The following is a 484,173-nucleotide window of genomic DNA, read 5'->3' as shown; positions in this document are numbered from 1 at the left end:
GTACTTATACCAGCAGTCAGCACGCTCTTCCGCGTACTGCTGGTGTGTGGCGGGATGGTAAAAATATTGGAGTCGACTACAATTACTACATCATCGGCCGAACCCCCAACCGGTTGAATCCACTCGCGCGGAATCTAAACTACGTGGTGTCAAACTGAAGAAACAAGAGAGAGAGAGAGAGAGAGAGAGAGAGAGAGAGAGAGAGAGTGAAAAATATTCCGGCGCGCATTCCCACCGTCTATTGCGATCGTCCGATTTTATTCCATTCTGTATTAATATCTTGCCGAGTATAGTTCTACATGTACAGTCAGAACTATTTATTCAAACCAAATTCGTGTTATTGTTAAACCTGCTAGCTTAGCCTAATAGTTTAATACTAACAGGGGGAGAATCTTAAAACCACAAATGGTCGGTGTTAAGTCAGACCGGACTAAGTCGCAAAACATCAAAAAATGAGATAACGATAACACCGGATAAAGAATTTCTTCAGCTACATTCGACTTTTGCCAGATTTGAAATACGTAACCATAAACAAAAAATATTGCAAAAAATAATTTCTAATTATAACGTAGAGGATTCTGCGATTCAAACTTTAAACCCGTTTTTCTCGAAATCAATATTTTGTCACTTAGTCCGGTCTGACTTAACACCGACCAAATAGGTATAGTGCATTGTATTGTTTAGCTACAACGCTCAGTAAGGTCTGCTTAAGGCAGCTTTAAGGGAAGAATTGGTTGATTTCATTTAGTCAAGAGCGGGAGGGCATTCCACAGTGATGCGCCGTATATCAGCACGCTCTTTCGCGTACTGTTGATATGTGGCGGGATGGTAAAAGTATTGAAGTCGACTGGGTATTAAACCCCCCTCTATAACTTAAGAATCGAATAGAAATTTTTGGGTGCGACCAGTTTAATTTAAAAAAAATATATTTAATATATAAATAATAATTTTGGAAACTTATTATCTGATTATTACATTTAGGCTGTGAACCATTTGAGGATATGTTTTAACTTTTAGTTAAATTTTTACTGTTCGAAAGTTATTTTCTCTCGAATGGTAAAATTTTACCTAGAGAGCGAACCATATCAAAAGTTGACATTTCGATAGTTATTTAGAATTGACAGCTGCGATGACCACAAGTCGGTAGAGGCATGAACATTTTGTCCACATTTTAAAATTAGATTTTTTCCTTATTACTTTAAGTACGACAGTCATAGCCGCGAAACGTAAACATCCATATCATGAAATAATCCAAACAAATCTTGACACAACACGTTATCGTTTCCATGTTTATCCCTTCATTTTGTATTGAAAAATATTGACAACCTCAATTAGGTACAGAAAATGTTTCCACATTTTTATTCTGCACCATGGGCCAAATTTTAACCATGCTCCAGAGCAGGGTTATTTTGCAAATAACTTTCGAAGTGTCAGATTTTAACTAAAAGTTCACCAAATGGTTCACAGCTTTTAAACTTGATGCTCTAAACACCACAGGGACTTTTCGTAAATTGTGGGAATGGGATCTTGTAGTTGACAAATCATATCAATGTCAAATAAAATACCTGCATGAAAATATCCACATAGGAACTGATGAAAAATTGCGTTTTCCATCGGCATCTAATAGGTCAGAATCAGTTTTTAGGGACCATTCATAAATTACGTAACGCAAAAATTGCCCAAAATTGACCACCCCTCCCCCCAGGTCTACCCGGGAAGAAATTTCTCCACGTATCAGGTGTAACGGATTCTACTTCTCCGTATCGCGACATGTATTCTGCAACTAAATCAGGAGGGGTACGTGGTGATAGATCATGTACATTTATTTACATCTACATAGTGTTTTTCTATATACACGGGAATCTTAATTCCAACTTTATCACTTTCAGCCACGTGCTTCAAGTTGTTCTGCAGAACGAAACGTTCAGCTTTGGCTAACGTATTGAATGATATGAGTACAACATTGCGAAGATGATGATACTGAAGGTACATAACCTCCTTGAGCCTAAGCTGCATCTTCGCCTTCAGCAGGTATTCCACTTCACTAAAACTGAGTATTGAGCAGAATTTAAAGTCAACGACCGCTGTGTTGGGTCGGAGCAGACTTTTTTCGTCAACTTTACTCATGACGGCACGAATAAATTGAATGTTTCCTTTGTTCTCGAGACAATGCACACTAGATCGAGAGGTTGCTAGTTGTTGTTCACTTGGTTCGATTGTACGTCTGACTTGGCCAGAAGTAGAAAGTAGACTATATTAGTTAAAGTTAAAATGGAGCTTAATTTCGCTGAAGTAACGTACATTCAGCTACATAACGTTAAAATACTATGTTTAGAAGCCGAAAACTTCATTACAAAGAACAACATGCAACACGAGGTCGATATTAATAACACCAGAATTAGAGCTTCCATCCCGGGAATTTATTTCCCGGGGATCCCGGGATTTCTGGATTTCCTGGGATTTCCGATTCCCGGGAAATTATTTTTACTCATTTCCGAGTTGCGTTGGGGACCATCCATAAATGACGTAACATTTTTGAGTAATTTTTATCGCCCCCCTCCCCCATCGTAGCATTTCGTCACAAACCTCTAAATACCCCCTGGTAATTACGTAGCTTGACGGTAACTCTCCCCCCTATCCCCGTAATTTTTTTTATAAATAAAAAACGATGCTAGTTATTCCCCTTTAAAAAAGCTACGTAGCCTGACATTCGGAATGATGCTGATCCTACTGTCAGGGAAATGGATTTCATATATCACGTTTTCGCATTTGATCGGGCAAAACTGCACATTACCCTGAAGAAGATCAATTATTTCATTCAGGATTACCATAAAAGGTTCTTTGCATTAAATTGATCATATTCCATCAGAATGTTTTGATGCGAAGTACAATTTTGGACAGTAACTCCAGGAGCTGCGTTTATTATATCGTCCCAATCGTAATTGTAATTCCCAAAATTTAGGTTACGCATATTTCCAAGAAAAATCATCAAAAGAAGTTGTTGTGCAAACTGAATGACGAATTATCAAAAAAATCAATGATGCGTAGTTCACCAAATCGGCATTTTCTGATAACTACTTTTAGGACAGATATGCATGCAATCAAACGGGTTTGAAAACTTCAATTTATTCTTTTGTTTTCAAGAAAATCGTTCGCTTTTTTAGGTTTCTTCTGTGTTCCCGGGATTCCGGGATTTTTTTTATTAATTTCCCGAATCCCGGGGAGCTGAAAACCGTCGGAGGGAATTGAAAGCTCTAACCAGAATTAAGATCCCTGTGCATATGGAAAACGACATGGTGGACGTGCGTATCCATGATTTGACCCCGCGCACGATTACATCAAACGAATCATGTCGCAATATGGAGAAGTAGAATCTATTACGAATGACACCTGGAGAAACTTTTTCACCGGCATTCCCAACGGCGTTCGTATTGTGAGGATGCGAGTGACTAAACCAATACCTTCTCACATGACTATCGAATGAAAATCACCGAAGGATGGCGTGACCTATAAGCAAACAACGCTAATCACATATCCCGGGCAGACCCCAACATGCCAATTCTGTAACCATACAGCCCACTACGGAAAAACATGCGCCGAAGCAACTAGTCAAAACTCATCTACTACAGCCAAATCTAACAAGCAGCCACCGACACCTTCAGATAAACCAAAAACAACGATCCAATTAACCAATAATGCAGGTACAACGACCACGACAACCGCTCCCAAACCAACAACTGGCATCGATAATAAAGAAGCAAATACCGAAGAAGACGGATATACAACAGCGACCCGTAAGACTATCAGCACCGGTGCGTAAGCAAATGCATGTGTATTTTGATTACGCTAAACGATAATAATATATTTAGACACCCGTTTTCGCACCGGTCGTTGGTAAATAGGTTGCCAAAATAATAAACTGTTTTCACACCGGTAGTTGTTATTATAGTTACGTTACATTTTTTGCAATCATTCAATAAATTTATTTTTTAAATTTTTTAATTATATGGATTTAATTCAGTGAAAAAATATAGCTAAAAAGAAAATGCATTTATTTATTGAATTCAATAAAATCATTACATTAACAAATATCGTTTTCTTTTCCAAAAATTATTTTATTGAAATGATTGCAAAATTATTCAAACTGGAAATGTTTATTGAGATTAAAATTATTGTTTGAATGCAAAAAATGTTCGTACCATTAATTTTGCCGATTGAAGCAATAAACATTGTATAATTGAATTCAATAAGACATTTTTTGTTCAAATATGTTAAAATTTCCTATGTAATAATAATTATGAGAAGAATTCTATGAACTAATTTTTGCCCGGCAGTTATTGTCTGAATCACATACTACGACGTTTCCGAAACAGGAGTGCAATGAAGAAGATCTCATCCTAGATATTACGAACAGACTTACGGTGGAAAAACTTTTCAGCCATTCAACGATTGTTTAGCGGAACCAGTTTTTTCGAACGATCGGTTTCTAAGACTTTCGTTTTTTGTATTTCGAAGCCTTTGAAGAGGAGATAATACTATATTGAAAAGCCAGAGAAAGCTGGGTTTTACTAAATTATGCGAAAGCCATCTGACATACGTCCTTCGGACGCTACAGTAAAATATATTCGGATGGGAGAAAATTTGCGCCTTAATCTATGTGAGAACCCGTCATCTGTGGTAATACAGTCGTGATTCGCTGGTTGGACATTTTTTAACTGGACAGCTTTTTAGTTGGACCTCCGCTAGTTGGACCATTGTCCAACTAAAAAGCATCTGAATGTCAAAATCTTATGTCAAATTCGCTTTGACAATCAATCTGATAATTATTAGAGATGTGAATAGATGCAATTACACTACTAACGTCTCCTTTGGAGAGTTTTTGACATCCGTCAGTCGGTCCAACTAACGAATCAAATTCGTTAGTTGGACAGAGGTGTGGCCCAACCAACGAATCACGACTGTATTGCAGAGAGTATAGTTGGGTGAATATAACTGAGTTTATGTTCAAAGGCGATTTTGAATCGCAGAATAGTGAGCTTATTCAGGAATACTTGGTACGCTGGACTGTACCCACTCGAAATGGAAACATTACTGTACAACTTGGGCAGAATAGTATACAGTAAAACAAAAATAATGAAGTGGTAGCATTTTATGCGTGACTTCAATAATGATATTAACTTGCTGAAGTAAACTGCGTTGTTTTCGGAGGTTGATACACGGAGTACGTTGATATAGTCATCACATCTCGTCTGAGAACTAGAATCAGTAGTGGTTGGCTCAAATGGCACGTTCCCAATGTAGATCCGAGCTTTGTGCTTTAAAGAAAATTATCAAAATTCACGTTGAGGGGGAGTTCCAAACCAATATTCACCAAAGACATCTAGTGCTCGTGAACAAAAGGAGTATTGTCATCTCTTTCGTGACAGCTGTGAACTGCGCTGAGTCAACAATAGTTTCTCCGGACATCAGCAAGCCACAACTAGCCGCTAGCCGGCGCTACTATCGGCCAACTAACTTCCACTAATCGGTATACGGATCTTGCGAACCCAGTAAAGTTCAATCGGAAATGAACAGGAATTCTGGCTGGTTTTAGTCCATATTCCGGCTCCATTGATAAAACCGATTCTAACTAGAATGTGCAACTGAAGCCGGAATGCGAATTAGAACCAACCAACATTCCGGCTGAGCTTAACTTGTAGTATTCCGGCGCCAATAACACAACCATTTCCAATTCGAATCGGTTGTATCACTGGAGATGGAATACTAACTACAACTACAATTACATCTACTTCAAGAAATAAACATTAAGTGCGTACCCTGGGGCAAATTGGTACACACAAATTTGTGGCAAATTGATACAGTGTATCAATTTAATCCAACATTTTGTCATCGATACGGTAATTCCAAAGATGGTATCAAATTATCACTTACTGTTTAAAATTATAAATTTGGTTCCAATTTATCAGTATGGCAAATGACAACACGGAATCTTGCTTTCAAACAATGGTCCTGCGAGGTAGTGCAAAATTCCTAACCAGAGTTTAATATGGTGAACACTTTTAACTCAAACAATTTGAAATTCTATTAGAGCTTCGCCTGTTAAATGCATCGCTTTTTACGATGCAATGAGCTGAAGCGACAGTAGGTAGCGTAATATAATGTAATGTTCAGATGTGCTCTTTTGAATATGGTCGATGTACTTCTCAAATCAGTCTGTTAGGTCTGCTTGTCTGTGCTTAGACCGAGCCAAAGGATCCTCCGGCGTTTACCATGGCCTGACACAGGTCTGTTCCAGTACCAGGAGAAACCGGAAGTACTCCGGAGAAAATCGTTCCTGTACTCTCTTCTTCTCTTTTTTCTTCTTTTGGTAGCAAACCGGAGTAAAAAGGAGCAAAGATTTTTTGCTCCTGTTTACTCCGGAGTGACTTCCGTGTACTGGAACAAACCTAATCATAGGTAGATTAAACAGTCGAACGTTCGAACATTTTTGAATGTGACGTTTGCCGCTTACCAAATTGGTCGTCAAATCCACATCCATGTATCAATAGTTTGGATAAAATTCTCGAAGTAAGTCAAAAACTATTGAAACGAATTAACAAAAGTAATTATCCTTGAGTCATAGAATATTTCTACATTGTTTGACGTGGAATTCTTCTAGCGAATTTCTACTTGTGTAAAATCTGTAACGGTTTCGAAGGTAGTTGGGATATCCAAACCAGGTGCGCTACTGTCGTCATGTTTTTTGTGACTGAGGTCGACAGAATTGACAGCGGTTATTCCTCTACCCGGTCAAACTAGTCCGGAACCGGTTCAGACTTCCAGTATGAATTCCAGCTCAAATACACCAACCGATAGACGGAATCGGTTGTTTTCTTTGAGCAAGATTGCATACTGAATCCATTCAGGATTTCGAACCGGTTCCGGAATAGATTTGACGGATAGTTGGGATAGGTTGGTGTGGCATCGCTAGTGTTTATCGTATATTAATTAAAATGTTTACACACGTTGTTTAAATATTTTTGTTCGATCATGGGTGTCTGTTCTCTGTGATTTCGTGTTACTGTTTCTATTGTTTATTGTTAAACTACTGTTTTGGTACAGTGAAAACAATGGCTTTTAGTCAACACATTATTAGGGTAGTGCATTCACGTTAATACATTTCACTATACACCACAACACCATATTATCCCCCGAAAATATGATGAACCACCTCCTGAAACTAGATAGTGATGATTTAACAGGTGTAATCTGTGTCCGTCCAAGTTCCTTTTAGGAATTCTTTTCTGAACCAAGCGCTTATCGTCGTTATCTTCCACTTAATACTAGACCTGAATTAAAGAACAAGAAAAAAAAACATTGTCTTTCTTTTTGAATCTTACTTTCCACAGTTGCATTTGTTCGCAGCGTTTCCTCATTCATCCCTTGCAGATTATTGGTTTTTTGATCCTGGGACACATCATGACAGCTTGACATAATGCTACATCTTCCAGTTCAATCTAGAGTTCCTATATATAGAGTTAGGCGGACACAAAAGCCGGAAAACTGGCAGCTCTTATTCCAGGAAGAAAACACTAGCAACCCATGCAAATGTTCAAGCTCTAGCTTAATGATTTCATTGTCGTCGTGAGTACGAACTTTACATGTACGAATAGAAAACCAATTCGAAGATCTGATGATATGATTTCATACTTGTGCGAATATCTCTTTGTGTTACAAAAAAATCTTGATCTTCTCGTTTCTCTACACTCGATAACACAAGAAAAGAGTAAAATAATTATGACCATAATTACAATACCTTTTCCATATACATCCAAAGAGAACATGTTATGTGACGTCATGCTCGATTGGCTCCGCCATTTGACGTGTTCAATTGGCTCCGCTCAGTGTCTCCGCCTAACTATGAATATAGTAACTATAGTTCAATCCAAGTTGCTTCGATGCACTCATTTTTACTTTCACGCAGTAAACATACAGCATGATCATAAATATGTGTTATTGAATTCAAACAAATACTGTACATCAAACGACAAAATAATTGGTGTGAATCAAGGTTTGAAAATATATTTTCATTAAAACAACAATAAACTTTTAATTTTAATAATTCTCTTGTAATTTCAGTAAACTTTAAATAAGTGTTATTTAATTCAATCATCGCGAGACCCTATTTTTTACATTTTCCTTTATTTTGCTTCCTTTCTACGAATAGCAACGTTTGCGTCAGTTGGAAGAAGTTATCAAATATACGCACTCGCTATAAACCGAAACGATAAATTTCCATTTCCTAACCTGTTTACGAACCGCCGGTGCGGTGTCGTTTTATGATGGCGGTTAGCAAATCGCTATTACCCACGCTCCGGTGCTGTTAGTCTAAGAACAAGAAACAAATAAGAACCTCTGATCATGAACAACAAGAAAGCAGTACCGATGACGGCATGGACGGGAACGATAACGCGAGAGAAGGCAGACTGAATGACCCCCAAACGGCTTCATCACCAAGGAAAAGGATCTCAACACGCAGCAGCAAACTGCGTTAACAAAATCTGGCAGACCGACATTCTTAGAATTTTTTTTAATTTTTCTTATCGTTAAAAAACTAAAAGACCCACGGCTCAGTTGTGCTAACGCATTGAGCCGTTTCAAATAAAATTTTATATTAAAAAAACAAACTCAGTCTCGAAAAACTTGGTGTCTTCAGTAAAGTGTTCGAGAATTTTATTAGAAATAACGTGGCTGAAGACACGAATGCTCCATATATTCAGGGTATCGAGATATATTAGGCTAGTGAAAGTGAACCTTCAAAACAAGTTATTCTGATATTACTGTTGTTAAAGTCTAATTATGAGTTCTGTGGTGGTGTGTGCGTGGAAGGTGTGAGTTTTAGCGTTCGAGTCCAGGGGTACATATCTGTCTGTTGGCGTGGATAGTGTGAATGCGAAGAGCTCGAGCGTGTGTATGTAAACGTGTTTGTCGCTTGCGCTAGCGTGTGTGTGTAACTTCGCGTCATAAATTCAATGCTATAATCGTGTGGCCATTCGCACATTCGCATGTATTCTTGAATGATTGCGCGCGGAATATGAGTCTGATGCTTAATTTTTAGTACTATATGCTAGAAGAGTCAGTTTCCCCATATCACTACAGTTCCCGGTCATGTTGCCGTGGAACGTTTTGTCTAGTGAGTATGAGCGTCATTATTTGATTGTTTGGGTGGGTTTGCTTGAATATGATTGCAATTGAATGTTCGCGTTTGTGGCAAGGTTTGTATTATCACGAAGGAAACGAGCGTTTGTACGTTTGGGATTGGGAGATTGTGAGTGTATATGAGAGAATATGCAATTAATTGTGTTAGTGAGTGTTAGTATGAATCTAGTTTAGGATATTGTAATAAAAGGGTTCATAACATGTCGAATAAAGAAATAAGATGCAAAGAGATTAACTAGAAGTGTATAAATTGACCGATATTATTTTTGGTATACATCAGCAGTGGAAAAGCAAACTAATAGAACTACAACAAAAACAGGATTTCATCATGCTCCTCCCAATCTTCCCGAATGAGTAGAATCGAATGTACATATTGGACACTGGATTTACCAACTATTCTACCATATGCGCAAGTTCTACATCCATTCCCCGATCCAGCTGTCACAAATTCTCAGACGAACATACACAGATAGACAAACGACTAGCACATAACCATTGTGCACTAGTACTAAAAACTAACTAATAGGTTTCTACTTCTACATTTCTTTATTTATTTTTTCGACCTGTGCACGATGACCAATCTGACCAATAAATCGACACGCAATGACTCCCACTGTGAGCTATGCCCACAAACACTACCATTAAGCTGTTGAACAATGTTTGCAAACACAGCCCACAGAAAAGGTTAATCTACAGCGATCCACCAGCCTGCCTCGCCAATGTGCACAGGTTGTTGGCTGACTGTTAGTTTGGGCTGGTGTGGAGAATGAAAAAGCACAAAACATAAAAAGGCCCTTAAGCCCTCTCGGTTTCCTCGATGCACCACTATCGAGGCGTAATGCAATAACCAGCTTAAAGCAGTTGTCTGTCAGGTGCTGCTTAATGATGTTTGCAATACCGTCAAAACCATCAACCTAGGGGAGGGAAAAATGGATGTTTCGAATTATGTAACAAAAAGGCCAGTAATCCATTACCAGTAATTTATTTGCAAATAAAAATACTAAAGTGTAGAAATCTATACAGCGACTAACATACATGCTAGAAAGCGCCCTGCAAATCCAGACATTGTTTTTTGCTTTCAGCATATTTTCTCAATGTCAAACTAACAACTTTCATAAATATGTCACGTTCGGAAGCGCCCCGATACTATTTTGTGCATTTAAACTACCTATCTTCACCCATAAGTTATTCGATGGTAGGGTAGGTGCCTCAGGACACAATCGTCTGCCGCGTTGACCTATGACCAACGGTTCATAATTCAACCTGTTCGTTCAAAGTAACCGTTTATGTTATCTAAATTCGAAACTTTAGCACTGACGGAGTATTGCATAGTTTGCTCGCTTCACGGATCTGTCTGCTGGTTCCAATGCCATACACATCGAATCCACTTCGATCCATGACCATTATTCTGCGAATTAGTAAAATGAGCTTAGAAAAATATAGCTATAGGTAGTGTGTTTGTAGAAAGCAACCTTCCACCGGAAATGGAGTAAAGGAACTTCCAATAGCTTGGTCGCAGTTGCATAGGTTCCATCGTAGCCGCATGGAAGAGCAGTGCAGTACTGGCGCAGTACAACAGCACTGTGAAACCTGGCACCTTTGGTACGTAACCTTTCTCGATGCCCCAGTTGTAGGTCATCTGAAACATAAAATGTGACATGCGAATAATATTGACTAATATTTGAAAAATCGAAAATTACCTGTAGCATTTTCCACATAATATACAGAGCGATTGTAGTGTCAGCGTAATACCCAAATGCTACACTGGCAATCAATCCACTAGGAATTGCATACACTGCTTTATCGCTGTTGGTTGTGTGTCGTAACAGGCAGGAAGATAGCTGAAAACATATATATTATCAAAAATTAATGCATTCCATTTCGGTACTATCTTGGCAGAGAAACCTTGTAAAGAGACGTAAATCCACCCAAGAACATGCCTAGTTTGAAAATGTCTTTCCTCAGAAACGTACGTCTGAATAGCTCCGGTCGTCGAATGATCCGCCGCGCTTGGAATAGCACCTTCATTATCACCTGAATTCCCAGACCGATTGAAAACATACGCGCACCTCCAGAGAGCATACTGTAAATGCAACTGTGTTTGTGCCTACAAAGTGCATGCTTGTCGAGTGTCTTGATTCTCGATATCACATTTGAGTACACTTTCAGCACGGACTGGATAAAACTATACGACAAAACACCGGCCCTTGGTCGTTCTTTGGTTCGGCTTTCACGTCTGACTTCAGTCACTTCCTCGCTTTTCATAATTTCACTGTCCCCAAGCGCAAATCTGAACACATCGAACATCGAATCATTGTAGTCCTTCTGTCGATTCAACCGGTAATAGTAAAGAAGGACAGACGTCGATAGTCCAAAGATCAAAATCTCTCCATACGGAATAGATCGTACCAAGCCTCGTGACTTCAGTATGTTCCAACCGGTCTCGGTTGCCACGTTAGCCACGTACAGACATAGCAAACCTCGTCGGGATGGGCGCTCCACCAGAATCGCACAGAACGCAGCCATAAAGGCCGGAATGTACGACGCCGTGTAGAAATTGTACGAACCGACCAGACGACGAACAGCGCACAAGAAAACTGAATAACTAAAGGCGGACATCGTGAGGAAGGCAGTCGACTGCAGCAGACCACGGACGGTACGCTTCAACTCCTCGATGGTGGGCAATCGGCCGTGCATTGCCAAAGAGAGCTGTGAGAGTAGTGGGAAGTTTCGGTTAGTGAATTGCGTGAAGAGCTGTAAGAGTTGTTCTGTACGACCTACCATGTATACTGCAGTGTAGATTCGTAAGCTATCCTGAACGGCAACGATCATGAACTCTGCGGAAGCTATGCTGCATGAGTCGGTCCACGGGTGAACGTACTCCTTACAGGTCACCGGAACAGAAGTGAGTTTGCTTAGCACCTGCATTTTTGTGGCTGAAATGATACAAACAATGTTTTATTTTAATTTTGTTGGTGATGAGTTGATTCGAGTAGGACAGAATCTTTCGGACATTCAGATAAAAAGAGACAAAATATATTTTGGGACCAGCCCATGCCAAAACCATTGAAAATATTGCTTTTATAAAACTTGTTACTTATTGTACTGTAACTTTATGATAATCTTATTTGATCCCTGACTGTGCGTATCAATATTGAATAAGCAAAGTTGATCTATAGAATGCTCAGGAGTTCATCATTTTAGCACCACCAGCGAAAGCATGTTGTTCATAAAATAACACGGTTTAAAGCATCTATTGGTAGATTTGCCCTCTTAAAGTCTACAGCTACACGAAAAAGATGTCGAAAATATTTTGTTAAGCAAAAACAAAGATGTATGCTTTAAGAAATTTCAAAACAGCAGTACGCGTTTATAAATGAGAAATTCATGTACATAGAACATGTACACGCTTTGATATTCTAGCCTCTTTAGCCTCGTACCTTATGCTACCATTCAATGTTATATAGGGTGTAATACCTAACTTAAATCCTTATTGTATGTAAGCACGGAATTTCGATAGCCCTGAACTAATTTTGGACCGGATTTCGATCGTCTCCAATCATTCGATAAGAAACGCACCATTCTATACGGGGGTCATAGTTCACTAATAAAACAATGCCAAAAATCATCGCAAACACACACCACTAACCTTTTGATAGTATTTATTAGGGCTTATCAGTAGTATTTATAAAGCACGCTTGCTTTGACAGACTGACGCACGTATCAATCCATGCTTCTATTCAACTTATAAAAATAATCTTACTAATATGTTAAAGTAAGATGCACGTGCCAGGTTTAGTTGTGGCTAGATGCAGTTAAATCTTACGTTCTAGTGTCTGAATCAAAAACTGCACCAAAATAAGTAACGGAAAAGAATGCGGGAATAGTATGAATAACAAAATAATTGCGCACGATAAATATTCATTTTACTATTGCCACGATAATGATATTTTCATGGCCGAACCATGGGGTCAGCACGTTCAGCAAAATTAAAAACGGCACTTTCTTTCACCCTTCCAGTACTCATGCGGATACTTTCAACGAGACTGCAAATTGTGCACTGACATAACAAATTGGTGTTGAAATTAGCACCCTATTTTGTATGGAGTAAACAGTGATAGTAAATCCAACAACCACACAGCGAGCGGATAACACGGAACAAATGTTACTCACCCAAGTATAGTTTAATTGCTCGACGATGACTCCAACGGCGACGAGACGGCAGTAAATGAAGCGAACAATCTCCGATGTGTTATGATGCAAATAGTATACGCCTCTTCGTCCGTACCACTATCAGCGACCCAAAATCGATTTGCACTGAGATTCTCTTCGGGTCACGCACTCCATTCGAACCCCCCGTCAATGATAGATTACAAATTTATCAGTTTAGCTTATCTCCAATCACGCAAAAGAACGAAAAACAACTAATCACGGTTGTTCGTTTTTTTGGTTCCTCGACAAATCGAATTCACTCGATAGATTAGGTAGTAATTAAGCTACTATTACCAGCAGAAAAGTAAATCAGATGAAAACACCACATTTGCTACGAAGCTCTGTGCGTGTACCTGAGCTAAACACGAATACTGCCCACTTACAAATCGACCAGAGTAGGATATGTTTACTTCAGTGAAATGAAAACAAAATTCGTCTTATATAAAAATAAATATGTGTCAGGCTGGGCCGGATTTTGACGTTCGTCTGTCTGTTTAGCTTGGTGTTCGTGCAACTTCCAGTCGCTGGTTGTGTAGTATCTTGTTTCAACGGTACTGAGTTACTTTTGAGAGAAATGGGGTAAAAGGCACGAACGAGGCAAAATTTAAATGAAATTGTTTATGATTTGTGGAACAAATGTTACTGTAATAGTTTAGCAATCGTATAACAAATTCAGCTTGAGATACAAACAAAAATTAATAACGCATTCCGCTGATGTAATTCTTCTTTCTAGTTAGGATTTTGAAACAATGTAAATGTTTTTGGATTAATTATGTCAAGTTTTGACAAATTACCTGTCATGACGACAAAAATATTGTTTGTTATCGTAACATGTTTTTGTGATTTCCAGGTTTCTCATGCTCTATATCAGTGGTTTTCAACCTTTTTCATTCCATGTACCCATTTCCGAATATTGATCCCCATGATGTACCCTTTGCTGAAAATAGTTTACCATCATTACCCCCTCAGAAGAAAATGATTTTCAATTGGGTGAAAATCATAATTTTACACGAAACCTGTTCCTGAGCTCTCAAACAATATATAAAGACAAATATCCAAGGAAAAAACTAGGATAACAAGTTAAAATTTGTCCCGTATGATTTACCCCCTACAATAGTCTAATTTGCCCCTGGGGGTGAATTCACCCCCGGTTGAAAACCATTGGTCTATATTGAGTAGTAAAGTATACAAAAGTAAGCGGTCGCGAGTAGAAATGAATTATTATATTTGCTCTATACACAATAACAGAACAATAAATATTTCGACAAACTTAGGATTACGCATATAAGCCAACTGGCAAAATTCATTTTGAGGGAAATACCCGGTTAAACCGATAGTTGATAGTTGACTTCTACGCTCTAATCATATGTTTTGTTGAGATATTTCGGTTATTACCGTTTCTACGTTGTTTGACGCCAAATTCTTCCTGTAGATTTCCAATATAACTTCATGGGCCCTATTCTCACAGTCACTGGAACTAATGGGGTTTTCGATTGATTGACACCGGTGTAGTGGAGTGCACTGAAACTGCACCGTTTTTGCACTTTCTAGCAGAAGTGCAGAAAACTGGGTATGTTCCATTGACAATTCTGCTAGAAAGTGCAAAACCAGTGCAATCCACTACACCGGTGTCAATCAATCGAAAACCCCATAAATTTCCTGCTAGTCATTAGGTGATATGACTATTGGGGTTTTCGATTGATTGACACCGGTGTAGTGGAGTGCACTGAAACTGCACCGTTTTTGCACTTTCTAGCAGAAGTGCAGAAAACTGGGTATGTTCCATTGACACTTCTGCTAGAAAGTGCAAAATTATTAGTTTATCATGGGATTTTCGATTGATTGACACCGGTGTAGTGGATTGCACTGGTTTTGCACTTTCTAGCAGAAGTGTCAATGGAACATACCCAGTTTTCTGCAATTCTGCTAGAAAGTGCAAAAACGGTGCAGTTTCAGTGCACTCCACTACACCGGTTTCAATCAATCGAAAACCCCATCAGAGATCAGTCCCTGTACAACTTTAATTTGACTAATATGTTTACTTCAGTGAAATGATCACGGGTTGACAGATGCTGAAAATTCGCCTCGATAGCATTTATAATTTCAAGTTCGGTTATTGCTAACAACATTATTACAAACAATCCGATATGAAGAATTGGGTCATTAAGCTATACATAGTTTTCCGTTTCATTCGATAAATTTTAGGTCCATAATATAACATTATTTCAAAAAAAAATTCGCTGTAATACTTAAAACGATTTTTTTTGTTTTTTTAAATAAATCTTATGTAAAAATAGACAACCATAGGAAAACTGCGGTTATTTACATCTGGCCTATCAAAGCAACCCCCAAAATGAAAAAAACTATATGCATTGGATGGTGTTTATGTCAAATAAAAATAACCCTGTGGGAAAACCAGGAAAACTTTTATTCATTTTTTCTGACAGGGCATCATTTGTCGTGCAATTCGATATGTCAAATGCTTCTGATAGTGTTAAATCAAGACTATCAACATATTTCTTTATTTTCAATTTAAATTTTATTTTCACGTTTCCTGAGTTGGAAAAAAAAACATTGTTGTAATCACGAAAATCAGCATTATCGATGTATGTAATAAAAAAAGATTTTTTTCTTATTTAATTTGTTATAGGTGAAATACGAAATAGGGCCCACAACCGGTTAAATCACCCTAGAGTAATCTACACAGTGTATAACCTATAGAACTATTTATTAAATATAGTATCCATCTTTTTACGTGCCATAATGGCGGCCTAAATTTTGCAGTTCGTAATACGTTTAATGGCCCTTTATTGACAATAATCGTTTACGTCAACCGCCCCGTCAGATTAAGTTATCCTACGTTAGACCGATGCGTTGGATGCTAGGGGCAGATCACTTTAAAAATGTAAAGCAAATTTGCATCGAATTAGAAAAATGCAGCCCCCTGTCAAGGACGACGTCTCTGTACAGCCAGCATCACTGCCATGAAAGGCAAAACATTGATTTTGAACCGAATGATTAGAAGCTGTATTTAGTTACAAAATGTCGATTTTCTGAATGATATGATATTAAATCATCCCACAAGATGCAAAACGTCGTGTGGAATGCTTGAATATCGAGCATAGTGCCGAACATAATTCTTTGTTTGGGGCTTTATAGCTATAACGCCCCATATATGTAGGTCGCTGTCAAACTCCATATGATGGTATAGGGTTGCCAGGGGGCTGGAAAATGCATTTAATTTCCATTTTTGCATCAACTGTGCATTCCCTCGCAGAAAAGTTTGTTTAACACACGTCCTACGCTCATCCACTTTGTTCGACGTTTTGTTGAATGTAGGGCAAGTTTTTGTAGGGTTTTGACCAGAGTTAAAAATATTCAAATTCATTGAATGAAAATTGATCATATTCAGCCGCATTCATTTTCAATATTCAGTGACGCAGCTGAAAACGTCAAACGAACAAACCGCCCATTCATCTATACAGATTTTCATTCGTCTCCGATTATTACACGAAGCGACCGTGCAGCAACGAATCAAACGCATCAAAGTAGGCACTGGCACAATGTAAGCGATGATGATTGTTGTTGTATATGCTTTTCCGGCATTTGAAAACATTTTCCTAGATAATTAGTGAAATGAATATATTGTACGATATTCAACTGAATGAATAAGAAGGGATATTTGAATGAATACTTTTTCCATTCACCTCGAGTCGCATCAGGTTCATTTTCAGCCGTCAAAAAAGAGCTTCGATTATTTTTAACTCTGGTTTTGACGTCTTACACGCAACGCAAAATACATTACACGCAATGCAAAATACATCATGAATTTCTATTTTGATGGAAAGAAATGCGTTTAATTTTGCTGATTTTTTAAAATGCATCACAAGTGATCTGCCCCTAGGTTGGATGTTCGGTCAGGCTTTGCAACAGTTTTACAAAGCGGATGGCCTTATTCACAATATTAGGTTTTACACCAACCAACATAACCCTACAAAATGAGACGGATGAACTTCGTTTGACAATTCTCGGTGGTTTGTTTACATGAAAGTTATGTGAGTTCGAATGTAACAGATGAGCACCCGTTGCACTCGCACTCACGCAAGTGACAAAGTAAACAAACCACCGAGAATAGGGATCTTTAGGGGTGTGCGGGTTAAGGCATATTCTGATGCAGATTAGTACCGTGAGTTAATATCTCAGTCCTTTTTCAATTTTTTGGCCCGAAACTATTGAAAAAAACATTTTTTAGTTTGTTTCCTTTTAGGACAATAACACATCCAAACCCATGCGACTTGCACGACCCTGTAGGTTGCCTTATCAGATCTACCATAGTTTGCAGATGAAACTTTGTCAATCTGCTAGGTTGCTAGCAGATTGACAAAGTACCAGATCATGCTGTGTGGGGTGCTGTCCCGGTTAACAATGAGGCGAACGAGACATTTGCAGATACGTCATTTAGTAGGACAACTGTCAGTTTGCTGGTTGAATTTAATTTGTTTTTTTTTAATTTAAAAATCATAAAAGAATAATTAAGCTTTAAGGATGATATGAGTGTACTCGTAAGGACACCAGCTACCAATACATAGGAAAAACTGGCACAATTTTTCCAAATTAAAGATCCCTATTGTCAAACATGAATTTCATTCATCATGAGTTCATTCGTGTCGTCATCTTGTAGAACAATACTACTTTGTATACACCACAGCCAGCGATGCCAGATTTACAGACATGTCTGTATTTTACAGACTTTTGATGTCTCCTACAGACGTAGCCAGAGATCTACAGACTTTTAAAAGGGTAATAGTGTTTAGTAAAATTGCACTAGAATAACTGTTTTCGAATACGAGTGATTCCTTCACAATAGAATTCTACTTTCAATCTATTTTTAAAGTAAAATTTTAGTGTAGCTAGGATTTACACAACCATCTACAAACTTTTACAGACATTTTAGTTATTCTTCTACAGACATTTCAAAAAAACATGTGGCATCGCTGACCACAGCTGAATGATGTAGCTCATTTTCCAGCTGTACTTTGCTGGGATGCAAAAGCTATCTTTTTCACAGTTACAGTGTAACAATCTGTCATAGTTTCGTTACAAATTGTGCGAACAGCCAACGCTAGCAGAAGGGGAAAGGCCTTAATATAAAGGTACGCAAAGAGTGTGCAGAGAGTGAAGCCAAAAAAGTCTATCTATCGAACAAAATTAGAATCCAGCTTTGCTGCAGAGGTATCAGAGGTGGATTCCAATTGTGCTCGATAGGTAAACTTTTTTTGGCTTCACTCTTTGCGCAACTGTTCTCTATAAACTGTGGGGAAAAGCATGATCGCATGGTTGTTCTAGGCGAGGATTTGTGAAGAATGTTTTTGCCGGCGTCGGCGGTAAAACATGACGATGAGTTATGTTCTATCAATGACCATGCGATAGATTTGGGTGCAACGCTCAACTTTTACTTAGCAGAAGGTAAAGGATTCTTCACATTTCTTGTCGATCATTCTCTTATAAGCCTGCCTAGTCCTAGTTTTCCATTCATTTATAACTGATTCGCTCTAGAATACCTATCCGTCTTTTAATTTCATTACTTTCGTTTCTCTTAATCTTAAATTTGCCGAAAATAGCCAACAAAATCGATACAGTAGAACTTTGCGGCAATTGAAACATAGTAAACAATAGATTTGGAAGAAGCTTACAATACGATACATGAATACACAGAAAAGGTTTACACAAATAAGCGGGAAACGCCTTTGGAATGAGCAGACAAACAGCGTAAATTTTTTGAAAATAGTAACGGTCCAAGATTACTTCCTTGTGGAATATCTGTCGATAAATTAGTAGAACCGATATGGTCCAGTCTTGACAGTAAGCCGTTTTCAACTAAGTTGGTCAGAGTAACCTAATCGATTAATCTTTGCTAGTAGCAGTTTGTGATTTAAGGAAAGCTGCTTTAAGGTGTGTATAGATTACGTCAAAGCGCTCCATTCAACAATTTTCCTTCGAAGCGGAGCAAGGTGATTTTGTCGTACTGGTGTCATTGGAACCGTCAAATATTGCGATACGTCTTTCTCCTGAGCAAAGTACGTCACTAGCTATCTATTGCTCAGATTAAGCATTCGAGTATTACTGCTAGTTTGTTTTGGTTAAGAAGTAAATTTGACGTTCTTAACAGTTGACTTGTGCGCCTTTGGTTTAGTACTTACACTAGCTACTTTCGCATAAGCTGGAATGGCAGGGCTAAAAGAATCTCGAAATCATACAAACTAGCACCATCTTGTAGTTTGGACTGCAAGACTGCAGATATTGAGTTCTTGTCGGCCAGTCTCACGAACACCAGGGCAGCTTACTGGTTGAAAACAATCCCATTTACTTTTGCCGGCTTTGTCTACTATTTTCCACCAGCTAGTGAAGTAGTATTTGTGTCATGTGACGTGTACGTACGTAAGCCGTAGAAAAGTCTATTTAAGACTCGCAGTCAGCCAGATAGTCCTTGCAAGACACTATCAATTTTAATCTCAAACTCTCAAATAAGCGATTCCATTGTTTACTTCCACAGTTAGATCAGAGCATTTTTTTGGCAATGTCTATCATACCGATGCGCCTGCAGATGTATTTCAACGCTGTATTGCTTTTCATCGCACTGAAATAAGTAGATGAGATTTCTATTCACTCGATAGATATTTGTATGATAAAATATATTGTATAATTAATGCAATGTGGTTCCACTCAGTAAGCGTTTAAGTAATCCACGAGATTTTCGTTCCTAGTACCAATATGTCACGCGTTCATTAAATTTAACGTTAATTTTGTCATTCTGTAATTCAGTTGACCGTTTCACAGAACCTACTCTTGTTTTATCTTGCATTTTGGATCTAAATCGAATCAATGATTGTAGTACATTTTTGATAAAAGAGTAAAGCAATTCAATAAACGATATGACACTTGCGCCGAAGAACAAACCATGAATACCACCGATAGATACTAAAAACGTAATATTGTTAGAATTCATTAGATCTGCGACATTTTAACCAACCCACCCATGAAATCAGCAAAACCATATATAATTTTTCTACTGTATCGTACTTTTGGAGTTTCCATGTTCCACTTGATTAAAGGGTCATTAAACCAATCAAACATCACGTAATTTTGCAAGGTGAAACTGATCGTATTACAGTCTTTCAGGCAACCACACGACGAAAGAGTTTGGCGAATTTCGGCTGTAAATATTAGCATTAAATTTAACTACAATTTCTTAGAGTCTCTTAACTTACCAAGATTATCTACTACACATCTTAGTTGTTTTAGTCGACAAACCGGAACTTTTACTGCAAGCAAAAAAAACCTTTAATATTCTTTGCAAACCCCAAACACTTGACCAACCCTCCAAGTTGTAGAAGTACGGTACACATCCACAATATTTGAGAAATAACCGTAATCTGCAGTCCAACAAACATAGGCTGTGCGAATAGTAATTCGGGAAAAGTGCCAAATTGGACTCATCGGGAAACCGACACCTGCGCTGTTGCACGTACAGATTCTGAATGGTGGCATCGGCAGTAATGATGACCGGTTTGAATGTAATCGTCAGAAAAGCAGACGTCGAAAGTGTAACTATTAATCGCTTTAGATAGGATGGCACTTCATACGGTCCATGGTAAAAGATCTGATAGATTGATGATATGCTTCAATATTAAAGCGAATACGTTAAATTCGACTACTTACATCTCCGTTGGAAGTTAGATTACTCAAAGAAGCCATAATGTCCCTTTCCATGGTGCTGACCTGTATTAAGCCTTTCGGTAGATCTTCTTCGTCCAATGCATCCACCGTTGTGAAGCGAACCATGGCCGAATTGAACGTGTAACAGATTCCCAACTCCGTCACAACCCGATAGGTCTTCGCATCAAGGCCATTATCAAGAATTACCGTTGTATTCACGTGATTGGTGATTTGGTTAAGCACGGCTTGCAAATCCAGATCACTGTACTCGTCGAACTCGACCAGCGGTTCAAGTCGAAAAATATTTGCTTCTGCCAGCAGAGCCAAAAAACGTTCAAATCGTTGAGGATCTTCTGGTTTCAATTCTTCAACTAGTATATCCCGAGCAGTAACATTTAGACGGTCATGAAAGCAAACCGTAAGACTGGGAAAAGTTGTGTTCCATTCGTGATAGTTCCGATCCAGTGAAATCACCGTTGGGTTAGTGAGATACCGGATCCAAAACAGTACCAACAGATAGGACATACCGATGACCGCTAGCAAAATGGCTAATCCCCATGATATTCTAAAAAGTGAATGGCTAAATAGTATCTAGCACCAAAGTCAAACAGGGATCGATTTCTACTTTTCACACAAACTGTTCTTCTTGTTCGCCACGTGATATACACCATGAAAGGTGCTTCTTTCGAGCACACGGCGAATGAATTTTGAGATATGAAATTTGTACGCCATTCTCACTGACTGCACTGAGTCTTCTGGAGAAGCGAACACTCATATAACTGCTCGTGAATCAAATGCCGGAATGGAAAATAATTATGGTCTTATTGTTCTCAAGTACTCGCTTTTGTAATGAAAGGCGTGCGGTAATCGCTTTTTGGGTGAATAATTAATGAATGAATGATTTTTAACGCCGATTTGTCCAAACTGAACATTGTTTTGGATGCAAAGTACATTAAAAGGACCATTCATAAATTACGTAACGCAAAAATTGCCCAAAATTTACTCCCTCTACTCCCCTATCGCAAATTATTTTATCCCCACCCCCCTTCACCAGTACGCAACAAATTGCTTGATTTTTTTTCTTCGGTAAAAACACGTAAGCTTACTCCTTCGCTCATATATCACAACATGTCATACTTTGTCGTACCCCCACCCCACAAGTGTCACGTAATTAATTAATGGCCCAAGCCCGTGAATTAAGGGATCAGTTTCTTAAAATTTCAGCCGATAAGTATCGTGACATTAAGAACGTTAATTGCTTCCATTGCATTGTACCGAACAAAATAGCCTGTTGTTTGGACTCTTTACTGATAATGTTTTGCGTGTCACAGCTTTATGAATGTTCTTCAAGCTGAATCGATTGGTTTATTTGTAGAGGGTGGGGCTGACCAGGTGCCTAATATATGTTATGTTTTGCTATAATATACTATATTAACTCTTTTATTTTTCCAACACAGATGGGTTTCCAGCGTCGGGTTTTGAAGCGACCGATGACCTCCGCAAGCTGTTTGACATACAATTAAAAAATTATGTGATCATCTCGAAAATCATCCGAATAACCCGATGCTGGTTCAGGAGTTAATCAGTAAGCTGCCGTCCAATATCAAAAGGACTGGGTGTGCTTCAACTGGGGTAAGTTGGGATCTACCCTAAGAATTTTTACTGATTTCACGAACGAAATTGTATCAGTAGTGTCGGAGGTGGTCGAAGGGAAAGAAAGAAGGAGTTTGTGCACACTCATAGCGCACAAAAAATCCAGTCGTGCATAGCTCATTGCTCGTTGGTTCCCAAAAGAAAAAGGCCGTGTGTCGTTTGCAACAAAGAGAATAGGGAAAGAGACGAATAGTGTGAAGCCAAAAATACCTTATTGAGCAGACCAATCGTGCAATGTAAATAAACATTACTCATGCCTGAGTTGGAGGAGATAAGTATTGTACTTCTATCAAAAAAGAAATTTGAATTTTCGTCAGAATTTAGTTCAATCGTGATTGTAAGGTGCATTCTAGAGTAGGGGAACATGGGGAGACTTGACCAAGCGCAAAATTCTTTTTTCGGCTATGGCGTCTTCTATTCGATTCTTAATTTTTTTTCAAAAATATTTTTATACTTGTTTCGATCCCTTGAGGTAATTTTGAAAGTTTGGAGTAAAAAATCCTTTCCTTGCAGAAAATATTACGTGATTAATAAATTTGCATTAAATGATGTAATTTTTTATCAAACTTTGTATGGACATATCTAATCGACTACTAATTACTATTAAAGGACTAATATACCATCTTAATCCTTGTGAAGCAGTGAAATGATTTTACATAAACTAGAACATTGGAATAGTTATTACTAGAATTCGCATGAAATTGAACGCAATAACTCATGTTGGGGAGACTTGACCAAGATTTTATGGGGAGACTTGACCAAGTGGCGATCAGCTGAAGAAAGATACAAAATTCCTAATATTTATTATGCTTTGGTATCTACTGTTAATGTTAATCACGCCATAAAAAAAATTCCACCCCAAACATCAGTCTTTATATTTTTAAATTTGTAAGCAAAATTAGCAATAGTAGAACTGATTTCGTGACGTGTGAACATGCAATGCAAGCAGTACAGTTAATCCTTAAAAAGAAATGCATTTAAAAAAATAAAAATTTATCAAATGCAACCCTTTTATATTTTTTACTGCTACCTAAGGATCTCGACAATAGGGAAAAAATAATTACAGTATGTTTTATGTCATTATTTTTTGTTATGATTTTTTAAAATTCTCTTGGTCAAGTCTCCCCACGCCTTGGTCAAGTCTCCCCGCAATGGGGAGACTTGACCAGAAAAAACGATCACAGAAAAACTTTTGTAACTTTCCAAAAATTAAATTAAAAATTCTGCAAAAAATCATGAAGACGCGCAATAACTTTGTGCATTATATCTGAATGATTTTTGGGGGATTGAAGGCTTTTTTAGAGATTTATGCAGTTTTAGCTGAAAACCTGGTCAAGTCTCCCCATGTTCCCCTATATGTATGAGTAAAAATAAGCTTTAGAATTATTTCATCTCTTTGTTTCGAAATGCACATCGTTTGATAAACAAATCCATCGATCGACATACGGTTTGTTTTCAAAATATAATAGGAGTCATTTAAAGTGCTGCCTGTAGAAGCGGTTGCCAAAATTCTAGTGTTGAAATCATCATAAAGGGAGTGTTGCCGTTTTGACTGATTTTCACTCTTCGTCTCTTTCCCTATTCTCTTTGGTTTGCAAGAGAACGGACCACAAAATGCGGTTTTGTGATGACTGTGAAATGCACACTACGAAAATTTCTAAAGGTAATGGACAAGTACAAACTCTGTGTACTCTGCCTGAGCGCCTGGACGACTCTTCCGGTATGTCCCGCTGACCCCTTCAATCAACTCCACGGTCAATCACCTGTCGGTGAAGGACAATTTCGATGTAGTGAGGACCATTTGAAATGGAAGGATAGGAAAAGAGAACAAGGACCGTTTAAAATGGAAGGATAGGAAAAGGGAAAAGGTCCGTTTGAGATGGGAGGATAGAAAAAGATAGACGTCATGTAGAGATAAAAGGAAGGTATAAGAAAAAATATAGATGAAATTTGTTAGAAGTTAAAAAAATAGAACAGTGAAGTCTTGAACATCACAAGCAAAAATTTATATCCCGTAAGTAGAACCTACGTCGGAGAGCAATTCTTTTAATTTTAACCCTGAAATATAAATCTTAACAGGTGATAGTAGCACAAGAATAACGCTCGGTCAGAACGTACGGAGACGGACTGTTAAAGTTTAAGGTTAGGACAAACGTGGTGTGACTTTGTTCGCCCGGAAAATTAACATTTTGATCCAAGTTGTAGCTTTCAACGGGATAATATTCTACCGGCACAAATTGTTGGGAACAAGAAGGATTACCACAGCTTCTAGCTGATTCAGGCTGAAAAGCCGTTTAATCAATCCGCCCAACAAATCTAAAACATCGTCCAACCACGAAGCAATGCCGAATAGTACAGGAAGTGCCCCCATCGCAACGAACCTGACACGGATCGGATTGTAAGCTGTTGTCACTGCGATTCATAGTGGCATTTTACCTGTGTGGGTGTAAACGACAACATTGCATCGACAGACAGACCGTTTACATGCCCAAACTGTCAGAGACCATCGGCATATATTCCGGTGATTGATGCACCCGGAAGCAAGGCTAACAGCAAAGCCGGAACGAGCTCCTCAACCTGTAGTGCTGGAGCAAAAAGGGCTCGCCTACAGCTCGAGAGACTTGATGCCCAGAAGGCTTTACCGATGAAGCGTATAGATTTGGAGCGTGGGGATCACGAGCGGAAGATAGAGCAAGAGAAGCAGAGAAAGGAAGTCTGAGCGGAGGCAATTGCAACTAGAGCAGGCAGTAATGAACGAGTCATTCCGTTTGAGAGAGGCGATTGACCTAGGAGGGGAAGGCGATGAAGACAACCGGAGTGTCGCCTCAGTGCAGAATTCCTTCAGCAAGGTACAGCAGTGGAAGGCCGCCCCGACGGAGAAGGCTTCAGCTATTGGTACGCGTAACGCGACGACAGCAACTGGAATACAAGCTGGGCAGGACGGCATGCAGCAACCAACTAGCATTAACAAGGGTATTCTAGAAGCGGTGCTGGCAGGTATTTCGTTAGGGCAGTCAGGTTTAGAGCCAACGTTAGGAGGTATTATCGGTCGAGCTGAAAGCACAACAGCGCCAATAAATGGTAGAGGACAGGCTAACATTTTCTCGGTTAACTCCGCGCTCACTAGACCTAGCAAAGGCATCGCAAATGTAATCCCCAAGCAGTATGCTTTCCAAAACTATCCCTTTCCTCTTACCCAGCCTCCTCCAGCAGGCAATTCGTTTGTCACTCCGCGAGTCGATAATTTTGCAATCGACCGCAGTGAATCAAGATAGTGCAGGCCCGAGAAGAGGTCCAGTGACAGGGGAAGAATTACTGGGAGGAGAGTATTCCCAGTCGTACGTCGGCCAACCGTTACCGTATGTGATTCCGACTGAGCAAAGGTTTTCGTGAAGGCAGACGGTGCCACCAGGGATCCAATTGGGACCGCAGGAGCAACCACGGTTTGCGGAGTTCCAGGCTAGTACGCAGCAATCTCCGTTGCATGACGAGCAGGCGTAATTGTCGGCAAGACACGGGATGAACAAGGAGTTGCCAATCTTTTCTGGTAATCCGGAGGAGTGGCCGCTATTCATTAGCTCGTACGTTAACTCTACTCAGACGTGCGGTTTTTCGAACGAGGAAAGTTTGGCGAGCTTGTGACTCCAAGACGGTGCTGGCTTGGATAAATTCGGATCATCGAAGGTATCGCCAGTTCGTTGCTTGCCGAGTGGGTGAGATTTTGTCCAAGTCGGATGCGCAGCAATGGCGTTGGATATCATCCAGAAAGAATGTCGTCGACGATGCGACAAAGTGGGGGAAAAGGGCCGTGTTTGTCCTGGTTCCGTGGTGACAACGATTTATATTTGCCAGAAGATCAATGGACCGTAGATGCAGATTCAGTCGGCGCGACGACCGATGAAGAGCTGAGGTCGTGTTTGGTGCACAAGGAGGTTATCGTACCACCACAAGTTGTGAGGTGGGAGCGATTCTCGAAACTGACGCATTTGTATCGATCGGTAGCACATGTTCATCGCTACGTACAAAATCTAAAGTGAACGGTGAAAAAAGAAACTCGACTGGACGGACCACTCACTCAAGAGGAGTTAGCAAAAGCCGAAACAACAATCTTTCGTTGGGTGTAGTGTGAGCAGTATCCGGACGAGGCGGCGACTTTGTCAGTAATGCGGGACAAACAGCCAGGACAACAGGCGAGGCTGGAGAAATCCAGCAAAATATACAAACTGTCTCCATACTTGGACGAAGAAGGTGTTATACGTTCTGATAGCAGGATATCTGCTGCAACCGTTGCTGTGTTTGACACTAAGTTCCCAATAATATTGCCGAAGGGCCATCCAGTGACTAGACTGCTGGTTGAAGGGTACCACCAACTATTTCTTCACGCCAATGGCGAGACTGTCGCGAACGAGGTGAGACAGCGTTTTCACATATCGCAGCTGCGCCCGTTCAAGGAGTGTGCCATGTGCAAAGTCAAGAAGCCACGTCTGGTGACACCCCGAATGGCTCCACTCCCTGCGGCCAGGTTGCAGGCGTACGTACGTGCATTTCCCTACGTAGGCGTCGACTATTTCGGGCCGATCGGCGTGCGGGTGAACCAAAGTATTGCAAAACGATGGGTAGCCAGCTCGAAGTCGCTCACACACTTCCAACGAAATCTTGCAAGATGGTGATCAGGCGTTTCATCGGACGCAGAGGAACACCTGTGGAGATCCGTAGCGACAGGGGCACAAATTTCGTGGGATCGAGCAACGAACTTAAGCAGGAGATGGGTATTACTTTTTCAAAAAACTTCGATGCAGGGTTCTCGCAGTAGTTACATTAAAACGTCATGTAACAATAATTCCATATCAACTTTTGAATAGGGCGAATAAGATTTGTAAACAAACTTTTGTTTTGCTGATTTCTCTTAATTTGTTATAATTTTAATACAGAAGACATTTGAAATTGATTCTACCAAGGGTAAAGATGTTGACTCATGTGTATCTTTCATGAAATTCAACTCGACAACGGAATAATGAGCGAAATAAGTTTGTTTACAAAAATCTCATTAGCCCTTTTGAAGAATTGATATTGAATTTTACTGTCCAGAGAAAAATACTACAGTAAATTCACATTACATTTCACTGTTTCCAAGGAAAAAAAAAGAATGGAAAAAATCGAATTTTTCAATGAAATGATAGGTATAATCCTAGGGGCAGATCACTTGTGATGCATTTTTAAAAATCAGCGAAATTAAATGCATTTATTTCCATCAAAATAGAAATTCATAATGTATTTTGCGTTGCCTGCAATGTGGTTTGCGTTGCGTGTAAGACGTCAAAACCCTACAGAAAAACTAGCCCTACATTTAACAAAACGTCGAACAAAGTGGATCAGCGTAGGACGTTTGTTAAACAAACTTTTCTGCGAGGGAGTGCCAAGCTGATGCAAAAATGGAAATTAAATGCATTTTTTTCTAATTTGATGCAAATTTGTTATACATTCTTAGAGTGATCTGCCCCTAGGTATAATCTCATTTAATCGAGCGCAAATGCATTATTCGTTCCATCAAAATACAAATCCGCAATGTATTTCGCGTTGCGTGAAAGACGTTGAAACACTAGAAAAAACTTGCCCTACATTCAACAAAACGACGAGCAAAGTGCACCGGCGTAGGACGTTTGTTGAATAAACTTTTCTGCGAAGAGGGTGCAAAATTGATGGTAAAATGGAAATTAAATTCATTTTTTCTGATTTCATGCAACATTGTTATACATTCCTAGTGATCTGATTTGGATAGAATTTCGAATGGTTTGACCGGAATAGTGCTTAGTGGCTTCCGGGGTCATCCAATGGAGTATGATATTCTGATTGCAGTTGAAAATGGAAATAGCGCACAAAACGAAAAGCGCAAGGACACTATTTTGGTTTTCAACTGGAACAAATACGATTAACAAAAAGAAAGCAGTACAAAATAAAGAGACCTGACGGTAATGCTGTCAGTGCGGACCTGATGCTCATCTCACAGCATCGTTAAACGTCAGTCCTTTCGCTGTTTGAATAATGTTCGCGGATGTAAACAAAACAATCGATTTAACGGCCTTTGTCGTAGTTTAGAAAAGTGTATTAGGTTGTTAGTTTTATTTAATGTGAGAATTATTTATAATAGGTATATTGTTATGAGATGAATCAGTGCGCATAATACCGGTTGAGTAAAGTTGAACAAAAGTCTAATAATTAACGAGGGAGATGGCGGATGACAGTTACGAGTTCAACATCACAAAATACATCCAAGAGCAAAAACGTTTACTCGCTCTAGAACGCGAACGTTTCGCAGCGGAAAAGATCCGGCTATTAGAACCTGACAATGTGAATTCACCTAAATCGGTTACTTACACTGATTTGATCGATGGCGACAATGTGAAACAGTCAAAAGACGAGCTGAACTCGAAACTGGTTCAAAATGATGCAGGAACAAAAACTGATTCTGGTACTTTGTTATCCCCCGGTGTGAGCAAAAGTCCCCTAAAAGTAGAATGCCCAATAGAAAAGCTACTTAAATTCAACAGTTTGGATGGTGTTGAGTACAAGTTTTCCGAATCTTCCGCAAGCCCCGCCGGCGCTGGTGATGGTCACCGGAGGCTGGTTCCAGTAGGAAGGGGCGAATCACCCAGCAGCAACGTGTCACCGTCGGGACAGCAGAAGCAACAGGTGAGAATAAATAGCACTACCTACTCGTTTGTTTACCGTATATTTGCGCCGCCGCAGATTTCGAGGGGGTGATAATCGTAAATGATACATTTCATTATGGAAAGGACCCGAATAAAATAGTTTTGCTAGGACACCTAAATCAATTTTTTTAAACCAAACTTTAATGTAGTAATATTTTAAAACTGATGTCATGGAATGAATTTAATACTATTCAATCATGTTTTGTGGCATATATATGTACTTATAATCACTGCAACTTTTTCAACGGGATTCCCTTTACAAGACTGTAATTTACTTTCGTTTACAGCTTACCACTACTTCGTATCACAGCCATCCTTACGATTTCGGTTTCTTCCGCTCGCCAGAATGTCCTTTACGTACCTTTGCTCGGACGTTGGTACCAGCCTTTAAGTTCAGTGTTGCGGTAGCCTTCCGAAGAAACAGTTCGGGGAGAAAGCCTTTCGGCTTTGCTCCTGTCTAAAAGTGATGTCATGATTTCGTCGAAAATTTAAATGATCTCGCAGTTAATAGCGGTTGTTTACTGTAAGTTTAATGTGACTGTTAACATCTATAGTTTTTAGCTATTCGGTTTGCGTTGGCTTAGGGCTATATAAAATTCGATTAAAAAACACATGGCACGTTGTGTTTGAATCGAATGTGGTTACCACGTTCAGGTGACTATTGTAATTAGTGGCAGTCAGTCGAAGTTCAGTCCAGGACCAGGAAGCACAGCTTGTTCAAGTCATTATCGCGTGATTCGAGAAGTGCAAAGGAAGTGATTAACTAATTTTGTTTTCCGTTTTTTTTCTTTAAATATAAAGCTTTTTATGGTGCCCAGGATTGCATGTACATGTACATTGTGCATATATTTGAATACGGGAACAGAATTGCTGTTGAGTGCAAAGGAACGGTGGCAAATGATATTATCACGTGTTTAATTTGTCAACATTACCGAAATTTGTTTTGTCGACTAGACCCGGATGGTTCTGGCAAGTAAAGTTATTAATTTCAATTTATTCAGCAGGATATATTTCTTTCTAAGTGGGAGAACAACGTAATTTTACAAAGCGCTGTATTGGCAATGACTTTATCGATATATTAAAACCATCCATCACATTATTGATTTAAATACAATGGCTTTGAAATCGGTTAAGCTGAACGTCGTTGTAGTTCAAGTGGTAAAAATTGAAGCAAAATCGAATAACCTTCTTTGTTTGGTATTGCGTGTTAACTCGTTGTCTTTTCATGGGATATGTAATGGTGTTATTGGTAGGAGACAGGGTTGTTCAATATGATTAGTATGAAGCAGGAATTGGCGGGAAGTGCGAAGTGATAAAAAAATGATGATTAACGCCTATTTATCATGAATTGTCACAGAACCTAGCTGAAAGTAATTTTCTTGAAAATTAATTTTATCGTTATTTCTAATGCCTATTAGGTACAATATGTTCAGTCCATTTCTATCTTTATTTCATAATTATGCTGAGATACATTTGGTTAAAACAATGGAAAGGTATCAGTGAGATTAGAGTTGAAAGGTCTCCAAGCTAATTACGTTATTACGTGATCCCACACTTAACAGTAGATACAGAACTGTTCTGTATCTATTCTCTGCATCAGTTTTTCAGGCAGCAATTATAGAAGATATTTTTTTTCATTTCGCACACTACACGCGATGACCTATATAATGAACCGTTTCAGGCCGAACAGTTCATTGTTTTGCATTTTTTACATACAAAATATACTATGATTCTCTAAAATTTTATCCGGCATTATATGAAAAAAGTTTGTTTCGTGCTTGTAGCCACTGCAGGAATAATTCAAATCGAACCAGTTAGATTTTAGTTGCTGATTTACAAAAAAAAAAACAAATTGTTTACATTACGAAAGCGAAGATTTGGATTGAATTTTTTAACATTCCTTGCACCAAGCCTCAATATTAGTTGTAGTTTAAGGTGATGTTTAGTTCTCCTTTACACTTCATCACATTCTACAATTTTTAACACTCACGGATTACCTAAGGTCTGTAAATGTTTTCTGATTCAAACTATTGACTACTAAAATCGTACTAAAATTTAATTTTCCCGTTGCATTCATTTTATCTGCATCGTCAAAACATGCATTTTTTGCTCTCCTAAAACTTCAGCCCCGCTTGAAAATTTTCGGAAACTTTTGGGACTATTATATTGCAAATATGTAGCATCATTCACTGCATGACAGTTTGTCAAGTTTTCGTGCTTAGAAGTGAGTGAGTGATGAACTTTTGACCATATCAAGGTAATACCTATTATGCTGTGAATGTTTTCAAGCAAGGTTTCAGCTGTTATCATATTTCTCTATCGGCATGGAATTACTTTCTCATTGTCACTAATTTTTAGGTGCATTCTAGGTGGTTCTGTAATTGGTGGTTCAAAATTTTACTCAGAATGTTCTTATTCATTTGCGCTTTCCACACAGAAAAGTAGTTTTGAATGACCATTCGGTGTATCAATGTTTATGCGATCATTCCGCAAATGTATGATAAGGAAAGTTGTGATCTTTGAGCTCAAACATAGTGGTAGTCACTTAGTCGCTCCCAGACCGATGTTATATTTTTTGCGCATTCGTTATGAATCAGATATGAAAATTTCATATTCTATTTACTAGAACAAATAATCTTTTATAACAAATATTCCACCATCTCCAATTTTTGTAATAGTACATACACAATTCTCTCCCAATTTAACAATTCAAGAATGCCAGGCTCATACCTTAAAAGAAATCCGTAATATTTCCAATATTTTTTTTTTTAAATAATTTTCCAGTTTTGTACATATTCCGTCAGCATTTAGCATAGTGGTGGTCAACTTTTTTCGCTCCTGTCAACATTTTTCCGAAATTATCAAGCGTTAATTTTGAAGACTAGTGAAATTACGACAAGCAAAACTGATCAACGGGTTTTGAAACCGTTTCCGGACTTTGAAGAAACCCTTCGTCATCCGGATCTGCAAACACTAGCTGGATAAAGAAATTACAGATGCTGCCTGAAGCGACCTTCGCGGGCGAATCAATTGAAGGACTTGTTGGAGAAGAGATGGGAATTCAACCCATTTTCACACTGGTGAATACTCTGGGAAACATGGATGAGCTTTAACCCTCCGGTATTCGCGCGAATGGCTCCCCGAATGAGCAGCCGTTGGTGCTGGAAGAAGATTTCGCTAAAGTTTCGGAAGATGTTGCAAAAAATACAACGGCGCGAGTGCTGCAGGGTTAAGAAGGAGCGCTCCTTAGTGCGAAGATTTGCCTGATGCAGTTATCTTCGATATGTGGTTCTGTCTTCGAATGCTCCATGGGTGTTGCAGATCATCAGACACACATCATATCATGTGTTGTCTCAGGTGACCGAGAATCTTGAATATCCTGCAACTGTCATCATTGAGTCTTTGCTTATTAACTAGTGAGCTTGTTCTACTGGTAGGCGGTATGATTGGGGAGAATAGAAATTCCGTGATTGAAGTTCTCTTCAATGGTTATCCAAGGAATTTTCTTTTTTTTTTCCTGGTCATTATAAGTACATTGCCAGGTGTATATTGGTTTAAATATTGCTTCCAACATATTGGCCCTTCCATGATAGAGCAACTATTTGTGATATGCTATTCGTTTTGGAAGGCTTCCGGAGAATTTCCATATGAACGTGCTTGGAGTTAGTGTTTTCAAATACTGTAATAGTTTGCATTAGCATTGTAGGACCCCAGCCGGTATTTTTCAGGCCGAAAATAAATAAATCGACCGAAGAAAAAGCGCAGTAGAATTATGGAGGTTTTTGCTGATAGGTTTTTATTTTATTAATTGGGTCACTGTTACCATGCATGAATGAATACATGTAAACATTTCTTTTCTGTAAAACGCGGCCACTTTGTGAGAGCTCGATGTTAGGATTCCTACCTTTAGTGCCTTCGATTCACCTTTTCTAAATAAGTTGGTATCCCTTAGAGGTAATGTTTTTATTTTCTTTTAACAATATTTTCACAGGCGGGCGCATTTGTAAGTATTAGTAATATTGATTTATATAACTCCCAATTATTTAATTATGTCTCGACAAACATATGATTACGGCCTAAAAGCCAACTGTCAAAATCCACTTTGAATGGAAATTCCGGACAAACCTTTACACGCCAATCACAGATGTTGGTAGTAAACGAAAGAGAAAAGTTTTCTCTTTCATAAACTGTTGTGAGCTGTGTTCGACTAGTAACGGTTTGTCTGGAATTTCCATTCAAAGTGGATTTTGACAGTTGGCTTTTAGGCCGTAATCATATGTTTGTCGAAATGTATATCTTTCGCCGTTTGTAATCTCCGTCATCTAAGGAATCTGTTTCGGTTCCGAGCGTAAGTAGATGATAGGACAATCATGAAATTAAAACGCTTATAGAACTCTAGGCTAGAAAAACTCGAGTAAGAGAACTGCGGAGAGAAAAACAGCATTTTTGGCAACGTATGCCCCGGCATTGTATGGCAACAGGTCCAATGTTATAAGGATAGGCAATGTTCGATTGGATTCGTTTTTTGACAGCTAAACGCGAATCCAATCGATCCAAAATGGAGTCTCCGCAGTTCTCTGTCGAGAGCTTTTCTACTCTAGGCAAATGATTTCACTCGCACTGTCTGGGGGTTTGTTTTCCTCCAGCTGTCATATATAAAACTGTCAGCTAATTTAAACATTTGAATTGGCTTTCGTAAAGTATTTATAATGGTGTTGAAATGCTCTATGTCGCTGTAAAACTTATTCGGATGACGTACAATTCCGGTTGGTCATATTCCATCAAGAAAATAATCCGACCGAAAAGTTATTTTCGATTTGTTTTCCTCCATCTATAACAGGTGGAGGAAAACAAACCGTTGAGCACACTAATACAGATACAGATTGTCAAGTACTCTATAAGGACGTGACCAGGTGTGTGGAAATGAGCGGGTCTACGTCATTGCGGTTTGTGGCGATAACTAATATAACAAAGAATATACTCATTTCTGCAACTCCATTTACGATTTGTGCAGGTGTTCGTGCTATGCTATGCTATGCTATGCTATTCCGTCAGCATTTAGCATAGTGGTTAGAGACCGTATTGCGAATAGTTCTAGATAGGTCTTATTGAATTCCAAAGTTGTTGGCAGTCTAATGTATACGCTTCTGAAATTGTCATGAGATTTATGTATTAATGTAAGTTATTCTTACCGGGTTTGTTTTGGGTGCACAGTTAAAATAAAATATTTCCCGATTCTATTGTTATATCATAACAACGCGAAGAAATTAGACTGCAAAACTTGAAAACGATCACAGTTTGAAATCCCGCGTACAATTTGCCATTCCCGATGCTATTCCGATACCTATCGGCACTGGTAAATGAATTTGTTGGTAGTTATCAAGTCAGTTCCATCGACGGCAGATCAATTACTGAACACATATTTATTGCACGGCAAATCCTTCAAAAATAGTGTGCACACACGCACTCACCGATTAACTGTTGTCAAAGGATAGGACATGGATCGCGAACTGGACAGCGACTTTGGACTGACAGGCGTCATGCTCTACTCCCTGAGTAAGGAAGGATGATACCGACTTGAAATGTCGAGTGAGCTAATAGCACGGCTGTCTCCGTCGTGTTGAAACCTTGGCAGTTCTCCGAGTACGTTTAAAACTCGTCACCGAATAGTTCGAGGTACTAGGTTCGGATGGGACATTCCCGATTTTACGCAGATTCGTCTATAAACACTACTCCCCATGAAGGATAGCATCAACCCTAGTATGGCCTCCCTGTGGTGAACCATGGGATCACAAGAGGCGACTATGTACATCAAGTGGAGATGGCGGTCCGGAGTTGAGATCCAATAAAATGGAGCAAGAAACCCACACATATGGAGTGGACGCGGCGAATTTCTTCGCCGCAAGTGGTTTAACGAGGTCACCATTTCTGCAAAGCCAACCAGTGCAACAACAACTCGACCAGGAGAAGCAGCAGCAGTAGCTTCAACAACAGGATCAGCTGCCGCAATCGCAGGTTCAACAGTAACAGCTTCAACAGAAGTAGCAAAAGTAGAAAGGCAGCGCTTGGTTGAAAACACCAAGCTTGCCGATTGTAATAGTAGTTAAAAACTGGTGGACGCACTGCACAACTTTGTCGACAAAAGGAGTAATGTGCACAAGGACATCAAGACACTGGTTCTGCACAACAAACCTTGGATTGGCCGTCAATGAATGGAGAACATTGGAACAGAAAGCGGAGGTAACTAGAAAGAAGTTGTTGATTGCCAAGAAGTCCTTGGAAATAAGACAAAAATTGGCACCACCAAAAGTTAGGGAAATTTATGAGGCGAAAACCGTGACCTTTGCTGAAAAGGCCAAGAGCTTCACCAGGTGATGGGAGACCAGGAGGTACCAAGAAACACAAGGAGGCTTCCGGAACTGTGGTACGCGTAGAAAATGAAGCAGCAAATAACGTGAGCAATACGGGCAGCGTACAACAAGGCTAGGCCCGAAAAGCAATAGCTTTTCAAGGGACCAAACAAAGGTATAGTCGAAGCTAACGATGACTCGTACGAGAAGATACTGCGCGTAATACGGATAAACCCGGTGCTCAAAGATCTGGGCTCAGACGTTAAAAAATCAGGTGCACCCGCTCCGGAGCAATGATTCTGGAATTGAAAAAAGGATCCGAAGTCACTCTGCTTATAAAAAGCTCACAGAAAACGCCATGGGCGATGCGGTGGAAGTGCCTGGAGGTAACCATCCAATGTAAGGACCTAGATGAAGTATCCTCGGAAAAGAGGCTAAGAGAAACTCTGAAAAAAAAGTGTGAACTTGGAGAGGTGCAGATGAAGATCCGAATCAGGAGGGGATCTTTCGGCACGCAAGCGACTTCGGTTAGCCTTTCAGTCGAAACAGCAAAAAAGGAACTAAAACCGATATATCCACTGAGTATGTCTCAGCGACCGGAAGTGTGCTTCAAGTGTCGAGGAGAGTTCGGCCACCTGGCTAGAAACTGCAGTGAACCTGACAGTAGCAAATTATGCTGAAGGTGCGGGAATAAATGCCACACAGCAAAAGACTTCCGACAGGCTCCGAGATGTTTGATCTGTGCAAACGAAGACGGTAACAACCACGTTACAGGAGGCCCACGATGTTCGGCCTTCAAACAGGCGAGTGAAACGAAGTCACAGTGGAGGTAACACAAATCAACCTCAACCACTGCAACACAGCACAACACTTGCTGCGGTAATCTGCAGCGGAGTTTAAATGCGATGTAGCTTTCATTTCCGAGTCATGTCGTATACCAGCCGTATACTGGAAACTGGATAACGCAAAATTAGTGCCGATTTGGACGACGGGAAGATATCCATTTCGGGAAGTGGTTTATCGCGCATATTAAGGCTTTGGAATCTGTAGCTGCTGCGCTCCTCAGCGGTGGACGATGCTCGATAAGCTAACGGAAGGGTTTATCAATCTGAGCCTTCTGGTGAATCTCGGCGATGGCTGATCTACGTACATGTTGCCTGCTCTAAGATCAGTGTAAAAGGCGGCAAGAACCGTACTTAACAAGGAAATCAATAAGAAAGCCTGCCTAGAGGAGCTTTACCGCAACGCAAATTCAAATCCGTCAGTTGCCATGGCGAAGATAAGAGGACTGACAGTGCCACCGGATAGGTACCCCGAAAGTATCAGAGTATTCGTAGAAACGCTATCTTCACAGCATGAACCGACCGCGTTCCCGCTCACGCCATATGGGGCTCAGTATGAAAGAAAAAGCTCGGGTAATTAACGAGGAGCTGATAGTGGTGAAAAAGCTTAAAAAACCAAGAAGGCCTCGGGATTAGCCGTGATCCCCAAAGTGGCTCTGAAAACAGCAATTCTAACGATCTCGGACATGTTTAGGACCGCATTGCAAAAGTGTATCGACGATGGTAAATTCTACGATATCTGGAAGGGATAAAAGCTGGCGCTGTTGCCGAAACCAGGCAAGCCCCCTGAAGGCCCTTCAGCATACAGGCCGATATGCCTGTTGAATACAGTCTGCAAGGTGCTTATAAGAGTAATCATTAGCAGGCTTACAACATACACGGAGGAAGAGGATGGCCTATCCAATATGAATGTCGGAAGCGTGGATCCATGGTGGACGCCACACGAACGGCTGTGAAAACTATGGAAGTTGTGCAGAAAGTAAAGAGAAGGGAAAACCGTTACAGCGGAGTAGTTACACTGGTTGGGCTGTAGGATTCTGAGGAGCTACTTCTAAAACCAGCAACTGATCTACGAAACTGACGCCGGAAAAAGAAGTGTAACCGTAACAGCGGGCGTTCCATACTCGGTCCAACTCTTTGGAATGCTATGTACGACGGAGCTGAGCCTCCCCAGGGGTGTGAAGATTGTCGGTTTTGCGGATGATGTGGTGCTCCTAGTGATCGACGAATCACTAGAGGTAGTAGAAGTACTCGCCGTGGAGACGGTAGATGCTGTGGAAGCCTGGATGCGCCAGAAGAAGCTGGTTTTATCTCATAACAAAATCGAGAAAGATTTTATAATCAACCGAAAGGCAGCGCAGCAAGCGAGAATTTCGGTCGGGGAGTGTATCATCAACTCAAAGCGACCACGCATGCAGGACGGCCGTAAAAGTGATCTCGGCGCCAACTCGGATCATGCCCAGCAATTCGGCGGTCAGCAGCAGTGAAAAGCGACTACTGGCTCCATATCGGTCCTCAGATACGCAGGACCTGCTTGGGTGACGGTACTGCAGACGAAAAGTAACACATCTCGGCAGAGCACGTTCAGGCTGATGATCATGTCTTACGCGTATCAAACTATCTCGTCAGAGGCAGCCTACTTTATAACTGGAACGATTCCCATAAACCTTCTACTCGAGGAGAATAGCGAGTGTTATAGGGATCGAGACACGAGAGGAGTCCGTAAACGCAGGGCCGGCGGAACACCTTTTTCCCGAGTGGGTAGTAAGATTCGAAGTGATTTCTCCTCGTACTGAGAAAGTTCAGATATGGCGGGTGTAAGTGAAAATGAAAAACCCCTGATAATATCGGGTGGCTATTTGGAAACACTCTTTGTTAACAGGACTGTTTGTCCGACGGCTCAGCGAAAATGTGTTTGTTGAATACTACACCCAAAATCCAACGGACATGTTTCTATTACTTTTGGGTAAGATTCTATTGCCTTTTTGGTAATTGCGCATTGCGGTATTAAACTCATATTACCGCAAAGGTAGTAAACGGTGGAATGACGATGTAGGATAATTCGGTCGATTTCTATGATAGTATTAGTATCAAGTCAAAACAGCCTAAATTCTGGCGGATTTCTACCCAAATTCAGGCCGGAATCTGCACCAATTTTGGCAGAAATAGGCGGAATTTCTATAGGGTAACTTGGATAGTGAATGAAAAATTTTAGGCAGTTTTCGGATCCGGCCTAGTTTCCGGATCTGACACAGGTCCCGATCTGGATCAGTTTCCGGATCTGGACTAGTTCCCGATCCGGATCAGTTTCCGGATCCAGACAAGTTCCCGAATCTGGACCAATGCCCGGTAATGGACCAGTCCACAGAGGAGTAATTGGGGTCGAATCCTGGCCAAAATTATTTGCTGCTGCAATTGTTGTTATTATGCCTTAATAGGAACTAAAAATAGACAATTACTAGTTTTTGGAACAATTTGGCATCTACCCACCTACCAGTGCAGAGGCCAATTTTTTATATCCTTTCAAATACTAGTAATTTCTAGGTGATCTTTGTGAATACATTTATTTTTCCAGTTGCAAAAACATTTGATCAGTGGGAAAGAGAGAAGAAAAGGGACGCCTGTGCATATCTTCATAGAGATACATGTTGGCAAACATAATATTTGGCCCTACAGCATTTCGGTGTTCCTCAAATTAGTCAAAATTTCAATATTTTCAAATCGCTTGGGATTGGTGGATCGGACAAGATCGGAAGAGTTCGAATATTTTTTGTATAGCTGAAATCTTGTATTGTAATACTGCTTCAGCAGCTTTGTCGGATCTAGCCGTATAATGTAACTTTTTTATAATTCAAATTTGGAATAAAATGTTAAAACAAGGTATTTTTTAAAGTTGGTGCAATACACAGCAAGTTTACTTTTTTAGTTAGTTTTAAGCTGAAGTTAAACAAACGGTTGTGTTGAACAACGTTTGTAATAATATTATCTTATTTAATACAGTCATCATCACTAGTAAGCGATTTTGCTGAATATATAACGAAAACGATTAAAATAACCCTTAAAATATCACCATAGGGCATACATGCAAAAATTCTTTAACAATTTTTGATATACTCCTAATTTTGCCACGTTATACAGTAGGTTCTTAGGTATGTAAAAAAAATATAACGAAATCGAAAAAAAATGTTTTGGTTTTTGGCCAAGAATTTGTTCTAGTTACTCCTCTGTGCAGTCCCTGGATCTAGCCCATCTTCTTTTCTAAATCCGGACTGTCGGATGGGATACGTGGATCCAAACTATATGTCTTGCTTTCCGTACATGACGGGATGAACTGTTAATGTTTTGTACAGTCGCTATCTTGCTGTTGACGTTCGTGATAGAAAAAAAAATTAATTTAACTACGGCCGAAATACCCCACCACTATTCCGAGTCGGCTTTTTTCTGACTGTGCTTTGAAGCTAGCTGAGTGTGAGCCGATGGGTATCTCCGGCGACCGACATCCATTCAGGCTTACTGGAGGTCGATTTGAATATTTCTCCGATGGCAAAAATAATACCAATAAGTCTTATTTTGATACAAATTATATCTAATACATCCGGCCCCGGATGGTCAACTTCCGGACCAAAGACAAGCCATTTAACGTCATCGATAAATCGCGTGATCTAACTAAACAACACTCGACAGTGAACGAAAAAATATTTTGTCTGTGTACCTGCCCGAGAAGTAGAGATTGATGGTGTAGTTTCCGAGAAGGGCCTTGATTGCGAAATAGGGGATGGCTCCTTCCAGATCCCTGTGCTTCAGTCAGTGTAAATTCTGGTATGCAAGCAATTGTGTTTAGTAAAAATCGAGGAGTATTAGAAAACTTATTTTCCATCAGTCTCATTTCGAGCCTTTCGCCGGATTTGTTCTTCCAAAATTTGTTCTTTTGAACGGGGCTCGTCTACTTGTTCGCCTTTTTATAACCCAGGGCATGAACTGAAGAACCCATTGTAGAAATAAGGCACGATGTGGAAAATGCGGAGAGGATCAAGACATTGGCTCCTGGTCTTGGAAAGTCAACATGGGACATCCAAAACTTCAAGTGTCTCTATATTTCAGTTATATTATTTTCCTAGGTTTACCTCCGACGTAGATCTTCCTCAATTTTAGCATTATTCGCCATGGTCGAAAAAAAATATTGAGGAGCGTTTTGGGGATCAAAACGTGCTACTATTTCAAACGGATTAGCATTTGCTCGGTACCAGGTATTGAAGTTGTCGCTTGTTAAATCCGAATCATAGGCAAAGATCTATTGATATTCTTTCCATATACATCGCACCTCAACTGGTTCGAGAAGATTTCAACTCCCACGGCATGTCATGGGGTTGTCTTCATGCTGATAACCGATCTATCTTACTGCATGATATTCGCGACAATTTCAGTATGGCCATCTTGAATACAGTGGAAATGATACGAATGCCTACTAGCGCGGCCAAGTGCGTTAGATTTATCGTTGTACTTTACCTCATTAATGTTCCCATTGATTCAAAGAGCTACGCGTCCACTATATCCGAAACAATCAAATCAAAATGAAAAATTCCTCCGGTGGTAGTGTGCAACGTTTTGACTGGCTTGTTTTTCTACACTGAGATTAAAGGTCAAACAAAACGAATACCTGGCGCGAACAATCGTGGACGGTTTCCCACTCCGTTGTGGGGAGAGAGTGCTCAGAATTGTATGCGAAAAGGTACTATGAGGACTTTTTGAACGTCAGATCGCCCAAATTTTTCCGAATATGCGCGACGTTAGAAACGCAAATAAAAAACTTGATGCAAACTGAAAAACGCGGTTATTGGCACAGGCTCGTCAACGGATTAACAAGAGAAACAATATTTCGTCTAGCAGCTGGGCCCTACGTCGTGTACTCGATTCGACCTTTGATCGGAATACACGGAACTAAGAATTCTTTATCGGCGACAACAGCATTCCACGTAAATTCACTTTCAAATTATAGACGTTACGCGATGATTATTATAATAATGTATATAAACGTAATAATTGTTCTTCAAACACACAAATTTATCTGACAGAAAAGATACTAGCGCTAAGCATTTTCCCCACAAAACTTGTGGTTTTATATTTACCTACGACCATGTTTACATCGTTACAGTTTCAAGTAGGCGCTTCGATCGATGGAGCATGGAAAGCATTCACAATTTTCCCGGAGAGAATATGGGCGATCCTAGATTCTTTATATTGAAATCGTTCCGGATTGCCTGATACAAATATTAGTTTGAGTTCATTCGCATTGATCTATTCCGGGTAATAAGAAAAGTGACACTTAGATTAGAATGGTAATGAGAAGGGGGACACTAGAAGGTAATATTTGTGAAACATCGCGCAGCTTTAACGAATTTTTCAGTTAGATTTAGAGTTAGAAAATTGGCAAATTTTGTGGGATAATGGAAGTTTAGGAATCCCAAAGGCATCAACCAACCTTGGTTAAAAAGGATGGATGAACTTCCTTCGGGTGGCATCTCGGATCATGTCCAATTATTATGTTGAATGCGCATCTCCGGCGTATTGGGGTCGTAAAGAGCGTTCTCTGCGCTTGCTGTGACGGCTATCGCGGCATTAAACATGTTGTCTGGTCGTGCGCCTAGTGTTCTACACACAAAAAAAAAATTACCGTTGATGTATTTCGAAACTTACCACAATCTAACAAACCGTAATTGACGAAATTTTACATGAAAGATGTACTTTTCAAGCGCAGTGCCATAAAATTACACATTTTAAACAAACGCCATATGTGGAGTAAAATTACGTGACTCGCAAAATACAACGATATGTTAAATTAAAATCAAATGTAAAACTATTTCATTTTTGATGCTCGTATACTGCCCATAAAAGCATAAGAGTCCCATATTGAAAAACAGCAAGCCGAGAAAAACACTATTGAAGATTTACATTCTCATTGAGCCTTATGGATGGGACAACCATGTTTTGGTATTTTTTCGGTATTTTCATAACAACCCTGGTAATCTTATTTGTTCATTGTGATTTAGTGGTGATACACAATACAATCCAACAGATAACTCATTTTCTTCAAAAATCCATATGGGACTCTTATGCTTTTATGGGCAGTATAGTCATGGTCAAGAGACGTAAATTTACACGATTTTTTCTAGTTGTGTAGTACCAGATCTGCGTTAAACGAATCCCTACTAATTGTCTAGTGATTGTTTCTCCTTGCTTCAATTTTAATCTAATGATTATTCATGTTAAAAAATTACAAATTGTTTATATTGTCCTTAAAAATATTTCTAACTGCATCCCATAGTCTGAATAATACGTGGTTAATCTCAGGTTTTGATTTGTTCCAAAGTTTCGAGTGGGTAATTCCCCCCTCGGTAATTTTCGAGTGGGTAGTACTACCTATACTACCCACGCATTTCGCCGGCCCTGCGTAAACGAGCCCGAGCTGATACCTTAATCAAGTGGCAGCATCAGTGGGATAACGTTGTAAACAATAGATGGACCCATCGACTGATTCCATGCTTGTTGGGGTGGGTGAACAGAGCGCACGGTGAGGTGAACTTCCACATAACGCAGTTCTTGTCTGGTCATGGCTGTTTAAAAAAGTATCTGAACAGGTTCCGTCACGCCAGTTCGCCGTTCTGCATTGCGTGCGGTGATGTGGAGGAAACGCATGAGCACGTGGTACATGAATGCCCGCAATTCGAACACAAGCAAATCGAAATGAGAACCATTGTGGGTGAGGACGTTAACATGACCAAATTGTCCAAAGAATGTGCGTGGACAAAGAAACATGGGACGCGGTGAATGGAACAGTCGTTCAAATCATGTCAGCGTTGCAACGAAGCTGGCGAGAGGAGCAACGACCAGCAACGTAGCAATACAGGACTTCAGGTCGTCGAGGCACCGATGAACCGGAAGTCACACTTCAACCGGAATCGTCGGACCGACCATGGCACTTGACAAGTTAGTCTGAGGAAAAGAGATAAAGAAAACCAGCGGGCGCGACCGGAGTAGGCTAGATCCACTGCCGGGGACTAGACTGAGCACACGTATCGTCGATGATAGGTCGTCGGGGCACCTGAGAATCGGAAGTCATCCTCCACCGGGAATAGCAGGACTGACCACAACACCTAACTGAGCAGCATCGAGATAACGGTTTCGAGAGAACTTTCGACGTCGGGAAATTTCTTTGTCGGAGCAGGCTAAGCCCACTGCCGGGTTCGAGTAGATCGTCATCAGGGCGCCTGTGAACTAGAAATCACTCTCCATCTAGAATCGCACGATTCACCTCGACCTCTGCCCGGGTAGCATCGGTTTCGGAAGATCTTCCACTGCCGGGAAACTCTTCATCGGAGTAGGAAAGATCTACCGTCGGGGACTATTCCGAGTAGACCGTAGCGAATCATCGGGGCTGCAGCGAACCGGATGCAATCCTCGACCCGGAATCGCTGGAGTGACCTCGTCACTCTGCCGGACAGCATGGAAACAAGAATATCGCGTCCGTCAACGGTTTCGGGAGACATTGCTTCGTCGGGTAACTCTCCGTCGAAGTAGGCAAGCTCCACCGTCGGAGATTACGTCGATTAGCAACGAATGCGATAAACCATCAGTATAGGGTCGTCGGTGCACCAGTGAACCGGAAGCCACCGTCCAACCGGAATCGACCACGGCAGAGGAGGAGCGCATGTACAATATCATACCATGCAAGACTGGCGGTTATGAGACCAGCGAACTAGCACGACCAGCTAGACCTGGAATCAAGCGAAGTGCATGAGCACAGCCTCCCCCCGAAGTACTCATTTCAAATGGAATCCGGGGGATCAGGCAAATGTCGGGCTACTTGGTGGAGGCTAGAAGAGTAGGGTTCAGAGTTATCTTTTCTGTTCAGAGTCCCTCACTCTGGCCATGATGGACGAAATTGGTAGTATGGTCGAACTACTGAACGTGGGCTAGGTCGCGTAAAAGCTTTACCACCAAGTAAAAAAACGACCCACATACGTTGTTCCAAATCGTCAAGCTGAGCCGATTGATATAGAAGACTCGGAAAAAACTTTGAGCGAATTCTACACATTTCTTTTATAAGAAATGTAAAAGCGTTGTATGGGTTAATAAAAATTTTCCCGTAAATTTTTTTGAGATTGTTTTTTATTTCGATTATAGAGGTTTTAATTTTAAGGTCATTCGCCTCTTCGGGTTAGAAAAATCTCTTATGAGAAATTTCTAACCATATGTGCGGGGTCGGGACTCGAACCCAGGTGCGCTGCGTACAAGGCAATCGATTAACCAACTACGCTACGGCCATCCCTTTTTGAGATGATTTTTAATATTTACAACGGCAAAAAACAAAACGTTCAGTTTGTTTGAAACAATTGCAGAAATATGTACGTTAAATATAAACAAAATATTTCAAAATGTTTCCCTGAGAGCTAATAAGAAAAAGCAACTCCTATTATTTGGAAAAAATCCATGCATCTAATACTTCACAAGTCACTGAAAAATGCTCAATTTACAGATTTCAGAACTTCGAAAATTTATAACTGGAAAAAATACATTTCTTTGGAAAATAACGCGTTAATTATTTTTCACTAAAGAAGGCAAGAAAAAATGATCACAGAAACTAAAAATTGGGTTGTAAATACATCGTGGAATGACCCGTATATCCTAAAAAAGCTGAAAACTCTGTATGACTAAGTAGACCGGAAATCTCTAGACCAACTCGTAGCAACTAGGCCAGCGACCAATAGTAAGACTATTTCAAAGCATCATTCTGCTAGCCTACATACAAAAAGGTATTCGATTGTAGTGCACCCACTAACTTGATTTCCTTTCTCAGGAAAGTAAAACACACTCAAATGAGGTCCTCTGCCGTCAGTCGCAATTAGTGCTCGCACCGACCCACCTTCTAATATGCATTATCGAGTTACGATTCGTCCCCTCTGAGGCAACTTCCTATTTACAAGGGAAAGCAGCAAGCGCACCACCAACCAGTCGATCAAGTCTAGCTGATAAAAATAAAACAGATTCCCCATCAGCGCCGATTAGAACATTTCCTTTTGCCTTCTTTGACCAACGTTCGAGTTCCCCTTCCACTGCGGATGTATTGGGGACATTTTCGGAATAAATATCAGATTTATGCTGGATTGCTTGGGTGACTCGGAACAATTCGAAGCTGGCACGCTCCGATACTTTATGGCCGATGGGAATTGCACTTCAAAGCGCGTGCCTACGTACAAAAAAGAGTTCAGACAAACGACCTACAAATAGCTTCGCTTGTATTCATCAGTTGGCTTATTTGCCTTTCGGTGAAAAAAATGACGTCTAACAAAAGGAAAGACTAGAATGAACGGAGCAAGGTCTGTAAACCAGAACAAATTTGGTAAAAAGGTCAAATACAGCAACAATCAAGGCTAATATTGTCAGCCAACGTCTCCGCAGATGCAACACAAAGTGTAAAGGCTGTTGTGATTCTAAGCTTAAACTTCGACGAATTGTATCCTACGTACACCAGAAGCTTTTGCCTCCAGTTGTTTTAAACATTTTTGAAAACTACTTCTTTTGGTAGGACAAGATATAGCAAGTAGAGAGAATATATTCATGATACCGGTCTATCCCGGCAATCTGACATTGACATTTTATTTCTTCTACTAGATAAAATTAAAGAGTATAAATTACAATTTTTCTTTATGAAGGAACTTTTTAAATCATTCGCAAAATAAAATATTTTGTGGTTTCTTAGTAGAAAAATTGGATTTCGCTGTTTCAAGTTCATCTCGTCAGTAACTGACACCAACTTGCGTTCAGTTAGATGCTAAATGCAAACAGTTCGAACAAATTAAGTGACCGCCTGAAGTAACATGCTGAGTCTTAGTGATGTCTTGGGAAGTATGTATAGAAGCTATGATTAGCTGACGAGAAAAACGAATTCTCATTTTTGGGTTGGGAATAAAACGCCTAGCATTATGCTAAATTTTTACCTCCTAAAGGAAAAAAATGATGAATAGATTTGTGCATGATTTAGCGCCAATTTGATGTTAATTTGATCTAGCATTGTAAGTTGGGGTCAGTTATTGACGAAATGAATTCGAAACTGAAATCCAGTTGTTTCGCCCTTTAATACAAATTAGTTCATCCAATTTATTTCCCTTCAGTGAGTAAAACTTCGCCTAGGTTTCTTGATGTTTCCCCTACATTTTATTTAGCTCATGCCACAAGGTTGACTGGAAAACAGCATAGGTTCGCTCTGCAAGAAACAATAAATCAGATGGGTAAATTATTAATGTCAGCTCAAGTAATTTTCGAAAAATAGTTTACTTCGAACAAGCATTTTCGGCTCATATGTTTCCCATTTATGTGAAGCACCTGTATCCTAAAAGAACCAAAAGCGTCGAACCCCTTGCGCCAACAAACGGGAAGGTGTCTGTGTTGTGATGTTTTAAAATCGATTTAATATAGCCTCGACTAGCTAGAACAGTCAATAAAACGACGACGCCACCGATATAAACACCAACAGAGCGCGTTCACGTTGTATATTTGAAGCTAAAGCATCTCTATATGAAATGCCCTGAATATGACGTGACGAATGTGAAGGTCAGTGCCAATAATTAATATTTACGGTCACTTGTCTGCAGGTGAACAATCGTCGTCGGCAGGCTCACATTCGACTAGTCATCAAACAACTTTCCTCAACTCACGTTGGAAAATTGGTTCTTTTTTCGGAGTGAAAAAATGAAAATTCCTATAATAACTAAAATTGAACGGTGCAACCATCGCTGTTTGTCCTTGAAACGTCATAGTCGTGAAGTGAACTCGGTTAACATGTGTACCAAATTGGGGTCTTCATGGCTGTCGTGGCACACTGCACAAGTTCCGCCAACCTTGGACGAGTCATAGCCGTCAACATCCGTTCTGATTCGAGCCTCGGCTTCCCATGCGGTCAGAGATTGGTAGGGGTTCTAATCGGTCGGTACCAAAATACAATGTTCAGACGCATTCTCCTGCAAATGGTTGCAACAAAAGGAAGGGAAATAAGACATGTATTTAAAATGCAAATTGATTCTACTTTTACGAAGGTGGAGGATTATGGGGTGGAAAACTTTTAAGCATTCTCCGCTCGACATTTTTTGCCCTATCGTGAGAAGGAGGCGTTATCATGTTTTCAGTTTTACAACTTCTTTCCAGGTCATATTTGTAGATTATAGATGTTTTTGTTTTCGATAGACATATAATCTGTACATAGGTAGAAATAATGATCGAAGCAAATAAGAGAATATTTAATAATAACTGCAATATAGCTGTTGTCGATGTCAATAAACTTCGCTCTATAGTTTTGAAGCTATCGCGTTCGCAAGAAATGTAATTGGGAGGGAATTTAAATGAACATGTTTTCTAATAAAAATAACATTGTTGACTGCGCCGCTGGTTGAGTGGTAAGCGTGACCACCACTCATTCTAGTGGGTCTGGGTTCAATCCCAACTGAGGTCGTTGAGATTTTCTAAAGTGAAAAATCTGTGGTCACGTCTTCCTTCGGAAGAGAAGAGAACCCGTTTCTGTCGGTCCATGTTGTAGATTGATATCTAAGGTCCAGAGTAGGCAACATTTTTCGAATTCAGAGCAATCTTTTGAGTAACCCCACCTGTCAAGTATTAATAGAATAAAATGAGCCGATTTGCGCCCCTAATAAAAAACAGTGGAATATGAAATAAAATATGGGGTTTTCGATTGATTGACACCGGTGTAGTGGAGTGCACTGGTTTTGCACTTTCTAGCAGAAGTGTCAATGGAACATACCCAGTTTTCTGCACTTTTGCTAGAAAATGCACTCCACTACACCGGTGTCAATCAATCGAAAACCCCAATAGATAAACGGGTGAGTAATGTCTGTGACATAAGCGAAATATCGCAACTACACTTCGTGATGTTTAATTCACATCTAATGATATTCAACAGAAAATTAACCAAACAAAGCCAAAAGATAGTACGGAAGGAAAAGATTTTTTCATAACAAATTAAAAAAAAATGTGGCAACACTGATGGTATCTATTTCGACAAAAATAAGGCAAAGTTTGTTAATCTTTTTCGTAGAATAATAAAAAGGTGGAGGGGAATTATGGTTAAAACCGACACCTTAAGCTTAACACTTCTGGGTTACCACAAAACCAATAAAATTTTAATTTCTACACAGAATTCTTCCTCAGAAAATTCTCTCCGCCTGATACGAGGGGGGAAGGGGAGGAGTTGCTTCTCTAATCTTCCGGTCATCACATCACATGCTTTGGTATTCTTAGTATGTATAACAAGCATGAAGATGTGACACAAGGCGCTAAGAGCGCACTAAAATCCTGTCAATCCTATTTTTCATTGGATTGTCTGCTCTGAATATATCACCAAGGGACCATTCATAAATGATATCGGATATTGACAATAGGGGAAGAGCGTCACGTAACGAGATAAAAACTAAAAATGAATTTTAGACCTATCAGCGGATAATGGATAAAAAGAACGAACAACATTGTTTATGAATGACCCCCAAACAAAGAATATTCCATAACGAATATCACGTAACATCGGTGACAGAGCATTGGAATCAAGGCCAAGTTTCCCCTGGGTCGTGCAAAACTGAGAAGTTACTCAATTGAGGCACAGATAGCAGACGTCCATTTATTTTCATTTGTTTCTCTTGCTACGATGTATGCGGCTCGGTGCGGGAGAGCGGGACGGCCAAGGAAACGGAAAGACAGTGGCCCAAACAGATCAGGAACAGGAGGGAGGACTGCGAACAGGGAAACAGACAACAGATGAGAAATCGTTTACTTATTTATTATAACTACGATACTAATCACAATTGTTTTGCTTTTCTTGTTTCGTTTCAGCAAACCAAAATCTATACGAACTAGCACATACGAACAGTTAGGCTTTGTAGGTTTTCTTGAGAAATGACAATGACACTGTACGAGATGGCGCTGGGCCTGTGGCCTTCGACTGGCATGGTCCATTCTCTTTGATTCGGAAGTCATTTTGGCTGGTTGGTAGATATGTGCTCCTACTTACAAGTTGATCAATTCGCTTGGGTGGGGGACATGTGGATCCTACTAGTTGTCGACTCTTTTGATCGTGAGTATGAGGCTAGTTCAAGAAAGGAATGCAGGACTGGCACCTAAGAGGTAGTTAATTATTCAGGACTTGTTCTTATGATTACTAAACACGACCAAGCACACCGGCTCTCAGAAATGATAAGCAACCCTTTCGGGTCGGTGTGGTCTATTCGAGTCGAACTAGGCGGACATTCGGTTCGAGCAAACTTTATGGTTAATAGTGGATAAATAGTTCTTACGTCTTTATTGGCAGAGATTCTTTTTGTGAAATCCTAAAATACCTTAACTGATATAGCTACTCAGGATAATAATAATAGAAAAATTAAGGGTTTGCCTGGTCCATAATGTAATGAATATGTATATTGACTAGAACAGGGATAATCGAGTTATGTTATAAGATAGAGAAGAAACAGCACAGTTGAAGGAAAAGTATTCGCAAGTAAGGACTAATATTGCTAGTATGTTTACCGTTTCAATTAATAGTCGATTGATCTGCTTCGGACCTAGGAGACAAAGGGAGATTAGGAAGAGACAGAAGCGAATTCAATGCGAAATTTGCCAATATGACGTTGACCCCAAGGCGATGGTAGGATGATTTTCCATAGGATGACAGACTAGATGACGTTACACGCTCTAAACTTGCGCCAAATAGTTTGTATGTATGTATGAAATTCGCGGACATCACGGTTGACTGCGATCTCGGTTTTGGTTGAGGAAGAAAATAGAAGCGGAATCAATGCGAAGTTTTAATTGCATCACTGACGACTTAGCACGCGTTGTTAGGAGCAGGATACATCGGACCAGACAAAATAGAGAACTTGACGTTACACATTTCGAGACAAACAGGCGCAAAATTTAGTCCTCCTCCCGAGGACCGGTGTTTAATTGGCGGACAGTCGCTAATTCTTCCGATTTTGCAAATTTGGTCTCGCGGGACGGACCGAGATCCCTCAAGCTATAAGCTGCAGTCCTATCAGCCCGTTAAAAAAAAATTTTCCTCAGAAAATTCTTAACAAGGCTTAATTTTGTCAGCGCTTCAAAAAAATAATTTCATTAAAAATTACTGATTGTAAAACTCGCAAACAGTGACTTCTTCTAGGCACTGCGGGTAAAATGGACACACCATAGGGGTAAGATCGAGACCCCCTTTAATTTATTTTCTCTCCAATTTATTAAAATCTTTATCTTTATTAAAAATGTGATATATGCCTCAATAATAAAGTGTAAATATGTGTGATGCAAATATGTGCTTTTTGTAGCTTCATAATGTAGTGAGGCGAAGAGAGCTCGAAAGCGTAGTTTTATGAACAAGAGTTCCTATTGGAATATTTCTTGGTATGGATATTTTCAAATAAACCTTACGCATTACTACAAGGGGTGAGTCGCTTAGCACAAATAGAATTGTGCTCACAAACAAACAGCGTGGTAGCTTGTGCCGCAATGTGCCACGATGTGCCATGGTGTTCCGTAAAACAAAAGCAATGATTGCTATGATGATTTAACTACACTTTGTTGACAGTTTTTGAGTTGTCAGAAGTGTGCCCCAGTGTGCCACACATTGTGGTAACGATTGAAATCATCGTGTATTACTGTGAATCGTAATCTTATATCTTGTTACCGTAAGTGATACAGTGTGTATGGCACATTGTTCTAAGCGACTCACCCCTTGCATTACTATCATTGCAACCTTCAGTGTCACTTTATTTCGTAAGAAAAGATTTGCAAGTGTTCTACATTCTGCTAATAGGATTCATTCACTTAGTAAAACTACCTGGTTCAGACTTTGATTTTTCGGGACGCTGATCATCACGCTGATTCTACCGGGGTATACAAAAGATCATTGTCTCACTGTGACAAAGTTCATCTATGACAAACCAAGAGAACACTAGAAATTCGGTTTGATGAACTTTTTGCAGAAATAGCAAAGCTTCGATAGAACTTGATAAGCAAAAATTTCAATTCTTGATTTTTAAAGAAACTGATAAGAAATAAGCACAATAAAAGGGTTTCTGCTTTCTGATATTACTATAGTGTGCTATTAGTGTAAGTGAAGTGTCACAAAGATCTCCAGCCTTTTGTACTGAATTGCAAATAAACACAACCATTTTAACAGCGTGTCGGTTTTACCCTAACAGCGAAATTTTTTTTAAATCTATAAAAAATATTGAATACCTCAAACTCGTCTTCAATGCACCAAGTTGATCGTAGGACAGGCCGATAATAATGGGCACAGAAATTTTTTTAAAGAGCTTTTGTTCGGTTAAAACCTTAAAATCTAACATCCAGACGCGTATGAACGCTGCTGTCGCATGTTTTGTATATTTTTATGACATTTGACGTACTAATATAAATCCAATTTGACTTCAAATGTTCTACACTATCGTACTATAGCGAAGACCCGATTTTATCAGCTTCACATGAAAATTAAGTTGGTAGTTGATAAATCCTTTCTTGAGCATATTTTCCTTATCTTAGAGATCCGAAATATGCAAAAAAATAAATAAATTTGCGCTATTAGACCCCTTTAAGGGAAATTTAAGCTAAGTAATCAGGAAAGGTTATGAGGCTCTATCTAGGGACTAAAGAAGAATATTTTAAGATCTTCGGTTTCTTAAAAAGAAAGAAAAATATATGTCCCGATTTTATCAATGTCCCCGTTTTATCAGCCCAAAATTCATCAAGGGACTGATAAAAACGGGTCTTTACTGTAATAATAAAGTGTCATTTTGAAATGAATAAAAATTTGATTTCTAGGGAAAATTGCGGAGTGTCGGTTTTACCCATAATTCCCCTAATAACTTCCGATTTTGATATTTCAATATAGGGTAAGGTGGGGCAAGTGAAGGATCAAGTCGTTTTATATACCAAAATAAAGGTTAGACTTCTGGGCAACTTTCAATGTATAGCATGTATTCGCACATTGGAAAAATACTATATTCATCACGTTTTTCTATCTTTCGTGTGTTCATGACCATTGTGCAAAAAAACCAATAAAAATATATTTCAATTTGATAAATAAACATTTTCTTAGCAAAAAAGCGGTCGTAAAAACCCCACCGCGTCTTTTTTCATTACGATGCAATTAAAAAAAATATGAAAAAAGTTGGACTAAATTGAACTATGCACTATGTAGGACTTTAATCAAAGAATTTAAATCCACTTACGTTTTTTTTGCAATCACTTTAACAATCAGAAATATCCTGTAGTCAATGGTGCACAAAAATCATATCAAAAGTTGTAAAAAAGATGGGTGGGTAATGTCAGAGACATAACCAGAGTGAAGTAGAATACACTTTAGGCTGTTAATGCGAATGCTACAATTTTGACTATATTCTGATAGGTTATATTAAAACCAGCCATTTCGTTATTTCTAATGGAAATACCGAAATATCGGTACACGTACATCGGAACCTAAGATATTCCAACATATTTATCCTCATATTGTAACCTTGAAAAGAGCATTAAATGAGAGTGAATCAATTCATTTGGCAATAGTAGAGAACCGTATATACTTGTACCGTTATTTCGCTATTTCCATTAGAAATACCGAAATAACTTATTTTAATAAAAGCTTTCAGAAATTTGTAAAAATTGCAGCATTCGTATTAACAACTTAAAATGTATGCTACTTCATTTCGGTAATGTCGCTGACATTACCTACTCATCTTTCTAATCTAAAACAGAACAATTGTTTTGAAAACCTAATAATTGCATAACCTAAAATGATTTAAAGCTACATTTTTGTGAAATCTGAACAGAAAACAAAATTACGTGTTAGTCCAACGAGCTTTCTGTCCCGTTGTTGTTGTGAATCATTAAAATTTTGAACATGTTTCAAAGCGTTATGATTGCGATTCTCCCAATTAATGTTCTATAGCTGAACTATGATCATATTTCCTTAAGAGGCGCGTTTTACCCCATGTTTTCATAAATAATAATATGCTCGGACCTTAACCAAGCAGGTATCTTAGAGTGGAATTTTCACAATAATGGAGCTTTTCATTTGTGTAGCCGCGATATTCGCAAACAAAATAAGTAAAAAGCACATTGCGTCATTTAGCCGCACACAAAATAAGCCGGGCTTAATGTGGATACAATTAATCTGTTTTACGGACCGTTATTTAACTGAGTTTATAACATGATGATACGTAAAACTTTTTCTCAGTTTGCTCCGAGGACCGAGTATTTTAAATTTCCCCTGGTAGTGTAAAAATGCTTTATAAACTCGTAAATAAACTTTCCGAATTAACTCGTATCAAATCATCAACAGAAAATCATATTATCAGTATCCAATAAGCCAACACCATCTCCTTTACACAACGAAACAACCAGTACGCATTACGGCTTGTCCGAGGAAACAAACACACAGATAAATTCACCACGGTGCACACTGGAACGCGCGCCGTGGTGAATTTATCTATACAAGCACCTGACGCCACAAATGTGGATCAGACAATTACTACTTTCATAAAATCCATTATTTCCGCTATTTTTAGTAATTGTACATACTACCGAATTGGATACAAAATTGTTGTACATATTTCCAATCAGATAGCGCAATAATCTTATTTTTTCATTCAGTAAAAAGACAGATATTCACGTTTAAAAAATCGGGTAAAATTCTGGCATAAAATTTTGAAACGGAACCCCTATATTGAAACGTTAGAAGTATTCTACTTCATTGACTTATTGTCGTTCGAGCATCTCAATGCAGACTAATAAAATGCTGTCATGCCACCATTATGATTATTTTAGATCCTCTACACGACAACATTGATATTAGTTCGCGTAGTGCTTCCGATTTTCGATAACAGAGGGAGGTCGGGTTTACCCAACGGTCGGATTTGCCCCACCTTACCCTATGGATGAAATTCAAAATGGCAGCTTCAAAATGTGTTTTAGTGAGTGACATTTCCCGTCCCGACTGCAATTGTAACGAATGATTCTGACAGGGAGCCCTTCCGAGAGCCAGACTGTACAGCTCTAGTAGGACAACTATCAGGAAAATATTATATACATTTTTCAAAATGTTCATTTAATTTATTTCACTTAGTGACGAGATAAATTCGAAACACAAAAAGCAAACTTAATTTAAGGCTTGCGCCTTTTATGCGCAAAATAGTTTAATCCAATTTGCCATTTTGGGAATTCATTGCATAATACCCTTGCCCTTTTGGGAATTCTTTGCATAATATCAGGCGTTTGGTGCTTCAATCAAAACATAAGAGTTCGTTTTCGCTTTCTCGTCAGTAAACCAGAGCTTCTATATTTGAACATCACTCGGGACAAGCCATTTACTTTAGGCGTTCACATATATCGAGGGATGCCACATTGAAATCTTTGTTTCGGTAGAACAAATCTTTTAACCATCTGTGATGACTAAAACCAAAAAAAATCTGCGTAAAATTTCCAAAAAAATCACAATATTTCCAAAAACTTGTGGAAATCTGCAAAATTTTAATCAAAATGCGAAAAACCTGTCATCTGTGTGATCAAAAATTGTGAAAAAATCTGTGACTTTACAAAAAAAAAATGTGAATATGGTAAGCCGTAAACTGTTTGGATACATCGTCTAACTAGACACCCAGATGGTGCTAGTTGCTTGATGAATTCAAAACACAAGAAACAAGCTTAATTTATTTATTCAAGTCAAGCCCGAGATTTTCAGACAAATCGGACTATTTAATTAAGTTATACAGATAAATAATATTGAACGGAGCCGCTTTTTATCCGCAACGCGCGTTTTTCTCCATATTATGTCTTCGAAGACATTGCAAGAACCTGTCAAGCCGTTCCTCTTCATTTTTTTAAGTTGAAAAGCTTATTAAATTATGTAGTCTTTTTGCAAAATTTGAACAGTTAATATTTTTTTGTTGCAATTTGATTTTTTGAGACAACAATCGATTTTTTACAAATGTCCATCATTTTGTTTATAGTTTGAATTTTCGAAAAAGAATGGTTCTAAGACAAGATAATTGAATGTGATTCTATACCCTACTGAAATTTTTCATTTGCGCTTAACGTACGAGCGCCAATTCTTGATACCGTAAAACGGGGTATCTTTGATCACCGGGGTAAGTTTGATCAAATGAGACTTTTTTCAGTAACGTACGATAAGATGATTCTCTCCAACAAAATCATCGAAACCAAATACAAATCATATTCTAAACATCTTCAGTATCTACCGGCAACGATTATTTTGTCATGTACCTTTTATGTACCTTTTATGAACAAAATTCAAATTGAAAATGCTACAACTTTCATGCATCGTTCCAATCTGTTCAAACAATTCCTTGTATATTAATGAAATCAACCAACTTGAGCTGAACTGATCACTTTTTTAGAAACCGTAAATATTTTTGTCCAATAATTAATTTTAAAAATCCGAGATTTTTATTGCTAACTATTTTATTTCAGCTATTTTCCCGGAAAAGATCGATAAAAGTGGGCCTTCTCCTTCCAGGGAATTTCGTTTTCTTAGGAGACGACATAATATTATGCCATAAAATCGCCTGCAGATATGCAATTTACACACATTTGGAGCATTATCTCTTTTTTCGATACATATATTGTGCCTTGCAGGATAATCGCTCGATATGCGATTATATGAAAGCTCAATTGAGATAGGCGCATGACAGCCGCCTATATAAATTTATAGACAGCTTTTTCCTTGAAGCTTTCGAAAAGCACACAGCTGGCAGAAAAATAAAGCTCCACTGAAATCTGCTTGCGGAGAAACTGCGGTTATATTTGATGCGCCTTTCAGACGCCCGCAATGTGAGATTTTATTATAAGTGCGACAATATTTTGCTGATCAAAGTTACCCCGAAAACAACGAATGAAAATTTACAACAAATTTAATTTTTATAGTAAAACGAAATAAGTTACCAAACAATTTGCACATTTTCAATCTATGGGTACCAGTACTTATTTTTAAAATGCAAACAGTTACATATACCTGATTTGAAGAAAGTTATTCGAAAAAATGTTGAAAAATTGATTAATGTATCCCCGTTTTACGGTACCACATTTCATTTCTTGTTTGCATTGACAACTTTAAGAAGCCAGAGGATAGCATTAAAGGGGTTTTCGGATACCACGAATAATTAATTTTCAAGACTAAAGTGCAATGTGCACGAAACCTCAAAATAGTTTGCCTTCTCGTTCTCGTGAAACAAGTTTTTAAAAATGACTTATACTACGCTCACACTACGAGTTGAAACGTGTTTTAACGCTATCTTGATGACGTTTTTCTTGTTGCCAATTATTATAGCATGTTTTAACTCTGTAGTGTGAACATAGTATTACATATAAAGTTTTCATTTCGTTTATTTATTAGGTTTATGCACATTTTAATATTTTCATTTTAAATACTTTAATTATTTTATTCATTGTATCTTTTTTATTGATTTTTAATGCTTTGACACATAAGTGGTATTAGTGTCACTTCATTTTATCTATTTACTTCAATCTGTTCCTTTTATTTTTTACATTTCTTACAAAAGAAATGTATAGAATTCGCTCAAACTTTGAACACTTTTTCCGAGGCCCGAGTCCCATATACCAATCGACTCAGATCGACAAATTGAGACAATGTCTGTATGTGTGTGTGTGGGTATGTATGTATGTGCACTAATGTCATGTAATTATCTCAGCAACCGCTGAACCGATCTTAACGAAATTAGTTTCAAATGAAAGGCCCAAGATTGCCATTTGACACTATTATTTTTGTTTTTCGATATGTTGTTTACCTTCTGAGATATGGATGGTTTTATCAAAACACAAAGGGTTTAAAGCAAATAACTTTCGAACAAGGCAATGTAGTCAGAGATTGTCAAAATCCGTTCACGAACGGCAGAGATATTAAACATTTTGTATTTTTATTCCTCGCTTACCAATTTCCACTAACTAAAAATGAAATCGTTACATACAGAGTATCGCTTTACGGGTGTTTAGGGCAAAACTACACCGATTTGGAATATCGGGGTATGAAAACACATCTGCGTGATTCCAGGAAATCGATTCCGAAAACATTTTGTGAATTGACTTGATAATTATTTGACTATTTCTCAAAATTAATAACAAGTTTACTTCAGAGACAAAACAGTATGTAAATTCTCTTTAATGCGAAAATTTCCGTCCAGAGTTGATATATTTTTCTGTTGGATTAAGCATTGCGTTCAGTCGTGAGATAGACGTTGGATGGTTTATGAATGCACAGCTCACCAAGTAATCCACCTAGTAGTGAGAAAAAAGTGTTCTAACATAATTCATATTCATATTATTCTCGTAGCATCACCGAGAGCAACTGTATTTTTGAATAACAAAATTCTAGTGAAAATTTATCTTCTTTTGCAAGATTTATATTATACTAATTATGGCGTAATAATTATCACTTGCTTTATGTATAATAAAGATATAAGGAATCAAAATTTTGCACTATATTCAAAAATAATGTCACAGCACTAACCATCATTTACTATTCCTCACTAGTCGCCCCTCCCCAACCCCTATCTCTCCCCTATCGTGTTCGTGGAAACTGTCACGACTCTATCTTGATATTTCCAAATCCATTTCCAAGATGTATCATAAGATCTTCAACTAAGCTAAAATATTTGTTAGTATCCAAGTTAATTTAATCTTGCGATGTATTTGTTCAGGTTAAAAAAACAAATCTATTTTTGTCCTCTGTTTTCCTATAAATAGTTTTCCATTTTTGTGTAGAACACTTTTGGAAACAAACTAAATATTACATTCTACTTGGAAAAGAAAATATTTGTGGTCCTGGCAGAATTTACAAAATATTTGTATTATGAGAAAACTATAACTAATTTATGTTCAAACCCTGCTTTCCTCTGAAGATGAGGGGCTATTCCATCGAAACGCTGCACTAAGGAGAGTCATATGACCAAAAACCTAAAACTACATCTATTTCAATTTAATTGATTGTTTACTGAGCGTTTGTATATACTACAATTACGGAAATCCTTGGGTATTTTGAATTGGGTAATATGGTTGTTTGAAGACAAAAATGTTGAAAAGTGACATCCCATGCGCACTTTTTAAAACTTTTCGTATCTCTACTGAATTTTGAAAATTAAGAACACCTGTTTTGGGTTGATATTATTGAAAATGCAGATTCATTGTATTGGAATGCACTTTTATGAATAATAACGGATCAAATTCCAAAAATATCCACAAATTAGATACTGGAAAAATGGCGCCCGAGGACCTCCAAATTATCGAACTATACTTGCATCGCAGCAAAAGGATGCTCTTACCTTATAGTGATGGTATCAATTGGAGTGCTCTGTATTCTACACCTAAATTAGCGAGAATTACAATCACAGTTTATGCATTGGACAGATAGTCTCACTGAATTTATGTTATACATATTACAATGTAACTACAACTGATACTAAGTTGTACTGAAAACCCCAATATACATTTTCCATGATCAATGTGACTAAAAGCATATTTATTTGATAAAAATAGGGTGACAAGCCCATTTTGGCCATGTTTCTATTATCACCCTACACATTTGAAGCCGTTGGTTAGAGCAGTGTCTGCCAGCTTTGTTCAACGCATTGAGTCAAATGGTAGCGCAACAATAAGGACAGTCGATTCGAATTTTTGTTGCGCTCAAACACGAGAATTTTACTGTTTTCAGCGCATTTGTGTTATTCTATTGGCTCTTAACAACTAAGCAAAGCTGTTGATGTCAATTTTAAGGTATTGCATTGACTGTAGGCCGAGGAATTGATGAATTACTAAGGCACCTTAGTAATCTTAGTGCTTAGTATGGTGAAAATAGTCACTTTACCCTACGACTTGTAATTTCAAGTATGTTCGTGTCTCAAAAGCAATCCAGAGATACTTTCAATAGCCACTGGCTTTTCGATAAATTTGAATACTTATTCTGGTAGTTTGAACCATTCCTTTATCATGTTATTGTTTTGTGTAGGACTCATAAACAGCACTACGAAGAACACCTGAACGGCGATGCAGCAGACGACGAGGATGGCACGGTAACGCACCTGGGAGCACGCGCGGAAGACATTACACTACCGGCTCCGGATCTCCAAGAAATCCAGGAGGAGATTAGCTGGCTCAAAAATAATAAAGCCGCTGGGGTTGACCAAATACCAAGCGAGCTACTAAAACACGGTGGCGAGCCACTGGCTAAAGCGCTGCACTGGGTGATTACCAAGATTTGGGAGGAGAGATTTTACCGGAGGAGTGGATGGAAGGTGTCGTGTGTCCTATCTACAAAAAGGGCGACAAGCTGGATTGCTGTAATTACCGAGCAATCACCCTGCTGAACGCCGCCTACAAGGTACTCTCCCAAATACTATGCCGTCGACTATCACCAATTGCAAGAGAGTTCGTGGGGCAGTACCAGGCGGGTTTCATGAGCGAACGATCTACCACGGACCAGGTGTTCGCTCTTCGTCAAGTACTGCAGAAATGCCGCGAGTACAATGTGCCCACACATCATTTGTTCATCGACTTCAAAGCCGCATACGACACTATCGATCGAGATCAGCTATGGCAGATTATGCACGAGTACGGATTCCCGGACAAACTGACGCGATTAGTGAAGGCGACGATGGATCGGGTGATGCGCGTAGTACGTGTCTCAGGGACGCTCTCGAGTCCCTTCGAATCACGCAGAGGGTTACGGCAAGGTGATGGTCTCTCGTGTCTGTTATTCAACATCGCGCTGGAAGGTGTAATAAGAAGAGCAGGGATCGACACGAGTGGTACGATTTTCACAAAGTCCGTTCAGCTACTTGGCTTCGCTGATGACGTTGATATTATTGCACGAAACATTGAGAAGATGGAGGAAGCCTACATCAGACAGAAAAGAGAAGCCAAGCGCGTCGGACCTGTCAACACGTCGAAGACAAAGTACATGATAGGAAGAGGTTCACGAGAAGAAAATGAGAACCGCCCGCTTCGAGTTTGCATCGGTGGCGACGAAATCGAGGTGGTTGAAGAGCTCGTGTACTTGGGCTCACTGGTGACCGCCGACAATGATACCAGCAGAGAGATTCGTAGACGCATCGTGGCAGGAAATCGTGCTTACTTTGGCCTCCGCAAGACACTCCGGTCGAACAGAGTTCGCCGTCGTACGAAGTTGACCATCTACAAGACGCTGATTAGACCGGTAGTTCTCTACGGGCATGAGACCTGGACCATGCTCGTGGAGGACCAACGCGCACTTGGTGTCTTCGAACGGAAAGTGCTACGTGCAATCTACGGTGGAGTGCAGATGGAAGACGGCACATGGAGACGGCGAATGAACCATGAGTTGCATCAGCTGTTGGGGGAGCCGCCCATCTGTCATACCGCGAAAATCGGACGACTACGGTGGGCCGGGCACGTAGCCAGAATGTCGGACAATAGCCCGGTGAAAACGGTTCTCAATTGCAATCCGACCGGTACAAGAAGACGTGGCGCGCAGCGAGCACGATGGATCGACCAGGTGGAAGACGATTTGCGGACCCTTCGCAGACTGCGTGGCTGGCGACGCGCGGCCATGGACCGAGTGAAATGAAGGAATCTTTTGTATACGGCACAGGCCACTTCGGCCTAAATCTGCTAATAAATAAATAAATCATAAACATATCTCCAGAACGAGAATTCCAAACGAAACAATTCGCAAGTGCTAAGGATGGGTGGAAAGAGACTGCATTGTAATCGACTGAATGTACGGCTTCTGTGCCATCGACAATAATATAATTGCCAACATAACCTGGACACTTGACACTCTTTTGTATACATTTCAATGCAAATGAATACGGTGCAAAAATCATTTTTCAGATATCTGTAACCAAAAAGGTAATTTAAGGCAAATTTCTGGTTTCTAGATTTCCTGATGACTAATTAAGGCCCATCAATATAGTAGAAACACCAGATAATCCTAAAACGCCCTCAAGAAAAGAAGAACGAAAACGTGCTCTTTGCAATAGGATTTTCATAAACACTTCAGAATATTCTGAAACAATGATTTTGGAATTCGTGAAAATCGTTTTATTCATTTACTTCATTTAACTAACATTTTTAAATATAAGTCCATATACTCATTTTTCCAGATCATTCATTTCATGGATTATATTCGATATGTTTATTTTTTCATTTTAAATATTTGACTTATTTTAAATATATGATCATTTCATTTTAATGATTTTTTGCATTTAGCATTCTTTTGATTCATTTTGTTTATTCGACCTCATTTATCTATTGTATTCATTTTTTTCTTTGTATGCATTCCGATCAGTTTATTATTTCATGCATCTTATTCGTATCAATTTGATTTATATTAATCATTCTATCCATTTTATGAATAACATTTTTTGCTTCATAATTATTTTAAATTTTTATTTGTTTTATTATTTTTCTTCAATTTATCAAGTTTATTCGAAGTGTTATTCGTGCAGGACTCGAAACTGTGCTTATCTCATATCTAGCTGCTTGCAAACTTTGTGCGTGTTCGGCTAACTAATGAATAATACAACAGTGATAAGTGTAAGAAATGTCTCATCTCACTGATAGGTGGATTAAATCGGTTTTTACTCGCTATAATTATTTTATCAGTTTAATTTATATGAACCTATCCGCCATTTTATGGTTTGGTGTTTCATATTTATCTTTATATTCGTGTTATTCATTATAGTCATTTTGATAGTTTAATTCAACTTTTTTTTAATTTCACTCATTTAATAGATTTTCAATAATTTATTCCTTTCATTCGAGCAGGACTCGAAGCTGTTCACTCCATCATCGCGTACTTTACTTCAGTTCTGCAAACTAATGAATGAGCAAACAATAATACACATAAGAAATGTGTCATCTTACTGCTAGGTGATTCAATCGGGATTTGTTATTTAAGTTGCTTTCAAATGAACATAGACGGAATATATCGCTATAAGTTTGGCGTTTTAGTGCTTCGGATTCTCCTCGTCAATAACTAACATCAACTTAATGCTACTTAGATAAGTCCAAACCAACACAAAGTTGGCGCCACTAAAATCCAAAAAGTCACACGTCTAGCGTGAACACCAAAACAACTGGCCCGTACTGAGTCGTGGTAGTAAACGCAGCAGCTCTGGTTTGCTGCTGAGTAATATTGAACCGAATCCATCATTTGTTATAAGACCCAAACGCCTGTAAATATGTAAAAATTGCCAAACGACGAGGTGAATCCGAAACATTTTAAAACCAAACTTTTAAGTTTGATATTGTGTGTTCATGCACAAAAGTTGGTCTTTTTCATTTTTTTTCATTTTGGGAAATTTTACATATATCGCTATGTTTCTTCGGAACCAACTGAAATTGTTGTACGTCCCAAAACTATCTATCTAGGCCCAAAAAAGTTGGCCACAAAGCTCGACTTTTGAAAACTTCTCCAATCTTTGCAACTTGCTGTGTATAGTTAATTATCGTTTTGTAGATGTCATGAATAGTCACGTGAGTTTCCAACACACTGGAAGCGAACATAATAACAATCTTAATAACGGCTGATCACAATGGTTGATCGCATGAATGTCACAAGTGTTAAAATTTGTGCTCGTGGTTCGTGTACTAAACAGCAATCCTATCCAAGCAGTTCAACGTCCTTTATTTTGACGGCATTATTACGCTGCACCAGGATCCTACATATAGTCGCGCAACCGCAACATTTCGTGTAGTAGAATGAAGCGAGGAAAATCGTCGTCATATTTTTTTCTGACTCACCGGGTCACAAAATAAAACTGATGGAAGAACAAATTAGTAAAGTATTCAGACAACATACCTATCTGCAGGTTGTCTGTTCCTCCTGAGTCCTGATGTGTTTGGCTTGACTTTTTTTTTGTTTTCATTTAACTTCCGTCGCAAACTTTCTCGCTAATGGGAATGTTGCGGAAAAATTTACGATACAACGCTGATAGTCGTATAGTTTTTGCTGTTTTTTGTTTTGTTTTAGTTGGTGTTACACAAACATGAATCTACTATCTAGCTGCATATTTTGTATGTGAGTAGAGTAATAAAATTGTGCTCTAGTTGATGTTGGTTTAGTATATAGGTATGTCACATGAAATGGAATCATGTTAAATTTTTAATTTCTGGCTTCAGAATATTGGATATTCTGTGAAGAACAAATTGATATATACTATTTAACTTGCATAACCAAGTGGCACTATAGATTAACATTGTTAAATGTAAAGGCCTAGGTCAATTTTTAGTGTGAATCAAATTCACATTTTTGAAGATCCATAAATATTGTTCCTTGTTATTTTTTAAAATGTTTGTCCAACACTTAATTGTTTCATTTTCCCAAAAACTATTACACTGTTTTCTAAAAGTAGCTATAACGCAGAGGACGGCTGCTAACTGAAGAAGTAGATCGTAATGTGTAATTTATAGGGCGTCCAAACAGAAGTTATGGTAGTATGGAGCTGAAAAACCACTCTAACAACTTCATTTGTACTTGACGTGGACAATAACACTTTTATTTTTATTTCGGTCCGCCTGAGCCAGTTCAACACAGTGGTTGTTGACTTCAAGTGCTGGACGATTCGTCCATCTATCCGGAAACATCACTGTAATAGAAAGGGGACTGCGAAATGAACGGTCGCTTTCGACAGCATGGGTAATGACGATACCTTGGAGCAAGTGAATAAGGTTTACCCCAGCCACTAGTATTCCGGCTAAATGGCACTACCTATTTTGTAAATACAAAATAACTATTTTCGGAAGTTTTTAAGCATTCTGAATCGCAATCGGTCTAAGAAAATTTAAAGTGGAACACGGCTTAGGAAAGAACTGACAGATTCAGAATTGATATATTCAGATCTAAAAGCATCTAAAGATCCCAGTCTGATTATCTAACTTGTAGTTTCGTATCTTACCCATAACAACTATTTCTTACTTACTTAAATATAAATCAGTACCGGTGACGCCACTCGTTTCCCCAACCCCAATTAATTAGGCTATTTATATCGACAGTTAGATCAAACGGTCGGGCTAAAATCGACCAACTGCACGGCTACAACGGTCACTAACGAAAAATGCTTTCAACATATAACCTAATCAGGATGCTTCTGTTTTATTAATTGCTTCCTTTCGTTTTTTCTTTCTCCCTTTCTCGCAGGATGAAATGGAACAGTGGGTGTCGGACACCTTCTATTCGTACTTTCCCAGCTTCAACAAAAACGAGAACGAGAAGAAATCGATGCTTTCCCGCGACCGCCAAGCCGACTATCAAGAATATCTGAAAAATGTAAATCACATTGCTAATGTGGTAAACTATCTCTGTTTCTCTACATCTTCTAGTTTGAAAAACATATTAGAATATAGAAAACATTTTTCTTGATTTGTGCTTTTTCTCTCATCCAATGTTTTGAAGCTGTAGTAATGCATGTTCCACATTCTTCGTTTATGTTAAGCATATATGTTTGCTTCTTTTCAACAATGCTTATTTGAATTGCTAATTTATAGCCCAACTTCTGATACTCCAACCATTTTCTTCCAGATCCCCCAGGTGATGTCCAAACACCAACAGTACGTCGAAAAATACGGCCACCAAGCTGTGCAAACGTCCACCGAGAAGGAAATCAACACTTCCAGTTCCAAACCGACCGGTGTTTCTGGGAACAAAAACTACCTTAACCCACCTTCCAGCTTCAGCCCAAATCAGATCCCATCGATTAGGAAAACGCTGGCCAGCGATACGCACCCGGCCGGCTCCAATTCACAGATGCGCAAAGGTAGCCCGCGAGAAAAGTTAATCCAAGATTTGCACCATACTGATCTGTCCACCATTATCAATACAGACACAATCGACCGACGGAACAGGATGCTGGCGGAAGTAGGTTCCACCCTTCCAATCCCTACCACTACTAGTCGTACGCTCTCCACCATCACTAACCGAGCTAGCAAGTCTTCTTCCCTTGCTTCGAAATTCGTCCCTACTAACGAGCGGGGAACCTTACTTCTTGATGTACTTTTTACCAAAAAATGTTTGATTATCTTTTGCATCTTGTCGCAACTCTTGATTTGGGTGTTCGTTTTTTGTTGCATGTTGTGTTTTTTTTTGTTTGGTTCTGTAGTTAAATTTTGTGTGTATCTTTTTTCCATAGGAGGAAAGTAGAAGGAAGTTGGAGTATCAGAAGGATCTGATCAAACAGATAGAGGAAAAGCGGATGGAAGTTGAGCGGCTGCGAGAAAAAGAAAAGCTGGAGGAAGAAATGCTGACCAGGTATGTTTGATGTAGTTTTGGTTAACCTATTAGTGAATATTACGAATGATCAAAATAATCAACTTGATATTTCAAGCAACAATTGAAGTTTTATAGTATGCTACAAGTGCAGTCTATGTTTTATTAGTGGCGATAAAACTATCATACAGCCTCAATTGTAGCTAGCGACTGTACTGCAGCGACGCACAGTGGTTCAAAACAGCGTTTTGAAATACTTAATTCATTGAATCAATATTATACATATTCACGATTTTGCATATTTTCCAATGTTTGTGTGTGTGTGTGTGTGTGTATAAAGCACCATCTTTTGGCATTAATTTTTTTTTAAATTGATCCTTGTAGACTGTAGAATATTTAACTTTTTCTCCCTTTTTTATTTCGAAAATATTAGTTTGTTGTCACGGTAAAGATGGACACGTCTATCATTACCAGGACACATGTTATTGAACTCGGGTGATTCGTAGTTATACTGCCTAAGCTCGACCCTCATTAACAGAAGACAAAGTTTAAGCCCGCACGATATTAAGTCTGTTCTAATGACCCTGCCACTTCTAGTTTTCCGATCTGTTTACTTCACATCCTTGCACTCACTTGAGTACTATGGCTCTAATTTTCATAACTTTCCCTACCCAGAAATCTCTAGCAAATTGAATGCCGTTAAAATGTATTTAACTTTTTAACCGAAAGAGATCGCACTTGGCCGTCTTCGGTGTAGTTGAAGGGAATCTATTTTTATAAATTATACAGTGGAAATTTTGCTCTGTCACAGTCTTCTCAAATGAACATCGTACACAATGTTCGCTCTGGTTCTGTGCTCATATTAAACCCACATTTGGTGTACGAGCTCGAACACGTTATTTCATACCAAAGAACGCCCACATGTTCGCCTGCAGAACCAAACCCCATATACGTACATGGTGTGCGTACACCTGGCGTACATACTAGTTTGTGCCACCAGTTTTCTCTTTCTCACTTTCATCATCACTAGCGTTGACTCTTTTTGCCTTGTACGAATCTTTCTCTTGTACGCACCCGGTGTACGTACAAGTATGTTTGAGCTAGAGTTTTTACATCGTTCGCTTGTATTCAATGTTCGAGGTGAACCTGTACATCGAGACGAAGCATGTTTGAGGTTGAACGCGTGTACGAAATTTTGTACATTGGTACAAACTTGTCGATGTGCATCGGAGGTCTGCTCTGTCACTGAGGCAGAAATACTGAGAATAAACCAATTATTGATCAATATATTGATCGTGTAAGAACATCTAGACATCGCTTCACAGTAATCGAGTCGTGAGACGTTTTGTATGATGAACTCCTTAAATTTTTATTTTTACTTAAAACTTTTATTTCTGATTTTTTGCGTTGTGGGTGAATGGAGAACAGTGAGTCTAGTTATGTAAGGTATGCAAACTAGGCTCGATGGAACTATCCAAGTCAGCCTTGTATATTACATAAATTTGGAACAACATCAGATGTTGCTTCAAGCTGTTCTCAACCCCTATTCGGCAGTTTTCACGCCGCCACCCGCGTTACAGCTTGGTAAGGCCAATCTGGTGTCGAAGTGAGTCAATTAAGGTTGTCTGACGTGTTCTTGATGGTCACATCATTAGCGTTTCTGCGCTAGAATCGATAGACAGCCTTAGTTGCTTATAGCATCAGGGAATAATGTTTAATGCGATAATAATGTCTTTTTCGGTTCAGATAGTTGTTATTCGAGCCAGTAGAACGCCCTGAGCGTCTGATATACGAGTTCCGACGGAAATTGAGGATTCGATAAAAGAGATCTCTTCTATGTGACGGTCGACCGACAGCGTCGGAATTCCGGAAGAGATTAGCACCGGTAAGCGAGTTTAACAAGAGGGAATGAGACACTTACTACCATTGAAATGAAATCTGTAAGTAGCACTAACAAACATCTTAGTTTCAGGAACTGTACGAGATGGCGCTGGGCCTGTGGCCTTCGACTGGCATGGTCTATTCTCATTGGTTCGGAATTCTTGATTTGTTTTTTATATATTGTATTCGATTAAAAATATTGAGCTCCGGAAAAAATCATTTCTCCGGAAAAACCTTCGTGGAACGCTGAAATCAAGCTTTGCTAGCAGCGCAGAGGCTGTCTGTAAGCAAGTCGAAGATGAAGAGTCGTTGCTGAAAAATTCGCCTATTTCGCAGCGTAGGGAGATTGATGAGAGCGTAGCTATCTTCGTACGGAGGCAGTAGTAATCGATTTTGACAGGGCAGCCGACGAAGGGCAAACCTGACGAAATTCTTCTGTACCCGTTCGAGACAATTAATGTGGACGATGTGATACGGGGCCCAAATAGTAACTCCGTATTCCAGAACACTGTATACCAGTGCGATGTATAGAGATTTCAGACAGTAAACATCATTGAAATCACGAGTGTTGCGCTTGATGAGTCCAAGTGCAGCGTAGGATTTAGCTATGACAGAAAAAACATGTGCGGTGAACCGTAGTGTACAGTCGAGAGTGATACCTAAATTCTTGACTGATGCGACTGGTTGTACAGGTGAAGAAGACATCATGTATTCGAAAACAATGGGCAATCGAACTCGTGCGAAAGTGATTATTCTGCATTTCTTACTTTTCACACTCATGCCGTATCTGTCACACCAATCCATAACTCTTTCGAGGTCCATTTGCAATACGCAACAGTCCACCATAGCTGTTATAACACGATACATTTTCAAATCATCTGCATACATGAATTTAGATAACGACAATTCACTGCAGAGGTCGTTTACGAAGAGTACAAAAAGAAGAGGTTCAAGATGACTTCCTTGAGGGACGCCCGATGTAATATGGAATGGGTCTGAGAATGTAGTTCCAAGTCGCACAGAAGCACTGCGATATGAAAGGTATGCCAGCTATCACGCATATGGCTGCGTAGCATATTAAAGTGGCACCTATAAAACGCCAGTCAATTCCCCATCTGGAACTGATGGATGCCGTTCTGGGAGCACAGCTGAGTCAAACAATCTTGAGTATGCACTCGTACCGAATTACCCGCACTGCTTTCTGGACGGACCGTATGCAGCTGGCTCAATTCGGATCAGTACCGATGCAAGCAGTTCGTAGCAATTCGGGTCAGCGAGATACAAGAGTTAACGAAGGTAACAGACTGGTCATGGATACCAACCGAACTGAACAATCCCGAACTCAACATCGCAGACATGCTGACGAAATGGGGGCTGGGTTCTCCGTTACAAAGCGAAGGAGAGTGGTTCGAAGGACCGTCGGATCTGTATAATTCGCAAGTTTGGCCAACGCCAGTATCAATAGCCATTGTACAAGCTACAAAGAAGCAGAGGCAGGTGTTCGAAGGGACGGGGGCGAATTAAGTGATAGCACCACTTGAACTAGATGAGCTCCAGCGGGCTGAAAGAATCTTGTGGCAGCAGCCGGGCGACTCCATGTAGACAGTCAAGAAAAGTAGTTCAATCTACTAGTTCACCGATACTGAACTACAACGATGTCCTGCGCATGGACGGCCTACTTGCAAATTCAGGGCAAATCCCATTCAACAATAAGCATCCCATAATCCTGCCGAGGTTACATGAGGTTACGCAGAAGCTGATCCAGCACTATCACGAAGACTTCGGCCTTTCAGCTCCATGGGGCTTGATAACCTTGGTCCAGTGAAAATCACGGTTGGGCGGCGTAAGGCGAAGCGTTGGGTTGCAGTTTTCACCTGCTTGGCTATACGGGCAGTGCATCTGGAAGTCGTTCACAGTCTCACTACGGAATCGGACCGGATGGCTATCGCTCGTTTCCGGCTTTCGGGGTGCAAACAACGAAATGATCAGTATGAAGCGAATAAAACGAAGAGTGCGCAGAAATCGTAAGCGATTCTACTACCCCCTGGCATTTTATTCCGCCAGGAACGCCCCAAATGGGAGGAGTCTGGGAGCGGATGGTGCGGTCGGTGAAAGAAGCGATTCGCGCACTCGACGAAGTAAGAAAGCTGACGGATGAGATCCTGTTGAAAACACTTGCGGAAGCTACCGACATGATCGACAAGCGTCCATTGACATACTTGCCGCAATACATGGACCAATCCGAAGCACTGACGCCGAACCATTTTCTACGAGGTACAGTGTCTGGTGCAGACATGGAGGTGACAGCTCCCGCAACAGCTCTGCGATATATGTACAAGCGATCTCAGCATATTGCCGATCGAATGTGGATCAAGGAGTACCTGCCGACGCCGGACGGACGGGTTCGAAGGGTGGACGTAAGAACTGCCGATGGTAAGCTACAGCAATGAGGTGTAATTAATCTAGTGGTGCTGGAGATTAGGTATATCCAAAAATACCGGATGATACGGGCTGGGGTGTTGCGACGCCGCTTGGACATCGCTATCTGCTTAGCAGCAGTAGTAGATAAGCGAGGGTATGATTGCTTCGCTGTGTGGATAAAAATCTTATCAGCTTATGTAGAATGCTGTTACAGTACTGCTGATTGATTTTTATGAAGATCTAACACACAGTGTGGAAAAACTGCTTTTTTCGTTTTCGATTTTTGCCCATTCTCTGTTCAACCTTAAAGTAGTTTGATTGCATGTTACGCCTTCATTTCTTCTATTTCATTAGTTTGTGTTACAGCGAGTTGTGTTGACTAAATATTGTCGTCACAACACAAATAGAGAAATATTTCGGACTTCTGGCCGCACTGCCGTAGAGCATAAAACGAACACTTTAGAGTGAAACATCATTCTGAACGAAACGACTATGAAACTACTGTCATCGCTCTCACACTGACAGATTAACGAAGGAGCAAGAACAACCGCTCACCCGTCGAAGTGAGCTGCGAAAAAGATTACTTTAAGTGCTTCGTGACTCTCCACATCGTAAACTCGATTTCAGCACCTGCAGACCCACTAGCGTGGTTGGAAAAAGCTTCGTAAAAAGAAAACTAATAAACCTCAGCACAGCGTCGGTTGAGCCGCCATTTTTCCCACCACTAGCACAAGCAATTCCGCAGGACCATATCACGGGAACTCGAACGGCGCGCACACAACGCACGATTGGCAAGTAAGGCTCTCGTCAGAGGGCCTTTTATGAGGTGCTATACAAGTGGTACGTGCCCTTATCGTACAATCGCATCGCATTCCCGGCATATCCCCGCCGGTCCTTATTCGTAAACAGCAAACGAACCGATCTAGGCAGTACCACTGTTCGGTGCTCTAGTGGTGCATCCACGTGCGCTCGTATTGGAGCCAAATAAGGTGCGATAGTGTAGGTGGGAAAGCACACGTGTCAACCTCAGAATACAAGGCAAAGCTGTTGCAGAGAAGCAGTAGTCAGCCAGCCAGCCGTGAAACGTCATAGGGTCCTTGTCGTCACTGGAGGAGAGTATAGGTAGTCATTTGCTGGCGGGAGGTTTATGCACGGTCGTGAACTAGTGTTCAGAAATCGTCAAACGACACAGGCATCAAAAGTCAGCCGTCAGCGGAAGGCGCAGCGCCACGAAGAGACAGAATGGGGTGAGAGCCATTTTGGGGTCTGATCCATTCACCTACCTACGCTCTGCGTGAGCGTGAGAGGAGCAAAGAGCAACAAGTTAACGATCGCCGGGAGCAGGACGTGTGATAGTGTGGGAGAGTGGTGGGACAGTGCAACAGCAGCAGCATAGGCGGTGTCTGCGTAGCCTCAACCAGTGGCGCAGGTTGTATAAAGCGGCAGCAACGAAGCTGCCACGTTAGTGCGCAATTAGCGCGGTCGAATAATTTAGCGCTCAGAAGTGAGCGATCGAACAACGACTGTGATGAAGCAGCAAAGTGGCCCCTCTTCGTCGCATCCAGGATCATCCATCGACAACAGTATGGAGCGGCAAAAGCAGTAGATGTAGCAGATGAATTTAGGCTAGCATTAGAAATTAAGAGTCGTTGTTAAGAAAATGGGCACAATACAGTGAATGTTAAAATTCAATATCTTTTAAATGCTCATTGGCTGCCCGAGCATCTTATAGACATTAAGTGAGCTGTAGCCGGGCGAGAATAGAAAGGGGAACAGATCTCGTTCACCCAATGAGTCGAGCATGGCATGTCTCAGTAGGGTGAGACAAAAATTAGATTCCAGCTCCGAGCAACTTTTTAGGTACCATTTGGGTCCTAGAACAACTATGCAAATTCTTAGCTCGATCGGTGAAACTATAAATTTATGCCCACTGTTTAAAGTTTACATGGGATTTTGTATGGGAAAATTAACTTTTACAAAATAATCCCTCCAGGAGTCGCCCATTACTTCCTAAAAATAAATCATTATTTGGCATTTATAGAAAATTTAACAAAGAAACAAAGTCTCGAAAACCACGAAACGATCTGACGCTTGAGAAAAAAGTTATTAAGCAGAAACCGATTGATGCTCTGATGATTCATAAAATATTCATTTTTTCTAGCACCGCTGCTGTTGTTTATCCAATTATACGCAATTTTGATTTAATCCTCTCTTAATGTGTCTAAATCGTTTATCTATACTATTTGGTCACTTCTCAAGGTTTTGAGGGATAAATTGAGGCTTTTTTTGTACATATTAAGAGGATGTTAAAATTTTTGTATATAATTAGACGGTCAGAAGCAGTGATGCTAAGAAAAGTGAAATTTTCATCAATCTTCAGGGCATCAATCGGTTTTTGCTTAATAACTTTTTCCAAAATCATCAGATCGTTTTGCAATCTTCTAGACTTTATTTCCTTGACAAATTTCCTATAAAAATCAGCCATCTACTTATTTTTAGGAGATAACGGGCGACTCTTGGAAGAATTAATTTGCAAAAGACAATTTTCCCATACGAACTTTAAACTTTAAACAGTGGGCGCAAAAATATAGTTTCACCGATCGAGTTAATAATTTGCAGAGTTGTTCTGGTAGCTAATTTGGACCCAAAAAGTTACTCGGAGCCAAATTTTATTTTTTTCATATAACCATGTCCCACTCTAATGTCTCAGTCTGTTGAGTAGATTCAATTTCCATTCAATCAATTACACATTCTCTCATATTCACTCAAAATCTCTCATTCCAAACATACAAACGCTCGTGTCCTTTGTGATCTCACCAACATTAAAACACTCCAGTAATTACGCGAACGTTTTTGCACCTATAAATTTACAAACTTGCTTTCAAGTATTAACCCACTGCTCGCGCGATCATCGCGTCTGGAAGTCTCGGTCCTAGCAGCCAAGACTCATGCCTTCAGTTGTACCAATAAAAAACTGACACTCATTTTCACTAGACAACACGTTCCATGGTAACATGACTGGGAACTCCGCTGTTATGGGGGAACTCTCTTCTAGTTTTTTTTTGTTGGGTACATCTCTTCTAGTATCTGAACCGCACACTGAAAATTAAGCATCAAATTCACGGTCCATGCTATCATTCAAGAACACATGCGAAAATGCAAATGGTCACACTGTTACAAAATCGAATTTATGTATATAAGCGAAGTCACATACGTGCTGGCATACGCGACAAACACATGAACATACACACGCTTGAGCCCTTCGCGATCATCCAATCCACACCAGCGCTCGCGCTCTCGCAAACTTGATAACTCCGCGGGATAAAGTGAAGTACAGCAGCAGTACTGTTCAAACAGCCAACAGCAGTACTCCTATCATCGGCCTAGGACTGACTTGCGCTCTCATTGCCTTCACCAAACGCTGCAAAATGCAAATGAAATTGATGAGGTACTGATTTATTGCCGATAGGGTACTGATTTGATCAGTCAGAATACCAAGGTGCTACTTAGTTAATGAAAATTGACTTAACCTTTTTCCACTTTGCAGTTGCTGTTGAAAACAAGTAGAGAAAGTACAAACAGAATGACGATTGAGGATGATGGACTAGAGGAAGTGCGAAAGGCTATTCGAGAGCTGAAAAACGGTCAGGTCGTTGAAAAGGACGGAATCCCAGCCGAGCTTCTAAAAGACGGGAGTGATCGGTTCTACGAAGCAATCCATTGTGTGATCGGGATGATCTGGATGGAAGGAGAAGATTGACACCTTTGGATTGGTTAAATGCCCTATCTTCAAAAAGGGACACAAACTCGAGTGTAATAACTATTGAGGAATAAGAATCCTCAATGCCTCCTACAAGGTACTCTCCCGTGTTCTGTTTAACAGACTGCGCTTATCGGCTGTGTCGTTAGCGGATACCAAAGCGGTATTTCGAGATGGACGATCAACGACGGATCGATTGTTCACCCTGCGACGAATCCTGGATAAATTTAAGACTAAAAGAAATGAAAGCAATGAAAGTGAAGGACGGATAGGTATACTAGAGTGAATCAGTTATAAACTTAGAACGGAAAACTATTTAACCATCTATTTGTGGATTTCAAGGCGGCGCACGATTCGGTGAAATGAATTGAACTGTGGCGGATAATACTTGAACAACTTTCCGGCAAAACTGTTTAAGTTGATTCGCATGACGCTGAATTAAAATAAAAAGGTCAAAATAGTCGGAGATACATCCAACACGTTTGTGAGGTTTGCTGGATTGAAGCAGCGCGATGCATCTATTATTCAGCAGGAGGGTGCGATACGATGTGCAAAGTTACGGAACCATCATCACATGCTTCTTGGCTTCGCGCATGACATCGACATTGTTGGTGTTGATCGCAGAGCAGTGGAAGAAGCATTTTTGCCTTTTAAGCTGTTTGCACACAAGACGACAGGACACCCCCCCCCCCACAAAAAATATTCACTATGGATTTTGTTCTACCTATTCCAACGCTGTTACTGTTGCAGCGTTGAAATAGCTAGAATAAAATCCATAGCGAATATTTTTTGTGGCGTGTGTCCTGTCACCTAGTGTACGTACAGCTGGGAGGCTGAGAGAATCGTACTGACTATAAACTCCGACAAGACAAACTATGTCATAGCAGGTAGAGAACGAGGCGGTCCGAGTGATACTAATTCCGTGCGGAAAATTTATGGGGTACGATACGTGGCTGTCAAAGAATTCACCTTGGAACACTAGTGACATGTGATCACGATGTTAGCCGTGCGTTTTATTGGTATTTTGCGGATGAGAACAAGACTTTCTATGAGTTACAAAGTCAGCAAAAGTGCCGCTGCCTACATACGCGCACAAAATTTGCTATATAGTAATCGCTGATATGCTCTGTTGCTATGTACGGCCATAAGGCATGGGTGTTGAATGGGTGTGTTTGAAAGAATAATTCTGTGTTCAAGACTCGGCAGCGGAGAATGGAGAATAGCGCTGACGCATGAACTACGAGCTGTACCAAGTATACTACCGTTATAAACATATTTGTCCCATGTTCTATGGGATTCCCTATATACATGGGACAATTATACGTAGAACGGCAGTATATAACATGCTGACATTAGAAGACTGATAAAACATGCGGACTTAAGTGAGCTGGACTTGTAGTGCGAATGCAGGACCAGCTAAAGTTTTGCTCAGTAGAGAACCTGGAAGATATCGTCAAGAATGGACCCCACACTTGCTGGCTGTGTGTAATTGTAGAAGATACGCGTGTGGCGGGCGTTCAAGGAGACTGGCGATCAAGTAACCAGGAAATCTAAAATAAATTCGGTCATAATTCATAATTCAGATAATACCCGGATTGTTCGGCCACGGTGATGATGATGATGAAGTTGTGCTCCTGGTTACCTTATGGTAGAATTTCAATCTACTTGAACCAACAACTCTAGACACTGCACTTCTAAATAGTCTTAATCTCGAGCTACTTTGCTGAGTCCTTGCAAAAAATCGGAAACAAATCAAATATTTCATTTTTGTTTCAAGTATGTCAGCGTCGATATGTTGCTTACAAGGTTCGTGGCAGTCGTACGCTTGTATATACGTGCCAAATGTATTAAGAATGTAATAAACATTTTGCACAATTCTATTAAACATTACTATGCTATATTTCACCCTAAGGAGGAAAATTTGGTAAAAACCAAAATTTCTCACCAGGGTGAAAATTTGTTGGTAAAACCAGTCTTTGCACTTGAGGGCACAAATCCTTATTTCATACTCAGTTGCGTTTCGGCTTCGCCTCATCAGAAACCGACACTAACTTATTGTCGGAATAGATTAGCGCCGGCTTGACGCAAATTCCTTAAAACTAAAACACACTTTGTGTTTCAATCGAACGACTGATCAAACGTGATGTCCCGTTCGAGCAGAAGTTCTGTTTATGCCGATGAGACAGAAACTTGTCTTGGCTTAGCAGGCCTATGCGAAAGCACTATGCTATATTTCACCCTAAGGAGGAAAGGTTTAGTTTTAAGGGATTTGCATCAAGCCTATCTATTCCGACAATAAGTTAGTGTCGGTTTCTTATGAGGCGAAGCCGAAACGCAACTGACTATTAAACATAGCAATCTCCTAAATAATTGTTTGGATAAATGAGAAAGGCACAATTGCACCACTAGGTGGATTGAAACAAAAATTTACATCCTAATATTACCTATGTTCCAACTTGGGGAACGTTCCGGTTGGTAGAAAGCTCAATCGCTTGAAAGTTGGCTGGGTATCCAATTGTCCAGTGGATGCTTCGTCCTGGATGGTAATGAGCAATCGCCGTAGGAAAATTTAATTTAATTCTTATGGTCCTGAAAAGGACCCTTTCGGCGATGCTCACACCTGGCTGGTTGGTGGTGTAATGAATACTAGAACACTTATACTGCTAACTGTTTATTTTCTGAAGATGTTTACAGGTTGGAGGTGGAAATCAAACTGAACTTAAGCTTGCCAGATGAAACAACGGGAATGTTTTCCCAACACTTTGCTTACCACAGCGAGGCCGTGGACTTTATATCTCACCTAATGTTCCTTGGGCTGTGGTCCTGCTTCCGTGGTTGGGTTTTCTTTCTTAGAAGGACGTCTGGAGTTTTAGAACTTTGAAACTTGAAACTTAATTTATTCAGAAAATATTTACAAAAGTTATCTTAAAGCTACATGTTGCCCGCGCGATTCATATATCGCTACGGGAAAATTTGTCCCTTTTAGTCCTTAAGTTTTTCCCTATTCTCCTGAGATACGGAGTAGATTTCCTATGGCCTTAGAAGGGCGCAATTCCTATTTGTTTACTTATATATTTGGCCCTGCCTCTTCATGACTGACGTATTTAACCACAATACGGATTCCTGCTATTCAATCCTAGTCCAGTCCCGCAAGGGCTCACAAAATATGCGGTTACATTTGTACCGCTTTCTAAGATTTTATTACTATCCTAACCGCAGAGTAAGTGAGAAGGAAAAACCAAAGCTAGCTAATCGGACTGCGTATGGCACGCTTATGTATATTAGGCGCGGGAGGTTGATAAATAGACAGTGATCCCTTTTTCTGTGTTCTTTTCATTTCATTTTCGGGTTTTTAAGATCAACATCAACCTTCCCTACGCGTAGCAGTGATGCATTTCTTATGCACTGCTGACATTGTATAATTAACTCATTTGCGCGGCAACACCAGAGGTTCTCCTTTTATAGAGTCGGTGGTGATAAGTGGTACCAGTTTTTGTTGGTGGGGTTACCTTTCGGTGATACCGAACATCCTCCCCCCGGTTGAGCTCACTCAACAGATGCTACAGATTTCGGTTGATTATCTTCAATGGGAAGAACGGAGATTTTGTTGATAGGGCGGCGATAAGTTGAACCATCGACGAACACATCGACCGATCTCACTAGCCCGTCTTCGCCTGGGTAAACAGCTGTTATTTTCCCCAACTTCCAATGGAGTGGTGGCTGGATGCGATCATGAAGCAGAACAATCATGCCGATGCAGATATTTGGCATGGTTCGTAAGTTCTTTTTCCGAGGCTGTAGCGTGTTGAGGTAATCTCGGCTCCAGGCACGCCAAAAGTGCTCACGCATGAGCTGCAGATGCTGCCATCGATCCAAACGATTAACCTTCAGGTCTTCCAATGATGGTTCGGCCAAGGCGTTGAGAGGACGGCCAATCAAGTAGTGCGCCGGTGTAATCACCAACGGGTCAGCAGAACCGTTAGACACGGCGAACAGGGGCCGCGAATTCAGCACAGCCTCAATTTCGGTGAGAATAGTTGAAAACTCCTCGAAATTCAGCTTGACGTTCCCTACGATACGTTTGAGGTGTGTTTTGGCGGACTTGACCGCCGCTTCCCAAAGTCCGCCAAACTCGGGGGCGTCCGGCGGGATAAAGTGCCACTCGATTTCTCGTGTGTGACAAAACTGCTCGATGCGTTGGACCGCTTGCTGATCACGAAACTGATTGTAGAGCTCGTGCATCTCGTGGTTTGCTCCCTTAAAATTCGTGGCGTTGTCGGAATGTAACTCTTGAATGCATCGTCTGCGACTGATGAACCTTCTCAAGGATGCCAGAAAAGCGTCGGTGCTGAGGTCGGACACTGCTTCCAAATGAACGGCCTTAGTAGCCATACAGACATATACGGCTATATATGCCTTTACGAGAGTAGGTCGTCGCGATCCTTGTTTGACCCAGAATGGACCGGCGAAGTCAACGCCGGTGACTGCGAAGGGCGGTGACGGAACAACTCTCGCGGAGGGCAGGTTGCCGTGTGTCGTGTCGGTTGGATTGCATCGAAAGCATCTCACGCAATGCCGCGTGATTTGCCTGATAGTGGATCGAGCATTTAGCAGCCAGTATCGTTGCTGCATGGCGTTCATCAACCCACTTTGACCGATGTGAAGTAGCTCAACGTGCATTTCACGGATCATCATACGCACCAGAGGGTCCTTGTCCGGCAGTATGATAGGATGTCGGCTTTCGAAAGGGAGTTGTGAGCGGTCTAAGCGACCACCTACTCGAAGCAGTCCGCCTTGGAAGATAAGTCGGAGGTTGCCAATCCTTTTGCAGGGTAGTTTGTGTATAACTCGCTGAATTTCATCCCCCAGGTGGACGATCTGGATCACTTTGATTATAGCTTCTTTCGATTTGCGCAGTTCACGGACGGTCAAATTTCGACGAGTTTCACGCTCGACAGATTTCTTAGGGCAGTTATCGACGAACCGCATGATGTAACCGATGACTCGTTGAAGTTTGCGAAAGCTACTGTATCGGGAAAAAATTGGAAGTGGTACGATTTTCACGGTGGGTGCGGCTAGGACTGCTTTCATTTCTGGCAAATCTATATCTGGAACGGCTGCAGGCGGTTGAATCTGATAGATTACGTAGGCGAGGAATTCAGGACCGTGCCACCAGAGGTTGTTTCTACTGAGGATCTCGGGAAGCTGGCCACGGGAAACGATGTCGGCGGGATTGTTTTCGGTGTTGATGTACTCCCATCTGAAACCATCGGTTTCTTCTTGGATTAAAGCAATGCGATTACGGACGAACAACTCAAGTTCATTCAGCGGTTTTTTGATCCAGGCTAGAACAATTGTACTGTCGCACCACAGAACGACTTCTAAAAATTTCATGCTCAACTCGGCGGTTACTCTCTTCACTAAATGGGACAGCAGGAGGGCAGCAGACAACTCTTTCCGTGGGATTGACAAATCGCGCAGGGGGGCTAACTTAGACTTACTGGTCAGAAGAGCCATCTTTGCCGTTCCGTCGGCAAATATGCTCCGCACATACATACAGGCTCCGTACGCCACGACCGAAGCATCAGAGAATCCGTGTAACTCATAGGCCATCACGTTGTTGTTTGTCACACATCTAGGAATTGGGATTTGGTTGATGTGTGACAATGAGCCATGGAGTGCTTGCCACTGTTGTGCAAATTCTTCGTCGACCGGGTCATCCCAGTCTGCCTTAATGCTCCACAGGCGTTGCGCTTGTAGTTTGGCGAGGACAATAGCTGGTGAGTACAGTCCGAGAGGATCGTAAAATTTGGCGACTTCGGCGTAGATCAACCGCTTTATCACAACGTCTCTTGTCACTGGCTTGATCTGATTAGCGAGGAGTAGTGCATCTGCCTCTGGATCCCAGAGCAGACCTAAGACCTTGATGACTTTATTCGCTACGCATTCTTTCAACGGCACTTGGGGCTCACATTCTTCGGGTGGCACGTGTTGGAGGAACTCTGAAGAATTGGAACACCATTTGTGGATGGGAAAGCCACCGCGTGCCAACAGCTGTTTCAATTGCCGTTGTGCTTCGATAGCTTCCGACACCAAATCGGCACCAGATAGCGTATCATCCATGTAGACCTCGTTTTTTATTATTTCGGCTGCAATCGGATAATCATCCTTCTCTTCCGCAGCCAATTGTGCCAGGCACCGCGTTGCTTGGTATGGTGCCGAGTCTGTGCCATAAGTAACGGTGTCCAGTTCCAGTACACGCAACGATTGAGACGTTCGTTTACGCCAGAAGATTCGTTGATAGTGTTTATGTTCAGGTGCCATCAGAATCTGCCGATACATTTTGGAAATGTCTGCTGTGAAAGCTACTTTATGAGTGCGAAATCGAAGCATAATGGAGTACAGCTCGCTTTGCACTACCGGACCGACGAGGAGTACGTCGTTCAACGCAAGATTGGATGGGGACGATTTCGCACTGGCATCGAATACCACTCGACATTTTGTGGTTGAACTGAAGGGACGCAAAACGGCGTGATGTGGCAGGTAAAAATTTTTCTGGTCCGGCGGGTCATCTGATTCGATCACTTCATGGCAATGACCGAGAGTCTCGTATTCTCGGATGAACTCAATATACTGGGTCTGGAGCTCGGGGTTACGTAACAATCTCTTCTCTAGCATCAGGAATCGCTTCGGTGCTAAATCTCGGCAATCGTCCAGCTTGGCAACGGTTTCTTTGAATGGTTGTTGTACCACAAACCTCCCTGTTGGGTCTCGTTTATATGTGGACAGGAAGTGGGATTCGCAGGCTACTTCTTCTCTGGAGAGCTTGGGGATATCCGGCAATTGCTCGACTTACCAGAACCGCTGCATCATGGTTTCGACTTCTTCGATGGAGACCAGGTTGGAGTGCTGCACTGGAGCGTCGGCGAAGTACGACTCTTTAAGGACACCGGCCACGATCCACCCTAGGTGAGTTTCTCGCAGCTGTGGCAGCTTGTCGAACAAACTTAGATGTCTTGGCTTCAGGATATCGAAGAACCACTCTCCACCGATCAGCATATCCACCTTGTCGGGAGTGTGGAACGCTGGATCGGCTAGAACTATTCCTTCCGGAAGACGCCATCCACTGATGTCAATCTTGGTGGTGGGGATTTTTCCAGACACTTTGGCTGTGACCAGACACTCGAGATTACAGAAGAATGTAGACACTCTGGATCGGAATTTGACCATCACCTTGTCACGAGCGTGGCTTCGCAACTCGTTGATTCCGGTAATGGGAACGTTGGCTCGCTACTTCTTGACTCCCAAACGGTTGGCCATGTCCTCCGTAATAAAGTTTACTTGGGAGCCGCTATCAAGGAGGACGCGACAGGGATGAGGTTGGCCGTGTTTGTCAATGGCATCTACCACTGCGGTGAGCAGTAGTACGGTTTTCGCGCTGGTGGCGAAATAACTGGAGCAGGATGTAGACACTTGGTGGTCTATCGTAGTGGTTGCTTTCGGTTCTTCGATGGATGGTGGTTGCGGTATAGGCGCTTTGGTTACCACCGATGCTTTGGGTTGGACGTCACGCTCTGGAACTGGCGCCACATCTTCGTGCAACAAAGTGTGGTGACGAGCCTCACACTTGCGACGCGACTTGGTGGACGAACAACTTCTGGTGAGGTGTCCTTTCCGTAGGCAGTTGTAGCTAAGCCCAGCGATTCGCACCTTCTCTCTCTTCTGGGATGTGGACAACGAGATGAAGGTCGAGCACTGGAAGTTGCGGTGGGAACCGCCGCAAAAGTCACAAGCTGGTTCGGTCTTCGTTGGATTTGCTGAGGCTGCATGACTTTTCTGAGACGGTTTCGGCCATAAGGCTGTTGGTTTTCGATTATTCGCTGCTGGAACTTGTATCTGGTACGCGGCTTCACAGTTCTCCAGAATTTCGGCTCTGGATGTCAGGAACTTGATGGTTTGGTCGTAACTTGGAAGCTCTCCCTTTCGTTGTGTGGACTCCCAAGCCTTTCGTGTCGACTTGTCGAGGGCATTCACAACCAAGAACACGGTCATGTGGTCCGACACACCGGTCATCTCTTGCTTAAGGTAGCGTAGGCTCTCTGCATGGCGGGTAACCTCGTTCACCAGTGATCGCAGCTCTTTGTGAGATTCGGACGTCATCTTCTTGAGCGACAGCAAACTCCGGAGGTGTGATTCCACAATCACACGCAAATTTTCAAATCGCTCTGTGAGAATGGCCCAGGCTTGTTGATAACTACCACTAAACGCCTTGGTGTCTAGTATTCCGGCTGCTTGACCGACGAGAGCCTTGTCAAGATGATACAGTTTCATGGCATCAGTATCACTCGAATTGGCCATCAGATCCAAAAAGATGGCCTTGAATTTCGGCCAGTTGGAGTAACTGCCGTCAAACGTTGGAATTGGCGCTTTTAGAGGCTGCTGTTGGATGATGACTTGTTGTTTTGAACCCGCTGCTGAGGCTGCTCGGTCCTTTGCAACCAGTAGTAGCTCCTCCACATTCGTTGAGACCAGGTCAAAAAGGTCTTCGAAATCCTGGTAAATTTCTGCTTGTCGGTACACAGTCGCATCCGGGATTAGCGCCATCACCTTGCTGTGAAATCCATTGTACTCCTGATATGCTGCAGACAATTTGTGTTGCCTCACTGTCAGCAGCGCTAGAGACGGTTGCCCTTGATGCAAAATGTTCCGCTGGATGCTCATGATTCGCTGTTTAACTTGCTCTCGCTGACGATAGAGAGCCGCCAGTTCCTTCGGTTCTGCAGTTGCTTCTTGTTCCGTGTCTGTAAAACCCCTGAAGGATTCGTCGTCTTTGGATTGGTTATCCTCATCGGGATTATCATTTTTATTCCCGCCGTCGTTAACCAAAAATGAATGATCGACCGGCATTGTTTTGCGAATACGTCACCTTTCTGTCGTAGAAAAACTTTAACGGCAAGCGATGTTGTGCCCAGGAAAGAACACGTTCGAACACGTCAGCAAAATGCAAAGCTTCTTTCCGCACACTTGGTGTACAAAAAACGAAAACGTTCTGACACGTCAGCACAGGAGCAGCAGTCGTTGATACCAAGGCAAAAACACGTTCAAACAAGTCTGCCAAGCGCAAAGCTTATTTTCGCACACTCGGTATGCACAGAAACGAACACGTTGTGACACGTCAGTGCAGTGGGCGTCTTCTCGCATGCGATAGGTACAGGAACAAACGAGTCAGCGCAGGGGCAGCAGTCGTCGATCCGGTTCGAAGGACCAATTTATGTTCCAACTTGGGGAACGTTCCGGTTGGTAGAAAGCTCAATCGCTTGAAAGTTGGCTGGGTATCCAATTGTCCAGTGGATGCTTCGTCCTGGATGGTAATGAGCAATCGCCGTAGGAAAATTTAATTTAATTCTTATGGTCCTGAAAAGGACCCTTTCGGCGATGCTCACACCTGGCTGGTTGGTGGTGTAATGAATACTAGAACACTTATACTGCTAACTGTTTATTTTCTGAAGATGTTTACAGGTTGGAGGTGGAAATCAAACTGAACTTAAGCTTGCCAGAGGTTCTCCTTTTATAGAGTCGGTGGTGATAAGTGGTACCAGTTTTTGTTGGTGGGGTTACCTTTCGGTGATACCGAACAACCTATATAATTATTTCCGAATATTAATGAATAAAGAGAATATAATCATTATTCCGATTAATTAGGGAGGAAATCATCGGAGAAGCAGGAATATTTAAATATTTGTGGAATTAAAAAAAATAATAAAAAAGTCATTCTTTATTTCATGAATTGTTCTTTAAGCAAATAGTTTCTTGGACAATACACATACAAATAAAAAAATCTTCTCATAATGAAAATCTTTCTTCCTATTTTTCAGCCGCTTGGAGCAACAATTGAAAACAATGCAACTTGAGGAAGAATTGGAAAGGGAAAAAATGCGAAGCGAGAAGGTAACTCACAAAAATATTTCCAAGCATCGCCATTCCAACCAACTAAAACATATGTTCACAGATCCGAATCGCCAACGAGCAGAACCACATCCGCCGGTTGCAACTGCTGTCGAAGCTGGAGAACGATCACAAAGTGTTCAATCCGCACGATGAAAACCGTAAAACACTATCCGAGAACGGAAAGGAGGTCTACGTTGAACCATCCCAACAGAAACCGGCCAAGGAGAAGATCTATCGATATTTCAGCAATTCCGCACAGAACGAAAAATCCCCGAGTTTTGCCTCATCCAGCATTTCGTCCGAGATAGAGTACGATTCTTCCAGTGAGTCTATGGGCTACGAACGTTATCAGTTTTGCAAAAATTGTCGAGCTGATATTGACCGATCGTTTCTTCCACGAACCCACGGTACCGGGCATCACCATCGGCATAACCATCATCATCATCACCCCCAACAGCAGTTGCCACCGAAAAAATTAACTCCCAAAATGACACGTAAAAACGACGAACAATGTATCAACTGCCACAAGCCGTTAGAGAAGCTCTGCGCGAAATGTGACCGGGTGCTGAAACGACCGTTGACGCAAAACCTTTGCGCCATCTGCCAGCAGGCGCTAGAGAACAATCGCTTGCAAAAGGAAGCCCAGTTGGAGCTGAGAAGACAACGTCAAAAGCTGCTTCGTTCGATAGAACTGTTGAACGACGACGTCTACGACGAATCACCTGTGGTGGAGGTGGGCAATTCCCCGCCTCCTGCTTCCGTATCGCCACCGAATCCGTACAAAATAATCGACATCCAGTATCATGAAAGCGATAACGATCACGACCTTGCCGTCCTCAATCCGGTCATCGTTCGGAACAACTACAAAAAGCCCTACTCACTTAACATCGACAAGGACTCGATCTTCCATCCGAACAAGAAAACTCCGGAACCAAAAGTGTCCGTCAATATTCGCAATGGGGAAGTTTTTGTGGACAATAAACTGACTCCATCCGCCGGAGGAGGAGGAGGAGGAGCACTTAGGCAGCCACCAGCTCCATCGCCACAGGAAGACCCGGAGGAACTAACCACCGACGAGATGGACGAACGAATTTCCAAATATGTGAAACACTACAACACACTGTGGATGAAGCGGGGCGTGCGGAAAAATAATCTCATTTCGCAGAAGAATGCAAATCCGTCGCAGAATATGGTTAACAATAAGCTAGGACCGCTTCCGTCACTTTCGCCGCCGAAAGTGTACGTAAGCGACCGGGCGGACAATCTCAAGAGCGAGGCGATGAAGATTACCGAGAAGAAGTGGGATGTAAGTAGAGTTTATTTTTCAAGTTTAGTACGGATTTTGCAATTGACGTTTTATTTTGTGTTACTGTAAGTCTGTGTGTGAAACGCTAATTTAAAAAAAAATCTATTTTGTAATATCTTAATAACTTTTTTTTTACTCAGTATTGATTTGTGTTCTGATTTCTGTGAAAATTAGAACTGTTTTACGGGTTTACAAGATTCCAATGCTAATCAGTTATTAGTACACAAAATTATCCAATTCTAGAAAACGTACACCGATTTCAGAAGGTCGTTCGAAGTGAATGTCGAACGATTTGCCTCATACTTTCCCTTTGGCCACTCCGTTCTCTCTGCCAATTACCAAAGTTTTTCGTCTAGAATCATTTTGGGAACTGTTTCGTTAACTGTTGAAATAGCAGTCAGTCCGTTTACTTTAAACCTAAACGGAGCCAAAACGTGATTCACTAAGTCTATCATGCGCGTCGTCAAATACGTCTGCTTCTAAGAACTCTGTTATCCCGTAATAAAACTTGCGGTGATCAAAATGGCATTTGAATTCCACAAGTAACTTCGATTTGAATTCGCAAAAATAAAATAAATCCCTGTCTTTCCCTTCACAGCTCAATTTTCTCTAAAAAAATTAAAAGGTAAGCAAGATTGGCTATCAAAATTAGTTTAGGTAGTTATTCCAATGAACGTATTTTCCCTGGGTGCTTTGTACAGAAAACGCATAAAAATATAAGTTAGAAACCTATTTAACGACCATACGAATTCTAAAACATGTATTCTACTCTCTTATCCTATAGATACCTGCCGTGGAACGAACAAAAGTAACGCCAGGGTCACCGCGCGTTCTAACCCAACTGGGGGCCATTCGAAAGCAACTTCAACTAGAACAACTGCAAATGGATCAAACGTTCGATTAAAACTCGTTCTCAACCTAGCGCTGCATCCTTTTTACATACATATCAAACCGTTCAATCCTCCAATAACTAGACTGTACGAAAAATATTATTTTTATTTCATATGACCTTATTTCTGTTAGTTCTACAAGAACCACTAGTCTAAGAATAATTAAAAATTACTACCAGACATACCAGGACTTTCACTTTTAAAAGAAAATAACCCAGCGCAGCTTCTCAGCATTGCAAGAGTTTTTATTCTCCTCCAGCCAAAAACCGAAACTATTCCGATTTCGTATTTACAAACAATCTAACACACAACTTACTTGGCATCCCTCGCAGTCACCTACTTTGTAGAAACGCGGGTGCGCTTATTCCAGGCAAAATTGATTCCGTAATTCTTAACGCGGTTCTTCTTCTGCACCTCCGGGTTGTCCACGAACCATCTCCAGCCGTTCTTTTCACAGTGCGTGATAGCCTCCTCGGGGGAACCGAACTCGATGCGCATGTTGGACAGTGGATCACCTCTGTGAAAGTAAAACCGATTAAACAGAATCAATCAGACTGCGTTCCAAGAAATACTAACGTCGAAGCCCATCCCATGAGCGGATTCTCCCAACGCTCACGGTTATCGAACTCAATGCTCCAGTGGTGAATATTATCCGTTCCGCTTTGCATGGCATTCTTCGCCGGCATAAAAATACGAACCCGACGTTCTTTGACGTGCTCCTCCGGAACGCCGTTAATTGGTGATAAATCGACCTGTAAGTAATCAGATTAGGTTCATTATTGTTCAGCAACCGGTAACAAATCAGACCATACTTTAGTCGGAACAGCGATGGTGCTGGCTTGTTTCTCCCGTTCACGACGTTCAAGATCGTCGGCGATGATCAGGTTGGCATCAATGATGGGAGCTTCTTTCTGCTGACGCGGATCCTTTAGGACAACGGACGATGTGGAAAACGTTGCCTTGGTCCTAGTAGGGATGGGATGAAGACGAAAAACGCGATTACACAATCAGTCGTTTGGAGACTTGGAATTATTTTAGGCTCTTAGTACTAGTTTGTACAGCTACATGCATAATTTTTGTACTTACCATTGCGACGCACTGGCACGAGTTAGAGATCTCAATAATAAACTCATTTTGCCGTCTAAACTGTATGAATAAATTTGATATTTTGTTCAAACCGAGTCGGATAAAATTTCAGAGATTATTGTACCTGGACTGTCAAAACAAAAATACTGACAGCTTATATACACTGTAAAATCATCTAGAAGAAACAAATTAAATACTTGCATGCAAGTTTTGTACTAAATGCTGCCCGGATAGAATTTCACACTGAGAAAAATCATCTGGTATATATTACCTGACTTTCGTGGTTGTTTTAACTATTTGCAAACAGCAGTAATGACCATGAGATCGGTAATACTAAACTTCTGTATCGTAATAAATACTACTAAAATCGATTGCCACTTAACAATGCTGTTGTTATTTATGACAATTTGAACATGCTCACTCCAACAATATCTATCATCAAAAGACGGACAATGGTATAGTTAGAATCACTATTAAAATAAAAGTAAAATTGAAAATATGAGCATGGCAAACATCTTTGAAATCACCAGTGTCATTGTTATAACTACTTTTCGTGTGATTGTTCTCTACACAATAAAGTAAGAAGTCGTGAACACTAAATTTATAGTTATTATATGAATGAAAAGATCGAAATAACTATACACACTACTTATATGGACGTGATCTTGGTTGTGAACACCTTTTGCGTATAGTGGTTTTCAGCTGACAATGCTTTGTACTACTAACAACCATAAAACTAGTGAATGTTTGCGTTCCCATTGATGCGGCCATTACAGTGAAAAATTGCGTACATAAAATACGAGCGTGCTTTTTAGTGAACTTATTAATTTTATTTTTTTGATATTGTAATTATATTATTTCTGTGATATTACGGTAAGGCAATGATTTCGTAAGTCCAGTTCCAATAAGGAAAGATATTATGTGGTGCCGAATAGAAGCGTAGTACCAGCCTTACAATGTACCAAGGTCTATGCACTAAGAATCGGCTTCAAAGCACTAGGAAACAGAATATTATGTTCCACAATGGATTGTAGCACTAAGAGTATGCTTTGCTAAATAATATTGCACTATGTGAGTAAATATTTCAATTTCATTTAATGACAACGCAGTAATATCATAAAATTTGCGTTTCTTTTAGCTAATCGTAAAGGCAGAAATGGAAGACTAAGATTTGGTTGCTGAAACGATTATTATTTTTAATAAAATATCAATAAACTAAGAGATGCGTGAAAAATAGCGGAAAGCTAGATTGACTGAAACTCGCTCAAATCCATCTTTACCATCTATACAATTTAGCGCGTCATTTCCATAACGATATCCCATTTTAACATAACTAGTCTAAAAATGTCAAAATCCCAATGTTTTAGTTATTACGAACAAGCTTTGGTCAAGATGACTATGCTTATTGTTATTTCAAGCATTTCACTTATAATGGTCAATCATCCAACAGAGTGTTTAATTTTACTATTATGCATAATGCATAGTAAAACATTCCATTCTCCTGGATTAGTTATAACAAACAGTTTCAGGTCAAGATAACTATGCATATTCTTACACCGAGCATCCCACTTATAATGGTCATGCTTACAATAGAATGTTCAAAAGTACTATTATGGTCCAAAGCTCTTGTATAGTGATTTTGAACATGGGTATGGTTTAAATTACCTGACGCTATAGTCGGTTAAAAACCACCATACTCGCAAATTCGAGTTAACCTCCTCATATGGTAAATGTTACCATATAATTTTTCTTAGTGCACAATAGCATTTACCCTACACGGAAACGAAAAACTACCTAAAATTGAGTTCCTTTGACTCAATCTCGTGGTATCGTGGGGGAACTTAAAATTAGGTAAACCGTGTTGAAGGTAGTTTCCATTTAACCACGGCAAAAATTACAACTCATTGATAGGTTTTTTATACTCAAATTTAAGTTGAATTTACCTAATTTTGAGTTCACCCCAAACAACTCAAAAGTACCTTCCTCCACGGAAGACCTCGACTGAGTCGAATCTCTCTTTTTGTTTTTGACAACACTAATAAGTGCGAAAGCGACGCACAACTCAAAAGTAAGTTAAAAGAACTTTTCTGCAGGTTGTTTTATTTAACCGTGTACAAACAATCATAAAACAACAAATATTATAGTTAGGGTAAAGTGCTTGTTTTCACCATACTAAGCAAGGTGCCTCACTAATTTCTCGGCCTACAATCAATGGAATGCTTAAAAATTGACATCAACAGCTTTGCTTCGTTGTTAAGAACCAATATAATAACACAAAAGCGCTAAAAACAGTGAAATTCTCGTGTTTGAGCTCAACGAAAACTCGAATCGAAAGCCCCTATTGTTGCGCTACCATTTGACTCAATGCGTTGAACAAAGATGGCAGACACTGCTCTAACCAACGGCTTCAAATGGGTATGGTGATAATAGAAACATGGCGAAAATGGGCTCATCGCCCTATTACTGTTTCAACATTATTCGATGCTAAGTTCTCACAGTAGATTTACAATAAAATTTCATGTAACAATAAATTTCACTGTTCAGCAAAAAACTGATATAGTGCATTCACATTAAATCTTACTGTTTTCGAGAAAAAAATGTATAGAGAAAAATTGATTTTTTAAATGTTAAGATGCATAACCACCCCCTTTTTCACTGTAAAAGTCTATTTTACATTGAAATTTACTGAAGAAACGTTAAATTTTATTGTTTTTGTATTGTAGCATAACATTAAACCTTACTGTAAATTATTGTAAAATTACTGCACTGTCACAGTGAAAATCATGGTTTTGTAAGGGACCATTCATAAATTACGTAACGCAAAAATTGCCCAAAATTGACTCCCCCCTCCCTCCATGTAACAATTTATCACAAATTTCTCCATCCCCCCTCCCCTATTACGTAACAAATTCCAAGAAAAAATATTTTTTTTCTTCGGTGAAAACATGTTACGTAACGATCTAGCTAACTCCCCCTCCACCCTATGTCACATCATGTCACAACTTGTTGTACACCCCCCCCCCCTAAAAGCGTTACGTAATTTATGAATTAACTGTACATTTCTATTCGGGTGTGCACAGAAAACAGACGTTATTTCTCGACAAACATATGATTACGGCCTAAAAGCCAACTGTCAAAATCCACTTTAAATGGAAATTTCAGACAAACCGTTACTAGTCGAGCACAGTTCACAACAGTTTATGAAAGAGAAAACTTTTCTCTTCCATTTACTACCAACATCTGTGATTGGCGTGTAACGGTTTGTCCGGAATTTCCATTCAAAGTGTATTTTTACAGTTGGCTTTTAGGCCGTAATCATATGTTTGTCGAGATTTCTTCCCTGACAAAATCAAGTACCCATTAATGCAAAGAAAACTACCCATTTTCAATAAAAGGAGAAAACCCACTTAATGGGTAAAGAGCTTGTACTCAATAATGAGCACAGACCTTTTACGTACCCAGGTTGACACGTTTTATCCATCATTTTTCGCAGAACAGGCGTAAAAATACCCATTAATGAAAATCGCCATAGAATGAAAAATATTAAAAATAAAATTATTCCTGAATTTAAAGAAAAAGATATTACAAAACATAGATTTCACATTACATATTTCTCTCTCATGAAAGTATACGAATCTCGGTAGGGATTCTGTTGTAATGCCATAAAACTAAATAAAACCTGTCACTGGTCAGAATATTTTTGTTGGCTTCCAAAGCAGTCAAAATTGCGGAACTGGCGCATATTTGTTACATCCTCAGTAGTTTAAGCTGCCGTTGTTTTCGAAGCATTGCCGAAATGTTCCAATTCCGGCACAGTTTTGGCTACGAGCCGATAATTTGCAGGTTCCGCTACGATCCACAATTTGCAGGTTCGCTTGAAATTATTCTTAGAGGATCTTTCACTCATTATCAAGATCAATACACCCATTGGCATTACTTCATCGAGAGGTTGTGAAATGAATAAAAAGTACCCATTGTTGGAATCAAAAAAGGACCCATTTTTTGACAGCTCGAATAGCTTTCGAAAATGGGCAATTTGAATACATAAAATGGGTACAGTTTTTTTGTAGCGTTGAGCGATGATTTTTTCAAAAAGACATCTACAATCTGTACTGTCAGATTTCTCTGAATTTGTTTGGATCGATGAAACAATGGAATTCGTTGGGTTGTCTAGTAAGTTTCAATGTCATTAGTCATTAGAGACTAATTGAGACAGAAGACTCAACGACACGACCTGAAACTTGGTGAAAAATTGTTAAAAAAATGATCCGATTCATTTACTGCCAGTTACCAGTATATTGAGTGACCCCTTGATTCGAACGAAAAAAATATTTCTTCAGCAACACTTCTTTGTTTATTAATTTTCAGTTGCTATATATTCAACTGCCTAGTTACAGGAAAAACTGGAGAAAAAAAGTAATTGGCATCGTAAGCACTCTCGTTCTTCTTACTAGGAACCTGCAACGGTTGTAGAAACAAGAAGCGGCTATTCTTCAAAGAATCCATCACCTGAGGTTGAGCACAAGAAGGTAATGAGGTCGAATTTCTGTATTGTATACATTAATTAAACCAATGTAATTCTGATTCCAGAAGAAGGTAATTGTCTAGTTTAGAGATTCCAGCGATAGAGGTCCGATTTTGATGCGCTTTACTGCCTAACGGGTGTACTCCAACCCAAACAAACAAAATCCGAGAGCGGAAATGCAAAATTCCCAACCAAAGCTTAATAAACTGAAAAAATAAGTTGCACTGAACAACACTCTCAACAATAATAGTGCAGTGCTTTAACGAGTGAGCTCATGCAGCGGAGCCAGTGTGATGCGGTTCCGTCACATATCCGAGGCCAAGGATCCGAAGCGGCGTAAAGCCGCTGAGGTTGGGTTGGACGAGGCGTTGATCAACCCGTCGCCGGAGCCACAAGCACACCTGTGACCCTCTCGCTGCCCGGCCCACTCAAGCACTTAAAACCTACTAAGCGGCTGCGAAATCGGACAGCACACCAAAAAGTGATGCGGCGCAGCCACACTAGTCAACCGAACACTGATTAATGGGTTGATCAACGCCTCGTCTAACCCAACAAACAATTATGCTGGATAATGGCTTATCCAGTTCTTGTTCAGCTTGTTCCCTCGTAATAAAGGCTTGTTCAGCTTTCGTTGTTTGTTGGGAACGTAACCTGAGCGGCCCCACGCCGCTTCGGATCCCTGTCCTCGGATATGCAGCTAAGCCGCACCACAGTTACTCCGCTGAACAAGCCCGTTTGTTAAAGCACTGCACTGTCATTGCTATGAGTGTCACCAAGGACAACTCATTTTTTCAGTTTATCAAACTCTGGTCAAAAATTCCACACTTCCGCTCTCGGACTTGGTCCATTTAGGTCAAAATACACCCCTTTGACAAAAAACCGCATTAAAATCAAACCTCCATCACTTAAGTCCCCAAACTAGACATTTCCCCAGAAGAAGAAAGATAAAGGAAGATGGAAAACGTTGCTCTCATTCCGTTGGCCGAGGAAGCAGTCCTGTTGCTAGACATCGAATTCTGGAAATCGGTAGAAATGGCGGTTCCTCGTCGACCCAAACGTATCGAATGCGGCATTGAGTTGGAGTAAGAATTGCAAAGGGCTGCTTGTCTGCCGCAACTTAACGAACAGTTAAACGAATGATCCCAGTAGGTACTGACGTCCAATTTCCTCTCAGTGGGTCGCAAAAGACAGTGACAATGAAGTAGCAGCAATGTATCTCCTTGAACCACATATGAAAAATATAAGCGGTTTAGCAACAGTGAATGTTGTAACTAGTCTATTTTATACTTTTCGAAAATTCCGCAGTATATGCACAATTAATCTGTTAAGTAAAATTTTTCGCTCTTGGGACTCATTCATTCGAGCCCGAACCAGAAAGCCATTTTTTATCTCATTGTAAGTTGCATATTAATAATTACGAATATTCGAGTAACAACATTATTGTATAAGATAGTGAATTCAATTGTCGCTGCATATACCATCTAATGGCGATTTCGCTTGAACCCGAAACTGAGTCAGGTTCTAACCCCAACCGCTGTCAATTCATACATTTTGACAGCAGTTGGGGTTAGAAACTGACTCAGTTTCGCTTCAAACAAAAACCACATAAGTGTGTCGAACCTTCCAAGTGATATCTCACGTATCAGAGAACACTCGACTCGGGTGAGATTCCCCATTGCGGTTAAATGGGCATCTTACGTCACTCGAAGTGACTCTTCAGAATTGGGTGTGAAAAGTCACGTATGGTGAGCATCGGTCGTACAATGAAAAGGATATTGAAGCAAATGGAGTGAGACTAAAACCCAAGCTACACAGCTCAATCGTTCGTTCAATCGTGATTAAATCACTCCAGTGATAACCTGCCGGATCAAAATGAGAGGCTTGTACAACAGAGTAGATTTGCATATCAACTGTGTGGTGACTCTTTCAAAGTTCAGCTTATGATTTTCATTCATCTGAAGGCCACTTAGAACCAGACCCAGGAAGTTCTAACAAGGATGGTAAGATTGGTGTCCGTAAACTTTCTATAAAATGCTGGAGCTTGGGTACGCAACACGTTTCACAAGACTTCAGTCAAGGAACCGAGAGTTACCTCTACCTGCAAAATATGCGGTAACGACGTCATCGTAGCCCCATCACTTTAACCAGCGTGTGCCGCATCAGACAACGCTGGCGAGATCAGCGAAACCGAGGAAATAGGGCATCAAACACAGCACTAGTATCTGTCACCCATGCAGGCGGATATTATAAAAGGGATAGATTTTAGTGACCAGTTCGACCAGAGCGGCCCTTTTCTGAGCGGCGTGTGACGACTAATCTCACCTCACTCTACGTGACTTTTCTCACCCAATTCTGAAGAGTAACTTCGGGTGAAGTGGGACGCCCATTCACCCGAGTCGACTCTCAGAATCGGGCGAGAAAAGTCACGGAAAGTGAGGTGAGATTAGTCGTCTCCCGTCACACGCCGCGCAAAATAGGGCCGGAGATTCATATTCATGCCGGGAGCGATAACTTTGTGCTGTTCAACTATTTCTGAATCAGGTGGACTTCCATGAACACGATAAAGCGCCATCGGGCTGGACGTGGACTTCTAATCATATTTTGTTTTTATTTATAAGATACTAAAATCATCATTGCCTAAGACGCTTGATTTACATCTTTAATATGTTCAATCGATTAATGTCGTGCTAACCAAATACATTAAATTCGCGTTAACATTTTTGCTGCACTATCCCTCATACTAGGCAAGGGAAGATGTTTTGATTTTAGGGAGCGATTTGTCTGACAAAACAGGTATCGATCATTCGAGGGTGCTGAAAGTAGGATGAGTCGTAAATAGCTAGTTCTTAATTAAAAAAATAACACCTCTGGAAAGCAGCGCTAACTTTGTAGTTTATTCCCGAATATACTTTTCACCTTTGCAGCCAACGTCAACGGTTTAATTATTTTGTTGCTTTATTTTCGTCTGCGTAACCAGGGATTGCGACGGAGCATAATCGTTGTTAGGAAAAAATAACAGCTTCATTAGTGCTGCTAGTTTTGTATATTTTCTAACCATATATCAAATTTGACAGTACCACTTACCTGAGTCACTGAGGGGTAGTCAGATTTGAGATACAATTTTGGAATGCAAGTGTCTAGTCGTGTCGTTGGAGGACTCATGGTTCAAGTAGTACTAGTACGGTCCCCCGAAATGTCAAAGAAAGATCGGTACTCAGCACTCATTCCCTTACGTTATCATACAGTGTTTTTCACTCCGGGGCGGTGGATTGCACTAATGTTGCATTTTCTAGCAGAAGAGCAGGCAATTAGACGTGTTTCATTCCCACTTCTGTTAGAAAGTGCAAAACCAGTGCAATCCACTGCCACGGTGTTTTTCAATAAAAAACGACAAATACAAATATGTTAATACGGCATGCTCTGACGATTTTCAATGGACACATTTTATAACCCAGGTACACCGATAAAGGTACACTGTCAGATTGACAGCGAACTTCGATGAAATAGTACAAAACTGGTTAGTTTTCTGACAGCTTACAATATTTTGAATTGCTAGTGAAGAAAACTATAGCAATATTCGTAATTTTTTGCGCATCCTTTTGGAGGAAAAGGAGTCACGGAATAAATAACTCATATTTTGCAGGCGCTGTTTTACGGACGGAATGTTCGTGCATACCGAAATATATGGAAGTCGCTTCTCGGTTCCAGATATGAGTGTCAACCTTAGTTAGTTTGTTCGTTACAAAAAGAAAGCAGCTTTACACTAGATTATGCAGCCAAACATACATAGATTCGACACATCCGTCTGCAACCAAACTAGCAGCGTTTTTTGGGTCAATTCATGCGCCTTTTCTCCCCTTTTCAGCTTAACAATGCTGGACATTCCAGCATTGTTAAGCTGAAAAGGGGGAATCCGGTAGACCGCCTTCCGGTCTTTGCGGATTTTCTCGTAGCCATCGTTGAAGTTAGTCTTGGTAGTCTCCACCAGTTTGGAAGGATTTGCTAGGTCCGAATTGTCGAACTGGACGAGCACAATGCAAGTGTAAGTCATGTGGTACCCCAGCATTCAAAATCTGATTTAATTAATACAATGCGAGATTCCCATCTTGCGTCACAGAGTGGACATGTGGATGGTCAACTCGATTGAGTCAAATATTTTGAATTGGTACTTTTGTTCCTAGTGGTCTGCATACCAAATATCCGGTTTTTATCCAATATTCGGTTGTGCGAGTAAACAGTTTTGTTGGACAATTGAGCAACCGAAAATAAAAGTCGCAAGGACAGAACATGCTTCGCATAACCCGTTTCAAATATATTAGAATATGTATAAAAATCGGCAATAAACTTAAAGCTTAAAAATCGGACAGAGATCCTGCAGCATAAGAATAGTTTAAAAATGTTCACTAGTAAAACTCGGCAAGGATGATCCTCCAGTATAAAAACCGATTAAAAATAAATAAATCGTTCTCAGGAGCATTCGTATATCGTGTTGTTCAAGATTAAAAGTCTGCTAAAAAAACTGCTTTGTAAATATCGGATATATTTTTTTTCCCCAGTTTTTGATGCTGAAGGTTTTCTTATTCGACTCTTCTAAAGGAATGTCCCAGTCCGATTTTTATATTTGAAGTTTATATCCGGTGTTTATTGTCTAATATATTTGAAGCGGGTTTTACGAAGTATGTTCTGCCCTTGCGACTTTTATTTTCGGTCGCTCAATTCGTATTCGTGTTCAATCCTTCCTTATTTTCGTTTCACAGACTGCCGAAACCCACCTTTGTACCAATCAATGCATCCTATATAAGTTCTGGATTACGAATGATTTCGGAAATGTCCGATTTCCCTTTACTTGGATACTTTTAGATTCAAATAATTCAACATGGTGACAAAGGAGAAAGCCATTTTCAACAGAACATCCAATAATTCAGTTATGTTGCACTTTCTGGTGGAATCCAGAGCCCGGGTACTGATTTCAAACGAATCCGTTGAATCATCAGCACGAGAAGGGCATTTGGGTTTTGCGGGAAAATATCTTTATGCTGGACCCACTGGAGGTTACTCACTGCATTCACTACAACTGTAGTGTTTCTTTTGGTCGTATAACAAAATTAGAAAATCCCTGTTCTAGTCTGGCTATTAAGATATAAGTCACCTGAATCAACCAAATTATGTCCTACAATCATTTTGCTGAGTGCTGCATTTTGAATTTCTACAAAAAGAATCTGGGTACACCCTGTCAAAAAGTATTAGCACATTTTTTATGCTGTTGTACTAAAATGACAAACACCGACAGCTCTGTCAAAAAAGGCTGTCAGTTCGACTGTCAACGAATCCGTAATGTTTACATTTTTTATGCTCAGTCCAAGTATCAGCAGCACACATTTTTGATGCTCGTGATGTTCTCTCACGCAAACCATCATCCAGCAATAAACATCAGCATCAGCTAGCCAAAAGTGTCGGGACTGCAGCGTTTCGTCGCGTTCACTTGCGATTATCGATAGCGCAATACCAATTCACGGGAAACAAGACGGTTTGCTTTATTGTGTTTGTTATACGGACCCCAGACCCATCGCTTCATCGCACGCGTTCGATTCCCCCCGCAGGGTGGTGGTGCAGTTATTTACCTGTGTATACTCCCCATAGTGTTGCTGCTGATTTGGACGACCAAAACTGTTTCCCATTCCTATCATTATATTGCCCGTCATATTTATCGACCAGAGTGCATTCAGTGCTGGCGCTTTATGGTTTCCAATCGGGTGCTCGCGATTTGAATCGGAAAATTACTGCGGGAGACTTGCACGAGACGAATATTATTCCCGATGCGTAATCTGCTTCATCATCATCAGCGAGAAGGGGGTTCGGTTTCTCAGCAAAAGTTGATGTGGTTTGTGTGAAAGATACGGGACGAATCGTCGTCGCTAGTCGTCAGGCAGAGAAGAAAAAAAAAGAGTCGAGGGTTCTATATCATTCAGTGGAAGTGCAAAAAGATTGGTGCGTTTGCGGGTGGTGCAAAGAAAAAGGGCAAGTTATGCTCTGTTACAAATTTGTGCGAATGTGATATAATCGTTGTTGGAAAGTTTTCCGTCGCCTAATTACTAACTCGTCGGTAGAGGGTTGACGAAGGGAGAAGTGTTTCCGTGACAGATTCGGCGATCGGCGAAGAAAAAGTCAGCGAAAATTTTAGTAATTTGGACCGATTCGATTCTAGCAGCAAAGGACAAATTTGAAAATAGTTCGAGCGAGACGTAAAATCTTCAATACCATCAACCGTAACCGGTGGAAGGTAGCGACGGAAGGAGCAGTCAGGTAAATTGGGTTATTTAATCAATATTTTGTCCGTCCAATAGACGACCACACACCGTCTCGTAGCCACCGACTGGTATCGTGGTTCAAAGTTCGCGATGGGAAGGGAACCCTTTAGCTCAGCACTTGCAGTGGTGGTATAGCAAAATGGGGGAGAAATGCATTTCACTTCGCAGTAAGGCTGCCCTTTTATGTTTGTGCTGCTGCAAGGCGGTCTGTTTGTAATGGGCTTTGCGCTCCTCTTTTTTTCAGCAGCGCTGTTTGATTTTCTTCCATTCAAGTCGACTGAACTGAGTGCTGCATTTGCCGCGGGATTTATGGTTTTATTTTCCATCGAAAAACAGCTGTCTTGTTCCGTTTTCCTCTATGTGCAGATGCCGCGTCGGATGGGGTTTTCTCTGAGTTACATTAGGGACACCTGAAGATGCAGAAGAAGAAAAAGCAAAAGAGCGCTGTTATGAATTTGAAAACATTTCTCTTTTTATTCCTATTTGTTTTCCGGTGGGCCGTTCACCGGCGCCAGAGAGGGTGTCTTTGATACCCGGAGTAGCTTCCAACTAAAATTACAAGAAAAACTATTAATTTAACCTTTAGTGCCCATGTTATTTGTGACCAACGCTTTTGAACAGTAATAAAATCTTGTGGGTATTACAGCCGTTGTTCTTACGGGTCACTGTTGTAAATTCGTCTTCATCGACATTTGCTTCCTTATTGGTGATGGTGGTTGTTGATCTGGAGATACTAGACGCAATCGCTGTTCTCTTGATGTTGGCGATGGTAGTTGATTCCATGGTACTAGGCGCGATTATTGGGTTAGCATTTGTAACTGCCTGAATAAGGGATCTTCCCTTGGTGCGTGGCCAATGTTCTCTGCCTATATGTAACACCTTGGATTGATTTGCATTCGATGGAAGGTTTTCTCTGATCCATCGGCCCAGTATTTGGTCATGTTCCAGTTTGTATGCATGAGCTCAGCGTCTCGGGCATAGTTTCGAATGGCTGTGACAGTGGTTAGAAAGATAACAAAGCATGGTCAAGTTTTCGTCCACGTGTCTTACCTTTGTGCACTACAAAGGTAAGACACGTGGTCGCGTTGGTTTATTTCGTTGTACACCGGCGCGTTGTTTCATGGAAATATCGGCAGCAATACAATCCGACGAGTCGTGTGGCAAGATGCTCAGGAACTTGAAATCCTATGGAACCTAGGGAACCCTGCCGATACGACTATAGCTCTTTGATTCGGAATTCTTTAACCACATGGCGCTAGTGCGCATACGCACGAAATAATTAATTTTTAAATTGGATTATAAATTGATTTTGATTACCTAGAAACTCGGCGTCTTCGGAAAAATCAATCATAAAGCCAAGTTCGTAACGATAGCAAGCTGGTTGGTTCGGAATACTCCCACGGCTTGGCTGGTGTACTTCGAAATTTGCGAATTAAACTTGTCCCTGACAGCCTGGAATGTTCGCGTCTTCAGCGAAGTTTTCTGAAAAGGGAATACTGTGATGGTGGTCCGTTTGGTTCGAAACTCTCACTGCGTGGTCCTAGTATAGACATTAGGTTGCGCATTTTAACTTGTAGCTTGTCCTAAAGAAGCTCTGTGGGATTTAAATCGGGCGATTGAACTGGACAGACTGGTATAAATTTATCTGGGGTAAACATCTTTCTAGGTAGCACAGGCTAGGCCATTTTTTTACATATATACAGCGTCACGTGGTAATAGCTTGCCGAACTACAATGATTCTGACCAACACGGTCATTTCCTTTTAAATTTAAGAAACGAACTATTTAGGCCGTTAATAGGTAAACGAGAAACAACAAAGTCAAAATGCTCAACTTCACACTAACGCCTCGTGGTGACAAAATTTTGACCCAAACTGTTCACCTACCGAACCACCTTGGCCTTTGGGACAACTTTGCTGAAGAGAGTCGCTTTGCAGACAAGTAGAATCTCAAGATATAGCATCCTAAATTTTACGCGTGGTGGACTTTTGACGGATAGTGGACACAGATAGAAACCCTGGGTTAACACGGTATACTTGAATAAATTTTCTTTTGCTGTGATGCTTCACCACTTTCATTGAATGTTACTTTATATCTGCTCATTTATGGGCCTCGAGTCATCGAAAGCCACTAACTACTGTCGACCGTCTCTTTTGTGTGTAAAAAAATACTCATAATGGCCTGATATGGCGTTTGTTGTATTACACATTTTTAGTTAAAAAGGGTAAAACAAAAATAATGAACTGCAGCATTTTAATTTTGCGATTGCACGCTTTTCCGTGTATAAATAAAATGCCGTCTCTTACGCAACCGATACCGTTCGTGATTTTCTCATCGATATTCTAATTACCTATTAATATGTGGAAGGTGAAGTGAGTGTACACAGAATAGTTCATTTTAATAGAGTCAAGAATATGCATAGAAGATTACAATCAGAAGAAATAGATAGATTTACGAAAAATGAATGGCAACTAATGATCTGATAGAAAATGACAAACACCAATAGAGTTGATGATAGTATGTAAACAGAAGACTCCTGTTTTGACGTCTCTTACAACATGGGAGCTGGAACCCAGTTGATTAATTCTTGCATCAGCTGTATGTCACGGCATTATTGTTACCCTTCGTAGAAGCAATTGCATTAGATTTTTCCGCTGGAATTCTAGTATGTTATGAGAAATCAGCTTAACAAAGGTTTGTTTCCAAAATCTATTAGCCCATTTGAAGAGCTTCAACTGATGGAAATGGAGTATTTTTCACTCTATTAACCTTCCGGCAGTCGCGCTAGTGCACTGAGTGCACGCTGATCTGAAAATCTAGCGACTTCCGGAGGGCTAAGGAGGGTGTTACACCACTTTGTTAATTACTCGGCCTACAATCGATGAAATGCGTAGAAAATGGTGTCGATAGCTTGATTCGTTCTTAAGAATTAGTAGAATAAAAATAACGGCCAGAAAAATGTAAAATACTCGTGTTTGAGTGCAAACAAAATTCAAATTGGGGACCTTAATTTTTATCCTATACAATTTAAACCTATGCGTTGCACAAAGGTGGCAAACGCTGGTCTAACCAACGGCTTCAAATTAGAGCACTCTAGTAAGAATGTGGCCATGAAGAAGAGGAAAATGTTATGCATAAAAAACCCACATGAAATTTGACGTATTCGTATTCGCACGCTCGTAAAAAGTTACTCAGATTCTGAGTACTTTTAACTCAGTTTTGAATGATGTTCGTAAACGTATACGCGTATAGTAATGTGTCAGATTTCTGCTCGTTTCAATACTGGAATCAACACAGCGGGGAAAAAAGGCCAGCAGGAAAAACAATCGCTGCGCCACCTACATGTCAAAAATTACACTACAAAGCCACGCCTTTTCCCGCTAACTTCACACATTCTAGCAGGAAAAAGTAATATACGCTCCGCCTTTTCCCGCTAACTTCACACATTCTAGCAGGAAAAAGTAATATATGCCCCGCCTTTTTCTGCTAACTTTACACAATCTAGCAAGGAAAACAACAGTATGGCCCGCCTTTCCCTGCTAACTTCACACAATCTAGCAAGAAAAGCAAACAAGGGCCCGCCTTTTCCTGCCAACTTGGCAGGAAAAATTGTACAGATATCGCAAGGGTTTCTGCCAACTTTATATTATAACAGAAAGAAATTTTTGCCATGCCTTTTCCTGTTGACTCTTTATTTTCCTTTTATCAGGAAATTAAAATATCAATTCAGTAACAATAGACAAAATTTGGTCATGCATCACCCTTTTATTCTAAACATTTAATAAGCGTTACGACTGATTGATTTTTCGAAAGTATTTGGTTTGTAAACTCCCGCCATTTGATTTTATTGTTATTAAGAATACCTAACATATTCGATTTCAATAGCAATGTAATGCAAAATAGGGCATTTGATGTTTTTGAGATTCGAAATTTTAGCATTCCTTTTATTTGCAGAATTAAATAATAAGAAAGCAACGAAGGCAACCTGATAAATCCATCGATCCCTTATCGAAAATATATACATCATAATATCACAGAGAACAGACGTCCATCTTCAGCATTCAACTTGTGTAAAATCTCTAACGGTTTCGAAGGTAGTTTGGATATCTAAACCAGGTGCGCTACTGTCGTCATGTTTTTTTGTGGCTTAGTGCGACAGAATTGACAGCGGTTATTCCTCTACCCAGTCAAACTAGTCCGGAACCGATTCGGACTTCCAGCATGAATTCCAGCTCAAATGCGTCAACCGATAGAGTCGGTATCGGTTGTTTTCTTTGAGCTAGATTCCATGCAGAATCCAACCAGGATTTCGAACCGGTTCCGGAATCGATTTGACGGATAGTTGGGATAGGTTGGTGTGGCGGCGCTAGTGTTTTTAGTATATTAATTCAAATGTTTACACACGTTTTTTAAATATTTTTGTTCGATCATGGATGTCTGTTCTCTGTGATAATATGTTGGCGTTTTATTCCTGCTAGTATTCCGGCGTTAAGTCAGACCGGACTAAGTGACATTGTATTGATTTCGAGAAAAACGAGCTTAAAGTTAGAATCGCAGCATCCTTCACGTTATGATTGGAAATTAATTTTTGGCATAATTCTTGCTTCTTGTTACATATTACATATTTGGCATAAGTCGAATGCAACTGAAGAAACTTAGTCCACAGACTTAGTTCGGTCTGACTTAACACCGACCAATTTAGCACTAAGGAGTTAGTTTCATGATACATATACATTTTGTCCATGTGTGGGCAAATATGTTCATGAACAGATTAGTAAGAGAAACTACTTCCTTTCTCTTTGAGTATGCATGTCATAAAAAATTGAATGCAAATTTGCTCGAAGATTTTGATTCGACAATACTTTATTATTTGAAAATTTAAATTGGTATCTAGTTATACAATTTTATTTGTAATTTGAATACCTTGAATATCTAAAAACATAAGTTGCGTGTCGTATTATTTATATACCTCACAGTAACCCGTTTAAAAAAAATCGGTCAGCACCTCCATTACATTCTTTCTTTTTCTACAATTATTATATTTTTCGTTACACTACGAGTATGATGCTGGTGCTGACTGAGTATTCCGTTGAATGAGGTGCTAATGGCAGTGTCTAATATGTTTCAAACGCCCTGCCACAGAGAACAGACATCCATGATCGAACAAAAATATTTAAAAAACGTGTGTAAACATTTGAATTAATATACTAAAAACACTAGCGCCGCCACACCAACCTATCCCAACTATCCGTCAAATCGATTCCGGAACCGGTTCGAAATCCTGGTTGGATTCTGCATGGAATCTAGCTCAAAGAAAACAACCGATACCGACTCTATCGGTTGACGCATTTGAGCTGGAATTCATGCTGGAAGTCCGAATCGGTTCCGGACTAGTTTGACTGGGTAGAGGAATAACCGCTGTCAATTCTGTCGCACTAAGCCACAAAAAAACATGACGACAGTAGCGCACCTGGTTTAGATATCCAAACTACCTTCGAAACCGTTAGAGATTTTACACAAGTTGAATGCTGAAGATGGACGTCTGTTCTCTGTGGCCCTGCCGTGTATAGTCTTGATAAAGAAGTCTATGTTTGTCGCTACATGCATTACATATTTAGGCATTGCAACAATGCGATTACAGTAGAAACAAGAATTAATTTCCCTGCAGTTTGTGTAGTTTTGTAAGATCAATAAGATATACATACACAAGAAACGTAGCGATTACATTCTTTTAACTTATAGACCCGCAGGCTGTGCTCGTAGAGTTAGGCACTATTTACACCTATCCGATACCTTGTACGGACACCAATATTCGTTTACACACTTGTGAATGCTTGCATATAAAATATATGAAAGAATATTGGTGTCCGTGCATGGTACTGAGCATTCATTGAATCGGATCGGAAATACGTAAATTTATTCTCGCAAGTAATTGAACTTTTCGTCAGTATTATTTCTGTATTTTTTCTGTATATCGGAGCTTTCAATATTTGAACGAATTTTATCGGAAATCATTGGATAAAGCACCATAAACATTATTCATTTGATCCACATCTATGTGAGGTTTCGTTCTGCAATTCTAGTAACAGATGCCAGTAACCAGATGGCCAGCTAAAGTTATCGAAATTAAAATATGTGAGAGATTTTGAAGAACTATTCAAGCTATTCATCAATGATGGATGTTTCAAGACACCGATTGACATCATCGGCTTCTCATATCCACAACACGCGTCCAAACTTTGTTGGTTGTTCGAAGTTTCTCCCACTTCTTCCGTTACTCGGTACATTATAAAAAATTATTGGCACTTGTTGAACGTTTCTCCCATCCCTGATGTACAGCAATACCTGCAATTTAAACAAATATAAATAAATTTATTTAACATAAATTGACACGTTTTCACAGTACTACGATAATTTATTACAACCCAGTCGCCGCGTCCTGGAAGGTAATTAACTGAAGATTACATAGCAAACATTTCCTGCGACGCTACGCCAAAGCTTAGCTTGAACACAAGGGCAGGAATAGCGAAATTAACTGGTACAGCTCGATATTTACCAGAAAAGTGCCCTCTCGGTTTCAGCCGGATAAAACTCGTTTTATCTCGGTTCTTCGATTTTCCACTAAGATTTCCTTATTACCACAATGAGAAAGAATGCACCAGATAAATATTATTGAATCAAAGTGTCTTCCGATAAATCGCGTTTCAAACTCATCCAGAGCTAGAGTATTTCAATGTTTTATAACGCACTAAGATACATTCGCTGATTCGCATTTGATTCAAGAGAGTAGAAAATTACTGTAATAGCAAATGCCTTTCGGACATTACAACATTGGAAAGTTTCTTAAGGTTCAAGCTACCTTTTTTGAGCATGTGTTAGATTTGAACGCTGGGTAGTATGGGTAGGAAAAATTGTGTTCAGCTTTGCCGACGGATTATTCATTTAAACCTCTTCAAAACTAAAAAAATAATATCAGCCGATTTATTAGATCACAACGATTCAAATCATACAAAATAGCTGCTGGAAAAACTATCGGTTTAGCTAAATGGTGCTTTTGGAAAAGTGGCTGTGATTTTTTGTCACACTACCACACTGTGCTGGGGTACGCAACAAAACTGCGCAATGAAAAAACCACTGCCACTTTTTCAAAAGCACCATTCAGCTAAGCCGATGGGTTTTCCAGCAGGTATTTTGCATGAATTGAATCGTGATGATCTAATCAATCGATTGATATTCTTCTTTTAGAGTTTTGAAAAGGTTTAAATGGGTAATCCGGTGGCAAAGCTGAACACAATTTTTCTTACGCATACTACCAAGCCTTGAGGTAACTTGAGCCTTAAGGGAAGGGGAGGGTTTCAGCGTAAAAAAAAACTTTTTTTGCGAATCGTTTTAGAATTTTGCGTGAAGCGAATTTATCAAAACTTTTGTACATTATAGTGTATCATTTCAATAACATGCTGTAATTTTTCCACGCAAAGTTCTAAAAAAATCGCAAAAAGTGTTTTTTTGCACGCTGAAACCATTTGCACACCCCCCCCCGCCCCTTCATTAAAAATTACATAGTTAATTCTCTCGACTACGAGACGATGATTTGGCATCGTCGGCCACTAAAAAGAATTTCTCCCATTGTGATAGATCAGATTGGTACACTTGGAATCGGTGCACAGTTCGGCCTCGAGAGGCGTATAATAGTATAGTGTTTGGCGTTTTATCTGCTTACCTTCGATTACCTCGACCAGCTTCATCATTATGTCTGACTCACGCATTCATAGATTATCTCGAATTGAGTGCAGTTTCACCTGAACGTTTCGCAGTGCAACACGCCGGTAACTAACCGGACATTTGAGTATATCTCGCACGCTGATTGTCGCCTTGTTAGGGTAATCAACATAGAAAATTCGTACTTCCGCACGCACGGGAAAATACTCTTCAATGAGACTCTGTCATTAGAAACTGTTTTGTTGGAACAACACAAGGTATGGAATATTTTTCTCGAGATCGGAAAACTTTCGATGTTAACGAACGTAACATTTTCGCCATCGAGGATTCATTCAGCTGAAATTGTGGAAATTCGTGCAAAGTCGGACGGGTCAGTTCAAGTGGTGGATATATTTGGGTCGAAGTATCGAATTCGTTCGGATTAAACGAAACATTTCAGGACGCATTCATTTTGAGACAACCAGCACCAACTTCGTCACTAGTTTTATCCGTATCAACTACTTCATCGTGTTCCGTGTTCGAGTCGAGTATCCTGCTTAACATCACCAAAGCTGTAAAAGTACTGCACCTTATTCAAATCGATTCCGGTAGCGTTGTCTCCGGAATGGTCGAACAGATCGTCCAGTTCTTGTCTACTAAAACGACCACGGTTATTGGAATGGATGTCCACACTTTCACTGTCACTTTCAGGGTCCAGTACAAATTGGCACCGATAAGCAACCGTCCTCCTTTTGGTGAGGAGACCCGCTTTTTGTTGCCAAAAGGATTCATGTACGGGTCGTATAGATGATCAACAAACCGGCGTGTTTCTTTTCGATCTACTGTTGCTCTAGCAGGTACTCAGATACATCAATCGAAACCACTCTGGTCACCTTCAGGTAGCATGGCACCCTAGTAGTGTCTGTATCGACCTGAACCTGACACTGTTTGCCAACGATCAACGAATGCATCGTATTCAGAACGTCCGTTTTCCAAACCAAGTCCGTATCTATCGGCGCAACGTCGGTCAGCCGATACTTATTGACCAGTATCGAAATGCGGCCGCTAATCACATTCTTTCGCAGATGCTGCACGTCACACTCCATATTGCCATAGTCAACCAATTGGACCTTGTACCAGCAAGGACTGATCGCCTTAAGGATCAGCCCGATAGAACTGGTCGCCAATGTGACTTAGCCAGACACGGTTCCCCGTTCGAGTAGAACTTATCTCTTGGAAGTTGCAGGTAGATGATACCATTGTTGTCTACATAGGTGGCTACACCTACGAAAATGGTCTTGTTGATTGGTTTCGTCGGCAACCACCGGTCGATCGGAATTGGTCGTCTTTGGGGTCTTCCTGATACGTATCACATGAACCGGAATAATTTGGTTCCACGAGAGGTTCCTCCGTTTCAACATCCAGCGCATGGAATGACCGGCACTGAGTCATTCACGCTTCGACCATGAAGTGAGATGGAAAAACATTCAAACTTCTCGATGGCCACCTTGAATACGTGGATAACAGATGATGACCACGTTTCTTGATTTCCAGTCGGTCCAATGCAGGCCATGAAGAATCGGATGGCAGTCGGGAGAACCTGTTACAAATCGGCTGGGATTGCGCACGTTAGAGTAACGTGTATTCATGATGTAAGCCTTATCGATCAGGAACATCGTGTAGTTACTGTCGTCAACAATCTCTATCACATGGGCTCGGTACCATCATCAATTTATTCCATCATTGCCCAGCGAATGCATAGCGATCATCGTTGGTAACACCAAACATAGCTCTCTCACCTTCCAATTCGTTTTGTCATCCCCATCTTGTCGTCCATTCGATTCCGAATCTCCTCCTGCATCTGCGTAGAAAAAGGATTAATTCCTGCTCATTTTTCACGACATACTTCTTAGTATATTTTACTCTGTATTCTTCGGTTGACTTATTTCGGTCTGGCTAAAAAAGATAGTCCGGACATTTGGGGTAGCTCGGGCAATTCTAAAATGGTATTTTCCTGAATATTAGCTAATTTATACGCAATGAATTTCCGTTCCATACTTACCTGAATGAAATGCAAAATACATGGGTAGACTAAATCTTCCGGACTGACAGCACTTGAGATGTCCATCCATGCGAATTTAACGGACGATGCCCAGTACTCGGTAGCGAGTACCTTGGTCGAAGTCCCTGGCTACATTTGCTGTTCTCTATTATTTGCACCATGATAATCTGCCGATTGTAATGACAATGCAGCACCTGAAAGAATATTTAAAAGCTTGTTTTAATTCAACTAGTGGTGAAATTGAGCGACCAAAAATAAAAGTCGCAAGGACAGAACATGGTTTATAAAACCGCTTTAAGTATTTTAGATGTATAAAAATCGGAAACAAATTTCATGCGCAAAAATCGGACAATAATTATTATCCTTTAGCATCGCTTAAAAAATTCTCAACCACAAAATTCGGCAAGGATGAACGCTCAATATGAAAACTGGTTAAAAATGAATACCTACGTCGTGCGCAGAAGTATCCGTATATCGTGACATTGAAGATTAAAAATTGGCTACAAAAATATCGGATTTTTTTCGGTTTTTATGCTGACTCTTACAGAGAAGAGTCGCAGTACGATTTTTATGCTTGAAGTTTTTATCCGGGTTTTATATTCCCATATATTTGAAGCGGGTTTTACAAAGTGTGTTCTATTCTTGCGACTCTTATTTTCGGTCGCTCGTTTGTGCCTTTCTCATTTATCCAAATCTGGGAGTTTTACTGTATAAAATAGCGTAATCGAACAAACAAATTTTGAAATTATTGCAAGTAGAAACGACTACGCCCTTTTAACAAATTGCGCTTGAGTCAAAATAATCTTATTGATTGAGGAAAATGTTTAGTCTTCCATGCCGGCTAAGCCTGTAAAGTTTCATCGGAATCTAAGATAGTCGATCACAATTTTAGAAATTTTCGGACGGATCTTCGTGGAATTCCTCTATTGGTAACCCACTAACCTGTCATACACGTGTGCAAAATTTCCCTTCACCTAAATTCGCTGGTTCGGCCCCCGATTTTATCTACCCCCAACTTTGACGGCTTTTTGTCCTGATTTTGTCAGCCTCATATGAAAATATGTTTGATAGGCTCTAGCACTGTCAATGTCACTATCGGCTATTCCAAGCCTTCTACATTGGCATTCAAATGCAATATAGAAAGTGTATTCTCCCTAGCACGGCATAGTGGATTAGTTCTGAAATATTTTATTTACTGTCGTTTAGCATCCGATCAGGCGATGAACAAAGCCACAAACACCTCCCTTCTAATCTATCATGATCTCAACATAAAGAGGTTGGAAATAAAGTTCACTAGCGCTGCCAGGGTCTATTCCAATAAAAATTTGTCTGTAATTGAGTAGCCCTTGCCTTCCACAACAAATTTGCCGAAAACATTTTTCCTAATTTATTAGACTTTTAAAATATTTCAGCAGTGCATAGCGTCCGAAACTAATCTGTCACCATCGGGTAGCTCTTGATCTCTCGAGCAACCTTGCTGAAGACAGTACCCCTCTAAATAATCACGATATTTGATAAAGGATATGTTGAATATTTGCATTTGCACTAATAGCGTCGTCTGATGAGACAATTTCGAGTTATTCTTTTCATCATCAAAAAGCTCTAGACTTGCTTGACAACTTTGCAAGAAACACAACCTTTCACTACAATCAGAATCCAGAATTATTTAGCACCCATTCTTGTTAAACCTTTTCAGTGATAGTCGTATTTACGACTGGAAACTCGACTTATTAATTCTCTCTTCATAGCACCCCTAGAGGAATAGTTCTCATCTATTTGGATATCCTTAATCCTAATATCTAAATTGTAGGTCCAAGTAATCATAACAACTTTGCAAAAGAACCGCAAGGACGAAATAATCGATCACTGTCCCAATCAGCCGAAATCCCGCAACCTAGGGGATTCCGACTAGCCAATACCGCGCGGTAGAAATCCACGTAGTAGGAGACCTGGCTGAACTTACTAAAATAATTTGTGCAATAATGGGTTAAAGTTGCGGATCAGAAAAATGGTGAAGTTTGTTAGCAGTTACTGATTTAACAAAAACCTAGTGCAAGAAATTCTTTTTTAGCTATCTTCTGACTGGGAGAATAAAACATGATAGGAAACGCTAAATTATCTCTTTGCACAGTTGTTTTTACATGGAAGACATTTAACGACACGGATTCCGATCATTTGTGACCAATAACTACCAAAGCAAAAACGGCATTTGCTCGACTTCTAAATTGAATTAGGTTCGAAACAGCAGTTGGAGACAGAATCTGACTGTTTTGCCTCAAGCAAAAAGCTGAAAAAAGAAATGGCATCAAACTTACCTTTACTCACTTTTTGTAGTAGCAGTTGCGAAGAAACTTTTCCGTCTTGATAACAGATGTTAGTTTAGAATAACACTGTAATCAAATCTATCTTGGATTCTCCATCCGCACCATAGCAGATGACACCATCGACAAAACTGTATAAAAAAGCAGTTCAGCTCGTCCAGAAACTTATTCGCTGGAAACAATATCTTGTTCGGAACGGATATCGTGAAACATTTTCCAACGCGGTCCTAGTAGCCTTTACACTGTTCAATATTTATTAGCTTATGCAGCAAGCCAGTACGCGAATTAACATTATCTTGACTTTGTTTAGCAATCAATTCTCACGATCAATTAAAATGGGCTGCATAACTTTTTCTCCCAAGTCGCTAGGATATTTTACCGGTTTATTGCATCTAGCACTGCATCCAAAATCCTTCCTTCGGGGCAATAAAGCATTCCAGTAAATCACGACTTGCTTGTCCAGTTCGCAAAAAACGTATGCAACATGTAAGTGCCAGTCCTATGCTACATTATTACGGAGAACGAGCTCTGCTCAAAGCGACGCCTTATGGTTGAGTATATGTAAACGAACTCAATCAACATTACATTGTAAAAACCGTATCGTTGTTGGTTTTAGTAGAATTTCTGGAAATAATTCACAAACAGTAATAAATATAGAAGTTTTTTAAGAGCATTCCTCTTACCTTATTCTTGAACCTTATTCCTTGTTCGTCAAATAATTGTTGACAATCCTCAACCGATGTTTTTTTCTTACCTGTTTACTAATCTAACGGGACCTAAAGTGATATGCCGACCACCAAAAATTACACACCATTATGAAGTTTTTTCCTGCTCACTTCACGAGCCTAGCAAGAAAAAAATAACTTTTTCTTATTTTGGTATTTAAGCTCCGCCTACTAACAGTTATGTGATTCCATTTTGTTGTTTTTCCCCGCTCACTTCACAAACCTAGCAGGAATTTTTTTTCTTTTTTTTTCAAGCTCTCGTTTTTTCCTGCTAACTTCACACTTTTGTTTACAAAATTGACATGCAGATGACGCGACAGTAGAATTTTCCTGCTCTTTTTTTCCCGCGCGTTTGACCGAAGTGTTTCAATACGTCAAATTTATCTTATGTGGTTTTCGTTTGAGGCGAAACTGAGTCAGTTCCTAACCCCAACTGCTGTCAAAATGTATGAACTGACAGCGGTTGGGGTTAGAACCTGACTCAGTTTCAGGTTCAAGCGAAATCGCCATTAGCCACAGACTTGGTAGTTTTGGGCGATAATTTGAATAGTGTGAAAATATGTAAAAAGATGGGTGGAATTTTCAGATTAAGAGTGATTTGGACGAGGAATTTTTCAAATTTTTCTTTATGAAAATAAGTCGGGCTTGTTCGCGGATGCGATTCTAAAATGATTGGTGTAGGTCGTCGAGCGATTATGATTTTACCAAACGTTGTACATTGCACATTACAAATTACACCACTGGATCAATCAAAGAAAGTATTGGTCGGTCATATAAAAAATGCTACATATACGGCTTTCTCCATTCAAGCTTTTGACAAATACGAGATCAATGCATGTGCCTCCAAATGTAGTTGCTTGTGAGAGATCAGCGGTCAGACGAATCTTGCGACATAAAGTTAACAAATTTCTTATTCTCTTGATTTGAAACGTCTATAAAAAATCTCACGAATCAGTTATCGGAATGAATACCGCCGACCTATAGGGGAATTGTGGGAAAAACCGACACCCCATAACTTTCTCTAGAAAGCAAATTTTTATTCATTTCATAATGACACATTATTATTAGTACGTTTATGTAGAGCATTTGAAGGAAAATTGGATTTACTTTAGTACGCCGAATGTCATAAAAATAAACAAAACATACGGCAGCAGCGTTCATACTCGTCTGGACGTTAATTTTTTTTTTGGTAGATTTCAAGGTTTTAACCGAATAAAAGCTTTTCAAATCCCCACCTTTTTAGTACCTATTATTATTTGCCTTTCCTATGATAAACTGGGTGCATTGAAGACGAGTTTGAGAAATTCAATATTTATAATCGCTTTTTTTTAAAAAAAATGTGCCCTGTTGGGGTAAAACCGACACCCTATGGTTAGGGTAAAACTGACACGCTGTTAAGACGGTTGTGTTAACTTGCGATTCATTACAAAATGCTAGGGATCTTTGTGACACTTCAATTACACTATTAGAACACTGTAGTAATAGCACGATTACATAGAAATACTTTTATTGTGTTTATTTATTGTATGTCTCTATAAAAATCAATCATTGGAATTTTTGCTTATCTGATTGCTATTTTTGCAAAAAGCTCATCAAACAGAATTACTAGTGTTCTCTTGGTTTGTCATGATCAGAGTCCGAAAAATCTAGTCTGAAAAGGTAGTTTTACTAAGAAGCGTGTGCCACTTATTAGTGAATGAATCCGATTAGCAGAACGTAGAACGCTTGCAAATCTTCTCTTACGAATTAAAATGGCTCTGAAGGTTGCAATGATGTGCGTAAGCATTATTTGGAAATACCCATTACAAGAAATAAGCTTATAGCATAAAATACTCTTATTTATAGCACTACGCTACCGAACTCTCTTCCCATCACTACATGATGAAGCTATAAAAAGCACATATTTGCGTCACACATACTCACACTTTATTAATCACGCATATATCTCATTTTTAATAAAGATGAAGATTTTAATAAAGTGGAGATAAAATAAATTAAAGGGGGTGGCGATCTTACCCCTATGGGGTGTCGGTTTTACCCGCAGTGCTTACAAAAAGGCACTTTGTTTTCCAAGTTTTACAACCAATAGTTTTTAATGAAATTAATTTTTTGAAGGGCTGAAAAAATTAAGCCTTGTTAAGAATTTGCTGACGAAGAACTCTGCATAGAAATTATAATTTTATTGGTTTTGTGGCAACCCAGAAAAAGTGTTAAGCTTAAGGTGTCGGTTTTAACCATAATTCCCCTACCTTCACAAGGCTTTTATTGGTCAACTAGCATGGTACAATCAATTGATTCGGCAGCAGCTTTCCATTATTAATCCGCACGGAGCAAACAAATAAACTTGCAGCAGCTTCTCTGCTAAACCATCAGCAAAGAACAAGCGACAAGTTGATTATACTGCCGAAAATCGGTAGAGACTTCTTGTTGCTGTCCGTATTGATGTGCAATCTGCTGCCACAGAGTGCTTATACGGTGGGCGATAAATAAATAGCCGCACAGGAATGACGTCGTTACTTATATTTATAACTTCTCCACTGTCTTGCAAATCAGTTTTATCCAATGCGAGAGCGTTGCGGAATATTTTTAATAAAAAACTTATTCTTTCATTATTTATAGTAATTTTACATTCTACGGAAATATTTTTACGCTAGGGGGCATATTTGCAATCATATAGTGCATCAATCTAGTTATTTCCTTCAGTACTACAGTAGTTATAAGCGTTCAAAAACTGACGCGCTTGTCACTGTGTGGGTGAGTGCGACATGGTTATATGGAAAAAATAAAATTTTACTCCGAGTAACTTTGTGGGTCCTATTTAGCTTCCAGAACAACTCTGCAAATTTTAAGCTCGATCGGTGAAACTATATTTTTGCGCCCACGGTTTAAAGTTTACATGGGATTTCGCATGGAAAAATCGTGTTTTGAAAAATAATTCTTCTAAGAGTCGCCCATTACTTCTTAAAAAGAAATAGATGGCTGATTTTTATAGGAAATTTGTCAAGTAAACAAAGTCTAGAAAACTGCGAAACGATCTGATGCTTGTGGAAAAAGTTATTAAGCAAAAACCGATTTATTTCCTGAAAATTGAAGAAAATTTCACGTTTCATAGCATCACTGCTGCTGACGGTCGAATTATATACAAAATTTTTAGCTTTCTCTTATTATGTGCAAAAGAAGCCTCAAATTATCCCTCAAATCTCTTGTGAAGTGGCCAAATAGTATAAATAAATGATTTAGACACATTAAGAGAAGATTAAAACAAAATTGCGTATATTTGGACAACCAACAGCAGTGGTGCTAGAAAAAATGAATATTTTATCAATCATCAGAGCATCAATCGGTCTCTGCTTAATAACTTTTTTCTCAAGCATCAGATTGTTTCGTGGTTTTCGAGACTTTGTTTCTTTGTTAAATTTCCTATAAAAGCCGCGTAACGATTTATTTTTAGGAAGTAACTCCTGGAGGAATAATTTTGTAAAAGTTAATTTTTCCATACAAGATCCCACGTAAACTTTAAACAGTGGGTGCAAAAATATATTTTCAGGGATCGAACTAAGAATTTGCACAGTTGTTTTAGAACCCAAATGGTATCTAAAAAGTTGTTCGGAGCTGAAATCTAATTTTTGTCCCACCCTACCCAGCAAACCAGTAATCGTATATAAAAGTTTACAATAAATTACAAATAATGACAGACTAAATCAAAATTACAAATAGTGCAAGCAAAAATTATGTTTTGTTGTAAAAAGTTCACATAAAATGCAAATCTGTGATCGAAATACAATGTTGACTTGAAGTTATTTATTAGTCCACTACAACTTAAAACAAAATTGTACATGCGGAATAATAAAGACAATTTTGAAACATTGTATAGAAATTAATTTGCAATTGGATTAGACTGCAAAGTCGTTCAAAAAAATAGTCACCTCCTTATGGCACTTCGCAAATTCTCCGCCAGACTAGTTCAATATTTTAGCAATAAAAAATGACTTGAGTACAGAATGTAGGTTGTAATTTGACAGGTATAGAAGGTATGCCATATTTAGGTTGGATTATGGTATTTTTAGATCGTGATCACAAAGCGATAAAAATGATCAAATATAATCGTTGCTAGACAGTGTATAAATAGATGAGTACATATCGGCTATGCTGGAAATACGAAGATCTCAGGTTCGAAACTGGAAGTAAATCGTAGCAGATAATTTTAATAATTGATGTTCCAGTAACTCCAACCTCACCCATGAAAAACATATCTACCAGTGTGGGCGAAACTGTGTCTTAAAACAGAATTATGGAAATTTCATCCTGATTTTTTATTTTCATATTATTTTTTTAAAAATACTTCTTGTTACCACATTGAGGGCCTTAAGCTGCATAAACCTTCATGTGTGATTGTAAAGTAGAGCATATATAAACTCAAAATGATACGCTAGATGATTATATAATGCTTCTGATGAGATCAAAATTCGTCGTAAATCACATAGTTCTACTATACCGATTTGTTGTACGTATATGGCCTCCACTTTTGTTCACATAGAAGAGATCTGTGCATTTTATACAATCAATTCATATCGTTGAAGAGTACAGTTAATCAAATTGCAACTTATTAAAGTGAATCAAAATGTTGGCTGGGTAGTGGGTAGACATTACCCACTAGGTGACATAATCGGAGTGTCGTGACTACGATATTCGTTTGATTCGCGTTTGAATGGAAAATGTATGAATAACTCGTTTTTTCCTTCGCCAACTATTTTCTTTCTTTTCAAATACGCAGCATTCATTGGAAATATTGTTGGAATGTCACACTAGTTTATAACTTTTGGGGTAATGTTAAGCTAAGAAAAAAAAAAGTTTTCTAAATCAATTTTGCGTCGCTGAACACTCCTCTTCTCCAAAGAAACGTTTTCTGTGCAGTTATCGATCGAAGTATTAGGCTTACAGTTCGAAAGGTAATGATATAGCCTCATAACCTTTCCTGATTATTAGGCTTAAATTTCCCTTAAGGGAGTCTGACAGCACAAAATAAAAAAAAATAATTTTTTTTTGCATATTTCGGATCTCTAAGATTCTTATCTAATATGCTCAAGAAAGCATTTACTCGAATTCAACTTGGTTCGTCTGGTAGAGCCAATCAAACTTTCAACTATCAATTTTCATATGAAGCTGATAAAATCGGGGGCTGATAAAATCGGGTCTTCTCTGTATATATTTTTTGAAAGGGTATACCAATACCTTCTGAATTGGTTATTGGTTTTATTGATCGGATGATTTTCTCATAAGATATTGACCAATAACTTAAAGACAAAAAATGTTTTTTTTGCAAAAATACATACATACATACATACATACATACATACATACATACATACATACATACATACATACTTTTAAGAGTAAGTGAATATGTTTAAGAGTAAGATAGTTCAACAAGTTCGCACATAAATTGTATGTTCATATTTCCATTGTTTTGCGCGGAAAAAATCCGTCCATAGATTCATGAAAACAAGATCACGACTTCGTGAACTGAAGGATTTACGAAAACCGTTACAAAGCTCCTAAAATTATGAATAATAAACCTAGTATTCATGAAATTATTTGTGTTTCCAAAAAACAAGTTCGCGTCGAATATATACATAGCGTTACAATCGAATGTTTGGTAGGGTTACTGTGGTTGTTCCATGTACATGTCTAGTTTTTGTTGTGATCCTTGTTCACAATTTGGGAATACAAAGACTACGGTTAAACGATGTTCATGATTGCAGGAGCCGTTAGCGTGATATTTTATTCAAGAGTTTGTTATCGGATTTTTCTGTCATAATAGCGTGATCTATGTTCATGATTTCAGGATCTCAGTCGCGATTTTTTATATTTTTGTCACGAGTAGTATAATTTATGTTCTTCCCTCGGCATGATACTGTACCTTGATGTGGTCCGGGGGCTTTTCCACCAAAGCAGTATTACAGTGATTATATCACATAAACTTGGGATACGATTATTTTCTTTTTAGTTAAGCTACATTGTGATCAATTTTAGTACTTAACTTGGCGACCTTTATTATCCACTGCCATGGTCAAATAATATACAATGTGGGTTTAGGGCCCAATTCTCAATACTAATGTATGTCTTTCATGTGATGATCATAAATTCAGCTGTATCTTGTACCTACCTAATCTATTACGTCTCTCATATATTGTCCTTTATTTCTTCTTTTTGAGTCCTATACTGCCATTCTACACCCGCCTTCAGCTGGGTCAGCAAAGATGGTGATAGTGAACGTCTTAACACTCACACATTCTCAAACGCGGTCTCAAGCATGAACCTATAAAAAAGCCCCCGCGCGCGGTTACGTATCGATCACGTCCGGAAGTCTATCCTTGATCCTAGAAGCCTAGGTCCATGCCTTCAGCTGGACCAATTAAGAAAATACGCTCATACCTATTAGACAACACGTCTCATGGCGACATGACCGGGAACCCTATCTATATAAACGATCTCACTCTCTGCTAGAATTCTAACCGCGCACCGAAAATTTAATATCAGACTCACGGTTCGCGCGACCATTCAAGAACACACGTTACAAAATCACGTCAGCGCACAAACGTTAGAGCCCCTCGCGATTTTCCAAGCAACCTATGCCCACGAACTCGCAAACGTGATTACACCCCGGTAATAAGGTGAAAATCTCAGCACTCATAAACTTAGCAACACGATCTCAAGCGTCAACCTGCAAACTCCCGCGCTCGTGCCATCATGAATCGGGATCGTCCGGAAGTCTCTATCCTCGGTACCAACAATCTAGGTCCTTGTTAATTAATAAAAAAATAATAAAATTGAAAAATAACTCCCATATCCACTAGACAAAACGTTCCATGGCGACATGACCGGAAACTGATATGGGGTAACTCTCTCCCTGTCAGAATGTGATCCGTACACCGAAAGCTAAAGATCAGAATGACGGTCCGCGAATATATGAATGGCCGCAGGGTTTCAAAATCGAATTTATACACGCGAAGTCACATACGCGCGAGCACACGCAACAAACACGTCAACATACGAACGCTTAAGCCCTTCGCGATCATCTACGCACACCTATGCCCGAGATCGCGTAAACTTGATAACACTCCGGCAATTGTGTGAACGTTTTAGTACTTACGACGTTACAAACGCGGTCTCAAACGCGAACCCGCAAACGCGCGCAATCATGAATCGGTCACGTCCGGAAATCTTTAGCATTCATTCTAGCAATTTAGGTCCATACATTCAGTTGGACCAATAAAAAAAAATAAAGCTCATATCCACTAGATCACGCGTTCTACGGCGACATGAATGGGAATTCTAATGATATGTAAGAACCCACCTTCTTTTGAAATCTGAACCGTACACCAAAAATCAAAAATTAAGTATCAGATTCACGGTCCGCGCGCGATCATTCTAGAACACACGCGAAGATGCGAAAGGCACACGGTTATGAAATAGAATGTATACACGCGAAGTTCATACACGTTAGCACACGCGACATACAAACGCGCACGCGACATGCAAACGCACACGCGATCGAGCACGTTAACGTACAAATCTTCGAGCCCTTCGCGTTGATACACGCGATCGCGAGTCCCTACGCCCGCACATACCTGAACCGTACAATGAATATCACATTCAGAATCACGGCCCGCTACAATTGGCCTAATGCAGTGTTTTATTGGGCGACATTGCCTGTCTCGTCTGCAAATTGTAGTATGTGATTCTGACGGGGAGCCCTTCCGAGAACTTAGCTCTACAGTTCCAGTAGGACAACTCTCGAAAAAAAAACCATTGTGAATAAACATGTTCATACAAATTCTGAAGCCACGCTTTAGTTTTGTTTAGAATAACTTCACCACGGCAACAAAAACATTTTTTTTGGTTTGGTTTCAAGGGGAGCGGGTCCAGTCCTATGGCTGGCTACGTCCTTGAAAAGTAATCCATTTTTAATGACTTTTTGTCTATTCTGAGCGTGGTGCCCGCTGGATCTCGAAGCCTCTGGCCCTAGCGCACAAGGAAAAAAAATTGTTCCCAAAATCGTGAATAAAGTGTCATGAATTCTGGAACAATCACGTTTTTACGTTACGAAAACAGGACCATGACCAAAAATCATGGCTTTTATATTATTATGTTCAATTTCTCTTCAGTAACGCCCGCATAACGCTTTCATTAGTGGAAATATTTGATTTTGTTTTGTGAACTTCAGTCACGGTTTCCGCCAAGAACTAGCTCACAATTTTATGAACATTATTCATAAAACCAAAGGTTGACTCATGATTTTTTTTTCATGGTTATAGAAACAATAGTTCACAAAATTTAAATATTCTGGCTATTTTTTCGTGAACTATTTCACGAAATTCGGAATTTTATTCATGAATGTATTCAATCCTCGAGAACTAATTCATGATCCCTAATATATTAGTTACGATCCAATATCCATGCTCGTAAAATAGTTCATGACATCACGAAATATTATTCATGTATTCGTGAACCGGTTCATGTGACTATTACAACTTACCATTCGTTTTCGTGAAATAGTTCACAAAATCATAAAATATTATTCATGTATTCGTGAACTGGTTCATGATTCCTAATACAGGGTGTTTGGTTCATGGTTAAGAATCTCTCGGGGGGTGATAGACTGCCATATTTGGAGAAAAAAATTGTTCTACACATATCATCAAATCTCAACCGTTACAGAGTTATTGAACTTTTTGTGTAAAAAACTTATTTGTCTTAAAATACCTCTAACTTTAAAAGTATACTTTGTATTTTAAATGTTTCAGTTCCATTCGAAAGGTTAGGAAATTTCCTATTGAATAGTGTTCTCATATCTTTTAAGTAATTAGTTTTAATTACCTTTTAGCTGTAAAGTAGTTAAAAGTTAGTGTTTTTGAGGAGGTTTTTGCTAATTTTCTCGAAATAAATAGGTAAGATTACAGCAATATCCATTATCCAAAAGTTGGGTTTTAGGACGATTCATAATTTGTTCTTGGACGTCATATTTCTATCTCTTCTCATTTCTTTGTAATTTCATTACTATACTTTTCCTGTAACCGACTTGCAAGTGCTTAAAAGACTCTAATCTAAAAAATATGCTTTATATCGTTATTTACAAGATTTCATTAGAAAGCTGAGAAAATGTCCTATCAGTGTATGCAGAAATATCTTTTAGTTAAGTATACTAAATGATTTTTTACTAACGATATAACTCAAAATTTGTGTTTTTTTGAGTTTTTTAATTATTCTATTTATTGATCAACAAAATTTATCGTTACTATTGTTCATTTGATGCCCCTTAATGTTCTCTATAACTTTTTATTAGATACTTTGTCTATATCTCTTTTCATTTTGCTGCTATTTAATAGTTAACACAGCATGAGCTCGCCACAAATGTAGTGGGTTCGAAATCGTTATTTTTGCATATGAAACGATGTGATAAAAACAATTTTGCGTCGAAACCAAAAGAGATAATTGAATCGAGTCAAAGAAAGAACTGTAGAACTTGCTGAGATGCATTATTTCCATGATAATAATGGTGATGTTTATTATTTACTATTTTAAATTAAAGAAAATGCTAATAATAGCACTAACTTTAAACTAATTTACTTTTAAAAGAATACTAAATTCACTTAACTGAAAGGTATTAATACATTTTTCACTGTAAAATTTTCCTGGCTTTCGAATAAAAAAAAAGTACAATATGTGCCATAATTTTTCAATTAGAGCTGGTACTAGTGAAAATGAGATAAAAATATCCAAGTTGAATAGCCCAAAATCATGAAAATAAGAAAAGGTAAGTGTATCATGTCAAAGAACGAATTAAGCAGCTCAACAAGGCTAACAATCTGAATTATTAAAATGATGAGGTTAACTATTAGGATTTTCAAGAAATGAACGAAAAATCGTTTAAAATTGTTTAATTTTCAATAAATTACTTTGAAAAGGCTACTTAAACTCATTAGCTGAAACATGTGAGGACATCACTCAATGCGAAATTTTCTCACCTTTCGAATGGAACATTTAAAATACAAAGTATACTTTTTGAGTTAGAGGTATTTTAATACAAATAAGTTTTTTACACAAAAAGTTCGATAACTCTGTAACGGTTGAGATTTGATGGTATGTGTAGAACAATTTTTTTCTCCAAATATGACAGTCAATCACCCCTCGAGAGATTCTTAACCATGAACCAAACACCCTGTATATTAGTTACGATCCAATATCCGTACTCGTGAAATAGTTCACGAAATCATGAATTATTATTCATATATTCGTGAACTGATTCATGATACCAAGTTTAATAGTCACAACTTATCATTCGTTTTCGTGAAAAAAAATCACGAAATCGTAAAATAGAATTCATGTATTCGTAAACTGGTTCATGGTTCCTAGTATATGATTTACGATCTATCTAGTATCTATTGGCGTGCTTGTGATATTTAGAAGATATCCCTAATCATTTACAATTTCATGCAACATGGTAATGAAGTTTTTACGTGAACTCTATCACAAAAGTTGGAGTATTCTTCGTGGAATCATTTTTGTTCCATGCATTTTTTTATGAAATACCCAGCTGCTAGCGACCAGTAATAGGTAAAAGCAGTAGATTTAAAAAAAACTTTAAGAACCTCGAACATCGTTATTTATTTGATAAGGTTCATTGTGATGTCCGGACAGAAAACGAAAACTGCACTGAGAACCCAAAATAGTATGCGTGATATAATTCACAGAATCAGATATCGCGAATGAGTCTTATTTTAATGATCCAGTTCATATTGTCACGTTATTCCGAGTTAAAAAACCATTAGTAACCAAAAAGTAATAGATCACGATAGGGCTAAGAGAATTTACGAATACCATGATAAAACTGCTGATATCATGAACATTAGTTACACTACTCTTTGAAAGCAAACTCTAAAATAAAATAACATGAACAGAAATTACGAGTATCGTGACTAAGATCGTGCAATCATGAACACAAATCACACAACTAGTGACAAAAATATCTAAAATCGTGACCAAGATCCTGAAATCATGAACATGAATTGATCTATTCATCACTAAAATATCACGATAACATGAACAGAAGTTACAAAAATCGCGACTAAGATCCTGAAATCGTGAACTGAAATCACACAACTCGTGACGAAAATATTTCAAATCGAGACAAAGATCCTGAAATCGTGAACATGAAGCACTCTGCTCATGACTAAAATATCACGATAACGTGAATGGAAATTACGAACTTCGCGACTAAGATCTTGAAATCATGAACTTTAATCCCTTTAACGTCATGAGTATTCACAAGAATCGCGAGTGAGCTCATGAAATCATGATCAACGTTTAACTGTCGTGAACATGAACAAGAATCAAGAATCACAACAAAAACTAAACATGTCCAGGGAACAGCAACAGTAACCCAACCAACCATTCTAATGAAACGCCATGTATATATTATTTCAGAACACACAAATAGTCTCATGAATACGAGGTTAATTATTATTCATAATTTCAGGAACTTGGTCACGGTTTTCGTAAATCGTTCACTTCGCGAAATCGTGACCTTTTGTTCACGAATTTATGAACGGAACCGCCTTTAAGAATGGACACACTGCACGGAAAAAATCCGTGCAGTGTGTCCATTCTTAAAGGCGGTTCTTTCCTTTGATGGAGATACAATTATAGCAATTTGAATGTGTTGCGATTTGATTCCGTAAACCCTTTATGTGGGCCAGATACATACGTGAGATTTCAAATTATAAGTTCGTTCACAATTTCAAGTGGGTAGTATTACCCATACTACCCACGTCATCCGCCGGTCCTGGTTTGAGCGCAACGAAAACTCAAATTGGAGTGCCTTAATTTTCATCCTACAATTTGAACCAATACGTTGAACAAAGATGGTGGACGCTGCCCTTGCTTCAAATGGGTGGGACGATCATTTGAAATGGGATGAAAATAGGTGCAGTGTCTTATGTAGAAAAAAACTAAAATCTCTAAAAGATAAATGTAATGAAGAAGCGAATTTTGATTTTGTCAACGGTGGGTAAAATATTGCTACTACACTCTCAATTCAGTAATTCAGTTCGGCAATTTCCACACAGCTGATTTATCAGTAAAAGTTTCCAACGGATGTCTCAGCAAAGTGGTATCCCATTTTCCGAGTTTCAGCAAAACCAATGTTACTTGTCCTGAATTCTCGGCAAAATCTTTGCTTGCTCATTTCTCGACTGTGTAAAACTTGGTAAAAGTTTCGAAAAAGCTAAGAATCGGTATAACAAAATTGAGTGTGTACCGTAGGAAGCCCCTAATTTTGCCCAAAGAAAGAGATTTGCCTTGTCAATATGCTAAACTCACTTCATTTCATTATGTTCTACAGAAATGTTAAATAACGTCAGACTATTACAATGCGTTCCGTTGGAATTATAATGGCCAAAACGAACTCTGTTGCCCTTTTCTTTACACCGTTCATTCAACACAAATTGGGCATTTTAGCACAATTTTCTAACCACACATGAGGTTACTCACCTTTCCATCCACCGCGATGACGATTATGCTTTGTTTGGAACTGTGCGACATTCGCCACAATGCTCATAGTCGCTAATGGTCAAGACGTGCTAACGTGGAAAGGTGATGGCATTTCGTACAACTACTTGATACTGTTTACAATAAATATCTTAATTAGTGATGTAATGCTCCCTTAATGTTACTAATCAAATGTCTGATAAAATCAATACAAAATCCGTGAAGCTGCATCTATTTAACTTCACGAAAAACGCCGAACAAAACGAAAAAGCGCTTGAAGAATCAACGTTTAATTTATTTCTAATGGGTTGCTCCTTACTCTGTTAGTTTTCCTAATCAATTATCCTGGACAATTAATTGATAAAATGAATTCAGATATTGAAAATTATTCGATTACCGTATAAAGAATCGTCAAAAATTAGACACTACTATTGATCACACCTTTGATTGTTCTACAGAAAACCGATGTTTACAATTGAACTTTTATTCTGCAATGTTTACAAACAATAGTGATAAACAAAATTTAAAAATGACACCCGAAACACCTCGATCGATTCGATTTCATCGGCGCACCCAATTTACACTTCTGTCTGCCGTTACTAGTTCGCCCGCACCTGTAGTTGTAGATCAACAGCTATAGAGAGGCCAATGACCACCGCCCAATATACCTTCAGACAGGTGAAGGCATGCGGCGAATAAAAGTGCTGAACCAGCCAGGTCCGTACGAATCGATAGCAGCGAACCGCCAATGGCGTTATCACAGACGGTAGATACATGATTTATTATCACGAAGCGGTACTTTCTGCTGATGTAGAAGTGTATAGGTAGGTTTGCATTCTATTATTTGCTCTCGTTTTTTTTCGCTCTGTTTATTTTGTCCGAATCGAATGGTGAGGAAGAAGGTGTGTGCACGTATTTTTGTCCATTGCAAAGTGCGATTTTGTTTTGTTTTTGTTTAACTCTAACAAAATTGATTTTTTTTTCTTTTCAACTCCGCTTTCAGTTTGGTTCTAGTCCTCAGAAGTGGCGTGGGAAATTGTTACTAGATCCGAATTCAGAGCCACCTACTTAACCCATACAACGCATGCATAAATAGTAGTGGTCAGTCAGAAACATCGGGTGCTAAACAGAATTTGTATTGTGAAATTATCTATGTAGTAAGTTCCCCGAGCAGTAGCCGGTCACCATTGCATCGCATCGAACTGACGGTAATGGTAGGGAATGAATAAATAAATAATGATTATCGCATCAAGCCGGGCATCGTTTCATGAGAATATGACAAGAGACAGAAAAAAAAAACATTAGGTTCGTTCCGGCTTGGGAGAAGTTTGTAGGTCTTTTCGTATTTAGGCTACTGACTTGATTTGAATAATTTAGAAATTTATTTGCATAATGTATGATTAGCTTTATTTCGTGTTTTGTTAAAGTTATGCTTCTGTGCTAGTTCTTACGATCTTTCAGTTTCGTTATTTTTGAACTAAAATTTCAAAACCAAAAATTGTTTTGGAATAACTAGTATGAAAAGCGCATAATTAATTATTACTTTTGTTGTAAACAATCACAGAACCCCAACTTTTGTTCACATTAGGTGTTACTTAATCCGGGGAAGTGACCACTGTATCGATTGCATCATCGGAAAGAGCTCTCCATTTGTTTACTCTGACTAACAACACAAATGTTTAGTTCCGAGCACGTGTCGGTAATGGCGATCAGTAGCACCTGAGTAAACATTTCTCATTGGAAAAAGGGTGCCCCAGATAAGGTTCGTGGGAACAGCGTTTGAAGTGTGGGTTTTTCTTCGCTCGAAATCTTTCATTAGCCATTCGGTATGTTCTGTTTGAACATGTTCTTCGATAAGTACTTGGTAAATATTGATCAATTTGCAGCTACGCACATATTACATTCTGGTGGGACAAATAATATTTCTTATCAGTAATTGAGGCACTTAATTGTAAGTAGAGACCTAAAGTACACAAGTGCTGTACACTGCGGATAATAGCAGCTCGTTTAGGGTAGAACTCGAACATAAGATGCTGTTGGTTTGCCGCGAATGAGTCAGCGCGTATACTGGTTTACAGTAGATCGCCTTATTCTAGCAGCCATAGAATGTACAGCCGCCTTTAAAAACTCATCGCGTAGTTTCTGACGCCTAGTTTGCCGCATTATAACTTAAGAATCAGTTCTTCGACTACATAACATTGGTTCATTTTCAAATTTAAATGCCATTTGGTAAATTTGGCTGAAATTTTAACTTTTTGCTATGACTAATTAACTTAACCTTGTAATATGTCTAAGAAAGTTGTACTATGTAAGCCCCTTTTTCATCTGAACTGAACCTAGGGTGGTTCTAATTTCGTTACTATCTGAAATTGAACTTTTTATCGGTTCGAGGTAGAGCTTGACTGTCTTCGATGAAGTCGTAGAACAACACATCTTAGACAAATTTGCTGAAGACACGTAAGATCAATATTTCATACTTTCCATTGCACGAGACGTCTAAATGCAAGCTTTAAAAAACCTGTTTTAATCCACCTAGTGGTGCAATTGTGCCCTTCTCATTTATCCAAACTAATACCTGGTTACGGTCAATATTACATTGTGGAAATGTTTATTACATTCTTATTACACTTGGTAAGCATATATACGATGAGCAAAACCTGTTAAAAACCTGTTTTAATCCACCTAGCGGTGCGATTGTGCCTTTCTCGTTTATCCAAACTATGATTCGATTGCTGCTCCGGCTCGAAGGACCACAAAATGTTCGAGCACGAACTTTTGCCGGCCACCGAAGGTCTTACTTCGCTAGTTATCAAAAAACTAGTACCAAATGTGTGTCCTGAACAATCAGCAAAACACGGAATGCAACGTTCCTTTTTCTGCACTTTGGCCGATTTGTTCCACAGATCCCTCTTCCACCGCGACCAAGGTAAACTAACCCAATAGATCGCCTCCGCCAAAAAACAAAAAACAGCAAAAGTCCAGCAGCTGTGCTGATATCGGCTCACAGTACCTAGCACCAAACCACTAAGTCCACCAAATCGTTGGGGACTTTGAAATTGTTACTGGCTGTCGACGGCTTTTCTTTCTCCAAAAGAAACTGGACACAAGAGAGGAATTCCACGAAGATACGTCCGAAAATCTTTAAAATCGTGACCGACCATCTTAGATTCCAATGAAACTTTACACGTTTCACCGTCATGCAAGACTAAATATTTTCCACAGGTAATAAGATTATTTTGACTCAAGAGCAACTTTTCAAAAGGGCGTAAACGTTTCTACGTGTATGAATTTCAATTTTTTTTGTTCGATTACTGTATTTTATACAGCAAAGCTATCTGAGAACGAGTTACAGGGAATGAATACTCCTGTCTGAAAAAAATATACACTGAAAAAAATGTTGTCATTTTTCAAAAAAATAAAATTTATGATGAAAATTTAAATTGCGAAAAAACCCATTATTTAAATTTTTTATATTTTGTTACCAAAAACCTAAAGAGAAAAGAAACATTTTGAATGTGATTGCATGATGGAGAAAAAATCGGTAAAAAAGTTTTCCTAACAATAACTTCGTACATGTTTTTAAATTTCATACTAATTGACATACAAAATTGTAATTTTATTACAGAATATAATTCTAAGCACCATTTAAAATCAAAATGCATTTAACAAAAATCTTCCAAAATGCGATAGTTTTCGAGATATTTGAAATTTTGCTCTTTCAAAAACAATTAATTCGTGTAATTATGCTCTTTGTAAAAGTTATTCGCGTTACCCCATCAAAAAATGTCAAAAATTTAATGTTTATCGTTTTAAAAACGTAAAAGCAACTTTTTAGTGTATTTGGATCCTGGAGAAGCTTTCAATAAAAAAGTTTTCATAATAACATCTTTTGACATTTTTTTATAATTCTTACTATTTGCAGTGAAAAATATAATTTTCTTTTTGAATATGATTCTAAACGCCATTTTAAATCGAAATGCTCTTAACAAAAAATTTCTAAAATGTAGTAGTTCTCGAGATATTTTAACTTTTGTTTTAACAACACAATTATTTTGTTTTATTACGACCTTTTCATAAGTTAGTCGCGTTTCTCCATCAACAATAATAGGTTTTTCAAAAGGCCCGTAAACTTTCCTGCGACTTTCTCTTTGACATCAAGGCGATATTGTGAAATATTTTAAAGTTACATGAAAACAACCAACATATGATTCAGCTATATAGTTTAATCAACAGACCCTATGGTTAAAATATATTTTGGTTGCTTTCATGTAACTTTCAAATAGTTTACAATATCGCCTTACACGAATTAATTGTTTTTGAAGTAGCAAAATTTCAAATATCTCGAAAACTATCGCATTTTGGAAGATTTTTGTTAAATGCATTTTGATTTTAAATGGTGCTTAGAATTATATTCTGTAATAAAATTACAATTTTGTATGTCAATTAGTATGAAATTTAAAAACATGTACGAAGTTATTGTTAGAAAAACTTTTACCGATTTTTTCTCCATCATGCAATCACAATCAAAATGTTTCTTTTCTCTTTAGGTTTTTGATAACAAAATATAAAAAATTTAAAAAAATGGGTTTTTTCGCAATTGAAATTTTTGTTTTTTTTTGTAAAATGACACAACATTTTTTTTTAGTGTATATTTTTTCGGACAGAAGTATTCATTCCCTGTAACTTGTTCTCAGATAGTTTTGCTGTGTAAAATACAGTAATCGAACAAAAAAAATTGAAATTCATATACGTAGAAACGTTTACGCCCTTTTGAAAAATTACTCTTGTATCAAAATATTCCAATTGCCAGAGAATATCATGGAGATTCATACAGCGAACACACCTGCAAAGTTTCGTTCGAATCGACGATGGTCATATTTTGCGGTCGGCCGGTTTCTCATGGAATCCCTCAAGAGCGACCTTCTAACGCGCGATATAAGGGAATGTAGTCGGGGTTGGGTCGGGTTTGTTTAGAAGCTGATATCTTGTTTCCATGATAATATGTTTTAGCTTGTAGTACACCATTTTGTAGATATATTATGTGGCTTAATGTCTGCGAATGGAAGTTGTTTACTTGCAATTTTAAATAATACTCAGGATAAATTTTCTGTATGACGGCAAAATGGCCAAAAAAATGTGTCTTATAGGTTGGGACACTTCAAACAATTTAAATAATTAAAGACCAATTATACTTTAATGCATTATATTTATTTTTTGGTTAATATTTATTTGTTAATTGGTAATTTAGAATAAGAATAAGTAACTGAAAGACGTATTTACTTCCATTTGACAAAGTTAATCTGACTCACCGTTTTTACATGTAAAACTTGCACGCAATCTTGTACGCATGCATAAGTACATGGTGTCCCAACCTAAGAAAAAAATCCAATCAAGCAAACGGAAACCCCTGATCGGTAATAACATTTCAGTTACTTCTTAACACTTTAGAATTATTTACGTTGCAATTTCGATGAAAAAGATTCAATTTAAAATGGCTCAAAAATCTACACAACAAAAGATTTTTGACACTGCTCAGTGCAGCTGTGACAAGAATGAACTATAACTTCAACTTGGCATAAAAAGTGAGCTACAACCGAGTCTGGTATATGCTAAAAATAACAAATGGCAACACTGCATAGGAACGAAAATATCGAGCTGTCCCAACCTATACAGCGTTCCAACCTATACGACAATCCCCTATTTTTTAACTAACTTATTTTACTTATATAACCAGTCTTGATCAGCTGTGTTTTAATTTCCTCTTTCCCTCTTTCTTTATGTACATATATACAGATCAGATCGCAGCTATGATCACGTCGATCGTTTTCGCTATTCCTTCATCAGCATTGCAGTACTAACACAACAATGCTCGTGTCTATAGTGCTGTTCGTTATGAGCTAATCTTCTCTCGTGTAGTAGTATAACAATATCAATTAATACAAAGGGTGCAAATTTCAAATTTTGCGAATTTACAAATTTATCATTAACCTACACACCTTATTTGAATTACTGGGTACAGTAAAATTTTGCTGGGGTTTTGAACAGCAAACCGTTCGGTAATCAATTCAGTTAAACAATTCGGTTACCGAACTCTCCGCAATCTGTTCTATCCAAACGTCGAAAAATGCTGGTCAGTCAGCAGTTTTCTCTGAAAATGGCGGCTGACAGATGATTTGCTGTACCTGTTTTGTAAGTTTTTGACGATATTCGGTAATGTTGGTACAATTTTGCCGAACAATCAGTCAGTATTTTACTGGATAATGTTAATGTACCGAAAAGAACAGAAGTGATGATAAATTCAGTTAAAAATATTGCGGTTTTTTAGCAAATTATTCGCAAAATTACTGAAAATCGTTAAAAAATTAAAACTTTACTGCAATTTTTTAAACAATTTGCTGACAGCTCGGTAAAAATTTCACTTTACTGTACAAGTCGTCAAAAGAAATTACTGAGCAACTTTTGGCTAGCTTAGTGTGTATGTGCCAAACAAGCTGGTTATATTCAATATAATTGTGGTAATGTTTATTACATTCTTATTATACTTAACAGGTATCCCACGAATACCACGAAAGTCGACGCAGACACACTGTAAACAAAAAAGCACAATCTTTCATTAGCTTAATCAGCATAAGTTCAATGTGGTAATATTGTGGAACGCTGGGGGAATGGTTTGGAAAGGATGTGTGGAGGATATGTCGCAGGTGTGAGGGCGGTCCAAGGGGGGAGGGGGGGGGGGTTGTGTTAGGTGAGGAAGGATGCAGGTGTAAGCGTAAGGGGGTGGGAGGGCGGTCGACAGAATACTCAACTGCATATTTTGTCTTCCATTTGAGATTTGGTTTGAGAAAATTGGGTAAGTCATCACCGAATAACCGATGTGAATTTAATTGTGGAATATGCCCGGAATCCGGAATTGTTGACAATATATTTAAAGACTGTTTGAATGGCAATCAGTGATCTGGACCTACGAATCGAAGTAAATTGGTGACCATTTCAATAGTGTTTAGCCTCTGAAGTATTACGATTGTAACGGTTTATATGGGAAATTCCAGTGTAACCTCACTAACAAACCTATAACTCCGGAACCAAAGTCAAAACCGAACGAAATTCATCAGCAGTCAATGGGATTACTGTATCTTTTATTTGAAGTCAAGTTTGTAAAAGTCGGTCAAGAATTCGCTAGGGAATAGGTTTGATATTAGCTGAGGAAGCAGGCGGGTTCCCTGGGGCCTCAAAAACCGTCATAGGGAGCCAATGTGGTCAAAGCTACTTTGATTGGCTATTAGTGATCTAGACCCGTAAATTCAAGTAATGTTGCACCCATTTTAATATGTTTTACATCATTTGGACATCATGGTGGTTTATATGAGAATTTGCTGTGTGACCGCACTCTTCCACCCGTAACTCCGGAACCGGAAGTCGGATCAATTAAAAAATTAATAGCAGCTTATGGGACCTTTCAGATAAAACTAAGTTTGTGTAAATCGGTTCAGCCGTCTCTGAGAAAATTGTGTGAGTTTTAATGACACACAAACACATACATACACACATACATACACACAAAGACATTTTCCGATCTCGACGAACTGAATCGAATGGTATATGACACTCGGCTCTCCGGGCCTCGGTTAAAAAGTCGATTTTTACAGTGATTGCATAGCCTTTCTTGATATGAGAAAGGCAAAAAGATTAACCAGCGCAAGTTTAATTTTTTTTATTTCGTTTATTTGACACAGCTCATAGCGGTAGCTTAACGGAGCCGTGGATCTTTTACGTGTTTACAATATGTAAATATTAAAAATAAAAACAATTATCATTGATTGTCCGTTGGATCTCGTGCGCGCAACTTTTTATTGCGAGCGGAGACCTTCTTTCGCGGCTCGTTTACTGCTTCATGGGGACCAATGAATTCTCTTCTGTCCTCCACATCAAGGTCATCATCGTTAAAAGTGCCTTGGTGCTCGCGACCAGATGTTCTTTCCTGCTTCTTGCACTTACGGGTCACCAGTGTAAACCCGTCGTCATTCTTACTATCTTCATCACCGATGATCCTTACAGTTGTTTCTGGGGTGCTGGATGCTGTTTTGGCTGTTGTCAATATGGACTGAACAGCGGCCACAAATTTGGCAACCGTTTGTGGTTCAGGTATTGGTATTGAAAACTCTTTTTTAGGTTGGTTTATCGTGGATTCGTTGGCAATCGGTTGAGATGCATTCTCCTCTGTATCTTCCGCGCAAGGTTGTCCGTGGTGTGCTGTTTGATTACAATGCTTGCACGTGGGAGTCTGCCCCTCATGGGTGCATAACGTAGTTTGATTAATAGTTGGTGGGTTTTGAGTTTTATAGTCAAGTGGGAGGGGATAGGTCTTTCGATCCGCATCCTACTACAAAAACGCCGTTAGGAGTACCCGGGAAGAAATTTCTCCACGTATCACGCGTAACTGATTCTACTTCTGCGAATTGCGACATGTATTTTGCGATTAGATCAGGAGGGGTACGTGGTGATAGGTCATGTAACTTTACATCTACATAGTCTTTTTCTATATACACGGGAATCTTAATTACAACTTTATCACTTTGAGCCACGTGCTTCAAGTTGTTCTGCATAACGAAACGTTCAGCTTGTGCTAACGTGTTGAATGATACGAGTACGAAATTACGAAGATGATGATACTGTAGATACATAACCTCCTTGAGCTTAAGCTGCATCTTCACCTTCAGCAGGTATTCCACTTCACGAAAACTCAATCTTATTGAACAGAATTTAAAGTCAACGACCGCTGTGTTGGGTCGGAGCAGAGATTTTTCGTCAACATTACTCATGATGGCAAGAATATATTAATAGTTTCCTTTGTTCTCGAGACAATTCACACTAGATCGAGAGGTTGCTAGTTTTTGTTCACTTGGTTTGATTGTACGTCTGACTTGGGCAGAAGTAGAAAGTAGACTGAGCGTAAGTTTAATATTGTCTTCTTGTTACATTGTCGGGAACCACCTAACTTAGTTTGGCATACGGGGTGGATGAAGGAAATGCAGGTGTCTGAGGTAGGGGAGGGGTGAGAGGGATGAGTGGTTGAGAGAAAGGTGGAGGAAGGAGAGGGTTCAACACTGAACTGCATATTATTCCTGGTACTTGTGACTAGGTTAGTGAAAATTGGTTAAGCCTTGGAATATGCCTGGACCTCAGGACTTCCGCAATTATCAATAGTGAACACTATATTTCAATAACCTTTGATTCGCCATCGGTAATCTAGGGCTGCGATTGGAAGTAATTTGATGTTCATTTCAATAGATTTTTAACCTATAAGGTATTGCTATTATACCGGTTTATATGAGAAATTCCTATGTGACCGCAATAACCAACCTGTAACTCCGTAACCGAAAGTCAGAACTGAACGAAATTCAATAGCTGTCAATGGGAGTATTATGTCTTTCATTTAAAACCAGGTTTGCAAAAGTCGGATAAGAGTTGGCTGGGAAATAGGTGTGACATTAACTCAAAGCTACTTTGATTGGTCACTAGTGATCTAGACGCGCAAATCCAAGTAATGTTGAACGTATTTGAATGTGTATTACATTATCCAGACTTATACCGTTCATATAAGACTAAGTTTATGCTAATCGGTTCAGCCATCTCTGAGAAAATTGAGTGACATTATTTGACACTCGAATTTGTACACGCGAAGTTGCATACATGCTAGCACACGCGACATACAACCACCCACAGGATCAATCATGTGCACGTACAAACGCTCGATCCCTTTGCGGTCATCCACGTGCATCTATGTCCGCGATCTCGCTAAACGAATACGCCTCGATGATCAAGTAAATTTTTTAGCTAGGTGCAGGGAGCCCTTTGAATTGTTATTGAATGAATAAACGAATAGAAAATACACAAACAGCATTAGTATTGGTGATGATGGACAAGCTGTGGCTCATCCCTCGGTAGTCGAAATGTGGAAGGCTTTTCGATAGCTGAAAACGTTAAAGTCGTTGGAAAAGACAGGATTCAGGTCGAACTTCCAAAAATCGTGAGCGACCGGCTGTATGAAGCAATGCACTGTGTGATCGGTATCATCTGGCTGAAAAATGACATGTTTTTAGACTGGTTGGATGGACTTCTCAAGCAACAATTGAGGTCTGATGGCACTCTTGAATTCGCTATTAAACCTTAGAATGTGCTATAAAACCTCAACTGTTACTTGAGTTATATTGCAAATTTCAAGAAGAGGCAAAGACTCTATTGTAATAACTATCGAGGCATAACGATACTTAATGCCGCCTATAGGGTACTCTCCCATGTTCTGTTTAGCAGTTTGCGCCCATTGGCAGAATCTTTTATCGGTGAATACAGACTCGGGTTCCGAGAAGGACGATCAACGGAAAAATTCCGGGAATATAACTAAGGGTTTCATCGTAAAAAAACACTTTTTTGCGATTTTTTTAGAACTTTGCATGAAACGAATTGATCAAACCTTTCGTACATTATAGTGTATCATGTCAATAACATTCTGTAATTTTTCTGCGCAAAAATATCGACAAACGACTCGGTGACGAAGCTTTTTGTAGAACGTCTCTGGATAAAACATGATTAGCGCTGTTACCTGCCATTCAAAAACTACTTAACCAATTTCTTTTACATTCTATGTAAAAAATACCTAACCCCTTCGTTGAGTTTTTGAGATAAATTTTCAATTAAGGAGGTTTTGTACTCATTTTAAGTAGATTTTTTCCGCCTTTTAATGAATAAAAACCTCCTTAATTGAAGAATGTTGACATTGGATTGATAAAAAAACAGTGAGTACAATGAGTGATTCTCTTTGTTCACTTTCTCTTTCGATGTTTACGGTGTTGATTTAGTACTTTTCTCTTATTTTACAGTACAGATCGAATGACAGTAGTTTTGACTAGCATATTATGCAAAGTGTTGAGGGACAAATGTTAAAGCGACCGAATTATTAACGGAAGAGAAAGTAAACAATAAGAGTTACTCATTGTAGATGTCTTTTTGATCTCTCCTCAAGAAATACATTCGTTTATGGTTCGAAGCACCCCAATTGTTCGGTCATGATGACCACGAAGAACACTTTATATAAAAATTGTACAGAGTTGCTGTAGGCTTAAAATTGTACAGAGTTGCTGTAGGTAGGTTGCGTCGTCTTTCTGAATAGAGGGTCATGAATGGATCACGGTTTTAGAAACGTACTAGATTTAGTCTCTCGCATAGCATTTCTTGATCATCGAAATGTTCTCTTTTATGCTTCATTTGCAGATAACAGAAATTTGCGTATTACCAATCTACCACTCAGTATGGCATGTGCTACCAGAAAACAATATTCATGAATCAAACCCGTCTTGATAACACAGTGAAAAATACATTCTTCTCACTCGTCAAAACAAATGCTATGCCCGTTTCTTATGCCATTCGCTGGCCTGCTCCACCCTATTAGAATATTCATCTTCAGAAAAAATTGATCAACTTACTTCTAATTGCAGCTTGCTGAACCCAATGAACTTGGCCCCTCCGCACGACCGCACGGCTCCGATAATAAAATACTCAATTAAAATCGTACACAAGAGTCGAAAAAGTCAAGCAAGTGCAGACGCGTTCTAGCAATCGGACCATCAGTTGGTTAGTTAGTGCATTCCTTAGAAGACCTCGCCGGATGAGCAGATCGGTCGCGGTTGGTGGTTCTTGGCAGCGGATGCTGAATTGATGAATTGACTCTTCCGTGACTTTTGCTGCGTCGCCGGTTCATCCCTCGTCGTTCAGTTTCTTGTGAGTGTTTGTTTTCGATTAATTTCGTGTTTTACCGGCTAGTTGAGCAGTATGTAGTTTTTAGTATTTTTGGAAGAGGCTATTTAGATAGATGGTGCTAATGAGTAGCGCTGTTGCGCTTGCTTAGTAGCTAGTCAACAGTTTTAATTAACATTGGTGCTATAATCGATTTTGGGCATTAACCGTTTATTATTAATCACTATGTTTACCGTTATAATTTGAAATTTAACGCTTATTGTTAAATATTATTTTGTGTTAACAACCCGATCAGAAGGGCATAACTGATTTATAACACCTGGAAATATTTATTTCAAAAATATTTTGAAACAGAACCTGTTATAAATCCGGTTGGTTAGTTGTTAAAACACCATAAAATAAAACAAAAAACTGGCTAATGATAACAAAATTGTAACAAAATTTGATATGATTTTATCAAAGTTAAAACTAAATGAGATATAATTTTTTTCCAAAAGTAGAAACGTCCTCTGTAAGAGAACTGTATTAGATATAATCATCTAATGACAGTGACCTAGTAACAAACGATCAATTCATAAATTGATCGTTTCATAATAGATTGTGTTATAATATTGATAGTATAGAAAACTGTCCGCAATCCATTTTCCATTCCGTTATCTGAATATAACTCCAGTTGTTATAAATAAACCATAGTTATAATAGTGTTATTGTTTTGTTATGCTCTTCTGATCGGGAAGGTTTTGATTACAATGAGATCATTTCAATTCCGTAGTTGTTTCTGATGATTTTCTGACTGTTACCGGTAAATTTAGTGTATTTTTCAGTTCGATATTGTTGTCTAATCCATTTATTATTTATTATTATGTCTTATTTATATGTATACAATTATTGGAACTCTGTTCTGTTTATTTTTCCGAAGTTCTCTAAAGGCTCGAAGGTTTGTGGTGTTTCACCACCATAGACTTCAAATTCGAATGCAATTACATCGACAACTTCATTACATGTTATGTGTGCTGAAAGTATGGAATCTAAGCAAATGATGTTCTAATTTAGAGAAAAACGTGAGATATGTACTAAAGAGTATGAAAACAAATTAAATTCACTAGTATTCACTAGTATTTAGAACAATTTTATGCAAAAAAAATTCAGCACCTCTGAAACTTCGGAATATGAAAGAATGGGCTTTCCCCTTTCATTTGAAACTAAGATCAAAATAATCCGTCGGGGGGTCCAGAGCAACTTGTTTTTTTGAAGTTTTTTTTCGTAACAATATAGGTTTTACTACTGGAGATAGTTCATATTTCTGTCCCTAGATGGTGCTTTATACATTCGAACAAAACTAAAAGTAAGAATTTGATAGAAAATTTAATTGTCTACAAGTTTGTTGACCACTAAAAATTGATCTGAAATCATCCGGAAAAGTTGTTTAAGATTTTAACAAGGTTATATCTAAGATAGTTTCACACGAGGCCTAGTGGTTTGGAAATATGTTTTCTGGCACTTATTACATTACCAAAAAAATAATTGAGTTGAGTGGCATGAAAATATTAGACGGGATTCATTACGTTGACAATTCTAATTGAACTTCTGAAAATAAGGATGTTTGACAGAGTCAGAAAACTATTTGCGCTTTTGGTTTGTAATCTTTCCCGATAGGTTCGAAGGGACTACCATTCATCGGAAGGTATTGCTTGGTTACAAGAGTTTGCTTATATTTATGTTTTATAAAGGGCCATACGTCGTATAATTTAGGTTATGATCGCTTAGGTCAGCTATTATAATTCCGTTCAAGACGAAATGTTGGGACACACCGTTTATAATTTAACGCAAACCACAGCTGTAACTGTCCAAATTAGTGGTTAGCGTGAAACGATTTATTCAAATTTTCACCGCAAAGCATATTGTGGCAGTTGGATTTTACGGCCATTTCCTATTAATTATGCGAGATAGCGTTACTAAATTGATCCTAGATTATGCGATATGTATTACTTTTGAAAACAAAATATGATTTGAGTACAACAATAACCTTATATACATAGAAGTCCTCGAATATATCCCAAAAACGTTTTTAATCCACCTAACAGTGTGATGAGACATTTCTTATAACTCTTATCACTCTCTTCGGATATTATATCGTTTGAGAACATTTAGAACTTGATGCTTCGCGATGTTTTTGATAACACATACTACATGGGATAGTGGCAGGACTCAGAGAATCTCTCAAATCAGCATAGGACAACATCAGTGCTAGAAATCTCAAACCAAATCAATGGAAAAGCGAAAAAATGGCCCCTAAAATAGACATACCAACGAATTATTGTTATTGCTCTGTTAATAAAATATCTATATTGTGATGGGAAAACTGAATTTTCCTAAAGGGGTTATATATTGTACTGAGCCAAAAAAAATCGAAATTTTTTTTTGAATCGATTTGAAGTTTATACTTTACTCAAATTTCCAACGCGACTGAGAACTAAGAAATCAACGCTTTTTCTTGAAAAGGGCGATACTAGCAGTGATACCATTCAAAGAAAATCAACAGTGAATATTTCCAGACTTGGTTTTATTTCCTATTTAAGAACGATTGTGTTTTTTTTACATCCTAGATTGCATGATTCAGTGATCGAAACCCAAAACTTCATAAAGTATTTGAAATTATTAAATTAAAATTTGTTTTTGCTATTAAAATTGACAAAATGATAGTATCGCCCCTTTGGCGATTGTTTACTTTTTCGGTCCCACCTATCAGCATTGAAGTATCGCCCTTACGTTTTTTTCAATAACTACCGTTCTACACCACCGATTTCGTCCGTGTTTTTTCAATAGCGATCATTGTTACTATTTACAGCTGGTATCAGCTTGATAATCCTAAAAAAATACGAAAATAACAGTTTCGCCTCTAAACTGCTAGCAAACAAAGTATCGCCCTGTTTGTTTGCATGGAGCGTGGAGGGTGAAACTTTAAATAAACAAACAAAAATACAGTTTCGCCCGTTGTATTTTTTGCTGTAGTTTAAGAAAGCAATATCGTAGAATCAAAATTTTTAGGTTAATTTGTTGCATTTCAAAGCCCTCATTCGCATGTATGAAAAAAACCCTATGTTTACATTTGTAAGTATCGCCCTTTTCACAAAAAAGCGTTGAAATTAAATCGCAGCTCCTGATATCACGCTATCTCTGAAGTGCATGCGTGCATAGTTCCAAATTTTACTTCGACATCGACTTTTTCTAAAGGTGACTTCCCAGTAGTATCCTTGATTTGAATTATTATCGCTAATCCTAATGCCAAAGAACAAATAAAAACCTCACGAAAACGAACCGTTTGGGAAAATCATCATCATTACTGGAATTTTCATTTTCACGAAACTTTTCGATAACCTTCCGTCACTTGCGTTAATGCACTGGGTGCACAGTGCTCTGAAAATCTAGCGAAATCGTCTTAGGGCACCAGCGGGTCTAATTCAGAACTATCTGCGCGGCGAGTTAAATCTGTAAAGAATACTAAAAATTAATTTCTATTCCATAATTTTCAGTTTAGCAATTCGAGAGGTCGTGCTCACCGCAAGCCATGAAAAATAGACTACGTTGTGAAGCGATGGTCACTATTTATTAAAAAATTTCAAATAGTTTATAATTTTCACAAACTTATTAGGAAAAATTGTTTAATAAGCTTTCGTAATATTGTGTAGGAAAAAGCTGAAAATTTCAGTATTTTCTCTATCTGCAACATATAAACCCTTAAGTATACCAATTAATTGGTATACGAATTGGAATAGGTTCGCCAAATTTTGGAAGAAGTATATAAAATAACCCCTTGAAAACTACCTAAAAATTGTTGTAGTCCGATGCAATAAAAAAATCTCCAAAATTGAAATGTACCTATTAATGTGAAACACAGTGAATAATACATATAATAAAGACCCATTTTTATTAGTCTCATGGTGTATTTTAGGCCGACAAAATGGGGACATTGACTAAATCGGCCAATTTTTTTCTTTATAATAAACTGAAGCTGTTAAAATATTCTTCTCGTCCCTTGATGTAGTCAGATAACTATTTCTGATTATGATGAACTTTTTATTTTCGCATATCTTCATGATAAGGAAAACGTGCTCAAGAAAGGATTTACTCGAATTCAGTCTTGTTCGTCTGCTAGAGCCCATCAAACATATGTTCATATTTGGCTGATAAAATCGGGGTTTCAATGTGTTATAATAGATATTCAGCATTCGAAGAAGTTTTCTGTGTTTCTACTTAGAAGTTTCCTGTGTTTCTACTTACTTGAAATCAGCGGCGTAGCCAGAAATTCGGTTTGGTGAAAATCGATCATACTGTCCAAACGGCATAATTCCGAAACCGTAATTTTTGAAGTTTTAAAATTATGCAGAATTAATTTTTCAGAAAATAGTAACAGAGTTCGTGTCTTTAGCGAATTTGTTGAGACTTTATTGTAGTCATGAATATTAACCTGAGAAAATTCACCATAAATACTTCTTGGACGATATACCGTCAAAATTATTTTATCAAATGATGCGCTGTTTAACGTTTGTAAAACTCATCGAAGATACTAACCCTCCGAAATTGGCGGTTTCAAAATGATGCTATCTTTACCTTAAATTACTGTTTTTAAACATTTGACCTATACATATAATTGGTCATACAACAAAAATCAAATGCTCATCAAAATCGATCAGAACCTGCTAGAGTCGAATGGAATTCGTCATTTTTCATAAATTTCTCTCTACATTCGGAAGATATTATCCTCGTTATTAATCATATTTCGTTTTTGTCTCAACTCGACGCATTCTCAAAATAAAAACCTGTTTTAATCCACCTAGTGGTGCAATTGTGCTTGTCTCATTTGTCCAGAGTACGATTCCATGGCTGGTTATGTTCAATACAATGGTGGAAATGAATATTACATGTTCAGTACGATTTGCACATACATACAATGGATCGACAACCATGATCTTGAGATGCTATGTGATACTGAAACATCGCTTGAAACCAGCGGCGGATCATGGAGAAAGATCCGGGAGGTCCAGGTCCTCCGAAAATTTTTTACTTGTTAAGAAATTTTAAACTAGTTTTAATTTTAAAGTAGCAACCCCTCACTGCATACTCCCTCCGGGTCGGTATGATTGACGATTTTTAGAGTGATTGCATAACCTTTCTATATGAAAAAGGCAAAAATGTACCAAAGCCCAAATATGTCAATTTTTGTCAAATATCTCAATGTTTCATGCATTTTAAAGTCATTTGGCATCAAAAATACAAATTTGATTTTGAATTTTTTTCATTCCAGTTTATATAGGAATTTGCTTTGTGATTGCACTCTTCAACTCGTAACTCCGGAACCGGAAGTCCAATCAATAAAAAATTCAATAGCAGCCGATGGGAAGGTTGTACCTTTCATTTGAGACTAACTTTGTTCAAATCGGTCTAACCATCTCTGAGAAACAGAGGTCACATTTTTTTTACATACACACATACACACACATACATACACACAGACATTTTTCGATCTCGACGAACTCAGTCGATTGGCATATGACACTCGGCTCTCCGGGTCGGGATTAGATTGACGAATTTTAGAGTGAATGAGAAAGGCAAAAACATTTTTAGCAAATGTTGAAAGTTATGCATTTTTTGGTGAGCCGTTCTATGTTTCATAGACATTAAATCAATTTTAACTTCGCTTCCTATTAAATAAAGACCCTTATTATAGTACATCTCTACAAAAGCGAGCTCAATTTGAAAAGAAATCTGAGGATTGTGATTGATTGTCAGCAATATCATAAAAAATTAAGAACACTACCTTAAATCCATTGTATACCGTGTTGGTTTACTGTAGATTGTCTAACTAGTTTACACAAAACACCATGCGACTCCATATCAGCAACAAAGCTTCAAAATCTCCTTAAATCTTTTTGCGCACCTAGGCGCAGAACGAGATCATGATATTCGAAAAGTAGAGCTTATTTCTTATAGAATGTATACTATGTGACCGTTCCGAAATGATTCCGAAATTTGTACAGAATAAATTAGTGAAAAAAGTATTTTTGATCTGACCACCTCAAACATATTGAAATTAAAAAGTTATAGTTACAAGCAAATTTACCAAATGTATTTCATTCACTAACCAAGTTCATTCGTTCCTCTACACAATGAAACTAGTTGTGCTAAAATCGCTCCAAAATTAAAAGAGCAACATGCATTTGAATTGAACAGAACAATGGTGATTTCGGAAAATCATTAAAAAATCCGGACTTTGCTACGTTTACACTCATGTTAAAAATCGTGTTCTTATCAAATGATCGTAAAATTTTAAATATACATCATTCAATATATGAGAAATTTAGGAAAAAAATAAAATATCAATATTTCAAAAATAAATTTTTGAGGTTTTGGCCAGCCTCCAGCCACTGTGCGCCATTGCTAGGAGTTATTTATTTCGCTTTTCATTTTCCGATATGTTTCAGATCGATCCGATGGTTATAAGTTAGAAAAATTGCAGTCAGAAGGTTCGCACAAATGAACATTTTTGTACTGATAAATTATCCAGTTCCTTCCAGACAACTTGGAAGTGTTCGGTGATTATTTCTAGCGGTTGTAGATAGTAAAATGAAATACAAAATTCGTTTTATCGAAATAATGTTTAACTTATTTCAATGGATTATTACTATATTGAACAATAAATAGGCGACAAAGAGTAATCAACAAACAACAAGCCATAACTTTTAAAGTATTCAAAATAGATATTTAAAGTCTTTGGTAAAGTTATATGCAAAAGTAAGAGCTACAAATTTGCTGAAGACATCATTTCGATATAATCACTTCCAAGAAAATTTGTAAAAATATCTCACTCATAGGGGGATTAATCAGCAAAAGCACAATACCAAAAGAAAGGGCATATTACCTTCATTAAATTCTCTGAAGATACTATTGACCTAAAGTAAGCCGTTTTGGCGTTAATAATAGATTACATGTTTTTGGTCATATTTCTGGCAATGGGAAATGATAAAAATCTTTCGTCCGCATTTAATGTTAAATATCTCTTTTGATAATAGTCTGATTTCAACAATCTATAGCTTGTTCGAAAGGTATTCGTTAAAGCTATCTAAAAACATATAAATTGTTAATCTATGTTGTCAATTTCGGCAGATAATTTAAAAAAAACTGCAAAAAACGCCATTTTTACACATTCAAACATTCATATCTTGGAAACTAAACATCAGAATCAAAAACAAATTAATAGCGTTCATACTGTTTTTTAGTTCTTTCATTTAAAACTGGTTTGGATAAGATCGGTTCAGCCATTGCTGAGAAACACGAATGAGAATTTGTCCGTTACATACACACACACACAGACACACACACACACACAGACATTGTCCCAAATCGTCGAGCTGAGTCGATTGGTATATAAGACTCGGCCCTCCGGGCCTCGGAAAAAATCTTGAAAGTTTGAGCGAATTCTATACATTTCTTTTATAAGAAATGTAAAAATATCTTGATCCAAAAACTCAAAGTTTTTTGTTCATTGTTTGTCATATTGAGTTAATTTTGAAAACGGATAATCAACGTTTTTAACCAATCGTTGCAATGAAATCCGCGAAATATTGCAATGATGAGTTAAAAGTTTCATTGAGTTTGTTCAAATATAAAGATTGAAGTTCAGGACAAGTCAATTTGATACGAAGATGCTAACAGAGTAGGAGATTCATGTAAGAATAGTTATCAGTCATCCCTGAGAACAATCGAAAAAATGAAAAAAAGGCATACATAATTGAAAAAGCTGTTTCTGCGGGAGGAATCACTTACCATCATGAAAAACAATATTAATATCATACTAGTTTGGTCAACACTTATCTAAAACTTCTCATCCAAAAAATATGAATGGTACCCTGTATCAGGGAATTATAATTTTCAGCTAAAAGATGAGACTTTCCAAGCTCTGAAAATCTGCTGAATTCACTATTGAACTAAACACAACTATTTGCCAAAAAAAAAGTGCTTGTGAATTGACAAACCACTAGGTCTTCTGTGAAACTAACTTAGACTTACAATTGGTTAAAATATTAAACTACTTTTCGGGATAATTTCAAATCGGTTTTTAGTTGGTAACAAAGTTGTAGACAATTAAATAATCTATCAGATTCTTACTTTTGGTGTTGTTCGAATGTCTAAAGCACCATCTAGGGGCAGAAATATGAACTAGTTCCATTGTAAAATCTATGTTTTCACGAAAAAAACTTAAAAAAAAAGTTGCTCTAGACCCCCCGACGGATTATTTTGATTTTGATTTCAAGTGAAAGGGGAAAGCCCATTCTTTCATATCCTGAAGTTTCAGAGAATTTGTTTGCATAAAGTTGTTAAAAAAAGACACCGTGATTTGTTTACTAATGTTAAACGAAATACTTTACTGATCTCTGAACAAAAAAATGTCTACAGTCGTCCTGATTCATTTTTTTACTCAATTTTGAAAAATTATAACTCCTTTAATAATGGATGGATTTTTATCACATCAGCATATATATATATATATATATATATATATATATATATATATATATATATATATATATATATATATATATATATATATATATATATATATATATATATATATATATATATATATATATATATATATATATATATATATATATATATATATATATATATATATATATATATATATATATATATATATATATATATATATATATATATATATATATATATATATATATATATATATATATTTATATATATATATATATATATATATATATATATATATATATATATATATATATATATATATATATATATATATATATATATATATATCTTCATAATAAATACATTTCATAGTAAAATAAATTATAATTCAAATTTATTTACTTTTATTAAAATATCATCCCTATCATATACAGAAAAAAATTTCATGTAAAATTATGCTATCTACGCTGCACATAAAGGGAACGCGACCAATAGTGTAAAATAATGCGTATGATTAAATTTACCTTGGGCGCAAATCTGTTGGTGACCATACTGACAAATAAAAAACCGTTATATATAATACTAAGACTTGAACCGACAACCATTGACTCATCAAAAATACCCCCTTATTGACAGCTAAAGCGACGTAAAACGTTACTGCAAAGTGTCGCACATAAGTTTTGCTTGAGCGTGAACGATCCAAGCGCATTTAAATTTTCGTGCAACGCAGTTAGTTTTTCTCTCTGCTCAACACAGTTAATAACGTGTAAAAATAAGATATTTTGGCTGAACTTTGAATGAATAGCGCGCAAGTCTCGAGCAGAATAATGTAAATTTTCATAGAAACATACGGATTTGCGTGATTTTCTGGGTTCATTTTATGTGCATTTATTCGTGCAACACAATTACATAATTTTTCAACAACATTTCAACATTATTAAATACGCTTAAATTAATTTTCATATTTTTTGCTGTGTACATATTGTTTTATGTCAGTAAGGGGTGTCTTTGGTGAGTCGATGATTGTCCGTTCATGTCTTGGTGTTAATTAACGGGATTTTTTTTCTATGTCGGTATTGACACCAACACATATGTAAGCTATTTATAGTACGGGTTGTGGCCCATATAAAATTGCTTACAAGCATGATTTTACACTATTGGTCGCGTTCCCTTTATGTGCAGTGTATAATCTTTCATGAATTTTTATCTATGTAGTCTTAGTACACTCAATATGTTACGAGACCCTAATCACTTTTAGTTACCCGCGAAGTTTTTTTTTTCGTTTTGGTAAACAGTCTTAACGAAAATTGATAACAGACATATGCATTATGAAACTTGGTTACAAGATGTGGCTCTACCAAAGCTAAAAGTCTAAAGAAAATTTTTGGCAAAAACCGTTTTTTCTCCACTAAGGAGAAAATGTTTCGATTTCATTAGTTCTCATCAGCTTAAAATGAGCTCCATTTCTTGCGGGACCTCACACAAAACTAGGGCTTACTCAGAAACACAAACCGTGTTTTCGTTTTTGGAGCTAGCGGTCATACGGCTCTGTCACTAAGTTAATGTCAAATTCTGATGAAATGACGTCGAAACGCATGTTTCATAACTATTTTTGGCGCAAAGTATCCCCGCATATCCAAAATAGCCCCACACGACAGTACTAAGATCTCAGCTGTTCATATCTCGCCATCATAGTGCTCAGATTGTTTACAGTACTCACATAAGGGAGACTGATTGCCATAGGTACACAGTGTTATGCGAGCACAAGTAAAGCCAGACCGCTGGATCACGAAGGAAGGAAGGAGGTGCGTCAGTTAAATTATTATTGTTCGGACACCACTGCTAATGTTTGGGGAAATATCCCTTTATTCAACCTCTCCGACGAAGATCTTACGAATAGTATTATCGTATGTATTAGAAGCCATATCGGGTAGTCATACCTCGATTGCGTTGTCTAATACAATCTAATAATACACAGTGATTGTTTAGTTGCTGCACAGTCCGAGCGGTAAAACACTGGTCCGGATAAATGTTCAAACACTGTTGGAATATTGAACGGACTTTACCAAGTAATTTCACCGTGACAACTAACTTGGATGTAACTAGGTGCGAAAAAACATAATGCACGTTGTATCCGAAACACCAATCCGGCCAAAAGAGTACGGAACAATCGAGTTGTTTCAGAAAAGGCGTTTTTCCAGTTCACGTACACTTTTTAGTTGACAGGCCTGGTTGAAATGAAAATGTCCCTTTTCAAGATACGGGTACAGATCGTCAGCCAAACCAGATATTTCTCGAAGAAACTTTGACGTTTTCATTAGCTTGAACATGTCTACCACTTTTCTCTCTTTTAGGTTGCCTTATAGAACTTGCAGCTAGGAAGCTTTTTGAAGTCTGCCTTGTCGTAGGCTTCGTCGTCCATTATCACTCAATTGAATTTCGTCCGCATCGTCGGGAACAGCTTCCGGTATGGCGTTTTGTCTGTATTGTTTTGTTTATCATCGTGATTTGGAATTACTATCGTCTTATAAGTCGACAGCCTGGTTTATTTTTTGTTCAAGTTTGCTATATGGTTGTAGCTTGTTTGCAACCTCTCGGACGAAGAAACCGCTTGCCACTGTCGTCCCTGTGGCTCTTGGCATTCGATTTTCAGATTTTCTGGCTGTCAAAAAACGTTCCCCGAACGTTTGTGAGAGTTCATTTGGCTACTTTAACGATGTCAAGAGTAAATGTAGTAATCCAAAGTAGTGGTGTAGTAATGTCGAGATCCAAATAGAGGAATCATTCTGCAGGCGCAGCGCCACATATAGATGTTTGTCGCCATCCTAGAAACTAAGATAGCGACTTCCGGTTTAGCGGAATTCTCTAAAACCCAATTAAATCAATTTCGGATATCTTCAAGAGGGAGATGGTTGGGTGCGTGATAGAGATTAATGTCTGAGTCCATTTTGTAATTCAAAAGTGAGTCAATCGAGTCAAAAAGCTGACAATATCGGTTGTTGATTAAATCGGTCCTTCGCTGTATTATTAAGCTTAAAGTGATTTTCGCTAAATCAGAAGTCTGACATGGCTTCCGGGATTGATCTCCGGTTTCAGTTCAACACCACTATTCCAAAAATTCTGTCAATGTTGTGGTAATAGAAAGTTTTGATAACTAAGTCGCAATCTTGGTTTTCAACATAACCTCGGACATCGGTATTTGGCGTCAAGCCTAATTCGAAAATATCCAAACATATTGCTCGGATGTTAGAGATTTTCGCTAACCACGAAGTCGCCATCTTTGTTTGAACATGACTTCAGACATCGGCGTCAACTCGTTAAGCCAGTTCCAAAAATATCTATATTGATTAGGTTTTAAAGAATTCCGCTAAACCGGATGTCACCATCTTGATTTTCAAAATGGTCTCAGACATCGATATTTGGCGTCAACTCGTTAAGCTCATTTCAAAAATGTTCATAGTGATTAGTTTATAGAGAATTTTCAAAATGGCGTCAGGCATCGATATTTGGCGTCTATTGGTCCAAAAAACACAATTTGACTGGGTTTTAGAGAATTCCACTGAACCGGAAGTCACCATCTTGGTTTTCAAAACGGCCATCGATATTTGGCATCCATTTGTCAAGCCCGTTCCAAAAATACCCATATTGATTGGGTTTAGAGAATTCCGTTAAACCAGAAGCTGACATCTTGATTTTTAAAATGGTCTTAGACATCGATTGCGTAGACTCGTCAAGCCCATTTCAAAAATGCTCACTATGATTGGGTTTAAAAAAATCCACAAAACCGGATGTCGCCACCTTGGTTTGCAATTGCATCCGTTCAAGATGGCGCCAGTATTCGATCAGCCTCTAGATAATTCAAGGTTCCGTTCAAAACATTACGTGCTCGCGTGAAAGGAAATTTCTTGTTATGAATGAAAGCGCATCAAATATTTCGCGTGAGTTAACAATATAATAATTTAAGGTCTTGTTGAAATAGATAATCGGAAAAAACATGATCGAAAAAGATAAGGGAAAAGAATAAAAAAAACTGCTCCGAAGCGCAAACGTGATCGTCGCACAGTTAAGCAATCACATTAGTTGGAATGCACAACTTCAATTTCACACTCTGGCGATGACGAGGACACCGAAGAAGTCATGCGCAAGTACAAAGCCAATCGCAGATGCTGAAAATTTTCTTGCATTTTTTTACCTGAATAACGTCAATGGATTTTGTGTATTATTTGTATTATAAATTTTTAAATAATCTGCTATATTCATACTTTTCAAATAAAAGTTGAACCGCAGATATTCTAGGCGTGTACATTAAACCTCTCTACATTTTGAAAAAAAAACAAAATAAATATACATGGGTCAGCTCAGATTCTTGTTCTAAATGTGAATTTAAAAACTTCCGCCAAAAATGACTTAGTTTGGACATGATTTAGAGGTGTCTCCAATCAAAAATCCTGTTTTTGCTATGTTTCCATAGGAAGATCACTTACACTCTGATTTAATAGACCCTACATGCCCACATATCATCAAAGATTGTTCCTTAGACATATCTTAACATGTTTAAACAGGTGAACATAGCTGTAATCGCAATAGAAAATTTGTTAACTGGATTTTTATATAGAAAAGAATATCAAAACCAAGGAAAATTAGTAGTATTTTTTATTTATTTTTATTTTTTGAGCATTTGTCAGGTCACTATAAAAAGAATGTTAAACATAGGTGAAAAATAAACTTTTTCACAAAAATGTCGACCATTTTGTGAAAAATCTAAATTTTAAAAATTGGACGATCAGGAAGTTGTTCCGGTAACAAATAATAAAATGAATGTTTAATTCTTAAAGTCAGATCTTCAGAGCAGATACAATCTTGCACTTGGCTTGACCCTGTAATTCTGAAACAAGCTCCGCCAATTCCATCTGCCATGTCATCATCGACAAAATTAAAATTAAAAACACCTCCAATTATTCCGGTCTTCCCTGCGCGTATTCTACAAATAATCCGATACGAAGAATAGGAAATATTTTGTTTGATTTATAACATTTCACGCTATCATAGCTACACTAAGGGTTTTTTTTTACACGGGGGATACGTGCCGTGCAAAAAATCCGCGATAATTGCGAAATCCGAATAAAAACCGTGTTAATTCAGAAAACCGTGCAAAAACTGCGTTAATTCCGGAATCCGTGAAAAAACCAATTAACATGGTTGTTGCATTTATTCTAAATCCTATTGAAGAATCAAAGCAAACTAAAACGTGTTGTGAGACATCTGTCTGTCAGGCCTGCAATTACAAAAAGGATGATGGTTTAATTTTTACAGAGGAGGTGAATTTCTAAACGATATTCTTACAGGTAAATACAAATTATTTTGATATGGAATATAAAAGTGATTGTAAGAAATTACTTTTACTTTATTGCGCAATTTGCTAAAGTTAGTTCATGAAGTTTTGAAGAATTGCAATTATAAAAAGTTATGTTATTTATGTCATATTGCGACCATGATGTGTATATTTCCATTGTGAACGTCCGACATTACGTCGGAGAATTCGTCCATCCAATAAAGGAAGGATATGCGGTTTTCGCAGCTTTTCTTACTTGCGATAATATTCGCCGAAGTAAAATGAGAAACATAATTTCAGCGCTTACCGGATAAGTGCAAGAGCTGCTTTCATTTATGAAACACTGGATAGGGAACTTTGAAAAAATGTGGTAAAACTTCCGGATGCACCGACATAGCTCAGGCACAGGGGAACAACATATTTTTTCATTTCTGAAATATAACCAATGTCAGTGGTTATTAAAACTATTTAAGTAACGTCAGATTTTTGCAGTTATATGTTTGATAGATTTCTATAATTTACCTAACGTTTTTCTTGCCATTTTGGATTCCGTGTTGAAGATATTAGAGAAGTTTTCTTAAACACCAAAAAATTCACCGTATTTTGACGGATGTCAAATTACCCATCATCATTTTCACGTACGTGCCATCTGTGAGTCAATCACGCTTTTATTCGCCAATTGAATATAAAGAACTTAGAAGATATTTGGAACAGTCGAAAAACGGATCTTAAAGATGCGTTTTGGCTCGTATTTCAACCATATGGTTGTTTTTAGAAAAGGATTGGTGAGTAGACGCCAAATATCGACGACTGACTCCATTTTGAAAATCACGGTTTTGTGGAATTCTCAAACACCCAATCAATTTCGATATTTTTGGAATGGCCTTGACAAGTAGACGCCAAATATTCATACCCGAGGGCTATTTAAAAACCAAGATGGCGACATCTGATTTAGCGAAATTCTTGAAAACTCAATCAGTATCGGTATTTTTTGAAACAGGCTTAACGAGTAGACGCCAAATGTCAATGTCTGAGGTCATTCTGAAAACTAAGATGGCAGATTTAGTGGAATTCTCTAGAACTCAATCAATAGGTATGGGTATTTTTGGAACGGTAACCAAACGCGAAACATCGATGTTTGACGCCATTCTAGAATCCAAAATAACGACTTCCGGTTAAGCGGAATTCTTTAAAACTCAATTTATATAGATATCTTCAATGCGGGCTTGATGAGCGCGTAATAGAGATCAATATCTGAGACCATTTTTCTATACAAAATGGGGTCAATCGAATCAAAAATCTGACAAAATCGGGATTCAACAAAATTGGGTATTGATAAAATAGGGTCTTTACTGTATTATTCGAAGATTTTTGTCAAATTAGATGTCGCCATTCTGGATTATAAACTGACTATCGGGATTTATCTTTGGCTTCAATTCATCACCACTAGAGAATTTTACTCTTGGTTGTCAAGATAGCCTCAGACATCAATAATTAGTGTTTACTCGTGAAGCCTGGTTTGAAAATATCTACATAGTAATCGGGTGTCAGAGAATTCCACTAAACGAAAAGTTACCATCTTTGTTTGAAAATAGCTTCAGCCAGTATTTGGCGTCAGCTCGTCAAGCTCGTTCCAAAAATACCGATTTTGATTGGGTTTTGAAGAATTCCGATAAACCAGAAATCCAAGATGGCGACTGATGATGCTTTTTAACATGGTCTCATGTATCGATATTTGTCGTCTACTTGTCAAGTCTGTTCCAAAAATACACGTATTAACTGGGCTTTGGAAACATCCACTGAGCCGGAAGTCGCCATCTTGGCTTTTAAAATGTCCTCAGGCATCGATATTTGGCGTCTATTCATCAATGCCGTTCTAAAAATACCCATAGAGAGCTCCGTTAAACCAGAAGCCGACATCTTGATTTTCCAAATGGTCTCAGATATCGATGGCGCCACTTGTCAAGCCCATTTCAAAAATGCTCACGATGATTGGGTTTAAAACGAATTCCACAAAACCGGATGTCGCCACCTTGGTTTTCAAAATGACGTCAGTCATCGATATTTGGCGTCTACTTGTTAATCTTGTTCCAAAAACACCCATAATGGTGAAGTGCGGACCAAAAGTTCCATCTTTTTCACTTTTTCAAAAAAATTCTATGTTCTTTGCATTTGTTTATATTGCGTGTTATCAGTCGGTGGTTTTCAATACAGTTAATATATCGTAGAGAAGAAAAAACGAAGTTTGTCTAAATACTATTGTAATATACGGTGATCCGGCCAAATACGCGGATAAGATTAGTTTGTCAAGGCGATACTTCCACGGCCGGCTGTGTAGAGTTTAGATAACATGTCGCATTGCTCGTGAGAAAGATCAACGACTACTTTGTTTTCAGTTATGAGTGATGGCGTTTGGTCACCGGTTTCTTACAGCAATATTTTATTACGTCTATCACCTACGTTTCGAAGGTCTATGCCTTCATCTTCAGGGCGAAAAACGCTAACAGTATTATCCAACTTGACAAAGATAATAATTTTTTGCCCTGAAGATTAAGGCATAGACCATCGAAACGTAGATGATAGACGTAATAAAATATAATTGTAAGAAACCCGTGACCAAACGCCATCACTCATTACTGGTCGCATTGCTTGCTTAGAGCGAATCCTAGCTAAACCTCCAACTCCACAACACCTAAGAAAGAGTCTGAGGAATCCCCGTCCTTCCCTTAGAGTAGGTGAAGCATCAATACTTTCCGTCTGCATTATCCTCTATCCTTCCCCGGGAACGACGGAGAAGCCGGTGGCCGGCAATGATGGCTGTCATGTTGTTGCGGTTTTAATATGGGTCGGAATGGTATTAATTCCTACTTACCATTTCCTAAGCTACTTTTATTAGATAATCATCAGTCAAACATGATGAAGTCAGTGTGCAATCTGGCAACACAACGCAAGTGACCCCAAGTTGGTGCTAGTTACTGACGAATGAATTTTAACACCAAATTCAACTTTTGTAAATTGCGTGTTATGTCGGTGCTTAGATATTGGATCATTGAAGTTAGAACACGGAGAGTAAATTTTTCATAGAAAAAATCATTTCAGAAAATCCATACATGTACAAAATCGAGAATAATAGATTCTTCATCTATTCATTGATGGATTCCAATGGAACTAACGATGGAAGTAGAGGGAAGGTTTTTGAGTACTGAATGCATGAATGTAAATTTCGTTCGAATATCCTTCGACACTCAGTGATAACAAATTGAGTTATTCTGTTGCCAACTATTGAGGGTACATTTCCAGCTGTATTCGCATAAGAAACTTTCTCCCCAAAGCTTTTGGCGCGAACCTCAGGAAAATAATGTTTTTTTTAGTTAATTGCGTTTAGTTTTGAAAATTGCGAAGGTACAAGTACTTGAGGAATAGAATCAGGGACATTAAGTCATGGGGTAAATGGCAATGGCAGGCCGAAATTTGACACCGTAAAATTTACAAAATATTACAAAAGCGAAATTGACATGTAAGGAATAAAATGTGAATATTGTATTTATTCATTTTGCATCATTCAAATCATCTGATAGGCATTTGGTTGTCACCGTTATAGATTCGAGCTACGATTGATGTGCTTAACATCTATGATTTGTTTTTAACATTTGAGGAATTCCACGAAGATCCGTCCGAAAATCTTTAAAATCGTGACCGACCATCTTAGATTCCAATGAAACTTTACACGTTTCACCGTCATGCAAGACTAAATATTTTCCACAGGTAATAAGATTATTTTGACTCAAGAGCAACTTTTCAAAAGGGCGTAAACGTTTCTACGTGCATGAATTTCAATTTTTTTGTTCGATTACTGTATTTTATACAGCAAAACTATCTGAGAACGAGTTACAGGGAATGAATACTTCTGTCTGAAAAAAATATACACCTAAAAAAATGTTGTGTCATTTTTCAAAACAACAAAAATTTATGATAAAAATTTAAATTGCGAAAAAACCCATTTTTTTAAATTTTTTATATTTTGTTACCAAAAACCTAAAGAGAAAAAAAACATTTTGAATGTGATTGCATGATGGAGAAAAAATCGGTAAAAAAGTTTTCCTAACAATAACTTCGTACATGTTTTTAAATTTCATACTAATAGACATACAAAATTGTAATTCTATTACAGAATATAATTCTAAGCACCATTTAAAATCAAAATGCATTTAACAAAAATATTCCAAAATGCGATAGTTTTCGAGATATTTGAAATTTTGCTCCTTCAAAAACAATTAATTCGTGTAATTATGCTCTTTTTAAAAGTTATTCGCGTTACCCCATCAAAAAATGTCAAAAATTTAATGTTTATCGTTTTAAAGACGTAAAAGCAACTTTTAGTGTATTTGGATCCTAGAGAAGCTTTCAATAAAAAAGTTTTCCTAACAACAACTTTTGACATTTTTTTATAATTCTTACTATTTGCAGTCAAAAATACAATTTTCTTTTTGAATATGATTCTAAACACCATTTTAAATCGAAATGCTCTTAACAAAAATTTTCTAAAATGTAGTAGTTCTCGAGATATTTTAACTTTTGTTTTAACAACGCAATTATTTTGTTTTATTACGACCTTTTCATAAGTTAGTCGCGTTTCTCCATCAACAATAATAGGTTTTTCAAAAGGCCCGTAAACTTTCCTGCAACTTTCTCTTTGACATCAAGGCGATATTGTGAAACATTTTAAAGTTACATGAAAACAACCAACATATGATTCAGCTATATAGTTTAATCAACAGACCCTATGGTTGAAATATATTTTGGTGGCTTTCATGTAACTTTCAAATGGTTTACAATATCGCCTTGATGTCAAAGAGAACGTTGCATTCCAATTGCCAGAGAATATCATGTAGATTCATACAGCGAACACTCCTGCAAAGTTTCGTTCGAATCGACGATGGTCATATTTTGCGGTCGGCCGGTTTCCTCATTTTGCATATTTTATTTATTTTCGTTTATCTGTACAATACATTAAAACAATAATTCACGTCGCAATAAAGTGAGAACGCAAACAACAATAGAATCTATATTTATTTATTTCTTAATTTTTTTGCTAAAAGTTCGTGCCTTCTTACATTTTTCACAGAAAACCTCGACAAGTCAAGAATATTTTTTCTATTGAGTAGACACAATGGTAAACTAAATCGGGAGTACGTCAAATCGAGGTATACTTCCAGTAGAATCATGGACTCTACCATGTATTACTGTGGAGAAGAATAACTATACATATTTGTTTCTATAATCGAAAGTAAAACAGTCGACTATTGATCTATGTTTGCGTTGTTTTGCATGGATTTGCTCTACTCCTCTTTTCTACAAGCTTTTGTTTGTATTTCTGATTTTCTAGTTTCAGAATGGTAAAGAATTAATCATTGCAATTGCAATATCGTTCTGGCTTGATAGTATTCGCTTTATCTATAATACATGTTAACAAATTTGCTCTAGATTTTATTCTAGTAGGCTGTCTCATTATTTTACTCCTTTAGTCGATGGTCCCTTTGATATCGAGTAAGGAAAAGTACACTAATTTAAGCAATTTACATTATTTGTGCACCTATGTATGACGTACTAATTTCATAAACTTGTACAACGAATATCTACTACAAATTAATGAGGATGTGCTGTCTTAGTAGATTTGAGATTCCTGATCATTGTCTAATAACAGTAAGCATTGACTTGCATCTCATCTACTATACTCCAAAGCAGTAACGTGATTTCTAAAACAAACTACACCCTATTTCTTCATGGTCAGAAGAATAATAATAATACGTATAATATTTTACTTCAAAGGCCATTGTAATAAGTACTTCCGGTTGCATCACGCTCGGTGCAATATAAATCCATACTTCCGGTCCGATCCTGGGCTCCCTAAACATAACCACTGGATTCTAACCGCAGGGCAGCTTCGTACGTTGGCAAACCGGTCCGGTCGATGATTTGACTCATGTCCAACCGGACGAAACCATTCTCGGCCAAGTTACGAAAAGTGTCATGCTCTCGCCCTGCACCGCCGTTCCCATTATCACTGGCACGATGATTGGCACCAGCAGCACTAGCAGCGTTAACAGATGAATCTACCCCAACAGTCAAATCGTTACCACCGGTAGGGCTATTAGCGTTATTACTGTCACCACCGCCGATGGCATTGTCGGTAATGTCGGTCGTGCCACTATTCAATATTGTTCTAGATCTGACGGGTTCCGGCGCGGTTGCAACACTAGGGCTTTTATTGTTATTATTCACCTCGTCGGTGTCATCGTCGCCGGATTTGTGGTTGGCACCGGTACAATCTGACTCATCGATATTGTTGTTGTTGTTATTATTGTTGATGCAATCCGACGACGAATAGAGCTCGTTACTGTTACTACCGGTAGCACTAGTGGCACCTACTGAATGGAATTGAAAATCTTGCAATAGTGCATTCAATCCCAAGCTGCGAATCTGACAGTTGTCCCTCCGGCAGATGCCCTCATTGTTAGCTGACTGATTGTTACCGTTGTCATCACTACTGCCATTGCAACCTAGCAGATTGTCGGCTCCAATAGTAACTACCCGAAGCCAATTCGCATCGTCCCCCTCCGTATTGCAGTTGCTGATGTTATCGTAGTAATGATTATTATTATTATTAATGCCATGATTTTGCATCACCTCGCCATCCACAAATTGGCCGCAGTTCCGGCAGTACACTTGCAGATTATCGCTCAGTTGACAGTTGCAATTTCCGTGCGCCGTCGCCGCCGTCGTCGTCGTCGTCGTGGTAGCAATTTCTCCGCAACCCGGTGACCTGAGGATGCCACTAAAGTCACAAAACTCCGGGCCGACTGGGCGATTCCGCTTGCGTCGCTGATTGCCAACTAAATCGTACAGCAGAGCGTCGAACTTAGCGGCCGGCCCGCGGGAGTTTGCATCCCCTTCGGGTGGCAGTGCACCCAAATCAAAACTCTTCCGTCGTGTCGTGCCGACCATTTCATCCTGGGCCAGCACCGTGTCGTAGCTTGGCGGGGGACCATGGGGATGGTGGTAGTGATGATGATGATGGTGGCCGTAGGTCATTGCCGGAAGCGATTGGTATTCGTTGCCGGTGGTGTTGTCCAAAAATAAGTTGCTGCTGCCCGCTGCGCTCGACGCCGGGGTGTCGTAACACTGTCGGGAGGAAAGTTAGGTAAAGAGAAAGAGAGAGATAAAAAACGGTTACGATTTGTGAGTGTAATTGTTGCTGAGTTGAGATGAGGCGGCAGCAAATTAGTAACAGATTTGCTGGCCACTAGCTTCCCGCTGTAGTCCGGGAAAAGTTATAAATCAATTTGGAAGCAGGACGAGCTCATCCGGGTTGACTGACTGACTCGCCTGGAGGTAAATAGGGCCATTCATTTTGATTAACTTCAGTTGCTTTGCACTTGGAGTGAACGATGGGCTGGGAGGCTAAATGTTAACGGACGTTGAAAGGATGCTGGACTGACTTGCATTGCCTTTAGTTTTATGTAGGGTAGGAATCCTTAAAACGCCTCATGTTCTAAAGTTCAACTTTTAGCTTTTTGGAATAAAATTTCTATAAGGCAAATGCTAAAGGGTGAATACAAAATTATTGTTACACTGAACAGCAACTAACCAAAATTTACACCGATTCTCTCTATTGTTCATATCACGAGGATTGTGTGTGTGTTTTGTTGCAGCTAGGATAGAAGTGAATTACTTGAAGCTGCTTGAAAAATTTGTACACTCAGTTGTAATATCCTCATAAAAATGCCAAAAATCTTGATTTTAATATGACGTAACGCATACTGCATTCACAGACTCTTCTGTTATGTCATATATTATTTTAAAAACTTTCGGTCACTGACACTTTTTCACAGATTTTTGACATTTTTATGGAAATTTCACAGATTTTTTCGGTTCTAGGTATCACAGATGGTTAAAGGATTCTTATGGCTGGAATAAAAATTTCAATGCGATCGCCATGAATCACCATGTTTAAATTCGCATCGAATTATCATATTTGGCAGGCAATCTGTACCTGCAAAAAGTGAAGCGTAATATTGGTCACAACAGGCACCCATCATCAATGCCGAAATTCACACAACTTAATGCCTCCAAAATCGCTTTTTTCCATTTTGCAGTTTCTCAATGAAAAATAGTTGATAAATTGATTTCTTGGTACGCAGCTCACCTGGGCTCGATTCCCAACCCCGCACATAGGACTAGAAATTTTTCCAAAGACATTTTTTAACCCGAAAAAGAGGCGAATGACAATAAGGTTAAAACCGTTACAAAAAAAACTACTTTGTCTGGATAGAACTACAATTAATAAAATGCAAACTTTTTGAGCGACTTAGTTAACCCTATTAACCGGAAGACATCTGTCTTAAGAGGGCTCAGCACTGGAATGGTGTGAGACTAATTCGATGCATTTTCTTCCTACGAACATGAATTGGTTAACCTGCCCTAAACTTCGTACATCGAAGCCTATCCGGTCATGATGAAGCGGAAAGTCAGGAAGAACAAAGAGTAAATAAAGGATGCAAATTACACCAAGGGGATAAAAAATGAGAAAAAGGTCCAGATATGACTGCACGAGTTTTTATGGATGAATGGAAGTGAAAGTGTCGAGAATTATAATATCCAACTGACTTGATCCAATGTTGAAACCTACCCTACAAATTTGTGTTTTCCTCCGATTAATGTATTAGATTCGATATCAAGGGTTCCTATTTTTGACGTGTCCATTTTTCTAGCGCTAGCGAATTTTGAACATGGTCATTTATCAACAAGTTTTTGAGTTCAGTCTGAACTAGAGATGGGCAAGTGATTCGCGAATCTATCAAAGGAATCGACTCTTGAAAAAGAGTGAATGAGCCATGATTCTTTTTTAAAAACTAGAAGGGGCAGCCCTATGGGGTTGCACGAACTGTAGACGTAGTACTATACTACTTAATGTAAAATATTTATTTTCTTAGTACTTAGTGTGTGGGAGAAAACACCCGGACCGGTGAAGAAAATCAAATTTTAGACAATATAATCACATCTCATGTATAGACCTAAAAGTTCAAACACCCATGGATAACCCCATGTGTTTCGATGCCACAGGATTGTATAAAATGGTTAATATTACGTCATGAAAATTCAATTCTTCCGTGACAATTTTTTTTGCCTGCAAAATGCCCTGTGTGTATGCAAAGCTCATGATTTGTTGGGATATTTGCATTGATCGGAAAATGCTTTCCAACGCTGCGCATTGCATACATACAGGACATTTTGCAGGTCACCAGAAGCTGTTCATTTTACCACCGTCACATGTTCATTTTACCCACTCGCTATAAACATGTCTTATTTTTGGACATGTTTAGAAATCAAGAATCATGTTTGAAACAATGTGTTTATGACGAATCATTTTTACCAGATATGTACAAAACATGTCTAACAAGAAACATATAAGGTGATTGTAATATCTCATTCACTTATTAGTTAGAAAATAATGACTTTGCTTAACGTGTTCATTTTACCGCCAGTTCCCCTACCTACCAACACATTCGCCCCAAACATTGAACCCAAGCGCACAATGCAAAATGAGTCAACGCTGATGATGATGATGGGTAGAGCGAAAGAGACAACTAGTACCACCACAACACTATTAGCGCATTTCACCCAAATTCCACGCGGCCTTTCCCGATTGAAAGGAATGGCCGCGCTTAGCCCATCTGTCATAATATCGTGATTTTGCATAGCGAAGGGCTGAATGATAACACATTTTGTTCCAAAAAACAGCCCTGCGTTATGCAACACTTTGTGCAGGTTGATTATACCAGTTGCAAGTGGGGCCAAATTCACAAAGTTCCGTAAAATTCCTCTTAAATTACAGAATTGATAAAATTGCTTAGATGAGCTAAACTAATTAATCAAATCCTGTTATAAAAACTGTCCTTGCGTTTAAAATTAAAATGGGAAGCTTATTACTACCACTACATTACTTAATTTCAAGCGCAAATAGCAAATACATGTGCTAGTTTGACGTCATTCATAGAAGCGTAGCGCGCTAGGTACACCAATCTGTCGTACAGGGCTTGGGAACCGCTATTTTCTGTGTGTTATTGCGTGATATTTTGACAAGGTTGTATATTATTTAATTTTTTAATGCTATGATATCAAAAATCTTTGGGTTTATCTATTGGAATCTATTCTTAGAAGTATTTCGAAGCGATTTGTGCAAAAAAATTGAAAATTTATCGTGATATGGCTGAATTATATGCGTTTAAAATTGGACCACTTTTCGTTACATACCATTTTTGTAGAATTTGCAGAGTACACCCCCATATCGAAAACAAAGACGTAGTCCTACGTCAAAAGTTGCGATTCTTTTAAAAAACAATCTGCTGTTGAGCGACTTAGGGGAATGTATAATTACAACATTTAGAACGAAATATTTTTTTGTAAAAGTTGCCTATTTCTGCGTGTATTTACCAAAGCCCACATTCATTTTCGACGCCACCTTCATTCATTGACTTCCAAGCATAGTGAAGTTTCACACAGAATCGAATGCCTTCGGTTTAGAGGAAAGATAAATTAATTCGCAAACAAAAGCATTTATTTGTTATATGTGAAGGCAGAATTTGGCATCTTTGAAATTTTAGAGCATAAGTAAACTGCGTAATCCTTGTCTGATACTTCTTCTTTTAATCCCACTCAGCCAGCACAGATACAAAATTCAGTTTGAAACTGAAATTGAATTTGAAAATAACTGAATGAATGCGCTGCACGGGACTAATAAAGCATTGCCATAGAGCCATCTGTTTGGGACTTGGGCACTTTTTATTTGCTTTGGTATAATTTCATCTGACATAGATTGTCTTAATGAAAACTTAAAACTAAAAATTAAAACTATTTAAAAATTTAAACATTACGAACAACATAACCATGTTCAAGTACTCGTAGACAAAACACATTAGTCGTCACATTAAAATCGAAGAATCAGCAAGTTCGTTGAATCGCGAGCAAACGAATCGAAGCGGGTCGTGCTGTCCATACTGTGTATTTCATGACTCCAGGAACAGGAAGTTACGACGACGAAGTTATCTCTCAGGAGCGTACAAATTCAGCTGAGTAAGCAGAGCAGAGCTGTCAATATCGCCTGTGAGTAGCTTTGCAGTGAATAATCCCTGTGGGGTGATCCGTCTTACCTCCAGCGGCTCGATGTTTAACAGACGACAGCGTTCCTCGTATGGCTGCAAGTTAATTGGGTCTCGCCACGGCAGAAACCGCAAAGCGTACTTTACGAATTTTCGTTGAACGCCTTCAATCCTGGCGATCCAGTTTGCATGGTAAGGGCTCCATATTACGGCATTGAATTCCAGCAATGAGCGTACAAGCGAGCAGGACAATAATTTTAAACAAAACGGATCACGAAACTTCCTAGCAATTTTCTAAGATGAAACCCAATTGTCGGTTGGCTTTTGACAGGAGATCGTCATAGTGGAGTCTGAAGGTCATTTCACGATCTAAAGAAACGCCAAGATCCTTAACGCATTCTGTCCTTGTAAGAGAGCAGCCACAGATTTGGTAATGATAAATAATGGGCAGAGTTTTCCGATGGAAGGAAATTATGTTACGTTTTGCAATACATAAGTCCATAAAGTTCTTTGTGCACCATTCCTCAAACAGATACAACATTCTTTGTAGCTCCAGGCAGTCGAGAAAGCATTTAAATATTTTGAAAATTTTTGTATCGTCTGCATAGAACAGACGACTGTCCGATGGTAGTAGCGATGCGACATCGTTTATAAAAATTGAGAATAGTAGCGGACCAAGGTTGCTGCCTTGTGGAACTTCGGACCGAATTCCGAAGTTGTTCCAGGAGTATTCCATGATCCACTCAATCGAATGCTGCTTTGAGATCCATATACGTCGTATCTATTTGCCACCCAGCATCCATGTTCCGTAAACAGTAAACGATTATTTCGAATAACTTTGAGCAGGCACACAGAGAAGTCGTGGGCCACCCTGAAGAATCATATGATATTTGTATCACTGGATATGATAATATGCAATGCATTCAAGTGTAGTTCATCGCATTTTAACAATTTTGTTTTTTTTATCGCTTGTTTCAAAATTTAAAATTTTTACCATGTCAAGCAGCAAAACGCAATAATTTGACTTCTCCCAAGAACATTGACGATAAGAGAGCAAGAAGGGCAGTAAGGGAAGAAAAACGCCGAGGAAAAAGCCAACAACATCGGAGATGAGCAAGCAAACAAAATGTCATCACAAAGAAGTTGGTCTTAGTTAACCTTTTTAGGTGTTACCTTTTTGTAACGAATTTTGTTTCAACGGGTTAAATCGACCAGATTTTCGAACTCAGATTTAAGGCAGATTTTCAATCTATATGTACTTGTACCCCAATTTTTTGTTGGAGTTTTAATTTTCAATTTCTAATAAATATGAACGATTTTTTCAGGTTGGAATCGGTGCCGAATGGGGTCATGTTAGGGCTATATAAATGTGTGCAGATCCGATATCATAGATCTCATTTATTGACGATATATGGGATCCCGAGGCTATTAGGATCTAATTAAGAAAATCAATAAATTATTTATTTTTTTAATTTTTTTTTTGTTGCTTTAATCACGGTTTTACCATAATAATTATACCATTATAATAATGCCAAAATAAAACACGTTGAATCTCATTTCTAAAAATAAAACCACATAATTAAATTTTAACGGTATTTAATTAGCTAGAGATTACTGGGTAGGGAAAGTTATGAAAATTTAGAGCTATGTTACTCAAGTGAGAGCAAGGATGTGAAGTATACAGATCGGAAATCTAGAAGTAGCAGGGTCATTAGAACAAACTTAATATCTTACGGGCTTAACTTTTGTCTTCTGTTGATGGGGGTCGAGTTTAGGCAGCATAAATACGAATCACTCAAGTCCACCAACATGCCTCCTGGTAATGACAGACTTGTCGGTTCTCACTGTAAAGAGGGACAAGTCCGTAAGATATTAAGCCTATTCTAACGACCCTGCCACTTCTATTTTTCCGATTTGTATACTGCCCATAAAAGCATAAGAGTCCCATATGGATGTTTGTCTAAAATGACTTATCTGTTGGTTTGTATTCTGTATCACCACTGAATCACGATGCACAATAAAGATTACCAGGTTTGTTTAGAAAATATCGAAAAAATATCAAAACATGATTGTCCCATCCATAAGGCTAAATGAAAATATAAATCTTCAACAGCGTTTTTATCGGCTTGCTGTTTTTCAATATGGGACTCTCATGCTTTTATGGGCAGTATACTTCACCTCCTTGCTCTCACTTGAGTACACTCAGATTTGTTTACGCGGGGGATCAGGAATCAGAATATATTGGCTCAAATGGCACGTTCCCTGTATGTAGTCGGGGATTTGTGCATTGCCGTGTGTTTTCATCATTTCCTGAGCGGAAGGAAAGGACAAGGAAGTGTGGGGAAGTAGAATTAGAAGGGTGGGAAAAATAACAGCACAAAACAAAAATAAACAACAGGTAAGTTAAACTCACAAGTAGTTCAACTTGCCTGTGAATGAACCTAAAGCTCTTTACCACATTGGATAAGAAACTTTAGTATGTCTCTGAGTTTCAGTCGTCCAAACACAGTTTCGTCTATATAAGGACGGCTGAAGACTCGAAATCGCAATTGTGCTTCCGCTGGACAGTTGCATATAAGGTTCCGTAGTCGGATTCACAAAGATCACATGAAAAAGACTCAGCGCGCTGAATAGTTACCATGTGATAATTGAGTTTGCAGTGGCCGGTTAAAGCCCTGGTCAGCACGCCGCAGTGGAGCTTCTAAAAATGTAAGAGATTTTTCGAAACCACTGGGCATGGTTGTTCTAGAAACGCTTTTGTTTGGCGACACGTTAGTAGATTCCTCCAATAATTGCGGTGCTCGGACGAAGCCCAGGACCATATTTTTTCCCTTATCCAACTTGTCGAAATTGGCAGCGTGAGCTCAGGACCAACGAAGTCAATCGCTAAACCTGCCCTGGCCAATTCGTCAGCCCATTCAGTTCCAGTAATACCGCAATGTCCGGGCACCCAGACAAGGTAGATAGTGTTGACAATGCTTAGTTCTTCGATTTGGGTTCGGCACGCGATCACTAGCTTGGACCGGGATTTGTCTGAGCTAAGGGCCTTGATTGCAGCCTGACTATCGGAGCAGAAGTTTATAACTCTGCCGGACAAACTCAGATGAAGGGCCGATTGCACCCCGCACATAATCGCAAAGATTTCTGCTTGGAATACAGTACAGTATCTACCTAGTGAGTGAGATTGTTCCAATCTCATTTCACGACAGTAGACACCAGCACCGGCACGTCCCTCCATCAGAGAACCGTCAGTGTAACAGACTACTTGCGTTTGTTGTTGTCTTTCCATAAAGCCAGACAACCACTCCTCTCGAGAGGGAATCTTCACATGGAATGTCCTGTAAGGAAAACTACAAGTGAGTGTAATGTCGCTGGGAGCAAGAATATCTTCACCCCATGTAACCATTTGTGACCACAATCGTGTATGACTGATAGCAAGATCTAATCATGTTCCAAAGCCCAGTAACCAGCAGTCTGTATGCACATGATAGTGCTTCTTGTTTTAAGTGTATGTGTAATGGTTTAATATTTAAAAGTGCCTCAAGAGCAGCAGTCGGAGTCGTGGTGAAAGCACCAGTCAACGCCATGAGCGCCATTCTTTGCAGATGGTTTAGCTTTGACTGGACTGTTACCACCTCTCCCCTCTGCCACCACACAAGGCATCCGTATGACAGTATTGGACGTACAATTGTCGTGTAAATCCACTTGAGTACACTCAGGTTTTTTTACGCGGGGGATACAGGCCGCCTAAATGAAAACCGCGTAAATTTCAAAATGCGCGCATTTCAAAATCCGCGTAAATGACAACCGCGTAAATTTCAAAATTCGCCTAAATGAAAACCGCGTGAATTTTAAAATCCGCGTAAAAAAACCGCGTACAAAATGCCGCGTAAAAAAAACCGCGTAAAAAACCTGAGTGTACTATGGTTCTAAATTTTCATAATTTTCCCTAGCCAGTATCCTCTAGCTAATTGAATGTCGTTAAAATGTAAAAATGAAAATGTGACTACATATAGTCGTAATAAAAAAGGAAAAGAAACAAAGAATTAGATTCAGCTTTCCAAATTAACGTTTTAGAATAGTGGTTCCAAGAATATATACGACAGTTAGAAAGTCTTACGATTTTCTGAGAAATAGAGGGGGTCCGAATCATCCCCACTGCGAAACCAATACATCGTTCAATTGAAATTCGGTAGCAATCATTGTGAATACTATACCCTTCATTTAAGACTAAGATTAAGAAACAGGTGTGAATCTAATTTCGGAACTTGGCCATTTCTTCGGATCTTGCGGAATCCTCAACGGTTCTCAATGTGGTCAAAGAGACTTTGATTTCCAATTAGTGATCTGGACCAACAAATGCAAGCAATTTACAACTCATTTCAATTAGTTTTGCATCGTATAGATTATACCGGTTTGTATGGAAATTTCGCATGCAACCCATAGCACAGAAACCGGAACTACGATTCTAATGGACTGTAATAGCAGGCAATAGGAACGCTGTTACTTTCATTTGAGACTAAATTTGAGAAAATCGAGTCCTATATTTCCAAGAAGCAGATATGAATCCATTTCAGGAACTTAGCCATATTCTCGAGGCTTCCGGTTCCGCCGATGGTTCCCAAAGTTGTCAATGTGGGTTTGATTGGACATCATTGAGCTGAAACAATAAATCCAACGAATTTTGAGCACATTTAATTTTGTATCTTTTAGATAACATGCTGATGCCGATTTATATAGGAATTTAATGCGTGACCACACGCTTCAACCCGTAACTCCGGAACCGGAAGTCGGAATTAAATGAAATTCAATAGCATGGGAGCGTTGTACCGGTCATTTGAGACTAAGTTTGGTAAAATCGGTTCGGCTATCTCAGAGTAACCGATGTACATGTGTTGGTCACATACACACATACGCACACACACAGACATTTGCCGAAGTCAACGAACTGAGTCGAATAGACTTTTTATAGGAGAAACGCAAAAATTAAGCAGTAAAAAATTAAATCCTGCGTACGTCACTGGAGAAATCAATTTTGAATATGCATACTGTGAAAATTTCAATGCAATCAAAAATCATTTGTTTGAGTTACATTTCCGGTCAGCTCAAAAAACGTGCTCTATTACTAAGGAGAAAAAAATTGGTTTAAACCCGTCTTTATGTATGAAGGGCACAAAACCCAACTATAATTAGCCCAGGTGTTTACGTTTCGACTTCGTCTGGAAATACTATTTGTGAACACACTAAACGACATCTAACTTACGATGCCCCGTAAGCGAAGAGGTTCTGTTTGCTGATGAGACATACTGAAATCGAACTTTGTTTTCAGCTAAGCATGATTTCGCAAAGAGTTAAAAAACTATTTCAAACTTGCTGGGGGCATGGTAAAGTGAATTGTTTCACAATGCTCGTTATACACAGCCATCATCTGGTTAAGTGGTCCGAATTTAGCGTAATCTGTACGGTGATGACCTATCGCGAACAAATTTCTATTGGGTAATTGACGAGTAGGAGCATATAAATTTAATTTTGACAATATGTAAAATGAGTCAGCCATGACGATATCGTTTAGGAACGAAATCATAGCATAGTTCCGACGTTCTTTCGATGTTTGAATATCTATCAACATACAACGTGCTTCATAAGATGGAAGAGGGAATGCTGTCCATCTTAGCTTGCGTAGTGCATATAATAGAAACTGCTTTTAAAGTGACTAAATTCTCACTTCGTGTTTTGCCTTTCTCATATAGAATGGTTATGGAATCGCTCCAAACATCGATTTTTTTATTCACATATACCATTCGACTCAGTTTGTCGCGATCGGAAAATGTCTGTGTGTATGTATGTATGTGTATATGTGGAAAAAAATGTCACCTCTGTTTCTCAGAGATAGCTGGACCGATTTTCACAAGCTTAGTCTTAAATGAAAGGTACAACCTTCCCATCGACTGATAATTAATTTTTTGTTGATCGGGATTCCGGTTCCGGAGTTACGGGTTGAAGAGTGCGGTCACACAGCAAATTCCCATATAAACTGGTACCACCATGATATCCAAATGATGCAATAAATATTAAAATGTATGCAACAATACTTGGATTTGCTGGTCTAGATCACTAATGGCCAATTGAAGTAGCTTTGACCACATTGGCCACCTATGACGGTTCTTGATGCTCTCTGGGAACTTTCCAAATTTCTAAGTTAATGTCCCGTCTCTTTCTCAGAGAATTCTTGATCGATTTGAACAAACTTGATTTCAAATGAAAGAAATGACACTGCCATTATCTGCTATTAATTTGATTCAAATCTGACTATTGGTTCTGGAGTTATAGCTTGATTACACGGTCACAAAGCAATTTTCCATATAAACCATTACCTCAGAGGTTCAAAATCTACTGAAATGGACATAAAACAACTTCGATTTGCATATCTAGATCACTGATGGCCAATTAAAGATTCTTTGAAGTTATTGTACACCATCGACAATTTCGGAAGTCCCGCGTCTCGGGTATATTCCAGAATCAAAATCATATCGCTGAACCATTTTCACAAACCAAGTATCGAATAGAAGGTATAAAATGCGGTTGGTTGCACCTCCGATCAACCCTCATCTGACACCCCCCCCCATTCGAAGCCTCGTTGGCCATATTGACCACAATCAAAGGTTCCGGCAGTCCCGGGAAAAATAACCGTCTTTTAAACAATATATACGCGAACGGAGGTTTTAGTGGAATGTACGTAATGTTTCAAAGGTTTTCTTCCATTTAATTCCACTATGTTTCAAAACATAGTGGAATTAAATGGAAGAAAACCTTTGAAACGTCTTTTAAAATTACCAAATTCACATCAGTTTCTCGGAGATGGTTCGATTTTCACAAAATAGGTCTCAAATGAAAGGGATATCATCCCCATAGATAGCCATACAAATTCGTATGGATCGGTTATATGATTCCCGAAATATAGACTGAATCGTCTGGTCACATATGAAATTCCCATATAAGCCGCAACAAAAAGTTTGGTTTCAAAGGGGGGACCACATGAAATTAAAAATCGAATTCGTATTTTTGATGCCAAATGTCTTTGAAATGCATGAAACGTCAAGATTTGATGTCATCTCGAAAAAAAAAATGTACAAAAATCGACTTTTTAGGATTTTGTACCTTTTTGCCTTTTGATTTTATAGCCTTTCGTTAGAAGAAAGGCAAAACACTAAATGCTAGGAACATTTAATAAAAATTGATTAAAGGATACTAGACATATATGCACGAGAAAGTGATAAAATTTGATATTAATGATATGCTTTAGAACCTCAATTTCTGGTATTCGGACTAACATCGCAAAGAAAGCGCCAAGTTTAAATATGGTTGAGTTTTTGAATCAAAAAAATTCAAAAATGTCCAGGCTGCGGGTAGCAGCACAGCGGGGCAAGTGCCACCTTCGACAAAAGAAAATCACTAGCGCTCTGGGTATGTGACCTGGAGGTTTCATGTCCTTGGAATGAAAAGTTAAAGAAAGCAATAAAATATTATTTCTTAGTGATCTATTAATGCAAAAATCGTCAAAATTAATTATAGGACTATTTGTCATGTTATATAGCGCCATCGTTTGGAGTAAAGGGCGAACACGAAATTATTGCGACACATTCAACAGGGCACAACTTTTTTACCATTGGGTAAAAATCAACCAAATTTTGCACACTTTCTCATTGATGTGTATTGTTTACATGCTGTCAAACTCGAAGTCGTGTTTTTCGATTCATCGAAAATGGAGGTGAACCAACGCGAGTCGAGAGAACAAATTCTTTCCAAACACCTGGAATTTCCTGACCTGTCGCACCGTCAGTTGGAAAAATGTTCAACATTCACCATTCAACCGTCTCCAGAGTGTTGAAGCGGTTCCAGGAGCGGTTGACGTTGGACCACGGCAAAGGAGCTGGAAGAAAACCGGGACCGGAGAGCAAAAAGACGGAGGGAAAGGTGAAGCGGATGATTAAAGCAAATCCCAACGTCTCAAGCCGTGATTTGACTAAAAAGATCGGCATGTCGCAGAGCTACGTCCAGAATGCAAAGAAGAGAGTTGGACTACATACATACAAGGTACAGAACTTCCCAAACCGTGATGAGCGGCAACAATCGACGGCTAAAACTCGGGCACGGAAGCTCTACGAGAAGATGCTGACAAAATATGGCTGCTGTGTGATGGACGACGAAACGTATATAAACACCGATTTTAAGCAAATTCCGGGGTTGGAGTTTTTCACCGGCAAGAGCAAGTTCTATGTGGACGACAAATTTTAGAAGAAGAAAATGTCGAAATTTGCGTCCAAATATCTCATTTGGCAGGCCATCTGCTCTTGCGGACTGAGGAGTGAGCCTTTCGTGACAAAGGGCACAGTAAATGGCGGGATCTACAAATCTGAGTGCCTCGAGAAGCGCCTTTTGCCGTTCTTGCAGCAGCACGACGAAGCTCCGCTATTTTGGCCAGATTTGGCATCATGCCACTATTCTAAAAGTGTCCTGGAGTGGTATGAGGCCAATTCTGTCCATTTTGTTCCAAAGGACATGAATCCGCCAAACTGTCCGGAGTTGCGCCCGGTGGAGCAGTAACGGGCAATGATGAAGCGGGAACTTCGGAACAGCAAGAAGACAGTCAAAGACGAGAACGACATGTTAAGAAAATGGAAAAAAACTGAGAAACTGGTACCGGATGACACTGTAAAGACTTTGATGGAGGGCATCGAGCGAAAATGCGTTCAATTTTACACTCAAGGCTCCATCGATTAACTTTTCTTTTGATTTTTGAAGTAAATATATGTATAAAACTACCCTAAAATTTTGGTTTGATTTTGAGCATTATAAGAAAATTGGCATGACATTTTCGGTGTCGCAATAATTTCGTGTTCGCCCTTTATGTCTTTGAAACATTTGTAAATATCGAATCAATCAACTTTGCTAAGGAAAGTTTTACTCAGCGATGCTTCTCTGAAAAGATAGAAGTAATCTAAAATTGTCTACATCAAAACCAAAGCTGTCAAAATACACCCAGGTTTTTTACGCGGGGGATACGTACCGCGTAAAAAACCGCGTTCATTGGAAAATTTGCGTAAAAAACCGCGTTAATTCGAAAATCCGCGTAAAAAACCGCGTTCATTTGAAAATCCGCGTAAAAAAACTCTCAGAAGATTTAATATTTTTAATATTTAATATTAATATTTTTGAAACTTTTTTTTTGCATGGATTTCGCAATTAAAGCGGTTTTTGCGAAAATGTTCTAAGTCCTTTTGAATGCAAACGACTTAGACTTTATCCTGAAAACAAAATTCTAAGTCCTTTTAATTGCAAAGAATATAGAAGAATTTTGGCAGTCTTATTTTTCGCGGATTTCGCAATTAACACGGTTTGTGCAAAAAATATTCTAAGTCCTTTTGAACGCAAAAGACTTAGAAGATTTTTGGAAAGATGGAAGAGACGGGTCTGGAATCCTTATGGCCAGCACCTCAACAATATGGATATTTTCAGAATGGTCTTGACGAGTAGGTGCCAGAAATTGATTTTTGGCGCCATTTTTAAAATCAAAGATTCCGACTTCCGGTTTAGCGAAATTCGCTGCAACCCAATCAATATGGATATTTTCGGAATGGTCTCGAAGAGTAGGTGCTAGAAATTGATTTTTGATGCCATTTTGAAATTGAAGATGGCGACTTCCGGGTTAGCGAAAATCGTTGTACCCTTTCAATATGGGTATTTTCGGAATGGTCTTGAAGAGTAGGCACCAGAAATTTATGCTTGATGCTATTTTTAAATCCAAGATGGCGACTTCCGGTTTAGCAAAATTCGCTATAACCCATGCGATATAGATACTTTCGAAATGGTCTTTACGAGTAGGTGCCAGAAATTTATGTTTGATAGCATTTTGAAATCCAAGATGGCGACTTCCGGTTTACTAAAATTCGCTATAACCCAAGCAATATGGGTATTTTCGGAATGTTCTTGACGAGTAAGTGCCAGAAATAAATAAATAAATAAATCTGCACCTTCATCGCAACGTTTTCCATGAAAAATTGATTTTTGACGCCATTTTGAAATCCAAGATGGCGACATCCGGCTTAGCGAGATTCTCTACAACTCAATCAGTAGGAGTATTTTCTGAATAGTTTTGACGAGTAGGAGACAAACGTCGATGTTTGGCGTCATTTTGAAATTCTAGATGGCGACTTCCGGTTCACCGAAATTCCCGCATGAAAAATCTGGGTAATCATCCAAAACATCCTCGAATATAAGATCTAATCATAAACCAGCGAATGCAAAATATTTTTATGTGTTCATCCAGAACAGTGCGGTGAGAATGGAAGTATGAAAAGAAAGAGACGTATGTGGTGTGAGTTGGGGGTTTGAATTGATTCAAATTAAACACATTGCTTAAATTCAAGTAAATTTAACTATTTAATTTAAACTATTTGCATTACAACTTCAACTTTTATAAATACCCAAACTGATTGGATGATAGCGAATTTCGCGAAACCGGAAATCGCCATCTTAGATTTCAAAATGGCGTCAAAAATCAATTTCTGGTACCTACTCTTCAGGACCATTCCGAAAATACCCATATTGTTAAGGTGTGGGCCATAAGGAGTCTTCCAGACCCGTCTCTTTCATCTTCCCAGAAAATCTTCAAAAGGACTTTTTTTTTGCTAAAACCGTGTTAATGGCGAAATCCGCGCAAAATAAAAACTGCCAAAATTCTTCTAAGTTCCTTGCATCTAAAAGGACTTAGAATTTTTTTTCAGAAAAAAGTCTGTCTTTTGCATTCAAAAGGACTTAGCATATTTTTGCAAAAACCGCGTTAATTGGAAAATCCGCGTAAAAAAACCTCGTAAAAAACCGCGTAAAAAACATGAGTGCATGGCTAAATTTTATCCGAGATACTTTATCGAATACTGTAAACCGACAAAATACATATTCAAAGCCCTAGCAGAACAGAACGTTCGTCGAAAGTAGCTTTCTGCTCCACTGTGAGCCGGGTACTCTGTCAGCTACAAGATGCTTTAGCAGTTTTGGACGTGGATCTTGAGCTTGAGCACCTTTGATGTTTCGGTTTTCGTGTTTTTGACTCACCCTACTATTAACCCTCTCATGCCCAACTTTTTACTAGTGCATGTAGGGTCTCAAAACGCTTTTTCCTTGAAAACGGTGAGATCGGGAAACACGAAAAATCTATTTTCATAAAGATAGGCGCTTCCCTTGCAGTGCTAAAAGCTGGTCAATTTTTACCTTCCATTGCTCAATATAATTCTCCAAGAATATTTACAATAGTCCAATTGCATGGAAAACGTAGCCAAAGACAGTCCAAATTGATAAGTTTTATCAGTTTTAAATAATATTGCATCTTAACGACGATATATGAAAAAATCAACGAAAACTATCTTTGGCAGCACTGATTTATAGGAATCCAATCAGACTAATTGCAATAACTTCCCTTCTAGAGCTGTTATTACTGCTCTAACTTGTAACTGTTATTACTGAAATGAAAGGCAATAGTCACATTGATTAGTCTTACTTATTTTTGTGAGAAAATCTTGCCTCCATCAAAAGTTAAAGCTGTTTAAAAACATTGTTGTCCACAAACAACATGGGCATGAATGGGTTAAGAAGCAAATAAGGCAGAGATCCTTCATCCGATCCCCGCTTACTGTATCTTCAATTCAATATCCCTCCAAAACTATGCTTGGTGGTATTCTAGGATGCCACTAAGTATCGATTTCAAAGAACATTGCAATTCCATGAAAATCAAATCTGAAAAGGTACCTGGGTACCCTGTCTGACACATAACGCTTTACATAATATTATATTACAATTTCAATGAATCAGACAAAACATTTATTTTTACGAATCGGTTGTTTTAGTTGACGATTTTTAAAGCTTGTTCTTCAATTCATTTTCCATTTGGTCTGCTAATTAGGAATTATGCTTTCAAAGCAGTTAAGCTTCCGATATAACATCGTCACAATCACGTCAATAAACGGAGGCAATGTTTACCAATATGGCACCGTTGTTTAACATTCCCTGGAAGCTGATTGTTATTAGAAAAATAAAAATTGAACATGGCAGTGTCTTGTAGTACTTACTGTTCCTAATTTGAGTCAATAGTCGTACCTTGTACCGATTTTCATTTCATCAAATAGGAAATAAATGTCATTCCTACAGTCGCATCCCATTCCTTGGTTTAGCTTGTATCGTCGGGGGTGTCCTGTGGGCCAATATAACATACAGTAGAAAGACTCGAGTTTCGAACAACCCCACCGTTGTCGAACCGTTGAAGCCTGGTTCGGAAAATCTGTCCGACCATAGATTACTTGGGTATTGAGCCACCACGTCAGACTTTTAAATAATTGATGGCACTTGCCAATTCCCGAGACGGGTGGTGGCAATGGTGTGGCTATGGTTCAAATGTCCATCTACCGAACATGGAGGATAGGTCGCTTTTTCTTCTAATGCGGTTGCTTTCATAAAGTTCTGGTGGTGGGAAAAGCCGCGACTGTACAGAACTTTCATAAGTAGGTCAACCGTATATGGGTCTCGGTGATTTCCGTACGCGAGAATAAAATTTTCTATTAGGTGTCAGTGGCGTAAAGTCAAATACTATAACTTTGATGTATTATTTACACCAATTATTAGTGCACGTGGCAGTAGTTTAGCCCCCACTCCTCGAACAAAGCACCCAGAAAACTTACATGGTTCGAAATAGACCATCGGAATAAATATTCCCACGCTCTTACCTGTTCGACGCTGTAAATTTCCATATTGGCTTCATTTTCCAGCCATTGTTGTCGGTAAATAGAGTTCGATCGTTTCTTGATATTCCGATGGCAGCAGTAGCAAACGAAACAAACAACGGTGATTACCACTGACAGCATGGCCCTGTGAAAAAAAAGAATGGGAACAAAAGTCCTTATGAATAATTTGAAGTTCGTATTATCTCGAGAAAGTCACTGTTTGGTTTGAGCTATTATTAGGTCGCTTTGTTTTTTTTCTACTCTTCCTAGAACAAAGGTAATTTTTGTAATGGTTCTAATGGCATTATCAACGCTTTCTGACGTCATAACGGTGCGGTCTTCTCGCCAGCGAATTTCTTAGTATCAAACAAAACGTGGGGAGAAATAGAATCCATGCGATTAGACACCGTGAACGGTATAGGTTCATCATATCTCAGACGCCATCATAATCATCTTAAAAGCATAATTGATACAGAGAAGCTAATGAATGCACTATATAAATTGATATGAAAGTTTCTCGTGTGCATGTTACAATCCTCTTTCGAAACGCGTGCCTTTCGTAAAGAAACGTAATCAGAATGAATGTCACCGACAGACCAAAACTAAAACAATTTAAAAAATGGGAATGCCAAGCGCTAGTGCTGGCGAAATGTCACAGTATTCAAACAAAAACTACTCCCCGTGATGGAGCAAAATGAGGAGCGCCCTGCTTGGTTTTTGATGAGGCAAAAACGTGCCACTGATTATTGTTTTCCAGTTCGTGTGCAGTTAAAAAATATTCCACCATATTTCAACAACGTAATATGAGATCTCTTTCGCTGTGGATGTCAACCGAGTTTATGGTCTCGTGATTCGTGTTGATTAAAATGTATCCTTGAAAATAGATCAATCACTAGATACCTCAAGGTCATTAACGTGACATACCTGCGAGTTAATTATAATATTTTATTACAAGGAACATAGTTCCTATTATTTTACTGTATCACGAATGAGGCGTTGGAATTATGACCCCTACCAGCAAGAAATATCTCGACTACCAAAAAAATACTCGTGGCAGAAATGTTTAACGGAACGGTGGTAAGGCGAATCCCTTCTACCTTTCTACACCCACAAGCATATATAGAACACAAAGAATTATTGCCGCACAGTAGTTAGCAAGAATGATCTTTAATAACCACAAATGTACCGCTCTCCCAATCCGTACCACAGCTTTCCTCCAAACTCAGCCTACATTTGCAGTTATCACAGTATCGGAATCAGGGCGGAAATAGCGAGTTTTTCCACACCTACCTAGAAGGACAAGCTAAGGAACGGGTGTCGAGTCTTGTTTGGCGGATATGATCGCCGTCGTACATACATCCGCTTTGTAGTATGTTGTCACAAATGTGTCAACCCAGTGTCTTTCGAGTGATAAATGCTGCGCTATCTACGTAACAGGTCTACCACTTTACAAATTGGAGTTGGCTTGAGCCTTTCGCTAGTGTTTGTGGTTTCAAGTTCCTACTTATATTATTCATCTAAAAAAACAAGACCAAGATGAAGTTTCACTTGAATCGAACCCGTTGCTTCGTGCTGGTTGGCGCCATCACTTAAAACTAAACTCCATCTAAACCAGAAAAATAAAGAAATGAGTCACGCGATGCCGGGTGTGTCTTCCCGGTTTTGCAAGAGATGTGATAATTTCTTTTACGTCGCAACGCGAAATCAAGGCTCATAGTGTTTACGATTACCAACGCCATTCTTTTCCGTTCCGGGAAAACACGTATCCTTTCGTGTGTTGTATGTAGTCTTCGTTGTCATCGTTGTTGTCAGCACCGGGAAGATTGTCACTGTTTTCAGCTGCTCGCGAGAAACTAGAATAAATCATAACCGATTGGGTGGATCCTGTTAGGCAGCATTTAGGGACTAGTCCATTGCCGCCGCTATATGTATCTGCTTCTTTTGACGCCTGATGAGTAATTGTTTGACTAATGGCACCACATGTAGGTACATTCGACCGTGAGGCAATTGAGTGTGTGGAGTGAAATCACATCAAATTCTAGCTATGTTCTTATTATATGGCGTTTTGTGCAATTTGCTAGTAGGACATCCAAATCCAAATAGTACCTTAGGGAAAATTTGTTCAGATTTATATTCAGAGCCCTTCTTCCCTCCTCTAGGTTGATAGGTTTCACGGTATTTCAAACATTATCAAGCACACAGAACCTCTGACAAACTGTTGGTTTAAGATGGTTATTGCATTACGCCTCGATAGTAGTGTATCGAGAAATACCAGAGGGTTTTCTGGGCCTTTTTCATGTTTTGTGTTTTTTCATATTTTGCACCAGCCCAATCTAACGATCAACCATTAGCCTGTGTACGCTGGCGTGGTCGACTGGCGGGTCGACGTGAATTGACTTTTGCTGTGGACCGTTCTTGCAAACATTGTTCCTCAGTTTAGTGGCAGTGTTGGCGGACACGGTTCGCAGTGGGGGTCATTGTGGGTCGATTTATCGGTCGGTTTCGTCATCCTGCACAGACTAATTGAAGAATTATACATGTTGAAACCTATTAGTGGTCGTTTAGTAATAATTGTATTTTAAGTACTAGTGTGCAATTGTTATGTGCTAGTCGTATGTCTATTTGTATATGTGTTCGTCTGAGTTTTTGTGACAGCTGGGTCAGCGAATGGATTTAGGACTAACGTATATCATAGAATAGGGGGTAATCCTTTTAAGGATTCGTTGCCCACTATTACTATATCTTAAATTGGATTCATACTAACACTCACTAACACCATTAATTGCATATTCTCTCATATACTCACAGTCTCTTTCGTTCCAAACGTACAAACGCTCGTGGCCTTCGCGATAACACAAACGTGGTAACAAACGCGAGCATGCAATTGCAATCATCCACACATACCTACGGCCATGATCTGGTGATTAAGTGAACGTTTTGGCATCTATAAATTGAAAAAGGCGGTCTCGAACATTAACCCACGGTTCGCGCGATCATGAATCCAACATACTCGAATATGCAAATGATAACGCTCGCACCACTGCGTCCGCGATCTCGCAAACATGAAAACATCTCGGTGATTGAGTGAACGTTTTAACACTTATAAGCTTCAAAACTTATGATCGTGGTCTCAAGCGCGGACCTACAAACACATGTGTGCGGGTGATCATAAATCGGTCACGTCCGAAAGTTCGTTATCCTTGCCCAAGTTGCATAGGTCCATGCCTTCAGTTGGACCAATCGAAGAAATGTCGCTCATATCCACCAAACAACACGTTCCATGACGAGGTGATCGGGAACTTTGGTGGTATGTTCTAGTATTCAGCACGTTAACATACAAACGCTTAAGATTTTTGCGATTATCCACGCTCTACAAAGCCCGCAGTCTCGCAAACATGAAAACAGCAAGGTGATTAAGTGAATGTTTTAGCACGAATTAACTTATAAATGCGGTCTCATTCGGGAACATACAAACGCTCATGTTCGCGCGATTATGCATCGGTCACGTCCGGAAAACTTTTCCTATGAACTTAGCGTCCTAGGTACATGCGTCCAGTTGGACCAATAAATAAAGGACGCTCATATTCACTAGACAGTATGTTCCGTGGCGACTTGACCCGGAACTCTTGTGATATGGGGAAATTTACTCTCTTCTAGCATCTGTATCAAACACTAAAAATTAGGCATCAGTTTCACGGTCATCAATTCAAGAATTCACGTGAATATTCGAACTGCCACACGGTTATAAAATCGAATTTATGCACGCGAAGTTACATGCACGCTAGCGCAAGCCACAAGTACATTAACATACAAAAGGATTAAACACCGGTGACTAAGCGAACGTTTTAGCAGTTATAAAATTACAAACGCGGTCTTAGGAGTGAACCAACAAACGCCCGTGTTCGCGCGATCATAAGTCGTTTACGTTCGGAAGCTCCTACTCTCGGCCTTAGCAACCTAGATCCCTGCCTTCGGTAGGACCTAGCAGAAGAAAATAACGCTCATATCCACCAAACAATGCGTCCCATGGCGACATAACCGATAACTCTAGTGATATGGGAAAACTTACTCTCTTCTAGCATCCGAACCGTATACTGATACGGTGAAGACCCGATTTTATCAGCATCCAATTTTATCAGCCCCCGATTTCGTCTACCCCTATTTTATCAGCTTTTTGACCCGGTTTTATCAGCCTTATATGAAAATTGATAGTTTGTAGTTTGATGGGCTCTAGCAGACGAACCAAATTGATTTGGAGTAAATCCTTTCTTGAGCATATTTTTCTTATCTTAGAGATTCGAAATATGAAAAAAATATTTTGTTCTTTACATTTCGCACTGTCAGGCCCCCGTAAGGAAAATTTAAACTAAGTAATCAGAAATGGTTATGAGGCTATATCTAGGGACTAAAAGAAAATATTTTAAGAGCATCAGTTTATTAAAAAGAAAGAAAAATATATGTCAGTTTTATCAGTATAAAATTCACCAAACTGATAAAAACGGGTCTTTACTGTAATTGAGTATCAGATTCGCGGTCCGCGCGAGTTTACATACACGTTAGCACACTCGACATACACATGTCCACGCGATCGAACACGTTAACTTATAAACGCCCGAGCCCTTCGCGATAATACACATCCATGATACCGAAAAACACTCCGATGATTTAATGAATGCTATAGCATATATAATCTGCTTATCACGTTCTCAGGTACGTACAAATAAAGTCTCCACGCCTGCACTTCTGGGTCGTACACTCAATATCACGATCAGAATCACGGCCCGCTCCAATTGGCCTAAAGCAAGTGTTTTAGTGGGTGTCATTTCCCGTCTCGTCTGCAATTGTAGTGATTCTGACGGGGAGCCCTTCGGAGAACCCAGCTCTACGGCTCCAGTAGGACAACTCTCGAAAAAAAGTAAAAAAAGCATTATTTTTTTTCAAATATTTATAGAATACATAATTTAAATAACAACAAAAAATATTTCGAATTTTTTTCAGGTCAGCTCATGCCAAATCTCAAAATATATTATTTAATATTAATTCCTAAAAGGGAAAATTGGATTAACCTAATTTGCGCATTAAGGGCACATAACTTTACTTCAATTAAGTTTGATTTTTTTGTGTTTCGAATTCATCTCGTCAGTAACTAGCACCAACCGGGTGTCTAGTTAGACAATGTTTCTAAACTTGGATACTACCCAAGTTCGCACTAGTTGGATACAAAAAAATTTCAAACAGTTCACAAACGTCTAAGCAACTGACTTATCCTGGGTTATGTCCCGGGAAGCAAAAACAGAAGCTCTAGTTTGCTGACGAGGAGCCAAACGCCTGGCACTATACAATATTTTTTCCCAAAAGGGAAAATTGAATTAAACCAATTTGCGTATTAAGGGCACACAAACTAACTTAAATTGAGTTCGAAAAAAAAAATCAAACCTAATAATTAAACATTTAATAGTTATTATAATGAAAAATTTTCTATTTTATGATATTCAAAAGTTCAAAATCTCATAACTTGAAAAAAGTTAAAAGTTCAGTCCAATAAAAAAACGTGTCAATTATTTTTCACTAAAGAATGCAAGAAAATAATTGGAAGGAATTAACTTTTGGTTGTGAATCTGACGGGAAATGATCCCTTCATTTCCGTTATTTTGTTCAATGCAGTCTTCCAAAATGAACATCGAACACCATGTCCGCTCTAGTTCTGTGCTCATCCTACACCATCATTTCGTGTGCAAACTCGAACGCGCTAATGCGTACCAAAACACGAGCACATCTTCATCTGCACAACCGAACCTCATGTACGTACGCGGTGTTCGTACACACAGGTTCTTTATACTAGTTTTCTCTTTCTCTCATCCATCATCACTAGCATTGACTCATTCTGTTTTGTGTGTGCCGTTCTTATGTACGCACACGGTTTACGCACATGGTGTTTAAACCTAAGTTTGCCCATCGTTCGCTTGGGTTCGGTGTTCGATGCGAACCTGTACACAAAGGCAAAGCATGTTTGAGGTTGAACGCGTGCACGAAATTTTGTACACGGGTACAAACTTGTCCATGTTCATGGGAAGACTGGTTCAATATATATTTTTTAAATTCAATTTTGTTCGGATTATTTATTTTTGTTTTCTCTTGATATTTTTCATTTTATTTGCTCTATTCGACTGACTCATTTTATTGTTATTATTCATCTTCTTTGTTGTAATCATTTGGTTCAATATATCCGTTGAGTTATGTTTACTCATTTTATTCGTTTTAGTCATTTTATTTATTTTGTTCTTTTTAATCATTTTATTTGTACTACTCATGTTATTATTACTCATGGTATTCATGTTTTTTATTTTTATTGAATGTATTTATTTCACTCATTTCATTAAATACATTTTTCGGTCAGATTCATTTTATTAAGTTTTGCTCATTTTGTCGATATTATTCATTTTATAATTTTATTCATTTTGTTCAATATATTCATTAAGTTCAGGTTATTCATTTTACCAATATTCATGTTGTGCCGGTTATTATTACTAATATCGATTATTATGTTCATTAAAATAGTTTGTCCATTTTGGTATTTTTAGGCTTCTTGAAAACTTTTGTTCTTCTAGGATCTAATCGTAGTGCCTAATTCGCCTAAATTTTGCAATATTGCGAATAAAAGTCTCTTCTCACTGGTAGCTGCATTAAATCGCTAGCATTGGCTTGCTAGCTAAAAATCAGGCTCGATTTCAGTACCTTTCAGCAACTTCTTCTCTTGTGGGACATCGCGAGTTAGAAGTGGTTTTGCTATGAACACAAACGCTACTTCTAATTTTGTATAAGCGTCAATGTTGTGCCTAAGTCAAGTGCCTAATGCTGAGGCGACGAAGTCGAAACGTAAGTGTCTTGATTTACTATAGTTAGGTGCATAAATAGTTTTAACCTAATTTTCTCCTTAGAAAGTAAGGTAGCATATAATTATAATTGTTACTGGTTTTATTATGTCCTGATATTAGCTAAAAATAGATATAAGTAAATTCTAGGTAAAATGAGGAATTTTAAAATGGCACTTGCTTAATGAAAGGCTACCGACTCACCAACGTATCCATAAGTATCACGGAGTAGGGTCTAACAGTAGACAATGTGACATCGAAATTACTTTTTTTATCTAGCCATTCTAGTAAAACATGAAAGGCGAGTAAAACATCTTGTTTAATTGTTGGGGAGATAATTCGGGCAATGGAATAGAAAGTATTAAGGGGCATTACCATAGAAAGGCATGATACTGTACCTTGATGTGGTCCGGAGGCTTTTCCACCAAAGCAGTATTACAGTGATTATATCACAGAAACTTGAGATACGATTATTTTCTTTTTAGTTAAGCTACATTGTGATCAATTTTAGTACTTGATGACCTTTATTATCCACTGCCATGGTCAAATAATATACAATGTGGGTTTAGGGCCCCATTCCCTCTGGAGGTACCCTTCTTTTATTGTTATATTTTAAATAAGATCCATGCTAACACTCACTAACACAAATTGCTTATTCTCTCACATACAGTCACAAGCTCTCATTACAAACGTACAAACGTACAAAAGTGACCTTCGCGATAACACAAACCTGGTCACAAATGCGAACGCCCGCGATCTAGCCAACATTCAAACACCCCGGTAATTAAGTGAACGTTTGCACCTAAAAATTTACTAACGCGGCCACAAGCATCAATCCACCGCTCGCGCAATCATGAATCGGTCACGTCTAGTCTAGAAGTCTCTGCCCTTGATCCTAGCAGCCCAAACTCATGCCTTCAGTTGGACCAATAGAAATAAAAACTAGACAAGACATACACGCGCGATCATTGAAGAAAACGCGAACACGCGAATGGCCACACACTTAAAAAAATAATCTGTCCACGCGAAGTTACATACACACTAGCACACGCAACAAAAACGTCAACATACAAACGCTCGAGCCCTTCGCGATCGCCCACGCACAACCACACCCACGATCTCGCAAACCGGATAACACCCCGATGACTAAGTGAACGGTTTATAAGTAAATTCACAAACGCGGTCTCAAGAGTGAAGCTCCAAATGTCCGTGTTTGCGCGATCATCGGTTTGGTCCGGAAACCCCTATTCTCGCCCCTAGTAGCGTAAGTTCAGCCTTCAGGTGGACTAATCAAAAAGATGATGCTCATATCCACTAAACTACACGTTCCATGACATAAAAATCGAATTTATACACACAAAGTCACGTACACGCGACAAACAAACATACAAATGCTTGAACCCTTCGCGATCATTCACGCAACCTACACCCGCGCTCTCGCAGACATGATAACATCCCGGTGAAAATATGAACGTCGCGGCAGTTATAAACATTCATATGTGGTCTTAAGCATGGACCTACAGTCCCCTGCACTCGCGCGATCATGTATCGGTCACGTCCGGAAGTCTCTATCCTCGATTACAAAAGTCTAGGTCCATGCCTTCAATTTAATCAATTAAAAGAAAAGCTCTCATATCCACTGGACAACACGTTCCATGGCGACATGACCGGGAACTCTAGTGAAATGGAGTAACTCACTCCCTGTCAGAAAGTGAACCGTACACCGAAAACTAAATATCAGAATGACGGTCCGCGTGGCCATCCAAGAACACGCGAAAACGTGAATGTTCACAGGGTTACACAATCGAATTCATACACGCGAATTCACAATCACGTGAACACACGCGACAAACACGTCAACATACGAAGGCTTAAGCTCTTCGCCATCATCTACGCACACCTATGTTCGCAGTCGGACAAACTTTATAACAATCCGGTAACAATGTGAACGTTTTAGTACTTACGAAGTTACAAACGCGAACCCGCAAACGCGCGCGATCTTGAATCAGTCACGTCCGGAAATCTTTACCCTCTAACAACTTAGGTCCATACATTCAGCTATACCAATCAAAAAATAAAGCTCATATCCACTAGACAACACGTCCCATGACGACATGACTGCGAACTCTAGTGATATGGAATAACCCGCTTTCTGCTAGAATCTGAACCGTACACGAAAAATTAAGTATCAGATTCACGGTCCGCGCGCGGTCATTCTAGAACACACGCGAATGTGTCAAAGGCGAACAGTCCTAATATAGAATTTCTACACGCGAAGTTACAAGTTACGTTAGCACACACGACACACAAACGCACACGCGATCGAACACGTTAAGGTTGGACAGAGAAAGGGTAAAATTCGCAAACGAAAAAAGCAGTTTTTTTCCACACCGTATATCAGATCTTCATAAAAATCAATCAGCAGTACTCTAACAACATTCTACATACGCTGATTGATTTTTATGAAGATCTGACATACGGTGTGGAAAAAACTGCTTTTTTCGTTTGCGAATTTTGCGCATTCTCTGTCCAACCTTAACGTACAAATGCTTGATCCCTTCGCGATGATACACGCGATCGCGAGTCCCTACGCCCGCACATACCTGAATCGTACAATGAATATCACATTCAGAATCACGGCCCGCTACAATTGGCCTAAAGCAGTGTTTTATTGGGCGCCTCGTCTGCAATTGTAGTGTTTGGTTCTGGCGGGTAGCCCTTCCGAGAACCTAGCTCTATAGCTTCAGTAGGACAACTCTCGAAAAAAAATGAAAATATATTCTCAGTCGCATCGCTTGCTTGAGGCGAATCCTGACTATCCACGATCCATCCACAATCCAATCCGTGGTACTTACGGGAGTGTCATTGAGTCGGGGCCTTCCATTAAGTAAGTACCACATCAACACTTCCTTTCTCTTATCCCAAGTTACGGTAAAGATGGTCGTGGTCCGCAACGGTGGTTCTCAGGCAAATTCTCGCTTGGAGTGGATCAATTGTTATTCCCAAACAATGCTCCTCAAGTAGTTTGGCTGGAAATGAGAGTCATCAGTCTGCAAACCGTACCTACGCAACGCTACTCAAATTGTTTTCAGGCACAATCTTACAACTGTCGATACAAAGATATAAAATTTTGCTTTGATAAATCTACGTAGGGTGATGAGCCCATTTTTGCCATGTTTCTATTATCACCCTACCCATTTGAAGCAGTTGGTTAGAGCAGTGTCTGCCATCTTTGTTCAACGCATTCAGTCAAATGGTAGCGTAACAATAGGGGCTCTCGATTCGAGTTTTTGTTGCGCCTAAACACGAGAATTTCACTGTTTTCAGCGCATTTGTGTTATTATATTGGTTCTTAACAACGAAGCAAAGCTGTTGATGTCAATTTTTTCGCATTTGAATGATTGTAGGCCGAGAAATTAATGAATTAGTGAGGAACCCTGCTTAGTATGCTGAAAATAGGCTCTTTACCCTACTATGAAACATCAATAAAACCAAGTGTCATTTAGACTGGTACTTGGAGCATCAGACGACGCTAATTTCATTCCAACGTCTGTCTCAGGGATTTGGACCAACCTTAACATAAAACCGCCCACAAGAAACGTTCCCTCTACTGTCGCAACGTTTAATAAACGAATGGATTTGCTCCATATTCTGCACGCGATACTACAGTTCGCCGCCACTAATGGGATTAAACAATTTCGCTAATTTATATAATCCTTTTGTTGGGGAGTTATCATGAAACAGTGGACATCGTCGCCGGAAAGACCCGCCGTGGAACGTATCATATGTTTAGACATATAGTTAAAGTCGAGCGCTCTCGGAAGCCCTTAGAGTCACAACAAAACAAAGCACCGAAGAACAAATTTAATTTATTCCGCTTTTAATTTTCAGTATTAAACATATTTGCATACCAAATAGTCCTACCAAGCCGGAGCTACCTATCTTTTTTTTTCTGAAAAAGTACTTTTTTACTGTCTACTGGCAGCAACGTACTTCAGCCAACTGCCACAAAAACAACAACGACAACAACAATGACAGTGACACGAGGCTGCCTGAACACTTCACAGGTTGACAATGGGCAAAAGTTTACGCGATGCGATTGTGATCTGAACTAGCTACAAATTTTGTAATTTAGTTACCACGGCGAAATTATCAACAAACTGAAAAGTTTTACCCACGACACGGGGCAACACAACACAACGCGAACGAACTAGACGAAAAGCGCAGAATTCCGAGGCGGCTTTTTTAAATCGTCCGCCTGTGGTGCCACCGGTGAAGAGTGGCAATCACGGCGGCGGCAGCTGTCGGTCTTGCGTTGAACTCGGTACAGCCAGCGTTCGAGATATGGCGTGTAGGTACCGAGGAAGATAAAGATCGGCAAGCACTATCAAGACGGAGACGGGAGTTGAATTTACGGTTTACCTTATTGGGGCTAGATTACGTGCGCATATTGTTGAGGGAATAATTAGCGAAAATTCTTATCAGCATGTGTGTATGAGGGGTTCCTCTAAAATAAATTGAAACATTCAAAGTTGAACAATTGTCCAGACCGAACGAGTGTACGTGACAGAGAGATGCGTCCGAAACGATTGTATAAATTAAATTTGACGCGTGATGCATCTACTGAGAGGTACTCACCCGCCGAGCATAATGTTGACATTGCCGTGCAGATTCGCCCCCGGTCGCATGCTTTGCAATCCTTGATGGTTGTGACCGGAGCTACCACGAATGCTGTTAGTCGTCGTCGTCTGGTTAGTGTAGGCGTTGTAGTAGGAAACCGTCTGATTGCTGAAGCTATTGTGCGTGCTAACAGCAGCGATTACGGCCAATCTTTTCAAAGACATTTTTAGCTTTCGTAATCGGTGGGTGGTGGTTCGGTGCTTATTCAGCCGAGTGGGATATTGGTTAGTGCGGTCGCTGTTCTTTTACTCTTTAGTTGGTGGGCTTCTGGTTCCGAGTATAATTGAAGTTTGAATCTTCAACCAGCTCTGAAAGTAAAATAGATATGTGGCACAATGACGAAACATGTTGTGGTGAATAAATAATTGTTGGATTAGAAAGCAAATGTTGTTTCCTATTCGATGTGAGCGTGACATTGTCTTTAGTTCTCATTGCCGTACTTAATTTTTAATTACATAACATGCGTCTCCATTAAACCTGCTTGTGTTAAGGAATACTATGATAAATTGGCAACCGAAACTAATTTCTTTCTCAAAACGTTTACAATAAGGATCCGTTCCAAGAGTCCAACTACTTGCACATCGCCATTATAACTTATGGACAATCAATCAATCATTCCGGTGTCGCTACACCCTTCGTGGAATTAATCAGACCGTATCCCTTCCGTGTCCGTGTCAATGGATCCTTCATCCTAGGCGTGCTTTTACTCAATTAAAATTTACGTAACCGAATACGTTTTCGCTATGCTTTCGGGCACAACAATGACACGGCGAAACATTGAACTTTAGCCAATAATTTGTCCTGCTTGACTACACATCTCACTCGTGTTCGTTGAAGGAAGGACGAACCAGTTTTCCATTCCACCCTTCGTAAGGCCGATGCTCCCGGTATTGGCGGTTAGTCTCATCATCGTCACGTGGGTCAATTACCTAACCATGTCGCCAATTTAGGATTAGGTTTGTCCATAAATATCATCGTTTTTGCGAATGCAAAGATTTTTTCAAAAGTTTATTCATTATTTTATTCATGTTTATTTGCCTTTATTTCTGTCGGAGAGGTGACTCCACCATCTGGACTCTAGATACGGATCGGAACCAACGGCTTTGCCACCACTTCCTAATGAAAACGTGACCACATATTTTCAACTCAAAAAAAATCTCAATGGACTAAGTTGGGATTGAACCCAGATCCACTGGGGTGAGAAAAGGTGACGGTTACCGCTCAATCACTGGTGCCTTCCTGAGACAGAAAATATTTGAACGTTTGCCGTTCTTCAGTTGTTTTTACACAGCGAATTTTTTTTTTTGAAAAGGCCCAACCAAAAAAAAAGATTGATTTTAAAAGAATTTTCTTGGAGCAGCAAAGCAGAATGATGCTTCAGTGTTTTTGAATTTCGAATGAAAATAATGAAAAAAAAAAACGTTTTAATCCACCTGGTGGTGCAATTGTGCCTTTCTCATTTATCCAAACTACGATTCCATGGCTGGGTATGTTTAACATAATGGTGGGAATGTCTATTACATATTCAGTGCGATTTACACATACGTACAATGAATCGACAGCTTCGAACTTGAGTTGATATGTCGTCGCTGTTGTGCTATCTTATGACAAGCGCCATTTAGCACATTTCGAGAAAAACGATTTTTAAAGTTTGAGACCGAATATCTTGAAACTTATTAATGGTATAAACAATCCAAAGAAGACAATTGATGCTTCTATCTATTCTGTATTAATCTCTCAAATATTACGAAGATCGGGTGACTATGTTGCGAGTTTTTACTATGAATGTAAACAAAAGTCGCACTCACACGTGTCATAGACGTGTATTGATGACAAAATTTGTATGACGTGTCATAATCGTGCATGGAAAATTTTCCATGGAAAAAAATCATTAATTTTTAATTTTTATTCATATCTTTGGTTTTCTTTGGTCTATAAAGAATTGGTCGGATGCATTTTAATGGAAATGAGTCAGGGAATCTAGAAAAAAATAGTTATTTTTGGTTACAGTGTTGCCAAATATGCTACATTTCCAGTTTAAAACTTAAACTGTGTTTTTCTCACAACTCGTGTATTTTTCGTGTATCGATATGTCGACGCTGAAACACTTGAAATCAGCGGCGGATCCAGGAGGAGGGTTCGAAAGTTTGGACCCCACCAAAAATTTTCAACTTGTTAAGACATTTTAAATTAGTTTCTCAACTCAAACTCATTTCAAACTAAATTTTTCACTGGTTTTTCAGACCCACTAGGAAAATTTATTCTGGAGAAACTAGAAAATTTAATTCGGGTAGGAAGGTACATGATGAGCGAAGCGCGGTTTAGGAAAAAGTGGTGAGTTATGTGGGGGAGAGGTGGTACCCCTCACCGTATTCCCCTAATTACGCGCCTGTTAAAATTCAGAAAACTTATACAAGGCAAAAAAGGCCGGGATTAAGTTGACGATGTTCAGAGTGATTGCATAACCTTTCTATAGGAGAAAGGCAAAAACATCAACATTTTTTAAATTCTTTTCAACAAATGTATCTCAGATGGAACAAAAACCGGGCTAATTTTTTCATTATTTTAACAGAACTTATGTGTTATTATTTTTGCTATTTTGTTTATATATCTGATGAGGATACAGACGTAAGCCACTGATTTCATATGGTAATCGTCATGTATTCAACCCACGAATGGCAGCGAAATCTACTTAATAAAAGGTCAAGTTCCTTAGCGGGTGTAATACGTAGGCTTTGCTTTGCATTAACCATACTAGAAACTTCTAGCAGTCGCATCATAAAATTTAACAGCATGGAATGAAAAAGTTCTATGATAATTATATGAAATGTGTGGGCTAACGGAGTTTACTAGCGTGTACATTTTTTAACCCGTGTTTGTTGGGGCGTGTGAAAAAGTTTGAAATGGTGCTACTAGGATGTTCCAGGATGTAATGAGTTCGTTCTTGTTCCATTTAATTTGTAGAGATCCCGAGACTAAAAGGTGGAATTTTTGCCATCTGTTTCAACGAACCACGCAGTCAACTCTTAGCGTACGAGGCGAATTCAGACTTCGAGATCCTGGCTGAGCAGACAGTGATACCACAAATGTAACATTTTAAGTTATTATAAGAAAGATAAAAATATGTTTCAGTTTTGAAACTATTTCTGTATGGGCAAACAATGGAATTACCGCATATGAGAAATGCCAAACTAATTTACCACGATGTTTTTACGATTTTGTACAGTTATCAGTCATATTGATGCTTCAGTTAATTTTGGGGTCCTAATCCCTTTTACCCTAGATATCGTACATTTTGTTCGCTTGTAGATCTGATTCGGACAGAGGTAGATCGCAGTTTCTTTTTGTGTATTTTCTTGAAAGTTTTGCATTTATTTACAACGTATTTGAAATATATTGTTTTTTATATAGCCATTTTTGAGCAGCACAAATTGTGCAATATGGTTTTGCTAATATCATATTTATTAACCTGCCATGAGTCTCCTCCAATTTCACTTCAATGTTCAGTTAGTTAAGGAGGAGCTATTCATAAAATTGGAAAATATGTATCCTAATTGTGCGATTATTTGAGATTATTTTTTACATTTTACCGACATTCAATTAGCTAGAGATTATTGGGTAGGGATAGTTATGAAAATAAGAGCCATAGTACTCAAGTGAGAGCAAGGATGTGAAGTAAACAGATCGGAAAACTAGAAGTGACAGAACAGGTTTAATATCGTACGGGCTTAACTTTTGTCTTCTGCTAATGAGGGTCGAGCTTAGGCAGCATAACTACGAATCACCCAAGTTTACTAGCATGTGTCCTGGTATAGACAGACAAGTCCATCTTTACCGTGACCGTCGGTTGTCACAGTAAAGATGGACTTCTCTGTCTATACCGGGACACATGCTATAGTGAACTCGGATGATTCGTAGTTATGCTGCCTTAGCTCGACCCTCATTAGCAGAAGTCAAAAGTTAAGCCCGTACGATATTAAGCCTGTTCTAATTACCCTGCCACTTCTAGTTTTCCGATCTGTTTACTTCACATCCTTGCTCTCACTTAAGTACTATGGCTCCAATTTTCATAACTTTCCCTATCCTAGTAATCTCTAGCTAATTGAATGTCGTTAAAATGTAAAAAGAAAATGTGACTAACATAGGCGAAATAAAAAAGGAAAAAAATTGAGATTATTTTTTGGTGAGAGCAAGATCGCGCAACTTCTCTATACTAGCCAATTTGGATTGACTGGGACAGCTTATCTACTTTTCTCCTATGGTTACACGAAAAAATCCGTTTATAAATTCAAGAAGAATGTCACGATTTCGTGAACTAAACCGATTACGAAAATCGTGACTAAGTGCTTGAAATCATGAATAAAAAACCTCGAATTCATGAAACCCAAAAACTAGTTCACGCCAAAAATGCACAAGGCATACGGGATATGTTAAGTTTCTTTTACGATTCTTGTTCAATTTTGGGATAAACTTGTTTGTGTTATTTATATCAACTGAAAAAGCCGACAGTTAAGGGGTTATATACAAAGTTGAAACTCAAAAACTGGAAAAAAAATTATTGAATATTCTTAAAATACATGCTTTTAAAAATGTCTGTGCGAAATTTCATCCAGATCGGAGTTCTAGATTTTAAATTACAGTCGTTTGCAGTGCGCTGGTTCTTCCACGAATGAAGAAAACACGACTTTAAAGGCAATTATCTCGGTATGAAGTTTTTTGAAAAGTACCGTAGCGGTGAACGTGATATCTCTAAAACCATTCATCCGATTTTCATATTTTTTTTTGAATTATTTGTATTTATATTCTCGTGTACTTTTCAATTCTGTGCAATGATCTTTTTGTTTAAAATTTTGAACAGCACAAAGTTCAATTTTTTGGCAAACATGTTTTTTTTGTAAGAAAAATAAATTTCTATTGGGAAACCGATCCGTTCAAATACACCACAATACATTTTTCTTCAATAATTAAAAGATAAAGTTTTTGGATTTCTGTTGAGCGGTTCGGCTTGAAAAGCATTCACCGCAAACCTCTGCCAAAAAGCACGCTTCGGGAGATGGGCCGTAACTCCGACAACCTTGAATATTTTTATTTAATTCAACTTGTTTTTTTCTGTCTTCGATAGTGCTACCAACGAACTGTCGCTTTTTCAAATAAAATTTTCATTAAACACTTTTAAAAAATTACGAACTTAGCTCACTTTTTCGCCACAACTTTGTATATAACCCCTTAAATGGTGTTTATTATTGCTTGAAGTCGCAATTTTCGTCATTTCTTTTCACGTTGTTGTGATATCTTATTCATGAGAAAATTTATCGAATTTTTTGGCTGAGTAATGTTGTTTTTGTTCATGATTTCATGATATTAGTTACGACTTTCGTAATTGATATTCATGTTATCGTGATATTTTATTCATGACTATCGGATTTATCTGACAGAGTAATTTATATTCAAGTTAGCATTATATTTTATTCTTGAGTTTACTATGGAATTTGTCACGTGGAGTAATGTAACTCATGTCATGATATAAATAGTGTAATCATAATATTCATAATTTCTTTATCGTAATATGCTATTTTTGGGTTACTAACGGATTTTTTTCACGAAGCAACGTGACAATATGAGCTGGATCATGAAAGAGCCACCGATTCGCGCTACCTTGTTTTGTGATTCATTTTACGAACACGATTTGTGACTCTGTAATATATTTTGGACGCTCAGTGCAGTTTCTGTTTTTTCCGGACATCTCGCTGAACCTTATCAAATGAGTACCGATGTTCGAGGTCCTAACTGTTTGGTACATTTACTGCTTGTATCTATAGTGGTCGTTATATTTCAAGAAACAGGTCGCCGAGCAAAAGTAATTCCATAAATATTATCCAAATTTTATGAACTAGTTCACGTGAAAATTTCAAAACCATGTGCAGAGATGCATGTAATGGGAAATTATTAGTGATATCTTCAAATTGCACAATTGCACAAAACGCATGATAAATAATGTACTGAGAATTAAAAGCCAGTTCACAAATCCATGAATAACAGTTTCTGATTTGGCGAAATATTTCGCGAGCACGAATATACTATACTACGAATCATGAACCTATTCACGAAACCATGATTAATATTCTGAATTCTCTGAAACTGTTCACACGAAAATATTAAGGGGGCTTATGTGTTTTTTCTTTCCTAGAAAATCGTCCTCTTTCTTTTTACATGCATTGAAATATTTACATCTTCGGAATACATTTTTTAAACCGCCCCAACTAAGCCACCCTCCTGAAGTTGAAAAAAATGGTTTAAACTCTTTTGAACATTTTAATAGTATTTTTTCGAAACCATGTTTTCAAAGCCGGTAGCATGCCTCAAGAACCGCTTAATCAAACCTCTCACTCTTTTCCGCTTAAAAGCTAATTAATTTATTTAGTCTAACCAATCATTTTTGTAAAAATTTTATTGTAGGTTATATACATAGTTGTGGCGAAAAAGTGACTTTTTGATGCAATTAGACGAAGAAAAATATGTTGAAATACCCACCATTTTGTTTATAATTTGATTTTTCAAAATAGAGTCAAGGACTAGATAATTTAATGTGTTTTGAGACCCTTTTCGAATTTTAAATTTCCGATGAAGGCGCCTATTTTGGCATTGGCAACTTCAAATAGCCGGAGGGGAGTGGTGAAGGGGTTTTCCGTATGCAGCTAAATATTGTTATTCAGGACTAAAGTGTGTTTTGTAATAAGCAAAAAACCTCAATTCATTTCGCCTTCTTGTTTTCAAGAAAAAGAAATTTGAAAATGTGTCAGAGAACAGGGCATAAAACTCTTTTGCCCTCTTAAGATTATGCACAAAATTGCATATTTTATTACTACATCATGAAAGTGGAAACTTATTTTATGTTTTTGTGAATTATGAATCGTGACAAATACATTAGGAATCATGAATTAGTTCACGAGATATGAATGGATTCTATTCTTGTGAACCAATAATATTCCGAGTTTCGTGAAATAATTAACGAATATTCACACTTTTTTGCTTTGTGAACTATTCAATGAGCACGAACGGTAATTGCTTGTATACCAGGAATCAATGTTCACGAATCCATGAACATTATATTATGAGTCTGTGAACTATTTCTTGAGCACGAATGTTTAGTATATTAGTCGTGACTAATATACTAAGAATCTTGATCCCGTTCACGAAACCTTGACTAATATTCTGAGTTCTGTAAAATTGTTCACTTGAAAATATTAAGGGGGGCGTCTGGTGTAGAGGGCAAAAATAATCGATTCCTTTTTTATCAGCCTAATTGTTAGTATTGAACCACTAGAAAGGTGTCCTGTAATCTCGGTGGCCACGCTGAACCTCTTTTGTTTCAAACAGCCATGCATTCCACGCGCGTATTTGCTATAACACACGCAGATTTCATTCTAACGGCAAAAATTTTCGAAAAACTGGCAGCTATAAAAATACAGTGTAAACAATACACTCTAAACTACTTCTACCCAAATTTTCAAGAGAAAATACCTAATGGGTCATTTTCTACAGTGTTTTTCCCGTGATGCAATTTGATGTGGGACACCCTTTAATAGCGTTTTTCTCGAAACAGCTTTTTCAAATTGGCGAACACGTTAACTCAAAAACTGATTAGTTTTTGACGAACGAATTGACTTGATTTTTTATGAGGATGTGCGTAGCCTGTCGATGAACCACAGAAAACTGAATTCAATTTTTTTTCTCCCTTTTATTTTGAAGAAAAGTTAACGAATTTTACAGTAAAATATAAGAATTTTCCGAAACTTGAACTTTTTTCTATTTTTTGAGGTTCATCGTCTATTTACAAGTCTAAGCTACAAAACTTATTGGATTTCCCGTATCAGACAATTTTATCGATAGTTATCGTGTTCGCCGCAGCGCTCCTCGACTTGGAAATGGTTGGACGTCTACTGTTGGAACGCTCGTATGTGTGGCTCTGTGTGACCGAAATTTTTTTTCGTGCACAATGAAGGGATAAAGCGATTCTAACATTATACAAAAGTTCTATTGTTGCCTTGCCTTCAAAATCGTAAAACAAAATAACTTTCGTGTTAAACACATTACACCAGACGATCCCCTTAAAATCATGCACAAAACTGCATATTTCATGAATTACACCATGAAATGAATTATGAATCACTTCATGTCGTAAAATCGGACCGAAAGCAATGTTCCTACATTTATGAATAAAATCGCGAGTCAGCTTTTGATTCACGAATAATACTCATGATGTTGTGAACTAGTTCACATACAGTATAAAGTTTGGTAATGATATAACGGAAACCTTGACTAAAGTTTACAAAAAATCAAAATCTTCACAAATATAAACGTTATGCAAGCGTTACTAAAGGAAAATTCAACACAAGTTATAAACACATGATTTTTGTTCACGGGTCTGTTTTCGTAACGTGAAAATAAGATTACTCCAGAGTTCATGGCATTTTATTAATTAATTTGGGAATTCCCGTGTAGTTAGGTACTAAGTCGTACGTTTTATTTATAGCTAAATAATAAACTGCAAACATAACCGTAACAGACGTGATTTATATCCGTACACCGCGGATCGTGGGTCTAAATAATTATTTTTTTCTTTTATTGCCTTTCTCATTTAGAAAGGTTATGCAATCACTATAAAAATCGTCAACCTATTCCCGGTCATTCGACTCAGTTCGTCGAGATCGGAAAATGCCTGTGTGTGTATGTATGTGTGTATGTGGAAAAAAATGTCACCAGAGATGGCTGGACCGATTTGCACAAAGTTAGTCTCAAATGAAAGGTACAACCTTCCCATCGGCTGCTATTGAATTTTTTATTGATTGGACTTCCGGTTCCGGAGTTACGGGTTGAAGAGTGCGACCACACAGTAAATTCCGATATAAACTGAAATAAAAAATTCTCAAAGGGTGGAGTAAGGGAAAATTTCAAAATCGAATTTGCATTTTTGATGCCAAATGACTTTAAAATGCATGAAACGTTGAGATTTGATGAAATCTCGAAATAAAATTTTTTGGCGAAAATTAACTTTTTTTGGCCTTCTCATATAGAAAGATTATGCAATCACTCTAAAAATCGTCAACCTAATCCCGGCAATTTTTTTGACCTATAAAGGCCTAGGTAGAAGTATGCAATGAGGGGTTGCTACTTTGAAATTAAAACTAGTTTAAAATTTCTTAACAAGTTGAAGATTTTCGGCAGGGTCCAGACCCCCCCCCCCCCTGAATCTTCCTCCTTGATCCGCCGCTGGTTTCAGTGTCGACACATAGTATCTCAAGATCTTGGCTGTCGATCCATTGTATGTATGTGAAAATCGTACTGAATATGTGATATACATTTCCATCATTGTATTGAACATAGCCAGCCATGGAATCGTAGTTTGGACAAATGAAAAAGGCACAATTGCACCACTAGGTGGATTAAAACAGGTTTTTATTTAAGTAAATATACTTTGAAATTTAATGCAGTCACTTATTTATAAAAATGCACCGTGAGGTGAGGGTTTGCATGACAAAGCAGAAAGTCGTTAAAACTCGATCATCTCCGATTCGAACGAAAAATTTTTTGTATTTGGTTTATGGAGCTCCATGTTTTCCACTAGCAATTCGATCATTTTGTCGGAAAAGAAATTTTTCAATAGCCTCCTACGCGCTTTTGTTTGTACAACTTTTGAAAAAAAAATATTGTCCGTATTACAAACATGAAAATACTCCGGTGATTAAATAAACGTTTTGCATTTATTAAATTTAACCCCGGTGGGAACTTTGGTCGTATGCTGGCAGGGAAGGGGGGGTTACCCTTCTTCGGAAGGTGTAAACCTGTCCTGGTGTCCAGGTGGGACCTTAAGCAGTCCTGGCACGACGGCCCACCGGCGAGACAGGTGGTTGGCGTAGGCCCTATAAGCCGCCCCTTAAAAAACCCACATAACGAACAATACAGAAGAGAATACGACCCAGAACAATTGGCAACGACCCAGGCGACGAATAAAGGATCACGATTGGAAACTCGGAACATGGAACTGCAGATCGCTCGGCTTCGCAGGATGTGACAAAATAATCTACGACGAGCTACACCCCCGCAACTTCGATATCGTGGCGCTGCAGGAACTTTGCTGGACGGGACAGAAGGTGTGGAAAAGCGGGCATCGAGCGGCTACCCTCTACCAGAGCTGTGGTACAACCAACGAGCTGGGAACCGGCTTCATAGTGCTGGGCAAGATGCGCCAACGTGTGATCGGGTGGCAGCCGATCAACGCAAGGATGTGCAAGTTGAGAATCAAAGGCCGTTTCTTCAACTACAGCATCATCAACGTGCACTGCCCACACGAAGGGAGACCCGACGACGAGAAAGAAGCCTTCTACATGCAGCTGGAGCAGACATACGACGGTTGCCCTCTGCGAGACGTGAAAATTGTCATCGGCGACATGAATGCACAGGTAGGAAGGGAGGCAATGTACAGACCGGTGATCGGGCCTAACAGCCTGCATTCCGTATCAAATGACAACGGCCAACGATGTGTGAACTTCGCAGCCTCCCGTGGAATGGTAATCCGAAGCACCTTCTTCTCTCGCAAAGATATCCACAAAGTCACCTGGAGATCACCGGACCAAGTAACAAAAAATCAAATCGACCACGTTCTAATCGACGGTAGATTCTTCTCGGACATCACAAACGTCCGCACTTATCGCAGTGCGAATATAGATTCGGACCACCACCTGGTTGCAGTATGCTTGCGCTCAAAACTTTCGACAGTGCATAGCTCTCGTCGAAGCCGAACGCCGCGGCTAAACATCGAGCTGCTACAAGATGGCAGAGTGGCTCAAGAATACGCGCAGCAGTTGGAAGTGGCACTACCAACGGAAGAGCAGCTAGGCGCAGTTGCCCTTGAAGATGGCTGGAGAGATATCCGATCCGCCATAGGTAGCACCGCAGCCACTGCACTAGGTACGGTGGGCCCGGACCGAAGAAGCGACTGGTACGACGGCGAATGCGAGCAGTTAGTCGAAGAGAAGAATGCAGCATGGGCGAGAATGCTGCAACACCGCACGAGGGCGAACGAGGCGCGATATAAACAGGCACGGAACAGGCAGAACTCGGTTTTCCGGACCAAAAACCGCCAGCAGGAAGACCGAGATCGCGAAGTGATGGAGCAGCTGTACCGCGCTAAAGACACACGAAAATTCTACGAAAAGTTGAACCGCTCGCGCAGGGGCCACGTACCACAGGTCGACATGTGCAGAGATACAAACGGGAATCTTCTCACGGACCAGTGTGAGGTGATCCAGAGGTGGCGGCAGTACTACGAAGAACACCTGAACGGCGATGCAGCAGACGACGAGGATGGCACGGTAACGCACCTGGGAGCACGCGCAGAAGACATTACACTACCGGCTCCGGATCTTCAAGAAATCCAGGAGGAGATCAGCCGGCTCAAAAATAATAAAGCCGCTGGGGTTGACCAAATACCAAGCGAGCTACTAAAACACGGTGGCGAGCCACTGGCTAAAGCGCTGCACTGGGTGATTACCAAGATTTGGGAGGAGGAGATTTTACCGGAGGAGTGGATGGAAGGTGTCGTGTGTCCTATCTACAAAAAGGGCGACAAGCTGGATTGCTGTAATTACCGAACAATCACCCTAATGAACGCCGCCTACAAGGTACTCTCCCAAATACTATGCCGTCGACTATCACCAATTGCGAGAGAGTTCGTGGGGCAGTACCAGGCGGGTTTCATGAGCGAACGATCTACCACGGACCAGGTGTTCGCTTTTCGTCAAGTACTGCAGAAATGCCGCGAGTACAATGTGCCCACACATCATTTGTTCATCGGCTTCAAAGCCGCATACGACACTATCGATCGAGATCAGCTATGGCAGATTATGCACGAGTACGGATTCCCGGACAAACTGACGCGATTAGTGAAGGCGACGATGGATCGGGTGATGTGCGTAGTACGTGTCTCAGGGACGCTCTCGAGTCCCTTCGAATCACGCAGAGGGTTACGGCAAGGTGATGGTCTCTCGTGTCTGTTATTCAACATCGCGCTGGAAGGTGTAATAAGAAGAGCAGGGATCGACACGAGTGGTACGATTTTCACAAAGTCCGTTCAGCTACTTGGCTTCGCCGATGACGTTGATATTATTGCACGAAACTTTGAGAAGATGGAGGAAGCCTACATCAGACTGAAAAGAGAAGCCAAGCGCGTCGGACTTGCCATCAACACGTCGAAGACAAAGTACATGATAGGAAGAGGTTCACGAGAAGAGAATGAGAACCGCCCGCTTCGAGTTTGCATCGGTGGCGACGAAATCGAGGTGGTTGAAGAGTTCGTGTACTTGGGCTCACTGGTGACTGCCGACAATGATACCAGCAGAGAGATTCGTAGACGCATCGTGGCAGGAAATCGTGCTTACTTTGGCCTCCGCAAGACACTTCGGTCGAACAGAATTCGCCGTCGCACGAAGTTGACCATCTACAAGACGCTGATTAGACCGGTAGTTCTCTACGGGCACGAGACCTGGACCATGCTCGTGGAGGACCAACGCGCACTTGGTGTCTTCGAACGGAAAGTGCTGCGTACCATCTACGGTGGAGTGCAGATGGAAGACGGCACATGGAGACGGCGAATGAACCATGAGTTGCATCAGCTGTTGGGGGAGCCGCCCATCTGTCATACCGCGAAAATCGGACGACTACGGTGGGCCGGGCACGTAGCCAGAATGTCGGACAATAGCCCGGTGAAAACGGTTCTCAATTGCAATCCGACCAGTACAAGAAGACGTGGCGCGCAGCGAGCACGATGGATCGACCAGGTGGAAGACGATTTGCGGACCCTTCGCAGACTGCGTGGCTGGCGACGCGCGGCCATGGACCGAGTGGAATGGAGGAATCTTTTGTATACGGCACAGGCCACTTCGGCCTTAATCTGTTAATAAATAAATAAAAATTTATAAATTTATAATCACGATCTCAAGCGCGAATGTATAAACGCTCGGTTCCACGCGATCATGAAATCTTAACGCCCCACATCTGAACTGTACACTCACTATCATAATCATGGCCTGCTGCAATTGGGCTTAAGGGGATCTCCTCATCCGAAAATCGAGTACTTTATTAATTATTATTTATAACAGAAATATTTAAAATTTCAACATTTAATCACCAAAATCGTCTATCCCGTCCGAAAATCCATTTGGAATTTTGGAGTTCTTGGAAGCGATGAAACCTCTTGGCTTCATTTCTAATTTCAAAGATCAGAAGTTATTTACCTCTGACTTTATATTAGCGCTTCCTCTAGCTGTTATATTTCGCGACCTCTGAAAAGAAAAATTTTAGGCTTTTACACGAAATATCATTTACCTATACTGTCCATTAAAGAGTCCTATATGATGTTTTGTTAAAAACGAGTTATCTGCTGGATTGTATTCTGAATCACGTTTGCTTCACAATGCATAAATAAGACTGCCAGTTTGTTTATAAAATATTAAGCAACATACTATAACATGGTTGTCCTATCCATAAGGCTCAATGAAAATGTATATCTTGTACGGAGTATTTCTCGACTTGCTGTTTTTTTAATATTGAACACTTGCTTTAATGGGAAGCATAGTTTATAGAAGCAGTAATAGATATCCCCACATGGATTCGTCAGAATCGCACTGTTCCTGTGCGAAGAGAGCATTGCGATTTGTCGAATTTCTGCAAAATAGTATCTAAAACGTCTTGTGACGAAACGCTGTAGACCATCGGGACACAATTTCTACGCGTGGCATGGTAATAGATCACGTGGACGCTCTCCACAATATGTACACTTTTCAAGATTCCCAATGCAGGAGTCATCCCCCTGATTATGTGTGCATTTGCCATACCAGGCCTTATTACTACAATGGTCCGCTTGCTTGTATTTTGTGCAAAACATAACGCGGAGCTCAAACAGCTAAACAGCCAGACGTACCTTGTCGAAGAAGATGTACTTAGGTAAAGCAGTCCCAAAGGACACCCGATACGAGCTTGAAGGGAATGCAATTTTGTACCGTTCTATGCGATTTTCATTTAAAATCTACACTTACCCCAGCAAGTGACCCTTGAAACAGTCAACCCCATACCACGCCGTCGATCTCGACTATGTGAGCAGGCATGTAAACGCGGGAGCCTTCCATAAAATACTTGTCGCCCACAACGTCATTTACTTGGTTTAGACAGATTTTTCAATTCTGAGCTTATCTCGGCGAACATTCGAGATATCTGTCATAGCTGAATATTTCTGCCCCAGTTTTTTCGAAATCTTTAGAATACTTATCGGATTATCTTTGATTTGAAAGAGGATCAGACCGAGTTTAATGTGTATGGTTTTAAACGGTAAGTCGGAGTCTTCGATGACGAATCTTGATCGACATCCATTTTGCCAATAGCTGGATCGTTTCAGGAGAATTATTTTATACACGAGCCTAAACCTCGACGCAAGATGAAAACTTTTGTAATTACAGGGGATTATAAAAAATTGAAAAATCGAGTCAGGGGATGTTAAAGCCAAAATTTGACCTCCTATCTTAACTCGATGTATGACTTGATGTATGTATGATGATGTTTTCTTAGCAACTCACACAAAGAATGTGTGAAAGTTGGATGAGTATTGTTTGCGACATAAGCGGAATGTTGTGACGATACTTGAACTGGTAATTCAAATCTAAAGATATGTACTGTAATCTAAAATCCACCAACCAGATCACTGGTTCTAAACATGGTCTCCTCGGTGTACTGGTTTTGATATAGGAATTTCAAAAGAAGCTTCGTCCGTCGCCTTCAAACACCTAGTGTCAACTTGTTATACAGTCAAACACGAACGTGATTCGGTCAATTTTTATGGAAATTGGTTTTTTCGATGGTTTCAACCATTGAAAGTGATTGAAGTTTACAACCATTGAAAATAATTATAAGGTTTGGTGAAAGAACAAGTATTCAAATAAATCCTTCGGTTTGTTGTTAGATAGCAGTGGCATGAATTCCGTGATAAAGCGTCTGCTCAGTAATCCGATCTACACGTCCGCTATCTAGACTCATTCGATTTGCCTTCAGATTTCAAATAAGCATTCCTAGTGGGATTAGAAATCGCCTCAAGGGTGGACCGTGGGTGAAGAATATTAGATCATAATGAAATACAAGAATCTAAGAAAAAAGTAAACATTAAAGTGATGATGATTATTAGGTATAGTGTTAGTTTTAGACAAATTACTATTATAATAACAATTAAAATTATTCTATTGAATTTTGGAAACATGCTATGCAAAAAAGACACCGCCGCGTAAAATGCCGCTTCAAATAAACGTATTGAAAAAAATAAATGCAAACTGCCTTTTCAGATACAACATCTGGATAAAAATTTAAATGTGCTAACGTGAAACGAAAATTCAACCCCATCTGATTAATAATTAATTCTGTTTCGACAGACTTTGCAGCTGATTCTCAGCGCCCAGGACGATTGCAGAGCTAGTGCTACGATCCGATACTATGAGACCAAAGCGTTTTACCTCCTCGACGGATGCAATTTAACAAAGTATAACTAATAACATTTTCAAAGCACCAACCATCATAACACTGATAACAACAGCCCATTTAGCAATACCCTATCAGCACCACGGCTCCTTAACAGTTATATAAATGTTAATACACCATCGCATCATTTCCTTCGCCCCCACCACCCCTCTTTCGCTACCAAAAACAGTGACAAGAAAACGTTCGCCAAATTGTGTTTCCCCGTTTCCGAATCGCGCATTTTCCAAGCCACGGCGGCTGTCGTCACATCGCGCATCGGAATAGGAACTAGCATTATCGTCCCTGCCGGCTATACCCGGCTGGGTAGTACTAGATCGATAGTTAACTCTCACCAATTTTCCGCACACAGCCCGCTCGCTGTTCTCCTCCTGTTACTGTACGTATCGCTTCAATTCGCCAATTCACGCAGTCCTTTGCGTCCGCCACTCCAAGGCCATGCACACTTCAATCTGAGCCCGGTAACAAATCGCTATTTAACTGCAAGTTCACGTCACTCAAGCACCCAACCGAAGCTCGAAGAATTGGCGTGTAAGAATCCCATGAAATTATATTCGATAAATTTACCACCCTTAACGCCACGCCGCGGCTGGAACGGATTTCTTTCCCCTAAACACTTATTCATAAATAATTCAGTGTGATGGTTTCTTTTCTACCACTTTCACGATTCGTAGTTTTTCTTTGTCAGCGTTGATTACATTATTTGGAAATCAATCAATGTTTCCAATCTGTTGGGTGTGAAATTGCACTGCCACTACCTACATCCGTAGGTTACCATTCCGGAATGACGATAACAAACCAGCTAAGTCTAAGTTTAAGGGTCACGCCGATTTTTTCTTATTGTTGCTCTCGGTCCTTCCATAAAGCCGTTCACTCAAGAACTAATTCGCTTATTCGAACGCGTTGAATCCTGAACCTTGCGACTACTAGCCGCGGTGGGTGGTGAACATAGTTTGTATATCCTATCATCATGGGAATGGAAAAAAAATCGTGCGGAGGTATCCTATAATTCAGTACGTCAACCAACCTGCTGGTTAATGACGTCTTGGCTATTAGCCACTGGAGGTAGCATTGATGATGATAATGACGATCATTATCATCAGACCCCCCTCGTAGCACGGTCGGTTGGTTGTGATGGCAATGAAACGCACCCAAACAAAACTTCGTTCACCATACCACTACCACCACGTACGCACACCGGATAGAGTTAAAAACTTTTGCTTTTACCCGTTAGCGTGCATAGATCCTAACTTGACTCAAAGAGGATGGAATTTCCACGGGTGCTAACATAACACCCATAACACGCGAAACAATACGATGTGCACGCCACGCTTCCTTGAATGGGACTGAAACGGGATGCTTGTTTTCCATTTTTCCTACCGCGCGCGCCAAATGTGGCGGAGTTGACGACGAAGAAAACGGTTTCGACCGTTGGATCTCCTTCTTGCGTCGGCCGCCACTAGTCTGTGTTTGGTTGTGTTGTAGCTGATGATAAGTGCTACAATAATCCTCGCTCTCAGTGAGTGGGTGGAATATCGGCGGGGGAAATGCATACGAGGATATGCGTGGTACTACTTCGTCCTATCGCGGCTTTTAGCTTTCGTATAATGGACGATAAAAAGTTTCGCTTCGATCGTTGCCAGGCTAGTCTTTAAACTCGTTAGTTTTTTATTAATTTTTAAACCATGCTACCGCTTTTCGGAACCCGTTTGCCCTTACCCTAAACATTGTGTTAGAGATTAGAAGTTACTTCCACTGAAATTGCCGTGCTGTTTGTTATATTTTAGTCGAGAACTACGTGCCAAGTTTTATCGAAACCTCGTAAAAACCGTCCCATTTTTCGTCAGTAACTGACACCAACATTGCTGCCAATTAGACGATATATTCAAACTAACTCTAAATTGGCGCCAGTCAGACATTAATCGGTACCACTCAGTTGTTTTAAGCGTTCACACATGCTGTGTGAACTGTTTGGACATATTCTCTCATATACACTCTCAATCTCTCATTCCAAACGTACCAATGCTCGTGGCCTTCGCGGTAACACAAACCAACAAGCAATTGAAATCATCCATTCATATTTGCGTCCCCCGCGATCTCGCTAACATCACAACAACCCCGGTAATTAAATGAACGTTTTTGCACCTATAAATTTACAAACGTTATAGCACGTAAAAATTTACACCAGTCGCGCGATAATGAATCGGTTACGTCCGGCAATCTGTACCACGGCTCTAGAAGCCTCGGTCCACGCGTTCAGCTGGACGTATGACCGGGAACTCTAGTGACCAAACAAAAAATGACGCTCATATCCTCTAAATAACACATTCCCTGGCGACATGACCGAGAACTCTAGTGATAAGGACGAATCTTGATCGACATCCATTTTGCCAATAGCTGGATCGTTTCAGGAGAATTATTTTATACACGAGCCTAAACCTCGACGCAAGATGAAAACTTTTGTAATTACAGGGGATTATAAAAAATTGAAAAATCGAGTCAGGGGATGTTAAAGCCAAAATTTGACCTCCTATCTTAACTCGATGTATGACTTGATGTATGTATGATGATGTTTTCTTAGCAACTCACACAAAGAATGTGTGAAAGTTGGATGAGTATTGTTTGCGACATAAGCGGAATGTTGTGACGATACTTGAACTGGTAATTCAAATCTAAAGATATGTACTGTAATCTAAAATCCACCAACCAGATCACTGGTTCTAAACATGGTCTCCTCGGTGTACTGGTTTTGATATAGGAATTTCAAAAGAAGCTTCGTCCGTCGCCTTCAAACACCTAGTGTCAACTTGTTATACAGTCAAACACGAACGTGATTCGGTCAATTTTTATGGAAATTGGTTTTTTCGATGGTTTCAACCATTGAAAGTGATTGAAGTTTACAACCATTGAAAATAATTATAAGGTTTGGTGAAAGAACAAGTATTCAAATAAATCCTTCGGTTTGTTGTTAGATAGCAGTGGCATGAATTCCGTGATAAAGCGTCTGCTCAGTAATCCGATCTACACGTCCGCTATCTAGACTCATTCGATTTGCCTTCAGATTTCAAATAAGCATTCCTAGTGGGATTAGAAATCGCCTCAAGGGTGGACCGTGGGTGAAGAATATTAGATCATAATGAAATACAAGAATCTAAGAAAAAAGTAAACATTAAAGTGATGATGATTATTAGGTATAGTGTTAGTTTTAGACAAATTACTATTATAATAACAATTAAAATTATTCTATTGAATTTTGGAAACATGCTATGCAAAAAAGACACCGCCGCGTAAAATGCCGCTTCAAATAAACGTATTGAAAAAAATAAATGCAAACTGCCTTTTCAGATACAACATCTGGATAAAAATTTAAATGTGCTAACGTGAAACGAAAATTCAACCCCATCTGATTAATAATTAATTCTGTTTCGACAGACTTTGCAGCTGATTCTCAGCGCCCAGGACGATTGCAGAGCTAGTGCTACGATCCGATACTATGAGACCAAAGCGTTTTACCTCCTCGACGGATGCAATTTAACAAAGTATAACTAATAACATTTTCAAAGCACCAACCATCATAACACTGATAACAACAGCCCATTTAGCAATACCCTATCAGCACCACGGCTCCTTAACAGTTATATAAATGTTAATACACCATCGCATCATTTCCTTCGCCCCCACCACCCCTCTTTCGCTACCAAAAACAGTGACAAGAAAACGTTCGCCAAATTGTGTTTCCCCGTTTCCGAATCGCGCATTTTCCAAGCCACGGCGGCTGTCGTCACATCGCGCATCGGAATAGGAACTAGCATTATCGTCCCTGCCGGCTATACCCGGCTGGGTAGTACTAGATCGATAGTTAACTCTCACCAATTTTCCGCACACAGCCCGCTCGCTGTTCTCCTCCTGTTACTGTACGTATCGCTTCAATTCGCCAATTCACGCAGTCCTTTGCGTCCGCCACTCCAAGGCCATGCACACTTCAATCTGAGCCCGGTAACAAATCGCTATTTAACTGCAAGTTCACGTCACTCAAGCACCCAACCGAAGCTCGAAGAATTGGCGTGTAAGAATCCCATGAAATTATATTCGATAAATTTACCACCCTTAACGCCACGCCGCGGCTGGAACGGATTTCTTTCCCCTAAACACTTATTCATAAATAATTCAGTGTGATGGTTTCTTTTCTACCACTTTCACGATTCGTAGTTTTTCTTTGTCAGCGTTGATTACATTATTTGGAAATCAATCAATGTTTCCAATCTGTTGGGTGTGAAATTGCACTGCCACTACCTACATCCGTAGGTTACCATTCCGGAATGACGATAACAAACCAGCTAAGTCTAAGTTTAAGGGTCACGCCGATTTTTTCTTATTGTTGCTCTCGGTCCTTCCATAAAGCCGTTCACTCAAGAACTAATTCGCTTATTCGAACGCGTTGAATCCTGAACCTTGCGACTACTAGCCGCGGTGGGTGGTGAACATAGTTTGTATATCCTATCATCATGGGAATGGAAAAAAAATCGTGCGGAGGTATCCTATAATTCAGTACGTCAACCAACCTGCTGGTTAATGACGTCTTGGCTATTAGCCACTGGAGGTAGCATTGATGATGATAATGACGATCATTATCATCAGACCCCCCTCGTAGCACGGTCGGTTGGTTGTGATGGCAATGAAACGCACCCAAACAAAACTTCGTTCACCATACCACTACCACCACGTACGCACACCGGATAGAGTTAAAAACTTTTGCTTTTACCCGTTAGCGTGCATAGATCCTAACTTGACTCAAAGAGGATGGAATTTCCACGGGTGCTAACATAACACCCATAACACGCGAAACAATACGATGTGCACGCCACGCTTCCTTGAATGGGACTGAAACGGGATGCTTGTTTTCCATTTTTCCTACCGCGCGCGCCAAATGTGGCGGAGTTGACGACGAAGAAAACGGTTTCGACCGTTGGATCTCCTTCTTGCGTCGGCCGCCACTAGTCTGTGTTTGGTTGTGTTGTAGCTGATGATAAGTGCTACAATAATCCTCGCTCTCAGTGAGTGGGTGGAATATCGGCGGGGGAAATGCATACGAGGATATGCGTGGTACTACTTCGTCCTATCGCGGCTTTTAGCTTTCGTATAATGGACGATAAAAAGTTTCGCTTCGATCGTTGCCAGGCTAGTCTTTAAACTCGTTAGTTTTTTATTAATTTTTAAACCATGCTACCGCTTTTCGGAACCCGTTTGCCCTTACCCTAAACATTGTGTTAGAGATTAGAAGTTACTTCCACTGAAATTGCCGTGCTGTTTGTTATATTTTAGTCGAGAACTACGTGCCAAGTTTTATCGAAACCTCGTAAAAACCGTCCCATTTTTCGTCAGTAACTGACACCAACATTGCTGCCAATTAGACGATATATTCAAACTAACTCTAAATTGGCGCCAGTCAGACATTAATCGGTACCACTCAGTTGTTTTAAGCGTTCACACATGCTGTGTGAACTGTTTGGACATATTCTCTCATATACACTCTCAATCTCTCATTCCAAACGTACCAATGCTCGTGGCCTTCGCGGTAACACAAACCAACAAGCAATTGAAATCATCCATTCATATTTGCGTCCCCCGCGATCTCGCTAACATCACAACAACCCCGGTAATTAAATGAACGTTTTTGCACCTATAAATTTACAAACGTTATAGCACGTAAAAATTTACACCAGTCGCGCGATAATGAATCGGTTACGTCCGGCAATCTGTACCACGGCTCTAGAAGCCTCGGTCCACGCGTTCAGCTGGACGTATGACCGGGAACTCTAGTGACCAAACAAAAAATGACGCTCATATCCTCTAAATAACACATTCCCTGGCGACATGACCGAGAACTCTAGTGATAAGGGAGAATTCACCATCTCTTCTGTCATCGGAACCGTACACTGAAAATTAAGTGTAAGATTCACGATCCGCGCAATCGTTTCAAAACACACGCGAATATGCGAATGGAAATAGGGTTAAAAATAGAATTTATACACGTGAAGTTACATACACGTTAGCACATGCGACCGAACACGTTAACGTACAAACGCTAGAGCCCTTCGCGATGATACACGTAATGATGGAGTACCCGTAAACATGAATATCACTTACAGAGTCACGTCCCGCTGCAATTGGCACTAATTAGGGGGGGTTACATTTCCCTGCTCGTCAGCGGTTGTAGTGAGTTATTCTGACGAGAGCCCTTCTGAGACCCTAGCTCTGAAGCTCAAGTAGGACGCTCCCAAGAAAAAAAAATCGCTAGTTAAAGTGCCAACTAAGAAAAATAGCCATTGAGCATAATTGTAGCTTTTCATATTGACATCTAACAGAAAGTTACTTTAAAATGCTGGTTGCAATACGGCTCGGTAGTGGTGCATCGAAGGGACCGGGAGGGCTTATTGGACCTTTTTTATGTTGCATTTTTTTTCCTACCTCCTTCACCTGACCAAACCAAAGTCCAGCCGTAAGTAAGTGTTACAGCTATATATGAACTGATCGGAATACTAATATTCTTTTTGCATGTGCTGTATGTTTTTGCCTTTCTCACATTTCAATTATGTTATTGCCGTTTTGCGGTTGATCGTTGCAATATCTGATTGCTTTCTCTAATATATTGTAGTATACGAGTCATACGTCCTTTTTTCGAAAATCAATTAGCATAAAATTCAGAAAAAATACAGTTCCTTCCAGTCGACTGAATCTAAATTGCCAGGTCGTTTAACTCCTTCTACTAGATTTTCTACTGCCACCTCGACCACTTTGTTTGCCGAGTCGTACGTTCTTGTAGGCTTCACTGAATGAATGTCTAATTATATGTTGTTTCTTCTTTTGCTGTTTCTTTCTCAAAAGCACACGAGCATATGGAAACGACTACACGGTACATGCGCATTAGTATACGCTAAATTACAAATGCGTGGCATAGGCGACCACGCGATAAAACGAACGCGCACAACAATATACAAACGCTCAAGCCATTCGCGATAATACAAACCCGGTCGGAAACGCAATCATTCACGCGTACCTATGCCACTGGTTTCACAAACATATAAACGTGCACGCATTTAAATCAATGTAGGAGCAGTTATGGATTTATAAACGCGGTGTCTTGTGCTAACAAACAAATGCCCGCTCTCGCACAAACACGAATCATTCTCGTTCGGAAGCTCCCACTCTAAAGTACAAAACCTTTATGCACTAGACAACAAGTCTCGGGACACCATTTATGGAGACTTTCAGTGAGACGGGGGAGCTCACTTTGTCCTTTCATTTGAACCGTACACTCAAAATTAAACGCCAGAATCACAACTCACGCAATCGATCATGTAATCACGAACATCTGCGCACACTTCCGCCCGCGATCTCGCATACATAGAAACACCTTGGTCAATACGTCAGTACTTACGAATTAATAAACGCCATCTCAAGTGTGATTATAACAACGCCCGTTCCCACGCGATTAATAGTTGGTCACGTCTGGAAGCCTCTAGCTCTGGTCCATTCCTTCAATCTAGCTTTAAAAAAACCCATATTAGAAAACTCAGTGTACCAAGGCCGGATACTGTAGTAATATGGGGTACTCGCATGGTGTACCGTACATGGTCATACAAACGAATTGATACACGCGAAATCACGCGACACACATACGCTAATGCAATCGAATCCAATTACACACAAACGCTCGAGCCCTACGCAATAATAAAACGCGAACATGCAATTATGATCTTCCACAAAGTCTGAAGCTTCGATTTCAAAGTTACCGTTGTACAATTATAGCACTTAATAATTCAAATTAATGAAAATCAGTGAAAATTTTGGTTTAAAATGATTTTGCATTTAAAATTAATTGAAAATTAAAACTAATTTGAACTTTCTCAACAAGTTGAAAATTTTTCGGTGTCCGAACCCTATGGATCCTCTCCCTGGATCCGCTCCTGATGTTCGCGATCTCGCAACCATTAAAATGCCCTTGCGCTGAAGAGAATGTTAACACCTACTAATTTACAATTTACAACACGCTCTCAAGTGCGATTATACAAACACACGTTCCCACGCGAACCTGAATCGGTACCTTCCGGAAGCCCCTACCCTCGTTCCTAGTAGCCTAAGTTCATGCATTCAGTTGGACAATTGCCCAAAAAAAATACGCTCATATAGGGTAGACGAGTCCTTATTCATCTCATTAGTCAGGATGTCACACTATTTTAATTGTAACTCGGCTTACATGGTATCAGCAGCCTTGCTTCGTTTCTAAGAAGCTGTAACATAAAAAGTCTGGTTTGAAAAATGTAAAATAATCGCGTTTGAGAGGAACAAAAAGTCGAGTACAACGCACCCTTATTCATCCTACTATTTGGCTAGTGATATGAGGGAACTCATTCTCTTCTATCATCTGAGCTTTACACTCAAAATTAAACATCCGAATCGCGGCCCGTACGAGCATTCTACAACCGACGCGAATATGTAAATGGTCACACAGTTATACAATTGAATATATACACGCAAAGTTACATACACGCTAGCGACATACAAACTCACGTGATCAAACGCGATAACATACAAAAGCTCGTGCCCTCCGCAATCATCTACGCACGCCGTTGAATAAGTGAACTTTCACGTTTAAGTATAAACGCGGTCTCTAGCATGAACATATAATTGCTCGTTCCACGCGATCATACAACTTCCACGTCCCCACATCCGATTAGTAGACTCGATATCACAATTAGAATTATGGCCCACTGCAACGGGTCTTACCCAAAGTTTTAGTGGGAGATATTTCCCGTCTCGTCTGCAATTGTGATTAGTGATTCTGACAGGTAGCCCTTCCGAGAACGAAGCTCTACTGCTCCAGTTGGACCAGTCTCGATAAAAGATATTTTTCAAGAGCTTTAAATGCCTGATAAACATTTCGGGAACCTGTTCTTTTGAACATTGTAAGGGTTTGTCCGAAAAAAAATCAATCTTCATTCTATCTAAAAAAAATTGAAGCAACTAAAAAAAGAATTCTTAAGTGATTAGTTGCATTAAATATGAACCTGAAGGATCCATCAGTGTACATTAGACTGCCCAGAAAAGTAACGAATTTTTGAAAACTCAGTCGGCCCATCCCTGATTCGATTCCTAGTCCCACCAGGAGTACTTGCACCAAATTTGAAGCAAATCGGACAAGTCTAGCTACCGGACCAACATGCCTGAAGTTTGTATGGGATTTTTGACAATTTACATGGAGAAAACCCACCAACTCGCATTTTTGCCGCTAGGTGACACTATATGCATCGTATTATCACTGTAAGTGAAAATAAGAAAGATAATTTAATTGGCTACAACTTTGTCGAAGACTGCTAGTGAATCCGGCTTTGTTAAAAAAAAGTTATTAAACTTTTAACAAAGTGATGTCTGAGTCAGTTTTGCATGGGGCCTAGCAGTGCATAGTTGTGTACTCGATGCACACGAACTATACATTTTTGTAAAAAAATGCTTAGCTTAAAATATGTTTTGGTTGAAAAATTTTAGTTCCAACTGTGACCGCATAGAGGGCGCCAACACTAACTTTTCATAGAAGAGAGATAGAATATCAAAATGTTCGGAAGAATTATTGCAAAATGTCTGCTCTACAACTTTGTGGTAGACACCTAATTTCTATCTCTTTTCGTTAAAAAGTTAGTCTTGGCGCCCTCTATGCGGTAAAATGTGGAACTACAATGTTCTAACCAAAACATGACTCGCATGCTAGGCCCCATGCAAAACTGACTCAGACATCACTTCGCCAAAAGTTTAATAACTTCTTTTAACGAAGCCGAATTCACTAGCAGTCTTTATCAAAGTTGTAGACAGTTAAATTATCTTTCTTATTTTCACTTACAGTGATAATACGATGCATACAGTGTCACCTAGCGGCAACAATGCGAGCTAGTGGGTTTTCTCCATGTAAATTGTCGAAAAATCGCATACAAACTTCAGGAACGTTGGTCCGGTAGCTAGACTTGTCCGATTTGCTTCAAATTTGGTGCAAGTACTCCTGATGGGACTAGGAATCGACTCAGGGGTGGGCCGATAGGGGTCATTTTTTCCTGTCACTCTAGTGTACATGCTAATATAGAAATTACACACAAATATATAAACGAAAAAAAGAAAAAGGAACTTATGGGAATCCATCGGCAGCGGTGGGTAATCGTTGTAGACACAGCAACCACCATATACAATGTAACAAACCCGCTATGCTTGTAACCGCAATGGCAATAGTCTTATAAAAATCTATCTCGGCAATCGAAAGGCAAACAGAGATGAACAGCAGCAATTTCATTGATATTAATCGTCGACAGGTTTTCAGTGGTGATCTTACGTGGTTTTTCTTTTGTCGGTTCTCACGGTAAAGAGGGACAAGTGTGTCTTTACCAGGAGGCATGCTGGTGGACTTGAGTGATTCGTAGTTATGCTGCCTAAGCTCGACCACCATCAACAGAAGACAAAAGCTAAGGTATTAAGCCTGTTCTAGTGACTCTACCACTTCTAGTTTTTCGATCTGTATACTTCACACCCTTGCATTCTACCCCGAAATCTCTAGCTAATTGAATGTCGTTAAAATGTAAAAAAATATATAAAAGAATTCGAATGCTTTCCGGTGTATTTCATGTGCGATTAAACCAACGCCTGTTCTCACGTGATCAAGGATTGTTCGCGTCTGGAAGCTTCTACGTTAAGTCCTAGCAGTCTAGGTCTATGCTTTCAGCTTTCGCCCGAAAAAAAAACAAACTTATGCGTATCACAAATCTCAGGACCCCACTGCCGGATATTTCAGTGATATGGGGAAATGCAATCTCTGCTAGCATTCGAACAGTACACTCCAAATTGCCTACGCGAATATAAAAATGATCGCACGGTTATGCAATCAAATTTATACACGCGATGTAACATACACACTAGTCCACGCAGTCAAAGGCGTTAACATACAAATGCTCGAGCCTTCCCGATTATTCACGCACAACCTACCACCGCGGTCTCGCAAACATGCAAAATGGTCTCAAGCGCGAACATATAAATGCTCGTTTCCACGCGATCATGAGCCTCGACGCCCCCACATCCGAATCTTCCACTCAATATCAAAATAAGAATCATGGCCCGCAGCATTTGGCCTAAAGCAGTGTTGCAATGGACGACATTTCCCGTCTCGTCTGCAAGTGTAGTGAGTGATTCTGATAGGAAGTGCTTCCGAAATTCAAGTTCGACAAGCCTCGTCGGACCAAACTCAAAAAAAAAAATCGCGCGCTGAATTCGAAAATGTAGTAAAAAAATTAAGGGGATTTTCTTATTCAAACTTTTAAAAAATTTGATTTTTTTCTTTGCATGTTTCAAAGGTATACTTGTCTACTATGTTGTGTTAAATAGGTTTTTCGATCCGCGCATCAAAAAACTTGCTACTGGCCATTGTTCGAAGTGGCGTCCTGGCCGCCATGGGACGCTCTCGGCTCGAGACACGCACCACAGGTAGAAACCTTTTCATGACATTATGCGCGTTCCCAGAATGCTTTGCCTTGCATTGTATATGTGTGCAGGTCCCGAGAACGGCTCAAATTCGTGTTTATAAATCACAGAACTTTTTTTTCTTGGTTTTGGCTGAAATACCACCACCATTTTTTTAGTGGGGCTTCGTGGGCTTCATATTCGTAATCAGCCATGTCCAAAACCCATAATTCCATGTAATTGTTACAATATTTTGACTACCACGAATAATTCAGCGAAAGTGTTCTCAAAACTTTAAACGAGCTTATCTCAAAGCATGATTTTTCAAAACTGCGTACTCATTTGAAAACGGTTCAATTTAAAGACTTCATTTTCGACCTCTGGAAAGAAAACCTTTTTCATTGGAGGAATGACCTATAAAATCTACAAATTCTTCGTATTCACTATTTTTAGTAAAGCCTTAAAGTGGAAAAAAATAAAAAATCGATCTCAAAGCTTGAGATCGCACGATTACGTCAAATTTGAAGTTTTTTACCCGTTCCTAGGTCATCCCTCCAATAAATTTAGTTTACTTTGGCAGAACGTCACCACGGTCGCCATTTAGTTTTTTCGTCTTAAAAAAAATTGTGAATGAGGACGAAAATATAAGCTTTTTGAATCCTGAAACTGTTTTCTTTTATGTTTTTTTCATTTTTCCACAAAAAACTTAAGATTTTGCTTACTTGTTGGTCGTTTGAATAAGAATAATAGGGCATTGCAAAAAAATTTTTTTTTGCAATGCCCTATTGTTCTTCTTTTGCAGAAGTCGAACGGAATCTTTTTGATCTTTGTCCGAATACGAAAAGTTGGGGTTATAGGGCCTTTTGTCATTCATATTAACTTTTATCATTTTCTCGTGCATATATCTCTATTATTCTTCACTTAATTTTAATAAATTTACCTTGTTGAACGTGGAAAATTCTTAGGAACAAAATAAAAATAGATTCGTTACCGGTAAAATTAAGAAACATCAAATTATCTGACATATAGTCTCGATTTCACATTTTTATCATAAAATCGTACATATTAACTCCATTCAACAAAGTTCTTTTTAATTTTACTACTTACTTACTTACTAAAAGTATTTAGTGTAAAATACGCTTAGGGATCACATGAGAAAAGTTCTGGAAAAACAGGGAAAGTTGAGGTATTGGGACATTTAATGAAAAAAATGTAATTTGTACAGTTAATGTCAAAAAATTTGATGTTTCTGAGTTTTACCGCTAACGTATTTATTTTTGATGTATTCCTAAGAATTTTCCACGTTCAACAAAGTACATTTTATGAAAATTAATTGAAGAATAATAGATAATATGCACGAGAAAATCATAAAATTTAATATAAATGTCAAAAAGCCCTATAACCCCAACTTTTCGTATTTGTACAAAGGTCAAAAAGGTTCCGTTCGATTTCTGAGATTTGTTTACATCAGTAAAACATCAAAATATGTATGATTTGCATCACTGACCAAAAAATATTAAAAATAGAGGATTTTGGGGCCAAAATGACCCAGCACCCCGCTTTCCCGTATTTATCTAAAAATAGGAATACCTCCATTCAAATACTAAGATTTTCTCATTTAAAAAGAGGTATAAATTGTAATTTTCTGATTGCTACTTCAAAAGTTATAGCATTTAATATATTTTCCTCCATATTATCCCATAGTACCAATTTTAAAAATTTTAAGCGAAATGGGCGGGAGACTAGAATTGCCCAAATGATGTGAAATTTGGCATCTGAGCTTGCTTTGACATTTGTCACAATATGAATGAGATTGATTGCCTTCGAGAAATAAAAAAAAAAAATTGCTATGCCCTATTGAACATGCAGCACAATGGGGTAGACACCCTGAAATTTCACCCCATTAAACATAATGTACGGATGTACAGATTGAGAGCCGTTACTCAAACAGAGTTGTTCGTTTTACGAAACAACATCAAGCATAACATCGAATATTAAAACGCTAAAGTCATCATTTGCGTATATAAGTATGATTCAATCGGAGTACGACTACACGATCTGGCACCAGTTACCTCTGAGCACGCGCTTTATCAACTCACGTCTCGTTATTTTGACTCTGTTAGGGAAGATGCTTATTTTGGCTCTGTTAGGGAAGAAGATGAATGCTTATGGTGAGAATGCGATTAGACCTATCTATTTCTTCCTATCCGACCCGGAATTGAGAGCACAATGTGGTACCTTAGAACGAACTCTTTGCACATATAAAGGAAAAATTAATACGTGGCAGGCTCAGTTATCAGACTGCACATTACGGAAAACCATACTCGGAAAACTCTAAGAAAACTCGTCTACGGAAATCAAATCCAACATGTAGTGTACAATACCTTTACTTGAACCACAAACGGTAGCTAAATTTGTAACTTGTGTCAACGCCACTATGACCACTGCGAAAGCGAAAGCAGTTTCCTTCCTTACGAAAGACGACGGGATCATACTTGTGACCAGTAAGTGCAAGAAGCAACGAAGAGAAACATCTGATCGCGAGCATCATAACAGTAACATTTATTTTTGCTGGCGAAGAAACAAATATATCCCCGCCCTGAAAAAGATCTTCGCGCACTTCAACGACCCTGAAATTGTTACTATCCGGTTTCATACACTGCGTCTACTATTACCACAGAGTATCAGAGCGGCAGGAAACAAGGCAGTGCACACACATTGCGATACAAGTTTCAAGTTAGCCTTGTTTGGCAAGTGATCTGTGGATGTGGAAAAGTATTCATCATCTGCGATGTTTCACTGTGTCCGATCAAAAAAAAAGATCAAATTATATGTGAATGTAGTGATTTTCTAACAGAAATTCCGTAATATTCTATTCAACAAATCCTTCAAAAAAGGGATTGAAACGTTGTAAAAGCTAGTTAATATTTCCGTTAATTCGTGTTTAGGATCATTCGCCTCTTCTTTCTGGCTAGAATAATCTGTTTAAAAAAATCCCTATGTGCGGAGTTGGGAATCGAACCCAGCTGCGCTGCGTGCAAGCAATTAAAATTATTCTATAGAAATGTATTACAAACTTTGAATAACTTCCACAATTTTCATCCGATTTTTGCCTCTAAGTGTTTACTTTTGTTGGTTATAAGCAGATACTCAAATATTGACATTCGTTTCTCTATTTTTTGCAAGCTATTGTTATCAGCGAAAATTGCTAATTCGGAACATTTGGTCAGCGTCCTATTTAGATATTATCCTTCATTTGAAAAAAAAGGTTTATATTTGTTTTCAGTGAAACTAAACAAACTGTGGCAGATATTCCTTGAACATGGTTTTCCGACAAAACTATTTTAGCTGATTCGTATGATACTGGATGGGTCAAAATCAAGTGTCAAAATAGCCCGAGGAACATCTGACTCGTTTGAGATGTGGAGAGGCAGGGGCGATGTACTCTATATTCTAATGATCAGCATAGTACTTAACAGTGGAATACGAAGGTCTGATGTGTAAAGAAATGGATCTTACATGCTTCTTGGCTACGCGGGCTACACCGACATCATTGGCGTTGATCACAGAGTAGTGAAAGAGGCATTTGCGCATTTTAAAAGCTGCGGTAATCAGACTAAAAACAAAGTCTGATTAGACAGTACATGGTAGCAAACTGTGTTGATTTCGAGGTTTAAATCGATGGGTGATTGTCGACAAAAAGAACTTGAATTTGATCACTGTATATAAGGATACTAGTCCAAGCGATTTACTAGTTTTTTCCGCGTTACTTTGATTAAATCTGTTACTTTTCATTTTTCGTAATAAGCAACTGCTTGCCGGCAGTTACGTATGTGTATCGGTATATTACTTGTGAGTCGCACAGATGCTGTAGTATAACACGAACACAGCGGTATTTTTGTTATCCAAGAATCGCTTCACCTCAAAGGTCTAAACGCATTTGAAAGAATTAATTATGAAACGAAAAACAAAAATTAGAAATTTATTGAGCCGTCAACGTACAAAATTAAACGTTCAGTTCAATTATTCAATCAATATTCGTCATCAATATTTTAGCATTTTACTATGCGCCATACTGTACCAATAGTAAGAGTATAAGTCAGTGAACATAAAGTACGGAAAACTTGATTCGGCAGAACCATATGACAAAGTTTAGCTGTCGGGAAAACGGAAAACTATACAGCTTTGGCGCAGCCACTGAAGAAACCTCGATTTGAACTCTAAACTGGGTTAAACGGTTCCAAAGTAATGCCCTTCTTTGCCGGTGGCCCATATATATCGAGGACACCCTTTATGCTTCATAATGCCCTATAGGGCTATCACACTCTCGTTTTCTCATTTTCCCTGCACATAATAAAACTCATCGGTAACGATGGCGGCAGCAGCTACGGTGGAACCCGGTGTCACTACGAGAGCCGCGACGCTATCTTTAGTTGGTGCTTACGAGCTGAACTTGAGAAACGTATATTCGGTGTTTGCGTTCGTTCGTTCTGTTCATCGTTCACGCCTTAGTTTGTTGAAGAATTGTGTGTGACTTTTGTTCTTCTGCCGTAACTAACACTAGTGCCATAATAGGGTAATTTGCTAATGTTTCACGGGAAATTGAAATATGTAGTTTACGGGAATCGCTAGTGCCTGTTTTATTTAGAAGAAACATATAAACTACTCTACGGAAGCTTTTCCACGATGAACAAGGGCGACAGTGTATCCCCATTGAAACTTGGCCTTAATCCCAACCTAGTGTCTTTTCCATCAATTAAACAGTGTATGGTCTATTTTTGCTTCAGGTTGAAAAATCTAATTATGAATTTGAAAATATCATCACCTAGACGAATCGTTTGCTCACAGTGAAGGTCACGCTAAGAAAATGTTTCTCCAGAAACCGAACAAGAGCCAACTATTAGAAAATTACCCTAGTTGTGGCAAGAACCGTATTCGTTGTGTTTTCAACGAACTTTTCTCACCGAATACCGAAGGTAAAGGGACAATGCAAAGTTGGTTAAACTTGGTGATGGTTTTGCACCGCTTTCTTCTTCTATTGTACGGAACTACAGTTGAATGTGTCATGCCAGATGAAGAAGCAGAGATTGCGTTCGGTAACTAGTATTAACCTTCGCGAGATCTGCTGTTGACATTAAAAATTTACTCTTATAGTCTATAGAAAGTCGGCACAGCACGGTGAAGTTATTGTTATGAAAACAACGGTGAAGAAATGATATCTAGGTCCAACAATCGGGATCACTGCCAACGCTCCAATGTTTTAGTAATTGTACACCGAATCAATTTCGAATATGAAAATACAACACAGCATTTGCTACGGAATCCAATCACTTACGGTACGGTTCGGATTAAAAAAAATCAATCTAAAGTTGGAGATTTGTTTTCGGCGTGTACCTTAAACGGATTTGTCCTCCAGCGAAATGGTGAACCTGTGGAAGACTGTAGGGAGAAAAGAGCTGACTGTGCAAGCAACGACTGCATCCTGGCCCGGTTTTCTCTGACAATGCTGTGTTGCATAAATCGAACTCAATTATTTCGAGCAGATAGAAATTTCATGATTGATTTCACTAGGATACACCGGAAGCAGTTTTGTTGTTGGCTTAATTGGCTAGCTGGGGGTATGAGGGACTGTGCGGGTTTTGTAGAGCATGCAATCTGTGTAATTCCTCGAAATGAAATAATTGTTACTAATGAAAGACTTTTCTCCGATATCATTCCAGGTATGCTTTTTGAAACATTGAGATGCTGCTAACAAATGACTATTTCAGTAAGGTTAGTGTTTTTCCAATATCTAGCGTAGATACTCCCTGATTCATTCTACTTATTGGATCCCGTTATTTAGGGAACTGTGTGCTATTTCTTTTCAACGCAGTGTATAACTGTTCGACTTAAAGAAAATGATGTTGGTGCCTAATTAAAAACCTTTTTTAAACTTTTTCAACTAATATTTAGTCACTTTTTTCTTTTTTAACGGCATTCAACAGCCAGAGATTGCCAGTACCGTCTTTACGCATAGGTACTCTGGACCTCATACGTAGGATGAATATAAAATCATTCTATAGACTATACAGTAGAGATCCGATTTTATCAGCCCCAAATTTCATCTACCCCCGATTTTATCAGCTTTTTGACCCGAGTTTATCAGCTTCGTATGAAAATTGATAGTTGGTAGTTTGATGGGCTCTAGCAGACGAACCGAGTTGAATTCGAGAAAATCCTTTCTTGGGCATATATTTCATATCTTAGAAAATAATTTTTTTTTAATTTTGCACTGTCAGGCCACCTTAAGGGGAACTTAAAGCAAATAATCAGAAAGGGTTGCAAGGCTATATCTAAGAACCAAAGAAGAATATTTTAAGAGCTTCGTTTTATTAAAAAGACGAAAATACATGTTCCGATTTTGTCTATGTCCCTCTTTTACCAGCCTAAAATTCGCCAAGGGGCTGATAAAAACGGGTCTCCACTGTACTTCAGAAAATAGTCGCGCTAAATTGTTCATAACTTTTTAGCGTGTGCGTGTAACAATAGATCGGTAGCAGCTCGAAATCGCACATTGCCCCGTATTCCATGTGATCAAGATGTTTAACCCTTCGGAAGTCGCGCTTATGGCCCACTGAACGAGCAGCCGCTGGTGTCCTAACACGATTTCTCTAGATTTTCAGAGTTGCGTGCACTTAGTGCACTAGCACGACTGCCGGAAGGTTAAACAGCATCAGAGCGGCAGGAAACAAGGCAGTGCACATAGGGTAGACGAGCCCTTATTCATCTCATTAAACAGGATATCACGCTATTTCGTTGATAACTCGACTTAGAGTTAGTGGATTGCGCTTAAATAGGTATCATCATCTTTGCTTCGTTCCTAAGAAGCAGTGCAATAAAAAATCTCGCCTGGAAAATGTAAAATACTCCCGTTTGAGCGAAGCGAAAAGTCGAGTACAACGCACCCTTATTCATCCTACCATTTGAGCTAATGCGTTGAATAGATAGCAGATACTGCTCTAACTAATGTGTTCAAATGGGTGAGATGAATAGAGGTGCTAAGATGAATTAGGGAGCAGTTACCCTACATTGCGATTCAAGTTTCAAGTTAGCCTTGTTTGGCAAGCGATCTGTGGATGTAGCAAAATAGTCATCATCTGGGATGTTTCACTGTGTCCGGTCAACACGCATCAAGCCTAGTTTTACTCTTGATTTGATTAAATAAGTTACGGTTAACCCTTTGCGACGTAGTGAGACGTATACGTCCCACCTACTTCTCTTAAGTTTTTGTTGGATTTCTTATTAGCGTTGACGTATAAATTCAACTTTCTTTTAATTTTCTTTCTTTCTTTTAATCAAATCTTAGGGATGTAAGGAGTACAACTAGCACAAAAAATCATGTGAATTTGTTAATTACTTATTAGTTATTAACAATTAAACTCGAAGATCTCGTTTTTACAATAAATTTGGCTGTGTCTGATCTAAAAGTCCTAGAGATCAAAATTTTTTTTGCAGGTATCTCAAAGGGACGATTCACAAATTATGTAACGCAAAAATTGCCCAAAATTGACTCGTCAATCCCTCCATGTAACAAATTGTCACAAATGTATTTATTTAACAACCCCCCTTCCCCCCAACCCCTATTACATAACAAATTGGTCAATAATTTTTTTCCGTGAAAACATGTTACGTAACGCTCTAGCTTACTCCCCCTCCCCCATATGTCATAACATGCCACATTTTGTTATAGCCTTCCCCCACCCCCACCACTAAAAACATTACGTAATTTACGAATGGTCCCAAATATTGAACTAAATAATAGATTTTTTGCAGAATTTTTCGTAGGTCAGTGTTTTCGAAAAAAATGATCAAAATATTCAAAAAAATGAATTTATTATTATGTTGGTCTATAAAAGATTATGAGAGACAGAGATAACTTCTCAACTAGCATAATAATTTGTTATGTGGTGTGTGAGGTCACTGATTACGATTCTAATAACAGAATTTGAAAATTCAAAATGGCGGATACACAACGGCGGCTACACAATGGCAGCCATTTTTTACGAAATTTGCGAATGTTGTTTCAATGAGCATAAAACTCGATTTACGAGAGTTTTTGGGGTCGCCGATTACGATTCTAATGTCTGCATTCGAAAATTCAAAATGGCGCCTACAAAATGGCAACATTTTTTTTACCAAACATGAAATTTAGCCAAACCCAGGCGCCATATTAGATCCGTCATTTTTAATTTGACAATCCCAACGTCATAATCAAAATCATCGACCCAAAACCCCCTTGTAAGACGTTTTAGGCCCTCCTGTAAAAAAACGTTAAATTTAGCCAAGCATAGTCGCCATATTGGATTCGCCATTTTGAATTTTATATTTTCAACGTCAGAATTAGAATCAGCGACCTCAAAAATCCTCTTGTAAGATGTTTCAGGCCAATATAAAAAAAAGGAAATTTAGTCGCTATATTGGATCCGCCACCCCGAGCAAACAAAAAGCTCATAATGACCCCATGATTGTGGTCCAAATTCACCCCCACTGCATGGTGTTTTGATAGTGCTTGGAACGGGGCTCAACCCATGAAAACGCCATTACAATGGTCCTGAAGATCCCATCTAAAAACCATATTCTGGTGCATTTATGGGCTTTTGAGACCATTTCATGGTATTTTGATGGTTGTAAAATTTGTAGCGGGCCAAGTTTAAGGTCTTTTTATGGGGTTGTATGTACTTGAACCCATGAGAATTCGATCGGGATTTTAAATTTTATATTTACATTAGTCAGAATCAGAATCAGCGACCCCGAAAACCACCTAAAAACCAGTTAGAAATAACAGTATCAACAATAAAACAAAAATTCGCATCGCAAAGGATTAATGTGCGCGCGTTCGAGGATATTTGAAGAAGCTCGGACATTTGATAACGTAAATATTTTTGGAAACATTCTTATATGGTGCTTCACATAAGCAAAATGTTCTTGTGCTGCTGAAATAGATAAAGATGGGTGGGTAATGTCTAGGACATAACCGGAGTTTGACTTGTAATTCAAATCGAATGATACTCAATGAAATATGTGGGAATGTTTCAAGTTATTCTTTATAATAATTATGGTGGTTCTGAAAAGAACGTTTGTTGTTGGCGTCTGCGTTGATAGGGGATGCGCTGGATTCTAAGCTCGTTGAGACATTTATTCATGAAATGAACAATTTTCTTGCTTTGAAATATCAATGTTAAAATCTCTCGAAACAACCATCGGAATCTTTTCCGTACAGAAATAAACACGCTTAGCGAAAAACTAGGGGCGGGTAATGTCCGGGACATAACCGCAATGCTCATATTCTTAAAATTCTGCTTGTATCTCTTTCAAATGGCTAAATTTTACGCATTAAGTTCGATTCACCGGGCTCAGCGAAATTTTCCTGGGGATCCCGTTCGTTAGTATATTCAGCAAAACAATTTTATTACCGAGTTCTCCGCGTTGAATACAGGTCAATAATTTCATATAATGATTTAAACATGCAGACAATGTACAAGTATGACAGGTGGTAGTGTTCTGAAGTGGTTTTAGTGAAGGTAACAACATAAAATCATGTATTGGACATTTTACAATGATTCTCCTTAACCCTGCAAAACCACGTTGTTGACAGCAGAGGGTTAAGCTGTTTGGAAGAGATGACAGTTAATATATGATAACTAAAAATATAAAATTGTTCTATAAATTGCAAAGTTATTGCCGCGTTGACCTGAAAATTTGTCATTTCATTCATAAAGAAACAATCATTGAAATTATGTCAATTTATGCTTTGCATGATTTGAAATAACTTCGAAGTGTGGTCACGACACCCCTGTTATGTCATATACATTACCAACCCATCTTTTTCCACTTTGCATTCGTCCTAAAAAGGACGGTTTGTGGATAACTATGTTGATACAAGATGGGAATCTTTTGAAACAATTCAAACCTTGCCGACGATTGTTTTTACTGCTTACATCCATACGATCTTTCCCCTTTCGCAGCTCACACCGAATGAGCACACTTTTCATCAAGCTGTTCCTATTTATTGACTTTACAATGCAGATGGAAGGCCGTCCTTTTGTTCGATAAATGAAAATATTTTCATCATTCGTTTTGGTGTAGCTTTCGCTTAGTGGCAGAGTTGCCACATTCACTGATTTTCTTGGAAGGATTTGCAAAAACCTTCGGGTTTGTAGATCAGAAAAACATTTTCTTATGATTCACTGGTGAAAGTACAGAATTACCAAGCGCAACTTAATACTAGTTACTAAAAGAAACATTCTCATTAAATTATTTTTCCATTTTGCATTCGTCCTAATAAGGACGGTTTGTAGATAACTATGTTGACACAAGACGGGAATCTTTTGCAACAATTCAAACCTTGCCGACGATTGTTTTTACTGCGTACATCCATACGATCTTTCCCCTTTCGCAGCTCACACCGAATGAGTACGCTTTGCAGCCTTCGATGTTTTGGTGGCATTTTTAGTGGCAGTTACTACCGCCTTTTCAGTGACTGCGTTTCTTAGCCTTTGGCTTTTTGGTCTTCTCACCACCACCACCTCCACCAACGTTTTTCTTCTCTACGGTGGTAGCCGATTTGATTGGTCGTCCCATGCAGCTTCTCACGACCACGCACGTCTGTTATGCACTGCGTCTTACACACGTCTGGCTTAGAGAAAAGCTGCGACACCCCTATTTATAGGTTTTATCATTAATGTTGATTCTCATTTAAAGTAGTTTTTGAACTATTTAAACAAATTTTATATAGCAAACAACGTATCGGTAGCAAGCGTTGAACGTTTTCCTTCCGATTTTTGAAACAAGATTGGCAATCCGTTTAGCAGAAGAAAAGTTGTTAAGGTTCAAAATGTACGTAACGCTTTCGCTAATATGCACTACTATCGCTTTCTCGCTCGTTCTCGTGGCGTGCATGAGCCTTTCCTTTCCGTCCGGCTTCTAATGGCATAACCAAAACTAATATGCCGGCTTTCCCCCACCAACTGCTCTCGTCAAGCAACCCAATACGAATAATCAAAGGAACAAACATGTAGTGGACCTATATATAAACTTTTCATTATTTTATTGTTCATTTGCTGCACCATTTTGACGGCTCTGTGCGGGATGGGCTGAAAATTTTCACTTTTCCGAGTCGTTTTCGAAAGATTTGTGAAAACACTATTTTTCCGTTGATAATGAATGTCCTACATATTCCAAAATTTAATACAACATTGGTACAAATATTTTCGACAAAATGCCGAAGAAATTGATTAAATCCATTCAGTACAACAAAAGATATAAGCGTTCAAAATCTTACATCATTTTTCTTCCGAAATTTTGAAAAGGGGCCCCTATACTGAAAGGTAAGTCGTTAGTCACGACAAAAAATAATTCAAAAATTCCGTTTTTCCGTGCTAAATTCTAAACGAATGACGAACGCTAATAAATTTATGCGTCGCGTCAACGTGCAAATGACATCTTTTAAATTCCGACGGTTTTAAATTACTGGCATTGAAACGAATTGAGCCGATCATATTGATTGAATCGAGTAATTTTTATGTTTCGCTTTAAAACAATTTTAAATAAACCTTACGCGACAACTAAGGTATTGAACACTTCCACTATTGAAGAGTAAAAATGTGAATTATTGTTTTTAGATCCATTAATCCGGGTCAATTCTACAGAATCAAAAAGTAGACGAGTTTCTGAATCCAAAGCATCTATTAAAAGTGTCCAAATCGGTTAGAGGAAGCCATAGTTATGAGCATTTCAATTTGTTGATGAAATCTTAAAAGGAAAAGATTCTTCCAACTGTTATGTTTTCCACGGATAATAATATGTCAGAGTACGTTAGTTTATCATGATGTGTGTTTTCTTGATTAATTTTTGAAAATCAAGCCAAAATATGTTTTGTATTAATATTTCATCGAATATGACCAACATTATTTTGCGCATTTCGAAAAAATTGTTTTGTATATTTCGTGAAATTTTGTGAATACCATAAAATTTTGTGAAATTTCGTTAACAGTGTAAAATTTAGTAAATTTTGTAAAATATCGTAAATTTTGTGAATTTTGTAAAATATCGTAAATTTTGTGAATTTTGTAAAATTCGTGAAATATTGTAACTTTCGTGATTTTTTTTAATATCGTAAATATCGTAAAATTTTGCAAATTTCGTAAATCTCGTAATATTCTATAAATTTTGCAAAATTCTGTGAATTTTGCAAAATTTTGTGGAATTTTTGAATTTCGTGAAATTTGGTAAATATTGTGAAATTTTATGCATTTTATAAGTTCTGTGAATTTTGTAAAATTTTATGTAATTCGTGATGTTGTGAATTTTGGAAAATTCTGTGAATTACGTGAAATTTTGTAAATTTCTTGAAATTCGGTAAACTAGGTGAATTTTGTGAATACAGTGAAATTTTTGTTGCGTATTGTAAAATGTTGTGAAATTTTGTAAATGTTGTAAAATTTTATGTATTTCGTGAAATATTGTGACTTTCGTGAAATTTTGTGAATGTCATAAAATTTTGTAAACATTGTAAAATTTTGTGAAATTTAGTGAATTTTGTAAAAATTCGTAATTTCGTGAAATTTAGCAAATTTTGTGAATTTTACAACCTTTTAAAATATTTTATTATAGTAAATTTTGTGAAATTTTGAAAATATCGTAAAATTTGTGAAATATTGTAAATTTTATGAAGCTTCGTAAATATTGCAAAATTTTGTAAATTTCGTAAAATTTTGTGAATTTTGCAAAATTTTGTGAATTTCTTGAAGTTTGTGAATTTCGTAAATTTTATGCATTTTGCGGAAATTTTTTTAAATTACGGAATATTTGGTTAGCTTCGTAAATTTTGGGAACTTTACAAAATTTTGTGAATTTCGTGAAATTTTGTAAATTTCGCGAAGTTTTGTAAATTTTGTGAGTTTCGTAAAATTTCATGAATTTCGTAAAATTTTATGTATTTCGTAAAATTTTGTGAATTACATGAGTTTTTTTTAAATATCGTGAAATTTTTGTGGATTTTACAAAATTTTGTGAAATTTCGTAAAATTTTGTAAAATATAAATTTCACGAAATTACTCTAAATTTTGACTAGATGCTACCTAACCTCCTGTAAATTTATTCGTTTATACCTGTAATTCAGATCTACATTCTACCAATTGTATTCAATTAAGATAATGGGCCCTGCACTTCCCAGTACTTTAATTGAATACTTTTTTCCCTTTTTTATTTCGACTATGTTAGTCACATTTTCTTTTTTACGTTTTAACGACATTCAATTAGCTAGAGATTACTGGGTAGGGAAAGTTATGAAACTTAGAGCCATAGTACTCAAGTGAGAGCAAGGATGTGAAGTAAACAGATCGGAAAACTAGAAGTGGCAGGGTCATTAGAACAGGCTTAATATCGTGCGGGCTTAATTTTTGCCTTCTGATAATGAGGGTCGAGCTTAGGCAGAATAACTACGAATCACTCGAGTTCACTATCATGTGTCCTTGATAAAGGTAGACGTATCTATCTTTACCGTGACAACCGGCAAAAATTAAGCCACGCAAGATCATCGGCATACAGAGATGAACAGCAGCAATCATCATTCAGATTGATGCTAATCGTCGACAGGTTTTCAGTGGTGATCTTGCGTGGCTTAATTTTTGCCGGTTGTCACGGTAAAGATAGATACGTCTACCTTTATCAAGGACACATGATAGTGAACTCGAGTGATTCGTAGTTATTCTGCCTAAGCTCGACCCTCATTATCAGAAGGCAAAAATTAAGCCCGCACGATATTAAGCCTGTTCTAATGACCCTGCCACTTCTAGTTTTCCGATCTGTTTACTTCACATCCTTGCTCTCACTTGAGTACTATGGCTCTAAGTTTCATAACTTTCCCTACCCAGTAATCTCTAGCTAATTGAATGTCGTTAAAACGTAAAAAAATTAATTGAATACAATTGGAAGATTGTAGGTCTGAATTATAGGTATACAAGAATAAATTTACGGGAGGTTGATGAAATCTATAATTTGAATTTCGCAAAATTTTATGTATTTGTATATATGTACGTGAAATTTACAAAATTTCACGTAATTCACAATTTACAACCTTTCACAAAAAAAGGTTGTAAATTGTAAATTACGTGAAATTTTGTAAATTTCGTAAAATTTTGTGAAGTTTGCAAAATTTTACGAATTTTATGACAGTTTGTGAATTACGTGAAATTTTGTAAATTGCGTGAAATTTTGTGAACTTTGCACAATTTTGTGAATTTCGTGAAAGTTTGCGAATTTTGTGAAAGTAGGGTGAGCGCCGCGCCGCATATTGTAAAATGTTGTGAGTTTCGTGAAATTTTTTAAATTTCGTTAAGTTTTGTGACTTTAGTGATATTTTGTGGCTTTCGTGTTTTTTTGTGAATTTCGCAAAATTTTAAGTATTTTTATGTATGTACGTGAAATTTACAAAATTTCACGTAATTCACAATTTACAACCATCCACAAAAGAAAGGTTGTAAATTACGTGAAATTTTGTAAATTTCGTAAAATTTTGTGAAGTTTGCAAAATTTTGTCAAATTTTACGAATTTTATGACAGTTTGTGAGTTACGTGAAGTTTTGTAAATCTCGTGAAATTTTGTGAACTTTGCACAATTTTGTGAATTTCGTGAAAGTTTGCGCATTTCGTGAAAGTTTGTGAATATTGTGCATATTGTAAAATGTTGTGAGTTTCGTAAAATTTTATGAATTTCGTGAAGTTTTGTGACTTTAGTGATGTTTAGCGAAATTCACAAAAAATCACGAAAGCCAGATTTTTTGTGAATTTCGCTAAATTTTGTGAATGACATAAAATTTTGTGATTATTGCAAAATATCGTAAATTTCATGAAATTTAGTAAATTTTGTAAAATGTTGTACATTGTCGAATTTCTTATAATTTAGTAAATTTCGCAAAATATTGTAAATTTCGTAAAGCTTTGAGAATTTGGTTAAAGTTGTGAAATATTGCAAATTTCTCGAAGTTTCGTAAATATCGCAAAATTTTGCAAATATTGTAAATTCGTGAAATTTTTGAATTTCATGAAATTCTATAAATATTATGAAATTTTGTGCATATGTGAAGTTTTGTGAATTTTGTTAAATTTTACGTATTTCGTGAAATGTTATGAATTTTTTGGAACTTTTGTGAAATTTTTTGAACTTTGCAAAATTTTGTGAATTTTGCGCAATTATGTGAATGTTGTAAAATATTGTGCAAATTCTAAGATGTCGTGAATTTCGTGAATGTATTTCGTGAAATTTTGTGACCTGCGTGAAATTTTATGAATGTCATAAAATTTTGTGAACATTGTAAAATTTCGTATGTTTCGTGATATGTATTTAGTAAATTTTGCAAAAAAAATTAAATTACGTAAACATTGCAAAATTTTCTATAATTGAGCATATTTAGTAAATTTTATAAAATCGTAAATTTAGTGAAATTTTGAGAACTTCGTAAAATTCGTGAAATATTCTAAATTTTGCGAGCTTTCGTGTATATAGCAAAATTTTGTAAATTTCGTATAATTTTGTACAACTAGCAAAATATTGCAAATTTGTAAAATTTTGCAAATTTCGTAAAATTTTGTGAATATTGTTAAATTGTGAACATTTTGAAAAAAAAAAGTGAAGTTCTGTGAATTTCGTAAAATTTATGCATTTTGTAAAATTTTGCGAATTGCGTAAATTTAATGAATTTCGTGAAATTTTGTGAACTTTCCAAAATTTTGTGAATTTTAAGAATTTTTGTAAATATCGTAAAATTTTGTAGATTTTATAAAATTTCGTGAAATTTCGTAAAACTTTGTAAGATATCATGAATTTCGTGAAATTACCCTAAATTTTGACTACCTAACAGTGCAGGACCCATTACCTCGAATACAAGTAGTTCGTCCGAATTACAGATATAAAATAATGAAAAGTTCATAAAAATTGGGATATTCATATTTTGCTGTTTTTATGTTTTATTTGTAATGTGCAAAATATGCAACTCTCGATTTTATCCACCACCTGATTTTATGAACTTTTTGTACTCGATTTCATCAACCACCCGTAAATTATCACAAGGTATTTAATTAGTTAACATTAGGTATTAATTCTTTTCAGTTTATATATTTTATTCATTTACCTTTTAAGTTTTATATTGTATTATTTTATTTTAATTGAAAATTCTATTGTATGTTAATTTTAATTGCATCAGTTATTTTATCACTTTTATTTGTTTTATTTTTATTTATTAATTTATTTATTTTGTTCGCTGTATTGGTTTTGTCATCTTATTGGGTTTATTCAGTTTGTTTTATTCATGTTGTTCGTTTCCTTAATTCATTCATTATGTTTACTTTACTTGTTTTGTTCGTTCCATACACCATTTTCTTATTTCATTTAATTTTTTATTTGCCTATTTGTTTCATTTGATTAATTTAAAATATATGTAAACATTTTGAACGTAGTAGTTGGTATTCCCGTAATTAATTTTATTAATTCATTCTACTCATTTTAATTTTATAAGATTGATTTTTTTTTCACTGCATGCTGTAATTTGCTTCTTTATTCATTTTATTAATTAGATGTTCATTTTTTCAATCATTTTAAATTTAATTTGACAATTTATTTTGTTTTTGTTTTTGTGAAATTTAGTACAAATGCAGTACATAAAACTATTTGCGGGTCGATAGACAGCAAAAATTATTTAGGTATATTGTCAACGGTCTGATCCGACCGATTTTTGTTGATACCAATTTCGAGTAACCCTCAATAATACGAACTTACTGTACTTCAAAAATTTGTACAATTTATTTAAAAGGGGGTTCTAATTAGCTTTGGGCCATGGTGACTCCAACTAATCTCAAAACATCTCAGAAAATGTTCATATCATGGATTACTCAACTGTAACGCCTTAGACGACTTCCATGAGCTTGAAAAATGTGATTTCGAGAAAATCGTTGCAGATTAACATGGTGTAAAAAGTCGTCGTAAAAGTATAGATCAATTGGATAAAGCGACAGCCCATTAGTGTCAAGAAAATTTTCTTCAGAACATGGCGTTTAACAAAATAAGACTTCATCAATCGATTTAGTTGAAAAAGTGAATGAGAAGATTTCTTTTCTAATGGGATTGTACTTTTTCTCCACCATAATATTTTAGGTATCGCTAGCTCTAAAATATTCTTGTTGCCATATACTATATGGTTCATGAATGGTATGTGGTCAAACGGTGTGTGAAATAAAACATTCATAAAGCATACTGTTGGACCTGCGATACTGTTTTGATAGGAGACAACTCACCAATCTTTTCAAATGGGACCGAGCCTTATGGGCCTCGATAAAATTAGTCAAAGTGTGAACTGTTTCTTAATTTTTCTTTTATAAGATTTATATGAAACCTTTGTAAACATATCTCTCCTTACAGTTATGAATGACTAAATCAAACTGGTTCCAAGATTTGACTGAAGAAAGCTACAAGACAATTTAGTATTCAACAGATTAAAATGAAAGCTACCCATCAATCTTTAACTTAGCGAGAACGCCTGGTTTTTCACACGTTAACACCTCTATGTAGCAGTCTGCTAAATGACATTCCATTAGTCGATTTCCCCAAACGGTACCAAATTTTCCCTTGATTATGTTCTATTGTGTCAAACGGAAGCCTTCCGATCTAACTGAAGCTGATTTCCACTTATCCTCCCCCACATACAAATCGAATAATATGAACATCATTTTTTACGATTCTATACTTTTATATGCATTCAACATAACAGCTAGCTGGCGGGTGACAACGATTCTCACTGCTAGTAGCTACCTAACGGGTTGATGGTGAATGGATGGAGAACATGAATGTTCTTGAGGATTATTCCATGTTTATGCCTCTCTGCTCGATTCACATTCCTGTGGTGCCGTTTAGTGCCGCACAAAAAAAAACAGTGTTCCTCTGAGGCTTGGCTTATTCCCTTAAGATCCTAGCCAGCGAGTCTCGATTGACTGCAAATTGGCTCCGACTGCAGACGTGATTCGTTTAGGAATATGCACTTGTTGTTGCTGTAGGCTTACGGACGATTCCGCGGCTGCGGAAGAAAATTGCTTGCTAGAGCTCAGTGAAATTATTGTAAATCGGATGTTACGCGGATCGTATTGTAGTATTGTACATTTTTGCTAGGGAACGAACGTAGGCTCAGGAATACAAACATGCTTAATGTTGACAATCCGAGATTATATGAATTCTCAGAATATGATGTGCGATTTTCCACAATTGGATAACTCCATCATCAATGAACACAGCTCCAGTGAAAAAAAACTGGTCTTATTTTTATCTACTTCTTGCACACAAAATTGACGTGGTGGCACAGTCAGCGTTCAATCATCTACTTACCTACCAACTGGATTTGATTGATTGTAAACATGACATATCTAATGCTCCCAATGGGCTTGAATGCGTGTAAGCGTCTGGATAACGTGTAAATACCACGTGCCTTTTGGAAGGGTGCCCACAAAGAATGCAGAATGGTAAATCTAATATCACACGTGACTGACATTTCCCCGGAATTCTTTGGTGACTTTTTCAGCTGATGCTAGTTGAATTTAGGTCATCCATCGTAAATCGGTTTATGAAGTACACAGCCTGTGAATATGATTTAAACAGGAGATAAATGTCGAATACATTTTAGCTTTAGCTGAATTATTGTTTATGTCAACATAGAGGCTTTTTTCAAAATTTCGGCATGAAAGATACATATAACAGTAATAAGTGCATTTTATATCAATCCAGCTGTGACCCTAACATCTGCCTTATTAACGTTCTTTTTTGTTCTTTCCATTGCAGAGAAATACCCACCAGCGGAATCTCAAGACCACAATACTTACTAGTTTTATCAAAAAGATGGCTTTCACTGGATCGCTCCGGAAGACGCTGTTCGGGCTGCTGCTGGTGATGGTATTCCTGGTGATGTTCCTTTACTGGAACGAAAATCAAAGTTCGCTGAAGCCGGCAGGACCTTCGATGCTGTTTGCGGGAATACTCAACCGGGATGCAGGTGGAGGAAATAGCGGGAGTTTCCTGGGTGGAGCGCTGCCACCACCGAAGATAAGGTACATTTAAACTTATCAGTGCGTGAGTTATATAAATTTATTTTAGTTTGGAATCCAGGCTGGTAACTTTAGCAGTAATATTATTAGAGTGTAATGAGAATGGGCCAAATACGGAGATATTTATTATTTGTGGGTCGTCGAGAGGGAAGGTGATGAGCAGCGATTGCCTCGGGTCCGCATTTTTACCTGGAAATAAACGACCTTCATTAGCAGAAGACAAAAATTAAGCTTGTTCTATATTAAGCCTGTTCTAATGACCCTGCCACTTCTAGTTTTCCGATCTGTTTACTTCACATCCTTGCTCTCACTTGAGTGCTATGGCTCTAATTTTCATAACTTTCCCTACCCAGTTATCTCTAGCCAATTGAATGTCGTTAAAATGTTTGTTTATTACTTTGTCTCATTACATAATCATGAGATGAAAGCGAGGTTTTTTTTTAATCTGGAAATAGACTGTAAGCTGATTTAGTTAGTTGATACTCAGAAATTCACATGAAAAGCCATTTTGCGGTGTGCACAATATTGCTGAATTGAATCATCTAAAATAGAACAACAAAACTATTCGATATCATAATTTACCGTTAGATGAATAGGTAGATGAATATTATAATCAAATATACACGGAAAAAATCCGTTCATAAATTCATGAACAAAAAATCACAATTTCGTGAACTGAACGATTTACGAAAATCGTGGCCAAGTTCCTGGAATTATGGATAATGAACCTGGTATTCACTTTCTTGTGTGTTTTCAAAAAACTAGTTCGCGCAAAAATGTACATGGCGTTACATGGCAATGTTTGGTCGGGATACTGTGTTCCCTGGACATGGTTAGTTTGTGTTATGATTCTTGTCCATACTTTGGGGATACACTGGTTTGTAGTGTATCAATCAAAACGATGTGCATTAGACCTCTCCTTATTTTGAAAAAGTTTTGAAATATACATGGGTTAGCTGAAAGTTTTGTTCTAGGTGTGAATTTAAGAACTTTCGCCAAAAATGGCCTCATTTGGACATGATTTGGAGGTGTTTCCAATCAAAAATCGTGTTTTTGCTATGTTTCCATAGTAACATCACTTACACTCTGATTTAGTAGGCCCTACATGCCCACATATCATCAAAGGTTGTTCCTTACACATATCTTAACATGTTTTAACAGGTGAACATAGCTCTAATCGCAGTAGAAAATTTGTTAACTGAATTTTCATATAGAAAAGTATATCAAAACCAAGGAAAATTAGTAGTATTTTTTCTTGGTTTTGGTATTCTCGTATTTTTTCTTGGTTTTGGTATATTCGTGCAAAACAAAATCCGAGAAAAAGAAATTCTGTCTGAATCATTTGATTCCATCTTCTGTGATTTGGCCACTAATTTTATTTTATTTATGGTTGAAATTACGAGTCAATTCATGAAGCAATAGGTTACTTCAATTTCATGTTATTATGAGGAATCTTTTTAACGTAAATATAAAAGATCAGAATATTTTGCAGAAATGAGCTATTTCTATGGAAAAATCAAAAAAGACTAAAGTAGTGTATGGTATTCCGTGGTTGACGCTTGAACGATTTTCATTAAATCATTCTTCGCTATAGTAGTCTAACACAGAAAAAAATTTGAAAACCCATTTTTGTTTGAATTACCCGAGAAAAATTAGAAAGTCCACGTGGACATCGTCGAAAGGAGGGTAGTGGTATAGGAAGGTTTTTTTGTCCACGTGGTATATGAACGGCCCCTAGTAGAGTAGTGCGATTTATGCTAATGATTACAGGGCTTTAGTCACAATATTTGTTATTTATATTCATGTTTTCTTGATATTTTATACACGAGTTTCGTGTTGGATGTTTCTTGGGGGGTAATGTGACTTGTCTTCATGATTTCAGGATCTCAGTCCCGATTTCCGTACTTTTTTCACGTTGATATTTTATTCTTGAGCTCACTTTCGAATTCGACACGTGGAGTAATGTGACTCATGTTGACAATATGATTCCCCATTCATTAAAGCGAAGCTGATTCGTGATCTTGTTTTGTGAACTACAAATACGATGGCGTGCTCTATAATATATTTTTGGTGTTCAGCGCAGTATTCGTTTTCTGCTCAGACATCACATTGAACCTTATCAGATGAATAACGATTTTCGAGGTCCCAATAGTTTTCTTATATCTGCTGCTCGCACCTATTTCTAATTGCTAGAAGCTGGACATAAATATACGATAGATTGATCGTGAATCATGAATTATACTAGGAATCATGAACCAGTTCATGAACACATGAACCAGTTCATGAACACATGAACGATATTTCATGATTTTGTGCACTATTTCACGGGCACACATGGTTGGGTGTGACTATTATACTAGGAATCACGAATCAATTCACGTTTTCACGAATAAGATTTTATGATTTTGTGAACTTATTTCATGTTGCGCATAATGTGCGCACCTCTTGGTTCACTAAACTTGATCTTGATCTAATCGTTCGGAAGGTCTACGCTGTCAAATTTCCTTTAGATAGTAAACAGCATTGGTCGGGATAGATTCGCACTAAATGTAAGCTTAGAATGTTATCAATAATTTGTAAGCTAATGTAGATTAATTTCCAGGAATTTTATAACATTTGTTTTAAATAAATGGTTTATTACGAAACGGTGTTATAGAATCAGAAATGACGTTGCGGTCAGTTGCGAGACGCAACAATTTCACGAGTACGAATGGTCATTCGTCAGGAATCATGCGTCAGTTCACGTATACATGAATAATATTTTTAGATTTTGTGAACTATTGCACAAGCTCGAATGGCAATTCCTAGTATTACACTTGGAATGATTATGTAGTTCACGAATACATGAAAATTATTGTTTTGTCAACTATGTCATAAGCATGAATGATGAGCCTGTGACTAATTCGCTAGAAATTACGAATCAATTTACGCATACATGAATAACATTTTATGATTTTGTAAAATATGTCACGAGCAGGAATATTGAATCGTGACTAATACATAAGGAATCATTAACTAGTTCACGATTATTCAATGGATTCATGAATAATATTCTTGGTTTTGTGAAATAATTCACAACTACTTTGATTTTGTAATCTACCTCACAATCACGTAAACCAGATCATGTTCAAGATTTAACAGATCATGAATCAGTTCACGTCGGACTCTGAATAAGGTTCCAAAAACAATGAATGAAATTACGATTCAACATTTGGTTTTATGAATAATGTTGATAAAGTTGTGAACTAGTTCACATACAGAAAATCAATTTGGTATTGGTATGGCAAATATATCTTCTATAAAGCGTTATATGATAAAAGCATTATATAGGTGTTACTGAATGGAAATTGTACATTATTATAAAAAACATGATTTTTGTTCATGCTCCTGTTTTCGTTACCTAAAACATGATTGTTCTACGGCACTTTAATCGCGATTTTGGGAACATTTTTTCCGTGTATAGAGTCTTCTATTGAAATCCTATGAGGATTTTTAATTACTTTTAAAAATTTATTAACTTCCTGCTCAGAAAAAAATATACTACAAACTGTTTTGACACATACAATGTCATTTGAGTTCAGTCACTCTAGAAACACTTCGATGAAGAAACCAAGGGCGATGTCTTGCGAGGGTGGCTGGAAAGAGATGTATTTACGGTTCGACAAGTTTTGATATTAGCAACAGTTTTGAGTAGACAGCAGATGTCAGTCAGCGGGTTAGCAACGGCAGCTGAGGAGGAAAAACACGAAGTTGGAGAAAATCGGGATATCGTTGTCTGGAAAAGTTCCACCGCTGATGATCACTCCGTTGGATTGCGAAAATGGGCATCGGAATCGGGCGAAATACCGCCGCCACCGAACTCTCAGAACCTGCTAGCGAACGATGTACAAACTATAGTTCAAACATCCGTGTACGTACACCGGGTGCGTACACGAGAACGATTCGCACAAGGCAAAAAGAGTCAACGCTAGTGATGATGACAGTGAGAAAGAAAAAACTGGTGCCACGAACCTATGTGTACGCACATCGTGTACGTACATGATGTTCGGTTGTGCAGGCGAACATGTGCATGTGTTTTGGTACGAAATAGCGTGTTTGAGTTCGTACACGTGGGTTTAATATGAGCACAGAACCAGAACGAACATTGTGTACAATGTTCATTTGGGAAGACTCGTAGTATCTAATGGTTGCCCTGGATGGATAAGGATTGTGAGATACAGTTTAGGTTTAGTCGGTAGGTTTAACTACTACAAATTAATTCGAATCCACCACGATGATTCCCTCTCGATAACAGACATTTACCCAATCTGTTAAGCTGAGTCGAATTTTTTACAAGACCAGGCCCTCCAGGCCTCGGAAAAAAATCTTCAAAGTTTGAGGGATTATGCTAATTTTCTGCGCGCGGGCCTGATTAATAATATGAAGTTGTTTATTTGATGATTCCATCATCTTCTAATTCACGAATCATGGAATACTGCAACTGTTCATCAGTGAGCTACAGCCAAAGTTCTACCATTTTGATGCAGCAATGGATGTGGCACATCATCAGTGGCGTTTTATCACGGATGGCTACAAATCTTCTAAATGTTGTGAGAAAAGCTTGAGCATGAGCTATTCCGTGATTGACCAGAACAAGCAAAATTGCACAGAGAATCAACGAATGGGACCTGGGAGTAGCTATATATCCTCAATGTGCACGTTTCGAGAGTTACGAACTCTGAGTTCTATACTTTCAAATGCCAATAACAGCGGCGGTCACGTCCTTACAGTCATCGGAGAAGGGAAGGAATGTTAGTGTAAAAAACGTTGTTATGGAGACCGTGTATACCTCTGCATCTTCACGTTCGTCACGGGAAGGAGTTAGTAGGATGGGGTAGAGTTACACAAATCGGGATTCACCTTGATGAGTGATATGATCTATGCAACTCTCAGTAGTGTTATCGTGTGTTTATTGCTCTGGGCAACCGGCTGCCAAGAATTTATGATAGATTCGGTTTGTAAAAAAACAACTTCAGCTCCGGACAGCCGACAGTCAGGAGTGTTGCGTATGTCTAATTGAATCAAACGGCAACGATTTTATTCTTCCTTGCTTCTATATTTTGGCGAAACACGGCATTCCAAAACAATGCAATATAATGAAAAACGATTACTTTTAGTGTCTCGAGACGTTCGTCGATATATCTATGTAATTAAAGGTTTCGTAATACATGCATTATTTATCGTGTATAAATTATGTTATTACTATGCGGATGGCGTCCCTTTCCGGAATCCAAACTGCCTCTACGATAGTTCGTTCTCACTTTCAGCATAGTCCGGTAGCCTGTTGAGGATGACCCTTTCCAGAAGTTGACCTTTCGCCACTATTAGAAGCTCGTCGTTGAAGTCTTTACGGAATGTGCCCGCTGAATCTTCGTTGCACAGCTTTACATCCAGTTTCGCCAGGGCATGCAACAAGCTATAACTTTTGCGTTGGTCAGCCTTCTACCCCACTCCACGACCAAGGCGTTAAGATCTCCTCCTATAATAATCGGCGTTCGTCCGATTGACGTGTGTGCTATCCTCTACTTCTTGGACAGAGAAACCACCCATCACTTGGATTGCCGTCATCGCCGCACTATCTAGCACTCTATTTCCGCTATCGGGAGAAACAAGATACGGCTCTGCAATAATTGCAAGTCGCACTTCGTTTCTGTTGTTGTATATATGTGTGTATGTGGCCACAAATGTCGCCTCTGTTTCTCAGAGATGTCCTGCCATTTGCACAAACTTAGTCTTAAATGAAAGGTACAACCTTCCCATCGGCTGCCATTGACTTTTTTTTATTGATCGGACTTCCAGTTTCGGAGTTACGGGTGGAAAGGTAACAAATTGCCATATAAACTGGTACAACCATGATGGCCTAATGATGCAATACATATTAGAATATAAGCATAATTACATGGATTAGCAGGTCTAGATCATTAATGATCAATCAAAGTAACTTTGACCGCATTGGTCACCTATGACGGTTCTTGATCTCCGGGGGAGCTTACCCAGTTTCTAAGTTAATATAACACCTATATCACAGCAAAAAAATTTGACCGATTTTTACAGGCTTGATTTTAGATGAAAGATACAGTACTCCCATTAACTGCTATTGAATTTCATTCAGGTCTGACTTCTGGTTCTGGATTTATAGGTTGGTTATCAACCGGTACAATCATAATACCTCAGGGGTTGAAAATATATTGAAATGGACATCAAACACCTTCGAATTGTAGATCTAGATAACTGATGGCCAATCTAAGGTTCTTTGAATTTATAGTCCACAATCACCATTCCAGAAGTGCTGGGTTTAAGGCATATTCCAGAATTAAAGACATATCAGTTTTTTGGAGATGACTGAGCTGGTTTTGACAAACTAAGTATCAAATAGAAGGTATAAAATGTGGTTGGTAGCATTTATCCACGCGAAGTTGCATACAGACTAGCAGACGCGACAAACACATTAACATACAAACGCTAGAGCTTCGTCCACGCTGCACTACGTTCGCTATCTCACAAACGTGAAAATACCTCGGTGATTGAGTTGACATTTTTTGGCACTTATAACCTACAAAACTTATAAAAGCAGTCTCAAGCGTGCACATACAAATTCATGTGTTCGCGTGATCATAAATCGGTCACGTCCGAAAGTTCCTTATCGTCGCCCTTGGTAGCATAGGTCCATACCTTCAGTTGGACCAATCGAAACAGCACGTGGGCAATTTCACTCTCTTCTAGCATTCAGTACATTAACATACAAACGCTCCAGACTTTCGCGATCATCCATGCACATCTACGCCCGCGATCTCGAAAACATGAAAAATCCTCGGTGACTAAGTGAATGTTTCAGCACTTATAATAAGCATAAGCATAAGCATAAGCATAAGAGATCGCCCGTAGTTGCTACTCCGTTATTGACCAGAACCAAATTAGGTTGCAAAATGTTCATTGGAACAACATGCTTGGGAATAACATGATGAGCCACATTGTACAATCTATTCTGATCCCTGCATGCTGATCAATACCGACGCCGGCCACGTCCGAATGCAGATCTTCTGGGAAAGGAAGGAATGTTAGTCCGATACATGTTGCTACTAGAGACCGAGGAATCCTCTGCATCTCCACATGTATCACGGGAAGGGGACAGTTGTTAGTAAGTGTGCCAGTAGCATTATCATGTAATAATTGCTCTGGGCAGCCGGCTGCCGAGAATTCGGGAAATTTATCATTTGTTGTATTAATACGATTAGCAAAATAAGCAACTTGAACTCCGGATAGCGGCTATAAGGATCACTGCTTATATTGTTTAATAATATTCGATCACGCGACGAATTTTTCGTGGTTTCTATCGTGTCAGTGCTGATTTTACCCGGCGATCGCTTGAATAAAATGAGGAATCTTATACAGAATGTTCATCAGACTCTTCCATAGGTATCGCGGAGTTGGTGGTTTGGAAGGGAATAGGGTCTAGGATTCGCTCCAAGCAAGCGATGCGACCTGTAAAGCATAGTTTATTAGGTAGTAGTTCAGTTGGTTTTCAAGAAGTTCGCTCGAAAAACAAGATCTTGTTCAGTTTTTGGTTCTTTTAAAATCGGGGTAGCCGGCTACCGAGAGTATCCTATGTTTTCTAAACAAAAGCAATTTCACATCCACACAGCCGATCGTGGGAATATTGCCTAGAAAAGCCAATCTTATCTGCATAATGGGCCGGATCACTATTTATTGCGACAGTATTCTGACAAATTTCACTATTCCTTCTCGACGATATATTTATTGGGTTGAACACTACCGAGTGATAACACGTTATACAAAGAGTTATGTTGCGGCAGAGCGCAATCTGTGCATATGCCCCCGCCGTTGTACATGTATTATCTGTGATAAAGTGCGCCAAATAAAATTCACGACAGTCTAGTTCAGTCACCGCCGGCGGTGGTCGATCGATCGTACTTTGTGTCTTTATACTTTGATATCACAGTCCGTCTTTGTTTCGCTGTTTGTGCCTTGTTCGCTTCGTTCGTTTATTGGAAGGCAGGAAACGGGTCCTACCGCTGCGAACGATCAAGTTATGATAGCTCTAGATGTTATAAATCAACGAAAGTATTTCCTATTTCTAATATCGGATTGTTTGTGAAATACACGTATACGTACGATTATATCGAACATTGATGAAAAATACAGAGGATCGTTAACCTGATGCACGGGCTTGTTACCAATAACCGAACATGAAATTAGATTCATTAAAACAGACGCGGCGAATTTTCAGTACGTATTGACCCGCGATCATCGATACTAGTCAAATTAAAGTCTTATTGGAGCTGCTTTCCGAACAACTTTTACGGTATTATTTTCTCGGCTAGATCTGTTCGCACACTCTCATTCGGCTACTATCGGTAGAAGGCTGATAGCTCCCAGTCGTCGCCGGTCTAAGGACCAAATGTCATCAATAGACAGACTCGCGTGGAGGCATGAGATAGAATTGAAAGCTAACCAACGAAAATGACAGCAAAACGCTTATTCTTCGTGCTGACATAACTGAAGGTAATTGCCAACCGGTCCCCGATCCCTCTCGCGAATTGTAAATTCTCAAACCTTATACATGATTGAAGTCATCATTCCACTCAAATAGGGCCATGTGTTTTCCCTAAGCACATTGAATGCTATGTGGATCAGTTCCCCCGTTGGTAAAGCAAAGCCTAAACAAACATAGAAATTAGTTTGCTCAGTCCAAAGAAAAGTTGGCCGACCGGCAGAGACGTGTTCCCTTACAGCGCCATCACATCAACGAACACCCAAAATTTACATGCGACAAAATATCTGCAATCCTGAATATAAAAGAATCAAAACCTCTACTCATTTGCAATAAAATAAGAAAGTAAAAAAAAACAGTTGAATATCCAAGACGGCTCATTTTCAAAGATAGCACCGCCGATGAAACACCCAATAAAAAAAAATAGGTGACAAGGGACGCGGACGAAATTAGCTGAGCACCGACCGGCTGGTTTGCCACCTATTTTTCGGACGAAGAATTTTGGGGCGACACCTGGTAGTCGCTAGTCGCTGGTGAAACGCCAATTGTTTGAATATGTCATTTCTTCTTATTGCCATATTTTTTCACTTTTCGGATCGAATTTTTTTCTCTGAAAAACCATTTTACACTATTTTTACAATGTACACTGTGTTTCTAGATGTTTTCTGTGCACTTTTATTGTCCTTGCATCGGGAATCGACGGCCCGTAATGCGAGGAACAGATATTTTTTCATTTGCCGGAATTCGATTTTCACAAACTGTCACCACTCGCGTCTGTCGAAAATATGCCGAAAATGCTTTTATAAGCCACTTCACTTTATATAATCATTGAATTGCACTGTTATTAACACTTTTGATAACCGGGAGGCAGTAAACTGTGCCGAAAATGATAAAAATTAACCGACTCGAAGGGAGCTCTACGAGAGTCAACCGCTCGCGACGAAGATACACACTCGAATCAATATTCCCAACGTTACTCTCAATGGAAGCAAACTACATCCCATCGACTTACAAAATTTTGGACTCTTTATACAGACCCACGAATCGTAAAAAACGCAACCAAAAGGGAAAAAAAACGTTTTGACAGTCCTTCTGGACGTAATCCCCGACACTTCGCAAGACCGGGCGCAAAGAGTCTATAGAAAATCATATCCGCAGAAAACCGTTAACAAGAAAATACATAGGTAATACGTGTAGTAATGGATTTTTACACGATTCACGCAGATAATCGATTCCGAACTAATATCCGTTAAGCACCACAAAATACCACAAAGAGGCCACCATCCAAGTTTGAAAATCGCGGAACAAAACGGGAAGACTCTCCAAAAACCAAGCCACTCATACCTGTACGCAGTAATCGGTTGTTACGGTCTACTAATCGAATACACCAATCGGGCTCTCGAAAATCACTCGACCAGCAGATAACAATTTGTCAAAATCGGACATCACTAAATCCAAGAATTTCGTACAACGTTTATGTCTACTTTCACCCGCGGAACACCCAACACAACACCAGATCAGATGACTTGCAAGCCATCAAAAATCTCTACTCGCACCTCTCCCATGTCGCTTTCGCCCCTGACAGTGCACTACACCGGGTAGCCGGTGTTTTTAGCTTCCGATGGCCCTACATTTTCTGACAAAGTGAAGTTTAGGAATGTTGAGATTTTTATCACTGTTTAGGATAGCAAAAGTATCATAAAGCTAGTGTCAGGCCTTCATGAGACCTTAAGAAGTCACTTTTGGAGATATTCGTTAATGTAGATTTGTCGGTAGACGGTTCCAGATTTAATTAAAAAAAAAAACTAATTTAACACATCTACAGATCGCTTGCAACATAAAAAACTTTTTGTGCAATTTAACAGCTCCATCTAAGGCCAATTCAATAAATTTCCTACATGAAAGTTTACTTTTGTTAAAAAACGGTTTTTAAACCAAAGCTGGAAGTTAAACCTTGGCGTGGAAGAGCCGGTATATTAATATATGCTATTACTTAGTGTAGAATTAGATTTTGCCCTTTACGGCTATTATACAACCGCCAGAAGAAACTTAAAACGTTGGTACACAATCGAGAATAGCGAATCAGAAAAGCTGACTATATATCAGTGATTTACTAAATACAGAATGGATAATGGTTATGATGTAAAACCTTAAGGTCCGTCCATGTTAAGTCTTCGGTACGGAGCAATACCTCGACCTAGGAACTCCTAGCACGTTGTTAGTCGCCTCTTACGACATGGGAGCAGTCCCCAGAGGTTCTATTGTTGGCTGAAATAGTGCAAAAAGATTTCAGCCCGCCGGACACCACACGGCTTAAGTGAATGTTTCAGCACTTATAATAGTATAAAAACGCGGTCTCAAGTATAAACCTGCAAACACCCGTGTTCGAGCGGTCATAAATCGGTTGTATCCGGAAGACCCTACTCGGCTCAGCCTAGGTCCATGGAAGCAATAAAAAATAACGCTCATATCCACTAGGCAACATGGCGACATGACCGAGAACTCTGGTGGTTTGGTAGAAATCATTCTCATCTAGCATCTTAGCCACACACCGAAAATTAAGTATCAGATTCACGGTCCGTGCGCAATCATCCAAGAACACACACGAATACGTAAATAGACACAGGGTTATAAAATCAAATTTATATACGTGAAGTTACATACATGCTAGCACACACGACATACCAACGCCCACACGATCGAATACGTTAACGCACAAACGCTCGAGCCCTTCGCGATGGTACACGCCATCACGAAGTCTCAACGCTCGTGCATATCTGAACCGTACAATGAATATCGCATTCAGAATCACGGCCGTATGCAGTGTTTTAAAGTGGCGGACTTGGGGTCAACCCCCTCCGAAAATTTTCAACTTGTTGAGAAATTTTGTATTGGTTTCAATTTTATATTAGTTTCAATCTTAAAATCATTTCAAACCAAATTTGACTAACAAAACTGATTTTATTTAAATATGGTTTTTACGCATAACGTATTGAACAAGTTGAAAGTTCGGACCCCTCCCGAATTTTTTGAGTGTTTTGGGTGACAATTCTCGTCTCGTCTGCAATCGTGGTGAGTGATTCTGACGGGGATTCCTCCAGCTTCAGCAGAACAACTCTCGAAAAAAATATGGGGCAACGAGTCATACTGCCGTTGCAACCATCGTTTTGTTGATGGCGATGTTCGATAGACGAATCTTATCGAAAATGGTAATGTCAACTGCCTGCTTCGTTCTTGCGATATGATGTTCTTGGATTTTTTCATGGCTCTATCCTCATTCTCGTCTCTATCGACAAACAGCAAATAACTGAAGAGGGACAGGCTAACATTTAATCCATTATTCACGAAATTTCACCAGTTTTTCTCGAAAAGGATACCAAAATTTGACCGACCGAAAAGGATTTTTAGAACATAGTTACAGGGGACTGAAATTCTTTCAAAACATCAAATTGTGGACCAACATACACATACAACAATGGTTGTCAAAGGTCTTATGCATATTTTATTTAAATTAAAAAAAAGGTTTAGAAAACACCCTTTCTATTGAACAGGTTTTTTTGAATGTTTTATTGGAGTACACAAAAACTTTCTTCCATAAATTGTAGCCTACATTGTGTGCCTCATATTGATGAATAAATATGCATATATCATCATCTTGAAATAAATGTTATAGTCTGAACAAATGTTTACAACGGTTGCTTGCCGCGTTTCCATTTTTTTTATTTCGATTATAGAGGTTTTAACCTTAAGGTCATTCGCCTCTTCGGGTTAGAAAAATTTCTTATGAAAAATTTATAACCCTATGTGCGGGGTTGGGAATCGAACACAGGTGCGCTGCGTACAAGGCAATCGATTTACCAGCTACGCTACGCCCACCCCCGCGTTTCCATTAATTGTCGTTTGATAATGCGGTAAAAACTGCAACAGCTATTTTGGTACATGAGGGTTCGCGGCCATGTAACCTGTTTACGCCTTCATTTCGTTGTTCGAAACCCGTGCGTGGCGACGTTTGGCGTGGAATCACTGGAATAATTTTCGAGGTGATGCTAAGCCGGTGTAGTACACAAAAAGAAACTGACTGTTTACACCTAAGTTTGAATGAACATCGACTACACCGATGCAGTGTAATACAAAAACAAAAGTGCCATTAGTTACAAATAGTAGGCCATTTTTTTTTCTCGGTGGCATATTGTTAAGTATTGAAAGTAGTGTATTTGTTTTATTTTCGAATAATAAAGAGATCCAGAAAATCTTTTTCCATGTTGTTATAAACAATTCATAAAAAAAAATAAACGAAAAGAGACTTCTCGGATCGGAAAAATCAAGATGATGTTTGACGATTTCATTACTGATTTAATCACTAAAATCGGTCAATTAGGTAAAATAATTAAAAACTTTAAATGGTATTATTTTCGTCAATCATTTTTTCTCGCAAACTCCATCTGAATTTGATTTTGCAATACCAAATACTATCGAAAAATGGTTCTCTTATTGAAGTCGTATTTTTACCAATTTCGGGTGGCCCGTTTGGGACATTTTGATTCAGCAGTCAACCTCTCGGAATGTATTACAAAAATTTTTGGGATAACCTCCGGTATTGCACGAATCTCATATTTCAATGATTTGTCGATAAAATCAGTTGATTCAGACATATCTAAGCAATGAGCACATCCAAAATGGCGACTTCCGAATTGAAGGGAGTGGTCAATAGACATCGGAAATTGATGATTAGTGCCATTTTGATATCCAAAATGGCGACTTCCGTTTACCACAAAATAGTGAGACCCATCATCAATACGGATGTCATTTGTATGGGGTAGTCAGTGTACATCGAAGATTGATGATTTTTGTTATGTCTACTGACCACCCTCCATGATATCCATATTGATGATCTTTGTCACTCTTTTGTGGTTGTCGCCATCTTGGATTCAAAAATGGTGCTAATCATCAATTTTCGATGTCTACCAACCACTCCCTTTCAGATTACATCCACATTGATGATGGTGCTCACGATTTTGTGGTAGACACAAGTCACCATCCTGGTTTTCACTGTGACGTCAATAAACAATTTCCGCTAGCTACTGACTTATACCGATCCAATGTTATACGATTTCTAAAGCGTCGAAAAATTTGATAAAGTTCCATCATCCACAAGTCTGAATAATAAATTTTCTTAACACCTGTTATGAACCCATGTATCATTTTTATAATGCAAAAATGGGTTGAAATTCTATACCTTTTTCCCTGAAAACATTGTGGAACCATTTTCGCGCTAATTTCTATTAGACCTACTTTTGCCTGAGGCTGTTAAATTTCTGATCTAACAGAATATTTTAATCCACTTTTGCTTTCAGTTTGTCATTTGAATTTCAGTTGATAACTACGCAAGTTAATCATTCATCCCTTTGTGGAAGCCGTATTGTATATTTGACTGTAAATCATTTACTTTCAACTAATCGTCGAAATGGAACAGGAGCATTGTCTCGAACTGCTACAAGAGAGAATTGCAATCGGCCGATACGACTTGTGATCGGAAGCTGGTTTTCCTGGTTTTTGGATGGCGATGACACTCTCTTCTCTTCAATCGTGTTAAACAATATTGGCCTCAAGAAACTTATGATTATGTCTCGCCCTGTCGTTTTATTGGTAAACGTCGAGAGAGGAACAAATAATTCCGCTTCCAAAAACGGTGTGTTGTATGTTGTATCATTCTGGGACGTGGCGCGGTAGGTCTTCTGCCCGGAATTTGAACAAACCTTCTTGGTAAAATCTAATATCCACCGGATTTAATAATCCACACTCTCGTTAGTACTGTTTCGGTTTCGAATACTTCGAGCCGTATCCCAAAGAGTGCTCATCGATGTTTCTCTCGGTAATCCGTTGACGTACCGGTGCCAGTAACCACGATTCTTGGCTTTCATCAAACTCATCAGTGCGGGGAACTCCTTGTCTAACCTTAGACCACCGAGGCTAAGGGCTTGATCATCAAGAACACGTCAGACCATTTTAATTAACCATCTTCGACATTAGTTTGGTCTTACCATGCCGTAACGCAGGTGGCATAAGACAGACCATTCACACACCTCTAAAAACAAATTTCACTGTAACTCTCCAAAATCAGAACATTTGCACTATTTCTTGAATCGATTCAACAAGTTATTTATTTTCTTTCTCCCAACAGTCCACCGGAGAAAATCTGGACGTACAAGTGCGTTAACAATCGCTGCCTCCGACAGCACTACGTCGCCGCCGATCACCCGGAGAGTGCTGGCAGTGGGTCCGGAAAGCGAGTTCCATTCCTGACCTGCACGATGACCTGCGGTCCCATCAACATTTGGCCACAGCCAACGGGGAAGACCACTATCGGTAGTAAGGCATCGCGCTTCCAGTTGGCAGATACTTTCGTGCACATTAAAACCAACTTCAAACCGGTTGAGAACCTGCTGAGGGAGGCTTTCGGAGTGTTTCGCGACGAGTTGCGAGCTGTGCTAGTGGCACACGGTGTTCCTAGAGACGATGTGGATAGCTCTTCCATGACGGAAGATAACGAAGTTACTAAGGGGAGGGATTCAGATTCGGAAATAGCGGAGAACCCTGGAATGATTCGCTTTTCCAAAGCGGCAGATGAGAATCGGTTCGACATCGAGAAGTTTGACGTACGAATAACAGTACAGAAATCGCCGGAGACTCACCTGACACTGCATACCGATGAAAGTTACAATTTATCCGTATCACGTGAGTTATTTTAAGTAATTCGCTGGCGCTTAATCTAACATTTAGTATTTCCTCTCGCAGACACGGCACGTATCTTAACGGCGAAAATTTTTGCCAACAGCTTTTTCGGTGCAAAGCACGCCCTTACGACGCTGCAACAATTGGTCTGGTTCGACGACGAAGAACGTATTCTGAAAATACTCAACAAAGCCTTAATTGAAGATGTGCCAAGATTCAAGTGAGTAGTAAGGAAAAAACTTATAATGCGATTGAAAAAGCTGAAACTGTTACTTTTACACTTTCTTTCTAGTTTCCGCGGCCTTATGTTGGACACATCGAGACACTACTTCTCAGTGGAGTCGATAAAGCGTACACTTGTGGGAATGTCACACTCGAAGCTGAATCGTTTTCACTGGCACATTACAGATTCGCAAAGTTTTCCTCTTGTCTCCAAGCACTATCCCCAGCTGGCCCACTATGGAGCCTACTCGGACAAGGAAGTGTACACTAGCGATGATATGAAAGAAATTGTTAACTTTGCTAAAGTTCGTGGTATTCAGATCATACCGGAAATTGACGCACCGGCACACGCCGGTAATGGGTGGGACTGGGGACCGAAGCATAATATGGGCGAACTAAGTCTGTGCATCAACCAGCAACCGTGGAGTTATTACTGTGGGGAACCGCCTTGCGGTCAGCTAAACCCCAAAAACAACAACACTTATTTGATACTGCAGCGTCTGTATGAGGAACTTTTGGATCTTACCGGACCGCTGGATTATTTTCACTTGGGAGGGGATGAGGTGAATCTGGAATGTTGGCAGCAACATTTCAACGAATCGGATATGCGAACTCTGTGGTGTGATTTCATGCAGCAGGCCTATCACCGGCTGCAGGTAGCCAACCAGGGAATCGCGCCAAAGCTTGTCGCGGTATGGTCCAGCGGCCTGACCGGTTACCCGTGTCTTTCAAAGAATGCCTACGCTGTTCAAATTTGGGGCGGTAGTAAGTGGCCGGAAAACTATCAACTGATTAATGCTGGCTTCAATGTTGTGATGTCGCATGTGGATGCGTGGTACTTGGATTGCGGATTTGGTAGTTGGCGGTCTACTGGTGAGTTTTTTTGTTATTGTCTGATTTTGATAATGTGATCCCATAATTAACCCTCTTTTATCTCCATTCCAGCCGAAGGTGCCTGTTCGCCGTACCGCAACTGGCAGACGGTGTACAAGCACCGACCGTGGGATGAGTTGAAGCTCACCTCGTTGCAGATGCGGCAAGTTCTCGGTGGCGAAGCTTGCCTCTGGACCGAACAGGTGGACGAGTCGACGCTGGACTCACGCCTGTGGCCGCGCGCATCCGCTCTCGCAGAACGACTGTGGACCGATCCGGTCGAGGAAATTTACAGTGAGTCCGTGCCGAAGGAAACCTTCAATCGGATGTCCGTGTTCCGAAATCACCTGCTCGAACTGGGCCTGCGGGCCGAACCGATCTTCCCTAAGTACTGCGCCCAGAACCAGGACGAATGTGTATGATATTTCATGAACCCATTCTACTAGAATGTGGCCCACTAGGAAGGCGCGGGCGATGGCGTTGTTTGTTGCTAGGTTTTTGTAAGGATTGTAAATATTTGTGCGCTTAGGATACAGAACACTTGATTATGGTTTCAGCAAAGGAGCGACGAATTGGTGCTCTGGCACCTTCGGTATTACGGGCGGTTCTGGGACATGGTTAGATTTTCTTTTCATAGCCGTCCGTGCAGCAATAGCGAAAATTGTGCTAGCAAAAGTGAGAAAAGTGTCTACCAATACTGATGGTTGTATACTGAGAGAACAACAGTGATCTAATTCACGATATTTCAAAAGCGGTATATTTTTAATACTATATTTTAGTACTCAACTTGAGGACAAGGACGTACATGCCTTGCTTGAATCTGTAGTAGTAGACAGTGATAAATCAACTAAGAATATTGAGACAAAAAAACACCATACGGTATCTCATGCAAGTCGGTCTCGACGGGGCCGAACACTACCAGGTACTTACCTTTATAATTTTTGTATTGCTTGTGACTAAAGTGCAATGCAAGTAGGTTTTTGTTAACTTGGCAGTATTTCGCTCTAGTTTTCCCCTAAATAGGTTATGCAAACTTACAACCTAAATAAGGTTAGATATTATAGTTAGAAAAGTTATGAAATTAAATAGGGAGAAGCGTAATCCATACATCAAATTATATTTGAAAGCCTTTTCAAAGAAACGCATTTGCTTTTGCATCAGTTCATTTTTCGACAGGATTGTTACAAATCGTTAGAAGCCATTGTGTAAAAAAACTAGCAGAGATTTATTCTTATGACTTGATGTGAATCGACGAATGCCACGAGGCTCTCGGTAATGTTTTCGTTAACTAGACAAACATAGGATATTATTACATTGAATCGAACAAAGCGCCATATTTGGTATGCTCTCTCTATCTTTGTTAGCAGGTTGGAAAACAATCAAAACCTTTGAAAATAATTTGCTGTTTGTTATACTGAAATTGAATGAAAGAATAGTCGCCTTGGTGGGTGAATGACCTTAAAGCCCCAAATGAATAAACAATCGCCTTGGTATGCTGCAATTGTTATTAGTGTAATCGAGTCCATTGTGTCGGTTTATTTGTGTGATTCGTATCAATGTGATGTATTCATGAACCCAAGACCAAAGGGAGTAGATGAATACAGAAGAATAACAATCAATCTACAAAATTTACTTATCGGAACAACTCGAGCAACATCTCGGAGATGTGGATAACTACCAGTTCGCCGGCCTATCAATATGACAGAGATGCCGAAGATCCAATCTTCACTGTAAAGCAACTACTGGACGAACGCTGGCGCAAGGGAAGCATCGCATATGGTATGTCACTGGATATACGGCAGGCTTTCAACACCATTGACCTGAAAGTAGTTCCAAGTACACTGAGGAGATTGGTAGTCCCTACATACTTAATAAATCCCATAGTATCAGCATGCTTAACCGATCAGACTTCTCTACAATAGTTCGGCCAAAGTACGAATCAAAACAAAGTCCTAGGAATCAATCAAGGGTGCCCCTTTCACCAAAATTATTTGTATACCTTCTCGACCAAGCACTCAAACGCTTGCAGGAAATGATGCCGGAACTATTTTTGGGTCAGCAAAACAGAATCAAACTTCCATGCCTAATGGTGTATGTCGACGACATTGTGTTGATAGTAACGGACCCATCGCAAATACCACGACTATTAAACCTAATAGGGCCTTGTCTGAAGGAATATGGGCTGGAACTAAACATGAACAAAATAGAAGTACTCATCCGTGACCCATCTCAACCAGAAATGAATGAACCTGATCATGAAAGACAATTTGGAAATTACAAACTACGCGTGGTGTCAAAACCTCGACATCTCGGTGCTTACATGACCAGCAGTCTAAATCGTCGGGAAACGGTATCAGATCGTGTCCAAAAAGCGCCTCGAGCATACCATTCAATTGCATTGTTTGTAAGAACGTTCAGGCTTCGATGGGAAACTTTACGTAAGATATACCATACAGTGATAACATCGATAGTTTTATATGTCTTAAAGGTTGACCAAGCACAACAGAGAACGATTACGCGATATGGAGCTACAAATTGTTTCAGGATTGTAGCACGACTCGCGCATTGACTCTGACGAAAAGCACCAAGCAAACTTAACGGCTTCGGACATAGAAGCAATCCTGGAACGTTGCACAATAGTACGGAAAATAAGAATGGCCCGACTGCTATACTGGGCCCACATACAACGAATGGAAAATGGAGAAATAATAAAGCTGGTGGCCAAGTATCAGATCCCTGGTCTATACAAACACGGTCGACCGTGCCACAACTGGAACACCTGCGTAGAACAGGATATGGCATGCACCAAACTATCGGCAGCCTAGCTGAGGGAGTTAGCAGAAGACCGTGAACGGTTTAAGGCCTTCGCAGGTCGCATGCTATCCCAACGGACTACTAAACTAAATGACTAAATGGATGACTAAACCACATATGCGCGGAGTTAAACCTCCACAAAACTGCGGAGCTGAACATTAACATGACAATAAAAATAAAATCAAAACAAATACAATTTATTCTTATTCCGCAAATACTTTCATGACCCAGCAACATATATGCCCAATTACAAACACTAATCATGCCCTTTATTTTAATGTTTTGTCTTCATTTGTTTCTCTTGCTACAATATATGTAACTCGTTGCAAGAGGACGTGACGGTCAAAGAAACGGAAAGCCAATAGCCCAAACAGATCAGGAACAGGAAGGAAGACTACGAACAAGGAAACAAACAACTGATGAGAAATCGTTTACTTATTTATTATAACTACGCTGCTAATTACAATTATTTTCCTTTTCTTGTCTCGTTTCAGCAAACCAAAATCTCTCTACTATCTCTTAATTTTCTGCTTCCGACTATCCTCTATGTAAAGTATCTGAAACTTTTGGGACTGGTTAACAGCCGGAGCCTGCTTGTGGAAGAAACTGGTGTGCTATACGGACTGTCACATACGAACAGTTAGACTTTGTAGTTCCTCATCTTGACAGATTCTAGATGGAAGGATGAACGTCTGCCAGGGTGTGGGCTGAGAAATGACCATGACAACATTTATGTGATTCGTATCAATGTGATGTAGGTATTCTTGTACAACGCCGAGACGAAGGAAAATAATCATTCGTCACCTCTATTTCAGTTTACTTTTACAACTCAGTGCAATTGGTACGGCCCAGTGGTTGATCTGCCGAGGAACCATAAAAATTTGAAAATTCAGTTCTCTGTCGATTTATGTGGGAACAGTTGCCAATAGCGACGACTTAGACTAGTTACAGATATAACAGGGTGGCGATTCCTGGAAAAAACCTGAAAAATCAGGGAATTTCAGGGGATTCTATTTGACCTGGAAAAACCTGGAATTTTCAGGGAATTTGTATTCAAATCAGGGAGAAATTTCGACCTGGTGTTAATATTTTTTTTAAATGCGACTGGAAAATATTGTCTCAAATATTCGGTTGAACGCACTTACTCCCCTCAACACATTTTATACTAGGGAGAATAACAATATTCGATCCATCTCATAATTACAACTTCTCACAACAATGGTTATATAGGTTATCCCACGTCAGATTTACAACCAAAATTTGAATTCCTTCCAAATTTTTTTCTTGCATTCTTTAGATAAAAATAATTAACACGTATTTTTCGTTTTGGCTGAATATGATACTTTTTTCAAGTTATTAGATTTGTAACTTTTGATGTTTATAAAATCGAACATTTTTCAATCACTGATAACTGCATGGAAAAAATATTATTTACAAAAAGTAGTTTTTGCATGAGCTTACCGGAAAAACATAAAAAATATTTTTTTATATAGCTTATGAAATCTGCAATTATTATAAACAAATTGATTTTTTTTAAAAGTTGGGCCAATTTTAAATATTAAGAATCATGTTTAATCTTTTTTTCTGTGAAAAAATATGGAGTGGATATCAAAATACAATGCGAGATATTACAGTTATAAACTGAAAATAAGCCTATTTTACACTAAACGACCTGTGACAGACCTGTTATAATTGTATTATCTCGTGAAGTACTTGGAGATCCATTCCGAAATTTTTACCTAATCTTCGCAATATAATTATAAATGATTTCAAAAAATAATAAAATGTTTTTAGTTAGACTTAAAAAAAATTGCTTCTAGTATTTGCAGAATACATAAGTTACATAGCAAAAACAAATATGCATTGCAAAAACAATTTCGGTGAGCTCATGCGAAAAGGAAACTTAATAAATTATTTAATATTTTTTCTACAAATTGAATAGTTTCTGAGTAGAAGATTCATTGATTCCAGCGGATACTGAATAGGTGTAATTGCCTACGGGTCCGCTACCCCCCTTTTGGTTTTTCATACAGTGGTATGCTGAATGCAGAATTCTAACGAAATTTGAGCGTACTGTTAAGTGGAGCCGCATGCAGAGCAAGACTCGAGCTAGGATGGTGGCTACCAACATACATACATACAAATTGAATAGTTTCTGAGTTATCAGTGATTGAAAAATGCTCAATACAATAAAATTTAAATTTTAAAAACTCGTAAATTTAAAAAAATAATATTCAACAAAAACAAAACATAGTGTGAACAATTTTCGGCTAAAGATTGCAAAAAAAATTTGGTTGTGAATCTGACGTGGAATTACTCATATATAATATTTTATATGGATGCCAATTTATTTATCGACAGCCTTGTTGTGATTCTTCTGACTCAAGGTAAATACATATAAGTACGCTTGGTGTGCACAGGCCGTTTACTTTGACACGGCTCAATGCATTAGCTTGGCCGAACCGTGGGTATTTTTTATGTTTACAAATTGTAGACGAAAAAGATGGGTCAATAATGTTAGAGATACAGAGTGGTAGAGTAATTATGCCTATTAAATCGGCCATATTGTTGATAATCTAGTTGCATTTCCAAAATAATAAAGCAATAATATCTTTAAAAAATGCCGATTCTTGAAATAAGTCTTCATGACCGTATAACAGTATATCGCATTGTAGCTGATCTCTTGTTTTGCGGCAGCTTATTTTTTCTTATATGACTTATATTTTGGGGTTTGTAATCAACTAATTCTCAACGGCGTAAACTTGTTTTATTCAAGTTCTTTCATGTACTAGCCATCGAGTTAATTCTAAGCGCAACTCAATTCCACTCGTGGTAAGTGCTAATCCATAACGGCATTAGGTAACGCACAGCTTTCATATCTGACAGACAGAATTATTAAGCAACTAAATAAAGTTGTGAAGACCGCTCCGGGGTCAAATTATCAGATAGTCCCATGACGATTGTTAACAATCTCTATGGCAAACCCAAGAATTTTGACATCCATATTGCTAAAATTCTTTGAAATTTACAAATAGTATTTCAAAGCTGGGACACACCTCCAGGACCGGGTGTCCGGAAACAAGATCTCATGCGATTCCTTATAGCAGTTTTAAAAAAGCAGATAATTTCCTGATTCCAAACCATCTACAAATATTTGAATAAGTTTAAAATTGTAATAGTAATGACCATTACCCTGTTAGTCTGCTATGTGATAGAAACGACCAAAACGTTCCCCTCAGGCCCATTTATTACATCTTCAATTTTATCTCACTAAAATTTATGCCTAGTGATGTACTATGATGTCACCAAGTTTCAGGTTCTAGTTATGGAAAGCAAATTGTAATTTTAATTGAAATCTGGAAAGGCACTCGCGTACTACACTCGTACACTCAACTCCGCTTAAAAATTCAACGTTTTCGATATGGGTTTCCGTATATAATAGAACTGTATGAAGATGACTTTCGCAAGCTCCCGTTTCAATATCACCTTCCGACAGACGACAATATTTAAAATCAACAAATAGTGTATTTAACCGAAGTTTGTCTCTCTTTTGCTGCGAAGCTTCACTCATCTCACAACGTGCTGCTATTGCCAGATTGCATTAAAAATCACTTTATTTATTTATTTGTTTGTATTTATTATATTCTTAGATGGAATATTCACTGCCGTTCAACGCATAATTGTCTTATGTATAGAGGGAATCTCATAGAACATGGGACGAATACGATCTCAACGGCAATTTAGAGGGTACTTAATTTCTGAAAAGACGAATTGGTGGGAAATGGCAGGCAAATGAGAGACTAAAAAACTGTTTGTCTCAAATCACAAGTAAACTTATCAAAAACCGGTTTCTATAATTTGTTCGCAGACCTGTCTGTTTTTTCTTGTGATTATTCGACATTTTCTTGAATTTTGCCCTTATTTTAAAGTTGTGAAAAAGTGCTGGATGATTTTGTATCAACAACGCAATCATTATTAACCCTCCGGAAGTCGCGCAAATGGCCCACTGAACGAGCAGCCGCTGGTGCGCTCAGACGATTTCGCTAGATTTTCAGAGCAGCGTGCACTCAGTGCATTAGCATGACTTCCGGAAGGTTAAAAAGAAGAATCCAAATCTAACCAGAACATAAAAAGCGGATTATTACTGCACAGAAGTGGTTAAATTGTTTCTGTAAACAATCTTCTTAGTACATATTCTGAGATACCTTCCTGTTGGTATGAAGTTTTTACAGGTTCACCCACTGTTGCAGAAGACCTGCTTAACCAATTATTTCTTGAGAAACTTAGACTTCTCTATCGTTCAGAATTACTTTAATACTTCATTTCGTTACATGCCATGAAGCTTGGTTGAAGTCTTCTACGTCCAAGTTTTGTAATCCGTTGCCACACAGGAAAAAATGGTAGAATATCCACGTTTCAATTTTCGAAGAAATGTTTAGACCTCATATTCTGCCTATCACTATAATTCGAAATAATCAATACCTTCAATAACTTCGTTCCTTAATTCGAATTATACACAAACACATTTGACGTTTTTATTTAATTATTATTTTATTAGTATACGTGCAGAATGTTTGTCTCACTATCGAATCCATTTCGTCGTTTCTTAAGATTGTATTTTGCATTTCTTTTATATGTAGCTGATGGCAATCGAGTATTAGACGTTTTGGAAACGGTGTAAACAGAGCTTGCCGATTAGCCAAGCTTTTTAGAACTATTCCAATGAGATATCTTTTGATTTCCGTTTGGACCGCACATATTATTTCTAATTAGCATTTCTTTCGAACCATTTTTGAAAGCGCATTTAACATGTCAACGAATTATGTATTTTTGGATAAAAAGACATACGTCCATATTTGTAAAAAATGTCATTTCTGGTTGAATATCGTCGCTGTTGTGCTATCTTATGACAAACGCTATTTTGGGGTAAACTGAGTTAGATATGCCACATTACTTGTCTAAAAAATCTCTACAAAGTGGCGTTTACAGAATTTTGACATTCTGCTTGGTTAAGGCTAGTTTACAGTTCGGGAAATGGATCACGGGATTTCGCACGGGATTTGCGTCGGGATTTGATCAGGGAAATTTTCCCGCCGAGATCTCTCCAAACTGTCAAACCAAAAACTCTGCTGCTTCTTAAAAATACAAAGAGTATCAAACTTGCAGCGAATTGCAAACCTTATAAAAATACTATTTTCCCCGTCGGAAACAATTTGTGTTGAATTGTTCCCGGCCGGATTTCTGTGTGGAGAGTTTTAATATCCCGTGATGTTTCCCGCTGTTGGGTTTACACTTCAGGAAAACTGTCATTTTTGTGTAGACTCATTTCCCGTCACGGGATTTGAAATCCCGAGCTCCATTTGAAATACACAGGGACCCAAATCCCGTGACACGTTTTCCGAACTGTAAACTAGCCTTTACTGAAAAATAGCGAGAAACGTGCTGAGAAATTTCTAATTTTTTGTTTCAAATGGCTGTGTTTAGGGGTTGGCTCAAATTATCTTTATTTATGAGATGTTTTTATATGTAAAACTATCTGATAAACACAATGGCATAATCATTTGCGAAACAAAAATGCACGAACTGTGAGAAAATGCAATTTAAGTTTTAAATTGGAAATATAGCATATTTGGCAACACTGTAACCAAAAATAACTATTTTTTCTAGATTCCCTGATTCATTTCCTTCAAAATGCATCTCACCGATTGTAGACCAAATGAAGCCAAAGATATGAATAAAAGTTAATAATTGATGATTTTTTTCTATGGAAAATTTTCCATGCACGATTATGACACGCCATACAAATTTTGTCATCAATACACACGTGTGAGTCCGACTTTTGTTTACATTTTTAAAGAAAACTCGCAATGTAGTTAACCGATTCTCGTAATATTTGAGAGATTAATGCAGAATAGATAGAAGCATCATTTGTCTTCTTTGAATTATTTATACCATTTATAAGTTTCAAGATATTCAATCTCAAACTTTAAAAATCGTTTTTCTCGAAATGTGCAAAATGGCGCTTGTCATAAGATAGCACAACAGCGACGATATATCAAGAGATCTATGTGTTTTTAGGTTTCCATATTTTGTCGCGAACAAACTTTACATTGCAAATTGACCTAAGAATGGGTTATGAATATAATAGAGTATGTTAAAACGGTGCCTACTTAACCCTCCGGAAGTCGCGCATGACACTGAATGAGCAGCCGCAGTTGCCCAAAGACAATTCGCTAGCTTTTCAGAGCAGCGTGCACTCAGTGCACCAGCGCGACTGCCGGAAGATTAACGGAAGATCCCAGACTCATCACCATTTCCACACAGACTAAAATACATAACACTATGAGGAAATTCATCCCCAAAATGTCAATACGCTTATTTTTCCAGAACACTAGCTCCTCCTTCTATACACGGTCCCATACACTCATTTGCTTGTCGGTCATCCCTCGAGCTTGGTAACAATTTTTCAGATTTGGAAATGTTTAAATTACATGACAAAACCAAAAGAAGACCAAAAGTGGTTCAATTTAAATGGAAGATACAAAAAGTTTAAAACTAACTAAAAATGAAAAAAAATGGTGTAAGCTCAAACGATAGACATTGAAAAATGTTAATTTAATTTGATTTGTTTGAGCACTCTGGAAAATTTATAAAAAGGTCTGGAAAATCAGGGAATTTCATTTTCAGAAATAAGTCGACACCCTGTATAAGATCAATACAAATGAAGAAAATCGGCTCAGAAGGCTGAAGGTGAACAAATCACCATAGGTATATTCGGACATAAAAATAAAAATCAAGCCATCGCATTCGTCAGAGGAGTTCCATTGAATTTTGAAGATGAGGAGATGCTGAGCAACATCGAAGCAGCTTTCCCTGTACTTAAAGTTTAATGAAAATAAGTAACCGATCCCGAGCCACACCGTTTGTAGACTAGCATTTTCTACAAAATAATTCGTTGAAAGAAAGCCTATATCAATCTATATTCAACAGATTTAGAAACCAAAAAAGTGCACCAGGAAGTTTATGGTTATGCAACTAATAATTACTTGTTACACGTGCCGCTTGTGGTGGACACATACAGCACAAAGGTTATGGGCAGGCTTATTCAATGCTCCGACACATATATCTTTTTTCCCTGATGATGTAGTAAAGAATTTTACAATCAAGTAGGCTACTGAAATCGATGAACATTCGATAGACTCTCTTTAAAATCGTGACAATGCAGAAATGTTATCCTCTCTGGCTCATCACCATGTTTTGAAGATACCCGTGCAATGGGCCGGTCACAAATTTGAAAAGTGGTGAGACTAGTAGTCCTTGATTAATTTTGTGTGCGTGATCATTTCGTTTGTTCATTTCTCTACTGAGTATACATTTCGTTTTGCACAGTCACTACAGAGACAATCACAATGAGGTAATTGGTTTTCACTATGAAAATTACATTTCAATTTCAAATTTATTTTCAATTTTAAATTAAAAAAAAAAATTAAAGGATTGTGTACAAGACACGACCACGATGACATTAAAAATGCGGCCGTATTATTCGTGGAAAACAAATCGGCAACTTCAGTTGCCAAAGAAACGATCGAAGCATTTTTCCGTCAATGTCACTTTTCTGATTCAAATTTTTGTAGGTATTTTCTTGTTTCCATCCAATTGGTCAGTTTATTTGTTTTATCGCACATTTTTCGGATATTATTACAGAAGATAACTAACCCGATAAGAGGGAAGTTATTTACCAAAGCACGAAATGGAAATTTCATTTGTAATTCTTCTGAGAACGATTTTGTGGTCCTAATAAGGACCGTTTGTTGTTAATATTATTTCGCCGTTTCCTTTCCAACAACAATGCGACTTCTGTACACGTCTAATGATGGAGGCAATTTTGAGAGCGCCTTTGTTTGTTGCTGCTAACGGGGAGCGTTCCTTCCAGGAACTAACGAAGCGGACGCCGGCGGTAAACGAACTGATTTCAACGATGATCAAATGCAAACTGAAAACGTTTTCCTACAGACAATTCGTTTTACGTATCTCAAATGTGGTTCATCGCCAAAAAGGCGGTGCTAACGAGTAAACCACCAAAGCACGTCTAATTAATGCTTTTACAAAATTATTTCTATCAAAATTTACGGTAATCGTATCCTCTACGGAATCTGCTACACAATTGTTATGATTATTTCCCAAATCACGCAAGAATCTGTTCCGTACAGTACAGCGGCAATTATTGGCGGTTTGTTTATGAGAATCGTTTAGGTACGTACGTCCGTACACTACTCGTCGACCATCAAGTATCGAATGATAAGGCAAAAAGGAAATTCAGCACATATATTTATAACTTTTGTTTTGTTTGATTGACCTCTAGCCGCCTCGTGTATGCACATTTCCCCTTTTTTCGTGCAATTTTTCAATTTTTATTCAACCGAATTTCAACAGAATACTTATATAGTACATCAATCTAATTAGCAATTATATTCAAGTCAGGTGTTTCTGAATTGATTGGTGTATAAATGATTGAAATCCGTCAATTAATTGCGAAGTTATAATCGTACAAACCTTACATAGTTTCGTTACATAGGAGATTTTCAAAATTTAGAATGACACCCAGCCCCAGATAGTGGAGTAAGACATTTTTATTGTCAAAAAACGCGTTAATGAAAACCGCGTAAATTTCAAAATCCGCGTAAAAAAACCTGAGTGTACTCTCCTATATAAAATACTGCGCTGCTGAACAGTGCAATAACTACAGAAGCACGTTGTCAGATGCCTTACTGATAAAAAACATATAACCGAAATATGAAAATCAATAGGCTCTTTACCCTACGCAGCTACAAAGCGCCGTAAACATGGTTTAACAAGTTACAACGCACACGCATGCATAAAAATAAATATATTTTTTTCAAACGCAACACTCTTAAGCAGCACACACCGTATTGAATTAAATCCAAACCACCCCACCCACCCACTTTGCAAATCATTCTGTGACACCGTGCTGGTACCCGAAAAATCCGCACACGGCCACCGCTGCCGAAAATGCATAGCGTCTACCGCTTATTGTAGTGCCCAGACGCTGCAGCCATGATCTTACCCGTTCGACATAAGAACAAAAACTGATTCAAACGGGTACGCGTCACCTCTATTTATAAACTAACAGTATATGGTTTAGTCACTTAGGTGCGAGTGTGTGCAAATGCCAACGTTACCGAAAATCGATAGCGCTTATTGCATCGCCCGGAGACGATGTTGCTCGTATGGTATAAGAGCAACAACTGATTTAAACGGACATGCGTTGCTTCTATTTATGACTTTTCGTGTTTCATTGAGCAACTAAGCTGCCCTGTCTTGACTGAGCTGTGTCTGAGAAATCTGCCTCACGAATGGTAATTTTCCCGTTTTTCGTGAACTTTTTAATTTTACCAATTTCCAAAAGTCCACTTTTATTGGGGAGATATTAAATTATTACCAATATTTAAGTTAGGTGTTTCTGAATCGGTTGGTGTATGAATGATTAAAATCCATCTAGTAATATCGAAGTTATAAGTGTGCAAACCTTACATAGTTTCGTTACATGGGAGATAGTTTAGATTTTAGAATGACACCTAGCCCCAGATAGTGGAGTAAGACATTTTTAATGTCAAAAGTCAACTCCCGTCGACATCTTCGACAAAGAAACCGAAAAAAGGAAAGCTTGTAATATTCGTGATTATTTCGAAATTATTGAAGATTCGTTCGGGTCAGCTGTCGGAATGAAATGTCGTGCGGACGGGTGTACAACTGTGTTAACTTGTATAACCGTTTTCAACCTTGAGCGCCATTTTGAAGGCTGTGTGGAAAACATCGGAGGAACGAAATGGCTCTCGTCGGGTGATGCATCCTCAACACTGAGATATGGCGTACCAGCCTGTGCTGCTGTGCTGAACGAGAAGCGCAACCGGACGAAGTTGACAAGCACGTTTCGCCTAATGACTGTTAGTGTCGCGAGTGCGCATAAGACGATATCGTCGGAGGCGGTATGCGTAATTGCCGGGATGATTCCTATCTGCATCACCCTGGCTGAGGACGTGGAATGCTACCAGCGGAGGAATACACGAAATGCAAGGAGACTGATCAGAGCGGACCGACTCATCCCAAATGTGTCGACGTGGGTGGAAGCATGAAGAGGTGAACTTCCATTTGACGTAGTTTTTGTCTGGGGATGAATCCTTTCGGAAGTACCCGCATCGGTTTGGACATGCTTTGTCACGCCTTTGCCCAAAGTGTGTAAATGTGCAAGTGACACCGAAACAGGTGATCTTTGAATGCCCTAGGCTTGAAGAAGTTCGAAAGGGGTATGTTCAGAGTGATGAGAATATCTGGAATGCGGTCAACAGAGTAGTGACGAGTATATTCTCTGAGCTGCAAAGGAAGTGGCGAAGGGACCAACCAAGTAGCGCCGCCGATTAGAAAGGGGGGGGGGGGGGGTGGAACTCCGCCACAGAGAAACTCTCCGCCGGAGTAGAGTAGATGCAGGGGACCAGTTGAGTAGTACGCGACGCAGCATCGGGTTCGGGTCACCGGGGCACCAGCAAATAGGATGCCAGGCCGACCTCGACACTACCGAGTAGCTCGTGAGTAGGTCTACCGCCGGGGACTACATCGCGACGAAGCAAGGTGCTAAGTGGCTCACGATAAGCATCAGTATCGGGATAAATCCACCGCCGAGGAATCCACACTAGGGTAGATTCTAATTGGCAGGGACCTATTTGCTCTCGAATTAGACATCAGTATCGAAAGAAATTCCACCGCGGGGAACTCTCAGTCGGAGTAGAGTAGTTTCACCGCCGGATAATATCCGAGTAGATCTCGGTAAAGCTGGTAGCTAAATGGCTCAAAAAAGACGGATATAGGTGTCGGGAGAAATTCCTCCGCGAGGAACTCTCAGTCGGAGCATGGTGAGTTCACCGCTGGGGACTATCCGAGTAGATCATGTTAAGGCTGAAAACCGAATGACTCACATAAACAGGAGCTAAAAGGCTCAGTAAATCAGCAACTAAACGGCTCACTAAGATGAGAACTAGATGGTGACGTAATGCAGACGGAAATCAAGAGAAGAGTCGAGAGCTAAATGGCACAAAGGTCGAGCCATTTCATGGATCAAGTGAGGCTCCGAGATAGCTGCGGAAAACGCGTGAGCAAACAAGAGCTGAGAAGAAAGCACAACGATCCCCACTTGAAGTAATACTTTTATGTAGTTCCGGTGGGAAGAATGGCGAAAAAAGAGCAAGGAGTGTTAGTGGTTAGGCACGTAAGTGAGTCATGAGTCCCACACAGTGCCAATACACTACAGGACAGGCTTTTGAAGCTTTTTAAACCTTACTATGTGAAAAAGACCGATCTCGACGTACTCCAGGTCGGGATTATATTGTCGGTTTTCAGAGCGATTGTTATGCATCTTTCCATATGAAATTTTTTTTAGCCAGTTTTATTGCACAACTAATGCAGTACCGATATTGTTCAAAACATTTATAAAGAAGGTTTCGCTATATGTATTCTGATGAAGGCATCTAGTACGACCACATTTGGATAAAGCTAACCAGTTACGGGGACGCCTTTTGTACATTGCATATCATAATTAGGAGAGCTGGTATCGCTTGAGACTTGCTATCAACTGTAGTTTTGTAGTGAGAATGTGGCAGGCCTGACCAATTACTTGCTACCAGAACCTACGAACTCAATTATACGCCAATATCGTTGTTCAGATCACTCTATCAATTCTAGATTTCCACGCGTCAGTATGGCACACGACGGTAAGCTTTCGGCTGATGCTTCTAGAAAAATCTACTGCAATTAAAACCAGAACCCTGTTTACAGCATAATGTGTTGAATCACTAAAATCTATCTAGGGACGACTGCACCTAGTACCTTCAAAGCAACAGCCAGTGCAACTGTTGTAAGTGATAGAAACAAACCCGACAGTAAGCGCCAAGATAGCAGCAGCGATGACTACATGGACGATTACGATGAAGAATTTTGCTAAGATTGGCGCTATTATTTAATAATTAAGTAAATTTAGTGGGGCTAATGCATCCTCGTCGCGATGTAAACCAACGGAGCGTGCAATTATAGAAACCGAAATCGGCAATACCGCAGTTATTGGGTCAAGTTTATGTTTGATGGATGTAGCAGTTTTAAAAATAGTAATTAGTTCAAATGCAATGTTTAAATTTTTCCTGTGAAATATGGATTAAAATCTTTCAATCGACCATTAAATCGATATTTTAGCAGCAGTTTTCTTATTAGAACAACAATCGAGTCATCCACCCTACCAGCAACGAGCACGTGGCATTGAGAGTGACCACACTTTTCTTCAATCAATAATGTTAAATAATTAATAATTGCTTCCGGTTAGTATTTAATGTGACACTGAAAACAAATCGCAACCTAACCTCCCCCTCCACCAGTACTCTCGAGTGGGCAGTCTAAGAAACAAGTGAATCGTATCGGAACGTTTATGATTGTAGGAGGAAAGTGTCTATCTAATTAGGTACAGGCACGTAGCCAGAGGGGGGGCTAGGGGGCTAAAGCCCCCCCCGAAATTTTTCAAAAATAAATTTAAGAAGCAACTCGTAAAAAAATTGTATCTTGTTTGGTTTCAACAAATTAATGGGAGAATGGTGAGGAAGATTGCTATTTCGAACCATCGAAGACATCGGTCACGATATCTACTCAGTATGCCGAGTCTGATAACACACTTCCTTTCATATTGTCTGACTAGTCGGAAGAACAAAAGAAACTGTTACTTTAATTCTTGCTGGGGTAATCCGTCGGATGATTGAATCACAGAAGCAGGAAGATGTGCTCCAGCCAAACGTGGAGGCTATTGACTTCCGGAATTTTTGCATAACCGAATTTCATGATGGAAATATTTGCTGAAGGTGAAAATAGAGGTTATGCTTACGAACTTCGCCTTTAACGAGTTCTACCTTGTCAGGCATTCAGTACTTATGTTATTCAATAAATTAGCCCAAGCGAAACCAGTTATTTTGTAACCTGTAACACGTGGTTGATTCTCATATATATGGATGATGAGAAAATCAATGTTCGGCTACAAGATCTGATACCACTTACTTGAACCGCGGGCGAACGACCAGGAGGTTAAAGCCCCAATACACAAACTTAACTAATTTGAACCGTGGCCATTAAAAGATTCCTGTCACATTTGGAAAAAATGGAATTTATTATAAAGGACACATCTAGGAATTAGACAGGCAGGGTCAGCTAGGATTTTGTCCTAGCTGACCCTGCACGTATAAAACGCAATGCGATAGTATCATTATACACGTTACATCTTTGCACATCCATAGTCTCCAATACGATTACCTGAAAAACAAACAATTGCCAAATTTGTGGCTGCTGTTCATATAATATTGACGGCAAAAACTGCGTCTAGTATCCTAAAATTAACAGCCAGCATCATCATTGAGGAAATCGACACTGGTGGCCCGTAAGGGGACAAAACAAAAATGAAATCAGATATTCGCGAACATGGACATGGCAGTTACCACGATAAAAAAACGGAAGTGTACGAGATGGATATGAACGACCACCAAGACGCGGTTGGTTATGAAAAATATTTCTCAGTCAGTAAACAGGTCAATCGCACGAGATCTGTTGGACAACCATCAGCGTTTTACCATTTTCATTGTTTACATCGTGGAAATATATTAAAGACTCAAGGCTTCATTTAGCTAATGCATTGAACCGACTCAAATAAACGAATTATATAATAAAAATTTAGAAGTTTCATAGAAAACTGAGTACAGAAACTGTCCCAAAATTAACATTTATCGCTAGTGATGGCATCTTCAAAAAAACTCATTTTATGCTAGATATTGGCCTGAATAAAGAAAGTTAGTTAAATCATACGCAAATTGGATTTCTGTAAAAGATTAGAGCACTGTACGCTTAATATAAACGTCAGGCATCTCACTTAAGCGTGCTAAACAAAAACATTTCAATTAGCTGATGACATAGTTGTAGCCTAGACGACAGTTTTTTTTTATTTTCGCATCATTTAATGCAATTTCTATTGACACTCAATTTCATTTTATGTGGGGAATGCGGGCCGTATTGAAACACTGTTAGTCTGGAAAATCGAACAATAAGCAAGAAAAACGTAAAAAGTAAACAAGCCAAAAAGTGGTAAACCAGCGGTTTTCCTGAGGTGTTCATCAACCCACGAATCGTATATTACTAATTTTGTTGATATACAGAAACGTACACAGTAGCGGTAGGACTAACTGACGTGATTTTACACATTTTACATTTTACACTTACAATTTACACTTACTTTCGTTCGTATGTCAATTGATCAATGGATGCTAAACCACATATTAGTCAATCAACCATAATAAACTAAATGTTGCAACCGCCAGCAGCATTTTAGTCGCTTTCGATGGTTTCTAATTAATGCCTATGTAAGTTTGAAAACGACGTATCGATAGATTGATCAGACATCAGCAAGTTATCACGGAGAGCGACTAAAATGTTGTAACTAGTTGAGTCTATAAGTCAATAAGGTGGGATTATTGTTTCGATTTCATGTTTTCATTATATTACAGTCTTTCGTTTTATTTTTGGTCTTTATGGAATAAGATGATAAGACATCAAGGAGAAAAAAAGCAAAAAGGAATCAATAAATAGAAATCGAGGGGAAATAAGTGCGATGTATTCCCTTCTATGTGTCAAAATTAAGAGATGCTGAAATTATTGAGCTTGTTCACATTTATAGTTTCTAGTTATGTTGTCAGCAATAAAGCATTTAGTAAAATTTTACGTAAATTAGATGATAGTAGTATCAGTGTTAAGTGATTTTCATTCGATTTGTGGACAATTTTCTTGAATAGATTGAATTCTGGGCAGTTACCTTTAGTTGATTAAATCATTGAAATACATAAGTCATTCCACGTCAGTTTTACAATCAAAATTTCAATTCCTTCCAAAATGTTTTCTTACATTCTTTAGCTAAAAATAATTGACGTATTTTTTGGTTTGGCTAAATATTATATTTTTTTTCAAGTTATTTGCTTTTGAACTTTTGAAGTCTATAAAATTGAACATTTTTCAATCACTGATAACAAAAAAAAATCATATATAACTTATGAACTTTGCAATTACTTTAAACAAATTGAATTTTTTTAAAGTTGTGCCAAGTTTTTTATTTATTATTTTCTTTAAGTATTAAAAATCATGTTAAAAAGATTGTGTAAAAATGTGGCAGTGGAATTCTTTGCGAGATATTACAATTATAAACATAAAACAAGGCAATTTTACACTAAACACCCAGTGAAAGGCCTTTTTTATTTCGATTATAGAGGTTTTAACCTTAAGGTCATTCGCCTCTTCGGGTTAGAAAATTCTCTTATGAAATTTTTTTAACCCTATGTGCGGGTGTCGGGACTCGAACCCAGGTGCGCTGTGTGCAAGGCAATCGATTTACCAACTACGCTACGCCCACCCCCTAGTGAAAGGCCTGTTATAACTGGAATATCTCGTAAAACACTTCGAGTTCCATTCTGAAATTTTCACATAATCTTTTTAATATAGTTATGTAATCAAAATAAATTTGATTTCGGGGGACTTTAAAAATATATTTTCTTTTAACATTAGAATACCCCCAAAATAGTCTTAACTTTGCAGAATGCGTGTCATTCCACGATTTACAACTATAATTTTAGTTCCCTCCAATTTTTTGCATTCTTTAGCTGAAAATTATAGACACGATTTTTTTTTACTTTGGCTGAATTTGATTTTTTTTTTCAAGTTATGAGTTTTTGAACTTTATAAAATACTAGCTAATACCCATCGCGCGTTGATGCGACTTTCAACGAAATAGGAGGAAAACACGAAGCGCCATCTTGTAGGCAGATAATCCCCACCAATAGCACACAAACATAACAAATGCCTACTATGCATAAATTTTTACGGCAATTGGTTAAGCCATTTAGGAGTCCATAAATCAAATACATACAAATATCGACTTTTAATAATATAGTGATTTTTTAAAGTTTTATAAATTTAATAGAATTGGACATTTTTCATTCCCTGATAACTGAGAAACTATTAGATTTCTGGAAAAAAGCATTAAATAATAAAAGCTGCGTTTTCGGATGATCTCGGCGGTTTTTTTTGCAATATTTGTTTTTGTTAAATAATTTATGTACTATGCAAATATTAGTAACAAATAATTTTTTTTTTAGGGTGGAGCCAAAAAAAAATTTTAAGCTTTTTCAAATAATTTATAATTATATCGAGAAGATTGTGCACAAATTTCAGAATGAAATTCGAAGTATTTTACGAGATATTTCAATTACAATAGGCCTATCACTAGGCGTTTGATGCCTTGTTTTAAGTTTATAATTGTAATATCTCGCAAAGTATTTTGATATCCACTCCCAAAATTGGTCCAACTTTAAAAAATTCAATTTGTTTCAAACAATTGCAAATTTCATAAGTTATATAACAAAAAGAAATTGCAATTTTTTTCAGTAAGCTCATTGAGTACACAACTTTTTTATTTAATATTTTTTTTCCATATATCGAATCGTTTCCGAGTTATAAGTGATTGAAAAATAATCACTGTTATAAACTTCAAAAGTTCTAAAACTAATAACTTGAAAACAAAATCATGTTCAGCCAAAATAAAAAATACGTGTCAATTATTTTTAGCTAATGAATGCAAGAAAAAAAAATTGGAAAGAATTCAAATTTGGGTTGTAAATCAGACGTGGAATGACCCATATATTTTGATCCTATTGATCACCAAAGATCCTCCTTCCTAACTGGGGTATGCCAAAAAGTTATGTTAGCATGATGCATTAGAACTGGTGATAGTTACAGGATGCCAGATCAAGAAAATAGAAGTTGAACCATCTACAATTCATTTGCTAAATCAGAAGATTTTGGGCAAATTTCGACATTCTCTTCGATCGAACATTTTATGGATATTTTTCTACTCATTTTGATTTAGCGTCTTCTACACCTTTTAAACGTGTAGCTTAGAACACCTTGCGTTTTCCAGCACCGTCAAGGATTGTCATATTCGGTTAGCGCATAAATGCTGAGTGAGAACTCTAGAATATCCATTGTTGCAACGAGAGTAAATTGTAACTTGTAAATAAAAATAAATAATAAAAATCAAATTAAACATCAATAATTCGTTGATGTACTATAGCCTTTCTTGTCGCAAAGAACATGGATTGTCCCAGATTTGGCTTTGTTTTCATTAAGAACTTTTCAAAATTTCGTTTAGTTCCTAGTGACAATATGAAGTAATTAGAACTAAAAGCTTTATGCAGGGGCGGGTAAAGCGTAGTTGGTAAATCGATAACCATAAGGTTAAAACCTCTATAATCGAAATAAAAAAAGCTTTATACAATAATTTTTAAGCCCCTCCCGAAATAAACTCCTGGCTACGGGCCTGATTAGGTAATAGCAAAACAATCACTTTATAATCTGCTTCATCGCGGCAAGGGGGTGGACAGCGTGTTACCGTCCATGATATAATTGTTGGTTAGCTCACCATGCTCAACATGTATTTATCAGCTCGCTAGGGTTGAGTCGGGGTTCGTTATATGGAATAGATATTCTAGTTTTAGAGGTACATAATTGCGGACTTCACCTTAACTTTTTTTGCTAGCAATGTTATTATATCAAGACATGAATTATAGTCGAGGAAAATTCGAAGCATGTTGGGATTATTTTCAAACTCATATGTTTCAGTGTTACTTAGTGCATGCATTCGATACTTCAATTGTTTAATGTTTGGAGGGAATGGTGCCTAAAATATACGTATTATTTACCTTTTTAGTAACTGCTTGTTCCCCAACATTCAGTTTGACTGCGTCTTTCAACAGTAAGTATTTAACTATACCGTTCTATATCCTTATGATCGGTTATTAGAAGAATCGTCGAAACTATTATTTTCGTACTACAGTCAGGAGCCCGAAATTTCATAACTATTAAATTGTGGCTTTTAGATGCCCATCAAGCACTGCTTATTTTTATAAAGTTCACAGTTTTCTTATGAACACTGCATTTTCGAAAAAAAAAATCTGTTTAGTAATGATAGTTTACAATTTTCATAGTTTTGATTGAATATACCGAAGCCACTGGAGCTGTCGAGACTTAACCCATCGGTGTAAAATTTCTTACTACAGTCGACCTCTCGCAATTTTCTGTAAAAAATGTTTGGAAGCACTTGCGGACGTATGTGATCCGGTATTTCACGAATCTCTTCTTTCACGGATGTTTCGAAGAATAAAGTTAAATCAGAAACATGTGAGTGATTTACATGGTTGGGATTATACGACGAAGAATTGATATTTAGAGCTATGTAATCGATGTACAAGGACATAAATCGGGTATGGGAATTGAGTTCGACAAGTGACTCGAAAATTGCAATTACTAACGGGATCAAGATATCACATCGAATGAGCAATCGATATGAGAGGTTCTATAATCAATTTTTCGGCAGCGAGACGCCCGCCAGCACTTCTATACTCATCGTATGTATGGATCGACTGCATGCAACCCAAAGCAATACGCAAACAACAATATTGGATTCTTTCGTACCACCTGATCAGGTCTCCTGGGTGGGCACCCCACCATGTTTCAGTTATTGTACGGAGAAAGTTTATCCTTTGTTGGCACTTCTGTTTCAGATACATATTGTGACATCCCCAGGTTCCTTTAGCGTCGAACCAGACACCGAGATATTTTAAAGTTGAAACCTGAGCAATAGTTTGACCCATTAATTGAAACTGTAGTTGCACTGGTTCACGCTTCCTTGAAAATACGACTAGTTCAGTTTTCTCCGTGGCGAACTCGATACCCAGCTGGAGGGCCCTAGCAGACAAATTATCTAAGGGGTCTTGCAATGGTGGCTTTGAGATCGGTAATGCAGCACACACTGTCATCAGTTGACAAGAGATTCGTCAATGTCATTAACGAAAAACTTTAAGAGAAGGGGCTAAGACATGAGCCCTGGGGTGGACCCATGTAGCTAATTCGTGATGTCGTTAGATCACCATGCGAAAAATTTTGCGAGTATTGGTGCAGCTTCTCAGAAAGAATGTTGATAGAAAGCCCACTTAATATCCAAGAAAACCGATGGTATTTTCTCTTTGCTAGCATAGGTCATTTGAGCTTTTGTTGAGAGCAACGCAAGACAATCGTTTGTTACTTTGCCTTTGCGGAAGCCAAATTGTGAATCTGAGGTGGATTAGGATCATTTTCTCGAACAACTTTCGGATACAGGACACCATTGCAATCTGTCGATACGAGTTGTGCTTGGAGGCTGATTTTTCTGATTTTCGGATGGCGATGAATCTTACTTGTCTCCAATCGTGTGGGATAATGTCACCCTCAAGAAACTTAATTAATAAATTCAACAAGTATAGATTCTGGTAGATTCTTAAAAAAAATTTGAATTTTGTTCTCTCTGGCTTTATTGTTACATAATGTGAGAGCAAGTGAGAACTCCATCATCGGTGATTCGCGCTATCGTAAGGGGACGCGGCGCGGTACTGTTTCGGGGCGGAATCCGTTTATCAGTTTAAAAATTCCACACTTTCATTAGTGTTACTTTGGTTTCGCATACGCCAGGCTGTGTTCCTAACAGTGCTCATAGAAGTTTCTCTAATTAATCAGTCAACGAACCGGCGCCAGTGACTACGTTTTTTGGCTTTCATCAAACTTTTCATTCGCGTTTCCAACGTCACGTGTGTCGATAGATAGCCCGTCATCATGGTCTTATACGCGGCGGCCTTCTCCGTGTATAGGTCTGGCAACCTCAATGCCTGTGGTCTAGGCAAGGTTGATTCAATTGAAAAATAGCACTTTTTGATCGCCAAAAGTACTCCTCCGCAAGAGTCTTCTTGATCGAAGCGAATAATATTGAAATCATGAAAGTTAAGATGTATTTTTTGAAGTAAGCCATGTTTCACACAATTCAAATGCATCACGTTAAAAATTATTTATTATATTGAAATTTTTAAAAGAATCGATTCGATGAATTAGTCATCGAAGGATACAATCGCTGAAAGGCCATTTTACTGTTAACAGGACCAAGAATGTTTTCGTGGAAAAAGTTTATCAAGATACTTTTAAGAGGATCAGAAATACACAAATCAGTAAAAATTTGGTCCATGATATCCGATAGCTTTATTAAGCCAGCACTAGTTTTATTTTCTGGTTGAGGTATGAGGACACTCAGGTTACTGAGACTAGGAGCTGCTTGTTTCGGTTTTGTACCAGTACTTCCTCGAGCTGTTATTTTTGGAGGGCCTTGAAAAGACACTTTCTTTCTATTACAAAGAAGCTTAGGATAGGAAACGTTTATCCTTTACCTATCGCTTCTAAGCGCAGTAGAAGATGTTTTCTCCTGGGGCTCATCAGAGTCGCGTTCATCAGTAGACAAGTTAGTTATTCGTAGAGACTGGTGGCGTAGCCATCTTCTGTATTTATGCAAAAGATCGCTTAGAGCGTCCCTGAAGGAAACGCTTAAGTTTTTCCTCGCGCTGTTTGTACGCGGGGCATGTCGAGAGATCATGTGAATTCCGCCCACAGTAGAGACACCTTTCGACATCGAATCATCCACATGATTTCAACCGTTTTTCCTACAACAAACTTTATTGCTACAATGGAACCTTGTCAAAGGGAAGGTAGAGGTAGAGCAGATCCGTTGGAGGTAACCCGATAATAGTCTGAGGTGACATATGTCAACTACGACTGATGCTGAATGCAAACTTTTGCACTCCAGTATCTTCACTAGATGGAGCATGAGGTCTTTAAAACACAATCCTGTGTGTCAGCATATCAACGCAATTCGCTCAAACCGCTGACAACCGCGTCAATTTCAACCCGATTAGCTGGTACATATACTCTGTACCTCTTCGTAAAAGGCTTGTAGCTAGCAGTATTATTTCCCTGCTTCTAACTATTTACCACCAAGTGTAGCTCATCAGGACGAATTTTCACTATTTTTGTCACGGTCGAGTATCGCTCCGTCAGAAATCGAGAAATCAGCAATAGATTCATCAAATATGTTTTGTCTTTAACCCGGGAAAAGATCATGAAGAGGCAGGATGACGAGCATGGATATAGTTTCATCCGGGGAGTCGATTTTATTTCGACATCCATTTCGCCTTGAAGCGAATCAATATCAGAGGAAGTCATTTTTATACGGGCCTATTGCGCAGTGCTGTACAGGTATTAGAGACAAGAAAGGGGATTGTAGTAGTTTGGAAGATTGTTTGGATACGCGGAAGTTCCCTGAAGCAGCCTCACTCTCGGTGTAGCAGCTCAAAGCTGAATTTAGTTTTTTTTCGTAAATAACTTGATTTAGTATATAAATTTAACCTTTACTTACTTTAGGTCTTGCCCTATCAAAGTATCCGAAACAATCAATTCCGATTGAGGTTTGCTCTAGAGGTAAGTTTTTGAGTAAATTCAACAGGTAAGTATGCAATACACGTGGACACAAGGTAAGTAATTGATGGGTTTATCATCGATCTAAATGGTTTCAGTATGGATCATACCTTTAGCTTACAGGTTAGTTCGTTTACGGACTCTTTTTCCCACGTACTTCTGTTTGTTACGACAACCGAGTTCTTATTCGTCAAACATTTGCCACAGTGATGGCTCTTGTAGATGCTCGATGTGTTCAAGGGACTCTGTATGCGATAATATACGGTAATTTTACTACATCAGGGAAGGCAGACCTAACCTAAACTAGTAATAGATGCTCACCGGTTTGGTCACACTTAGTGAGGTAATTAGTCTTCCGTATTTTATCAAATTCAATAATTATGCCAACGGGCAAAAGAAATAATAATCAATATAAACGAGTTTTCACTAAGGCCAATAACGTTTAAATAGCAGTTAACTTTTTGGATAATTTGGTTTCTACTCCTTAACCTGCGATGACGTTAACACTAACTGTTAGCACTGACGTTTCTCGGCCATCCGGTTCAGAGGGTGCCAATCTATATCGTCTTGACATTCCGGTCCGCGGGGGTGCCCATCTGTTCCCTCTATGGCGAGTGCTGCAGTGCTACCAGAACAGTAGTATTATAACGGTACTTAACTTGTTTAATGGTATCTAGGCGGCTTAAAAGGAACGAAACACGCTGCTTCACTGCTCTGCTTGACGAATAACAGTAAACGCGTATACACAAAGATGGAAAGAAAATGCTGAAACCTCGACGAGGTGAAGAATACGTAAGATAACCTGGAAAGCTGATTAGAACTATTTTTTATTACGTTACTCTGCACCGACTGGAAAGGTCGACGACGAAAAAATAGATGACAACTTGTTGAAGACAACCGGTGAATTATCAGTGACGATGTAGGTGATGAAATTGTCAAGTACAGAATGGACTCCCGATTTGGATATTCTCGTCGAACACTCTAGGGCAAAGTCGTCAGCAACAACGACCCCATTCTGGATCTGCTTTTTGTTATCCCAAATCTCGTACCGGGTGTTGAGTTCTCCTGCGATGGCGAGATTCGCCTTTTGTCGGTTTAGCTTGGCTATGTCGCTTTTTTGATAAAGTCGAGGATACTGGTTTGTTTCGGAAAATAGGCCGCGATGATGATGATTGGGCCAGTCGAAGTGATAACCTCGACCCCGAATGCTTCGGTACAGTTGAATTCGATGTGCGGCAGCAGGCGGTACTGAATGATGTGCTTCACAGTCACAGCACTGAATTGATCGAGTCTTAAGAGCCGCAAGTCTGGTATACAGATGTTTACTTCCGGCGTCAAGTGGGTGTCGGTGATGATTGCAATGGTTCAGGAAATCGAGCAGTTCGCTATGCTTGTTTGGTAATGAGCAAGTGTTCCGGCTGGCGATGTTGAGTACTTCACTATCCTTACTTTTTGATTAGAGACAAGGCAGCCTGAAGCTGTTCAGATCATATTCTGCATGTGCGCAGTATGATGATTACTTCTTACACCAATGTCACAAGTTCATCCGATGAAAGTGACTATTCGATGTCAATATTTCCTGTGACGACATTGGCGAACAATAATCCTGGGGCAGCGGCAAAGGCTGCGCTGAAAAACGAGGCTGTCCAGTGGAGACATGTTGGTTGTTTTAGGGGAAGCTGTTCTAAATGCGGAACTCCACGGTGAGGCTGCAAAACCGGGTACTGTGCTTCGGTGAAAGATGGTGGCGGAAGCAATATTTCGACGATGGTCGGACTGATTACTCACCATCGCTTTCTGAATTGTGATGAATTTCGCGGCTTTCAGAGCTCTTATGGTTCTGTTGCCCTTGGCGAAATATATAAGAAACAGCTGGGCGCCGAAGCTGTTGATGTCAGTTGCATTAGTCCGAAGAGGCATCGGGTAATGTGCTATCTGCTTTAAACCAAGTTTTTCTAGCTCAGTCTCGACAGCTACTGCATCAATTAAAATGGCAATTCACACAAAACCATATTTAGCTGCTTAGCCGAAGGAAAATCGTAAGTATAGAATTCCACTCCGCTGTCTTGAGAAAAATTTCAAGTTTAGTACTCATCCAAACTGGAACCCACAATTTTTATTCCAACAGTGCATAATTTTAAGCACGGTTTGTACCTCTGTTTTTCAAACTCAGCTCTGAGCTAGGCGATATCCTTTACGGGAGTGAACAGCGGGGGAATTCGTTTATTACGTGCGACGATTTCACCGCTCCCATTCTCCTCTAGAAGCACCGAGTACTGGTTGCTCTGTAGGAGACGCCTCCTCGCGACGTTGGAGGTTCAACTTCTTCACTGTATCGATCCCGTCCCAAGTTCTTTTCTTTAGCGAGTGTGATCAACCCCGGTAGCTCACTTGATTAACGGTAAGGATGCAAAATGTCTACTTTTTCTACGGCTGTGATTTTTTTTGCCTACATTCACCTTTCTCATACGACGCTGCTGTCGTTCGCTACTGCAGCGCTATACGGCAGCCTGTAAGCAAAGCAGTAACATGACAAAAAATACTGCCCCAGTACAGCCACCAGACGCGAGCGCTACAGCTTCTTTTTCCTTATTTTACATTTTTTAAATATATTTAATCTATTCAATATTTTTAATCACAAACGACGACAATGAATGCGGTTCGTTTACGCCATGACCGGCATCAACGCTTCCGTGTGTGGGTCTCTCCCTTTGACTATGCAGAGAAAAGTGTACAAGGCGAGAGAACAAACTTTACGGCTTGTGCAAATGTAAATGTACCGGAAAAAAAAATTAGTTTACTGGTACCGCTCGCATCCCTGGATAACGGTACCGTTTCCGCTACAGCGTGAGCAAAACAAACGGTAGAAAGAATAAAACTTCGAAAATAAAAATACGTCTATACTACACTAGCTTAAGACGACGTCTAAACTGATGATTTTTTTTCTAGGCCCCTGTACGTGTGTCGCAGGTAATTTGGAGACAAAGGGGCCGTGCTAAAAAAACATTATTTCCAATATTTTCTTTCATTGTGCATTCTGTGGAAATAATTAAAACATTTTTGTTCATATTTTCAATCAGATAGTGCAAAAATCTATTTTTTTTTATATTTGATATTAACGGTAAAAATCGTAGTGGTTTGTTTTTGACAAAATCATGTAATTTAATTACGCCTAAACTGTTAAATTTGGGGGCAAAACATTTTTTTAGTGAATTGATTACCGAACGGGATACTATTCAAATTCCCAGAAAAAGTTTTGCTGAACCCAGTGAAACAATTTAAATGTGCAAATTTAGCTATTGGACAGAGATACAAGCAGAATGTTTTATAATATGATACGCCAACGAATAGTCTTACGTCAACACCGCGTTTGTGTCCCGGACACTGCCCACCCCTAGTTTTTTTGCCAAAAACGAGTCTTTGGGATGTTTAAGGGGTTCCTCTTATATAATTGTGCAAAAAGTACCAAATGTTTGATAATTTTTTTGGAAGAAGTAAAACGACTCAGACATGTGCGCTATTCTACAAAATATTTATTTGGGTTTCATCTATAAAATCAAAATTTTCGAGTGCAGGGTGTCAAAAATGTCATCCGGAATGGCGGTTTCAGCAAAAGGTGTTTTGAAAACCGACATCATCTGTGGGCACCAAAAACCAAAATGATCTTTAAGATTACCTTCCATTGAGGCATCCCAGTCTAAAAAATATAAAAAAATCGTTATAGAAACAAAATGGCGGCCAGTTGAAAATAAAGTATTGATTTTTCTACTTTAGCCGGATGTAAAAAATCGTTAATGATCAAAATATTGCGATTTTGTAGGTTACAGCTCCGCGAAGTTGAATGATAAAAAAACGAGAATGCCCGCAGGTTCGAAAAATCTTGTTTCGAGAAAGCCGTCATTTTGGATGCTATTTTTGACGCTTTACACTCGAAAATGTTTATTTTATAGATGAATCGCCAATAAACATTTTGTAAATGCCTAAGCCATTTAAATTCTTAAAAAAAATAGCAAGCATTAGGTACTTTTTACACAATTATATTGGAGGACCCCCTTAAACATCCCAAAGACATCATTGCTGTACGATTTACCGTTTTTGAATGAATTTTTCGCTCGTTTTCGACAAATAAAACTAGGGGTGCGTAATATCCGGGACACAACCGCGGTGTTGATGTAGGACTATTTGTTGGCGTATCATATTTTAAAAGATTCTGCTTGTATCTTTTTCCATTGTCTAAATTCACACATTTAATTTGATTCACCGGGTTCAGTAATTTCTTTTCTGGGAATTTGACTAGTATCCCGTCAATTAATTCAGTCAAACAATTTTACTCCGTATAAAATATATATCTAGAAACGTGTTAAGAGGAAAATATAGTTTTCGGTAAATTTCTGCCGGTAAAAGTAAGAAATGCTGACTAATTCAGTAAATTAAACTTGGCGAATGACGATTAGAAGTAGAATGATTTAGCCAGGATTTTTTAACGATATGAAGAAAACTTATACACGAAAAAATTGTCCTACGTCAACACCCCGATAATGTCTTGGACGTTACCTACCTCTACCTAACTATGGCCAATTAATCAGAAAGAAGAAAATAGCAATAAGAATTTTGATCAGAAAAGTTACCCTTAGGGAAAAACCCTTCTACGTTTCCAAATGTTTAACAGCTGAAGTTTCTGAGTTGTTTTTCAATGTCAATTATTTCCACTGTACTGAACAAAATAAATAGATTTTTGCGTCATAAGTGTGTGTTTGAACGTCGTAGAAGCCGGAAGCATTTTACCGCCGGTGACCCGCTGTGTTTGTTATACGTTTTGGAATGGATGGGCATGGATGAGTAAAGGTGAACTATGACTGCCCAACTAAATAAAAGTCAGAGAAACAGTTTCTAACTAGCATTAAGTTCGTGTTAGTTACTGACGAGGAGAATCCGAAACACTAAAAAACCATACTTTATGTTAGGTCTTGTGCCCTTATGCACAAAAAATTGGTTTTGTTAATTTTTTTTAAGTTCCAAAAAATGTTTATTTGCCATGAATCAAAATTTTGAGGGTATATTAAATTATTCAAACCTGGTTTTGCGTGTAGTATGACGCATTGTACCGTCATGTTACACTATCGCTCATAAAACATCCTCTTCAAGTAAATCAAGTCTTATGCAATAAATTCCCAAAAGGGAAAATTGGACTACACCGTTTTGCGCGTTAAGGTCACAAGACCTAACTTAAATTAAGTTTTGTTTTTTACTGTTTCGAATTCATCTCGTCAGTAACTTGGTCTTTTTAGTTGAATCTAAAATGATATAAAATTTTACCTATTTTCTGAATTTACATGTAAAAAAGTTGAAAAAGTTAAGGCAAATTTACGAAGAGAAGATACGTTAAATATGTATTTCGGAAACATTTGACACTCATTTTCATTCGATCGTAGAGTTCCGTCTCAACTAAGAACGAACAAATTCTAACGCAAGTCAATTCTTTCAAGTGACCGAATATTACACAATTCCAAATATGTACAAATACGATGACTACGATCGATGCATGCAGGAATTCGATGTCAAGGCAGTGTTCTGCCTGGTGGACACCACAATCAAACCCAATACCACAGCCACGATTTGGCCGCTAATTCAGGTGACACATTTTGCAATTAATTATTCAAGTTAGACATTAAAGGATTTTGATTTCGTAATCCTATTTTAAGCGTAGAAGTTCTCAAACGATTCCAAGCGAAGCTTTCGTCACGATCGGCTGCAGCGTGGACTTTGCATGAACTGGTGCAGCAAACTTATGGCCAAGTACGATCGGGGAACTCAGATGAAATACTATCTGGCCAATTTCAATCAATCCAGCGAAATCACGTTCGATCCGAACACGTTCAGGCAAGCGCTAGACTGGCGCATGAAGTACAAAAAGTTGGCGAATCAATGTGTTAATTTTGAACTCAAAAGACAGTACTCGATCATGGGTTATTCGACGGTGGAGTACTGCGTGACTAATCAGGAACAGGATCCGGTGGGTGAGTTAACATTGAAAATGTGGCTGATAGCTGAATTAAATTTTGTATTTGATTCACAGATTTTCTGGACGCAATATTCCTAGTTATTCTTGGGACGATCATCTTGTTAATGAGCCTTTCCTCACTTTACGACTATAAACTAAAGAGAAAGTATTTTGACATGACTAGTAGAGAGTACTACCGAACTACTGTTCCGAGAGGATGTAAGTATATTCGACAGGTCGTCAGAGTGTCATTTAATTCATTTTCATGTTTTCAGTATCCCAAAAGTTAGTCGCCTTCTCTATCCCACGCAACTGGCAGATTCTGATAGCAAAACGACGATCGACTCTGTGCAAAGATCTTCGCTTCCTCCAGGGCGCTCGTTTTCTCGTAATGTATCTGGTAATCGCCGGTCACTGTATGGTGTTTAACTGCATTTTTCCTCTCATCAATCCGGAGTACGTGGAATTTGTAAGTAGAGTGACACAGCAGCACATGGTCTGATTGTGGTTGGGTCTATTATTGTTTCATACTCGAATCCCTGAAGGGAAATAGCCTAAAGTGCTTCATAATGTTCGCTAATAATTTCTCGGTATTGCTTGGAAACCTGCGCTATCCGTGGCACAACATACAGAACTATCGAAGGTTGATAACGATGCTGCTTTTCAATGGCCTAACAGTGGTCCAGACCTATTTTACCATCAGCGGATTTCTACTGGCGGTGCAATTCGCAGATTACTGCGAGAAAAGTAAGTCCTTCACAATGAAGGATTTTTTCGCGAGCATCTTGTATCGTTATTTGAGGTATGTAATGTTATCACCTATAGAATTGATCTCGTATATGCATTTAATTACCTAATTGAATCGAGATGAATGAATCTAGCATTGTACATTCGCAGATTAGCTCCACTATACGCGTTCATGATTCTACTGGATGCCACCTGGCTGTACAAGCTCCAGGATGGACCAGTGTGGAAGAGGGTAGCGGAAACGGAACGAACCTTCTGCCGCAACAATTGGTGGGCGAATTTACTTTTTGCTAACAACTATTTCACCGTCGATGAACCGGTAAGTGCACACGAGATACATCAACAACATTTCAACTGCGTTTTGGTATGCTCGAGATCTTCCATTCGTCATTCTTTCATTGCAGTGTCTGCAGCAGGGGTGGTATCTCGCGACCGACTTCCAGCTGTTCATCCTTGGCCTGTTGCTGTTAGCTTTCATCCGACGTTTCCCCAAGCTGCTCCGACCCACCATGGTCATTGCCATCGCTTTTGCATACATTTCACCAGCGCTCGTTGCTTATTTCAATCGTTTCGAAGGGGTGGTCATGATACGACCGGAGTAAATTGCTTTTTTGTTTCGCTTTTTTTATTCTTTTCTTCATATCTGTTGATGGCTGATAGTTTTGTTTTGTCTGTTATTCCAATCTTACTTCCGGCAGGGCTCTGAAGTATGTTCTTTGGTACGACGAGAGTTATCGCAAGATGTACATCCCAATGCACACGAATTATGGCAGCTATTTGGCGGGATTGATAGCCGGTTTGACGTACCGCCATTTGAAGCGTGGCGATTTCGATGTGCGACAAAGTAAAGTAAGTATGGGGAATTCGGGCTCCTCGAGATTTGATTACATTTTTTTGGTTCTGATTGTATTAGCAAATGGAACAAAATTATGTCAATATAATTATTTACACTGCTAGAATTTTGAACGAAAAGGTAGCGAACCAACGGTTAAAAATAGATTTTCTGAAATTACTAGAGTCAGATGCACGTCCGGAATGGTTAACATGAACACCTGTACGGATACAGGACATCATGGTATTGTGATATAAAGAAATAGCTTGAAATTATGCATTAAGATGTCATTTTTCTTTGTTTATGTGAGAGGCTGAGAGCAAGAGTGCTGCGAGCAGCAATGGTATACGTTTTATTAAAAGTATTGCCCTGAGAGGAGAAATATTTCATTTTTATCCTAAGAATGGTTTCAGAAATTATTTATCACTAATCAATGAAAACCATCATCAATATGGTTGTGATTTGAAGACAGCAGACATCGAAAATGGATGTTTAACGTTATTTTGAAAGGGTGTACCCCATTAGGCATAAATACGTTAGGCATACGGACGTTTGGCATACGTACGTTAGGCATAATGGACATTAGGCATAAAGACGTTTGGCATAATGGACGTTAGGCATAATAGACGATTGGCATAATGGACGTTACGCATAAATTATCATATTGAAGTATCATTTAAGGAAATAACTTTTTGGTGGTGACAGCCTCGGGTGGTAAGAGCGCAAATGTTAGAAATTTTTTTAATTACTCTGGAAGCTGATAAAACTCGATCAACATTTTATTCTATTGTATAAACCTCAAAAAGTCTTCACACAAATAAAAGATGCAGAACAAATGCACATCGAATGAACGAATGAACAAATTGCACATCTCTAAAATAGGATAAATACTCTTGTTTAAAATCAGTATTTTGTATTAAGGTATGAATAAAGCACATCAACCCCTTCATGCCCATGTTGTTTGAATACAACAACGTTTTTAAACGGCTAAAACTATTCATTTAGGCAGAATTTACTCACAAACAAATAAATAAACAAATAACTGCGACTATTAGCACTTAGAATTGAAGTTATTGCTATTAGTCTGATATAACTCTGCTGGAGCAGTACCACCAGAGATATTTACAGTTGGCGTTGAGAAATGAAATTTTGATATATCGTCATTATTTTCCATTATTATTAAAAACTGATAAAGCGTATCAATTTGGACCGTCTTCGGCTACCTTTTCCTAGCATATAGAATATTGAAAATTTGCTAGGAGAATTGTGTTGAGCACCGGAAGGTAAATATTGAGCAGCTTCCAGCGCGGCAAAAGAAGCATCTTTCAAAGCGGGGTTTTTGTTTTCCTTGAACCCTATGAACGCTAAAAAAAGTTGGGATTACCTTAAATTAGTTCTTCATCTATGCAAGGTGTAATTGTCCAAGAAGAAAATATATAACCTTGAAGAACAGCTCATGAAAGAAAGAATGATGCATTATAGTATTCATTCAACGAATATACGAATATTGCGGGTTCTATATTGATTTTCTCCCATATTCTTAAGCACAATGATTGTATTCTCGAGGCCATCACAAATAGAACCACGGAAACTCTTTGATGTGAGAGAGAGTTTATTCCTGTACTGTGATGAGATTCCGAAACGAAAAAGGTATCGCCACAAACGTAGAATCAGTAGCCTAATGTTGATCCTGTACATAATGCTACCAGTTTCCATTGGATCCAAAACTTAATGTCTGTTCATTATTTTGCTTTTTTAAATATTTGGATGCAGCTGAATTGGTAATACATCTAAAAGGCTAGAAATTTGCTTGTATTAAAACTGAAGGAATATTTTCCTTATCTCGTCTACAAAAAAATAGAAAAAAAACTCTACACTTGCAAGGGTTAAATATCTCCCATATTATTAGTGCTTTGGAAAAAATGTATTAGAAGAACAAGTATGTCTAAATGCGTCAGTGATTCAAGACAATAATTTTCATTTTTTAATCAATTTGATCAGTACTGCATAAAATATTTCTACTTCTGGTTTAGCTCATGAAAAGTAGACAACTAATATTTGATTTATAACAAAAACTGCGCGAGCTTCAAATTTTAGCAAAATGAAATTATTTTAAATTTGTTTTTACTGATCCATTGAACCAATTTTATTTTTGAATATCTGTCCTTGGTGTTCTAGCTGAGACGCTTGTGCTTAAGCTGAGTCTGACAGCATCGCAGTCTTGATACAAAAATTAAAAAAAATTCCAAGGAACAGCGAAATCAAAAGTGTCAGATTATTATTTTACATAAACTCTTCAGTCTATGTAAAAGTCTCTCGCTAAAGTTATTCGAAGGTATGGTATAGCAAAATGTCATTTTTTCTTATCCTGACTCTAACGAAAGCCTTGCGATTATTTTTAAATTTTTGTAAATTATGCCTATCGTCCATTATGCCTAACGTACATTATGCCAATCGTCTATTATGCCTAACGTCTATTATGCCTAACGTACTTATGCCTAAAGTATTTATGCCGAACGTCGCGCACCCATTTTGAAATCCACAATGATGACTTTCGGTTACCAGAAAGTAGAAACATCATAAATATGGATGCCTTTTAAAAACGGTTTGTTAAGAGACATAAAAAATTAATACCGCCATTTTGAATCCAAGTAATAAGTTTTAAATAATTACAATGTGTTAATATAAAAATTAATAAAAATAAGTACTAGTGAGACTCCTTTGGGTCTCGTCCACGATAAGAGGTGAGATTTTCTTTCGCGGTGTCAATCTCATCATCGTTTATGGTGTCTCCACACACAAAAAATAATGAAATTTAAACGACATGTAAATCAATACGAATGTAAACATGCAAAGCTTGAATCAAAAATTTGATTGAAAATTACGTTAAAATCAATGCACTCAATTGGAGCATCAAAAAGCATACGATTTTACACTTTCATACGTGTATTGTCATTAATTTTACAGCAATATTGGAGTAAAAATACACTGAAGTGCATTGGTTTTCCGTTTAATGAAGCTGTAGTTTTCAATGAACGTGTAAAATTATGATTAAATTCGTTGAATAACGCACGACAAGTCGTGTGGATTTGTGGTGGAACTCAATTTTACATTTATATTGAAGCTCCAAATATGTGCATGAAAATAAACTTAAAATTTCAAAATATTTTTTTCTGTGCATGTTCACGATCATATGTTCCTCCTTTCTTACAGCCATTTCGTGTCACGTGCGTAAAGCCGTTTTCGTTGGTCTTAGCTTCCTCGCCGATGGTGCTAGCAATTGATTCTGAAGCATTGGAAACTGCTTTTACAGTTGACATTATGGCCTGAACAGCTGCCACAAAATTGGCAACTGTTTGTGGTTCTGTTGATGGTATTGCAGACTGTGTTTCGGATTGGTTTTCCGAAGATGTGTGGATAATTGGTTATGATCATTCTCCTCGAATCCATCTTTCGCACAAGGTGTTCCATGGTATGTCGCCTGGTTACAGTTCTTGCACATAGGAGTCTGCCCTTCGTGGATGCATAGCGTGGTTTGTTTAATGGTAGTTCCGAACTCCCTTCTCAGGCGAGTATTTTGCTTTAAATGACGATCTGCTTCCTGCAAACCTTCTGGTTTCTAGCATGCCATCGGGTACAACGCGTGCCAAAAATTTGCCGTTGTTTGAACGAAGAATAATTTCGCCGCCATCGCCGAGATTGCACAAACAAATTCACGCGGCGCTACCACCACCGGGATGCCCGTTATACCGTACTACGGAAACCCCCGAGGGCTCCGAAGCAGTCGTGCTACCAGCCAGCGACCAGCTCAGTCGTCCCGACCCTGCGTTCGGAGGTTGTGAGGGGGTCTTCTGAACTCCCTTCTCAGGCGAGTATTTTGCTTTAAATGACGATCCGCTCCCTGAAAACCTTTTGGTTTCTAGCATTCCATCGGGTTCATTACGTCCTTTCAACATGTCGGCACGATTGGCACGTGGCGCTGACGATTTGCGGTTGTACTACCAAAACGTCAGAGGACTAAGGACGAAAATCGAGGACTTGTGCTTGGTTGCTCTTGACGGCGACTACTACGTTCTGACGGAAACTTGCCTTGATGATCGTATTACATCGATGCAGCTCTTCGGAGATTCTTATGCGGTTTATCGCGCGGATCGAAGCACACATAACAGTGTCCATGGTCGCGGCGGAGGAGTTTTCATCGCTATTTCTTCCGCACTAACCTCCTGTGAATTTGGTGTTGGTAGTTCATCAAGCATTGAAGCTGTTTGAACGAAGATTACTACGCAGACGAAGACTTACTTCATTGCAGCTCTTCACAAAGCGACTTGACTGCACTATTACGCAGCTCCTTCTAGACTCTATAGAACGCGCTTCTTCTCAAGCAGATGCAAACGATGTGATAATAGTTCTTGGTGATTTCAACCAATCAGGACTGATGTGGGTTTCTTCTGGACGTGGATACGCTTACCCTAACCCGTTATCCTCGACAACAAATCCTACCAGCCGCTTACTTCTGGACGGGATGGCTTTTCACGGACTAAATCAAGTAAGCACGATTTCCAACCATCAATCCCGTTTTCTTGACCTTGTGTTCGTCACGCTTTGCCTGAGTGTTCTGTGAGTGAAGCTTCCATTGTGATCGTTCCTTTGGATAACTATCATCCCGCTTTAGAAATATCCATTTCCATCATTAGTTCACCACAATATGAAAAAGCTTTAGCTGTGAATCGTCATAATTTTCGCAAAACTGATTTAGTAGCACTACGTCGCACCCTATCGCTGATTGACTGGAGTGTACTACTTGATCAAGTTGATGTAAATGCTGCAGTCGAACTCTATAACCGATTACTCCTTGACTGTGTTGAAAAATCCGTGCCAGAATATCAACCTACCAGGAAGCCTCCCTGGTCTAACGCCATGCTTCGGAATCTGAAACGCATCCGTGCCAAAGCTCTACGTGCGTACACAAATCGTCGATGCCCTATTCTCAAGCGTTTTTCTGCTCTCGCCAGTAATGAGTATCGCTGTTACATTAAATTGCTGTACAAAGGATATGTGAACCGCATCCAACAAAACTTACGACGAAATCCGAAGGGATTCTGGGCTTTTGTTAAAACGAAGAGAAAGGAAACGGGTCTTCCGTCTAGGATGGTCTACAATGGCGAAGTAGCGACTACATCAGCGGAAAAATGCTCCCTATTTGCCAGCTACTTCCCTGGTCGATCGGTTGAGACGAATTTAGTTAGCTTCACATCGTTTTGCATTGAAAACATATACAGGAAACTCCAGGTGGACACGGTCTACACAGGTCTTAAGGCCGCTTTCGACACAGTTAACCATGAGATACTGGTAGCAAATCCTGATAAACTAGGATGTACCACGAGATTCTGCCACTGGCTTCGATCCTAACTTGTTCACCGCGAGGTCGTCGTGCAAATTGGTGATAACGTGTCTGAATCCTTTGTAATAATTCCGGAGTTCCTCAAGGTAGTACACTAGGTCCATTACTATTTTCATTGTTCGTGAATGATGCGATCTTCGTTCTAATGCGTGGAGGGAAACTGTTTTTCGCCGATGACTTGAAGATATTTTTTATGATAAGGAATGAAGCCGATTGCCGTGAGTTACAATGTCTGATTGATACATTTTACAATTGTTGTCAAAGAAACATGTTGATCCTTTATGTTACGAAAGGTTTTATCATCAGTTTTCATCATACAAGGGACATGCTTAATTTCAACTACAACATTGCTGGAACTCAGCTTCAACGCGTTGACCACGTAAAAGATCTAGGTGTTATTCTCGATGAAAGGCTAACTTATACCAATCATCTGTCAACGACTATCGACAAAACAAATCGACTGCTAGGGTTTATGTTCAAAATTTTCAGCGAATTCCGGGATCCTCTGTGTTTCAAGGCTTTTTATTGCTCACTGGAATTTGCCAACATCGTCTGGTGCCCTTATCATGCAACGTGGAGTGAAAGGATTGAAGCTGTCCAGCGCAAATTTATACGATACGCTTTACCTCAATTGTCTTGGAATGATCCGTTGAACCCGCCACCATATGAGAACCGTTGCAGACTATTAAGACTACATACTGTGCAAGAACGAAGACACACCGGCCATTTTCATATTAAAGCTTCTGTTGGCTGAGTATGATGTTCCCGATCTCCTTGGACAAATCAACATCTACGCCCCAACCCGTGTTTTTCGCCCTCGGACATTGCTACACACACGAAATGCATAACACTAACTACGCTGCTAAAAGTCCGATTTTAGCGATGGTTCGTCGCCTCAACGAGCTTGCCGAGCTCTTCGACCTCAGTCATTAGGTTAATTATTTTTAGTTTAGTTCATTAAGATTTAGTGTCAGATGAACACAAATTTTAAATACAAATACAAATACAAATATTTGAATTGTATAGTCAAGTGGGAGGGAATAGATTTTTCTACTCTCATTATCACCTCAAGAACACCGGAAAGAGTACCCGGGAAAAAGATTCTCCAAGTATCAGGTGTAACGGATTCCACTTCTCCAAATTGCGACATGTATTTTGTAATGTAATTCACGGGGAGTCCGTGATGCCAAATCATGCAGCTTCACATCTATACAATCATTTTCTATGTAGACACACTGTAACTTTCAATCACGTGTTTAAGTTTGTTTTGTAAAGCGAATCTTTTGCCCTGGTTTAATGTGATGAATGATATCAATACTGCACTGCGCAGATGGTGATACTGAAGATAGGTGACATCCTTAAGCCTAAGCTTCATATTTACTAGACTGCCCAGAAAAATAATGAAATTTTGAAAACTCAATCGGCCCAACCCTTAGTCGATTCCTAGTCCCATGGGGAGTATTTGCACCGAATTTGAAGCAAATCGGACAAGTCTAGCTACCGGACCAACGTGCCTGAAGTTTGAATTGGTTTTTTCGGCAATTTACATGGAGAAAACCCACTAATTCGCATTTTCACCGCTAGGGGGTACTGTATACATCGTATTATTACAGTAAGTGAAAATAAGAAAGATAATTTAATTGTCAACAGTTTTTTTCGGCATTTAATTAGCAAGGGACTGGAAGGTGAAGTATATTTTTCAATATTTAGAGCCATAGTACTCAAGGGAGAGCAAGGTGTTGAAAGGAGAAAGTTTAGAAAAGCGTGGAAGGATCATATATGCAAGCTTAGAGCTCACCGGCGACTTAACCTTTTGTCTGCTACCGTAGGGGTCAGGGTCTTTTGGCATTAGAAATGCGAATCACCTGAGTCTACGGCATGTCCGAACAAGCGTAAAGTAACTTGTTACTTCATGCTGTCGGAACCGACTGTTGACAAATTGACTCAATAGGTCGTTAACAAAAATGGTTAACAAAAAAATGGTAAAAATAATAATTTAATTGTCTACAGCTTTGTCGAAGACTGATAGTAAATTCGGCTTTGTTAAAAGAAGTTATTAAACTTTTAACGAAGTGATGTCTGAGTCAGTTTTGCATAGGGCCTAGCAGTACATGGTTGTGTTATTATACATTAATTAATGAATTAATGGTTGGATTTAGCTCAATAGTATGTTCAGAAGTATTGTAGTACATAACACAAGTTATGTTTTGCTTAAAAAATTTAGTTCCACTTGTGACCGCATAGAGGACGATATCACCAAATTTTCGTAGAAGAGAGATAGAATGTCAAGATGTTCGGAAAAATTATTGCAAAATGCTTGTTCTACAACTTTGTAGAAGACAACTATTTTCTATCTCTCTCCGTTGAAAAGTTAGTGTTGGCGCCCTCTATGCGGTCACACGTGGAGCTAATACCTTTTAACCAAAACATGACTCGGACTGTTTACTATAATTCTTTTGAACATGCATCATTTCACAAAAATGTATAGTTCGTGGGAATCGAGTACTGATACACAACCATGCATTGCTAGGCCCCATGACGAGTTTCGCGCTAAATCGTATTCATAGTTGGAAGCACCCTCTCAGATTTTAATGAAACTTTCTGTACATGAAGACTTTGTCACAAAAGCCACTTAACATCATCGATATATGCATGATTTAACTAAATACCACTTGGCCGTGTACGAAGAAGTATTTTGTCTATGTACCTGTCCGGAAAGTAGAGATTGATGGTGTAGTATAAAAACAGGGGCCTTAATTGCGAAGTATAGGGTCCACTTCTTCAAGAACCCTTTGCTTCGGGGCTAGGCTACCTATTCGCCTTTTTGTGCAGCGAGGCATGAACTGCCATCGTTGCAAATAATTGGGCCTACAGCGACTTATTGTAGAATCAAGTCACGCTGTGGAAAATGAGGAGAGAATCATGAAAAATTTTCTTCATATGGAGAGACTCCGCATGATCTCTCGGCATATCCCGCATATAAATTATGCGGGGACAAAATAAAACATTCTTTTAAGGAACGCTCCGATAAGAAATGCAAAAGAGCGCTACGCCACCGACAACGACTAATTTCTACATCTTCTAATGTGTCTATAAATTTCCGAAAGAGGAAATCGGTCTTCTCTCCAAAGCTTCCTCGCCTGAGAGTGTCCCTTGAAGGGTGCTGTTACAAAACCGAAGTAAGTAGTTCCTGGTCTCAGTAATCTTAGAAACTAGCAGGAATTTCAACATTGGACATCGAAAACCCCAAGTGTTCCTATATTTCAGCCCCTACATTTTCCCCCAGGTTTACACAATGCATTTGCACTACGAATAAAGGTCAGACGAAACGAGTACCCGACACGAACAACCGATAACAGTCTCCCACTTCGTGGTAGGCAGAGATTGCTTAGAATTGTACCCGAAAGGGACTTTTGAACGTCGGATCGTCCGAATTTTTCCCAATACAGTGGAGACCCAATTTTATCAGCACCCGATTTTATCAATCGCTTTTTTACCCGATTTTATCAGCTTTATATGAAAATATTTTTTTTAAATTTTGCGCTGTCAGACCCCCTTAAGGGGAACTTAAAGCAAATAATCAGAAAAGGGTTGCGAGGATATATCTAAGGACCAAAGAAGAATATTTTAAGATCTTCGTTATATTAAAAAGACAGAAAAATATATGTCCCGATTTTATCAATGTCCCTGTTTTATCAGCCTAAAATTCGCCAAGGGGCTGATAAAAACGGGTCTTCACTGTATACGCGACGCTAAAAATGCAAATGAAACACTGGATGAAAGCTGAAAAACGCGATTATTGACATCGGTCCGTCGACGGATCATCAGAGAAACAATGTTTCGTCTGTTGGCTAGTGCCTACGTTGTGTATTTGATGCATCCTGTGATTGGATTGGAATACACGAAACGTTCGTCATATGATGACAGCTATGCATCGCTTTTATGCTAATTATTATGACAGTAGTGGTGAGTGCAATCATAAAAGAGGCTAGGCTGCCAACATTTTTCCCACAAAACTGATGGTTTTATATTTACCTATCAACGACCATGCCCTCATCGTTTCAGTTACAGGAGGCTCTCTGTGTGATGGAGCATGGAAAGCACTCTTTGTATTTCCTGGAGCAAACATGGGAGTTTTTGAGTACTTTATCTGAAAAATCATAGAAGATTGCTTTTGTTTGAGTTCTTTCGCAGTGCTCCATTCCGGGTAATGAGAAGGCGGACACATGGAATAGAATGATAATGAGAAGATGGACATTTAGGCATTAGAAGGTGATATTTATAAAAGATCGCGTGACTTCAACGAGTTTTTAAATATTTCTTCTCAGAGGACGCTCGAAAATTGGCTAATTTCGTGGAGCGATGGAAGTTCAGGAATCCCAAAGGTATCACTTCATTCGGGTGATATCTCGGGTTATGTACAATCATTATACGTAGAATGCCCATCTCCAGCGTATTGGAGTCGTGGAGAGCGGTCTCTGCGCTTGTGGTGGCGATTATCGCGATATTAAACATGTTGTCTGGTCGTGCACGGTACTAGAACTTCAAGATCTCTGTGCAACGAATGCCTTCGGCCTCGTTCCAGTCCAGTCCGCGATACTGTACAAAATTCGTTATTGATACTTTTTGCATTATCAGGCAACTAGCAGTTGGGAAATTGGATTCTGAGATGGTTATGACTTTCAATGGTTTAGTTTTCGATAAAAATACACTGAAACAAAAAAATCAGTTTGGACAAGGAAAAGTTTTTTCCAAGTAATTTTTTTTCCTTGAAAGTGCCCCACTTGAATTTTTGACAGTAGGTAGGGAACGTAATTACCTATCTTGGAACAAAATTTCATCCAAATCAAAGATGGGTTTTTTTTTGTAAATCGACTTTACATTATTAAAATTGTTTTTTTCAGTGTAGGAGTCAATGAAGAATTCTTTCAATATTTTTATTTAAACATTTGACTAATTTTGTAAAAATCACTCATGCAAAACTGACTCAGACATCACTTCGTTAAAAGTTTCATAACTTCTCTTAACAAAGCCGGATTGACTAGAAGTCTTCGGCAAAGTTGCAGACAATTAAATTATCTTTCTTATTTTCACTTACAGTGATAATACGATGCATACAGTGGCACCTAGCGGCAAAAATGCGAGCTAATGGGCTTTCTCCATGTAAATTGTCGAAAAATCCAATACAAACTTCTGGCATGTTGGTCCGGTAGCTAGACTTGTCCAATTTGCTTCAAATTTGGAGCAAGTACTCCTGGTGCGACTGGGAATCGTTTCAGGGGTGGGCCGGTAGGGGTCATTTTTCATGGCACTCTATTGCACACGATATCAAACCTCTTGAATACATACTCAGCTGCCCCACAGAACGTCGTCATGTAGGATGAGTCTTGATCATCACCAGTCTTTGCGATATAAAGTTATTTTCATTTTTTGTCACGTCTGCTTTAGTTGTTCCTGCTAGCGTGGTACTCAGCGCTACCGATGGCCATACTGCTGCTACTATCCGCGTACATCTTCTATGCATACGACTTCGAGAAGCCTGCTATTTGGATAGCCTGCTATGCTGCCATCTCCAAGAATCTGTGGGGTGTGATATTCGGTGTTATGTACGTTGGACTTGCATTTGGAGTAGGTTGTACGTGTCTGATCTATGATGTACTCAAGAAAACTTAAGGTTGCACAGAGAATGCGCTAAATTCGCAAAGGAAAAAAGCAGTTTTTTTCCACACTGTATGTCAGATCTTCATAAAAATCAATCAGCGTATGTAGAATGTTGTTACAGTACTGCTGATTGATTTTTATGAAGATCTGACATACGGTGTGGAAAAAAACTGCTTTTTTCGTTTGCGAATTTAGCGCATTCTCTGTGCAACCTTAAGTTAAGTTGGCACTGACTGCATTACGATTTTATTTCCTTCCTCAATCTATAGGGTTCTTCAAACGACTGTTGAACAATCCAATCTTTAGGCCACTTGGCAAGGTCACCTATGCGGTATATTTGTGCCACTTGTTTGTCATTCGCGCGACACTGGGCAACATCCGACAACCGATTTATATTAGTGACGTCAGAATCGTGAGTATTTACTTAATCGAGTGTTTAAGGAACAATTCGATGTTCTTTTGTACCGTCCCCAGCTCGTATCGACATCATCAACACTTGTTTTGTCGTATATTCTCGGATTACTTCTTTGCTTGGGAATCGAAATTCCACTTTCAAATCTTCAGAAGCAATTGTTCGAGAAGAAACCAGGTATTAGTGTTCAATGTTATGAAGTTAATTGTTTAACTCTTCTAATCAACTGCACTGAATCTTTTCAGAAGTGTATTACGAAGAAAATCTGGAGCTCGCGAAGAATGGTGAAAAAGCGGTTGCTAACAACAAAGTGATCACTGGAGAATAAATTAATAGGATTCTTGTATTGTGTAGTAATATAATTTTGGTATATCCGAAAATCTAACACGAACCCTGAAAGGATGGTAGACAATCATACGCTTTTCTGTTTTTTCCATTATTTATAGTTAAGCATTATTTATAGTACGATTTTTTGAGGCACTTCAGTACAGAAAACCATCAGCTAATAAATCGAACATATATGTCTGAGTCAAACAATGAATCAATCTTACTTCTTACTGAAATTTTCGAACCAATATATCACACGAACAAGAGTTCACAACATTTCAGCAGATTATCGTTGACCTCGCGGTTGTAGACACAGCGACACAAACGCACCCGAAATCATCAAATCAACTCACTTGAAAGCTGTGTAATTTACATACCTTCACCCACCACACCGAACCGACAACGCTTTGTAAAGCGCAAATTGAGCGTATTTCATCATCAGCATCGGCGTACGCCGCCACCTGTGATTTATGCTTAAAGCAATTTCAGTGTCAGTCTGACACTGTGGTTATATTTAGCAACGAAAAAGGTCAAAACACGACCTTTTCCCCCGCGCTGAAACTAACCTAAGTCAACCCTACTTCATCAGCGTTCACCTGCGCTAATGCTGATGCAGGTAACGGAGGTTCGTCGTCCGTTAGATAAGTCATTTTAACGACTTTCGGCAAAACCAATCTTAACCGCTGACCAACAAAGTTCAAAATACCGTTCCGGGCCAGTAAAAGTAATTGCAAAGGTTTGCAATCGCACGAACGTGGCGAGAAGTAGAACGACGCAAAACGTGGCTGCTCTGCTCAATGTGCTCGGGGTGCGATTTTGACCGGTTGATCGGAGATGAGTGTGCGGTGCGCGTGTACGTTGAAGATGCTGGATATTTAAACGGGCGTAGTTCCCTCGCTCGCACGCATCAGCTGAGACAGCAAAGGCAGCCGAACACCGATCGAGTTGTTCAAATTGATTCTTTCAGCCATGCGCACAGATGACGCTCTCTCAAATTAATTCTAAGCGGAGCGGTTTCTGCATAGGCTGCTTCTATGCGTGCGTGGGCAGTGCTGATCGAAAGTTTTGGGATTATCTGCGAAAATAGTTTCTTTTAAAATTATTGTTGGGGTGGGATGGTAAATCGAATGCCTTGCACGCAGTGCACCTGGGTTCGAGTCCCAACCCCGCACATAGGGTTAGAAATTTTTTATAAGAGATTTTTCTAAGCTGAAGAGGCGAATGACCTTAAGGTTAAAACCTCTATAACATAAATAAAAAAAATTATTGTTTATTGTCTACCCTAATAAACATCTTATGATCCAAGAGCCTAACGACTTGTTCAGTGTATAATCCAAACAATATGTGCACACCAAAAAAATCTGAATTTTATCGTTGACGTAATTCCAAACTTGCCACAATCTAACAAACCGTAATCGACGAGATGACGAAAAATTACCGTGTTCTGTTTAATTTTACATGAAAGATGTACTTTCCACGCGCAGTGCCATAAAATTACACCATTCAACATTTTAAACAAATTAAACAATGTGGAGTTAAATTACGTGACTCGCAAAATTCAACGACATGTAAAATTAAAATCAAACGTAAAACTATGTTGTTTTTGATGCTCGTATATGTCATGGTCAGGAGACGTAAATTTACACGATTTTTTCTGAGTGTGTGGAATCATTGGATTATATGGGTTAAAGTTGGTGTATATTTTTTATTAGGGTATATAGTAACAAGAGACTAAAGTAAAAGCTTTAATTTGTTGTTCATCGATTTCTTTTGCTTTGTGATTGTACTGCATTGCCATGGTACTACATTGCGTTACGAAACTTGGCCTTTTTCGTAACCCCTTTTGGTGTATACATGACAAGTGCAAGGATAGTGCTTCGATCCAGTTGACTCCTAAGGGGATCGAATATAGAGCTCATGATCAGACCAGGGCAATGTCCTTATTCCTAAAAAAGGTGTTTAATGTCAGATAGCTATGAAAAGAGCAAAGTGCTTTTCTTAGTACAGCGAGGACCCGTTTTATCAGCAGCATGATGTATTTTAGGCTGACAAAATCGGTACCTATTTTTACTTTCGTTTTAAAATATCAAAGATGTTAACATTTTCTTGCTTAATTAAAGTGCTTCTAATTTTGAATCCGCATGATTCGATCGGAATGATTGTAATTCGCTCGAACAGTCAACGAGTGCGGACGCCTATCTAAGCGTTCCGAAATAATTTATTAATTAGTATTTTTTACCTACTTAAACAAACATCGCGCGCATGCCTCGTAAGTTACAGTGCAATTGAACTACAAGTTGTAACGCGTCAGGATAACAATTTGGCACTGGGTGGAAATATACCCTTTTTTTTCGTATATACTCCATAGAGTGTATCGTTTACGTAATGTTATGCTCACCGCTGTTCGATGCCGTTCACATTTAGTTTGTAATTTTTTTGTTCATTTTCTCGTTTGTGAACGGTTTTGTTTGTGCAGATAGGTGTAGTAATTTTTGTTGAACATTTGTATATAAGAAACATAGGGCTTAGGTAGGTCTCCGCTCTCCTCTTGCAAAAATAAGGGTGCGTTGGTTATGCTGCTCACCGATGACAGCTATGCGACTAGGCGGTTGGTGCTTGTTGTGGTCGAGTGCAGAAGGCGGCCATCGTAAAATAGTTAGAAAGTGATGAATCACGGCGATAGACAGACGTCCGTTTAGAGGTTTCTCGGGTGTTTTCCGCCACTAGAAAACGTTCCAGTGCGCACGTGTGACGGCAAATTAAATCCGTCAAAAGTGCCAGCCCGTGGTTCGGGCACAAGTGAATTTAGTGGTGCAGGATCGCCGTCGAGGGAAGCTAAGTGTAAAGGAGTTTTCGCTTCCCCGGCTAACCATTAAGGATCCGTCGCTAGGGAGGTTCCAACAAAGCTCACCTCCCTAGCTAAAAGTCAAGGACCGCTGCCGAAGCAGCCAACGACAAAGGAGAATGCGGCCGTTGTTGTCCCGGCCGGTCGGACAAAACCGTCGCCTTCCTGCCAACAGCAGCATTTTGCCGAGCAGCGTGCAGCGCACAGTGCAGCAAAAGAGAATTAGAGGAGAATACAAGTCGGTAAATTTAGTTAATTTGTTTTTTCTCTTTTTCGTTTGTTTATATACGAAAATGCGAAATTTCGGTAGGAGCACCTAGGCCGCCCTGAAAAGAAGGGTACGCCGGGCAAACAAGAACCCGAGTAGTGGGCTAAGCCCTACTTACAAAGTAATAGTAAAATAATGCAGTGCGGTGTAAAAACTTGTAACATCAACGACGATCACTTCCACTGGAAGTGTGAATTTTGCAGTAGATCGTACCATGCTGCCAGTGTAGGTGTGCAGCTTAATCAGGAAAATTTTATCCGGGCATTTATGGTGCCTGTGTGTGCGGACTGCCAACACATTATTAGGACAGAGGTCGACACACGCAAAATGATCCATTTACAAGATCAGCTACTAAAAATGATGAAGTCGCATACGGACACACAACATCGAACCACAGCCACAGAAAATAGATCATACGTCTCCAGGCTGGCGATTTTTGGGCGATAAATGGCAATGGTAGCAGGATTGGACAAAATATTACGCCAAACAACGCATTCGACGACTTCAGGAAAAAGCTGTTGATAAGGCAAAACGCCGTAAGCAGTCAAGTCAACGGGACAACGATCACGCTAACAATCATCATCATAACGACAGTGGTAAAACGTCAGACAAATTACTATTTGCCACGGCGAAAAAACAATTTTCCGTTCCTCCCACAACCACCGAACATCCGATTGCAGGTCTTGCAATACCAGCAGTAAAACCAAATTTCATAAACTTTAAAAAAGGCGACGCCATCCCATACCGTTCAGCTAACGAAAACATTCAACCCAAACAAATGGAAGTAACACCAACCGGCGTCGAAAATAGTATACACACATTGGCAACCACATCTCAACATTCGAACATAGAGAGCCAATTTGAACTGGAGCCCTTGCGCCCTCCCATCGAACGCCTCACGTCACAATCAACGGATGGCGACCAACACCCATCTATTTGCGTGGAAGGAATGACGGCTCCTGACCATCTCCTGCGCATTTTTATCGAAGTCTATCAGGAATATGGGCTAAACCCAGACGAAGTAGCAGCAGACCTTGACTCCTATGGAAAATTTTTATCAAACGAAAGAACCAGGCGCCTTCAACAACTCCGTGAAGCTACGCATAAATTTGGAACGTCGAATTTTCAAAGGTAACGACGCCCTTTATAGAGGAAGAAAATATAACTGTAAGTAATTTAAATGTTCCAAAAACTTCTTCGCATGCCCAACAGAATTCGACTGAAATTTTAGTCAATTGCCAGAATTTTAATCGAATGAAAAGCTCAGCCAAAATGAAAGAAATCCAACAAAAAATAATTTCATCTTCTTTTAATATAATGCTTGGAACAGAAAGTAGCTGGTATGAAAGTGTAAGAAGCGAAGAAATTTTTGGAAATCAATTTAATGTATTTCGGCATGACCGTAATTTGTCTCTTTGTAAGAAAAAGTCTGGAGGTGGAGTCATTATAGCCATAAACGCAGACTTTCCTTCAGAAGAAATAGAAACCATGAAACATATAGAATTCGAACATATTTGGGCAAAAGCAGTAATATCAGGAGAAGTGCACATATTGTCCTCTGTGTACTTTCCACCTGAAAATGTTCACAAAAAATCATTTGAACTATTTTTTCAAACTGTAAAATCGATCGTGTCAAACATGGACCCTGAAGTAAAACTGCATATTTATGGCGACTTTGATCAACGTAACACCAACTACATCGTAGACATTGAAAACGAATCTATCTTACTCCCAGTCGTAGGCAGGGCCGTCGAGAGCCGCGCCGGGCCCCGGGACTAAAATTACTGACGGGCCCTAGCATATATGACTTCTCATTTGGATATCCATTAGGCAAATTGTATTTTTTTAAAACAAACCATTTTTATATGATTAATTTATTTGACATGCCTTAATGCGTCGTCTGGACAGAGTCATGTGTCTTTTAATATCTTTTAATAGATAAATAAAGGCTGAAAAACAAATAAAAAAATAAATAAACAAATATTAGTGGTTGTCCATCAGAACCACTTGCGCGTGATTTGCCATTACAATTGGAGCCCTTTTTCGTGGCGGGAGCTGTCATACACGTCAATATTGTCATCATTTATGCAGTCTTGATGAGCTTTTATGTTGCCATCGTTAATATTGCCTTGATTCTTTGCATGTTGCTTCCTGTTGATTTTGAGGTACTGGACGCAGCTATTACAGATGTCATTATGACCTGAACGGATTTTCCTTAGTGGTTTCAGAACATGGTTTCCGTATTGTGCCGTCTGGTCACAGAACTGTTACGTAATAAATAGTCCTTTAAATATGCAAAGAGTTGTCTGTTTAGTTGTACTGCATTGTGTTTCATTTTTCCTGGGAAGGAAGGAATGGGCTCAACCGCATTATTACAAAAAAACATCATTGAGGACGTCTGAGAAGTAATTTCTCTATGTATCCACTGTAACTTCTTAGAATTACGACATTACCTTCTCAATGGCAACATTTATGCGATGCTAGAGAATGTAGCCTCGATTTTTCCATGGTCCATATTCAGTGGCATTTCGATTCAAGAGCTATTACATTCAACAAATGACTTAGGTAGATATTAAAAATGATTCTTTTACCTGAATCAATTTATTGAAATATTCAGTACTGTATTGTCGATATGGTGAAATTGAATATACGTACATTTTCATCATCAAAAATTGCTCCACATCATGAATACTCGAGCTAATACGACCAGACCTAAAGACAACGACCCCCTAGGGGCAGATCACTCTACAAATCTTTAACAAATTTGAATCAAATTAGAAAAAATGCATTTTATTTCCATTTTCGCATCAACTCAACTGTACTCCCCCGCAAAAAAGTCTACTCAACAAACGTCCTACGCAAAATACATCATTTCTATTTCTATTTTATTGGAAAAATGCATTTAATTACGCTGATTTTTTAAAATGCATCGCAAGTGATTTGCCCCTAGACGACCACCGTATTTATACAGAGCACCGTATTTTGCTGTTGCTGATCGTTTGTCTCGATCGATCCCCACGACGAGAATAAACGATTCTTTGGTTTTTCAGACAATGCACAAAACATAAAAGTAACTATTTTTGTCGTTCGCTTTACGCTGGCTCGGTCGAAATAGAAAAAATAGTCCAGATTAACTTGACCGAAAACAGTAACTGCCAAGGAATTTTTCATATGAATATGATTTTAAGACAGAGGGGACAAATTTATCGCAAAAAAATATGTTGAGGTAACACAAAAAAACCTGTTATGGTCAGGATTGTAACTTTTCTCACAGTGCTAGAAGTTATTCAAGTTTTGCCTTCCGATGCTCATTGCTATCCTCCTGAAATACTTACAATTGTCCAAGTGCATGAAAAAGACGTCCAGGACAATCTAAATTGACAGGTTTCAACAGTTTTCAGTATTATTTCAAGAAAACGCATACACCAAAAAAATCTGAATTTTATCGTTGACGTAATTGCAAACATGACACAATTCAACAAACCGTAATTTACGAAATGACGGAACATTGCCGTGTTCCGTTTAATTTTACATGAAACATATACTTTACATGCGCAATAACATAAAATTACACTTCCTACCATTCAGAACAAACGCTTTATGTGGAGTAAAATTACATGATTTACGAAATTAAACGTCATGTAAAATTAAAATCAAACGTAAAACTAAGTCATTTTTGATGCTCGTATATGTCAGGGTCAGGAGACGTAAATTTACACTATTTTTTCTAGGTGTGCAGCTATATCAAAATTTCATCTTTCACCGTGGAATAGAATCAGACTAATTAGAATGACTTCAGTTCTATAGTTAATAAGTATGGCTATTAGTGCTCAAATGAACGGCAATAGCCACGATACGGCAATAGAGTTATTAACTTTCCGTGTATCTGTTAACAAAGCTTCCCCAAATGCAATGTTGTGGCTGTTTGAAAACGTTGTAGTTTATAAACAACATGGGCATAGAGGGATTAACAGTTTCAGTCATTTTATAGCAATAATAGCATTTTTTACTTCACTCACTGATTTGTTTAAAATAAACAATAGGTAATTATGTTGATTTTCAAAAGACTTAGATAACAAACCTTGCTAATTTGATTAAATGGATATTTTGGTTGATGCATCCAAAAATTCCAATTTAATTAAATCATTTCCTCGATGGAAAATAAATCAATTCATTGATATTTTTTGTGTGAAACAAGCACATGTTATTTGAATAAAAGTAATCTATTTACTGATTAAACCAAATACTTTAATTCGAATCAAACACTTAATTTATTTTATTCTAAATATATATTTCTAAATATATTTTGTAACTATATATTTTTGAGCATTCAATCTTGTAGTATTGTGCTCACCGCAAAACATCTTTTTAGAGGATATGACCATAACCTTTATTTTAACTAAAGACATATCAAGAACTAAGCAGTATTCACAAAATTAGTTCAAGTTTCAAGATTTTTTTGAATTCGCCTAATGTTATTTTTTTTGTATGAGGATTTTATTTTTTTTCAATCTCTGCCCACTTTATTTTCAGTTAAAAATGCGGGCCCCCAAAATTGACCCAGGCCCTGAGGCAGTTACCCCCCTGACCCCCCCCCCCCCTTCTCGTCGGGCCTGGTCGTAGGCGAAAATGAAACACTTCAATACTTCTTTGGCAAAATATCAGAATTTGGCCTGCACCAAATCAACCATGTAAAAAATGGACAAAATTCATATTTAGACCTCTTATACACGAACTGCACTGAAAACTTTTGAGTTAATGCATCTTTAACATCTTTAATTAATGAAGTGTTTCACACCGCAATCGAATATTCAATTTTCTTTCATCAAAACTCTTCCCCGAACGACTTGGAGTATGAGGAAGTGCCGGAATGCCATAAAACCGACTTCGAAGAAGCAAAACATAGACTATGTAGAATAAATTGGCAAACTGCATTGAGTATAATAGGAAATATCAACGAAGCAGTGACTGAATTCTATTTAATTGTACCAGTAAAAAGAAGAAGAAGAACTCATGGCGGTCAACAGCCTGTGTGGTTCAACCAACAACTGAAAAAATTAAAAAATAGAAAACAAAAGCACATAAAATTTACAAGAAAGAACATAGCATTACAAATCGGCAGAACTATTTGGACATTTGCTCCCAACTCGACATAGCCATTAACACTGCACATGAAGAATATAATCGTAAAATCGAGAATGAAATCCAGACCTGTCCGAAGAATTTCTTCAATTACGTGAAAAAGAAATTGAAAAGCAGCAACTTTCCATCCCAATCGTATTTTGACGGACATGTAGGAAATAACAATACTGAAATTTGCAATTTATTTGGAAAATTCTTTCAAGAAGTCTATACTTCATATTCCGAAACAGACCGCAACCGCGATTACTTTTCATTTATACCTGAATTTTCAAATGACATTTCCTTCCACGAACTATCTGAACACGAAATTACCACTGTACTAAAAAACTTATACGCATCAAAAGGACCAGGACCAGACGGAATAGCACCAATATTTTTAAAAAATTTCAGCTATATTTTCGAAAATGCAATTTCAACAAACTTTGTTGAATGGATCAGGAAAAGCGTAGTGATAAGGTGTACACAGTTCACCTGGGTTCGATTCCCAACCTCCGCACATAGAATTCTAATTTCTCTATCTTGAAAAAAGAACCGATATACCTTAAGGTTAAATATCGAAATATATTAGACTTTATATGAGAGAAAGCTTTTAAAGCAAACAAAAAATATTTTTAGTATTTCGGATTCTCCTAATCAGTAACTAGTACCACCTTGGTGCCAATTAGATGATAAGTCCAAACTAGCACCAAATTAGCACTAGTTAGGCGCTCAATCCTAAATCCAAAAAGTGATAGCTCTAGTTTGCTGATGAGAATGCGCAGCAAACCAGAACTTCTGTGCTTGTCTTCCGAGATATTACTCGGTACATGCCAATTGCTTAGTTCATGCAAGACGTATGACATTTTGGATTTAGGATTGAGCGTATAACTAATGCTAATTTTGGTGCTAGTTTAGGTTTGTCATCTAATTGGCATCAAGATGATGCTAGTTACTGATGAGGAGAATCTGAAACGCTAAAAACTAATTTTTAGTTAGGTATTGTGCACTCTTGTACGAAAAAATTACTATTTTTTGCATAGCTTTAAAACAAGTTATTCTAATATTACAGTAAGTGATAAATGTTTTCTGCTTTGTATAAACAATAGAATTCACATTTTATTCAGGGTAGTCTCTGAAGTTAACAATAAAATGTTTCCTTGAAAAGAACTGGTTTGAGCAAATTTATTAAATATCGTTTTATATTTCGATGTATATGCATTTGTGTAGCCTTCAACATTATCAAAAACTTTGTCGAAGACACCAAGTCCCTTACTATTTTTGAAGAAATATTTCTCCATAATTACACTCAGGTTTTTTTTACGCGGGGGATACAGGCCGCGTAAATGTAAACCGCGTAAATGAAAACCGCGTAAATTTCAAAATCCGCGTAAATGAAAACCGCGTAAATTTCAAAATCCGCGTAAATGAAAACCGCGTAAATTTCGAAATCCGCGTAAATGAAAACCGCGTAAATTTCAAAATCCGCGTAAATGAAAATCGCGTAAATTTCAAAATCCGCGTAAATGAAGACCACTTAAATTTAAGAATCCGCGTTAAAGGGAACCTCGTTGATGGATACCGCGTAAATTTCAAAATCCGCGTAAATGAAAACCGCGTAAATTTCAAAATCCGCGTAAATGAAAACCGCGTAAATTTGGAAATCCGCGTAAATGAAAACCGCGTAAATTTCAAAATCCGCGTAAATTTCAAAATCCGCGTAAATGAAGACCACTTAAATTTAAGAATCCGCGTTAAAGGGAACCTCGTTGATGGATACCGCGTAAATTTCAAAATCCGCGTAAATGAATACCGCGTAAATTTCAAAATCCGCGTAAATGAAAACCGCGTAAATTTCGAAATCCGCGTAAATGAAAACCGCGTAAATTTCAAAATCCGCGTAAATGAAAATCGCGTAAATTTCAAAATCCGCGTAAATGAAGACCACTTAAATTTAAGAATCCGCGTTAAAGGGAACCTCGTTGATGGATACCGCGTAAATTTCAAAATCCGCGTAAATGAAAACCGCGTAAATTTCAAAATCCGCGTAAATGAAGACCACTTAAATTTAAGAATCCGCGTTAAAGGGAACCTCGTTGATGGATACCGCGTAAATTTCAAAATCCGCGTAAATGAAAACCGCGTAAATTTCAAAATCCGCGTAAATGAAAACCGCGTAAATTTGGAAATCCGCGTAAATGAAAACCGCGTAAATTTCAAAATCCGCGTAAATTTCAAAATCCGCGTAAATGAAGACCACTTAAATTTAAGAATCCGCGTTAAAGGGAACCTCGTTGATGGATACCGCGTAAATTTCAAAATCCGCGTAAATGAAAACCGCGTAAATTTCAAAATCCGCGTAAATGAAAACCGCGTAAATTTCGAAATCCGCGTAAATGAAAACCGCGTAAATTTCAAAATCCGCGTAAATGAAAATCGCGTAAATTTCAAAATCCGCGTAAATGAAGACCACTTAAATTTAAGAATCCGCGTTAAAGGGAACCTCGTTGATGGATACCGCGTAAATTTCAAAATCCGCGTAAATGAAAACCGCGTAAATTTCAAAATCCGCGTAAATGAAAACCGCGTAAATTTGGAAATCCGCGTAAATGAAAACCGCGTAAATTTCAAAATCCGCGTAAATTTCAAAATCCGCGTAAATGAAGACCACTTAAATTTAAGAATCCGCGTTAAAGGGAACCTCGTTGATGGATACCGCGTAAATTTCAAAATCCGCGTAAATGAAAACCGCGTAAATTTCAAAATCCGCGTAAATGAAAACCGCGTAAATTTCGAAATCCGCGTAAAAAAAACCGTGTGAAAAAATACCGCGCAAAAAAAACCGCGTAAAATAACTTGAATGTACTTCTAGAAGATTTAATCACCAACATTATTGTATCAAAAAAGCGCTTTTTGTGTTTAAAAACTCCATATTAAATGTGCACTTTGTATTTGCATTCTTTGACTTCATTGACATATTATAAAAGAAATTATAAAAGACATCTGTCAGACTAATTTTTTTCTAAACTTTCACTAGTTTATCAAACTTACATTGAATTTAAGCATTTTCAAAAATTCAACGATTTTCATCAAACCCCCCTCCAAACCAAATTTCTGGCTACGCCACTGACATGGTGGATTAAACCATGTTTTAGATCCAAGTTGGTATAACTCCTTAAATACACACGAATTGTGCATTTCTGAGAAAATATTTCAGAGCGATTTCATTTAATGAAACTCTCCTTCATGTCGCAGATGTTAATACGACCTAAGCGTTCTTCCAGAAGTTTTTATCGCTTTCGAGTATCCGTAGAAAGTATACTGAACCTTTCACGCGGTGCTGTACGAGGAGAAAGGAAAAAATCTATGTTCCTTGTGCTTTAGCTAAAGTCTTCAGACGAACGAAATCCAAACGACTTGGCTGCACAATCCGCCAGTTGGGTATACGGGTATAAAACACACTTGCGATGAAATATTTTTTTCTAAATAAGGGCGTAACGACATGTTTTAAATTATGCTGAGAATACATCCCAGAAACTGAGATCAGTTCAATCCTATAAATAAAGAGGCTTTTTTCTCAGATCGCCTAATATAAGCAGGATGCTTTACCCCCTTTCACCCTAATTGTTCTGGTCGAAATGATCGCTTCAGATGCGCACTTTTCGGGGGCTTGTGTGGTTTGAGCTACACCTCATCGACGTACGCTGATGGATTATCGTTGCGCGCGGTTCAGTTGAGCTCAATTGTTATACCAGCAGAATGTACAGAGGCGTCAGTTCCATTGAGTGAGCCATGTCGGTAGCAGCTTCAGTTGGCAGTGGTTCCGCAATTCTGGCTGCAGTGGTACTGTTGTTGAACTTCTTTCCAGGATCGGTTATCGGGCGAGAAGATGCAGGTGAGAACCGACTGGAGTGTTTCTACTTTTGAAGTGTTACTAATTAGTGTATTCGTTCTTTGCTTTGAAGCTACGGAGACGGGTTCGATGCCCGCGCTTTACCGGTTCGACAATTACGGGGAGTGCATGGAGAATGAGGGCACCTACTGTATGGTCCGAAGCTTGCTGAGACCTAATCTTTCCAGTGAGCTGTGGTTACATGTAAAGGTATCGATCGATCTAGTTGAAGTTAGCGAAAGACAATGCGGAAGTGTACCCAAGTTCATCCGTTTAGAATTTCAGTGCCGATGTCCGTCACTTTCGGCGCAATCTACTGGAGCGCGGGATTTGCATTGACGAGTGCTTGAAACGGCTAAGTGGGCTCGGCAAAAAGCAGCGAGATGAGTTGCTTGTGGCACCATTTGAAGTGGATTTTAAAGTAAGTATAAACAATGTCTATGCGAAAGATGACCCCGATAGGGGATCGAAGTTTCTCTTCCGGAAATGATTCTCTGAGGTGCAGCAAAGTATTAGCCAGTGTTGTAAATTTGAAGAAGTGAAAAAGTTATTTCAATGAAGTATGAAAAACCAGTAACCAGTAAGTGCAGTTTTATGGCAATGTTTCTTTTTATTTTTGCACGATTTTATCGTATGTACAAGACAACGGTACGGTTATGAAAGATCCAGCAATATATCGATGAAAATAGAAGAAGACTTATTAATGGATCCTTGAACATCTCTTTATGACTTTGACCTTTTCAAAAGTATATTTGATCATCAGAAACAACTAACGTCCAAAAGATAGTGCTGCACCGTCAGAAAGTTTGTTAATTCAACTTCACACTTGAATACAAATGCAAACAAAGTTCTGCGTGCATCAGTGTGACGGTAGCATGAACAATGATGCTCTGTGATTCAAGTTTTTTTTTCTGTTAGCCGCACCAGCTGTTCTAGTTCTAAACTTTTACTATGGGGAACCATTTCAGCTTACATAATTGTACCAATCGGAAACGATCGAAGTCACTACCCTAGTTCTTTTACAATGGATGATAATTTAACGTTTTTTCGTTACTTTCATGCCTGTGATTTGAATGTTTGCGCGCGCATCAGTTCATTGCCTTATGCTACGACGTAGTTTATGCTAGCGAATGAGCGAATTCTAAAAACATGTTTTCCATGAGTACTTCCGCATCGAGGATGGCAAATTTGGATAAATATTGATCTTCAACGAATTGGTCAACACAATCGTGTGGCTAATTCAAATTATTTTCAAAACAGGGTTTCTGCCCGCAAGAAAGCCCACACCTATACTGGAAGTGTGTCAATGGGACGCGATCATTTCGTCACAATAAAAAATAAACGAAAAATGCTACGTGCCTTCTATACAGTCGGATAGCAATAACATTCCTCTGAAGTAAGATAATGTACATTCAATGAACACGTGAGATAAAGACATATTGGCGGAAGCAAGCAGGAGCGTTCATATTAACTGTAAACTAAACGAATAAGCCCTACATGTTGAGGTACAAGAAACTCTGACGAAGTAAAGCTTCTTCGCGACAAAATTTGGCCGACTGAAAATTCAAGCAATCTGTGAAATATTTCGCCGGAACATGAAATATTTTTCACAAGTATTACCGAATGGCTGCCCGATCGAAAGATTTACAAATTAATATGTTTTTCATATGCGTTTTCAAAAATGGAGGCAAAAAAGTGCCCGTTAAAAAGCAATTATTCGATTAGAATATGTATTTTCAATAAAAGTCGAACAAAACTTGCATAATATGCAAGTTTTGTTCACTGTGTTTCAAAATCGCTACCAACACCTAGAAATCGAGAAATGCAAAAAAGAAACAGACTTAAGGAACCACCAAACGGATGAGAAAGTAAGACAAACATTTAGGAGAAGGCCAAACCTTTCTGTTGATACTGTTGCTACTAAAATAAATATGTCATCGACGTTTGTGCATATTTCGAAGTAACATTAAGAAATGGAGTCATCCAAGGTAAAGACTGTTTCGAACCGCATTGATAAGCAAAATGGGGTGTGCTTCGATAGGCTTAGACCCGTTAGGCATAATGGACGTTAGGTATAATATACGTTAGGCAAAAATTATCATGTTGAAGTGGTCGGTGTTAAGTCAGAGAGGACTAAGTCGCAAAACATCAAAAAATAAGATAATGATAGTACTTTATAAAGAATTTCTTCAGCTACATTAGACTCTTGCCAGATTTAAAATATGCAACAATAAACAAGAATTATAGCAAAAATAAATTTTCATTTATAACGAAAAGGATGCTGCGATTCAAACTTTAAACTCGTTTTTCTCGAAATCAATATTTTGTCACTTAGTCCGGTCTGACTTAACACCGACCAAATGTCACTTCATGTTTTGGCGGTGATGGCCTCGGGTAGTAGGGGCCTGAACGTTTGAACGTTATTTGATGTTGTAGCATTACTCTGGAAGCTGATCAAACTCGATCAACTTTTTATTCTGCTGTATGCATTTGAAGAAATTTCAGAAAAAACCAGCCGAATACTTGGCATGCGGAAACGCAGCTCACCGTAATTTCTCGACGCACAACCGATAACACTAGCTTACAAAATAAAATTAAAAATCTGAACTTCAATATTCGACCTCCATTACCATTTTCATTGTAAAATAATGTGTTGAATCTGAAAATGATGTCCAAAAATTTACAGTAGAACAGTTTTTGAGTTAGAATAAAAAACTGAATTTAACCATTAAAGTAAAACTACGTTTGGTGAAATCCATATATCTTCGGGTATAGTGCATCGATATTAAATATAGTTATGTTAAATTAAAGGTAGATGCATGTATTTGCGGTCGTCTGAATATGTTGTTCTAGTGCGACTAATGGTTCTGACATTATTTTCGAGTTTGTTGAGCTTTTTCCAAATTTTAAGAAAAATAAATGTTTCGGCAGGATTTTGGGTAAGATAAACTGATTTCAAAAACAACATTTTTAGAGGAACTTAAAGCCGATTTCTGGGTCAATTTATTGAACCATCTCAAACTCAATTTTTTCTTTGGCCTTTTTTATAAAATATTGAGGATTCTCTGTTAGAACTATGTCAAACAAATAAAATGAAGATCTCGTTTATCCAAATCATTAAAATCTTTTGATAACAATAATTTCAGTGAAGTGATAAGTTATCGAATTATTAGTATGCAATATCAGTCTGCTTTCTACTTCTGTCGCAGTCAGACGTACAATCAAGCCAAGTGAACAACAGGCCTCTCGATCTAGTGTGCATTGTCTCGAGAACAAAGAAAACATCGGATTATTCTTGTCATCATGAGTAAAGTTGACGAAAAAGCTCTACTCCGATCCAACGCTGCGGTCGTTGACTTTAAATTTTGTTTAAAACGACCGAGTTTTAGTGAAGTGGAATACCTTCTGAAGGTAAAAATGCAACTTAGACTTATGGAAGTGTTGTACCTTCAGTATCATCATCTTCGCAGTGCAGTGTTAATATCATTCAACACGTTAGCACAAGCCGAGCGTTTCGTTTTGAAGAACAACTTAAAACACGTGGTTGCAAGTGACAACGTTGGAATTAAGATTCCCGTATATATTGAGAATGATTATATAGATGTAAGGACCTATCACCTCGTACCCCTCCTGAGCCAATTGCAAAATTCATGTCGCAATACGGAGAAGTAGAATCCGTTACATCTGATACTTGGAGAAACTTCTTCCCGGGTACTCCTAACGGCGTTTTTGTAGTGAGGATGCGGGTTGAAAGGCCTATACCCTCGTACTTGACAATAAAACTCAAAACTCACGGAACTACAATTATGCAAACTACGCTATGCACCCATGAGGGGCAAACTCCTACGTGTAAGTATTGTAATCAGACAGCTCATCATGGACAAGCTTGCGCGGAAGATGCAGAGGAAGACGCGTCTCAACCGATTGCCAACTCATCTACGGCAAACCAACCCAAAACAGAGTTTTCAATACCAATGCCTGAACCACAAACGGTGGCCAAATTTGTGGCAGCAGTTGCACAGACCATAATGACAACCACAAAAGAAGCATCCACTACCGCAAAATCAACTGTAAGCAACATTGGCAAGGATAACAATAACAGTGACGGATTTACGCTGGTCCACAATAAGTGCAAGAAACAGGGAAAAACATCTGATCGCGGACACCAAGCCGGCTTCGACCTGCGCGCACGGGATCCAATATTATAATAATATTTGCTTATATTTTAATTTTACATTTGTAAATATATAAAAGATCCACGGCTCCGTCAAGCTACCGCTATGAGCCGTGTCAAATAAACGAATTTTTAAAAAAAAAAATGCAATATTGCGTGTAGTATTTACATATGTCATACTGAAAATGACATTCTTTTGATAAAAATCACGGTGTCTTTTTTTAACAACTTTATGCAAAAAAATTCAGCATCGCTGAAACTTCAGGATATGAAAGAATGGGCTTTCCCCTTTCATTTGAAACCAAAATCAAAATAATCCGTCGGGGGGTCTAGAGCAACTTTTTTTTGGTTTTTTTTCCTATGAACATAGATTTTACAATGGAACTAGTTCATATTTCTGCCCCCAGATGGTGCTTTAGACATTCGAACAACACTAAAAGTAAGAATCTGATAGATTATTTAATTGCCTACAGCTTTGTTACCAACTAAAAACCGATTTGAAATTATCCCGAAAAGTAGTTTAATATTTTAACGAATTCTAAGTCTAAGTTAGTTTCACAGAAGACCTAGCGGTTTGTCAATTCACAAGCACTTTTTTTATTTGCCAAATAGTTGTGTTTAGTTCAATAGTGAATTCAGTGGAATTTGAGAGCTTGGAAAATCTGTTCTTTTAGCTGAAAATTATAATTCCCTGATATAGGGCACCATTCATATTTTTGGGATGAGAAATTTAGATAAGTTAGATAAGTGTTGACCAAACTAGTATGATATTAATATTCTTTTTCATGATGATAAGTAATTCCTCCCGCAGAAACAGCTTTTTCAATTATGTATGCCTTCTTTTTCATTTTTGACGTAGGACTACGTCTTTGTTTTCGATATAGGGATGCACGTTGCAAATTCTACAAAAAGGGTATGTAACGAAAAGTGGTCCAATTTTAAACGCATATAATTCAGCCGTCTCACGATAAATTTTCAAATTTTTTGCGCATGTCACCCCGAAATACTTCTAAGAATAGATTCCAACTGATATACCCAAAGATTTTCGATATCATGGCATTAAAAATTCAAATAATGAACATCCGAGTCAAAATATCGCGCATTTACACACAGAAGATAGCGCTTCCCTAGTCCAGCACGACAGATTTGTGTACCTAGCGCGCTACACTTCTATAAATGACGTCATCATCGACTATTTAAACGGACGGATTTCGCCAGACCAGCTCAGTTACCTGTTGAACAGCAGGCGAAGCAGATCACTGCGCTGTGTGTTTTCACAGCCAGTGTAGCTGAGTTAGAAGTTCGTTACACTGCCTGTGGTGGAACGCTATGCTATCTTTTGTGTTGTGCTCGTTTCCAGCACACTTTAATGTATAATTATTCTTACACAAAATTGTACATGCGAGCTTCATTTGCAAACACGGTTAACTTAGTGTCGTGGTATTAGTTGTCTCTTTCGCTCTACCCATCATCATCAGCGTTCATTCATTTTGCTTTGCGCGCGGGTTTAATGTTTGAGGCGAATGTCTAGGTAGGTAGATCTAATTTGTTACTAAATTGCACAACGAAAGTTTATTATTTACGTTCGATCAATTCATTGATTCATTTCCCCATCACGTACGTCATTCCCACTCAGCCTATAGTATTTTGATTGTACTAATAGGTACATACTACTGCCACTTGAAAAACAGTTGCAAAAACGCATCTTGTCCATATATAAAATTGTTTTCGATTCTTGTATATTTATAGTTTTGGTAATGCATTCGTTATATTTGTATGCGTACTTTAGGAAAGTTACAATAATGGCAAAATATAACTAGAATGCTTGGTCTACACATGAAGTGTGATTATATTGCCTAAAATTTGATTTTTCTTCACTGGTCCGGGTTTTTTACCACACACAATCGAAAAGTTTTTACAAGATAATCTTATGCTATAAAGATTTAGTTCCAGATATTAGTTCGGTAACGGTTTTCTGTCTTCTTTCTTCAGATCTTCTTAAATTAGTTTAATCGGTAAGTTTAAGTAATATTGTTGATTGGTTGTGATTAAACCATACGTAAGAAATATATTTGATTTATTATTACTATAAATGTCCTAAGAAAATAACTATTTTACATTAAGTAGTATAGTCCTACGTCTACAGCTCGTGCAACCCCATAGGGCTGCCCCTTGTAGTTTTTCGATTGTTCTCAGAGATGACTGATAACTATTCTTACATGAATCTCTTACTCTGTTAGCATTTTCGTATAAAATTGACTTGTCCTGAACCTTTATATTTGAACAAACTCAATGAAACTTTTAACGCACCATTGCAATATTTCGCCGATTTTATTGCAACGCTTGGTTAAAAACGCTGATTATCCGTTTTCAAAATTAACTCAATGTGACAAACAGTGAAAAAAAACTTTAAGTTTTTGGATCAAGATAATTGTTGTACTCAAATCATATTTTGTTTTTAAAAGTAATACATATCGCATTATCTAGGATCAATTTAGTAACGATATCTCGCATAATTGATAGGAAATGGCCGTAAAATCCAACTGCCACAATATGCTTTGCGGAGAAAATTTGAATAAATCGTTTCACGCTAACCACTAATTTGGACAGTTACTGCTGTGGTTTGCGTTAACTTACAAACAGTGTGTCCCAACATTTCGTCTTGAACGGAATTATAATAGCTGACTTAAGCGATGATAACCTAAGTTATACGACGTATGGTTCTTTCTAAAACATAAATGTAAGCAGACCCTTGTAACCAAGCAATACCTTCCGATGAATGGTAGTCCCTTTGAACCTATCGGGAAAGATTACAAACCAAAAGCACAAATAGTTTTCTGACTCTGTCAAACATCCTTTTTTTCAGAAGTTCAAATTTTCAGAATTGTCAACGTAATGAATCCCGTCTAATATGTTCATGCCATTAAACCCAATTATTTTTTTTTGGTAATGTAATAAGTGCGAGAAAACATATTTCCAAACCACTAGGCCTCGTGTGAAACTATCTTAGATATAACTTTGTTAAAATCTTAAACAACTTTTCCGGATGATTTCAGATGAATTTTTAGCTGTCAACAAACTTGTAGACAATTAAATTGTCTATCAAATTCTTACTTTTAATGTTATTCGAATGTATAAAGCACCATCTAGGGACAGAAATATGAACTATCTCCAGTAGTAAAACCTGTATTATTACGAAAAAAACTTAAAAAAAAGTTGCTCTGGACCCCCGACGGATTATTTTGATCTTAGTTTCAAATGAAAGGGGAAAGCCCATTCTTTCATATTCCAAAATTTCAGAGATGCTGATTTTTTTGCATAAAATTGTTCTAATAAATACACCGTGGCAAATCTCTTTGTAAACTAAATCTTTACGAGTCATAGAGCTCGTGTCCTTCAAACTCTAGGTGCTCAACTGTGTTTTGTACAAAGTTAATGCAAACTTTACGAATCCCGAAATCCACACGTATAAGTGATACTACATACTATAACATACGTCAAGTACAGAAAATGAATAATTTATTTTCCTTACCAGAACATCTATTTGGATTCGTATTTTGAAATTATGTGGGGCATCGAAACACTTATTTTAGGTTTAAAACCTCAATTTCAGAATGATTTGAAGAACGTAGAATCTTTTACAATTGCACTTAGGTGTCTAACGGCAATGTATCACCGTCTGATGACAGTGATCTTACTACGTTGACCGGGAGGGCTTTTCTTTAAGGGGGGGAGGGCTTGTAAAGGTTTCAGCGTGAAAAAATTACTTCTTTTTTGAGAATTTGTTTAGAATTTTGTGTCAAGAAAATTTATTAAAACTTATGTACATTATAGTGTATCATTTCAACAACATGCTATAATTTTTCTATGCAAAAATATCGACAAATGACTCGGTGACGAGGCTTTTTGTAGCACGTCTCTGGAAAAAAAACATGATTTGCGGTGTAACCTGCCATTCAAGAACTACTTAACCGATTTCTTTCAAAATTTGCATACACATTCCACGTTAAAATAGCTAACCCCTAAGTTGAGTTTTGAGATAATTTTTCATTTAAGGGGGTGTTTACTCATAAAAAACAAGGAAATTTTTCGCGAAAAATAGTAGGTTTTATTTAAAATGAGTAAAAAACCCCTCAATTAAAAATTTATGTCAAAAACTCAACGTAAGGGTTAGCTATTTTTAACGTAGAATGTGTATGCAGAGTTTGAAAGAAATCGGTTAAGTAGTTTTTGAATTGCAGGTAACACTGCAAATCATGTTTTTTTTCAGAGACGTTCTACAAAAAGCTTCGTCACCTAGTCATTTGTCGATATTTTTGCAGAGAAAAATTACAGCATGTTATTGAAATGATATACTATAATGTGCAAAAGTTTTGATCAATAGGCTTTACGCAAAGTTCTAAAAAAATCGCAAAGGAAACGTTTTTTTCACGCTGAAACCCTTACCTGCTCCTGGGAGTCTGCATTTCCGCGCCAAGAGGGCAGCAAATCGATACCTTTTTGCCTTAATCTCGCAATATCTTTGGAAATAGACCAAAAATAAAAAACAAAAATGGTATCCAGTAAACTAGGATAATTACCGAAGACATTGGCGAAAAATTTATTTCAAATTTCCAATTACTTCCAAAGTGATCGGTAGTTTTAGTAGAGAAAATCGCGAAAATTTCGAATCCTTTATGATTCCGCTCCCGAAAACAAAATTGCCTCTCCCATTTCTCTGCATTCTCTGGTTTCCACCCCACCAAAACCAGTGTTGTATCAACAAGGATTCCGTCCTATTCCTTCGTAGTATATTACAAGTTCATTTATGGATTATAACTGTTTGTAATCATGTGGATTACCAAAAGATGCAGAATGCGATTTTTGCATTGTTATGCGTTGAATAAAATACATTCAACGCTTGCAAATACATCTATTGATCGAGAATTTCTTTATTTGCGGAAGCGCACGCTACTACGCAGTTACACCACTGTTAGCGCGCCTGGGTCAACGTGCATGTGTATGTGAAAGCCTCGGCTTCCTTGCTGCTACCTATAGCACGTGGATACATCTATAGCTATAGCAGCACGTGGATGATCGGAGTAATGAGTGAAATGGACAAATGTTATTTCTAATTACCAAAATAATCTCTCATACTAGTTCCAAAAAGTTTCAAAGGTTCAGGTTTTACATACTATCGCAACATATCAATTTGCGCCTGAGATATTGAGGCACAGGTTCTGTATTAGGAAGTTATTTGTCGTCTATATAAAGGCTAAAAGAGGACATCATTGTAATTTTTTCTGTATCTGTATTTTCCGGAGGCCATTGTCTGCGAAAATTTTCGGAAACTCAAATGTACATAGTAATAGGACATATTCGAATGAGCTTTTCTCGGAATATGTTTAGTACTGTAAACTAATATCTTAGCTGACATGTTGAAAACAGGTGCACAACTAATTCGTGATCCTGCGACTATAGCGAAAATGTTTTCTAATCTGAAATATAAAAAGTATTCGAATTGATCGAAAATGGAAGCGGTGATGTTTATTGAACAACTCAGGAAATCCTGAGATTGACTCTAAATTCAATTTTCTTGTGCGTATTCTAATATGTTCCAGTTTACGGAGTGTAAAGATATTCTTTCCCGACACTTTGCGCAATTGCACTTTGAGAAAAAAAAATTTATGGGTTAAGCATGCGAATTCATGACAATACGTTTTTTTGCCTTTCTCAATAGAAAGGTATTGCAATTGCTCTGAAAACCGACTTTTTAACGGAGGCCCGGAGGGCCGAGTGACATATACCATTCGATTCAGTTCGTCGAGTTCGGCAAATGTCTGTGTGTGTGTATGTATGTGTGTATGTATGTATGTGTGTGTGTATGTGTGTGTGTATGTGACCAAAAATGTCACTCATTTTTCTCAGAGATGGCTGAACCGATTTTGACAAACTTAGTCTCAAATGAAAGGTGCAACGTTCCCATAGGCTGCTATTGAATTTCTAATTGATCCGACTTCCGGTTCCGGAATTACAGGGTGATAAATACGAACACGCAGAAAATGTCGATTTTAATAAATTCTGCAATGAATGTATAAAGGTGAAAAATTTTCCAAAATATGACCACAACTGCTTCGATTTGTAGTATTAGGTCACTAACATCCATTCAAAGTCTATTTGGCCACATTGGCCACCATCCTCGGTTCCGGAAGCCCCGGCGGAAGTATCTAAATTCAGAATAACAGTCACATCGGTTTCTCGGAGATGGCTAGACCGATTCGACTAAACTTGGCCTCAAATGAAAGGTATTGCGTCCCCGTAAATGGCCATTTAATTTCATCCCGATCCGACTTCCGGTTCCGGAGTTACAGGTTGTGGCGTGCGATCACATAGCAAATTGTGATTCAAACCGATACTCCGATGAAAGCAAAAAAGGTAAAAATTTCGCTAAAATGTCTCTCAAACAACTTAAATTTGCTGTTCTAGGTCACCGACGGCCAACCAAACTTTCGTTGACTACATTAACCACCATAGACGGTTCCGGAAGTGCCCGGGAAAAGCGGCCATCTTTCAAAATTTACGAACTCACATCAGTTTCCCGGAAATGGTTGGGCCAATTTTCACAAACTTAGTCCCAAATGATAGCTATAATATCCCCATAGATGTCTATAAAATTTCGTACGGATCGCTTATATGGTTCCGGAAATATAGACTAAACCGTCCGGTCACATATGAAATTCCTATATAAGCCGGAACTCAAATTTTTTTTCAAAGGAGGGACCTCATGAAATTTCAGAAATCGAATTCGTATTTTTGATGCCAAACATCTTTAAAATGCATGAAACGTCGAGATTTTATGTTATCTCGAAAAAATTTTTTTTTATAAAAATCGACTTTTTGGGACTTTGCCGATTTTGCACCTTTTTGCCTTTCTCAATAGAAAGGTATTGCAATTGCTCTGAAAACCGACTTTTTAACGGAGGCCCGGAGGGCCGAGTGACATATACCATTCGATTCAGTTCGTCGAGTTCGGCAAATGTCTGTGTGTGTATGTATGTGTGTATGTATGTATGTGTGTGTGTATGTGTGTGTGTATGTGACCAAAAATGTCACTCATTTTTCTCAGAGATGGCTGAACCGATTTTGACAAACTTAGTCTCAAATGAAAGGTGTAACGTTCTCATAGGCTGCTATTGAATTTCTAATGAATCCGACTTCCGGTTCCGGAATTACAGGGTGATAAGTACGAACACGCAGAAAATGTCGATTTTAATAAATTCTGCAATGAATGTATAAAGGTGAAAAATTTTCCAAAATATGACCACAACTGCTTCGATTTGTAGTATTAGGTCACTAACATCCATTCAAAGTCTATTTGGCCACATTGGCCACCATCCTCGGTTCCGGAAGCCCCGGCGGAAGTATCTAAACTCAGAATAACAGTCACATCGGTTTCTCGGAGATGGCTAGACCGATTCGACTAAACTTGGCCTCAAATGAAAGGTATTGCGTCCCCGTAAATGGCTATTTAATTTCATCCCGATCCGACTTCCGGTTCCGGAGTTACAGGTTGTGGCGTGCGATCACATAGCAAATTGTGATTCAAACCGATACTCCGATGAAAGCAAAAAAGGTAAAAATTTCGCTAAAATGTCTCTCAAACAACTTAAATTTGCTGTTCTAGGTCACCGACGGCCAACCAAACTTTCGTTGACTACATTAACCACCATAGACGGTTCCGGAAGTGCCCGGGAAAAGCGGCCATCTTTCAAAATTTACGAACTCACATCAGTTTCCCGGAAATGGTTGGGCCAATTTTCACAAACTTAGTCCCAAATGATAGCTATAATATCCCCATAGATGTCTATAAAATTTCGTACGGATCGCTTATATGGTTCCGGAAATATAGACTAAACCGTCCGGTCACATATGAAATTCCCATATAAGCCGGAACTCAAATTTTTTTTCAAAGGGGGGACCTCATGAAATTTCAGAAATCGAATTCGTATTTTTGATGCCAAACATCTTTGAAATGCATGAAACGTCGAGATTTTATGTTATCTCGAAAAATTTTTTTTTATAAAAATCGACTTTTTGGGACTTTGCCGATTTCGCACCTTTTTGCCTTTCTCAATAGAAAGGTATTGCAATTGCTCTGAAAACCGACTTTTTAACGGAGGCCCGGAGGGCCGAGTGACATATACCATTCGATTCAGTTCGTCGAGTTCGGCAAATGTCTGTGTGTGTGTATGTATGTGTGTATGTATGTATGTGTGTGTGTATGTGTGTGTGTATGTGACCAAAAATGTCACTCATTTTTCTCAGAGATGGCTGAACCGATTTTGACAAACTTAGTCTCAAATGAAAGGTGCAACGTTCCCATAGGCTGCTATTGAATTTCTAATTGATCCGACTTCCGGTTCCGGAATTACAGGGTGATAAGTACGAACACGCAGAAAATGTCGATTTTAATAAATTCTGCAATGAATGTATAAAGGTGAAAAATTTTCCAAAATATGACCACAACTGCTTCGATTTGTAGTATTAGGTCACTAACATCCATTCAAAGTCTATTTGGCCACATTGGCCACCATCCTCGGTTCCGGAAGCCCCGGCGGAAGTATCTAAATTCAGAATAACAGTCACATCGGTTTCTCGGAGATGGCTAGACCGATTCGACTAAACTTGGCCTCAAATGAAAGGTATTGTGTCCCCGTAAATGGCTATTTAATTTCATCCCGAACCGACTTCCGGTTCCGGAGTTACAGGTTGTGGCGTGCGATCACATAGCAAATTGTGATTCAAACCGATACTCCGATGAAAGCAAAAAAGGTAAAAATTTCGCTAAAATGTCTCTCAAACAACTTAAATTTGCTGTTCTAGGTCACCGACGGCCAACCAAACTTTCGTTGACTACATTAACCACCATAGACGGTTCCGGAAGTGCCCGGGAAAAGCGGCCATCTTTCAAAATTTACGAACTCACATCAGTTTCCCGGAAATGGTTGGGCCAATTTTCACAAACTTAGTTCCAAATGTTAGCTATAATATCCCCATAGATGTCTATAAAATTTCGTACGGATCGCTTATATGGTTCCGGAAATATAGACTAAACCGTCCGGTCACATATGAAATTCCCATATAAGCCGGAACTCAAATTTTTTTTCAAAGGGGGGACCTCATGAAATTTCAGAAATCGAATTCGTATTTTTGATGCCAAACATCTTTAAAATGCATGAAACGTCGAGATTTTATGTTATGTCGAAAAAATTTTTTTTTATAAAAATCGACTTTTTGGGACTTTGCCGATTTTGCACCTTTTTTCAGTTCAATATTACCGTGGCTGTTTTTTCTTTTTCAAAATTTTAGAACTCGAATAATGATTTATTTTCCTGTATATAGTTGTCATGTGATGTATAATAATAAAATGTTATATATATATTATTCATGATTGAGAAAGGCACAATTGCACCGCTAGGTGGATTAAAATAGGTTTTTTAAATTGAGAACAATTTTACCGTCAATAAAACCAATTCAACCCGGCTACCATTTTGACCATCTATCCGAAGTTTGGATTACTCAGTACGATGTACCATTCGACTCAGTTCGACGAGATATGGCATGTGTGTTTGAGTAAGCATTTTTGAATATAATTATGGGATGACGAATAAGTATTAATTGCATAACCTATTTGAATGGATATAAAATACTTTGATTTGGTGGTCTAGAACATTGTAGATTAAAAATAGTTTTATTTACTACAAGGTCACTGCTGTCGGCTTCGATTTCTCAGAGGAAGTGAATGAAAATTTGCTCATTCCAAAATATTCAACGGAATATCGACTGACTGTCTGGTATAACGCAGATAGCTGCAATTCAATTAGTACATTGAATGAGACGATTTTTTTAAACATCTAACAATCACAGGAGCGTGGTTCGAAAATATCTTTTCAATTGAACGAAATTCGGAACACAGTTTTAGAAAAGTCGATTTTCTCACATTTTATCACAAGTACCTGTTGTGGCATCTTGCTCAAGTGGTCTTCGATCCTTCGATTTTGTCTGAGTTACTTGATGTCAAAACCCTAAGTAATATAATTATTGGTAGTTTTCATAGTAATTCATATCATGTTTACCTTATGATGATATTCAAAGCATCTATTGTGCTACGCATCCGCATATTTGTCTACATTTCGACAAACAAATCACTAGAATGTGCAAAATTGCGCATATATAGTTTGACGGATAATTTCACTTGTAAACAAAATTTGGTTAGTTTGCTAACATCGAACATTTGTTTGCACATTTATATTATGCACAATAAATACTAACTCTTAGTTTGATTTAAGCCACTCAATACTGTCCCAATTACTACTAGTTATAGAAAGCGGGTATTCATGGTATTATGACTAAGCCGGCTAATCCCCACATTTTCCTCTTGTCTGAAAATGCGAATACAGTCCAACCCTAATTCGACGATATCTTTCGACGGAACCATAAAAATATAAAACCTCAGAATACGAAGCTTTTGAAATACGCAAATGAGCCACCGAGGAAGAATTCATAATCTAATAAGAACTCAATCGTTCTTCGTTAGGATTCGAACACTCAGATTGGGGGAACAGTATCATAATTCCTGTATCATCAGAATTGACAATAGAATTTTATATACGAATTGCTACTACTTTTCGCGATTGCTAGTTTAAAGATTAGCAAAGAACAAAACCAACAGACTCATAGTGTAGATCAGAAACAAATCAACGGCCAAACATCGATTTGTTTCGTTTCAGATACTGGAAGGTTCTTTTATTCTTTATCTATAATGGAGGTTACCAAATGAGTGTTGGAAGTAAATGACGAAAACCACATGCATGGTTGAGCTTTCGTAATATGTAACATAGTTAGATATTTTGTGATAAAATTCCATTTTTAATTGTGCAAGTACTTTTTCTTAAATTGTTTACGTTCTTTTTAACTTTTTGGTGATACGATTTCGTTTTGATGAATAATAGTGCATTTCAGCTCGACGTTATTCCTGCAAATTGCTAGTTCTAACGGAATTGTGAAACAGAAGGATGAACTAAGGTTTTATTTTAATCAAGGATATAGTTGCTCGGCCAGATAAGTTTCTCGATTTCTTCTATACATGATCTTATTAAAAAAAAATTAAACTATATCATTCGACTACAATAAAAGCTTTGATTGGAAATACAATGTCGCTCGATAGATCTCTGATACTTAACAGGATGGGTAAAATTGCAGATTTTTTTTTATTCATTTCGTTTATTTGATAGGCACAAATGCGTTAGCTTGGCGGTGCCAAATTCTTTTGTTTCTACATTTTGGATATCTTAAAACTAGGAGGTTACAATGTTGAAATATTTTTTTTTTTTACAAAGGAAAAGAAAGTTTACAGCTATCTTAAGACTAGAAATAAGATTCAATATACAAGAGAGGGCCAAAAGATTTTTTTATGAAAAAATTTAAAACAAGGGATTCAGTTTGATATATAAGAGGGGGAGTAATAGTAAAATTGCAGATTGATTTGAGTTACATAAGCAAAGTACAGTTCATCATTTACAATGATTGCAGTCACAAAAATTAGAATTATGTCCTGCTAAGCTCGAAATAAACATTCTCGAGTTTATCTGATACAGTGCAAGATGCAAATGTATACACTGATAGAATATATTCGTAAATCGCTAGGAATTACAGAAAATTTTAATAAAATATTCGAATTTTTCGTACATATAATCAATCGTTCGTAGTTCTATTGAAACACGATGGCTTATTACGAATATCTTTCTAATATTTACGAGCACCATTCGTCAAACCGTCAACGTCAAAAGAGCTTCAATATGGAGTCATTGTTGCTATACGTCAGAGGATTGTTGATCATCACGACGGTCTCGTTCTGATTATTTAGTAGCCGTATCCGTGTCCGCCGGTTTCAGGAAGATTTCCTGAACCTCTTTCGCTTGATCCAGAATCCGGAGCAGTACGGATTCAGTTGAGCCATCGCGAACTGCTCGTTGGTTTTGAATGAAGAAGTTTAAGTTTTTCTCTGCCGGAGCAAAGTCAAAACAACATGCTATTAAATACGAAAGCTTTTCTAACATGAAGGAAATGCATTCGTACGACCAACGAGATTGTTCGTAATATACGCAAACATTTATTGAAATAAACGAATCATTTTGTTTCATTCACGAAAAATAATGTTGTTATCAACGATTACATTCGTGCAATGTAAACTAAATAAGCAAAATTTAAGAAAACTTTCGTTCATCAAGCGGCCATTTCTTCGTACCACAATGAAATCGATTTGGCCAAATCGATTTTTTTAAATTAGAAAAAATCGATATTGTCAAAGCACGATCCCAAATGATCGACTGAAAACAATAAGATGCTAATATATACGAAAACCTTTCTGAAATAAACGAAATGAATTCTTGCCGCCAACGTAATATACACAAACGCTTATTAAAATAAACAAAACATTTCGTTTCATTCACGAAAAATAATGTTTTTATCAACGATAATATTCGTGCAGTGTACATTAAATGTGTAAAATTTACGAAAGCTTTCGTTCACCAAGCAGGCATTCTTGTTCATGAAATGAACGAAACGCACTATTTACAATGCACGAAAATACTTCGTTGCAGAAAACAACGAATGAATTCGTGCATTGCATGATCGATTTCATTATATTTACGAATTTATATTATCAGTGTACGAAGAAAATGAATGTTGATGAGGGTGTGACAAAATTGCTATATATTTGTGAGTTCATCCACCAATACAAAATTAAAAGAAAAAAATTAGCTTCAATATGTGACCTCCATTTTCAATGTAAAATCGTGTGCTGAATCCGAAAATGATGTCCAAAAAATTAAAAGTAGAACAGTATTCGAGTTAGAGTGAAAAAGTGACTTTCACTTTTAAATAAAAAAGTACATTTGACACATGAGGGATTCCATGAGAAACCGGCCCCACCACAAAATATGACCATCGTCGATTCGAACGAAACTATGAAGCTGTGTTCAGTTTATGAATCCTCATGATTTTCTCTGAACCTTGCAATATTTTGATACAAGAGCGATTTTTCAAAAGGGCGTAACATTTCTACGTGCCTTAATTTCAATTTTTTTAGCTCGAATATTTTTTTATACAGCATAACTTTCTGAGAATGAGTTTCAGGGAATAAATATTTATGTACGAAAGAAATGTACACTGAAAAAAATGTTGTGCCATTTTTCACAAAAACAAAAATTTGTGTTAAAAATCAAAATTGCAAAAAACCCACTTTTTTCTATTTTTTATATTTTCTCAACTAAAACCTAAAGAGAAAAGAAACATTTTGAATGTGATTGTATGATGGAGAACTTATCGGTAAAAAAGTTTTTCTAACACTAACTTTATACGTGTTTTTAAATTTCATACTAATTGACATACAAAACTGTAATTTTATTACAGAATATAATTCTATGTATCATTTTAAATCAAAATGCATTCAACAATTTTCCAAAATGCTATAGTTTTTGAGATATTTGGAATTTTGTTCCAACAAAAACATTTAATTCGTGTGATTATGCCCTATTTGAAAGTTATTCGCGTTACCCCATCATAAAATGACAAAAATCATATGTTTCTGGTTTTGAAGAAGTAAAAGAAACTTTTTTAGTGTATTTGGATCATGGAGAAGCTTTCAATAAAAAAGTTTTCCTAACAACAACTTTTGACATATTTTCATAATTCATACTATTTGCAGTCAAAAATACAATTTTCTTTTTGAATATATTTCAAAACGCCATTTCATATCAAAATGCTCATAACAAAAAATTTCTGAAATGAAGTAGTTCTCGAGATATTTTAAATTTTGTTTTAACAGTGCAATTCTTTTGTTTTATTACGACCTTTTCAGAAGTTATTCGCGTTTCTCCATCAACAACAATAAGTTTTTAGAAGGCCTCGATTCACTATTTGTTTTCGTGGAATAGTTCACATAATCGCAAGATATTATTTTCAGACTCGTGATTCCTAGTAGTCATGACTCACCACGTGCTGGTGGAATAGTTCACAAAATCATAAATTAACAGGCATTCGTGATCTGGTTCTTGCTTCATAGCACATTATTCGCGATCTATCTTGTGTGCTTGGAAATATCTAGAAGATATCCATAATCATTTTCACTTTCATAAAACTCTACATATGATCTTGAAAATTTTGAGTGAACTATTCCAAAATATTTATGATGAAATACAATATGGTCTGTGTCTGGTAGTGACCAGCCATATATACGAGCAGTGAATGTAAGAAATCTATTAGGACTTCGAACATCGTTATTCCCGTGATAATGTTTAATGTGGTGTCCGAGCAGAAAATGAAAACTGAGTTGATCGGTCAAAATAAACTATTGAGTTACAAATCGTGTTAGCAGCACATTTCCAAAAACATGTTACCGAGAATTGGTTACACTTGGTCCAGTTCATATTGTTATGTTTCTCCCAGTTAAACATCCAATAGGAATCCACAAATAACCTACCACAATAAAGCGAAGAAGAGTTATGAATATCGTTATAATACTGCTGATATCATGAACATAAGTCACAAGAATAAAATATCCCGTCGGTTTTCACAGTAAAGAGGGACAAGTTTATCTTTACCAGGAGACATTTTGTTCGTAGTTATGCTGGATATTTTCTCGTGAACTATTTCACGAATCTCGGAATTTTATTCATGAATCCATTCAATCCTGGAGAGCTAATTCATGATTCCTAATATATTAGTTACGATCAAATATCAGTGCTCCTGAAATAGTTCACAAAATCATGAAATATTATTCATGTATTCGTGAACTGGTTCATAATTTCTAGTGAAATAGTCACGGCTGACCGTGTGTGCCCGTGAAATAATTCACAAAATTATAAAATATTCATGTATTCGTGCACTGGTTCATGATTCCTAATACAATAATCATGACTGACCATTCCTGCTCGTGAACTAGTTGACAAAATTATGAAACATTGTTGATGTATTCGTGACCTGATTTATGCATCCTAGTATAATAGTTACGATCTAAAATCCGTTCTCGTGAAATAGTTCACAAAATCATGAAATATTATTTTTTCTCGTGGGCTGGTTCATGTTCATCATTAGTGTAACAACCACGACATACCATTCATTCCTGTGAAATAGTTCACGAAATCCTAAAATAGTATTCATGTATTCGTGAACTGGTTCTTGATTCCTAGAACAATAGTCACGTCGGATTATAAAATAGCTCACATATTCATGAAATATTATTCATGATCCGTGATTCCTTAAACATGACTTACATTTGATTTTGCGTGCTTGTGATATTTAGAAGATATCCCTAATTATTGTCAATTTCATGCAACTTGATAATGAAATTTTCACGTGAACTATTTAAAAAAAATTGGAGTATTGTTCGTGGAATTATTTTTCATCAATGCACTTTTTCATGAAATGTCCAGCTGCTACCGAGCAGTAATAGGTACAAACAGTAGATATGAGAAAACTGTTAAGACCTCTAACATCGTTATTCATTTGATAAAGTTCAGTGTGATGCCTGGATAGAAAACGCGCTGAGCACATCAAATCATATTCGTGATATAGTTCACAGAACAAGATACCGCGAATCTGTCGAACTTTTATGACAGTTAATATTGTGACGCTACTCCGCGTAAAAAAACCGATGATAACCAAAAAAACCTGTTTTAATCCACCTAGCGGTGCAATTGTGCCTTTCTCATTTCTCTAAACTATGGCACGGACGCTTTTTATGTTCAACATAATTGTGGAAATGTCCATTACATTCTTAGTACACTTTGCACTTATACACAATGGCATGCCAGCCACGAACTTGATGAGCTACGTGTTGACGGTGAAACACTTGAAATAAAAAAAATATAATACTCCATTAGCCTAATCAGCATTAGATCAATGTTATCTGCTTGCTAACTCATTTTGTCATGCGGGGGTGGGTATGTGAGGAGGGCGAAAGTCCCATGAACGAACGACTCCCGAGCTTAAATTGGTATGCTTTGTGATATAGTGGTGGTTTAAAGATGATGGGGTTGAAAGGGAGGGGTATGAGGGCTGGATGGGGTGGTGGTCTGAGGGGTGATTTAAGGAGATTTTTAAAGGAGGGAACAGTAGAGGGGGGGGGGGTGTAACCCAACCCCGTAAACAATCAACTACGCCCCTGTTAAAATCCAGAAACCTTATGAGAGTCGAAAAAATTAGGTTGACGTTTTTCAGAGTGATTGCATAACCTTTCTATATGAGAAAGGCAAAAATGTGCCAAAATCCAAAAAAGTGAATCGTCGTCAAATTTTTTTTTCGAGTTTGCATCAAATCTCGACGTTTCATGCACCTTGAACACATTTAACATCAAAAATAAAAATTCTATTTTTAATTTTTCCTATAGTTTATATGAGAAATTTCTGTGTGGCCGCACTCTGAAACCCGTAATTCCGGAACCAGTATTCCGATCGATCCAAAATTCAATAGCAGCCGATGGGAAGGTTGCACCTTTCATTTGAGACTAAGTTTGGGCAAATCGGTCCAGCCATCTCTGAGAAAATGAGTGACATTATTTGACACATACGCACATACATACACACACACACATACACACACATACACACACATACATACATACACACACACATACAGACTTTTTCCGATCTCGACGAACTGAGTCGAATGGGATATGACACTCGGCCCTCCGGGCCGGGATTAGGTTGACGTTTTTCAGAGTGATTGCATAACCTTTCTATATAAGAAAGGCAAAAAATCCATTATTTGAAAATGACAATTAATATACAACGCACTTTCTAGTGTTTCCATCCTTTTTTATTTTGACCTTATCGTTCTTCTTTCCTTGGCGGCGTCATTTAAGATTATCTGATGTTTTTGCTTAATTGATGGACCTCAATTAGTTATTTAAAAACCGGAAAAAAAATTTTCGCGCAGAATAGAATTTTCAGGTTTATTATTTTAACGTACAATTGAAAAATAGAGAGATACGGTCACATGAACTTTCAAACCCATCAAACACAGTGCGTCAGAGAGAGAATGCAATTCGTGAATGAGACAGGTAAGTATATATTTAAAAGTATTAATTTGCTTAGAGAAGTGTGTAAAGTCTAGGTTATGTTGGCGATATATCGTTCCAGTCATTTGCAAATAAATGAATTTTTGGTCCCGTTAACCATAAAAACGGTACCTTGTAAATTAGTGGGGTTTGTTGCTATACAGTATGTGAATGGCATTAATGTAGTCAGATCATCTATTTGTCCAATGCATAAGCTCTCATTGTAACCCCAGCCCTTCCGCATTGTAATCTCTAGCTCTACTTCCAAGGCTACTTCTCTGTGTGTATCTGCGGGAATATGTGTCTATAGGCGCATGTATGTGGAATTACGAGGGTTTTACGCTGATTGTGGCACTCTCTCATTTCGTTCGTACCGTAAACCTCGCAGGATTTTTAACCGAGTTGGAGTTATTCATTATTGTGGGCCGTGTTCGGAGGTGACCGATAGAGAAGATTACACGACCCATACGTTAAAACATATATACTTTATTAAAATATAACGCGGACAAAACAGAGTGATAAAAACGCGTGTTACTGCTACTGAACTCTATTATATTCCGATTAGCTAACCGGATGTTGTTCGGTGCGTCAACTGAGTGACAGGCGTTCTACCACCAGTGAGCCCAGCAATTCCTATTGAGTTGTAGGGATGTCCACGTCTCCAACATTCATCCACATCCATCGGTTCATTAGTATTGCTAACTTGCTGATCGTAGGTACGATCTGAATCGATCATGACCATGTTTGCTTCATCGCTGTTCGGCATATTTCTGTTTAATGCGTTCATAGCTTTGACCGCCTTCTCACAGATATAATCGACATAGGATGTTGAAATTCAGTCGGTCGTCGATCGTCACTTCCTGTTGTTTCAGCGCTTGCTTCGAGATTACGGAATGCTCCCCGATCGTGACTTCTGTGTTGTTTCTACAACAACCTATAATCGCTCTCCATAAATGGTGTCAGCCTGTTCAGGATGTGCCTTTCCAAGAGTTTTCTGAAAGTACCCAGTAAGCGATTCTCAGGCGGCTTACCCGCTTTGACAATAACACTAGCTTCGGCATCGATCAGAGAAGGGCCCCTCATTTAGTAATTTTCTTATTACTAGTTTAAACATGTTCGGAAATGCCGGGACTACCACTATCAGTGCGACGTTAGGGATTCTATCCGCTCCAGGCACCTTTTTCACCACATTAGCCACTCCTTGTTGAATACTTCTATCACTTCTGTGTTTTCCTGCTCTAGGTATTTGAAGCCTATGAATCTCTTTATTTATTTTATTATTCAATTCGTTTATTTGATAAGGCACGTTTGCCTTTTCTTTGGACAAAGCTGGGGGTAGATATCGGGCATCGGGAATCAACGGTAAGGATTACATATTCGGACGAATGCATCATGTAGGGGAACTGGGGGTAAGACGGACATATTAAGGATATACTTAAATATAACATGGTAAGAGCATGTTTTTGTCACCATGTAATACTCTATGTTCTAGCTCCTTATGTTGGCTTTTGAGTGCCCAGGGGGATTATTTTACAAAAATCATTTTGTATCAGTTTTTAAAGAACTGGAAAACGAAGAAATATCTGCACTTTTTCCATACTGCGGGTGAAACGGACATATAGTAGGAATAAGACGGACATGTGGCAGAAAGGATCACAATGCAAAATATTGAGCGGATGTTTTGAATAGATTGTGGTTCTTCTTAATATATATGTTCAATTCGAGGTGAAAAACGACGTTTTGGGGTTCGATTTAGAGTTGAAGCAAATTATGTATTATCGTTTCTGCGGTTGTCATAAAGAGAGCAACACAATCAGTTCCAACATTGGATCATTTGATAAGTCACAATCAATTATACAAAACTGGAAGGTTATATATTAAATGCGTAATTGGTAACATCAGTTCCTCGATCACACAGCTAGAGTATGAGACTTCTAGGAATCCCGTATTGAACCTCGGTCACATCAACGTACATCCTGCAGCCTACTGCATGTGAGACTTCAGCTAACTGGATGGTTCTCCACGTTTGACTTCTAGTATTTCGTTTCTACGGGCGCGACATTCATGTAAGGATGAATCAATAGAATTAAGAATTGAGTATCTCGAAATTTGCAATTACTAACGGGTTCAAGATATCGCATCGGATGAGCAATCGATATGAGAGGTCCCAAAATCCATTTTCAGCGCAAGGACACCTGCTAGCATTTTTAGACTCATCTTATGAGTCGAGTGCATGTAACCCAAAATAGTACGCAAACAACAATATTGGATTCGCTCTAGTTTGATGAAATGTATGTTCGTAGCGAAGCGGAAACAGTAAATCCCGTACTCCATCACCGACAATATCGTTGTTTAGTACAGCCTGATCAGGTCTCTTAGGTGGGTACCCCAGCATATTCCGGTTATTGTATGGAGAAAGTCGATCCTTTGTTGGCATTTCTGTTTCAGATACCTAATGTGACATCCCCAGGTACCTTTAGAGTCCAACCAGACCCCGAGATATTTGTAAGTTGAAACCTGAGCAATAGTTTGATCCATTAATTGAAGCTGTAGTTGCGCTGGCTCATGCTTCCTTGAAAATACGACTAGCTCAGTTTTCTCCGTGGAGAACTCGATACCCAGCTGGAGGGCCCAAGCAGACAAATGTAACAAAGATCACACCGTTATCTGCAAGCTGACTTAGCGTGCAGGAATTGACAAGACATTCTTCAATGTCATTCACGTAAAAGTTGTAGTGAAGGGGGCTTAGACATGAGCCCTGGGGAAGATTCATGTAGCTAATTCGTAATTTCGACAAATCACCATGCGAAAAATGCATGTGTTTTTCAGACAGCAAGTTTAGCAAAAATTTGTTTAGAGTCCGTGAAAGACCATGCTGGTGCAGAAAGGAATTTGGATAGAAACTGAATCAAAAGCCCCCCTGTTTTTAAAGCCATTTGTATTTCTCTTGAGAGCAAGTCAAGATAGTCGTTCGGGCCTTTGTCTTTGGGGAAACCAAATTGTGTATCTGACAGAAAGCCATTTGCTTCAACCCAATTGCCGAGGCGAAACAAGATCATCATCAGAAACAGGTCAGCTTTGCAAAAGGTCGATACAAGTTGTGGTCGGAGGCTGGTTTTCCTGATTTTTGGATGGTGCTGACCTTCACTTGCCTCCAGTCATGAGGGATAATATTACCCTCAAGAAACTTATTAAATAAATTCAACAAGCGTCCCTTGGCAGAATCTGGCAGATTCTTTAACAAGTTAAATTTGAATCTATCTGGCCCTGGGGCTTTATTGGTTCATGACAAGAGAGCAAGTACTGTTTGGGTTTCGTAAGCGCTGGGCCATGCCCCAAAGAGTGCTCATCGACATTTATCTCGTTAACCCGTCGACGAACCGGCACCAATAGCTACGTTTTTTGGCTTTCATCAAATTCTTCATGTGCGTTTCTGCCATCGCGTACTCTCGGCAGCTGGCTGGTAGCCCGTCGGCCATCTCCGTGTACATGTCTGAGCGCTCACAAGCATCTAGCAATTTTGTGACACCTTCATCAACATTCATTTTGCATCTTGCACTGTATCAGATAAACTCGAGAATGTTTATTTCGAGCTTAGCAGGACATAATTCTAATTTTTGTGACTGCAATCATTGTAAATGATGAACTGTACTTTGCTTATGTAACTCAAATCAATCTGCAATTTTACTATTACTCCCCCTCTTATATATCAAACTGAATCCCTTGTTTTAAATTTTTTCATAAAAAAATCTTTTGGCCCTCTCTTGTATATTGAATCTTATTTCTAGTCTTAAGATAGCTGTAAACTTTCTTTTCCTTTGTAAAAAAAAAAATATTTCAACATTGTAACCTCCTAGTTTTAAGATATCCAAAATGTAGAAACAAAAGAATTTGGCACCGCCAAGCTAACGCATTTGTGCCTATCAAATAAACGAAATGAATAAAAAAAAATCTGCAATTTTACCCATCCTGTTAAGTATCAGAGATCTATCGAGCGACATTGTATTTCCAATCAAAGCTTTTATTGTAGTCGAATGATATAGTTTAATTTTTTTTTAATAAGATCATGTATAGAAGAAATCGAGAAACTTATCTGGCCGAGCAACTATATCCTTGATTAAAATAAAACCTTAGTTCATCCTTCTGTTTCACAATTCCGTTAGAACTAGCAATTTGCAGGAATAACGTCGAGCTGAAATGCACTATTATTCATCAAAACGAAATCGTATCACCAAAAAGTTAAAAAGAACGTAAACAATTTAAGAAAAAGTACTTGCACAATTAAAAATGGAATTTTATCACAAAATATCTAACTATGTTACATATTACGAAAGCTCAACCATGCATGTGGTTTTCGTCATTTACTTCCAACACTCATTTGGTAACCTCCATTATAGATAAAGAATAAAAGAACCTTCCAGTATCTGAAACGAAACAAATCGATGTTTGGCCGTTGATTTGTTTCTGATCTACACTATGAGTCTGTTGGTTTTGTTCTTTGCTAATCTTTAAACTAGCAATCGCGAAAAGTAGTAGCAATTCGTATATAAAATTCTATTGTCAATTCTGATGATACAGGAATTATGATACTGTTCCCCCAATCTGAGTGTTCGAATCCTAACGAAGAACGATTGAGTTCTTATTAGATTATGAATTCTTCCTCGGTGGCTCATTTGCGTATTTCAAAAGCTTCGTATTCTGAGGTTTTATATTTTTATGGTTCCGTCGAAAGATATCGTCGAATTAGGGTTGGACTGTATTCGCATTTTCAGACAAGAGGAAAATGTGGGGATTAGCCGGCTTAGTCATAATACCATGAATACCCGCTTTCTATAACTAGTAGTAATTGGGACAGTATTGAGTGGCTTAAATCAAACTAAGAGTTAGTATTTATTGTGCATAATATAAATGTGCAAACAAATGTTCGATGTTAGCAAACTAACCAAATTTTGTTTACAAGTGAAATTATCCGTCAAACTATATATGCGCAATTTTGCACATTCTAGTGATTTGTTTGTCGAAATGTAGACAAATATGCGGATGCGTAGCACAATAGATGCTTTGAATATCATCATAAGGTAAACATGATATGAATTACTATGAAAACTACCAATAATTATATTACTTAGGGTTTTGACATCAAGTAACTCAGACAAAATCGAAGGATCGAAGACCACTTGAGCAAGATGCCACAACAGGTACTTGTGATAAAATGTGAGAAAATCGACTTTTCTAAAACTGTGTTCCGAATTTCGTTCAATTGAAAAGATATTTTCGAACCACGCTCCTGTGATTGTTAGATGTTTAAAAAAATCGTCTCATTCAATGTACTAATTGAATTGCAGCTATCTGCGTTATACCAGACAGTCAGTCGATATTCCGTTGAATATTTTGGAATGAGCAAATTTTCATTCACTTCCTCTGAGAAATCGAAGCCGACAGCAGTGACCTTGTAGTAAATAAAACTATTTTTAATCTACAATGTTCTAGACCACCAAATCAAAGTATTTTATATCCATTCAAATAGGTTATGCAATTAATACTTATTCGTCATCCCATAATTATATTCAAAAATGCTTACTCAAACACACATGCCATATCTCGTCGAACTGAGTCGAATGGTACATCGTACTGAGTAATCCAAACTTCGGATAGATGGTCAAAATGGTAGCCGGGTTGAATTGGTTTTATTGACGGTAAAATTGTTCTCAATTTAAAAAAAAAACGTATTGTCATGAATTCGCATGCTTAACCCATAAATTTTTTTTTTCTCAAAGTGCAATTGCGCAAAGTGTCGGGAAAGAATATCTTTACACTCCGTAAACTGGAACATATTAGAATACGCACAAGAAAATTGAATTTAGAGTCAATCTCAGGATTTCCTGAGTTGTTCAATAAACATCACCGCTTCCATTTTCGATCAATTCGAATACTTTTTATATTTCAGATTAGAAAACATTTTCGCTATAGTCGCAGGATCACGAATTAGTTGTGCGCCTGTTTTCAACATGTCAGCTAAGATATTAGTTTACAGTACTAAACATATTCCGAGAAAAGCTCATTCGAATATGTCCTATTACTATGTACATTTGAGTTTCCGAAAATTTTCGCAGACAATGGCCTCCGGAAAATACAGATACAGAAAAAATTACAATGATGTCCTCTTTTAGCCTTTATATAGACGACAAATAACTTCCTAATACAGAACCTGTGCCTCAATATCTCAGGCGCAAATTGATATGTTGCGATAGTATGTAAAACCTGAACCTTTGAAACTTTTTGGAACTAGTATGAGAGATTATTTTGGTAATTAGAAATAACATTTGTCCATTTCACTCATTACTCCGATCATCCACGTGCTGCTATAGCTATAGATGTATCCACGTGCTATAGGTAGCAGCAAGGAAGCCGAGGCTTTCACATACACATGCACGTTGACCCAGGCGCGCTAACAGTGGTGTAACTGCGTAGTAGCGTGCGCTTCCGCAAATAAAGAAATTCTCGATCAATAGATGTATTTGCAAGCGTTGAATGTATTTTATTCAACGCATAACAATGCAAAAATCGCATTCTGCATCTTTTGGTAATCCACATGATTACAAACAGTTATAATCCATAAATGAACTTGTAATATACTACGAAGGAATAGGACGGAATCCTTGTTGATACAACACTGGTTTTGGTGGGGTGGAAACCAGAGAATGCAGAGAAATGGGAGAGGCAATTTTGTTTTCGGGAGCGGAATCATAAAGGATTCGAAATTTTCGCGATTTTCTCTACTAAAACTACCGATCACTTTGGAAGTAATTGGAAATTTGAAATAAATTTTTCGCCAATGTCTTCAGTAATTATCCTAGTTTACTGGATACCATTTTTGTTTTTTATTTTTGGTCTATTTCCAAAGATATTGCGAGATTAAGGCAAAAAGGTACCGATTTGCTGCCCTCTTGGCGCGGAAATGCAGACTCGCACCTTTTAACGTTCTGCTCTACAGACCACTATAGATTTCACCGAAGTTTATGCTACGAAACCCCCGCGTGACGACAACTTCAATTTCGTAAACTTCTGCAAGGGAGTGATTTGGTTAGAGCCGTTCTGCAGTATAGGACAGATCTAAGTCCAAATATAAGTTTACTATGAACCACCTGCAGTACAAGTAGAACAGAGTAATCTTTTTGTATGACACAAAGTGGTTTAGAGACAATAGAACTTCCTCACGCCGGAGGAAAACCTCTTTGGATTAATTAGGACTTGACTAGTGACAAACAAGTACTAACTATATTTTATAAATTGATTTCCTTAAATAGTTTAAAATTGACAATTCATCCATTTGCACATCCCTTACGTTCTAGAGTAACATTTGATTATTCTTATCATATTTCCTGATACAAAGGAGGCCAGAGGGTGCGCTATTAAATCGTTACGTCGTAGAAGCCTGTGCGAATCCAATGTAATTTCAAAATACAAACTTCTAGATGTTGTAATAACGTAATATAAAGTGTTAGTAGAACAAAACGTGCCGAAAAAAGGTATTCGTGAAACTAGTGAGAGCATTCAACATGTTGCGTCTTAATAAGTGTATGATATGTATATCAGGGCGTTGTGGAGCGTGCAGTTTACAGCGATTTTTTTCATATACGATTCTGTATGACACATGTAAACATTATGCGTATTATTTATTATATTTACTGAGCCTGAAATTATCAGTATCAGAACCAGAAGACTTGAATCATTTGGATAAACGAGGTTGAACATTACTCCAGATCAAATACTCTCAAAATTCTTCATTTTATTTGTTTAAAAAAGTTCTAACAGAGAATCTATCATACATTATGGAACAAGCCCTAGAAACAAATGGGATCGAGAACGTCAACTTATTAGACCTTGAGAAGCTCAAAAAATCCCATCCCACAAAAAATTGAATAACTTCCAGAATTTTTATTCGATTTGAACTAGGAACAGCTTATTATCATTGGTTATTAGCAGGCTTTAAGTACCACTAAAATATAATTTTTAAAATTGCTTTATCTTGCCCAACATTTTGATCAAACGCCCATTTTTCTTTAAAAATGAGGAACAATTAAGAAAAAATTAAATAAACTCGTAAATAACGTCAGAAAATCCGCACTAAAACAAAATGTCCAGACGATTGAAAGTACATTCATATAGGGGAGACCGAGGAGGGTTGAAACATTTTTTTTGTTTTTGATAGATAAATCGACAAAACCTGTTATTCGATGATTGGTTATTTTTAAATTTCTTTATTCTTATTTTTTTTATCTTAAATACGTTTATTTGGGCCCAAATGCTGTAGCTTAACGAGGCCGATGATTCATTTTTTTAATTGCATGGCACATGTTAGTGGGGAAGGGAAAGCCGTATTTAGAGGCGGCTTGCTCCCCTCTTATGTAAGTAAAGGAAAAAGGTAGGAAGTGGGATACATATTGTGTAATTGACAGCGTCGTTTGCTGGTTGATCATTGTGGCGGATATGCACACTTTGTTGTAGTTTCCAGCCTGTAATCGCCGGGGCGAGGGGAGGGTCGATATTTCGGATAATTAGCAGCACTCCGATGCTGTCATGATGTTCTCTATATCATCTTCATGTGAGGTATGTCATGATGTTCTGGATAGACAGTTATCAAGAAAGGTATGAATCGAAGACTCGTGAAGCAATGCCATATTGTAGATACAGGGATAGGTTGGTGAGGTTCTACTGTGAATGAGAAAGGGGAAAATGTATTAAGCTTGGACATCAATAGTTTTCAAAAAGATATAGATAAGAAAAATATAGGGGTGGTCGCGGCTTGCCAGGACGTCCCGGACTGGCACATAGGGTGATCTACCTTGGGCCCGAAGGGAATCTATTAGTGGGGACCTGGCAACACTGTACTCTGCGCACAGCCAAACAACATGCTCGATGTCGTGATAACCGTTCTCACAAACACAATGATTACTTTCAGCAAGCCCTATACGACGGAGATGCGCATCAAATGCGTAATGGTTGGACATGATCCTTGACATCGTACGAATAAAATCCCGGTTCACATCCAAGTCCTTAAACCAAGCATTCGTTGATACCTTCGGGATAATGGAATGTAGCCACCGTCCCAGATGCCCATTGCTCCATGCGCCCACCTTGACTAAAGAGTCCGCCTTCTCATTGCCCGCAATAGAACAATGTGACGGGACCCAAACCAAGGTAATCTGGTATGATTTTCCAGATAAAGCACTCAGATATTTCCGTATTTTCCCCAGGAAATACGGTGAGTGCTTTCCACGCTTCACCGCACGGATGGCCTCAATGGAACTGAGACTATCCGAAACGATGAAGTAATGGTCTGAGGGCAGGGTGTCAATGATCCCGAGGGTATACTGAAAGGCAGCTAATTCTGCGACGTAAATTGAAGCAGGATAATTAGGTTTGAATAAGGCAGCAAGATTTTCGTTGAAGATACCGAAGCCTGTGGACCCGTCGAGAATTGATCCGTCAGTGTAGATCATTTTGGCGCAGTCGACTTGATGGTATTTGTTATAGAAAATATTTGGGACTACTTGTGGGCGAATATGATCCGGAATTCCACAAATCTCTTCCTTCATGGATGTATCGAAAAATACAGTTGGATCAGAAGTATCAAAGAAATGAGCACGGTTGACGTTATACGAAGATGAATTGATGTACTGTGCCATGCAATCGAAGTACAAGGATATGAATCGGGTCTGAGAATTAAGCTCGACAAGCCTTTCGCAATTTGCAATCACCAATGGGTTCAGAATATCGCATCGAATGAGCAATCGATATGAGAGGTCCCAGAATCGTTTTTTCAGCGGAAGAACTCCCGCCAGCACTTCGAGACTCATCGTATGGGTCGAGTGCATGCAACCCAAGGCAATACGCAAGCAACGATACTGGATTCGCTCCAGTTTGATAAAGTGTATGTTCGCAGCGGAGCGAAAGCAGAAACATCCGTACTCCATAACTGATAGTATCGTTGTTTGGTACAGCATGATTAGGTCTCCTGGGTGGGCACTCCACCATGTTCTGGTTATTGTACGGAGAAAGTTGATCCTTTGTTGGCATTTCTGTTTCAGATACCTAATGTGACATCCCCAGGAACCTTTAAAGTTGAACCATATCCCGAGATATTTGAATGTTGAAGCCTGAGCAATAGTTTGATCCATTAATTGAAGCTGTAGTTTCGCTGGTTCACGCTTCCTAGAAAATACGACTAGCTCAGTATTCTCCGTAGAGAACTCGATACCCTGCTGGAGAGTCCAAGCAGACAAATTGTCCAAGGTATTTTGCAGTGGTCCTTGCAAGTCGACAGCCTTGGGACCTGTAATAGAGACCACACCGTCTCACACAAAATTGTAGAGAAGAGGGCTTAGACATGAGCCCTGGGGAAGGCCCATGTAGCTATATTGTGATGTCGATAAATCGCCATGCGAGAAATGCATTTGTTTTTCAGACAACAGGTTTAAAATTGGTGAAAGACCATGCTGGTGCAACTTCTCATAAAGAATGTTGATAGAAACTGAATCGAAAGCCCCCTTAATATCCAAGAATACTGATGCCATCTGCTCTTTGTTAGCATATGCCATTTGAATTTCTGTTGAAAGCAATGCACGGCAATCGTTCGTTCCTTTGCCTTTGCGGAAGCCAAATTGTGTATCTGACAGTAAGCCCTTTGTTTCGACCCAATTATCGAGGCGAAACAAGATCATTTTTTCGAATAACTTCCGGATACAGGACAGCATTGCAATCGGACGATACGAGTTGTGGTCGGAGGGTGGTTTTCCTGGTTTTTGGATGGCGATGACCCTCACCTGTCTCCAGTCATGTGGGACAATGTTACCCTCAAGAAACCTATTAAATAAATTCAACAAGCGTCTTTTGGCAGAGTCTGGCAGATTCTTCAACAAGTTGAATTTGATTCTGTCTGGCCCCGGGGCTTTATTGTTACATGATAAGAGAGCAAGAGAGAAGTCCACCATCGTTAATTGTATTTCGTTCGCGGTATTGTGAGGGGACGTGGTGCGGTAGATTTTCTGTGCAGGGGCGGAATCCGGGCAAACCTTCTTGGCGAAATCGAATATCCAATGGTTTGAATATTCGACGCTGTCATTATTACTGTTTCGGTTTCGCATACGTCGGGCCGTACCCCAAAGAGTGCTCATCGATGTTTCTCTTGTTAACCCGTCGACAAACCGGCACCAGTAACTGCGTTTCTTAGCTGTCATTAAATTTTTCATTCGCTTTTCTAATGTCGCGTACACTCGATAACTAGCAACTAACCCGTCGTTCCGGAAGGCTATATACGCGGCAGCTTTCTCCGCATACACGTCTGAGCACTCTTTGTCTCACCACGGGTTGGGAGAACGTTTCGTCTGAGTTTGAATCGCGGTATCGAGAATCGAGTTGGACAAAAACCTATACTCTTCCTCCGGGGGAAGTACCTGTGTCGAATCGATAGTTTTGGATATCTCAGCAGCAATCAATGTTTCGTGTGAGATCATAAAGAACATTGATTGGTGCCGATGGTCTTGAACAAATGGCGATTGCACTACCGTGGGGATCAGATACATTTCTTACTTCTGTTTATGCTTTATCAAATTACATCAGAATAACTGGTACAAATCAATACCAAAGCATCAATATATTGATTTTAGTAACAGTAAGTGTTCTCTTTGTTTCAACTCTCCTCATTTCAGGTAAATTGAAACACCAATGAACGTGAGTTGAAACAAGTAACCAAGTATTTTAAATATTATCAAAACGTTTTCTAGAGCATCATCTGTTTCAATTGTGCACGATATTTCTTTAAAATGGCATGCATTCTTAGCATTATGTTTTGTCACAGTGTATATCTACGTATCAACTGACACTTGTTTTGACAATTAATGTTGGATTTTGGTTACAAATGCAGGAATTTCTGTACTTATCCCAACAGTAATAAGAGGTAAGATACTTTACCTAACCACTAATCAGGGGCGGCGAAAAACTTTACGCCCGAGTGGGTAGAAAGCATAGGGTGAGGGGTCCATTAGTAACGATTTTTCCCTTTTCGCAATGCACACGCTTACATTACATTCAAATTAAATCACGTTCGTTTATGCAAATTGAATTGTGGTACATCGATGTTCTCAAATGTGTGTAGTGCGGGATACATGCGTTGCGCATCTAAATTTTTTGAAATGGTTTAAAATTTCGAGTGGGTAATTACCCACTCGGTTATTTTTGGTATGGGTAGTGCTACCCATACTACCAACGTTTTCCGCCGGCCCTGCCACTAATTAACTATAACTGTAAAATCAAGAAATTTGAAATCCATTTTTCATATATTTAGTTATGTATTATTTTTCAACCACTTCCCTTAGAATATTCTGCATTCATTAAATTGGTTGATATGACCAGTGATACTAATTATGACTACAAGTGATACGGGTTTATGAAAACAGGTAAGTTGGTATCCATGTCGGTAGGATTTGGTTCATTTTGAATTATGGTCACTTCGCTCCAAGTCTCAGAAGCTGATAGGAGTAAACAGTTAGAACAAATGCATATTCCGTGGTTGCAAATAACCTAGATCTAATAAATTGAGAACGTTGATCACTATTGTCAATTCAGGAAAGAAGAATCTTGATTATTATTATTTGTTCAGGAACGTTAATGTGATTATAATATTACCATAAGACTAGAAGCTCATCATCGAGGAGAGTTGAAACAAGGTATTTCAACTCTCCTAGGTCGAGAAGTAAGGCTTGATCCACATTTTATAATTTCTACATCGCAAAGATAGAAAGGCTTGATCCACATTTTATAATTTCTACATCGCAAAGATAGAAAGAAACGCATACAATTCGTAAATTTGACGCTAGCTTAGTCCTGTCACTAAGTTAGTGTCGGATTTTGATGAAACGAAGTCGAAACGCAAATTCCATAACTAATACGATTCCAACGCAATTGAAAGTAGAATAGTCTTGTAGTCATGATACTTCAAATGTTAGGTGTTTAAGAGGCCTCCCATATGTACTTTTTTGAGAACTCGACTCAAAAATTTACCTATCACTATCACTGAACTAATAAAGGACGTAACACCCTTCTGTTCACAGTTTCGCTTCAATAGAAAATATTTTCCTCGATTACTGAACCACGAAGAGCTGTACGGAGATGTAGTGAACGAATGCGTGAACCAACAACTGCGGTTAACCGTCGACCTTGACGCATACTCGGAGATCGAATACTGCCAGGAATCCAACACTTTATCTGAACCCTTGGACTTTTTCGACATACTGTGTATTGTAATTATAAGCTTCGTTTGTAGTATAGCAGCTCTTAGTACTCTGTTCGACTACTACCTGCGCATCAAATCTGACAAAGAAAATTATTTTGAAATCGCTCCTCAGCAAATTGGTGAGTGTTATTCCCGTTAACTCAATCCGAGCAATCATTTTCTGTGCTTCTATATTTCAGAATATCAGTTTGCCACTATCTGTTCCATTCCTCGCAATCTAAAGACACTAACCGTTCCGCCGAAATCCGTGCTGGGACATGATTTCCAGTTCATAGAAGGTATTCGTTTCATTACGATGGCATTGATTATTCATCTTCACACGACAGTTATGTTGATGAGTGCACCCTCCGAGCACCCGGAACAGTACGAAGAGGTATCCTTAGTTCCATTTTAAAGATTTTAATCATTTCTGATCGAACAAACTTACAACGCACAGACTCTGGACAATCCAGTACTCGGTACCCTATCACTGATGACACCCAATTTGGTCCAGTCGTTTTTCACAATCGGTGGCATTCTGTTGACCGTAAATCTGTTGGAATCTCTAGGCAAGGAATCAGAATGCCGCTGGAAGCTGATATGGGATAAAGTGACGAATCGGTTAAAGCGGATTCTACCGCTGTATTTGTTTGTCATATTAGTGACAGCAACCATCTATCGGCATTTGAAGTTGGGGCCACTGTACGATCGCGCCATTGGCATGGAAGCAAAGAACTGTCGGATGAATTGGTGGATAAATTTGCTTTTCCTAAACAATTATGTACTAGCCGATGAAACGGTAAGTAGCGGTTGGATTTGAACCAAGTAAATTTAATGATTTTGGCGGGATTTTCAGTGCGTTCAACCAAGCTGGTATCTCAGTGCAGATTTTCAATTTTATCTGTTCGGATTGGTAGCATTGATTACAATGAAACGGTAAAATTGTATATCCATCGCATAGGTGTAAATATACTGATCAACGAGTTTTGTAATTATTGTAGTTATCAGCGTTCCACCAAATATTGGATCAGTTTCATGATCCTGCTTAACTTAATAGGCCCTGGTATAACGATGTGGGCTTGGAAGCTACCTCCGGTGATGGCAACTGGAACCAGGTAGGTTAGAGCTTGGAAATATGCAAATTTAATGACTTTACAGTAGAGAAAATAATCTGCGTTTTTTTCGCAATTCTGCATTTGGTCTGTAGACCAGAATTGACTGGATAATATTCACCTTATGCTGGTAGTAGATCGGAGATCTATTCCAAAACAATCTTAGCCTTATTATTGTCTTCGGTGTGGGATAAACCGACACCTCACAACTTTCCCTAGAAATTAAATTTTTATTACTTTCATATTGACACTTTATTATTAGTAAGATTACGTAGAGCATTTGAAGACCAATTGGAGTTGCGTTAGTGCGTCGAATGTCATAAAAATAAACAAAACATGCGACAGCAGCGTTCATACTCTTCTGGATGTTAGATTTTGCTGGTAGATTTTAAGGTTTTAACCGAACAAAAGTTTTTAAAATCACCGCTTTTTTCAGTTCCAAATATTATCGGTCTTTTCTATGATCAACTGGCTGCAATAAAGAGGAGTTTGAGGTATTCAATATTTTTATTGCTTTTTAAAAAATTGTTCGCAGTTGGGGTCAAACCGACACCCTTTGGTTGGGGTAAAACCGACATGCTGTTAACCCGAGCAAACGAAAAGCCCATAATACCCCCATGCTCATAAGGTTTGTCATGGGTGTTTGAAATGGGTTCAACCCATGAAAACACCATCACCATGGTCCGGTAAATCCCATATAAAATACCATATGTTAGTGTATTTATGGGTTATTGAGACCATTTTATGGTGTCTTGATGGTTGTGAATTTTGGTACGGACCATGTTCAAGTTCTTTTCAAGGGCCTATGTGGTGTTTGAACCCATGAATATTTGCTCGGGAAGATGGTTGTGTTTATTTGTGATTCAATACAAAAGGTTGTGGATCTTTGTGACACTTCAATTACACTATTAGAACACTATAGTATTAGCAGAAGTACACAGAAATACTATTATTGTGTTTATTTCTTATAATTCTCTTTAAAAATCAAAAATTGGAGTTTTTACTTATCAGATTTTATCGAAGCTTTTGCTATTTCTGCAAAAGGCTCATCAAACTGAATTTCTAGTGTTCTCTTGGTTTGTCATTGATGAACTTTATCACAGTGAGGCAATAATCTTTTGTATACCCTGGTAGATATTTGATGATCAGACCCGTAAAATCAAAGGCTGAACAAGGTAGTTTTACTAAGAAGCGTCTGTCACTTATAAGTGAATGAATCCTTTTAGCAGGATGTGGAACGCTTGCACATCTTCTCTTACGAAATAAAATAACACTGTAGGTTGCAATGATGTGCGTAAGAATTTCTTGAAAATATCCATACCAAGATATAATCCTATAGCATAAGTACTCTTGTCTGTAACACTACCCTTTTGAACTCTCTTCCCCTCACTATATGATGAACAACAAGCACATATTTGCACCTCGCATACTCACACTTTATTACTCACGCATATATCACATATTTAATAAAAAAGTGAAAAAGAGAAAATAAATTATAGGGGGTGTTGATCTATGGGGTGTCGGTTTTACACGCTGTGCCTAAAAGCAAAGTGATCCAAGTTTTGCAACCAATAATTTTTAATGAAATTAATTTTTTGAAGAGCTGACAAAATTAAACCCCTGTTAAGAATTTTCTAAAGAAGAATACTGCGTAGAAATTATAATTTTATTGGTTTTGTGGTAACCCAGAAAAAGTATTGAGCTTATGGTGTCGGTTTTAACCATTATACCCCTACGTGATATAGTTCATAGAACAAGATATCGCGAATCAGTCACACTTTTATGTACCTGTTCATATTATCACAAAGAGAAATTATGAATATCATAATAAAACTGCTGATGACAAATTCGAAAGTAAGCTCTAGAATAACATATCACGAACATCGTGACTAATATCCTAAAATCAGTAACATAAATCATACTATTCGTGGCAAAAAATATCAAAAGTCGTGACTAAGATACTGAAATCATGAATATAAGTCACTCTATTCGTGACTAAAATATCACGAAAATGTAAATAAAAATTACGAAGATTAAGATCCTGAAATCATGAACATAAATCGTATTTTATTCATGAGCTTACGATCGGATTTTCTGACAGAAAAATCCGATCGTAAACTCATGAATAAAATATCATGGTAACGTGGTGAGAAATCATAAAAATCGCGTTGTTGGCTGTTTATTCCCAACTTGTGAACAAGGATCATAACAAAAACTAAACATATCTAATCAGAGTAACCCTACCAGAGTAACCCTACTAAAGATTCGAATGTAACGCCATGTATATATTCAGTTCACAAATAATTTCATGAATACGAGGAGTTTTATTTATAATTTCAAGTACTTGGTCACGGTTTTCGTAAATCATTCAGTTCACGGATTCATGATGTTTTCTTTATGAATTTATGAACGGATTTTTTCCGTGTGCATGTCCCTCGGCCAATGTACGACATTCGAGTGTTTGGTTGAGTAACAGTTGTTCCCTGGACATGTTTATTTTTTGTTACGATTCTTGTTCATGATTTGGAAATACATAGCCGACAGTCAAACGATGTTCAGGATTTCAGGAGCTTATTCGCTATGTTTGTGATTTCTCATCACGTTACCGTGCTATTTTATTCATGAGTTTACTATCGGATCGGATTTATGTTCATGGTTACATTATGATATTTCAGTAATGTGATTTTTGATATTTTAATCTCGACTAATGTGATTTATGTTCATGTACTTTGTCATGATTTTTATATTTTCCATTAATGTTGTCGTGATATTTTAGTCACAAGTAGAGAACTATGTTTGTTTATGTTCATGATTTCAGGATTTTAGTCACGATTTTCGTAGTTTCAGTCCGCGTTATCGTGATATTTTTTTTCTAGAGTTTGATTACGTATTTGACATTTAAAGTAATGTGACTTATGTTCATAATATCAGCAGTTTTTTCATGGTACATATTCGTAAATTCTCTTCGCCTTACCTCGATCTGATATTTTTTAATTGTTATCGGTTTTTTTACTCGGAATAACGTGGCAGTAAGAACTAGATCATAAAAGTGTGACTAAATCCTTCTATGAACTATATCACGAACACGGTTTTCGTTTTCTGCCCATACATCACACTGAACCTTATCAAATGAATGGCGTTGTTCGAGGTCCTAAAAGTTTTTTTTATATCTATTGCTCGTATCTATTAATAGCAGCTGGACAATTAATAAAACAGTGCATGGAACAAAAATGATTCCAAGAATAATACTCCAACTTTTGCGAAATCGTTCACAAAATCATGAATCAATTCACGAATCCATGAATAATACTTGATGTTTTTGTGATTTATTTCACGGGCACGCTTTGTCATTCGTGAGTCATGAAACATGTTCACGAATACATGAATAAAATTTTGAGTTTGGAACTATTTCACAAGCACGGATATTGGATCGTGACTATTATATTGAACATCATGAATTAGTTCACGAGAATTGAATTGATTCATGAATAAAATTCCGAGTCTCGTGAAATAGAATATCTGGAATGTTTTGATTTTATGAACTGATGTTCCTAAATCTATGAATAACAGCACGAGTTACCTTGGGTTCTATGAATAATGTTCAAAAAGTTGTGAACTATTTTTTTTTCTTTCGATTGTAGAGGTTTTAACTTTAAGGTCATTCGCCTCTTCGGGTTAGAAAAATCTCTTATGAGAAATTTCTAACCCTATGTGCGAGGTCGGAACTCGAACCCAGGTGTGCTGCGTACAAGGCAATCGATTCACCAACTACGCTACGCCTACTAGGGCATTGCAATTTTTTTTTAATTCTCAAAGCCCCTCTCATATTGTGACAAATGTAAAAGTCTGCTCAGATGCCAAGTTTCACATCACTTGGACAATAATAGAGTCCCGCCCACCTCCCTTGAAATTTTTGAAATTGGTGCTATGGGAAAATATGGAGGAAAAATATATTAAATGGTATAACTTTTGAAGTAACAATCAGAAAACTACAATCTATACCTCTTTTTAAAGAAAATAATCTTAGTATTTGAATGAAGATATGCTTGTTTCTTTAAAAAAAATACGAGAAAGTGGGGTACAGGGTCATTTTGGCCCCAATATCTCCTATTTTTAATAATTTTTCTGCTCCGTGATGCAAATCATACATATTTTGAGGTTTTTATAATGTAAAAAAATCTCAGAAATCGAACGGAACCTTTTTTGTCCGAATACGAGAAGTTGGGGTTATAGGGCCTTTTGTCATTCATATTAACTTTTATCATTTTCTCGTGCATATATCTCTATTATTCTTCACTCAATTTTAATAAATTGTACCTTGTTGAACGTGGAAAATCCTTGGGAACAAAACAAAAATAGATTCGTTACCGGTAAAATTCAGAAACATCAAATTCTCTGACATATAGTCTTGCTTTCACATTTTTATCATAAAATCGCACATATTAACCCCATTCAACAACAAAATTCTTATTAAATTTACTACTTTTAGTGTAAAATGCGCTTAGGGATCACATGGGAAAAGTATCCATCCTAGAAAAATTGGGAAAGTTGAGGCATTAGGACATTTATTGAAAAAATTGTAATTTGTACAGTTATTGTCAAAAAATTTGATGTTTCTGAATTTTACCGTTAACGAATTTATTTTTGATGTATTCCCAAGAATTTTCCACGTTCAACAAGGCCAAAATGACCCAGTACCTTTCCCGTATTTTTCTAAAAACAGAAATATCTCCATTCAAATACTTTTTCCTTTAAAAAGACGTATAAATTGTAATTTTCTGATTGCTACTTCAAAAGTTATGGCATTTAATATATTTTCCTCCATATTTTCTCATAGCATTAATTTCAAAAATTTCAAGCGAAGTGGGCGGGAGTCTAGAATTGCCATTTGGCTCAGTTCGTCGAGATCGGAAAATGTCTGTGTGTGTATGTGGAAAAAATGTCTTTTCTGATTCTCAGAGATGACCGGACCGATTTGCACAAACCTGGTCTCAAATGAAAGGTACAACCTTCCCATCGGCTGCTATTGAATTTTTTGTTGATTGGATTTCCGGTTCCGGTTGAAGAGAGCGACCACGCAGCAAATTCCCATATAAACTGTAATGAAAGATTCTCAAAGGGGGGAGTAAGGGAAAATTTCAAAATCGAATTTGCATTTTTGATGCCAAATGATTTTAAAATGCATGAAACGTTGAGATTTAATGAAACCTCGAAAAAAATTTTTGACAAAAATTGACTTTTTTGGACTTTGGCATATTTTTGCCTTTCTCATATAGAAAGGTTATGCAATCACTCTAAAAAATCGCCTACTTAATCCCGGCCTATAAAGGCTTAGGTGGGAGTATGCAAAAAGGGGTTGCTACTTTAAAATTAAAACTAGTTTAAAATTTCTTAACAAGTTGAAAATTTTCGGCAGGGTCCGGACCCCTCGGATCTTCTTCCTTGATCCGCCGCTGGTTTCAAGCGATGTTTCAGTGTCGACATATAGTATCTCAAGATCTTGGCTGTCGATCCATTGTATATATGTGCAAATCGTAATGAATATGTAATGTACATTTCCGTCATTGTATTGAACATAACCAGCTATGGAATCGTAGTTTAGACAAATGAGAAAGGTACAATTGCACCTCTAGGTGGATTAAAACAGGTTTTTCCGTGTAGATACTGTATCGCATTTCAAGTAAAAATCTTTGCAAGTCCGGTCATTTCGGTATTACTGCAAATGAATGGGCAGACAAATTGGCTTGAGCTTGCGACAAAAAACTTCATATCATTGGATGTGTAACTGCCCTGCAGTAATGCAATTTCGTATACGGATTTTTAGTTCTTCATACATAGATGAACCTATGTACGGAGAGCTGAAACTCAAGGATATGCTTTTGTTCCTAACCCAGTGTGGCAAAGAGCTATAGTTTAATCCATATCTAAATAACAATATCTCTTCGGTGGTGTTGTCGTTCTGTTATCGCAATATTCCCTTGGGGGTGTTGAAATATCCGCTCATCTAGAAGTGCCTTTTATTGCCAAGGGAGTGAAGAATACTTTCGTATTGTCTCCGTTCACTGTATAGTTATTTTCTTTAATCCTAACCTTACCACTTCCCCAATGATTCCTATCAGGAAATTATGAATAGACAAATCACGACAATGCACAAATCTCCGATCAACATGAGGAACGTGCCATTTGAGCCAGTTGCTACTGATTCCTGATCCACCAGATTCATCGTCACAGTGTTATGCAACTAAAACTAAAGAGGAATAAAGTTGATACGATCAAATTATAATCAAAATCATATGCACAATTCTATTCAGGGAAGGAAAGCCGGATATAACAAGAACTTTTTCTAGGTACCAATTAATAGTAGCCATCTAACATGGAACATTCTCTGGCCTCGAGATCACTTCAAATAATTATCTAACGAGATGATGTGAATAATTGTAGGCGATTGAAAAGTGAAACTCCGGTTCACAGGGGAGAAATTCTTATAGATCAACAAGCAGTACAGAATAACGGCGATTATCTATTCAATTATTAAGATGGTTGTTTCGATTATGGGACTACACGTAATGATTAAGGTTATAATACTATTCCAGACCAGTACTCCTAATGTTCAGCGATGACGAGTGGTTCTCCCGGCTGTACAAACCTTCTCACACGAGCAGTGCAGGTTATTTCTACGGCATACTGGCCGGAATGGTTTATCATCACGCCAAGCATTCTGAGCAAAATCTCATCAACCGGAAGGTGAGTGATGCCAGCCATCACGCAATTAATTATTCTTCAATGATTTTTGATGCTTGTTTTTTGCAGGACTTTCGCATAGTGAAAGCACTTTCCATACTAGTAATAGTTGTTTGTTACCTCCCTTGTTACCTAATATATGAAACAAACTGGGAGCTCTACAGTTGGTCTATGCCTATTTACGGGTCCATCGCGAAAAACTGCTGGGGATTCCATTGCTCAGTGTCCTTTATTGAGTTAGCCTTGAGTCAAAAGAGTAAGTTAAGTCAATTCTAGCCAAAACGAGAAGCAATCCAACAGCTAATAATTTTCAGATCGCCTGAAGACTGTTCTAGGACACAAATGGCTGTTGCCACTGGGCAAACTCACCTACAGCGTTTATCACAGTCACTATCTGATACTGATGGCGTTTACCAGCATCATACGTGCCCCGCTTGTTAATGACGTTTACTCGCCGGTAAGTCAAATGTGCAAATACGTTGATAATATTTCCCTTTCCCTTCAAGGTCCGATCAAGGTGGTTTGCCTTCAACCGAAGGGCTGGATTGTCGGTTATATAATGTAATAGCTAAGGTATTTTTTTCGTTCTCATCAAATGTAGATTTTATTCGCGGCTGTCACCCTGGTGCTGTCCTACGGTCTCGGATTAATAATTTTCCTGCTAGTGGAGCAACCGGCGGCTAACTTATTAACTAGTAAGAACAACTACATTGAACGGATCGGTAACTGGGTGACGCACGGTGCCAGGGAATGTTTGAAGAGAATAAATAAAGTATTGTTCTAGGTAGTGCGTGTTTTGAACATTCGAAAAATTTTATCCTTAAATCTGTTGAACGATATCTTCCTGGAAGAGTTTGTAGGTTAATGTCTGAATAACTAAGTTTCTATTTCCGCGGGCTGCGACGTCAGTCTAAAATTTTTATTCTTAGAGGTCTATATAGTTAAGCTCCCAGGTCCCGTAATTTTTTCGGTTCTGAAGTTCAACATTCAGCTGGAAGACTCTTATCGTTGTCCACCCAAGCTGAAGCGTTTGGCAGGATCACAGGCGTGACATTGCTGTCCTTTACGTCTTTTTTTGTTGGCGCTACTTTTAGAAAGATACGATTTATACATCCATTTCATGCATCGACGACAAATGGTTTGAATCGATGCGATTGTTTTGAGACAGGGTTAAGGTGAGTCGTTCGCGGAGAGTCACTTCATTTCGGCGTGATTTTACTATCAATGATTCTTCACACGGTAATTTGGTACAGGTTTCAATGTCAGCAATAACAGACGCAGCCGCAAGAAATTTTCGATATCCGTGAAAAATTGAGTTGCAATCGTCTTTCAATTGTTAATTTTCGATTTGTGGTAGTCCCGATTAAATAATATAACCTGCAATTCCAAATCCGGTTTCGCTTCGTAGTAGGAAGTCAAGCGAAAGTTAAGGCACAGATAACAGACGTTTAGGCTCGATTTGAATCGTGTGTAAATACCCGCTACTGAAATTTCGAATAAATCAGACGTCTGAAACATGTTTGGCAAACGTTTGCAGATGGCGCAGTGATCACTACAATGCAGTTAGTGTGCAACTGTCAAACACGTGTAGCAAACAGTTCGCAGATGGCAATAGTGAAACACGGATTTTCAACGTATATCAATTTGAAAGTTTACACAGGTTTTTGAAGAAATTTTGTTCTAGCCCAAACGTCTGTTATCTGTGGTTAAGGTCTGATCATCAAATCGAGTTGCAGAAAGAGAAAGTGACATGTAGCCCATTACACTTCCGGAAGCGATGTGGTACGTGTTTTTGGTCGTACATAGGATATAAAAAGGATTTTGGCATGATGGATACCGGTGAGACCGTTTCATGTACCTTTTCTGGATGGGGGTCGACTATAGCAATTTTAAGGTTACGTGTTTGGCTATGCAGTCTTTGATTTACAAAAAAAAATATTCATTCAACGTTTCGGTCCGTTTGGAACTAAAGACTGCATAGCTAAACACATAACCTGTACCTTTTTCTAATATTTTAATTATAATGGCAATATGGTATGTATTAAACAATAACTTTTTTTCAGAGATATATGTGATTTGAATTTGAATTCCAGCTCACATTTTTTCCGCCTTTTGATATCTCCGTCATCTATGGAAACTGCTTCGGTTCTGAGCGTTTTCCTTAAGTAGATGATAGAACTATATTACGAATAAAAAACGCTTGTAAGGACGTGACCAGGTGTCTGGAGATGAGTGGGTCTACGTCATTGTAGATCGTGGCGTGGTCTGATACGGCAATGGATATGCTCAATTCTGCAACTCCACCTACGATTTGCGCAGGTATGGCAAAGAAATATACTATACTATGCGAGGTTTGAATGTCAGCAATAACATTGGTGAATAATTCTTTGTTGTTTGGAAATCAAATCTGTTTAGGACAAACATTTATCAATTATATATCTTTGCTGCTTGACCAAGTTGTCAGGTGAATTACGGAGCTTGAGCTTGTACGGCCACCCATGGCTACCACTCCGTTATCGATCTGGACTAGCTGAAGCACAGGGAATCAGTAGATAATTATGCTTGGGAGTAGCGAAACATCTTTCAATGTGCAACTCCTGACAATCCTTAAGTGTTTATTGATCAATATCGGCGCCGGCCAGGCCCGAACGTAGATCGCGGAAGGAAAGGGAAGGAATGTTAGTCCGATACTTGCTTTCGCTAGAGGCCGTATATACTACTGCGTACTCTACAAGTATCACGGGAGGAGGATATTTTTGTTAGTAAGTATAGAAGTTGGATTCTACTTCTTCTTTACCGACGCCAGAGAGGTGATTTTTTCACTTCAGAATAATCTCAACGACCTCGGCTGGAATTGACCCCAGGCCAACGGGAATGAGTGGCGGTCACGCTTACCACTCAACCACTGGCGCCGTCTAAAGTTGTCAGGAGGGCTATGGAAAGACGTAAACTTAAAAAAAACCTTTAATCCACCTAGTGCTGCGATTGTGTCTTTCTAATTTATTCAGGAGCGGATCCAGAAATAATTTTTGGAGGGGGTTTAAAATCTCGACTTTGAAATGTTCAAATGGCAAAGAAAATGATTTTTGGCATTTATTTCGATCTATCAAACTTTGGACAGCTATAGCTTGTTTTAGAGACATTTTAACACCACACATCCTTCACCATATGTTCAGCATACACTACACTTCTATTTAATTGTTGGTATACTACAGGAATAATTGAAGTTCATAGAATTGAAAATGCAAAAAAGTAGGTTTTCCCATACTAATTTCCATACAAATCTCAAACGCAAGACGCTACGCCGGGTTAAAACCAATCGACCCCAAATTTTGCACAGTTATTTCGGACCCCAAAAGGAACCAAAAAAGTGCAGTGCTGAAAAAACGATAATTTTGCCCTACCCTAGTGGGCATGGTCGTTGATAGGTAAATATAAAACCATCAGTTTTGTGGGGAGAATGTAGGCAGCACAGCCTCTTATGATTGCACTCACCACTACTGTCATAATAATTAGCATAAAAGCGATGCATACCTGTCATCCTACGACGAACGTTCGGTGTATTACAATTACAGGATGAATCGAATACACAACGTAGGCCCTAGCCACCAGCCGAAACATTGTTTCTCTGATGATCCGTCCGTTAATCCGTCAACGGACTGGTGCCAATAATCGCGTTTTTCAGCTTTCATCAAATTTTTCATTTGCATTTGTAGCGTCGCGTATATCCGCATTTTGCATGTGCCTTGTTTCTACAGCGACTTATTGTAGAATTGTATAGTCAAATGGGGCCAATCGTTTGCAACTACGGCAGTTCATGCCTCGCGGCACAAAAATGCGAACAGGTACACTAGCCCCGTCCAAAAGATCAAAGTTTCGAAGAGCAGATTTGGCGAAAGGTTCGAAATGAGGCTGACGGAAAATAAGTTGTTTTCATATACTCCTTGATTTTTCCTGAACGTAATTGCTTGCGAACCAGAATTTTCACTGGCCGAAGCAAAGGGTTCTTGAAGGAGCGAACTTCGCTCATACTTCGCAATTAAGGTCCCCATTGGAGACTACACCATCAATCTCTACTTCCCGGGTGGGTACATAGACAAGATATTTTTTCGTACACGGCCAAGTAGAATTTAGTTAAATCTCGCATATTACAATGATGTTAAATGGCTTATCTGTGCCCTCATTCAAGTTTGTTATGAATATATACCAAATTCTTCACAAATACTTTTTGCATGTATCAGGCAATTAGCAGTTGGGAAATTGGATTCTGAGATGATTATGACTCTCATTGGTTTGAATTTCAATAAAAATGCGCTGAAAAAAATCAGTTTGGACAAGGAAAAGTTTTTTTCAAAAAACTTTTTTTTCTTGAAAGTGCCGGACTTGAGTTTTGACGGCAGGTAGGGAACATAATTTCCTATCTTGGCACAAAATTTCATCCAAATCAAAGATGGGGTTTTTTTGTAAATCGAATTTAAATTTTTAAAATCAATTTTTTCCGAATTGGAGAATTTTTTTAATGTTTTTATTCAAAAATTTGACATATTTTGTAAAATTTCCTCCTACAACATTTTTTTGTAATACATATCATTTTTTGACTATAGCCATTTGAAAAAAATTGGTAAAAAAAACTTTGACCCTTTTCAAAAGATAGTCTAGTTCATTTTTGGAAAAACAAAGTATGAAAAGTGCCTTTTTGTGACAAAGTCTTCATGTACAGAAAGCTTCAATAAAATGTGAGAGGGTGCTGCCAACTCTGAATACGACCCTACTTATCTAACAAATTTTAATAACATAAAATACGATATTCATTGCCCAAATTTCAAATTACAATGGAAAATAATAAAACGATATGTATAATATGTGATTTTGTGAAGATATGATGAGATCATTTAAAAAACGATTAGCAATGTTCTTAAGACTTGTCTCTAGCATAAATACGAACATTTTTTAATATATTCGTGTCATCGCTATGAAATTTGAAATATTTCCGAAAACTGCAATTTTTTGAAGATATTGTAGTTCCTTCCCGTTGTTTTGTGGTACAGTAGGATTTCGATTTTGGCAACAATTTATTTTTTTTTCAGTTGCCAAAACCGTGACCGGGCCAATAATGGAACCTTTTGTTAAAGTTTGGATTTTCAATTTTCGACTCCAAAAATGATTCAAAGATTTTTAATCATATGTGAAATGGAATAAGATAAAAACATAAGCAAATTTAATTTTATTCATGTTTTTATCAAATTTAGTCGTCGTCCAGTAGAATTCTTGCAGTCTTCGCGCACTTCTCAAGTGCAATGCTCCTCATTACGGAGGTGTAGAATATCATTTAATTAGAATTTTTTCTTCGACTCACTGGACGTCAAAACTTAAACAATTCACTGCATGGTAGTGTTGATTTCGCTCCTGGGGCTGTTATCTCTACTTTCTGAAAATTAATCAACAATTTTGTTTAAAAAAATCAGGCAAAAAACGCAGCTCTTTCAAAAAATAAATAAATTTATTTATTCTGCATATCTTACAAATCGTTGATCTTTCAAATGGGACTGATAGATAGAAAATCTAATTGCAATGCTTGAAGGTATTTAGGTTTGAAAGAAACCATTTTTGTTGTAAAATCACTTGCAACTGTCCAAACAAAAGGGATTGAAACATCAGTGTACGGTAAAAATGCGCTCCAATAAAAGTTCCAAAAATCTCTAGAACAGCGAATGCATTTGCGAGAAATTAACACACCAAGGATAATATATGCAACCCGATTTTTCAAAAGCCACATCAAATCTTTAAAGAAATCATAACAAATTAACAATTATAGATAGCCTTGTTTGTACAGCAAAGTTGCTTCAATTTATTTGTGCTATAATATCGTAGAACATTACATAGGTAAACTTCACACATCTAAACAAAATCATCAACAAAATACTAACAAGTTTGCCAAAGACATCATAAAGCTAAAACAAACTATTTAGGGCCATCAGTTTACTATTCCTAAATACGGCTTAGGGATGCAATATGGTCAGTTTTCGATAAGCACTGGAAATTTAGTTTCAAGTTTTGTGGTGATGTCGTAATAATCGAAAGAGAAAGTGAACAGAGAGGACCTCGCAATGTTACTAAGGTTCCATTGAAAATATTCTCCAGAGCTAGACTTATTATGCAGTGTAGCGCATTCCTCTGCACTTGACTCTTAAAACGTGCAAACTCTAGGTCTTACTAGAAAAATTGATTCCGTCAGACACTAGTTACACTGTTTCTAGTTATATTATACATAAATAATACATTTCTATACTTATTGTGATCAATAAATGCAACACGTATAGTGTAAAATATAGTTAACCCTTAAATGCATAATGTTGTTTTAAAACATCATTGCGAAAAACATCTCAAAATTATCACAGTAATGTATTGAAACTATGAGACAATTTTCACAAAATTCGAAAAAAATGATTTGCACCAAACATGACTCCCATGTTTGGCAATAAAGTCAAATGCTATATCAATTGATACAAACAAATATCTATTGCACATTTTTTTAAAAGACTTCCTAAGTACAATAAGAATGTTGCCAAAAATGTAGTAGGAGTGATTTCCACAAAATTAGTCAAAGTTTTGAATAAAAATATTGAAAAAATTCTTCATCGACTCCTACACTGCAAAAAATCGATTTTAAAAACTTAAAGTCAATTTACAAAAAAATTAAAAAAAGAAATTTTGTTCCTACCTACCGTCAAAAATTCAAGTTGGGCACTTTCAAGGAAAAAAACTTATTTGAAAAAAAACTTTTCCTTGTCCAAACTGAATTTTTTTTTTCAGTGTATTTTTATTGAAAATTAAACCAATGAAAGTCATAATCATCTCAGAATCAAATTTCCCAGCTGCTAGTTGCCTGATACATACAAAAAGTATCAGTAACGTATTTGCTATTCGTTTGGCATATTACCCTGGTTACCTGTACCTTACCTGCATCAATACTCATTTTACCCAATAACAGTACTATAAAACTAAGGCCTTAAAGCAATCTAGTAACAATAGTTGTGAAGAGCAGTTCTAGTAAAATTATCATTATGAATCAATTTCATAAATCAAAGTTAAACAGTATCAAATTTACATCCTGAAGTCACCATCTTGGATTTCAACATGGCGTTAGACATAAATTTCTGGCACCTACTCGTCAAGACCATTCCGAAAATACCCAGTCAGTCTAGATTCTAGACTGTGAACTCTGGACTCTGCACTCTTTACGCTGTATTCTGGACACCGGGCTCTGGCCTCGATATTTTGTGCTATGGACTCTGGGGTTTTGATTCTGGACTCTGGAATCCGAACTCTAGACTCTGAAGTCTGGACTCTGGAATCTGCTCTCTCGATTCTGGACTCTTGGCTCTCCCCTCGGGACTCTGGGTTCTGGAGTATGGACACTGAATTTAAGATTCTGGACTCTTCACTCTCATCGCTGGATGATGGACTCTTGGCCCTGGCCTCGAATTTCTGTACTATGTACTCTGGACTCTGAACCATGGGCTCTGGTATCTGGGGTCTCTATCATTCACTCTGGAATCTGAACTCAAGACTCTGGACTTTGAACTTTAGGCTCTGCACTCGGGTCTCTGGATTCTGGACTGTGGGCTCTCTCTTCGGGACTATGGATTCTGGTTTCTGGGCTTTGTGCTCTGGACTCTTGGCTCTGAACTCGGGACACTAGGCTCAGTATTATGGGTTGAGGACTCTGGTCTCTGGATTCTGAACTCTGGTCTCAGCATTCTCGTCTCTGGAATCTGAGCTCTAGATCTTGACTTTGAGCTCTGGATGCTGTACTCTTTATGCTGCGTTCCGGACTCTGGACTCTCGCCGCGCGATTCTGTGTTATGGACTCTGGATTCTGGCCTTTGGGTTCTGGACTCTGTGCTCCGAAGGCTAAACTCTCGAAATTTCATCCAAATCAATGATGAGGTTTTTTGTGTAAATAGACTTTAAAATTTTAAAGTCGATTTTTTTCAGTGTCGAAGCCTATGAAGAATTTTTTTCAATAATTGTGATGGATAGCGAAACTCTCTGAACCAAAAGATGTCGGCGGGAAAGATCTACTGTTCCAGAGCATATCTGGAAGAAGAAAAGACGAAATTCGCTAAAAAATTTCTGCTCTGGTATGTAATTTGTGGATGAACTGAAACTAGCGCTCCCCAAGTAATTTCTGAAATAATAAATGGCAATAATAGGGGGACTTTGGGAGAGATTCTACAATTAGCAATCACTTGTATTGTGTCTCCGACTTTATTAGTCGTAGAAAGCTCATTGTGGTCGAATATAAAATCAAATCATTCTAAAGTAATTTAGAGAGACCATAGATCCGTAGATATCAAAATTGTCCTAATTGGTAAAGCGGAAAATTTAGCGATTTCTAAATACCGTATCTACTTTATTTGAGGCATGGTTGTTCGTGTAAGTAAAACTGACATGGTTGGAGGGGTGTTAAGCGCCTTTTGATGTTTTACGCGCACACGATTTTTTTATGTTTACGCATGCAAATCACGAGTCATGTTCAGCTTATCTGGTTGCAGTGCAATTTTGATCAGTGAGAAAAAAAAGCTGAGAAGCTTAAACTGAAAACGTTTAATTTGCCATCATTGAATTGATCCACCGGCGACAATAGCAGCCTGAGGCAGCAGGTAGTATCACAAAGGAAACATTTAAGCTTCAGTAGCGTGGCGCTTGCAGGCTTGGCCGTAATTTGAATGCCACGCGCAAGAAAGTCTACGTCGGAAAACTAACGCGAAAGTAGAAAGTGCGTCGATAGTTCTCACCGAGTTCATTGTCAGAATTATGCCCCTGTATGTATGTATGTATGTATATCGATTGATCTGTGCAGGGCAAAAGTCCAGACCCCTGGCGTCCAGTCCGTTGCTGGTTGACCGTTGAGATAGACGCAACTTTTGAAAATAAGTGTGCGTGATCCGCGGTTGGTTGTCGATCTGATTGTTCGAAAATAGTGTAGTTTCGTGAATGTATTTCAATGAAAAGACAAACTTTGGTCTCTTTCGTGACTTTTGTCGTCGTTCAGTGGTTTACCGTGACCAGTGGCTTTGAAATCGATGTGCAGTTCAACAGTTAGTAGACCAGTTCCACTTCATATCCTTCGAGCAGATGTTATTTTTTTCCAATTTTTGTTTATGTTTTTTTATTCAGTGCGCGAGTATTGGAAAATGCCGGAACTGTTTCAGTACGAAAGCATCGAAGCCTGTTTCAGATCAAATCCGGCTGGGGTTTTCTGTGTTGTGAAAAGTGTGGTGAAACCTGACGGCCGATCGTTGATTTGGAGAACTATTGAAGTAATGATAGGTGCTTTGGGACCGGTGTCTGGGAGAATCTGATGCAACTTTTATATTTTCAGAAATATTCACGATACTCATTTCAGCATCAACATAGTGTTCTGACCCGCGGAATCTGTTTGGAGCAGTGTGAGGAATTAGTGAGAATGTTATCCGATCAGGAAAAGACTCAGTTTTTGCAGCCTAAGTTCGATGTGCCGTATAAGGTGGGGTATATTAATTGATAATCATAAATGCTCGGTTATAAAAAATCGTTTGGGGGTTACAAATAAAGTTCCTTTTTTAAGGCCAGGTTACACCATTACATAGAACAAACATATAGGCACATTTTGGAGTTTTCTGACGTAATAAAGAGATTGATATAGTGGGATATAGTGGTTGCTATGATTAATAATAAAATCCACTTGTTTTGAAGTCATGCTACTTCTTTAGTTAATAACTTTTCTCAGCGAATTTACACAAACTTACAATGTTCTACGAATGTGTTCAGTAGAAGAATACCTTTAGAAATATATAGTGTTCTCATGAATTCATTGATGAGGTGATTTTTTAAGAATTTATTTTCAATTTTAACCGATTTTCCATACTAATTTCCATATAAACTTTGAAATTTTTAGAGGGACCGTAGACACAACCGATCGGTACCAAAATTTGCACAATTACTAAGGGCCATAAAAGGAATCAGTAGAGCCTGGTGGAATTAAAAGTCAAAAAATAAACCAGTCTAATACTCACATATACACACATGGGGGCAGCAGAGACAGGAGTTCAGGATGGCTTTACGACCAAACCTCTCCTCCTACTACTGCGAGTTGGGGAGTTTTGCTAGAATGTGGTGGAGTTTGGCCAGCATTGGGCCATGTTAAACCTCTTTAAAAAGACACAATTCCGAAGGCAGCTTTGACGGAGCGTGTCTGTGCCGCTTCTGCTAAGATCCGAAGATTTTAGAAATCAAAGATCTTAACAATAAAAGCACCCTAACCCAACCAGTGTGTAAACCGGATCAACGCCAGTAATATCCTGACTACGGCATACTGATCATTGCGAGTGTTAATGGACAGGACACGGATCACGAATTGGACGACGTTGCTGATGATGATCCGAATGAGGAAGGGGCCTTGGGTACGCAAGCTGCTTCGGCCAGGTTCCCAGTCGATGCAGAAAACAAGGCACTAAAAACCGGGAAGATCGATATCGGCTGGTCAGTATGTCCATTGAGTATCTCTCAGCGATCGGAAGTGTGCTGCAAGTGTCAATAGCTCGGCCACCTGGCTAGAAACTGCAAAGGATCTGGCAAGAGCAAATTCACATATCACAATAGATCTAAACACTGGTCGCATTGGTTCGTCTCTAAAAAAAAGAGCAAATTGTACAGAAGATGCGGGGAAGAAAGCCATAACGCAAAAGACTTCCGATAGGCTACGAGCTCTCTGGTCTGTGCACGGGTAACAACCACGTTGCGGGGACTCCACGGTGTCCAGCCTTCAAACAGGCGACTGCAACGAAGTCACAGTGGAGCCTCAACCACTGCGACATAGCACAACCGCGGTGGACGATCGATTGATTCACAGAAATGCTCGATAAACTGACAGAAGAACTTATCGATCGGAGACCAGTCGATATAGCCTGCGATTTCAGCGCTTGGGGAGTAGAATGAGGCAGTCGCTTCACCAACTCAAGGGGGAGTATTCTACTCAAGGCCTTTTCAAAGCTTAACGTAAAAGTTGCAAACGATGGTACAATCGAACCATACCGCCGGGATGGGCGAGAATCAGTTATTGGCGTTACCTTCTGCATCCCCGGGAAGTTTGGAAGTTTGAATTGGAGGCTGTACGAGGAATACACCCACAGCAATCACCAAACTAATCAAACGAGCGGAGGTGAAAACAATGAAACTCGACAAGAGAGTCTTCTTTGAAGCATTTGTTCAATCATCTGTACTTTAGTGCAGACAAAGTGATAACGCATTAGCAAGAGCGAGCGGTGCAACCATGCCAAGAGAGGGTCAACCAAGTTACAGCCGCCGCTCAGTCTTCTTGTGGATCTCGGTGATTGCTGACCTACGTACATGTTGGCATCGAGCCCGTAGGAACATGCAGAGAGCCCACATCGTCGCTGAAAGAGCAACTATCAGACCAGCGCATAAGGCGGTAAGAGGAAATCAAGCTCAGTAAGAAAGCCTGCTTAGATGACCTTTACAGCAACGCCATTTCAAATCCGTGGGTCGACGTCTGTAGAGTTGCATTTGCGAAAATAAGAGGACCGACAATACCACCGGATAGGTGGCCGGAGAGGATGAGAGTCATTGTAGAAATGCTACTTCCATGACATGATCCGACGGCCTGGCCGCCCACACCGTGCGGGACTCAGTATGACTACGAAGAAGAAGCTCGGGTAACCAACAAGCAGCTGATAGTGGTTGCAAAAGCCTTGAGAACCAGGAAGGCCCCGGGACTAGACGACATCCCTACAGCAGTCCTAACGAACTCGGAAATGTTTAGGACCGCGTTGCAAAATTATATCGACGATGGTAACTTCCCCGACATCTGGAAGCGATAAAAGTTGGTGTAGTTGCCGAAGCCAGGCAAGCCGAGCAAATACTTATGGGTTTAAACACCACATAGTTCCTTGAAAAGACCTTAAACATGGTCCGTGCCAAAATTCACAACCATCAACACACCATAAAATGGTCTCAATACCCCATAAATACACTAACATATGGTATTTTATATGGGATCTACCGGACCATGGTAATGGTGTTTTCATGGGTTGAACCCATTTCAAACACCCATATCAAATCCCATGATCATAGGGGTATTATGGGCTTTCCGTTTGCTCGGAAAGCCCCTTGAAGAACCTTCAGCATACAGATCGGCATGTCTGTTGGATGCAGTCGGAAAAGTAACGTAAAAACGCCTTCAACAGTGTAAGTTGGGTTGTGTAGACTGAGAGTTCCCAAGCGCCTCTATAGGATTCTGAGGAGCTACTTTCAGAACCGGCAACTGATCTACGAAGCTGACGTCGGAAAAAGAATTGTTATAGTAACAGCTGGCAATGTACAGGGTTACATACTCGACCTAACTCCTTGGAATGCTGTGTACGACGGAGTGCTGAAGCTGAGTCTTCCCTGGAGCGTGAAGATTGTCGGTTTTGCGGACGAAGTGGTGCTTCTAGTTAGACAACTAGAAGTGATAATAGACGATCGGCTAAGCTTTAATAGCCACACCGACCTTGCATGTGGACGGGCCGTTAAAGTGATCTCTGCACTATCTCGGATCATGCCCAACAGTTCGACGGTCAGCAGTAGGCGAGTGTTTCCACATCGGTGCTCTGATACGCAGGGAACTGCATGGGTGATGGCCCTGCAGACAAAGAGGTACACATCGCGGCAAAATAGCACGTAGATGGACCTATCGACTAATACCTTCCCTATCGGTGTGGGTGAGCAGAGTGCACGTCGATGTGAGCTTCAACACAACGCAGTTCTTGTTTGGGCATGGCTGCTTCAAGAAGTATCTTAACAGGTTCAGTCACGCGAGATCGCCGTACTGCATCGCGTGCGGAGATGCAAAGGAAACGCTGGAGCACGTGGTCTTCGAATACCCGCCATACAAGCACAAGCGAAACGAAATGGTAACTTTGATTATAAGATTTCGACCGCATTGTATTTTAAATCTGGAACATTTAGGGTAAGTAGTCTTGTGATTATTCCGATGTTTCGATACAGGATTCGCATCATCCTCATGGGACAAATCTACGAGGAACGATCAAGTAGATTTGTCTCCTGAAGATCATGTGAATCCTGCATCGAAACGTCGGAATAATCACAACTTAGGTTGTGTCAATAACGGAAAGACTGCTAAGCCGAAATAATTCCTGCTTCAAAATGAGAACCATTCAGGATGAGGATGTTAACATGATTGTCCAAAAAGTGTATAGGGTTTCAGGTCGTCGAGGCACCGGAGCTCACACTTCAATCGGAATCGTTGGATCGACTTTGGTACTCGACAAATCGGTCAGCGGCAGAGAGATAAAATGATCAGCGAATGCAACCTGAGGTTAGACCCATCCCTGGGGACTAGACTGATCGAACGAATCGCCGAACGATCGGTTGTCCGGGCATCTGAGAACCGGTACTCATCTTCCACCGGGAATCGCAGGACTGACCTCGTCATCTAACCGACCAGCAGCGAGATAACTGTTTCGAGAGAATTTTTGAGGTTGGGAAATATCTCCATCGAAGTAGGCTAGGGTCACCGTCAGGGACTAGTTTGAGTTGATCATGAAGTAGCACCAGAAAATGGTCGTTGGGGCGCCCTTGAACTGGAAGTTGCCCTCCATCCGGAATTACTATACCGACCTTGGCATCTGCTCGAGTACCATCGGTTTCGGAAGATCTTCCACTGCTGGGGAACTCTTCGTCGGAATAGGAAAGATCCACCATCGAAGACTATTCCGAGTAGTCAGTAGCGAATTGGCGGCTTGAATCTTCGGGGCACCAGTGAATCGAACGCAATTCTTCACCCGGAATCGCTGGACAGGGGACATTCTTTCGTCGGGGAACTCCCCGCCGAGGTAGGCTAGCTCCACCGTCTGGGACTACTTCGAGTAGCACCAAACCACCAGTATAGAGTCGGGGAACCATTGAACCGGAAGCCATCCAAGCCGCCCACGGCATCCAACTGGTCAACGTAGAGAGGAGCGCTTGTTGAATATCGTGCCGTGCAGGACTGATATGGCGGTTATGAGACCAGCGAACCAGCACTACCAGTTAGACCTGGAACCGAGCGAAGCGAAGTGTCTGCCTCCGAAGTAGTCATTTCAAATGGAATCCGGGGGATCAGGCAAATATCGGACTCCTCGGTGGAGTTTAGAGGAGTAGGGTTTAGAGTTATCTACTCTGTTCAGAGTCCCTCACTCTGGCACACGATGGACGTAATCGGTAGTATGGTCTAACTACTGACCGTGTGCCGGGTCGTTAAAAAGCTATATCATAAAGTAAAAAAAACATACTTACAAACAGAATCTTGCCGTACTCGACGAACTGCATCAAATGGTATATGACACTCGGTCCTCAGTTAAAAAGTTTTCTATACCTTTCTATTGAGAAAAGCATAAATGTTTTCATTGGTCTTCAACAACCAAGATTCCGAATCGGTTTTTTTCGATTATACAGGCGTTAACGCTAAGGTCATTCGCCTCTTCGGGTTAGAAAAATCCCTTATGAAAAATTTCTAATCCTATTGGCGGGGTCGGGACTCGAACCCAGGTGCGCTGCGTACAAGGCAATCGATTTACCAACTACGCTACGCCCAATCCCGAATAAATTGTTTTCAAATGTAAAAAATTGTCTTCACAAAAGTTTAAATGCCTTCAAAATGAATACGTGTCGTAACATCTGATACCCCTGGCATTAGCAGTCGTTTAACTTGGAAACTAGAGGTACTTTAGAGGGCTACCTGAAAGCGTTGTAAGAATTATCATCGTGATGTGTTTTACTACAACGGTTGATTCGCTTTTTCGCATAACTTTCATCGTAGCACGGATTGTTTATCCTCTTCGTACATGTACGATATAAGTGAACGTTATTCCGGGACTTTTATGCTTTAGGTTTCGCTTCATATGAATTAGGTAACGGGAAAAAAGCTTTCGTTCTCAAAACACTTCTAAAATCACATCGAATATAGTTTCGACTCCTCTACAAAGCCAGATATAATCTAATTTAAAAATTCAGGCCAATTCTCGTGACATTGGTTGAATTAGTTATAGATATGCGTTTTTAGTTCGTCTCATCAGAATCTGACACTAACTTAGTGAACTGCAATATGCACTATGCTGTATCTTTCCTTTAGAAGAAAATTTGGGTGAAACCATTTTGCCCAGGACCACAAGTCGTGTCTACGTTTTTGGAGTGCAAGCTTACTTCTGTCATTAAGTTAGTGTCGGCTTCTGGGTAGAGAAACTTGATACGCATATCCATAACTAATTTAGTCATACGTTTTATACGCTTCGTACACCCAAAACGCGAACCGTATGAATTACATGCAAATACGCATGATTCTAATGAGAATTTTGCATTGTAACTGGTATAATGCATAGAAAGCGATATTGGTCCGGGACAAAAATGCATTAAATGGCGATTACACCACTGAAACTTACACAAACCCACAGTTGGGAATGTATTAGTGAATTTAACGATATCGGAGTATTAGTATTGAAATGACTCCTCACTAATACACATGTAAAGGACATCTCCACTCGGATACATGTGCGCTCTGAAAATACGAATACACGCTCAAGGACCTGTTTCCATTTCACCTTTCTACTGACCACATGCTGCATATTGGAGAGAACAGTTTATAGCATCATCAACTTGATGGGGTGTGGGTGATGATTATGTGTTGATTTTATGTTGAGTTTTCGGCGTTCTCTCAACCCTAAATTTACCAGCGATATGCGAGTTCTAGCCACTAGATAAATTCATAAAACTTAAGGTTGGAGAGAGAATCGGCCAAAATCGAAAACAAGAAAAAGCAGTTTTTTCCACACCGAGTGTTAGATCTTCAAAAAAAATCAATCAGCTTATGTAAAATGTTGTTACAGTAGTGCTGATTGATTTTTATGAAGATCTAACACTCGGTATGGAAAAAAACTGCTTTTTTCGTTCTTGATTTTTGCCGATTCTCTCTCCAACCTTAATAATGATTAATGATTATTTAAGCGCACTATACGTAGGAGAAAGTTACCTATATGGGAACATTGGGCTAACAAATTCCAACAGTTGTCTGATAGAAGCCGTCCGCCAATCCTTTCTGGCACTCGTCATATCAACAGTACTTTCAGGTGATATCATATCAGTATTTCACAGTAAAAGTATTTAAGTTAAAGTATCATAAACTATAAACGCAGTGATGACATGGTTTTGCACTTTTGAGCAGCAGTGGCAGTTACTTATTTCAGTTTGTATTATTTCCCGAACATGCGAATCCAGCGCACACAGGTAACAGGCATCCCCATCTCTACATACAGAGTTTGACAGTTAGGTTTTACACTAACCGACATAACCCCACAAAATGAGCCGGATGAACTTTGTTTGACAATTCTCGGTGGTTTGTTTACATGGGAGTTACGTGAGTTCGAATGTAACAGATGAGCACCCGTTGCACTCGCACTCACGCAATTGACAAAGTAAACAAACCATCGAGAATTGCCAAACATGAACTTCATTCATCATAAGTTCATTCGTGTCGTCATCTTGTAGAACTCAATAGGTAACATCCAAAGAGAATAGGGAAAGAGACGAATAGTGTGAAGCCAAAAATACCTTATTGAGCAGACCAATCGTGCAATGTAAATAAACATTACTCATGCCTGAGTTGGAGGAGATAAGTATTGTACTTCTATCAAAAAAGAAATTTGAATTTTCGTCAGAATTTAGCTCAATCGTGATTGTAAGGTGCATTCTAGAGTATATGTATGAGTAAAAATAAGCTTTAGAATTATTTCATCTCTTTGTTTCGAAATGCACATCGTTTGATAAACAAATCCATCGATCGACATACGGTTTGTTTTCAAAATATAATAGGAGTCATTTAAAGTGCTGCCTGTAGAAGCGGTTGCCAAAATTCTAGTGTTGAAATCATCATAAAGGGAGTGTTGCCGTTTTGACTGATTTTCACTCTTCGTCTCTTTCACTATTCTCTTTGGTAACATCGTTTTTCAACCGATCAATGGGGGTCAGTTTGACAACGTCAAAATCGCTTGCAATGTCATCAACAAATTGCAGTATACAATAGAAAACAATGCACACTTTCTCTAATTTGATCGAAACTAAAGTGCTTCTCGTTTGTATTTAGACAAATTTCATTAATTTTGCTACAAAATTTTTTTTATGTTGACTACGCCAATATGACGCCATGTCATCCTCTTGAGCGCACATCATCGCCCTGGCCAACGATCATCGCAAATCAATCAGAGCACAAATCATTTTCTTCCACTCTTCTCTGAAGCATAGAATGAAAGAGCGTTGATTTTACGGCAAAAGCCATTCGCTATGGGAAAATAACGCGTATATCACACACTCTCGTGAACGTAAACTGTTCACGCGTTTAGTGTGGTTGGAATTGAGCTGTTCGCAGACAAAAAAGCGTAATTGTGTATGAAGACAAAAGTTTTTACAAACACCACAGAGGTATTCATGTATAGAATACACCACCTTTTTTGGAGACTCAGCAAGCAAAACCAACTAATACTTTTACATGCGCCGGGCAGATAAGATGGTAGCGTGTATTCTCAATCAATTTATTTCATTATGAATCAATCTGTGTTGGTATAATGCAGTAACTATGCTTGGTCTACAATGCGAAGAAGGCATGATTCTAATTCGGAATATGCACGAAAGGATGTAATGCTTTTTTTGGATTAGGAAATTGTTTTGGGTGTAGTTTTTATCTATTTTATCCTTAGGAAGAAAAAGAGTGCTGCAAGATCTATTCTGGATACTTTAAGTGCACATCCAAATTTCATGTAAATTATCTTGAATGACCGTATATTGCGCATATTGCATATAGAAAGACATAAATAAAAATAAAATTGAACTTTTAAATGCAGTAGGATTTGTGAGTCATTGGTTTAAGTACGATCTTTGAGATGCAATAATCTTCAGCAATTGTGAAAAGAATGCAAAAGGAATCCGGTCACTTACTGTCTTATAATTTTGGCATTACCTAGTAGGTAAAATCACGAAAAGTAAGAAGCCTGCAGCAAATCAAATTGAGCATATTAGAAAAAAAGCAGGAAATCCGCGCAGATGCGCAGCTTTCATTATGACATCATCCCTACCATTTGCTATAGGCAGGTGTCTTGTATATCAAAACTTAAGGTCACTAACAGCCCCAGCTCAGCTTCATGCAGGCACTCTGTCAGTGGCCTAAATCAAGACAACTCCTAATGCGATTTTCCTGAAAGTCTCAAGAGCCAAATTGACAATGATTGCAAAATAGGATACTCTTGATCGCGATTATTTTATTGAAAATTCTGTTGTATATATTCACAGGGTTTACAACCATAGGCATCAGCACAAATGCTAACCAGGCTCACCAAAGGCCAACAATATTTCATTATGGCACGTTATGAAGCGAGAAAGAAAAATAAGACGCCACTTGTCTCCTCTTGTCGTAGGTTTTTACCCCCATGACCAAGCCTCCATCCTTCTGGCGGCATTGGCGGTTTGATCTTGATTAAAACTAAACAAAAACTAGTTTCCGATTGTTTAGAACAGAGATGAAAAACCCCTCGCAGAGGTCAATACAATATCGTGTTCTAGCGTAGAATGCCGGTCTCGCTACAGGTACAGGTGCGCATGGGGGTTATTTATTGAACGAAAATATGATAATCTCATCGGTTCTTGCAAACATTTTTAACCAAATTTCGAATAATATGGTAATGTCACTGATCAGATGCTACTACGGCGTGGTTCTGATCGTGGCTTAATGGGGGTAATATATTTTCCACTCTTATTGCGTTTTCGGTAATATTGTTCGAAGAAGGTTGATAATTCATTGATGATTATAATAGAAGGAAGTGAAATAGAATGGATGAGGAAATTTTTGACAAGGTTATCATCAATCAGTTGTTTGGGATTGCATTCAAGCAGGAGATAGGTTGAGACACATGTGACAAAAGTGAGCCTCGTTCATGTGTGACGAATTTATGACAGGTTGCAAATAGATACCTCGCGGAACTAATTTCAAAATGGGATTTGCTGGAATTGGAGCCGTAATAATGCCTAATGCTCCTAAATTCTAATATATCTAATATAAGTGTCACAGTTGATTAAAAAAAAAGATTTTTCTGAAATATTTTACATTTACAGGTTATCTGAAAGATTTTTACTCCTATTTCCAGTACATTGTTAATGATTGGATGGTGCCAAATATCCACAATTACAGACACCAGTATGGTACGATAGTGAATATATGCCAAAACTACCGAATACAGACTAAGTACAATATAAGCGTTTACTCGGAACTTGAGTATTGCACTACTAATTCGACTAGAAAAACCGGTTCGTTTGTCTTGCATCAATGATAAACGCTGATGATCTTAAACTGAACTACAAATTTCAGATTATCTGGATATCGTATTCTACGCAACCATTCTATTACTTTTGCTGTTCGCGCTCGCATCTACCATATACGATTCCCGGCATGCGAAGGATCCCAATCACTATCGAATGCCTTTGAAGGGTAAAAGTATGTGACCATCATCGAGCATGCAGCTGAAGTTGCTGACTAATTGTACACTTGTTCTTTCAGAGACTAAACTGCTCACGGCGTTCTCCCTGAGACGAAACATCAATCGACTCACATTCAAACCGAAGACGGATCCAATCCAGCAGGACCTGTGCTTTCTGGATACTATCCGTGTGTACGTAACGACCATCATCGCATTCAGTCACGTGATTATAGGACTGGGGGTGACTCCCAGCCAGAATCCGGAAGCGATGGAGAAGGTACTGGATTAACCAATGAAAGATGGTTGCTGATAGACAGAGTCCTTAATCGTTCTGTATTTCAGTACCTCTCGAACGCAGGAGTGCAAATGTTGCTAGCGCTCATGCCATTCGAAGTGGACGTGTTTTTCGCTATCAGTGGACTTCTACTAACAGTGCACTTCATCAAATATACCGAAGGAAAGCGATTCAGCATCAAACCATTCTGGATGGGAGTGGTGAATCGTTTTATCCGATCCTTGCCGGTGTATGCTTTGGTAATTCTGTTCAGCACCTCGATCTTTGATCGACTTCAGATCAGTCCATCGGCGTACACAGTCGTGCCGATAATTAGGACGATATGCCGGGACAAGTGGTGGACCAATTTACTGTTCATCAACAATTATTATCGGCCAGGAGAGCAGGTTTGTAATTTTAAATTCCACAAATTTTCAGCCAATGACTGAATAAATGCATATACGTTGCTGGCAATTTCTGCATGGCAGTCGGAAAGCTGGCTGTGAGTCGAGACTTAGTGCTCCTCCCCTACGAAGGCAAACTGGGCGGCAAACTTCAGATTGTCTAATTCACCGAGCCCTTGCCTCCCTTATGCCATTCAGCACCACGACTCGGCCAGTTAGCATCGCAACTCCCTTCTCGTCCAATTCAGCGCCATTTACTCGTTGAGCTCCCGACTTCTTCGCGAACTACTCGGTCTTATCCCCGACGGTGGACCTAGCCTACGGCGACGGAGAATTCCTCGGCGAGAGAAGTTCTCCCGAAACCGAGCCAACCAACCTGGTGTCAAGGTCAGTTCGGCGATTCCGGTGGAGCAGGGCGTCCGGTTCGCTGGTGCACCGACGACTCGCGACTGGTGGTGTCTAGTCGCGGTCTACTCGGTCTAGTCACCGGCGGTAAATTTAGCTAACGCCGACGGAGAGTTCCCCGGCGAAGCAAGTTCTCCCGACAACGATTCTTCTTTGGTTTTAGCACCACAATTTCTTGAGCCCTTTGGCTTCCTCTCGTTCCATTTCGCTGTACTTCCCCAATGAGCCATTCAGCTTTCGCCCTTACTTGTTCGCGAACTACTCGATCTAGTCCCCGACAATGGATCTAGCCTACTCCGAGATTTCTCCTGATACCGATGTTCGTTTCTGTGAGCCATTTATCTCTCCGAGTCGTCCCGATCTACTCGATCTAGTCCCCGGCGGTGGATCTGGCCTACTCAACGGGCCAGCCAGTAAGTGCTGAGGTCTATCCGGTGATTTCGGGTGGAGCGTAGCTTCCGGTTCACTAGCGCCCCAACGACCCCCCCCCCTCTTTCACCAGAAACTGTTTTGGTAAAAAGATATTTTGGATTTTCCTACTTCAACATGCTAATATTTTAGAATTGATCAACAAGGTAATTAGTTTGTTTTGCTCTTTGTAACACTTTTTCAAACCAAGTAATTAAATTTGGTAACAAAGGCGATTTCGAATTTTTGTTAGTAACAAGTAAAGTATAGTTTCTACTAGGGTTGTGGTACCGGTAATAGTTGTAACGAAAATCCGGGAATCCCGACGGGATCGTTGCTGCCCTCTATAGGACGTTGCGTCTTGTCTCGCACGCGTCACGTTTCTATAGAATATATTCTGGTTGCAGCTGAAAATCGAAAAATTGAACTTGCGGCTTTTGTTTTTTCCCTATTTGCAGAGTGGGCAACTAAAGCGCATCTTATGTACATGTTAGAGAATCAACTTGCGCCTCATCTACGGCAGTTGCGATTTAGTTCCGCACGCTGAAAATAGGAGAAAAATCAAAAGGCGCAAGTCAACTATTTCAATTTTCAACTGCAACCAGAATATCCAACCTAGAGTTAAAGCTTGACAAGAATCAAAATACCATCGCCTCCAGAAATCTATCCGGTGACAACTGAAGTTAAATGACACACTCATCAGCAGAATGACGCAGTTTAAGTAAACACATTGATTAAGTGGTGGAAAGAAGTGTAACCGTAACAGCGGGCGTTCCACAGAGTTCCATACTCGGCTCAACTCTTTGGAATGCTATGTACGACGGAGCCTCCCAAGGGGCGTGAAAATTGTCGGTTTTGCGGACGACTTGGTGCTCCTAGTGATCGGCGAATCACTAGAGGAAGTAGAAGTACTCGCAACGGAGGCAATCGATGTTGAGAAGATTGGATGCATAAAAAGAACCTGACGTTAGCTCAACCGCAAGGCAGTGCAGCAGGCAAAAATTTTGGTCGGAGAGTGTATCATCAACTCAACGCGGGAAGTTAGACAACTGGGAGTGATGATAGACGACGGGTTAAGATTTAATAGGCACATCGACCACGCATGCGGGAGGAGGGCCGTAAAAGAGATCTCAGCACTATCTCGGACCATGCCCAACAATTCGGCGATCAGTAAAAAGTGACTACTGGCAGGACCTGCATGGGTGACGGTAGTGCAGACGAAGAGGATGTTCAGGCTGATACCCATGCGGGTATCAAGCGCGTATCGAACTATCTCGTCAGAGCCAGCCTACGTGATAGCTGGAACGATTCCCATAAACTTCTATTCGAAGAAGATAGTGACGGATTGAGGAACGAGAGGAGTCCGTAAACAAGCCTGAGCTGATACCTTAAGCAAGTGGCAACAGCAGTGGGATAAGGCTGTAATCGGTATGGACACAGCGACTAATTCCATGCCTGTTGATGTGGATGAACCGAAAGCACGGTGAAGTGAATTTCCACAGGACAAGATTCTTGTCGGGGCAGGGCTGTTTCAAGAAATAAATTCAGCCACGCGAGATCGCCGTACTTCATTGCGTGTGGTGATGCAGAGGAAACACCTGAGCATGTGGTTTTCGAGTGCCCGCGATTCGAGCATGAGCAAACGAAATGAGAACCATTGTCGGTGAGCACTAGAGTGACAAGAAAAAAAAGGACCCCTATCGGCCCACCCCTGAGTCGATTCCTAGTCTCACCAGCAGTACTTGCTCCAAATTTAAAGCAAATCGGACAAGTCTAGCTACCGGACCAACGTGCCTGAAGTTTGTATGGGATTTTTCGACAATTTGCATGGAGAAAACCCACTAGCCCGCATTTTCGCCGCTAGGTGACACTGTGTGCATCGTATTATGACTATAAGTGAAAATAAGAAAGATAATTTAATTGTCTACAACTTTGCCGAAGACTGCTAGTCAATCCGGCTTTGTTGAAAGAAGTTATGAAACTTTTAACGAAGTGATGTCTGAGTCAGTTTTGCATGGGGCCTAGCAGTGCATGGTACTCGATTCCTACGAACTAAACATTTTTGTGAAATAATGGTTAGGTTTAGCTCAATACCATGTTCAGAAGAATGTTAGTAAATGATACGAGCCATGTTTTGGTTGGAACATTTTAGTTCCACATGTTACCTCATAGAGGGCGCCAACACTAACTTCGTTAAAAATTTAATACCTTCTTTCAACAAAGCCGGTTTCACTAGCAGTCAGTCAAAGTTGTAGACAATTAAATTATCTTTCTTTTTTTCACTTATAGTCATAATATGATGCATACAGTGCCACCTAGTGGCAAAAATGCAAGCTAGTGGGTTTTCTCCATAAAAATGGTTCAAAAATCCCACACAAACTTCAGGTACGTTGTTCCGGTAGCTAGACTTGTCCGATTTATTTCAAAATTTGTACAAGTACTCCTGGTGAGATTGGGAATCGATTCAGGGGTGGGTCGATCGAGTTTTCAAAAATTTATTATTTTTCTGGGCAGTCCAGTGAGCACGTTTACATGAACAATGTTGTCCAAAGAATGTGAACGGAAAAAATGGGAAACGATGAACAGAACAGTTGTTCAGATCATGTCAGCGTTGCAACAAAGATGGCGAGAGGAGCAACGACCAGCAACGTAGCACGGCTTCGGGTCGTCGAGGTACCGATGAACCGAAAGTTACACTTCAACCGGAATCGCCGGATCGACCTTGGCACTCCAAAAGTCAGTCTGCTGAAGAGAGATAAAGTAGACCAGCAGGTGCAACTGGAGTAGGCTAGATCCATCGCCGGGGACTAGACTGAGCACACGCATCGTCGGCGATAGATCGTCGGGGCACATGAGAACCAGAATTCATCCTCCCCCGGAATTGCAGGACTGACATCGATACCTGAACTACCAGCATCGCGATAACAGTTTCGAGAGAACTTTCGACGTCGGGAAATTTCTCCGTCGGAGTAGGCTAGAGATTAGCTCGAGTAGATCGTGAAGTAGCACCGGCAAAAGGTCGTCTTTGACCCAGAATCGCAGGACCGACCGGCATCTGCCCGGGTAGCATCGGTTTCGGAAGATCTTCCACTGCTGGAGAACTCTTCGTTGAAGTAGGAAAAATCCACCATCGGGGACTAATCCGAGTAGTCCGTAGCGAATCGCCGGCTTGAATCGCTAGGCTATGCCGAGAAGCACCAAACGCGACAAACCACCAGTATAACGTCGTCGGGATACCAGTACACCGGAAGCTATTCTCATATCGGAATCGCTGGATCGACCACAGCATCCAACTGGTCAACGCAGAGTAGAGCGCATGAAGAATATCATGCGTGCAGGACTGAAATTGTGGTTATTAGACCAGCGAACTAGCACGACCAGCTAGACCTGGAATCAAGGGAAGTGCGTGAGCACAGCCTCCCGCGAAGTAGCCATTTCCAATGGAATCTGGGGGGATCAGACAAATGTCGGACTCCTGGGTGGAGATTAGAGGAGTAGGGTTCAGAGTTATCTTTTCTGTTCAGTCCCTCACTCTGGCACACAATGGACGAAAAAGGTAGTATGGTCTAACTATTGAGCGTATGCTGGGTCGACGTAAGAGCTTTACCACCAAGTAAAAAAACACACACACACACACAACTGGACCCCATTGTCGACCATTGAAGCATGTCCTTGCTGTTATGACACCTGGCTAGATTTGGCCATAGCGTAATTGGGCCATCATGGGACTGCTAATGCTGATTTTCTTTCCACAGGAGCAGTTCCATTTGCTTTGAAAACAAATTTTTATTTGCTACCAAACCGGGAGAAGTAGCCTTGTAAAATTCGAGCCCATGGATTTATTTGAAATTGGTTTTCGCATAAATTTCATCGCCGATCAAGACACATCCATCAAATTTCGTCAGCACCTGGTCGTACAGATAACAGGCCCGGGTTCTGACCGGTTTCTGTTGTTTGGGGTTACGGTTAGGTTGTTTATTCGCTCGGTGACATTTGTAGCCTCCTTGAAGACGGATTCGCCGCCCAGTTCAGTGTTCAACTTTTTCACCGTAATGGCATAGATTTTTAATGAATAAACCAAAAATCAATTGTCATAAGAGATTTCCTTGTGTAAAACATCAGCATTTCAACTGAGATTGAGCTTAAGGTACTCTAAACCTTTAAAGGCTGCATTAAGATATTGGATTTCAATCAATTATGGTCAACGACTGAGAAACGACGCTTCTCAGTAGACTAACCTTTATTGAAAGTGGTTGAATCACCACTTGTGCTTGGACTTGTGCTAGTTGTTCTCTGATTTCGTTTTCCGTGTTGTTATCTGAAAATACTGGCTCCAATATGAATACTGAGACCACCTTAACGCATGAGATAAAATTGTCTTAATTTTACGGAAATCTGCTTTTCGTGGAACGATGAATTCGCCTAAATCAGTGAAATGGAAAGGATGCCAATTTAAAGGATGATTTCGGCCGAATAAACGTTCACTGACTGACAAGCACTTTATTTGTTTAAAATGCAGTACTTACATCTTCGTGTTCCTTCTCAGTTTAGCAACAAATCAGGAGTCACACAAGGAAGCAATATGGGCACATTACTGTACACGGAGTTCTTCAAGGTTCAAGAATTTATATATGGTGTTGGGTCAGAAAAATTGCCCCATGACATCATACAGAATTGAAATTTGAAGCTATTATTAAAAAATTGTTTCGTTTTTCTGTAAATGCTTTCTGAGTTTGTATATAATATTTCATATAACCCATTGTATCCTGTTCGATGGCGCAAAATTCGACTTCACTATTTGGAAAATAAAACCTATTTTAATCCACCTAGCGGTGCAATTGTGCCTTTCTCAATCATGAATCACGAGAATGTGTGCGTTGTTTATATTCATTAAAAGCTTTAAATGCATATATTACATTTTATTATTATACATCACATGACAACTATATACAGGAAAATAAATCATTATTCGAGTTCTAAAATTTTGAAAAAGAAAAAACAGCCACGGTAATATTGAACTGAAAAACCTGTTTTAATCCACCTAGCGGTGCAATTGTGCCTTTCTCATTTCTCTAAACTATGGCACGGAGGCTTTTTATGTTCAACATAATTGTGGAAATGTCCATTACATTCTTAGTACACTTTGCACTTATACACAATGGCATGCCAGCCACGAACTTGATGAGCTACGTGTCGACGGTGAAACACTTGAAACAAAAAAATATCATACTCCATTAGCCTAATCATCATTAGATCAATGTTATCTGCTTGCTAACTCATTTTGTCATGCGGGGCTGGGTATGTGAAGAGGGCGAAAGTCCCATGAACGAACGACTCCCCAGCTTAAATTGGTATGCTTTGTGATACAGTGGTGGTTTAAAGATGATGGGGTTGAAAGGGAGGGGTATGAGGGCTGGATGGGGTGGTGGTCTGAGGGGTGATTTAAGGAGATTTTTAAAGGAGGGGCGCGAACAGTAGAGGGGGGGGCGGGGGTGTAACCCCTCTCCGTAAACCATCAACTACGCCCCTGTTAAAATCCAGAAACACTAAACGAGTCGAAAAAAAAATTTGGCCGGGATTAGGTTGACGTTTTTCAGAGTGATTGCATAACCTTTCTATATGAGAAAGGCAAAAATGTGCCAAAATCCAAAAAAGTGAATCGTAGTCAAATTTTTTTTTCGAGTTTGCATCAAATCTCGACGTTTCATGCACCTTGAACACATTTAGCATCAAAAATAAAAATTCTATTTTTAATTTTTCCTATAGTTTATATGAGAAATTTCTGTGTGGCCGCACTCTGAAACCCGTAATTCCGGAACCAGAATTCCGATCGATCCAAAATTCAATAGCAACCGATGGGAAGGTTGCACCTTTCATTTGAGACTAAGTTTGGGCAAATCGGTCCAGCCATCTCTGAGAAAAATGAGTGACATTATTTGACACATACGCACATACATACACACACACACACATACACACACACATACACACACACATACACACACACATACACACACACATACATACATACACACACACATACAGACTTTTTCCGATCTCGACGAACTGAGTCGAATGGGATATGACACTCGGCCCTCCGGGCCGGGATTAGGTTGACGTTTTTCAGAGTGATTGCATAACCTTTCTATATGAGAAAGGCAAAAAGGTGCAAAATCGGCAAAGTCCCAAAAAGTCGATTTTTATAAAAAAAATGTTTTCGAGATAACATAAAATCTTTACGTTTCATGCATTTTAAAGATGTTTGGCATCAAAAATACGAATTCGATTTCTGAAATTTCATGGGGTCCCCCCCTTGAAAAAAAAAAATTTGAGTTCCGGCTTATATGGGAATTTCATATGTAACCGTACGGTTTAGTCTATATTTCCGGAACCATATTAGCGATCCGTACGAAATTTTATAGACATCTAAGGGGATATTATAGCTATCATTTGGGACTAAGTTTGTGAAAATCGGCCCAACCATTTCCGGGAAACTGATGTGAGTTCGTAAATTTTGAAAGATGGCCGCTTTTCCCGGGCACTTCCGGAACCGTCTATGGTGGTCAATGTAGTCAACGAAAGTTTGGTTGGCCGTCGGTGACCTAGAACAGCAAATTTAAGTTGTTTGAGAGACATTTTAGCGAAATTTTTACCTTTTTTGCTTTCATCGGAGTATCAGTTTGAATCACAATTTGCTATGTGATCGCACGCCACAACCTGTAACTCCGGAACCGGAAGTCGGATCGTGATGAAATTAAATAGCCATTTACGGGGACGCAATACCTTTCATTTGAGGCCAAGTTTAGTCGAATCGGTCTAGCCATCTCCGAGAAACCGATGTGACTGTTATTCTGAATTTAGATACTTCCGCCGGGGCTTCCGGAACCGAGGATGGTGGCCAATGTGGCCAAATAGACTTTGAATGGATGTTAGTGACCTAATACTACAAATCGAAGCAGTTGTGGTCATATTTTGGAAAATTTTTCACCTTTATACATTCATTGCAGAATTTATTAAAATCGACATTTTCTGCGTGTTCGTACTTATCACCCTGTAATTCCGGAACCGGAAGTCGGATCCATTAGAAATTCAATAGCAGCCTATGAGAACGTTGCACCTTTCATTTGAGACTAAGTTTGTCAAAATCGGTTCAGCCATCTCTGAGAAAAATGAGTGACATTTTTGGTCACATATACACACACATACACACACACACATACATACACACATACATACACACACACAGACATTTGCCGAACTCGATGAACTGAATCGAATGGTATATGTCACTCGGCCCTCCGGGCCTCCGTTAAAAAGTCGGTTTTCAGAGCAATTGCAATACCTTTCTATTGAGAAAGGCAAAACATTCACCACGTGTTGTTTATGTTAACAAAATCAATGGCGAAATGGACTCCCGGACGATTAGTATAGAAAAAAGAATAGCATTCAAGGATGATGCGATTTGTCAACTATTCGCAAATCTATAAATACGAACCGTATTAAGAAATAGGTTTCCAAAATTCGACATTTTTTATCAGAAAGGTGTACCCCCCTTTGCCAGCCGGCTGGAGCCGCCTATAATTATAGAGGGTGTTGCATAACCGGAAGTCGCCATCTTGAATTTCAAAACAGCACCAAACATCGATTTCCGTCGTGTACTCGTGAACCTTATTTCAAAAATACCCACACTCTTAGAAAAAATGAATATTACATTTGACGTAAACAACGTAGCGACGTATTTTTCTGTCCGATTATAGGATTTACATGTTATGTTATGTGAAATTAAATATTGTGACTCTTTTGATGTAAAACTCAGACTGAATGACCTAAGAAAAACCGAATAACTTACATTTTTGGCAAGACGTATAGTTACATGATTTTTTTTGCTGTTTGAAATTGAGTTCTTGTCGGTCGGTCTCACGAACACTAATGCAGTTTCGTGGTTGAAAACAAACCCATTTGCTTTTGCCGCATTTGTTTATTATTTACCACCAGCAAGTGATGTAGTTTTCGTGTCATGTGACGTGTACGTACATGAGCCGTAGAAAAATCTATCCAGCTTTTTACGTGCCATAATGGCGGTCTAAATTGTTCAGTTCGTAATACGTTTAATTGCCCTTTTTTGACAATAACCGTTTACGCCAACTTGACAGCAGCGCCCAGTTGAAGATGTCGGGCGTTCGTTGAGTAAACATCCAACGCATTGGACTAACGTAGGATGACTTAATCTAACTGGGTGGTTGACGTAAACGATTATTGTCAAAAAGGGCCATTAAATGTATTACGAACTGAACAATTCAGACCGCCATTATGGCACGTAAAAAGCTGGATAGAGGATTTTGCGTAACCAGAAGTCTCCAGCTTGAATTTGAAAATGGTGGTAAACATCTATTTTCGTCGTCTTTTAGTCAACCATTGTGCATACATCTCATTCTACAATAAAATTCCATCATTATGAGAACCAAGTTCTTATCCAAGATGCTCAAAAATAGTATCTTATAACATCGCTCATCTTTCTATTCTATCGCTAAGCCATATATTTACAACTCATCTACTGATGGGACGACAAGCGATGTATTAACAGTTATGTGTCCAACAAAAAAACACCTTTAGCAGGCCAACGAGGGTACCCGGGCACCCACAAAATGAAATGCTCATAACTATGGTTTGCTTTAACTGATATGGACACTTTTATATGTTTTGGATTCATAGAACCGGATGGGCGGATCTGATTCTTGGTAATGCGGATTTCCGGAGTAGTGTTCCAGTACTAGGGTATGATTTGTAAATTTTAATAATGTCCTAGCAAAATGAGTATCAAAACTCTTCAAATTGTCTCGGAAGTCTGTTATTTATTGTTAAGGGACCCTATGGCAATATGAAAAGTGGAATTGGAATGGAATGGCCACTCACGGCCCCAAGGGAACCTGGTCCGGAATGTCCATTCCGGGCTCAAATCACCAAACAGTTCCAAAACCGCAAGATACAGCCTTCTGATACAATTCCAAGAATTTTGATACCCATATTGCTAGTATTTCAATGAAATTCACAAACAGTATCCCAATACCGGAACAAACTTCCGGAAATCCGGATTCCCGGGAACCGAATCAAGTAACCATATTCATTTTCACCAAGTCTAAAAGTGGATGAGTTCCTGAATCCATAACACTTAAAAGTATCAAAATCGGTTAAAAATTATATTAGCTATTGGCATTTCAGTTTTGTGGGTACCCGGGTACCCACGTCGGCCTGTTACGCAGTAAAAAAATTCAGGAACCCCTCCTCACTCCCCCTCTTAACAATATCAACAATATTATTAACCCAAAAGCTTAACTTAGTGAAATTCTAAGATGTCACAAAGTTTCAATTTCCAGCTATGGATAAAACATGAGAATTTCATTAATTGAAACCTAAAAAGGTACCCGGGTACCGCGTCGGACACATCACGGTTAATTCTATCTCTCTATGATCGTTATTTTCTATCGCTCAGTGATGGGTGTGAAACCCATCAGTAAGTGAGCTTCATATTAGGATTGAAGGAATCAGGGCCGGCGGATAGCCTGGGTGGTATGGGTAGTAGGGTGGCACAAATTTTAGAATTCAGTAGAACCGATTTAAAACTACTCGCTATACGACCTCATTCAACCATGCAAAATGTTGATTTGATAGGTTGCACTATATTTTAGCACAAGTGGTTTAAAGTTTGTATGTGATTTAACATGGATAAACGATCCACATTATTCAATATTTCGTAGACACGTTCCTATGTATTCTAAAAATATGTGCTATGCTAATTTCGGTAGATATGAGTACCGTGTACAACTTTCCCGAAGAGTGTAATAGGCTGTGACTTCTGGTTCAAAAGTTATTCTTTATACTGTGCTTAATTGTCTACATCGTTGGTGAAAATTGAATTTATCTGGATACTCTGGCTGATACTTCAATCAAGTTAACCGTGATATGCTAGTCATAAACCGGATTAGGCAGCTATCAACATAGGCGGATTTATAGTTCAGATGCGAGCGTCATAAATAGACAGTCTGAAGGACATGAGTTCGGTTCTAAATTTTAATATTTAATTATTTTTTTTGCTGCCTGTAAAGCGGGAACGTTATTATGTAGAATTGTTAGTTTCAAATAAAGTAATAAGGGAAATCGTAACCGTTATTTCTGAGTGTTGTTTTATTTTAGTAAATTTATGTTCTAACGTTATATTCACGAAGCTACTCTAATCTTAATCCCTGGATAATTCGTTAAGTTTTGGTTAAAATCAAATCGTGCTTCATGGCCGGATTATAGTGGCGTATAGTGGCAAATATTGCCCGGCTTACTCAATTAACCTTAAGTTTACGGGGTACTCTATAGCAGTTCCAGTTCCAGCTCCAGTATCCATATGGTGAACATCGGTTGAGCTTCAAAATAACGGGAATCTTGCCCGCTTCTGGCTCGTTTCAATTTTAATTTGCTCAATGTATATTATTGTACAAAAAAAATTACATAAAAATAATTCTATTACACAATTCGATCCCAAGTCCTTTAGATCACATGTTTCGGACGACACCATCTGGACTATATTTCTGCTTTGCACCAACAGTAAAACTGGTGATCACAACAAATATGTCAAGGTTCACTTGATTGAAGGTTCAGATCGCCGGGTAGCCAGAGACAGTACAATTTTCATAACCTTCAGGGCAACGAAAGTTTAATTTTGCAATAACTCATGAACCAGTTGTCATAGCTATGAACTGTCTTTAGAAGAAGTTGTTCTACTTGACTGAATCTATAGAATGTAGCATACAATGTATTTTTCAGGTGCACCTAGCGGCATATTTATGAATTTAATGAAAATGTATTATTTTCTCATAGTAAACTCCATACAAACTTTGAATCATTTGTGCTAAAACATGCTCCAACAGATTTGATTCAGATTTGGCGTAGGAGTTCGTTGAAGAATTACGAATTTTTCTAACTTGGTTCTGCGGTATTTAATTTTTTTCATACATCCTCGTGCCACCCTAATGGGTAGTACTACCAACTCAAAAATAACCGAGTGGGTAATTACCCACTCGAAATTTTGGACCTATTCATAAATCTGAAATCTGATATGCATGTATCTCGGGCACACAACCAACACACCCCAATTGATTTAATGTAAATATATTGCAAGCGTGTGTATTGCGACACTGAGACCAATGCATATTCTATTACCCTTCCCTACGCTTACTACCCATTCGGGCTAAAAGTGTGACGCCGGGCCTGGAAGGAATCAGTCGATTATATCCGCACTTGAGCTGATCCAAAGCTGAAAACTAGCCTCAGTATTGATTTTTTGATTTGTGACATATATACTTTTACGTTGAGCTTCCTACCTTCGTACAACAGAGGTGTTGTAACTTCGCTTCTTATTTGTATGGAGGAAGGAAAGAGATATCAGTCTTCTTGATATGTATTCTTCGGTCGAATGCTTCCAGAATTTCTTCTATATTGTCGTTTGAAGCTAAAAGGTACAGGTCGTCAACGTATTTACACAATACTTTGATAGGGTATCGGAGTTGACGTATGACTGTGTCGATTAGCGTTTCCATGAATAGGACCTGAGAACGTGGATTTTCCATGGCAGTGCCTGTTAGGCAGTGTTGGTTCCTGAACACGAAGTGGCTGAAACTCATGCAGAATGTGACGATCTATAAGAAGCGATCATGATTGATGGCTGTGTTAGTTTTGTTGCTGTCCCAGTTGTTGACTGTGTCACGTATCACCAGATATTTTGGATTGTTTGTAAATAGTGATACTACATCAAAAGATATTATCAAATAGTTGGGTGGTATTGTTACGGTATTGATTATCAATCATTGATAACTCGAAACTATTCGATGCTTGGAAAAAAATAAATAAAAAAAGTTGCGTTTTTGCATGTTCTTCTGGAAAAAATCGGATATTTTTTATGAAATAGCTTATGTATTCTGCTCATTTATAAACAAATTAAATAATTTCTTACCTTATGTTTCTTCATAGATAATAAATCGATATGTTATATGTTTATAATTGTTTCTTTACCAGTGTCTAATTCATACATGGTACTTGGCGGCTGACATCCAACTGTTCATCGTTGGACTGATGATTCTTATGGTGCTCTGGAAGTAACCCCTTTCCCATTCTGAATTAAAATTGAAAATACTAATTACCTTCTAGTAAATTACAGATGCAATAGTTTACTGCGACCAATCATATATTTTCTTCTTGTGGTCGGAATCGCTCTGCCGATGGCGAACGTGTACTACAACTCAATGGACGCTATGATGCTGGTAAATCTTAAGTAATCTTCGGCTCAAATTGCAGTACATTCGCCAAACTACTCCAAGGTCTATATCGTTTCCAGGGAAAGCGCCTTTGTAATGTGGTACGATGAGTGGTTCACGCGAACCTACCAAGCGACGGAAACGCACTGCCTGTGTTACTTTGGTGGGATGCTAGTGGGGATCATCTACCACAAAATGCAGAACGATAACCTGCTGTTGGCAAAATCAAGGGTAACTGGAGGTCCATCTCTAATCCTGTGACACAAATCTATTCCTGAACTTTCTCTTCCGAAACAGCTGTATAGAATCCTGCAGTACATCACGGTACCGATGCTGGTCTTATTTTGCCTATCGGCTCCACTTTTCCTGCTGTTCAACTACAGTAAACCTTCCATGTGGATGTCTCTATATGCCGGAGTTCATCGATTGGTGGTAACTTGCTTCGTGAACGTTGGATTCTTGCTGCTTATGTTTGCCCAACCGGGTAGCTTCTTCGGGAAACTTCGGATGTCTAATGTGCTGCAGAATGCATTCTACCGGGTGCTTTTTTTTTTTTTTTCATACGTTTATTTGACACGGCATTTGCAATAGCTTTTTACGCCAGTTTCTTTTTTTACATAGCAAAAATCCTTAAGACTAATTTTAACTATACTAGTACTTTGTCTAAAACTAACACTGAAATCACTTTATTGTTTGCTTTTTTTCCTTACATTGTTGTATTTCATACTGATATAGTATTTTCGGGTGTATTTATTTACTTTTTTTTCTGTTATTGTCTAAATTTAAAAACTAAATATTCTAGGTTCCTTTAATTGGTGAATGATTAGCCTTGGATGAGAGTATGAGGAGATGAATTTAATTAAATTTTGACAGACGCTGTTTTTAGAAAATGATAGATAAGTTCCATGTATAGAGGATCGCGATACGCCAGGATGTCTCTAACAGGAACATGGATTGGTCTTCCTCGGACTTGTAAAGAATCTACTAATTGTGATCTGGCTTCACGATATTCAGTGCAGGACCAAACAACATGCTCAATGTCATGGTAACCTTCTCCACAAGCACAATGATTACCCTCAGCGAGCCCAATACGACGGAGATGCGCATCTAAAGTATAATGATTGGACATGAGCCTAGACATCACACGGATGAAGTCCCGACTTACATCCAATCCTTTGAACCATGCCTTCGTTGATACTTTAGGGGTAATTGAGTGTAGCCATCGTCCCATATCTCCATTGTCCCAAGATGTTTGCCAACTAGCAAGTGTCCTCTGTCGAGAAGCGCTATAAAATTCATTGTAAGCGATGGGTCTTTCATATATTTCACCATCTAGTGCACCAATCTTGGCTAAATTATCAGCTTTCTCATTGCCCGCAATAGAGCAATGGGCGGGGAGCCACACTAGGGTAAATTTATAACATTTTCTTGTCAGGTTACTCAGAGATTCTCGTATCTTCCCCAAAAAGAATGGATCGTGATTATCAATCCTCTTTGAGCGTAGAGCTGCAATTGTGCTGAGACTATCAGTGAGGATAAAGTAATGGTTCGGGGGTAAAGTATTAATTATTTGCAAACTATAGTGAACTGCTGCTAGTTCCGCTATATAAACAGAGGCGGGTTCTGCAAGTTTGAGAGAAATTGAAAAATTATTGTTGAAAATACCGAAACCAGTGGCCTCACTGATTCGTGACCCATCAGTGTAAAACATTTTAAGGCAGTCTATGTGTTGATATTTACTTGTGAATATTTTAGGGATCTCCCGCGAGCGTAGATGATCCGGAATTCCACGAATCTCTGCTTGCATGGACGTGTCGAAGAATAAAGTGGATTCAGGAATATCTAGTATATTGACGTATGTGGGAACATACCTAGCAGGCGTTATTTCTTGTGACATGTGATTGAAATACACTGTCATGAATCTGGTTTGGGGTTGAAGCTCGACAAGTCTTTCAAAATTTTCAATTACCAGTGGGTTCATAACCTCACATCGAATAAGTAAACGAGAAGAAAGATCCCAGAATCGGTCTTTTAAAGGAAGAACTCCCGCTAGTACTTCAAGACTCATCGTATGGGTCGACTGCATGCAACCTAAGGCAATTCGTAAACAGCGATACTGTATCCGTTCCAGTTTAATAATGTGAGTGTTCGCAGCTGAACGGAAACAGATGCACCCATATTCCATTACTGAAAGTATTGTTGTTTGATACAATCTTATCATGTCACTTGGATGAGAACCCCACCATGATCCAGTTATTGTTCGCAGAAAATTTATCCTTTGTTGGCATTTCGTTATTAGATACCTAATGTGGCCTCCCCATGTGCCTTTAGAATCGAACCAAATTCCAAGGTATTTAAAAGTCAGGACTTGGGCTATCGTTCTACCAACCAACTGAAGCTGAAGCTGAGCTGGATCACGCTTCCTTGAAAAAACAACCAACTCTGTTTTCTCCGTAGAGAAATCGATGCCTAACTTCAAAGCCCAACTTGATAAATTATCCAAACTATCTTGCAGTGGTTGTTGTAAATTTAAGGCTTTTGGTCCTGTAACAGAAACCACGCCATCATCTGCAAGTTGTCTTAGAGTGCATGGGCTGACAATACAATTATCAATATCATTCACGTAAAAATTGTAGAGAAGGGGGCTTAAACAAGAACCTTGTGGGAGGCCCATGTAACTTATTCTGAATGTTGCCAAATCGCCATATGAAAAATGCATGTGCTTTTCTGACAATAAGTTGTATAAATAATTATTTAATATTGGTGAAAGACCACATTGATGTAGTTTCTCTGAGAGAACATCAATGGAAACAGAGTCGAATGCTCCTTTTATGTCTAAGAACACAGACGCCATTTGTTCTTTTTTTGCATAAGCTAGTTGGATTTCTGACGAAAGTAGCGCCAGACAATCATTCGTTCCCTTTCCCCTCCGAAAACCAAACTGGGTATCTGATAGCAAGCCGTTCGCCTCAACCCAATTGTCGAGACGTCGTAGGATAATTTTTTCCAACAATTTCCTGATGCAGGATAACATTGCAATCGGTCGATACGAGTTATGATCGGAGGCTGGTTTTCCCGGTTTTGGAATAGCGATAACTCTCACTTGTCTCCAGTCGTGCGGGACAATGTTCTGCTCAAGAAGCTTATTGAATAAATTCAACAAGCGTCTTTTTGCTAGGTCAGGCAGATTCTTCACCAAGTTGAATTTAATTCTGTCTAGTCCCGGAGCATTATTGTTGCATGAGAGGAGTGCAATTGAGAATTCCATCATTGTCAAGGGCGAATCTATGAAATCGTTACTTGTGGGAGCATCGCGAGTGATTTTCTGCGCAGGAGCAGAATCGGGACAAATTTTCTTGGCAAAATTAAATATCCAACGATTCGAAAAATCTTCGCTTTCATTAGTCACGTTTCGATTCCTCATTCTTCTGGCTGTGTTCCAAAGAGTACTCATTGATGTTTCTCTTGACAAGCCATTAACGAAGTGTCTCCAATAACTAGATTTTTTGGCACGACGTATACTGTCAAATTTGTTTTGCAAAATGAAATAATTTTCAAAGTTCTCACGTATACCCCCTTTCTGTTTCATAATTTCTTTGTAGGCAACTTGTTTAGCTTCATATGCATCAGAGCACTCTTTGTCCCACCAAGGATTAGGGGGCCGTCTATTTATTGTCATTCCAGGATTGCATTTCGTTTGGGCTTGTTCTGCTGCTTCAATAATTAAACCCGCTAGGAATTCATATTCTTCGGTAGGGGGTAGCTCTTCTGTCGAAGCAAGAGAAGTGGAAATTAATGTTTCGTATGTTTTCCAATCAATATTTCGTGTTAAGTCATAAGGAACATTGATTGAATTCGTAAGGCCTAATTCACTGTTAATTGAAACAACGATTGGCAAATGATCGCTACCGTGAGGATCAGGTACAACCTTCCACGTGCAGTCTAACCGAAGTGATGTCGAGCACAGAGATAGATCTAATGCACTTGGACGTGCAGGAGGTCTGGGGATGCGTGTTGTTTCGCCAGTATTTAAAACTGTCATATTAAATTCGTCACAAACATTGTAAATCAAAGAGGATCGATTATCATTGTAGAGGGAACCCCACAATACTCCGTGCGAGTTGAAGTCTCCCAGTATCAGACGCGGAGCAGCCATGGATTCCACTACCTCAAAAATTTGACGTTGTCCAATTTGAACTTTGGGAGGTATATATATAGAAGCGATAGACATGTCTTTGCCTTTAATGTTCGTTTGGACAGCTACAGCCTCAATGCCCGCAAACAAGGGGATGTTAATTCTATAGAAAGAATAGCACTTTTTAATTCCTAGAAGCACTCCTCCATACGGGGTGTCTCGGTCTAGGCGAATAATGTTGAAATCATTTAAGTTGAAATTAATGTTTGAGGTAAGCCATGTTTCACATAGAGCAAAAGCATCGCATTTTAAATTATGCAGTAAAATTTTTAAGGAATCAATTTTAGGTATGATACTTCTGCAATTCCACTGTAAAACAATGATGGAATCTTTCATTGGAGGAGGTGAATTACCCATTGAAAGATACAATCGCTGCAAGGATGGGCCATTGAGCAATCAGCTGCTCTAAAAATGTTCTAATTGTTGGGAGGAAAGCTGAAAGTATACTCTTTAGTGGTTCAGAAATATTGAATGCTTTAAAAATCCAATCAACAATTTCAGAAAATTTCAATAATCCTACCCCCGGCTGAGGCTCAGAGGAAGTCGAAATTTTATTATTTCCAGTAATGGTGTTCTGTTTGGATTGTACGTTCCCAAAACCGGGCGGAATTGATTTCGGTTTTGAATCGGAATTTTTCGGTTTTGGGCGCAGTTTATCTATTGGTGGAGAAATTTTAAGGCCCTTGCTTGGCAGCTTGGGAAAAGAAGACTGTTTTCTTTTTCTGGAATTTCCGGGTAAAACAAATGATGTACCTTCGCACGCTCCGTCAGAGTCAGACTGTTCCGAAAATAGAGATGTGTAAGTGTTTTCTAAGAAGATGGGTTTAGGGGTAGCATTTTTCAACATTTCTGCATAGGAGCGCTTAGACCTCTCCTTCAAGGATCGTTTAATTTTATCCTCACGCAATTTATAAATGGGGCATGCAGGGACCTCATGTGAGTTTTCTCCGCACATTAAACATTTTTCTGAATTTTCATTACATGTATCCTCTTGATGAGAACCCCCACATTTGCCACACCGTGCCTTATTGGAACAGTAAGTGGCTGTGTGGCCAAGCTGTTTGCAATTAAGGCAATTCATTACACGAGGGATAAAAAGGCGAACAGGGAGACGAATCTTATCGATAATGACATAGTTGGGCAGCGCAGACCCAGCGAAAGTCACTCGAAATGAGTCAGACAGTCGATAAACTTTTTTATCTCCTTCGTGTGATACTGAATGCAATTGCTTGCATTCAAGTATTTTTACGTCTTTAAGTATGGTGTCTTTGAAACGACCAACCCCATGGTTAACTAAGTCATCAACAGTCAAACTCGATTCTGTGATGACCCCATCAATTTCAATTTCCTTTGAAGGAATATACGCTCTATACTCACGCGTAAAAAGCTCGCAAGAAGCAATTGCATTGGCTTGCTTGAAACTACCAACGACAATGCGTATTTTATCTTTATTGACTTTGACGATCTCTTTTACATCCGAGAATCGCGAAGTCAAATCTTTAGAAATTTGAATAATATTTAGCGCCTTTGCTTTACGCCTAATAAATACAATCCATGGTCCCGTTGACGACTCTGGGTAAATTTTAATTCTAGTCGGATTTACATTTTCAGCATAAGGCTTAGGGGGAGGGTCTGTTACTCGTTCTCCCATCTCTTCATCCATTTTACCTAGCAAGAAAAACTATCACAAAAAGGAATGAAAAATATACCTGTTATACCTGTAGAACACACCTCATGTGTTACGTTGTAAACTCGGTGCCCGTTGTTTGACAATGTGACACCTGCTGTTCTTCTTCGTCGCGTTGCTTCTTCAGTAGAGAAATAGTCCTACCTGCAACACTTCAAAACTCTCTCCGATTAAGCTGCTCGTCGGTATCACCACCACAAGCGCGCTCTCTCCGTTTCCACCACCTCGGTAGACAAATGTGGCTACCTGTGGCTTGCAGCGAAAATCCCACTGTAGATGCGGCACTTTTCAGTGCCACTTGTTTTCCTTATTCGTCGTACCACTTCTGCGGTAGACAAATAGAGCAAATGGGTCTACCTGTGACGCTTCCCTCTCGTCGATTAGAATTGCCCGACGACACCAATACACTATATTTTTTTCTGTGTGTACAGGCACGATCACTGTCGATCTCTGCCACCGCGGTAGGCAAATTCGTCTACCCGCGGTTTGCTGTCAAAACACCACTTGTCGAGGATGCCGTTGACCACGCCTCCGACGTATCAACTGTCGACTCACACTTAACAAACTGGTCTCTCTCTCTCTCTCTCCCACAATAACGCATACAGCGTCTCGCACTCCGTCACTCTCTCGAGAACAAATCCTTCCACCTGGAGGCACAACCGTCTCGGTCGGTTGCAAAAACTGTTATGTACCGGGTGCTCGGCAGGCTCAGTTTTAGCTTCTACTTGATTCACATGAATGTGCTGGTAACGATTTTCGGCTACCATCATGAAAATTTGAGAACATCGATTGCGCTGGTGGTAAGCTAATTTGTATGTGGAAAGAAATTCTATTACTGATTCAGTATTTTATTCGTTGTAGATCACCGTGTTTTGCTCAACTATGTTAATCACCTTAATTCTATCGCTATTGGCATACATTTTGGTAGAGAAACCATTCGATATTATCTTTAAACAGCTGCTGGGTAGTAGAACGATAGACAAACAGAAAAATGGTATACTAATCTCACAAGCTATGATTTGCAATCACACAGACCTTCGGGAAAAGTTAAATATTCCCGAGCATTCGCTTGAGATGCGGGATATGCTAAAAGAGTAAACGATAGATTGTCATCAACCAATGTTGCGATAAAGTACCTACTACTGGTGATGGGACTAAATTTCCCCCTTTCTCCGGTGTCTCCGAAGAAAACGGGGAGCGTACCATTATTTTCCGACGGAGTCATCAGTTCTGCTGTATTGATGTTCGCTGGAGTAATATACTCGTAGTTGAATATGGATGCTCTCGAATACAATAACGGGGATCACACAAGTATTGAGAAGTCGAACTTAATAGCATGCACTTACTTGAATTATTTCTGAGAATTAATGGAGACTGAAGCGCACAAGAATTTCACCGTAAGATACCTCGAAATTTCCGGTGAGATTGTTCCATTTTACATAGGTTAACCCACACCTGAAAAAGTGACACGCGAAGCATCAAACCAGCAGAGTCAGCTGTATCGGTGATAGACCATAGCGGAAACGAGGGAATATCGAACATCGGTGACAACGCGACGATCAAACCTTTAGTGCTAAGTGCAAGGCTGGTACTTTTAGGACACAATGTATAGTTTGTTGCTACCAAGTAAGAAATTATAAAATAAAATTATAAAGTATGGTAGTCTCAAAGTCTTTTTACAAATCCAAACAATCATTTCTCATTTCAATTTCCTGAATAAACATCTTATTATCATGATTTAATCTGTTCCACAATATTTCGCCAACGTCACTCGGTCAGTTGTTGCTTGTCTCCAACCTCTCAGGTGCCCGATACTCGCCAGGTTCTGGTCCACTTGGTCCAGCCACCGGAAACTCTGCGCTCCTCTCCGTCTTGTACCTGCCGGGTTGGAGGTGAAAACCAATTTTGTGGGGTTGTTGTCCGGCATCCTCACAACATGCCCCGCCCACCGTATCCTTCCAGCTAGAGCTACTTTCCGGATACTTAGCTCACCATAGAGTCGGTCAAGTTTGTGGTTCATTCTTCTCCACCACACGCCATCCTCCTGCACACCACCGAAGATCGTTCTCAGCACACTTCTTTCGAAGACTTCGAGTACTTGCACATCCTCCTCGAGCATTGTCCACCGGTCTAATCAGTGTCTTGTACATGGCGCATTTCGTGCGGCGGTGAAGCTTCTTGGATCTCAAAGTTTTGTAGAGCCCATAGTAAGCACGACTTCCAGAGATAATACGCCTTCTGATCTCCCGGCTGGTATTATTGTCCGCAGTCACCAATGAGCCTAGATAGATGAACTCGTCAACCACCTCGAACTCGTCGACGTCGATCGTAATACTACTGCTCTATCGCGATCGGTTCCGCCAGCCAGCATGTATTTCGTCCTAGACACATTTATCTTCAGTCCTACTCGTGCTACTTCGCGCTTCAGTCGGGTATACAGATCTGCTACCGTCTCCTTGTTTCTATCGAGTATGTCCACGTTGTCAGCGAAGCACACGAACTGTCCGGACCTCGTGAAAATCGTGCCCCGCATGTAGAACCCAGCTCTTCGCATTACACCTTCCAGCGCAGGCAGGACAACCCATCGCCTTGTCTTAGTCCCTAAACGAACCCGAGAGGCCGCCCGAAATTTTGACACAACACCTGACACCATCCATCGTAGCCTTAATCAGTCTTGTCAGCTTCCCAGCGAAGCCGAAACAATCATTGTTGTTAATTGGCGCAGTCAGCGTGGCTTTTTCAAAGCGTTGGTAATCCCGGTATAGTAACATCGCAAGTGCAATTGGATAAATTCACAGAACTTACCACCAAGTGGAATGAAAATGCGAATATCGTACATTTGCAAAAGCAAATCGTCTTATCCATTTGAATATAAAAATAGTGAAAAAAGTTGATAAGCTCGGGACAATTGTGAGAAAGTGGTCAATAATGTGAGCAAACAGTGTAAAATGGACCTACTATCGGCGGAAAAACCGATCACTTCATACCTTCATAGAAGCCTCTATTATTTCTCGATGATCTGGGAATCCTTTACTAAAAATCACAAAGCTCCGTGAGAGCAAAAGTCTATTACTCGGTCAGTGATGACCTTTAGTTCGGCTTTACAGCCTACGACTCCAAAGTGTTTCGCTTCATCCCTTGCTGATTGAGATATTTATGAAGATTGTTTAGTCCAAATCCAATGCATAACTAGGGACCTATGAAACGAGAAGCAGCTTCTCTGTGAGTGAGCACGTTAGCCAATTCGTTTCTTTCTGTTTCCATGTACCCTGGCACTACACCATCGATGTGTTTAATTAGTCTGATTAAAGCCAGTGCGCCATTTTTTGTTGTAGATCTGATTTTTCCAAAAGAAACTTCGACAAGCCATCATGCATTTTAAGATTTTTTCCGTGATAGTTTGAATATTCTAACTCTGCACCAGTTTATTTTCTATTATTCGGTAGTGCTTTCATAAAGGATAAGTTGTTTCAGTTTGCCTTTCTCTTTGCTTGTAAATGCAGTAATTTTTTGTAATTTTATGGCAAGATTTTCCCTTTTACACAAGAAGGATTCCATGAGAAACCGGCCGACCGCAAAATATGACCATCGTCGATTCGAACGAAACTTTGCAGGTGTGTTCGCTGTATGAATCTCCATGATATTCTGTGGCAATTGGAATATTTTGATACAAGAGCAATTTTTCAAAAGGGCGTAAACGTTTCTACGTGTATGAATTTCAAATTTTTTTTGTTCGATTACTGTATTTTATACAGCAAAACTATCTAAGAAAAAGTTACAGGGAATGAATACTTCTGTCCGAAAAAAATATACACTGAAAAAAATGTTGTGTCATTTTTCAAAAAAACAAAAATTTATGATAAAAATTTAAATTGCGAAAAAACCCATTTTTTTAATTTTTTATATTTTGTTACCAAAAACCTAAAGAGAAAAGAAATATTTTGATTGTGATTGCATGATGGAGAAAAAATCGGCAAAAAAGTTTTTCTAACAATAACTTCGTACATGTTTTTAAATTCCATACTAATTGACATATAAAATTGTAATTTTATTACAGAATATAATTCTAAGCACCATTTAAAATCAAAATGCATTTAACAAAAATCTTCCAAAATGTGATAGTTTTCGAGATATTTGAAATTTTTCTCCTTAAAAAACAATTAATTCGTGTAATTATGCTCTTTTTAAAAGTTATTCGCGTTACACCATCAAAAAATGTCAAAAATTTAATGTTTATCGTTTTAAAGACGTAAAAGCAACTTTTTTAGTGTATTTGGATCCTGGAGAAGCTTTCAATGAAAAAGTTTTCCTAACAAAAACTTTTGACATTTTTTTATAATTCTTACTATTTGCAGTCAAAAATACAATTTTCTTTTTGAATATGATTCTAAACGCCATTTTAAATCGAAATGCTCTTAACAAAAAATTTCTAAAATGTAGTAGTTCTCGAGATATTTTAACTTTTGTTTTAACAACACAATTATTTTGTTTTATTACGACCTTTTCATAAGTTAGTCGCGTTTCTCCATCAACAATAATAGGTTTTTCAAAAGGTCCGTAAACTTTCGTGCAACTTTCTCTTTGACATCAAGGCGATATTGTAAACCATTTGAAAGTTACATGAAAGCAACCAAAATATATTTCAACCATCGGGTCTGTTGATTAAACTATATAGCTGAATCATATGTTGGTTGTTTTCATGTAACTTTAAAATGTTTCACAATATCGCCTTGATGTCAAAGAGAAAGTTGCAGGAAAGTTTACGGGCCTTTTGAAAAACCTATTATTGTTGATGGAGAAACGCGACTAACTTATGAAAAGGTCGTAATAAAACAAAATAATTGTGTTGTTAAAACAAAAGTTAAAATATCTCGAGAACTACTACATTTTAGAAATTTTTTGTTAAGAGCATTTCGATTTAAAATGGCGTTTAGAATCATATTCAAAAAGAAAATTGTATTTTTGACTGCAAATAGTAAGAATTATAAAAAAATGTCAAAAGTTTTTGTTAGGAAAACTTTTTCATTGAAAGCTTCTCCAGGATCCAAATACACTAAAAAAGTTGCTTTTACGTCTTTAAAACGATAAACATTAAATTTTTGACATTTTTTGATGGTGTAACGCGAATAACTTTTAAAAAGAGCATAATTACACGAATTAATTGTTTTTGAAGGAGAAAAATTTCAAATATCTCGAAAACTATCACATTTTGGAAGATTTTTGTTACATGCATTTTGATTTTAAATGGTGCTTAGAATTATATTCTGTAATAGAATTACAATTTTGTATGTCTATTAGTATGAAATTTAAAAACATGTACGAAGTTATTGTTAGGAAAACTTTTTTACCGATTTTTTCTCCATGATGCAATCACATTCAAAATGTTTCTTTTCTCTTTAGGTTTTTGGTAACAAAATATAAAAAATTAAAAAAATGGGTTTTTTCGCAATTTAAATTTTTATCATAAATTTTTGTTTTTTTTTTTTAATAATTAACACAACATTTTTTTCAGTGTATATTTTTTTCAGACAGAAGTATTCATTCCCTGTAACTCGTTCTCAGATAGTTTTGCTGTATAAAATACAGTAATATAACAAAAAAAAAATTGAAACTCATGCACGTAGAAACGTTTACGCCCTTTTGAAAAGTTGCTCTTGAGTCAAAATAATCTTATTACCTGTGGAAAATATTTAGTCTTGCATGACGGTGAAATGTGTAAAGTTTCATTGGAATCTAAGATGGTCGGTCACGATTTTAAAGATTTTCGGACGGATCTTCGTGGAATTCCTCCCAATTGTCATGTCACGTTTGGAGCAACTCAAATAGATCAGAAATCATAGATTCATTCCTGCCCCTGATGCAATGTCGTCTACCTACGAAACCTATTTCTTCGCACCGCAGACCTTTCAGCTCGTTAAGGAGACCGTTTACAACTAGGGACCAAAACGGGGTGACAGCACTCCTCCGTGAGGAATGCCTCTAGTGGTTCTCACGGATATGGTCTAGCCTGTCAGCGACGCAGTCAGTCTGGCAACACAACATTTCAGTAATCCGTTCGACAGTGGAGTACTGTTTTTTCCTTGCCTCAGAAAGAAGCGGAGTTTGTGTGCTCCACTTCCATCTTGCAATCGTTTCTTGCATTGCCTGACAAACTTTTGGTTCACACCGAGTAACTTCGTAATGTCTACAACAGACTTTTGTTTTCTAAATCGTTTCAAAACTCACACAATTACTAAACAACACATGAAAATATTTTCACATGCACTTGGCTTTGATTTGTTCCAGTTTGTAAATGAATTTTGACAGAACAATACAATAGGATCGTTTTAAAATGCCACCCTGTAGTAAGCATGGAAATACTTTCTGATATCTACATCACTCCAAATAATTGTCTAGCGATATGATGTGAATAATTGTTACCGGTAATGACAATTGAAAAGTGAAAAACCGGTTCATTTAGTAGACAGAGGAGAAATACTAGATCAACAAACATTATTCAGAATGTTTACTATTATTTGTTGTCCTATTATAGATAGTTGATGGGACTCGTTAGAGCCCTACACGCAATGATGAACTTGTTATATTATTCCAGACGAGTTCTACTAATGTCCACCGATGACGAGTAATTCTCCCGGCTGTACAAACCGTCTCACACGAGTAGCGCAAATTATTTCTACAGCATTCTGACCAGAATAGTTTATCATCACGCTAAGTTTACTGGGCAAAACCAAATCGACCTCTTCATTCGGGATTAGTCGGTTGCGCTTTGGACCAGCGATTTTCAACCATTTTAATTCCATGCACAATTTAACAAAATTGATCATCATCGTGAGAGAACTTTTAGAATTTAGTGTTCAACTGGTCCCGAGTGTGTGTCAGATACTGCCAAGATGAATAAAAAACATTCACTTTTCATCTACAACATTTATCATAGTAATTCTCTGACACTGGCGGCATTTTCCAGCACCATACGTGCCTCGCTCGTTAATGACGTATAGGTACTCGGCGGCAAGTCGAATGTGTCATTGCGTTCATTATACATACTTCCTTTTCCTTTCAAGGTCCGATCAGGTCGGGTTTGCCTTTAATCAAAGGCCTGGTTTGTTGGTTATATAACACAATAGTAAAGGTATTTTTTCCGATCTCATCAATGCAGATTTAATTCATTCCAGGTGCTGCTTTACGGTCTCGGACTAGTAATTTTCCTGCTGGTCGAGCGCAACCGGCGGCGAGAATTTATTGACCAGTTAGAACAACAACATTGAGCGGATCGGCATCTGACGTGACGCTCGGTGCCAGGGATTGTTTGAAGAGAATAAATAAAATATTGTTCACATCATATATGAAAATCTTTAAGCTTCAAGATATTGTAGGATATCTTTCTGCATGAATTTGTCGGCGTTTATTTTAAGAATCCAACAACTTTTTTTTCCTTAGGCTTGTGACGGTGAGCGCGGAAAATTGTAGGCTTTTAGATTTGTAAAGTGGAGCATCCAGATTCTGGTGGTCCCTCAATCCTAGCAGCCAACATCGCCTGGCATACGTTAACAAGTGGTAACCTCTCCTTTGACAACTACAATAACAATTCTTTTGATGTTCAACTGGAATACTCTCACCTTTCCGTCCATTCATTCTGTGTTGCTTAACAGGGTCACACGCGTGACATTGCTATGCTTTTACGTCTTGTTTTGTTAAGCCACGTTTTAGAAAGAGATATGGTTTACGCATCCATTTCATGAATTTTCGGTATATGGTATGAAAGAATCGATGCGATTGTTTTGACTCAGGGTGAAGGTGAGCAGTTCGCGGATCGTTACCTCATTTGGGCGTGCTTTTACTCTCAATATCTTTTCACGCGGTAATTCGGTAATGTTTCAATGTCAACGATAACTTTTGTTGAATTTGCTATTGTTTGAAAATCAAATATAAATATATATATATATATATATATATATATATATATATATATATATATATATATATATATATATATATATATATATATATATATATATATATATATATATATATATATATATATATATATATATATGTTTCTAGAAAAAGACGGGAAAGTAAGGTACTGGGTCATTTTGGCCCAAAAAATCCCCTATTTTTAATGATTTTTCTGCTCCGTGATGCAAATCATACATATTTTGTAGTTTTTCTAATGTGAAAAAATCTCAAAAATCGATCGGAGCCTTTTTGACCTTTGTCCGAATACGAGAAGTTGGGGTTAAATGGCCTTTTGTCATTCATATTAAACTTCATCATTTTCTCGTGAATATATCTCTATTATTCTTCACTCAACTTTCATAAACTATACCTTGTTGAACGTGGAAAATCCTTAGGATTATAACAAAAATAGATTCGTTACCGGTAAAATTCAGGAACATCAAATTATCTGACATATAGTGTCGATTTCACATTTTTATCATAAAATCGCACATATTAACTCCATTTAACAACGGAATTCTTATTTAATTTATTACTTTTAGTGTAAAATATGCTTAGGGATCACATGAGAAAAGTTTCATTCCTGGAAAAATAAGGTAAGTTGAGGTATGAGGACAAATAATGAAAAATATGAAATTAGTAAATATCAAAAAGTTTGATGTTTCTGAATTTTACGTCTAACGTTTTTATTTTTGTTTTATTCCTCAGAATTTTACACGTTCAACAAGTTACATTTTATGAAAATTGATTGAAGAATAATAGAGATATATGCATGAGAAAATGATAAAATTTAATATGAATGACAAAAAGCCCTATACCTCAACTTCTCGTATTCTGACTAAGGTCAAAAGGGTTTTGTTCGATTTATGAGATTTTTTCACATTAGAAAAACTACAAAATATGTATGATTTGCATCACGGAGCAGAAAAATCATTAAAAATATGGGATTTTGGGGCCAAAATGACCCAGTACCCCACTTTTCCGTATTTTCCTAGAAACAAAGATATCTCCATTCAAATTCTAAGATTATTTTCTTTCAAAAGAAGTATAAATTGTAATTTTCTGATTGCTACTTCAAAAGTTATAGCATTTAATATATTTTTCCTCCATATTTTCCCATAGTACCAATTTCAAAAAATTTCAAGCGAAGTGGGCGGGGATCTAAAATTGTCCAAATGATGTGAAATTTGGCATCTGAGCCTACTTTGACATTTGTCACAATACGAGAGGGGGGGCTCTTCGAGAATTCAAAAAAAAAATGTTTTGCAATGCCCTAATGCACATTAGAGATGGTCGGGTTTCAAATTTTTCGAACCCGGACCCGACCCGTACCCTAGAATGAAAATTTTATAAAACCCGAACCCGACCCGACCCCGAGAATTTTAAAATTTGAAAACACGAGCCCGACCCGAACCCGAAAATTTTTAATTTGGGAAACCCAACTTGCTAGTACGGAGAATCCTCCAAAGATCTCGAAGATTTTTAATTTTAGACACCCTAGCTCATCTTAGAGTAGTAGAATCACTCGAATTTGAAGTAGCACCATATGCGTTGAGTTATATATGCCTATGGCAAAACGAATCACTGGCGAGTAGAATCCGCATTTTTATTTGCTATTATTGAACGTCGAATTTGTAATGTTATGAGAAACTTACAAATCGTCGATATCTTAACCGGAAAGTAGGATAAATCGGTGGCTAACTCATGGGGAAGCAAAAAACTTAATGGTGACTGTTTCAAACTACCTTGCCCGTACCTAATCAAAATTTCTAATTTTGTATCAAAAACCATTCCTGCAAGGCAGTTTTATATGATTTATCACATGTATTAAATTAGCTATGGTAATTGGCCACAGCAGTACCACCAAATTTGTGATTTCAATATATGGGAATTGGTAAATAGTCCCCGGGTACAACGCCCTTTTTAGTCAATGGTTGAAAAGCATCTCGTGGATCGAAACTATGCCAAAAATATAAATCGTGCAGCATTGAAATTTAATTATTTTATTTTATATTTTCGTTTAAAATATACATTGGCAAATCTTATCCCTAGAATGGTTTTGTGGGGTACATTTGTACCCCAGAGCTATTTGCACTCATTGTTATTCCGCCACAGTTTATTTTAACTGCAAGCAATCTTTATCATCAATCAGGTTCCATGGTGGACAATTATTATTCAATATGTAGCCACCATACTACCATCTCTCTGTCAACATGACCAATCAGGAGCGGATCAATAGATTGGTGTTTATTATTTCTACTTCCCGTAGATTTCTAGTCGCTTTGCTTTAGATACAATTTGCTGTACACTTCAGCCGAGTTTTACGCGTTTACTCAGACCGCGGCCTACGTATCGGTTTTAAAGTACCTGTCGAAATTAATATTTTGAAACAGTAAGTTGAACCAATATTTTCCGATAAATTCCTATTAACTTGATTTATTATTAATTATCATGAAAAATAAATCGCAGAGATTTTAGATGTGAAACACGTATTGTTGAATGCTCTCTCATGAATATTCTTTAAAAAAATAAAATACGACGAATTCCAGCGATTTAAAGGTCTTCCATTCGTATCATGAAGTATAAAAAGAGACTGGGTTTTGTACATAGACGCAAACAGCGACAAGAAATGGTTGGGTAGTTTTGTTCAAAGCCCAAACCCGACCCGACCCCGACAATTTCTAATTTGAAAACCCGAACCCGACCCGAGCCCAAAAGTTCAAAACTTAAAAAACCCGGACCCGACCCGAGCCCGAGAATTTCAAATTTGAAAACCCGGAACCCGACCCGAACCCGAGAAGCTTAAATTTATAGAACCCGAACCCGACCCGAAACCCGTCGGGTTCGGGTTTCGGGTCTAAAAACCCGAACCCGACCATCTCTAATGCACATACATGAACAGCTATTGAAATTCGTCATTCCATCGTTTACTATCTTTGCGGTAATATAAGTTTAATACCGTAATGCGCAATTACGTGGTCTGTTACCGAAAAGACAATAGAATCATACCCAAAAGTAATAGAAACATATCCGTCGGATTTTGGGTGTGAAAAATGAATTGAAGGAAAAGATTGCCCTCGTAGAACATTGTATCGTACACGCACATCGTTTTGGTCTCGAAAAAAACGTCAACAAAAGACCGCAGCATCCATTAAGGTACAACTGAGAATGCATCAATAGGCGGCCTTGTTGGAAAACGAAAAAAGCAAGTTTTAGTAGGTAGGATCAAATTTTAATTCAATTTTTCATCACTAAAATAACCAAGTAGATTGTAAGTGTAATCATTGTTCATATTTATCGCATTATTTTAAACATTGTTGCTTCATTCGTGTAAATGCTTGAATATATTGTGCCCCTGAAGATGATGCAATACTTCATAGAAACGTCGGAAGAATCACAACTTAAGTTATTTCAATAACACAAAGATTGCATAACCGAAATAGTTCCAGCCTTAAATTATTATATTAAGCGGAGACTAATTATGTACCTCTGGAGATTCCATTTTGCACACTATGCCAAGGCTCAATGCTTGGAGTTCACTACCTTAACAGTCATTTAAATCTTCGATCGACTAATATTTGTTTTTGGCCAGATTTAGGTGTTGCGATAATTTCGTATTCTCCGTTTATTAATTGGAAATCCACAGACTGTTCTGGTTATACTGGCCAAGCAAACATTACTCATTTATTTCTATTTTCCGGACGACTTTCTGATCGGCACTATGGTTCATGTCATCAAACAACCACGAATACAGTCTCCCCTACACTCGTATGTACGATAAACAGCATTTTGCGGACGGGGGTCAATCGGCTTTTCTGATGTTTAACATGCGCACGCGTTCAAAGGTAAACCCAGCGCCATTTAATTATTCACACGTATCAAGTCTGGGGGCATCCGCGATGACGAATGATGCTCGGCTTATCTGGCCGCAGTGATCTCTCTATGTCTGCAGCACTGATTAGTGAGTGTAGAGTTGGGGGTTTGGTCAATGCAAATTTTTCCGTGAGAAAAGGGCTAACCTGTCGGAACTGGAGAAGCCTTTAATTTACCATTATTTGTTGACCCAGCCGCGACTATGATAGCCTGAGAGCAGGCAGGCAGTATCATGCGACCAATAGTTACACTTTGTCTTAAACAATCTCATGCTAACACGTCTCGCTTAATCTAATAACTTCGTTTGAATAATTTACGCGTCAATAGCGTCCATCATTTTAAACTGTTGTTTGCCGTAATTTGCATGCCTCATGAATGAACGGCTGCGTCAGAAGACTATGGCGCGAACGTAGAATTGCTCCAACATTTCTCGCCGTGTTTGTCGTCGGTACTGTACCTCTCCATGTGTGTATATCGATCGATCCGTGCGGATCCCGACCGTTAGCGTTCAGTCCGTTGCTGGTTGACCGTTGCGATAGACGCAAAATTTGAAAACACGTGTGCGTGATCCGCGGTCGGTCGTGACTTTTCTTTAATAGAAATAATTGTAAAGTTTCGTGAGTGTATTTCACTACCAAAAAGGTGAAAATGAAAAGTACAACCTTGCTCTCTTTGGTGACGTTTGTCACCGTTCAGTGGTTTCCCGTGACCAGCGGCTTTGGATTTGGTGTGCAGTTCAACAGTTAGTAGAGAGCGCTACATTAGTTTCACTTCATTTACCTCCTTCGGGCGGGTGTTAATTTTTTTTTTCGATTTTTGTTTATGTTTTTTTTTTGATGCAGTGAGTGAGTATTGGCAAATGCCGGCCCTGTTTCAGTACGAAAGCATCGAAGGCTGCCTCAGATCAAATCCGGCTGGGGTTTTCTGTGTTGTGAAAAGTGTGGTGAAACCCGACGACCGATCATTGATTTGGAGAACTATTGAAGTAATGATTGGTGCTTTGGTGCTGAAATCTGGAAGACCTTGATGTATTTTTTTATTTTTAGAAATATTCTCAATATCCGTATCAATATCAACACAGTGTTCTAACCCGTGGAATCTGCCTGGAGCAGTGTGAAGAATTAGTGAAAACATTGACCGATCGGCAAAGGGTTCAGTTTTTGCAGGCAAAGTTCGATGTGGAGTATAGGGTAAGGAATATTTATATGAAGAAGGTGAAACAGGCACTTCAATAATAATAATCGATGATTAAATCAAGTCTAGGAAGAAATATACTATAGGTATCTTTCATATAAGCTACACAGAAAAAAATATTTTGTAATTTTAAATTTATGTTCATGCACATATTTGGAGCATGAATATAAATGTAAAATTAAATTCCAGCACAAATAGAAGAAAGAGGGTAACAGTGGAACTATGAAAACAATACGTTTTCATAGTTCCACTGTTACCCTCTTTCCCCTACACACAACTTGTCATGCTTTTTTCAGCGATATTTATCGTACGTGTTAGCGTTGATTGGAAATTATAGTTTCGTTAAACGGCAAACCAATGCTCTTGAATGTATTTTTAATCCCATATTGCTGTAAAATAAATAACATGTAATATTTCAGGAACAAAAGTGTAAAATCACATGCTTTCTGATGCTCTCATTGAGTGCATCGAATTCTACTTAATTTTCAATCAAATTTTTGATTAAAACTATGTATAGTTACATTCGTATTGATTTACATGTCGTTTGATTTTCATTATTTTTTGTGTGTAGAGTGAATCGAAAGCTTTATGATTTTACGGAAGAAGCTAGTGTTCCATCTGTCATGAACTCTCAGTACAAGTTAGATTATGGTCATGCTCAAATCATAATAGTTATGAAATTTGGTTTTCTCGGCGAAGTTTTTACGAACGTTACAAGCTATATATTCCTTGTTTTGACGTGAGTCTTTGTTTTTGTTAAGGATTTTTAAGAACGTGTCCACTGGAAAACAGACAGGGAAAGTATGGCCGGAACGGTGAGAATGAAGAAAACGATGAAAATTAACACTGAGAAAAGATATGTCCTTAAGCAGGAATCGGACCAGCGATCTCCCAGTCTCTAGTTGGGTGCGTTAACCACTCCGCCATCGAGGAACTGTGATGATGTCATCACATATTCCCAACAGTATCGTGTTCACTGCCACAGCCTCCAATACCTCATAATTGACCTGTCGACACCAAATGTCTCCTATAAGTATATCGTCAACCTCTCCCTCTCATTGATCAGGTCAAATCTCTATCGTTATCTTTTTTTAGGTCCAGTGGACTGCGCTCAAGGCTTGAGATATTTATTATCACTGTTTGCCCCCTTAGCTAACTCAGTCGCCGCCAGACTTTGGCAGTGAGAAGAGCTATGGTGGGGCATGTTGATGTCCGCCCTCAAAGCCAATCGGCAGATGCTATCGACAAATCCAATGGTTGATAGAATTTATATATTCCTCGATATATTGGGGATCACTTGCGGGCGTATATGGTCCGTGATTCCACGAATCTCTTCCTTCATGGATGTGTCGAAGAATACAGTAGAATCAGAAGTATCTAAGAAATGAACACGGTTGAGAGTAAACGAAGAAGGATTAATGCTCTGTGCCATGTAGTCGAAGTACAAGGACATATATCGCGTTTGTGAATTAAGCTCGACGAGCCTCTCGAAGTTTTTAATCACCAACGGATTCAGAATGTCGCATTGGATGAGCAATCGATATGAGAGTTCCCAAAATCGATTTTTTAGCGGGAGATCGCCCGCCAGCACTTCGAGGCTCATCGTATGGATCGAGTGAATGCAACCCAAGGCAATGCGCAAGCAACGATACTGGATTCTTTCCAGTTTGATGAAGTTATGTTCGCAGCGGAGCAGAAACAGAAACACCCGTACTCCATCACCGACAATATCGTTATTTGGTATAACCTGATCAGGTCTCCTTGGTGGGCACGTCACCACGTTCAAGTTATTGTCCGGGAAAAAAATGATCCTTTGTTGGCATTTCTGTTTCAGATACCTAATGTGACATCCCCAGGTACCTTTAGAGTCGAACCAGACCCCGAAATATTTAAATGTGAAAACCTGATTGATTGTTACACCCATTAATAGTAGCTGGAGTTGCGCCGGCTCACGCTTCCTAGAGAAAACAACCAACTCTGTTTTCTCCGTGGAGAACTCGATACCCAGCTGAAGAGCCCAAGCAGACAAATTGTCCACGGTATCTTGTAATGGTCCTTTCAAATCGGCAGCTTTGGGCCCTGTCGTCTGCAAGTTATTTTAGCGTGCATGAATTGGCAAGACAATCGTCAATGTCATTCACGTAAAAATTGTAGAGCAGGGGACTTAGACATGAGCCATGGGGAAGACCTATGTAGCTAAATCGCGATGTTGTTAAATCGCCATGCGAAAAGTGCATGTGCTTTTCAGACAACAGGTTTAGCAAAAAGTTATTTAAAATCGGTGAAAGTTCATGCTGGTGCAGCTTCTTTGGCAGAATGTTGATAGAAACTGAGTCAAAAGCCCCCTTAATATCCAAGAAGACTGATGCCATCTACTCTTTGTTAGCGTTCGTCCCTTTGCCTTTGCAGAAGCCGAATTGTGATCTGACAGTAAGCCATTTGCTTCGACCCAATTGTCGAGGCGGAACAATGTCATTTTCTCGAACAACTGCCGGATACAGGATAGCATTGCAATCGGTCGATACAAGTTGTGGTCGGAGGCTGGTTTACCTGTTTTTTGGATGGCGATGATCTTCACTTGCGTCCAGTCATGAGGAACAATGTTGCCCTCAAGAAACTTGTTAAATAAGTTCAACAAGCGCCTTTTTACAGTGTCTGGCAGATTCTTCAGTAAGTCGAATTTAATTCTGTCTGGCCCTGGGGCGTTATTGTTGCATGACAAGAGAAGAAGTGAGAACCCTACCATCGAAAACTGGTTTCGTTCGCGGTATTTTCTGTATCGGGACAGAATCGGGACAGATCTTCTTGACGAAAGCGAATATCCAGCGGTTTGAATATTCCACGTTCTCGTTGGTACTGTTTCGGTTACGCATACGTCGAGCCGTACCCCAAAGAGTGCTCATCGCTGTTTCTATCCTTACCCGGTGGACGAAACGGCGCCAATAACTGCGTTTTTTGGCTTTCATTAGACTCTACATTTGCCTTTCTAACGATGCGTACTGTTGATAGCTAGCGGGTAACCCGTCTTCCCGGAAGATCTTATATGCAGGGGACTGCTCCGGGTACAGCTCTGAGCACTCTTTATCCCACCACAGGGTGGGAGACCGTCCATGGGTATTCGCGCTAGGTACTGGTTTAGTCTGAGCTTGATTCGCACTGTCGAGAATCAAGCCAGCCAAAAACTTGTACTCTTCCTCCGGAGGAAGCTCTTGAGTGGATTCGATTTTAACGGATATCGCGGTCGCGTAACTCTTCCAATCAATGTTTCGTGTGAGGTCGTAAGGACATTGATTGTTTCTGATGGTCTTGAATCGTTAGCAATTGAAATTACGATAGGCAAATGATCGCTACCGTGGGGATCAGGTATCGCCTTCCACGTGCAGTCTAACTGTAGCGATGTCAAGCATAGCGATAAAATAGCGATGCGCATGCTGGTGGTGTAGGAATCCGCGTCATTTCTTCCGTGTTTAAGATGGTCATGTTGAAATTGTCGCAAAGATCTTGGATTAATGTTGATTTATTATCATCATGGAATTAGCCCCATACCGTACCGTACGAGTTAAAGTCTCCTAGAACTAGCCGCGGTGCCGGTAAGGATTCCGTGATATTACAAAGCAAGGCTCTAGGAGGAATGTAGATGGAAGTAATGCATTGATTATAACTTGACAAGCGACAATTTCAATGCCTGGTGTCGAAGGGAGGTTAATTCGGTTGAAAGAATAGCATTTTTTGATCCCCAAAAGTACTCCTCCATAGGGGTTTTCTCGATCCAGACGGATTATATTAAAGTCGTGGAAGTTGAGGTTTATATCGGAAGTTAACCAAGTTGCACATAATGTGAAAACGTCACATTTTAAACTGTTCAGTAAAAATTTGAAGGAATCGATTTTCGGGAGGACACTTCTGTAATTCCACTGTAGGATAGTGATCGAATCAGTGACCTCGTTTGATGACTTAGCCATCGATGGATACGATCGCTGCAAGGAGGGTCCATTTAGCAGTCAACTGTTTCAAAAATGTAGGGAGAAATTGTATCTGAATGCTTTTAAGGTTGAACAGAGAAAGGGTAAAAATCGAAAACGAAGAAAGCAGTTTTTTCCACACCGTATGTCAGATCTTCATAAAAATGAATCAGCAGTACTGTAACAACATTTTACATACGCTGATTGATTTTTATGAAGAATTAACATACAGTGTGGAAAAAACTGCTTTTTTCGTTTGCGATTTTTGCTCATTCTCTGTTCAACCTTAAGGGAATCAGTAACATTGAAAGCTGTGAAAATTAGGTCCACTATGTCAGAAAATTTCACTGATCCGTTACTGGACTGAGTGTTAGTTTGAAAAAAGGGGGCCCTTGGGTGTCCCTAGAAGTGGTGGATACTCTTTGCTAAAATTGAAATTTCCAAGTCCTGCAGCAACTTGCTTTGGCTTTAGAGCATCACTTCCGTTGGATTTATTTTTTGCAGTTGGCGCACTTTGAGGGGACGACACCTTGGCACCCTTACAAGGCAGTCCAGGGGAGGCTAGATTTCTCCTCTTCCTGGTTTCTCCCGGGTCAACAAAAGATTTTCCCTCTTGTGGGTCGTCAGATTCTTGCTCAACGCCAGTCAAAAGAGCAAAGGAAATTTCGGAAGAGTCAGATGGAGAAGCATTATTTAGAGTTTCTGCATAAGAGCGCTTGGAGCGTTCCTTAAGGGAGCGCTTGGAGCGTTCCTTAAGGGAGCGCTTGGAGCGTTCCTTAAGGGAGCGCTTAAATTTATCCCCGCGCTGCTTGTACGCGGGGCATGATTTAAGATCATGCGGAGCGCCCCCGCAGTAAATACACTTTTCAGTTTCTCCACCGCAAGCGTCATCCTCATGTTCTCCCTCGCATTTGCCGCACCGTTTCTTGTTGCCACAATAGGTGGCTGTGTGGCCCAGCTGCTTGCAATTGCTGCAGTTCATTACCCGCGGTACAAACAGACGAACAGGTGGACGAACCTTATCCAGGAGGACATAGTTGGGGAGGGAAGACCCGGAGAAAGTCACCCGAAGCGAGTCTGACAAAGAATAACTGTCTTAGTTTTTGCTGAATATAATTGCTTGCATTCCAGAATCTTCACCTGTTGAAGTGAAGGGTCCTTAAAGCAGCCAACCCCGTACTTCAACAGGTCTTCGCACTTCAGACCCGGTTCGGTAACGACCCCATCGATCTCCACTACCCTACAAGGCACATACACCCTGAATTGCTTCGTAAAACGCTCGCAGCGAGCAATCCGATTTGCCTGGTCCAGGTCATTCACTAAAATGCGAATCTTTTTGGCTCGAACATGTGTTATCTGAGCTTCGGCCGGGTAGTTAGCAGTCAGCTTCCGTGAGATCTCTAAAATATGAAGCGATTTCGTGATGGGTCGGAAATAGACCACCCAGGGTCCATTTGAACAGGCTGGATATATTCTAATGCGTGGAGGATTGGTGGAATCAGGGGAAGGAGTAATTTTGGGTTTATACGGTATTTCCATGGGAATATCATTCCCATCAAATGTTCCTTCACCCTCGGCCATTTAGGCACAAGGATAGCACGTGTTGTAAACGAGAGATGAAACTTATATTCAGGGGAAAGGCATCTAAAAAGTAGCAACCGATTGGGGAAAAGGAATTGAAATAAAATACTTATCTTATACAGCGGCGTGTCCGGCTATTCTGGTATTCACTTCACCAGCCTGGGCACCGGCGAACAAAGACTGCCTCAAACCAAGGCTGACCTTCACTGACACGCGAAGTGCTAAAAAAAAAAAGATTCACACTGGAAATCGACCTTCATGGATTTGAACCAAATTTGGAGCAATTGTTCATCTAGGATCAATATATAAAAACCCAAATTTTTGTGTCAATTGAACCACCCCTCGGGTCATGGGAGCACCCCCCGTTTTGACAAATTGCCAAAACCCTTGATTTTCTTTTGATCATATCTCCGGTTCTATTTACTCTAGAATCAAACCGCTGAATGGCTTTTGAAGAAAATTATTCGAGGAGTCTATAAAAAATATTATATTTTGGCGGCAGTGCTGTCAACTATGCGATTTTTTCAGTTAAATATTGAAAATCAATTTTTCTCTCAATACATATTTTTTAATTTTGAAAATTCTGATGCCATCGTATTCCTCAGACATTTTTACATTAGAAACACTAACAATCTCAATATAATTTGAGCGCATCCTGAGATACACCGGTTTGAAGGGAAAAACTCGAATTTTCTCATATAAAAATTCATTTTTATTGGCCGAAATTGAGAAAATTTTCAAACGGTCATAAATATCGACCCTGATCTGCTGGAGGCAAACCAAAAACGTAGTTTTGCATCATTTCTCGTCTACTTCACGTCGAGTCATGTTTGAACTCAGAATCTGTGTTGCCACAATTAAATCTGTACCGGATTCTGTACCCAAACAATAACAAAGTTGTTTTAAAAAAATCATTTTTCTTATACTGATTTTTTATTCGAGGAAACCAGACCAGAACTCGGAATCGGTTGTTTTATTTAAACTGGAATTTTGCAAGAAACCAGTCAGAATTTTGGATCAGATTGACTGGGTAATGTCAATATCAGCTCGCCGCCACTTTGTTTGTAACCTAATACCGCTGATAGAATGGCGGCGAGAAGCTGAGCATTACCATACATGACGATGCGAGAAACCTGCTTGCAGCAAATCAAATGGAGCATGCCAAAGTATACGTAGACACTCCGAGTAGATCCGCTCGGTTTTCACTCTGAAAGGGCGAAAAGGGATGATTTTGCTGGAAGCAGGTTTCTCGCACATCGCTTTCTAATGTCAGCTTCAGTTTATTTATTTATTTATTTATCAGTTCAAGCTCAGTCAGCTCCACTTCATCTTCTCGCCATCACTCTGTCAGCGGCCTAACTCTACGTTTACCTGCTGTTTACTGGGATACATCACAGTGTTAAATCACATAACCTTGCTGTCATATAAAAAATCTGTACCAATCTGTACTTTTTCACAAAAATCTGTAATCTGTACCGTACAGAATCTGTACCAGAAACACTTCAAAAATCTGTACCATTCTAGATAAATCTGTACTTGTGGCATCACTGCTCAGAATACTGAAGTTGATTTTTTAGTGTCGTGCGCTTGTGATTTTTATATGGGAAATTGCGATTTTTTTCCTTCAAAACGGTGTATCTCGGGATGTGCTCAAATTATATTGAGATTATAAGTGTTTTTTATATGTAAAAATGTCCGAGGAACACGATGGCATTAGAATTTTCAGAATTAAAATATATGTATTAAGAGAAAAAATTATTTTTAATATTTAACTGAAAAAATCTCATAGTTGGCAGCACTGCCGCCAAAAATTAATATTTTTTCTGGACTCGTTGAATAATTTTCTTCAAAAGCCATCTTGTGGTTTGATTCTAGAGTAAATTTTTGCAATTTTTCAAAACGGGGGGTGCTCCCATGACCCGAGGGGTGGTTGAATTGACACAAAAATGTGAGTTTTTATATATTGGCCCTAGATGAATAATTCCTTCAAATTTGGTTCAAATCCGCGAAGGTCGATTACACGTGCCTGGATCACTTCGCGTGGAATGACCCATATACAAGAGAGGTGGCAAAAGATTTTTTTATGAACAATTTTAAAACATGGAATTCAGTTTGATATATAAGAGGGGGAGTAATAGTTTTTTACGAAATATTTTACAGATATCTTAAAACTAACAATATAGTTTGGTACACAAAAGGGGGAACAAATATTTATGAGAAATTTCACAGATATCTTAAAACTAGGAATACAATTCTATTTACAAGATGGAGGACAATAGTTTCAATAAAGAGGAAAAATTACAGCTATCTTAAAACTAGGAATACAGAATACAAATTTAATTTTTTTAACGAAGACTTATACTTGGTCAAGATATTCAGAGGGGGGTTTATTTCCAAAATCGGTGCAGAAGCAGTTGTATCAAGAACAGGGGAGAGAAGGCGTAGATGGTGACCGGAAAGAAGAGCAAAACTTGCAACTTTCGGGCAAACGGGAGATCAGCGAAACAAATTAGCGCCTCAGTCTAGTAGGTCGTCGAATACCGGATTGGCAGATGGTATTCTTCGGACCCGAGGAGAATCCTTCAAAAGTCATCGGACCTTGAGTCGCTCTCATTTCAGTTTCCTTCTACGCAGGCGTAGTGGTAAGGGCGACGGCGGTTACATAGTAGCACTCTGGAGCTGATCGGTTCCACAAGGCAGGAGGAAATTTCAAAAAACGAGAAATAAAAGAGAGGGGCTAAATTGGGATATTTATCGTTTTCATGAAAGTATAAATAAGGGACTGTTGAGGCAGGATCGTGGTTTCTGGCGAAATTCGTTTTATCGGGTTCACAGACAAGCAACAGACGGAAGCGCCACCGAGCCGAACCGACAATCATGAGCGGAGAATAAAGCAACAGAAGGCTGTACGCACTAGTAACACTTCGGGATACTTTATTATACGATAAAAAGATTTCTAATTCCGATCTTGTCTACTCAACGGTTTGACTGGAAAAGAGGCAATTTATTTCACTGCTATCGCCTATTTAACCAACGTTACTTTTAATTAAAATATTTTCTTACATACTAATTTTATGGCAAGTGGACTGCCAGCACTGACAGCATTCGGTCTAATCTCCATTGCCAACAGTGTTGAGAACTGTCAGGGACATATATGAAAGATCGCGATTTGCCAGCATATCTCGAACTGAGACATTGGATGGTCTACCTTGGGCCCGAAGGGAAGGGAATCCTTTAACTGAGACCTGGCGTCCAAATACCCGGCGGATACTCAGACAACGTGCTCGATGTCGTGATAGCCCTTGTCACAAGCGCACAGACTACTTTCCGCAAGCCCAATACGCCACAAATGCGTATCCAAGGTGTAGTGGTTGGACATAAGTCGGAACAATAGACGAATATAATCCCGACCCACATCCATTCCCCTGAACCAAGGCTTCGTTGATACCTTTGGGATAATGGAATGTAGCCATCGTCCAAGTTCACCATTGCTCCACAAGGTTTGCCAACTGTTGAGTGTCCTCTGACGACAAATACTAAAAAAATCATTGAAGCAGATTGGTCTTTCGTATATGTCACCATTTAATGCGCCCACTAGAGTGACAGGAAAAAAATGACCCCTATCGGCCCACCCCTGATTCGATTCCTAGTCCCACCAGGAGTACTTGTGCCAAATTTGAAGCGAATCGGACAAATCTAGCTACCGGACCAACGTGCCTGAAGTTTGTATGGGATTTTTCGATAATTTACATGGAGAAAACCCACTAAATCGCCTTTTTGCCGCTAGGTGGCACTGTATGCATCGTATTATCAATGTAAGTGAAAATAAAAAAGATAATTTAATTGTCTACAACTTTGTCGAAAACTGCTAGTCAATCCGGCTTTGTTAAAAGAGGTTATAAAACATTCAACGAAGTGATGTTTGAGTCAGTTTTCCATGGGGCCTAGCAGTGCATGGTTATGTATCAGTACTCGATTCCCACGAACTATACATTTTTGTGAAATAACAGTTAGATTTAGCTCAATAGTATGTTCGGAAGAGTTGTAGTAAATAATACGAGTCATGTTTTGGTTAGAAAATTTTAGTTCCGTTTTGTACCGCATAGAGGGCGCCAACACTAACTTTTCAACGGAAAGAGATAGATATTAAGTTTTACAAAGTTGTAGAGCAGGTATTTTTTAATAATTCTTCCGAACATTTCGATATTCGGATCTAAAATTTTCTAACCAAATCATGACTCGTATTATTTACTACAACTCTTCTGAACATACTATTGAGCTAAATCTAACGGTTATTTCACAAAAATGTATAGTTCGTGGAAATCGAGTACTGATACACAACCATGCACTGCTAGGCCCCATGGAAAACTGACTCAGACATCACTTCGTTAAAAGTTTAATAACTTCTTTTAACAAAGCCGGATTGACTAGTAGTCTTCGACAAAGTTGTAGACAATTAAATTATCTTTCTTATTTTCACTTACAGTGATAAAACGATGGATACAGTGCCATCTAGTAGCAAAAATACGAGTTAGTGGGTTTTCTCCATGTAAATTGTCGAAAAATCCCATGCAAACTTCAGGCACGTTGGTCCGGTAGCTAGATTTGTCCGATTCGCTTCAAATTTGGCACAAGTACTCCTGGTGGGACTAGGAATCGAATCAGGGGTGGGCCGATCGAGTTTTCAAAAATTCATTATTTTTCTGGGAAATCTAGCACTCACCTTTGCTAATGAGTCGGCCTTTTCATTGCCCGGGATAGAGAAATGAGAGAGGACCCAAACAAAGGTAATCTGAAAAGATTTTTCAGATAGCGTACACAAGGACTTCCGTATCTTCCCCAGAAAATATGGGAATTGCTTTTTGGGCTTCATCGCACGAAGAGCCTCGGTAGAGCTGAGGCTGTCCGAAATGATGAAGTAGTGATCTGTGGGCAGAGTGTCGATAATTCCAGGAGTGTACTGAATTGCAGCTAGCTCTGCGACGTAAATTGAAGCGGGATCATTGAGCTTGAATGCAGCGGTGATAGTATTGTTGAAGATACCGAAGCCAGCGGACCCATCGAGATTTGATCCGTCAGTGTAGAACATTTTGTCACAGTCGACTTCTCGGAATTTATTATAAGATATATTGGGGATCACTTGCGGGCGTATATGGTCCGGGATTCCACGAATCTCTTCCTTCATGGATGTGTCGAACAATACAGTAGAATCAGAAGTATCTGGGAAACGAACACAGTCGGGAGTATACGAAGAAGGATTAATGCTCTGTGCCATTTAGTCGAAGTACAAGGACATAAATCGGGTTTGAGAATTAAGCTGGACGAGCCTCTCGAAGCTTTCAATTACCAAGGGGTTCAGAATGTCGCATCGGATGAGGAATCGATATGAGAGTTCCCAAAATCGACTTTTTAGCGGGAGTACACCCGACAGCACTTCGAGACCCATCGGAGTCACTTGTTAATATTTTTGCATGGAAAATTTACAGAATGTTATTGAAATGATACATTATAATGCATAAAAGTTTTGGTCAATTCGCTTCACCCAATGTTCTAAAAAAAATCACAAAAAAGTGTTTTTTTTTTCACGCTGAAACCCTTCCCCCCGCCACCCTTAAGGGCTTCTATTTTCAGTCATCTATTGCGACATGAGAGCAGGATCCCAGTGGATCGATTCTTAGCTGAGATACTTCAACCCGTCGGATGCCACACGGCCTCTAGGCTTGTTTTGTCTGGAGAAAGATAATAGACTGTTATGAACCTTCTAGTGGACCGTGGGTATTTAAAATTTTGACAGTATTCTTATTGGCATTTTTGAAAAACACGCGATAATATACTATATATAATGCTACTAGACTATTATTTGAAAACTAAACCAATTGGAAATATGGGATCGTCAGTATATGATTCATCCCTGGAAATTTCATTGACTGAACTGGAACGGGGGTCACAAATAAAAGCGAATACGTTTTTACCCTCATATTAGGAACAAGCCTCTCTTCTACCGGCAATTGGCGGTGTGATCTCGATTGAGGCAAAAAACTAGTTTTCAAATATTCTGAACAGAGAGGAAAAACCCCTCGCAGAGGTCAATACGTACCGCGTTCTAGCATGGAATATCTGCTCCGATATAGACAGGTTGTGCGTATGTCGGTTATTTATTGAATGAAAATATGGTAATCCCATCGGTTCTTGCAGATATTTTTAGCCAAATTTCGAATAATATGCTAATGTCGGCTGGTCAGCTGCTACTACGGCGTGGCGTGTCTGATCGTGGTCTAATGGGGGGTAATATATTTTCATCCCTTATTGCGTTCTGCGAAAACTCGTTTGTTGAAACCATGTTTTTGTGTTTTAAGTTAATTCATTGATGCTTAAAATAGAAGGAAGTGAAATAGAATAGATACGATTGACAATTAGTTGTATGTGGTTGTATTGAAGCATAGGACAGCTGCAGAGGCATGTGACAAAAGTGATCCTCGTTCGTGTAGGGCGAGTTTATGCTAGGTTGCGGAACACATTTCAAGAGAAGATTTTCTAGAATTGAAATCGTTGTAATACCTAATAATTCTAAATTTTAATAGATCTAAAATAAGTTCAATGACTTATATTGGAAGAATATGTTGTTTCTCGTATTATCTTTTATGTATTACCATTTTATTATTATTTATTATTATGTATTTAATTTGAAAGAGTTTTACTTCTATTTCTAGTACATAATCAATGATTGGATGCTGCCAAATATCCACAATTATAGACATCAATACGGTAGGCTAGTGAATATTTGTCAAAACTACCGAATGCGGACTAAGTACAATATAAGCGTATACTCAGAACTAGAACATTGTACTACGAATTCGACTAGAAGAACCGGTTTGTTTGTCTTACATCACTGATGAACAATGCACAAATCTAAGATTGATATAAATTTCAGATTATTTGGATATCGTATTCTACGCAACCATTCTATCACTTTTGCTGCTCACCATCGCATCTACCGTGTACGATTCCTTGTCGGCGAAAGATCACAATCACTATCGGATGCCTTTGAAGGGTACAAGTATGTGACCATCACCTAGTATGAAGCTGAAGTGCCTGCCTAATTGTACGCAATTCTTTCAGAGGCTAACCTACTCACCGCCTTTTCCCTGAGACGAAATATCAATCGACTCACGATAAAACTGAAGACTGATCCAATCCAGCAGGACCTACGCTTCCTGGATGCTGTTCGTGTACACATAATGAGCAGCATCACTTTCAGTCACGTGGTTATAGGACTGGGGATGACTACCAGCCAGAACCCGGAGGTGATGGAGAAGGTATTAGAAACTCATGAAATTAGGATCATGATCGACGGAGTCCTTATTGTTTTCGTATTTCAGCTCCTCTCGAGACCCGGAGTACAAATGTTCCTATCGCTCGTCCCCTTCGAAGTGGATGTGTTCTTCGCCATCAGCGGCCTCTTACTAGCAGTTCATTTTATCAAATATACCGAAGGCAAGCGGTTCGGTTTCAAACCATTCTGGATGGGAGTGGTGAATCGCTATCTCCGATCCTTGCCGGTGTATGCTTTAGTAATGCTATTCAGCATCTCGATCTTCGATCGACTACAGATCAGTCCTTCGGCATACAAAATCATGCCTATGGTTAGGACGATATGCCGGGACAAGTGGTGGACTAATTTGCTATTTATCAACAATTATTATCGGCCCGGTGAACAGGTTTGTACAATGACATTTGTAGTAGGATCTTTCTTTGTCAACAAAATCTCTATTAGGTTCATTACTGAAACGGTTAACCTCACTTTTCTTGTCAGTTCGCTTGTACTGTTTACATGGGCCTAGAAAAATTTGTGGACGACTAAATTCGCTTGAAGCAAATCGTAAAGAATTTTCAATTGAATACTTTACGCTGACGTCACAAATTAACTGAGTGATCATTTTTGACAGCTCGCTTGTACTAAAGAATTTTTCAAAGTCCATGTAGACTTTGAAAAATTCTTTACGATTTGCTTCGAGCGAATCTAGTCGTCCACAAATTTTTCTAGGTCCGTGTAAACAGTACAAGCGAACTGTCAAGAAAAGTGAGGTTAACTGTGCCAGTAAATAACCTAATTGTCGAATATAGTGTAAGCTGTCTATTTATGATTTTCCTTTATTTACCAGTGTCTAATTCATACATGGTATTTGGCGGCTGACTTCCAACTGTTCGTCACTGGACTGACGATTCTGATGGTGCTCTGGAAGTAATCCCTTTCATAGCAGATTCAAGAACTGAATGTACTAATTGCCTTCTAGCAAATTACAGATGCAATAGTTTACTGCGACCAATCACTTATTTTCTTCTTATTGTGGGAATGGTTCTTCCGATGGTGAACGTGTACTACAACTCAGTAGATGCCATGATGCTGTTAAATCTAAAGTAACTTTCAGCTAAAATAGCTTTGCATTTTTAAAACTACATGTCTGTTTCGTTACAAGGGGAAGCGCCTTCCAAATGTGGTACGATGAATGGTTCACGCGAACCTATCAGGCAACGGAAACGCACTGCCTGTGTTACTTTGCTGGAATGCTAGTGGGGATCATCTATCACAAAATGCAGAATGATGACCTGCTGTTAGCGAAATCAAAGGTAACTAGATATCGATCAGTACCAAAAACCTCTTTCAACTGTTTTTTTTTCTCGTCCGAATCAGCTGTATAAAACGCTTCAGTATCTCACATTTCCCGTGCTGGTCCTATTCTGCCTACCGGCTCCACTTTTCCAACAGTTCAGCTTTAGTAAACCTTCCGTGTGGATGGCGCTGTACGCCGGAATTCATCGACTGGTGACAACTTGCTTCGTGAACGTTGGATTCTTGCTGTTGATGTTTGCCGAACGGGATAGCTTTTTCGGGAAACTTCGGATGTCCAGTCTGTTGGAGAATGCTTTCTACCGGGTGCTTGGTAGGCTTAGCTTCGGTTTCTACTTGATCCATATGAATGTACTCAAAACAATTTACGGTAACCACCATGAAGCTTTGAGGATATCGCTCGGATTGCTGGTAAGCTGATTTGTGAGAGACAACAAATGATTTTATTGATGTGACTTTCTATTCGTTCTAGATCAGCGTATTTTGTTCGGCTATGTTAATCACCTACACTCTATCGCTACTGGCATATATTTCGGTAGAAAAACCATTCGATATTATCTTCAAACAACTGCTGGGCAGTGGAACGAGAGACACAGAGGGAAAAGGTGGGATATTCTTACAAATTATATTCCGCAATCACACTGGAATTCTAAAACAGGGTAACATTCCTAAACGGCCATTTGAGATACGAGAAATTCTAAGAAAGTTGCAGACATGCAAGTTTATGCTCCACAAGCATTCTCTGGAGTATTGCCGGCATAACAATTTTTGTTCGAGTGGGTAATACGGTAACTTTGAGTGGGGGTCTATGTATTACTAGCTATCATACAGGGAGAGAAATGCGGAGGAAAATGCAGACAAAATGACAACCTTCAATTCCTTTGTTAAAATCTGGCATACATTTAACATCATCGATATATCGCGTAATCTAGCTAAGCAATACTCGGCCGTGACCGATATCGCCTGGTCCGATCACATAAACGTATGTTATCTATGAGCGACCTTGAACAGGTAAATATGATTGGTCGCTGCAAGGTTTTTGCGAAAAGTATCTTGTCTACGTACCCGCCCGAGAAGTAGAGATTGATGATGGTCTCCGATAGGTTGTTTGTTGCGAAGATCTGCTGAAGTATGAGGTTGGTTCCTTCAAGCACTCTGCTTGGGTCAGTGAAAATTCTGGATTACAAACAATTACGTTCAGCAAAAAGCGAGCAGTATAACAAAACAACTTATTTTCAATCAGCCTCATTTCGGGCCTTTTGAAGGACTTACTCTTTCAAACTTTGTTTATTCAAAGTGAGCTCGTCTGCCAGTTCGACTTTTTGTGTTGCCAGGCGTGAACTGCCGTCATTGCAGACAATTGTTTCAAACAGCTATCCATTGTAGAATCAAAGCACAGTGTGAAAAATGCGGAAAGAATCATATGGAGAAACTCCGAATGATCTCTCGACATATCGCGCGTACAAATTATGCAGAGAAAAATAGAATTTTTTTAAAGAATGTTCCGAGAAAAAATGCATAAGAGAGCTACGCCACCGGCCGCGACTAATTTCTATGCTCCCTTGTTCACTAAAGAGCGAGAGTCTGACAATCCCATTAAGGGGACATTTTCTAATGTACTTATGAATATTCGAAAGAGGAAAATAATTTGTTCTCCTAAGGTCCTTGATGGGCCCTCCATACTCGAGGAAGTGCTGTAACAAAACCAAAGTAAGTGGATCCTGGTCTCGGAAATTTTAGAAACTACCAGCAATTTCCACATGGGCCATAAAAACCCCAAGTGTACATCCTAGTACTGGACAAATGAAATATATATATATATATATATATATATATATATATATATATATATATATATATATATATATATATATATATATATATATATATATATATATATATATATATATATATATATATATATATATATATATATATATATATATATATATATATATATATATATATATATATATATACATATATATATATATATATATATATATATATATATATATATATATATATATATATATATATATATATATATATATATATATATATATATATATGTATATCATAAACTGGATATCAAAAGTTTACAACAGTAGGAAAACTTTTAAAGCAGATTTCTACTAAATGGCTCTCCTTGAACGATCATATCCTTCAATGGCTAATTCATTGAGCGAAATTTACGATTTTGATCACTGTTTGTAGAAGCATCATCGCTTCCTTGAGATATTTAATAAACATTTGCAATGCGATTCGTTTGCATTGTGTAAAACCTGGTCAACTTTAGACGTAGATTGTAATTTACACACTTTTAACATTATTTTTCATGACCGAGAAAAAACTGTGGAGAAACATCGGATCGTTAGAGTTTATCCGAATATACGCGACGTTAGAAACGCAAATGAAAACCGCGGCTATTGGCACCGGTTCGTCGACGAATTAACGAGAGACACAATGTTTTGTCTGGTGGCTCGGAATGCACGGAACCAAGAATCCTTTTTCGGCGGCAGCAGCATTCCACATTCAAACAATAGACGTTTCGCAATGAGAAGATAATACTGTATATAAATGTATTTTCTCTAGGAAGTTATTATAGCGCAGGGATAACATAAGGGTAAGTGTATTGGGTTGAATACCCGGGAATAAGGAATAAGAGAATATTAGCTCAACGGCGTAAACAAATTATACGCATTTACACAGAAAAGTCTGATCTCTATATATCAATCTATAATAGTTCCAGATTCGAAACAGTTAATGAAAAATTTGATTCGATATGAAGGAAAAAAGTGGCCAAAACGAATATTTGTATAGTGTGAAGGATCTCACTAGACTCTATAGGTGTGACAAAGCTATTGCTCTCTCGCTTGATTTCTGTAAATGTATTACGTAATAAATTTCGAGTTCTATATACCAGTGGCGTAGCAAGAAAATTTTTGCGGAGGGGGTTATGTATATTTTGTGTATATGAATACAGTATATGTATATATGTATGTATATATGATATATTAAAAAGTAGAAAAAAACACCCTGAGCAAGGACAAAATTTACAAAACCAACAACTCTGGCTACTGGATTGGGTAGCCACCTGACCCGCTAATACATCTACTCTTGCACAGAACCCGATTCCTTCCCGGAACTTCCTTACACACTACTTTGGGAAGGGTTTTTTTTTTCATTTTGGGGAGGGTTTTTTTTGCTATGTGCATAGCACAGACTCTTATCCAACTACTCAGTAGTTTGTTCCTTCAGTAGGGGTACAGCACCCCTCCTTGACATGCTACCAGTTTTCAACAATCCACACAACGTGGCAATTTTGTATTGCAGTCGAAAAGCTAGCTGTGGGTCAAGAATTAGTACTCTTCCCCTACGAGGACAATCTGGGCGACAACATCGGATTGTCCAATTTACTGAGCCGTTTGGCTCCCTTGTGCCGAGTTGCGCCACTTCCTCGTTGAATTCCCGACTTCTTCGTGAACAACTCGGTATAGTCCGACGATTAATCTAGCCTACTCCGACGGAGAGTTCCGCGGCGAGAGAAGTTCTCCCGCAACCGATCCAACCAACCAGGTGTCGAGGTCAGTTCAGCGATTCTGGTGGAGTAGGGCGTCCTGTTCGCTGGTGCCCCGACGACTAGCGACCGGTGATGTGTCATCGCGGTCTACTCAGTCTAAACCCCGGCGGTGAATCCAGCAGCTGGATTCCAGCTTACGCCGATTAAGTACTTCTCGGTGAAAAAAGCTCTCCCAACGCCGATTTTTCTTTGGTTTTCGCTATATTTCTATCGGGCCAACCGGTAGGGTGCTGTGGTCGGTCCGGCGATTCCGGGTGGAGCGTGACGTCCGATTTGCTGGTACCCCGACGACAGTGCTCTAAACATCTTCCTGCGCATCGTTCCAAGCTTCGGACATTCAAAGACTACATGCACCGGTGTCTCCTCAATGTTCTCACACTCCGGGTACAATGGCGACGTTGCGTGTCCAAACCGGTAAAGATATTTCCTGAAGCAACCGTGGCCTGACAGGAGCTGTATCAGGTGGAAGTTTACCTCCCCGTGCTTTCTATTGACTCACGTAGACAGCTAGGTCCACATTTCTTTCTTCGTATTGTCTCATTTCTGCTGCCACCTTACCATCGATAGGACTCTCACAACCTTCCTCGCGTTTCTGGTGGTTCTCCGATTGTAGCACTCGATAGTATCCGTCAGGGTGATTCTGATGGGAATCATACGATACGATATTGTTCTGTATGCAAATGGAGAACGAATACTTCATCTTACCCGGGCGCATATTTCAATTGGCATCGTCGGACCCTTCATTGTCGCCATCACGACACGTCACCCCAGGGATTGAAGTCTACTTCTCCGCAGAGCTCCGTGTGTGTATATATACGTGTATGTGTATGTGACCAAAAATGTCACTCAATTTTCTCAGAAATGAAGAAACTCGCAAACTTAGTCTGAAATGAAAGTTACGACGTTCCCTAACAGCCATTCAAAGTCGTTTTGAACACATTGACGCCCATCCACGGTTTCGGAAGCCCCAGCATCAATTTCATCCCAATCCGACATCCAATACCGCGATGAATGCATTGAGATAAAAAATTGCCAAAATAAGTACCACATAACTTGCATTTGCAGTTCTAGGTCACTGACGGCCAGCAATCAGGAATTAGAAAATATTGGCACAAATAACACGTATGTAATCGGGGATTTGTACCTTACCGGTCGAAAACTCGAAATCGCAAATGCGCTACTGCTGTGCAGTTACATATAAGATGATATTCCGTAGTCAGATTCACAAAGATCACATTTAAATGACTCAGCGCGCTGAATAGTTGCCATGTGATAATTGAGTTTGCAGTGGCCGGTTAAAGCTCCGGTCAGCATACCGCAGAACTGATCCACGAGATCAGGGTGTTTCGCGGTGGATAAGCATAAGAATGGCTAATTCTTTAATGATGCTAGCATTTTTGTCTGTTTATTTTTACTTTATCATTGAGAAATCGATTGATGCCTAGACTCCGATTAGTGTTTGTTTCAGAAGGTGACCGATCCTTTTTCTCCTGTACATTGGGGGACATGTAGAATGTTTTCAGTGTGTGTGTGGTTAGGGAAAGTTTAACTCTAAGATGTCGGACGAGAAAGAGTGGGGACCATGCGATTGTATGATGTTTCATTTAATGAAACAAAAATTCTATTGCATTGGCATCCTTTTTTCATACTATTCAAGGATAACTTATTAAATTTACTATACTCATGATTGCCACATAGGCTATGTGTCTTTTTTTTTTATTTTAATTGTGATATATTCATTCCATGGATCAATTTCATATTTGTACATGTATTTCTACATATGAGTTGGATGCATTCCATTCATTATATTTTTCTCAATACATAGTATACTACCTCCTTATATTAACAACATTTTATTTCAGCATCACGGGCATTATGTCATCATCATTTTTTTTCGTTATATTCATTTCATGAATCATTTTCTTTTATTGTATTCACCTTTACTTACTTATTACTTAATCAAATAATTTATTCATAAGTGTTATATACATTGCCTTAACCCTTGGCTACACTACTTACTTGTCGTAAGTAGCTATACCACTGGGTTAGGCTCACCCGGTTTGTTGAAGAGTGGTGCTACCGAACTGGTTATATATAGATAGTGGGGATACACAAATCCCCCCTCCCCACTCGGACTACATACTGCATTTACCTCTCTATAATAGCAGACTTTCGATAAACGCCACTGGTGTAGCCAAGGGTTAATAACATTCCAGATACAACAGTATTAACATGCAGAATATGAGCGATCGAAGGTAAAGGTCGTTGGACCACTTTTTACTATATTGTAGTGGAGAAGTCAGATGGGTGCGTCAGGCATTAAGGTCGGACTGGGGTTGCATCCTGCTTTTATTTAACATATTTGCATATATCGCTATTTGAACAACATGTATTACATTCGTTATATACATTATTTCATGATATTCATTTATTTGATCTTTTGGCAGGGAGGGTGCATCAGGGCATCATACGAAGTATGTCATGGATTAGAGTATGTGGATTGCCTGTTTCTACTCAGAAGATAATAATGTCTGCGCGGACTTCCTGATTCTTCGGAATTACGCAGTTATTAAAGATATTCCTATCTGTCACGGCACGATATGTTCGATGCACTTTTTTCACACAAACCATCATGTAGTGCCTTAACGAGTATTGCACATGCTGCTATTCAAACGTCTGGATTTTATTTTTGGAAGGAGATTCTTAATCCCTGTGGAGTGCGTATAAGAACTTCTGCTTACGGATCCAACCCTTTTTGGCTCTTCCTACAGCGATGATAAAGTGAAAGTCGTTTGCTAGCAAGATTTAGCTTTACTGTTAAAAGCAACTGCAGCCACTAGCCCTTGCACTGATGGTGGGTTCACTACATCATCATCACATCGTTAAGGAGTAAATTGTTTAAAACCATCTTTGTCCGTGAAGAGCACCAAATCTGTAACTAAATTAGTTCTGGAATTTGCGCTTCGACTTCGCCTCATCAGAATCCGATACTAACTTAGCGAAAGGACTAAGCTTGTGCCGGATTGACGCTGACTCTACACGTTTGTAAATTTCTCCAATAATTGTGGTGCTCGGACAGTAGATACAGAACACTAGATTAGGATTATCGCTGGTGTTCCCATTGTTCTCGCCTCGGAGAATGTTTGTTTTGCTTTCCGTATATATTAGGGTGTCCCAAAATGACATCATGTTAAAAAAGTCATCGGGCTCACTTCTTAAATGAAAGGTTAGGGTATTAGGACCACTTGCTTCCTCGGAGTGAATCTGATAAAACGCTTCCTACTAGTGGCGAATTTTGAGTTTTTGAAAAATGGGCCGATTTTGGATAAAATTTCAAATTTATGCCTGTCGAACTGTCTTAAATTTTTCAGCATTTTTTTATTTTTCTGGAGATCCAAATGGAGAAGTTTAGTTAGTTAGTTTGTACAAATCTTGAATTATAAGAGCGGCAGAGCCATTAAAACTTAGTAAAAAAGTGAAATTTTTGGCGTTTTTTTTGGTTTTTTTTTTTTTCCAAAACTGGGTATCTACAAAATTTTAAAAGTATCGAAAACAATTTATATAGTTGAGCCGAATACAGAGGGGTAATTTTGCTGAAGAAAGTGTATAGCTACAGCTAATGGGGTATGAGTTATTTAAGTTTTTATTAGATAACCTCTGACATTTTTAGCAATTCATAAAAAATAATGCTGTTCCAAAAAATAAATCAGTTCAAATGTGCTTTGATCACACATTGTTTTTCGGAAAATAGAAAGAAAATGATGAAAAATGACGTTTTTTGTACGTCTTTAGTATGCCAGGATGAGGTTGAATGAGCATCTTATGATTTTTTTGTAACTTAAATTATAAAAATAATGATAACTTTGCTAATGACGCCAAGTCTCTAATTATTTTTTGAAGAGTTTATTCTCCATAATTACTTCTAGGAGGCATCTTCAACAAAAAAATTGTGTCAGAAGATGTGCTGTATTCTGTTGTAAAACTTTTTCGAGGATATTTGTCCCAAATTCGACTATTTCGGAATTATGTGATCTGTGACAGTAAATATCAGTTTTTTCACACCCACCTCACCCTTCTGCATTTTTCTCCACTTTAATGTTTCTAACATGGAAATAAGACCTTATATAAAAAATGATAATACGCCAATCAATTCAGCCTTCAAATATGCGCCATAACATGCCATTAACTCGACATATTTGTTTAATTTTAGTGATTTTCAAACCCGCTTGGTTGCTATTAGTATACAAAATAATTTAAAAAAAATCGTCATGTGCTCATAAAAACCTATTCTAATGTGCTAGAGACAAGCGAAAAACGCCATTTTTCATCATTTTCCTTCTATTTTCCGAAAAATAATATGCGGACTAAGCGCACTTCAGTTTTTTTATTTTGTAGAACAGAGTTATTTTTTATGAATATCATAAAATGTCAAAAGGTTATTTAACAAAAACTTAAATAACTCATACCCCATTGGGCGTAGCTATACTTTTTCTTCAGCAAAATTACGCCCCTGTATTCGGCTCAACTATATAAAGTGTTTTCTTTACTTTTAAAATTTTGTAGATACCCAGTTTTGAAGAAAAACTACTGAAAAAAACAAAAATTTCACTTTTTACTAAGTTTTAATGGCTCTGCCGCTCTTATAATTCAAAATTTGTACAAACTAACTAACCGAACTTCTCCATTAAGACATTCAGAAAATAAAAAAATGCTGAAAAAATCTAAGGTCGTTCAGGAGCACTTCAAGAGGCACGCATTTGAAATTTTACCCAAAATCGGCTCATTTTTCAAAAAATCAATATTCGCCACCAGTAGGGAGCATTTTAGCAAATTCACTCCGAAGAAGAAAGTGCTCCTAATACCCCAACCTTTCATTTAAGAAGTGAGCCCGATGACTTTTTTAACATGATGTTATTTTGGGACACCCTAGTATATATCTGTCAAGTTATCGAAAGTCTCTCTAGTAAAAGTCTTTGGTCCCCACTTTTGGTACACGCAGAAAAAAATGGCCTGCTTGAAACCACAAACCGCTTAGTTAAACTTCAAATTAGTAAAATGAAGAGTTTGTCTGTTTTTCATTTCAGTCTCGTTTAATCTACTGTGGCATTCAATACAGAAATCGTCCAATGCCTAAAATTTACAGCATAATAAACGAGAGGCAAACAGTAAATGATGTGATACCTGCACAGAAAAAAATATTTTGTAATTTTAAACTTATTTTCATGCACATATTTGGAGCATGAATATAAATGTAAACTTAAGTTCAAGCACAAATACACACAACTTGTCGTGCTTTTTTCAGCGATATTTGTTGTAATCTAACACGTTGATTGGAAATTACAGTTTCATTAAACGGCAAACCAATGCTCTTGAATGTATTTTTAATCCCATATTGCTGTAAAATAAATGACGTGTAATATTACACGAACGATAGTGTAAAATCATATGCTTTCTGATGCTCTCATTGAGTGCATCGAATTCAACTTAATTTTCAATCAAATTTTTGATTCCAGCTTTGTATGTTTACATTCGTATTGATTTACATGTCGTTTAATTTTCATTATTTTTTGGTGTGTGCTATGAAATAAATTTCATAGCAGATATTACATGTGGCATACTATTATAATTTCATTAGTTTTCACCTAATATCTATGCGTGACAATTAATTTTTATGTGCTACTACAAATTGCAAAAAAAATATGTGTGAAATCAATATATTCAGTATAACGAATTTTCTCGGTGTATATTGTCCACTGTTATTGTTAAAAAATGAAAGAATTTGTATGTACCGCACAAGGAAATGAAAATTTATCACAATTCAGTACAGGGTTAGACAATTTGTGCATTCTAATTAGTGAAAATACTTCAGCCAAGAATAGACATTGTTTTGCTGGCTAAAAGAAACAAAAATGATTAGGCGCTTTGAAACGACGATAGAGGATTATTTTTAACTTTTTTTATTTGGTCCATTTGACAGGTATATCCCGGAATCAGAACAACGATGTTACTACCACTGATACCAGCGACAATCCTAATCTAGTGTTCTGTATCTACTTGCTCGGACGAAGCCCAGGACTGTATTTTCCTCAGATTATCCAACTTGTCGAAATTGATAGGGCGGACCAACGAAGTCAATCGTTGCACCTACCCTGGCCAGTTAGTCATCCTATACGTTTCCATTAGTACTGGAATGTCTGGGCACCTAGACAAGGTAGATAGTGTTGACAATGTTAGTTTTTCGATTTGGGTTCGCCATGTGATCACTAGCTTGGACCGTGATTTATTTGAGCTAAGGGCCTTGATTGCAGCCTGACTATCGAAAAAGAAGTTTATAGCTTTGTCTTTTGAAGGGCTGATTGTACGCCACATATATTCGCGAATATTTCTGCTCGAAATATAATACAGTATCTATCTAGCGAGTGAGAGCGTGTCAATCTCATTTCATGACAGTAGACACCAGCACCAGCATGCCCCTCCATCAGAGATCCGACAGTATAACAGGCCAATTGCGTTTGCTTTTGTTTCTCCATATATCCAGAAGGAATCTTTAAATGGAATGTGTAATATCGCTGGGAGGAATATAGCACAGTGCTTTCGCATTGGCCTGCTAAGCCAAAACTAGTTTCGGCATCGCTTTGTTTCATCGGCTTAACAGAACTTCTAGTCGAACGGGAGATCACATTTATCCAGTCGTTTGATTGGAAACATAAATAGTCTTTCCGTTTTAGTATTTAGCGTCAAACTGGCGCTAATCTATTCCGGCAAAAAGTTAGTGTCGGTTTCTGAGGAGACGAAGTCGACACGCACCCATGGCTTTATTATAGAACTTAAGGCCGACAACTAGGAGATCATTGGGCTAGCCCAAGGTCTCCAGGCGTGATTTTGCCGCAAAAGCATTGAGCTAATCTATGTCTGAGTAGTATTTCGATAATTCATCAAAACTTATGTAAAAGTGGATCCCGGACAAATCCAGGGTGTAAAAAGTTGACGATTTTGAAAGTCATCTGCATTTACGAATATTTTCATCACTGGAGTGACTATGAATGTACAACTTTTCAAGAAGTCGCAACGCAAATTTTGCCTTTCATTTGATCACATAGAAGTTCCGAGAAGTTATGGCCTAAGTGGGCTACCATTTCATAATGGATATTATATTTATCTTGTTGCCTCTACCTAGGGAACTAAATTCAGGTACCCTCAAATTTATGGAACAGCGCCATACCTACTTAAAGTTAAGTCTGATTTTTGGTGGAGGAGAATCGAAAGAATTTTGGATAATAATCAAGTGTAAATTGAAGAAATATGACAAAACTACCAATCTGAATTATAGAAACAGTGCAAAAGATAGGGTTGACGGTTCTCCCGACAAGAAATGAAGGCGAATCTTCATCCGAAAACACAACGAATGTTGAAGAAATGACAGATTTGATGCGACCAAATTCTAAATAGAGCAGCTTTTCTGGACAAATCCGCGAAAAAAGTCAATATTTATCGATACAAAATATTGTGTGGTTATAAACACTCCAATTGCAGCTCATGTTCAGCATAATTTCGTGACGCTTACCAAGTGCTATTCTCATAGTAGTTTTGAGTCTTCCAATTGGTGATGTTGGCGAATTTATAGGGTTCATCTCTCTCGGATTAAAATTCACGTTGTTCCATTCCAACACGATTCGAGCGTCATTGCAGGATGCTAAATTAACACTCTATTCTAGGTTACCCACCGCAACTTGCTGTTTACTGGAAAAATAGTGCGGGTTTGATATTTTTTTTATTTCCATAGTAAAGTGTAAAAAAAGTAAATTGTAAAAGATGTCACAGAATTCAAAATTTCAAAACTTCCAAGAAATGGAGAAGAACTGATTAGGTATGATTTGAATAATTTTGTTAGGTTTGCAGTACTTTTTTCATAATCATTTATTTTTCCGGTATAAAATTGCTCCTGGAGTGGTCTAATACTATGTTCACACTACAGAGTTAAAACGCGTTATAATAATTAGCATCAAGAAAAATGTCATCAAGATAGCGTTAAAACATGTTTTAACTCGTAGTGTGAACGTAGTATAAAGAGTGTTTGATTGACCACATCTACAAAATGCCAGCCAGATCAGATTTTTTGGCAAATTTCGACCTGCTCTAAAATTTATAATTTGGACTTGACCATTGAAATATTCCTGTCTCGGGAATAAACGGAAGTCGATTTTGACGCAGGTTCTGCCATCCATCCCGATGCAAGTTTCCGAACAGGAGGTTTTGCGATGACAATTTGGTTTGTTGTCTTCTGCACCTGGTAGGCATATATTTTAATGTTTTTCCTGGTCGTTGGATTCTAGTAAGTGACTATTTCAAAATAAGATTTAGTTTTCAGTGACTATTTCGGCCATCTCAAGTCATCAAAACTATTTAAATTATATATAACTTTTCACACCCCTCCCAAAGCAAAATCCCGACTACGGGACTGTAATCGAAGTCTCAAAAAATTAATACCTAAACCTGGCAGTTACGATTCACTTGAATAAATGAATCTTAGTAGATTATAGAATATAGAATGCTTGGCAGGACCGGATCCAGAAAAAAATCGGGGGGCATAAAACACTATTCATTTAACCCATCTCCCCCCTCCCCACTAAATGAAAGGAATCACCCGCAAAAAAGGCTGCTGCGGTTCATCCAAAATTAGTTACGCATTTTCTTTTATCTTGTACCTTTTTTCAGGAGGCCACACATCCACAGTATGCTCAAACACCACAACTACCACCAACAACAACAACAACAGCACCGGTAGCCTCGGTGACATCGACCATCTCAGCATCAAGCGACGAACCCCAACTACGGCGCTCGAAGGGATATTGCCGCAATAAACGCTTTATTTGTATGACGATGATTGATATTGTTATATAATAGGCAACGAATCGATTAGCTATCGGTACACCGTTAGTCGCAAAACTGTGATTTTTTTCGGTCGTACATATTAGATCAATGCGAGCGATCCAATCTAGGTAGTATTGTTTTAGAAATTTTTCTTTAATTAGAGTAAGCGAGCAGCGTGAATTAAAAAAAAAAGCCGAAAACGAATTATCCTTTCCACATATCATACAGCTGAGAAATCCATCGATCTCAAACGTAAAGCATTTCCGTCATCATTCCGAACACGGTAAGTAAAGCCACCACAAAAATAAAAATTTACAGACACCTGGTTTGCCAACAAGAAAGGAAAAACTATTCGGTGACCTTCGTATTTATATATTGCTCAAGCTAAAAATAAAACAAAAATTGCCTTTCAACAGCGGTCGATATTTGATCAGCTAACCTGCACTAATGTCGTTTGATTTTAGCAGCAAGTTCAGTCCACTTTTACGGTTTGCGTCGTTCAGAAGTGCGCCAAAATGGTTCAGTGTGCTCTGCTGGCTGTGATCATTGTGATAGCCTTTGGCGGGCGATCTACCGTGTCGGGTGTAAATTTTACGTTCAAATATGATAGTAATATACCCGAAAAACAAACTAGTGACCGCAATTTGTGCACTTTTTTAATGGGTAACGTTTTTTCCTGTTTCAGTGAATGAATACATACGAATGCCGGTGTTACATCAGTATGATAGTTTCGAAAGCTGCATGCGATCCAAACCGTTGGCCAGGTTTTGTGTAGTGAAAACTGTAGTAAAACCAAACAACCAGTCGGAGATTTGGCGAATCATAGAAGTTTGTGTTGCATTTTGTGCTAATGTTATATGGTGTTTTAATTTTTTGCGAATAATTTCCAGAAATACTCCAAATACTCCTACCAATATCGGCACAGTGTGCTGACAAGAGGCGTTTGCGTGGAAAGTTGTGAAAAATTAGTTTCGGAAATGAGTGTTGCTCAGAGGGAGTTGTACTACCAAAAAAAGTTTGATGTAAATTTCAAGGTAAGTAGTCATGCCTGTATTCCTTAATCACTAATATTGTACAACGTTTTAACAAGGAGGGTACTTTTTTGATACAATGAATTTGCTAGGTATATGCAAGCTGCATAGAAAAATTCCAAAATGCAATATATACAGTAAAGTATCTTGAATAAAGTTTGTTCACTTTTTGGACAATAATACGAACTAGGCCACATTGTCTGGGCTGAATTAGGATTTTCGTTGAAAGCTACGACTAGTAGAAATCTGTTACAGTTTCGTTGTTGACAAATCAATTTAAAATTCAATTGGAATAAAAGAAAATCGTACCCGCATGACGTACTTTGTTATGTCCACCACTTTTATTTTAAAATACAGAAATCACGTCAATTTCGTCAAACAACTACCAACCATTACTAAGCATTTTGCTAAGCTGGTTATAGTGGTCGCGTCATATGCAAAACACACATATTTTGGACCTCTTTAACTTTGTCGGGGGATTTTTCAAAAAGCAATTAAACCTCAGTAATGCGATTGACTATGGTGCTGCAGGTGTTTTGTAAGATTTAAATCAACCGAAAATAGGATCTTCGCACTCATATGTAACAATGTAGTAGAGTAATGTTCCTGTTTTGGCCCTGTTAGGCCAAAATAGGGACATTGTACCGATCTATTGCATTAATTGTACGGCCTACAAGCGATGGAATTCGCATCAACATTCTAGATTGATTGATTGGATTTATTGAAAGCGGTTTTAACTTCTAAGTGGAGCAGTTTTTCTGAACGAATACGCGAAAAAAGTAGAAGTTCCTACACATGAGTCAACATTTCTCGAAACAAAATATTGTGTAGTTATAAACACTCCAACTACAGCTCACGTTCAGCATAACTTCGTCATGCTTACCAAGTGCTATTCTCATAGTAGTTTTTAGTCTTCCAATTTGTGATGTCGGCGAATTTATAGGGTTCATCTCCTTCGGATTAAAACTCACGTTGTTCATTTCGTACCATTCCAACACGATTCGACCTTCATTCAGTACCGTCTTTACGCATGGGCACGCTGGGCCAGGGCCAGGGGCCCCGCGATTTTGGGGGCCCCGTTCGTAGGATGAATATAAAACCATTCAATAGACTAATTTTCAAAAAAAATGTTTGTAACTTTTTAGCATAGAAGCAACTATATTGCCACTCTACGCATAATTGTATCGGGTGTATTGGGAATCCTATAGCACATGGGACAGTTATTTATTTATTTATTTATTTATTTATTTATTTATTTATTTTTTTTATTTATTTATTTATTTATTTATTTATTTATTTATTTATTTATTTATTCATTTATTTATTTATTTATCATCGCACATTATATTTCAAATGATTTGGGTGAGAAACAGTCCGTTCGAGTTGGCCTCCTCCTACAAGGCGCCACCCTCTAACGGACGTAAAAACCACTATCTTTTCGTAAGGTTAAATGTACAAAATTGAGTAAAATTACATGTCAGGTTTCTTATTACAAATACATATAATAATCACAGTAAACACAATCTTCTTATATTGCTTGCAAATATTTTTGAGGAGTCACCAAACTGAAAGGCACAATTAGCACGAGAAAAGGTTTCAATCATTGAAGACAGCAGTTCATGGAATCCAACAGATGTCTGATGGAACCTCGACAATAATAATGATGTATCTCGTGTTCTCCTCGCTACTCGGAAATCTAAGCGGGACAGCAATTCAGGCGCATCCCATTCTCCATTTAAAATTTTCACCAAGGTGGTAGCTTGCTGGATACTACGACGACATTCTAATGTCTCAAAATTAAGCAGCTGGCTACGGTCACGATACGGTGGTAAATTTTGCGGGTCACGCCAAGATTTCTAAGAGCTAAGCCTACGAACATTTTCTGTACTCTTTCCAATTTTAAACACCAAGTTAGGTGATGCGGATTCCAAACCGGTGAGACAAACTCAAGGATTGGTCTGACCAATGTACAGTATAGGGAATTTAGACAGTACGGATCCGTAAAATCCCGTGAAATCTTCGAAATGATTCCCAACTGGCGATTTGCTTTCGCGATTATGTTGGTCATATGAGAATTTGAGGACAGCTTGTGGTCAAGAATTACACCCAGATCATAGACTGCATTGACTCTGTAACGCAACCTTATCGATAATGTAATCGAAGATCAACGGATCGTTCTTCCTGTGGAACGTCATCACGGAGCATTTGGCAATATTTACAGGAAGCTAATTCAATCCACACCGCTTCACAAAGCGATCCAATAGTGCTTGCAGTTGGCAGCAGTCCTCGGCTGACTGGATGACTAAGTACAGCGTAAGATCGTCGACAAATATGAGCTTGTACCCGGAATCTAACACTACTGCTACATCATTAAAACAGTGAGACAAGCAGTGGGCCCAGATTGCTGCCCTGCGGTACACCTGATCAATTGGTAAACGGAGCCGATATACAAGAGCCCAATTTCACACAAGGCGTTCTGTGCGTAAGATAGGAGCGTAGCCACAACGTAAGCTTGTCGGACGCTCCTAACTTGTACAACTTCTTGAGAAGAATTTAATGGGAAATTCGGTCAAAAGCAGATTTCAAATCGGTGTATACAGGTGTATACAAGTGGACTTGTGTTTTCTTCTCCATGCAATTGATGCAAGTTGACGTAAATTACAGCAGGTTTGTTAAAACGGATCGCCCGGGCATGAATCCCTGTTGGTCTGGTGAGATATAACTTACTGTACGGCTGATGATGAATTGATTGACAACAATTTCAAATAACTTAGATCCAGCTGAACGATTCGTAATTCCGCGGTACTGTTTGCTATATCTCTTATCTCCGGCTTTGAACACCGGGAACATGTAGGGTTGTTTCCAAACCTCGGGAACTTAGCCTGGTCATATGATTGGTTGAAGATGCGAGACAAAGGTTGAGCCAAAGCGACGGCACAGCGACAGTAGACAGCAGCTGGAATCCCATCCGGTCCAGGGGAGAAAGAGCATTTTAGCTTTCTTGCAGCTGCTATTACCATGTCGGGTGAAATCGAAAAGGTGCTTAAATCGGCGATATCTTGCGGAACAGTTACTAATGCGATATCGATTTCCTGATCAGATGCTAAACAGGGAGCAACGACGGATGCGAAATGATTGGTAAACAATTCAAAAGCTGTTGCAGTGGACGACGCTGCCTTTTCATCGAGGTACACATGGGAAGGAACGCTGTAATTTTTCCGTTTTGAATTTACGAAATTACAAAATCCTTTAGGATTAGTTTGTAGGCCTACTTTAACTCGTTGTACTTACGATCTATACAGAACAGCGTTGAGATTCCGGTATGCTTCACTGGCAACGTGAAAGTCGTGATTCGTGGCCGGCGATTGTTTACGATGAAGTTTGCGTTGGCATGCATTTCATTTTCTGCGAAGGGCTCGCAGCGTCGATGTACTCCACGCCGGAGAAACAGGCTGTCGTTTTACTGGGAGATTATTCTGTAAGCAGTCTTGAATTACTCGGCAGAAGTTTACAGTTATTGCATCTGCATCGCTGTTACCTAGATGCGTTGACCAGTCCAGATGGAGCAAATAGTCGCACAGCTCGGAAAAATCAATCCTATGATAATTCAGCAGTTGGCTAGCTGGAACAACTACCGGCAAAACCGGTCACATTTCGATTCAAGTTTCAATTTATTTTTAACTACAGCAAACAAACATTTGGCACACTACGTATACAAAATTTGGAAGGCACCGGACCTTAACCAACCAACTAGAGCTTTTTGCTTGGCAAGCGATTTGCGGACGTGGAAAAATATTTATTTCTATGTCATATTTGAGTCTGTAAATGAACAAATTCACATGGAAATGCCCAAAAGTGACTTCTTGAGGTCTTGTGAAGACTCGACACTATTTGGTCGGATTTGGCATGTTTCATTTTGCATGGTCAGTCTTAGACTGACACAATACCAATAATGTTGCTCTGTAATGCATCCGCCTTATCTAGAATAAACAAACCATCGTGTAGACAAACGTCATGAAATCCCAATAATAAGTTTGAAAATGGCCTTTTTAAAGTGTTTACACACATAAACCCTGACTTTCCTCTAGATTTGAATAAATGAGTCACGGCAATGTGCGTGCGTTTGAGGATATTTGAAGAACCTGGGACATTTGGTGGCGTAACCCAACCCCAACATTCCTCCTTCTTGATGGAAGCACTTTTAATCCTCAAACAACGTCTACCAACTATGAAGATCAGATTACACCGTCTGGGAATACTATAGCGTAGTTAATAAGTCCATGACGATATTTGGACATCGGCAACGACAACAGGTTGTCTGAAATCGTCTTTGTTCTCAGTATAATTTAAATCTCACTTTATTTATAAAGTAATGTCAATACGGTTGACAGATTTGGCTTAAATTTTGAAAAGAGCTTCAGAGTAGTATTGAGTGGAAACTGTACTGAAAATCTGGGATTTTTTGTTTGGATCCTACTACTACAGCTGCTTATAGCTTTTCAATTGTAGGGGCCCCCTAGCTCAAGAGTGCCCAAGGGCCCCGTGTAGTCATAAGACGGCCCTGCCTTCATTGCAGGATGCCAGATCAGGCTAAAATTTCTGAATACTGACGAGTGATAGCCTATTAACACTCAACCACCCACCCGCCGCAACTTGTTGTTTACTGGAAGAATAGTGTGGGTTTGTTATTTTCTTATTTCCATAGTAAAGTGTCTAATTGTAAAAGATGTTACAGACTTCAAAATTTCGAAACTTCCAAGAAATGAAGAAGTACTGATTAGGGCGATGAGTCCATTTTCGCCATGTTTCTATTTATTATCACCCTACCCATTTGAAGCCGTTGGTTAGAGCAGTATCTGACATCTTTGTTCAACGCATTGAGTCAAATGGTAGCGCAACAATACGGGCACTCGATTCGAGTTTTCGTTGCGCTCAAACACGAGAATTTCACTGTTTTCAGCGCATTTGTGTCATTGTATTGGGTCTTAACAACGAAGCAAAGCTGTCGTGGTGGGCCGAGAAATTAATGAATTAGTGAGGCACCCAGCTTAGTATGGTGAAAATAAACACTTTGCACTTTACTTTAGTTATGATTTGAATAGTTTTGTTAAGTTTGCAGTACTCTTTTCATAATCATTCATTTTTTCCGGTATAAAAGTGCTCCTGACGTGGTCTAAAGAGTGTTTGATTGACCACATCTACAAAATACCAGCCAGATCAGATTTTTTGGCAAATTCCGATATGCTCCAAAATTCGTAATTTGGACTTGACCATAAAAATATTCCTTCTCGGGAATAAACGGATGTCGATTTTGACGCAGGTTCTGCCATCCATCACGATGCAAGTCGATTTGGAGAGTAACTGCGTGTGAAATATCCAAACAAGCGATGGAGTTCGCATCAACATTCTAGATTGATTGATTGAGTTTATTGAAAGCGGATTTAACTTAACTGTCAATCACCCCGTACTATCAATATCTTTTCAGCCTTGCACTGATGTTGGCTACAACAAATCAACATCATCATCATCATCATTTTTATTCTTCACTTTTTATACGAGATACCAGCCTCATCGATGGCTTAGATAATATTTTGTTTCCTTTTTTCGGATGGATCGGATCGAAGAATACCATCTGTGTAGTTAGAGACTTCCTAAACGTTCGTGTAGTTTTTTGCTAAATTTCAATTATGGACATGTTAACGTTAGGGTCATTTGTTACTTTTTTCGGTTTAGAAAAATCTCCTTGGAAGCGGATATTTTCCGTTTCTTGTTTCGACTTACACACACTCTTTCCTTTTTACTTCTTAACGGCATCTAATTAGCTAGAGATTACTAAGTAGGGAATGTTATGAAAATTTTACAGCCATTGTACTCAAGTGAGAGAAAGACTTGAAGTGGAAGAATCATTAGAAACAGGCGAGTTGGTTCTCATGATAAAGAGGGGCAAATCTGTTTTTGCCGTGAGACATGTTGGTAGACTTGAGTGATTCGAAGCAGAGTTAAAAATAATCAAACCTCTTTTTGACGGCTGAAAATGAACCTGATGCGAAACGGGGTGAATAGAAAAAATATCCATTCAAAAATCCATGTTATTCATTCAGTTGAATATCGTACAATAATATTAATTTCACTAATTATCTAGGCAAATGTTTTCAAATACTGGTAAAGCATTATAAAATAACAATTACCATTGCTTACATTGTGTCAGGGCCTACTTTGATGCGTTTACTTCGTTGCTGCACGTCATGTAATAATCGTAGGTGAATGAAAATCTGTATGGTCTGAATGGGCGGTTTGTTCGTTTGACGTTTTCAGCTGCATCACTGAATATTGAAAATGAATGTGGCAGAGTATAATCAATTCATTCAATGATTTTGAATATTTGTAACTCTGATTCGTAGTAACACTGCCTAAGCTCGACTCCTGCCAGCAGAAGACAAAAGATTTGTCCGCAAGGTTTTAAGCCTGTTTCTATTAGCCCTGCCATTTCTAGTCTTCCGAATTGTCTATTACAGTGTTTTTCAACTGGGGGTGAATTCACCTCCAGGGGTATTGCAGATGGTGAATTCTGCCGGGAAAATTTCACGTTGTTATTCTAATATTTCGATCGAATTATTGACTCTATAATATAGAGATAATAATTCGATGGAAATATTAGGATAACAAGTCGAAATTTACCCGGCATAATTCACCATCTGCTGTACCCCTGGTAATGAACTCACCACTGGTTAAAAAAATTGGTCTATTCTGTTCTCAGTACACTTTGCACTTACACACAATGGATCGCCAGCCGTGAACCTGATGAACAGTGAAATGCTTAAAACAAAAAATATTCTGAATTAGCCTAATCAGCATTAATTTAATCTTGTCTTTCTGCTAACTAGTTTTGCCATACGGTGGTGTGGTACCCACCACACCAGGAGGAGGGCGAAAAGCCTGTGAACGAGCCACTCTCCAGCTTAATTTAGTATGCCTTGTGATATAGTGGCTGTATAAAAAATTATGTTCTCTAGGACTTCTATAGGAGACTTCGTTCATATGAAATTCGGTAGCAGTCAGTGTGAATACTATACCTTTTATTTACGACTAAGATGGTGAGAATCGAGTTAGTAATATATGAGAAACAGGTGTGAAACTAATTTTGGAACCTGGATACTTCCTTGAATTTCCGGAGTGTTCAACAGTTCTCAATGTGGCCAAAGAGACTTTGATTTGCGATTGGTGATCTGACCCAACAATTTTAAACAATTTGGAATTCATTTCAATTAGTTTTGAATTATGAAATCAAAGAGTCTCCTACCAACAATATGATCCAACAGATTGAATAAAGAATTTCGCGATACTTGTGAAGCTTTCCACGAGATGGTTTGTTTGACGAAGTGCGCGTCAAATTGTTTACAACTGTTGGAGAGAAATTTATCTGTCGCGAACGATGAACATTTTCCCTCCTTGATTCCGATTGGCCTTCCATTTCATTGTCCAGTTATAACTTCAATGATGCCCTGATGCACCCTCCTCGTCCAGTAAATAATATAATATAATATAATATAATATAATATAATATAATATAATATAATATAATATAATATAATATAATATAATATAATATAATATAATATAATATAATATAATATAATATAATATAATATAATATAATATAATATAATATAATATAATATAATATAATATAATATAATATAATATAATATAATATAATATAATATAATATAATATAATATAATATAATATAATATAATATAATATAATATAATATAATATAATATAATATAATATAATATAACATAATATAATACAATGCAATATAAATTTCGATTAGATTTGAATTATTTCAATACACCCAGGTTTTTTTTACGCGGGGGATACGTACCTCGTAAAAAACCGCGTTAATTGGAAAATCCGCGTTAATTGGAAAATCCGCGTAAAAAAAACCGCGTTAATTGGAAAATCCGCGTAAAAAAACCGCGTTAATTCGAAACTCCGCGTAAAAAAAACTATCAGCAGAAGACTTAGAATATTTTTGGAAGTTTTTTTTTGCGCGGATTTCGCAATATGGGTATTTTCGGAATGTTATTGAAGAGTAGGTGCCAGAAATTGATCTTTGACGCCATTTTGAAATCAAAGATGGCGACTTCCGGTTTAGCAAAATTCGCTATAACTCAATCAATATGGATATTTTCGGAATGGTCTTGAGGAGTAGGTGCCAGAAATTGATTTTTGGCGTCATTTTTGAATCAAGATGGCGACTTCCGGTTTAGCGAAATTCACTATAACCCAATCAATATGGGTATATTTGGAATGGTTTTGAAGAGTATGTGCCATAAATTGATTTTTAACGCCATTTTGAAATAAAAGATGGCGACTTCCGGTTTAGCAAAATTCGTTATAACTCAATCAATATGAATATTTTCGGAATGGTCTTCAAGAGTTGGCGCCAGAAATTGATTTTTGGCACCATTTTGAAATCCAAGATGGCGACTTCCGGTTTAGCGAAATTCGCTGTAACCCAATCAATATGGGTATTTTCTGAACTTGGTCTTGAGTAGATGCCAGAAATAAATAAATCTGCACCTTCCCCGCAAGGTTTTCCATGAAAATTGATTTTTGGTGCCATTTTCAAATCCCAAATGGCGACTTCCGACTTAGCGAGATTCTCTACAACTCAATCAACATGAGTATTTTCGGAATGGTTTTGACGAGTAGCAGACAAACGGTTGGCTTCATTTTAAAATTCTAGATGGCGACTTCCGGTTTACCGAAATTCCCGCATGAAAAATTTGGGCAATTATCTAAATCTAAGCGATCTAATCATAAACCAGCGAAATGCAAAATATTTTTATGTGTTCATCCAGAAGAGTGTGGGGAGAATGGAAGAGAGAGAAGAAAGAGTATGTGGTGTGAGTTGGGTGGCTTGAATTTATTCAAATTGAACATATTGCTTAAATTTAAGTAAATTCAACTGTTTAATTAAAACTATTTGTACTACAACTTCAACTTCCAAAAATACCAATATGATTGGGTTATAGCGGATTTCGCGAAATCGCAAATCGCCATCTTGGATTTAAAAATGGCGTTAAAAATCAATTTTTGAAACCTACTCGTTAAGATCATTCCAAAAACACTCATATTGACTGGGTTATAGTGAATGTGGCTAACCCGGAAGTCGCCACCTTGGATTTCAAAATGGCGCCAAACACAAATTTCTGGTACCTACTCGTCAAGTCCATTCCGAAAATACCCATATTGATTGGGTTATAGCGAATTTCGCTAAACCGGAAGTCGCCATCTTTGATTTCAAAATGGCGTCAAAAATCAATTTCTGGAACCAACTCTTCAAGACCATTCCGAAAATACCCATATTGTTGGGGTGCGGGCCATAAGGAATCTTCCAGACCCGTCTACTCCACCTTTCCGAAAATCTTCTAAGTCTTTTGCATTCAAAATGACTTAGAATATTTTTTGCAAAACCCGTGATTGCGAAATCCGCGCAAAATAAAAATTGCCAAAATTCTTCTAAGTTCTTTGCATTTAAAAGGACTTAGAATTTTTTTCAGGAAAAAGTCTAAGTCTTTTACATTCAAAAGGACTTAGGAATATTTTTGCAAAAACCGCGTTAATTGGAAAATCCGCGTAAAAAAACCCGCGTTAATTGGAAAATCCGCGTAAAAAACCGCGTTAATTGGAAAATCCGCGTAAAAAAACCTCGTAAAAAACGCGCAAAAAACCGCTTAAAAAAGCTGGGTGTATAATCATACCGGTTTATATGCGAATTTCGCATGTGACCGAATACTTCAACCCGTTACACAAGAACCAGAGCTCCGATTCCAATGGAATTTAATAGCAGTCAATTTGGAAGCTGAAGTGTTCATTTGGGGCTATATTAAAGAAAATCAGATTTTTCAGAGAAGCAGATATGAGTTCAATTCAGGAACTTAGCTACCTTCCAGAAGGTTCCGGTTTCGCCAAAACTGTTCAAAGTGGTCAATGTGGGTTTGTTTGGGCATCATTGAGCTGAAGCTATAAACCCAGGCAATTTAGAACACATTTGTCGGAATTGAATGAAATTCAATGGCAGTCTATGGAAACGCTGTACCTTCCATTTGAGACAAACATTGATAAAATCGGTTCGGCCATCTCCGAGTAACCGATGTGCATTTTTTGGTCACATACACACATACATACACATACACACATACGCACACACAGATATTTGCCGAACTCGACGAACAGAGTCAAATGGTTCGGCCCTCCGGGACTCGGTTAGTAAGTCAATTTTCAGAGTGATTGTATAGCCACAGACAAACAGACGTAACACGAGATGAATGTTCATCGCCCACAGAAAAACGGTCGTTTTAAATTATGAAAAATGCGTTATCTCACCGAGCGTAGCGCTTGTGAAGCGATTTTGGCACATAGCCATAAGGGATCATTCATAAATGACGTAGCATTATATAGTGGAGGGGGGTGTTTTGTACTTTGTGATGATGTGTGACGACAGGGGGTAGGGGGTCATGTCATGCTACGTAGCTTTTTAAAGGGGAATAGTAGTTGACCTGATGTCACGACAATCTTACCCGATTCGTCAAATTAACATCGTTTTTTTTACTGGGACAAGGGGGGGGGGAGTGTTATCGTCAAGCACCGTAATTACCAGGGGGTATTTAGAGGTTTGTGACGAACTGCTACGATAGGGGAAGGGGGTGTTAAAAATCATTCTAAAAATGCTACGTCATTTATGGATGGTCTCTAATGCGTCACTTCGTTACCGTGGGCACCCGAAAACCAAGATGAAGGAAAAGAAAGGTGGGAACATTCGTCACTTTTGAGTGTATTAGTATTGTACATGTCAAATTGAACATAGTGTCCGCGACCCATAAAATAAATAAACATAAAACCTCTGGCCACAGAAAAGCCCACTACGTTATTTGTTTATGTTTTCTTCTTCATATTCGTTTTTTCATCGAAGAAAAATGTCAACAGTGCTTATACTTAAGCTACCAGTACACTGTTTGTTATAACGTAAAATATTTGATGAAGCAAAATTTGATCAAATAAACGTGTTTGATAAACAAATTTGACAAGGCCAGTACACGAGATCAACTGTTTAACAAACTTTTCTCATCAAATATTTGCATTGATGCGTTACCGGACGTTACGCCTAATATTGTTTGACAAACATAACAAAAAACAAGTTTGATGGATCAGTACACTGTTTGTCAAATGTAGTCAAATTGGCGTATACGTCAAACAAATCGCCATGCGAAAAAAATTTGTGCGGATTGAACTTGAAAACTTGAAATATTTGTGTTAGCGCAGGGATGCCAAATGATTTTTCAGAAAATTGTTTTATTTTTATAATAAACTGGAATTGTTGTGAAAAATGACAGCAAACAACTTTGTGTGTAAACTGAAATCCAAGCAATCATATATCGAGACGAATGTTTCATCACTAGTAACTAGTAAACAATGTTGTTAGCTGTCGTTTTTAAAAACACCATGACTGATTGGCGTTTTAGATAATCGTATCATCTGAGAATAAAAGCTCATTGAACAGAGTGTAATTTAACACCGGAACCGGAAATCATTGACGTCATCATCGATTTCTTGTAGCGGATTTCAGTAACAAAATGTCGGAGAATTCGTTCGAAGTCAAATTAGAAATTATGCAGGAAGATTTTATGTGACAGTGATCATGAAAAAACGGAGACGGCTCTCAGTTTTTCCCTACAGTCCATTGGTATTAAGTGAAGAGGAAATTAAGGATGTAATAAAATCGGCAAATGGTGGCTTGATAGAACGCAAGCAAAAAACTTGTCGCCGGAGAAGTTCAAACAAATGAAAAAAATGTTTTACAGTCTGGTCTCCTACAACGCGGATTTCTACTGCACGGTACCCGCGTTATATGAATCACATAGCTTATGGGATTTTGACTAATTGGGGCTGTGGTTGAATATTTCGTCTGCGTTAACATTTAGCGTCATACTTTCTTTGGCAAAGTTGTTGTGATTATTTAGACCTACAATTTAGAGTGACTGGATATCCAATTAGTTGAGAACTGGGCCGCCAGGGGTACTGTAAAATAGAGTAAATAAATCGAACCTCTCGTTGTGAATGTGACTAACGTTGAATAGGTTTAACATGGAATATTTCGAAACACTGATTATTTTGAAAGGTGGTGTCTCAGGGAGATTTGTCCAGAAATTCAAGTGATTCTGGACAGTGGAAATAATAAATCGGCGCTATTACGAATGCAAATGTTCAATTAATGTCAAAATCATTCTTTATCTCAACAACGAGAATACATTGAAAACCCGTTTTTATCAGCCCCCAATTTTGTCAGCTTTTCGATTCGATTTCGTCAGCCAGTCAGGATTATGAGGCTATGTCCACGGATTGATGTTATATATTTGAACAGCTTCGGTTTAGTAGATAAAATAACTGAAATTGTTTTGTCATTGTTCCAATTTTGTCAACCAAAGGGGCTGATAAAAACGGGTCTTCGCTGTATTTAGAGGGGTACTGTCTTCAGTAAAGATGCACGAGAAATCAAAGACTACCAGATGGTGATAGATTAGTTTGGGATACCCTCACTATGGTGCACTAGTGAGCGTACCACCTAAAAGTACATTATAGAATATGATACATCTCAAAAGTCTAGTAACATAGAAAGATGGTGTTTACGGCAATGTTCTAGGGGAGATCAACTGCTACGCGATTACGGGCAAATCAAACTGAAATAGATCCGCCAGGTGCAGCTAGTGAGCATGTACTATTTTTCAAATTCTATATCTCGAGATCAGGATAATTTAGAAGTGTGGTGTCTTCGGCAATATTCATCAGCGGGTCGAGTGCTGTCCGAAGGTGAATAGATAATTTCAGAATTCAGCCACTAGGCGCTAGGGAGAAAACAACTTCCAGTGAATGTTAGGTGATGTTTTGTCACGAAAGTTTAATAATTTAGGGAAATGATGTGATGTGAATGATGGCAAAGGAGGACGACAAAAGCTGTTTGATAATGTAATGATTAAATTGGATATCACCCGCTAGGCGGCGCTAGTGAACATACATCTTTTTATATCAGTATCTCCAAATGATGGCAATTTAGAAGGATGATGTCTTCAGCAAAGTTGCTCGAGATGTCAAGCACTACACGATAGTGACGGATTAGTTTGGGATACTCCAACTATGCGGCGCTAGTGGGCATACAAGCTTTCAGTACATGGCAGATTGCAATATATCCCAAAAAATGATAATTTAGAAAGATGTTTTCACAAAATTCTTGTGGAGGTAGAAATTTTGATAATCGAAATTTTTCTACAATATGGCAATAAGTTTTATTTTGAAGGGCTACTCAAAAGCATGCCATATTTTCTCCTGCCTGCATTCCATCTATAACTTAAAGAGTAAAATAGTAGGGGAGAGAGGGTAACAATGAAACACATTTTTTCTACAATTTAATTTTGTCGATAATACTTGTTATTTGTGTAACCAAAAGTGATACATAGTGCCACTCTGTTGTTTACTGATACATATATTTTTTCCAGCTGGTAAAATTCACGGGAAATAACATTTTTTGGATAATAAACAGTCGGTGGTAACATGTATCAGTGTGCCCCATGGGTAGGAACTATGAAACACGATATCGTCTATAGTGAAATATTCTATTTATAAATTTAACTCTTTTGTTTTAACGAAGAATGATCCTAACGCTTCTAATTAAAGTTATATTGAGGCGAAAATCGTTTGTTTACGAAATAATCCACTATATCATCCCGTAACATCGAACCACCATATATGTATATTAGCTGCAATCCTGAAATAAGAGACAATTTCTACAAAACTTGCCTAAATTTACTAATTTTGCACTATATGAGTAGTATTTACTGTGGAAAATCGGAACCCATTCACATTTTGAGACAGACCACAAAAACAAAAAAAATCACTGTTCCCCATACGCCATCGTTCCACAGTTACCCAATGAGTCTATTCATGAAAATTGTGAAATTACACAGAACCATGAGAAGTTACCAAAAAACTTTGTTCGCGGCAAATGTTGAGCATAAAATTTGCTATAAATAGCAATAGACTAAATATTTATTCAATGAATGGTAACTCATAAAGATGAAATAATGTTTTTCATTGCAAATTTACTCTGGCTATCACAAAACAAACAAATATCCATTAAAAGAGATACAGTTATCAGATCTCTTCCAAAATATAGCAACACGTGTAAAGAATTAGAAATCGTGAAATATGAGGAAATGAGGCGATTCTGATCATGCATTAGGATTTTATTGCGAATGTTTCATAGTTCCTGCTGATCCACTGTTACCCTCTCTCCCCTAGATGTCCTATTGAAAAGGATCATACCTGAGATGCTACGAAATATTTTCCGGTCATCATCATGGAGGTATTTTTCTGATATGATGCTTTGATAGAGATCGTTGGTGATTAAACCAATGATCAGTGATCCTACGTGACTCCTTTGAGTGAAGCATAGGAGCGTTTCAAGTAAAATTAAAAGTGGGTGTCTAGCCCGAATAACGTCAATTGTTTGGGATGGATATAGCAGATTATAAAAAAAAACAGGTTTAGGCGGACTTTCACCGAAATACCGAAACTTGATACCCGTACTCGACTGCAAAATGTCAGTTTTTAGACCAACCCATTGCAAATTTTTCCTTCTACAATTTCAAAAACTGTTGACACATTTGCAGTACATCACAAACGACTGGTTGCTACCAAGCATAGAAGCATACCGCCAGGAACATGGATTCGTCGTCAATATTTGCGAGAACTATAAGCTACAGACTACTTACAACCTGTCAGCTTACTCGGAAATCGAATACTGTACGACTAGTGGCGCTGTTTCGAGACAATCTGGTAACGAAATCGATGGCCAAAATAACCAAGCCTGCAACACTTCTACAATTAATTTATTTCAGATTTTTGGGACATTCTATTCTGGTTGGTATTGATTTTTCTTGGGCTACTGGGAATATGTTCAACCTACTGCGATGTCAGGCTGGCAAAAAGTGGAGATCTCGCCTATTACCAGAAACCACTAAAAGACCCAAGTATATCCAACATCTCGAATAAGAAATTCAATAAAACCCACTGAAAACTTGTTTTTTTTTTTAAAGAATTCAACCTCCTAACCGCTTTCTCGATTCGAAGGAACATCCATCGTCTAACGGTGGCACCGAACGACGATCAGCTGCAGCGAGATCTTAGCTTCTTGGATGCTCTACGAGTCTTCACCATGGGCATAGTAATATACTCCCACGTGCTGATAGGCGAGCGAATGGTGACCAATCAAAATCCGGAACTGGTAGAAATTGTACGTATTTCGATTGGGTCCTATCCCAGTACATTATTATAATCAATCACCATTTCAGACTGATTCATCACCTGTAATGCAAATCATCGCTTCCATCTGTCCCTTCACGGTCAATATCTTTTTGGCCATCAGTGGACTGCTGTTGTCATTATTTTTCATTAAATATACCGCGAACAAACGGTTCAATCTGAACCATCTCTGGTTAGGCATCGTTAATCGATACTTGCGATCCTTTCCCGTTTACCTGATGGTTATGCTGTACGTGGTATCCGTTTCCGATATGCTGCAGTTTAGTCCTTCCGCCTATCGGTTCATGGTGTTCTCGAAAGCTGTCTGCCGGAGTAAGTGGTGGATCAACTTTCTGTACATTAGCAACTACTACCAACCGGAAGAACTGTGTCTGATTCACACGTGGTACCTGTCTGCGGATTTTCAACTCTTCGTGATAGGTTTGATAGCGATGATGGTTATGTGGCGGTAAGTGATTCTGGTTAATGAATTGATCAAATCGGAATAATGATTAATTTTTACAGTTACCCGCAGTCCTTCAAGTGGCTAATGGGGGCATTATTTGGACTGGGTTTTGCTGCTCCGGCCATCAGGACGTACGTTTACTCGCTGGATGCCATGATGCCGATATCTAACAAGTGAGCAAATATTTGGTTTCGTAGTTGTTTAACACTATCTAAATGAATCTGGGTTTCTAATTTACTATTCACTGACAGTATTAACAATGTCATGGCTAAATAAGACATTCAGAAATCTGCAGTTCGATGCAGCTTTGTTTGTGCGCAAACTCGGAAATCCTGATGACCTTAGGCTGATGGGTGACGATCATTGCAGTTAACGAAGCAAAACCTGTCGGTAACAAGATAGGCACTAAAAGTGTCTTCATTAGGAACGGTCTGCTATAGCCAATTAATTGTTTTGTTTTAATTATATTCGAAACCTTCAAAATCGTCAGTGTTGTCGTTTGGTATAACCCCAGCTTAGTCATTCAATTGGGCCGCTTATTGCTTGAATAGTTATTTAATAGGATGCAAATTTAGCAGGATTTTTTTTCGGATAAGTTAAAATTCTTAAGCTTAAGCGATCAAAATTTATATTTAATAGTATAATTATTAGTCTTTATGAACCTGTGAGAAGGTCATATTGATAGCATAGTCACTTTTTATCATCTTTCAGAGGACACAGTATGCGCCTGTGGTACGAGAGATTGTACATTGACTTCTACCAAACCACCGATGTTCACTGTGCCAGTTACTTCGTCGGGATGTTTGTCGGCATAATTTATCACAAAGTTCGCCAAAATGAAAAACTCCTCAGCGAGTCGAAGGTATGTATATCAGAATCGAATTCGATCTAGCGTTCACTTATGTACTAAAACATCGTATTTTTCAGCTGTTTAAAACTCTACAGTACCTCACCATCCCACTGTTGGCGATATTTTTCCTGCCTGCTCCCATTTTCCACCAGCTGAGCATACCGAAACCGTCCCTCTGGATGGGAATATTCGCCGGAATGCACCGGTGGGCATTCGCCATCAGTTTAGGAGTGATTTTTCTGGTGTACATGTTCAGTGCTGCCGGGACGCTGTTCGGGTGGCTTCGGGAATCGAAAATTTTACAGAACAGTTTCATCCGGGTGTCCGGTCGGCTGAGCTTCAGCATCTATCTGATCCACATGAGTGTGCTGGAGGCGGTGTTAGCCAATCATCACGAAGCTATGCGGCTTTCGGCTGCCCTAACGGTTTGTTGAATGATATTGATTATTTTAAAAAGGTCTATTTGGTGGTATCCAACGTTGAAAGCAGATCAAAATGGTTAGTTAAACGAAAGCAATTGTGTGAAGAAATCCCCCAGAGGCAGGATTCGAACCTGCAACCCATGGGACTCCGGCACAATGCTCAATGCTATCTTTGGGCTATGATGGCGTCCCGGGGAGAACACATGATTATCGTATTGCCACACACAATACATTTGCTGCCACCCAAAATGTTTGATCCTTCCTCTGTAGAGATTTTTTTCACTTCATTGCTTTCGTTTTACTCACCATTTCAATCTGTTTCCCCATTGAATTCCACCAAAAAGTTTTAAATAAGGTTTTGGCACTTCCATCAAAAAACAAAAAAAAATATTAGCGTAAAAAGGTGCTGCAGAAGTGAGATTTTACAATTGAATTTAGATTTGTTGAAATGAAGAATGTCGGAACAATATTTACATAAACTATAGCGTGCCGAATTGATTTACATCCTAACGATGGTCAATTTTTCTCATGCAGGTTTCGGTATTGTGTTCAGTGACATTACTCACCTATTTCTTGGCATTTCTGGCGTTCGTTTTCATCGAAAAGCCGTTGGACATTATATTCAAGCAGTTACTGATAGGTGGTTCAAGGAAACCAAATGGAACTGGTAAGATTTTTCTTCGCCATTTAAATATTTGGTGAAAGCCCTCAGAAAACTGTTTCTGACCACCCCGCCCCAGATGGATTCAAGGCTTTAATAATCAAGTGTCTTCTCAATATTAACCACTGAAGTGGAAGTCAACTTCGGGATTATGTTTGCGAGTTTCGCGTTTTTCGGGAAAAATTAGATCTCAAGCTTCTGCGATCGAAATCAGGGGTGGATCCAGAAAAAAAATTGCGGGAGGGGTCAGAAATTTCGATTTTAAAATTAACATTGTGCAATTCGTAATACGTAATAATCTTTTTTCATTTTGTTTTGTTGGTCAAATTTGGTTTGGAATGATTTTGAGTTTAAAACTAATATAAAATTGAAACTCATTTAAAATTTCTCGACAAGTATATTGATTTCGGAGGGGGTCCGGACCCCCAGGACCCTTCCCCTGGATCCGCCATTGATCGAAATACGTACAGGGTAATAGTAATAGCATAATTAAAAACATTTTTCTGGTTATATTTGCTTAATTGTTATTAATTTGATTATAATTTTTCCTTATTGTTTACAGGAAATACTCAGAACAACGTAAGCGCAACGAAGCAAAGCTTAACAGTTAGACCAAAAGTGTAATAAAAGCGTCAGTAAGCAAAAATCGTTGGTTGTTTTATCACTTTGCCCAATCTTTATTTCTATGTAACTGTAGAAGTATCCGAAATTAAGCCTATAAAATTTCCTTAATATTTAAAAATGCCAAGAAGCTAAATTTAATTAGGTATAAGCACAGACAAATTTAATACACCTAGCTCTCATACTACTCTAAAAATAATGCTACCTGCTTTGGGGTAAAATTGCTCACTGCCAAGTTTACATGAACAACCCAAAACGGTTACCCAAAATTTGAGTTCGTCGCTGTGAACTTCGTCTTGAATAGTGGCAGTTTCTCGATTTTAAGCTCATTGCTTCGTATTTATTTTCTGCGTAGCCTCAAACAAAACTTTAGGTAACTTTTTGCTAACAGTCGTCATTGGCCTGGTGAACTGCACTTGATTGAAATTGCACGAAGCTTGCTAATTATCAAATTAATTAATATAACTTCAAATGATCTTTCCCATCTTTTATATCAACAGATAACATACATCAAAATGACACATTTCGACAAGTAAAACTAGCGACATAATCTTAAAAACTAGGTACTAGCACTAGACTACAAGATAATCAGCTAAGAAACGATTCTTTTTTTAAATTTTAAATTTTTATTGAATTATTTCAATCCTCAAACACATGAAATGCGGTTGCCATTTCAATATCCATTCGAGTTTGGGAAATATGGTTTTCCATTTCTTATAAAAGAAATGTATAGAATTCGCTCAAACTTTCAACTTTGGTATATAAAACTCGGAGGGCCGAGTCTTATATATCAATCGACTCAACTCGACGATTTGGGACAATGTCTGTGTGTGTATGTAACGGACAAACTCTCATTCGTGTTTCTCAGCAGTGGCTGAACCGATCTTATCCAAACCAATTGCAAATGAAAGGCCTTATAGCCAGACAGAACTTAATTTGTTTTTGATTCTTATGTTTAGTTCCTAAGATATGGGTATTTGAATGTCCAAAAAAGGCACTTTTCGCATTTTTTTTAAATTACTGTCGAAATTGAGAAGTTATTGGATTTAATATGCTCTTTCTTTTGACATTATGTTTTCACTGATTAATCCCTCTATAAGTGAGATATTTTCATTAAGTTTTGTTTTAAGTGATTATATTGAGATGATGTCTTCTGCGAATTGATTGCTCTTTCTTTTGCGAACAACTTTGCTGAAGACATGAAGTGTCTGTCTTGTATACTTTAAAAGTTGTGGCATGTTATTTATCGTTCAATATAGTAATGATCCGATTTAATTTACCAGCCGAATTTTATTTTGATGAAACGGAAAAGGATGATATCAGGATATATTTTGTGCTTCATTTTCTACCTACCACCGCTTGGATTAAGCACCAAAAAATATCAAGTTGTCTAATTGTATCTTGATCACTTATCAATGAGCAATCTTTCATTTGCTAGTACCTACTGACAGCTAATTTTCTAACTTATGACCGTTCGATCGATCTAAAATATATCTCGGAAAACGAGAATCGAAATAAATGATTTCAAGTAAGTGGAAACAAAGTCTTTATAAACTCGTCCACAAGAAACTTCTTCGAATACTGTCTACTTGCGGATTATTTTTAAGGATATCTTTTTTCTATTGCATAGAACTACACCAACTACACCATTTTTGGCAGTTTGTAGAAAGAATAATTTCACGGTTTCTTTCAAAATTTGGCGAGCTTTCTTCCATTCGTTCATTTGTTTGGGTAGTTTATGCTAAAAAAGTGTCCCAAACTAATAAGTACAATGAAGGGGGTGGACTGCTATGGGAGACAAAAAAGAGGCTTGTTTTCGTGATTTTTGAAAGGGAAAGAAACGTCCTAACTTTTTGAAAATTCATGTAAACTGGTACACACATTTGGGAAGTTGAAATAAAAATTTTCCTTGGAAAACTTCACAATATGGCAGAGTAAAGGAATATTTCCTTACCGGAAAAGTGCGGTTGAAATCAATGAAACAACAAAATTTCCAATTTACATAAGTATACCTTCTGTTTGTTTTTCTGTACCCGTTTTTTCCGCGATCTTCTAAAAATAACATTTTTTTTGACATAAATTTTTGATGCTAACGTACCACAGAAACACGTCAAAAAACTGTGTTTTAATCATGTTTAGAAGATTAGCACAGGCAGAAAACTTCATTGCAAAGAACAACATGCAACACGAGGTCGAATTTAATAAAACCGGATTCAAGATTCCCGTGCATATAGAAAACGACATGGTGGACGTGCGTATCCATGATTTGGCACCTCGCACTAGCGAACATTACATCAAGCAAATCATGTCGCAATACGGAGAAGTGGAATCTATTGCGAATGACACTTGGAGAAATTATTTCACCGGCATTCTCAACGGATTTCGTATTGTGAGCATGCGAGTGACTAAACCAATACCTTCTTATATAAATCACGTATGCAAATCAGAGAAGGAAGGCGTGACCTATAAGCAAACAACACTAATCATATATCCCGGGCAGACTCCAACATGCCAATTCTGTAACCATACAGCCCACTACGGGAAAACATGCGCCGAATCAACTAGTCATAACTCATCTACTACAGACAACTCTAACAAGCAGCCACTGACATTCACAGATAAATCAAATACAACGATCCAATTAACCAATAATGCAGGTACAACGACCACGACAACCGCTCCCAAACTAACAATTAGCATCGCCAACAAAGGAGAAAATACCGATGAAGACGGATTTACAACAGCGACCCGTAAGAACAAGAAACAAATAAGTACCTCTGATCGTGAACAGCAAGAAAGCAGAACCGATGATGACATGGACGGGAACAGTAACGCGAGAGAAGGTAGGCTGAATGACCCCCAAGCGGCTTCACCGTCAAGGAAAAGGATCTCAACACGCAGCAGCAAGCTGCGTCAACAGGATCTGTCAGGTGGACATTCTTAGTATTTTTTTATTTTTACTTATTGTAAAAACTTAAAAGATCCACGGCTCAGTTGTGGTATCGCATTGAACCGTGTCAAATGTCAAAATGTTAGAATCGTAAGCAATTTACATATATTGTTGTGATATATTCTTCGTTTTATCTATCGCCATAAGTAAAAAAACTCAATTTTTCGATCTTGTCAAGCAGGTCACCTCGTTAATTTGTATAAGTGGCGGATCGACAAAGATTAGAAAATTGCATTATTTTCTCTAAACAAGATTGAAACTAAAAGTGTCAAGTGTTTTCAACATAAGATTGCGGCTGGACAACATTTTCCACAGGCTAGTTCTTTTGGAAAAGGTCCACTGCCGAAAATCTATGTTCCGTAGTTTTTGGCCTAGAGCCAAAAACAAAAGTTTTTTCGATTCCTTGGAACGATAGAAAGCGACGATATTTTCATTTTTCGCAAAATGGCAACGGTGAACATTTCAAAAAAATCGATACAAAATTGCTTATTTAAAAAAGTGCAATAAAAAATGAAATGTCATTTGTTGGAAGTTGACACGGTCCTCCGAGTACACGGACGAGTAGATAGCGATCGTAAATTCGCTGTGCCGGTGGATGATGAAAAATTATCGCGGGACGTCGTTCGCGCTGGACGATGAAAGTCCGCTCTCGAAGACGCACATTCCAGGAAATGATAGCTACTATTCCAGCAACAAGTCGACTACACCCCCCCGAAGTTAAATATAAGCTTAAGCATATATTTGAAAAAAAAAAAAAGTTATGTTGTATATCGCCATATCGGACAGAGGAATTTCAAAGCCGTTGTTCAATCCGAGTGGTCTGGCCATCAATCAACAAGTGTACTAGGAGGAGTGTCTTGAGAAAATTCTTCTGTTGTTCTTAAAGGAGCATCATGCGAATGGGAAGTACGTCTTCTGGCCGGACAAGGCGTCTTCACATTACGCCAATTACGCCAGTCGCCGCCGACGTTGGCAGTGAATAGAGCTATGGAGAGGCATGTATATAACGAGAGAGATTTAGTCCGATCGATGAGAGGGAGAGGTTACGATCTGCTTATAGGAGACATTGGATGTCAATGGGATGGTCAATTAGGAGGCATTGTAGGCTGCGGCGGTGATCACGATACTGTTGGGATTATATGATGGCATCATCACAGTTCCTCGTTCACGCAGTGGTTAACGCACCTAACTAGAGTCTGGGAGATCGCAGGTTCGATTCCTGCTTGAGGACATATCTTTTCTCAGTGTTTCCAATAAAGGTGAATTTTAACCGTTTCATCATTCTCACAGTTTCGATTTCATTCATTCGTTCATTTATTTAGTTCAACATCAATTTCATGATAACACTCAATCAACAATTTGCCTTCGCAATACTCGATTTGTATCTGCAGCTCTCCAACGTCGGTTACGCCCAACATTCGCCAAATCACGTTCTACCTGGTCCGCCCATCGTGCTCTCTGCGCTCCTCGCCTTTTTGTACCAACCGGATTATTAGCGAACACCATCTTTGCAGGATTGTTGTCTGGCATTCTTGCAACATGCCCTGCCCACCGTATCCTTCCAGCTTTGGCCACCTTTTGGATACTGGGATCGCCATAGATTGCAGCGAGCTCGTGGATGAACCTTAGCCGCCATACACCGTTCTCCTGCACACCGCCGAAGATCGTCCTTAGCACCCGTCGCTCGAAAACTCCTAGCGCTTGCAGGTCCTCCTCGAGCATGGTCCAAGTCTCGTTCCCGTAGAGAGCCACCGGTCTTATAAGCGTTTTGTACATGGTGCATTTGGTGCGGGGGTGAATCTTTCTTGACCGCAGTTTCTTCTGGAGCTCATAGTAGGCCCGACTTCCACTGATGATGCGTCTTCGGATTTCACGGCTCACGTTATTGTCAGCCGTTAATAAGGATCCTAGGTAGACAAAATCCTCCACTACCTTGAAGGTATCCCCGTCGATCGTAACGCTGTTTCCTAGCCGGATCCTTTCGTTTTCGGTTCCGCCTACCAGTATATACTTTGTTTTGGACGCATTTACCACAAGTCCGACCTTCGCTGCTTCGCGTTTCAGGCTGGTGTATTGGTCTGCCACCGTTCCAAATGTTCGGGCGATAATGTCCATGTCGTCCGCGAAGCATACGAATTGGCCGGATTTCGTGAAGATCGTGCCCCGGCTGTTGAGCCCGGCTCGTCGCATCACACCTTCCAGAGCGATGTTGAATAGTAAATACGAGAGTCCATCACCTTGTCTCAGTCCGCGTCGAGATTCGAATGGACTGGAAAGTTCACCCGAAATCCTTACGTTGTTTTGTACACCGTCCATCGTTGCTTTGATCAGTCGAGTCAGCTTCCCGGGAAAGCTGTTTTCGTCCATGATTTTCCATAGTTCTACGCGGTCGATACTGTCGTATGCCGCCTTGAAGTCGATGAACAGGTGATGCGTTGGGATCTGGTATTCACGGCATTTCTGGAGGATTTGTCGTACGGTGAAGATCTGGTCAGTTGTCGACCGGCCATTGATGAAGCCGGCTTGACAACTTCCCACTAATTCATTTACTTTAGGCGATAGACGACGGAAGATGATCTGGGATAGCACTTTGTAGGCGGCATGGTCGCCTTTCTTGTGAATGGGGCAGATCACCCTTTCTTTCCACTCCTCCGGTAGCTGTTCGGTTTCCCAGATCCTGACTACTAACCGGTGCAGACAAGTGGCCAACTTTTCCGGGCCCAACTCGATGAGTTCTGCTGCGATACCATCTTTGCCAGCTGCTTTGTTGTTCTTGAGCTGTTGGATGGCATCCTTAACTTCCCTCATCGTGGGATTTGGTTCATTCCCGTCGTCAACTGCACTGACGTAGTCAAATCCTCCGTTGCCTTGGTCATCTGTACCTACATTCTCCTCGCCGTTCAGGTGCTCGACGAAGTGCTGCTTCCACATTTCGATCACCGCACCGTTGTCCGTCAGTAGGCTCCCGTCCTTATCCCCACATATTTCGGCTTGCGGCATGAAGCCTTTGCGGGATGCTTCTGGTAGAACTTCCGTGTATCTTGAGCACGGCACAGCAGTTCCATTTCCTAGCACTCCGCTTCTTCCAGGCGGCGCTTTTTCTCCCGGAAGAGGCGTGTCTGCTGTCTCCGCTTCTGTTTGTATCGTTCCACATTCTGTCGGGCTCCATGCTGCAGCATGACCGCTCGCGCTGTATTCTTCTGCTCCAAAACCGCTCTGCACTCCTCGTCGAACAAATCGTTTCATCGTCTCCGTTCCTTGTACCCGACAATGTCCTCAGCTACGTTGTTGATGGCTGCTTTTACTGTTCTCCAGCAGTCCTCTAGGGCCCCTAGGGCCACGTCGAGCTCTCCCTCGTCCGGTAACGCTGCCTCCGCGTGGTGTGCGTATGCAGTGGCGACATATGGTTGCTTCAGTCGCTCCAGATCGTACCGATGCGGCCGTTGGTACCGTACATGATTAATGACGGATAGTTGTGGGCGCAATTTAACCATCAACAGGTAGGTGGTCAGAGTCGATGTTAGCGCCGCGATAGATCCTGACGTCGATAATGTCGGGCAAGTGCCGTCCATCGATCAGGACGTGATCGATTTGCGATTCCGTCTGGAGCGGTGATCTCCAGGTGTAACGGTAAGAGAGGCTGTCTTGGAAGAAGGTGTTACGAATGGCCATGTTCTTGGAGGCGGCGAAATCAATGAGTCGAAGGCCGCTCTCATTCGTCAGCTGGTGAGCGGTGAACTTTCCAATCGTCGGTCTGAATTCCTCCTCCTGGCCTACCTGAGCGTTTAAGTCCCCAATTATGATCTTGACGTCGTGGCTTGGGCAGCAGTCGTATTCTCGTTCGAGCTGCGCGTAGAAACCGTCTTTGTCATCATCGGTGCTTCCGGAGTAAGGGATGTGCACGTTTATTATGCTGATGTTGAAGAAACGGCCCTTGATCCTCAACCTGCACATTCTTTCGTCGATCGGCCACCAACCGATCACGTGCCTTTGCATATCGCTCATCACACTAAAAGCTGTCCCTAGCTCATGTGTGTTGCTGCAGCTCTGGTAGATGGTATGATTACTAGACTGGTTAAATTTTTGACTTTTAGCTCCACCAGGCTCTACTGATTCCTTTTATGGCCCTTAGTAATTGGGCAAATTTTGGTACCGATCGGTTGTGTCTACGGATCCTCCAAAAATTTCAAAGTTTATATGGAAATTAGTATGGAAAATCACCATGCCATATTTTTTTTTTTTTGGAAAATCGGTTAAAATTGAAAATAAATTCTTAAAAAATCACCTCATCAATCAATTCATGAGAACACTATATATTTCTAAAGGTATTCTTCTACTGAGCACATTCGTAGAACATTGAAAGTTTGTGAAAATTCGCTGAGAAAAGTTATTAACTAAAGATGTAGTAGCATGACATCAAAATAAGTGGATTTTATTATTAATCATAGCAACCCTGTTTGAATAGCTCCATCGTTTTACAGGTGTAAACTAGACTTGCCACCCACCGCTCGCGTATTTCAATTTGTGGGTACCCGGGTACCCTCGTCGACCAGTTAAAGGTGTTTTTTGTTGGACACATAACGGTTAAAGTTACAATGACTGTTTACACCCAAGTTTGAATGAGTGTAGCACCGACTACTCCGGTGTAGTGCACGTCAAAAAACGAAAACGCCATTAGTTTGCAAACCACTCCATCAATGAAAGATCCAACAAACATCCTCGATGGGCTCATTTGATTTGACGTTTTGTTGGATAAAGATTTAGTTTCTGTCATAACTGAACTAATAAAATACACTCTGAGTATCTTTTTTAATTGGTTAATTTTTCTGAATACATCATAATCGACCCGCCCCTAGATCCTTGCCCAACAGAAACAGCCGCACGAGTTTGCTCCCCTCCACAACTAACACGTTGTGCTCGTTCGGTTTATCTCCCACAACAAGAGTGGCTAGTTTGGGATTCTTTGGGGACAGGAGCGGTTTCAGAAAAAAATATTCGGGATATTCGGGTTCGAAATTTTGATTTTGGATTGAACATTGTATATAGATACGTCAAAGTCTCATTTAATGAAAATCAGTTTTAGTTGCCAAATTTGGTTTGAAATTATTTTGAGTTTGAAACGAATACAAAATTAAAACTAATTAAAAATTTCCACCACTGTTTGGGGTTAGTTGTTCTAGCGCATGCTTCATGTATGTTTCTCGCAGATCAATAAAAATCTCGGGGCCAAAGTGTCTCCAGATGTGGCAATTCTAAGAGAGAGTAAGGTTATGAAGAAGATAGTGTCTGCCACCAATGATCCCATACAAACTGAAAGTCATTAGATCGCATAAAATGGAAAAATAGCTTATTCTCATCACCAGTTACAAAAAAACGGAAAAATCATTTGAAATGTGAATCACCAGGTAACCGATTCCATTGCGTAATTTTCCGCTTTTGCCATAAAATGAGCTGATTTTTTGAACAATAAAAACCAATCGTCTGATCTCACAGTATCGTCCTAGTATAAAAACAATCCGATCCCCTCAGCATCGATCGTTGATGATATTCGAGTGGATCAGTTGAAATATGTCGTCAAATTTGTTTATTTTTTGCTTAGTTGTTGTCAATATTAAGTACCTACGTGCTGCTACACGGGGGAAATTATCCACGGTGGGCGTAGCAAACTTCAAATCACGCCTAATTGGTTCCACCAACGAACAACAGAGATTGGGGTTTCGGCGTCTGCGCTCTACTATGGACCTTTTGAGCGAGTTGAGTAGTTCACAATTTACGTGCCGGCTGAACTTGAACCTAAATGTTACGAAATATGCCTAACACTTTAGGTCTTTGTGCTTGACAAATAAACGCTCGTTTGATGTGAAACATGATGTCCTAAAAGTAGGACAGAACAGAAGATAAGATGGTTTCTCGAAGAAATCTAAACTAAGGAAACCAAACTACTGATCTCTGGTTCGTCAATGTACTGCTCCCATCCCATTCTAAATGCACACATGTAATTACTCTATAATAACCTTCAACTTTGACAAATATGTCGTTACGATTTTTCCAAACGTGCAGAGACCCAAACAAGTGCACAACATAACTCTAACCTATTGCATCGCTTATTCAGGGTCACGATTTAGTGACTTTAACCCACTGATCGCCTGTATGTACGAGAGCGCATTTCTGACAAACAATATTGTGTAAATAACCCATCTTAATTTTCGGCAAACAAAGACCAGCACGGATCCCCACTTTGACGCAAGTTCTTGTGCGTGACGCCGTAGTCCATCGTTCGCCCAGCATCAATTTCAGTCGGTTTGTCGTGGTCAGCGGATCGTTACGAAAAAGTGCCGGCGTGCAATCGATCATGGCGCGCAGTGTTGAAGTGATATTCACCACCTCCGTCGGTGGCGTGAGAACTATATCGGCCATCGTTCTTACTCTGCTGTGTTTTTCCAGCGTCGTCCGTTGCAGTGACAGTGAAAGTGAGTGTTTTTCTAAGTAGTTACAAATTCTACAAATTTTAGCACGGTTTAGATCGGAAAGCCGTTCAATATTCGACGTAAAAAGTTAACCGTCTCGTCTCATCGATTCAGCTACTTGAGAAGCGGTTTGGGCACTTAAGAAAGTGCTCAAAAGCTCAAGCATCGACGAACTTTAATAAACAAGTGACCGCGAAAACGAGCAAAACAATGACGACAAAATTGACACGCGGTGAAGGTCGCTGCGCGTTGTTTCGAAAGAACACTGCTGCTGCTGATGGTGCTATTAGTGGGTCTGTGGTTGGTGCTGGCGAGAGTGGCATTTGGTTTCGCGGCATAATGTTCGTGCATAGCTGGGAGGCTCTGCAGTTTTGCTGCACACGCCGCGGTGACTAACCGTAATACCCCTTGTGATTTAACGTTGCTTCTAGCCTTTGTTTTGACCTTCATAGGCACTTTAACGGATTTGAAGCCTGAAATTACTGATTTTGAAGTTAGGGTTAAGAGGTCGTGTCCTAAAATGTGTTTGTGTTGCTTTCATATATATTCCACGATTCTAATAAGATTGTTGAAAAAATTAAAATATAATCTTTTCTAAACAAATCAACAATAACATATCATGTGAATCATTAGCACTTTGCAGAGTTGGGGCTTATATTGAACGGCCCAACCATGCATATGAATTCTTCAATGATTACAATGAATGTTTAGACATACCAACAGATTTGCCTAAATGAAATGGTGCCTTATGTCATGTTTCTGTTAATTATTTCACCCTTCATAGTGGAGGTTGAGAACAAACATTTTGGAAGCAGTTCGAGAAACAATGTTTCTCATGTATGTTTGGCACATATCTTTTTAAGCTGCTTAACCCGAGTGCCGACACATTTGAATTTTTGAAAGGTTTCCTTGTTGAACCTTATTTGAGAAGTTGTATTTATGAGCGCCTATCTCATTGGATCCTTCAGATTAGAGCTACTAGACGTTTTTGTTGAAAATCTGTATTGATCTGATAAAAAACTATTTATCTGTATTAACTGAAAAGAAGGAATGGTGATATTTGTCATGCGAGTTTGAAGCATCGTTTATTTTAAACAAATAAAATTAACACTAATTTTAAATAACCTTAACAGTTCAATACAACAACTCTATTGCCGTTCGTCCTACAAATGAAAAAAAAAGTATTGTGGCTTGATTAAAAAAAAAATTTCATGAAGAAATGTTAGAGAAACGGCTGACAAGGAGTCAGGTCGAGAACGGTTTTCAATAGATTTTAAACGAAATCTTTATAATTCTTCATCGTGTTTAAAACATCTGTATTCTGTATAACATCTGTACAATGCAGTGGACAGTGGCACAACTTAGAACAAAAGGTGGACTAAAATCAAAACTTTGCCGTATCGGTTCAAATAGGACTGTTTTATGTAATTTTGGTATGCTAAATTTGTTTTTGATATTAAAACATATCAAAAATAAACATTTACTATTCATTAGGGTGTCTCAAAAACACCTATTTCATCAAAATAATTCTTAAATTTTTTGTATATTAATTCTAATGCGCTAAATAGTTTTTGATATTAATACTTGTTACAAAAAACCATCATTATGCATTAGGGTGGCTCAAAAACAATTATTTTGTCATGCAGGTTCAAAAAAAACTTTGAAGAAATTTTTATACGTTGAATTTCTTTTTTGGTTATAAAAATATTAAACATTATCTTTAATACTTGTTAGGGTAGCTCAAAAGCAAGTATTTTTTCAAAAGCAAGTATTTTTTCAATATATGATCATGATAAACTAAATTTATTTTCCATGTTGAAACGAATCGATTTAATGATTATATAGTTTTCAAGGATCAAATAAGATCTGTTCAACTAATCTTGGAACGTTAAATTCATTAGTGGGTTACTTAGTATAAAAACTACATTTTCTTTCAATTTTTAAAACAAAAATTTTGAGCGTTTTAGTGGAATGTGTAATTACATTCACTAGTCAACAGGATGGTTAATGAATTTTTTTCGTAGGTGCATTTTAAGTTACTTAGATTACTTATTTCATATCTTACATAAACTATACCTCAAAAACCATTTTTTCGCGTTCATTTAAAAATGGTTTTATTTTATTTGGGTAATATCGCTTACCCTTAACCTTCCGGACGTCGCGCTAGTGCAGTGAGTACACGCTGCTCTGAAAATCTAGCAAAATCGTCTTAGCGCATCAGCGGCTCCTCGTTCAGTAGGCCATTTGCGCGACTTCCGGAGGGTTAAGACAAATCAGTACTATGCGCATTATGTTCAAAATAGATTTACTAAATGATTAGAACTCCACTGTGTTCACCCAACTTAACTGATACTGCGTAAGTTATCAAGAAATAGTCCCAGAAACATTTAATGGCATATTTAAATTGGTTGAAAATATTAACTGAATTTTAAGCATTCTGAATACTTTCACCATCTAAAAAGCCGTACTTTCCACTCGGATCCTCAATGCTATTTGAGAATTATTCATGTATTCAAGTCATTATTTTAGCTATAAAGTGATTATTCAAATTAAAAATTAGTAATAACTAAACTGACCAACTCTGACGAAAAAATCCGTACACCATACCGCAACGAAGCGAAATCGTTCATCACGCTCAGGCAAACAGTCCGCAAAGTGTACGAATTTTTCATCAGAATTGGTCAGCTTAGTAATAACCATGCGTCTCCATTCACAGTTATTTTTTTTATTTTGACTCCTTATTGAAAGTGTTTGCAAAACTAGCATATACTTATTTTAAAGAGAAAAGCAAAAGCTGTCGGATGAGTATAGTGTCGGATGAGTATAGTGTCCCGGCCATTCACGGGCGTCGTTGTTATTATCGCATTGAAGTTCGAGTTCAATAAAAGTTAGGGTAACCTACCGTCCTTATTTTAAAGGACATGTCCTTAATTATGACAAGTTTGGGAAGCGTCCTTTATTTTACCTCAAATGTCCTTAATTTTAGTCTCAAAACTAGACATTTTAAAAAAAATTCAGATCGATCAAATTCGGAGAGAATGAAATTATCATTTTAATTGGCCATTACCATCCAGCGCTTTCTGTTAATAAAGTTACTTGCATACCCTTCGCGACCTAAAGCAACCAAAATATCTTTTACCATAAAATAACTGCAGTTTGCTTAACTTAAAATTCAGACACATTATTTATTCTGTAGCAGCGTATCTATTAGTCGGATTTGGAATGTTGTGATCTGGAATCTGGAATCTATACGTGATTTAGTGATGAAAGTTTCGCCTCGCTACGCACAGTCTTTAAAAAATTGTGCAAGATGGAAGAAGAGAAAAAAAATATTCCTGCACACTCACTTCGAAAATCTGACACTGGCATGTCAACCTCAGGTGCAACATCGAGCTACTTGTGCAGCGTCCTCAGTGGTCTTTTCAATTTTCTTTAACTCCCACTTGTCTAATACTATTCAATTTGGTGGATTTGCCGGCAGTTGGGTGGATTTATTCTTGTGGACAAAATCCGTTTTATTGTCACGGTACCACTATCCATCGTTTCTTTTGGGGTGAAAAACTTGGTTTTGAGTCAGGAGCTGAAAATTCATTATTAGATTATTTAAAATCACTCCTTCATAAACCAAACAATCAATCAAACAATATTCTAAGTTAATCAGTTTCTTGGCAAATTTAACCCTGAAAACAATTTTGAATTTCCTGGGCACTTTGTACTGAAGCCAGATGAAGCCAGACACAGGTTTTCTACAAGGGTGTGTGCAGGATCAATTTTTGAAGTAGAATACTTCTAACATTTCAACACACTGGCCCCGTTTCAAAATTTAACTAATTCCCTAGAATGAACAATTTGTGCAAATAACGAATATAATGGATTTCGTGAAAGCAGTATTTATCTGCATCATGATTGGTCCGTATTATACGACCAATCGAGCTGGCGTCGTTAGATCTGCCCCTTCGTCGTCAAATGAACTGCGACACACGTATAAGGCACGATCCAGAAGAAAAATACATCAGTTTGCATTTTGATGCCGCAGCAGCTGCAATCTGATTGCAGTTAAACGCAGATCGCTCGTTGAATAGCAAGAGCAATCAATTTGGGGGTGTGGAACCTGAGAGACTCAATTAAATTTCTGAAGTTATAAATAGAAGTACCGCGTGTCCCCTTGTATCATTCGTCACTCGCCTGCCAGACGAGCAACATCATGGATATTGCCTCCAGACGGTACAATAAGCGGTTAAGCACCGTTAACCATGTTCGAATATGCACCCGTTTCTTAGCTGTGTGGAAAGCTTACTACGCGCGAAACAAATGAGTAATGTTATGGTATGGTTCGAGTCGTGTACACTCGATGATTTGCAAAATAAAGTTGGTAGGGTGGGTTTGGATTGAGTTAAGCACTCTGCAGGGTAAACATAATTTATTTTTTGCTTGGCTGTGTGTTGGGCTGGTAATTTTCATGTCAACATGCTTTTGGCTGTTTGTAGGTACCTAGGGTAACGGACCGATACACGATGATATCTAGATGAAACGTTTCCCACTGAAACTCGTATATTTTCCAAGCAAATCGCTTTAGAACTTCCCAAATCTGACCATTAGTATAGACCATTGCTACAAATAAAAAAAAGCGTCCAAATACTAAGTGCTACATGCTTTAACATTTCATTTATTATGTCCTTATTTTACTCTAAGCCAATTTTGTAACCCTAATAAAAGCTCATTTTTCAAATTTTCATCAATTTCTACACTGAAAAAAATCGATTTTGAAAATTTAAAGTCGATTTACGAAAAACCCCATCTTTGATTTAGATGAAATTGTGTTCTAAGATAGATAATTATGTTCTCTACCTACCGAAAAAAATCAAGTTGGAAAAAATAAGCACTGCGAAAGAATTCAAACTAAGGTAATTATTATTTTTCAGATAAAGTACTCAAAAACTCCCATGTTTTCCCCAGGAAATACAAAGAGAGCTTTCCATTGTTCATCAAACGGAGAGCCTCCTGTAACTGTAAAGATGTGGGCTTGGTCGTTGATAGGTAAATATAAAAACATCATTTTTGTGTGGAGATTATTGGTGGCACAGCCTCTTTTATGATTGCACTCACCACTACAGTCACAATAATTAGCATAAACGCGACGCATAGCTGTCATCGTATCACGAACGTTTTGTGTATTCCAATCACAGGATGAATCGAACACACAATGCAGGCCCTAGCCACCAGACGAAACATTGTTTCTCTGATGTTCTGTCCGTTAATCCGTAGACGGACCGGTGCCAATAATCGCGTTTTCAGCTTTCATCAAGTTTTTGATTTGCATTTGTAGCGTCGCGTATATTTTGGAAAAATTCGGGCGATCTGACGTTCAAAAGTCCCTTTCGCGTGTAATTCTAAGCAATCGCTGTCAACTACGAAGTAGGCGACTGTTCACGGTTGTTCGCGTCGGGTATTCATTTCATCGTAATCAGGAGCGGATCCAGAAAAAAAATTCGGAGGGGGTCCAAAATTTCGACTTTGAAATGTTCATTGTACAATACGTAATATGTATTACCCTCATTTAATTAAAATCTTTTTCGGAAATCGAATCTGGTTTGGAATAATTTTGAACTTAAAATGAATTTAAAATAAAATAAATATTTTAAAATTTCTCAAGAAGTTAAAAATTTTCGGGGAGGACCCCCAAGACCCTCCCCCTGGATCCGCCACTGATCGTAATGCAAATGCATTGTGTAAAACCAGGGAGAAAATGTAGGGGTTTTTGATGTCCCATGTGGAAATTCCTGCTAGTTTCTAAGATTACCGAGGCCAGGAAATACTTACTTCGGTTTTATAGCAGCACCCTTCAAGGGACACTCTCAGACCTTTACAAGGAAGGAGAGAAAACTGATTTTCCTCTTTCGGAAATTTATGGGCACATTAGAAAATGTTCCCACAATGGGATGGTCAGACTCTCGCTCTTTAGTGTACAAGGAAACATAGAAAATAGTCGTTGCCGGTGGCGTAGCGCTCTTTTGCATTATCGGAACGTTCCTTAAAAGAATGTTTCAGTTTGTTCCTACATAATTTCTAGGCGGGATATGTCGAGAGATCATGCGGAGTCTCTCCACAGTAGGAAAACTTTTCATGATTCTCTTCTCATTTTCCACAGCGTGCCTTGTTTCTACAATAAATCGTTATATGCCCAATTGTTTGCAACAACGGCAGTTCATACCTCGCGGCACAAAAAGGCGAGCAGCTGGACTAGCCCCGTCCAAAAGATCAAAGTTTGGAAGAGCAGATTCGGCGAAGGTTCGAAATAAGGGCTGATGGAAAATAAGTAGTTTTCAAATACTCCTTGATTTTTCCTGAACGCAATTGCCATACTTCACAATTAGGGCCCCTGTTGGAGACTACACCATCAATCTCTACTTCTCGGGTCGGTGCATAGACTTCTTACACGGCCAAGTGGTATTTAGTTAAATCTCGCATATATCGATAATGTAAAATGGCTTAGCTTTGCCCTCATTCAAGTTTGTTATGAATATATACCAAATTCTTCGTTACTAATACTTTTTGCATGTACCAGGCACCTAGCAGTTGAAAAATTGGATTCTGAGATGATTATGACTTTCATTGATTTAGTTTTGAATAAAAATACACTGAAAAAATAAATTCAGTTTGGACAAGGAAAAAACATTTTCAACTAACTTTAATTCCTTAAAAGTACCCAACTTGAACTTTGCCGCTAGGTTGGGAATATAATTACCTATACTGGAACAAAATTTCATCCAAATCAAAGATGGGTGTTTTTTGTAAAACGACGTTAGGTATAATGGACGATTGGCATAGTTTTTTTATTTTGATTATAGTGGTTTAACCTTAGGGTCATTCACCTATTTTCGGGTTAGAGAAATCTCTTTTTGGAAAAGTCACTAATCCTATGTGCGGGGTGGGGAATCGATCCCTGATGAGCTGCGCACAAGACAATCGATTTACCAACTACGCTATGCCTGTCCCCGATTGGTATAGTGTACGTTAAACATAATGGACGATAAGCATAGTTTTCAAAAAATATAAAAATAATCGCAATGATTTCTTTATTGTACACTAGAGTGCCCAGAAAAATGATGAATTTTTGAAAACTCAATCGGCCCACCCCTGAGTCGATTCCTAGTCCCACCAGGAGTACTTGCTCCAAATTTGAAGCAAATCGGACAAGTCTAGCTACCGGACCAACGAGCCTGAAGTTTGTATGGGATTTTTCGACAATTTACATGAAGAAAACCCACTAACTCGCATTGTCGCCGCTAGGTGGCACCGTATGCATAGTATTGTCGTTATTAGTGAAAATAAGAAAGATCATTTAATTGTGTACCACTTTGTTGAAGACTGCTAGTCAATCCGGCTTTGTTAAAATAAGTTATTAAACTTTTAACGAAGTGATGTCTGAGTCAGTTTTGCATAGGGCCTATCAGTGCATGGTTGTGTATCGGTACTCGATTCCCGCCAACTATACATTTTTGTGAGATAATGGTTAGATTTAGCTGAATAGTATATTCAGAAGAATTGTAGTACATAATACGAGTTATATTTTGGTTAGAAAATTTTAGTTCCACCTGTGACCGCATAGAGGGCGCCAGTACTAACTTTTCATAGAAGTGAGATAGCATATCGAGATGTTCGGAAGAATTATTTAAAAATGCTTGTTCTACAACTTTGTAGAAGACACCTAATCTCTATCTCTTTCCGGCGAAAAGTTAGTGTTGGCGCCCTCTATGCGGTAAAATGTGGAACTAAAATTTTCTAACCAAAGCATGACTCGTATTACTTACAACAAATCTTCTGAACATACTATTGACTTAAACCTAACCATTATCTCACAAAAATGTTTAGTTCGTGTGGATCAAGTACTGATACACAACCATGCACTGCTAGGCCTCATGCAAAACTGACTCAGACATCACTTCGTTAAAAGTTTAATAACTTATTTTAACAAAGCCGGATTCACTAGCAGCCTTAGACAAAGTGGTAGGCAATTGAATGATCTTTCTTATTTTCACTTACAGTGATAATACTATGCATACAGTGCCACCTAGCGGCGAAAGTGCGAGTTAGTGGGTTTTCTCCATGTAAATTGTCGAAAAATCCCATACAAACTTCAGACACGTTGGTCCGGTAGCTAGACTTGTCCGATTTGCTTCAAATTTGGAGCAAGTACTCCTGGTGGGACTAGGAATCGAATCAGGGGTGGGCCGATAGGGGTCATTTTTTTCCTGTCACTCTATTGTACACGCTTATCCTCAGCTACATGATGTCTGATCGTTGTAGGTCATCTCCATCCGACATCGGTACTACATCATTCCGAATAGCTTCACCTACTTTTACTCATTTTTGGCAAGGTACGTTTTTTTTTCACAAATGAGTATATTTGACGCGTTTCTGACAAAAACCGTACCTTGTCAAAAATGAGTAAAAGTAGGTGAGAGTAGTTGGAATGATGTAGTACCGATGTCGGATGGAGATGACCTACTTCGATCTCATTTTGAACTATCAAACAAATTTTACTCATTTTTGAGTAAAACCGTTTTAGTTGCAATGAGTAGCTGAGGATAAGCGTGTAGAGATTTCAACCTTATGCTCGTTTTTTTCGCCTTACAAAAAACTACGCTTTACTGTATACAATTGCATACCTTCGTATAAATATAACGCGAGACTGAAAAATGAAAATAAAACCATTTGAGATAATTATTCCTTATAAGTGTAGATTTTTTTATATTCATTCTATTGATGTGTAGAATGTTTTCTTTATTTAAGTGAACAGTTTTGATTCAAACATGTTTCAAGGCAATTGGTTGTATTAGCAATACACTTGTATCCAAATATTGAAAAATAAAGCAGAATAATCAGCAAACATTCAGTTTTAGAACCTATGGAAACTTGCAGTGTTATGGTCAGAATCAGCATTAGGGTACGGATGTTACGTTTGTGGCGATACCTTTTTAGTTTCGGTAACTCGTAACAGTACACGAAACAAAATTCACTCGTATGAGACAATTCCCGTAATTCTATTTTTAAAGACTTCAAGAATATAATCATTGAACACAATAGTATGGGAGATGATGAATCAAGAAGCAGCAAATGCATCATTCTTTCTGTCATGAGCTGTTCTTCGAGGTAAATATTTTCATCTTGGATAACTGCACTATGTATGTATGTAAGACCTAATCTAAGTTAATGTGCATTATGCACACATTAATACAAATGAAATTGATTTTAAAGTGTTAAGCTATTTTAGTCATGTGCAATGCTATCGGTTGTACGTCGAGAAATTAACGCTACCTGAGTCTCCGCTTGCCAAGTATTCGGTCTGCTTCTTTTATTTGAGCAAGGATTTCTTCAAGTCTATACAGCAGTATCAAATGTTGATCGAGTTTGATTAGCTTCAAAAGCAATTCTGCTACTTCAAAAAAAGAGTTCAAGCATTCACGCCCTTACCACCCAAGGTCATCAGTTCCGTTAAGTGATACCACAGACTAACAGACATGACACTCGAGAACAATGCTTCGCCCTCTTTAACGATCATTTTAAATATGTTTACAGTTGAGACTGTGGCCGCATTTGCAATGATGGGGCCACTGACATATAAACAAGTATGCGAGGGATAGACTACTAGCGAAAAATTGTTCCCACCAGCAAACGTTTTTATCACTAAAGCGTCTGACAACATGCTTCAACTTCAACATGACAGTTACTTCTAAAGCACGGGCGGACTCGAAATAATCTATAGTGATTCTTGGCCAATCCAAAAGCAATGCCATTTGACCAAGAGAATACATTAATTGGTTTTTATCACAGCTTGCATTAGTATTCTATATCTATGGAATTCTTTAGGGTATGTTCAGCAGCGTAATATTTTATATGGGAGTTTCAAAGTTGAATTGGAACGGAAACAATCACATTCCAAGCAGAGCTTTTTGATTTATTATTTCGCGCAGTTTTGTTTCGAACTGTATAACTGGTGTAGGCTACCGCTCTCTTGCTTCATTTAAAATACGTATGGAACTGTTTGGAATATACATTAGAATGGGGTCAACTAGGTCAGCAGTTTCAGTTACGGCGTTGTTTATGTTTTCGTGTTTTTTCCTGCAAAAACGCATTGTCTTTCGTCCTCAGTACAGTATGTACATTTAATCAATGTAAAAAATGTCAAGTGAGTTTTTTCTTACGTAAAAATTATTGCTGAACACAAGTATTGTCTTGGTCTTTCGAAATTTTTGTGTTTTGAAAAAAAATATGGACATCAACATGAATCGTACGCTTGGGGACACGATAGGTCAGCCGTTTAGGATAGTGTCATTACTGATCGTCTCACAGCTAATCAACCACATGAGCCGGAATGATCAACTTCAATTCTACATGCTGACGACGATGAGGACACCGAAGAAGTCATTGGCACGTACACAGCCAGACGCAGCTGCCAAAATAGCGTGTTTTTTCAACATTTCCTTTTGGCGATTTCATGATTTTTCACATCATTTCATTTTCTTACCTGAATGACGTTAGTTTTATTTTTAAATAATCTGCAGTATTATTACTCTTCATATAAAAGTTGAACTGGTGATTTTATAGGCGAGTACATTGTTTAATTTATCGTGATCTATCGTACCCCCAGATTTTAGAAACATCGAAAAAATCGCCTTCTTGGATTTAGCTTCAAAAATATTTAGCCAGGCATAAAACCATTATTGCCAAAACGTTGCCAGATGTATAACCTTTCCAACGAGTGCTTGTTTGTCAAAATCAGTACAAAAATATTATCGCACGAGCCCGCCAAAGAAAACTGACCTACTTGACCCCACTTTACTCTATATATAAAGAATATTCAGCACAGATTGGGGAAAATAATTTCGAATCAAGTAACAATCTAATGTAGTTCTATAATATAAAATTGAAAATTTTAAAACTAAAACTTACTCTCCCAGCAGCAGTTTGAGCGGATGTTCTTTTTATTTAAAATTAATGTTTAAAATTCATACCATGTTCTATGCATTGCTGGACTTAAGGGGGGGGGGGGTTAAGGGCTTCAGCAAGACAAAAATCACTTTTATTACAATTTTTTTAGAATTTTGGATGAAGTGAATTGATCAACACTTTTGTATATTATAATGTATCATTTAAATAACATTCTGTAATTCTCACAGATTAGCACTTTCTGAGTACATTATAATGCAACTTACATTCTAATTTTGGAAAGGCTGACAGGAGCGAAAAAAGTAATGGTTACCTCTGTTCTTCCGACAATGCATAAAATTAACTGTTTTTGTCGTTCGTTTTACGCTGGCTCGAGCAGAAGCAGTAATCACACTGAATATCGTGACCAATGACTTCGGTAAATGGGAATAGACTTATCGGTTGAAGATGTGTTAGAAAAAAAACGATTTTTAGAGGCGGGCGGAGTGTAGTTGGTAAATGGATAGACTTGTACGCAACACACCTTGGTTCGATTCCCACCCCCGCACATATGGTTAAACATTTTTCTAGAAAGGACGATTATATTTTACATGAATTATCGCTTAGTGGTAACGAATCGGAGAAAATTATGACATTGCTGTATCGGATACGGTATCTGTGTTATTATCTTATTCTAAATTGTTATTGGATTGCGCCTAATTGATGCCATTCCCTGACGTGCTCGAGTAAACGTATTGCAGTTACGGTTCCTCATCTATTCACAGTAACAAACATACATCTAACAACAAAAAAGATTTGTTTCTCTATTTTAGAGTCCGGCGACGTTCGCCTACCGCCAATGTATCATTTTGAGAATAAAAATAGGTGCCTTTCCGATGATCCCAGCAACATCTACTGTGTGGCAAGAACCATCGTCAAACCGGACAATTCATCCAATGTGTGGAAAATAATTAAGGTTAGTATCAATTTAATATCATTTGTACATATTTCAAACATTATCTAACAATTTTTTTTTTCATTTATTTTAAAGGAAAACTCCATAGAAGACACCCAATACCGCCATTACCTGTTAGACCGGGGGTTTTGTATTAAGACTTGCACTAAACTCGTAAATGGTTTAACGGAAGATCAGAAACGATTCTTCGACCAGAAAAAATTTTACGTTGAAACACCGGTATGTTTGAGTTTGATCATTGTAACATACATAATTTTATTTTGACAAAATCTTCCCACAGTACATATATGATGCCACATTCATCCCTGGAATGGAAAACTACAAACGAGACTACGGAAGAACCACCAACATCTGCCTCGGTTATCAGCTGCAACGTGACTACAATCTTTCCAGCTATTCCGAAATAGAACACTGTACCACCTCAGACACCTTCAACAAGCCGATCACCGTGTTTCACGTCCTATTCGCCGTTTCGATTGGCGCCATCATTCTCCTAGTGCTTCGTGCCACATTTCGTGACAACAGGGTCGTGCGAAATCTTAACAACAACCATGTCACCGTGGAGGACAGTTCCAGCTCGCCGGAAAATGACATCTGGATGGAGTTCTCGCTAAATCGTAGCTTCCGGCGGCTGTTAGCTGAGCCACGGACCAAACTACAACGGGACTTGGCCTTCATGGAATCGGTGCGCGTTCTGTCGGTGTTTTTCATCAGTACACTGCACACTACTATGGCGTTCGGGGCAAGCCCGATGGCTAATCCGGAACAGTTGGAAGCACTATTCAGTAATGCTGTAGTGAGGACTGCTTCGGCCGTGTTTCCGTTTTTGGTGCACACGTTTTTCACCATCGGTGGGATGTTGCTGGCGGTGCATTTTTTGGATTTCATCGAGACCGGGCCCAAATTTCGTTGGTCGATATTTTTCGGTGGAGTGATGAATCGGTATTTGAGGTTGTTTGATTTGATAGCAATCGTAAGTAGTTGGTTGTGCTTATATGAAAAAAAAAACTTATTCTAGGATGCTTCCGGCGTACTTAATAATGTGGCTGTATCAAGTTTCGTGGCTCGACCGGATTGGAAATGGTCCGACCGCGCATAGGCTGGTGGATGTCGAGATGCACTTTTGCAAGAAGAACGGCTGGACAAATTTTCTGTTCATCAACAACTACTACAAATATAATGAGGCTGTGAGTGCCTTCAAAAAAGTAGAAAAAGTTCACTGATAATATTCTTCTATAAATCCACAGTGTATGCAACAAACCTGGTACATGGCTGCTGACTTCCAATTCTTCTTCATTGGTATGATCATTATGATGCTTCTTTGGAGATTTCCAAAATCATCGAAAGTAGCAATAGCGACGATGATGACTGTCTCAGTAGTCGCTCCTATAATCAACAATTACGTTTTCAACTTCGTGGGAGTTATCTTGCTCAATTTCAAGTAAGTTGAATGTTAACACTGGGAAATTTCTATGATGCAGCACATTTTTTTTTCAGACACCTACGCTTCATGCTCTTCCACTACGAATGGATGCAGCGAGATTACGTTCTGGCACATCCTCACACGTGTAGTTACTTTTCCGGCATAATCGCGGGAATAGCGTACCACCGTGCTCAGAAAGATCCGAAATACCTTGGAAAGCTAACCATTTACAAACATTTGAAGCGGATTGCGCCGTTGATGGTGCTGCTGATGTCTGCTCCGGCAACATTTTTCTACGGTATCCATCCAAGTTCTCCTTCACTGTGGATGGCAATTTACGCGTCCGCACATCGGAACTTTTTCGGAATCATGTGTGGAGTGGGTCTTTTGTACGGTGCCACAGATGGTAGCAGTAAGATACCGTCCATCTTTAGGCACAGGGTTGTATTAGCAATCGGGCGCTTGTCGTTCTGTGTTTATCTGGCACAATTCAATGCGATTAGATTTTACTTTTTGAATGTAAGCGAAAATGGGTTTGTTGTGAATGTGCATAATTTTGTGAGTATCGATCCTAAAAACTCTTATAGTATGAAGCTTATACCGTTCCGAATTACAGATAAACGCCTGCCTGGTAGTCTTTGGTTTATCATACGGAGCGGGACTGCTACTTTGTACAATGGTTGAGCTTCCGGTTGCTGCGGTCATTAAACGGCTTCAAGGTGAGTTTCAATTAATATGCAAGTTGGTATGCGCAAAATCAATATTCGTTTTCCAGGTGCTTCGAAATCTTCTAAGGAATCGATCAAAACGGAAACGGAGATCAATGGAAACGGAAAGATTAAGTATACCTAAAACTACCTCAACGGGAATTGTAATATGTATAGATGTATATGCTTTGAATTTATTGTTAAATAAAGAGTATTTGGACTGATTGACACACACTCAAATAGGAACTGAACCCGAGATCTGTCATTAATCATAACCATCAAATTTCAAATCGTTTTAGTTTACCTAGAACTAAATGTTTCCCTCCCGTCTCTCCGAAATGTGATAACACAAGTCACAACCTTCATTGCACAACCGTACGTCTAACTTAGCTAGAGCTTCCAGCAGGCTACACCCTCTTGTGTTGGTTACTCTACTGTCCCACTCCACAGCCGATGCGAAATCACCACCAATGACTACCCGCTTTCGACCGATTGACTACTCGGTTAACTGTTCCAGCATTAGGCTAAACTGGAGAAGCGTAACAGCTACGCACGAAGACGCCGTTTCCACTTCTTGAATTGGGAATCTGCCCATAACTTGTATCGCAGCCGTTTCCGATCTATCCGCCACCCAATTATCGTTATCAGAGGGGACTTGATACGGCTCTGCAATCAATGCGATAACACACATAGTTTCTGTCGTAGACTGCTACAACAGTTACTACGCGGTGTCACAATCATTCAGATTTATCTGGGTTATCTCCATTACCGTGTAACCCGCCCGGGTAACAATTTAACACTGGGTGGAAATATACCTTTTTTGCGTATACACTCCGTAGAGTGTATTGTTTACGTAAAATTATGCTCACCGCTGTTCGGTACCGTTCACATTTAGTTATAAATTTTTGTTCATTTTCGCGTTTGTGAACGGTTTTGTTCGTACAGATAGGTTAGATAATTTTTGTTTTATGTTTGTGTGTTAGTAACATAGGGCTTAGGTAGGCTACCGCTCTCTGCTTGCGAAAATTCGTGTGCACTGGTTATGCTGCTCTTCGTTGACAGCTGTGCGACAATGCGGTTGGCAGTTTGTTATGGTTGAGTGCGGAAGGCTACCATCGTGAAAAAAGACAGATAGTGACGGACCACGAGCAAGAACAGACATCCAGAGTATTTTGCTTGCGGGACAGTTTTGCGCCACCGTAACTGTGGAGTTTAGTGCGCGCGTGTGACAGTAAAATCCCTGTCAAAAAGTGCCGGTTTGTGGTTCGGGCACTCGTGTGTGGTGTTGGCTCGCCATAGAGGGAAAGCTAACCGCAAAGGAGCGATTTCGCTTCCCCGGCTAAACGTTAAGGAGCGAACACCGACCGTTCTCACTGTGGAGGATCAGTCAAACGAGCCAAGCTCTCCTCCACAGTTAATTGCCAAGGAGAACGAAGCAGGGCGGACAAAGGTTCCCCCTGGGAAGTTTATTGCGGTAACTTCCGGGATCGTTTACGGCGAGTAGACAATCCGGCGATTCGTCGCCAACGTCGCTAGGGAGGTTCCAACAAAGGAGCCAAGCTCACCTCCCTAGCTAAACGCCAAGGACCGCTGCCGGAGCAGCCAACGGAACCCAGACGAGTACGCGGCCGTTGTTGTCCCGGCCTACCGGAAGGAAACCGCCCGCCTTTCCTTCACCAGCAGCATTGGGATCCTGCATCAGCAGCAGTGGAGAGTAGGAGAGAAATAAACACGGTAAATTTAATTGATTTGTTTGTTTACTTTTTTGTTGTTACGAAAATCCGAAATTCGGTAGAGGCACCTAGGCCGCCCTGAAAAGAAGGGTACGCCGGGCAAACAAGAATCCGAGTAGTGGACAAACCCCTACTTACAACCGTGGAGTGTAAAGTAAGCACTTCAGCCTCTGCATACAGTCTCTCGCAAGATGGCCCGTCTCCGCATTTCCAGCACATCCCGGATCTCTCCGGGCCTTTGCAAGCCGCTGCCAAATGAAAACTTGAAGCAAAGCCCAAACACTTGAAGCATTTCTTCGCTTGTTTATTCACTCGTGGGGCAGCTCTCAATGGATATCTCGACCATCCAACCGTAACTTTGCTGAAACCAGCGCCTTATCGGCAGTGGTTTCCGGTAAATCACCGCTGCCTGAGTTCCTCCGTATCCCTTCTTTAACCAGATCTGTGCACCTCGCCCAGGTTACACTGCTGCTTCAGTGCACCTCTGAGTTCGCCTTCCGTCGTGATTTCATAGAATTCCCTGCACACGATCATCATCTCCGGGTTTAGGGCTTTACCTTCTGCCTTTTCATCTATTTGGTAATAGTCTCCTGCAAGGTGGATCCTTCTTCAACACTAAGAGCATCTTACCTTTTAGGGTACGCCTGATTCTTACCAGATTTTCGCCCAGCTCCGGGTCCTCTCTGATCTTTTTGAGCAGCGCTGCATAAATCGCCACGTCACTGGCTTTGACGAGAACGGAGTCAATGAAGCTGGCATGTTCTCCACTCCAATCTGTTTCTTCTTCCCTTGCTTTGGAGGGGCTAAGAAGATAGTAGGCCTAGCCGACGCCAATGCTCCGATCAGCCCTCCGCGCTACCGTGTCATACTTCTTCACGGCAGGCACTAGTGCCTTTCGAATTGTGAGACCCATCGCCTTATTTTCGTTATGGATATTGTTTCTCGCGTCCACAAACTTGTGGAGCTCCTCCACCAAGTACTACGCTGCCACTTGGCTTCTGTGGAGTGTAACTCATCCCGCTCTGCTCTCGCTGCTGGTGTTGCTGCTTCTTCTCCTCTCTGCAGCTGACTTCAGCTGCTGCTGGTGGTGGTGACCTCACCAAACCACCACCTGTGTGTTTTTTTGTTTTGTTGGGTCCCAACTCCGGGCCGCTATCTCCACTCGTAATTTGTCGCCTCTTGTGGCCCATGGTAATCTATGCAAGCACGAAAGTTATGCTAAGGTTGACACTATCCTTCATGGGGAGTAGTGTTCAGAGCCGGATCGGCGTAAAATCGGGAATGCTCCAACCGAGCCTAGTACCACCAACTAAATTATGACGAGTTTTGAACTTACCTGGAGACCTGCCAGGGTTTTGTCTAGACGGAGGTAGCCATGCTGTTGGCCCACTCGCCATTTCGTTGTCGGTGTCATCTTTCCTTATTGAGGGAGTAGATTTGGAAAGGCGTGCTGCCTTTCAGCACAAAGGCACCGTCCAATTCGTGATCCGTGTACTGTCCGCTGATGTTCGCCATGGCCAGTATGCCATAATCAGGATGTTACTGGCGCGAACTTGATGTGCCGATTGGCACTCCGGTTGGGCTAGGATGCTTCTATTGCTAAGATCTTAGATTACTATATTCTTAGACTCGTTTCGTCGAAGTTATGCCTTTTTTGAGGTTAGCAGAGCTAAATCCAAACCCAGCCATAACCTAGAAAAACTCTCCAGTAACTGTCCTTTCTTTCCCTGCTACCACATGTATTCCGGATCCTGGTGGTCAACTGATTCCTATCCTTCGCCCGCCAATTATTTTAGTACACTAGGGCACTCAGAGATCGGCACTGGGACAAGTTGGTCGGGTTCCTTTCTTTCGGCATGTACGGTATCTTTTTCTGCTCAAGATACTCCAGCGTCTTCTTGGCGTAATGGGAAAACGCCTGGTACGGCCAGAAGACGCACTTCCCATCGGCATGATGCTTCTTTAAGAACGGAATTTTCTCAAGACACTACTCCTGGTACACTTGTTGATTGATGGCCAAACCCTCGGTTCGATATTGCGATGTACAGCAGAACTTTTTTTTTTTAAATTTATACTTAAATTTATATTTTACTTCGGGGGATGTAGGCGATTTGTCGCTGGAATAGTAGCTGTCATTTCCTGGAATGTGGGTCTTCGAGAGCGGAAAGTAATTTGCGTCGTCCAGCACAAACGACGTCCCGCGGTAGTTCTTCGTCATTCACCAGAACTGCGATTTCACGATCGCTATCTGCTCGTCCGTGTACTCGGGGAACCGAGTCTTCTTCCGACAAAATATGTCCACCATCTTGAGGGTTCGGTGATATTACGCTCACTTGTAGGTTCCCAGCGATATTACACTCACTTGTAGTTTTCCTTACAGGACATTCCATGTGAAGATTCCATCTCGAGAGGAGTGGTTGTCTGGCTTTATGGAAAGACAACAACAAACGCAAGTGGTTTGTTACACTGACGGTTCTCTGATGGAGGGACGTGCTGGTGCTGGTGTCTACTGTCGTGAAATGAGATTGGAACAATCTCACTCACTAGGTAGATACTGTACTGTATTCCAAGCAGAAATCTTTGCGATTATGTGCGGGGTGCAATCGGCCCTTCAACTGAGTTTGTCCGACAGAGTTATAAACTTCTGCTCCGATAGTCAGGCTGCAATCAAGGCCCTTAGCTCAGACAAATCCCGGTCCAAGCTAGTGATCGCGTGCCGAACCCAAATCGAAGAACTAAGCATTGTCAACACTATCTACCTTGTCTGGGTGCCCGGACATTGCGGTATTACTGGAAATGAATGGGCTGACGAATTGGCCAGGGCAGATTCAGCGATTGACTTCGTTGGTCCTGAGCCCGCGATGCCATATGCAATTTCGACAAGTTGGATAAGGGAAAAAATACGGTCCTGGGCTTCGTCCGAGCACCGCAATTATTGGAGAAATCTACAAACGTGTCACCAAACAAAGGCGTTTCTAGAACAACCATGCCCAGTGGTTTCGAAAAATCTGTTACATTTTTCGAAGCTCCACTGCGGCATGCTGACCAGGGCTTTAACCGGCCACTGCAAACTCAATTATCACATGGCAACTATTCAGCGCGCTGAGTCTTTTTTATGTGATCTTTGTGAATCCGACTACGGAACCTCATATCATCTGATATGCAACTGTCCAGCGGTAGCGCAATTGCGATTTCGAGTCTTCAGCCGTCCTTATATAGACGAAACCATGTTTGGACGACTGAAACTCAGAGACATACTAAAGTTTCTTATCCAATGTGGTAAAGAGCTTTAGGCTTATTCGCAGGCAAGTTGAACTACTTGTGAGTTTAACTTGCCTGTTGTTTATTTTTGTTTTGTGCTGTTATTTTTCCCACTCTTCCAATTCTACTTCCCCACACCTCCTTGTCCTTTCCTTCAGGTCAGGAAATGATGAAAACACACGGCAAGGTACAAATCCCCGACTAAGTACGGGAAACGTGCCATTTGAGCCAATATATTCTGATTCCTGATTCCTGATTGAGGGTTCGGTGAATCAAGGTATGGAAGCAGTGATATTTTCGGCTGGCATTACGCAAACTCCTTCCGTCCTTGTTGTGGAACAGTTTTTTCAACGCTTCCTTCTTCTTCTGCTACGTCATTATCTTCGCCGGACGGCCGCTACCAATAATCCAATAATTTTTCTCTTCTTAACAAGGAAAACCAGTGCTTGAGGAAACAAAAACATTCAATAACTGAAGAATGCAATCATAAGAAGGTACTACTAAATTTTGATTGCCGAGTATCAGCAAAATTTTGCCTTGCTGAAACATCGGCAATACTTCCAGCAAAATATATTTCGCTGAAATTACAGCAATTTAAAACTGTCAAAAAGTGCTGAACTGTCAGTTTGATTTGCTGGAACTCAGCAAAATTGCCATTCTTTCCCTGATTGTTTTAGTAATCAAATTCTATAGAATTGCTGATTTTCGTCGAAATAATGCGCTTTACTTAGCGAAACAAAAATTGCAAAGCTGTACTCTTAGCAAATCCAGTTTAGCTGAAAAGTTTGAGCAAAATATTTTGCTGAAGCAAAATACAAAAAATTGGTCTCTTGCACACCAATTTTTTGTATTTTGTTTCAGCAAAATATTTTGCTGAAACTTTTCAGTAAAACTGGATTTGCTAAGAGTTCAGCTTTGCAATTTTTGTTTCGCTGATTTTCAGTAAAGCCCATTATTTCGACGAAAATCAGCAATTCTATAGAATTTGATTGCTAAAACAATCAGTGAAAGAATGGCAATTTTGCTGAGTTTCAGCAAATCAAACTGACAGTTCAGCGAATTTTGACAGTTTTGAATTGTTGTAATTTCAGCAAAATATATTTTGCTGGACGTATTGCCTATGTTTCAGCAAGGCAAAATTCAGCAAAACTTTGCAGATACTCGGTAATCAAAATTTAGTGTGTGCATTTCCTGCCTTCTGGCGATCGTAAGGGCATGGTCAGGTGTCCAGTGAATTATATTATTGGATAAAAGATTTCACTGTACCAACTTCCCATGAAAAGTGCGTTCGTCCTTGCTGTGCCATGCTAAATCGTAAATAAATTCTACAGCTAAAATAAAGACATGTTCCAGTGCAGCGTTCAATATATTTTTGGTTGAAGCAATGGGTACCTGGTGCAACCAGGAAGAATTAAGTTCCTGGATTCGCTGCCTCAGTTCCCAAATTCTGGTTTCAAACCAGAGCAAAACTCACTGTTTTTTTAATTGTTGAATGCCATCAGGATTGCCACATCTGTATTTTTTCGTGAAAAAATCTGGAAATCTATTTCATAGAAAAAAAGCTTCTAAAAAAATAATATATTGATAACTCAAAATTACTGGCTAGAGCGCCTCATTTGTCCCTTATACAAAAAGGGACACAAACTGGAGTGCGCTAATTATCGAGGAATATCTCTCCTCAATTCGGCGTACAAAAGTATGTCACGTATTCTGTTCAACAGATTGAGGCCGTTGGAGGAGTCTTTCGTCGGCGAATACCAAGGTGGTTTTCGTGAAGGCCGATCAACAACGGATCAAATGTTTACCCTGCGACAAATCCTACATAAATTCCGGGAATACAACTTGCAGACACACCATCTGTTTATTGATTTCAAAGCGGCGTACGATTCAGTGAAAAGAAATGAGTTATGGCAGATAATGGTGGAACATGGTTTTCCGACGAAACTGATTAGACTGATTCGTGCAACGCTGGATGGATCGAAATCAAGTGTTCGGGATGAGATTTCGACGTCCTTCGTAACCTTAGACGGATTGAAGCAGGGTGATGCGCTGTCAAACTTGCTGTTCAACATTGCTCTTGAAGGTGCCACCAGGAGAGCAGGCGTGCAAAGGAACGGTACCATCGTCACTCGGTCGCATATGTTCCTAGGATTTGCGGACGATATTGATATCATTGGAATCGACCGCCGAGCCGTGGAAGAGGCATTCGTGCCTTTAAAAGGGAGACAGCAAGAATTGGTCTCACAATCAATACCAGCAAGACGAAGTACATGATAGCTGGAAGAATACGTGGGTCCAATAACGATGTTGGTGGGGAAGTGGTGTTAAATGGTGATAAATTGGAAGTAGTGGAAGAATATGTGTACCTTGGAACTCTAGTGACGTGCGATAATGATGTTACCCGCGGGGTGAAGAGGCGTCTTGCAGCCGCAAATAGGGCTTTTTACGGACTTCGCAGTCAGCTGAAGTCCCGTAGTTTGCAGACAAAGACAAAATTCGCGTTGTACAAGACATTAATAGTTCCGGTTGCATAGTACGGCCATGAACCGTGAACGTTAAAGGAAGTTGATCGTAGAGCGTTCGGTGTCTTCGAACGTAAGGTGCTGCGAACAATACTCGGCGGTAAAGAAGAAAATGACATCTGACGAAGTCGCAAGAATCACGAGTTATACCATGTATATAAAGGAGTGGGTATTGCCAAGCTAATAAAAAACGGCAGGCTGCGGTGGGCTGGTCATGTGGCACGAATGCCGGAAGAACGACAGGCGAAGATAATATTCAATAGAGAACCGGGAAGAGGCTGACGACTCCGTGGCCGGCCGCGTACACGATGGCTGTTTGCAGTGGAAGAGGATCTAAAAGCACTCCTGGCTGGAAGAGATTGGTCCAGGGCCGGGTCCAGTGGAGGAGAATTCTTCATTCGGCGTAGATTCAACGAAGCGAATTATTGTCCATCGAGTATCAAGTAAGTAATTAAAAATCAACTGAGATCATCGAGCACAAATGAGCGACCGAAAATAAAAGTCGCAAGGACAGAACATGCTTCATAAAACCCGTTTCAAATATATTAGAATATAAAAATCGGATATAATCTTCAAGCATAAAAATCGGACTGGGACATTGCTTTGTAAGAGTCGGATAAAAAACCTGCAGTAAAAAACCCACGAAAGAAATACATCCGATTCTTACAAAGTAGTTTTTGTTTGCCGACTTTTAATCTTGAACATCAAGATATACGGATGCTACTACGAGCGATTTATTTATTTTTAAACGATTTTTATACTGGAGATTCATCCTTGCCGAGTTTTGCGGGTGAGAACTTTTTAAGCGATTCTTATGCTGAAGGATTTCAGTCCGACTTTTATTTTCGGTCGCTCAAATGTAGGGTTGCCACCTCTGGTTAGACGTTCACACGGCGATTTTTACTGAGGGATGGGCTTCACGAGAAACATGAGTACCAGACAGAAATTTAACCAGACAGAAATTTGTATTAAAGCGATTGCTCGATATTTTAGTGTACTTTAATCGGTTCCTATCATCTACAGAATTGAACAAATATAATTTTTATTTCGGCAAAGCATAATACGCTGCACTGTTCTATGCCATTCACATAAAGCGATAAATGTTTGTGAATTGTTTTGTGCTTTTAGAAAGATGTGGATTTAATTTCCCCGGCTAACAGCGAAGAATCCAAGACAACCACTCATTCTCGCTGTGGAGGATAAGCGGAACGAACATTGCCCTCGCCACAGCTAGTAGGAGTGAGAGTGAATCATATGAGAAGCACAATGCGATATCTCCCGAAGTTCTTAGCGTGGCGGCAAAATTCCCATTAAAGGAGGGCCCAATAAAAAAAGCTCTCCTCGCTGATCAACAGTTAAGTACCGTTGCAGAAGAAGCCAGCGTTAACACCGGTAGAGTTCGTTTGAAACAAATGAATGCAGTACTACAGAAGTTCAAATTATCCGTCGTCTCACCAGACCCGGAGAAATTGTTCTAAAACCCGGATGATCGTCCCCGAAAACCGGAGTTTCCGGGTGAAACCCGGAGAGGTGGCAACCCTACTCAAATGTAACAAAGAGATTGCAGCCTTTATCTTGAGAACAAATGATATTTAAATTTGGCATTTTTGTGTCAAGCCTTAGTGGTTGCTGAAGATCTGAACTGCATAGTGTGCTTTCTAAGTGTTATCCAAAATTCTGATAGCTTGGGTACTACAAACCTACACTGAAATCTGTAAAATCTGTGTTTCTGCTAAAAATATGTAATTCGTATGTACAGAAGATTTGTATTTGTGGTAACCCTGGGTGTCATTTAATATTTATTCCGGCTAGTATCCTACAACGTCTAAAAATGTACTAACAAATTAAATGAGTACTGTTTGGCAAGGGCAACTGTAATTGGTTGTAAAAGTGATAATAAATTGTACTTTCAAAGATTAAGGTTTTCGCATGTTTGGAAAACCACGGACAATATATTTGTTTGATTTAGCTCTAAAGTAGTTACAGGCTTTAAAGCCATTGAACAATTTACACTGGAATAAAATGGAAATTCTTTTTAGGCAAAACTAGGAACAAAACGAATTTACTTTAATACATTTATTCCAATATTACTTCGTTTCTAAGCAAACCACTTTCTTTTTCGTACCCTTTGCAGTGCGCTAAACGTAAATCCCATTGCCATCTGCGGAAGGGCAACACTTTTACTGCTTCAACAGCTGATGCCGGAGAACGAAGAAAGGCGCACCCAGACCAGAACCGAAGAATACGATAAACAAAGCGGTAAGCTTGTACCGGTTGTTGAGGCTGAACGGCAGATTCTGAAAGTAATGGTTGGTCAATATTATTATCGGATGTTTCCGCTGTTGTTTTTGAGAATGCAAATAACATTCGTTCGAAAAATAAATTCGCCCTAATGCAGAATAAGAGCGATAAACTAAGCAATTATAATTTATCAATCTGGTGTTAAACATCCACTGGACACTATATCTTTTTCGACTTCTATTATATAATATGGCAGCAAATTTAATATCTTACCTCGCCGGGAATACCACCTTGGGAGTGCGAATGACGGACCATATTAGTCATTCCTGTGCGGGAAATGTTGGCGAGGCGTCCGAACATGTTGAATCTGAAAGGGGAAGCTATCAAAGGTATGTTTACGGTAGAATATTTGCAGTTTGCTTACCAGTGATTTTTTTCCTATCAGATATTTCCGAACAAACTGGATGAACGTGAAAATATCAAATGTGACGGATACTGTCAGATTAGTTGAAGGGTTGCTTGCATATTCACCACAGGTAGGTGCGTTAGCATACGGTTGTTAAAATGATGGGATAAATCGAAACGTTATGGGGCGTTACGAACTCTGGCGTTACCCCGCTCAACGAAATGTTTGCTAGGCGAGTAAAAACTGATGACAGTGAGTGGAAGGATAATGGCATTTTGCGCTAGGCGACTTCCCGTTATTCGATATCAAGTCGCTGTTCTTTGGAAATCATGTCTCGACAAACATATGATTACGGCCTAAAAGCCTACTGTCAAAATCCACTTTGAATGGAAATTCCGGACAAACCGTTACTAGCCGAACAAAGTTCACAACAGTTTATGAAAGAGAAAACTGTTCTCTTTCGGTTACTATAAACATCTGTGATTGGCGCGTAACGGTTTGTCCGGAATTTCCATTCAAAGTGGATTTTGACAGTTGGCTTTTAGGCCGTAATCATATGTTTGTCGAGATGTGAGCTGAAATAAGCACGGATATGAAATATTTTGTAAAATGTATATTTTTTACTTTATTTTAGAGGCTTTTTGCCTTAAACTGCTTCGCCTAATAAAATACTTTTTATGTAAAAGATTAAGCGTTAAACTGAGAAAGTTTTGAAAAGCGGCCTTATTTGAAAACGAAAAAAGCAGTTTTTTCGTTACCCTATACACTTTAAAAGCGAGGGTAAAGAAATCGGCCCTTTTTTAAGTTTCGTCGGTATATCAATCACCAAATTTAATTTGTAAAAATCTGGTTAGAGTTTTAAACTACCAATTAATTGGACGATTTAATTGGTTGAAAAAGACCGATGCTAAATATTCATAAGAATCGGTGAAACAATCGGTTAATTGCGATTGCGTCGATGCAAGCCGATTTAGTTGGTTGAAAATTCGGGAGGGTTTTTATGGGTCGTTCATAAGCAGTTGTTTTATGCGAAACTATTATAAAATATCATCTGATTGCATCGGAGCCATTTCTGCATTTGGATTAAACGCGATTACATTACCCTATTTTCACCCTGTTCCTATTATCACCCTACCTATACGAAGCCGTAGCATGTGTCATCTGTTCATCGCATTTACTCGAATGGGAGGGTGAAAAATGGAGAATGAAGCGAGGACATAGTGTAGATTTTCGAAAAATATTTTCTTGAAAATGGTATATGTAAAAAATAATAAATTCTTCTCATAAACTGGTTAGTTCAACTGGTGTGTCTGTGGGAATACTATCTCTATATGGTCTGCGCGAATTTAAGCGGAAGCGCAACGCTTGGTAACGTAAACACCATCGTTGGCGCAGTTCAGAAACATTCGCAGTTTTAAAAAATCCTGTGAGGAGTATCGTGAATACCGGGTTATACAAATTATACGTCATGTGGGTTTAGACGGATTTTCGCCGGAATCCTAAAGACTTCTGGAATTTTGTCAACTCGAAATGAAAATGTGAACGTGTGTTCCGACGATATTGGATTAACGTCTGCCTTAGATTCGTGTGAGTTGTTTGCAAAGTTTTTCGCTTCACTGCCTCCGCCATTGAAGCTGAAGCTGTGTTCCTGAGAACTCTGTGGACTTGAGTACATTTTTTTTCACTCCCGATATGGTTGTTACATCTGCGTTACCGTACTCAGTGGGACCGGACGGTATTCCAGCTGTCGTTTACAGTCGGTGTATTGCTTCATTAGCCGAACCTTTGTGTAACATTTTTAACAAATCGTTTAAACAAGGCGATTTTCCGGCGATTTAGAAACAGTCGTTCATGTTCCCTGTTAATAAGAGCGGTGATCGTCGAAATGTAAGAAACTACCGGGGCATTAGTAGCCTGTCTGCTGCCTCCAAGATATTTGAAATTGAGGTAAGCACTTTCGTACTATCACGCACGAAAAGTTACATTTCTACCGACCAATATGGGTTTATGCCCGGACGATCCGTAACCACAAATCTTTTAGATTTCACATCAACTTGTATCACGCAACTGGAAGATAAGGCACAAATTGATGCAGTTTACACGGACTTAAAAGCTGCATTCGACCGAATTGACCGCGGAATATTATTAACCAAATTGTCACGGCTGGGCGCATCGCGGAATTTTGTTAAATGGCTGAATTCTTACTTGAGTGACAGAGTTCTACGTGTGCAGCTTGGCTCTTGTGTTTTCTCTCAATTTACGAACAAATCTAGAGTCCCTGAAGGCAGCAATAAGGGACCCCTACTGTTTGTATTATTTTTCAACGATGCTGATTTACTGCTTGGTTTAGGGTGCAAACTGGTTTACGCCGATGGTTTGAAATTGTACCTCGTAGTCCGATCTATCGACGACTGCATCCATTTTCAAGAACTTCTGGCTACATTCGTTAACTGGTTTCGTAGAAACTGGCGAGTTATTAGCATTGCAAAATGCCAAGTCATAACTTTTCACCGCATGTTCAGTCTGATACGTTACGACGGCAAAGACTCACTAGAGTTGATTGCGTCAGCGACCTCGGCGTTTTGTTGGATACGAAGCTAACGTTCAATCACCATCGCTCAGTTTTAATCTCTAAAGCAACGCGACAACTCGACTTCATTTCTAAAATCGGCCGGAATTTCAAGGACCCACATTGTATGAAAACGTTATATTATTCGCTGGTTCGCCCACTTCTTGAAAATGCTTCTTTAATTTGGAGTCCTCATCAGCTTACATGGAACTTACGGATTGGGTGGGTGGGGAAGAGATTTGTCCGACTCGCACTACGAGACCTGTTGTGGCGGAATCCTCTAGACCTTCCATCGTATTCTGCTCGATGTTGCTTGATCGGTCTCGACATACTGGAACAACGCAGAAAGCTTTAGCAGCTGAAAATGACTCCCCAAAGATCCTGTGCCTTCTTGATTTTCGTACCTCGCAAAGTTCTCTAAGCTCATCTGGCTTACTACAACCTAGATTCCACCGTACGACGTTTAGATTCAACGAACCGATAACCGCATGTATTCGAACTTTTTTCACGGTCGAGGATCTGTTCGATTTTGGTGAACCATCGTACAAGTTGGCACAGAAAGTTTCGCGGTCTACAATTTGAATGACCTAACTCCTGCTATTCATTAACACTATTTTTTGTCAGATGAATTATTTTAACAAATAAATAAATAAATAAATAAATCAATAAATAAATAAATAAATAAATAAATAAATAAATAAATAAATAAATAAATAAATAAATAAATAAATAAATAAATAAATAAATAAATAAATCGTGTGTTTTGATAGCTCGCAGTTTTCAGTAGCACTTTGATTACTCAAACTTTCAAAGTGCAGAGTCCAGGTAAGTGGGAAGTACGCAATAAATTGGTGCAAACATTCCTATAACAATATCCCTGAAAATGAACCAGGATTCCAGCTGGTTCTAATTGGTATTTCGGCTCCAGTGACACAACCGATTCTAATTAGAATTGGTTGCCACTGGATCCCGAAAACTAGCAAGTTCCAGCCAGCGTTCTGACTCATTTTCCGGTTGGACTTACTGGGATGCCTTGAATCGCCATCGCATTCAGGTTCGCATATATGAATAACTATTGTACCCAAGATTGCACGAAAGTCCGTTACATCGATTCTTGGTCGATCGTAGTAACGGCTTATCAAGTTGCTACTGCCAATTGCATTTCAAAACCACAGTTGTCCTGGTTAAGGTTCAACTGAAAATGCTTGGAAAAGCGGCCATCTTCGAAAACGAAAAAAGCAGTTTTTTCTCACACCTTTGGAAACATCTTCTTAAAAATGCATCAGTGTATTCGGGGTATTGGTAGAGTACTATTGATTGATTTTCATTAAGATTGAGGTTGAACCTCAATCCAGTGAATTTTCCCTGATTTGAACATGGGAAGCTACGACGAACGGGATCAGATAGAAGTTTCTTTTGCAAATACCAAACTTAATCTGTCATTGGATAAACTTTATTCAATTAAACCGTTCAAACAACGGTTTCCGGTTTCAATGCTTGTCTGTCCGCGATGTGCGTTTTCAGATGTTCCCTGATCCCGTTTTGACACTGAAACGCGTGATAGCAAACGTGACAGATATACGGACGTTGGCCTAGTAGTCAATAAATAAATTTTCATTATACTCGATACACGTGAAATAAAATTATGAAAACCAACCTGTATGAACCCGGACGTGTCGCTGTAGATGGTGAATGTCTACAAAACTTTTTGCACAGTGCTCACATGTGAACGCCTTCTCGTCGGAGTGCAGTCGTTGATGATTTTTCAGATTCGATGTGCTGTTGAAGGCTTTATTGCATTTCATACATTTGTAAGGTTTTTCTCCTGAAAAAACAATGGTTACCAATTATTTCACTGATCACTGTCTTAAATAATTCAACTAACCCGTATGTACACGAATATGTTTTTTTAGATTGCCCTCCTGATTGAAAGTTTTCGGACATTTGTCGCACTGGAACAAACCCTGCGGTCCGTGAACTCTCTGAAATCAATGTTATCATTTTTTTAAATTAAAACATACTTGCAACTCTACCTACCATGTGGGACTTCAAATGCGGTGCGCAGTAAAATGTTTTATCGCATAGATTGCACGAGTACGGTTTCTCACCTAAATGCTTCCGGATGTGATACTTTAGATTGTTTCCTTGAACGAACATTCGATCACAGTACGGGCACTTGTGTTGCTTGTCTATTTTGTGTTGTCGCATGTGTTCTCTCATGTACGTCACAATCCTACCACAGATTTTGCATTCTTCCGGCGTTTTTGACTCCTTACCTTCGGGACGTGGTTTCGGCGGTCGTCCCAGTCGTTTCCCAGATTTGGTAACTTTTGGTTTTTTAGTTTCCTTCTTTCGTTTTTTCAACGGTTTATTATCCTCGGAACTGCTGCTACCATACTTTTCGTCATTGTCATCGTCGAAATCGTCTCCACCCTGCCACTCAAAGTCACTGGATTCCGCATCAGAAGTTGTCTTAGTTTGAATCTTTTCCTTTGCCTTGCGAGTTGAGCGGGTTTTCGGTACATTTTCTTTCTCGTTATCTTTGCTTTCTTCAGGCTTCGAAGCCTCTTTCTGAATTATTTCAGCGGTAGCAACCAAGTCGACCTTTGCGGGAGCAGATTCCTGAACTTTCTTAGCCTTCCGACCGGGTCTGCCTTTCTTTTTCTCTTCTTTAACAATTGGCTCAGCCGGTGATTCATCCAACCTCACTTCCAGCTTAGACGAAAGGTCTTCAAAAATATCGGTCCCATTGTCACCGGATGCCATCGGATCTTGAAAACTGAACGGATCGTATTCCACTGCATTCTGGTCGGCTTCATTCTTGATTACAAACTCGACCACCTTCGGTTTTGCGTGTTCGTCGAACGCATCGATTCGCTGCCGACAGCTGACACAGATGGGGGATATCAGGCCGCATACTGGGGTTACCTGTGGATACAAAATAAGAGTTTGTAGATCATGAAACAAATTATAGTTCAGATGAAGACAACGTGAGTCATGGAGCAACGTATCATGATTCATATATGTTTACTTTGAATTAGAAATTAGATCAAAGCTTTCGCTTTTGTTGGAATACAGGACAGAAATATGCATACATTAAAGGCTCTGGACAGAGAAATACGAACTCGTTTTTGGAGCTAGCGTCAATCAAGCATTGGCTTAGTCATGTCACTTTGTTAGTGTCGGATTCTTCCGAGAGGAACTCGAAAAGCATCTACGTAATTAAGTTGAATTGTTCTTGTAAACGAAAGTACAAATTAAAGCTAATAATTCTAGCATTTCGTTTATGTTGCAATTACTTGTAATCATGATTGCTTACTTATAATAATGAGCTTGAATATTTATACCACGAAAAAACATAACAAGCGTGCTTGGCTACCACATTCCGTTGCAGAGCTTGATCTTTTGTTTCGAAAGACCTCGCAACCGATTCTTAGTGCGCATAAAGTACTTGACAATCTGTAACAGTATTAGTGTGTTCAACGATTTGTTTTCCTCCACCTGTCATAATTTTTGATAGATGGAGGAAAACAAATCGAAAAAAAGCTTTTCGGCCGGATTATTTGCTTGAGGGATCCAACACAACCGGTGTTGTAGTCTCCAGAATAAGTTTCACAGTGACCCAGAGCATTTGAACACCATTATAAATACTTTAGGAAAGCGATTTCAAACGTTTAAATTGACTGACAGTATGACAGTATTACATATGACAGCTAGAGGAAAACAAACCCCCAAGTAGTGTCAGTGAAATCATTTGCATAGATGGACTAGTGTTACGATGCCACTGACCACTATAGAAACTTCCTGGCTGGAGCTCGAACATACGATAAGTGGGTTATGAGGCCAGAGGTGACATTCAGCATCTCGAAGCGAAAGGTTTTTTGTGTACAAACAAGCTTGTATGAAAAAGTCGTTTCGACTTGGTCCCCCAGCTCCTTACCCTTTGAAATGCCGGGCTGGGGCCGCGAATCATTATGCAATAAAAACAACATTCTAGAGCTACAACAGCAACAGTATTGGAGCTGGCGTTAATCCGGCACTAACCAAATGCTGTCACTAAGCTAGTGTCATATTCTGATGAGATGAAGTTGAAACGCACATTCCATAACTAATTTTATGCACATTTTTTTTCTCTGCTGCAGGCCTGATATTAATTTCGCTCTTACGACCTATTGAAAACCCATCCGAAAATTCTACTCCCTCATGGATCCCACCATGCACACAGCCTATCGATCGTGGCGCGTAACATGTAAACAAACCAGCTGTACCTATCCATCTTGCAGGTAGCATTTTCTTACCTCGACCCGGGTACATTTGTAAATCTTATTCAGCATCCGTGTATCGTCTGCATCGCAGAATATTGATTCCATGTCTCCCTCGGAGCTGCCACATATTT

General features: G+C 38.8%; 14 protein-coding genes and 1 pseudogene across 35 annotated transcripts in view; 8 read left to right on the top strand and 7 right to left on the bottom strand.

Moving 5' to 3' along the window:
* Positions 1-10,164: 10,164 nt before the first annotated feature.
* On the bottom strand, positions 10,165-13,889 carry LOC131693658 (transmembrane protein 135-like). Of its 5 annotated transcripts, none has more exons than XM_058981684.1 (6): positions 13,372-13,889; positions 11,980-12,134; positions 11,104-11,907; positions 10,899-11,039; positions 10,671-10,837; positions 10,165-10,606 (listed from the first exon to the last, which is right to left on the bottom strand). In XM_058981684.1, exons 2-6 carry the CDS (start codon positions 12,124-12,126, stop codon positions 10,492-10,494), a joined length of 1,374 nt encoding a protein of 457 aa, XP_058837667.1. In that variant the 5' UTR covers positions 12,127-12,134; positions 13,372-13,889; the 3' UTR covers positions 10,165-10,491. The 5 variants fall into 5 exon arrangements, with proteins under 5 accessions (XP_058837667.1, XP_058837671.1, XP_058837668.1 ...); XM_058981688.1 differs by having other exon boundaries at positions 13,794-13,810; XM_058981685.1 differs by lacking the exon at positions 13,372-13,889 and adding an exon at positions 13,025-13,272.
* Positions 13,890-20,170: 6,281 nt separating this feature from the next.
* LOC131688251 (sodium channel protein Nach-like) lies at positions 20,171-21,858 on the bottom strand. Its single transcript, XM_058972439.1, has 6 exons — positions 21,752-21,858; positions 21,130-21,691; positions 20,788-21,070; positions 20,679-20,732; positions 20,445-20,624; positions 20,171-20,388 (listed from the first exon to the last, which is right to left on the bottom strand). Exons 1-6 carry the CDS (start codon positions 21,856-21,858, stop codon positions 20,171-20,173), a joined length of 1,404 nt encoding a protein of 467 aa, XP_058828422.1.
* Positions 21,859-28,825: 6,967 nt separating this feature from the next.
* Positions 28,826-86,350, top strand: LOC131693657 (basic-leucine zipper transcription factor A). Of its 9 annotated transcripts, none has more exons than XM_058981676.1 (8): positions 28,826-29,469; positions 64,931-65,080; positions 65,312-65,546; positions 65,613-65,647; positions 65,919-66,037; positions 83,933-84,005; positions 84,067-85,311; positions 86,096-86,350. In XM_058981676.1, the coding sequence occupies exons 1-8, from the start codon at positions 29,008-29,010 to the stop codon at positions 86,213-86,215; spliced, it is 2,439 nt and encodes an 812-aa protein (XP_058837659.1). In that variant the 5' UTR covers positions 28,826-29,007; the 3' UTR covers positions 86,216-86,350. The 9 variants fall into 9 exon arrangements, with proteins under 9 accessions (XP_058837659.1, XP_058837657.1, XP_058837658.1 ...); XM_058981678.1 differs by lacking the exon at positions 28,826-29,469 and adding exons at positions 30,190-30,210; positions 30,291-30,458 and having other exon boundaries at positions 65,312-65,647; positions 86,096-86,348; XM_058981682.1 differs by lacking the exon at positions 28,826-29,469 and adding exons at positions 30,190-30,210; positions 30,291-30,462 and having other exon boundaries at positions 65,312-65,647; positions 86,096-86,348.
* A 75-nt stretch (positions 86,351-86,425) lies between these two features.
* LOC131693661 (NADH dehydrogenase [ubiquinone] iron-sulfur protein 4, mitochondrial) lies at positions 86,426-87,425 on the bottom strand. Its single transcript, XM_058981690.1, has 4 exons — positions 87,288-87,425; positions 87,014-87,167; positions 86,778-86,953; positions 86,426-86,718 (listed from the first exon to the last, which is right to left on the bottom strand). Exons 1-4 carry the CDS (start codon positions 87,332-87,334, stop codon positions 86,538-86,540), a joined length of 558 nt encoding a protein of 185 aa, XP_058837673.1. The 5' UTR covers positions 87,335-87,425; the 3' UTR covers positions 86,426-86,537.
* Positions 87,426-97,169: 9,744 nt separating this feature from the next.
* Positions 97,170-248,510, top strand: LOC131693686 (probable beta-hexosaminidase fdl). 8 transcript variants are annotated; one of them, XM_058981725.1, is made up of 8 exons: positions 97,170-98,115; positions 134,967-135,249; positions 217,333-217,384; positions 230,472-230,737; positions 245,467-246,020; positions 246,081-246,237; positions 246,310-247,112; positions 247,185-248,510. In XM_058981725.1, exons 3-8 carry the CDS (start codon positions 217,355-217,357, stop codon positions 247,532-247,534), a joined length of 2,160 nt encoding a protein of 719 aa, XP_058837708.1. In that variant the 5' UTR covers positions 97,170-98,115; positions 134,967-135,249; positions 217,333-217,354; the 3' UTR covers positions 247,535-248,510. The 8 variants fall into 8 exon arrangements, with proteins under 8 accessions (XP_058837708.1, XP_058837713.1, XP_058837714.1 ...); XM_058981730.1 differs by lacking the exon at positions 134,967-135,249; XM_058981729.1 differs by lacking the exons at positions 97,170-98,115; positions 134,967-135,249 and adding an exon at positions 216,054-216,188.
* Positions 105,303-111,217, bottom strand: LOC131693688 (uncharacterized; annotated as a pseudogene).
* LOC131693689 (uncharacterized) lies at positions 153,631-201,452 on the bottom strand. Its single transcript, XM_058981733.1, has 4 exons — positions 200,455-201,452; positions 184,505-184,854; positions 172,998-173,139; positions 153,631-156,247 (listed from the first exon to the last, which is right to left on the bottom strand). The coding sequence occupies exons 2-4, from the start codon at positions 184,708-184,710 to the stop codon at positions 154,973-154,975; spliced, it is 1,623 nt and encodes a 540-aa protein (XP_058837716.1). The 5' UTR covers positions 184,711-184,854; positions 200,455-201,452; the 3' UTR covers positions 153,631-154,972.
* Positions 248,511-267,698: 19,188 nt separating the features above from the next.
* Positions 267,699-290,902, top strand: LOC131691466 (nose resistant to fluoxetine protein 6-like). Its single transcript, XM_058977881.1, has 13 exons — positions 267,699-267,816; positions 276,878-277,023; positions 277,099-277,408; positions 277,468-277,611; positions 277,668-277,861; positions 278,025-278,194; positions 278,290-278,458; positions 278,544-278,737; positions 278,838-278,988; positions 289,821-290,007; positions 290,303-290,445; positions 290,508-290,622; positions 290,691-290,902. The coding sequence occupies exons 1-13, from the start codon at positions 267,735-267,737 to the stop codon at positions 290,771-290,773; spliced, it is 2,088 nt and encodes a 695-aa protein (XP_058833864.1). The 5' UTR covers positions 267,699-267,734; the 3' UTR covers positions 290,774-290,902.
* An 11,866-nt stretch (positions 290,903-302,768) lies between these two features.
* Positions 302,769-346,077, top strand: LOC131688250 (nose resistant to fluoxetine protein 6-like). Its single transcript, XM_058972438.1, has 12 exons — positions 302,769-302,898; positions 302,969-303,105; positions 303,173-303,316; positions 337,280-337,580; positions 337,641-337,834; positions 337,898-338,239; positions 338,297-338,376; positions 338,442-338,555; positions 345,146-345,296; positions 345,363-345,549; positions 345,608-345,750; positions 345,895-346,077. Exons 1-12 carry the CDS (start codon positions 302,796-302,798, stop codon positions 346,075-346,077), a joined length of 2,079 nt encoding a protein of 692 aa, XP_058828421.1. The 5' UTR covers positions 302,769-302,795.
* Positions 346,078-354,236: 8,159 nt separating this feature from the next.
* LOC131688249 (uncharacterized) lies at positions 354,237-379,188 on the top strand (the record flags this gene model as incomplete). Its single annotated transcript, XM_058972437.1, has 11 exons — positions 354,237-354,397; positions 354,477-354,619; positions 354,682-354,825; positions 364,526-364,685; positions 364,747-364,872; positions 364,936-365,132; positions 365,198-365,536; positions 378,407-378,486; positions 378,549-378,662; positions 378,726-378,876; positions 378,943-379,188. Coding segments are annotated over exons 1-11 (1,794 nt in total), but the record flags the coding sequence as incomplete, so codon positions are not given.
* A 17,695-nt stretch (positions 379,189-396,883) lies between these two features.
* LOC131692474 (nose resistant to fluoxetine protein 6-like) lies at positions 396,884-424,380 on the top strand. The gene is made up of 13 exons (XM_058979537.1): positions 396,884-397,098; positions 397,199-397,341; positions 397,403-397,546; positions 409,804-409,963; positions 410,025-410,150; positions 410,213-410,409; positions 410,473-410,811; positions 411,256-411,335; positions 411,398-411,511; positions 411,571-411,721; positions 411,786-412,133; positions 412,195-412,327; positions 424,021-424,380. The coding sequence occupies exons 1-13, from the start codon at positions 397,005-397,007 to the stop codon at positions 424,164-424,166; spliced, it is 2,175 nt and encodes a 724-aa protein (XP_058835520.1). The 5' UTR covers positions 396,884-397,004; the 3' UTR covers positions 424,167-424,380.
* A 313-nt stretch (positions 424,381-424,693) lies between these two features.
* LOC131690335 (O-acyltransferase like protein-like) lies at positions 424,694-443,608 on the top strand. Its single transcript, XM_058976035.1, has 12 exons — positions 424,694-424,760; positions 424,862-425,004; positions 425,067-425,210; positions 439,943-440,108; positions 440,171-440,302; positions 440,369-440,565; positions 440,624-441,042; positions 441,099-441,212; positions 441,751-441,901; positions 441,967-442,314; positions 442,846-442,978; positions 443,535-443,608. Exons 2-12 carry the CDS (start codon positions 424,879-424,881, stop codon positions 443,594-443,596), a joined length of 1,992 nt encoding a protein of 663 aa, XP_058832018.1. The 5' UTR covers positions 424,694-424,760; positions 424,862-424,878; the 3' UTR covers positions 443,597-443,608.
* A 9,287-nt stretch (positions 443,609-452,895) lies between these two features.
* Positions 452,896-467,269, top strand: LOC131691523 (nose resistant to fluoxetine protein 6-like). The gene is made up of 9 exons (XM_058978030.1): positions 452,896-453,013; positions 464,773-464,915; positions 464,991-465,134; positions 465,196-465,866; positions 465,934-466,102; positions 466,163-466,356; positions 466,413-466,896; positions 466,955-467,057; positions 467,114-467,269. The coding sequence occupies exons 1-9, from the start codon at positions 452,896-452,898 to the stop codon at positions 467,188-467,190; spliced, it is 2,103 nt and encodes a 700-aa protein (XP_058834013.1). The 3' UTR covers positions 467,191-467,269.
* Positions 467,270-476,622: 9,353 nt separating this feature from the next.
* On the bottom strand, positions 476,623-477,345 carry LOC131690232 (cytochrome c oxidase subunit 7C, mitochondrial-like). 2 transcript variants are annotated; one of them, XM_058975823.1, is made up of 3 exons: positions 477,227-477,345; positions 477,076-477,169; positions 476,623-476,858 (listed from the first exon to the last, which is right to left on the bottom strand). In XM_058975823.1, the coding sequence occupies exons 2-3, from the start codon at positions 477,160-477,162 to the stop codon at positions 476,742-476,744; spliced, it is 204 nt and encodes a 67-aa protein (XP_058831806.1). In that variant the 5' UTR covers positions 477,163-477,169; positions 477,227-477,345; the 3' UTR covers positions 476,623-476,741. The 2 variants fall into 2 exon arrangements, with proteins under 2 accessions (XP_058831806.1, XP_058831807.1); XM_058975824.1 differs by having other exon boundaries at positions 477,076-477,182; positions 477,227-477,315.
* A 3,869-nt stretch (positions 477,346-481,214) lies between these two features.
* The window catches only part of LOC131692378 (zinc finger protein 501-like), a 3,272-nt gene continuing 313 nt past the window's right edge, over positions 481,215-484,173 (bottom strand). For both annotated transcript variants that reach the window (XM_058979386.1, XM_058979387.1), the window contains exons 2-6: positions 484,076-484,173; positions 481,815-482,705; positions 481,663-481,759; positions 481,435-481,602; positions 481,215-481,369 (exon numbers count right to left, since the gene is read on the bottom strand). The exon at positions 484,076-484,173 is cut by the window's right edge and continues 29 nt beyond it. In XM_058979386.1, the coding sequence (XP_058835369.1) occupies positions 481,248-481,369; positions 481,435-481,602; positions 481,663-481,759; positions 481,815-482,705; positions 484,076-484,173 (1,376 nt within the window). In that variant the 3' untranslated portion in view covers positions 481,215-481,247. The remainder of the gene's footprint in view (positions 481,370-481,434; positions 481,603-481,662; positions 481,760-481,814; positions 482,706-484,075) is intronic.

This window comes from Topomyia yanbarensis, chromosome 3, assembly GCF_030247195.1.
Source record: "Topomyia yanbarensis strain Yona2022 chromosome 3, ASM3024719v1, whole genome shotgun sequence".
NCBI classification, from domain to species: Eukaryota; Metazoa; Arthropoda; class Insecta; order Diptera; family Culicidae; genus Topomyia; species Topomyia yanbarensis.
The sequence above is the reverse complement of the archived record's forward strand: the minus strand, read 5'-3'. Positions and strand labels throughout refer to the sequence as shown.

Coding starts and splice junctions, on each gene's coding strand:
- LOC131693658 (XM_058981684.1), bottom strand. CDS start 12,126: ATGCAGGTGCTAAGCAAACTCACTTCTGTTCCGGTGACCTGTAAGGAG. Junction 11,908..11,979: donor TCTACACTGCAGTATACATG/GTAGGTCGTACA, acceptor CTACTCTCACAG/CTCTCTTTGGCAATGCACGG. Junction 10,607..10,670: donor TACTCCATTTCCGGTGGAAG/GTTGCTTTCTAC, acceptor ACTAATTCGCAG/AATAATGGTCATGGATCGAA.
- LOC131688251 (XM_058972439.1), bottom strand. CDS start 21,858: ATGGCGTACAAATTTCATATCTCAAAATTCATTCGCCGTGTGCTCGAA. Junction 20,625..20,678: donor ATGTGTAGTAGATAATCTTG/GTAAGTTAAGAG, acceptor TAATATTTACAG/CCGAAATTCGCCAAACTCTT. Junction 20,389..20,444: donor TGGTTTTGCTGATTTCATGG/GTGGGTTGGTTA, acceptor TTACGTTTTTAG/TATCTATCGGTGGTATTCAT.
- LOC131693657 (XM_058981674.1), top strand. CDS start 29,008: ATGGCGGATGACAGTTACGAGTTCAACATCACAAAATACATCCAAGAG. Junction 65,648..65,918: donor GGAACAGGATGCTGGCGGAA/GTAGGTTCCACC, acceptor TTTTTTCCATAG/GAGGAAAGTAGAAGGAAGTT. Junction 84,006..84,066: donor AAAAAATGCGAAGCGAGAAG/GTAACTCACAAA, acceptor ATATGTTCACAG/ATCCGAATCGCCAACGAGCA.
- LOC131693661 (XM_058981690.1), bottom strand. CDS start 87,334: ATGAGTTTATTATTGAGATCTCTAACTCGTGCCAGTGCGTCGCAATG. Junction 87,168..87,287: donor CGTGCCAGTGCGTCGCAATG/GTAAGTACAAAA, acceptor CATCCCTACTAG/GACCAAGGCAACGTTTTCCA. Junction 86,954..87,013: donor CCATCGCTGTTCCGACTAAA/GTATGGTCTGAT, acceptor GATTACTTACAG/GTCGATTTATCACCAATTAA.
- LOC131693689 (XM_058981733.1), bottom strand. CDS start 184,710: ATGTCTTTGAAAAGATTGGCCGTAATCGCTGCTGTTAGCACGCACAAT. Junction 173,140..184,504: donor GTCAACATTATGCTCGGCGG/GTGAGTACCTCT, acceptor TTTTTTTCACAG/GGCCATGCTGTCAGTGGTAA. Junction 156,248..172,997: donor AAATTTACAGCGTCGAACAG/GTAAGAGCGTGG, acceptor TCCTCCCGACAG/TGTTACGACACCCCGGCGTC.
- LOC131693686 (XM_058981724.1), top strand. CDS start 216,904: ATGAAAATACAACACAGCATTTGCTACGGAATCCAATCACTTACG. Junction 216,949..230,471: donor ACGGAATCCAATCACTTACG/GTACGGTTCGGA, acceptor TTTCCATTGCAG/AGAAATACCCACCAGCGGAA. Junction 246,238..246,309: donor GAAGATGTGCCAAGATTCAA/GTGAGTAGTAAG, acceptor CTTTCTTTCTAG/TTTCCGCGGCCTTATGTTGG.
- LOC131691466 (XM_058977881.1), top strand. CDS start 267,735: ATGGTGCCTAAAATATACGTATTATTTACCTTTTTAGTAACTGCTTGT. Junction 277,612..277,667: donor AACTACTGTTCCGAGAGGAT/GTAAGTATATTC, acceptor TCATGTTTTCAG/TATCCCAAAAGTTAGTCGCC. Junction 278,195..278,289: donor ATCTTGTATCGTTATTTGAG/GTATGTAATGTT, acceptor GTACATTCGCAG/ATTAGCTCCACTATACGCGT.
- LOC131688250 (XM_058972438.1), top strand. CDS start 302,796: ATGTCGGTAGCAGCTTCAGTTGGCAGTGGTTCCGCAATTCTGGCTGCA. Junction 338,240..338,296: donor ATGTACTAGCCGATGAAACG/GTAAGTAGCGGT, acceptor CGGGATTTTCAG/TGCGTTCAACCAAGCTGGTA. Junction 345,297..345,362: donor AAAATCTCATCAACCGGAAG/GTGAGTGATGCC, acceptor TGTTTTTTGCAG/GACTTTCGCATAGTGAAAGC.
- LOC131692474 (XM_058979537.1), top strand. CDS start 397,005: ATGAAAAGTACAACCTTGCTCTCTTTGGTGACGTTTGTCACCGTTCAG. Junction 410,151..410,212: donor GATGCCTTTGAAGGGTACAA/GTATGTGACCAT, acceptor CAATTCTTTCAG/AGGCTAACCTACTCACCGCC. Junction 411,722..411,785: donor TGCTGTTAGCGAAATCAAAG/GTAACTAGATAT, acceptor CGTCCGAATCAG/CTGTATAAAACGCTTCAGTA.
- LOC131690335 (XM_058976035.1), top strand. CDS start 424,879: ATGCCGGTGTTACATCAGTATGATAGTTTCGAAAGCTGCATGCGATCC. Junction 425,005..425,066: donor AGATTTGGCGAATCATAGAA/GTTTGTGTTGCA, acceptor AATAATTTCCAG/AAATACTCCAAATACTCCTA. Junction 440,566..440,623: donor ATCCGGAACTGGTAGAAATT/GTACGTATTTCG, acceptor TCACCATTTCAG/ACTGATTCATCACCTGTAAT.
- LOC131691523 (XM_058978030.1), top strand. CDS start 452,896: ATGGCGCGCAGTGTTGAAGTGATATTCACCACCTCCGTCGGTGGCGTG. Junction 453,014..464,772: donor CCGTTGCAGTGACAGTGAAA/GTGAGTGTTTTT, acceptor TCTCTATTTTAG/AGTCCGGCGACGTTCGCCTA. Junction 464,916..464,990: donor ATGTGTGGAAAATAATTAAG/GTTAGTATCAAT, acceptor TTTATTTTAAAG/GAAAACTCCATAGAAGACAC.
- LOC131690232 (XM_058975823.1), bottom strand. CDS start 477,162: ATGTTCGGACGCCTCGCCAACATTTCCCGCACAGGAATGACTAATATG. Junction 476,859..477,075: donor AAGGTGGTATTCCCGGCGAG/GTAAGATATTAA, acceptor CATTACTTTCAG/AATCTGCCGTTCAGCCTCAA.